The 563122-nt window shown below is 40.0% G+C and overlaps 1 protein-coding gene across 6 annotated transcripts; it reads right to left on the bottom strand.

Moving 5' to 3' along the window:
- Nucleotides 1–117992: 117992 nt before the first annotated feature.
- On the bottom strand, nucleotides 117993–515746 carry PCDH7 (protocadherin 7). 6 transcript variants are annotated; one of them, XM_075930606.2, is made up of 5 exons: nucleotides 510547–515746; nucleotides 430460–430510; nucleotides 338250–338358; nucleotides 277357–277413; nucleotides 117993–122303 (listed from the first exon to the last, which is right to left on the bottom strand). In XM_075930606.2, exons 1-5 carry the CDS (start codon nucleotides 513715–513717, stop codon nucleotides 121924–121926), a joined length of 3768 nt encoding a protein of 1255 aa, XP_075786721.2. In that variant the 5' UTR covers nucleotides 513718–515746; the 3' UTR covers nucleotides 117993–121923. The 6 variants fall into 6 exon arrangements, with proteins under 6 accessions (XP_075786721.2, XP_075786718.2, XP_075786724.2 ...); XM_075930603.2 differs by lacking the exon at nucleotides 277357–277413 and having other exon boundaries at nucleotides 338142–338358; XM_075930609.2 differs by lacking the exon at nucleotides 277357–277413.
- Nucleotides 515747–563122: the final 47376 nt, after the last annotated feature.

Below are 563122 nucleotides of genomic sequence, written 5' to 3'. Positions count from 1 at the left end.
CGAAATAAGTGTCTACACAGCTCTTATTTCGAATTAGCTATTTCGAATTAGGTGTTATTCCTCATAGAATGAGCTTTACCAAATTCGAAATAAGGGCTCCACTATTTCGAATTTATTTTGAAATAGTGGTTTGTATATGTAGATGCTTTTAAAGTTAATTTGAAATAACAGCTGTTATTTCGAATTAACTTTGTAGTCTAGATGTACCCTAAGAGTATTAGAGTGAACACAAAGGGTACGTCTAGACTACAGGCTTTTGTCGACAGAGACTTTGTCGACAGATACTGTCAACAAAGCCTCTGCCGACAAAGAGCATCTAGACTACAGCCAGTTCTGTTGACAAAGCAAGCCACTTTTTCGACAGAGAGTCTAGACGCTGTCCTTTTAAAAAGCACAGTGTGGATACAATAGCGCCTTTTGTAGACAGAACTCTGTCAACAAAAGGCATTATTCCTCATAGAATGAGGTTTACCTCTGTCGACAAAACTTCCACATTCTGTTGACTTACTTTTGTCGACAAAACCCTGTAATCTAGACACACCCAGGCTGTGTCTAGACTGGCAAGTTTTTCCGCAAAATCATCTGCTTTTGCGGAAAAACTTGCCAGCTGTTTACACTGGCCGCTTGAATTTCCGGAAAAGAACTGACGATCTCATGTAAGATCGTCAGTGCTTTTCCGGAAATACTATGCTGCTCCCGTTTGGGCAAATGTCTTTTTCCGAAAGACTTTTGTGCAAAAGGGCCAGTGTAGACAGCAGAGAGTGGTTTTCTGCAAAAAAGCCCCGATCGCGAAAATGGCGATCGGGGCTTTTTTGCAGAAAACCGCGTCTAGATTGGCCACGGACGCTTTTCCGCAAAAAGTGCTTTTGCAGAAAAGCATCTTGCCAATCAAGATGTGCTTTTCTGAAAATGCTTTTAACGGAAAACTTCTCTGTTAAAAGCATTTTCAGAAAATCATGCCAGTGTAGACGTAGCCCCAAAGTTATAATTGTATCAGATTATATTTGAAAGAATTTTAAAAATTTGATACACTTTTCATCATTTATCCTGTTTGTTTAGTTTCTAAATGTCTCTCATTCTACTCAGTAAAAACAGAATTATCAATTTCATGTAGTCTTATCATTAAATAGCTTTTTTTCGGCAGTACCTCTTTCCGGTTGTTCCAGAATGGAACACTGTCTTCATACTTTGGTTCGCAGAGCAGAGGAATGTTTAACTTGAAAAAAAAGTTGGGAAGAATAAAACCTTCCCTTTTTCCCACTGAGATGGGGAAAAAAGTATTGCAGAAAGGGAAATTGATGGTGACTTTTATATTAAATTTTCTACCACTTCCATTATAAAATAAGTTTTATATACTCATAATCTGGCAAAATAATATTTTCCATTTATATACTAACTGCCAACCAAGGAATATAGAGTGATCTAGAAATATTTCCTAGTCCAATGCTCTTTATATAAGAATTATTATCTACAATTTACAGAAGAGGAAACTGAAACAGAGGATCCCAAGTCTCTTTCCATTTCTATAAGTGCAACCCTGAACTCCACATTTCTGAGCCACGAGTGACAAGAAAGTATAGGGTGCAAGTTTCAAATCATAATTCTCACATTCCCGCAATCTTTCAGGACCTGTATCTATAGGTGAGTAATGAGTTAGCTCCCAAGAGTGCCAGACTATATGGGTTCAACCTGTAGCAACCAAACATAATTATATTTGTTTGTTAGACAGCCTAAGAAAGCAGGAGTGGTGGTAATCACTGATCAACTTTTGATCATAAGGTTTCTTCTGGTTCGCTGCAGTAACACACTCTTAAGGCAGTCTTCAAGGAACATGAAAAGCATTCCACACTTCGTATATTACTCACTAAAATTGTATTATGTTAACTTCAACAACCCTGGCACAGGCAGGAACTATTTCTTGTGAAGTATGATTGTTTGAAAATTCCTAGCCTTCAAACTCCCGCCACAGAAATAAATATTAACTAATCAGATGATCGTAAATTTAAAATAAAAACAAATCAAACAAACCAACAAAAACACTGTTATTAAAGATTAATACAAAATACAATAATGTGGAACTAGTCAGAAAGGCGTTCAAATTAATGTTTTAATCAGGGAAGCCGTTGCCTGTTCTCTATTCGTATATTTTCTATTTGGATTATAAAATTCCTTGTGTAAGAACGTTTCACGCATGTTTATAAAGCTTTTAGCACACTTTTAGAATTAGTGCTACATTTTTTCTCAAAAAGTAATAATAGTTATCAACCCCCTTCAGCCAAACTCTCTCCCAGAGCCTGTATCTCACATCCTCTCCCACACCCCAACCCCGACCTCCCACCCCAGCTTGATGAAAGTGAGCAAGTTTGAGAGACAGTTTGTGGTGGAGGTTTGCAGGAAGGAGTTACTGGGGTGAGGCCTTTGAGAAGGGATGGGACAAGTGTGGGGCCTCAGGGAAGGGGCTGGGAGAGTTTGGGACAAGAGTCTTTGTTTTGTGTAATTAGACAGTTGGCATCCCTCCTGGGTGGGCATGTAGAGTCCCTGGCCATGCCAAAAAAGCATGACCAGCAGCACAGCTGGCAGCATACTAGGCAGAAGTCAGTGCAGGTACAACACCTCTCAAATGTCAGGTGGACTGAGTTAGTTCAGGCACAGTTTGTGTATGCTTGGGAGTCCATTCACTACTCTGCCCTCAGGCTCAGAATGACTGTTGGTGGATTTGACAGCAAAATTTTTGGACACTAAGGGTATGTCTAGACTATATGGCTCTGTCGTCAGAGCCATGTAAATTAGTTTACTAGACATACCCAAATGAAGTGGCAATTTAAATAATCGCCACTTCATTTAAATTAAAATAGCTGCTGCGCTGAGCTGATCAGCTGTTTGTCGGCTCAGCGTGCTAGTCTGGACGCTCCGCGGTTGACATCAAAGGCATTTGTCGACTGCCCCGTTATGCCTCGTGGGATGAGGTTTACCAGGACGGTCGACAAATGCCTTTGATGTCGGCCACAGTGCGTCCAGACTAGCACTCTGAGCCGACAAACAGCTGATCGGCTCAGAGCAGCAACCATTTTAATTTAAATGAAGCAGCGATTATTTAAATCGCCGCCTTATTTGGGTATGTCTAGTAAACTAATCTACATGGCTCTGAAGACAGAGCCATGTAGTCTAGACATACCCTAAGCCATCAGCTTCCAGGAAACTCCAACTAACACAGAATATTACTACACATGTATTCAGCAATATGATCTGTTGTAAACACATACAACCTTTCAATCGAATATTGAATGACGTTCAAGAAGTCTATCATTATATTCAAAGTGCTCAATGGCCAGCACCCACCTAAACAGATATATCACCTAAAAGTAAGGATGAAAACTATGATCAACTACTCTACTTCTCAGACAAAATGGAACTTTCTATCATATAGCTAATGTTAATCTGCACAGGAGACAGCACTTTCCTGAAAGCCAGTCCAAGATTAAGGAACAAATCCTCCCAGGAAGTAATGATCTTCATAAACTTCACTCCGTGCTGTTTCAAGTACAAGAAACACTTCTTAGACTTTAAAGATGTATTCATTTTAAAAAGGAAAAAATAGAGGACTTCTGACAAAACAGTAACCAGAAGAATCAATAGTCAGACTTTTATTATACCTATAGCCTGGCTGGTTGATATTGAATGTTGAGATGCTAGTTGTAAGACTTAAAAGATTGGACATGTCATGCTATGGTCATTATCTCTGACAAATTTGAAGGTCAGAAGGAAATATAGTGCTCATCAAGTTTGACTTCCCACATCATATAACATAAACCTCAGAATTTCACTCACTGATTCCTACAGCAAGGCCAAAATCTTGTATTTGAACTAAAATATTGTAATGTCACCTGTTACCCACATTTTTGAGCCACTAGTAAGTCTGTGTATAAATCAAATCCAAAGAAGGTATTTTTTCTGTCCCACTGTGGTGTAGTGAGAAATCCCTTCTGTGATTATTTAGACCAGGCTGTGTGTTGAGATTAGATAACAGAGGCTGTGATTAATTCATGGAAGGTAGAGAGGTAGAAAGAACGACAGGTGCTTCTCTGTGTGGAGCTGCTAAAACAAAGAATTCCCCCTGTGTTGTTCTTTTTAATATGGAGCACTAAAAGTGTCAGTTGTGATCTATGACCTTTTGTGTTATGTATTTTATACACATAATATTATATAGTGTCTGTGCCAAAGTCTCAGGCCTTGATCCTGCAATAAGTACTATATAGGCAAACTTCAGTAAATGGGTCTTCAGAGGAGACCAAATGAATTCAACAGGGCACTACCCAGATACTAAATAAGGTTTATTGCAGGTTCAGGCCCTCTTTAGACAAAATACAGTAAGGACATGTCTACACTAGGAAATAATTGTGAAATTACTAAATTCGATTTAAGAAATCCTGATTTAACAGATTTGAACTTGCATTTCCTCACTATGAGGAAGCATCAAAATTAGTCCAAGGCAGGATCTGTTAATGTGGATATGCTACCTCAGACTCAGAGCCCCAGGAGCTGTAGGAGGCCTTCCAGAGGCGAATTAGTTCAAATTTGTGGCTCTGGAATGTCTATACTAATGTTATTTTGAACTTACAAGTTCTAAATAAGTGTTATTCCTGATGAAAAGCAGGCATACAGAGTTCAAATTCTGTGGCCAGTTAATCTGAAATAATGGGTTTGGTACTGTGGATGCACATCTTACTAATTTGAATTGAGGAGGGAGTTATTTCAGACTAAGGCCTAGTGTAGACCAGGGCTGAGAAAACAATCGAGTCTTGCCTTCTTCCTACCTCAGGAAAAGCTAAACATTCTGATTTCTAATGCCTGGACAACTGAGTTCTGGAAATTTAGGTTGTTACCTATCTCAAAATTAAATTTTGAGCACTTGGTAAAAATTTCAAAATCATATCAAGAACTTAAAATCTGATTGACTTTAAGTGCAATTTAGGCTTCTAAATCATTTATGGTATTATTTTGACAAATGTATCTATTATCCTTACAACTCCCCACTAAAATTTTGGCAATAGACAAACTATATAACATCTTGTTTCTGTGTAGGCACATGAATGTCCTTTTCTTCTATCCAAAGACACAAATGAAGTGAGGGAGGAGGGGTAGGCAGCTTATTTTATAAACTCATTTTGTATTCTCCCTTTCTGAAGGTCAAATTTGTATATGTGCAAAACAAAAGAATGAAGCAGTGGTATGATAAGAAAAGATTTAATAATTATACTTTACAACCCAAAATAAGATATAATACATAGTATGACATAAATAGAATTTTAAATACTTTAAATTATGGAATGCATCCCATTGTATAAAAATATATAAATGCAATGTTAAAACACAAAGGAAGATTCAAAAATAATGTTGAGTGAATAATCAAAAAATTACATTTCAATTTCATTAAAGGGCAAGTGAGAATTTGGTTAATATAGGTTTATTTCATCCCTCTTCATTGGAATCCTATATAAATGTTTTCAATCATTTTGTCCCCACTTTCTTTGCACTGTTATTAAAGGTAATTGGGACCGGATGCTACTTCTATTGAAGAAAATTACAAATCTCCCATTGGCCTTGATGAAATTTTGATCGGTCTCCTAGTCTTCTGTATGATTTTTGAACTGCCTTCTATACTAGTTACTGCCCTGGTCTGTGAGGTCTGTAACTGATTCAAATAAATTAGCAGTAGCACAACCTAGGGATGAACAAACCAGTCTGGATAAATGAGACCTATGGCTACAGAGGCTCAGTGGCTATACATTTGTGCAGCTTCACAGGCCTTCTCTCTTATAAGGAGTGGTACCACGAGTCTCTCTTGTACTCCTATGATCATAGTACTAACTACCGTTAATGTAGCCTTGCTGTTACTGAACCAGTTCTCCGCATTCCACATGTCCCCGAAACTGGAGTTGCATTAATATAGATTGAATATATGGGACAAAAGTATTAACCTAACTCACTTACTGTCTAATATTAAATGGTATTAACCAAGATTAAAAGTCAGCATGCAGAGACCTCAACCCGCTGAGTATCATGGCAAACACACCATTAAACATTTATTAAAACTTTCTGTCAAAGGTATTGTAAAGAAGGGAGAAGAGTTAAAGTATTTGAAATGTAAGGTTTTCATTTTAACAACATCCAGTATTCTTTCCCCCTTTATCTGGAGAGTTCTTTAGAAGGTAAAACCCCATTGACAGTTTTTGGATGGTTTAAAGATGTAATAACTGTCCTTTTGGAGAAAAGAGAAGTTATTTGAGATAGACTGGAGTTGCTGTTGATACTGCTAATAAAGTCTGGCCTTACTCATCTCAGGTGGTGGTTGGGATTCAGATGGAGCTGGTACGGATGGTGATATCATTTGGGTCCTTCTCTCTAACCAATCTGCTTAGGATAGTTTCAGGATCACAGATTCCTAGGATGCCAAGAAGTGGCGAGAGTGCAGTTATCAGGGTGAAGGTTGCTCCAGAAGCAATTTTTTCCCCTCAAGGTCATTTTTCATTTTCCACACAAAAGAAATGGTAGAATAGCCCAAATCTTCATTTCTTTTAAACCAGTGAGACCTAGTTTTTGACACACCAATTTTGGTTTCCTGATTTTTGGTTCCATACTTTTTTGGTTTACCAAGCATGATTATAACAGTTATTAAGTTTTATCAGGAGGCCTTTTTGTTTTGATTGATTTAGTTTGTCCATCTTCCTTTTGTACATTTTCCTATCAACATTTTTTACTGCAGGTTACTATGATATTTTAGGAACTTCCATGATTTTTAGGAACTTCGTTGGTCCCTTTATTAACACGACACCAACCTCTTGATTACCTTTTTTCCCAGGAAGGGCTACTCATCCTCTTGTCCCTGGGAAGACTTAATCTAACTTGCCAGAATCCTGCTCTTCTCTTCCTCCAGAGCAGGACATCCTTTACCAGTTCTAGCCCAGGAATGTCCAGTTCTATCCCAGAAAGGGGAAAGAAAAAAATTAATTCAAAATTTCAATAATAAAGTACAGGCAGTGAAATGCTTTTCAACTAAAGTGCATACCAGCTTCATATAGTTATTGTAATCTCTGGCTTCCACACGCTATGCTTCTGTGAGGCTGGTGAAAGTAATGTAGGGATCCTAGGGGAATGTCTACACTAGGAAATTATTTAAAAATAACTTATTTTGAAATAATAACTCCTGAAATAATATTTTCAAAACAAGCATTATTCCTCATGAAAAGGTAGATTTATTATTTTGAAATAACCAGCCTGTTAGTGTGGATGCACCACTTCCTAATTTGAACTGGGGGGAGATATTTTGGACTACGGTCCAAGTGTAGAACAGAGCTTGTGGTACAGTGATGAGATCTCTGAGAGCAGATCAAAGTATTATTGTGGAGATATTTACTCTCGTAAGCAAAATAGCCCACTCCCAAACTTTTGCCTGCACATGAAACAAACCTCTCTCCTCTGATCCCACCTGAATACCAAAAGAAACTACACTGTCTCCTTAAAAGCCTTCCTACAGCTACTCTGGAACAAATCCACACAGAAACACCTTCTGACCCCCGACCAGGATTGTTCTATCTGTTTCCCAACATCCATAAACCTGGACACCCCAGACGTCCCATCATCTCTGGTATTGGCACGCTCACTACTGGTTTATCCAGCTATGTAGACTCTCTTCTCAAACCCTACGCAACCAACACCCCCAGCTATCTCCGAGATACTACTGACTTCCTAAGGAAACTACAAAACATCGATTACCTCCCCGATAACACCATACTTGCCACCATGGATGTAGAAGCCCTATACACCGACATCCCACATGAAGACGGATTACAAGCAATTAGAAACATTATCCCAGAGGACAATCTGAAAATCTGATAGCAAACCTATGTAACTTTGTTCTCACCCACAATTATTTCCAGTTTGAGAACAACTTATACTTCCAGATCAGCGGCACAGCCATGGGTACACGCATGGCCCCACAGTATGCTAATACCTTTATGGCTGACCTAGAACAATGTTTCCTCAACTCCCACCCCCTTTTACCCCTTCTCTACTTACGCTACATCGATGACATCTTTATGATCTGGACGCATGACCAAGAAACACTGGGGACATTCCACAGAGATTTTAACAACCTATACCCCACCATCAATCTCAGCCTGAATCATTCTACATGAGAGATCCATTTCCTGGACACCACAGTACAAATCAGCAATGGAAAATTAGACACCACTCTCTACAGAAAACCCACTGACTCATACAGTTACCTACATGCTTCCAGCTCCCATCCAGAACAAACCATACGATCCATCATCTATAGCCAAGCGCTTCGATACAACCGCATCTGCTCTAATCCCACTGACAGAGACCAGAAACTTCAGGATCTCTACCAAGCATTTATAAACCTCAACTACCCACCCGGAGAAATAAAAAAGCAAATTGAAAGAGCCAGACGAATACCTAGAAACCATCTACTTCAAGACAGACCAAAGAAAATCAACAATAGAACACCACTTGTCATCACCTACAACTCCCAACTTAAACCTGTCCAACACATTATCAATAAACTACAGCCTATACTGGAACAGGATACTAAAGACCAAGAGGAGACTGGGAGACAGACCCATAGTCTCCTATTGACAACCACCTAATCTCAAGATGATTCTTACCGACAACCACAGGACATGCCACACTAATACCAACTCTGGTACTTTCCCTTGCAACAAACCCCATTGCCAGCTTTGTCCACATATTCACTCTGCTGATACCATGATTGGACATAACTGAGGGTATGTCTACACTACAAAGTTAGTTCGAACTAACAGACGTTAGTTCGAACTAACTTTCATAGGCACTACACTAGCACTCCATTAGTTCGAATTTAATTCAAACTAACAGAGCGCTTAGTTCGAACTAGGAAAACCTCATTTTACGAGGATTAAGCCTAGCTCGAACTAGCTAGTTCGAATTAAGGGGTGTGTAGCCCCTTAATTCGAACTAGTGGGAGGCTAGCCCTCCCCAGGTTTCCCTGGTGGCCACTCTGGTCAACACCAGGGAAACTCTTCTGCCCCCCTCCCGGCCCTGGACCCCTTAAAGGGGCACGGGCTGGCTACGGTGCCCGTGCCAGGTGCAAGCCTGCCAGCACCCAGCCAGCAGACCCTGCACCTGGCACAGCTCGGCCACCTACCCGATGCCCCCCAGCCCTCACCCCTTCCCGGGACCAGGCTGGCGGCTCCTGGGAGCTTGCCCGGGACCGCAAGAGGCGGGCACCCGCCTGGGCTACTGCGGACATCGTGGACCTCGTCCACGATCTCCGCACTAGGCACAGGAAAGTGGCCGTCTAGGGCAGGATAGCTGCCAGCCTGGCCACCCAGGAGCAGGCGTGCAAGAGAATCAAGGGGGTCCAGTGAGACCCCCGACCCTGAGCCCTGAGCTTACAATGGCCATCCTGGGTCAGACCAAAGGTCCATCTAGCCCAGTAGCCTGTCTGCCGACAGCGGCCAACCCTAGGGACCCTGGAGGTGATGGACTGAAGACAGTGACCAAGCCATTTGTCTCGTGCCATCCCTCTCCAGCCTTCCACAAACCTTGGGCAGGGACACCACTCCTACCCCCTGGCTAATACCACTCCATGAACCCAGCCTCCATGACATGATCTCACTTCCCTTTAAACTCTGCTCTAATTGTAGCCTTCACAGCCTCCTGCAGCAAGGAGTTCCACAGGTTGACTCTTTGCTTTGTGAAGAACAACTTTCTGTTACTAGTTTGAAGCCTGCTACCCATTCCTTTCCTTTGGTGTCCTCTAGTCCTTCTTTATGGGAACTAATGAAGAACTTTTCTGTATGCACCCTCTCCACCCCACTCATGCTTTTAGAGACCTCTATCCTGTCCCCTCTCCGTCTCCTCTTTTCTAAGCTGAAAAGTCCCAGTCTCTTTAGCCTTTCTTCATATGGGACCTGTTCCCAACCCCTGATCATTGTAGTTGCCCTCCCCTCTCCCAGCCTCTCTCTTCCCCTCTCCCACCTCCTTTTCCCAGTCTCCCCCAGTTTTGTTCAATAAAAACAGATTCCGTTTTGGAAGACACGTTATCTTTATTTTGTACATCAAGAAAAGGGGCTAGGGAAGGGTAAGTGGAAGGAGGTGAGGGAGGAATGGGGCACTAGCCCCCGATGGGGAGGACTGGGCTGGCTCTGTGGGCTTCTGGGGGTGGAAGCTTTCCTGCAGCACCCTAATTGCCCCCTCTTCCCAGATGGCAGCCTGCGGCAAGTGCAGCCGGGCTGATGGCCGAGTGGTGTGATGTGCCCAGTGTGGGTAGTCCGTGCACTCCAAGCCAGGGCTGCTTTGCAAGCGGGGCACCCCTGAGAACTGTCTGTCCGGGGTGGGGGTCGGGACCCTTTAAGCACAGCCCTCGGCTAGCCTGAGACAGCATCTCCACTCTCTAAGTCCTCCTCTGATGCCCTGCCGGCACTGCTTCCGGCCATCCTTAAGCCCGGTTCAGGGTCCACTTAATGTGGACATGCTAGTTCGAATTAGCAGAATGCTAATTCGAACTAGATTTTTAGTCTGGATCCGTTAGTTCGAATTAGCTTAGTTCGAATTAACTAATTCAAACTAAGTTAGTTCGAATTAACGTTGTAGTGTAGACATACCCCAAGTGAGTTATAAGATCAAGAACACATATTCCTTCGCAACCAGAAATATAATTTATGCCATCATGTGCCGAAAGTGTCCGTCTGCTATGTACATTGGACAAACGTCTCAGATACTTCACCAAAGGATCAATGCCCACAAAATAGATATTAGACAGGATCACAAAGAAAAAACATGCATCTGACGAAGTGGGTCTTTGCCCACGAAAGCTTATGCTCCTACACTTCAGTTAGTCTATAAGGTGCCACAGGACTCCTCGTCTCTTAAAGAAAAAACAGTTTCTTGCCATTTCAACCAGAAAGGACATAGTCTCAACTACTTGATTACCTGCATCCTGCTTCAAAGGCCTTTTAAGACTACACTTGAAAGAGTATCCTCTGAACTGTCATTCATGCTTAAATTCGACACTTTACGTCTAAGTTTGAATAAAGACTCTAAATATCTTACCCATTACAAAGATAGCTTCCCCAATTATCACCTCTAATATCATTAGCTCACAGACATTTACCTCCTCCCTCTATCCCCCTTCTGTTCTGAAATTTGATTTGTCCTTTTCATATGTGTTCATTTTTTTGATTGTATCCTTTGGTATATATGGTTGTGACAATTTTCTTCTGCTATTTGATCTGAGGAAGTGGGTCTGGCCCACTAAAGCTCATCACCTAATAAACCATCTTGTAAGTCTTTAAAGTGCCACATAGTCCTGTTTTTTGTTTCTTTTGTCTGTGTGTGTAGAAAGGTTTTCCCCAGACATTATGATGCTTTATTTTGGAACCCCAGAAATCCTACAGGTGGAACAAGATTCCCAATCGCTGGGAAAAGTATTTTATACCATCTGTCTCTGGTGGGTTGAATAATAAAATTCCCTTGGCTTCACTAACTCAGGACCAGCTTATTTCCCACTTCGCAAAAACGTGGAAGTGCTAGATATCATATGAGAAACTGTTTATTTACAGTATTTCTGGACATGTTTTACAGGTGTATGAGATTACAACGGCAGGCCCTAAAACCTTTGAAAGGCCTTTGTAGATAAATAACATTTCCATGCTATTCTTTAAGTATTTCTGATAGCAAGCATAAGAAGTTTAGGAAATCAGAATTCACCTATGTCTCCCCCTTACCCACAGCTCTTCAGCATCAATCATGCTGAAAAAATGAAATGCAAAAACAACTGATGTCAGCTTGCATTTGAGCCATTGTCTTTACCCCTTTTGCAACTCCTGCTTTCACAGCTGCCAGTGCTCTGGCACTTCATCTTCACTCCTAATTGAATGAGAGATCTTGATGTTGATAAGTACCTAGCACAGATCCTCTTTACACTTTTGGAGAATGACCCACAGTGACTACATTGTGGCCCCTTCTATCTCTACCTGCCTCATCATATGTGTGTGGACAGAAAATATGTCTGTGATTCATCAAAGCATTTAAGCATAATAGAATTCTCCAAGGCTGTGTCTATACTGGCACGAGCTTGCGCCAGAACTATGCAAATGAAGCTCAGCGTATAATATCGCCTAGCCTCATTTGTATAACTAATGAGCCGCCGTTTTTGTGGAAGAGGTTCTTGCGCAAGACAGAGCTGTCTACACTACCCCTTCTTGCACAAGAAAAACCCTCTTGCTGTAGCCAGACAGCCCTCCCCCATCTCAAACAATCTTGCTTGCCCTCTGAGATGTCTGTATACAGGGCAGAGAAGGAACAATAAGAGAATCAGCATAGCCATTAAGCTTTGATCTGCTTTGATGCAAGATCAGGATATGAGAGTGTTCCCTGACTCTGAGTAACGATTAAGGCAATAAACTGAGCTCGATGCTGGAAGAAGTGCCCGGCTGGCACCCATAGTGATTCGAACACACACAGTCCCTGGGAAAGGAATTTCCCACTGAGAAAAAGAATGCCCAGTACTTCCAATTTAATCCTCTCCACTCTCTCTTACAAGTGAAAATTAAGTTCACAACTCCCTTGTAAGAACTGGTCTCACAAAAGACAGACCAGCACCATTTGGCATTACAGATAAGAAAGAGAAATACATGACCCAATGAGTATAAAAGTGGGTACAGCAGCGCACTCACTTTTGAGTGTCAAACTACCCTCTACCTCCTGGTCGGGTTAGGTGTCTTGACCTCCCGAGGTTCCACGGGGATGCCCACCTCGTATTTTCGTCTTTCCGAGGAATTGAGGGACCGATCCTGGCCTGACATGCTGGGACCAAGCGACGTAGAAGGGGGGTAAAAATTGTACCTGTATGTGTCCTTTTGTTTTAGTGCATGCATAGAATAGAGCTCTTTAAAGATTAAGCTGTCATTTGGTACCATTATTTTCTATTTCCTATCTTTATTTTCCCTTGTAACCATGTTTTTAAAAGATCTCTCTCTCTCTCTCTCTCTCTCTCTCTCTCTCTCTCTCTCTATATATATATATATATATATATATATATATATATACTTATATACTTGCCAGCAGTTAAGAAATAGAACAATAGCCATTGCAACTATATGATTTATAAGCTTCCTCAATAAACCTGTAACTGTTTAAGCTTTAACCTGACTCCTTCAGTGGCTGTAACAGAACCAGGCACAATTTAAAAGAACTTCAGCCAGTCTTAAGGGACAGATATAGGGAGAGCTTGGGCATTTGGATTTGTGTCACACTCAGGTGGCAGAATCCACTCGGGCACGTCTCAGCCTCCCCCAGGCTGCCCGCTGTGAAGGAATCACAGATTCTAGCAGCTAAAATCTGAAGTGTAATAAGCTCTCCCTGTACACTTATTGGGCACCCATCAACCTCCTCCAGGTTGCCTGCTGCAAGGGACCCCAGTCTCAGCAGTTAAAGTCTCGGGTGTATAGTACACACACAGTATAGGAAGAGCTTGGGCATTTGGATTTGTGTCACACCCAGGTGGCAGAATCTACTGGGGCATCTTTCAGTCTTTCCCCAAGGCTGCCCGCTGCGAAGGAATTACGAATTCTAGCAGCTGAAATCTAAGGTGTTATAAGCTCTCCCTGTACACTTATTGGGCACCTGTTAACCTCCTCTAGGTTGCCTGCTGCAAGGGGCCCCGGTCTCAGCAGTTAAAGTCTCGGGTGTATAGCACATACACACTGCCCTGACTGTTGGCTGACACTTGCGCAAAGCCGTTATGCTGATTATTTTCATAAGAAGTGGAAACTTGGACAGATGACTAAGGAGGTCTATAAATATATTGCTCAAGAATACAGGGGAGTAATTACGAAGGCAAAAGCACAATTCAAATTTCAGCTAGCAAGGAATGTGAAGGGCATAAAGAAAGGTTTCTACAGGCATGTTAGCAATAAGAGGGTGATCACAGAAGATGTGAGGCCCTTAGAGGATGGGGGAGGTAACCTAGAGACAGATGATGTGGGAAAAGCTGAAGTACTCTATGATTTTTTTGCCTCTGTCTTCACAGACAAGGTCAGACCCCAGACTACCACACTTGTCAACGCATTATGGGAAGGAGGTGGGCAGCTCTCAGCAGAGAAAGGACAGGTTAAGAAGCATTTAAAAAAGATAGACATACACAAATCCATGGGACTGTATTTAATGCAGTCAAGAGTACTGAGGGAATTGGAAAATGTCATTGCAAAGCTTTTGGCTATTCTCTTTGAAAACACGTGGAGATAAGGAAAGGTCCCAGATGATTGGAAAAAGGTAAATGTAGTACCCATCTTTTAAAAAGGGAAGAAGGATAATACAGGGAAATACAGACCAGTAAGCCTTACCTCAGTCCCCAGAAAAATCATGGAGGAGATCCTCAAGGAATCCATTTTGAAGCACTTGGAAGAGGGAGAAGTGATCAGGAATAGTGAACATGGATTCACGAAAGGCAAGTCCTGCCTGACCAATCTGATTAGCTTCTATGATGAGATAACTGGCTCTGTGGTCATGGAAAAGTCAGTGAATGTGATTTACCTTGACTTTAGCAAAGCTTTTGATATGGTCTCCCACAATATTCTTGCCAGCAAGTTAAGGAAGTATTGATTGGATAAATGGACTGTAAGGTGGATACAAAGCTGGCTAGATTGTCATGTCCAACGGTTAGTGATCAGTGTCTCAATGTCTCGTTGGCAGTCAGTTTCAAGTGGAGGGCCCTGAGGATCGGACCTAGGGCTGGTTTTGTTAAAAATCTTTATTAATGACATGGATGAGGGGATGGATTGCACCCTCAGCAAGTTGGCAGATGACACTAAGCTAGAGGGAGAGGTAGATACGCTGCAGGGCAGGGATAGGGTCCAGAGTGACCTAGACAAATTGGAGGATTGGGCCAAAAGAAATCTGATGAGGTTCAACAAGGAAGAATCCCAAGTATTGTTACAGGCTGAGGACTGACTGGATAAGTAGCAGTTCTGCAGAAAAGAACCTGGGGATTACAGTGGATGAGAAGCTGGATATGAGTCAACAGTGTGCCCTGGTAGCCAAAAAGGCTAATGGCATATTAGAGTGTGTTAGGAGGAGCATTTCTAGCAGATCTAAAGAAGTTATTATTCCCATTTATTCGGCACTGGTGAGGCCACATATGGAGTATTGCATCCAGTTCTAGGATATGGATGCACTGAAGAGGGTCCAGCAGAGGGCAATCAAAATGATTAGGGGGCTGGAGCATAAGACCTATGAGGAGAGGATGAGGGATTTGGGCTTATTTAGTCTGCAGAAGAGAAGAGTGAGGGGGGATTTGATAGCAGCTTTCAACTTCCAGAAGGGATATTCCAAAGAGGATGGAGAGAGATTGTTTTTAGTAGTGATGGATGGCAGAACAAGAAACAATGGTCTCAAGTTACAGGGGGGAAGTCTAGGTTGGATATTAGGAAAAACTATTTCACTAGGAGGGTGGTGAAGTATTGGAATGGGTTACCTAGGGAAGTGGTGGAATCTCCATCTTTAGAGGTTTTTAAGTCTCAGCTTGACAAAGTACTGGCTGGGATGATTCAGTTAGGGTTCGTCCTGCTTTGGGCACAGGGCTAGACTCGATGACCTCCTGAGGGTATGTCTACACTACCCCCCTAGTTCGAACTAGCGGGGTAATGTAGGCATACCGCACTTGCAAATGAAACCCCAGGATTTGAATTTCCCAGGCTTCATTTGCATAAGCGGGGAGCCGCCATTTTTAAAACCACACTGGTTCGAACCCCGTGCAGCGCGGCTACACGGGGCTCGAACTAGGTAGTTCGAACTAGGCTTCCTATTCCGAACTACCAGTACACCTCGTGGAACAAAGCCTAGTTTGAACTACCTAGTTCGAGCCCCATGTAGCCGCGCTGCATGGGGTTCGAACCAGCGGGGTTTTAAAAATGGCGGCTTCCCGCTTATGCAAATGAAGCCCGGGAAATTCAAATCCCGGGCTTCATTTGCAAGTGCGGTATGCCTACATTACCCTCCTAGTTCGAACTAGGAGGGTAGTGTAGACATACCCTCGGATCTCTTCCAGCCTTAGGATTCTATGATTCTAATGTTACCTTCACAATCTTAAGTTTTCCCCACTTGGATATATGTATTATTTGAATGTAGTCTTTCATTACATAGTCTGATACTACTATTCTTTCCAAAAACCTCTGCTTCATTCCATACCCACTTTGGAACTGTGTACAGACATGGTTGTGAATTGGTCTGAGGTGCACTTTTGCTGAGTCTTACCCTGCCTTTCTTATACAATATGTTTTGATAGCATTTTGATAGAATTTAGCCCTATATATTTATATAAACACAGAATTCCATTGTTAAGTTATTAAAACTATTTAGAAGATTCCATTTAGGTCAAATATTTGACTTCGTGGGGTTAGGAGAGGGGAAAAAGAAAGAAAAGAATCATACAGAATTTGGATCTTAAACAAGAATTGTTTTAAATATAGTTATTTGGAGGTACTGCTTTTATCAACTTACACACCTGGCTATATAGGCTCACATTCATCTTTGTGAAGGGGAACAAAAGAATAAAATTCCCAAAGACCCCTTTGATTTTTTGCAGTGGAAAAACAGGCAGAAATACAAATTTAAAGATATTTACAGGATTACCATATGCTGCCTCTGAAAGTTATTTATTTAATTCTGAGTGATGGCAACTGTCCTGATTCTATATTTTTAAGTACAAAAGGAAACATTTCTCCCTTTTTAATACAGAATTTTTTATAATTAATTTGACAAGAATTTTGGAAGCCAAGAGGATCTCCACCGGATATCTGCTGGACATCCCGGGTGCCCCTAATCCTACTTTCGCTGCCCGCCCACCCGCCTGGATCTCCGCTGGACAGCCCCACTGCCCCTAACTCTGCTTTCGCTGCCCGCCCGCCCGTCCGGATCTCCGTGGGACATCCATGCTGCCCCCAACCCTGCTTCCAGGTGGCCAGTTTTCCCCCTCCCCCCACACACACCTCCTCCCAGTCCACCTCGCTCTGCTCCCCTCCCAGAAGCCATGCTGAGGCCTGGTATTTTTTCCCTGCGGCCCAGTTCCAGGCCTCGGCCCATAGTTTGGGAAACGCTGACCTACAGCAAAAAGTTATTCTTTGGTTGTTCATATGTTTTTGATTTAATAGAGCCAAGCAGAATACAATTAAGCCTTGTGCAAACTACTACACACCTTCAATGCACCTTCTTCCTGATCTGCAACAATCATGCTGTCTTGGTTTTAGTCACTTCTGGTCAGAACTGCCAATCATGCTAATTCATTTGTGGGATTCAGTGATGTGGACAGATATTCACTGAGTTTTAGAAGAGACCACCAAAACTCACTCATTTGTAACCTTAACAGGATTTGGATCTAGGCCTCCAGAGGTGAAAGCCTTGTTCATTAAGCCAGTGGTGCTTCTTAAAGATATTTTTGTAACACTAGCAGCAAAGCAAAACAAATACATTCAGCCACATTCCAGCTGTCAAACTCTGTATCCACTTTGATGATTCTATGTAAATTCAGGAAACAGCCTTTCACAGTAGACTTTGAGCTGTTTCTCTCAAAATATCTTGTTACAGTGTGGGAGAAACATGACACTGAGGTTAACAAAGGATTAAAAATAATAGCTTTTACATAGAGAAAGAATCACAAAGAGTACCAACTCTTGGAGTGCAAACTGAAACAAAAGAGCTCAAGGAGTGATTGACAATCATGCAATTAACAGATTAAAATATTTAGGTGACAAATATCTACATAAATGAGACTTACCCTCAGCTCTTGAAGGACCTGAAAGCACATAAAAACAAAAAAAAATTTTTACCACTAAGGCTTGCAACATAGAAGTTTGTAGTAGGATGCAAAAGAATTAAAAAATATGATAACCGAGAGTTAAAATATTTAAAGTTGTACAATATTTTTCAGTGAATCTAGACTCCAACTATGTAATTGTTTATTCCTTGCTTGTCGCAATGCCCAAGTCTAGGATGAGTGTTAGTCTATCTTTCTTTTTCAGAGGTATGCTGCAACCCCCTTCTTTTGCCTTTTTTAAAATTAAGGCTGCGACTAGACTAACAGATACTGCAGCACAAACACTTCAGAATTTTATGTATAACAATTTATTTAGCTAGATATTTTACAGAATAAATAACACAAATATATTTCTCTGAGTCACTTACACTTTCATTTTAGATGTGAGACCGCAGATGAGGAATGCAGCAAGCAAAGAGATTTAATCATGTATTTAACATGATTCTCTAAGTAGTCAGATTGGTTGAATCTAGACACCACTGAAGTCTATGGGAGTGAACCCATTGACTTTAATAAGGCCAACATTTCTCCCATTGACTTCATTATGGAACCACCTATAGAAAGTTAAGCATTCACATAAGTTCTTGAATGATCAGATATGGGGGGAAAGAGGTGAAGTTGGATAAGAGTTACATTAAAATTAAGAATTCTATTTTGAAGGGTAGAGGTCCAGAAGGTTGAAACTCTGGGGATCACAAAGCACTAGCAACCTCAGATATGCAGGCAAGTAAAACAGCTGTACAGGCCCATTTCAGGGTCATTAGAGTCTGAAAGGGTATGTCTACACTTGCAGCCTATTTTGGAATAGGGCTGCAAATGTAGGCATTCGGAATTGCAAATCAAGCCTGGGATTTAAATATCCACCGTTTGATTTGCATCTTCCCGGCTGGGCGCCATTGTTTGAAATTTACACGCGGCAGTGATACGGGCATTCAAAATAAAGCCCAATTTTGAACTACCTGTTATTCCTCCTGCAATGAGGTTTAACAGGTAGTTCGAAATAGGGCTTTATTTTGAACACCCGTTTCACTGCTGCGTGTAGACGTGGGCAGTTATTCCGGGCTTGTAAATTTCAAAAATGGTGCCCGGCCAGGAAGATGCAAATCAAGCACAGGATATTTAAATCCCGGGCTTGACTTGCAATTCCAAATGCCTACATTTGCAGCCCTATTCTGAAATAGGCTGCAAGTGTAGACATACCTAAAAGTGGATATTGTGAGCTGGAAAAGCAGCATTACCAGGAAAGAATGATTCAGTATCTGTCTTCAGATGCTCCTGTCAGTGAGTATCACGCTTACCCTACTGGGAAAGAAAACTACTTCTCCAAAATCTAAATGTTCAATGTCCCAGTTTGATAATTTCAAAGCAAAAAATCACCTCCTTTTCCTTTCAAAATGACTGTTTTAAAATTTAAGTTAATGCATAGTAACCATAGAGTAAAATAATTGAGGGCACTTAAAATTAACAAAACAAAATGGTTGGATTGAACTAATCATAATGTTTTCCATATTTCCAGTTCATGAACACTTTTGAGATTTCACTTTTTAGTCTCAATTTAATGTGAGAAAAATGTAGAAAACCTCAAATTCTCATGCTACAGAAAAAAAAAACATTTCCTACCTAGCTCTAATTAAAAAGGTGTTATTTCCCATTATAGACCCCTCTTCACATGTTTTCTAATAAACAGTTCTTCCTTGTGTAATGAGGCAATCTACTCGAATGCTAGAGCTATAGAAAAAGGGTAGGCAACAATTTATTTTCATACCCAACTAAAACCATTAGGGAAGCAAAAGCTATATACTGTATCTGGAAGGAATGCATTTACATACTTTCATTCCTGGAATGGGTTTCTCACTTTGAAATGGAAACAGTTTCCTAACTTAAAGTAGGTAATTACACACTCCATTAAACAAGTAATTAACAGATTACAATTTGGAAAAAAAAACTTGAAAATGAGCAATTCAGATGCTGAACGTGAACTACACTGTTATAATTAGCATAATACCTTTTGAATGGATTAACAAGTACACAATAAAAATGAAAAAAAAACAATGTTTCTTCCATGCAGATCATATGCAACAAATTCCATTTTATGAGCATTACAAGAACATAGCTTAAGAAGAAACCTATTATTTGTGACTTGTGCTAAATTACTCTAAAAACAAACAGATAAAAAGTTTTTGAAGGTTATTGTTATATATGTGGCATAGAAAAAAGAGTGTTGATATCATATGAAAAACATTAAAGCCAAATTCTTCATCTGGATGAGGAAGTTCCTCTCTTTATTTGTACCAGAGCAGAATTTTGTACCAGAAGAATCTCAGCCAGAAAGTTTTATATACTGCAGTTCTAAGTATCCTGAAAGGTTACTATAACAGACACACCATCAAATATTTATATCCCTTTTTATTTCAAGTTTGTTTGCTTTGTGTTTGACAGTACTTTAGACTGGATCCCCAGCTTGCCAGAACAGATTTCAGTTTGCCTGGGAACTAAGAAGAGAGGCATTAGTGGTTTAAACCAGTCTCAAGCCTCCTACCCCTTCAGTAGAATCATGTCCCTGGCCTGTGCCCACCCAGACCACACAGTTAACAGAATCTTCACTGATGCCTTCTTTGTGCAATTGGAATGGTGCAAAAAGAATTTGAACCTCTCTAGTCCGGCACTCAGCAACTCTGGCACTCAGCAACTCAGCAACATCTATGGTTTAGAATGATTTTAGTTAGCCAGATGTCCACTTATCATATGTGTGGCCAAGTTTCCTATGGTCCCATAAAGTTTATTTGCAAGCCATCAGTCATGGCTTTCAGTATTCTGTGGTGTTATTTAGATCTGATTTACACCTCTGAGCCCCCAGATGTAGTAAGTCCCTTGGTAGCTGCTCCTTTTACCTATCTATGTTGGCAGCCCTGTTACTAGGAGACCAAAGGAGAGGCAGAGAAGTGCCTGACAGAAGGACAAGACTCCATGGCTGCATCTAGACTGGCAAGTTTTTCCCAAAAGCACCTGCTTTTGCGGAAAAACTTGCCAGCTGTCTACATTGGCCGCTTGAATTTCTGCAAGAACACTGATGATCTCATGTAAGATTGTCAGTTTTCTTGCGGAAATACTATGCTGCTCCCATTCGGGCAAAAGCCCTCTTGCGCAAATGTTTTTGCGCAAGAGGGCCAGTATAGAAAACACGGTATTGTTTTGCGCAAAGAAGCCCTGATGGCTAAAATGGCGATTGGGGCTTTCTTGCGCAAAACCGTGTCTAGATTGGCACAGACGCTTTTCTGCGAAAAGTGATTTTGCGGAAAAGCGTCCGTGCCAATCTAGACGCTCTTTTCCGCAAATGCTTTTAATGGAAAAACTTTTCTGTTAAAAGCATTTGCGGAAAATCATGCCACTCTAGACGTAGCCCATAAGTTTCTCTCCTGCTGATCCCAGCATCACTTTTTTTTTTTGCCACTTCCTTTCTTATATCCACTCCTTTGTTGGCCATATGTTCATGAGCATGCATCTAAGCTGATGGTAATTCACAATCTGTGCTACCCTTTGACATATCTTAAGGAGTAAACAAGTGGGTTTGATCCTGTGTGTTTGATTGGTTGCTGCAACTATTATTAGCCTGTGTCAAGAAGGCATTACTCAGCTCAAAGTCTGGATGTTCCTCTTGACAGTTTTACACCAGTGGGGCTCCATTGTCTTCAGTGAAATTTGCCATTTTATACTAATATAAGAGAGAGGAGAATCAGGCTCCTGAAATGACAAGAAGCTCTCTCAACTGACAGTTAGCTAAAAGTAGTTTCATGCTGCCTTTTTTGATCTTCTGGGGGGAAATGTCTTCCAAACCAGAAATGGCAACATAAAACATTCTTCTCAGTGGTCCAACTTTGTGTCATGCAGTGCTGGAAATGAAAAATTTGACTGCTGCTTTTATCAACATATATGCAGTTGGCCCTCTTAAATCTACTTAGCTTCCTTATTTGCTGATATTTTACTTGCAAATGAGTCTTTGAAATTTCTATGACAGAAACCTGCTGGGACTGCAACATAGTAATGAAGATTTGAAAACTGAATATGCTTATTAAGTTCACATTGTCAGATAATTTATAATAAAGTTAAAGACACAGTAAGTTTTATGCTGCTGTGGCAACTCCTTATCCATTGCCTGATATTCATTGTAATATTCTGGGCAGTGTCAAGCCTTCTTAGGAGATGTTTGGTAAAAGATTATAGTCCATATTGACCTGTAAGCAGGGTGGACTATGACGAGAGCATGTCAGGTTCTTTGTTTGCAGACTACTTACTTTATTTTTTCAATGCTTGTAGGAATGTCTGCTTGTTTTTACAGTTTGTTCCCAGTGGTACCTCACAATTAAACATCAAATAAAATCTTGTTAAGAAATATGTAAATTCATTAAGAGCAGTCACTGCTGTAGCACAGAAGCAAAGGTCTAGAATATCAGGAGATCAGCTATCCCAAGAGTATTTCATGTTAGGGGACAAGTGGCTAAGCTACAATTCTAATATACTGTGCGCAAAGCATCACTACACCCTATTACTGCATCTCCGGTGGATCACTGCATCCATTTACTAATCAAGTCATCCCCTTGCTAATATATAATTGGTTATTTATAAAGCATTTTGAAAAATCTTTTGAATGAAAGATGCTATCTAAACTGAATACAACATGTTCTGCAATGGGAAAAGTGGGATTTCACTTCTTTGGAATAAAGTATTAGTATTCAAAATGAATATGTTCTAGTTTGTCTTCACTGTACCATCTTGTAACACAGTCTGACTCACCACCACCTCCTATTTGTCACTCATAGAATATGTTCTTTTGTACTAGAGCACCCCCTTCTGGCTGGTGTCACACCTGCTGTTACCTATTCTTCACCTTTGTATTAAGACCCACGACCCTCCCAGACTGTGGTGTCCTCCTTCTGGGTACTGTCCTGTCACAGTGCCCCTACACTTTGGGGTTCTCCCCCTCTTGGAACCCATAACCCCCTATGCCCATCTTGCCTCAGTGATGCACTGCCAGTCTTCATCTAGCCCCTTACCTCAGGGGCAAACTGCAGTCTGAAATGGCCACTCATCATTGGCAAGGGGATGTGGACCTGCTGCCTTTGCATACTCTGGATGCCTCTTTGCAGCCTGGGATTTTGTCTGGCCAGAGCTACCTCAGCCCTGCCCACCTTTCCCCAGCCCTGCCCTAACTACCTCCCTAGTATTCTCAGGCCTTGTCTAGGGAAGCCTTTGGCTTCCCTGTCAGCAATTCCCTCCTACTCCCCAACCAGCAAAAGAATGTGTCTGTCTCCACCCCTCAAGGAGTCTTTATTTATACAGTTCTCAGCTGGGCCTTAATGGGCTCATTCTGGCCACACCTGTTGACTCCACAACTCCACTGCTCCAGTCCTCTCCCAGGGCTGGGTTTTAACCCTTAAAGGGCCAGTGTGGAAGCAGACACCGCATCTCACACCCCTGTGACCCAGTCTAGACATATCATCAGATGAATTGCACAAGGCATTGTGCATCCCTTACATCCTACCTAAATGCTAATATAAGGGCTGAAGTGTGGGATGAAGCAATACATAGGATTTTGCGGAATTTGAACTGGGGAAAATTTTACCTTAGAAGCACAAAATGCTAATCTGACTCCTGGAAGTGAACATAACTCCACGGAAGTAAAGAAGAGGAATCTGACACAAGAGATATAAATTAGAAGTACAGAGATTCAGCTTTTAAAGTTTTTCATGGGCAGGATAAGGTTACATTAAGATTTCTTAGATGAATCAGGCCAAGAGCTCTTTTGAGTTCTGTAAAATAAAACCAGCATTAAATGAATCCAGGCCATAGGTTAATTTTTTAACCAATCAGAAACATATGAAAATAAGCCTGTCTAAAGATAGTAACAACCTTATCACTAGAAAGGAAAATAGCGGACAAATTTTGTATTCTCATGTACTACATGCAACATTATTGGCCAGATGTGATTGTTCTCCCCAAAATGATAAAGTCTTGCAGAAATTGTTCACCTTTCTTCATCTCTTCTACAATTTGCCATACATGGTTTGCTCTCCCACCCTCAATAACAAATTATTATCCAAAAAATCCTACTACTTTTCAGTCCCTTCAAAAAAATTGCCAGCTTTGAATTATTCAGTATATTGCTACAGGGTTGTTTTTTTTTTTTTTTTTTTTTTTTTTTTTTAAATCCAGTGCTGATGACAGAAGCAGATCATAACCTCTTACCAAGGATGAACCAAATGCTCACACTGGTGTTTCTGATGAGCAGCCTCATATTAGAAAATCTAATGCTAGGCATCATTTTAATCTAGAAAAGTGCTATGAAACAACTATCTCCAAATTGTCCCATTTTGTGACAGTCACAGACAAAAATCCCTCTCACTTTCCATTTATGGATTATTTTTGGAATGAGTCCCTTTTCAGTGTCATACTGTAGTCTATTAACACAAAACCTAGCAGATTTGTGATGCAAAACCACTTTCAGGAGATGCTTAATTATAGCGTATATATAGCATTTGCTTTAGCTACAGCCAAATTTGGCAGCTAGGACTACTCAGCCAAATCTGATCAGTACTTCAACCTCTGGTGCTATGTCACAATATCCCTCACCTAAATTAGGTCTGGTCTCTTCACCATCACAACAAGGGGCAGCTGGGAAAAAACCTAAGTTGTGCTGCAATCTGGACCTTAGTTTTCCCACTTCTGTTATCTGAACCATCAAAAGGCTCACCCGTATCATCTAGGGAGTCTGATGTGGTGGGTCATCCCCTGGTTGAGAATATCAGTTGGTGGGGGGATGGGGACTTTAAAGTTTTGCCTACCATAGCAGTTTGTCTTGAGAGGCCTGTGAAGATTTTTTTAAACCAAGTATTCTAGAGGATACACCAATATAAATTCATGTTAATGTGAACCAAGTCATATTTTCTTATTCATTCTTTCTATGTACACAAAGAATTATCTAAAATGGTGATTAGATGAAATGTGCTTATATTACAGAATTCAGTGTGATTCAAATGATTGCCTTGGGATATAATTCAGAAAACACAATTCTGGAGCAACTTTCAAATTCTTCTTTCCATGTCAGTGGAGATGGTAACCAAGGACCAGATCTCCTTGCCTTAAAAAGAGTTTTAACAGGGAAGTAAGGTGGAAACTTCACTGAGCTGTTTGAAACTTTTCATGCAAAAAGGTGTTTTGTTTTTATTTTCCTTTTTCTCAAATAGTCCCTTTAAAAAAATACATTAAACACTGTTGACATTATTGATATTTTGGGGGACTTTTGCACAGTGTTCTGCAATATTTGTCATGAAAATTGTAAAAAAGATTTATATCACAATCATTTCAGAAATATTATGTTTGCCAAAAGGCCAGTCCTCAGTAAGCATATGTCTACACTGCACTTGTATTTTGGGATACCTGCAGCCATTATTTCAAAATATTTTTTGAAATAACAGGTGCTCTATTTTGACATCCCTGAAACCCTTGTTATATGAGGGTTAAGGAATGTCTCAAAATAGGGTATTATTTCAAAATTTGGTGCTGTGTAGACCTGCCAAATTTCAAAATAAACTATTTTGAAATAGAATCAAAATAAGATGCACAATTTGCGTTGTGCAAATTTCATCTTATTTCAAGTTTAGGGTGCTGTGTAGATGCATAGAGAATTTTGGTAAAAGAGTAATTTCTTTATTTATTTTGAACATTGTTTTGAGTGAAGTTTTAAGAAAAAACAATGGCTAAAAATGTCATGGAAAATATCATAAAAATGAAATATTTTGCCATTTAAAAACTTGTGAAATGGAAACAATTCAAAATTTCTCCTTTTGCCATTTTTCAATCACCTCTACAACTTTTCCATTATGTAATTTCTCCTTTACCACTCCTTTAGCAAGTAGAATATATATCTTTGTAGAACAAGCCAGGATTCTTCCTCAAAGCCTAATGTATTCCCTGTTATCTTCAAGAGTCAGTGTTCATATTAAAACCCTTATTGAAATGTGCCCTCTCACTCAATGTCAAAGGTAGTTTTACCATTCACTCCAGCAGAACAGATTTCATGACTGAATCTTAGGCCAATAAGCTTAGCATTGTTATGAGTTGTCCTCTCAGGAGTAGTAGTCTGAAAGTGGACATGTATTGCTACTATTGGCAGCTAATTTGCATTTTCATTTAACTCAAGTGCTGGAACTGTTATTTTGCTTTTGAGAGCCCGTGATTCAAGTAAGAGAAATATTTCTTGTGTGGGTCTGCAGCGTGTGTGTGATTTGAACCTCCCTCTATGGAGCCTGATGTATCCTTTTATGCAACAGCTGGAATGAACACTGGCTTCATATTATGCTGGGAAAGCTCTGTGTTTATTTATTCTCAGTAGGACCAATGGTTTGCTGAAGATGTGAGAAGTGTATAGTAGTTTTGCTCTTTAGAGCCTTAAGGATTGAAAAAGGATATACAGTAAATTCTACTATTGCTAACAGCTGATAGAATTTTTTTGTTAGGTCTAATAATAATACTGTTTTTGAGACCCTAGTATGGATGTGTTAGGAGAGAAAAGAATTACAATTCTAGCCAATTATGCCAAAAGAGATTCTCAAAGGAAAACTGGAAAAGCTATAGCTAAATGTAATTTAGTGCATGGATCAGTCATGCATATTTAAGTCCTTGTTGACCTTTGAGAGGGCCTATGTACTCATTCTGTGCTATTATTATCAGCTACTTAACCCTACTCATATTCTATCCACCCATCCATCTAGTTCTTACGTTGGGATCCAGCACTGCAGTATCAGAGCAACCTGAACAGTAAATTATGTTTCACAACAGTTTTCTACATTGACTTTCTAATTATATTAGAGCTGGATGGAAATACTAAATATTAGAGCTGGTTGGAAAATTGCAATCCGATATCCAAGATTTCAAAATTTGGTTTGAATTAGAATTTGATCTAGCCAGCATCAAATCATGTCAGAGTGAAGGTTGTATGGATGTTTTAATACTGCATTAGCATATTCTACCATAGAAGCATAAAACTATAGATCTGGAAAGGCCATAGATGTAAACTGCTCCATCATCTTACATTGAGGAAGGACCAGAGATAATTACATCATCTCTTATTTATTTCTTGTTTAAAGAGAAACTAGATAAATTCATGGAGGTTAGGTCCATAAAGGCTATTAGCCAGGGGGTAGGAATGGTGTCCCTGGCCTCTGTTTATCAGAGGCTGGAGATGGATGGCACAAGACAAATCTCTTGATCATTGTCTTCGGTCCACCCCCTTCAGGGCATCTGATGTTGGCCACTGTTGGCAGACAGGCTACTGGGCTAGATGGACCTTTGGTCTGACCCAGTACGGCCATTCTTATGTTCTTATGTTCTTAAAAGGTGTTGGTCTGACCCATTCTTGAAAACCATCAACAACAGGGATCCCACAACCTCCTTAGGCAACCTGTTCCAGAGCTCACCCTACCTTGTGGTTAGAGTACATATTTGGATTTCTTTTGAATTTATTTTTCAAATTCTGGGTCTGTGAATCTAATTATGGGATAATTGTAATACACTCTTCAAAGAAAAACTGGGGAAGCCCAGACATTTAAACTAGAATGGGTCAATTATATATATTTATATAATTATAAATAATTTGGAACACATGACTTGCGTGCTGTTTCCTATAATTGCTCTGTGAAAGGAAGAAAAGACAAAAGTCACTGTTGTTGGCTCTTGCACGCAGGCAATAAGAAATGCTGGTATTTTCAAGCATGCCTTGAGCAACAGATATCCTGAGAGGGAAACATGGAAATAATTGTCATGATTATGAGGGTTAGCCAGCAGCCTGGGGATTAAGAGGTTAACTACACCTAGCCAGGTGGAGTGACCAGCAAGAATGTAGGTGGGACTTTCAAACTGGGACAAAGGAATTTGGGTTTTTTCCTTTCTCCCTTTTGTGTCTCTCGGGGTGAATCCTCTGCAGCTACAGAGAGGGACAAGCATGTCTCTCTCTCTCTCCAAGACACCATTCTTCATTTTCTGTAAGTAGGGTAAAGTTTAGGTAGTTTCGTTAGGCTTTATTGTTTTAAGGGTTGGGTATGGTATCTGATGTCTGGCACTGCTTAAATGATGTTTTGGCTTTTCTTTGTAACTAAGTTCTAGGCCCATGGAGTTTCTCCATGAGTATATTTTGTTACCTTCCTATCTAGTCATTATACTTGCAACAGGAATATTGTTGTAATAATAAAAGTTCTTTCTTTTCTTTTTATTAATCTGGAAGTGGTTAATTGTGTGCCCTGATTCTTATTTTAGGGGTGAGATTTCCCAAATGATCTTTCCCCTGATTTCTTTATCAACATTTGGGTGGTGGCAGCGGAAGTTTTATTCCCAAGATCTAGGTTTTTAAGATTTTGGGGGAAGTTTTATACCAAAGCCTGGTAGATAAGGCTTTGGGGTACACTTGCTGGCCCCCACTTCTGCATTTATCATGCCAGATTGGGGAAGGAGCCATGACAATAATGAGTCTGATTCTCTACTGCCTTGCAGCTAGGACAGTCACTTTCAGCTGTGCAAACTTGTTATAAAATGTTTGCCAATCACAAAGGCACACCTACATCACACAAGTATAAATGGCTAGAGAAGGGGCAAGGCAGTGAAGAATCAAGCTAATTCCACATGGGGTTAAATTTTGGAAAGTAATTTGAGAGCCTGAGAGTTTTATTTCAGAACAATTTTGAAGAACCATAGTAAAAAGCATTATATTTTTGAAAAACAAATAGGCATATTTATTTGCAATCCTATCTTACCTTTCATTGTTCCACTATGAAATGCTGCCTGGCTACATCTAAACTGGCATAATTTTCCGGAAATGCTTTTAACTGAAAAGTTTTCAGTTAAAAGCATTTTCGGAAAAGAGCGTCTAGATTGGCACGGACGCTTTTCCGCAAAAGCACTTTTTGCGGAAAAGCGTCCGTGCCAATCTAGATGTGCTTTTGTGCAAAAAAGCCCCGATTGCCATTTTAGCCATCAGGGGTTTTTTGCGCAAAACAGTACTGTGCTGTCTACACTGGCCCTCTTGCACAAATGATTTGTGCATCAAGGCTTTTGCCCGAACGGGAGCAGCATAGTATTTCCGTAAGAACACTGACAATCTTACATGAGATTGTCAGTGTTCTTGCGGAAATTCAAGCCACCAGTGTAGACAGCTGGCAAGTTTTTCCGCAAAAGCAGCTGATTTTGCGGAAAAACTGGCCAGTCTAGACACAGCCCCTGAGTATTGCAGAAGGAAGGTCAAATAGTAACTTAAATGCAAAGAAAAATAGGTTAATAAAGGTTGTGTACAGCTTTCATTCAATAATTATTACAGGTACAGAGAGTCTTTCAGTCGACCATAGTGGATTTTCATTTTATATCCTTGAAGCTGTGGGCAGAGTTTTTATTTATGAAAACCACGCAGACAATAGTTTACATTTCTTCTGGTGCTTTATCTATTTATCTTTTATACATTCGATTATAAGGAGGCAATCCCTCTCCATTCGGTGCTCATCAACATGTTTAAAGACACCTCAGTGATGTATGGTATGCACGTGTAATGTATGTTTCCTAAATCCCAACTTCATCAGCCAAAATCTGTCAAAGTACCCTGAAAAAATGGAATGTAGCAGTGTCATTCATTACTGCTAAGTGGGTGTAATTGCTTTGTACACACCTCACCCATCCATCTGTTAATGTTTCAGTGTAAGAAATATATGTACTATGTCAATGTCAGCATTCTGATACATAGAACTGAAATCATCACTTTGGCTAAAATACTCAATGCTGCATAAGAGATTTAACTGTCCAGCTCTCATTCAGATTAATGAGAATTTGGCATGCACATTCCTGAAGCACCTAAAAATCACAGCCTTCAACTCCTGTAAACCTTTTGGGAAATTGTATGGGCTTTGTCATTAGAAAGCTCAGAAGGAGCAGCAGTATGAGTAAATGTTCATCTACTGGCTGCTAATGTCTTGTGCAATCTGCAAAGAAAAAAATGTTAAGAACACACTGTAATAGGAAAAAATAAAGAATAATTTCTGAGATATTAGATATGCTTGTTAGCAATATTTAGAATTATTCTGGCAGCTTTCATTACAATTCTTTCTCCCATTATTTTTTTAAAATATTTTCACACTGAAGAAATGCACTCAGCTATGTTATAATTAACTTGGCTGCCAAAAGTTATTATATATCATCAGCTGCTCACCGGCCTAAGGTAGTCAAAGAGTGGCAGTAGTATTGTTCAGTGTTTAATCAGGTCAAAGCAGTGGCAACATTAATTATAGTTATTGTCAGGACACTGCTTAATGCCTTTAACAATAAACCTTGTTATATGTCAAGTCTTGAATCTTTTCTTTAGCTTGGTATAGAGTAGGGGAGATGATTTACTTTGAATGTTCAAATTGACAAGCATGTTCCTATACTCATTATAAGTATGGTATTTGCATTTTAGTTAGTGTAGACATTAGTGTATGGATAGTGAATGGGCAAACAGATCTAGATACACTTTGGGAACATCTATTCTACACAGAAGATCGACGCTGCCCTAGTCGATCCTCCGGGGTTCAAGTTAGTGGGTATAATATAGACCCACTAGAATGAACTCAAACGCAGCCCCATTGGTGCTGGTTCTCCTCCTTCTCACGAGGAGCATTTGCTCCCATTTGCCTCCCACTGTGTGGATAGCACAGAAAAATGATGTAAGATGTGTCAACTCCAGCTATGTAATTTACGCAGGTGGAGATGTGTATCTTACTTCGATCTTCCCATGTAGTATAGACCAGGCCTTTGTAACTTGAACAAACAGTAAAAAAAGTAGAGCTGAGGAATAAGGCCTAAAAGTAAGGTGACCAGGTGTCCAGTTTATGACCAAACCCATAGTTGAAAAGGCACCTTCCCTAGTACTCCCCAGACCAGAGAAAATAAGCATGTGAGCTATAGAGGGATGATGAATGGAGTGAGTGTGGCAGGGCTTGGAGAAGAGGCGAGGCAAGGGTGTTTGGTATTGTTTGGTCTGAAAGTTAGCAACACTAAAAGATTACTTAAGAAAATGTCCTGCTCCTACCATCAAATTGAATTATACATCAGTCACTACACAAAAAGAATATCAAAGTTGCAACTCAGAAGTTATTAAATGGCAGAATGTAAGCTGCCCATGCAGCTCACTTGTACATATACCTTCAGTCTTTAATTACATGGTCACATTTTTACTCCCAAAGGACCCTTGTGTCATTTCAAGGTATTTTGAAACACTGAAGGAGAGAAAATAAAATAAAATAATAGAGCATAGTATTGACCACCTTCCCACATGAGTCATCAGCAGAGCTGGAACATTTAAATCCACAGCAGAGGTTTCTGCCACTTAAGATAACAGAACAATTGACAGGCTGACAACCTACCACTGCTATGAGGATTAGCCACTAGAGGGGAATGAGACAAAAACCTGAGTTGGTTTCAGATATTTACTGACAGCAGCAGAAAGCTGAGATATAGAAACCTTAGATTTAGTTATTGGTTCTGGGAAGGAATGTGCTGCAATGGTCACTGATAATTCTGTCCCCGTTCCCTTAAGTCTGTTCCTGGCCCGATTAAAATCTTGTTTTCCTCAGTTCTTCATCTGAGCTTTTCCCTGACCCTAGAAGCTTATGCCTGTGCCAGTCTTCTCACCCCGCCACTCCCACACTTCATCAACCCCCCCCCCCTTGGTCCAAGTGCCCACCCAACCTGGGTTCTTTATTCCTGTCCCAATTTCTCTGCCCAGTTAATAACAGTGTATCTCCCTAGCCTCCCAGCTCCTTATGCCCTGGCAGGCTCCTCTTAAGGGCCTGTGCAGTTCTAGTTTCTGCTTCACACTTCATACATACATAACAGCTCTCAATTGTTGTCTCCTCATCCAAGCCCACCTGCTCACAGTTTGTCCATCCTGCAATGCAGTTTCCTTTCCCTCTTCTGTTGCATGGGCACCACCATGGGCAGCACTGAAAGCACAAGAGAGGAGGGTTGCCAGCTCTCCCAGACTGGATGCCAACGCTGTGAATGGTGTCTGGTCTGTCCAGTTGGGAAAGTTGGCAACCCTACAAGAGAGGAACAGAGAGTCATCTTGATCTCAGTTCCTGCACCTGGAGCCACAGTAGCTCGCAGCAGCCAAGAACAAAAACTGCAGGCAAAGTTCAGATCCTGCAGCCCTGGGATGAAGCATGTTTAGTCACTCTGTGGTTTTGGCACATGCATAACTTAGTTGGCCCTAAGAGCTGTGAACGGGGCAGATAATATTTAGTAGAAGTACTATCTTCGGAGGATTTGTATGCCAAATTCTAGTAAGAGTCAGATGTGCATGTTCAAACTGACATTTTCAGGAGTAGCTTGCTCAACTGTAGGAAATTTTTCACAGAGAACAGACTGTGCCTCAGTGCATGCTGGATGGAGTGCTAATGATGCATAGGAAGATAGTTGTGCAATTGGTTTAGTAGATATACAATGCAGAGGTTCAACAGTTCTCTTCCTTGATTTTGAAAATTTATATTAGGGAAAATACTAGCCTATGACTCAAGGGGCCAAAAATCTTAAAGATGGAGGGAGATTCCAGTAGGTGTTACACTAAGGGTAAGTCTACACTGTAGAATTTTTTCGGCAAAATGGCCATTTTTCTCTTTCTATGAGGAAGAAGCCTTTTTCCAAAAGAATTCTTCCGGAAAAAGGCATGTATGGACGGGGAAAAGGGAGTTCTTTTGAAAGACGAGAAAGAGAAAAAAGCGCAGGTGCCCTGGTGGCCACTCTATCCGTAGTAATCACAGCTTAAATGCAAGATAGCGTCCATTCAGTGTGAATGCTATTTTTCAAAAAAGCAGATTGCTTTTTCAATGTGCTTTTGCTGTGTAGACGCTCTCTTTCGGAAGAAGTTTTTTTCAGAAGATCTCTTCCAGAAAAGCTTCTTCCAAAAGAAGCCTGCAGTCTAGACATAGCCTAAGGAGCTAACACCCAAGAAGAAGAAAGATTATTCCTCTCAAATGATTGTGAGGTTGTGAATGCTCCTAAGACTTTCTCTGTTGACTTCAAATACTTTGTAAATGCACATTTCCCATTGTTATAAAACCTGAGGGGACAACTGCATCCTTGTGTGAGGGACCTTTATGTGATTCCTAGTAATTACTTTACAAAGCTACAAAGTTGTTACTGATTCATGGTCTACCATAGTCACTATGTTGTATGGTCAGTAATTAAATGTAATGTGTTGCAACAAAATCAGTACTCTGAAAAGTTAACCTTATATAACCGTATGAAAGATTAAAACATTTGAAGTCCTGCAGCATGCCCCATTTCAGGTACCAAATGTTTTCGCTCTGTGATGTGGATAACAAGCCCTGATTCACAAATTCATGAAAGCATCTGCTTCTCAGAGCCATAACATTAGAAGAGAGAAGGAAGAAAGGATAATATTATGCAGTTCCTACTAATATCCTGCCTGCCCCTTTCCATAGCACTGTCAGGACTTTGGGGGCACTCAGCCTCAGCAACCTCCCCATTTCCCTTTCTAGGAGTTTCTATTGGGTTTAAACCTCCAAAGAATTTTACCCAGGGGAAGTGACCTTTTAGAAGTGGACCTATCATCTTTTGGAAAGGAGAGTCTCTAGAAGCAATGAGAGAGAAAGCTTAAGACATCAAAATGCAAGGAGGAATAAGCTAGCCACACCTCTCCTCCTGCTCATTACCCCAAGAATCCAGGGCCTCCATGAGCAAAGACTCTATCAGATCCTTCTGCATCTCAGAAGCAGCATGTGAGGTCACGTATGTATAGTCTCAGAGGCCTGATAGTGTTAGTTTTCTGGATTGAGTGTCCTGATTTTGGAGGTTCAATTATTGACCCCCTTAGGTGAGGGGATGTGAGGCAATTGTGTCGAGACTAGACTCAGTCATGACATTTAGGTTATGATGTGAACGATGTCACTGAGGCTATGTATTTTATAACCAAACTATTTTAATGAGAAAATCACTTTGAATATTTCCTTCTACAACTATGGATGGAACACAGAATTACAAGTTATTGTCTTTTGTCTGAAAGAATAAAATAGAATAAAATATTGAATCTCATTAGCCACTTGAATATTACTATAGAAGATTCTCTTTGTCAATGTGACTGTGACTGCAAGCAAACATTAGAGTGACAAAGGGTATGTCTACACTACAAAGTTAGTTCGAACTAATGGACGTTAGTTTGAACTAACTTTCATAGGCGCTACACTAGTGCTCCGTTAGTTTGAATTTAATTCGAACTAACGGAGCGCTTAGTTCGAACTAGGTAATCCTCATTCCACGAGGATTAGGCCTAGTTCGAATTTAGCTAGGGGTGTGTAGCTCCTTAATTCGAACTAGTGGGAGGCTACCCCTCCCCAGGTTTCCCTGGTGGCCACTCTGGCCAACACCAGGGAAACTCGTCTGCCCCCCTCCCGGCCCCGGACCCTTTAAAGGGGCACGGGCTGGCTATGGTGCCCGTGCCAGGTGCAAACCTGCCAGCACCCAGCTAACAGACCCTGCACCTGGCATGGCTCGAGCCACCCACCTGATGCCCCCAGCCATCCCCCTCATCCCTAGACCAGGCTGGCGGCTCCCGGGAGCTTGCCCGGGACCGCAAGAGGCGGGCACCCGCCTAGGCTAGTGCGGACATCATAGACCTCGTCCACGACCTCCGCACTAGGCACAGGAAGGTGGCTGGCTAGGGCAGGAGAGCTGCCAGCCTGGCCACCCAGGAGCAGATGTGCATGAAAATCAAGGGGGTCCAGTGAGACCCCCGACCCTGAGCCCTGAGCTTACAATGGCTGTCCTGGGTCAGACCAAAGGTCCATCTAACCCAGTATCCTGTCTGCCGACAGCAGCCAACCCTAGGGACCCTGGAGGGGATGGACTGAAGACAGTGACCAAGCCATTTGTCTCGTGCCATCCCTCTCCAGCCTTCCACCAACCTTGGGCAGGGACACCACTCCTACCCCCTGGCTAATACCACTCCATGGACCCAACCTTCATGACTTGATCTCACTTCTCCTTAAACTCTGTTCTAGTTGTAGCCTTCACAGCCTCCTGCAGCAAGGAGTTCCACAGGTTGACTCTTTGCTTTGTGAAGAACAACTTTCTGTTATTACTTTGAAGCCTCCGACCCATTCCTTTCCTTTGGTGTCCTCTAGTCCTTCTTTATGGGAACTAATGAAGAACTTTTCTGTATGCACCCTCTCCACCCAACTCCTGCTTTTAGAGACCTCTATCCTGTCCCCCCTCCTCCTTCTCTTTTCTAAGCTGAGAAGTCCCAGTCTCTTTAGCCTCTCTTCATATGGGACCTGTTCCCAACCCCTGATCACTGTAGTTGCCCTCCCCTCTCCCAGCCTCTCTCTTCCCCTTTCCCACCTCCTTTTCCCAGTCTCCCAGTTTTCTTCAATAAAGAGAGATTCTATTTTTGAACACAATTGTCCTTTATTTTGTACATCAGGAAGGGGGGCTAGGGAAGGATAAGTGGAAGGAGGTGAGGGAGGAATGGGGTACGAGCCCCCAATGGGGAGGACTGGGCTGGCTCTGTGGGCTTCTGGGGGTGGAAGCTCTCCTTCAGCCCCCCAATTGCCCTCTCTCCCCAGATGGTAGCCTGCCGCAAGAGCAGCCGGTCTGATGGCCAAGTGCTATGATGTGCCCAGTGTGGGTAGTCCGGGCACTCCAAGCCAGGACTGCTTTGCAAGCGGGGCACCCCTGAGAACTGTCTGTCCGGGTGTGGTTCGGGACCCTTTAAGCGCAGCCCTCGGCTAGCCTGAGACAGCATCTCCACGCTCTAAGTCCTCCTCTGATGCCCTGCCGGCACTGCTTCCGGCCATCCTTAAGCCTGGTTCAGGGTCCGCTCTGTGTGGACATGCTAGTTCGAATTAGCAAAACGCTAATTTGAACTAGTTTTTTAGTCTAGATCCGTTAGTTCGAATTAGCTTAGTTCGAATTAACGTTGTTATGAACATCAGAGTTATGCACAGCTTGGGAAAATGGAGGTTGTTCATAACTCTGAAAGAAAACATTAAGGCTGTTCTTTCAAAAGTTTACAACTTAACATTGACTTTAAAAAGCTTTGAAATTTTACTCAGCAGAAGAAAAATGCTGTTTTGCTGGGTTTTTTTCTTTAGTAGTTTGTTGAACAGATAACTGTATTCCACTTAGGAGAGAACAGTCAATTGCACACATACTAAGTGAAAAATAATTGTCTAGGAAGAAGTACTGCGGAAAGGGATCTGAGGGTCATAATGGACCACAAACTAAAAATGGTTTCCACTTTTGCAAAAAAAGAGGAAATAATTCTGGAATATATTACCAGGAGTGTTGAAAGTAAGATATGAGAAGTAATTCTTCTGCTCAAATCTGTGCTGATTAGGCCTCAACTACATTTCAGGAAAGAGGTAGCCAAATTGGAGAAAGTCTAGAGAAGAACAAGGTTTAGATTGGATGTTAGGAAAAACTTCCTAATTGGCAAGATAGTTAAGCACTGGAAACAGTTGCCTAAGGAGGTTGTGAAAACTCCATCATTGGAGATTTTTAAGAGCCGGTTAAACAAACCGAGATTGTCTAGGTAATACTTATCCCTGCTATGACAGCAGGGGACTGCACTAGATGACCTCTCAAGTCCTATGATTCTATGATTCAATATTTGCTTTTCTTTTTTTATTCTTTTTAATCTTTGCTGATGCCTGAGTGTGCATTTCCAGTTCCAAATGAATGTGTGGTTGACTTCTCACTTTGTAATTCTGGTGTTCAGAATTCAGAGGTTCTACTATACTGTTTACAATATAAAATGTTATTTTTTGTGTTTATTTTCATTGTCTATGCACTTTTTTATACTCTTTCTGATCAATTCTGGGGCCATCGTTTTACATTTTTAGATAAATAGTAGAGGATTATGGTACAGGTATCATAGATAAAAATAATTCAAATAACACACACTTAATTATGGCATTTTTCATCTTGACTGAATGCCTAGGATCTGCATAAAGACTTATTGTGTGTGACTTCAACCCTGATACATCCCTTGCACATACCTTCCATAAGCTCTAATTAGCATTTGACATAGTAATGAACAGGGAAGCAGGATCTTCTCATACTGAAATATAAGAAAATTAATTATTTTAATATTGTGCTGATGGAGCTTCTCCCAGCAAAGAATGATGCTGTTTCAATGGGTAGTTGGACATAACAGAGCCATTTATAGAAAACACTGGTTGGGTTTGGTATTTCCAATGGCTCAATAATATGGTACATGCATGTGTGATACATTTGCTAGGGGACGGTCTTTGAAAATCTGTGCTTTTTTGCGAGTTTCATAGGAAGGCAAAATTCAGAGCATTTAATCAGTCATTGGAGGCATGTCTACACTACAAGATAAGATTGAATCTACTATAGTAGATTTCTTACCACTTGATGTAGGGATATCAAAGGTCCGTGTCCTCACTGCCGGGAAGAATTGAATATAGTTGAAAGTAGTGTGTCCCCATTAGGAAACCTACCATTGACTCAGAGAGCAACACACATTGGGTATCTTAGCAGTCTAGGTAATGCTTCCCTTGCCACTGGGAAGTGGTGATCATGTTGCCAGCGTCCCATAATGCAATCATCTAGTCCCTCCTGGTTTGCTACAGGAAGCAGTGTGCTTGCACCTTTTTGTGCACTGGTCACCCGTGCAGATGACAGATCAGCGCAAGCATGGAGTCTGGCTTGCAGCAAACCATTGTGATGCTGATGTGTGTCATCATGCTCCTAATGGTGTATTACTTTGAGAGAGTACGCATGTCACCCCTCCAGTAAGAAGACAAGGATGAAACTTGGTTTGGCATGTAGTTGCTGCTCATGCAAAGCCTGGCACTGATACTATTGCAGCTGCCAGTCAATTCTGTGGACACAGTGTGCTGCTGGTTCTGGCACCATGCAACGAGCTCAGACTGCTGGGACTGCACCATGATGTTGTGATGGGATGATCAGCAGTGGGTGCAGGACTTTTGAATGTTCAGGGCTACGTTCTTGGGACTTTGTGAATGGCTTTCCCCTATCCTAAGGCACCAGAATACCCAAATGAGACATACTCTTAGTATAGAAAAGTGCAAGGCAATTGCCCTGTGGAAGCTTGCAACACCAGACAGCTACTAGTCAGTGGGGAATCAGTTTGTAGTGGGGAAACCTACAGTGGGTGCTGCTGTTATACAAGTAGCCAAGGAGATCAAAAACATTCTGTTAAGGAGGACTGTAATTCTGGGAATTGTGGATACCTTAGAGAACCCCATTGCATGAACTGGAGTCCCAGTGATCCCTAGAGACTCTTCCAGTTGAAGTAATGGTGCTGGGAGAGGAGGGACCGGGGTGTTCTTGAGTCAGATGGGATTCTGGGAAGAGTCCAGGAACTCCATAACAGCAGTCAGGGAAGCAAACACGGTCTCCTGCTGTCTGATCTGCTGCGTCTTGGAGGCTCTTCTCTGCTGGCATTCAGCTATCTGGTCCAGTGCTCTGCCCACATCTCTTCCTTGCGGGAGTCCTGCAGTCCATCTGCTCCTGGAATGTATCCTCCCTTGTTCGCTTTTGCCTGTGGATCTGAGCCAGGTGGGAAGATGCAGGAAGAGGGGGAGTACATTGTGAGCTGGCTGTTGTCCCACCTGCAATGAAAAGTTACAAGGGCAGACAATAGAGACGAAGCATTGTCTTAAGCCTAACTCTAATCTGTTAGCCTGCACCAAAGGACTCTGCGAAAACAATGGAGATGTGTTCCATGCAAGGCCAAATGTTTGCTTTCAAGCAGGCACTTTACAGCAGGTGCACAAAGTTCCCATGGGAACATCAGGATACAATCAGTTTGGAGGAAGGCTGGCATGGTAAGGGGCCAGCCAGGGCAGGAGCCTGCATGTGGAAGGTGGGGGACAGGAGAAGGCAGCTTCCTACTGTGTCCAGCACATGCCAGGTCTGGCACACAGTGGACTCCCATGGAGAGTGCTTCTTCTCCAGCCTACAGGGAGAAGGGTTTGTGTTCAGTCTTCCCAGGGAAAGTGCTAATAGGTTCCTTACCTCCTTCATTCAGGTTGCCATGAGAGATATCAGTCATCTCCAAATCACACCAAGCGATCGGGAGTGGATGCTGACTGAATGTGGCCATAAACTTGGGCCTTATGCTGCAGTGCTTTGTGGTTCCTATCTGAGTGCTTCATGGAGCTATGTAGACAAGACTCCCACTCCATCTACAGGCACATTAACAAGCTTCTCTGCACCCCACCATCACAGAGCACACCCAGGGCCAGGGCAGGGGCGGGATCGGGGGCGGGGGCGGGGCCATGCATGCATCCTCCCCCACGCGCCATTGCGGAGGCGGGGCCATGCATAAACCCTCCCCCAACACAGGGCACAATTAAACTGTTTGCCCGGGGTGCCGGAATGGCTCGGTCCGGCCCTGAGCACACCATACATCATGCCCCATTGCCTTAACCAACTTGTAATTAGAAAAAGTTTTTGAACTCACCAGAAGTGCCTTCCCAAGGTTGGTGCTGGACTGGAAACATCCTGGAAGGAGGGGACTGCTCCAGCAACATGAACAGCTCCTGGCTCATGGAAATAGATGGCTGTCCATGCTCCTCTTCCTCTCTCCCAGCCACCATGCTATCTTCCATGCTCACACCAGACATGCCTTGGCTGAACTTCATGGTCACACTGAGGAAGTCAACCTTCTCCCAAATTCATGTCCAGTTGCTCATAGTAGCAGCTTGTGTGGGGTGCTGCACCAGAATGTTCACTTGCCTCCTTTGTCTTGTGGTAGGACTGCCTCAGCTCCTTGATCTTGACTCAACACTTCCGGGCATCCCTTAAATAGACTTTAGCTACCAGACAACTTGCAATCTTGCCATAAATGTCCATGTTCTTCTTTCTGGCTCAGAGCTCAGAAAAAAGTTGATTGATTTCACCATGCTTTGATTTCCAAGATCTCCTGGACACTCCAGACTGGCCCCTGGGAACTCATCACAGAGTTATTGTGCATTTTAGTGTGGTGCAGTGCGTTGCTTGCTCTGGGATGTGCTCACCATGCTGGCCACATGGGAGTGCAATTCAGCTTTTGCCGGGGCTTATTCTGCTGACCTGGGAGAGCAGTAGAAATGCAAGGTCTGGCCAGGGTGGTCAAAGCAAGGAAGTGCAGGAGGCCTTCTGGAGGCCAATAGCCTTGACTTTTGCCCAACACTGTCTACACTACTGTAAATTTTACCAGGCAAGGTCAGGAATAGCGTTACTCCTCATGAAGAGGAGGAATACTGAAATTGACTTCAGCTGTCCTTTAAGTTGATGTGATAGGCTTGGTAGTGTGGACACATCACATAGAAAATTGACCAAATGCAGCTAAATTTGATATAAAGTCCTAGTGTAGACCAGGCCTGAGGGAGTAGCTAGCAAAGGTTGCCACTGATGGTGGGCAACAATTAAAGAAGACTCAAACAGGAGGAGAAGCTCTTACTGGACCAGCTACAGAAGAAAGGAATCTGAGTGGCAATGCTGCTTAGTCAAATGAATGAGAGAAAACAATGTTTTCCCTCTGCTTTTGGCAGAGAAAGGAAAGCAAGACGCTTCCCCCAAGTTCCCCTTACTTTTATCTTTGCACATACATTTCCCCTTGCTGTCACTGGCAAAGCATGGATGTTCAAGAACCCAGACGTTTGCTTGTAGCCTGCTGACTTTTACAAGGAATATAAGCTCTCTGCTCATGATTCATGCTTGAATGCATGCTACTAGCAACTGAATCCTTTCCTACACATATCTTATTCTATGCCACTGTGCCACAAAGAACCACAATGGCTTCATAGACAGCATCATTTGCTATCACTTTCTCATGTCACCTTCAGCTGTAACATTTTTATTGTTGCTGTTTTTAATTAAATTGCCTCCTGATGGAGTACAAAATAATAACATTACTTTCTTGATGGGCAGAGGATCAGTGCACAGTTGTGTACTAGGCATCCCACTGAAATCTTGAAAAGTACCATAGATGCCCTGGTACTTCAGCACTGCACAATAAATAAGCTGCCATTTCAAAAACAGACTTTCATTTGCTAGCTAATCATAAAATAGAAATTCTGGCAATAGTGCCAGAGTTAAGTATCACATATTTAATAGTTCTATCCTCTAGACAGTTTTATCTTTCAAATAACTTGGTTTTTGGATTGATCAATCACTTAAGCCTACATGCTCTACATACTGAACTATTATGAATAAAAATGAGTCTCTGTTTGGATGTTCTATAGTGAGGAATCCCGAGGGAAATTCTACACTACTGAGCAAGCAGAATTTGGGCAGAATTAATGTTTTGTACAGAATATCATTCTGTCCTGCATACTTGGTGCTGCAGTGCTGCTGGCTTATCCAGAGCCTGTCTCCCCAGCTCACAAATAGAGGACACAGCCATTGGGAGAGGGAGCTTCAGGGTTAGCAGCAACTGCCATTTCCAACATGCCTTGAAGAAAAGAGGTGGCATATGGGAAATTCCATACAAGCCTGGATCCCAGCATCAGGCTATTTCTTCCTCTGAATGTCCAGACTCAGAAGGAGAGGGAGGGGCAGGTGCTTGGCCCTACAACTGGGCTCTGGGGTGCAGAGGGGAAGGTGTATGAGTAAAGGCCCCACTAAGCCCCATCCAGCAGTCCCACAATACCCTCTTCCTGTACATACAGACAAAGCTCCAAATAAACACCCACATGAATCTGGTACCCTCCAATACCCCTTTCGAGTACACACACCCTACTGGCACCCCAAATATCCCCTCCATCACTCCCAACTGTACTTTCTTTTCCCTCTTCCCTTCCTCCCTTTATGTGGGAGCCACTATATGGCAATCCTATTGGGGCAAGGAGAAAAAAACAAAAATTGACTAAAAGACCAGAGGGGCCGAGTTTTCCCCCACAGTGTGCCCAGCTGAAACCTGTAACAGATACTCAGAATGAGGCTCCAAATAAAAGCAGAGCAGAGAATTAGCAACTGGGTTGTCACAGGGGATTCTTTAACTTTCTACTTCTGGGGAAATCTTCTTTGTTGTCTATAACATTACAGACACACTAACTGACAAGTATTTTGAAATAAATTATCAAAACAACTGAAGCAGTCATGATTATATTGTATTATTTTGACAAAACTTTGCCCAATTTTGAAATAATGTGCAGAATTGTTAATTTTTTTTTTTACACGGATTCCCCACAGGTGCAAATAGAATAGTTAAATGCAAAGATGGAAAATAAGTGTTTCAGATGTCTCTCCTTAACTATAATAATGCCTACGCAGAAGCTGATTATCTAAAAGTGTGGACTCATCTTAATGATGTTGACAAACAAGGAAAGTTTCTAATGAAGCACTTGACTAAAGCTTATTCTAGAGGTGAATTTTCAAAAGAGGTCAATATTGGCCAAACTCTGTTCCCACTGAAGCCAATGTTTGTTAGCATCTTTATTATTCATACAGTAACATTAATTGCTGTTATATGAATGGCCTTTGATTACATCTATTTATTAGCTCCCAAATTATAAGCATTCACTTGTTATGCATGGCTTGTGGCAAGTAATATTAAGCGGTGCCCTAGATCACTGAATATAGCTAATGTCATGCATTCTGAAAGTATGAAATCACATAGAGCAATTAGCCTCTGTTGTCATTACCAAATGGCAGTGATACCATTATTAATTCAGAAGTTGTAATCACATTCAGCAGGACTGACAGCTACCGTGGGCTCTGGGACAAGGGGTGTATGTGGAGGAGGGGGGGGGGGTGACTCTACATGCCCAAAAGGAGAGGGACCTCAGGCAGAAGGGATGTGCTGGGGGCATTCAGGACTTGGCACCGCCCAGACCACAGAACCTCTCTCCGCCCTGCCCAGCCCAGCCCACCCACGCAGCTGTTCATAGCAGCAGAGCATCATTCCGGTTTTCCAGTGGCAATTCAAAGGGGGATGAGGTTCCACCTGCCACTTCTAGAGCAGTAGCAGCAGCAGTGGATAGAAGCCCCAGGCCCCTTTGAATTGCCAGGCCCCTCAGGAAAAGTGACCCTTTAGCCTCCCACTTCCTGTGGGCGGCCCTGATCACATGAGTAGCCTCACTATTTGTGCAAGCATGATTATGGACTTTTGGAGGCTTGCAAGCTGTACGTGCCATCAAGGGCTGGCCTGAATTGGAAACATTTGCTTCTTTGTACACCTTATGGAAGGCATAAGCAATCATTATGATTATACAACAAAAAAGAAACAACATAATTTTCATAAAATATGAAACCAATCATTTTCTAGTTTTTTTCAAGCTGTTTTCCTACTATCTACTTAACTTTAAATATTTCTTCATTTTTGCAATTTTACTTTAAATATTTGAGAGTAGGAGTGTGTCTAGACTACACCTTTTGGTCGACAGAGAGATGTAGATTAGGCACATCAAAATTGCTAATGAAGCAGAGATTTAAATATCCTGTGCCTCAGTAGCATAATCATGGCCACCACTTTTTTTCGAAATGGAGGGGTTTTACTTCTCAAAAAAACAGCAGTCTAGTCGCGGATCTGTCAAAAATAAACCCTTTTTCAACATATCCCGTAAATCTTAATTTTTGAGTAATATAGGATCTGTCGAAAAAGGGTATATTTTCGACAGATCCATGTCTAGACTGCCGTTTTTTTCAAAAAAACCTCCGTTTTGAACAAAGTAGTGGCCTTGTTTATGCTAATGAGGAGCAGGATATTTAAATCCCTGCTTCATTAGCAATTTCGATGTGCTTGATTTGCATCTCTCTGTTGGCAGAGGGATTCAGTCTAGATGTAGCCTAGGATTCCATGTTAGATTTTTCTCCAGCCTCTGCCTCCTCCCTCTTTGAATGTGCTATGTATTTGTGAAAACTTGTCAGGAACATGAAAGGAGATCATATGCAGGGCAGTCTTCGCCCATATGTAGAATATGCAACAGCATAGGACACCTGAAAATACTAGGTCTTAATGTTCATCCAACCTCCTTTCTTATCTTTGGTCTGTGGCTTTGCTTCCTCAAAAGTGGGATCTCTGGGTTTTGTGTCTGCTACCCTAAAAGTGTGGGATATGGTTAATTTAAAACTGAAAATGCCTTCCTGACTGTTAGAGAAAAGAAACTGCCCCCCCCCAGTAAAAAAGTTTGGCCAGGCCGCTCTTGTTCTGCAGTACTCCTTGAGAGAAACCGGCCGCACCCTTCCTGTATACCATTGCCTTTAGAAAAAGGAAAGGTGTGAAAAGGGGAAAATAGCCTCAGACTCTCCCACCCATCACCTTGGCGTGAGAACTGCGGGGCTTACCTGGTCGCATGAAACCTGCACAGTTTCGGCCCAACCCCTGGGACACAGACTCCCCACTTGGTGACCATTGGGCCATATATGGTAATATGCAAGCAAAGGGAAAGCGATGTGCAGATTTGGGGATAAATACCCATGGCACAGTTTGCTCTAGGAGGTCTTCGCAACACACGTACCACCGTGCGTGTGCCTTCTCGTATACTTCAAAGCGCTGCCGGACTGATCAACCGACCAGCCACCTCCCCCGACTCTCAGGTGTAACCAAGGCCTTCGCAACCGAACCGATATCTGTGAAATGTTCCGTGTGTTGTGTAAGTTGGTATGTATGATTTGATTTTTTCTTGTTGTATAAGCTTAGTGTTGTAGTTGTTTGTGGGTAGTACATAAGAGTTTGTAGTTATCACTGTTATTTTATTACTGTAGCTGGATATTTTAAGATTAGAGACTATTCCCCTTGCCATTCCCATCCCTATATCTCTGACACGTTTTACTAGAAACCATAGAATAAATATAATAAATACTGTAAATTCATTATTAACACGGTCTATTAAAATCTTAGAATAAATACTATAAATTCACCACTGTCATAAATAAATATTTTTTATTTGATAAAACTGTCCACCTGGTTCTGTCCTTCCCCCCTTGGGTATTCATTATCGGACCTGTGATTCTCGCAACACTGACCTATTAGCAGAACATCAAACATGTGAAAGAGCCACTGAAGGCATTTGCCAACCCCAGGTATATACTGTCACTTTTTGAATTTACTGTATTAGTCTACAGGAATTTCATTTAAAAGTTGTGTTGAAAATATTTCATTAGTGTGTTGCTGAAGTTTATAAAATCACATCTCTAAAAAATCATCATCCTCCCCAGGCTGCCATTAGAATATGGGCACCAGTTTAATAATACTTCATGGGGCCCCATTAATCCTAAGGATGTCCCTGATCATGTATTCCAGTATGATGGAGGAAATGGAAAAAGAAAAGGGAGAGGTTCACATGAATACAATTTCCCAACATTCCTGAAATCACGGACTATTTAGATATACAGGCAGTCCCCGGGTTACATACAAGATAGGGACTGTAGGTTTGTTCTTAAGTTGAATCTGTATGTAAGTCGGAACTGGCATCCAGATTCAGCCGCTGCTGAAACTGACTAGCGGCTGACTACAGGAAGCCTGAGGCAGAGTTGCTCTGCCTCGGGCTTCCTGGAATCAGCCGCTGATCAGTTTCAACAGGCTGAATCTGGACGCCAGTTCCGACTTACATACGGATTCAACTTAAGAACCCCAGGCGTCCCCAAGTCAGCTGCTGCTGAAACTGATCAGTGCCTGATTCCAGGAAGCCCGGGCCAGAGCAACTCTGCCTCGGGCTTCCTGTAGTCAGCGCTGGTCAGTTTGAGTAGCGGCTGAATCAGGACGCCTGGGGCTGCTCTATCACAGGCATCTGGAGAAAAGCCTGGTTTGCTGGGGGGGGGGGGGGCCGCACAAGCTGCGCCCTCCCCCCCCCAGCAGACCAGGGAGACGCGGGCGGCGGACCGAGATGCACCGCGGTCCTGCCACCCGGGTCCTCCGAGGCTTTGCTCCCCGTCTCCCTGGTCTGCTGGTCTCCAGCAGACCAGGGAGATGGGGAGCAAAGCCTCAGAGGACGCCGGCAGCAGGACAGCCGCGGCACGTCTGGGCTGTCCCGCTGCCCGTGTGCTCCGCGGCTTTGCTCAGCGTCTCCCTGGTCTGCTGGGGGTGGCTCCCCCCCCAGAAGACCAGGGAGACGCAGAGCAGCTTTTCTCGCCCTGGAGGATGCAGGCGGCGGGACCGCGGCACATCTGGGCGTCCCGCCGCTTCCGTCCTCCGGGGCGAGAAAAACCCCGTTGGTAACTGCGGATCCGACATAAGTCAGATCCGCGTAACTCGGGGACTGCCTGTACTTCATAAGCAGCTTCTGTACATCTTTAACCTTCATTACTGTCACAGTCACTGGCAACATCATAAGGTCCATATTTCAAACAGCTGTGCATTCTTGGACAAAGTTCTTGGTATAATAGAATTAAATGGCACAAAAGTTGAGCAAGCACACCTTCTCTTTTTAGGCTTACTTTAATAAGTGACTATACTGGTCTTCTGGCCATTGCATGAAACCAACTACTCTTCATTTATATTTAACTCTCTTTTCTTGTTCAGTACCACTGATGTGCAGGGGTTGATGCTGTTCTGTTCCTTTGGGTTCTTCAAGAGGCTTTGAGTGACAGCTGGAATGGAGTTGTGAGTCTCTTCCTCCTGTGCTGTAGCTCACTGTTTCTTTGTATGCTGCAAGCAAACAAAACAAGTCAAGCTATATCCCCTGCACATCAAGCCATATTAAAATGAATGCTGGAAATACTGGCAAGTAGTGCAAAGGTTAGTAGCCCTATTGGAAGACTCATTCATCAGAAAGTATCTTATTTTCTTATATTCATATTAAAAAAACAAAGTTCAGGTAATATGTATATATATGCTTCCTTAAATATTTTAGCTCTCATTTTTTCTCATAAAGCCTGGTTTCCAGAAACCCAACACTCACAAGAACCCCTACGTAACAAATCAGCAGTGTACAAGATGGATTTAGAAAACTTAATCAGTTTTATACTGGAATGTCTAATTGAGCTCTATTTTAGCTCTACAAGTCTTCCAGTTTAAAATGTGAAAATATCAGGCACTGTTTTATGTATGCAGTAGGGATGTAATAGGATAGTCAATTAACTGATTAATTGTGGCTTCTAGGTTAGTGCTATAGACTACATTCATTCCCCTCACACCACCTGCCAGTAATTTTTTTAGTGGCTGCCTGCACTCTGCTAAGGCTATGCATTAGAAGTGTATTAAGAGCCAGGTGGGAAGGTAGCCCAGCTCAGTTCCAGCTCATGCCAAGTCCAGGAGCTCAGCCCCTCCCTTGGACAGGAACTGCTGCCACCCTGCACAGCTGCCTCTGTATCAAAGGCAGCAGCACAGGGCAATGGTCTGTGAGGGGAGCTGCTTTTTAAATTGTCTCCCCTTGTGGATCTGCTTCCGCCTGGCACCCCACACTGCTGCCTCTGATACAGCAGAGGGGCTCCTCGGGGGTGGGGCCAGAGCTCACTGGCTTCCATCCCACCCCTGGGCAGTATAGAATAGTCGACTAACTGATAAGAATTCATGAGGTTAATTGACTATTCAATTAACCAATATTAAACATCCCTAGTCTTCAGCACTTTCTTAGAAATGCAATGTTTCTTTATAAAAATATTTGCATCTGTGAAAGCTTTCCTAAAGGTTACATTCCATTTTTAGTACTACGTGAATGCCACTGAAGAAATCAAAGCAGCTTCCTATACCACATTTTTAATTTTAAACTATCAAGTCTGAGTTGGATTGTGGATGAAGTCATAATATTTCTTCTGTTTATTTGATCAACCTAGCTCATTTGCCCATCAGGACAATCAAAACACTTAGGTTGAACAAACTATCTATTTTGGATCTTTCTATTTTGTTATTCTAATTCTATAATTTTGTTATTATCATTCTGTAATTGAAATACCTAGAAACTCATGTTCTCCAGTATCTGTGATAAAGCCTTCCTCTTGTTATATAGTTAGGTTTGGCAGAATTGAATTATTTCTTTGTATTTTGACAGATAATATCAATGTTTAAGTGTTTTTTATATTTTTATCAATTTACATTCTCACAATTGTGCAAAATTATGGGTTTCAAGCATTTTTTGTCCGTATCTGTTTAAATATTAACAGTTGCATGAAAGTATGGGGGAGTCAAACAATTAGTTAATGACAGTAGACATTAAGATTCCAAAAGTTAAAATGTATAACCATCAAATCAAAGTTGTCAACATCACATATCAAAATATACAAAATAAATGTACTTAAATTCTAATTTTTGGAGCATCATTTTTCTTACTTTGCTGTCTATAAATTTCTGTTATCAATGGGAATATTTTTGGTTGAGTTAATGAAATTGACATTTGCTAACATTTAGCAATTAAAATATCATTTAAAGTTTATTGATAACGTATCAAAAGTGGTAAAATTAGGCAATCAGTGGAAAAAATGCATTTGATAGGGGAACTCACAGAAGAAGCTAATGGTTTTGTCAGCTCCATATTTAGGACAGGATTTTCTGGTGCACGGGAAGTGTGATGTGAAGTGATGAGAAAGTCAACAAAACTGGATCCAACATCATTATGCCAGTGGAGATCATACTAAGGTGCATCTACAAAGCAGGGTTTAACTCAGAATAAGCTACGCAAATTGAGCTACATCAATTGCGTAGTTTATTTTGAAATAGCTTATTTCGAAATTGGGAGTGTCTACACAGCACTGATTTTGAAATAGAGCACTCTTTTTCCGACTTCTCTTACTCCTCATATGATGAGGGTTACAGAAGTCGGAGTAAGAAGCCCTCCAGCTTGACAGTATTTTGACATCATTTTGAAATAACTCTACTTATTTCGAAATAATGTTGCTGTGTAAGCATACCCACAGTGGGGTAGTGTTTTCAAATGACAAGCCATGCACAACAATATTTTAATCTGTTGAGGGAGGAATGAAGAAACACAGAGAACATTAAAATGGAATGAAGATAGCTCGTTGAAATTCTTGTGTTAATTCTGTATTACTGTTGATGTTGCATTTTTCACTGTCCATATTGATGCTAATAAGAACTATATGGATGTTTTAAATAAAATGAGTAATAGACTAGCAGAGAGTTCATATTCACTTTGTTTCTCTTTCAACTAAGTAGTAACTTGGTTTTAGAGTCCGAGTTTACCCAGGTTGTTCAATAGCTCAGACCTTTGTACTATTTTAAACCAGCTCCCTAAGAATTTATTCCCTTGAATTGTGGCCTCAGTGGCTTTGTGTCTATTTATTGAGGCATTCCTGACACTACTTGCCCCATTTATTCACAATGCTTTTAAGTCCTGAGAACTGATATATTTTTCCACCTCATTATTTGAGATTTGAACTAAGCCTCATCTATCGCATAACAATAACAGGATACAGTACTTTTGTACAGAGAGACATCAGCTACAGTGAGATAAAGTTGTTATCTCTTGTGCCATTGGAGGCATATTTTTACATTGAGATAAATTCTGTTCCTACATTGAAGAGTCTTTCCTGGAAGCATAGTGGTGCATTTCCACTACATGAAAAGAGAACCTATAGTTACCAGGGACTGTAAAGAGATGATCAGTATGTTTCAACTGCACATCACAGCCCTTTCTTGCATGGAATTGAGACAGAGTATTAGTAGGGTTTGGGCATGACTCTGGATCTGTGAAGTGTCCATCACAACTACCCAGGCCATTAACTGAGCAGGGGATTTGCTCCACAATGGAGAGGCTTGAGCAGATACATCTGGCCTTTCATGGCCTGATGTTTTGAGCAAGGATGGGCTTTTGTATTTCCTTAAGGTTTTTGATGTGATGAAACAGCAACATTTTGCAAAGCAACCCCTGCTTTCACATACCTCTAGTCCCTACAAACAGCAAGAGAATATGAAGAGAATGAAAGATGCCTTTTTATAGTCCTTTTAATATATTCCTTAAAATTCAAACTGACTGCTGATCTGGCTGCAGTTAAAATGCTCCCAAGTGGCACAAGGAAATGAATCGCAGTACAGCAGAGCATGTGATAAGGTGTCAGCTTCAGTATTATTCTTAATCAAGTGAAGTAATGATTTCCAACCTTGCTGGCAGTATGATTCTCCCTCTCCAGGGTCTTATCCTGTGAGATAATAAGCATACATAGCTCAAAGACTGGGCTTTTTGAATTGTTACCATTTTCTATTATTTGGTTATCTGGTTTGGATTACTTTTGCCACAAACCATTGACATTCATAACTACATCCACAAGTAGAAGCTCCTAACATGGAATGGTAACACACCTCATTCATGTATTGAGCCAGGAAAATATCATGTGTTCTGTTTTATTTCATGGTAACAATTAGTGATTGCTAAAACTCAAGTGCTATAGTTTGTGAAAGGATCCAAAAGTTTAAATTCCTTCTTGATGTTTACCCAAATCTCTTGGGCCTTTAAATCAGGTTGTTTCATGAGATTTCTTGTTATCCATTGGTTTTAGCTAGATAGATGAGAAATGGTGGAAAAGAAATCCTATGAGGTCCAGCAAATCTTTTTCATACAAGTAGTCTGAGAGAAATCATTTGCACTATTCTTATGTTTAAAGTGCATGTTCAATTATATTTGTTGCTGTTAATTATAATCTCAGCTATCCAGGAAGTCTGGGGGCTCAAAACATGAAAAAAAAAATCAAGTGAATTTTCCAGTCCTGGAAAAATAGTTTTTGTTATATTTGATAATATTTAATTAGAGGGTTTTTTGGGGAAAAGGTTAAGATGGTTGTTTGGGAGCTGAAGTGCTAGTTCCAGGTCAATATATTAATTTTCTTGGCAATTCCTGAACTGATTTGATTTCTATCCACATACGCTTTATTCTTCTCATCCTGTACTGCATGTATAAATTTAATTTGTGGCAATAAGCTGAAGTTCTGCCCAGTGGGTGGACTTATGTGCAAAGAGAGATGTCCTGTTTGAGGGAACGCTATGATTCTCTCTGAAGACAACAAGCTTTATTGGTGAGTGTGAGGAAGGAGGGTCCATGCTATCTCCATCACCTCCTCACTCTTCCATCATTCTACTTGGGTAAGAGCCATTAGAAAAATATGGACTAAAATTGTTGGTGAGTCCTGAACTGGAAGCACAAGTGGGGGTTGGACAGGGTGAACTTGTTGAGTCCTCCAGCCTCCATACACTCACAGCAAGGCTGGCCACACTCTGACTCAAAAGAATACGTCTGCACAGCAGAGTTATTTCAGAATAACTGACTTTATTCCAAAATAATATAATGTGCATCTATACTATAAGCCTTTATTTTGAAATAATATTGAGCTGGAGGACTTCTTACTGTGACTCACGGTAACCCTCATTTCATGAGGAGTAAGGGAAGACAAAGGAAGAGTGACAAAAGCCAACACAACCTATTTCTACTTCAGCTACACAATTGATGTTGCATAGCTTAATTTGACTTTAGCCCTGCTGTGTAGACATACCCAAAATGTACAAACTGTGGTATTTGGCATAGCTGTACCACTACAATAATACTTTAGGAAGCATTTGTCTGTTTATTCAAGCACTTTTGTGGTCTCCAGCTCAGTAAAATCTAAGCACCTTCCGAACATTTATGGTTTTATCCTCCTGTGTGATGTAGGGAAGCAGCATCCATAAAGTATTTATACTACCATTTGACACACAAATGGATGTAGTGCCTTACTATATCAGAAAGACTACAACTGCGGGAAGAACAGAGGGCCAAAGTCTGTTGTTAGTTACACCAGTGTAAATCCAAAATACCTCCAATGAATCCACTGACAGAGGAGAGAAAACATTTTAAAATAAATGATGAATACATTTTGAAGTAGAGTAATACTATCGTATGATATGCTAAATAATTACAAAAAATTAAAAGTGTGGTAGCTGTATTGTGCTTTAAACTGGAGCACTGGTTTTGCTGCATCAGTTTTGTATTGGTCATTTTGGTTGATTTACTTTTGATTTTACACCAATGTAAATGAATCACTTTATATGTGTTTGTTCTTTGGTGAGTCTTCCGGAAAACTAAAACTAAGCATTGTCAGGAGGAAACATGAAAGAAATTTCCAGCTGGTGAATAGGATAATACTAACCCTATGAAAATCTGTATGATAATGTTGGATAGTCTATGCTGCTCCTGGGGCTTGGAAACATATAACATATAATAATGGTTCCAAAGTTACAAATGAAAGTATTACATGCAATGCTGCAGAAATAAACTGCAAGCAACTTTCCAGTTCATGATTTTTGCAATGTAATGCATCCTAGGAGAATAGTTTTAGACATGAACACTGAAAATTTAACACTGAACTCTAGAGGAATAAACAGCAAACATTTCACATTTTGGATGCTGGATTTCAATTGTGCTTTGTGAGATTTTAAAATGTTTTGTTCTTTCTTATTTAATTGATCTATAATATTTGGCAATGATACATAAAATGTAATTTGACATTTGCTTCTCTTTCCATAGAGAAAAATTGTATTAATTGATGGTATATTAGCATGCTTTTTTCAGGCTCTGATGTCCAAAAGTGGTGAATGAACAGCGACTCCTCTGGGGATGAATCAATGAAAAGGTTGGTTAGGAATACCTGGTTGATTCTCAGTGGAACATTGTGCTGGAAGCAGCCGAACTTTTATGGATTACACTCTACCCTATTTTACTTCATGCAGTTCTACAACTATTTATAAGTCAGTGTTTCCAGAGCCGTACATTATTTATTGCCTTACTTAAATATTTTGCATTAAAATACAAATAATTGTTGGACCAAAGAGACCCGGGGGAGGGCCAGAGGCAGAGCCCCATGGGAGCTGCAAATCCAGCCAAGCTGGCTGCAGCGAGGCCAGTGGCTAGGAACCCTGCTGTGGGAGTCCAGCTGAACTGGTGGCAGGGTGGCCAGGAGCCCCAGCGGCAGGACCATGATGCTGCTGCAGCAGGTCTGGTGGGCCAGAAGCCCCAGCAGCAGGGCTGGTGCTGCCCCAATAGTGGTGATGGGGATGGGAACCTCAGCTGCTCAGGGGAGCGGGAGTTCCAGCAGTGGGACTGCAGGCTAGCAGAGCTGGTGCTGCCATGGCAGGGTTGGCAGGGCCGGGAGTACTGGTGGCAGGGCAGTGGTTTTCCGTGGTAAAACTGAGTGTCCCAGCAGCAAAACTGTGGGCTGCCATGGCAGGGTAGCAGGTCTGGTTGCATATGGGGAGCCTGCTGGAGGTTAGCCCAGGAATGAAGCTGGGCTGGGGATCCAGGAGAAGGGAGGCAGAAATAACCTCCTCTGGTTCAGCAAAATCTCTCCTTCAGGACAACTCATATCCCAGGGGTGCTGGGCAAGGGGAATCCAACCTGTATTTGGAGTAACTAAGTTATGCTCTAATGCGATTCTGAGCAGAATCTGTCCCTGGGTAAAATGATGGTACTAATCTAATTCCTTTTCCATCTGTCTGATTTGTGACTGCAGTGAAAATAGTGCTGCAAAAATGCAGGTGCAAGACTTGGAGACATAATTAAATTTGCAAAAGAGAAGGTGCCTTTCTGATAAGTTATCCCATAGCATAAAGATATCTTCAATTTATATAACTTTATTTTCCATTCCTTCCATTATCTTAGTGGTGGATTTTAGTTTTGGAATGCAGCTGAAATTAACATAGTTATATTGTTGTCAGTTTCATGACTCTAAGTTATCCATACCTTCATTGTGCCAAGATATCATTATTCATTGATTTATATAAGCTCTGGGAATAGCTTTCGTACAGTTGCTCCAATGCCAGGAGAGGGAACACAAAACACTGGATTTTTACAGGGTCTACAAAAGATATTCTGGTGTTGCTGCTCTTTAACTTATTTACTGGCAACTGAGGTAGAATTAAGTAAATTATTTATCACTTGGCAAATTTACCCATCATATTACAAAAGTATTAATGAAGGCTAAGTTTGTCATGATATTAATCTCCAATGACCATTTAAAATAACTATATTATATTACCATCTCAGCCCAAGAACTAAGTACTGCCATCAAAGTCAAATTCCTTTACTGTTCCAGTATCTTTAATCCAACATCTAAATTTGGCAAACATGGCTCAAGATTTGTCCTACAAAGTTGTTCAACACAGAAAATACGGAGTCTCAGGGTGCTGATTTACAAAAAGAGTTTAATGAGCAAGGTACATTATTTGTATTAAAAAACTCTAATTGTGTTTTTTAGGATATTTTTCTTTCCTTATATCACTTGCCCTACCTCTGAATAACAGAATTTTAAGTATACTAATGATTGGGAGTTTTGTTGGTTGAGTTCTCTTAGGCTTGGAGAAGGCTGTAGTGTTTTATAGCTGTTAGTATCCATTCTGAGGCATGTGAAAGAAATATGAAATCAACTATAACCCTAAAGGGACTCATCCTAATTTGGAATTTTCCTTGATGGACGTCTGCTTTAGATCTAAGGTTCTTACTCAGTTTGGAATTCAGTCTTGGTTAAGGCCTGCTTCAATCCTCAAGATTTTATTCCAAATTGGGAACTTAATATTGCATAGGAGCTCCTTTCATCCAGGAAATATAGCATAACTCAGGGTATGTCTACACTACCCTCCTAGTTCGAACTAGGAGGGTAATGTAGGCATATCGCACTTGCAAATGAAGCCCGGGATTTGAATTTCCCGGGCTTCATTTGCATAAGCGGGGAGCCGCCATTTTTAAAACCCCGCTGGTTCGAACCCCGTGCAGCGCGGCTACACGGGGCACGAACTAGGTAGTTCGAACTAGGCTTCCTAGTTCGAACTACCGTTACTCCTCATTTCACGAGGAGTAATGGTAGTTCGAACTAGGAAGCCTAGTTCAAACTACCTAGTTCGTGCCCCGTGTAGCCGCGCTGCACGGGGTTCAAACCAGCGGGGTTTTAAAAATGGCGGCTCCCGGCTTATGCAAATGAAGTCCGGGAAATGCAAATCCCGGGCTTCATTTGCAAGTGCGGTATGCCTACATTACCCCGCTAGTTCGAACTAGCGGGGTAGTGTAGACATACCCTCAGAGGCTTATTTGGGCTTGACAGTCTGATTTAGCTCAGGTATTTTCTGTAATGTAAGGAGTTTACTCTAGCAGATTCCAGTTCATAGTTGCATTTAGATTTCCTACCTGAAATGAGGAGACCGGCTATAATGGAAATAAATGCATTTGAAAATGTAGAAATACTTCCAAAATATGTATAACTAGAAGACTTAGCCAGTGTTCAGGGAAAATCCCCTGAAGCATCTTCCTGCTAGCTCTCTAAATAGGAGGGAGTGGCCCATGTAGCTCAGGAAGAAGTCTAGACAACCCAAAATTCTCCCCATGAATATTTCAGATACACTTGGAGGAGATTTCCTGAAATATGGTGTGAGGGGCAGGGATGGCAATGTAGGTGTGAGCAGAGGTTTTTCACCTTCCTCTGTAGCATGGGGCACGGGTCACTTGCGGGAGGATTCTCTATATCTTGGGGTCTTTAAACCATCATTTGAGGACTTAAATATCTGAGATATAGGTGAGAGGATTATTCTAGCAGGGGATGGGTGAGATTCTGTGGCCTGCATTGTGCAGGGGATCAGACTAGATGATCATAATGGTCCCTTCTGACCTTAAAGTCTATGATCAAGAGGTTCATCTATTTCAATTCCTTTGGTGCCAAGCCTTGGGTGCTTAACCTTCCAAGACAGTTATGTCACTTGCACAGTTTGAACTGTGCAGGATTCAGTCATGTTTACTTAACACTAATCTGACAAAAAAAACCATGGAACTATAATTACCAAACATCTGGAACCTCAGTTTAGGTCTCTGTAGTACCATGACCACAATCTACATCTATTTTCCCTATTCACCGGGAAAGGAGAAAATCCCCAAAAGTTGCAGTTTCCTTCTGAGCCCAAAACCTTCTAATTCATTCTTCACTGAACTGGCAACGGAGCAGTCCAAAAGAGAATTCAAAAGGTCCTGAGACAAACAAAATCTTTCATCAATTTTAAGCTCAACAGTCTCATTTGCTGACAAATCACCTGCCTCTGACTATTTCAACTAATTTTCTCAATCCCATTCTCCTGCAACTTCCTGCCACCTTTTATATCTGAAATACCAGATACTCTTCAGGTAGGACTCATCTTGAAATCAGGGCTGGATTATTCTGTGGATTGCTAGTAGGCTGAAAACCTTAGCGGATGGGAATGGGGGGAGAGGGAGCCACATATGAAAAATAAGTGACACTATTTTAAAGGACATTTCCTTTACCATATCATGTATTTTTCTCTTTCTACTGCCCTCACATAAAAATGCAATAATCATAAAGTTTAATATTTCAAATGGTGTTTATAGTTTTCATACATCTCAGTAGTGTTCTCTCTATTTTTCCCCCATCAGTATGTGGAATAAATTTTGTTATGAGCACTGAGGCATGTGTGGTTGTACACCATCCATAGAAACACATGCTGCCAGCTGTGGGAACTCTGCTAATCTGTGGGGTAGCATTTGAATTTCTCCTGAGCAGCCACCCAAGAGGTTAGTTTAGGGGGACTATTGATCTCAGTGCATCTTGAGATCAGCCCTGTGAAAAGGCATCCTATTACATTATATGCCTTCCTCCCTTAAACCTTGCCCACCCCAAAGCAAGTTGTAACAGAAACAGGTGTTTTTGTAATCTCAGCCTGCCTTCCCTATCTCTTTTATTTATGACACCAGCCCCATATCTATAGAATTTCCAGCTCCCTTCAAGTTCACCTGCCAAACACAGGCAAGCAATCATACTCTTCAAGAGCTGCCTGGCATTAATCCAGTAGCTGCTCCCATGCACCGTGAGAAGGAACTTGGGTGATCCATGCATCCCAGGGGTCATAACTTGGATGTCAATCATCACACACCTAGGCATTGTTTGAGATCCATATGGATGGAGGTTTCTACATCCACCATTTTGGGCCCTTCTTAAGTTCCCTTCTCACTCAAACCAGAACCTGCTCTTCAAGACTCCTTTCACGGGGGTAAATCCAGCTCTGACATTCATCTATCCAGGATTCTATTCTGAATAGGTATCCCTCCTCTGTGTAATAGGTCAGAACCTCTTCCCCAACCAATCCCTTTCCTGAAATGTAGGAGCTTACCAATATTTGCTCGAAAATTGTGTACTATTGCAGCATTCTCCAGACTGCTATTACATCCCTCTGTTGATGCAACACTTTCTTTCTTATTAGCCTCAGCTCATTGTTTCTACTCCACAAAAATACCAGTCTTTAAGGGGGTCAGCATTCTGCAAAGTCCTCTTCTCCCCTCCTCCCTCCAATAAAAACATAGCTCCAGGGCCATGTCCCTTCAAGACAAAGATAGCCTCATTAGATGGGAGCCCAAACACTCCTCTTGGCTAAAATAGCAACCCACACAGTACCACTTCATGAGGAAACATTTTCTTTGCATGTGCTCTGCTTTTTTGCAGCAAAAGCTCACGCATGGAACCTTGCTAGCAATTCTCTGCATCAGAAAACTTTGCCCCATGGTGACCATAATTGACCTTTCCTCCAAGGCATGGTAGTTCAGGCTAGCTCCTAATTTTTCCTTCAGTTGACTTTCCTTGCCATAGTTGCCAACTACTGCACAGGTTATAGTTCTTACAGAAACCACTCTGCCCAAAGCTTCTGTTAGTACCCACCAGAGTAAGCTCCAGCAGATTTAAGATGATGGTCACTTGTAGATCAGGGTATGAACTTGACTGAGTATCACTCAGGGCTTTGTATGCACCTTGAGCCTCTTCTGTTAGAAGTGGTACAGTCTAGTGACCTAGGTGGATTCTTCCCAGCAAGAAAACCTGAAAAGACACTCAGTAGTACAGAAAAACATTTCCCACAGGCTAATACTTTATTAGATCTACCTTATCCAATCCCTGAATCCCTTTTTTGTAACAACTGCTATGTCTACACTGCAGGCTTCTTGTGCAAGAATTGTTTTGCGCAAAAGGTCTTCCACAAGAGAGCATCCACTCTGCCATGTGCTTTTGCACATGAGCATCCATGGCAGTGTGGACACTCGCTTGCGCAAGAAAGCTCTGATGGTCATTTTAGCCATAGGGGTTTCTTGTGCAAGAAAATCATGTTGCCTGTCTACACTCCCCTCTTGTGGAAGAGCTCTTGAGCAAGAGGGCTTATTCCTCATGGGGAGAGGAATAACTCTTCTGGAAGAAGGCCTGTTTTCCAATGCTGTACTGTAAATTTACTTGCACAAGAACACTCATGCAGTGTAGACACCCGGAAAGTTTTTGTGCAAGAACAACTGTTCTTGTGCAAAGAGCCTGCCGTGCAGATATAGCCCTCCTGTTGCATCTTCTGCCACTATTGTTGGGAGAAGGTGATCTGAGTTTTCTAGCTATCTGGTCCATTGATAGTCAGATCAACTCTTCTATCATCAACTTTTTAGGATTGGCCTCTGCAGGATTATTTGTTTTCTTAGCTAGATTCTACCACTTGCACACATTGCTATACCATAGTCACTACCCATCTCTATTTCCTCTTCATCTGGTGACTGTTTATATAGATGTGTTCTTTTTATCATCATTGAGTGTAATTTGATTTCCTCATATCCAGTTAGAAAGTACTCAGTTAGACATGATTAGGTAGGAGGGATTATGAGGAGATGTAGCAACAGAACAGACTATGGATTTGGAGCAGGGGCATCAAAACATTCTCAAGGTTTCAATCTGTCTTTGCAGGATGACTGAAGCAGAACATTGGATAAATCATAGCAAGAATAGTAGCATGACCTAGGGAGAGAAACTAGATGAATGGAACACAGTCTGCCAACAGTGGATGGATTAATTAAATAAATGAAATTGAAAAATAACAATTAGTCAGCTAATTATTCCAAACTACAGAGGGCATGACTACTTTGCAACAAGTCAGCTGGCATCTGATGACCTTCTAAAACAGAACTGGGTAAATATTTACTTTTCTCTATGGTTACGTCTACATTGGCAAGATTTTGCGCAAATACTTTTAATGCAAGAGTTTTTGCATTAAAGTATTTGTGCAAGAGAGCGTCTACACTGGCATGTGCCTTTGCACAAGAGATGTGCCATTTTAGCCATCGGAGCTTTCTTGTGCAAGAAATTAACATTGCCTGTCTACACTGGCCTCTTGCACAAGAACAGTTATCCCTGAGCGGGAGCATCAGAGTATTTGCGCAAGAAGCACTGATTTTGTACATTAGAACATCAGTGTTCTTGCGCAAGTATTCGTGGCCAGTGTAGACAGGTGGCAAAATTTTGCGCAAAAGCAGCTACTTTTGCGCAAAATCTTGCCAATGTAGACACAGCCGCAGTGTTTGTATTTAAATGGTCTGAGCTGAATTTCTTTCCATTAACATAAACTGGGATGAATTTGGTTCTGGTTGTTTTATCAGTGTCCCTATGAAAATTGTGACAGGCAAGAGCTAGTCCTGATAAGTTAAGAAAGTGATCCCTGGTGGCAAAAGTGCAGGTTAGGGGATTGGCTTTAGGCTTTGTGTATTGGAAAACAAAAGCCAGCAAAAGTTGGTGTGAGTGTGACCCTGAATAGAAGCAGAGAGACAGACTTTGCTGAAGTGTCATACTTATGGATTTCTCAGCAAGGAAGGTGCCTCCTGTTGTTTATTTCTATTGTGTCCAAGGAAACTGGACTTCGTACACTTTTTGGTAAATAATCTAAGATTACACCAAGAATGTTCACAACTCTTATCCTCATTTCTTTATCATAACAGGAAAAAAAAACCTGCCAGGTTCCAAAAGACAACAATAGCTGTTAGAGATTTGTCCTGCTTTGTTAAAAGAGATGCAGATTTGTTAAAGTTGCATGTGTGCCATTGGAGTGACAGCTCAGTCAGCTGAAATGCATTTTCGGTGGCATGGTTTTCCAAGATTGTGCTATTACGTGCACTATATATATACGAGAAATTATGTATATTTCTCAAGGTTTTGGAAAGCTAAGGTACATGTGAATAAAACACAGAATTGTGAAAAATTGCAAACAGCTGTCTGGTATGTAAGCTATTTTTAACATTCTCTTAGTTCACAAGCCCCCAGAGAATTTCATTAAGGATAATGGAATATTGAAAAGTGGAGAACATGTAAAGCCAGGAATAAATAATGAAAATTTCTACAACATGAAAACAGTATATGGGAAATCTCTAAGAATGAAAATGTAAATAACGTATGCATTTTATTTTGCTTTTTTACATTGCAGATTCATAAAGGATTTTTCTGCCTAAGACTGTTGTACAGTATAATGAAACCAATTAAATATCTAGCATTATTCAGGTATTTATAAGGTTTTCCCCATTGTGGTCTCCAGACACAGCTACATTGCTGTGATTCAGTGAATACAATAACCTTCTCAAAATAAGGAGCATGTATTGTATGACCCTGTGCAGCAATCAACCAAACCAGTTTCCCTGAGAGGAATGGAGGGGGTGAGCAACAGTCGCTAGGCTAATTGTCAGGGAATTCAGATAACTATTGTTAGCAAAATGACTGATCAAAGAGATGTTTTACTTCTGATTCTAAAAGTAACAAGCCAAGCTGACAAACAAGAGGACACATTTAAAAACAAAACAAAACAAAAACAAACAAAAAAACCCTTGCAAGGATATTTTCTGCTTTTCAGCCAGGTTTAGTGAAAACATTTGGACCTGGATGGAGTTCTAATGGAAAACAAGTGAGAATTCCCTATCCCATGAGGCAGATAGTGGAAGCATTCATTCTAATCTTATGTGTCGTAAAGCAGCATAGGCAGGTTCTGAGATAACTTGTCACTTCGAATTTTATAGATAGTAACCAGTCATCCAGAAGTGAATAGTAGCTAGTGTAGAGTACAGAACACAGTAGGTATTATATGCTGTCATCTGTCTTCCTACCTAAAAACCAGAATGAAGGCTGTATTCAGTTATATGTGATCTTGGATTGCAACCTTGCATTTAGCACCCCTTAAACTGTAACTTAATAAAAATGTTTGCTGTGGCCAGATTTGCTTAAGAGAGCACAAGATCCAGCTCATTAAAGTCACAGAACACTTTTTATTGAGAGCAAAAATTTCTGTCGAAGCAAACGATGATGCTTTTGAGATGCTTGAAAACTGAAATATTTCAAAATATATTTCAGTTATATCACTTATGATTTGTATTTTTGTGAGCATAATTTTTGCATAGAATATCACTTTCAACAATTATATGCAACTTTTCCGCCTCTTCTTCTTCTTCTTTTTTTTTTTTTTTTTTTGCATAGGATATCACTTTCAACAATTACATGTTACTTCCTTTCCCCTTCCTCTGATTTATAGTTGTCCCATTGTTACTTCCAAACATGGTTGTTACATGTTTAATGTCTGGGCCTAACACACTTAAAAGATCATTTATAGAAACTGCATCTTGGAGGCTAGGTACTTTAATGCAGTAGACTATGGCCTAGCCTAGTATGAGCTTACTTAGTTCTTGCAAAAGGAAAAATTGCTCTAGTGAGTAGCAAATACAGAACTATGATTGAAACTCATTTTCCATCATGGTTGCATTACATAAACTGCTGCTAACAAAGTTCAATGGACAGTATAGACAGAGTAACTCATTCAGAACAATCATGATGTAGTTGCAACAGTTGTTCCCAGGCAGGTGCCCGCCTCTTGCGGTCCCGGGCAAGCTCCCAGGAGCCGCCAGCCTGGTCCCGGGAAGAGGGGGAGGGCTGGGGGGCAGCGGGTGGCTGGCTTGATCCGTGCCAGGAGCAGGGTCTGCTGGCTGGGTGCTGGCAGGCTTGCACCTGGCACGGGCACCGTAGCCAGGCCGTGCCCCTTTAAGGAGTCTGGGGCCGGGAGGGGGGCAGTAGAGTTTCCCTGGTGTTGGCCAGAGTGGCCACCAGGGAAACCTGAGGAGGGCTAGCCTCCCACTAGTTCGAATTAAGGGGCTACACAGCCCTTAATTCGAACTAGTAAGTTCAAACTAGGCTTAATCCTCGTGGAATGAGGTTTAGCTAGTTCGAACTAAGCGCTCTGTTAGTTCGAATTAAGTTCGAACTAACGGAGCGCTAGTGTAGCACCTATGAAAGTTAGTTCGAATTAACGTCCGTTAGTTCGAACTAACTTTGTAGTGTAGACATACCCTAAGTATGTTAGCTGACTTGCAAGCCTTTCTAAGACACAAGATGTACAAGTTCTTATTGCCGTTGCTAATAACTGGAAGAGAAGAACAAAACCTGTAATTGTATACTTTGTTCTGCATAATTAGTTTCACACATTCTTCACTTTTAAGGCTTTTCTGATGAGGATGTCTGCCTCTCCACACTGTAGCATCTCAATACATAAAAACACTTATTTATCCCATTATACCCCTTTGAGACAGGAAAGTATTCATTTCCCTATGTGGTAGAGTGTAGAATCCCAATTCTGCCGCAGCCCTTAAGGGACAGAGTAGCTCTCTCTCTCCAGCTGTGGTAAATTGGTTACCAGTACCAGCTAGGATAAGAGGGTGTGGTATAATATTACCCTACAGCAGGTTGAAAGAAAACCACTCAAGGAATGGGATCAAAACACCCTGAAGGTAGAGATAAGACTACAGGAGGGTAGATCAGACCCTTAAGAAGGTATTATTTTTCTCTGTTCTCTGTGAGCTGGAGGAGAAATGAGCCCTTAGGGTCCTAAAGCTGAAGGGATATTACTGTCACCCTCTCTGGAGTAGCTCATGAGGGTCAGCTAGGCTTTGTAAAGAAACAGGACCCAAACCCCAAACTGGCTGCAAATTCTTTACTTAGATTTCATAACCAAAAAACAAGTGTGAACTCCTTAGACACTACAGTAGTCTTGCCAAGGAGTTCAGACAGTCTCCTTGCATACTCCAGAGGCTTGCTACCCATGAAAGCTTTATTTTGTGCTAGATGAGCCCCTTACACATACACACACCCCACCACCACAATATTCAGGTTATTTGGAACCAGTTGCTTACCTCAAAGCCACACCAAAGACACTTACAGCCAAGCCTATAATAAACTAACTAAAATTTATTAACTAGGAAAAGGAGATGTTATTTACAAGGTTAAACATGAACACATAAATGAGAGACAGGCTTGGGTTCCAAAAGGCAATAGAAACTTGGTTAGCTTCAGGGAACATAGAAGCTTGCATATCACAGCAAACTAAGCAACTTGGCAATCCCTTGCTTATACTTAGATATGTTGTCCTCTTTAAATTTGAAGCAAGATAGTGATACTTTTTCTACTGGTAGTCAATTTGATTCCCTTTCCCCAAAGTTCAAACTGACGGGATGAGTGTTTGCGCCTGCCTCCTTTTCATGGCTCATTTAGTTTCAAGGGGCCTTCATGTGTGCAGCACTTTACAGCTTCTTTCCTATTTTCTAAATTACATAGTATCAGAGGCTCCCAATGTGAACATTCAGTATAACAGTATACCATGAGATACAAATGTTAAAAGTGAGATTGCTACATGCAGCATCCTACAAGCATTTCATCAAGTCTAAATAGGTTTTTATGAAATTGACATCTATTTTAACAACACTAACATGCAGATGAGCCAAACTAGTTTCCATCTATGTATTTCTCAATGTTGAGCGAGGGATAGGGCCCTTGGCATGGGCTGGCGCCTTGTATGGTAGTGTCACAATGACACAGAGATTTATGGACATCTGAGGTTTAACAGGAAGTCAGAGGTAACAAGGTCATAAGACAGGCTCATGTATTTTTCAAGGGATATAAAGCCAGGTAAGAGATGAAACACTCACATTCCTTTTCATCGAGAAGAACCAGAGAGACAGAAAAATTCAATGATTTTTCCTAGGTCAAACAAGAACACAGTGGCTGAGCCCAGAATGTAATCCAGATCTCTGCAGTCTCAGACTAGTGTCTTAACCACAAGACCATATTTCTTAAAGAAATTAAACAAATAATCATTTTAAAGAAGTTCATTGGCCTAAGTAACTATTCCTCTGCATGAGGAAATACAGCTTTACGCCTCAGAGATACTAAAGGTAAGCTAGGATTTCATCAATACTGAATTAAGGCAGCATCTCTAAACTCATTAAAAGTGATGGTGACTAAACTTGTTTAGAAAGCCCTGTGTATGCTTCAAACAAGCACTAAAAGAATGGACAAGGACCATGTGTGCTTCTTGTTATATTCCATCCCAGCTAGCTAATAACAAATTCAGATATTGAAATATATTTTCCAACTGATGGAAAGAAAAGGGGAATGAAAATTCCACTTATATTTGTGGATAACAAAGTCTGAAAACAATCCATATCTGCCAATATTGCTCTCCTGAAGTCTGTTCTCAGGCAATATCCTTCTCTTTCATTGTAGAATTATGAAGATTGTTACTTTCCCATTGTAGTGAATAAACTATTTTGAGGCTCCTTACTGACCTATTAATGATATCTCAAAAGTTGTCATCCATCACTAAATATAAAGGTCACATACTCTGTAATAGCACGGCAAGCAGACATCCTGCAGATCAGAGCACTGTCATTGGCTTGACCAAGAGCCATTTATTAATTGTGATAGATTGAAATGTTTTTTCAAGCCATATATATATGGCTTTTGGAGAAACTTTTAGTTTCCCCATCAAGTAGCAACTTGTCACATCAGCTTGAGTCATCTATATGTGTTATGTTGTATGACCTTAGATACATGGTTGACACTGTGAGCTGATGGCTGAAATCAGTGAGGTATCTGCCCAAAATAATTATTATTTATTAATTAAAGCCATCAGCTCTGTACAAGGCACACATTAGAGTACCCAAGGGTACAAGGTGAGATAGCAGTTCACTTTACAGAACATACAATGCATGGTCATTATTTTGACCTCCCTGTAGAATAGAGGAGCTATGATAACTGGCCAATTTCTTTTCTCTTTCTCTCTCTCTCTTTGTGCAAATCCCTTGAGGTAGATAGCATGTACAATCATGTCTATAGTTAATATTGCCCACGTTTTCATTTGCTTGTAATTTTGCCAGACTTTAAGCATTCAGACTGAAATTGTCCATTCTTGCTCTGTGCATCAGGTTGATTTTTTTTGAAAGCTTGAGCACAAACAGTTCAGCCATATCTGTGAATAATATTATGGGAAAATAAATAGTTTTGCCAGTTCGCGTGCTTTTGAATAGCTGTAGAGCTTTGGTGCTTTGTATCAGATGTTAACATTTTTCAAAGAGATAGTCCTGAGGTCATACAGGTGCGTTTTTCTCTCTCTATGTATGCCTGTTGAGATTTGTTAATGTTATAAATCACAGAAAAGTGCCACTTTTACATACCAGTGGAACTTTCCTACACTTGGTTCCTTAATTTTCTGATCATTCTAATTGCAGTGGGAATGTTGCCAAGCCACAATGAGATGTCTGTGCCAATCAGCTTAGCTGCCTTCATCCATCAAAATACAATTTAGCCTGGAGGATAGCATACTGCAACACCTCTTCCTCTGACTGATGTAAAAAATTGTGTGCACTCCACAAACTTTATTATTGAAGGAGGCTTCAAAACATAACTCCTTAGAGACAGGAAAATATGCACTCCTCTTCATAAAATCATAGAGTGGGGAGGCAGTTGGGGCTAGGAGCCAGGGGCTGCAACTGGGAATGGTCCCACAGTTGAGGCCAATAGCCAGAAACTGTGGCTCAGGATGAGGCTGCAAGGTAGAGGCTGAGGTTTGGGGCTGGACCTGCTGCTGATGCCAAGGACAGGACAGGGCTTGGTGTTGCCCACTCCCCATAAGGACTGGCAAGGGCCCTGCCATCCCTACAAATGTTCCTCCATATCACATCCCCCTAGGATGGTGCACCCACAGTTTGGGGATCACTGTAATATAGTGATTGGTCTGAATAGGGGACTACAGCCTACTACTGCTCTCAGTTACAGCTTTAGTTCAAGTCTTCATCAGAGATAAGAGTCTGTACTGAAGATAGCTGCATACTGGCTTACAAGGTTTAAGAGGCAAGACTGAAAATCTGTGTCCACTGAGCAGCTTTCTGCCTGTGTACTGAAAGAGAGAGGAGTCTTATGGAAAAATATTCTGTGTGGTCATGTCATGTAATTAGACTGTATCGTAATGCATATGTACAATGACACAATTAAAGTTGTGCAGTGAATTCTTTTCTGCTAATTCCTAGCCCTTGAATGCCTATCATTATCTATGAATTTTTATGTATAGCACTTCAGTGATCTCACTTGATGCATTTGGCTGCTTTGTATAAAAAAATATTTTCAAGTGGGTGGGAGGGATTGGTTTCATTTTATTCTGTTGCATGGGTTTGCTGCATTAATTAGCCTTCTATTTAATTTATTCAGTCATTGTTACTTATTTTAATAACTGTGCATTTGGAAACCTGATGAGCAACAGGTCTGTCATGTCTTGTGCTGTTATATGTGCATGATAACTTGTTACAACATAGTTTCTCTTTTTTTTCCTCCTCCTGCCTTGTATTCTGGGCCCTTTAGCTTAGGGCAGTTTGCTGGGTCTCTGAAGTTATTTTACTTATTTCTACATTCAGAAAATGAATTTCCTGAGTCATAGCAATGATTCTAGCTTTTATTGATTATAGAGGGGGCATATCTTTGTGTGTGTGCGGGTGCAAGTATAAGCTTATCCAATAAACACCTGGTGATGGAAATGGAATTGCTGGGAATGCAGACCTTTCTTTTAAATCCTTGTCCATCAGTGTCCACAGAGCTAGCTTTTCTTCTATAGGATTTTTTCCCTTCTCCTCTCTGGCTTTAATTATTTCAGTTTTTGATTGACGCATGTTCTTGAATCACCTCCCTATTGCTGCTACTCCTAAAAAGTCCAATACGCTTCCTTATTACATGTCCCTACAAAAACATATGTTATGCCTCATCATAAGGATTGCACGTCCTGGATTTTGTTACAGGACATGATCCCATGGTAGTAACTTTATCCTAAGTAGAGCTAACAGACAAAGAGTTTACATATATCTCTGATATCTTAGGTGATCCCTCCTGTATTTTTCTTTTCCAGTTGACCCAATGAGACCATATCGGTAGTGAACATGGTGAAATGCATGGTGAAATGCATTAATTTAAAAACACAGGTAACCCCACAAAATACTATTATTATTTATATTAGTGTCCAAAGGTCCAAATCAAGATTAGATCATCACTATTCTGGCTGCCGTACAACCACAAACAACAGTGCCTTCCCTGGACAGATTATAATCAAAAGACACAAGGGAAAGGACATGTTGATAACATTTGGGTGGTCAAGCACTTAAAAAACTTAATCATGATTAATCATGCTGTTGGAATGCCATTTATTTAATATTTTTGGATATTTTTCTACATTTTCAAATATATTGATTTCAATTAGAACACAGAATATAAAGTATGCAGCTCTCTCTTTTTTATTGCACAACAGGTATTGGGTGAATTAGTATTTCATTTGGTTTTTTTACAGTGCAAATATATATTTGAAATCTTTTTGTCTTGAAAGATGAACTTACATAAGTGGGATTACATACTACATATTTGAATTCAAAATAAAGCAATGTGAAACTTTGCCTACATGTATTTCTTGTAAGTCCTATTTCTTGTTCAGCCAATTGCTCAAACAAACACATTGGCTTACATTTGCAGGAGATAATTCTGTCTGCTTCTTGTATACCATCACCTAAAAGGGAGAACAAGCATTTTGCATGGCATCTTGTATTGCCAGCAGGAGTAATTCTCAGGCCCTATACTGGGTTCTCTAAGTACAAAACATGTTGCACAAGTATCTGTCAAATTAATCCCTACATCTTGTATCCAGCATTGCATGATATTACATGCCAGACGCACTAAAAAGTCATATATTCCTTCATACTTAACCATTTTCCGGAGGACATACATCTGTAGTAATGACAGGATCCAAAACAGTGGAGGTGACACATATTAGTTTTCATCATCTAAGTCAGATGTCACCAGCGGAAGGTGGATTTTTGGTGATTTAGGTACGGGAGTGTTACATTGGAGTGTTGCTCTTTTAAGACTTCTGAAACCATGTTTCACACCTTATCCCTCTCAGATCTGGAACATACTTAAGATTCCTTAACTTAGGATCAAGTGCTGTGATAGAAATGTAGCCATGTTAGTCTGGTGTAGCTGAAACAAAATACAGGACTATGTAGCACTTTAAAGACAAACAAGATGTTATCTTTAGAAATCTCACATTGATACATTCTTTTTTATTTTTTCAAATCTTCAGTGAAAGTGTTCTTAAAATCCACATGTTCTGGGTCATTATATGAGGCTGCTAAAACATGAAATATATGGCAGAATGTGGATAAAAGAAAGCAGGAGACACACAATTCTCCTCAAAGAGAGAAATTTACCCACCATACTACAGTGTTTTGGTTTTGTTCTTTCTGTAATTGGAGGTGAACATAAGAAATAGCGAAAGGAAAGAAAGTTTTGCTTCAGTGTCATGCTATGGACAGAGTTCTGGCTTCATGCATGTAAGTAACAGCGGAAGCAGGCACACAGCAAGTGGAGTTAATAAAAGATAGATCAGGAGCCCAAGAGGTGGATTTGAATTGTCTTTACTGCCACTTTAAAAGATATTCAGTAACTGTTCTCTCGTGCATGTTGCTAACAGAGAAGCTAGGGACTTGACTCTTTTCAAACAGGATAAACAATACCAGCCTTTGTGGTTATGTTCATTAACTCGACACTGTAATCACATTGAAAGTGGCATGATGTACCTTACGGCACTTTATTCCTTGTGTGTGAAGTCAAGAAGTCAAGGGGCTCTGTAGTGAGACAGTTGCCCTACTCTAGGAATGGGAGGGTTAAAAATCAGCTGGAGATCCTGCACAAACCCAGATATTTGGAGAATAGCTAATGACAGCCAATCAGGGGCACAGTCTCCCCTTAGTTATTAGCAAGCCATTTATATTTTGTGAGAAAAAAATGAATAATTTTACAAATACCACCAAGTCGTTTCCTTGTAGGCAGCTGTGTGTTCTTCTTTATTGTGCTTTTCCCTTATAGCAATGATACAAGTTAATTTTTCATTCCCTTGCAACATGTATAACATGAAATGATTAGACTGATTTCTTTCCCTGTTAAGCCTAACTGCATGTAATTAAGTTTATGAGGTCTGTTGCCTTAAAAAAATGGAGTTGTATTGGGAAGGGAGGGTAGGACAAGCAAATGACCAACACTATAATTTGCATCTCTAATGAGTAAACTTATTGGCACAGAAGTTATTGCTGATAACAACTTTGGTTGAGCCAGATCTGTTTAGGCTATTGCTTGAGGAGCTGGATATATATGTGACGGGGAATGAGAAGATGTTATTTAATTGGCAGCTATTGGTTGAGTTAAAAGACAATAGGTAGGCACATAAACAAAGACAAAGCATTGCTGTAGAACTTTTAACTGAATAGAAGGGAAAAGACAGAAGTGAAGAACTAACTATTCTCAAGGATTAAGTCATACATTCCAAATGTTTTAATAAATCCTTTTTTGCAGCTGGGCTTTCTTTTTCCCAAGCATAATTGCTTTAAATTAATTCTAGGAACCACCTTCCTTAGTGATGTTAAGCTAAGAACTAGTTTTTTATGTTGCTCTCCCTCTCATTTTTCATGATATAGTCAGGCCAAATAAATGTCTGCTTCCTTGAGCAAAAAGCAGGAAATGGAATTGCAAAATCTACTCCTCTTTCTAAGTTAATCATTGGTACCAGCTATAACACCACATTTTGAAGCACATGCAGTTGGAGAATGCCTATCTAATATTTTTAAAAGGATAAAGAATGATACTGTTTAAAAATATCTTTTCCCCCCATTGGTTCAGGATACAACAATAAACAGACTCCTTGAGCCCTAAGCCAGGGATTAACTCAAGATCTGATGATTCATCTAAAAATGTAACTGAACAACAATTGCATCACTGGCTTTATTCCAACAATTCAATATCTTAAATAGTATTTATTCCCTCCCTCCAGGGATATTTTATATATTACGTGGCTTCCTCTGAGAATTAACTGAGCAGTTTTGCTCAGTCTAGTTGAAAGAATGAAGCGATATCTATATAAGGCTGCATAGATTCTGTCGCCCTCAGTAAATTTATGTTTGGCAAAGTAAAAAATAAAACTCTCTCTGCTAGCCAGTCCACAAAGCTTGAGGAAACAATGACAATATAACAAAGAGAACCAAGTTTTGCTCACACTTACACAGAGGCAACTGTCATCATAGGGACTGCACTAAAAGAACTGAAAAGATAATTTACCTCATTAGCAACAGGGATCAGGAAAAAAAAGAGATGTGGTGTCAGGATTTGTGACAGTCATTGCCTTCAAGCCACACCAGAGTGTACACCTGGTTTTTTTCCAACTAGGAGGGCTATACCAAAATAGAAAGCCTTTTAATAAGAAATTTGAGGCAATTTTCCTCTCTGCTGCTATTTGAGAAGAGTGTCTTCATTTTGCTGACTTCATGAATGTACAGTAAAATAAATCAAGTATGAATGCATGAAGCAGTAATATCATTTTAGCTCATTACATTTACAACAGGATTAATCAGCTCAGCATTCTGGTTGGAGAGTCTTCAGTGTCTTTAATTCCATCATTCTTCCCACACAGTTATGAGAAACAGAACACAGAAAGCAGAACCAGTGAGGTTAGTGTTGTCTCTTGTGTTACAACTGGGTTTAAAAAAGAATACAAACTAGATTAAGAAACAAAAAGTAGTTCTGTGCAGTTTTACCTCACATAGCTCAACATGTCCTGCTGCAAATGAAAAGCAATTTCCTCTAGTAAGTCTAATATCAGCAGTTACTAATATCCCAATAATCATTCCTTACTCACAATGACTAGCACAATAGCTCATGCATAGTCCCATTGATTTAAATGGAGATATTTGTGGAGTCAGGTGTTACTCAGGGTAAGCGAGGAATTAGAATACGTACTGAAATTATGAGAAGAATGTTAGGGCTGATCCATTTACTTCACTGCCAAACCTCCTAATGAGCATCTGAGAAAAAAAAATAAAAGAAAATATTTTCTGACCTCCACTCCCCCATGTACAAAAACCCAATACCTCTTTGAAAACGTAATTACAATTTTGAAGAACATTTAAACTATAACATGAAGACATTGGATGGGAAAGTCAAAAAGGAAAGCTTTAAATAACTCTGGATGTGTCAGTACAGGAAGCTTCTGGTTGTCTGGTTGTCTTTAATCCTAATTCGAAATATTTATCTGAAATTCAGAGAATAAATTCCTCTGGCACTCTCATTTTCTGAATATCAGCTAGACTTCCTGGAGCCATTCAGACAATTAAAATTAATGTATATAAACAAACTAAAAACTGGTGGTCTCAAGGTAATCCCATCTCATGCCTTCAATTTCTATTACCTGAGGTTTTTACATCAAAACTGGTTGTCTGTCTGGCAAAGCTCAACCATGCAACCCATGGCTTGGTGAAATCCCAAGGTGTAGGGCAGGGCAGGAGGTTTGACAAGATGATCATGATGATTCCTCTGACATTCTATTCTGTGAAAGTAGATTGAAATCATTTGAGTGCCAAAAAGAATGTTCATTATGGCTCTGAAAGAGGCTCCAGGCGAAGTAGGGCTCTTAGGGTATGTCTACACTACCCCCAAGTTCGAACTAGGGAGGGTAATGTAGTCATACAGAGTTGCAAATGAAGCCCGGGATTTGAATTACCCGGGCTTCATTTGCATAAAGCCGGCCGGCACCATTTTTAAATGCTGGCTAGTTCGGACTGTGTGCCGCACGGCTACACGTGGCATAAACTAGCTAGTTCGGATTAGGCTTCCTAACAGTCCGAACTAGCCGGCATTTAAAAATGGCGCCGGCCGGCTTTATGCAAATGAAGCCCGGGAAATTCAAATCCCGGGCTTCATTTGCAACTCCGTATGGCTACATTACCTCCCCTAGTTCGAACTAGGGGGGTAGTGTAGACATACCTTCACAGAGTAAGCCCAGAGGAGCCTAATGAAAGGGTATGTATACAACTGCAACTCTATTTTGGAATACAGTACTATCCTGAAATAGTTATCATGTGTCTTCACAGCAAGCCCGTTATTTCAGGCTCACTATTCCGACGTCCTTCATACTCCTCATTCTAAGAGGAGTAAGGGACATTTCTGAATAGCACTTCATTTCGAAATTTGGTGCCATGTAGACAGAGCCTCATGATGAAATAAGCAATTTCAAAATAGCATTTAAATAAGATGCATAATTTGTGTAGCTCAAATTCTTATTTTGAGTTATCATGCAGTGTACATGCATCCAACGGGAGCATGGTATGGAGAGGGAGCGGAATGTGAATAACTAAAGGCATTGGATTAGGATTCAAGAGACCTAGTCTCAGATCCCAGCTCTGCCATAGAATTGATGTGATGATGGGTAAATATCTTAGAACCTGGATCAGCAAAGCTCTTGAGCAAGTGTTCAGCTTTAAGCACATAAGTAGTTCTGTTGCCATCACCTTAGCTGTTACCTGAATAGTAAAAAAAGATACTGAGTGCACAGTATTGGGGGAGATAAACCAAAGGAGTAGATTTAATAAAAGAGTATCTTATCCTTATATAAACTGTTCATATGTCAAAATGGCATGATGTTTAAAGAAACAATTTTTTTCAACCCTTTAAGCAATTGTTTCCTGGTGCATCTATCTCCTGAACAGTTAATGCAAGAGGTTATCTATAAGACAAAGGTAGGAAATGAAACAGGGGTTAGGTGAAATGTGTTAATGAATCCCAAGGGTCTGAAAAGAGACTAAGATTCAGAAATCCTCTAAATGTATTGAATGTGATCAAAGAGCTATATACACTGTAAGAGGTGGAAAATGCTGATTGTGAGAAGCCCTTCTCTGTGGCTTTGAATGAATCCTAGCTGTGAGAATCCCTTCTAATCTTTATTTGAAATTTGGCTGCAGGAAGCCCTTTTGTTTAATTCTGAGGAACCCTGCCTGTAAAGAACTTTAATTTAATAAACTCTGGCTGTGAACATCCCTGGTATGTTTGCTTACATGAACTCTAAATGCTGAATTGTTTTTCTTTTCCTGACATTGGCTCCCCTGACCTGTCATGCTGCGAATTAAACTATTCAGTAACCCTTACCAAAGGCATGAACTTTTTTTCTGTTTGCCATTTTACATATTATAGATACTTTCTTGAGTGTTCTAAATAGAAGCCTTCTAGTAAGATTTCTTCAAAAGATACCTTTTCAACCAAAGTCTAATGTGATTCCTCATAAAAGGGATTAAAAAAACCTCAGGGGTTCTTCATGTGAAACTCTTAAGCTTCAGACATTTGTTTCAATTTGCTTAGGATAAGTACTAAAATCTTTGATGCTAAACTTAATATGACCTTAATCAAACATTTGATTCCAGATTTCTCATCTTTCACTGTGTTTTCCCTGACACCTTCCCTCCCCAATCTTATTTTTCTCTTCTACTGCTCAACATTATCTTATTTTGTCCTTTCTTTTAGTGCCCCTAATCTCTCACATTCTCACCTTTCCTCACCTATCCCTACTTCAGATCCTCAATCAGTCTCCTTAAATCTTTCATTCAGGTCTCCTAAACAAGTTCCAAGCAATCCCTCAAGAAGTAGTAAGGTCCCATTTCTCTTTTGCCCCTGTCCCACTCCAAACTTTGTACCTCAAGTTGCAAACTAGCAGCAACATGGTCTTTTCGCTAGGTCCCAGTGTCTCCAAATTCAAATTTTGCATATGTAAGGGCTTTCTAGCTAATGCTGCCCCATTCATACTTCTATACTAGGGTACGTCTAGACTGCGCAGCTCTTTTGAAAGACGCTTTTTCGAAAGAAAGAAAGAAAGAAAGAAAGAAAGAAAGAAAGAAAGAAAGAAAGAAAGAAAGAAAGAAAGAAAGAAAGAAATAAAGAAAGAAAGAAAGAAAGAAAGAAACTTTTGAAAAAGAGCATCTAGACTACAATATGCGGATCGGAAAATCAATCTACTTTTTTGAAAAAGAGTGTCCTGGCTGCTGGATGCTCTTTCAAAAGAAAAAGCCACCCACAACCGCTTCTGCCAGGGTATGGGGGCAGCATTTCCTTCCGGGTACTGCTGCCTGCCCTTTGCAGAGATGCGTGGTGAAAGGGACGCCCCTGAACACCCGTTGCTCTGCTCCTGCAGCTGCCTTTGCTGTCCCTCTCAGAGGTAAGCAAGGTATTGCAGTTCTTGCTTGGAGTGCCCAGCTTCCTGGGTCACCCCAGCAGGTTTTTTGTTTGGAGGTTTTTCTGATTTAGACCTCTTTTTTTGGCATGGAGCCAGACCTGCCCCTGGGCAGGCGATGGCCCCACACCATCATACTGCAAGTTTTGCTGCATCTGCATGACACAGTGATGAGGCTACTTCCCCATCTGGTCCCAGACCAGAGGTACGAAGGGTTTGCCCGTCATGCAGCCCCACTGCCCTTGCCTCCAAACTTCTTTGTGGACAGGCATTTTTGGAGGCTTGACACCAGCTCTGACTGGTGGGACCAGCTCATTATGGAGCTTTCGGATGACCAGGAGTGGCTCCACAACTTCCAGATGCGGAAGGCCACTTTCCAGGAGCTGTGTACCTGGCTCGCCCCAGCTCTGCAATGGAAGGACACCCACCTGCTGCCTGCCATCCCCCTGAAAAAGAGGGTCGCTATTGCCCTCTAGAAGTTGGCCACCCCCGACAGCTACCGCTCCATGGGACACCAATTTGGAGTGGGCAGGTCTACTGTTGGGTCCATCCTGATGGAGGTAAATCATTGTTGGGGGACAGTCACAGTTTGAGGGGGGAAAGGGAGACTGTCAGGAAAGGGCAAGGTGGAGTGGGAGTGGGAGTGGGAGTGGGAGGAAGCTCCTCCACTCACCCTGAGCTGCGGGGGGAGGGGAGCAGTTCTGAGGAGAGGATTCCCGGGGTATTTGAGGGAGAAGGTGGGTGGTGCGTTCTCCTCCTAAGAGATAAGGCGCCCCTTCTAAAATTTTGTTGCCTGTCTCTTTCTGCCGGTGGTGAGGGCCATCAATTCTGAGCTGGACAGCGTCGTGGCCAGCTTTGCTGCCCTTGGCTTTCTGAATTGTGGAGGAGCACTCAATGGGACACACATTCCAATCCGTGCACTGCCTCATTGAGCAGGCCAGTTCATTAACAGAAAGGGCTACTTTTCAATGGTCATCCAGCCCTGGTCTACCATCATGGCCAGTTTACTGACATTTGTGTTGGGCGGTCAGGGCAGGCACATGAGGCCCACATCTTCAGGAACTCATACCTCTGTCGGAGGCTTCAGGCAGGAACATTTTTCCCTCATCGTGACTTTGCGGTTGGGGACGTGCACATGCCGGTGTGCATAATGGCTGATGCCGCCTACCCCCTGATGTTGTGGCTGATGAAGCCCTCCACCGGCCACCTGGATGTGAGCAAGGAGCAGTTTAATACTCATCTTAACCAGGCTCGCAACCAGGTGGAATGTGCGTTCGGATGTTTAAAAGGGAGATTCCGGTGCTTGCTCACACGGCTAGACATGGGGGAACACAACATCCCTGAGGTGGTGGCCGCGTGTTGGATGTTACAAGGGGGGGTTCCTGTCTGGCTACAGAGGGCCAGGAGGAGAGAGGAACCACAGACATGTAAGGCTCACCCCCATGTGTCACACTCTACCACTGAACACGCTGGCACATGCACAGCCAGCTGCATGATGGCCATAGTGAACATTACAGGTTTCCCTTGTGCATCACCCACTGTGCACCCACTTCCCCCACCCTGTGTGTTATACGACCTCACTGCACTCACCTGCTGCTTCGTCTCTGGCATCAGATGACACCTGGGAGGTCTCTGGGGTCTGGGTGACTGGCTCCAGAGTGAGGGTCACCATCTCCTCGCTGTCCTCCTCCTCCGGCACCATCTCCCCATCTCCAGACTCCCTGGACTCCTCTAGGTCCTGCTCTGGCGCTTCCACCACAGGGTCCCCCAAGCCAGATGGGACAAGACGCAGTAGTGTGCATGCTTCCCCACCACCAAGGATCTGGGACAGATCCGAATAATAGGGGCAGGAGCGGGGAGCTGCCCCAGAACAGGAGCTTTCCTCCCTGGCCTTTACATAGCCTTGGCACAGCTCCTTTTCTTTAGAGCGCACCTGGTTCTGGGTGCGGGGGTGGTGCCCTTTCTGGGCCAGGGCCTCTGCTATGTGGCCAAAAATGTCCACATTTAGCCGCCTGGTGTTTAGGGTGTGTAAGGCCTCCTCCTCTGACCAGAGCTCGAGAAGGGTCTTGAGCTCTGGCCCAGACCATGCCGGTGCCTGGCATTTGGAGCCCCTGGTTGGGTCCCCAGAAGGCTCTCTGGAAGGGCCAGGAGGGTCTTGGGGCTGAGACATGGCTGCACTGGAACAGCCATTTGCTCTGGCTGCTTTCTGCTACAACTGACTGTGAGGGTGACTGTCCCTTTAAAAGATGACTGCAGACAGGAACCAGAGACATGTAAGGCATGCTCCAGATTGTCCACCAGGGCTTCTTCCTGGAGGCCCTTATTTTCAAAAAAAGGGGCTCCCTGCGTCCATGCTCACTTATTTTCGATGGATCTCCGTCGAAAAAGGCGTTATTCCTTGTGAAATGAGAAGTACTGCCGTCGAAAGAAAAGCCGTGTTTTTTCGATTTAATTTTGAAAGAACGTGGCTGTAGTCTAGACACAGGTAAAGTTTTTTTGAAAATAGGCTACTTTTTTTTTTCGAAAAAACCCTGCAGTCTAGACACAGCCGTAGAGGTTTTTTGTCTTAATCCAGCTTTCAACTGAATATGCCCATAAAACAATACTTTATCATTAATAATTTGTCTAACAATGCAACCTGGGCTATCCTAAATCCTTACACGCAATAAGTTACAGTACAGAGAGTCGTCATACTTGGCAAGAGATCTAAAAGGCTTGCCCTGAATTTCTACTGTATAGACTCTAAGGAGTTCATAATACAATGCTATCACACTGAAAACACAGTGTGGAGGATGACGAGGACACACAGCTAGGAAGTTAGCCAAAGGTTCTTAAAGTCACATTAAAAGTTGCACTCCTAGTTTTCAATCTGTGAAAGCCTTAATCTTCCATGTTATCTCATTTTCCTCAACCTCTCCCTTTTCAGCTGGCTTTCCACTTTTTTATCCCTTACATTTTCATGAACTTATACCTCTGAAACTGTCCTAACTTCCTTAATTTCAGTCCTCTTATGATTTCATATAAACACTTGTTTTCTCTATAGCAAGTAAACAGCCTTTGTATGTCTATGTTTTGATTAAGAATAGTTTTGGGGGCTACATGTGGAATTACTCCAGTATTTAAATATACAAATATTCTGGGATAGAAAGGTAATAGGAGGTTTGTACTAACCTGCTAGCTTTTGTGTAATCTTATCTTTAAACATAAAACTTGCATTTTTATCAGTAAATTATATGACCCTGAAGTTAGGCTATAGTCCTGAATGGGAGAGGAAGGGGGGGGGGGGCAGAATAGACCTCTTTTGTTCCATGTATAACTGTTTCTTTGTTTGTGTTGGTTTATTTGTTTACCCACCATTCTTTTCCTGCCAAAGTGAAGTGATATAAAAAATTTGACTTTTCAACATTATAGAAAGTATCCAGAGTAAAGCATGTAAGCCTGAGGTAAAGTACTTGAGAGATACCGATTTTTTGAATAGCTACCATACAAATCTTCTGTCATGTGGTAAAAGCTCTCTTTAGCTTGTCCATGTTACCCAAGTCTGCTGTAAAACTGTCCTGGGACTATTCATTGGAGATATTTAAGAGCAGGCTGGTTAGACCCTCTGAGGGATGACCTAGTCAGTGCTTGGTCATGCCGTGAGGGCAGGGGACTGGACTAGATGATTTTTTGAGGTCCTTTCCAGTTCTAATAGTGTATGATTCTAATAATTCTTAAAGGCCCATAAAACTTTCAATATGCTCTCTACCAAAAACGTTATGTAATACTTGAATAGCTGAGAGATTTGCTTAGAAAATATATATAGATAAAGATATAAAAACATGCAATTTATTCTAACTTTATAAGGTCCACATGAAAGTAATTTTTGAAGAGGTTTGGCCAGTTTTCTAGTTTAATAGCTATCAAATTTTGCATTCACTTTTCCTTGATGTTTACAAGAACTGTATTCTTTGTAGGCCTTTTTTCTCCACTCTCATAGAACTAAAACATCCCATAAAAGATTCAAATTCTGTTTAGATCTATAACCTTAATGGACATGTGGATCTGAACAATGAAATACCTAAAAGTAAAAGACACATGTTTTGATATAGATCTCTCTTCTTGCATGTGAAGTTTTCTTTTTTTAAAGGTAAAAGCTGCTGGCTATACTATACCTCCGTGAGTAATAAACTGAGAACAAATAGAAAAACTAGGTGACACTGATGATAAAAATATTTCTTTCACTTGAAAGAATGAGTTTAAAAAACCTGCCTTCATAACATCTTTACCCCCAAAGCATTTTACTTTGGATTCATCCAAAAATCAAGGGCAAATAGAGTACTCAGTAAGTAATAAGTTACTTGCTAACTACAGAGAGATGGTGAGCACAAAGTTTCTTTTTTCAACCCAGAATTAATGAACTCTTGAGCTAAAGAAGACAAAAAAGTAATAAGACAGAACAATGTTAAGCTATAATGGTGGCCATCTGCTATCTTTAGTTCTCTCATGGGCTTCATGGTCTCCATTCTAATAACGTTGTCTATTTTTATCATATAACTTCCTAGAAGTGAGCAGAGAAGGACAGAAAAAATTGATCAATCCTTTGTATGAAGTATGCAAACTTGTGTATATTAAAGTACTTCTCTGTATTCCAGGCAATTTTGGGATCTGATGTTCCCAAAAAACCCTAAGAACATTTTCATATTTTTTAAGCCAGAAAGGGATGGTTATCACCATCTAGTTTAACCTCTTGCAATATCACAGAGCCGAAAACTTCATCCAGTAATTTCTGTATCAAGCCCATGATTTAGCTGAGGAAGATATTCACAGTTAATTTAAAGACTACAAGTAACGGAGAACCCAATTTCCAAGACACCACAGAGTTTTTTGAAACAATGTAACTTTTTAAAAACTCATTTTCAAAAATCAATGTGGGAATGAGGGGGGAGATGTGAAAATTCAGGAGATAATTTGCCTATTTTTGAAGGCAAGGTGAAAGTTTGTGATTACTGCCAAGCTCAGCGTGAAGTAGAGTATCTACTGACATTCTAGGACACAACTGGATTCTGTTCAATTGAGTGGCATCTTGAAATCCCCAACAATTACTCTGACAATTTGTTAGTCTAATTCTAGCTATCTGCACTAGCAGGAGTTGCCCACCAAATGTCTAAACACATTTTAGCTAAAAAAAGTGAAAGGAGCTCTTAACAATTGCACCCAATATCCTGTATTACATGATGCCATTTCATAAAGTGTTTCCCTATAGGTCTTTTCTAGAATCTTCAGTGCTGACATGAGCATTGTTTCATATAAAATTGTGGCAAGTGGTGTGACATTTCAGTGACAAGGATATATAGGTGTTGTAAGCTAGCAGAATCTTTCTACATTGGACATAAATCAGGTTTGAAAATGGCATCCCTAAAACTACAGGGTTAATATTAGTGATGTGTGAAAGGTTTCCAATAACATTTGAGGTTAGGCACAGCTCTGCCTATTTGTGTTCTGGCTACGAAACCAAATCCTTTGAAGTTCTTCACCTAACCTATTCTTCTGGCTCCTGAAATGCTGAAAGACTGAAACTAGCTCTAGCTCGTACATTCATTGTTAAAGCTGCTTGGCCCCCATCCAGGTAATTTTTTGATTGAATGCATGGCATATACACCTGGCTGTAATTCTCTTGAATTCATCCCTTGGCCAATCTCACAATTGCTAATGAAAGGAAAACGGTGTCTCTTCTTGGGTTTCTTTCTCATTTTAATTCTACTCATAAAAAACTAATTCTTCTGATTTGAACAACAGATCAATCTCAGTGAGTCATTCAGTTAGTAGTAAGTGCCAAGTGAAAAGTTCTGACAGGAAATAATTCTTTAATAATCTATAACAAAAGGAGAGCTCTCTTGATTCTCATAGTATAATCAGAAGGGTTGGAATTTTTACCATTCACTATCCTATATGTAGTCATTTTAGGATAATGTGATGTAAAGTAGTCTCTCTAGGATGTACAGTTTTCACTCCTAGAACTCTGCAATCTCATTTACTTGCCTCGGTTCACTAATCTGATTGTAATCATGCTACTTATCTTTTAATTTTCCATGTGCTGGATCTATATCAGAAATGGTATTCAGGTGGGAGTCATAGATAAACTCCGTTTGATGATATTTAAATGTATCAGGGTTTGGATTTGTATACAAATTTTGTTTAAGGGAAACACAATGAAAGACATACTCAGTGCTAAAATGCTGCTACTTGCTCATCACTATGATATAATATAATTATTACATACTCTTATGAGCACAATTCATTCCCCACAATTAACAAGAACTGCTGACTGAAGCTCTTCTACTTAAAGTTGTACGACAGAATGTCTTATTGCTTTTGCTGTTAACATAGTGCATATATATAATTCGTAACTCCCATTTGAAAAATCCTGTAATTTTTGTATTTGTAAAATTCTGTTAAAATCTCTCTCACAGGGCAGATATGTACTTACCCTTTATTTTTATATCCATACTTGCTTCTTTCTTAAAAATCACATACTGCATTGGTACACTGAGGCTAGGTCTACACTACAGAGTTTTTGCGCAAAAACTTGCAGTGCGTCGACACCTCAAGCGCATTTTTTGCACAAGCAAAATGAAAGAACAGAGGGGTTTTCTGATGTAGGTATTCCTCCTTCTACAAGGAATAACTCCTTTTTGCGCAAAAGGTGTGTGTGGATGGAGAACAGGAGTTTTTTGGCACAAAAAGAGGTAATCAAAAAAAAGCTCAGGTGCCCTGGTGGCCATTCTGTAAATAGCAATCAGAGTTTCCTTTGGAGAAAGCGTCCATGCAGTCTGGATGCTCTTTCACAAAAGTGTATCACTTTTTCAGTGTGCTCTTTCAGTGTGGCCACACTCTTGCACAAGAAGCTTCTTGTACAAGAAGCCTGTAGTGACGACGTAGCCTGAGGTGGCAAAGGACTGAGTGCAGGGCACAGATGTGCCAGCTGAAAATTCCTCTTTGCCAATGTCTCTGGTACATTAGCAGATTGATGATAACCCTTTTGCATAATCTCAGAGGTGCACAAGGGCTGTATCCCAACTAGAAACCACTTTGTGACTGTTTTTTACTCCAATCAGCACACTAGCTCTTTGGCTAAAGGTAAAGTTTATCAAGGGAATGTCTTCACTTGAGGGCCTTGTCTCAGTTGTAGCTTACTTCAAGACCACTTCCTTTCCACATTCAAACTCCTCTAACTTGTGTTTCTGTTGCTTTCAGCCTGGACTACCTGGTTTATAAGGAGCTATGGGGTAAAATCCGGGTGTTCCTTACACTCATGTAAGTAACCCCCTCTCTCTTTACATTGAGAATACAAACTGAATCACTAGAAAGCTTTTAGTCTTTCAGTGCCATTCCACAGGACTCTTCCCTCCTGCCCATGACATTACCCAGAGTACAATCTGTACTTCTGAATAACTGTGTTCTCCAACCTGGGATGCCTTTTCAACTGTTTTACTGGTGAACAGCCACTTCAGCCAGTTTACACACAACCTCTAGCATGCAACTTGCTCCCAGCTTCACAGTATTGAATGCTAGTAGTTAGTCACTCAGGGTACGTCTACACTACAGCGCTAATTCGAACTAACTTAGTTCGAATTAGTTAATTCCAACTAAGCTAATTCGAACTAACGCGTCTAGAACTGAAAACTAGTTCGAATTAGCGTTTTGCTAATTCAAACTAGCATGTCCACATTGAGTGGACCCTGAAAAGGGCTTAAGGATGGCCGGAAGCAGTGCCGGCAGGGCATCAGAGGAGGACTTAGGGCGTGGAGATGCTGTCTCAGGCTAGCCGAGGGCTGCGCTTAAAGCGACCCGACTCCCACCCCGGACAGACAGTTCTCAAGGGTGCCCCGCTTGCAAACCAGTCCTGGCTTGGAGTGCCCGGAGTGCCCACACTGGGCACATCACACCACTCGGCCATCAGACCGGCTGCACTTGCCACAGGCTGCCATCTGGGGAGAGGGGGCAATTGGGGGGCTGCAGGAGAGCTTCCACCCCCAGAAGCCCGCAGAGCCAGCCCAGTCCTCCCCATTGGGGGCTCGTACCCCATTCCTCCCTCACCTCCTTCCACTTACTCTTCCCTAGCCCCCCTTCCTGATGTACAAAATAAAGATAACGTTTCTTCCAACATTGACTCTGTCTTTATTGAACAAAACTGGAGGAGACTGGGAAAAGGAGGTGGGAGAGGGGAAGAGAAAGGCTGGGAGAGGGGAGGGCAACTAACATGATCAGGGGTTAGGAACAGGTCCCAGATGAAGAGAGGCTACAGAGACTGGGACTGTTCAGCTTAGAAAAGAGGAGATGGAACAGGGACAGGATAGAGGTCTCTAAAAGCAGGGGTTGGGTAGAGAGGGTGCATTCAGAAAAGTTCTTCATGAGTTCCCATAAAGAAGGACTAGAGGACACCAAAGGAAAGGAATGGGTAGCAGGCTTGAAGCTAGTAAGAGAAAGTTGTTCTTGACAAAGCAAATAGTTAACCTGTGGAACTCCTTGCTGCAGGAGGCTGTGAAGGCTACAACTAGAACAGAGTTTAAAGGGAAGTGAGATCAAGTCATGGAGGTTGGGTCCATGGAGCGGTATTAGCCAGGAGGTAGGAGTGGTGTCCCTGCCCAAAGTTTGTGGAAGACTGGAGAGGGATGGCACGAGACAAATGGCTTGGTCACTGTCTTCGGTCCATCCCCTCCAGGGTCCCTAGGGTTGGCCGCTGTCGGCAGACAGGCTACTGGGCTAGATGGACCTTTGGTCTGACCCAGGACGGCCATTGTAAGCTCAGGGCTCAGGGTCGGGGGTCTCACTGGACCCCCTTGATTCTCTTGCACACCTGCTCCTGGGTGGCCAGGCTGGCAGCTATCCTGCCCAAGCCAGCCACTTTCCTGTGCCTAGTGCGGAGATCATGGATGAGGTCAGGCGGGTGCCCAGGCGGGTGCCCACCTCTTGCGATCCCGGACAAGTTCCCGGGAGCCGCCAGACTGGTCCCGGGAAGAGGGGGAGGGTTGGGGGGCATCGGGTGGGTGGCTCGATCCTTGCCAGTTGCAGGGTCTGCTGGCTGGGTGCTGGCAGGCTTGCACCTGGCACGAGCACCGTAGCCAGCCCGTGCCCCTTTAAGGGGTCCGGGGCCGGGAGGGGGGCATAGAGTTTCCCTGGTGTTGGCCAGAGTGGCCACCAGGGAAACCTGGGGAAGGCTAGCCTCCCACTAGTTCGAATTAAGGGGCTACACAGCCCTTAATTCGAACTAGCTAGTTCGAACTAGGCTTAATACTCGTAAAATGAGGTTTTCCTAGTTCGAACTAAGCGCTCCGCTAGTTCGAATTAAATTCGAACTAGCGGAGCGCTAGTGTAGCACCTATGAAAGTTAGTTCGAACTAACGTCCATTAGTTCGAACTAACGTCCATTAGTTCGAACTAACTTTGTAGTGTAGACATACCCTCATAAATTAAACTGCAGAAGAGCACCAGCAGATTCTTAGTCCCAGCCTTCTGCCCCAGAAATATGTGTCATATGTCCAGTAAGGTAGGTATATTGTCCCACAATTCACAGGGAAAGAATTATAGAATGCCTCAGCATGCTGTGCAAAAGGAACAATTGAAATTGTTCTAGCAGTCTTAGCAACACGCATAATGCTGGCGAGGAAAATAGTCATTAGGAAGTCAAAGAATGTTGGTCCCCAAACAAGCCAAAATCCTACTCTCCTTGTGAGGATCCTATTAAGCTTAGATGCTTTCCCCCTTTTAAAAATATCTAATTATATGATCTAAACTTTTCAAATATAGGTACCCTAAGTTAGGTTCCTAAATCCTTATCTGGGCAAAACAATTAGGGTGTGTCTACACAACACAATTATTTCAAAATAACTGCTGTTATTTCAAAATAACAATGAAAGTGTCCACAAAAACATTCCATTATTTTGAAATAATTTCAAAATAACGGACAGCTTATTTCAAACCTCATCCACAAGGAATATGTATGTAGCTATGTAAACCTCATTCCACAAGTAATAATGCTTATTCCAAAATAGCTATACCGGTAGGCTATGTCTACACTGGCAGCTTCTTGTGCAAGAAAAATCGTTCTTGTGCAAAAACTTGCCTGCTGTCTACACTGCACAAGAGTTCTTGCGCAAGTACATTTACAGTACAGTGTCGGAAAACAGGGCTTCTTCTGGAAGAGTTATTCCTCTCCCCACAAGGAATAAGCCCTTTTGCGCAAGAGCTCTTCCACAAGAGGGCAGTGTAGACAGGCAACATGAATTTCTTTTGCAAGAAGCCCCTATGTTTAAAATGACCATCAGAGCTTTCTTGAGGAAGAGAGTGTCTACATTGCCATGGATGCTCTTGCGCAAAAGCACATCTCTTGCGCAAAAGCCCATAGCAGTGTGGACTCACTCTTGTGGAAGATTGTTTGCACAAGAACTCTTCTGCAAAATATTTTTCGCACAAGAAGCCGCCAGTGTAGATGTAGACAGAGTGTGGCTGTGCCACTGGTACTATTTTGATATAGCTCCTCTCCAGAGCCATTCAAAATAATTACTCCCCTGTGTCTCCTGTGGTTTTAATTCAACTTAGCATGTGCACTTTAGAGAAGCCTGCCTCTGACAAATTTCGAGGCTTCCCTGTAGACATGCTGTTTCAAAATTAGGTATTTTGGAAAAAAAATCTGAAATAGCTTATTTTGAAATAAGCATGCTATGTAAATGTACCCTTAATGACCTGACTTTCAAAACTACTGGGCACTTGGCATCTCCCAGAGAAACTATTGAATTTGGTGGAGAATTTTTTCTTTTGCTGTAAAATCTGAAACCTTATAACTCCTTTTTTGCAGCTTTTTTCTTGTATAGTACACACACATGCTATCGCACTAATTGTCGTGCTTAAATGCTGACCTTCTTTGTAACCTTCAGTACAATATGTCTGCAGGATATTTAACCATTGATTAGGTCTAACAATTTGTCATAACTACCTCATCATTAGTGTGACAATGACAATGACAACAAGTCTCAGAGAGAACTTCTAAATGATGTCCCCTGGGATGACATTCAATGTTCAATTTTCTGGCAAGGTCAGTAACACAGATTTGCCATCAATAGTGTCATACTGGCCAAGAATAACAACAAAACAATTCAGCATGTGTCAGAGAAGGAAGGTTTGGAAAAGACATTTATTTTGAAGAAGACAAGATCAAGCAATATAGGGAATCCCAAATTTTGCCCTTTTAGAAAATTTCAGGAGTCAGAAATATGCAACCTACTTAAACAAAACAGAGCCTTTTTCTAGACTCGTACAAGATGTGCAAAATGAGGTACCATTCTCAGTAAAATGAGCAGAAAGATTCAGGGTCCATTGTCAATAGACATTTTTAATGCCTTCTCAATTATACTACTAACCCTCAAATGAGTATTTTGGTCTTTGATCAAGAAAACATTACTTGCTATTTGACCATCTTGCTAACTATCACCTATTCCCTTGCCTGTTCTATTTTGTTTTGTTTTGTTTTTATGACTGATGTGTTGCTTCATCTGCACTTGATATTAGTGTTTCGATCCCATCTCTCCAGTGTAGACTATCTAGGACCGTTAAGGACCTATATCATTAGGTGTGAAGTGCTTGTCTAACAGGGTGAATAGATTTTAGTTATCTTATGCTAACTAATTCTAGTATTCTTTTAATCTGTCCATATTTGCTCAGCTATACTGATGAGCTTTTAGAAACTGAAAATAAATCAGTATGCTATTGAACTGATTGTAATGCAGCCAGAGAGACTGTGGGATCAGATTTGCAATTTGTGTTGTATGTTTTGGTATATGATGTTCACAATTTGTGTTGTGCTGATTATAAAGCTTTACCTAACTCCATGTGATGCCAATGGGAGTTAGGTGCCTAGGAGCTCGTCTAGACTACACCGAAGTTCCAAAAGAGGATATGCAAATTCAGCGGGAATGTGCATATCTTCTTCTGATTTCACTTTCAAAAGCAGAGCTTTCAAAAGTGAAAGTAGCCAGGATCCAGTTTTTTTCGGCACCCCCCTTTTTCGAAACGCCACTTAAACCTCATTTTTTGAGGAAGAGCGGCTTTTTGAAAAAGGAAGGGGGAAGAAGGAGGTTCAGAAAAAAATGTGTCCTGACTACTTCCACTTTCAAAAGCTCCACTTTCAAAAGTGAGATTGGAAGAAGATCTGCAAATTCCCACAGAATTTGCATATCCTCTTTCGGAACTTTGGCGTAGTTTAGACATAGCCTTTGTGAAATGATTATAAGCCCTGCAACTCATTTTCATTATGAGCATGAATTGTTTAACCCTGGCCTCAACCCAAACCGTCCCATTAAAATCAGTGGGAGTTAGGTACATCAATACTTTTTGAAGATGATGGAAACAGTGATGAGAGTGGTAATGGGTGGTACTTGCAAACTCAGGGCTGAACAGAACCACCTGTTTCGCCTCCCTTCCTCCCCCCCGCAATGGGAGCTGCACCAGGTAAGTGCCCCTATCCTCTTCCTCCTCCCACATACTTTCTCCATTCCTCCCAGACCCCACCCCCAGCCCATTCCTGTACCCTTCCTCCCACCCAGAGTCTGTGCATGTATCAGCACACACACACACACACACACACACAGCATGGTCTCACACCTTACCTCCCACCCAGCTCCCTCACCCTACCTCCTGCCTACACCCCACACCTCCACCCCCGCAGCCCTACTCCCTCGCACATTGAACCCTTCATTTTGGCAACAACCCAGATCCTAGGGGGTCCCCAAAATATCTTCTAACATGGCCCCCAGAAGAGTTTATCCAACCCTGCTCTTGAGGCGGTCTTTTCCACTGTCCTATTGTTCTTACAGGTAGGTAAATTACATTAATCTAAATTAATCTTAAATTAACCTAAATCTTCTATGCTAAATCTTCTATACTGTAGTTTAAACCATTTGCCTCATGCCTTGCCTTCTGTGGGAAAAGAGAACAGCATTTCTGCATCTTTTTATGGCAGCCTTTCAAGTATTTCCCAGCCAGCAAATTTAGTCTCCTCCCCCACTGGCTGTGCTTGCCAGTATTGAAGGCTCAGTCTTCCCCATCTGCCACTTTTGACCCATCCCCTGCAAAGTTCAACAGGAAGGTCAGAGCCAAAACATTTACATGGGTTCTTAAACCAAGCAAATGCAGGGAATATGAATGACAACTACCAAGGACATATTTAAAGTTGGCACAAAAGAGAAAAATGTAACTGCATTTAAGTAAGAGAGCTGATCATATTTATTTGTTAATACAGAAATATTTAAAAAATTCCATTTACAGTGTGGATAGCTGCCAAACAAATGTAAAACAACCTTTCTATAGTGGGTTTATTAAGTGTAATACATTAGGTAAGATGCCAAGTTTCAAAGCTTAGATGTTAGGTGGTATTTTATATTCATATACGAGGATCCCAAGATAATGAAGATTTTGTCACCTCTGGGTTACCATTTCAAACAGAACTTGAGCCAAAAGAGACAAAGAGTTGTAACTATCTCTTACCATCTGTAGGCTGTTTGATTAATTCAGTCCAGTTCCCAGTAGACCAGGTGTTCCCATCGCAAAGAACACCGGGACAGGTAGTATTAATTGTCACCCTTGCTGGCAATCTTCACACAGAAGCCAAAGACAGGATGAGTCTGGAAGCTGAAAAGCCATTCTAGATCTAACCTGTGGGAAAGAAATGTCTTTTTTCTTTAACAGAAGCTCATTAACTTAATGTAATTCACCCTGCAGGTCAAGAAAGACTCCATAAAACAAGTGGAATTAAAAACTCTACAGAACTGTACTTTTTCACTCTGAGCCAGACCCTCCAGAACATTATCTCATTGGTATGGTATTGCATCACCACTATGGCTACATCTAGACTGCAAGCCTCTTTCGAAAAAGCTTCTTTCGAAAAAGAGCATCTAGACTGCAACCTCTTCTTTCAAAAAAGTGAGCCACTTTTTTGAAAGAGAGCCCCCAGGCAGTCTGGATGCTCTCTTTCGAAAAAGCCCTGTTTGCATTCAAGAACGCCTTTTTTCGAAAGAGCACTTTCGAAAAAAGGTGTTCTTCCTCGTGAAATGAGGAGTACCGTCGTCGAAAATAAAGCCACGTTCTTTCAATTTAATTTTGAAAGAACGCAGCTGTAGTCTAGATGCAGGTGAAGTTTTTTCGAAAAAAGGCTACTTTTTTCGAAAAACCCTGCAGTCTAGACACAGCCTATGTATGCTCTTCAATGCATACAAAATCTCCAGAGATAGGTACTTTAAAAAAAAATTAAGTGAAACAGGTTCCTCAATCCAATTTTAAAAAGTGACCTATGCACATGCCTCAGTTGTAAAGGTGCTTTTGGGATCAAATACCCAGCAAACAAATGAACACCCCACAGCCTCAAATTTTTGAGCTCAGGTCAACTGATATAGGCCTGTGCAATTAAAAGTAGCAATGTAAAAGTTTGGGCTCAGGTTGAAGCCTAGGCTCTGAAACCAATTGTTGGTTTCAGAGTCTGGACTACAGTGCAAGATCAAACATCTAGGTTTGCAACTTTCTAAATGCACAAAATCGAATACTTTTGCTGCTCTCCTTTTCATCGAATCATAGAATGCTAGAACTGGACCAGAGGAGGTCATCAAATCCAGTTCCCTGCCCTCTTGGCAGGACCAAGCTCCATCTAGTTCACCCCTCATAGATGTTTATTTAACCTTCTCTTAAATATCTCCAATTATGGAGATTTCACAACCTCCTTAGGCAATTTACTTCAGTGCTTAACTATACTAACAAAGTTTTACCTAATGCCCGCCCTAAGCCTCCCTTTGTTGCAATTTAAGACCATAATTTTTCTCTTTCCCTCTTGTAACACTCTTTCAGGTACTTGAAAGCTATCATGGCCCCTCTCAGCCCTCTCTTTTTCAAACTAAACCAACCCAGTTCTTTCAATCTTCTCTCATAGGTCATGTTTTCTAGACCTTTAATCATTTACCATTTTTGTTGCTCTTCTATGGATTTTCTCCAAACTTTTCCTGAAATCCAGTGCCCAGAACTAGACACAATACTCCAATTGAGGCCTAATCAGCACAGAGTAGAATGAAAGAATCACTTCTTGTGTCTTGCTTACAACAGTCCTGTTAATATATCCCAGAATGATGTTTGCTTCTTTTGCAACAGAGTCACACTTTTGGTCCACTTTCTGACCCTAGATCTCTTTCTGCAGTACTCCTTCCCATTTTGTTTGTGTGAAACTGATTATTCCTCCCTAAGTGGAGTACTTTGCATTTGTCCTTACTGAACTTCATCCTATTTACGTCAGTCCACTTCTCCAGTTTGTCCAGATCATTTTGAAATATGACCCAATCCTACAAAGAACTTACAATCCCTCCCAGCTTGGTATCATCTGCAAACTTTATAAGTTTACTCTGTCTATCATTATCTATAGAGTTGATGAAGATATTCAATAGAGCCAGTCCCAAAGATGATCCCTGCAGAACCTCACTTGTTATGCCCTTCCAGCATGACTGTGAACCATTAATAACTACTCTCTGAGGGTATGTCTACACTACCACCCTAGTTCGAACTAGGGTGGCTAACGTAGTCATTCGAACTTGCAAATGAAGCCCGGGATTTAAATATCCCGGGCTTCATTTGCATGTTCCCAGGCGCCACCATTTTTAAGTGCCCAGTAGCTCGAACTACCTGCCCACGGCTACACGCGGCACGGGCTAGGTAGTTCGAATTAACACTCTTAACTCAAACTACCGTTACTCCTCCTGCAATGGTACACATTGCCTCCACCTGCAGGTGCCACCCCCACAGCTTCCATTGGCAGCAGTTTCTGGTCAATGGGAGCTGTAGAGCCAACACATGGAATGGAGAAGTGCGCTGCGGCCCCCTAGCTGTTCCTTTTCCTACGAGCCAGAAGGACATGTTACCACGTCTAGGAGCCATGTGGAGCTGGGTAAGGAGACTGCCAGCCTCTCAATTACACTTTTAGTAGCTTATCAGATGTGCTGATCAGAGCCTCCAGGGTCCCTTTTTGACTGGACATTGTTAAAAAACCAGATACCTGGCAACCATATAAACATCTGCATTGCTATTTTTAGTTCTTCAGCAAAAGCCTAGTCAGTTGACCTGGGTTTGGAGATTTATTATGCCATATTTGTTTGTTTGGGGTTTTTCAGTGTAGTCGTACCTATGTGTATCTAAAGATGCAACTAGACCCTTTGAGGGGCCTAACTCTTAAAACTTTTAGAAATCTGTCCCAAGGTAAAAATGGACTGTAAGCTCTTAGATCACAGATATTTTTGAAAATTTCACCTACAGTCTGTAGGATTGTCAAACTCATTCCTACATGAGCATAATTCACAAATTTCACTTAATGTTACATTAGATTTGGAAATGGTTTCATGCAGGAATGTTTTAATCTGGAAAGGAAACAGTATATCAATGTAAATGTAAGACGTGCAAAGATCTTTGGGAATAATCCCCTGATGATCTATAGGCTGTCTCTGAGAAAACAGATGGATAACAGGTCTTAGTAATAACACAACACAACACAACACAACATTCTTAGTTCGGGGAGCTTTTTAATAAAGGAGTAATGATTATTGCATGATTAAGAGGATTGCAAGGAAATTGTTGTCTCAACAGTGTAACAAATGACTTATCTTTTTCATCCTGAATTTGGTGATTAAGAAGCTTTAGCAATGAAAAACAAAAAGGGGAGGGGAGAAAACCAATGCATTTAGTCTGGGGTGTTAAGGTGAAGAAATTGAATGCCTTTTTCTGTGTTTAAGAAATGGCATTGTGATGAGCTTTTAAAAATCACTGCACAATGTTTGTCCTCATCAAATGTTAATGACTTTGGAAGCAATGTAGTAATAATAAAATCTATAATAATTAGACCAAGTCACTTTTTACCATGGGCTAAATGTTACAATTCTTGTCACTAATAACAAGCTCAAACCCTGGAGCAAGCAGGATTTTCTGAAGGGCTTGCTGATGTTTGGTAAACATTTTAGAGTTGAAAGCCTACTTCTCTAAGTACTTGTCTGCAAAATGTTGAATTGCAAGATAACTTTGACTGCCTTTTTCTAACTTTTTTGCACTATTCATTGTGCTTCCAGGATTTTCACACACTATAAATCTACTGCCAGCAAAACATGCCATGATAATTTGATGTGTTGTTTGCAACCTGTCCTGTTTCACCACCCTGGCACGATTAATTAAGCAGTTGAGTAAAAGTGTATTAGAATGCCATAGTCATGCACCTATTTAAACATTATACTTTGGGACCACAATTGCCAAGAAATGTAAAGTAGATCTTCAACATTTCAATTAATTATGCTTTTTTCATAACAGTACATATTTGTGTGCCTTTAAGAAAAAACCTGGAAAGTTTATACATTTAAATTACTCTTTAGTTTGCATTTATCCTCATCACTCTTTGGCTATACTAACGGTAGTAGCCATTCTGGGGGGAAAATCAATATGAAAAATTTCACCCAGCTCTTACCAGTCAACATGTAAAATATGTAAATTTCTTATTTATATGGGAGAGCTGGGCACAAAGATATTAAGTGGCTTGCTAAAGCTCACATAAATGTCGGTGACAAAAGTGGGCAATGAACCCATATCTCCAGAAACCTAGTCCCATGCGTTAGGCTACCCAGGAAAGCTTCAATTATTGCCATCAACTGTAAAGCTTTAAATCTGAGTTTTCCTTTCTGAGGGTGAGTGTTTTAATGTGTGAGTTTAATGTCATTGCTATTTTCAGAAATACATAATATGTACACATCTTTGTGTCCTGGCTTTGGATAACTATTTTGTATTGAGTTAAAGATGTATTATTAGATGATACAAGGTGGGAGTTTTTTCCTGGAGAATTTCTATTTCACTAAACAAACACCCAGGCCTTTAATAAACAGTGGTATGCGACTCATTTCAATTGGCTCTGTCTCTGTTACATAGAGAAAACAAATGAATATTGATTTTATTAGAACCATATGCTCAGCTGTATCAGCACTTTCCTTTGTAAACCTGTATGCTTAAAGGTTTAGAAGTTGACCCTAGTAACTGCTTGAAGCAAAAACTTAACATGTAATATAGCACAAAAGCATCCAAATTTATTTCATTCATATATATCTCAAAATATTGGGCCATTTAAAACAATTATGTAAGTGTTTAAAGGGAAATATATTTGTGCATGTGGATATTTGTTAGCTTCTACTGCATCATTTCAGTCTATAAAATACAATTTGGTAAGTTAATTATATGGATTAATAGCATTAGATACTTTGAAAATAAAGTATTAGAATTCAACCTCTCTAAAGCAGCTAACATATATATTCCTTAAGAACACAAGATTGCATGAGGATTATTAACTAAAATATGTCTTAAAAAACTATGAGTGCTCCTGAAGCACCTTAGAAACTAACAAAAACATGGGCACAACCCACTTCTTCAGATGAGTGGAGAAAGAGGCACAGAAAGGTACAGGAAATACCAAAATTCAAAACAGAAAAAGAAGGGAGAGAGGGAATAGAAAGGAAAAACAAATCCCGTCAATTATAATGTCTGTGCTAAATGAGGCTAATAGAGTGGGCTATAAGTGTCCGATATTTATCTTTTGATGTCATTTGGTTGTTGAATATAACGATCCATCCAGTTCATGTCTTACTTCAGTAACTGTGTGAAGCTGTCAAATGTGCATATGAAGGCCAGTTTCACAGGTTCTCTCTCTAGCTGGTTCCTAAAATTACTTTGCAAAAAAAAAAATGGCTCCTTTAAAACCCATTAATGAGTGCTCAGGAAGATTAAAATGCTGCCCAACAGGTTTCTGTGTGTTACCATTTTGAATATCTAATTTGTGTCCATTAATCCTTTGTCTTCTAGTTTGGCATATATCATGTTAGTGGATGTGCAGTTGTATGAGCTTGTGATGTGATGGCTTATGTGGTTAAGCCACCATATCAGAGGTTTATAGAAGTGCATATCGTCTTCTGAGCTACTGCGGCTATGGCTTGAGCAAGGGCTCCACATAGCTTATTTGTATTTCAATGCCTTTATGGATGCCTGCTGTGCCTAGGGGTGAGGTGGCAGATGGTTTTGTGGATGACAGTCATACCTCAAAGTGGGACTTAAGTGCCTAAATTCCTTTGTGGCTCTTGGCTTTTTGTGTATACGTCAAAGCACATACGGCAAGAAACAGTGGAAAATACTGACTCTAATCCCATTCCTACTGAAATCAATGTTAAACTTCCCACTGATGCCAACAGCAGCTTCTCAGAATCCCATGGCACTATGATATTGAATCCCAAGACTACTTGCCAAGATGCCTGAAGCTGTTTAGCCTATCATGGTATAGTATGACTAAAGCTCTTTACCTTAGACACACTTTACCTGGAAGACACAGTTGGAATTGGGGTAAGCAGCCCAGCACAACTCCTCAGGAGGACTTATAGCTGCTGCAGTCTACTTTGTATAGTGAGTGTGTGATTAAGTGCCTTTCCCCAGAAGCAGCTCACACAGATTTTCTCTGTCTCTCACTCCCTCCCTGTATCCCTGGCCACATACTACATCTCCTCAGAGCAGGGGAGGGAAGGGGAGACAGGGATAAGGAGCAGAGAAGGAAAGATTTCAGCAAGTGTCTAAAAGAGACTGATTAGACATCTCTCAAACTTCCCCAGGAACCAGCAGACAAAGCGTGTCCCACATTCACACAAACATTGTCTTGTCACTGTGTGTGTGTCTCTCTCTCTCACACACACACACACACACACACACACACACACACACACACACACACACACACACACACACACATAAATGCAGACTGTCCTATCTCTCTATCACACTCACCTCCCAATACATCCTTGTGTGGTAGTGGTGTTACTACTTGTTATTTCCTGAAACGTGAACATAATCGCTGTAATTTTATTCTTTCAAAGTGTGCTATTTAGTGTTTTGACCTGTCTGGGCATTTCATAATTTTTTTTTATTTCTCTTACACTCAAATGTAATACTTTGAACAGTGAACTCTAAAATGCCTAATTTGTCTCGGCTGAAGTAATTATACATATGGTAACTTTTTAAAAATATATATTATGTCAAGGTTTTCTGTTTCTACTGGTGACATACATCCTCCATGCATCGGCGCACATAACAAAATGTACTGCTTAAATGAATGAAAAAAGTAAGAGGCAACATGCCAGCAGTGCAGGAGCAGCACTGCCCAAATGTCAGGCAGACTGGTCATAGAGGGCCATTGTCTATTCTGCCTCAAGGCTTGGAATTGCTGTCAGCATGCTTGATTTTAACTTTCACAGTTGTAGGAAATTATGCACATAATGATGGGGCCAACAATGGATTTAAAGATTCCAAAGCCAAAAAAGGACTTTTGTGATTAACTAATCTGACCTCCTATATAACACAGGCCACAGAAGTTCCCCCAAAATAATTCCTAGGGTATATCTTTCAGAAAAATATCCAAATTTGAGTTAAAAATTGTTGGTGATACACAAAACTCCATGATTAATTACCCTCACTATTGTGTTTAGCTGCATCTTCCAGCTATTGGATCATACTTTCTTTGCTTGACTGAAAAGCCCATTTATATATATTTTCTTTCCTATGTAGATTCTTATAGACTGTAATCAGGTCTCTCCTTAACCTCTTTGTTAGGTTGAGCACCTTGGGTCTATTTTACTTATCTCTGGAATGCAGGTTTTCTAATCTTTCAGTCATTTTCATGGCTTTTCTCTGAATCATCTCCAATTATCAACATCCTTCTTGAATCTTGAGAACCAAAACAGAGCACTGCAGAACCAGTGGTCACACCAGTGCCAAATACAGAATTAAACTAGCATGTTTACTTCTATGTGAGAGCCCCCTATTTGTTAATCTGTTTATTAATGAAGGAAATGTTTTGTACGTGTATGCTGAAATCAACATTTACTATTAAACATTTAACTCCTCCATGCTTACTTATAGCATGTAATTGTCTTTGTACAGTGTTTAACACACTGTAAACCTGTACAGTGTTCAACACACTGTATCTCTGGGTGCTACCATGATAAATAATTATAATACTAACACAAACCAGGCACAGCAGCTCTGTCTTTAAAAAATGTATCCATCTATTAGAATCACTGAAGCAATTTTCTTCATCCTAAATCACTTGAAAATATTTTGCCTGCCCTTACATTATTCTTGAAATTTCTAATTGTATTCTTTACAAGCAAAAAATATTTACCTGGTTCTGTTCTTTCAGTGGTTCGGTAACCAGACATGGTTATTTTAAACCTTCCCTGAAGCCCTTCCAATGAGATATGATTTGAGATATGCATGCAACGTTGTTCTTCAGCTGTCAAAAGCTGGGAGAGACATTGTATTTTTTCTTTAATCTGTCCTCCTAACATAAGATGCACTAAGGATCCTTCTTGGACCACCTGGAACCAGTCTTGAAAATATTCTAGGGTTGGTCATATGTGGTGAAGGAAAGCTTAAGAAGCATTAAACGGCTTTTGGCTGACACTTTGAGATCATGAGTGATGTGTATGGCAGACCTGAAATATCAACAGAGTACAAGAGTGAAATTCAGAAAGAATAAATTGTGTCAGATTTTCAGCTCATGTAAATCCATAGAGCAGCACTCCATCGTATAGAGGTAAGCCTGTCTACACTAGCTCAGAATGTGACTTTCTGTCTGGTGTTCTCAAATTTGCTGTCTTCAAATTTTTACAGATTGGACCTCTTTCTCAGTCACCTTGAGGGGAGTTATTGACTACAACTTCAAAAATATTATGTATAAATATTATAATTAATATATGTTGTAGGTAGGCACTCAGTTGTGTTTTTAAGCTTCTCTCCTAGCGTGGGGGTATAGCTTTCCCAGTGGGATAAAACTCAGCACTGCACCTTTTTAATAGAGTAACCAACCATTCTCTAACACTGACAATTTTGAAGTCAAGTTGTTCTAAAAGGTGTTCTAGGAACTATTTTGGGTAAATTCTATTGCCTGGTGGTGGTCAGGCAGTCAGAGAAAAATAACCACAATATAGCCTTTCTCTGTATGAATTCTGTCATGTCGCTGTTGTTACACCTCTTGAGGTGTCTCACAACCCCTCAGGTGCACAAAAGAAGCAGTAGACACATAGCTGCTGTGAGTGCAGCCATATTCCTGATTAAAGGAGTATATGGGAGAGGGTAAACCTCTTGTATCTACAGGGTTTTTTTCGAAAAAAGTAGCCTTTTTTTGAAAAAACTTCCCCTGCATCTAGACTTTTCGAAAGTAAATCGAAAGAACACAGCAGTTTTTTCAACCACAGAAAACTTCATTTTATGAGGAATAATGCCTTTTTTCGAAAGTGCTCTTTGAAAAAAAGGTGCTATGTAATGCAAACTGTGCTTTTTCGAAAGAGAGCATCCAGACTGTCTGGGTGCTCTCTTTCGAAAAAGCGGCTTGCTTTTTTGAAAGTACTGATTGTAGTCTAGACACTCTTTTTCAAAAGACAGGACTATGTAGCACTTTAAAGACTAACAAGATGGTTTATTAGATGATGAGCTTTTGTGGGCCAGACCCACTTCTTCAGATCAAATAGTGGAAGAAAATAGTCACAACCATATATACCAAAGGATACAATTTAAAAAAATGAACACATATGAAAAGGACAAATCAAATTTCAGAACAGAAGAGGGATGCGGCGGGGGGGAAGGGAAGGTCTTTGAGCTAATGATATTAGAGGTGATAATCGGGGAAGCTATCTAGGTGTAATGGGTAAGATAACTAGAGTGTTTGTTGATACCCACGCGTAAAGTGTCGAATTTTAACATGAATGACAGTTCAGAGGATTCCCTTTCAAGTGCAGATTTAAAAGGTCTTTGGAGCAGGATGCAGGTAATTAAATCATTGCGACAATGTCCTTTCTGGTTGAAATGGCAAGAAACTGTTTTTTCTTTGTGATCCTGTCTAATATCTGTTTTGTGGGCATTGATCCTTTGGAGAAGTGTCTGAGACGTTTGTCCAATGTACATAGCAGACGGACACTTTCGGCACATGAGAGCATAAATTATATTTCTGGATGCGCACTTGAAAGGGAATCCTCTGAACTGTCATTCATGCTAAAATTCGACACTTTACTCGTGGGTCTCAACAAACACTCTAGTTATCTTACCCATTACAAAGATAGCTTCCCCGATTATCACCTCTAATATCATTAGCTCACAGACATTTATCTTCCCTCCCCCACTCCCCCCGCATCCCTCTTCTGTTCTGAAATTTGATTTGTCCTTTTCATATGTGTTCACTTTTTTTAAATTGTATCCTTTGGTACATATGGTTGTGACTATTTTCTTCCACTATTTGATCTGAGGAAGTGGGTCTGGCCCACAAAAGCTCATCATCTAATAAACCATCTTGTTAGTCTTTAAAGTGCTACATAGTTCTGTATTTTGCTTCAGCTACACCAGACTAACACGGCTACATTTCTATCATTTTTCGAAAGAGGTTTTTTTTAGAAAGTATCTTTCCAAAAAGCCTCTTTTGAAAGCAGCTTGCAGTCTAGACATACCCCTGGTTTTCCTTGTATGTTGTAAGGGAAAGGACTACTATAATTTTATGCAAATGAACATTTATCAAATAGTGTCTGAAAATAGCTCCAAATTTTCATTTTACTATGAACAGAGATACATAACCGTATAATTTTATCTTACTGTGTTTCTTAGTACTATGTAATGTAAGCAGGGTGTGAATGGATTCTTCCCTGGCAGCTAGCTGGGAGAGGGAGAAACCTTGGGGTATTTTATATAAATACACTTTTCTTGTGCTCTGCTTAGCTATACAGCAGGTAGAATGGTGTTTTGCTCAAACTAACCAACTTTGGCTGCTGTTGGATAACAAATCACTTTAGTACTGAATGCAGAGGTATGAAATACCCTTACCAATGTAGAAATACAGGAAAGTAGGACTGTGCCTAACTCGTTCCAAATGAGGAGTATCTCTCTCAGAGGAAAGTACCTCATTAAGTCAGGGACTTTAATGCCAGAGCCCTTTGAAAGTAAAAGGGATGGGGACAGATGTTTTACCCAATAAGTGTGGGCCTTTCCCCCTGTGTCCTACCTGGATTAGTTTAACCTGTTCTCCCCCTTATCCCTCCTCCTCACCCCCACACACATACAGTTCAAAGAAAGGGCTAAATAGGCTTCCTTAGGAGCCTCTTTGTTATATTAAATGATCAATCAAAGGTGAAGGCAGTTGCCATAGGACTGTGTTTTTGCCCTGCCCCCTCAGAGCTAAAAATCACTCCCACCCTAGGAAGAGGGAGATGAAACTCTGCAGATGCACCTCTGAACTCTGGATCTGCACTGATTATGGACAGTAACTGTTAGTGGGGTGCAGAGAAGGGTCAAGCACATGAAAGGGACTTTTTAGGATCCTGAAGGGGAAAAGGCACTCCCCAACCGAGTTGCAGATTTTTTCCCCTCACGGTTTATGTTGATCAGCACCATTTGCTGTGCTTCCCCAAATTGTATTCCCCAAATTAATGACAATTTACTTCCCTCCTTTTAAAACAAAGTTTTGTTCTCTACACTCAGACTCTGCTTGTGTGTGATGGGGAAGTATTGTCTCTCAGCATTGCCCCAATGGGTTGTGTAATTTTCCCAGGTTACTTTTTGTGTTTTATCAATGGAAAGGAATGCCTAGATATAGAAAACAGACATGGTTGCTGCTGGCTCTGCCCAGTAAAAGGGAAAAAAACTTATGTGATTCTTGTTGTCCATGTATTGAAATATATGTCTTATGATGCCTGATTAGTTGCGGTAGAAAATGTCACAGATTCAGGAGTATGGACATAAAATATTGGATGTGGTATGGCTTCTGGAGCTTTTCTCCAGCAACTTTGATCAATGAGTATTTTTGTGTTCATGATTTCACTTTATCCTGAGCTCTGTTCTTCAGAGGCATAAAATGTCTGCAATGTTGGATCACGGTGTTCATTCTGAATCCTCTTCTATGCCAATATTTTATAGTGAAGTAATTGTGTTTTCACTCCTACATACTTTCTCACTCTGTAAAAGGCCTTTAAACATACATATTGTACATCACTGTTTCATAATACTCTGCAATCTCCAACAGGAAATATTATACTTACAATTATCATGAATAATAGAGAAGAGAACAACAACCCAGACTATTCTCTGCCAACATTATGAAATATCAGATCATGGTGAGCTGACTGATACCATGTACAGGTTGCATCTCCCAGGTTGCACCTGTCCTTGGGACCTCACCAGTCCAGGATGAGGAATTTTGCCAGACTCCTCTGCTACCGGCCATCCCAGCACTAGACCAGCTGCAGACCCTGCTGCCCTGCAGTTCCCTACCCTACCCCTTCCTTGCCTGCCAGGCCAGGCAACCCAGCTTGCAGCACACTGGGCTCCTGCCCTGACAAGCAGCCCAGCTGGGAAATACCAGGCAGCCTAGTTGAGCATCACTGCTGCAGCATCCCACTCCCAGTTCATCCAGGCAGCTCTGCTGCAGCACACCGAGCCTCCAACCCCTACGGGCAGCCCACACGGGGCACCCTGAGCAATCTAGCTAAGCAACCCCGCTGCAGCATGTCAGTCTCCCAACCCTACCAGCAGCCCTTCTGGGACATGCCCAACTTCTCAGCTGTAGGCATGTAGGCTCCTGGCCCCACTGACAGCATGCTGCCAGCAGCTTGCAACCCTGCTGGTCCATAGGGCTCCTAGGCACCAGCACTTCACCAGGATTCTCTAGTCCTGGAACATCTATGGTCATGCTAGACCATGGATGTTGCTGGATCAGAGAGTCCCAGTTTACAGAGATTCAGCTTGTACAGTCATTTACCTCTGAAGTAGTCCAGTGCCTAAAACACAAAAGATAGCATATTGGTTATTTCCTAATGGGTTAATGTGGTAGATATGGATATGGCCCTACCAAACCCATACCATGAAAAATGTGTCATGGACTGTGAAATCTGTCCCCTGTGTTTCCCTTTCCTCCTCTCCCATGAAATCTGTTCTTTTGGTTGCTTGTTCCTTATATTAAACAGATTTTGTAGGGAATAATTCCGGACACACTGGGTACAGGTGAAAACAAGCTGAGGATTTATTGAACACCAGCGCTGGTGGAGTACCAACCAGGGGTTAACCTGGAGAGCACTAACGTAACCAAAACATACATGAGATTATATAGGTAGCAGTTGGGCAGAGGGGAAGTGATTTGATAGGTCTAGCGGCGGAAGTGAGATATGCACATAAGCCAATGAACTATGAAGGTTACCCAGGATCCCTGCCCATCACCAATTAAACATATTATCACTAATACAAATAATTATTCCTAACAAGCTTAATAAGTCAACATAAACAAAGGCATGTTGATGGTCATTTTGTCGTCCGGAAATATAATGTGTCTACTGCAGGGCTGATATTGCCTTGGCACGATCTTTGGGATCAAAGCTTATTTTCTAAGAATAAAGCAGACAATGAAAAACAATCCCACACAGCTGTTTGGTTGTTTGGTACTGGCCCTATCAAAGTGAGGCCCTTTTGGAATGTGGTTGCCAGGAGAACCAGGGTCATGGTAACTGCCTGTCTGTATGCTTCCCAGGCCTGGCCTAATGATTTAGGAATTGAGTTCTCAGTTCTCAGCAAGATACCATGGACTGCCTCAGTTTACCCCTACAGATTTCACAGGGGAGACCAGCATTTCTCAAAACGGGGGTCCTGACCCAAAAGAAAGTTGTGTGGGAGTTGTGAGGTCAGTTTTATGGGAGTTGCAGTATTACCTCCCTTTCTTCTGTGCTACCTTGAGAACTGGGTGGCTGATTGGCATGAAAGGGACTTTTTGAGAACCTGAGGGGAAAAGACATTCCCCAACTGAGCTGGAGATTTTTTTTCCCTCTTGGTTTATGTTTATCAGTCCTGTTTGCTGTGCTTCCCCAAATTAATGACAAATTACCTCCCTCCTTGGCAGGATGGTGGCAGGATACCAGGCTTTGAAGGCAATAACTTGTAAGAAGCAGTGCAGAAATAAGGGTAACAGAACTGGTTTTTGGGTCATGATCCCTACAATTACAACACCGTGGAAAATCAGATTTAAAATAGCTGAAATCATGAAATTCATGATTTTTTAAAAAATCCTATGACCATGAAATTGACCAAGCTAGGCTGTGAATTTGGTCAGATCTTAAAATAAAGTTCCTCTAAACCTAACATAAAATGCCTCTGTTTCCTTTGTACTGCGAGCAGAACAATAGCTGGAATCTGGGTCATCATATATTGTTTATCATGTCCTCTGAGGATATGGTCGGGAATAAGGAGGCAATATATTTCATATGAGAGAGCTGCAGATGTGTCCAGTTATGCAGGCATTGCCATGTGTTGTATATAAATTACCAATCTTACAATTAAAAAATTGAACCTCTAAGCAATCTTACTATATCATGCATAGTTTCTTCTCGATAAACTGAGTTTTTAAAAATAAATATGCAGATTTCATCAGCAAAAATACAGCATATTTAATTTCCTGTGCCCCAATTTTTTATTATAAACTCCTTGGGCACATCCTCTTACAGAAACATGACCAGTTATATAACACATAGAATGCCTTATATTTCAATGTACTGCATATATTTAGGATATATGCTGTAGTATGGGTATTCTATATTTGCCTCGCCCTACAGAAAAACAGATTGTAACATGACATCTCTCCTTGACAAAAATACCATTCCTGTTTTGTCAGAGAAAGTTTAAGTGGAGCAATGTACTTTTGCTAGCGGTCCAATAAAATTACCTTTAAACAGTCTGTCGGTGCTGTAGCACACAAAAAAATCAACTGATCTTCATAAAGGCCAAAGACTAATGACCACTTTCTTGCTAACAGTAGCTGTAGTGCTAGATCAGAAAGGTCAGACCACAGAGATTCAGTTTAATGTAGAATTCAACTAAAAGCTAGGGAATGCTTTTCTCTTCTTTATTGGAGCGGCTGGTGCTCACTGGCTTCACAGCGATTCCCCAGCTCTATTCATCTTGCCTTATTTCATGTGTCATTGCATTCCTACTGGCAGACTGCAGGAAAGCATAGAACAATGGCTGTCTCCAAAATGTGAATGAACAATACAGTAATGCAGATGGAGGTACACTTTTGACTGTTCATGCTGCCAAATCATGTATGAAAGTTCAACCACAATCACAGCTTTCATGACAAGTGAGAAAACAAATTGGTCAAGGTGAGATGTAAATCAGCACCCAGCTGACTCCTAGAATATATAATCACGTACTGATATGTTACTGAGTAAGAACATTTACAGCGTAATATTAAGTTAAGTTGCTAGTATTTGGTTTGATGGATGGTAATACTATTTCCTAATTCATGAGAAACAGCTAATTGACCTTAGAAAACTAATCCAGGGCAGGCTGGAAAGGAACCTTTTCTGAATGAAATAATAAATGACAATATTGCAATGATGTGACAGCAATTACAAGACAATTTGGATTGTTAAAATTTTCCCTGAGTTGGAGTGTCCAAAAATAATTTACACATCATTTAATGGACAACACTGAGACTCCACGAAGGCCAAAGATATCTGCTATGGCAGACTATAAAACCTGCCACAGAATATGCTGTTGTGAAGCTACATGAAAATGAGTGACAACAAAACCACAGTGGGACTCAAAGATCAGCAATCCCACCACAGCACGACTGAAGGCTATATGTAGTGCCTAAGTAAAGGATGTAAGGACCAGTGCCCAGAATCAGTTTCCTTATAGGTAACCACAGTTGTTATAGTTCTTATTTGGTTTGCATGCCTTATTTCCAATTTGCATGCCCAATTACTCATTTTGCACATGAAGTTACTCACATGTGGATATAAATACAGGTTGCATTTTTGCATGAATGTAAGTTTTCCATACCTTTGCAAATTGCATTTAAAAATTCAGATTTTCATAGGTGCTGAACCCCTTCAGCACCCATTGACTATAATCTGAGCTGTGGATCATCTTCACTGCTAAAGACTATGTCACTTTTAATTGTGTACTGAAATATAATTTTAAGTACTGAATGTTAGCTACCTGCATGTGGAAGGATTGACCAGCATCCTTAACGTCTGATATGGTACCTTTCACTTATATTTCAGTTGCTGATTTCTCTTCTAACTACAGCTATGTTTGGACCTTAATTACTTTATTCAATCTGTTTAATTTAGGAATAGATTGTTAATGAGGTGTGGATCAGGTACAGAGCAGAGTAAGCAGAAAAGGACCAGCTACAGGTGTGGATTTTACACCTGGCAGACAGCAGGGATTGCTCCCTCATTGTTGCAGAAGGCATGGGAATGAAAGAGGCAAAGTCAGGGTTTAGTTCTCTCAGACACCAGCCAGTCCAAGGGAATTGGCTTTGTTGCATGTTGGAAAAATTGGGGACCAAGCTGCATTGTTTGCTTGGGGAACCATGTGACAACCATGTTTGTGCTGAGTATAGTGGCCTGCTAGGCAAGGGTGAGAGCTGAGAGCTTCTTAATGAGGCTTTGATCCCTAAGCCTTTTAGCAGCAATCAGCCATTAACTAGGAGATTTGGATACTCAGGAACACCAGTGCTTAAAAAGCCCACCCCTAAGCAACAGGTGGAGCTAGCAAACAGGAGCCCTTAACAGGAGGGTTTGGGGAGGAAGTTCTGAAGAGGCGTGTGTGTGATATACTTAACCTTCTTTAAATGTAAAGCAAAAAAAAAATCCTTGATAAAAACAAAATATCAACAAAGGAATGAGCTTTAGGAGTAAAAAGAGAATGCAGGGAGAAGTCCAGCAACAGAGTGAGGGCTATCTAGTTTATTGCACCCAATGCAGCATGTATAATTTCCTCTCCTCTATACAGATGGCATATGTGCGCATTTGGGGTGCATCTAGACTGGCAAGATTCTGCTTTTGCGCAAAAACTTGCCAGCTGTCTATATTGGCCGCTTGAATTTGCGCAAGAATACTGACTTTGTAATGTACAAAGTCAGTGCTTCTCATGCAAATATTTTCACGCTCCCGCTCAGGAAAAAGCCCTCTTGTGCAAGAATACTTGCTCAAGAGGGCCAGTATAGACAGGGAAGAATTGTTTTGCGCAAAAAAGCCCCAATGGCTAAAATGGCGGTCGGGGCTTTCTTGCACAAAATCGCATCTAGACTGGCCACGGATGCTTTTGTGCAAAAGCACTTTTTGCGAAAAAGCATCCGTGCCAATCTAGATGCACTTTTGCAGAAATACTTTTAACGGAAAAACTTTTCCGTTGAAAGTATTTCCGCAAAATCATGCCAGTCTAGACTCAGCCAAGATGTGAGGAGCAACTGGCCCTCAAAAACCATGTTTGTGGTTTGGAGAGCAGAGTGGCTGAACTAGAGGTTCTAAGGCAGGCGTGGGCAATAATTTTTATTGGGGATGCTCCTTCAAGATTTTGGCAAGTGGTCAAGGGTCGCATTTCTATCGAGTGAGTGTGGGGTCTGGGACAGAGGCTGGGTGCAGAAGGGAGTTTGGAAGAGGGGACTAAAGTGTAGGAGGGGGGTGTTAAGTCTGAGAGGGAGTTTGGGTGAAGAAGGGGGTTGTAATCTGGAGCAGAGGCATGGAGTGCAGAGTCCAGCAGGGGATATGGGTGCAGGAAAGGATTCTGGCCTGGGGAGGGGCTCTAGGAGCGAGTGCAGGGTCTGGGAGGGAGTTATGACCTGGGTGAAGAGGTACAGAGGTGGTGACCTGGGGCAGGGGAATAGGGTGCAGGTTCAGGAAGGGATGGGGGGGCAAAGAGAAGTCTGGCCTTGAGGGGGGGTATAGGAGGAAAATGATCCCATAGTTGGAACTCTCCTTCCAGATATATATATATATATTTTGGTATTCCTTTCCACCAAAGATACCTTTCTGGGGAGGGAACTCCAGTGATTAGGAAGAGATAGGTAATAGTTGTGGTGAATTAGATCATTAGAAAAATAACTGGGTTTGCAACAACCAGGAGAAACTGTTGATGACTTGCCTTCCCAGGACAAAGGTTGCAGATCTCTCAAGACATCTAGATAGTCTTCTGTGTAGTGCTGGGGAAGAGCCAGGAGTTGTGGTGTTTGGGTACCAACGACATACAGAATGATAGGAGAGAAGACCTGAAGGCCAAATTTAGGCTGCTAGAAAAGAGATTGAAGTCCATGACTTCGATGATACCATTCCCTGAGATGATTCCAGTTCCACATTCATGGACAGATAGACAGGCAAAACAGCAGGGTCTCAATGCATGAACAAGACAATGATGCAGGGAGGACAGGTTTAGAGTTATTAGGAACAGAGTAAAATTTTGAGAAAGGGGGAGCTGAAAAAGGAAGGATTAGCTCCACCAAAACCAAAACAGATCCAGGTTGTTGGCATTAAAATAAAAAAGATCATAGAGCAGAAACAGTTGAATGAAAGAGTACAATTCAATAACATCATATAATGGCAGACAGATAAAAAGTGACAAGTTTTTAAAGTACTTATATACCAATGCTAGAAGTCTAAAAATTAAAATGCTTGAATACAATAGATGACTCATATTAAATAAGGGTAATTACCGTAATATCACAGAAACTTGGTGGAATCAGGATAATCAATGAGACAAAGTAATACCAAGTTACAACATTTTTCAGAAGGACAGAACAGATCATGTTGGTGGGAGAGTGGCATTATATGTGAAAGGGAACATAGAATCAAATAAGGTAAAAATCTTGAATGACTAAACTGTACCATAGAATCTCTATGGATAGTAATTCCATGCTCAAGTAACAAGAATGTAGCAGCAGGGATATACTGTTGACCCTCTGAGCAGTGATTGTGACTATGACATGTTCAGGGAGATTAGAGAGACTATTAAAATTAAAATCTCACTAATTATGTGGGATTTTAACTATCCCACGTCATTTCAGGATGGGATGCAGATATAAAAAATGTTGATACCTTAAATGACTGTTCTTGGAGAAGGCCGTGATGGAACACACAAGAGGAGGAGCATTTCTTGATTTAGTCCTCAGTAGAACACAGGACCTGATCCAAGAGATGAATATAACTGGACTTCTTGGTTACAGTGACCATAGTAGAACTAAATTTAGCATCCCTGTGGCACAAAAACACCCACCACGGCAGTTCAACACCATAGGATTTAATTTCAGAGGGGGAGACAAAAATGGGGAAGTTAGTCAAACAGAAATGTAAGTGTACAGTGCCAAAAGTGAAATCCCTGCAAACTGCATGGAAAGTTTGAAAAGACACCATAATGGTGCTCAAATTAAATGTATACCCTGAATACCTTTTAAAAAGGAAACAAAAAAGTGCCATTCTAGTTTAACAATAAAGAAGCTGTAAGCAGCAAAAAAGCATTGTTTAGAAAGTGGAATTAAAATCCTAGTGAGGAAAATGGGAAGGAGCATAAATTCTGGCAAGTGAACTGCAAAAATATAATTAGGAAAGCCAAAATAAAAATGAACACCAACTAGCCAAACTAGACAATTGAGATGCTAAAGGAGCACTCAAAGACAATAAGGCCATTGTGGAGAAACTAAATGAATTCTTTGCATTGGTCTTCATGCCTGCCGATGGGAGGGAGATTTCCAAACCTGAGCCATTTTTTTTTCTGTGACAAATCTGAGGAACTGCCCCATACTGAGGAATTATTAGAAGAGGTTTTGGAACAAATGTAATCATTAAACAATAATAAATCACCAGGACCAAATGGCACTCACTCAAAAGTTCTAAAGGAATTCAAATGCTTAATCTCAGAACTACAAACTGTAGTCTGTCACCTATCTTTTAAATCATCTTCTTTATCCAATGATTGGAAGATGGCAACAGTGACACAATTTTTAGAAAGGGCTCTAGAGGTGATCCTAGTAATTGCAGGCCAGTAAGCCTGATTGTGATAAGGGGCAAATCTGTTGAAATTGAATTGTCAGACATGTAGATGAATATAAAGTGTTGGGGAAGAGTTAACATGGTTTTTAAAGACAGAAATCATGGCTCATCATTCTACTATAATTCTTTGAATGGATCAACAAACATGTGGACAACAAACATAGTGTACTTAGATTTTCAGAAAGCCTTTGACAATGTCCCTCACCAAAAGCTCTTAAGCAAAGTAAGCACCAGTGGAATAAGAAGGAGGGTCCATCAAGGATTTAGTAACTTATTAAAAGGAATCATAAGAAGAAATGGCCAGTTTTCAGAATGAAGACAGATAAATAGTGGTGTTCCCAGGGATCTGTTCTGGGACCAGTGCTTTTCCACATATCTATAAATGACCTGGAAAATGAGGTGGCACAAATTACAGATGATATAAAACAACTCAAGATAGTTAAGTCCCAAGTAGACTGTGAAAAGCTACAAAAGAATCTCTCAAAACTGGGAGTCTGGGCAACATCATGTTGATAAATGCAAAGTACTGCACATTGGAAAGCATAAACCTATGCTTATAAAATGATGAGGTCTAACTACCAATGGACATGTGCCAATGTATATCAGATTTATTGCGTTCTGTGAGGTTAAAAATCAATACTTTCAAAAGTCCCTAAATAGCATGTTATTTAATTAAATACCTCTTGTGAGTACTTATGGTTTCTTAGGGCCAGTATTAAATCTGGCTATATTTTCTTTCTTTGAAGTAAATTCATGCCACTTCTGCAGCTGGGTCACTGTGTGAAGGGAAGGAGTAAAATAATCTATCAAATTATGGCTGCTGTGTGTGTCTCCAATCCTCTCAGTGTTACTCTAACACTGACTGCTGCTGTTTCTTCTCACCAGGAAGCACTTTTTAAAATCTTTTTAACTGCTGTTGAGAGCAAGAGGATAACTAGCTCTTCAGTGACTTGAAAGCCAGCAAGCAAAAACAGGGAAGGTCCTGAAAAAGTTCAAGAGAGGAAGCTGTCAACATTTGTCAAAGGAAAGTTGTTTCTCTTAATCCACTGGGATGAGGCATCTCTTGGTAACATAAAGTAGTGCCCAAACACTGCATATTGATAAATAATATATAAAGAGAATGAAAATAAGACTGGATTTCAGTGGCTCCTCTGAGGATCTCAAAGAAATCTAGCTTTAAAAATAAACTGTTTTGAAACACTAATTCAGTAGCTGCAGAGTTTCAAGTATCCCAGTCAAGACAATATTAGGAGCAAGTTTGAGTCCAGAGATAAAGGTTGGGGGGGGGAAAAAACATGTCATGAAATTGTGCCATAAGAGCAAAGTGGCTTCTTCTCCTCATGGGCAATAGGAACATAATGGGTCAAATTCTGTTAAAAATTAGCCTTGTGCAAGCCAGTTGTGTACTTGGTAATGCCAAAGAGCAGAATTTGATCTCTGATTTCTAAAGCATGGATAAAATGGTGCTGAATCAAGCTAGAAACAGAGCTGCTACCTTCCTCAGTGTGTGTTTTTATAATTTATAAGATTTCTCACTTAGTAGAGAATCAGCATTTCTGTTCAATAGGCTAATATTTCTATCACAAATTGATAGCAGAATCACTAATTAAAATATAGATAGCCTGGACCTCTTTTAGGGCCTGATGGTTTCTATGTACATGGACTCATAGTATGGAGCCAAGGGGAGGGGAGCTTTGCCACATTGTACTGGAGGAGACAGGGCTACTGTTTGGCCCTCATGGGAGGAGCCAGAGAAGAAAAGTCAATTACATCTCACAAAGGGATAAAGTGGAGGCACTGCAGCCTCCAAACCATGTGGGTTGCTCCTGAGTTGTAATTAAGTAACTTCTTAAGATGTGAGTAACCGAGCCTGTGATTGTCTTGCAGCAAATGCAGCTCTCTCTACTATTTGAAGAAGGGGAGAGGAACTGCTCCTCTGAAGTCAGAATTCCCATTGGCTTAGTGATGGGGATAGGATGGGGGCACTTAGGCTGTGTCTAGACTACATGCCTCTGTCGGCAGAGGCATGTAGATTAGACACATAGGCAAAGTCAAATGAAGCCGCGATTTAAATGATCTTGGCTTCATTTAAATTTACATGGCTGCCGCGCTGAGCCGACAAACAGCTGATCAGCTGTTTGTCCGCTCAGCGCGCTAGTCTGGACGCTCCCCTGCTGACATCAAAGCCCTTTGTCGGCAGTCCCGTTATTCCTCGTGGGATGAGGTTTACCGGGGCTGCCAACAAAGGGCTTTGATGTAGGCAGGGGAGCGTCCAGACTAGCGCGCTGAGTGGACAAACAGCTGATCAGCTGTTTGTTGGCTCAGTGCAGCAGCCATGTAAATTTAAATGAAGCCGCGATCATTTAAATCGCGGCTTCATTTGACTTTGCCAAAACAACAAATCTGCGTGGCTCCGTCGACGGAGCCATGTAGTTTAGACGTACCCTAAGTGATGTTATCAATGATAGCATGATGAATTTAGTACAGAAAATTGGTCTTGAGAGGGAAAAGCTTTTCCCCTTCAATTTTAAACTAACATACAGCAGGAAATCATTGGCACCAGTGAAATCAACTGTATCTCAAAGAAACTGCCCGTGGCTCCAAGACCATAAGGTGGCCAGAGTTAGTCCTCTGTTTTCTATTGAAATCTATTTGATTTTCATGTATTTTAATCACTGAAGTCCTTGGGCCAGAGTCTTCACTGCCTTAAACCTTACACAGTCACCTGAACCTTTTCAAAGTGAGCCAGATCTTCCACTCCCACAAAATGCATGTGGATCATGATTGGAACGTAGGTAGTAGTATTGGGGGGTAAAGATGGATTTTGATTGAGAACAGTAGGTGGCCTTGTGTCCTTTAACATCTCTGGTGTTGCTAGCAAGAGTGAGTCTCAGGTCCAACACTAGGTTCTCAAAGTACAAAAAAAGCTACACAGGTATGTATCAAACACAAGCAGTTTATTTCCTGACAGCTATTAGCTGTGCCCCTTAATTAAAAGAATAACATGATAGGAAAAGCAGCATTTCTTACATCCCTTCTGCTAACCGGGGAACCCATTTCAGCTGTGGATGAAGTGGGAGACTGTCTAAGCTTCCGAGGCGCCAGTACCCAAAGCCCATCAATGAGGTCTAAATTGCTGTGCTCTGGTGCAGCTTTAAATACTGTGTCTCTACCTTGTTTGTGGCAGTTTGGAAATATCTGGGGGTTGCTCATTTCTTGTCACAGTATGGCTCAGCTGTACTGCTTGTCCTTTGACTTTGTTTACATGATCAGTACATTTAGGTAAACTAATTGTTATGTTCCTGCCCTTATCTACAATTCGTTCTTGCTACAATGGCGTATGTTCCTAGAGGCTTGCTTCTGGCTCATCAGTAGGGAAAGGGGAGGAATGCAGGCCTTACCACCGCTATAATTCATATATACAGAGTTCTTCCACAATTGGCCCCTACATCTTGTTGGTCTGAGTAGTAAATTGGTCTGAGTAGTAAAGGGCTAGAGTATGTTGAGGTACAGGAGTTGAGCAACTGGCCCAGTATTTCTAATGTACGGTAATACAGTATGTTGGCATACCAGGGCAAGTTTAAAATGAGATTCTAGCTTTAGCTTTGCATGTGTCCTGACAAATGTCATGGTACTTGTTCTCTGCTCAGTGGTAAACTGGCACAACACTAACGACTTCAGTGGTTTGCACGTGATTTATACTAATACAAACAGAACTTGCACTTAAAATGTTTTTTTTTTCTCATTTAACATTAGCCATTTGGCAGTAGTTCTTAAAATAAATGATTTTAAAAGAAAAATAGTTGGAGCATATGGCATCTGACCAGTGTACAATGCAGATTAATCTGAAAGAACCAAATCTCTTGCAAATTTAAACGCTATTAATAAGAAATTGCTTCTATAAAGCAAAGTGACACACACCAACATTTTTCTTCTAGAAAAAAAATCTTGATTATTCCCAGAGAATGCAGAGTGAAGTTCTAATTAAAATACATAGATAGTCTGCTTGATTGTTAAATGGAGGATTACCCAGAGCAAGACATCCAGCATAGCTGCAGAGACTCTAGCCACAAAGCTGAGAAAACTCACTGCATGAAAAGTGCCATCTGACTGCATTTTTTTAAAATTTTTCTAATCAGTTAGTAAGATCAGTTATCCCCACTTCCTTTTCTGTTCATGTTCAAACAAAGAGCAACTTCAAACAATACAGAATTAAGACAAAGTATATGGAGGTATGCTCACTACCCAGTTTTCTGGGCTGCCTTTTTTCTCAGCTCATTTGTTTTTATCTGGCCTGAAGCTAGTCTCATCCCACATCTTTACAGTTACAAAGAGGTGCTGGGAATGTTGGTTTCTCCTGCTGCTGCTGCTGTAGCCTGAAGGAACACACAACCCTATCACTCCAGGATGTAGGAATCCCATTGGCTCATCATAAATTATAGCACCTCACAACACAATGCAGCTGTTTGGAAAACGGTTTCAAAACAGAAAATGTTACTTCCCCAAAACTGGAGTTTTCTAAATGGAAATGTCAATCACACTGGGTTTTAAAAAATCCAGTTCCAAAAACCTGAACATTTACTTTTGGAGTCTCAGAGGAGTAGCTGTGTTAGTCTGTAACTTTAAAACCAATGAGTAGTTCAGTGGCACCTTGGAGACTGAGGGTGCATCTACTCAGCACCCTAAACTCAAAATACGATATGCAATTTACCCTACACAAATTGTGTATCTTACTTTGAATATATTTCAAAATAGCTTATTTTGAAATTTGGCATGTCTACACAGCACCAAGTTTCAAAATAACATGCTATTTTGAGCCATTCTTAATCCTCTTTCAACAAGGCTTACTGGAATGACGACATAGCACTCCCGTTATTTCAAAAAAATATTTTGAAATAACAGGCGGCTTGTGTAGCTGTGCAGTGTAGACAGACCCTAAGAAAATATATATATATATAGTAGCATGAGCAAAACCCACTTCTTCAGATGAGTGGGAAGCTCACAAAAGCTCGTGATACTATATATATTTTTCTTAGTCTCTAAGGTGCCACAGGGCTACTCATTTTATTTAGTTTTGGGTTAGTCATCCTGCATCAACACATTGTAGTTTGTTGAACCAAATCAAAACATTTCATTTTGGGTCAATTTGCCATTAATTTTTATCTTCCTGAACTACTATGGTGCTTCATAGGAATTTCATTATTCTCTCCTGTGAGTCAGATTGCATCTCCCAGGAAGCTCTGCAGCCTCCTCTCTGGCTGAACTGCTACAATGCATCATGGATAGGAATAATCAAGTTACTTCGCATTAAAGGGACACTTCCAGTAATGGAAGGAACATACATCATATAAAAGTGTTGGATAAAAAGTGTGTACTGGCAACTTAAGCTGGACTTGATTATAGCCTTTTAAAAAATCTTTACAGGCTGTGCAGAATTTATAGGAATCCAGGATGTTTATATGCTTTCCTTTACTCCATTAGGATTTAAAGAGACAATATACACAATTTTGCTATTAGAGCATTGCTACGAGCATGTGGTTTGTTCTATATCATTCAGTGACTTTGCAGCTATTTGTATAAAAAAGATCTTGAATTAATAAGCACAGCATCAAATTACTGTAACTCTAAGGACACATTTTTGTTTTCCTACCTGAAAATGTCCCTTTAGTATTCAGATTCACCTTTACAACAATGACTGAAGGTTTCTCACATGATTTAATGCCCCTTAAAAATAAGGACATGGATATGTTGCCTGCCAGATACTCAAAGGTCAGATTGGAAAAGAATATGACATCACCTAATGTTTTGATGCTCAGTACCCTTCAGAAAGAGGTAGAAGAAAGCAAAGCAGATGTCAAGTGTGTGTGTGGGGGGGGGGGGGGCAACTGGTGTTTAAAAATGTCTCACATTCATTCTAGTTATTTGTGAGAGTGCATTAGTATGAGAAAGTAAGAAGAAAGCTGGATTGAGACAATCTGTTTTTGTACAGTCTATGTAGCTCTCCTCCTATTCATCGTTATTGGGCTTTTAGCACTCCATACACAGTCTATGAGCAATCATCTGTTTATAGTGCCACTGCGCAGTGACTTGCTTGGCTTTTTAAACCCCCCCAGCCTCCAAGCAGTATCCTTCACAAATGTAATCTCTCCAGTCATCCTGCACTGCTGTTTCCAATCATGTATCTGTACATACCTCCTCTTTCCACTTAACCTAATCTCACCACTGCAGGGGTGCTCTGCTGTGTCTTCAACCATCTGAAAGAACCATTGTGTAGCTCTCTGTATCATCAACTCACCATCCTTTTAAAATCTCACCTTAAGATGCCTTTCCTCTCATGCCTCTGACAGTTAATTTCTTGCTCCCTCTCAGCACCAATTTATTATTTAGCTCTGACCAAATCACTTCAAATCTGTAGAACCTTTTTGATCATTTGTATGAAAGCACTGCCTTAGCTTGAACATTGGCTCCCCCTACCCTTCCTGATGTTGGAAAAGGGCTGGGTTATTGTAAGAGCAGACTGAAGCATCAGACCAGTTGCCTCTGCAAAATGTGCTGCTGTTCCACTTTCAACACAGAATAACATTTTGCCAGACCCAAACAACAGAAAGGTTGCACAGCTAACCAGACTTGAGTGGGCTGCAAAAATTAAACAACTGATTTTAAAAAAAAAGAATAGCAGCTTAAGTGAAGGACTTCAGATCACCATCGCTTTTTCTGCATAAGGGGAAGAAACATGGCTGGGGCTGGAACAGAGAGACAATTTGTGAGTGCTCTTAGGGTAAGAATACATATAATTTTCGTGAGGTCACTATGTATGCAGGTAGCATTTATATATGCAGGTAGTGTATATAAGTGTGTGCATTCCTGAAGAGGAAGTGTGTGATAAAGGTGGGCACTGCGTACCTGTTTGAGTTCAAAGATGAGCATTAGAGTCAGGCCCTCTGACAGGGATGGTAAATGGGGCAGTTGCAGTGGCTAGAGCCAGGGGCCCTTTAAAACGCTGCCAGGACCCAGATTGGCATGCTCTGGGCAGTGCTGAGGTGCTGGGGTAGGCACAGCTGCCTGAGGGAGTACAGTCCTATCCCATCCCCGCCCCTTCCACCTGAGACCCTGCCATTTCTAGGGGTCATGGGACAGGCCCCCAACCTGTCTTCTCTAGGGACCCAGCGAGATGGCCAGCTCTACTGCCTAGCCAATGGTATGATAAGGTAAGTGATGGGGATATCTGAGAGGTGGAAAAAGAAGGGGTGAGATTTGTGGGAAGGGTCATGAACACAGAAGGACTGGGGGAAAAGAGACTGAAATAACAGACATAGAAAAGCAAAAAGGGTAGAGAAAGAATGCAAATATACACTGTATACAAGTTTGGAGAAAAACACAGAAAACAGAGGAAGAAAAATTACAAAATAAAAATCTATGAAGCAAAAAAAAAATGAAGGAACATACAAATGTGCGGACCCCTCCTTTTGGGCTAGATCTTTGGCCCTGCTCTGCTGCTTTTGGGAAGATGGGTTAAATGGCCTATTGAGGACTTACCTCACATAGGGGCTTTTTAGCAATTGCTTTTAGTTATTCCCTATTGTATGTCAGAAGATTAGTACTTGAGTTGCTTATGTTCTAGAAACCACTCGCTGCTAGGAAATGTTGAAGGCAGTGTATGTTATCAAAACACTAAGGTGGCTACCACTTGCACTTGAAATTCACATTAGTCTCTGTTTGTCTCTATGCCTGCATCTTCTTCACTGCACCAATAGCTTGAAATTGAAAGATAGACAATTTGAGCTATGCAAATTTTGCGTTAATTTCAAAATAGCGTATTTTGAAATTTGGCATGGTCTACACAGCACTTCTTTCAGAATAAATCACTATTCTGAAATATCCTTTGCTCCTTGTGGAATGAGATTTACATGGACATCGCAATAGGGAGCTCATTATATTTTGAAATAACGGGCGCGCTCAAAAGACGAACTAGCGCCTGAGTGTAGACATTGCCCACAATGGTGGAGAACTCAGATAGGATAAAGCCACTTCTTTTTCCAGTCCTTCACTCCTATGTCAAGAAGAGCTCTGATAGACTTGAGGGTATGGGCTACTAGCTCAAAAACAAAATCTATTTAACAAAATATAAGCACTTAATATAAAATTAAATGAAAAATGCCAAAGTAATAGATGTAGACTGAACTCACATTTGATGCTAAGATATTTGCAACTGAGCATTGGTGATAAAGTGGTGGGGAAACAAAGGAAGTGGCAACTTAAAATAGCTGGGGGTGGGCAGAATGAGGAAGGATGATAATATAAAAATATACATAAGGGAGCACAACATCTTGGGCTAGCAGTGCCTTTAGTGTTTAGTTGGTTGAAAATTCTAATACCTCCTTTTAGGAAAGTGATGCCTTTGTTATTCACTAGAATAATGTATTTGTGTGGCAGTAGGTTAATTTAAATGTATGCCTTCTGAGAAATTATAATAAAAATTGCTATCAGTGTCATCTGCAAAGCACTCTAGGATTCCAATTCTATATGAATGCCACCACAAAGCAATTCCAACCTCCACCAAAAAAAAGTTTGCAATATTTTATCCAAACTGCTTTGAAAACAATGTAGAATGACCCTCAACATTTCCTTTCCTCTTCAGCTATATTCTTATGAAACATATATTAAATAACAATTACGTTTAGAAAGGGTTTCTACTACTATTTAGAGGGATGTAAAGTCACTAAGTATTTTACAGCACAGGCCTATCAATTTTGTTGAAAGATTTTAAAATTAATTTGCGGAAGTAAGGTATCCATGATGCACAACACATTTTCTTCCAGCTGTAACCTATGATTCCATGTTCCTTCCACATTACGTCTACACTGCATGCTTATTTCGGAATAAGCTATACCAGAAGATATATTTCAGAATAGCTTATTTCGAAATAGAGCGTTCACACTACAGGGAAGCCTCAAAATTAGTCCAAGGCAGGCTCCCCTAGTATGGATATGCTATCTTGATTTAGAGCCCCAGGAAGCACTGGGGAAAAATTATTTAGATTGGCTCTGGTGAGGAGCTATTTCAAAATAGCTATTTCAGAAGACGAATTAGTCTTCATGGAATAAGGTTTACAGAAGTCAGAATAAGCTGCCAGTTATTTCAATATTATTTCAAAATAATTGAATTGCTGTGTAGTCGCACCCCTCTCAACGTTTTCCCCCTTTCTGTGTGTGCACAAGTACCAGGCATCTTGTTGATCAGTTTTACTGGTTATTTGATACCTATTACCATACCAATGCAAGCAATGTTCCCCTCAGAATCAAGGGTACCTTCCCTCTTTCCCTTTTATGAGCAGTCAATATCAGATCATAGTGTATTTCATAAGAAAAACTAAACCTTCCTGCCTTTGGTATAATTTTGGTGTTGATTCATCCATCAGTACAAGCTTGCACATTTATGAACTATTAAGCATCTTCTACACATTCCCAGAGAAAGCTCAGTAAATACATGAAATTACTTCTGCCTAGGTCACTCATATTAAATTCAGTCACTGCACAAGATTTACATTTCACTGAAAAGCAAGAGGGGAAATGAAGCCAAGGTTAAAGGGGAGCATAAATTGTTAGCTTTCTCCATTTCACATTCTCATCTCTTGCCATTCCTTGCAGATCAGGACATTTATTTTATCTTGATTTAATCACCTTGCTAGATGCAGTTTGTAAACATGTATTAGAGAAGAGTAAAGATAAAACACAAAATAAACAAACATGAGGTCATGTAGAGAATTAGTATAAGGTAAACATGAAAGGCTGATTGAAGCTACTCATTAAAATGATGCCTTTGGTGGGAGTTATGACTAGCCATGTTAAAAACGTAGGGTCAGTTTAAGGTTTGAAACCTCTCCGCAGGCACACAAATTTTATATCTCTGTTAATGGGAAGGTAGATGCCTCTTAATATATGCACTTGAAGAGATAAGGCAAAGTTAGGGAAAGTACTAGCTCAGAGATCAGTAATTACAATATGAACTATAAAAATTATGGGTACCAGTCAATTCAAATTTAAAAAACTCAAAGCCAGAAAGGGGGGAATTTATTACTTTTTTTGTATTGTTGCATAAAATTCCACAGCAAGAGGTAGCAAGCTGTCCCTTGCAATGTTTTATTTATAATTTCAACTTTTGTTAAAAATATCACAGTGTTTCTTCATGGTAGGATCAAAGACAGAGAAAGAAAAGAGGAAACATAGTAAGGGACTAATTCACCACTCAGTCAGGTATGAATGCACTTTTCAATTAAATATTTGGGAATTGCATTTGTCAGAAATAAAATGGGAGATGAATTAGGGCCTGTTTTTATTTAAACCATGGGATTTTGATCCTGGTAGCTACAGGACTAGCTTCTTTCCACTTTTCTGCTCTTCCTTCTTGAGGATGTGTTGTTTGTGATCCTAAGTGGGTATTTGGAGATGGGAGGACATGATTTAGCCATGGAGAGGAGCTACATCTGCTATTACATACTACTGTACAAAACCCTGTGTTAGCCCTGTCATTGTGTCTTTTCTGATCAAACATTTCATGCTAATTGTTAATGCTACCGAGCGTTTTAAAAAAGAGAAAGTGGCATACGTGTCTTTTTACACCCCATCCCAGATTAAATTACTGTTTCATTGTGTGAATAAATACAGCTGCACTTTTACTTAGTCTTTTTTTCACATTAATGTAAACATTTTCTAAATGCTTTAAAGAGCTAGGTCACTTTCATTGTTAATGGGAAAGAAGAGTTGTTATTACAAATATTTTATTTTTCCAGTTTAAACAGGCCTGAACAGTAGAACTTGGAAGTGTGGAATGCAACCAATCTATGGTGTAACTCGGTTGAGAGAAAAATAACGACACAGTTATAGTGCCAACTGAAGGGGCCAGTTATAAAAGCAGAATCACTTATTTTTACTTTAAAATTTTGCAAAAATAGGTCTGAATGTTCAAACTGGCCTGTGTATTTGTTCAGCATCTTTTCCTACCCAGCTGAAAGGCCTGTCAGAGAAAGTACACTGCTGGAAAATAGGCAGCCATTTGAACATGTTATATTTTAATTTGCAGAGACAAAAATGACAAGCAATTTATTTACATAAAACTGTACAAAAGCAAATTAAATTATGTAAAATATTTCATAAATAGAGGTGGACTAGCATTTAATACATTTCGCCATGTTTAGCATAGGTGCGTGCATAGTGATTCATAATAAACAATGATAAATTGTTCTCTGCTTCACTATCAACATCCAAGTTGCAGAACAATAGTCAATGATTAATATTACAAACAGAGCGTACCACACTGAATGCAAGTGCTTTAAAATTTAGGGAAAAGTTGTCCGAAAGTGTACCCCAGTTAGTTGGAAAATGATGTTGTCTTCCGCTTGTTATGCTGGTTGGGCAACAACTAGTTTAATTGCTGGACTGCATTCATTTCTTTGTTATCCACCACTCTCATGTTTTAAGGAAACACTCTGTCACTATAACTGATATAATGAAAGAAACTGCTTTGTTGTTCAAGTTTCCTTAAAAGCCTTTTAGCGGCAGATGTCTTTATGGCAGATTCAATGGCCTTGCGCTATATTTCCTACTTGACAACTTACTAGGGTAGCCTTTCAGCCAAGCATCTTCGATCCCATTTTAGTTTTTCCTCACATAAAAATAATGGCTACCTTTTTTTTTTTTTCCCCTGAAACTCAGGCAGCAGGCCAGTCAGAAACCATATTGAATAATATAGTAGATCTGCAGGTTCAGAATGAGCATTAGCTTTTAGACTGAAGCTACAGTCTTCTCTAATATGTATAAAGTTATATAGTTATGCGTCAATCTATAAATGTATCCTAATGTAAAATACATGCAAAGTTCATTTGAGTTTCCTCCCATGGACGGAAAAAAAGGACAATTTTTATACTGTACAACCAAAATGTAATGGCAGCTAAAAAGCAGTTAAGACACTAAAATCTTCAATTTTCCTGGCAAAATGAATTTGACATCTGCTAAATAACTGTATGGTATTTACCTATTGTAATTTATACTGTAGCTTTTTAGGCAATAGATTAGAAGGAAAACAAACAAACAAAAGTAGCACATAACTAAACTATAGTCTGGTTTTCATAATCAAAGATACTTAAGACTGGTCCAATATCTGAGTTTGGCAGAAGGCATTTTTAAATATATTATTTATAATTTATCAGAAAATAAACAGGGATCAATATACAGGTTCAAAAAAGTTGGGAATAGCCCATTACCCCTCAGTGCCCAAACCCAATCAACCATTCTACTATAACAACAGGTAGAAAAGGCACAGTTGCATATTTTGCATTCACTCAATTTGTTTTACTTCATTTAGTTGTGTGTGTTCATTTTTACAAAAGCACTCATATATATGGAGTGGCACCAGATTAACTTATTTCAAATGAATAAAAACCCCTACAAACACAAAATGTATTTCTGTGTCATGCTAGGTCATAATAGTAATTGACATGTTATGACTGGTAGTTCTACTACAATTACTGTGAATACTTGAAGTGTTTTATTATTCTTTTCACACCCATTTTAATTCTAAGGAGATGCTCACAAGTAAATGCCAGTGACATGACTGCCTTATGTGGTGCAAAAATAGGTGAATGACTGCTGATCCATTTGCTCTGATGGGTCTTCTAGGACCTGTATTATTAACTTTTTATGTAAAGGGTTTAAAGATATATTGAAACAAGTTATGTAGTGGTTTTCAACTGTGGTATTAAATAAAAAGTTCCTATTAAAGAAAAAAGTTTTGTTGAACATCTGTTATGCAATTCTGTATTTTGTTGAAGCGTGCAATAAAACTATGTATACATTAGATAAGTATAGTTAAAATCTCTCTTTTTTTTCTTTAACAGGTACTTACAGGATATACAACACAGTAACTGTTCTTTACAGTCTCATAGTAAAGTATTAATTTGCATCTCTCCACAATTTAACTAATTAAAAATGGTCAATTATTAATCTTTGTTTTAATAGTTTTTCTTCATAACATGTGCCCATTCATCATAACTTCTAGACACAAACTAGTATCAAAATCAAAACTAAACTTAACAGGAGAATGTAATGGCCAAAAAGGGCACAATATGTAGAGAAAAGAATCTGAAAAGTAAATGTTGTGATGAGTTGTACTGATTTATCAACCTATATTTCAGGCTGTTTAATGTTATATTCTCTATGTAATGCTTCAAAAGCAAGAAACTACCCAAAGCTACATTGTGACTACAGTCTATAAGAAAGCCATCTAGCCATGCCTTAATGCCAGGTTATTTGAATACCCAGGGATTTGAATGTTTGCACCCTCAAACTCTCCCCACTGTGTTGACTGATTGTCATTTTCATCTGAATGTCTGAGTTCAGTTTTCAGTTATTACTACATCATCAGCTACGAAGCAAGTAGCTCAAGTTCTGCACTTTTTGTTGCTTTTATTGCACAAAAACCTGTTTTGTTTCCTACAACCTTCAAGAAGTGTACACTGTGAGAATTGTCACTGGCTACTACTCTTTGCTCTCACGATTAGTCCTTGTGACTTCTCCCGATCTATCACCTAAAGTATCATTGCAGTGATCAAGTGAATCAGATCATTTGTCACCTTGCTGGAGTGTGCTGAGTCTTGACATTGTCTCATATTGCACAGGACTCAGTTTTAATGCACTTGTGTTTCAAGAAAACCTGCATCATACTTTTGACAAACACAATTGGAAATCTGCAACACTGATGACAAAAGATTTAGCAAACATATCTTGCACTCTGAAAAGAAGAAATTATACTTTACTTGCAATATACCCTTGTCACTGCAACAGATCACTTTTCCCCATGTAGCTTCCCCAAAAAGTGTTCTGGGTAACATCAACTCAGTCTCTGATTTTTTTTAAATTAACTTTTTAGAATATATTCCCTGGAACTGGCAGTATCATATCATACAGCCAATGCTGTATGATGTTATAACATTATCAGCAAACATCTTAGCAGTTCCTTTGGGCATTCTACTAAAATTCATATAAGTATGTCATCTGAGCTTGTGGACTGTGCTGCTGTGCAAAATGTAATTGAGTGTGTATTTATGTGTGCATGCATATGTTTGTGGATACATTGGATTTCTAAGCCAAGACCAAATACTTAGCAATTCCCCTGATCCATAGTGCGATCTTTGGCCTTTTTGTTACTATGATCATCCCAACTAGATATATGTCTTGTCCAAAATAACATGAATTTAACAGTTTATCATTAGTATGCTACGGTACACATGACATTAATTTTGTTACGCTAAAGTAAGCCTTTAGAAAGTTCCTTCTATGGATAAAACAGAACCCAGAGTTCATGATTCATAGAGAAATATGTCATGTTTTGGACTGCAGTCTCAGGCTCAATATAATTCTGTTGCTTCAAGCCTCAGGTGAGAATATTAAAGCTGTGATCTTCACAAAGTGCCTGTTAATGGTTATCCCTTTATAGTTACCTCTATATTTGTACGGTTTCTGAAGGATCATCCCTGATGGGGATCAGCAATATTCAGATGATATGCTTGGAATATATTTTGCCTGACCTGTTATCCTTAACAAGCCAGATGACAATCAAACAAAACCAGAGTGACTTAAATCATGCTTCAGCAGAGGGGTAACAACAGTGTGTGGGGTTCTTTCAATCAGGCTTGTTACCATGAAAGGAATTTGCAACCATAAATTGAAGAAAGTAAAAATCAGTGAGGGGGATTAGACATGCAAGTGACAACAATTGTTTCTACATTGTACAATATAGTCAGGCAGACGGTATAATTAAGTGCCTGATATGGAGGCAGAAGTGGCAGGCAAAGCTTTTGTCTCTTTGGTGGCCCCCTCTCTTTTTTTTCTTCCTTTTTTCTCATGCTAAATTGTTTTGATTTTATGAATTTTTTGCCCCTTTTCCTTCTTCTACATGAATGAAATTTGTTGCTTCTTTGTAACCTACAGGTAAACTTCTCTTCGAGTTAGAGTATTGACAGGAGATGGTTTGTATTCCCCTGTCTGTGTAAGGGGGATATCCTCTGGGTTGGCTTCCTCATTTTTGCTGAAACTAGCTGCGCTGAAGGTCTCATAGGATGAGGTCAACTTTTTGTTCAGGAGGTTTCTGTTGCGATCACCCATGAGGGAGGCTTCTCCATTGGCCAGCTTTTCCTGACTGCCTCGTTCATCAACGGGCATGAAGGTGGAGAGTTTTGGATGGCTCTTCTGTTTCCTTTCAGGTGACGTACGAACTGGCATCCAGCAGGAGTCTGAGTGGCCGTATTCATCACACTCTCGAGTACATTTCCCTGTCAGGGCTACATCTGGAAGAGGCCTCGAATCTGAAAACAGAGGAGAAGTTCCTTTTTAAAAAATATACTGACAATGTACTGACTTCCCTTCCTCAATGAGGTTGACAAACTTTTAAAACAAAATATTTTAGAAGTTTTTGCACTGGTAAAGTATTTACAGGTAAAAATCACTGAACTGCATGTTAACTTTAATAACAACACACAGCATATGGAACAATAAGTTACGGAGTCTACCAGACATTGGTAGCACAAATTACTGAGCAGTGTGGGCACAAAAGCACTTTTTGACACATGACATTATTTTAGGCATAATTTTAAACAACATTTGGTACCAATTAGCTTGTGAATATTGACTTGACTGGTACCTACACTGCTATAATCAGCCAGATGCCTCATTTTGTGCCATTTTCTTTAACAGATTTAAACACAAAGCTTTTCTTTTAGATTTTTTGTAAACTGTATTTCAATATCTTATTAATCTCAGTCCCTGATTTATTGAACTCTTATGCACATGTTGTATGTGTCATCACCAGGGTTTGTGCATATAAAGTTAATCATGTGCATAAATCTTCTCAGATTTGGTGCCTAAATTTAAGCACCTGCATTAATTCGATGGGCAGGGCCTAAGCTGTACATACAAGGACACATAAAACTCAAATATTACACACAGTTATGGGTAAGTGCACACAACCCCCCCTTTTTAATCTAATATGTACAGTCAAAGGTGTTGTGTGTGTTAATGTAGGAGTAACCTGATTGCTGAAGTGTTGGCTGAAGGAAAATGTTTTGTAGCTATGTGATACTGTGTGGAATGCTGGAATCAGTTATAGGCAGAATTATTTCGATATTTGCACAATTTCAACAAGTCAGGAAAGTATGCTATTTTAATATATATATGTACTTCTAAACATTAAGCCACATTCTGACATCTTGGTTTAACTGAATAGTATCTACACTGTAAGCAATCCTAGTTACTATTTTAATAATCTAATTCATGTCAGGCCCTACTCAGCATGAGGAAGAATGGCAACATCTTATGTTAATAGGTTTAACAGATTTTTATCTTATTATTATATCATTTAAGAATGTAAAATGTCTTGCATTTTATTACCCTAAGTAATAATTTTATTCTATTTTACCTTATTCTTAACATTAGTTTGACCTGCACAACCTTTCTGATTGCTATCAATTCTAACTGGGAAATATTTATTCCTTCACTGTTTAAAAAAAGAAAAAGAACCTTACATAAAATAACTTTAATTTCTAGCATAACTACCCATTTTTCTCTCCAGTTTTATGGAAAGATTTGCAGGAGGTAAAATCTTGGGTGGGATTTTCAAAGATGCTTAGTGTTGACTTAAATCCGCACTCATGAGTCAATAGAGAAAAATCCTACTCTGCCTACAACTTTAATGGAAGCCGAGTGATGGCAACACTGCATGCTTTTGACTATCTCACCTTCCATGTTCATCCCACCTTGATGTTTACCTAAGGAGAATTGCTTGTGGCATTCTCTATGAAGAATACAGAAAATAGTGTATCATCTTACAATTATCCATTGTATTGCACCTAGGTCTAGATTCGCAACGGGATTTAGCAATGCAGATATTCACAAAACCTCCACTCATCTGCCCTGAAGCCTGTAGATGTTTAAAATCACACGATACATATGTTTTCATGGTAAAAGTTCCTTAGGTGCCTATGTTCCTGTCTCTGAATATGCACTTTGATGACTTACATTAGGCATCTGGACACCAATCTCCCCCTTACCCTGGTTTGTGAATCACACTGGGGAGTAAGAGAGGTATAAGCCTTGCCTGCAGGGCTTGATCTGGTAGGAGCATTCAAAGGCCACCTAGCTCCATCTAAAATAGCTCAGAAGAAGAAATCGCCTATTTAACTTTTAGCCTACTGGTTTAGATACTCACCTGGGATGTGGTTCACATCTGCCTAATAACTAATAAGAGTTGAACAGAAGTCTTTTACTCTTAGGTGAGTGTCCTTACTACTATGCATTAGTATGGCAGAATTTTTGTTTTTATTTTAGACTGCTAATACAGGTGTTCATTTTAAAATATTTTTTTTATCAATTTATATGTTCAGGTTCATGAAATTATATGGGTTTCATTCAGTAGGGAGGGTCAGACAATTTAATGACAATTGATATTGGTTCAAAAAGTTAAAGATTTAAAGTTAATGTTGACAATTGTCAACACAAAATATAACAAAGGAAATATAATTGAATCAAACTCTAAAAAGTTCTTCAGCAGCATTTTTTCTATCTGCAAATTTCAATTATTGACAGAAATTATGTTGGTTTATATATGTATAATTAAAGTTTTACTGGATTTTCTGATAAAAATCTAATTCTTCCCAACCTAGTTATTGGTCTATTCTTATGTAGTTCTTAGTTTTTTCCTATTAAATCTGCCACAGATATACTGCAGGATTATTTTGGAATAAGCTTTTCTGGAAGAGATTTTCCGAAAAAACTTCTTTCGAAAGAGAGTGTCCATATAGCAAAAGTGCGTCAAAAAAGCGATATGCTTTTTCAAAAGATAGCATCCACCCTGAAGGGATGCTATCTCACATTTAATCTGTGATTACTATGGACCTGTGATTTTTATTCTTTCCTCATCTTTCGAAAGAATTCCCTCTTCCCCTTTTTGAGAAAGAGCTCTTTTGGAAAAAGGTTTCTTCCTCATAGAAAGAGGTTTACCACTATCAGAAAAAACCCTCTGTTCTTTCCATTTTTTCCCCGAAAGAACGCGATTGCAGTGTGAACATAAGTGAAGTTTTTTTCAGAAAAACAGCCATTTTTCTGAAAAAACTCTACAGTGTAGACAACAGTATATAAATAATGACATGGAGCAGGGGGACTAGATCTTGAATTTCCTACATTTTGAATTAGTGCTGTAATCACTGTGTGGCAGTCACTCACATGCATGTGCTCTCTTTCTATCTTAATAACTCAGGCCAGACCTAGACTAAAGGGGAAGGTCAAATCAAGATATGCAACTCCAGCTATGTTAATTACTTAGCTGGAGTGAACATACCTGATTTGAGTTTTCCTGCAATCTCCACAGCATTTGTTACTGTCAGCCTCCCTTATTCTTCACGGGAGCAGGAGTGCTGGCCACAGATGGGGGTGCCCTCTGAGTTCAATTTAGTGGATCTTAACTAAACCACTAAATTGAACTCCAGAAGATCGATTGCAGTTGTGTCGATCTTCCACTTAGTGAAGAAATGGCCTATGTGTGTATACGCAGCTTCAACAAGAGAGATGAGAGTTCTGTGTCAGAATATCCCATGGCTCAGGGTGTTAGATTGCTTATGTGGGAGATGGGAAGATCCCGTGCTCCAATATTCTGTCCCATCCAAGCAAAGGGGGAATTAGAACCTGTGGTCTTCCACTTTCCAAGTGAATATGCTAACCTAATTCAGGCTCAGCTGCGGCTTCTGAAGTTTTCTTCTTTGGTGATGGATAACAGAAATATTGACATTTGTCAGCCTATCTGTTCTTAAACCTCTGTGGTCTGGGAGTTCTACACAGAATGCAGAGACTATAACAGAAAAACTGCACTGTTCATCATGGATAGTGTAGAATTACTCTCCTCTCCTAACGGTAAGGAGCAAGAATAATAATTTACTATAGAAGCTCATATGAAACTGATTTTTAAGCAAGCAAATTTTTATTTTATTTTATTTAGAACAAGGCAAAAATCATTTCTACCTATACTTTCTCCTCCTAATAAAGTCTCTGATTTTATAATTCATTTCAAATAATGACCATTGCAAATATTTATGTTTATAGTAATAATTCAGATATTTACAGAATGGAAGGATTTGATCTGTTTATACTTATCATAGAAGTATAAATAAGTAAAAGCATAGTTTTAATGACTTTAAAAAAATCTGTGCCAAAAAATGTGAAGTTACTGTCTAGGAAGGAGTACGGAAGAAAGAGGTCCAGGAGCTATATATGTGACAAGCTATATATGTGACAATAGTATGATGCTGTTGCAAAAAAAGCAAACATGATTCTGGGATACATTAACAGGAGTGTTGTCAGCAAGATACAAGAAGTCATTCACTCTGCTCTGCATTGATTAGGCCTCAGTTTGAATACTGTATCCAGTTCTGGGCAAGAAAGGTGAGGAGGAAATGGAGAGGGTCTAGAGAAGAGCAACAAAAATGTTTAAAGATCTAGAAAGAATGGCCTATGAGAGAAAACTGAAAGAACTGTGTTCATTTTGTTTGAAAAAGAGAATGCTGAGAGGGGACATGATAGCAAGTACCTAAAAGGGTATTGCTAAAAGGAGGATGAGGAAAATGTTCTTCTTGGCCTCTGATGATAGAACAAGAAGCAATAGCCTTAAATTGTAGCAAGGGAGATTTAGGTAGGACATTAGGAAAAACTTCTTAACTGTCAAGGTAGTTAAACAGTAGAATAAATTGCCTAAGGGGGATGTGGAATCTCCATCATTGGAGATATGTAAGAGCAGGTTAGATGGATATCTACAAGGGATAATCTAGATGGCGCTTGGTCCTGTCATGAGGACAGAGGACTGGACTTTATGGCCTCTTGAGGTCCCTTCCAGTTCTAGTATTCTGTGATTCTATGTCTCTACACTGTCTCCCCTGTCACCATGAGGCCTTGCACCCCCATTCCCATTCAGATCCTGCCCCAGTCCGTTTTCGCCCTCTTATGAGCCTCTTACTGACCCCTCCCCCAGCAATTTTATGCTATCTCCTGAGTTGGCTCAACAGGCATTGTGAAGAAAATTCTTTCTTCCCTAGCTGGCTGGGAGCTGCTGCTCTGGTCTACTGTAATAGTGTCCTCTGGTAGGCAAAAGGTAGAACTGCAGCAACTGTCCAGCGGAAGTTTTCTGCTCAAAACATCAAAATATATGCATGCACGTCTCTTTAATTATTCACATGTGCAATGATGCAGAATCCCTTCCCCTGAGGAGTAAACTACTTTTGTCATGCCATATTTTAGGTTTTTGTTTTTTTCTTTAATATATCAGACAAAGCTTCATCCAATGTCCCCTAAAATCACAATGAGTCTACCAACATCAGCAGGTATTGGATCAAGCACTGAAGGGATTTGCCATTTTGTTTGGCACTCGATTGCAACCCTTCCACCCTTTCAGACAAATGCAAAAGTTTTTTTCAATTTCTTCATTCTGAAAACATGATATTTCCTGCAAAATCAAGAAAGTTACTGAGAGTATAATGACATAGTAAGTTCAATATTGTCCTTCTGGGGACTACTTCTCCTCTTGAGTAGAATTGATTACAAAAGGGTGCTCAGGTTGTCCTACAGTTGTCTCCTCATATTTATTTAGACAATGAACCACTAATTCATTTAAGCATGTCCTTAAACTTTAGGCAGACAAGTAAACCCACTGGATGGAAGTTAAGCATGTGGATGGATTTCCAAAGCACTGCAGGTTTCAATGGGAGTAGAGCTAGGACAATGCTGAGTGCTTTTCAAAATCCCAATCTTGATAAATAGGGATAGGATTAGTTACTTAAATGTGCTTAAAGTTACTTAAATGCTTTGTTGAAATTGAATCTTGTTCATTTAACTGCTGTAATGTCCCAAATCAAAAGGGGTTCATTATTAGACTTCATTTCAAGGAATATTTTCTTCTTTATCAAGTTCATTAACCTTATATTCCATATAACTGACCCCATAAAATTATTTCACCTACCAAATAATTAATACAATTCCAACTGACTTCGGTTTCAGATTGAAATGCAGTGATCTCACATTTTTTATCTCTCCATAATCAATTGCAGCCAGCTCCCAGATTAGACTAATTTCTACCTTTTACATTTAAATAGAAGTTGCTTTTTATGTGCAACATAATTCACATTTCAAGACGTGCAGCCACAAGATACAATTTTTAAATAAAGAATTCATTTTAAACTTTAAACCTTTCAGTGGACCACACGACCAACTAGTCAGATTGGACAAGCCTAATTGGATTAGACATGCTGCAGTGTTTGTCATCAGTGTTGGATAAATCAACAAGAAAGACTACATCACATTTCTATCATATCTTAAAATTCTATAGGTATATCTAACACTGAATTACACATATCCCCCTATCCCAAAAGTCTGAGAGATGGGGTCATCTAACTCAGGCTATGTCTAGACTACAATGATCTATCAGAAAAAGATACGCAAAATGCGCTCCACAATTTGCCTTCATTTTTCTGACAGTGTTTTCAAAAGAGGCTTTTCCGAAATTTGGCCCTTCTACACTGGGCCAAATTTTGAAAAAAAACTCCTCTTTCACAAGAGCCCTTCTTCCTTGTGGAAGGAGAAGACAGGGCTTCCAAAAGAGCACATCTGCTCTTCCGCAAAAAAAAAGTGGAAGAGCAGAGGCATTCCCTGGACCCAGCAGAATTTTTCCAGGATTCCTCTGGCATCCCGGGAAAATCCCGTAGTGTACACATAGCCTCTGACTTGCTTTATGGAACAAAGCTAGCAGGTTACTTCAACACAAGCCTGAACATCTACACTGCTATTTTTAGCCCCTTAGTGTGATCATGAATCAGCTGAACCAAGTCCTGAGACTTGCAGCACAGATCTATTTATTTATTTATTTATTTATTCATTACACTACAGATATATCCTTTGACTTGAACAGGTGCTTTAAAATGCGAATGATACAAAAATTAGTGTGCTAATGAGTGAGAGAATGATCCTTCCTTCCCCTGGCATAGATTTTTTATTTTCTAGATATTTTTTATATTGTGTGCACACACTTTAAATCCTGTTTTTTAAAAAACAGATACTAAAGTTTCTAATCTCATTTCGTCTTATGTTTAGAAACAGAGTATCTTTATTCCACCCCATGCACTGCAGATATTCTGTAACTTTTGCATATCACTTACGTTAGCACAGAATTTTTAAAAGCAAATTAAAATTTAGGCTTCTGTGTCCAGATTTAGGTATCTAAAAAATTAGGCAAGTTCTTTTAAAAAAATTATTGAGCACTCATCATTTCTCATTAACTTCAATGGAAGCTTCTGGAAATTGGGCAATTTTGTCAGCCAGACCACTTATTTCAGTGCCTAAATTTAGCAGCTATATTAGAAAATCTTGGGACTGAAAATATGTTCTTTAGGCCCAAGACTTTGTGCACATTTGCAACATGCCTATTGTGGACGTTGGCAGGTTACAAATAAAATAGTACAGGTTGAACATGCCTGGTCCAGGAGGAGGGATTTTGCTGGACCAGTAGAGGTCATTTCTGTCTCCCCTGTTGCTGACTCTGCCCCCTTACCTGCTGCCCCACTGGGTTTCCTGGCTCCCATGGCAACCCAGTTGGGTTGCACGCCAGATTTCCTGCCCCCGCTCTGACCTCCCGTTGCCTAAGTGGGCCATGTGTCGGCCTTCTAGGCTCTTGCCCTGCCCCACTCCCAGCCCAGCTGGGCTACAAATTGGGCTCTCAGTCCCCTCCTCTGCAACCCAATTGGGCCATGGGCTGGGCTCCTGCTCTCCCCTTCCCCATTCCCATCCCGCATCAGGCTAGGCTCCCAGGTCCCTTCTGCCCCCCCACAGCATACTGGGACTCTCTGATACTGGAATATACCACAGATTTTTTTCAAACTTAGGGCTATATCTACACTTGCGCGATCTTGCGCCAGAAGTATGCAAATGAGGCTAAACATGAATATCGCCGAACCTCATTTGCATATCTAATTAGCTGCCATTTTTGCGTAAGAGGCTCTTGCACCAGAAGGACCCATCTACACTGCCCCTTCTTGCACAAGAAAACTCTCTTACGCAATGCCGCTACGCTGATTATTTTCAGGAATAAGGGCATTGCGCCAGAGAGGTTTTTTTTGCTCAAGAAGGGGCAGTGTAGACGCTCCTTCTGGTGCAAGCACCTCTTCAGCAAAAATGGTGGCTCATTAGATATGCAAATGAGGCTCAGCGACATTCCACGCTTAGCCTCATTTGCATATTTCTGGTGCAAGATCATGCCAGTGTAGACATAGCAAGAGTCCCAGTTTATAGTGGTGCAACCTGTACTAGCACTTATACATTCTATTATATGGAGGTTGGAGTAGATGGATAAGTACCTGGGTATGCAAGAGACCAGAAATGTCAAATATTCCACTTCTAACAACATGAGGCATTGGTGCCCAAATCTAAAATGCAGCATATTTTCCAACCTAGAGACAGTTGCATGGAAAAAAGATATTATCCAGCTCATGCATCTACCATGTCAATACATCACAAAAAGTGAGACATATGAAAGATTGTGCTGGGCTCATATAGCCCAGTTTATAGCCCATTCTTGGCTGTCTTTTCTCTCTTATCTTGTTGCCTATAACACAAAGTATAGAAATTCATGTTATCTTCTCCAGTCTTTTGGGATCAGCCTGGTCCTTAGAACTACTCACAGGTAATTCAGGGGAACTTACATTTCCTAGAGTTTGGGCATTTTCTCCACTGACTACACATTGCATTTAAAAAATTTTAACTTTGTGTATGACGTGCAGTTGATACTTCTACAGACGTGTTTCCCAAAATATAAGATGTTCCATGTGAGGTCTCGTGTATGTATAAGAGTAGCCAGGCATACACAAACAGGCCTCTCAGCTGTTCTTCCATGAGGTGTGAGGTTGGCTGCAAAAAAACAAAGGTCTGTAGCTGTTATGACAGAAAACCTTAAAACAGAAAGCCAGTGCAGATGATATCACAATATCTGCTTGAGTTTGCAGAAAGCCTGAAACAATAGCTTTGAACTGTGAACTGTCCCCTTCATTTCACTAGAGACGATTCAAGGAATATTTCCAATATGCCACTGAAGAATGCACTGACCCATGGGAACCCTCCTAATAATATTACAGGAAGAAGAATTCTATTTGGACTCCTCCTGATGGTTGAAACAACAGACAGGACTTCTACTCAGAGTGTTTCTGTAGATGTGCACAGGCTTAAATTGTGAACAAACAGCACCACTGGTCCCATAACCTCAGCTGTGCAGAATACAATGCCATCCACAGCCTCAGAAATAACTCGGACATTATAATCAAAGAGGCTCAAAAAAGTGATTCTGTATTCATTGTGAATAGGCTGCCAGGCAACTCTCCAACACCACATTCTACAGATCACTATCTTCTGATCCAACTGAGGACTACTAAAACAAACTATACCATCTACTCAAGAAACTCCCTGCAAAAGCACGGGAACAAATATACACAGACACATCCCTACAGCCATGAATTCTATCTCCTACCCAACATCCATAAACCTGGAAATCCTGGACACCCCATCATCTCAGGCATCGGCACTCTTACAGCAGGACTGTCTGGTTATGTGGTCCCTATTCTCAGACTTCATGCTACCAACACAGCTAGCTATCTTTGAGACATTACTGAATTGCTTGACTACAATTCATTGGTGATCTTCCTAAAAACACTATCCTGGCCTCGATGGATGCAGAAGCTCTTTACATTGATATTCCACATGAGAACGGACTACAAGCTGTTAGGAACTGTATCCCTGATGATAGTATGGTACACCTGGTGGCTGAGCTCTGTGACTTTGTCCTTACTCACAATTATTTCCAATTTGGGGACAATTTATGCCTTTAAGTCAGTGGTACTGCTATGGAATCCCGCATGGACACATAATATGACAATATTTTTATAGATGACTTTAGAACAGCACTTTCTCAGCTCTTTTCCCCAGTGCCCCTTCTCTACTTGTGCTACATTGATGACATCTTCATCATATTATCCCATGTGAAGAAGCCCCTCGAAGAACTCCAATAGTTCAACAATTTCCATCCCACTATCCACCTCAGTCTGGACCATTCACACAAGAGATCCACTTCCTGGACATTATAATGCAAGTAAGTGAAGGTAACAAACACCGCCCTATACCTGAAGCCTATTGACCACTATACTTACCTACCAGCTTCCATCCAGGAAACATCATGCGATCCATTGTCTATAGTCAAGCCTTAAGATACATTGCATTTGCTCCGATTCCTCAGACAAAGACAAACACCTACAGGTTCTTTATCAAGCATTCTTAAAATTGCAATACCCACCCGGGGAACTGCAGAAACAGATTGACAGAACCAGACAGGTACCCAGAACCTACCTACTACAGGACAGACCCAACCAGAAAAATAACACCACTGAACATCACTTACAGCTCCCAGCTAAAACCTCTCCAGCACATCATCAATGAACTACAGCTTATCCTGGAAAACAGTCCTTCAGAGATGTCGGGAAGTGGGCCAGCCCTCCTTTACAGATAGTCCCCCAACCTAAAGCAAATATTCACCAGCAACTACACACCACACTATAGAAACATTAACCCAACTACAGTATCAATCCTGCAACAAATCCCATTGACAACTCTGCTCACATAGCTACTCAAGTGACACCATCATAGGCCCTTACCCCACATCACCCACCAGCACCATTCACCTTCACATCTGCTAATGTGATATATGCCGTCATATGCCAGCAATGCCCCTGTGCCATGTTCATTGACCAAACAGAACAGTCTCTACACAAAAGAATAAATGAACAGAAATCAGACATAAAAAATAGTAACATATAAAAACCAGTAGAAGAACACTTCAATCTCCCTGGGCGTTCAGTAAGAGATTTAAATATGGCCATCCTTCCACAGAAACACTTCAAAAGCACACTTCAATGAAAAAATGCAGAGTAGCAATTCATTAGCAGGCTCGACACTGGGTTTGAATAGGGTCTGGGAATGGCTGGCTCTCTATAAAAGCAGCTTTCCCTCACTTGGTATTCACACGTCCTATCAACTGTAGGGAGTGGGCCACATTCACCCTAACTGAATTGGCCTGGCTAATACTGGTCTCATCCACTTGAGAAGGTAACACCCTTCTTTTCATGAGCTAGTACAGTAGTACAGTTATGACTGCCTCTGTAATTTCCACTCCAATGCATCTAACAAAGTGGATCTTTGCCCACAGAAGCTTATGCCCAAATATGTCTGTTAGTCTTTAAGGTGTCACAAGGCTCGTCATTATTTTTCAGTTGTTAATGATAATACATTAAGGCTGTGTCTAGACTGGCATGTTTTTCCGGAAAATCATCTGCTTTTGCGGAAAAACTTGCCAGCTGTCTACACTGGCCGCTTGAATTTTCGCAAGAACACTGACGATCTCATGTAAGATCGTCAGTGTTCTTGCGGAAATACTGTGCTGCTCCCATTCGGGCAAAAGCCCTCTTGTGCAAATCATTTGCGCAAGAGGGCCAGTGTAGACAGCACAGTACTTTTGTGTGCAAAAAGCACCGATAGCTAAAATGGCGATTGGGGTTTTTTTGCGCAAAAGCGCGTCTAGATTGGCACAGACGCTTTTCCGCAAAAAGTGCTTTTGTGGAAAAGCGTCATGCCAATTTAGATGCTCTTTTCCGAAAATGCTTTTAACGGAAAACTTTTCTGTTAAAAGCATTTCCAGAAAATCATGCCAGTGTAGACGTAGCCTAAATGTTACATAGTCTATTTTACTACTCATTGACAAATATGCAAAAAGATTAAATATATTTTGCAGAGCTAAACCACAGTTTCTCTGTTTGCAGGTAGGTGGACGAGTGTATAGGACCATTTGAGGGGAGGGAGATACCAAATATGATGCATAAATTACAATGAAAAAAGGTGTTATGGGACATAATTAATTTTGTCATTAAGGCAGCAGGGAAGAGAGGGAGTTTAAACTTTCAAAAGTTTGAAGCACGCTGATTTATAGAATCTAATTTAGGCAGTGGACTCTGATGTGCTCCCTAAAGCAATACCACAAATATATATGTAACAATGTATTACATTTTTTTAAAAATTCTGTTGAACTTAGATTAGAAGAAAATTTTTTAAATGATTGTCTTTTGTTTTCCATGATTCTTTTGTATGGGAATATGGAAATAAGGGAGGTTATTTATATGCATGTTTCTGAGATTATGTATAGCTATTGCTTTAGGGCTAGCAGGATTGCTTATCAGGAAACTAAGACACCTAAAACTCCAGAGAGCACATGAAATTCACATTAAAATTGAAATGCATAATTTGTTTGGGGTTTTTTGGTTGTTTGTGTGATTTTTTTCTAGGAGATTAGTAGGCATTGAAGAGTCAACTCTGGCAAGCATGGGAAAGTGGCATAAACCCCACACACTACAACTAACTAGCTCACACTATAATCCAACAAAGAAATATGACCACTGCAAAAGTACTATTAAGAATGTGCACCTACTCAGATTGTGGACATCCGTAGAAACATAGCCTTATCTTTGTGTTCACAGACATCACCATATTAGCAATCTCTAGCTCTTAAAGCTCTTTTCATCAGGAGATTCCAAAGTGCTTTACAAAATAAGTAAATCTCATTATCCCCATTTTACAGATGGGGAAACAGAGACATAGAGAAAAATCTAAGTGGCTTGCCTAAGGTCTCCAGGTAGGACAGCAACAGAAGTAGGAACAAAACCTAGTCTTCTGAGTCATATACCAGTTTTCTCACCAGATAACACCAGATGGTTATCTTTCCTCATACACATTTGGTGCCCTCTCTTCTCTTATACAATACACGTTGACAGCATGAGGAGTTACCTTTCCTGACCTTACACTTTCATACAACATGATGTGTTCCTTCACCCTCCTTGCATAAATACATTGCAAGCTGAAATGCATATTACAGTATAATCAGAAAAGAGAGAATACCAAGCTTGTGCAATTAAATAAAAGCCCATGTACATAGTTGTTTAGATTAAATGCAAGTCTGGTTTATAAACTGTGAAACAAGAATCAATGACTGGATATTATCAGAAGAACAACAATGCAGGAAGTAACAGAGCTGGTGCACGCTATGCTAACACACTTAGGAAATTTGAGCATAATTTATATATACACACATACACTAATCACAGCATTACTGCCTTAGAAATCCCTACCTCCTAATTGCAGCAATTCCGTGAGCTGCACCCTAGTCAGTACCGTGGCATTTTCTGACATGCCAAGACACTATTAAAATACTTAAACACTTTTGAAAGCATCAGCGACTTCTTTCTCTGCACCTTAGGCAAAACACAGTGAAACAGCAATTGCACATATCTCAAGAAGCATTTACTGCCCCAAGGCTTGGACCGCTGTCATTCTGAATGTGGCATTATCATGTAGCATAGAGACAGCGCATGCCATCTCTACAGCAGTCTAGCCGAATAAAGTTAAACACAAATCTGCTGTTTGAGACATGCAAACTGCTCTACAGTAATAATAGACATTAATTGCTTTTGGACTAAAATCATTTCATACATATTGTGCCAAATCCCAAAGTCCTCTTAAGTGTTTAATAAATAAATTAATAAAATGATTTGGAGCACAGAGTGGCTTAATATGTGATTGAAATGACTAAGGCTGTGTAGTTTAGGCAGGAGGCATGAGAGAAGGATACAAAAATATTGGGTAGCAAGTTGTTTGTTGTAACTCAAGATGAAAGAAACATATCAAAATCAACACATTTTAAAGTGATGAAAAAATATTTATTACCCAATGCATAATTAAGCAAGGAAACTCATTGCCACAAGGTATCACTGTGTTCCAGAGGTTTGCATGATTAAAAAATGGATGAGGTATGGGATTTTCAAAATCTCCTGAGAGAATTAGATCTCCATCTCTCACTGAAAGTCAATGGGAATTATGAACCCAGTCCTCTTGTATGCTTTTGTAAAATCACACCTTATGGCTATGTCTACACTGGCGCTATCTTGCACCAGAAATATGCAAATGAGGCTAAGCATGGAATATCGCTGAGCCTCATTTGCATATCTAATGAGCCGCCATTTTTGCGGAAGAGGCTCTTGCACCAAAAGGAGAGTCTACACTGCCCCTTCTTGCGCAAGAAAAACCCTCTTGCGCAATGCTGTTACGCTGATTATTTTCAGGAATAACGGCATTGTGCAAGAGGGTTCTTCTTGCACAAGAAGGGGCAGCGTAGATGCTTCTTCTGGTGCAAGAGCCTCTTCCGCAAAAATGACGGCTCATTAGATATGCAAATGACTCGGTGACATTCCACGCTTAGCCTCATTTGCATACTTCAGCACAGTTTATTTTAGCACAATACAGCTTAACTAATGAGTACAAAGGGCCCTTTCTGAACTATTGAGGCCAGACTAAACATTTGTGGTCAGCTGACAAACTAATGAAACTTGTATACAGTATTGTGCATACATAAACCTTTTTCTACATAAATACTGATTCATAATGCTATTAAAAAATACAAAAGAGCAATAGCATACATTTTAACATGTTTTCCCTTAATAGGAATATTTTCACTCTTATTTAGCCTTTGCTATTTCATTCTTGTTACCACTAATTTAAACTGAGTTAAAGACTAAAAAAGTACTAACATCAGTGATAATGGATTAAATACACTCCGTTTAATAGAGCATCTAGAATTTAAATTCATTCCCCAGATTTTAATTTTCTAGAATTAAATGTAATTGTTAAATCTATTTGCCATTAGCTTACATCCTTTGATGGTCAGATTTATTGCTATCACTAAAGTGGCAACAGATCTTTCTGAAAAGTAGTACTTAAGATGACTTCCTGAAGTCATATAGACATTAAGATGTAGGACATGTTTAAGCTATCTAATTATTCTGCTGGTCTAAGGCTTAAATATTAATCTGTCATTGTGTCAAATTACATACATTTAGATTATTCAGTAAAATGTGTCTGTGCTTAAAGTCTGGGTTGAAACAATTCATTGGTGCAATTAGAATGTCATCCTTCCTGAAGAAGGCTTAAGAATAGTCTCAATCAAGGCTCAAAAGTCAATATCATCATTTCATTGATCATATAAAAATAATGGGACTTCAGCAAATTGAAGGGAAAAGAGTGTGGCCAGCAGACATTGTTACCTTGTCCCAACTACTGGACGTGCTTCCTGTTAATTTAATTTCTTCATAATGACGATTTAAAATTTTATTTTTTAGCTCTGTACCTTGGGAGATAGAACACATTCTTGGTGTGGGCATATGTGCAAATGCAAAACAATCCCACGCCTTGTTTATTCAACAAGCTATTTTGGAACTCTTTGCATATGAAAGAAAGTTTTCCCTTGTAATTTCTCTCAGTGATGTTTTATATACAGACCTAGTAGATATAATGTATAATAACAAAGTCGGCACTTCTATTTTAGAGATTAAAGGCCAAATCCTGGAAGGTGCTGAGTATCTTATTCAATTGCTGCGTGGACAGTCTTAGAACGTGATGGGATGAAGCCCTCTGTTTGTCTTGTTTGGTTCATGCAACCTCTACCAACATGTAGATTTAAAGTTGGAAATAAAAGTTTTAAAATATTTTATTTTAAACTGATATAGTTGTGCAGATAATTAAAGCAAGAAAGATGTAAGTTAACTACGTTGTAAGATTAACCTACGCTAAAATGTTGTAACAAATATATTAGGTAGACTATAAATTTTAATTTCAAGGAACATAAAATTCAATGTATAGGTAGATTTTACAATGAAAAGAAAATAATGGGTAAGCCTCTCTTTCCTCCCTGGGTTACTCGGGAGCAGGCCACGCTCACTTATGTGCCTGGACCCCTGATGATTTTAACATCAAAGGAGATTCTGAGTATCCCAGGGTGATGTTGGATAGTTGAGGATCCCCTGTCCACCCCCATGCAGCAGTCTCTTGTACCTAAAGCAGTATTTCTCAAAGTGGTTGATGAAATCACTTTGAGAAACCTGTTAACTGGCTACACCAGTTTGTTTACTTACCGGCTCTGTGCCTATAGAGCCTCATGGCTCCTATTGGCTCTGTTTTGCCATTTGCAGTAAAGAGGAGCCGTGGGAAGTAGTGGCACGGTCCACACCACATCCCACAGATCTCTATGTCTGCAAGGAGCAAAACAGAGCCAACAGGAGCTGTGAGACTCCATGGCTGCGGCGTCAGTAAGTAAAGAAACCAGTTAACAGGTTTCTCAAAGTGGTTTCACTGACCACTTTGAGAAATACTGATCTAAAGGAATATACAATGGCAGTGCCTCCACCTGGCTGGCCCCTGTACTCACTTAATGAAGTGCCTTGGGAACCTCCGGGAATAAATGTATTCTAGTAATAATCAGGATCCTACTCCAAAACAACAATTATAAATAATATGCATCAAATCAATTATATTAGATACCTTTATCTAACATATCTTTAACATACCTTTACTTTACAACTTAAAGAAATGGGATTTAATAAGCTAAAACTGAATGTCTCTTATGCTATGCACATACTATCAGGATAAGTTATCCAACAAACAATTTCTTAGGCTTAATAGTGTTGTGATGGAATTATTTGACAAAAGACTGCCTGAAAGGAATCTGATTACATTATATAAAAAGATGTTTCTGATCACTATTAAGCATGAAACCTATGACAAATAAACAAGTAATGACACTGATGCATAAATGGAAATATTCCCATTCTCAGTGCTACACCATATAGAAAACAGTGTCTATATAATTTACATATGTAGTGTTGTTGTCTTATTGGCATCAGCCTATTAGAGACAAGGTGGGTGAAGCAATCTTATAGGATCAACTTTTCTTGGTGAGAGAGACAGGTTCTTGAGCTACACATCACTGTTCTTCAAGTCGGCAAAGGTACTTAAAGAGCTCTGTATAGCTTGAAACCTTGTCTTTCTCTATCATCAACAGAAGTTTGTACAAAAAAAGAGATATTATATCATCTACAATTTAGTCAGAAGTCCATAACTAATAACTAATACTTACAATAAAGGATTTCAACAGAAATGGAGTGAAAGACACATACTTAGTGGTAAATAGCAACTTGATGGGCAGAAAGAGAAGAGTGCTGTCTATGACATTTTAAATGCAGAGGGCTTTAGCTAGGCAAAGGGTGGGTCAACATTGGTTAAATTATGTGTGGATATGAAACTAAGGCCCCACACTGATTCCCTAATCTGAACCCTAACTCTAACTCTTAAAGATTGACACTTGAGTGGTTTCATAAAGGAGGGGGGGTTACAAGAAGTGACCCTTTTTTCTTTTCCCCACATGAAGGGATAAATCACAATGTAGGTATGTCTAAACTACATGCTTCTTTCAAAAGAGATTGTCTAGACAGGCACAGCTTTTTTGAAAAAGCGATCCGCTTTTTTGAAAGAGAGCATCCAAGCAATCTGGATGCTCTCTTTCAAAAAAGCCCTGTTTGCGGTAAAGAACACCTTTTTTACAAAGAGCTCTTTCAAAAAAAGGTGTTCTTCCTCTTAAAATGAGGTTTACCACTGCCGAAAAACACGCTGCGTTCTTTTGATTTAATTTTGAAAGAACGCAGCAGCAGTCTAGACAAAGATGAAGTTTTCTCCAAAAAAGGCGACTTTTTTCGAAAAAATCCTGTAGCTTAGACATAGCCTACAACTGTGGAGTGCAGACCCTGCTCTCTACTACCCAGAATTCCTCCTGAGGACTTAAGCAGCAGCTCAGTCCTGCTACATTTCCTCTAGCATGCATTTTCTTGCCAAAGGTGGAATTTAGCCCAAATTTACTGTCCTAAATAACAGAAACATGTGAAAGGCATTTGAGCCTGTTTTTATTAATTATTATTATTAAATATTTTCTTACCAAGGCAGCAAATTGTTTTCTAGTAAGTTTGTGGAAAAATCTCAAAAAATGGGAAAGTCAAGTTGAGAAAAATAATGCATCTCTCCTTTTGATGTATACTCCATTGAAAGGGCTTTTTGTCATTAGCTTTTTATTGATTTTCAGCTGTATGTACAGATTACACCATGTGGATTAATTACAAACACCAGCTCAGCATGGATACAGACTTATGGCAGATTCATCAGTGTTACAGTCCATTAGAAATTAAGTATTAAGAACAATACTAATTCCCTTTACTCATGTACAGTAGGCAGGCAGTAGCATAACCATAAAAGTGACTCAAAGGGATATTGCTACCAGTAAAATTTATCTGCAAAAGAGGAAGAGTATCAATTGTTAAATGATAACAAAAAAGGAAAAGATACAATGTTAGAGATGCTGGGGTTCAAAATATAGGGCAGATAGGCTAGTAGGAAAAGGAATCACATTAATCTGTTGAGGCAAAAACAGAAGACATGAAAGAATAAAATGCAAACAAACAAGCCCTAAAGCATGCTGCAGCTTTATAGTGATTATAAGCCCCATTCTAGGGAACAGTGGGAGAGTCTAATGGGGTCTAGTTGTATCTATGAAACTTATATGGTCCTTATTAATGTAGAATCTGAATGCATCACAATCTTTATTGTATTTATTCTCATAACATTTAGGATATGTCTACACGGCAGCGTTATTTTGCAATAACTGGTGTTATTCTGAAATAGCATACACAACAAGCAGTATACACAACAAGCAGTTATTGCGAAATAATGTCAAGCTGGAGGACTTCTTATTCTAATTCCTATAACCCTCTTTCACAAAGAGTAAAGGAAGTTGGAGGAAGAATGCTTTAACTCTGACTTCCTGCTGTGTAGATAGCGCCAAAAGCCAAAATAAGCTACTTCGACTTAAGCTACACACCTGACGTAGTTCAAGTTGCGTAGCTTATTTTGGCTTTAGCTCTGCTGTGTAGATATGCCCCCAGTGAAGTAGGGAAAGTGCTATTATTCTCTTTGTACAGATGGGGACCTTACCAAAGGCATACTGGAAGTCTGTGGCAGAAACAGAAATAGTACTCAAGTCTCTGGCTAACATCACAATCATTAGGTCTCTCCATCTCTCTAAGTAGAGTGGACACATTTAAGCATTTGAGATATTTCTTACCTTCTTTCAATAGAAAAAAAAGCTATTGTCAATCTTGTGTATATTAACAGGCATGTACAGGCATGTCATATAGAAGACAATGGAAGGAATTGTCCCGTTCTACTGACACTAATGAGGCCTCAGATAAAATATTGTGTCCATTTTTTGGCACCACACTTAGGAAAGTTGTGGACAAAGAGAGTTCAGAGGACAGCAACAAATATAATAAAAAGATTTATAATACCTCATCTGTGAGAGAGGGTTTAAAAAACTGAATATTTAATCTTAAAAAAAGAAGACTGGGGCTGAGAGGAAAAGCTGTTTATATGTTAGGAGTTATAATAAACAGAATAGTAATAAACTGTACTCTATGCCCACAGAAGGTAGAACAAGAAGTAAACATCTTAATCTGCAACAATGGGGATTTAGATTTCAGAAAAAAAACTTTCTAATTATAAGAGATAGCTAATCACTGGAATAGACTTCCAACAGAGTTTGGAAAGTCCCTTTCATTATTCAACTTTTTCTTAAAAACTTACAAACACCTATAAGAAATCATCTAAGTCAGCATTTCTCAAACGGTGGGTCCCGACCCCCCAGGGGGTTGCGAGCAACTGAGAAGGTGGTTGCAGCAATGGAGAGGGGGGTTGCGAGCAACTTAGGGTACGTCTAGACTACATGCCTCTGTCGCCAGAGGCATGTAGATTAGGCTACCAGACATAGGAAAATGAAGTGGCGATTTAAATAATCGCCGCTTCATTTAAATTTACATGTCTGCCATGCTGAGCCGACAAACAGCTGATCAGCTGTTTGTCGGCTCAGTGCGATAGTCTGGACGCGTGGGTGTTGACATCAAAGGTATTTGTCGACCACCCAGGTATACCTCATCCCAGGAGGCATGTAGTCTAGACGTACCCTAAGAGAGGGGGTCGTGGTATCACAAGTTTGAGAACCCATAATCTAAGTATATCTGTCTCTTCCTCAGCGCAGTCCAGACCTCTCCCTACATAAAAAAAGGAGAAAAAAGAGCTGGAACTTGTAGAAATGATCAAAATGGGGGTAAGAGACTTTTTCATACCTCCCCTCTGTTTTATACTTAGACTAATAAGTATGTAAATGTTAATAATATATGTTTTATTTTGAACTTTGCAAAAGAGTGGCAGCATAAACCCTCTACTGTATAGGTCACTGGAACTTACACACACACACACACACATTTTGTTTCAATTGGTGTCTTTCCCTGATTTCCCTGATGAAGTGTATAGAATTCACACTTTGGATTGCCTTATTGTCTATTTTAGTGACCATTGCTCTCCACTCCTAAGAAGTTGTTACAGGCTCAAGTCTTCCATATTCCCCTTCATTTCAAGACTGAGTAATCTCTTGCTAGTACTATTCAGGGCAGTTCATGAAAGATTTTAAACCAATAACGTTCAAGCTGGCTCCCTTTGCAAGGCATGAACAAATACTTGACTGTAGGTGGCAGAGAAGTAATCATATTTACTGATATTGCATAAAATAATGCAATATTTAGAAGATTTACCTAGCATTGCTTGGGTCCCTAACTCAAATAAGTTTTCTTATGCCTCATTTAAATCTTTGTTCTAGATGGGACTGGTGATAAGGGGCTCAGTATGTAGCTGCCACAGGGAAAGAGGACAAGCCCAGCCGGCTCTCATCCCAGCAGTTTGGGGCCAGGTGAGAAGCACCTGTCCATAGCTGCTGCAGCTGCAGTGAGCACATCTGGGGGAGAGGAGCATGTCCCTTAGCTAGGGGACAGACAAAGAGACACAAAGAAAAACAGACACACAAACAAACAAACTCTCTGAAATATATAATAGCTAGCTGTCCCTTTCTCCAACTCTGCCCCTCACTGGCCCAATGGGATTAGAGCTGTCCTGGTCCCCATCTCTGGCCCCTTGCTGCCCTCTTGTGGTCATTATGCACTAACTCCTTCCTACCAGACCCCTACCTTTCCATTTTATGAGAAACAGCGGCATTCCAGGTACATCGCATTGTCATGTGATAACCAAATTTTTACCCTCTTTAAGTTATGAGAAGAGGAAGCTGCATACCAAATTTGGAGGGCCTCACTCTTACCATTTAGGAGGAGTTCTTGAACAGACTCACAGATGGACAGAGAAAGGCAAATATCTAAAATAGTATGATTAACACACGTAAATATTTATTAAAATTGAATATTTAAAGGGGATATTAGTACCTTGTTTTAAGGTGTTTTAAGTATAACATCAGAAAACAAATTGTTCTCTTGATTATGCCAAAGCTTCATACCCACAGAATCTCAACACTCTTGCACCACGATAGCTCATCGACAGTATTTAGTAGTGCTACAGGAGCAGCTGGGTTTCATTTAAGAGCCTATAACTGAAGTAAGGTCAACTAGGAGATCGAAAGACTTAAGGCTAAGAGGTCATGTATAGGTCACAAAATTAAGGGCATAATGAAGCAACAGAAGGAAGAAAAAGATTGTGATTGGGACAGACAGAAGTGTGTGAGTATCATAGGCTGTGGTTCTCTTTGCACTGGACACCTTTAATGATTGGAAAAATAAAATCTTACTAATGGAGATTAAAACAGTTTTTAAAAAAGAAAGAGAAAAGATATTAAATATCTCCCCATGTAATGAAAAATGCTAAAATACTTAGTAAAAAGGACATAGAGAATATTTTTAAATTTAACATAAACTTGGTCCCAGTTGTACATACTGAGGCATTATTTATGCATAAAAATCTAATTGCCATTCAGGATAAAGTTTCAGTGGTCAATATTGCCAGCCATCTTCTAATAATCTTTTATGCAAGGCTCTTTCTTTTCCTTTTTTTTTTTAATTCCCCCACCCCTGATTTTATGACAATTTTTAAAACTACAGTATGGAATAGAAACAGATAAACATACTGACTGATTGATAGTACTGCCTCCAATTGAAATCATGTCCTGTTCAAATCTTTAGATTTTAGCTAATATAATTAGGTTTATTGGTATTTTGTTTACAAGTTATTCCAAGCTATCTTTAACTTGTTATCAAGTTCTCTGTTGACTAGCGTTTTCAATTGAAACACTCAAGTTGCATGATACACATTTTAAATTTCAGTATTTTGCATATAATTTCAAAAGAGGGATGCTTTAAACTATTTAATTGAACCCAACAAAGTAAAAAGTAATCTGTTAGTCATTTCTGTTCATCCACTTGTCACATAACTCCCACCTCACAGCAAACACATTTTTAACAGGAATCACTCTTCCATCATCTCACTTCAGCCAGCCTCCCAGAGCTCAAAATGATCTCTTCTAAAAAGGATCATATTGAGGAAGGAAAGGTTAATTCAGTTCCTGTAGTAATTGATTCACTCTCTGGTTCTCCTTTAAGAGAGAGTCATCAAAGGTTGCAGCTGGAGTAGTGACTCTTGTGACAATAAACACCTGTACATTAAGCATCTATCAGTGATCATTATATTTTGTATAAACCACTGAATAGCCATCAGATGGTGCAATTACTGGATTGTACCAATCTACATAAAATTTGAAGCAGTGACCTAGAGATGAAAGACTATGTCCAATTATCAGCCACCTGAACCATTTGATATTCTAGGAGTATGTTATTTTGAAGTTCTTTTACAGTTCCCTTAACTATCTCTAACAAATAGGTTATGGTCCTCAGAGGCATGCGAACCAATGTATAGCAACAAGTAGCAATGAGAATTGTCACCCCTACTAAGTGCTCTGAGGTGTAAACAAATCACCTCAGAGAGCAATCTACTAAGTTAGACCAAGACAAACCATCTCATCACTCATCTGGTTAGTGTGACATTGAAAAAAATCACAATCCATAGTAGTGGATGGCAGATGACTGGATTTTTGGATAGGAGGAATTTGTATTTCAAGCTGCTTTCCCAGTCCAATTAAATCAAGTGACTCCCAATGAGATGCTTTAAAAATACTTTTGATCTTAAGTATGAATATTTAAAAAGCAAACCATTTCAAAAATTAAATGCATTTTTACAGAACAATTTGGTACCTTATTATAATGAATATAATTAGATACTTCATTTTTCTATCTTGAGATCACAGCTCACAATTAGCATTAGACCAATGCCACACAGAGGAGATGCAGAGAAAGTATTTATGGATAATGTATAAACTTTTGTAATCAGACAAGCTTCTTAGTAATGTAAAATAGCAGAAAAATGGAAAATATCTATGTGTTTTTGTGGGACTTAGGGAAAGCTTCATATATTACAATCAAAACATTTTACATTTCAGAAACACTAAATTTATTATGTCTCTATTGATGTAAAAATCAATTGGTTCATATCTTCAGAGTGATGTTGCAGATGGTGTCCTGAGAATGTTTATTTTTCATTGAATTATTTCTGTTTACTCTTAAGACCTTTATTTTTGCTTCTGGTAAGTGAAAACTCAGTGACTGCATGGTAATGTCGTAAGCAACAAAATGATCTCATGCAGCACCCCACCAAACTTAAATCATGCACCACAACTTCATGAGTCTTGAATGTTGGTTAAACCTAATTCTGAGCTGCTGCATAGCATGCCATGAGGTTTCTTTTTTTCTGTTTACCACTGTTTTTAGTCTCTGGAAATGGGGGAAGGAGAGAAAGAGGTCAGAACTGACAGTAAAGCTGAATCAGCACATCTCATGCCAATGAAGTAATGAAAAACAGCACTGTTCTTACAGCAACAATAATGAATATAAATAGAAAAAAGACTTTGAATAGCTACTGAGAGAAAAAGAATGAAGCATCCATTTCAAGGAAGAATCTTTTCCTGCCATCACAGATAGCTTTGTGAACTGGCTAAATTAGGATGCCCTTTCCCAATTTTCATGCTTCAAGCAAAGTCTATGAAACACAGATCTTCTTTATTTCCTTTTAAAGGATCAGTCTTAACAGGATGAATTTTACACCGGTTTGCTATGCATTTCTTTTTTATGTCAATCACCCCCAGATAAAGTCTGCTATTACGTCTTTAACATATTTCAGTAATGAATAATATCTTATAATATTTAATAAGAATGTTTTAGCTCCTGAATTTATTGGATTATGTGCACATCAACAATCTACCTCCAGATAACATTAGCAGATTGCAACTAGTAGCCAAATAATTGTAAAATGGAAATAAAAATTTGTTTGATTCTTACCTTATCTTTAAAATTAAATCTATAAGTAAATTCATAACTCTGCACTGAGCTCATTTGCTGGAATAGGTATGTCTGATTTCTCCTCTAATAAAACATTGGATACTGCATCTAAAGACAGATTAATGAAACAAAAATCTTCACTTTTATGACTAATGCCATGTTCTAAAAAACACAAGTATAAAAGTCATCGGAGAGTCACTGTACCAATTAAATTCCAACAGATTAAAAGGATTTTTGGTCTGTCACTAACAGTGATTCCATGGATTAATGTATTTTACATTGCCATCTGTTCAAAACTCAGTAGAGAAAATACCCTTTCTATATTTGAAACTGTTTTTAGGATAACGATTACATCTTCTGTTAGAACAACAAAGTTGCAGGCCCAAACTATTTAGGAACCTTATGCTGTAGGTAGAACTATTCTAATCATTCACTTCTAACTTTCTAAATATATTTCAAGGTGTTAGCTCACATTAAGATGTATATTAAATTTAGGTTTTTGAAAAAAAATCACATCGCTTGCTGCCTTTACAAAAATAATTATTTTTTTCTTTGTTGATAGACATTCTAAATTAAAAATTTCAGAGGGGTATCTGAGTTAGTGTATGTCTACACTACAGCACTAATTCGAACTAACTTAATTCGAATTAGTTAATTCGAACTAAGCTAATTCGAACTAGTGCATCTAGATCTAAAAACTAGTTTGAAATAGCGTTTTGCTATTTCTAACTAGCATATCCACACTGAGTGGACCCTGAACCGAGGTTAAAGATGGCCGGAAGCAGTGCCGGCAGGTCATCAGATTAGGACTTAGAGCGTGGAGCTGCTGTCTCAGGCTAGCCAAGGGCTATGGTTAAAGGGACCCGACCCCCAACCCGGACAGACAGTTCTCAGGGATTCCCCGCTTGCAAAGCAGTCCTGGCTTGGAGTGCCCTGAGTGCCCACACTCGGCACATCACAGCACTCAGCCATCAGCCGCAGGCTGCCATCTGGGATGGCAATCGGGGGGCTGGAGGATAGCTTCCACCCTGAGGAGCCCACAGAGCCACCCCAGTCCTCCCCATCAGGGGCTCGTACCCCATTCCTCCCTCACCTCCTTCCACTTACTCCTCCCTAGCCCCCCTTCCTGATGTACAAAATAAAAGACACGTGTGTTCAAAAATAGAAACTCTCTTTATTGAACAAAACTCGGGGAGACTGAGAAAAGGAGGTGGGAGAGGAGAAGAGAGAGGATGGGAGAGGGGAGGGTAACTAAAATGATCAGGAGTTTGGAACAGGTCCCATATGAAGAGAGGCTAAAGAGACTGGGACTTCTCAGCTTAGAAAAGAGGAGACTGAGGGGGGATATGATAGAGGTCTATAAAAGCACGAGTGGAGTGGAGAGGGTGCATAAAGAAAATTTCTTCATTAGTTCCCATAACAGAAGGACTAGAGGACACCAAATGAAATGAATGGGTACCAGGCTTCAAACTAATAACGGAAAGTTCTTCTTCACAAAGCAAATTGTCTACTTGTGGAACTCCTTGCTGCAGGAGGCTGTGAAGGCTAGAACTAGAACAGAGTCTAAAGAGAAATGAGATAAAGTCATGAAGGCTGGGTCCATGGAGTGGTATTAGCCAGGGGATAGAAATGGTGTCCCTGGACTCTGTTTGTGGAAGGCTAGAGATGGATGGCACGAGACAAATGGCTTGGTCATTGTCTTCGGTCCATCCCCTCCGGGGTAGCTGGTGTTGGCCGCTGTCGGCAGACAGGCTACTGGGCTAGATGGACCCTTCGTCTGACCCAGTACGGCCATTCTAAGCTCAGGGCTCAAGGTCGGGGGTCTCACTGTACCACCTTGATTTTCATGCAAACCTGCTCCTGGGTGGCCAGGCTGGCAGCTATCCTGCTCTAGACGGCCACTTTCCTGTGCCTAGTGCAGAGGTCGTTTATGAGTTCCACGATCTGCGCACTAGACCAGGCGGGCGCCCGTCTCTTGCGGCCCCGGGTAGGCTCCTGGGAGCCGCCAGCCTAGTACCGGGAAGAGGCAGAGGGCTGGGTGGCTGGTTCGTGCCGTGCAGGTACAGGGTCTGCTGGCTGGATGCTGGCAGGCTTGAATCTGGCACGGGCACCGTAGCCAGACCGTGCCCCTTTAAGTGCTCAGTGGCCAGGAGAGGGGCAGAAGAATTTCCCTGGTGGTGCCCAGAGTGGCCATCAGGGAAAGCTGGGGAGGGCTAGCCTCCCACTAGTTCGAATTAAGTGGCTACAGCCCTTAATTCAAACTACTTAATTCAAACTAGGCGTTAGTCCTCATAGAATGAGGTTTACCTAGTTCGAATTAAATGCTCCGCTAGTTCGAATTAAGTTCGAACTAGCGGTTTGTATGTGTAGCGCCTATCAAAGTTAATTCGAACTAACATCTGTTAGTTCGAATTAACTTTGTAGTGTAGACATACCCTTAGTCTGTAACTTGAAAAACTTAAAAAACAATGAATTGTTGTTAGTCTTTAAGGTGCTGAAAGATTATTTGTTGTTTTTTACGTTATTCTATATTAATTTATTATTTCTCATAAGAATTTAACTGTAGGCACCTCTGCTTTGATTCTGTAGGGGAAAAGATTTAAAATTAATTCTGAAATTTTTAAGGCTTTAGCTCCATGGACCAACCATAATCAGAGAATTTAGCAATTAATCTATTTATAAAGGTCGGTGAGACTTTGTCACTGGTACAGGTCTGGGAAAGTAAATACATACCTACAGCACAGTTTTGATAAGATACACTAATTAATTAGTATTCAGTGTTTATAAGACTAGTTAATTCAAACTTAATTTACATTTCTAAAATGCCCAAATATTTTGGTTACTTGGGGTCTGATCTTGCATTATTTACACATTCACTGAGTTCTGATTTGTATCTTACCAGAGTAAAAATGATGAAATCAGAAGTAACTTAAAGTAAAGCCAAAAGGGAATTTACACATCTAAATCAGGTGTATATGAGATCTGAATGACCACCCTGCACCCTACATGGGTGGGAAGGGGAGTATTTGTAGGTTGAGGGAAGGAAGAGAGATGAAAAACTGGCAAAGGTGTCAGCATGGTTGTTGACTCATCTTTTGGGAATGAGGGATTCACTATCAGAGGCTTTGTCACCTGCACATCTACTAACATGATAAATGTCGTCATGTGCCAGCAATGCCCGTATATTGGCCAAAAGTAACATAGAAAAATCAGTAGGAGAACACTTTAACCTCCCTGGACACTCCTGGTGCATCTATACTTACCAGAAGACCAACGCTCCAGAGGTTGATCTTCTAGCATTTGATTTAGTGAGTCTAGTGTAGACCCATAAATCAAACCCTGAGGGTAGCTCCTGACAGTGTCTGGTACTCCTCCTTGGACAAAATAATGGGCCAATATATATATATACATAGAGACAGAGAGAGAGAGTGAGAGAAGAGATTTGTGCATCTATCTGCAATTCCACTTGTTCAAGAATTCCTCTACATGGTAAGAGCAAGCTAGGGCCACCAAATTTTGTATACAGCTTCCTTTACAATAACTTAAAGCAAAGTCAAGGGTTTGGTTGTGTCAGGACAAAAGTAGGTGCCAGGAAAGGGATTGTTTTCCATAACATGGAAAGGGCTGGCCTGGGCTGTTTGAGGGATATGATACTTAGACCGGCCATTGGGGGCAGCAAACCTGCAGGGGAGAATTTACTGGGGGCAGCCATACAACCAAGGGAGTGGCTAGCAAGGCTGGGGGCCCATCATGTTGCCTGCCAGCACACTGGTAAGTAGTTCCTCTGCCCAAAACTCTTTCTTCCCCTTCCAGCCCAAGGGAGAGAAAAAAGGCCCTGGTGGGAGGAGTCTGAGGGAAAGAAAAGGCCTGTGCCCACCACCCTGACTCCTGCTCATTGCCAAACCTTTACTCTTACACACAACCCACCCCCAGCACGTCACTGCCAACTCCCTTCCCTAAAGGACCCAGGCAATGCCAGGTAAGTCTTCTAGGGTATGTCTACACTACCCCGCTAGTTCGAACTAGCGGGGGTAATGTAGTCATCCGCAGTTGCAAATGAAGCCCGGGATTTGAATTTCCCGGGCTTCATTTGCATGAAGCCGGCCGGCTCCATTTTTAAATGCCGGCTAGTTCGGACCCCATGCCGCGCGGCTACACGCGGCACAGACTAGCTAGTGGAACGAGGCGTACAGCTACTTTGGATTAGAAGCCTAATCTGAACTAGCTAGTCCATGCCACGTGTAGCCGCGCGGCACGGGGTCCGAACTAGCCGGCATTTAAAAATGGCGCCAGCCGGCTTCATGCAAATGAAGCCCGGGAAATTCAAATCCCGGGCTTCATTTGCAACTGCTGATGACTACATTAGCCCCACTAGTTCGACCTAGCGGGGTAGTGTAGACATACCCCCAGTAACATTCATATACAGAGGGTCACAATTTTAATCTTATGACAAATATTCACCAAAGTTTGTGTAAAAGTTGAAACTATGACTGTTGCCATTATTTCAGGAGTTTTCAAACTTCATTGCACTATGATCCTCTTCTGGCAACAAAAATTGGTATATGAAGTAGGGGTGTGTGTGTGTGAGAGAGAGAGAGAGAGAAAGGATCCTGAAGCTGAAACCCTTTGGCAAGGTGGAGGCGGGGGGGGAGCTAAAGGCTGAGCTCTACCCTTCCCTGCTACAATGGTCAGTGCTGGGGATAGAGAGACAAAGCTGAAACTTGCGCCCCACCTTCCTGGGTACAAAAGGTCAGGGCTTGGTCTTCATCTGCAGCCACAGCAAGGCTACTACTAGACCTGGTGACCTGTTAAAATGGGGTTACAATCCTCTCTGGGATCCTGACACACAGTTTGAGAACCTCACTGCCAACCTTGCTCTACAAAGATACAGTTAAAAGACAAAACAAGCAAGTATTAGAAGGCCAGCGAATGCAGACAGAAAGTAGCTGTACACAAGATAAGTGAACATGTGAACATGTACAAAGCAGGAAGATGATCCTCCAGGAGCCTAAACTGTCTGATGAGTGGCTATACTAATTCTGCTCCTGTGACTTTCCCTATCAAGTGAACCTCCTCTGTAGCTCACTATCATTGACTCCCATTATGATGAATTAAGGGCAGTTCATCCAACCTCAGTTTGAAAACTGGTATGATGTATTTGTAGATTTTGGAAGATATAGGTACAAAATGAAGCTTAAAATTAGCTGCTACCTTAACCATTGAGCAGTGTTACAGATATAAAATCCCCATTAATTCAATGCCAACAAGGCATTTGGTTCCCTTCTCTTTTCCACAAATATCAGATTGCAAAACATGCATTCTATTCAAAATGTAAGTTGCAGTGTATATGCTTACATAGACAAGGATTAACTAAATACAGGAACATCTATAAATTGTATATGGGCCTACTGTTTGCCTTCTCCCAAACAGTAAGAGTACATTAAAAATATATAGTCATTTTCAGTCCTACATTACACATAATCTATTCTTCTCTGAACTTAACTCCTTCTGAAGCAAAATGCAGGACTATGTAGCACTTTATGTAGCACTCTGTCCAACTTGGATATTATCACTTACATTTTTTACTTAAAACAAGACAATGGAAAGTTAAAATGAACATACAAGAGGCATTCATGCTTACAAAATGGCATCTGCTAATTAAAAAATAATAACAAAACATGTTAACAAATTTAACAGGAAATCTACTTTAATCTATACAGGATTTATGCATATTATGAAATATATGTAGTTGTTCTCAATAACTATCCCAGAGAGTAAACCTCACTATTATCCAAAATAATATAATTAACTACTTCATGTTAATATTCTGTTGTTTACAAAAAAGGAATAGAGGTGAACTAATTCTATGTAGTTATGCAAATCCTGATTAGGAAGGGAAATATCAATAATAACTATAGGTCAATTTATTGCAAGACAATCCACCAGGTAGCCCTTGCATTTCAGTTCTACTCTAGTCGCTCATAATTATGAGTCTCTTCTCAACAGGAAGCAATTCTAGAGGAATTGGACAACTTATTTTAAACCGTATAAACATCAGAAGGTTTTGCTTCATTTGTTTTAGAAGACATCTTGCATTGAGACTTCACAATGTATCAGCCATGTCTAAAGCATTGCTGAAGATAAAACTACTTGCTTCAAAATTCAGCTCTTTATGGAATTGGGGAAAACCACATTGCTCTCTATTAGCAATTGCAGAGGATTGAACTGACACAATCTGAAATTTGCTAGGAAAACATTACTTTTTTATTGGTAAAACAGAGCTTATTTCTATTAATTTTTATACTACAATTTAAACTTTGAGGAAGGTATGTTTCTTAGGGTACAGGGCACATGTTCTAATGCCTGACTCATAATTAAAATGTACTTTCAGTTGTCAAGTCTGCTGGCACAGAGAAAAATACATAGGGCCTGAAAAATACAGGGCAAGTATAGGTGAAAGGACTTCATACTCCACACCCTAAGTAGAGAGACCCTTAAGTAGGAATCTTTAGATACAGAGATAAAAGATCCAGAGAATAGCAGACATTTTCAGACATGCTTATTTATGTATGAACAGTCATGGTGATTTAGTACTAGAAATACCTTCTCAAAATCAAAGTATATTTTTCTTAAGCTCTACTAGGCATAATAATGGCTGAAAGAACTTTGTGTTTCCATATTCTTACACTACACAAGCACATCTCAGGCAACAGAATATTTATGACAGTTCACATTATTACGTCTCTATTATAATAACAACCTGACATTCAGTGCCGGACCGAGCCATAGTTGAACTACAGGCAACAGGCGCGCGGTTCATGCAGAGCCCGGCCCAGGCACGCGATGCCCCTTACCACTTCAATCAGGCGCCCCCCATAGGTTGGCACCCAGGGCAGCTACCCGGCTAGCCCCTCCCCCCCCTTAATCCAGCCCTGCTGACATTAAATAATAACATTTTAATTGTAATCTGAAACCAAAAGGTACAATTAAAATATTCTAGCTTGTGCACAGTCAATAACTCCCCTTTTTTCAAAATAACAAGCAGAGTGTCCACCCCACCAACCCCATTATTTCCACTCCTGCTTTCCATGAGGAATAACACTAATTTTGAAATAGTTATTTTGAAATAGCATTAATGTGGACACCAGCTGCTATTTCGAAATAACTACTCCCCAGAAAAAAACAACAACACATGGTCTGGTAGCACTTTAAAAACTAACAAAACATGTAGATGGTATCATGAGCTTTCGTGGGCACAGCCCACTTCTTCAGATGACCACATCTGAAGTGGGCTATGCCCACGAAAGTTCATGATACCATCTACATGTTTTGTTAGTCGATAAAGTGCTACCAGACCATGTGTTGGTTCTTTCTTTCTTTCTTTCTTTCTTTCTTTCTTTCTTTCTTTCTTTCTTTCTTTCTTTCTTTCTTTCTTTCTTTCTTTCTTTCTTTCTTTCTTTCGTAACAGACTAACTTGGCTACCCCCTGATACTCCCCACAGCAATTCAAACTAATTACTCCACAGTGCTTCCGGTGGCTCTAAGTCAAGGAAGTGTACCCACATTAAAGGAGCCTGCCTTGGAATAGTTTTGAGCCTTCCCCATAGTGTGGACATGATATTTCAAAATTATTTTTCCAGAAGGCATTAGTTCAAAATAAGTGATTTCAAAATTATTTCCTAGTGTAGAAAATTATTTTCTAGTGAAATCAAAATAAGTGATTTCAAAATTATTTCCTAAGAGAGTAAGGTTTATTCTTTTGTTGCGAGAGAAAGTAGGTGCATCGATATGATGTGCTAAGCTAATTTACTTACAACAGTTACGCTCCTGAGCAGGGAGTTTAGATGAAAAATTACTCACACGCCACATACTAGGATTAGGGCAAAGAGCTCTTTGTTCATATCTGACTTTCTCACACATATACATTTTTCAATGCTGATTTGCAGTAGGTCCTTCCCAAATATTTTAGATCCCTTCCTATTATCATGTGTCACTCAGAATTACTGTGTGTCTGAGAGCTGTCACTCAGAATTGCTCCCTACAACTACTTATCTTGGTGTTAGTCAAAATGAAACCAACCATGAGGCCAAAATGCCTGTTTTACAGAGGCATGGTCTACTTTATGCTTTATGACACAAGGAGCAACCTCCTTAAGAAATGATCCTCCCCTTTTTACAAAAGGTCTCATGTATTTTCTGTTGATGATCTTTTATGATAAAAGCATTTATTAAACACTCAATTGCAAATTTAAATAAATATCTGAGATGGGAACCTGAAGTTATTGGTATAACATCTTTGCCACCATTTCAATAAAGAAAGGTTTGAAAAATACAGTTGAAAAATACAGTATTAATATCCTTGCTCCTTAAATGATTAAAGCTTTGCTCATTATCACCTTGTGTTTAACAGATTAATACTATGAAGTGCAGAGCCTTCCAATTCTCTGTCAAAATATTCAATACAGTTTGTTAAAATCTTTGAAAATAAATGTGAAATGACAGCTGATTATAGATCTGTCAGCTTGAACAACAAGGCTCACCATTTTGTTTCAAGCAGCATATCAAGTCCACTATTTTGCATAATTGCACAAATGAAACCCTTGCATATGTATCCAAGAAGTGCTAGCAATAAGCAAATAAGAGTTGTCAGTCACTTATAAATAAAAATAATACAAAATGCTAGCCTTTTGATTGGCCAACTCACTTCTTTGATGTACCAATCCTGTGCATTTGTTGCTAATCTCCAAAAGATAATGTGTGTATGGCCCCAACTTGATTGATACAGTACACGCAAAGTACCTACTTTGCTATTCCTTTCTCTCTCTTGCCCCTCTTATTCTGCTCCCTTGTATCAACACAAATCAATGCCTTACTGACCAGCATGATGAAACATGAGTTGCAAGACAGTGTCAATAGGTTGATCATAGTTTTATATTTAAGATCAGCCTACTCAATCACTAGACAGACATTACACTGAAAAACATGACGACTTACTTTAAATCTTCACATTTTTGAGGCATTAGTTTAGTAATATTGGCGAGAATGGATATTTAAGCCACCAGAATTTTCACTAATTAATTAATCTGCACTAATTAATTACACAAGTTAGACCTCCCTGGTGCAGCACCCTAGGGATCCCAGTGGTCCTGAACCAGGGAGTTTCCCAGACCAGAGGAGGTTAATGTTGTCTTCCCACCCACCAGGCCCTGGGTGCAAGCCCTAGCCACTGGGCTCTGCTCCTGGCTCTGACCAAGGCTCCCTGCCACTAGCCTGGCTGCACTCCCAGCCCTGGCCAGGGCTCCTCATCACCAGCCTGGGCTAGTGGTCTTGGATGCTGGCCCAGTTGCTGCTGGCCCCAGTCTGTGGCTCCTGGCTGCCGACCATGCTGCTGCTAGTGTAGGCTTCAGTTCCTGGCTGATGGGGTGCACTCCTGACCCTGGTTGGCCCTCCCTTCTAGGCATCAGAGCTCTATCTGCTGGACCATGGATGTTGCCAGACCAGAAAGTCCTGGATTTCAGAGGTTCAACCTCTCATGTCAGTATTTAATTAAATCATTGGAGTGTTTTAGCAGAATTACAACGGATATGTCATGTCATCTGGGGACAATATTAAACAGTTTTGAAAATGGGTTCAATAATAAATAAAGTGCAATCAGAGCACAAGCATGCTCCAGCAATCTCTCTAGGAAATGGACCACGTCTGAATTCAGAACTACAACCAATGCCTTTATGAGTGGATTAATGCTACTTTCTTCAGATAAGCTCTTCTACCTTTTTTTTCACATTCCAGCTATACATTGTGACAAGAAATTCTGTCACGTTGCTTAGATCCATTAGTCCACTACTTTAATCCATAGCTGTTTCTTGTTAATTACTAACAGCTCACTGTTAATTCTGTCCTCTTCTAGGGAACTGGGACAAGGCCAATTCAGTGAAACTAAAGTACCCAGGGGCATTTAGAGGCTTATGAGTAGGGTCAAGTATTTTGCCTAGTCCATCTGTCTCAAAAACAGCAGCCACTAACGGTGCTATTATAAATCCTGTGCTCCAATAGCCAAATCCGCAACACATCAAAGTACCAGAAAACCCTGATTATCTGACCGTTACCCCAAATCTTGCATGATAACAACAGTGTTAGAAGAAGATGGCTCCCCAATATCCCCAGTATAAATATGGTAAGACAATTACGTAAATTACTCCTTGTCTTCACATTCAAGGCTTCACATAAACTTTACTTTTTCCTTGGGAGAAGTTGGGAAAATAAGGTATTTCATGACAATATTTATTTGGCTCTTAATAGAGCATCTTAATGAGCTTTTCCTTTTAATGTGATTGAGTAAAATTTTTGAAAGCTCCTTAAGTAACTTTCAGAAACTATGCCCATTGAATCTTACATTTCATGGTCACCAACCTGTCGATCACAATCGACTGGTTGATCGTGGCAGCCCTAGGGGTTGATCACCACAACCAGCTGGCCAGGCAACTGCCCCCCCAGGCAGCGGCCATCTAACCTTTGTGGCCGCTGGATGGATAGCTGCCCTTCTTTGATCCAGCCCAACTGGAGCACAGATCATCCTCAGGAAGCTGAAAGCTGCAGCCCATGAGGCTGCACTGTGCTCCAGCTAGGGTGGATCTAAGGGTACGTCTAGACTACCGCGTTTTGTCGACGGAAGTTTTGTTGACAGATGCTGTCGACAAAACTTCTGTCGACAAAGAGCGTCCAGACACATTGAGTTCTGTTGACAAAGCAAGCTGCTTTGTCGACAGAACTCCGTAGTCTGGACGCAGTGTTACAGGCAATAACACCTTCTGTTGACAGAGTTCTATCGACAGAAGGTGTTATGCCTCGTAAAATGAGGTTTACCAGCGTCGACAAAACTGCTGAGTTCTGTCGACGTTATGTCGACAGAACTCAGCGGTAGTGCAGACGCTGGTATAGTTTTGTCGACAAAAGTCCACTTTTGTCGACAAAACTAGGTAGTCTAGACACACCCTAAGAGAGGCAGCTTCCCGGGCTGCTGCCCTTCTTTGTTAACTTGCTGGCTGGGAAGGGGGAAGAGGCGGGCTGTGTGTTCCTTCTCTTGCCTCCTGCTTCAGGAGGGGGCTGGGTGGCTGGCACACATGGCACCCTGGGGCTACCTCACGCTGTTCCCTGCGGGTTCTGTGCAGGGTCAGAGAGCCAGCTTCCCCAGCATCCCGCTATGCCTGGCTGGGTTGTGTGCAGGGTCGGGGAGCCTCTTCCCCGGGGCCCTGGTGCGCCTGACCCTGATGAAGCCAGCCCTGGGTGCCCCAGGCTCTTCCTGCCTCAGCCCCAGTGCTGCTGCCTGCAGGCAAAGGACTGGGCTGGGCAGGGCAGGGAAGAGACTCTGCCTCCTCCCCCTCCTTGCCCAACACTGCTTCTCAGCACTACTGTCCTTCAGGTGAGAGCGCTGGGGGCACAGGGATGTGGGGGCAGGAGGGAGGTGAAGGAGGATGCAGAGGCAGGATAGGAGGGCAGGAGTTGCACTGAGGGTCATGTGGTAATGAAGGGGATCAGGCTGCAGGGAGCAGGATGGGAAGGGGGAGGAGTTGCACTGAGGGGCAATTTAGGGGATCAGGATGCAGGGGCAGGATGGGAGGGGGCAGGGGTTGTACTGAGGGGCATAGGGTGATGCAGGGGATTAGGCTGGGGGGACTCATGGGGCTAAAGGGAGAGAGGCTGGAGCAGAGGGAAGATGTGAGGGGGAATACAATTTTATTTTGCAGAAGCTGCACTTTCCTTTACTCCCCCTTTTTTTGGAAGCTTCCCCTACTAACTATTTGGCTGCACTCTCACCCTTTCATCTTTTTCTGCATTACTGCCCCAACCCACTCCTGGCCCCAAACTTCCGCTCATACCCCCACCCCGTACCCTTTCCTGCTGCTAAACTCCCTTCCAGGCCCTGCACCCCACCTCCCACCCAGATCCTGCATCCCTATCCCTCTCACTGGCAGCCCTGTCCCACACATTGAACCCCTCATTTTTGTTCCCACTTTAGAGCCTAAGGGAGTCCACAAAATCCAATAACTCTGGAACCCCCGAAAAGTAAATCTGGCCTATGGAGAACCCTGAACCTCAGTCCTCCCTGCCCCTTCACCTCACCTCACCGTGGAGGCTGGAGTACCAGAAGAGTGTGATGTCTCAGTCGGGGCCACAACAGTGAGGGTTAGGTGCCTGCGGAGGGTTTTTGCATGTCACTTGTGTGGTCTCCAACTGATTTTTTTGTGAGTCAGTAGCCCCCCAGCCCAAAAAAGGTTCCCCACCCCTGCCACAAATAAAGAAAATATTGAAACCTTTTGTGTTGGACATAATGTTTTAATTTATTTAAAATGAAGTTTGATCAACTAGCATGAGAAAATTAAAACATTTAATCTATTTAATAATTTAAATTCAGCCATAATCCCCAGCTGTAGCTCTAGCAAAATAGCTCAGGTGTAATTATGTAATTAACAGTTAGTTTCCATTAGCAACGAGCAGTTCACAAAAAGGTTTGGAGAGGGTGGGATCTCAAGAGAGGGGTGTGGTCTCAGGGAAGGGATCAGGTAGATCCTGGCTTGCCCTAACCTTTAAAAAGTGATCTTGGGTGTAAAAAGGTTGAAGACCATTGGCTTAGAACATGAGAATGCTTCCAAAAACTTGAAGAAAATAGGTGAAGTTAGGAGATAGAATCAGAGTTGAACAATTCAATAATGCTTGACCCTGAGGAATCACTTGTTGATATCTCTTATCAATAGGCTAGGGCTGGTTCCGGAAGGGGAGGGAGGAATTCTTATTTTCCTTCCATACCATGAAAGGCAGCAGGAGATTGCTGCTTGTTGTTTTTGTTTTTAAAAATTCTTCTTATTGTAAAAACTAAACTTTCCCAGTATCATCATATACGTCCTTCCCTGCAAGATGAATAATACTTCTATAACAATTTATATGCCAATAATGGATCTTTCATCATGTATTTCTGCAATACTTTTTCCTGCTACTTTATATGGGGAAAAAAACAAAACATGATAGCTATTTCAATAACCACTTAGTCTGCAAACCACAATATACCATTCCTACATTCATGTCATTACTTGTTTACTACTGATGCTTAGTTATGAAAGGCATGTTATCCAAGTAATGTTAGTAGCTGCACAAATTCAAAGATATTGTACTACAGGATCCTAACCTTTTTTTTTTTTTTTTGCCAATTTCCTTATTTTATTCTTTTTCCTGCTCTAAATAATATGCCATTTTGCTGCCTCTACTGAATAATGTAGTATGTTTGATTAAATTCAAGTACTCTGATTAAAAGTAACTGGTTGTTTTTCTTTAGCAGCAAAGAAAGAAAGAATTAAAATAAAGAAAGAGACATGTAGTTACCCAACACAAAAATGCACTGTGGAGACAAATGCCATTAAAAGTTCTCCACAGTTGGCATCTAAACATTCTTCCTAATTAGAGTGATTTTCTCCGAATACATAAAGGATGGAGGAGGCACATTTAGTACTGCTTTAGTCACTTAAAGCAACAGAGTTTACAGCACGGATGTATTTGGCCCTGCGTTTACAGTATACCTCTACATGGGGAAAAAAACTTATGCAAAATAAATGTTCATATTTTAATTTTATCAACATGTTGTAAACATGCCATATTTTACAATTTCAAGTATTTAAAAGAATTCATTTTGTACAGCAACAACTTTGTATTAAGATCCATAAAATAATGTAAAGAGGAGTATCATAATCTGGCTGTTAAACCCTGAAACTAATAACTTGTTCTGTATTTTTGAACTAAATTAATCACAAGCAAAGACTTGTTTCATGATGGCATATTAAATGGCTTCATCCTGCCCTCCATCACCACAAATGCACACTTCTTAGAGCCCATTTCAGCATTCATGCTTAACTCCCCTTCAGGTTGGCATACTTCTTGTTTGAGCTGGCACTAATCGATCAATACGCTTCTACTTCAAGCTGTTCCAGCCTCAACTAACGGGGCAGCCACAACAAACACAATTCTGGCAGCCCTTAATGTATGTCCCTGCCTGTTATTCAGATGCTATTTGCAAAGAGTTAACATGTAGACCACGTAGCTCTTAGAAAGTTCAGAGCTTGGATTTTAAACAGAAAGCTTATTAGGCAAGAAGTCTTGCAAATTAAATCATAATAAATAGCTGCTTAAAATGCTTTCCAAAGACAAAATGCACAGTAATATATATTTTATGTACAGATAGTAATGTTTTCGTGTAAAAGAACAGTGGGACAATAAGTAAGATCAGCAAGGAGAAGATTGGGCACCACAACAGATTAACACAGTACCATTTGCCTTTAGTAGAGAAAGCAAGTCTGTTTTGTCTGAACTTAATCCTCATAGGCTGGGGAAATCCAAACTTTCAAGTGGACATAATTTTCTTAGCTTCTGTGTGTGTGTGTGTGTGTGTGTGTGTGTTCCTCCTCTTGAAGTGTTTTAGCAGATTTTATGTTTCCCTTCACTTTGGGGTCTTGGATTTTACTTGATATACATTTATTTATTGTGTTTTAAACACTTTTGTAAAATGCTTCGAATATTTTAACTAGAGAGGTGGGATAAAATATTTTAAATAATAAAAATAAATAATAATCCCTAGTGAACACCATATACAGAAATGTACAATAATGGACACTTACATTTATTTGAGTATTTCCAGCCTAAGAAATACAGCAAACAAAACAGCTTGTTCAGAAAGTGAGTCTATCTCTTGTGGATGAGTTTGCACTGTACCTAGCTATGATTTGGGAGGTCCAAAATCAACATTAATGTACTATTTTACTGTCCCCGCTTTCATCATTTAATCTCAAAATGTCTGAAGGACCACAATCAACATTGGGAGGCCTAAAGTTAGTTTGTAAGCTTTATTTTGTATCTAGGGTTACCGCGTGGTTTCAACAAAAATACCGGACACACTTGACATTACATCACAATCTACATTACATCTTATTTAAAAAATACCAGACATTTATATTTTCTCATTTATATTTTGATCAGTTTGTTTCCCAAACAGAAAGCTAAAATACTGGAATGTCCAGTTCAAAACAAGCTACCTGGCAACCCTATCTGTATCTGTCTCACTGTTCTGTTGTTTTGTTCCTCTTCTTAGAGGAAGCAGAGTATTAATTTGAAACATACAGTGATGCCTAGTCTGCCACGGCATGATCTAGCTCCTCTTTGAAATGAATGGAAGTTTTGCCAGAATGTCAGTTAGAGCAAAATAAGACTTTAACAGCAGACTCCACAGACACTGCATCTCCTTGGCCTGCTCATAAGAATTCACATGATGGAGAGCAGTAGGCCTATGCATAGAGAGACATATCAGACACATGCACATGAAGGACTATAACATGCTAGTTGAGTTTTATTTAAGTGCAGATTGCTTTTTAGTAACCAAAAAGATTTGGAATATGCAAGCACATGGGCATATGGAATTAGTGCCACCTGATAGCTAACACTAAAACATCTGGGGAAGACTGAAGCATTCATTTTTTCCCCATCTCTCATCAGTAGTATTTGTTACTTAAAATATGAGTTATCCTTAAAGACAAATGAAAAAATATATATATTTAAGAACAAATGTTGCTGATTAAATTGTCAGGTTCAATTCTATTTTTAACAATTCAGTACTATCACACTTATGAAGCATTATTATTACTCTCCATGTTTCACACTAATTTTTTTTTCAATATTTAGGTTTTTTTAAAACAGAATATATTAGTTTTTCATTGCAAAAAAGAGGATGAAAATAATTTCATTTCTTATTTACCTATTTCAGAATTAAAATGATACTTTTCTGCATCTACTGAACATTTTTAAGTATCAGTACATTTCTTTAATGACTGGCAACACCCAGCTAGTTGAACATAACAGGGGAAAGTTCATGTCTATCTTACTACATTATGTGTTACCAGTAGAGGAATAAATGTGCACAGTAGGTCTTTTGGAGAGACCTCAACTTTAAAACAGTATTTTACATGTATAATTCACAGCATTGCCTATGAACAGTAGTTTAAAAAAACTATTTTTTTACGCTGCTTTGGAGATGGTGGTTCAAAACCCAGTACATAATTAAATACATATGATGGATTTTACTGAGTGGTTAATGCATGTAAAATTTCCTTTGACAATTCAAATTTAAACTCGCTTTAGTTCTTATAAATCTTGCAGTAGTATAATTGACTTAACATTTTCTCCAATACAGCTAATACAGTACTTTCATTTCTTTCTGGATTTTCATACAAATGAGAATTAGGCATGAAGAAAGGAATTAGTGCTACCTGATAGTGAACACTAAAACATCTGGGGATGACTGAAGCATTCATTTTTTTCCCCATCTCTCATCTGTAGTATTTGTGACTTCAAAGTACGAGTCATTACTGCCTGTACAAGTAATAGTGAGTAAAATTAATTTTACTGATGCATATATTCTGTGAGGAAGTTGTGCAGAGCAATTACTGTGTTGAAATGAACTTTCCATTTGGGGAAAGTCTTTTATTCAGTAGCTATATGCACAGAAAAGGAAAAGGACACGTTATTTGACAGAAAAGAATTTATATTCTCTTACTTTACTGACTGAAGGCCGTATCTGGACTTGCTGAAAGCAAGCACAACTTCACTGATTCAGTGAAGGACTGTTTGATATCCCAGCTCTGAATTCAGATTTACACTCACAGGAGCTGACAGCATCTGCAAGCCCCCATGCAAGTTGTATGGGGGTACCCAGCTCTGTCCTCTGGAAGGGTTGGACCTTGGGCAGAATAGGCAGGGCTGAGGGGAAGCCAGCTCTCATCACCTCCCAGATTTTGGCACAATCCCCACAGCCCTAAGACTCACCCGAAGTATTCCATGCAACGCTCCAGAGGCAAGTGAAAGCAGTGATGATGGCCAAGAGCCTCGGGCCCCTTTCATTCACCAGATCCCAGGACAATTGCCCCCTGTTGCCCCTCCTGCCAGTGGGCCTTTTTATATTCTTATTTTTCATCAAACATACTAACACTGAAGTTCAATTTATGACATGTGTGCACATTGTAATGATTGACTTGTTCTTTAAATATAGAGAACAAAGAGGGGGAAATGACAAAACCAAATTGCTTTTGCCGAGACAGACTTCTAAATACTTTCGGTGGGTTTTTTTTGAAAATTATAACCACAATGCATGATCCCAAAAGGCAGATTTAAGATTGCGTGTGCATTTTTAGCATCTTAATTGTATAACTGTGGCAATCCTCACTTGTATGGAAACTGAGATAGAAATTAAAACAATGTATCGGCTGTAATGGAGAAAATGTTAACTCAGCATAAGAATAGAAAACAGATGGGGAACAAAATGACCGGATTCTGTCATCTGCAGAGAGACTACTTGTGGAGTAATATAAATAAGGTTAGTGTGAGTAAAGATGGTAAAATCTGGCCACTGTCCATGATTTCAAAACTTTTCTGGGTTACAAAAGGTTGGTAATATGCCATATCTAAATTCCATAATATGGAGACATACAGGAAATATTGTCTCTCTCCTGTGAATCTTAGGAACTGAACAGTTCAATAAAAAGGCAATAAGCTAGTGTTTCCTTCTGCTTGCTCTACAAAATAAGCACCTAACTTCTCTCAACTCCTCAGTACCTTAAGATAGAGTACAGAAGCATCTTTCCTCAGTCCTTTTGTATCTTTCACAATCATTATCATTTATTTTCCTACCTAACACAGCTGAAACTACTAGGAAGGGTGCTAATCCAACAGAAGTTAATAGGAATTAATCCTCTGTATTCAGCAAGAATAGAATTTGCGCAACAGTTAATGGTCCTGTGTTAGAATTTCTTGAAAGTACTCAGCCAGTGTGCAAATCCAACATAAATAGCAATGAATTCCACAACTAGATTATACATTATTACATTTATCAGTTAAATATATATCTTCAATATTTACTACTTCTTTTTCAAGTATTGCCTTTGTTTTCATCTATTAGCATAAAGTGAAATGAGAGAAATGTAATGCTTTGTTCTTCCCTCCATAATTTTAAACCCCTTAATCAGGTTAATTCTAACAGTTCTAATTTCTGACAAATATATATATATACATATATAGTAGCCCAGTGTCTGAGACTCTGTAACACTGAAATGCTGGCTGTTCCCTCTGGGCGGCGCTGTTGCCTCCCTGGCTGTTCCTTCTGGGCGGGCGCTGTTACCTGAGTCATTTCCTTTGCCTCCCACCGTGGCGCTTGTCTGACTTCTGCTCAGCTGACTTCTGCCCAAGGAGTGCTGCATGGAGAGCACGGGGACCAAACTGCCGCTTATGTCGCTTGCTTCCTCGCGGCAGCCTGGCTGAGTGGCACAGAAGTCAGTTGAGCGCCACAGCGTGAGGTGAAGGTGGGTGGGGCAGTGATGTACATGGCCAGGGGGCGGGGCTCAGCCATGTACATAATCGCCCCACTCCCCTTCACGCCCCTCTTCGCCTCCCGCCATGGTGCTCGGCTGACTTCTGTGCCGCTCAGTCGGGCTGCCACAGGGAAGCCCAAATGGCCACTTGTGCCACTTGCTCCCCTGCAGTGGCCCAGCTGAGTGGCGCAGAAGTCAGCTGAGCACCATGACGGGAGGCGAAGGAGGGTGGGGCGGTGTCATACAGTGTGACAGCAGCTCCAGGCCCTGCCCCCTGGCTGTGAACGTCACTGCTCCGCCCCCCATTGCTTCCCGCCATGGCGCTTGACTGACTTCTGCGCCGCTCAGCTGGTGCCGCTGTATGGGAGCAAGTGGCACAAGTGGCTGTTTGGGCTCTGAGGTCCCCCGAGTGAGAGGCAGGAGGCGGAGGAGAAGAGAAAGAGAGAGACAGAGGGAGAGGCAGGAGGTGGAGGAGAGCTGGGGGGGGAGGAGTAGTAAGAAGAAGAAGAGAGAGAGAGAGAGCGAGAGAGAGAGATGGAGCAAGAGACTGGAGGCTCAGGAGAGAAGACTGACATGGAGAAGAGACCTGAAAAAAGCTACTAAAATCTTATGAGATGACCAACTGAAATTTAGATATGCTCCAATGCACCCCCACTGAGAGAAGTGAAAATATATAGCATGGTCGGGAGAACTATAGATTTCTAAGTAGATGAGGGAGGGAAAACCCTGCCTTTCCATACCACTAAATCTATAATACCACAGAAACAGTTGTGTCTTGTACAATGTAAATCCTACATAGCATAGGTAGAGCCCTGCTAATCCATGGATATCTGCTTTATATCCATGGGTATCCACAACCAAGGATGTGAAGCCGGATATTCACAACTCATTTTTTATGGATGCAGATATCCGCAGCTCATTTTTTGCAGATGAGGATACAAATTTTTGTATCTGTGCAGAGCTCTATGCATGAAGTGGGAAAAACTGAGCTCCAATCATTCAGAAAAAGGGAAGAATAGTGAGACTGTTCAACAGAGCTGCTTTACTGCAGAAGCTTTGGCTGAAATCTGTGTAACGTATTGCCTCTGCCAAAGCCTCAATGTTATTACACAGGCACTTTATTATTTTTGATTACTTTACCAGATTTATTAGCTCCTACAGACACTGACTTATAAAGATCAGAATGAATGTCTTTATTATACTGTAAATTTAGTGTGCTATAGAATGGTTTAAGAAAATCATGTTAATAGCACTGATATAAAAAATAATCCAAGAGAACACACCACCTAGCTGCCCTATGACTGTGGAATATTCTAAATTGATGAGCTATTGTAGTGTCCTGAAACAAGCAAACAAAAAAGCAGAAAATAGCAAACACTTGTTACACATGCATACCTCCAGCTGAAAGTGAGGGTTTGTTGACATGGTAGAGTAATGGAGACTACAGGGGCATGATCCAAATGTGCTGCACATTAATTAGTCCATGTACACTGTACAGGTGTTCACTTCAGTGTCTTTAATATTAGCACTATGTGAAAGCACACAAGGAAGACTTTAGTGTACATCAGCAGGATCTATGTGGACTAATTAAAGCACAGAATGCATTTTAGAAATTAAACCAGCTCTCTGTAAATGAAATACCTCACAGTGTAGATAAACCCTACAAATAGCAATTTCTCTGAAGCTATTGTATAAACTTCCATCTTTGTCTTTTCAAAATAGCAACAGAATTACAATGCATATTGACACTCGATTTTATTTCTGATCCCAACCTGGCACTGCATTGCTGTACTACTAGTGGTATTGATCTTTTTCTATTTTATCCTTAATGCATTTCATCATCTCTGTCTGACCATTTATAGGCTATATTTTGTAGGGGCAGGTCTAGCTGCCAAGTCCTGGAATGCATTTTTTCTAGCTGTAATATTGAGGTCTATGGTAGGATTCTTAGCCAATTTCCTGTTCAGCTCTAGCGATGCCTTTAAAAGAAACTGAAGAAGATTTAATGTACAGATTGGACCTCCCTTGTCCAATACACTTGGGACCTGACCCGTCCTGAATGAGGAATTTACTGGATATAAGGAGGTCCTCTACCATGGGCCTCCCAGGACGCTCCTCCTCTCTGCTCCATCCCGGCCCCACTGCCACTGGACTCCAGCCTGAAGGGCTTGGACTTGGGCTTCGGCCTGCTGGAACTCCCCAGGACAGCCTCCATGGCCCCAGGGATCCCTGTTTGGGACTGAGCTCGCCTGTCCCGCTGCTGCCCCATTGGCTGGGGCTCCCTGGGGACGGGGCTTGCTTTTGCCTCTCAGCAGTCCTGCTGCTGCTCTGCCCGGCTAGGGCTCCCTAGCCTCTGCAGCCTGTTTCTCTTCCTCCCACTGCTGACCTGCCTAGCTGTGGTTCCCTGGGGATGGAGTTCCCCAGCCTCCGTGGCCCTGCTTCTCCCCCAGATCTCCAGGGGTTCTCCAGGGATGGGGTTTCCACTCCTGGGGGCTGAGGTTCTCTGATCCAGCAACATCTGTGGTCCTGCCAGACCACGGATATTGCCAGATAAGACAATCTTGGATTTTGGAGTTTCAACCTGTATGATTTTGCTTGCTAGTGGGCTGCAGTGTATTCTTTATTTCACCTTAAACTACATATCACAATACAAAAAATTAGTCCTAAAAACTTCTTCTAGCAAAAGTAACTCATTCCCCACTCATCAGATGGACATAGCTACTTTTCAGTCCTGCAGGCTTTTTGTTTTCTTGTCTCCCAAATTACTTGCAGACTAATTCATTTTGTGGCCTCTCTTTGCTCCTTTGATAATGTATCCTTCTGTATTGAGCTACTCCAACTATCTTCTTCAGGTTGAAATCTTTTTTTCTTGTGAAACATTAAATTGCATATGTGGAGTTTGCAGGTTAGAAATTTTGACCTTGATTATCAGGTTGACTTTGACTGTGAGTCACCCCTTCTGACCACTCTTCACCTGCTGCTTAGCTGCACAATTGTACAACCCAGAAATAAAGAACACAGTTGATTTTCAGCGCTTCTCCTACTAGCTGTACGCCTTCAGAGCCTTTAATCATTTACCTGACCTGCTGTTCTTCCTTGCTGGATAAAGCAGCTTCTTTGTGTGTCTCTGTTTAAGGACTTTTGTGGCAGCTATGTAATGATCTCAACCTTGATAGTCTGAATAGCAGATTCTAATAACGTATGTTTCAAAATGCACAGTACCATTGGTCCCATACTCTACCTTTTCTATCCAGTCCCTTGATAGCAATGGTTAGGAATGGGACAAAGTAAAGGTGAGGGCAGCCTAAAGTTGACATGATTTTATTTATTTTTGTAAGTCTGGTTGTGTCTTTGCCATAAGCATCACTGTATTTATATGTCACGTCTCTAGAAATCTCTAAAGAGACCGTGTCACATTTTTTCTCATTACAGCTAGAACCCAGCTTTAGTGAAGCATTGCTCCTTCTCTTGGGACATGCTCTTAAGATTCCCCTCTCCACCTTTTTATGGCTGATCAGATAATGAAGGAAATGAAGTATGGCTGCAGTTTCTCCTCTTCCTCAAAACTTCCTGAAGTTGAGAGGGATGCAAGACTTAAGATATCACTACTTTTGTCTACTAATAAAGCAAGTTCAAATCCTGAAACATCCTTAACCCTTACTTGAAAAATAACCTTCCCCTTCTACCACTGTTCATTTGGGCCCCTTTCATTCACCGATCCTTTCTTCAGCTCACTTAGGGAGGTACAAGTTTTAATTGTTACAAAAACTTTTTTTTTAAACATTTAAATATGATCTTTCTTGTTTAAACAGAGGACAGACACATGTAGGTTCTAACTCTGATTAAGACAAGGCAGTCTAATTCAGCCAAAAATATGTATTAGTGACTGAAGAAAATACACAGATTGCTTTATTTAAGCTTTTAGTAATAACAATTGATATTAAAATGTAGAAACTTCAGTATGCCCTGTTCTGAATTTGTTACTTGTAATGATAATTATAGGACTGTACACACATTTCTATCACCATCTTAGAGAATAACGAAGCAGAAAGTAAATGATATCTTGGGGAAAAGAAGAGGTCTTGATTTTTTTTTCACTTATCCCTTAGGCACATTCTTTATAACAATGGTGCTTTGTCTAAGCACCAGGATATACTGGGCTAAAATTCATTCAGGTGCACAGGCCCCATAGAAGTCCCTTTATCATTGAGCCACTTGCAAAGTGATGGTTTTAGTGGAACAGAATATGTTGCTTGAAACATTCAACACTGTATGTCAGTGATTCAGATCACAGAGAATAATGGTTGCAAAGCAGGAAAGACCCTATTTCAGTCTCGTGCTTTGGTTGTGGAACTGGACTGCAGCTGCCCTTATGTGTTACACTGACAGAAAACCTGATTATTCAAGCTTTGCATTGATAAAAGATTGTGGTCCTAAATTTGGCTTTAAAAAATTTTTTTCTTTATTGACTGTAGATTGTAATATCTTTGGGGCTGGGACCTTCTTCTACTGTGGCTAAGTCTAGACTGCATCCCTCTGTCAACAGAGAGATGTAGATTAGGCACATCAAAATTACTAATGAAACAGGGATTTAAATATCCCATGCGTCATTAGAATAAACATGGCTGCCGCTTTTTTCGAAACTGAGGTTTTTTTGAAAAAAATGGCAGTCTAGACACAGATCTGTCGAAAATAAACCCTTTTTTGACAGATCCTGTAAACTTAATTTTGTGAGGAATACAGGATCTGTCGAAAAAGGTTTTATTTTCAACAGATCTGTGTCTAGACTGCCTTTTTTTCGAAAAAACTCCATTTCGAAAAAAGCGGTGGCCATGTTTATGCTAATGAGGTGTGGGATATTTAAATCCCTGCTTCATTATCAGTTTAATGTGCTTGATTTGCATCCCTCTGTTGACAGAGGAATGCAGTCTAGACGTAGCCTCTAACTGAAATCCTGGTTTCATGGATGCATGGAGAGTTTCATTACTGATTTCTGTGGTGACAGTTTTTCAAAGTGCTACCATAGTACTAGTAATAAATGATAATAACAACAATTGCTAAAGCACCTTACATCAAAACAATAATGTATCACATGCAACTCTGATATGGTAATACATTTTCATTACTTCCTGTTTTGTAGTCCACTTCTCTTTTATGGGACAAAAATCTATTTTCTCTCTGTCTTAGTAATTTAATTTAATTCTCCATAACTAGGAATGGAGGAATAGTAATTTTCCTATTCCAGGGACTGATTTTAAAATTTAAGACAATTTAGATGGCTCCTGGATTCTGTAGGCAAAATAAGTACAAATATACTTTTCTCTTTGGACTCAGTCCTAAACTCCTTTCACAGAGAGAATCCCCACTAAAGTGAATGGGAAGCCTGTGCTTGGAAATTCAGCAGGCGTTGGGCAGGACTGAGGCCACTGCAGAATGCATCTAACCATAAAGATTTATTTACTTCAAGATGGTTATCTTCATACTGAAGGTGATATGTGTGAATGTGGAACTTTCTGGATAGCAGTTCTATTAGGGCTGCACATATACCCCACCTGTCACCTCCTATCTCTTGCCTTTCTGGTAATACATAAGGGGGTTCAGCCCTGCAACTGCCACTGAGTTTCTAGATTTACCGTGGCTTTGTTTTAAGATGAAAAATCTTGTGGCTAATGTATTAAACAATTAACGTTACCAAGAGCAATCTCCTTACACTAGAGCAATGATTTGTTTGCAAAAAATATTATCCATCATTGCTCCTATGGAACTAACTACTGAATAAAAATATTCTCAGTTGTGAACAGGGCATTGTATGTAGAAAACCTATACTTTGCTCCAATGTCTATTTCTTTTTGTCTAGGAGAGACCATTTGACTAACTGGGATTATTATTACCATTGGTAGAATGGCAGAGTGGAAACAAACACAAAAAATCGAAGTATGTCTTATTAAAAAAAAAGAAAACCTTGCACATCTCTCATAAACATTAATACATCCTTGTAAAATACTGCTTAGAAGAATGAATGAGGCCCAAAATAATTAAAATAAAGAACATCTATGATATATATAGAAAAGCTTAATCTTGATTTCTATTCTGCAGTTATTTCATAAATGGGGGAAGACAATGATCAAAATTAAATAAGAGCCTGAAAAATGTTTATAAAGAGCCCCAAACAGGATATCAGAATATAATTAATTTTTGCATGTGCACGGTTTTACTTTTTAAATCCTGTTTTAGTCCTGTATTCACATGATTTTCTAGTCTCTTCTCTCCAATATGAGCCAGGGAAGCTCTAGTAACATCTGCTAGTTAAGCTGAGGGTGCCAGCCAGCATTCAAACAGTGAATTAAGAATTCCCCCCCCCCCCCCCATAGACAGACACTGCTTCCAAAATCAGCCTATTGGGAATGCAGAGTTTTATTATAAGAAAAACATATTTGAAAATAAGCTGTATTAAGTATTCTCAAGTGTTTCCCTTCATGCATGTCTTTACATGTAACCATTTAAGAGGGTGGTACAGAATATTTCTGCTAGTGGGTCACAACCTATCTATCTGCAGGCTTAAGATGAATGCCTGCAAGCTTCAGTGTCGTGATGTAATGAGGCCATGTCCAGACAGACTTATGCAGAAAAAGCACCCTGAAACAATACACAAAAATGAATTAAATGATTAACATTAGTCCAGATGAACCCAAGGGAAGGGATAACCTATGTAAGAAATGGCACATGCTCAAAATAATAGTTTTCAATTTGATGTAATTGGTGTCACTCCATGGACCTCAATGGATATATACTGTTTTACACAAAAATCTGACCCATTAGAGCCCAACTCTACTTTCATTTTTTTTAAAACAAAATACAGGACTATCTAGCACTTTAAAGACTAAGAAGATGGTTTATTAGATGATGAGCTTTTGTGGGCCCACGAAAGCTCATCATCTAATAAACCATCTTGTTAGTCTTTAAAGCGCTACATAGTCCTGTATTTTGTTTCAGCTACACCAGACTAACACGGCTACATTTCTATCACTATTCATTTTTTTTGTTAGTGCCAATCAAGATAAGCTACAGTACAATCAATGGAATAGCACCATTGTAAAACAAATGCAAGGAAGAAGTAAATTAAACCAATTGCATTTGTCAGATTGGGGAAGAGGAGGTAAGAAAACATGGCCCTCCACTGTGTTCAGATGTCCCAGAAATCTTGGGGCCTCAGTATCAAAAAGCAGCCCATATGCTACTCTCTCAGGGTATGTCTACACTACCCCGCTAGTTCGAACTAGCGGGGTAATGTATGCATACTGCACTTGCTAATGAAGCCCGGGATTTGAATTTCCCGGGCTTCATTAGCATAAGCGGGGAGCCGCCATTTTTAAATCCCCGCTGCTTCGAACCCCGTGTAGCGCGGCTACACGGGGCTCGAACTAGGTAGTTCGGACTAGGGTCCTATTCCGAACTACCGTTACTCCTCCTGCCCTGAGTCCTCCACCCTCTCACCCCCTGTTCTGAGCCCCCCACATCTCCAAGCTTCTGTCTTGACTTCTGCACTCCCTAAACACCCCTAAACCCTCCCCCTGTCCTGAAGGACTATGCAATGTGGAGTAAATTATCTAGTGTATAATAAAGTTCAATGATGAGTCAAAATACATTAATGGTTTATATGTATATATCTTTGAATAAAATACTAAGACATCATTTAGGGCCTGATCTAATTTAAACAAGTATAAATTCAAGTTCCATTGAATTCAGTAAAGTTACAGTATCTTCACACTGGTATAGATAAGATCAGAATAGTCTCTTACAGGAAAATTATTTTTAAGTACAGCAGTGCCAAAGAAGCAGTCAGGAACTAGTTTTGGAACAAAGGGCCCAATCCTCAGCTAGTGCAAATAGAGCATAAATATTGTAAAGTCAGCTATTTAAACATAGGAGGGTGAGGATTATTAAAATTAATTTAACAAAAGTAAATAAGTAAACATCATGGATTTTTCTGACTAATTTTCTATGATAAAAGACATGAAATGAACCACAAACCTACTTCAGTTCATTTTACAAAGAAGAAAAGTGTATAACTTAAATGAGTACATTATCCTCCTTTCACGAGGAGTAACGGTAGTTCGAACTAGGAAGCCTAGTTTGAACTCCCTAGTTCGTGCCCCGTGTAGCCACGCTTCACGGGGTTCGAACCAGCGGGGTTTTAAAAATGGCCGCGCCCCGCTTATGCAAATGAAGCCCGGGAAATTCAAATCCCGGGCTTCATTTGCAAGTGCGGTATGCCTACATTACCCCACTAGTTCAAACTAGCGGGGTAGTGTAGACATACCCTTAGAAAGTGTATGATTCACTAAAAAATATAGAAATAAATGTTGCTTTTTGTAAGTCTTAAGAGAGTTGCACACTTCTCCACAAAGCACACTCTTAGGCTACGTCTAGACTGGCATGATTTTCTGCAAATGCTTTTAACGGAAAAGTTTTTCCGTTAAAAGCATTTGCGGAAAAGAGCATCTAGATTAGCACGGACACTTTTCCACAAAAGCACTTTTTGTGGAAAAGCATCTGTGCCAATTTAAACGCGGTTTTGTGCAAGAAATCCCTCCCGATCGCCATTTTCACGATCGGGGCTTTTTTGTGCAAAACAATACCATGTTGTCTACACTGGCCCTCTTGCGCAAAAGCATTTCCGCAAGAGGGCTTTTGCCCAAACGGGAGTAGCATAGTATTTCCGCAAGATCACTGACAATCTTACATGAGATCGTCAGTGTTCTTGCGGAAATTCAAGCGGCCAGTGTAGACAGCTGGCAAGTTTTTCCACAAAAGCAGCTGCTTTTGCGGAAAAACTTGCCAGTCTAGACGCAGCCTTACAGTCAACGCTACACATTCAGAAGCTGTGTCTTTGTGCATGCAGTTCACCTGACATTTGGGCATGATAAATCTATGCTGGCTGGTGTACAGCAAACTGCCAACTTTGTTGCTGGGTACATTATTCTAGCACATCCAGAGATTCCAGAAGCCCATCCAGTAGGATTGCCAACTGACTAATAATACAAACCCCAAGCCCTTGACCAACCCCTTATCTTGCCACTTCCCTGAAATCCTAGCCATGACTTTCCTTCTGAGTCCCTGATCATAATCACTCAATCCCATTCCCTCCCTTACTAACTCTCTCCTGCCCTCACTCATTCACTTTCATCAGACTGGCAGGAGGTTGAGGTGCAGAAGGAGCTGCTTGGGTGCAGGCCAATGGGTCAGTCCACAATGTTGCATGCAGACACCATTCCCACAATTCCCTTTGGCCACATTTTCCAACCAACGGGAACTGTGGAATGAGTTTTTAGGGTTGGGGTAGTGTACAGAGACCTTCCAAGGTGCCACAGGTATGGTGCCAGCCACTTTCAGGAACAGTACAGAGGTAGGCTGGGCTACAAGGCATAGGCATAACTTTAATACTCTCCTAGCATCACCTGTAAGGGTTTTCCAATACTGGGAGAATCTTCCAGTGCCTTTTAAGGAAGGCATCATGCCATTGCCTGTAATCCCTTTGGAGAGGACAATATGACACAGTAAATCCTCAAATCAGGGACTTGTTATTTATTTTGGCATAGTCACCCATTCTAACATGTAATATTTGTACAGTAATATAGTACTAATAATCATGTCAACCACCTCCCTAACTATATTAATATGGTAGAATATATTGCACCTTAACTATGTACTTTGTAATCACATGATCCTGAAAGACACTGCCATAGTCAATTCCCACTATCAGATTAATAAATTCCAAGGCAAGAAAAGGCCGTTTTGATCATCTACTCTGACCTCCTGTATGACACAAGCCAAAGAACTTCCTTAAAACAAGTCATAGAGTTCATGCTTCAGAACATCTAATTTTGATTTAAAATTTGAAAGTGATGGAGAAACCGGCATTAATCTTTGTAAATTATTCCATGATATCCAAAGAGCTCATGAGTTAAGGTACTCTTCAGGGTCAGGCCCTTAAATGATGCAATGTTGTGAATTCACATATAAAAGCATGCAGTAAATAGTATTATAAAGGACACAATTTTAAAAGGCGGACAAGTCAAAGATAATTTCTTTACACTTAGATTTTTTCAGAAAATATAAACATGTAATAGATTTTAATGAAATTCATTGTGTATCAAGAATGGGTCAAAATTATCAAGAAATAATATTTTTTCAGTTCACGTCATACAAGTAATGCAGTACAATCTCTATCATACAAGTGCAACTTACAAGTGTATATGTTTTGTTAAATAACTTCAATCAAAACTATAATTATAAATGTAAAACTTTAGAGCCTTCAAGTCCATTCAGTCCTACTTTTTATTCAGCCAATCATTAATAGGAAGAAGTTTGTTCATATTTATGAGAGATAATGTTTGCTCATGTTTTATTTAAAATTTCACTTGAAATTGAGAACAGGTATTTATTTGTGTGGCAATTTTGTAGCCAACACTGCAAGGTATTTAGGTGCCAAATATGCTAAATAGTCATATGCTCCTTCATTCTTTGGCCACCATTCTAGATGACATGCTTTCATAGGGCATATCTACACTACAGTGTTATTTCAAAATATCTAATTTCAAAATAGTTATTTCGAAATAACTTCTTTTAAAATAATGAATCTATACACAAAATGCATTTCAAAATGGCTTTTTGCTATTTCAAAATAGTGCGTCCACACTGAATGAATGCTGAATCATATTTAAGGCCAGCTGGAACTGGTTCCGGCAGGGCATCAGGTCAGAAGTTACCTTGTGGCCAGGACAGCCAGCAGGGCACCCTGGGAAGGGCTGGAGGCCCTCTATTTTGAAATGAATGTCTACACAGCGCTTATTTCGAAGTAGCAATTTCAAAATTGGTGCTATTCCTCATGGAATGAGGTTTACCAATTTCAAAATAAGCTCTCCGCTATTTCAAATTAATTTCAAAATAGCAGTTGGTTTGTGTAGATGCTAGGAAAGTTATTTTGAAATAACGACTGTTATTTCAAAATAACTTTGCTGTGTAGACATACCCAGACTGATGATACTTGTTAAAAATAATGTTATAAATAAATTTGTGAGTGAAATCTTTGAGGGAAAATTCCATGTCTCCTCCTCAATGTTTTACTCATATTCTGTCATGTATTTCATGTTATAGCAGACTTAAATGAAAACCCAGAACATTGTTCATTTTAGGAACACTTACACTGCAGATTTGAAAAAAAAACACCCCACATGTAAGGGCCAATGTGAGATTTCTTTAAATAGCTACAGCACTGGATCAAAGATTTAAGTAACTGAAGTGGCTTCCAAAATCCAAAAAATTAAAAAAAACATCAAATATTCTCAAAGCTCCTTAGAGACTAACCAAAAAATGTAGATGGTATCATGAGCTTTTGTGGGCTTTCGGAGTTATTCTGAAAAAGCTAACCCACATCTTAACAAGCCACCCATTATTTCAAAATATTTTTGAAATAGCGGGGGCGCTATTTTGGCATCCCTGTAACTTTTGTTCCATGAGGGCTAAGGGATGTTTTAAAATAATGCTTTATTCCAAAATTTGGTGCTATGTAGACATTCTAAATTTCAAAATAATCTATTTCAAGATAGAATCAAAATAAGATGCACAATTTGTGTAGAGCAAATTGTGTATCTTATTTCAAGTTTAGGGTGCTAAAGTCTAAACCTAACGTTTAGGTGTCAAACGAACACGGATACCCTTCTGAAACTTTTGAAAATCCAAAAAGCATAGAATGTGAAACTTGTCAGAATCTTAAAAGGCAGAAAATAGAGAACGTACACCACCAAAAAAGAAAATAAACCTTCTGCTGATGGCATTTGATTTAGAGGATGAAAATTAACGTGTGTCGGTCCATACTGCTTTCAGTTATGATCCAGCACAGTCCACCATCAGCATGAAATCATGTCCTCTGGAACGGTGGCCAAAGCCTGAAGGGGTATACAATTCTTCAGCATATCTGTCACATAAATACTTTGTAATGGCAGCTACGAAAGTGCCATCCAATGCCTATTCTCAATTTCAGGGGACATTATAAATAAGAAGGAGGAAGCATTATCTCCCATACATATAAACAAACTTGTTTACCTGAGAACTTGGTGAATAAGGAGAACTGAGTGGACTTGTAGGCTCTAAAGTTTTACTTTGTTTTGTTTTTGACTGAAGTTATGTAACAAAAAAATCTACATTTGTAAGTTGCATTTGCATGATTAAGAAATGCTCTACAGTACTTGGATGAGATGAACTGAAAAATACTATTTATTTTGTTTAAATATTTGCACTGGAAAAATTATAATATAAATAATATGAAATGGACATTGTGCACTTTGTATTCTGTGTTGTAAATTAAATCAATATATTTGCAAATGTAGAAAAACATACACAAATATTTATAATATATTTCAATTGGTATTCTATTATTGTTCATCTGTGTGATTAAAACTGTGATTAATTGCAATTATTTTTAATCATTTGACAGCCCTAATTTTTTACATTAGCATTTCATGCCAAATTCCTAAAACTTTCTTAGTCCATGGCATTATGCTGTTGTGTTATTTAAAATAATAAATAGGCTTACATTTGCTAGAGAATTCCATTACTTATTTCTTGGAAGAAACATATTGGCTTATTACAGTTAACTATGGCTATGACATAAGCTTCTCTAGGTTTTGATCCACTGCACTGTGCAATACTAATATTATGAATGGAATATTTTCCTAAGCTGTCATAAGCAGCGGAATAACCATTCAAATAGAAAAACAATATAGACATTTTGCTTGGACATTTTCAGCAGAACTTGGAAGAATACTGCTCATCACATAATAGGGAACATTACTGCACAGATAAAGGAAGAGACTAGCTCTATCTACTTTTCTAAAACATTTATACTGTAGTATCAAAAAGCCTACCACATAACCAGTTAACTCTTATCCATCAACAGATTTTACTTCATAGTTCTATTCAGTATATAATTTGCAAAGTAATTTTCTCATTAAAATAATAAATTATGTCCCCATGCCATCCTCACTCTACAGAAACATCCCCAATGTCTGCTGTGCTGTTTGGGATTGATTGTATGGGGAAAAATGGAGATCATTCTGTAAAATATGGGCAGTTGATTTATGCATCCTAAAGCACTGTGGGCACACATACACTACATGGAAGGTCATGCTGCCACAGTCTTTGCAGTTCAATTTAGCAGATCTAGTATAAATTTGCTATATCAAACTCAAAGAGTACCCCCCTCGATGCTGGTATGCCTGCTCCTCATGAAGAGTAATGGAAGCTGATCGGAGCATTTGCTCCTGTTAGCCTTCCACTATATGGGTGGTACAGAAATGTGATGTAAGATGAGTCTACTCTAATTCATGACTTATGTAGCTTTAGTTGCGAATCTTACTTCGACCTGAGAAAAGAAGAAAGAGTTATGGCTGGCTGTTATAAAAATGCCAGTAAATATTATTCAAAATTCTCTATTATTCAAACTTCACTTAAGTTCTGAAGATCCTCTTCAATTTTAGTAGCATGCTTTCATTTTCCAAAACATGTGTTGCCATATATTTATTTCAATATTGTATCCTGGTCTGAAGAAGGTCTGTCGGTTATCAGCATGTTATTTTAATGTATTTTTCCTGGCCATTGTACCAGCACAGACAGTACCATCATTTACATTCATTATTAGGAGAGATTTAAAATTGTTCCAGGGTTATCGCTTTGTGGAGCCTGTTCCTACTTGTGTTCATGATACCCTGTCCTCTTCAACACTCTTCACCCTTCTAAATTGTTTAGTATTCAACTGCAGCTTTTAACACAGTAAGTCACTGAATATCTCTGAAGTAAGCTGAAGTTCACTACTTTCATTGAATCTTCTTCTAACTAATTCCTGTTGTACCTTTCCTGATGCAAATTATTTCAACAACAAATGATAGTGTGGAGGGATAAATTTCTTTTCTTTGTGACTTTGTTCATTATGCAACACTTTCCCCATGATAGGTGACATCTATCAAAACCATATATTAATTTTATAGATATATCATATCTCATTTTTTAAGAACAACTCAGCTTTTTCCAACTAAGTGTTAATAAAATGGAAGAATTCATGTTTGAGATAAAAGGGGATTCAATTCAAAGCAGAAACTCTCAAAACCACGTAGCGGATTTGGATGCTGAATCCCTATTTCTTTTAAAGGGAATTGGGTATCCCATTCCCTTTGGTGGCTTTGGAAACCACAGCCTAAATGGTTTGTCACACTAAATCCTCTCAGGATCCCATGCTTTAGGGAAAGAAGAGTACAGGCAGTCCCCCGGCTTTGCTTGGGTCTCCCTGGTCTGCTGGGGGGGGGGAGGGGGCGCAGCTGGTGCGCCCCCTCCCAGCAGACCAGGCTTTTGTTGTGGGACACCTGAGATAGAGCAGCTGGGGTGCTGCCGGGTTGGTCCTGTGGGGACCTACCCGGCAGCGCACCAGCTGTTCTGTCCCAGGAGTCCAGATTCAGCCGCTGTTGAAACTAATCAGCAGCTGATTCCAGGAAGCCGGGGGCAGAGCAACTCTGCCTAGGGCTTCCTGTAGTCAGCTGCTGATCAGTTTCAGCAGCGGCTGAATCTGGAGCCAGTTCTGACTTACATACAAATTCAACTTAAGAACAAACCTATAGTCCCTATCTTGTACGTAACCCGGGGACTGCCTGTAATAGCTGAATATAGAAGCCTACTTTATCTCCATCATATTGAGAAGTAGCCTGTGTCATTCTTATATGACTGTCACTGACTTTCTGCTTGAACTCCAGTTGGGCACATAATTGATTATTGCCTCAGTTTCACCATCTGCAAAACAGATGAAATTATTTTACTCCAACTTCAGTAGTCCTTTCAAATGAGGATTTAAAAAGTCTTTGTGAAGGAAAAGTCACTTACAGGCAGTCCCCGACTTACGTGGATCCGACTTACGTCGGATTCCTAGATACGAACGGGGTGAGGCAACTCCCGCACATGCGCAACAGCATTCCCGGGGCTCGCTCAACTGGGTCCTAGGATCCTCCTTCTCCTCGGGCCAGCTCCGACTGGGGTCCCGCAGAGCTGCCGGGCAGAGGAAAAGTGCCTCCCCATGCCCGCTGCCCCCCCCCCTGCCAGCAACAGGCTGAGGAACAGCAGACAAAAGCAGCCTCTCTGCCCCTCCTCCCCTCTATACATGCCGGGCTCCGGGAGCGCAGCAGAGTCCCCGGGGCTCGCTCACCTGGGTCCTAGAATCCACCTCCTCCTCCTCTTCGGCCGGCTCCAACTGGCCTCTGCCTGCAGCAGCTGGCCACAGGGACAGGGATCCCGCAGAGCTGCCGGGCAGAGGAAAAGTGCCTCCCCACGCCCGCTGCCCCCCCCTGTGGCCTCGCATCCTGCACGCCTCCCTCCTCCCCCCCTGCCAGCAACAGGCTACCCCCTCCCCTGAGCAACAGGCTGCCGAACAGCAGACAAAAGCAACCTCTCCGCCCCTCCTCCCCCTATACATGCTGGGCTCCCTGGGCAAACAAAGACTCCACCAAAACAAACAAAGTGCTGGCCTCATTGTGTTAGCAAAAAAAGGACCCTCCTCCTAGAATCCTGGGTGGTGTGTGGAAATAAAGCTATTAGCTCAAAGCATGGTGCAGAGCTGTTTGGTATTTGATGAGTTACTCCTTTAGTCCTGAGTTTGTCACAGGGACAGAAATAGATGTGAAATCTTCTGAACAGGGGAACAGACAGCAAAACAAACATTAGAGGGGAGTTAACCTTTCCCTATGCTATCCAAAACTAAAAAAAATGTTTGGCTAGAGTTTCCCCTACAATATGTACCAGTTCCGACTTACATACAAATTCAACTTAAGAACAAACCTACAGTCCCTATCTTGTACGTAACCCGGGGACTGCCTGTAGTATTTTAGCCACATCCTTAAGCCCTTCCTCAGATAAATTTGTTGACTCATTACTAATAATATCCATAGTTTAGGAAATGCTTACTATGACCACAATGTCATTTAAAACACAGATTTCCCCCCCCCCCCCCCATTAGAGCAAGGTTACTGTTACCTTTAAAAAAAGAAAAAGAAAAGGTATTTTCATGGTTAAAAATAAAACCTTTCCTGTTTTTGAAAGCATGACATACTTCCCATTCATCTGTTCCCCTTCCTTATGCAGACAAGCCACAAAAGCCAATTAAATAAAGTATAAAAATAATCCCTTTTGGGGAACAATTTTCCCTGCAAGAAGGTAAAATCTGATATCTTGGCCACAAGGTTAATTATTGTAATTTAGCACATATCAAGGGAATCTACAACAGTGATGTTAACAACAGCACAACAAGGAGATCTCAAGCTAACAGAACAGTGATATGCTTTCTAGTTATTCCCCTTCTAGATACTAATAACAGTATAGTAGACATTGTAATCTCTATGCAGACAAAGTCTTCAACACACTGTACTAAACAACCAAAAAACAAGCCAAATAGCCTCAGAATAGGACTCCATATAGAATAATATTTGTCACTGAGAATTTTTTTCACCTTGTTTCTTCCTTCAATTACATTGAGGTTATTGCATACTTAACACACACATCTAGTAATTGCCTATATATTTATTGTCAGAACATTTTACAGCCCCTCTAATTTAAATCTCTGCATGAATAAACTGCAAGTTATCATGAGGACAGTGAATCACTTTTATAAACAGGATGCAAATACCAGACAGAAAACTGAAATGGTGAGGGTGAGATAGAGAGGTGAGAATATGCAGTGATATACACAGAGGCAAACAGATAAGCAGTAGGATGCTATACATTTAAACAAAAACCAAATGTGTTCAAATACTTAGCTCTTAACTGCAAACATAGTCACATTTAGATATACATATATTTGATGTATATTCTCTCTCTTTTATTGGGATCACGGGAAAACAGAGTTAGACTGATATGAATAGCTCATGGTAAACTAGTTTATAGAAGAGAGTTATGGCCATATTTCATTCACTAATTTTAATAGCATGAATGTGAGAAATAGCAGAAGGCTGACACAGATTTATAGGTCATTAATAAAGTGTGAATGAAAATGAGTAGTGCATTCAGTAATTGGAAGAGAGCACCATTTTAGACAAATCTATTTTCTGGGAAACTGGAGAGTAAGACAAGCAATTCCATTTTAGATATATGGAAAACATTCATTGCAATTTGGTGAACTGGCTGCAGTAGAAATTTTGTCTGTGTCGAGATTACAGGATCAGACTTTTTTTCAAAGGGGAGGAATGAGAAGTCATGCATAAATCACCCATCAAAGTTCATCTAGTCATGCAATTATAGTCATTCTATTGCAGGTGATTTCCAGTATTATCGGGTTTGGGTTGGAAAAGAAATACAAGGAGCATTTTTCTAACGTTGTTTCTATTATTTTCACTTCTGGTTGCAAGAGAAGGAAAAGTTACAAGGTGTGTGAAAATAATAGAAAGAGAAAAAGAAAATGCACTTTTGGTAAGTTTGTGTTGAGTTTTAGACCAATATGTAATTCTGATGTAATCCAAACCAGTTTGTACTTCTCTATATGAAATAAACTGCAGATATCTGGATAGTACAAGAGCTCTTCTAGAGCTCACTGTAGTCATGTTGACTACCCAATGTGGTAAAAAAAAAAGACGGATGTTAAAGAGGGAATTCTACATCTTATCAATAAGGGAAAGATAGTGAAAAAGGAATAGTAATCTAGTAGAAAATGTTGCAAATTAGAAGAGTATGTTTATTTCATCTAATCAGCCTGTGTGAGTTTTTAACTAGAGAGAGAATGCACAGACTTTCATTTACTGAATCTTAAGGCAAGAAGCAGTGGGCTTGAATTTCACCAAGGGAGGTTTAGATTGGACATTAGGAAAAGAACAAACTTCCTAACTGTCAGGGTGATTAAGCACTGGAATAAATTGCCTAGGGAGACTGTGAAATCTCCATCATTGGAGATATTTAAGAGCAAGTTATGTAAACACCTATCAGGGATGATCTAGAGTAGGGATTTTCAAAGTTTGGTCATGGGCCCACCTAGGTAAGCCACTGATGGGCTGCAAGAAGTTTTGTTTATCTAAGGGTATGTCTATACTATAGTGTTATTTAAAAATATCGTATTTTGAAATAGTTATTTCTAAATAGCTTATTTAAAAATAATGCATCTACACACAAAATGCATTTCGAAATAGCATTTTGCTTTTCAAAATAGCGCGTCCACACTGAGTGGACTCTGAATCGTATTTAAGGCCAGCTGGAACCAGTTCCAGCAGGACTCCAGGTCAGGACTTACTGTGTGGGACTGCTGCCTGAAGCTATCTGAGGTCTGTGCTTAAAGGGAGCCCCCCCCTCCCCCCGCCGGACAGCCAGTTCTCAGGTTTCCCTGCTTGCTTGTCTACCTCAATGAGGGACAGCAAAGCATTTTGTCTCTGCGTGCTCTGATTGCCCTCACTTGGGACACCACAGCACTCTGCAACATGGAGCAGAGCTGCCCCTGGGCACTCTGGTGCTTCTCTTGGACACGTTGCTGCGAGCCTGGCTGCACTGGCTGCAGGCACCATCCGGAAGGTCCACTGGGGGGCTGTCAGTATGTAGGAGGCCCTGCGGGAGAGCTTCCACCCTGAGGAGCTCTAAGAGCCTCCCTGGTCTGCCCCACTGGGGGCTTGTGCCTCATTCCTCTCTCACGTCCTTCCACTTACCCCTCCCCAACCCCCCTTCCTGATGTCATATAAAATACATGTATTTTTTGTGAACACAAACTCTCTTTATTTAACAAAACTGGGGGGGGGGATGAACCTGGTGAGATTGGGGAAAGGAGGCAGGAGAGGGGAGAAGAGAGGGTGGCAGAGGAGAGGGAGAAACCTGGAAGGAGGGAGCTGGAAGGGGGAAGCAAGGGGAAGAAGGGGGGGAAGCTCAGGGTTCTGGGTTGGGGGTCTCGCTGGACCAACTTGATTGTCATTCAAACCTACTCCTGGGTTCGCATGTGGCCTTTGATGGCCAGGCTGGCAGCTATCCTGCCATAGACAGCCACGTCCCTCTGTCTAGTGTGGAATTCATAGGCGTTGGGGACATGCCCCCCAAATCTGAATAAGGTCCATGATCTCCACCCTGGACCAGGAAGGCACCTGACTTCTCTGGGCCCTGGCAGGCTCCTGGGAGCTGGCAGATGTCTCCTGGGGAGCGGTGGAGGGCTGGCTGCCAGTGGCTAGCTGGCTCATGTTTTAGGGCCACTGGGTCAGGGGCAGTGACTGCTGGCTCTGGGCTGGTAGGCTTGGACCTGGCACAGGCACTGTGGCCAGAGTCTACCCCTTCAAGGGCTCCTGGGAGGGGGGAAGGGAGAGAAGTGTTCTTGGTTGAGGCTGGTGTGGCTACCAGGGCACCCTGGGAAGGCTAAAGGCCCCCTATTTCGAAAAAAGTATCTACACAGCACTTATTTCGAAATAGCTATTTTAAATTTTCCATTATTCCTCGTAGAATGAGGTTTACCAAATTTGAAATAAGCGCTCGCAATTTTGAATTTATTTCAAAATAGTGGTTTGGCTGTGTAGATGCTAGGAAAGTTATTTCAAAATAAGGGCTGTTATTTTGAAATAACTTTGCTGTGTAGACATACCCTAAGCATACATAGGGATGGAGCCTTGCAGCTCCTGTTGTCTGCAATTTGCCATTTCCAGCCAAGGGGAACTGCAGGAAGTAGTGGCCTTGCCCATGCACTTCCCTCAGTTACCCTTGGCTGGAAATGGTGAACCACAGCCAATGAGAGCTGCAAGGCTCCATGCCAATGGACACTTAGATAAAAAAAAGTATTTCATAGACTGCCTGTGGCTTATCTGGGAAGGCCTATGACCCAACTTTGAAAACCCCTGATCTAGATATTGCTTGGTCCTATCACGAGGACAACAGAGTGGACTTGATAACCACTTGAGGTTCCTTCCTATCCTAATATGCTATAATTTATACATGAGCTTTTCTGTAAATTTCAGGATGAAAGGCTGTTACTTACTTACACTGCATTTTACACTGACCCTATGAAGGGGAAAAGGTTCCCCCATGATAATTACAAATTAAAAAAAATATTCATAGTCTTCAGAAATAAATAGATCTTAAGGCTAAAAAAACCCATTTCGATCATCTAGTCTGACCTCCTGCATAAAACAATGAATTGCACCTATTGTTTCTCAAAAACTTATGGCTGAATTAGAGCATATCTTTCAGAAATAAATTTTGAATCTTGATTTAAAGTCTGGAGTCCTTAAGGAATAGAAAATGTACCATATCTATTTTGCAATATGTTTAATTATTTTCTCTATCAAATGTGAATCTTATTTCTTCTACTTGAACTTCACTGACTTCAGCTTCCAGCTTTATCACTGATGCTTTACTAATTGGAAAGATAGCACATCCAATGCACTCAGCAGAACATGCAATGGATCATAATTACAAAGAATAGTGGTGTCCACATAAAAATAAAAAGGCTAGTGTTTACATCTTAAAATATGGAAGTTTGGAGGCATCTCAGGTTATACATTATAACTAAGATACAAAGTTTCTGAGGTAAATCCAAATGATCTTTGTTTCCTTGTTGCACTTAGTTTCTGCAAATGACATGGATAGTTATTTTGACATGTATGCAAAGTAGAGGTAAATAAACAATGAATAACAACTACTTAATGTTGTAATTGAGGAAATTAAGGAATCATTACTAATTTAATAATTATCTCCCAACACACATGAAAGTAGGTGCTTATTAGATGCTTACCATTAACTACAGAACCTACAAGCTCCATTATGGTTGGTCAGTGCTGGTGCATTAAGGATGGAGGAAAGGAAGAAGTGACATCTGCATGAGGCAACATGAAACTGCTGTCTTTCCTCTATGAATATATAAGTGAGGACAGTGGAGGCAGACAGCACTTCAACTGGCACTGTATTAAACTCAAGAGGGTTGGGGAGAGTGTCTCTTCTCCATGCATCAGCAGTCATTTGTTGCACCTCTCACATAGATTCAGCAAGTGATACTGCCCAAGGCACTTTTTCTAGCACTGAGGTATTTACAAAGTTACACAGCTTCTGTCTCCTCCACAGTACTCATGTAGTCTCCTCCTCTTGCACGTTCTTGACTCTCAATGTGACCCTACATTTATTAGCTGATGTAAAATATACTTTTTGTTGCTCTTACTGCTTTGTTTCCTATCCTCCTCTAATGCTGCTATGTATGAATCTTGATTCTATGGATATTAAGAGTCCAGTCAATGAGTCTCTTCTTGAAAGGTTCATTTTGAACTCTTTCTAGGAAAACACAGAATCACTAGTAAATTACGGATTGTCATTAACAAAATAGAAAGTGATATTAAGCCTAAATATCACAGACCTGCATCATAGCAAGACTCAAAAGATGGTTACAATTCCATTCTAGCAAGGAAAAATATTAGTCTATTGTAATAATCTTAAATCCCCTTATCTCTCATTTTCCACTGATTTTATGTCATATTGTCACCACAAAAGTATCAAAAATCTAAATAATTTCCTCCAAAAATAAAACATTTTATGGCAGTAAATGCTTCCTCCTTAAACTTTGCATTGAAATAAAAATAATTAGCAAAATCAGAAAGACCAGGATTTACTTTATTTATACAATAAAGTATACAAAACTCAGAGCGAGAGAAGTAAATACTCCTATATTTGAAAGTCTCTTGACAAGAAAAAGATAAAAAAAACCTAGCCCCTATACTCACATAAATTGTTTATTTTCACAACTGAATCACAACAAAAAACTGTTTGAAGAGCATGACTGTTCAGTTTGTATTTCCCTTGGAGACTGTATATTTCTGGGAGACAGTTGTTAGTTTCTTGCCTCTCTTTGCAATAACTCCATGCTTTTTATAGTTAATTCTTGATCATTTGAAAAATGAATCCACCAAAGATAGTAAAAAAAGTGTGTAGGATTTTGCATATATACAAACTAGAAGATTTACCCAGCATTCCTTGGTTCCTTAACTCAATTCATTTTTGGTTTTTGGAAAATAAAATGATGGGGTTGGGGTTGGGTATGAGGAGTTCAATATGTAGGCTGTCCCGGGAAAAGAGGACTACCCAAGCTCTCTCTTACCAAATCAGTTTTGGTTCAAGAGAGAAGCCTCTCTCCATGTCCAATGCAGCTCCAGTGAGCACAACTGAAGGAAGGGTGCATGTCTCCCAGTTGGGGCAGGTTCAGGTTTGTCCGTCACCTGTGCTCCCCAGCCAGAGAGAGGAATACAGCAACCTATGCACTTTATCCTGAGGGAATGACCAGCAATGCTCCGGTACAAATGGCGGCTGGCAGGGAAGGGGAAAGGAGGCGAGTTTCAGCCCCATCCAACCTCCATAAATGGTGCCTGGGAGATGGGATGCTCAGGGCTGGGAAAGGCCTGGATTGGAGTATGCTGCAAGCTAACCTCTTTCACCTGCCCAGTACTTCTGTCTATTTTCTGTATGAATTTATGAGAAGCAATTTTATTCCAGGCACATCCCATTTTCCTAGAGTGACCAAACATATACCCTGCTTCAAATTATGAGAAGAAGAAACTGTATGCCAAATATGGTGGTCCTAGTTTGTACAGTTTAGGAGGAGTTCTTGAACAAACAGATAGATGGACAGTCACATTACAGACAAACTCTCTCAAATATACAGTAGATTACATTTCCTTTCTTTTTTCCCCTAGTGCAACATCCTTCTTTAATTGTGGGCTCCAAAATTGGTCACAGTGTTTCAAAAGCGGCTGCACAAATACAAAATATAGATGTAAAACAATTTCTCTATTTCCACTTGAGTCAACCAGCTTATGCAGCCAAGGATTGCATATGCTCTTTTGGTTATAGAACCTCCCACTGGTCCAACAAAACCAAACTCTTACTGTGCTTTAACTTATGATAAGAGGAAGCTGAATACCAAATTTGTAGGTCCTAACTCTTACCATTTAGGAGGAGTTCTGAACACACACACACAGTTAAATGTTTTGGGAAAAAATATATATGAACAGTTAACGGAATATAAAATGTTTACGTACTACCACGCTTCTAAACAACATGATAAATATTAGGAAAAGGAAATATTTAAGACTGAGAACTCTTAAGAAATCCAGAGATAAGACAAATCATCAATTATTACTTAAAGGACCCTATTGACTAACTTATTGACTTCCAAGTCATAGATTACATAATATAGGGCATATTTCATAGACAATGTAGGTGCAATAAGGCTGAAGGAAATGTTTGATACCATGTGTGTGGTTTTTTCCATTGTTTTCTGAGTTTTAGTAAGACAGAAAATAATTTTAAAGCCATGATACTGTCTAAAGAAGATAAGGCTGTCTACTCTAGTTAAAAGCTTTATTCCAAACATCTGCAATTTACAACAATGGGGCTATTTTTCAAGCCTTCTTCATGTAAAATATTTTGAGCAGGCTGGGGTTATATCCAATGTATAGGACTGGAGATCTCATATGGCAGTTCCTGGAAGATTAGGAGATTTGCTGCTTCTCCTATATTTGGCATATAAGAATGTTTGCTATCTACTCCTACACACCACATCTAATTCCTCATACTAAGTACTCTTGTATGCAGTGCAGCACCAGCAAAGACAATGTATATGGGGAAGGTGGACAAGAATGTGTAGAAGTCAGACACATTATGAGACATACAGTACAAATGCCTTGCCAGAAAAGGAATAATGAGAAGACAGAGATTAGAAGCTCCTCTCAGGTAGAGTTCTTAATATTCTGGATGCTGGTAGAGATGGGAAAGTGGAAATATAAACTTGACCACTGTTATCGTGCAGAGCCAGGATCTCTGGCTTTTCAAGTGCTTGCCTTGCTGACAAAGTATGTAACTATCCAATTCAATTCATCCCCAAATTCACAGATTTTAGGTCCAAAAGGAGCCATGATGGTATTGGAGTGTGGTTCCTTTGCAATACAAACCAAAGAATTTTCATCACTAATCTCTGCATCAGGTCCATAACTTCAATCTGAGCTATAGTATAGCATATGACTAATTTAAAGACTTCAAGTGATGGGTATTTCACCATGTTCCTAGGTACAGTAGAATTTCGGAGTTGTGAACACTTCAGGAATGGAGATAGTTCATAACGTGGAAATGTTTGCTACTCTGAATAAAACATTATGGTTGTTCTTTCAAAAGTTTGCAACTTTATAACTAAACTAACTTAATATAGCACTGAAACTTAACTATGCAGAGAAAAAACCCTGCTTTTCACCATCTTGTCAGTTCTTTTTTAAACTTTCCCCTTTTAGTAGTTTATAGTACAGTAGCCATCCTGCAGCAAAAAAACTTCAGGACCAGACTTCAAAGAGAAACTGCTGAGCTACAGTTCATCTTCCAGTTTGACACAATCAACTCAGGATTAAATGAAGACTGGGAATGGATAGCTAACTACAAAAGCAGCTTCTCCTTTCTTGGTATTCACACCTCCTGATCAGCTACTAGAAGTGGGCCTCATCCTCCCTGATTGGATCCATCTCGTCATCTCTAGCCTGATTCTGGCCTGCATATTTATACCTGCCTCTGGAAATTTCCACTACATGCATCTGATGAAGTGTGTCTTTGCCCAAAAAAACTTATGCTCCAACACTTCAGTTAGTCTATAAGGTGCAACAGGACTCCTCGCCACTTTTGCAGATTCAGACTAACACGGCTACCCCTCTGATATAGTACTGTATTGTGTTTAATGCACAGTATTTGGGGTGGTTGGGTCTCTGCTGCCTGTTTGCATACTTCCACTTCCAAATCACAGATATGGTTGATCAATTAGTGCGTAACTCTGGTGTTCATAATACTAATGTTCTACAGTAGTTATTCTAATGATTTGTCTTGAGATTAATGTCATTCTAACTGGGCTATTTTTATTGTACAGGTTGGACCTCCCTCATCCAGCACTCTTGGGACTTGAGCTGTCCTGGACTAGTGAGTTTGCCAAATCAGGGGAGGTCAGTGCTCCTCTGCTGGCTGACCCACTCCTGGCCTTCTCTCCTTGGGGCTCCCTGTCCCGCCACTGGCTCCCCTAATACTGGCCCAGCATGGCTCCCCACTCTGCTGCCCACCTGCTGCACAGGAGTCTCCCGGGGTTCCTTGTGGAGACTGTTTGGCTGCTGCCGGTCCTGTTGCCACCCGTGGTTTACTGGAATTCCTGGCTAAGGCTGCCTGGCTGCTGACAGCTCCCCTGCAACCGAGGGTTCTCTGCCTGGGGCTAGGACTGCCTGGTCACCTTGCCCCACTAATGCTGGGGGCTCCCCAGTTGGGGCTGGGGCTCCCCAATTGTCACCTGGCCCTACTGGTGCCAGGGGTTCCTGGTCAGGGCGGGAGCTTCCCAGATGCTGCTTGCTCCCTGGTCCCTGCATTGTTCCTGCCTCCGGGACTCTTTGGTCCAGCAACAACCGTGACCCTGCCAGACCACTCATGTTGCCAGACCAGAGAGTCCCAGATTTGGGAGGTTCAACCTGTACCAATTGGCATCTATTTAATCTAATAAAGTTTATCTATGTACTTATATGGTTCTTTTCACCACATTGCCTAAGTGCTATATACAAGGAAGACAACACAATTTTTAATTGCACAGATTTATAAAAGCATTTTTTCCCTTTTAACACATATGATGTGTTATTTCTGTCAGACCATGATCAGTCATTGTCAGCATCAAATACCAGTGTCAAAATATTAAAGTTCAACATTTATTCACAGGAAAGATTTTAGAAATTGCAATCTTTAAATATATACTTGAGATATAATACTCTTGGAATGAGAATGCAAAGAGATTTATGTTCAAAATCTATATTCTATATTTATTTAATATATTTTGTACTTAATCCAGTTCCCATTTAAGTAAATGAGGGAATGTTTACACGACAAAGTTAATTTGAACTAACAGATGTTAGTTCAAATTAACTTTCATAGGCGCTACACATACAAACTGCTAGTTCGAACTTAATTTGAACTAGCGGAGCGCTTAATTCGAACTAGGTAAACCTCATTCTACAAGGACTAACGCCTAGTTTGAATTAAGCAGTTTGAATTAAGGGCTGTGTAGCCACTTAATTTGAACTAGTGGGAGGCTAGCCCTCCCCAGCTTTCCCTGGTGGCCACTATGAGCACTGCCAGGGAAACTCTTCTGCCCGCCCCCCCCCCCCCCCCCCGGCCCGGGAGCCCTTAAAGGGGCATGGTCTGGCTACGGTGCCCTTGCCAGGTACAAGCCTGCCAGAACCCAGCCAGCAGACCCTGCACCTGGCACGGCACGAGCCAGCCACCCGCTGCTACCCAGCCCTCTGCCTCTTCCCAGGACCAGGCTGGCAGCTCCCAGGAGCCTGCGTGGGGCCGCAAGAGGTGGGCGCCCGCCTGGTCTAGTGCGGACATCGTGGACCTCATCCAGGTTTGGGGGGAAGCCTCCAACGTCCATGACCTCCGCACTAGGCACATGAAAGTTGCCATCTAGGGCAGGATAGCTGCCAGCCTGGCCACCCAGGAGCAGGTTTGCATGAAAATCAAGGTGGTCCAGTGAGACCCCCCGACACTGAGCCCTGAGCTTAGAACATAAAAACATAAGAACGGCCGTACTGGGTCAGACCAAAGGTCCATCTAGCCCAGTAGCCTGTCTGCCGACAGCGGCCCACATTAGGTACCCTGCAGGGGATGGACCGAAGACAATGACCAAGCCATTTGTCTCGTGCCATCCATCTCCAGCCTTCCACAAACAGAGGCCAGGGACACCATTTCTACCCCCTGGCTAATACCACTCCATGGACCCAACCTCCATGACTTTATCTCACTTCTCTTTAAACTCTGTTATAGTTCTAGCCTTCACAGCCTCCTGCAGCAAGGAGTTCCACAGGTTGACTATTTGCTTTGTGAAGAAGAACTTTCAGTTATTAGTTTGAAGCCTGCTACCCATTCATTTCATTTGGTGTCCTCTAGTCCTTCTATTATGGGAACTAATGAAGAACCTTTCTTTATGCACCCTCTCCACACCACTCATGCTTTTATAGACCTCTATTATATCCCCCCTCAGTTTCCTCTTTTCTAAGCTGAAAAGTCCCAGTCTCTTTAGCCTCTCTTCATATGGGGCCTGTTCCAAACCCCTGATCATTTTAGTTGCCCTTTTCTGAACCTTTTCCAAGGCCAAAATATCTTTTCTGGGGTGAGGAGATCACATCTGTACACAGTACTGAAGATGTGGGCGTACCATAGTTTGATACTTCCCCTCCTCCTTCTTCCCCTGGCTTCCCCCTTCCAGCTCCCTCCTCCCAGGTTTCCTCCTCCCCTCTCCCACCTCCTTTTCCCAGTCTCCCCAAGTTTTGTTCAATAAAGAGAGTTTCGATTTTTGAACACACGTGTCCTTTATTTTGTATATCAGGAAGGGAGGCTAGGGAGGGGTAAGTGGAAAGAGGTGAGGGAGGAATGGGGTACGAGCCCCTGATGGGGAGGACTGGGGTGGTTCTGCGGGCTCCTCAGGGTGGAAGCTCTCCTGCAGCCCCCCGATTGACACCTCCCCCGGATGGCAGCCTGAGGCAAGTGCAGCCGGGCTGATGGCCGAGTGCTGTGATGTGCCGAGTGTGGGCACTCAGAGCACTCCAAGACAGGACTGGTTTGCTGTCCCTCATCGAGGTAGACAAGCAAGTGGGGAACCCCTGAGAACTGTCTGTCCGGGGTGGGGGTCGGGTCCCTTTAAGCACAGCCCTCGGCTAGCCTGAGACAGCAGCTCCACGCTCTAAGTCCTAATCTGATGCCCTGCCGGCACTGCTTCCGGTCAGCCTCAACCTCGGTTCAGGGTCCACTCAATGTGGACATGCTAGTTCGAATTAGCAAAATGCTAATTCGAACTAGTTTTTAGGTCTAGATGCACTAGTTTGAATTAGCTTAGGTCGAATTAACTAATTCGAATTAAGTTAGTTCGAATTAGTGCTGTAGTGTGGACATACCCTGAGAGCTTTGCCACTGACTTCAGTATGACTAGGCCCTAAAAGTTAAAAATATCTATTTTTAATAATAAAACATCTATTTACAGCAAAGATTCTCATAAATACCAGACAAGTTTAGAAAAAAGTTTTTTTTATTTACATGAGCTAAAATAAATGAAATCATATTGCTGAGCAAAACTAACCTTACACTAACATTTTCAAAATTATTTCCTCATTAAATATTATTTGGTTTTAACTGTAAAGAATATCTAACAAGTAGAAATGTTTATAAGCATGAAATACAATTTTTAAAAATTACCTGCTGTTGCAAATATAACCGAGAACTGGAAAGAGTAACAGGAAATGATGCACACATACATATGGACTATCTCTGACCTCAACATGAACTAGCAAGCGTGACAACCGCAATAAATTGAATAACCTTGGAGGTCTATCATATTCTTTCATTCCTTATAAACTGATCGGTTGCCCATCACTGCAGAACAAAAAGGAGCATGATTTACTCGCAGACCTTTGAAATCTCTGGGCTGTTTTCTATGGTTTTAAAAAGTAATTATTGAATGGTGTTGTCAAGGTTGCACATAATCTGAGTCTTATAATTGATCTGTGGTTATTTACAAATACTGTATAGTACTCTGTGCTATAAAATTCATCTCTTGACATACTGAATAATTGATTTTCTTCACATCTATGTAAAATTTCAATTCAGATAATCTATGCTGTCAGCAACTAAACAACTTCCCCCACTTATACCCAGCTGATAATCATTAAAGTTCAATTCCATAGATAGCTCACTGCATCTCCAATGTTAGCTGAATAACTGATTCAGAGTGGATTTAATGCTAAACATGTTTTGTTTTGTTTTTTCCAGCAGGAAATGTGGGGTGTGGTGGAGGAGGTCTGTGGAAATTTGTTAAAATCTATTCTACCTGGGAACAGGCTTTGAATTAAATTTGCTTCTGTCAAATTCCATTTATCACCTGACAGAGCAAGACTCTAAAAGCAAATAAGGGCAAGAAAGCCTTCTACTCTTTGCTTCAATAAAACTAGGTTTCTCGTTCAGAGAGGAAAAGCAGGCTAGGAGACAGCTGTAGCATTTAATGGAGACTCAGCTAAATGTTACATAATTTCCTTTCTCTACATTTCTTTTAAGTCAAGTTTGCAATCATATGGAATACTGTTCAGTTGGTCTTTCTTTGCTTATAGAATAATATTCATTTGACTTTTGAATTCATGACAGATGAAAAACATATTTGCATATTTTCCCCAAAATTGTCATTCTCTGATATCCACCAGCTTAAATATTGTGATTTTAAAAATTAATATACTGAGGATACATTATTATAATATTTTTCTGCTCAAAATAGAAATGTTTTAACATATCTTAGCTATTGCTGAAGCTTCCGAGGATATATAAATACAAATTAAAAGAAAAGAAGAGTGAACCACAAATCAGCTATATATATTAGCATGTCAATGTAATAAAATATCCTGCATATTATACTATGGCAAATACATGTACACATGCAATAACCAATTTCACAGCAACTAGGTGCACAATACTCTTGAAAACATCAGTGTGAAATTCAAACAATTCCTTTCTATTAATGGAGCAGAACATTCTGCATTGACTCCTAATTTACACAGAAAGACACCCTGGGCATTGGATCTTGCCAGATCAATAGCTATGAACATTCCACAACTTGTCTGAAAAGCCTTAATCACCAGATGTCCTTCAAATACTTAAGGCCATTTTGCTTTAATGAAACACCTGAAATATTGCATTGGTGACTGATTTGATGAGTACAGCAGGACAATTACTCACCCTACCAGCTACATTAATACTGAACAATACCTAGAATCATAAAGTCATACTGGACCTTTGATGCAGTTGCAGCTTATTCAGGCAGTACATGGCTAGGCTGTTTTAAACAAATGCATGTTTGTTTTAGAAGCTATAGTAAAAGATCTCCTTTTTTTCATGTTTCTTTTTTGGGGGAGGGTATAAAAAGCAGTTTCAATATTTCCAGCTTTTTGTGTGTTTTAGAACCATATTACAAAAATAGTTTAATGTTTGGGTTCTGATTTTACACATTTTCTGTATAGGTCTGTACAGTAAAAATATGCTGTGACTCTAGATATGTATTTTTGTAATACTGTTTTATAATTACATACCATTTTACAATCTAAAGGAACCTATATCACTTAATAAATCATAGGTTAATTCCCACCTTTGTCTGCACCGACATGTTGGACACACACAAAAAAAATGTTCTGAATGAAAGCAGCATTGCTCATATAATGGGTGGGCATCCAACATCCTGACCTCAAGCACAAGATGAGCTGGCAGCTACATGTTCCTTACAAAAGGTGGCTTGCGAAATTGCCACGATATGCTTATTTGGATAAAAAGTCATGGCTGACGTACAATCTGGAGACTTTAGAGAGTGCCATCAACAGGAAACTACAGGAATGAGTAAAAGTATACCAAGTATATTTTCAACACCAAGGCTTGCAAAGGTAAAATGTTGTCTTCACTGGACATGCATTTTTTTTGTACATAAATGCTGATTCCCATTATGCACTGTAGATTTATATATAGCTTACTTACCAGTGAACCACAGCCATCTGCACAAGAGTGATCAGTACTGAAGACTATCCAATTAAATACATCATCTGAGTGAAGAATTTATCTGAAATACCCAAAAGAAATTGTATATGGAAACTAACTGAGTAAAATATGATTGCCCCTATAAGAATTAGACCAAGATGATGAAACAAAAACTGCTATTTTGCGTGTGTAACCAGGGCCTTGATTTATCACACTATTTTTTATGCTTGCGCCATTAACATCAATTTACTAGATTGAAGTTAGTGGAAGAGTAAAGTAACACATTGATGAATCAGGCGTCAGAGTACTTTATGACCCAAAGTCCTCAGGATTCTGATATGAAAGACTGCAACTCCAATACACAGTATTCTCGACAATCCCGTTAGATCAGTTTTGTCAGAGATAAGATAGCCATTAACTAGTAACGCCATCAGGTACAGACTACTCTCTTGATTACTGTGAATTTTTAACTGTGGATGGATGTTCTTGATGTCTCCAGATAAAGCTGCCACCATAGTAAATAAATCAGTTATCCAACATCTAATTTGTGGTCTGTGTTGTCAGAAAGTATACACCACATGAACACCACCATTTCCGTATTTTTGAGTCCTTTCCATGTCATATGATTTTTATGGTTTGACAAAGACCCTGGAATCTCAGGAGCTAAAGCCAAGCCATCAGCCAGTACAAATTTGACTTTTTCTATCAAACGGGTAACAGAAATACACACACATGCAAACTGAAGATGGAGGAGGATGCTGCTTTCAAAGCATTTTTTTCAGAATTTTCCTCCTTAAAACTGCAAAGCCTCTGGGGTTTAAAAATTATTTTATTAAACAAAATCATTTTTCAAAAAATTTCATAGAAAATGCCATTTTCTAGCCAGCTCTAATCATAGCTTTCCTTTTTCACCTTCCCACCTGCAGAAGCTTTAAGCCCTTCTTCCTCCCCTTCCCAACATTATTTATAAACCTTTCTCATTCAAGAATGCAGATTACACTTATGAGGCCACTTCAGAAGTTCTTGGCACTCTGCATTTTCCATTGGGATATTATGGACAGATTTTCTAAAAAGCTCAGTAATCACCATACTTATTTTGGTGTCTGTATTGAAGCTAAGATGCTCTGAAAATCTAGCTCTGAGCATATGTTCTAGGGTCTTCTAAAAATTCTGCCCCTAATATTTCACTTTCCTCACATTCATCTAGCAGAGATGGTAGATTCATTAATTACTTTCAATAAAGCATTTATGATTAAGCACCATGTTTTTCATCTTGCATCAGAACTATGTAAATATTTGTATCTTTATGTTTTAAAAATAGTGTTAATTTCACTAATAAGTTTAACAGGCAAACCATAAACAAAAAGTTTAAGCAGGAAACAATGAAGTGCATAAATACAGTAAGAGCTGCATGTAGCAACAATCAACTGCACAACTGAAGACATTAAGAGCCTCTTGGAGTCCCAATCTTACACTGCCTTGCATTTTTATGTAGTACACTCTGCTGGATAAAGTCAGTCAGATCCTGGCTCCTACACTGGCTGCTTTGCACTAGGATGACCAGATGTACTGATTTTATCAGGATATTCCCAATATTTGGAGATTTTTCTTATATAGGTACCTATTATCCACCACACCATCCTCATGTTTAACTCTTGCTATGTGGTCACCCTGCTTTGAGCTATTCTGCTAAATGCAGCAGATACAGGAGGACCATGAGGATTACCTGGATGGAGTAAAAAAGATCTACTTGCTTCCCCATTTTGTGCAAGGAAGAGAGGAACAAAAAAAAAATACAAGCTTTGATGAGTCCCCATGAAAGGAAATATAGCTAAGCAGAATGATGCCTCCACGTTCCTAGTAAAACTTTCGATCTTACTTTGCACCTGTGTCTGCACAGTTCAGTGACAGTGCAGGCAAAATAATAGTATTAAGGGACAAGCAGTTTAAGCATTTTCAACTCTTCCATTCCCTCAAATACATATGTGGGTAAAATCAACAGAGCAGACTTAGTGCTACCTCAGTGTGTAACTCCTCAACATGAAGTTACAGAGCACAGTTGAAGGCACTGAGAAAACATCAGCACAATTAGTAGCCATGCTCTGCTAGCATGGAGGAAATATGCGAGGAAAGGAATGAGAAGGTGTCTTTCTGCACAGAGCTCTGTTCTTTCGCTTTCTTTTTACTCCCTCTTGTCCACTAGAAGTGAGCAGCTTATTACTGCAGTAATAAATTCACATGTATAACAATGTGCATAGCACATGGTATGGATGCAGTGTAATCAATTGCCTGTTCCTACTTGCTCCTGCACTAAGACTATGGAGCAGAAGGTGAGTCAATCACATAACACTGTTTTGGTGCAACGTTGGCAGGACACTGGGGATCTCCAAAGGGGAGAAATGGAAACATATTCTCTACCACTTGCTGCACAGGAGAGGCAAAGCAGTTCTGTTCAAGATTTGTACAGAGTAATAATGTAGGTTCACTCTCTCCAAGCAGTATCTCCCCAGGAGTGTCTACATAGCAAGGCTTACCTCGAAATAAGCTACACAAATAGAGCTATGTCAATTGTGTAGCTTATTTCGAAATAGCTTATTTCGAAATTTGAAGCATCCACATAGCACCTATTTCTAAATAGAGCTCCGATTTCCCTTACTCCTCATATAATGAGGGTTATAGAAGTGAGAGTAAGAATTCCTTCAGCTTGACAGTATTTCAACATTATTTCGAAATAACTATCTGCTGTAGAGGCAGACTAAGTAATTTCAAAATAATGCTAGTTATTTCAAATAATGTTGCTGTTAGACATACCCCTCCCCATGTTAGGGGAAAGGTAAGGGAAAGAATGGAATAGCTGTGTAGAATCTTATGCTCTTATCCTGCTCCCAGCACAACCCTGCTGTGGCCCACCCTCTGTCATAGGATTTATAAATCCCACTCTAGCATAGAAGGATTAAGTAACGTCTCTGGATTGGAATGGCTCCACCCCACTGTGCCTGCAAATCATGCCAAGGCTAAAGAAGGAGCTAAAAGGAGGAACTCCACTCAGATGAGGAAAAATCCTGGGAAGGGAATAGACTGATGAGCTTCTCAAGCCCTCCAGAGGAGACTGGCAGCCTGTAGAAGTCCTGCCCTGTATCACAGGTGGATGGTGCAGAGCCTGAGTGTGAAACAGGGCAGAAGAATTTAGACCTGCACAGGAGCCCTGGGGACTGTGAAAGGGACACTGATTCTCTCAGGGCTTGTCTGAAGTATGAGAGGCCTAGATCCTGGAGGGAGCTGCTTTCAAGTTTTTCTTTGCTTTTCGTTTGTTTAAACCCATTTGCATTTTTATCGTTTCCTCTGGTACGCTAAGAGGGTTAAGACAGTTTAGAGGCCTCTGATGGAGGAATGAACATGGCCTGCTAAAATACACCTAGTCACGTAAGGAGGCATATGTGCTTCCCACATAGCCTAAAAGGGGTGCTCTACCACAGGCAGGTTCACAACGGCCCCATTCCCAAACCTCTAGCACATGGCTGCACTAAGGAATTACCCTTCCTCCCTTCATTTAGCTTTCACAGATTTGATCAGGAAAAGAATCATGTATACAATTGCAGGAAGAGATAACAAACAGTAGTCATCCTGGAGCAGTTGTGGCCAGGAATATTTATTTATGATAAGCATGTAGCCCTTTTCCTTTCCACTTTGGAGCTATGTTCCAGCACCCTTTTCCTATATCAAAGTAGCACTATTCTCAACAGCAGCTCCATTTCTCCTCTTGTAGGCTTACACTTCCATTACACGTTTGATGTAACTGTCAAGAAAAAGATGACATTTACTGTAAAGTATGCCCACAGAAATCTTGAAAATTTTCATAGCCTGTACAATGTTTCTCTCTGAGGTGTCAATGAAATCTGCTTGTGACTTACTGTTCTCACTGCACAGCACCAGAGGATGGAACCTCTGTAATTCAGTACTTCTACCAACACTAGAAAGTGTGAGTCCTGTAATCTGCAAGCATTATTTTCTCGTACCAATGCAATATAACTCATTGCTTATTAATTTTAAAGATATGCTGAATTAAAACACTACATGCATGTATGCACACCTGCACACGCATGAGCACAAGTTTGAAACAAAAAAACCTTAGCTATTGCCTTACATAGGGAGTAACTGGAGACTGCTCCTTAATATTTATGTTTCTCTTCAAATATTCAAAAGAGAACTCAGCAAATTAAAGTAAAGTTTTGAAACCTTTAGTAATTAATATTGCAATGAAAAAAGAAGGAAAAAGGAATGAATTAACAGTAAAATTATCTGTACTATATAAAATGTTTTTAAAGTATACAACTTTTATTCAGATTTTGAATGAGCTTTAGGCAATTACTTGTATTTTCTTATAAGGCCAAAGCTCAGGTAAGGGTTCTACAACAATTTTAAAAAGATCAAATATTGCTCTGTTTTAAATTTCCTGTTCACTACAGGAAACATCACAAAATTTGTCCCAATACATTCTCTGAATCTTTTCATACAATGTCAGTTTTTTTCTTTTACAGTTCACTCTTACTGGGCAACCCTGCATCTTAGTGCAAACATAGTTGCTCAGCAAGAAGTGTTTCATGTGACTGAGTAAGCTCAATGAGTGTATTCTTCTCTCAAGCTAAAGGTACATTCCTTTATATTCTCATCAACCTCTGTCTATTTCAAACACTTACCTCACCCTCACCCCAAGCATATCACTAAAGTACTGTTTATTCTGCTTCATAAGACAGTGCTTCTGGATAGTATGATGAGTAACCACAAAACACAATAGCCTGAATCGGGTATGCAGAACTAACATTTATGAACAATTTACAGCATGCTTACTGTACAAGATTACAGGAAGTGGCAAACATCAAATTTCTAGCTTCTTTGCATGCGGACTGCTTTAAAAGAGAGACTCCAGTTGGTATACTCAATATGTGTGCTCTCTCTATTGCCAAAAATGAAACAAAATAAAAACAAAATAAAACAAAACAAAAAATAGCTACCCCAAAAATATTCCACTGGTGATTTTTCTATTTAAAGGACAAGGACAATGAACATGTGAGAAACTATCATGATAACCAAAGTGTGCATATGACAGAAGAGAAAATAATCAGAAATACAGATTTCAGTGTCAGACTTCCAAAGATTTAAATAAATAAATGGACGAATAAATAAATAACAATGATAATAATATAAAACGTGTTTTACAATTATTGAAAACATTTTGATGGTATTTTACAGGTTCACCTCCAATAATTGCCTTTCAACATACATTAAAGCTTTTCTGTTGTGCAGGCTAGCAAATGACTGCAGCTAATACAGGCTGCTGCCTCTATTTCTCTCTTATAATGGCACATCTGTCTCCCTTCAGAAAGTCACACAAATGAACTCTAAAAGCCTAGGAAGCATGTAGACCCTGATTTAACCTCACTTTTGGCTCCTCTGACCCAGAGCTCAATAGTCTTATATATATGCTACAAAGAGCAGCACCAGCTGTTGGTGTCCTGAAATCTTTACCATAAAAGACTGAATATGAGTGTTTTCTATATACTATGCACTCAGACACTGACACCAGACATTTAAAATGTAAAAGAAACTAGGTGTCTTATGTTTAGCCAGAGGGCAAATAAAATCCCATAATGTCCTTTGGCATTTTGATAAAACAGCTCCAGAAAATAATGGGATACCAGTGTGAAGAGCAGGTCATGAATGTCAATAGAAATAGCTGTTATTGATTTTTCATTGGCAGTGAAGCTCATAATATGAGGACTACATTTATAAAAAGTAGTTGTTGATTCAGCACTAAGGTGACAGGCTCTCTTGAGAGCTCCAGAAAAGTTTTTGTTCTCATCTGTTACTTATTGTTATTTTGCTATTTCTAGATTTATGGCAAAAATAAAAGTGACAAGGGATTGAAAATATTTTGGATGATCCTACTGACACTGAAATCAATGAGAGGGAGTTTAGAGGGGGAGGTTAGAGGGCACTAGTGACTTCTGACCTTGGTTAAAACATAACTCTTAGAATAATCTATACTCCAGGGCTACGTCTACACTGGCCCCTTCTTTGGAAGGGGCATGCTAATTTTGAAAGTGGGAATAGGGAAATCCGCGGGGGATTTAAATATCCCCCGCAGGATTTAAATAAACATGGCCGCTGCTTTTTTTCCGGCTTGGGGAAAAGCCGGAAAAAAGCATCTAGACTGGCCCGATCCTCTGGAATAAAGCCGTATTCCGGAGGATCTCTTATTCCTACTTCAAAGATCCTCCGGAATAGGGCTTTATTCCAGAGGATCGCGCCAATCTAGATGCTTTTTTCCGGCTTTTCCCCAAGCCGGAAAAAAAGCAGCGGACATGTTTATTTAAATCCCGCGAGGGATATTTAAATCCCCCACGGATTTCCCTATTCCCACTTTCAAAATTAGCATGCCCCTTCTGAGGAAGGGGCCAGTGTAGACGTAGCCCAGAGGTTTAAAAAGAATCCCAGTTTATACTTAAACTTATTCATTAGAAAAATGGAGACAGAAGCCCAGCAGCAGAGTGGGGGCTATCCAGTTTATCGTGTCGAGTGTAACTGTATGATTACCTGCCCTGTGGGCGGGTGGCGTATGTGTGCACCCATTGCAAGGAGCTCCTGACCCTCAGAGACAGAGTTCGGGCTTTGGAGGCCAGGGTGGCTGAACTGGAGGAGCTAAGGGAGGTAGAGAGCTATGTTGATGAGACTTTCCGGGACACTGTAGTACAGTCCCACCTCCAGGCTGAGAGCCACAGTGCTCTTAAGGAGGATGAAAGTCTCAAGGGAACAGAGCATTCAATGGGAGCAGAGGGAAACCATCCCGTAGTTGGGACCCTCCTCCCAGAGGATGTTGCGATATCCTCTCGCACTGAGGATACCTCTGAGGGGGAGGGAATGCCAGTTAGGAAGAGGCAGGTGTTAGTAGTGGGTGATTCGATCATTAGAAACATAGATAGTTGGGTTTGTGATGACCGGGAGAACCGTATGGTCACTTGCCTGCCTGGTGCAAAGGTTGCGGATCTTTCGAGGCATCTAGATAGACTTATGTGTAGTGCTGGGGAGGAGCTGGTGGTCGTGGTATATGTAGGTACCAATGACATAGGGAAGGGTAGGAGAGATGTCCTGGAGGCCAAATTTAGGCTGCTAGGAAAGAGACTGAAATCCAGGACCTCTATAGTGGCATTCTCGGAAATGATTCCAGTTCCACGTGCAGGGCCAGGTAGGCAGGCAGAGCTTCACAGTCTCAATGCATGGATGAGACAATGGTGTAGGGAAGAGGGGTTTAGATTTATTAGGAACTGGGGACACTTTTGGGAGAGGGGGAGCCTATACAGGAAAGATGGGCTCCACCTAAACCAGGGTGGAACCAGACTGCTGGCACTAAACATTAAAAAGGCCGTAGAGCAGTTTTTAAACTAAGAGATGGGGGAAAGACGATTGGTGCGGAGATGCACGTAAATCGGAGGGAGACTTCTCTTAGAGGAGAATCCGTTGATAGAGATTCTCTAAGCTGTAGTCAGAAAGAGAGGAGGGGAGAGGGCGAACCATGGGCCAGGGCAGACAAACAACCGCATACAAAGGAATCCAATGCATCAGGGAAGGGCAGACAAATAAGCAGTGGCAAATTTTTAAAGTGCTTGTACACAAATGCTAGCAGTCTGAATAATAAGATGGGTGAACTAGAGTACCTCATATTAAATGAAGAGATTGCCATAATAGGCATCACTGAAACCTGGTGGAATGAGGAAAATCTGTGGGACACAATCATACCGGGATATAAAATATATAGAAAGGATAGAGCAGGCAGGTGGGTGGTGGAGTGGCACTGTATGTGAAAGATAATGTAGAAACAAATGAAATAAAAATATTAAGTGAATCAACATGTTCAATAGAATCGCTATGGATAGTAATTCCATGCTCCAATAATAAGAAATTAGCAGTAGGGATATATTACCGACCACCTGACCAGGACAGCGATACTGACATTGAAATGCTAAGGGAGATTAGAGAGGCTACCAAAATAATAAACTCTATAATAATGGGGGATTTTAATTACCCCCATATTAACTGGATACATGTCACCTCAGGAAGAGAAGCAGAGATAAAATTTCTCAATGGCTTAAATGACTGCTTCTTGGAGCAGCTGGTGCAGGAACCCACAAGGGGAGAGGCAATTCTCGATTTAGTCCTGAGTGGAGCGCAGGATCAGGTCCAGGATATAGCCGTTACAGGACTGCTTGAGAATAGTGACCATAATATAACAACATTCAACATTCCTGTGGTGGGAAGAACACCTCAGCAGTCCAGCACCCTGGCACTGAATTTCAAAAAGGGGAATTACACAAAAGTGAGGAGGTTAGTTAAACAGAAATTAAAAGGCACAGAGACTATAGCCAAATCCCTGAAAGCTGCATGGAAACTTTTTAAAGACACCATAATAGAGGCCCAACTTAAATGTACACCCCAAATTAAAAAACATAGCAAGAGACCTAAAAAAGAGTCACCGTGGCTTAACCACCATTTAAAAGAAGCAGTGAGGGACAAAAAGGTATCTTTTAAGAAGTGGAAGTCCAATCCTAGTGAGATAAATAGAAAGGAACATAAACACTGTCAAATCAAGTGTAAACATGTAATAAGAAAAGCGAAAAAAGATTTTGAGGAACAGCTAGCCAAAAACTCAAAAAGAAATAACAAAATATTTTTAAGTACATTAGAAGCAGGAAGCCTGCTAAAAAACCTGTGGGTCCCCTAGATGATCGAGCTAAAAAAGGAGCAATCAAGGACGATAAAGCCATTGCGGAGAAACTAAATGATTTCTTTGCTTCCGTCTTCACGGCTGAGGATGTTGGGGAGATTCCTGAATCTGCACCGTCCTTTGTGGGTGATGAATCTGAGGAACTGTCCTGGATTGAAGTATCATTAGAGGAGGTTTTGGAACAAATAGAAAAACTTAATGTTAACAAATCTCCGGGACCGGATGGCATTCATCCAAGGGTTCTAAAAGAACTCAAATAGGAAATTGCTGAGCTATTATCTGTGGTTTGTAACCTATCCTTTAAATCGGCTTTCGTACCTAATGACTGGAAGGTAGCCAATTTGACACCAATATTTAAAAAGGGCTCTAGAGACGATCCTGGCAATTACCGACGGGTAAATCTAACTTCAGTAACGGGCAAATTAGTAGAAACAATAGTAAAGAATAAAATTGTGAAGCACGTAGAAGAACATAATTTGTTGGACAAAAGTCAACATGGCTTCTGTAAAGGGAAATCCTGTCTTACTAATCTGTTAGGGTATGTCTACACTACCCTCCTAATTCGAAATAGGAGGGTAATGTAGGCATACCGCAATTGCAAATGAAGCCCAGGATTTGAATTTCCCGGGCTTCATTTGAATAAGCGGGGCTCCGCCATTTTTAAATCCCCGCTCGTTCGAACCCTGTGCTGCGCGGCTACACGTGGCATGAACTAGGTAGTTCGAACTAGGCTTCCTAGTTCGAACTACCATTACTCCTCGTGGAATGAGGAGTATCGGTAGTTCAAACTAGGAAGCCTAGTTCGAACTACCTAGTTTGTGCCGTGTGTAGCCGCGCGGCACAGGGTTCGAATGAGCGGGGATTTAAAAATGGCAGACTCCGCTTATGCAAATGAAGCCCGGGAAATTCAAATCCCGGGCTTCATTTGCAATTGTGGTATGCCTACATTACCCTCCTATTTCGAATTAGGAGGGTAGTGTAGACATACCCTTAGAGTTCTTTGAAGAGGTTAACAAACATGCGGACAAGAGAGATCCAGTAGATATAGTATACTTGGATTTTCAGAAAGCCTTTGACAAGGTCCCTCACCAAAGGCTCTTGTGTAAATTACATGGCCATGGGATAAGAGGGATGGTCCTTTCTTGAGAACTGGTTAAAAGACAGGAAACAAAGGGTAGGAATAAATGGTAAATTTTCAGAATGGAGAGGGGTAACTAGTGGTGTACCCCAAGGGTCGGTCCTGGGACCAATCCTTTTCAACTTATTCATAAATGATCTGGAGGAAGGGGTAAGGAGTGAGGTAGTAAAGTTTACAGATGATACAAAACTGTTTAGGATAGTCAAGACAGAAGCAGACTGTGAGGGACTCCAAGAAGATCTCACCAAACTGAGTGATTGGGCAACAAAATGGCAAATGAAATTTAATGTGGATAAGTGTAAAGTAATGCACATCGGGAGAAATAACCCCAACTATACGTACAGTATGATGGGGGTTAATTTGGCTACGACAAATCAGGAAAGAGATATTGGAGTTATTGTGGACAGTTCTCTGAAAACTTCCACATAGTGTGCAGTGGCGGTCAAAAAGGCAAATAGGATGCTAGGAATTATTAGGAAAGGGATAGAAAATAAGACCCAGAATATCTTACTGCCCCTGTATAAAACTATTGTACGCCCACATCTCGAATACTGTGTACAGATGTGGTCTCCTCACCTCAAAAAAGATATTTTGGCCTTGGAAAGGGTTCAGAAAAGGGCAACTAAAATGATTAGGGGTTTGGAACGGGTCCCATATGAGGAGAGGTTAAAGCGACTGGGACTTTTCAGTTTAGAAAAGAGGAGACTGAGGGGGGATATGATAGAGGTTTATAAAATCATGAGTGGTGTGGAGAGGGCCGATAAAGAAAAGTTATTTATTAGTTCCCTAAATAGAAGAACTAGAGGACACCAAATGAAATTAATGGGGAGCAGATTTAAAACTAATAAAATAAAGTTCTTCTTCACACAGCATGTAGTCAACCTGTGGAACTCTTTGCCAGTGGAGGCTGTGAAGGCTAGGACTATAATAGAGTTTAAAGAGATGCTAGATAATTTCATGGAGGTTAGGTCCATAAAAGGCTATTAGCCAGGGGATAAAATGGTGTCCTTGGCCTCTGTTTGGTCAGAGGCTGGAAAGGGATGGCAGGAGACAAATCGCTTGATCATTGTCTTCGGTCCACCCTCTCTGGGGCACCTGGTGCTGGCCACTGTCGGTAGACAGGATACTGGGCTAGATGGATCTTTGGTCTGACCCAGTACGGCCTTTCTTATGTTCTTATGTTCTAATGGCAAACCCTTATTTAATTATTAGTATCTGTATTAAAGGAGCACCTATCTCCAGTCTGGAGAGCACTCCATTGCGCTAGGCATTGCACAAAACATAGAGGAAGTGAGCAGAGAAGCCCTTTTAATGAATAAACAAAAGTGTACATTAATAATCTGACTTGTTACAATCATTAGAAAAAAGAACTTCACAGGAAAAGACTACAGTAGAGTGTCTAATGTGTATTGTATAAAATAGTCCTTATTTAATGAATATGGGGTGGGGTGGAGGTATATACCTTTATACCTTTCTAGAAGAATGGCTTGATTTGGGATTTTGCTTCCCAACATGCAGTAACATCTCTGCCGTTAGGCTTAACAGACTGCAGCAAGATAATTTTGTTTTAACCATTTCAATTTAAAACTGAGATATTACAAATTATGCAGTCATAAAAATGTTATTCTCTCCATTGTCTTGAGTTTGCTGATAATTGTACTTTAGAAAACTGAAGTCACAGACCCAAGCTTTGATCCTCCTCTCATTTACAATGGTGAAAATTAGGAATGACTCCCTGAAAAGCTGATAGATGCACATTGGCATAAAACTGGGATAAATAAGTGGAGAACCAGACTCACAATTTTATTGTAATGAATGGTCTCAATCACACATTCATGAGAAATTTTGACATTTTAGATTACATAAAAATAAATAACAATAAATATGTATAATGTATTTTATATTTAAACAGCACTGTGTTTCAGCGTTACCTCCTCTTTGCTGTCTTCAAAGTTATGTACTCAAGACTCGACAGGTTGCACCTCTATAAACCAGGACTCTCTGGTCTGGCAACATCCGTGGTCCAGTATGGATATTCCAGGATCAAACTGTTGTGGAGCACTGTGAGGGCAAGGGGGAGGGGACAGGAGCCGGGCCCGATTCAAGGGGGCTAGGGAGCCCAGTGTGCAGCCCAGGTGGGCTGCCTGGGGGGAAGGAAGCTGTGAAGCTGACGTGCTGCCAGAGGAGAGGAGGAGCAAAAGGTGGGAAGCTCAGCACGCAGCTCAGCTGGGCTGAGTGGGGAGTGGTAGGAGAGTGGGGCGAGGGGTGACGGGCGAGGGTCATCAGGAAACCCAGACTATGGCTCCTTAGCTGAGCTGCCTGGGGAAGCCTGGTGGGGCAGCAAGTCAGGGGGCATAGCTGTCAGCAGCGAGGCCAGAAATGACCTCCCCTGATCTGGCAAAATCCATCATCCAGGACCAGTCAGGTCCTGAGGATGCTGGACCAGAGAGGTCCAACCTGTACAGGAGTTCTCGAAGCTTCACAAGATCAAGTCACTAATTTACTTCAGAACAGTAATTGCATCTCTGATTTCAAAAGCCGAATGAAAAAAGTTATTTAGATGACTGTTTTAATTCATGACCATGTGCATATAATATGAAAGGAAAGCTGTGGAGAACATGACAAGGCACTGAAGTTGTCCTAGCCCCAATATAGCTAAGGAAATCCCCACACATATCAATCATTCATGCTGCATGAATAAACTTCAACAGCAGGGAGAGTGGGACTGCCCCTGTGCAATGGTTTGCTCATTCAAAAGTTTCCCACAAAGGTTTTCTCACAGATCTCATCTCATCAACATCACCACAAACTAACGTGAACTTCAGAAAGTATAAATGTACAGTCAGAGCCACACCACAACTAAAAGACTGTAAATCTGATACTAGCAGAATATGTAATGAACGTTAATTAAAATCCAATAGATACATGCTACCTATTCTAAGTCAGACTATCAACTGAGAAAAGTTTTCTGTCTTTATCTCAACAAATTTCAAGATAGTTAAATCCATTTGTTGTGTGTGTGCTGAAGGAAGCTAAAGTAAGCTCTTCCAGGGTGCATCTAGACAGCAGGGCTTAACTCGAAATAAGCTACACGAACTGAGCTACATCAATTGTGTAGTGTATTTCGAAATAGCTTATTTTGAAATTAGCAGTGTCTATACAGTACTTATTTTGAAATAGAGCACTCTTCCTCTGACTTCCCTTACTCCTCATACAGTGAGGATTACAGGAGTCGGAGTAAGTAATTTTGAAATAATGCTAGTTATTTCAAAATAATTTTGTTTTGTTGACACCTTACTTCAGAAAACTAATATGATAGGAGGACTGTAGAATTCTTTATTTCTACCATGGAAGCATTTAGAGAAACTACTTTTTTTCTGCAGTAATGCAGGTAAGTAGTCAATTGAACTTATCTTTGATCTAAAATATGGATCAGATAGATGGGAGAATTTTAACTTAGAAGAATCCCAAAGGTTTGCATGAGAGTGGAAACTGAAATATTCTGCATCAACCTGCAAGCAAATAATTTAGTAAAACAAATCAAGAGTACAAACTGCCTACATGAGCGCCTGAAGGAGAAAATGGGAAAGATTTTCTGTATTTCAGAATCAAAGAACACAGATATCTTCCTATAATAAAAGAATGTTGCTCACCATTTTAAGTACTAATAAAAGAAGCAACTGAAAATCAAGGCATTATGGTCCAAAACATCCACTACTGCTACACAGATATAAAACCCCAGAAGCAACCAAGGATGAAGTAAAAGCAAGCAGATAAAATTGCAAGCTACATTAATGACAAATCAGCACACGTACTTTTGAAGTTAAAAATAGGTAACTGTGCACAAAGCTGTGATGGCAAATGGAAACCAGCTACAGGAAAGCACACAGCAAATGCACCTTGTTCCTTCATAATTGAAACATTTGAAGGTAAAGACTCACAACAATATATATGGCATCTAATAAACAGGAAAAAGGCAAAAGCAATTTACAAGATGTTAGAGACCAGAACATAGAATATGAGATACAGAAGAACCCCGAACAGATGCGTTTGCATTCAAATCACTATCTCTTAGTCTATTTTGTTATCTTCAATTTCAGATTAATCAACAAGACAATACAAGTAGTAACCAAATCAAATACATGGTCTTATCATATAGTAAATTAGAGAGATTATAATAGACTATAACCTCCTAAATATAAGTGAACAAAATTGGAGTAAATCCAAAATGTCATGATAATACAATTTGCTAAGGAAGATATGTATTATATACAAGCTCCTGAGATTAAAACCAAAATTGGGTTCTCTTTATTCAGAAATGTTCTGGTTTAAATGCTAATGTAAGGCAACAATGAATAGATAACGACTTCCATTGAGATAAACATAAAGGCTACGTCTACACTGGCCCCTTTTCCGAAAGGGGCATGCTAATTTTCAACTTCAGAATAGGGAAATCCGCGGGGGATTTAAATATCCCCCGCGGGATTTAAATAAAGATGTCCGCCGCTTTTTTCCGGCTTGGGGAAAAGCGTCTAGACTGGCCCGATCCTCCGGAATAGGGCTTTATTCCGGAGGATCGGGCCAGTCTAGACGCTTTTTTCCGGCTTTTCCCCAAGCCAGAAAAAGCGGCGGACATCTTTATTTAAATCCTGCGGGGGATATTTAAATCCCCCGCGGATTTCCCTATTCTGAAGTTGAAAATTAGCATGCCCCTTTCGGAAAAGGGGCCAGTGTAGACGTAGCCAAAGAATCTCTGGAAATAAGATACAAACATTATGTTAACTTATAAAACACCCTAACCATAAACCAAGAGTGTACTCTTGCTGCTTATTGCTAAATTATAGTACTCTCTGATAATTTAATCAGAAACTGAGATTTGCATATGCTAATTGTTTTACTGATAAACAAGTAAATTTATAAGTTCCTGTTCGCATAGATGCAGACGGTCCTCATTTTGTCCTCAATTTGCTAGGTAATCTGATCATTGATATCACTGTGACTAAACATGATTCTGAGATGTATTATCAGGAGTGTGGTGAGCAAGACAGAAGAATTGATTCTTCTACTCTACTCTGCACTGATTAGGCCTCTGCTGGAGTACTGTGTCCAGTTCTGAGCACCACATTTCAGGAAAGATATGGGCAAACTGGAGAAGGTCCAAAGAAGAACACTGCAAATGATTAAAGATCTAGTAACCATGACCTGTGATAGAAGATTGAAAGAACTGGGTTTGTTTATTCTGGAAAGAGAAGACTGAGAGGGAATATAACAGCTTTCAAGTACCTAACAGCGTAGTACAAGGAGGAGGGAGAAAAATTGTTCTCTTTAACCTCTGATGATAGGACAAGAAGCAATGGGTTTAAATTGAAGCAAGGTAGGTTAGCTTGGACATTAGGAAAAACTTCCTAACTGTATTCTAGTGCTGAACCATCCTGACATTGCCTAGGAGGTTGTGGAATCTCCATCACTGGACATTTTTAAGAGCAGATTAGACAAACACCTGTCAGAGATTGTCTATATGGTGGTGTATCTTGCCATGAATGCAGACGACTGGACTTGATGACCTCTTGATGTTCCTTCCAGTTCTAGTATTCTATGATTCTATAAAGTTTTAATCAAAAGCAGGGGTGGGTAAAGGACCTGCTGCGGACTGTATCCAGCCCACCAAGCTGGTGATTGCAGCCCACGGCCACCCTGTTACTCCCTCAACCCCAGGCTAAACAGGTTGTGGGGACAGGAGAGTGTGCAAAGTTTCCTCACCCCTGTAAGAGTATGCGGAGGCTAGAGAGACATTCTGGTTGTTTTAAAACAGCTGACATTTATCACTTGCTGCCTCACGCCTTTGGCATGTGGGGAGGGAGATTTGCACACTCCCTGCCCCCAGGCCAGTCAGTACCCTGGGAGTGGGGAGTGCATGAAGGCTCTTGCATCCTGTCCCTGCCCTTCCAGGGGCACACAGCAGCTACAGAAACATGCTGGCTGTTTTAAAACAGCTGGCATATCTTTCGAGATGCCGCACGCTCTTGTGGGGGTGAGGAGATTTCATGTGCTACACCTGGGGTCAGGAGGAACCCGCAAGATCTCCTCCCACTGAGCAGCTACAGAGAACTCCCAGATGTTTTAAAACAGCTGTTGTTTCTGTCTAGGAAGCGGAGGAGAGGGTGGAAAGGGGAAGACTTCTCATGCTCTCTCACCCCCAGGCCAATCAGGGTGTGGGGGAAAAGCACCCTGAAGTCTCCTCACCCTGCCCCTTCCACAAGAGGTCCTGCTCATTCCAGGGAGGCCTGGGGCCACTTCAGAAATTTCTAAAGTGGCCCCCTTTTAAAAATTATTGCCCACCCCTGATCTAAAGTATATGTCACCATTCTGTCACCTAATGGTAAAAGGTAATTAATGTAACTGGCTAGTGAATAAAGGTGAATGACTACGAAAAAAAATTGCTTGATATGTAGATGTTAAAACCAGGGAAGAGTTGTGAAGTGCAGGATTAACAGAAGCCTGATAATAAAGGGAAAGAGGCAGAAAAAAGTCTTTTCACATATTTTTGAAAACACATTGTGCATATGTATTTCAAACATTTTATACAAGTGGCCACTACAAGTAAACAAGCTATGCAGTCATTGTCCTTGACACCATTACAAAAGGAACACTGTGTAATATTTTGGGAACAAATACCTCAAAAAATGAGGAGTAACATTAGTTCGGACTAAGGGCTTTAGTCCGAACTAACGCGTCCTGGCGCGCACTTCCTGGTTCGAATCAGCTGTGATTCGAACTAGCGCGCCGGCGAGATCATGTTAATGGACCACGGGATATTTAAATCCCCGCTTCATTAACTACTTCTGTTGTCTCCATTTGCATCCCTAGTTCGAACTAGGGATGCAGTGTAGACGTACCCTAAGAGACTTTGTTAAGCCAGCCTTCTGATTTAATATGTTTGCTATGTCCTTTGGCTGAGGCGCTTACTGTGCACTTGGCACCATGCATTTCCTTTGCCAAAGCACAGTAATGGCTTTGCTTGATGTATTAAGCACTCTGACATTTTGTAAAGCTTAGTTGTGGTGCTTTACTCTGACTGAGCGTACAGTATGTACAACCAACATCAAGTGTTACTATGAAAAGCTTGAGGCTTCTGACCACTTTTGTTGAATTCACCTTTCATTCCACATAAACTAAATGAGTTGGAATTAACAGGTCTGTCCTTGCATAAGTGAACATGAAGCCTGACAAAGTAATTCCTTGATAATCATAGCAAATTAGTCTTGTAGAGTACTGGAATGGAAAGATTCTAACTGGCGTCAAGCCTGAGGACTAGTCATAAATCCCTTATTGTGAAATAGTGAGTACTATTAGTTACATTCATTAGGAATTCTTTATCTTAACTAAGGCGAATTACAGTGTGGTAAACTTTCCTGATATAGGGTCCCAGTTTACAAGCAATCACTCACATTTGTGTATTCTGAAAAGATTAAATATATTTATTGGAAAAGGCTTTGGTATGTTTATTATTTTAACACAATTGGAACATAAACATCTATATTACTGTAAGAAATCTCAGAGACCAGTGCACGGAGACAAGTGTGCATGCACATATGCATATGAACACACATGCACACACATGCACACCAGATCTGAAGAAAACACAGAGGCTACGTCTAGACTACATCCCTTTTTCGGAAAAGGGATGTAAATTAGATGTATCGCAATTGCTAATGAAGCGGGGATTTAAATCTCCTGTGCTTCATTAGCATTAAAATGGCTGCCGCTTTTTTCAGCACGGAGCTTTGCCGGAGAAAAGCGCCAGTCTAGACGCTGATCTTTCAAAAAATAAAATAAGGGATAAGGGATCTTTCGGAAAAGGCTTTATTTTTCGAAAGATCAGCATCTAGACTGGTGCTTTTATCCAGCAAAGCTTTGTGCCGAAAAAAAGCGGCAGACATTTTTATGCTAATGAAGCACGGGAGATTTAAATCCCCGCTTCATTAGCAATTGCGATACATCTAATTTCCATCTCTTTTCCGAAAAAGGGATGTAGTCTAGGTGTAGCCAGAGGTTTCGCATTTTACTCTGAAGCGCATAACCAGAAGCACATTTTCCTCACTATCTTACATGAGTCAAAGGAAACATTATCCAAGCCTGACAAGTTACCCTTGCAACTGGCTGAACCTACAACAACCCCAAACATAGGGGAGAGCAATAGAATTGGGCGAAAAGCCATCTACTCCTCTCCCCCCCACTCCGCTCCAAAAAAAGACTAGGCAGAAAAAAATAGAGCTAAGAAAATGAATAGTGCCACATATAGAAGTCAATAGTCCAGAGTTTTGCATATATATCTTGAGGCTATCAATCTCACACTAGTTTGTAATGACATTGAATCAGCTAACTGCTGTAGGAACAAGAATTAGATAAGGAGATAGGTATGCAAAGCAAATATTACCACTGTGGGCAAGTTCCAGTGAGTTTTGGAATTGTGCAGTTGTTCTTAAATGAAGTCACTCTGTGACTCTGTAGGTACAAGTAAGAAGACAGTCACTATTTGTGTAGACCTGTTTAGACTAGATATAAAGCAGCAATGAAAACTGTTGATGGATACATGTAAAGAAATTTATAACAAAAGGTCTGAACAAAGATTAATTTTTTATGGATACCCCACCACATCATTTCCAATAACTGCTAAAGAACATTAAAGCTGTGTCGCCATCTTTCAACTAGAAATACAGCAAATGAGAAAAGAGCTATGTGGTATTATGGTGGCATGAAATTCTCCTCTACTAGATATAAATCCAGAATTTTTCAAATATTTGCTATTTGCTATCTGTGATGTAAAACTATATTTTGATGGCAGGTATTTTGTTTACAACAAACAATGCTTGTGGTGATAGTCTGTTTTACAGAGAAAAGAGAAACTAATTTTAAACTCTTATAGAAATATTTGTAATAGAGGAATAAATAGTTTTGTTTTTCACAAGTTCTTTATCATGCATTTTTTGTCAAATGCAACTAATATACTCAAAAAGCAAAATTAAGTACAGATTCAGTTTTGCTGAACTGAAGTACAGAATATTTGCTACCTTTGTACTGCAGCAGTCAGAAAATATTCAAAGAGATTTTAATCTCTCTTACAAAAAAACAAAAAGCCTTTCTTTGGTCTTTGTAACCAAAGTTATTTTATGCAGTATGTACTAAAAGGTGGGTACTGATGATTATGCATTTTTTTATAAAGGCTTTGGGTTAGGAAATATTCAAGTCAGTTGCATATTGACCTTGGCACCTGGGCTAATAAAAGGGTAGAGAAATCAACATATATTTTTTTATTTCTGATTTACACTATGGTTAATACTAAACAAGACTGAGATCAGTTTGTTCAATGCCTAGCACAGATAATGAGAGTCTGTGCCTTGAAAAGCTCACAAACAATAGAGAAGACAGGAGAAACACAGCCACGAAATGTGAAGGGATTTACCTAAGGACACACAGCAGAACCAGGAAGTAAAATGAAGACTCCTGACTCCTAGGACGCTGCGTGAACCACAAGACCACCCTGCATCCTACAGAGTAGTACAATAAGAGGTTTGTCTTTTTTACCCTGATAAAGAATACTTTGTTAGTGACCATAAATTGCAAAAATACAACATGTAACTTTATAATTGAAGATTACCCATTTTATTGTCTCCAGAAAAGGAGAAATATGTCTGAAGAGGAAATTCAGTTCCCCATGATGTAGATATTTTATGGAATAAGAAGAGGCCTAGCTTCCTTCAGCTCTATTTGGCTGCCTACAGTGAACTGGAGCCAATGGGAGCCACAACGTTCTGTGGCTGCAGAACTGGTAAGTAAACAAAAAGGAGCCTTTGATCCACTTTGAGAAACACTGCTCTATCCTGATGCATAAAAGGTTGTTTTTTTGTTTTTTTTACAGAAATTAGTGATGAAAACAATTTTCATAAAATGTTCTAGGGAATGTGTTTAGTTGCCATTTTATATACAATGTAGTAATGGTAACTGTCCAATTACAGCACTGATTTTTCTTATTTTACAGGAAAGGGTTTTTAATCTCAGTATGTCATTCTTAGTTCACTTCTGAGAATAGTTCATTAATCTGCAACTACTAAGGTGATCAAAATATACAATTCTATTCTCAATTACACTTGTTACTTCAGAGTCACACCGGTGAAATCAAACAAGTTAGTTTTAAGGTACTCTATAGCAGCGGTACTCAAACTTTTGGGGCTCTGGAGCCCTTTATATGTGTAAAAATTTATGCGGAGCCCCAGCGGTGTGTGTTAATTGCGTCAGTTTGAGATGATTCTCAATTATGCTTTTGAAGGCTTTCCAGTTTGTCAACCTCACGGAGCCCCTAGAGATGTCTCACAGAGCCCTGGGGTTCCACGGAGCACAGTCTGAGAAACACTGTTCTAGAGTATGAGACCCTAACCTGAATTTTAGTATGCACACAAATATCCAAGTATTTTTCTCTGGGTGCATCTACACTGCACCTACAGTTCAAAATAACATACACAAATGTGTATCTTATTTCAGTCTAATTTCAAAAGCATTTATTTTGAAATTTGGCGATGTCTACACAGTGTCAAATTTCAACATAAACCACTATTCCGAAACATCCCGTAACCCTCAAGGAATGAAGGTTACAGGGACATTGGAATAGCGAGCCTGCTATTTCGAAATCTATTTTGAAATAATGGGCTGGTTCAAAAGATATGGAATAGCTATTTCAGGATACCGTAGATAATCTAAAATAGCACTGCAGTCTAGACGTATCCTCTTTCTCACACTCAGGCACAACCATCGTGCAAAGTAAGAAGTCTCCAACACTTGAAAAAAGACATCGGGACTATCTCTCCCCAGACTCCTAAAACAGAGGCAAAGCAGCGCTAATTTTCAACTGATTGAAATGTGAGTATGTTGTCTGCTGTTGCTGTTGATCAGGCATACTTTAAGAGAGGGGCTCTATTCACTCCTGACTCATTCAGAATTCTGTTAACATTAATAGTATTGTTCTCATGCCAGGAGAAGAATATATCATTTTGTCTTAACAAGGGTGTAGTCAGCTATGTAACAACAAAAGTAGACAGATGTTATTTTAATTAATCAGCTTCTGATTAACAAGAGCAGATATTACTAGGAGTCTCAGTCTCCTGTCTCACATCATCATCTGCAGACAAAAGAAAGAAAAGAAAAGAAAAATGAAAATAACCTACATTTTCTTTTAAAAAGCAAAAGCTGGGATACTCCACAAGAATCCAGATTCCAGAGGCCTACACAACTTATTAGATCATCAGTGCCCCATATTTATGTGTTGCTTTGTTGATCAGAAAAAAACTAGAGTCTGACTGCAGAGAGAACACGGTGTGGATGCACATGATTACCTTTTTGATTAATTTTCCCATTCCCATTGTTGATTTTTGTCCCCAGTTGAATCACAACTCATTTTTTCTCTCTCTCTCTCTTTCTCTCTCTCTCACACACACTGTTCCTCTACTTTTTTGTCCTAGGCATTGTTTATTCATGGTCAATCATAGTTCAGTTAAAAGTAACAAGTCTGTGATAGTGATAAGGCTGCCTCATAATTTTAAAAATAGCATAACATTTAAATTTGACATGTCTGTTTCTTAAACATGACCAAATATACTGATTACATGCAAGAGATACTTAAAAACATTAACAAAATATTTGGTCTTTTGGGGGAGGAGGAATCATGGGAAATACACCAAACAAATATGAGCTAAAGTGGTAACATATCTGGGCGCTGTTACCCATGTATAAAAACGTACTGCCAAGGTAATAGTTGCTTTAACTGACATAATATTCTCTGTCTGTCTTTGGATTCCCCACAATAAGGTCTTGTTGTACAGCTTTCAGCACTCAAGAGACTGTGGTTTGATTTTCACTTGTCAAGTTGGAAATTGCAACCACCGTAATTAATAGTGACTGGATTTCGACATGCTAAACAAGGAGCATGCTCCTTAAATTGCTCCAAGTCAGAGAAGTCTGAGTGAAGAAAAACAACATTGCAACACTAACTCTAGAACAATCCTCTTTTTAAAAGCTTGCTTGCAAGGAAGTTATAAGCATCACTAATCTTGCCATTGTAGATTTAAGTATTATTTGTATTAAAGTAGCAGTTAGAGATCCAAGCCACAACCGGCGTTCCATTGTGCTAAAGGCTATACATACAAACCAAGAGAGCTCTGTTTAAACTCTCCAATATTACTACCACTGGGAGAACTGCACTGGTAGAGAATTTCAGGTCAAAATTGTGCCAAAATAGGGTTTTCACAGAAGAGATTTTTTCCTGCAAATAAGTAAAGAGTTTATCTCCTGGACATGGAGTAACTTGGAAGATCTACTACTCCCTACTAATAATGATGCAGGCTCTGTAGCACAGCTTAGGCTCCATGGCTCAGTGAACCTTCCAAGCTCTCTAAAATAAAACTAATCTGACAGCTTTATTGGATAGGATAATGAGTCTTATGGATAAGGGAGAAGTGGTGGACATGGTTTACCTAGACTTTAGTAAGGCATTTGACACTGTCTTGTGTGATCTTCTTGTCAATAAATGAGGCAAATATAACTTAGGTGGGTGCATAACTGGCTGGATAACTTCTCAGAGAGTAGTTATTAATGGTTCACAATCCTACTGGAAGAGCATAACAAATGGCATTCCGCAGGGATCTGTTTTGGGACCAGTTTTGCTTGATATCTTCATCAACGATTTAGATATTGGCATAGAGAGTACGCTTATTAAGTTTGCAGATGATACTAAGCTGTGAGGGGTTGCAAGTGCTTTGGAGGATAGGATAATCAAAATTATCTGGACAAACTGGAGAAATGGTATGAAGTAAATAGGATGATGTTTAATAAGGACAAATACAAAGTACTCAGCTTAGGAAGGAATAACCTGCGTTACATATACAGAATGGCTGTCTACACATTGGCACCCTTTTCCGTAAAAGGGATGCTAATGAGACACTTCGGAATTGCAAATTCCTCGGGGGATTTAACTATCCCCCACGGCATTTGAATGAACATGGCTGCCGCTTTTTTCCGGCTCGGGGTTTTGCCGGAGAAAAGCGCCAGTCTAGACAGGATCTTGCAGAAAATAAACCCTTTTCCACAAGATCCCTTATTCCTAATTGAAAGGGAATAAGGGATCTTCCAGAAAAGGGTTTATTTTCTGCAAGATCCCGTCTAGACTGGCACTTTTCTCCGGCAAAACCCCGAGCCAGAAAAAAGCGGCAGCCATGTTCATGCAAATGCCACGGGGGATATTTAAATCCCCCGCAGAATTTGCAATTCTGAAGTGTCTCATTAGCATCCCTTTTACAGAAAAGGGTGCCAATGTAGACACAGCCAGTGGGAAATGACTGTCTAGGAAGGAGTACTGCAGAAAGGGATCTAGGGGTCATAGTGGACCACAAGCTAAATATGAGTTGACAGTGTGACGCTGTTGCAAAAAAAGTAAACATGATTCTGAGATGCATTAACAGGAGTGTTGTGAGCAAGATACGAGATGTCATTCTTCTGCTCTACTCTGCGCTGGTTAGGTCTCAGTATTGTGTCCAGTTCTGTGCACCACATTTCAAGAAAGATGTGGTGAAATTGGAGAGGGTCCAGAGAAGAGCAACAAGAATGATTGCACGAAGAGTAACAGTTAATTCGAGGTAAGGGTTTTGGATTGGACTACTGTGTCTATACATGGCGAGTTAATTCGGTATTTTAAAATACCGGTATTTTAAAATGGTGACTGGCCGTTAATATGCTAATCAAGCACGGGATATTTAAATCTCGTGCTTCATTAGCAACTTCGGTATGCTTCATTTGCCTCCCTAGTTCGAACTGGAGAGCAAGTGTAGACATACCCACAGAGAACATTTAGGGCATTGCAATGGTCATTGTTACAACACCTAACTCAGCCGCCCCATGAAATTCACAAAGCCTGAGTCACTTAGGTCCCGTATATAATTAATGGAAAGAATTAGGTACCTAAGAATGGGATTCACAAAATCCAGGAGGAGAAGAAGCAGCTACCCTTACAATCATAGCAAATTAGAGTTGGAAGAGACCTCAGGAGGTCATCTAGTCCAACCCAATGCTCAAAGCAGGACCAACCCCAACTAAATCATGCTAGCCAGGACTTTGTCATATCTGGCCTTAAAAACCTCTAAAGATGGAGATTCCACCACCTTCCTAGATAACCCATTCCAGAGCTTCATCACGTTCCTACTGAAATAGTTTTTCCTAATATCCAACCTAGACCTCCCTCACTGCAACTTGAGACCCCTGCTTTTTGTTCTGTCACCTGCCACCACTGAGAATAACCTAGCTCCAGCTTCTTTGGAATTCTTTTTCAGGTAGTCAAAGGCTTCTATTAGAGTACCCGTCAACCTCTCCTCAGAAGTCTTGAGCCCCAATCCCCTAATCACTTTCACTGGACTCTCTCTCCCAAAACTCAGATGTGGCCTCACCAGTGCCAAATAGACAGGAATAATCACTTCCCTCAATCTTCTAGCACTATTTAGACAAATCATTCCAATATACTTTTAATCATTTTGGCAACAATGGCACACTGTTGACTCGTATCCTGCTTCTCATCCACTATAATCTCCAGGTCCTTTTCTGCAGAACTGCTGCTTAGCCGGTTGGTCCCCAGCCTGTTGCAGTGTGTGTGATTTTTCCATCCTAAGGGCAGGAGTCCATACTTGTCCTTGTTTAACCTCATTATATTTCTTTTCGGCTGAATCTTTCAGTTTAGCCTTAGTATGACTGGACTGTAAAGTCTGGCTCTCTCACTCATCCACTGTGTATTTAATTATTTATACATAGTGGAATAGCTTTAACAAGAGCGAGACTGAGGAAAACCCACATTGCCTTACCTCAGACAGGAAAAAATCTCTTATCAGTAATCATGGAAAATTGAACTAGGGTCTCCCATATTCCAGATGAGCGATACCAGGCTAAAGATTATAAATGAGATCTTCATTCTTCCTTACTTACACACCCCAGGTGTTTTGGCTCCCTCAGGTGAGGTAGGTGGGAGAACACCTACTTTTATACTCTTGGGGTGTATCTAGACTGGCAAGATTTTGCGCAAAAGCAGGCGCTTTTGCACAAAATCTTGCCACCTGTCTAGACTGGCCGTGAGTATTTGCACAAGAACACTGACTTTGTACTGTACAAAATCAGTGGTTCTTGTGCAAATACTCCAATGCTCCCACTCAGGTATAAGCCCTCTTGTGCAAGTATTCTTGTGCAAGAGGGCCAGTGTAGACAGACAAGTTAATTTCTTGTGCAAGAAAGCCCGATGGCTAAAACGGCCATCGGAGCTTTCTTGCTCAAGAGAGTGTCTACACTGGCATGGATGCTTTTGCGCAAAAGCAAATCTTTTGCGCAAAGACACATGCCAGTATAGACGCTCTCTTTCGCAAATACTTTTAATGGAAAAAGTATTTTCTTTTCTGCCTTGCTGTTTCTGAGGCAATAAGACCAGTGGAACATCTGAGTCACATGACCAGCGGCAGAAACTTAGGTGTCTTTTGGACCTTCACATCAAAAAGTGAAGTACCTCCAGAGTTGGGCAACAGCTGAGTAGGGATCTTGTGAATTCTAGTGATGCTTATGTGAGCTTTAAAAACCTAAAATTGAAGTGTGAATCTGACTCACACTTATAAACAAACAATATTCTTAAAACTGATATTCCCAAACATTAAAAATATGTATATATTGCACATACTAGTAGAATACAGCTTGACCCTTAGTGCTTGGAGCCATAGAACTAGAAATGCCTATAATTGCATATACACAGCAGTAGTGGTTATTAAAAAGTACAGTGGCAAGGAAGTCATTAAAGTGTGAAATTACAGCAGCAGCAGCTTAAAATTTAATACACACTTAGTCACAAAGGTGAGATCAACACCAGCAGGAAACTTACTGCAAGAAGCTTTAGTTTCTAGGGGGGAAATATCTGCATGTAATTCTGCAATAAAGGGAATTCATAGTTCATCTATTTAAATAATCTGTCAGATTTGCCAATAAGAAACGGCGCAGTTCTGATCACATTCAGCTCTTTATGCCAATTAGGATTTGCAGGTTGCCTCAAATCCACCTACAATAGCAATTTGATTTAACAGGCATATTATTTGCTCCTGGCTACACATTACTGTTGTATGGAGAAAAGAGTGGCACTGTTTGTTAGTCCTTAGATGCACAGCACTGCATTTTAACCTATCAGATCTTGTGTTCCGTTGCTCTAAGATCAATGGATATTTAATATTCATTGGTCTGAATAATGTCAGAGATAAACAATATTTAGCCCCTTTGTTTGAGGCTCTGCAAGTAGTAGTTGCTGTTGAATATTATAATACTGTTTGTTGTCTCTTTTAGCAACAGATAAAGTTCATTGCTAAACAAATTAGCTTCTAAATTACTGATGCTGAGCCAGAAGTAATTGGAATTAAGTGCAATGTTCACAGATATTTTTCAATTGTTCTTTTCAATGTGCTAGCCTCTTGAAATGGGAAGAAGATATATAAACTCAAGAAACATTTTTGTATTTTTCCTGTGTTTTCCTACTGGATGCCTGCAGTTATACAACTGCAATTCCATCTGACCTTATACATTAAGAGCCAAGTAAAGCTTTGGTTAGCCCCAGTGTGAAAAACTTCCAAAGAAAGAATAAGTAGTCCTGTGATACCTTAGGGTATGTCTACACTTGCACCCTAGTTCGAACTAGGGATGCGAATGCAGACATTCAAAATTGCTAATGAAGCAGGGATTTAAATATTCCGCACTTCATTAGCATGATCTCGCCGGCACGTTACTCCGAATGCCAGCTGTTTCGAAAGTGAAAGTATGTTCCAGGATGTGTTAGTTCGAATCAAACCCCTTGGTTTGAACTAACGTAACTCCTCATTTTTTGGAAATGGCATTCGGAGTAATGAGCCAGCGAGATCATGCTAATGAAGCACGGGATATTTAAATCTCCACTTCATTAGCAATTTTGAATGCCTGCATTTGCCTCCCTAGTTAGAATAGGGTGCAAGTGTAGATATACCCTTAGAGACTAACCAAAATATATAAAATCATGAGCTTTCATAGGTAAAATCCACTTTATCAAATGAATTAGAGTGGCAATAAAAGAAACCAGTATTTCATATTTGAATGAATGTATGAGGAATACATTGTGATTCTTTTGGCTGAAAGGTTGTGCTATATAGAATCCCTTATGGTCTTTGATAGCGCATATTTAAAAGATAAGAGGTTAGGATCTGTGTGTGTGTTTGTGACACACATATCAGAAGTACCTGTCAATTGTAAGACTCATGATAAAGAGGCTAATTAACTGAATGATGACGAAACAAGTACCCCAACAAGTTTCTAGCAGTCATAATTCTACTGTAGATTTCATGTTTCTCACATGCTCTAAAATAAAACTTGATGCTGACCAACTGTGGATATTAAAAATGTGAGGGCACTTTCCAGAAGACTGAACTTGTTAAAACCTACTGTTCTGAAAAACTTCCTGTGTGTAATTTACATTTAGCTCACCAAAAATCCCTGAGTATTCTCCTGTTCATATCCTACTAATTGTGACACACAAGCTAGCTTGCCATCTCCTGCTCCCATAGCACGTAAGTGCCTCAGAGGGCAGGATCTAGTTTGCAGCTGGAAGTGAGCTTGTTGATTAGGAGAAATACTTTATCATCCTTCAGGCTGAAAGGTTGTGCAATAAAAAATCCCTTAAGATCTTTTATAGTGCATATTTAAAAAAGCAAGGTGTTCTAATGTTGTTACATCAGATCTTAGTCACATGCAGAGATAAAAGAATGGATGCATCCCATTAAACTACTTATGAAAAGCAGCAGCACCTGTGACAAAGAACCAAACTTCTGCTATCCTCTCTAATTAGGTGTTCTGGGAAGAAGCAGTTTTCAAAGTAAATTAAATCTACGAGAGGCAGCTCAAGCTTTGGATCCAACCACAGGGACAATAATGCAGGTGACATAGGGATTTGCTCAATTTTCCGTACATCTGTTCAGCTTCCCACTGGTTCGTGCTATGCTAGAATAAACAGTATCCCATTTCTCTGCAGTAAAACTAGCATACAAAACTCAAATGGTAAAATGTCGTTTACTGCAAAGTAATGCAGAATAAATTACACAGAGTATATTTTTCAAAATAATAAAACTTGTTAGATACCTTGTGGTATTGATCCTACATTTGTGACTCCATTTGTATGAAATATTTACCTTCTGCTTCTGGAATTCTACATTTTAATGAGCACTTTGCTATTTTTCACTAACCCCCACTGTTTTGTGCTGTACAGGTAGTTTAAAAGAAAATGGCAGAAATTAGTGTTTCCCTTACCACTTATCAAATACATTGGTACCTTATCAATATGGATGTTTGGGTAGGCTGAATTAAATAATAGTACTTATGTATAATTATGTTTCAAGGTAGATGTTTAAATAATACAAAAAGGAGAATGATAGAAATTTCAACATCTTTCAAAACAACTCTTTTTAAAACGTATTTTAGAATTACTGCTTTCAGATAGGATAGGATTAAATCATCTTTTCTCTTGTCTATTTCACATTCATCACAGGGCTAGATTGTGACATGCTCACGTAGGGGAATAAATGAAGTTCTCTTATTCTCGTATACAAGCATTGCATACTGTATGCTTTGCAGCACAGAAGTATGTACAGCTTCAGGATCCCCAGTGCAGATGGGAGGAAAGTCACTAGGGCGATGTCTACACTACAGAGATTTTTTTTGAAAAACAGCAGTTTTTCCGAAAAAACTTCACTTACGTCCACACTGCCATCGCGTTCTTTCAAAAAAAAAATCAAAAGAATAGAGTTTTTTTCTGACATTGGTAAACCTCTCTCTATGAGGAAGAAGCTTTTTTTCCAAAAAAGCTCTTTCGGAAAAAGGCATGTGTGGATAGGGAAGAGAGATTTATTTCGAAAAAAGAGGAAAGAGGAAAGAGGAAAGAGGAAAAAGCACAGTTGCCCTGGTGGCCACTCCATCCATAGTAACCACAGCTTAAATGTGAGATAGTGTCCATTCAGTGATGGACTTAAGTCCAATGGATTTAAGTCCATTCAGCTTAAATGCAAGATAGTGAGCAGCTGTTTCACCCCTACCATGCAATCTCCATTAGCAAGTCTAACTGAAGCTTCAGTTTGCTTGCATTCTTACTTGTCTAGAGTGTCATTCTTTTGTTTAAAGGTCTCAGTTAACTTTCAAACAACGAGTGGATGGTGAGAGGTAATGACACAATGAACTTTTCAAACATGAATAAAAGAACACCCCTTTTTTGATGATGTACATTATGGCTACGTCTACACTGGCCCCTATTCCGACATAGCCATGCTAATTTTAAACTTTGGAATAGGGAAATCCCTATATACTATAATCAGGGATGGATTAAGGGGAGGGGGGGGCTATCCAGGCAGCTGCCCAGGGCACCAGCATATGGGGGGGCACCTGATTGAAGTGGTAAGGGGCGCTGCATCAGGTGCCCCCCAGAGATTTCCGCCCAGGGGCGAGGCCGCACATGCACAGCATGTCCGCTGACCAGGGTGCAAGAATGATTTGGCCCAGCCCTGACTATAATATAGCTAATTTGGCTCCACCAGTTAAAAATATGATTCAATTTTTGCCCAATGTCCCATATAAAGGATAGCACACAGGTAAATTGCTATGAATGGAAACCAGGGAAGGAAATATGAGTCAGTCACAATTGTCCTGCTCCCTGCTTTTTCCAGGGGAAACTGTTAAACAGTCACTTTACTGGGTACAGATTACTATTCCTGAACTGCAGTAGTTATGCTGGCCAGCACTCTAGATTAGGAGGAGGAAGGAGAAACCAATATTTTGCCTATTCCTGACCTCTCACAATCCATTCCTTGCCTATTACCTGTTCTCCCTTCACTGCCCAGTTGAAGATAGGGTGAGACCATTGAGTAGAATGGAGGGGGAGAGTCTGTTTTAAATGGGAGTACTGTAACTTAAACAGGGACTGAAATTGGCTGCTCACTATTTTTTTTAATTAAATATTTTATTTGGTGCTTAAATGTGGACTTTAAGAACCCATTTAAAAAAATATCCAAAAGCAAAAAAAAAAAAAAAAAATTGCTCTGGTGCTGAAATCTTCCAACAAAGATCCAAATGGTATGTTAAATCAACCAGCATCCTAAAATATTATGTAGATCCCCTGCACAATAGGGGCCTCTGATGTTTATTGGGAGCATTCCAGTTGGGAAGATCCTGTGTGTTGCAATATACCTTAGAGGATGTTTACACTAGCTCATTAGTCCACAAGAAGTAACAGTTAATTTGAACTAAGGAGTTAGTTCGAATTAACATTTAACTGCCACATCTAGCTGTGGGCAGTTAGTTCGGACTAAGGGAGATTTAAAAATGGTGGTGCATGCAAATGAACATGCAAATGAAGCCCGGGATATTTAAATATCATTTGCCCTCATTTGTCTACCTAGCTTGAACTAACGAGCTAGTGTAGACATACCCTTAGAGATTACAATTCCCATCATGCTTTGGGAAAAAGTGGAAGACTTCTCTCTTCCATGCAGATGGTGAGCTCCATTTTGGAGAGCGAAACCAGATTGTGGATATGGCGCTCTGTCCATACCAGGAACTGCTGCTGGGAAGCCAGTGCCTGGCTGAGCTTTGACTGAGCAGGGAGCTTCAGGGGCTATTGGTGGCTTTCCCTGAAGGGGAGAAACTAAAGCTGTGCCTAGTGCTGACTGAGATGGGCCTGCAGTGAAGGAACTGTGAGTGATCCTCACTGTTGTTTACAAAAATACTTGCAAGGGAAGGAGCACAGCAGAGAGACCGAGCCCAGGTCTGAGAAGAGGCAGTGTGAACTTCTCTATGAACCAGAGCCCAGAGATACTGGCAGTTGGTAGGGTCAGCTGCAATTTTCAGAAGAGTTATGTTATGTAGCTTATTGCTTGGGCTGGACTGATACACAGAATCTGCAGAGGGCATCTGCAGATCTTCAAGCATGCCCATGCAAGCTTCTAATTCTCTGGAATCCAGAGGTGTGTACACTTATGGATGGGATAAATGGTGGCAGGGTAAATGTCAATTAGATAAACGTCCATTACTATATACTTTATTTGTTAATTGTTTTTAGTCAACTTCACACTGTAGATTTACAGTAGCAATATTTAATTTTAGTCTGTTAAACCTTGTCTCTTTAAGCTGTTAATTAGAGACATGTTTAGTCTAATTTAAGAACATTAGAGGTAGAAAATATTATTAGACTGGGTTTGTTCCTGGAGATTTCCAAGGAACACCATTGAGTGTGAACAGGGGCCAGCCAGTTAGAAGCATCACCAATTTTAAACTCCTTTAGGAATAAAGGGGCAGCAGCGAGTTGGATAGAGTCTTGTCTATCAAACATTACCGGTGGAATACTCAGGATCTCCTTTAATGTTAGCATCAGGCACTCAAGTAAGTGTTTCCTCCCTGGGCTTCTCAAAAGCAGGCAAATGGGAGGGGAGGCTCAATTATATATGGGAATAGATTTTTAAAAAAACCCAAACCTATCCATTTAGATTAGATTATTCAGTAGTAGTAGTAGTAGTTTCTTGCAATGAACCAAAGAAATTCATACAAGACAGATGTGCATTCCAGATAGTAAAGACAAGTATCTTCAAACCTAATGAATTGAAGACACTCTTTAATCACCGTTCATTCTTGCAAAAAGAAGGATTACTCCTGTAATGCTTCCAAGCTCAGTGGAAATGTGAGTTGCTTCTTGTGTTAGAGATAGTAACACCAGCCAGATCTGCCCTGCAGATGCACATTAGATGAGTTTCCCATTTTTACCCCACCTTTGCTGATAAATTATCTTTGTATGAAACACTGTCAATTACACTAGAAAGGCTTGCACTAGCGCACAATTTCATGGCTGCTGAGCAATAGTAAAAAAATAACTATTTCATGAACAGATAACATATACACGATGGCTACGTCTACACTGGCCCCTTCTCCGGAAGAGGCATGCTAATTTAGAACTTTGGAATAGGGAAATCCGCGGGGGATTTAAATATCCCCCGCGGGATTTAAATAAACTTGGCCGCCGCTTTTTTTCTGGCTTGGGGAAAAGCCGGAAAAAAGCGTCTAGACTGGCGCGATCCTCCGGAATAAAGACCTTTTCCGGAGGATCGCGCCAGTCTAGATGCTTTTTTCCAGCTTTTTCCCAAGCCAGAAAAAAGCGGCGGCCATGTTTATTTATATCCCGCGGGGGATATTTAAATCCCCCGCGGATTTCCCTATTCCAAAGTTCTAAATTAGCATGCCTATTCCGGAGAAGGGGACATTGTAGACGTAGCCCATGGCTACGTCTACACTGGCATGATTTTCTGAAAAATCAGATGATTTTGCGGAAAAAATTGCCAGTCTAGACACAGCACATAGGTTCTTCTGTCAGATCTTGCCATCTGCTGCACACATCATATATGTTAAGGATAAAATCAGAGAAGAAAGGAATACTTCTTCCTTGATGCAAACTGATTATCTCCTTTTGGATATGGATACACAGAAGATCATTGATTTAAGGCCATTTTTACAATATTTTTTATAATAATGAAAAATAGAAATTCCCAGCTGAGAGGAAGTCAAACATTTCAGAATAATAATTATAATTCCTCAAACACTTATGTTCTTCTAATACAGCATAGCAGATTTGGATTTTTTCCCTATGCTTGCTCCAAACCTAATCAGCTACAACATTAAGATATGTCCTAACATTGTTTTTATATTAGTATTGTTCAGATTTGTATTTGATAGCAGAGAAGAAAAGGAGTGAACACATGTAAAAGAGAAGTTAGCTCTTTAGAGTCCAAAAGGCTTGTGATTTAGAAACACCTTCTATTAGACAAAAGCAACATGTTGCTGCACATTATAAAGCTTCTGGACATCATCTGTAGGCAAAATATGGTAGCCACAAATCACATGCAACATTAAACTAGTTTAAAAAAATGAAAAAAACTCAGTACTGTAATTTAAAAGTTTGTAATTCTTGAGAAAACTGTTTTTAAATCTTTTATTCTAGAGGTTGTTTCAAAATAAGACTTGCAAGATATGACATTTTTAACATGATACTCAGCTTGTATCACACTTGGTTTCAAAGCTCTTTGCATAGATTAATTAAAAACCTCAGAGGAATATAGATAAACTCCTTTCCCTACAGCACATGGCAAGTCAATGGCAAAACAGGAAAAAGTTTCCTGGCTCCCAAGTGAATGCACGTTCAGTATGACCTGCCTCTCATTCGCTTTGACTAATTTACAGTGCCTATGGAGGTAGAAGTTAATAAAAAAAATCCAATGGAATTTGGGTGTTTAGTGCCATTGGATTTCTTTGAAAATTCCAGCATTAACAGTCATCTTATGAAGTAGCAATCATGCTTTATTAAATAAAATTTTTAAAAAGGATAAATCAAAAGCCTTGAAAAGAAATCATTAGTTCTATAAAATTACCAAGATTTATGGGACCATCCCTGCAAGGTACTAAATGCAGTTAGTATTTTTCAGGAACTTAACTAAACTGATGAGAGGGAAAAGGTTATCTCTCCTCCTTCCACTCCCCTCATCCCCAACCTCCAAATCTACAGGGTCTTCATGTTGAATGAGAGTTAGCATAATGCAGTTACAAAAAAGGTTGATATTCTGGAGTATATTAACAGGAATGTTGTATATAGATGCAGGAGCTAATTGTCTCATTCTACTCAGCAGCAATACTGTGTCAAATCTCAGGAACTGCACTTCAACAGCAAAAAACGATGCAGATAAATTGGAGAGAGTAAATATGATAGTGACAAAAGGTGTAAAAAACAAAAGTGATGAGGAAAGATTTAAAAAAACCAACAAACAAAAAGACCCTCATTCTTAGTTCTGACAAAGATGACTTAAGAGGGAACCAGTAATATCCTTCAGACAAAGGATATTATTCTCTATGCCCACAGAAGGCAGGTAAAGTAGAAATCTGCTTAATCTGCAGCAAGAAGGATTTAGGTTAAATATTAGAAAAAATAAAACAACCCTTTCAAGCGACAAGTAGAATTAAGCACTGGAATGACCTTTTTCAGGAAAGTTGTGGAATCCTCATCAGTGAAGCTTTGTTAGACAAACAATTGTCATGGATTGTTTAGAAATACTTGGCCCAGACTAATGCGGGGTACTGGATAGGTGACCTCTCAAGGTCTCTTCCAGCCCCCTCCCCTTTTTTTTACAATTCTGTACATACATTTAATATCCTCTCTTCAGAAAATGACTTTTTTATAACACTATCACATTGTGATGACAAATAGTGAATTTGACCAAACTTTTCCTAGCCAGATTAATTTGCAACACAAAAGTAGACTTCAAGAGGTTATGTTAGCATCTGTTTCTTATGTAAGTGTGAAACTGACACATCATACTTTTATATCTTCTTACAGAAAAAGATTCACTGTCAGTTTGTTAGCACATTCACACATGATAAAAATTGAATAACTGAATAATATATTTTAGCACTGAAATTGCTTTTTAATTCAGTACTTTGTGGTTTCTCAAAACAGATAACATGAATTTTCAAATAAGATACTAAGATATTGAAAGCATAATTTGATTATATACAGTAAAAATAATCGGAGAGTTGTTTTCTTCAAGTCACAAAGACCAACTGAACGATTTCAACTAATCCCTCAAGGACATCTGAATAGAAAGCTGCTGCAAACAGAGAGTGTATCTAGGTGAAGTTGAATGGCTAATCAGTACTGGCTAGAGCACACAAAGTTAAGTGCATCTTTGTTGTTCAAAACAATGATTCTATCACAGAATATTCATTGATACTTATACACACTAGTTAACTTCTGATGTAATCTGTTTACTAACTTTCTTAAGATTAATAATTTGAATATATGGAAATATGAAAAACTGCTAGTCTAGACAAAATTAGCTAATCTTTTCTAACTGCAAGGCACATATGTGATGGATTCAGAAGGATTCATATGTAAGCATTTTCCTTCCTTTTTTACTGTGCAAACAAGTCTACCCCCAAAATATATTTTATTAACACCTTCAACTTCATTTCTGGTTTAACTCCACTGACATCTAAAGGGCTACACCAAAGATGAATCTGGCCCAATGTGTCTGCCACTGGCATTGTTTTCTAGTGGGAATTTAATTCCCTGAACTCTGAATTGAAATGTAACAGTAGTGCAACATATGTGAAATCAGGTCATTTGACATCTACCTGTATTTTGGATTACAGTTGTTTAAGAAATCTGAAAAACAACAATTCTCAGAACAGTAATGAAACAGTGTTTGCCACATAACATAAATATACATGATGACTATCTTCAAATCCTAAAATTTAATATTTTCCATATGTATTTGTATTTGTATTAGCTATTTTTATCGCTGTCAGCTTAAGGTTCTGCTTTCCTGTTTGTTGTTTTGTGAAGCATATGGGTGCATACAAATGTGCAAAAAACCAAAATGTCAATATGACTACCTTTATCTGTGAAAATGTTTTCACACACATGCACATATTCACTTTAGGAAGAATGTGTGTGTTTTAGGGATAATATTACTTCCCAAAAGCAGTTTTCTTTTACATATTTTGGGATCACCAGAATACTAGTGCATAAATATTCTGATCAAATGATAATGAAATGATAATTTTACATATACATGAATATTCTGTGTCAGCATTACCTTGAATAAGAAAGGCACATTCAACATTTCATAAGTCCATGAAAAGGAGAATCTCTGTCCATTGCCCTAAATACCAGACCATACCAGAAAAATTCCACTTACCCCCAGGACTAAGACAATATGACTGATTATTATGATCTCCCACCACACTCCTTTCAATCTTTCTCCCAGTTCAGGATAACAAAGGTTTCTCTTAGCAGCCCCTGAAGGTTATTAATGCAGGACTATTTTGTAATAAGGTAGAGATCAATTTTCAAAGCTCAGGGATTATCATGGAGAACATCACATCAACTACCTTTCTGTCTGATATAAATGGGGTTCAAGCTTAGGTGTCCTGCTGGTGTGATGACATGGCAGGAGACAGACATATCATCTAAGTATGTCCTCTATAACTGAAGGATTTATAGCCCAAGAGTAACACCTTAAATTCTACCTGAGACTTGATAGGTAGCTAGTCCAGATCCAAAGGAAGGGTACAATACACTTCCAGCATGATACACCTTGAGGCAAAGTGTCAGTTTCTGCACCCGTTTCAGTCTCTGATAGATGCAAGATGTATCTCCATATAGAGAGTAATACAATAGTCTAAGCTGGATGTGACAAAGGTTCAGATGACATTTTCAAGGTCTGTATGGGTATGTCTACACTAGCTCATTAGTTCAAGCTAGGTAGGCAAATGAGGGCAACAGGAGTTGCAAATGAAGCCCGGGATTTAAATATCCCGGGCTTCATTTGCATGTTCCCAGGCACCGTCATTTTTAAATCCCCCTGAGTCCAAATTCCGTGCCCGCAGCTACACGTGGCACGGAGCAGGTAGTTCAAATTAGGATCTCTAATTCGAACTACCGGTACACCGAGGAGTAACGGTAGTTCAAATTAGAGATCCTAATTTGAACTACCTACTCCGTGCCGCGTGTAGCTGCGGACACGGAGTTTGGACTAAGCGGGATTTAAAAATGGTGGCACCTGGGAACATGCAAATGAAGCCCGGGATATTTAAATCCCAGGCTTCATTTGCAACTCCAGTTGCCCTCATTTGCCTACCTAGCTCGAACTAATGAGCTAGTGTAGACATACCCTATGAGTTCAAACACATGTGCGCGCGTGCGCGCACACACACACACACACACACACACACACACATACACACACAATGGCAGGACAAATCCATGCACATGAACCTTAATGGTAAAAACTTCCCCTTTCCCCTACTAATCCACTATTTTATTTTATTTTATTTTATTTTATTTTAATTCCACAATTTTTTCACTTAAATTTTAAACCTTTCTTTGCACACAGATACAAGTTGTATTCTTATTTGCTCCCTGAAGCAAATGGCCACCACACCTTCAATTTGAAAATCAAAGTTACACACAGTAAGGACGTATTAGCACCCTCAATTCAGATTATAATGTTTGAACCTCAGTTTATGATTTGACAGTTCAGATCAATCCTCATGGTTCCCTGGATGTGACATAGATCATGCTGTCAGAAAAAAAAATCTTGGCTTGCTTTGGTCAAGGATACAGTGAGTGTTTCTAGTAACAATGAGATATGTTGTCCAGTTAAAAGAGTAGACAGAGTTCTACTTCCCATTCCTAAAACAGAGATTGATAGGGGACATTAGAATTCTAACTCTATATACCACTACATTGCAGTGCAACATTTCAGACTGATTGTAATCTATGCGTCAACCCTACTGTTTCAAGGAGTTTCCCTGCAACACTGCTCTTCAACTCTGCTCTGAAGAGCAAGGAGAATGACTGAGGGGTGAATGCCTTAAGAACATCAGCAGCAATTCCAAAGTGACTGTGCTTTGTAATTATTGTGATAAGTTCAAAATCAAAAGGGGTGTTGTGATGCTACTGATTAGATGCTGCTTCAAAATGCTTTATACCACTTCAGCAGTGCCTTTAAGCACAGTAACATTGCACAAACAACTTGAAGTCTCATAAAAACAGCAGCAACAGAGCCACAGTCACATAGAAGCAATAGTAAAGAATGACATTTTATAACAGTAATTTCAGAATTATTATTTTAAAATGAGATCAAAACTATCACAGCTATTCTCAAGCATTTCTGACTCTCCTTAGTCAGCTCTTGCAGTCATTGGAATAGTATTTGAGTAGTAACAGGAAATACGGAATGAAGACAATGATGTTTCCTTTGGGATTCTGTTGGAAAGCAAGGACTGTGTATGCTCAGGAGATAGTATGTTTATCTATGTGCCTATGTCTATGCAAGATGCTGCATAAAAATATAATGTATTTCTTTAAAATAAATCATAAGCAGCCTGCAGCAGCTGGAAAAGAGTGACTTACAATAAATATGCATTAAATGTGCAATGTTACTAAGGCTTATCAACTGCCAGGATGCCATTTGGCTAAAATAGAGCTGCCAAATACTTTGAACATCAACTACAAAAACCCTGTGAAAAAATCATATTTTCACACATATCAGCAATTTACAGTGATATTAAGTCATGCCTAATTTATTAGTAACAAGTATCTGAGCTATATGGAGAACTCCAAATATTTACTCTGTATTAGACAACTTCCTTTGGGTGACAAAGTGCTGACTGAACCACAACTGCTAATTTACTAGGTAAAATATTTATGCCTCAGCAGATTACAAACTGGCTAAAACTAGTCCTCCAATAGAATTCTGTAGAAATAGAGACATTGCTGCTACTGAGGTGATACAGCTAGATGTCATTTATGTGCAAACCCACTGTCTGCTTTTATGACAAGGAATTGTTACTAAGGGTGTGTCTAGACTACAGGGTTTTGTCGACAAAAGTGACTTTTGTCGACAAAACTACCTGCGTCCACACTATCGCTGAGTTCTGTCGACATAACATCGACAGAACTCAGCAGTTTTGTTGACGCTGGTAAACCTCATTTTACGAGGCATAACGCCTTCTGTCGACAGAGTTTCTGTCGACAGAAGGTGTTATTGCATGTAAACTGTCCTTTGCATCTACACTACCATGTCGACAAAGCAGCTTGCTTTGTCGACAGAACTCAATGTAGTCTAGACGCTTTGTCGACAGAAGTTTTGTCGACAGTATCTGTCGACAAAACTTCTGTCGACAGAAGCCAGTAGTCTAGACGTACCCTAAGTTTTAAATAAATTCTATGTGCCCCTAGAATTGTATCCTGAACAACATAAGTATATTTTTCTAGTTGATATGGTTTAGATTTTTTATATGAAACAGAAATGAACCCTAAGCAAGCTAAAATAATAAGATAAATTTTATGCTATTGATATGGAATAAGTTTTTGTTTATTTTTTCTTCAAAAATAATAATTTTTTCTTCATCTACGTAGTGCCAAATTTCAAAATAAAGCACGTTCTGAAACCTCCCTTACTCCTCATAGAATGAGGTTTACAGGGACGTTGGAATAGCAAGTCTGAAATTATGGGCTTGCTATGAAGATGTAGGATAGCTATTTCGGGATACTCAGATATCCTGAAATAGCACTGCAGTGTAGATGTACCCTGGCAGTCCAGCAGATAAACAAGACTTTCTGCAGAGCTGGAGTGCTGTGAAGTGAGCTTTATCTTGGACTCCCTCCTGCTGTTCCTTAGATCACCATACCCCATTCTGTCAGAAGCACATGGGCAGGATATAGAACTTCCTCAGCTAGGGGAAGTATGTTGATCATGTGCATTAGAGTTTCCAAGAGTATGTAATCTGTCAGCATTACGCTTACACAAAGATTCTTTTAGGAAATATATTTTAAAAACCCAAATAACTGTAGCCCCAGCAATGTACTTATCAGTAATACATAGGCCTACTACAGCCAACAAAGGTATTCATACTTTTTAACTTAGGCATGTGCTCAATTATCTTGAATCAGAGCCCATGTGATTTACTCCTCATTCTTCCAGCATCTTCCTATTCACTTTGACTGTGTCATCATGTCATTTACACATATACACAGAGAGCTCTCTGTGGCAGGAACTTCTTTATTATTTTGTATGGAATATCACTTTTTTATATAGCCTTTAAGGTATATTTTTCAGGACAATAAAATATCAATATGAAGACATTTGGAAAAGAAATGAAAAAAAATAGTCATTCTGTTTTGAAACTGAGTATTTTGGCAACTTCTGTTATATCTATTCCACACTGTAAGGAAATTTGAAAAGGACAGTCATTATATAATGGGATTTTTATTTGCTTACAGTATATTTTTTCTTTTAATTTTCTGGCTTATCTACCACCATTCATGACAAAAATCAGAAGACTTTATGTTACTGCGGTCCATCTGGCTTACTCCCACTGCCTTTCCAAGTGTTTAATGTGGTCAGAAATGTTAACATCCAGAAACTAAGCTTAAGCTTGTTTTCTTCTCTTTAACTATTCCTCCTGCCAACAGATTTCTGCATCATCAAACACTTCTCTGCAAGAGAGATGCTGACAACAAAAGGACTTTGCTTTATGTTTAATTAAATCCCAAAGCAATAACCCCCACAAGATTGGTTTCCCCCCTCAAAAATGTTGCTGGGCTATGATCTTTTATGCTAGAAGGTGTGTTTGTATCCAGCAGATATAACCTGAAATATTATGGCATTCACAATGCGCTCCTTCTCACTTTAACTGAAGCAGTATAATGTTCCCAATTTGTTTCCATTCATTCGAAGATAAAGAAATTATATTTCATTTTCCTTTTTCAGTAACTGGTTACATATTATTAACATAATGATTTTACAAAAAGGCCCCTACAGTTTAAGTGTAATCCTTATATTAATGACACTTATACTAGTTTGATAACAGAAGGTAAAGGATCTTATTTTTGCAAGAGATTATTTTTATTTGTCATTTCTGATATCAGTGTTAGCTGATACTTTTTAGAGGTGCTGGACCCAAGTGAGGTCTGTTGGAGACATGAGGTGTCGGAGGACTGAAAGCCTGAAACTGGAGGGAGGCTTGGTTCACTGTTAGGGTTGCCAGGTGTCCAGTATTGGCCCAGACAGTCCAGTATTTGTGACTTTTGGACATCCGGTATTTTCAGATTTTCTCAGATGGAAAGCCACTTGGGACATTCTTCCCCTACCACATCTGGGGGGGGGGGGGGGGGGGGGAGAGTGATAGTGTGCAGAGATTTAAAGGGGCCGTGACTTTTTTTTTTTTTTGCTCAACAAGATTTTATTGTTGTTGTTGTTGTTTTGTTGCTCAACCAATTTTTTCCCTGTAGTGTTTGGTATTTTTTGTGAAACTATCTGGCAGCCCTAGTCTCTGCCCAAGAAAGAGGACAGCTGTGAGCTTGAATCCTTAAATGGATCTAATCCTTGAATCCTTTAAGGATGCCAAGATGGGAATGAAGATGGGATTAAAGCAAAGCTAACCATGCAACAGATATAGTCAATACTACTGATAACACAGATCACTTACTTTAGACAATGGAGTCTGAAAAGTATGAACTCAGTTTTCCCTTCCATAAAATGAGGGCAATAGTTCTTTACTTCACAGAGAGCTGTCAGATTTAATTCATTGTATATGTGCTTATGATCAATTGATGGAAAACCGTAAAGGGTCTGATTCAAAGCTTTCTGAAGTCAGTTGAAGTGATTCAATTTCACTGAATTCAATAGGGTTTTGATCTTTCCTTAAATATAATAGGAATGATAGTTGTAGCCCTGATTCAGCAAGATCCTTAAACATGTACCTAATTTTATGCACAAATAGTCCTCTTGACGCAGCTACATTTGTAAAACTGTGTCAAGTATCAATAACATTAATAAAAATTATTACTATAGTTATAAATTTGTGACGATGAAATACTCTCAGTTTAATAGAGCTGGTTGGAAAAATGTTGATTGATTCATATTCTATCAGATTACATGGTTTCAATTAAATAGAAATGCTTTGACAAAATGTGATGATTTTACTGCAATTTATTTTAAAACTCCTGTTCTGTTGTGACATTACTTGAATGAAACACTTCAAAGTTTTTCATTTACAATGAGCAGTTTTTTTATAATTTTGTGTTAAAATGTATACAAAAATCAAAAATCAAAACAGAAGCACAACATTTTATTTAATGAAGTATTTGAAACAACCCTAAATAAATAAATGTCAGGATTTTCCTTTGCAATGAGTTGAAAAAAATTGTTTTCATTCTGATTTGGAATAAAGCCAAAATAAGAATCTAAAAAATCCCTCACACAATGGAGTTTCCATCCTCCGCTCCACTTTAAAATTAAGTATCATGGGTTATTAGCTATTAATGCTTGAATAATGCTTTGAAGATGGAAAGTGTCCTATAATTGGTCAAATATGCTTTTAATGACCATTAATCCTGCTTATGTCCATGTTGGATTTGGTTCATCTTGGACACTACTACATAAACAAAGATGTTCTTTGAACTGGAAAAGAATACTCAGATTATTGGAATTCTTATATTGTAAATTATAAATGGCACACGTGGTATTTTGTTTTTTGCCTCATCAGACTATGTTCCTACCATAAATTCTTCATATATTTATAACAACTGAAAAATGTGAAAGTAGAATAACATTCTAGGTATATAGGCTAATAAATCTGTCTGAAAAAAATGTGAGAGTAACACTTCTAATTCATAAAAAAAAACCTTACCACCTATACTTGTGTACTTGAAATAGACTTAAAGCAGTTAACATGGTGACATCATTAACTACCCCACAGTTAAGGATCATTGAATTCAAAACTCAGTATAAAGAAAAAAAGGCATGATACAGTTCTCATTAAAGACTATGGAAAGACTCAGTGGGTGCTGGATCAGGCCTTAAAATCCACTTCTTTTGTAATTTAATGGTTGAATGTATTCACCACATTTCATATGAGTCCTCCTGGATTCTTTTTTAACATTTGGGAACCAGATTTCTTCAGTGGCCAGAAGTGCTTTTGGGCAGCTTCGTCTGATCCGCTAGCTGCGACCCTTCCTGAACAAGCATGACTTGTCCACAGTGATCCAGACTCTTGTTACATCCCGACTGGATTACTGTAATGCACTTTATGTAGGGCTGCCTCTAAAGAGCCTTCGGAGACTTCAACTGATCCAGAATGTGGCTGCTCGAGTTTTAACTAATACTCATTATACAGATCACATTATACCAGTGCTCCAGCAGCTGCACTGGCTTCCGCTATGTTTCCGGGCACAATTTAAGGTTTTGATTATGACCTAGAAAGCCCTAAATGAGTTGAGTTCGGGGTATCTTAAAGACTGTCTTCTCCATTATGAACCTGCCTGGGGATTGAGGTCAGCTGGGGAGGCTCTGCTCAGTGTTTCCCCACTTATGGAGATAAGATTAACATATACACGGAACAGGGCCTTCTCAGCTTTTGCTCCCAGGCTGTGGAATTCTCTTCCTCATGATATCTCGATGGCGTCAACATTAGCATTGTTTTGCTGTCAGGATAAAGCCACCCTTTTTACTCATGCTCTTATTGGTGTTTGAGTTTCTATGTGTGTGTTTCTCCTCTCAAGACATTTTTAGCAGGTTTTATGTCCCTTTGGGATCTTGTATTTTTTAAAATTTTATATACATTTGTATTGCATTTTTTAAAATTTTGTAAGCCACCTCGAATATTTTAAATAGAGAGAAGGGTTAAAATATTTCAAATAAATAAATAAATAAATAAATGTAGCGACTGTATTTTCTGTATTATTTTAAAGTAAATTTTTATTTATTTTTGTAATGCTGCTCCCTTTTGAAATTATACTCTGTTTTCTTCACACCTTCACCAGTGACTGTTTTCTTAGAGAACCCAATCTCCAAATTTGACACCAATGCTGCTAACTACTCAGATGTTAGCCACATTTCAAAACACACACACACACACACACACACACACACACACACACACACGACCTGTTTCAATTATTCCTGATTCTGTTTTAAATTATGACAATATTAGCTTTAAAAAGTCAGCACTATTCCAACAACTACTTGCATTTTCAAGCACTGCAGCCAGCTTCAGACTCATGAGCTTTGCTCTTAACATAAAACATACAGAAAGAGCAACAAGGCCACTGGAGATACGTAGGGGGAAGATATGGGGTTCTGGAAGTTTATTGGGCATGAACAGATATTGAGAGACAGGCAAAGTGAATGGGACTTGCAGAACATAAGAAGTTAAGCAATGATGTGTGTGGGGAATGGCTGAGAAAACAAGAGACTTGTATACAGTGGGCTAGGTTAGCGGATGTCCATGGATGTGTAAAGCACTTGCGCCACTGGTGCTTTGTCTGCTTGGTGTTTTAAGAAGCAGCCCCAGGTGAATCAAGTGTCGCATTACCAAGGGAGCAGAACATCAAATTTTCTCACTGAGCTGATGTGCCAGGGAACAAAGGCTCCAGTAAGGGCGCAGGGGGCTCCCAAGTGCAAATGTTTTGCAGAACCACTGATTCTCCCACCCATTCCAGACCAACACAACATCTCCAGGCTCCATTAGGCAACACCTTCTTCCTGGTCATAACCCCAGGAGTGACCACAAGTTCCCTGATTATGCCTCTTCTAGTCTTCACAGCAGCCCCTGACCCCCAAATTATCCACCATGCTCTTTTCACAATACTCTATCCATCCCCCACCCCTTGACGTCTCCCAGTCCCTCTCCTCATCATACTTCTCACAATCACATCTTCAGTCCCTACCAGGTCCCCTTACTTACCACATTCCAGCTTTAAGCTATGATGTATGTTGAATTTCTATTATTATACATATCAATGTTCATGCATATAAAGTGTTGCTTTATATCACTGTCTAAAGCGGGACAAAATGGTGGAGAAAGGAAACACATATCTTGTGCACACAGTGTATGTGTCAGATGGAGAAGGGAAATAATGACTAAAAAAGGCTGGCTACGTCTACACTGGCCCCTTTTCCGGAAGGGGCATGTAAATTTCACGAGTCGTCGTAGGGAAATCCGCGGGGGATTTAAATATCCCCCGCGGCATTTAAATAAAAATGTCCGCCGCTTTTTTCCGGCTTTTAAAAAAGCCGGAAAAGAGCGTCTAGACTGGCCCCGATCCTCCGGAAAAAGTGCCCTTTTCCGGAGGGTCTTATTCCTACTTTGAAGTAGGAATAAGAGCCTCCGGAAAAGGGCACTTTTTCCGGAGGATCGGGGCCAGTCTAGACGCTCTTTTCCGGCTTTTTTAAAAGCCGGAAAAAAGCGGCGGACATTTTTATTTAAATGCCGCGGGGGATATTTAAATCCCCCGCGGATTTCCCTACGACGACTCGTGAAATTTACATGCCCCTTCCGGAAAAGGGGCCAGTGTAGACGTAGCCGTTGGGTGTAGGCTTCAGTGAAGAGCTGACATTTTGTATGGTTGTGGTATGTGCAATTGACCCACCCTATCTGTTTTTTGAATAAAGTGTTTCATGCTGAAAATATTGCACAACTGCCCTGTGTGTTGTCAGAACATGATGTGCAGACCAGAATCTAGAACAGTAAGACTTTGTTCATTTGCATGACAAAGCAAACAGTAGTTTTATAGAGTTTATGCATTCCATTTTGCAGACAACAAAAGACGGGCATGAGGTCAGAGCTACTACTTAGAGAAGATGTTGTTGAGTACTATCAACATTTATCAATCAAACATAGGAGTAATCACACATATATATATAGAAACACATGAATACCCATATATAGAATGAATATAAAATTATTATGCTGAGGGAAGCTTTTTCCTGCAACAGAATAAAATAATGTAACTTTTTTTTCTGATTTGTGATTCTTTCTTTGCTAATATAGCATGTACAGACATAACCAAAGATTTCTTTTTTTTTTTGGCCTAGAGGGAATGGTAGAGATAAAATAAATGTTCAATTGAGATCAGGTTTTGATCCTCTCACTCCCACTGAATTTATTTTACCACCATTAGCATAATTGAGTAATACAATACTCATGAATAAGCATGACTTAGACTGAAATCTCTTTCACCCTGAAAACTCCTTTTATGGTATATTTTTCCAAAAATCCTTTGCACAGTTGGACCTGAATTCCTGCAGCCTGTAGGTGATACTATAATTCAAACAAGAAATATGACTTCATTTAATTAATATTATTTTTCAGTTTTATCAATTTTATAGATACTAAAGGAGGCAAGGTTTCTGCTCCAAAGAGTTTAGTAGCAGAAAAAATACTATTAAATAATGCTTCCAAAGCCATTTTAAAGCAATGCTTCCTTTTAGAGTTCTTTTCTACTCAAAGCATGTTGGTTTAAAACATGTTTTTCTGCTACATTCTAGCTTCAGAAATTACAGCATACTTTTAAACATGAAGTAACTGATTTGCTTTCTAATAGAAAATATACACAGGCTTTCAGGGAAGAAGCTTTTGCTAGGTTTCTCATTTTTGTGCTTCAATACTTTGAGTTTTCTTTTCATCTGCACAAATCTAGGCTAAATTCTGATCTCACTAACAATTCTGAAAACTCTATTGACTTCAACAGAGTTACTGAGGCATGAAAGCAGTCCATCCTTAAACTAAGGCCCAAAAATGACAAGGGGAAAGACTGAAATAGTGACCTTTTAATGTTCAGAAGAAGGAAATACATTTTAAAAATCCTATTTTTATGTTTCATATCTACTATATATTTGAGAGAGTTTGTGAGTGAGTGATTGAGTGAGCCTGTCTGTCAGTACGTTTGATCAAGAACTCCTCCTAAATGGTAAGAGCGAGACCCACCAAATTTGGTATGCAGCTTCCTCTTATCATAAGTTAAAGCAAAGTCAGGGTTTGGTCATGCACAGGATTCATACGGAGACACATAAAGGCATACAGAAAAGAGACAGAATCACCAGGCAAGTGAAAGGAGCTGGCTTGGGGTGCCCCCCATATGGGATTTCCTCAGACCCGAGCCTTCCACTCTCCAGGCGCCTGTTAGGGAGGGTGTTGGGGCTGCACTCCCGCATTCCTATGGAACATTGCTGGCTGTTCTCTTTCATCAAGGAGCAAGGGGAACGTGCAGTTTGCACCATTCCTCACTCTGGCTGGGGAGCGCAGGGGGCAGATGAACCAGGACATGCCCCAGTCAGGGAACATACACCCCTCCTTTGGCTGTGCTCACTGGAGCAACAGTGACCATGAAGAAGCTCTTTTCACCTGGTCCCATGCTGCTGCAGTGAGAAAAGGCTGGGGTACTCTTCTCAACCTGGAGAAAGCTGCATATAAAACCCCTTAACAAAATTAATGGAGTTAATTGAACAATGCTGGTTAAACCTTTTAGTAATTGTATAAAATAGATTTTAAAGTTAGAGTACCACTGATTTTCAACAGATGGGGATCAGAACCAAAACATTCTGCTTTATGCAGACCAGCTTTAAGGCCCTGCCACCATGAGATACTCATTTCCTTGTAAGGTGCATAAAATGGTTATTTCACATTACACTGGAACTAGAGACAACAGTGCTAAACACCTTACAAATGCTCAACACCTTTGCTGAACATCATTTTTTGCTGAGGAATATTGTTTGATCTCTAGAAAGCAAGATCCCTTTGTTGACCATACAAGCCCTGAAATTCACTTGTATGTGGTTTATTGAAATCTCTTTCATTCAGATAATGTCTTTTTTACAGTATATTTTCCCGGTCCCTTGCACACTTGGGCTCTGAACTCCCTGCTCTACCCCTTCAGTGAAGCTCTGCACCTACTCTGTCCCTTCTCTGAGGTCCTGCCCTCCCTCCCTCAATCCCCCTCTCTCTCTTGCTCACTCTTCCCCATCCTCACTCACTGTCATCAGACTGGGAAGGTGGGCTGGGGGGAGGGGAGATACAGGCCCTGGGATGGGGCCAAGGACTAGAGGTTTTGGGTAAAGGAAGGTGTTCCAGGGGGCAGAGGGTTGTGGTGGTATGTTTGGGGGTACTGAAAGCTCTAGCTGAGGTTTGAGGTGCAGGGGAGTATAGACTGCAGGAGGGAGTTTGGGTGCAGGGGAAGATTCTGGGCTGGTGCAGGGGATCGGAATGTAGGAAGACATTCAGGGTACTGGTGGAACTTCCCATGGCTCCCAGGAAGTGGTTGCCATGACCCGACAGCCTCTAAGTGCATGGATGGCTACTCAAATTCCACTCACTGTTTTCATGTCCACAGACATTATCCCCAGAGCTTCTATTGGTTGTGATTCCCAGCCAATGGAAGCTGTGGAGGCAGCACTTGAATGGGGGTAATATGCTGAGCCTCCCTGGCCACCCATGTGTCTAGGGTCCACGATGACCTGGTGTCCGTTTCTGGGAGCCACATGAAATCTGGGCAGGTAAGCCTGTCTTAGTGTCAGGACACACTGGTAGGCAGGGGGAGGAGAAGGGAAGAGTTGATCAGCAGGACCCACAGGTGCTCTGGGGTCCCTTTATTTACACTAAGGGGTCCTCAGACCCTTGTTTGAGAGATGCTGTTCTAGATAGCTTGCAACCTAAAATTTCACTCTTGGAATCTCTAATGCATATAATCAACATCTGCAATTTGTTCAAGGCATTATTCAAGTCAGCATTGGTGTACATTTAATATTTTCTCCCAGAGCAGTAACAAAATACCCAGAAAAGGAAATCAATACACACTCATCCTCAAAACAGGCCCTTCTTGTTACAACAATCCTGCTTTAGTCTTGTTGCTTTACTATAATTGTTAGCTTTAAAGGAGGATAGTACAAAATACATTGCAAATAATGCCGATAAATACTATATTGAAGGAGTCCTCCCTGCCTTCACACAGTCCAATAGACACCTTTGATGCACTATAAGAGGCACAGAAGATTCTATCTGGAAAAGAGCCACAGAAATGTTTAGTGCTACTCTGGATATATATGAATGCAAATGACCCTTTTTGGAGTGAAATAGAGACCATGGGTTCAGTTCTCTACTCATACCAGTTTCACATTGGGGAAAACTGTGACAAACTTCACCAACTGACCTTCTGCATTCTTCAGCAGCCAGCAAAGTGGACCAAACCTATATCGAATAGTGATCAGCAAGTTAACCTTAGTTCCTATATTCTTGATCTAATGACTAACTCTAATTTATGACTAACTCTAATTCTTCTGGGATGTTAAAGAGATAAGGCAGGTCTGAAAGTATCTTTTATGGGACCAAATTCTGTTTGCGAGGGGGACAAGCCTTTGAGTTGACACATAGCTCTTCTTCAGCATTGGGAAATGTACTTAGAGCTGGAGATAGAGATGTGAGAAAATGGATTGTTCCTGAGAAACAAATAAATCAGAGGGGATACTTAAAAAACAACAAATGGTCTTGTAGAACTTTATAGACTAACAAAACTTGTAGATGACCAGTCATCTGAAGAAATGGGCTGTGCCCACAAAAGCTCATGATACCAAACTGGGTGGGGTTGCAACTTCTTTGGAGGATAGGGACATAATTCAAAATGACCTTAGCAAGTTAGAGAAATGGTCAGAGGTAAACAGGATGAGGTTTAATAAAGAGAAATGCAAAGTGCTCCACTTAGGAAGGAACAATCAGTTCCATACATACAAGATGCGAAGCGACTGTCTAGGAAGGAGCATGGCGGAAAGGGATCTAGGGGTCATAGTGGACCACAAGTTGAATATGAGTCAACAGTGTGATGCTGTTGCAAAAAAAGCAAATATGATTCTAGGTTGTATCAACAGGTGTGTTGTAAGCAAAACTCGTGAAGTCATTTTGCCGCTCTACTCTGCACTAGTTAGGCCTCAGCTGGAGTACTGTGTCCAGTTCTGGGCGCCACATTTCAAGAAAGATGTGGAGAAATTGGAAAGGGTGCAGAGAAGAGCGACAAGAATGATTAAAGGTTTAGAGAACATGACCTATGAAGCCAGGCTTCATGAACTGGGCTTGTTTAGTTTGGAAAAAAGAAGATTAAGGGGGGACATGATAGCGGTTTTCAAATATCTAAAAGGGTGTCACAAGGAGGAAGGAGAAAATTTGTTCCTCTTGGTTTCTGAGGACAGGACAAGGAGTAATGGGTTTAAAGTGCAGCAGGGGAGGTTTAGATTGGACATTAGGAAAAAATTCCTAACTGTCAGGGTGGTCAAATATTGGAATAAATTGCCAAGGGAGGTGGTGGAATCTCCCTCTCTGGAGATATTTAAGAACAGGTTGGATAGACATCTGTCAGGGATGGTGTAGACGGAGCTTGGTCCTGCCTTGAGGGCAGGGGGCTGGACTCGATGACCTCTCGAGGTCCCTTCCAGTCCTATTATTCTATGATTCTATCTACATCAGTGGTCCCCAACGTGGTGCCTGCAGATGCCATGGCACCCGCTGGGCCATTTCTGTGCACCTGTTGAGTGATGGGGCCGGCCCCGGCCCCGCCCCCGGGTGCATGACGCATGGGCGGTGCCAGCCCCTGGGTGCATGAGCGGCACCAGCCCCAGGTGCGCAGCACATGGTCAGTGCCGACCCCAGGCGTGCGGTGGTTAGGCGGCCCCACCCCCGGGTGTGCGGTGCGAGGTCTGTGCTGGTCCCGAGCGCGCAGCACATGGGCAGCCCCGCCCCCGGGTGAGAGGCGCGAGGGCTATGCCGGCCCCGGGCTTGCAGCATATGGACGGCACTGACCCAGGCATGTGGCATAGGAGTGGTGCTGGCCCCGGGTGCGCAGCACATGGGCAGCCCCGCCACCAGGCACACGGCGCATGGGTGCTGCCAGCTCCTAGCACGCAGTGCATGGGCAGTGGCGGCCCCACCCCCGGGAGCATGGGACATGAGCTGTTCTGGCCCTGGGCGCGTAGCGTATGGGCGGCCCCACCCCAGCACATGTGCCATGTCAAAGGAGGGACCCCACAAAATTTCGCTGCCCTGGGCCCACAGCACTCTCATCTGCCCCTGCCTGGGCATGCAGCACAGTTGTGGCACCAACCCCGGGAGTGCAGCACATGAGTGGCACCAGCTCTGGGCACGTAGCGTATGGGTGGCCCCGCCCCCAGGTGCGTGCACAGCCCCGCCCCAGGGCACATGTGTGGCTCCACCCCTGGGTGCCCGACGTGTGAGCGGCCCCATCTCCGGGTGCCCAGCAGCCCCAAAAAGTTGGGGACCACTGATCTACATGTTTTGTTAGTCTATAAAGTGCTATAAGACCATTTGGCTACATCTACACTGGTGTGATCTTGCGCAAAAACTCTTTAGCACAAGAGTTCTTGCGTTAAAGTAGTGCTGCACGAGAACGTCTACACTGGCATGTGCTTTTGCGCAAGAGCATCCTTGCCAGTGTAGATGCTCTCATGCACAAGAAAGCTCTGATGTTCATTTTAACCATAGGGCTTTCTTGTGCAAGAAATTCATGTTGTCTGTCTACACTGGTCTCTTGTGCAAGAACAGTTGCACAAAAGGGCTTATTCCTGAGCAGGAGCATCAGAGTTCTGGCGCAAGAAGCCCTGATTTCATACATTAGAATATCAGTTTACTTGCGCAAGAACACGTGGCCAGTGTAGACAGGCAGCAAGTTTTTGTGCAAGAGCGGCCACTTTTGTGCAAGATTGCGCCAGTGTAGACACAGCCTTTGTTGTTTTTTAAGTTTATCCTGTACAGACAAACTTGGCTAGCCCCTGAAGCTTCAGAGGAGATAGTAAGTCATTCTTTTCTGAAGGGGCGAAATTCTTTATTCAGACCTTCCTATTTAAAATGGCGGGTGGGTGGATCTGACACCAGGAAGCACATAGATATGCCACACACCATTTATACCCAGTCTTTTTCTCTGGGATACGTGATTTGGATCGGCCATTATGGACCTGAAATTCAAGCCAGTCCTAGAACTTATATAACATAAAATAAAATATGCCTGAAAATGAAGTAGAATGGATCACAGCAAATGAGAGAAGGATTCAAAAACAAACAAACATGGACTTGGATACAGAGAGATGGTACCAATGCTATCATTAATCACAGAAAGACAGGCACTAACCGTGTGTCTACACTACATGGCTCCGTCGATGGAGCAATGTAGATTAGGTTTCTAGACATAGGGAAATGAAGCGGCGATTTAAATAATCACCGCTTCATTTACATCAAACTGGCTGCTGTTCTGTGCCGATCAGCTGTTTGGCAGCACAGCGCGGGAGTCTGGACGCTCCACGGTCGACCAGGGAAACCTCGTGGTTTTGATTAAAACCTTTGGGTTCAATTCTCATTTGCCATTAAATGCGCCTTATTCAAAGGCAATCCTCAGAGTTTGCATGGGGTTGGTGGTTTATTTAACTCCTAGTTGCCCTTTGGAGCGTTAGTCAGTGCCAATACAGAATCATTGGTCAAAATGCACATGAAGCAGGTCAAGGAGTAAGATAAATGCATTTTCCCAATGAATTTCACCACTGTATGTGCTACATATAAATGTATTTCCACCAAATATACAAGTATAAAATGTACTTCTGAGAAAGATGACAGAGGAAAAAAGTACAATGAAATAGGAACTTGTATTTTTTTAATTGTTCTAGGATTCCTCTGTAGATGATAACTGAGCTTGATCAGACAGTATGTTATTTGGATTACATAACCTTTCCATGTATTAACACATTTGGTTGTTTTTGGTCTCATTTTCATAACATCAAGACCCACACAAACAATTACCACAATTGCCCATACAAACTGGACATTTAAGAAAGCAAACAAATGGCCAGTTTGCATGCTCATTCTGTGTACACATATAATGAATTGATCTTAAGCAGCAACTTCATGAAAAATCACTCTTTTGCTTCATCTCCGGGAATCTCTGGAATAATCAAAGAAAGTTACACGAGATATGATAATGCTTTTGCTCTGATTTGTAATTACATATTTTATAGTAACATGCATTTTATTTTGTTCTCATGTATGCTTAAAATAGACATTACTATGTAATTTATTTTTGTTGTTTTAACATTTCTAGCAATCATTTGATTATTAATTGATTAATACAGTTAATAGGCTATATGACTGGATGAAAGAGGACCAGAGAGTGTGACACATGCTAATATTAATGGTAATATGTGTTAATCAGTACAGAATATTATCAACATGACAAAAGCACATTACAGCAAAAAAAATCAGAATCAAAACTAAATAAAGCTGAAATGCTCAGAGACAAGAGGGGAAAAACAGGAAAAGAATTTCAAATTGTAAGAAGACACATCAACTGGGAGGAATTTAAAAAAAAACCTAGTTTTTGTCTAGTAACAACAGCTGCAGTGGACTGTGCAAAACTGCATTGATCAAGATGCAACAGCTCTAGAGAGTGTGGGGGTATGATTAGTAAAATTGTGCCAGTTTATTTACAGAGAATTATTGCAGAGAGTAACACATGATGAGGAACAAGGTCAGACACAATGTAATAGTGCCACAGCCCGAGAGAAAAAAGCCTGGTGTGACGGAGGTGTAGAGAACACGGTAGAATGAACAATATTCTAAAAGTCATAATATGATATTTACTGAATTTTCTAGAAACATACATGTCCACTGTCCCATTGCTCCCCACTCCTACCCCACCATAAACTAAAAGGCACTAAAACTGATGTAAATGTTCAGCATTTTCTTGGGCTCTCATCCACTACAAGCTATTTCAAAAGCTCACCAGTTTGAAAAGTGCTTATACAATCTCTGCTTGCCAAGGCTTCCTGTATTTGCTGTATAATAAATTAAGGTCATATCTAAAATACTTTTAAACACACTACATGGCACTGGGGAAAAGCAGCAAAATAAGAATTCTAAGAAAGCTACAAAATCAGAAATGAAAGTTTAAATTCAGGATAGTATAAACGTCTTAGGGTTTGGTTTTCATTGAAAGAATTCAGTAATTTATCATACCTTTTTATGCTCACTGTTATGCAGAGGTTCTGTTTTAATAACTTCCCCTTCCATTATCTCCCACAGCCCCTTGTCTGACTGTATTTATGTCCAGCACTTCATTATGCCATGAACCACCCAAGAACCAGCCACTGTAGTATACAGTTCTGTTGCCCTATTAGATTTTACGCAATTACTAGTTTGCTTCCAATCCCCTGACCAGAGTTGTGAGATTAACTAATGTTGTTCAGATCTGCCTAGGATTCCAAGGGCAAGTATAGACTACAATGCTTTTCTGGGATATCAGAGGGATCCCAGAAAAGCTCTGCCACCTTAGGGAACACGTCTACTTTTCTGAAAAAATGTCGGAAAAGAGAATGCATTTTGTCAGCATCCCTGTAAACCTCATTTCATGAGGAAGAAGGGATGTTCCAAAAGAGGGTTTTTTCCCAAAATTTGGCCCCATGTAGACAGGCCAAGTGTCGGAAAAGCCTCTTTCAGAAGAAAAGCGGAAAAAAGATATGCAAATTATGGTTCACAATTTGCATATCTTTTTCCAACTTTTCTTTGTAGTATAGACATAGCCCAAGTGAATTCTGGAAGGATTGAGGAGTTAAATTAAAATGTCTGAGCATTGCACAGCTTAGATACCAAAGTGATTGGTGCTGTAGAAAACTGAGGGGGGAGAATGGGTTGGAAATCAAAGTTACGTAATCACAACTGATGGCAGTTTCCTACATTACAGCATGATAAGCTATAATTAGATGTAAATAGAGTGTCATTTTGAATCCTTATTTTATTATCTAACTAGCAGACTTACCGGGTCCTTCAGACAGGGGTCCAATCTCGCATAGGACTTTTACCTCCACCCAGTCCCTCTCTCTGACCACTGAGTGCCTTTTTTCTCCCCCCACTCCCTTCCCCATCAACCAGGGGCTTTCCCCTCCCCTTCCTGCCCTCCACAGCACTGTGGCCAAAAGCTGGGAAGGAGGAAAGAGTTTGGAACAGGGGGCTACTTACTCAGTGTGTTGGCAGGAAAGATGGTGGGAGCCCCAGCCCTGCTGGCCATTCCCTTAGTGGTACGGCTGGCCACTGTGAACACTCTGCAGGATAACTCTCCCTTGCGGGCTCTCTGCCCCCCGTGGCCTCTCTCGTATTGCATCCCTCTAAACAGCAGACTCTCCCTTTGTATGTTATGAAAAACAGTCCTTTTGCCAGGGCTTCCAGTTGTCCTTGTACAACAAAACCCTGACCTTACTTTAAGTTAGGAGAAGAGAAATCTACCTACCAAATTTGGTGGCCTTAGCTCTTACCATTTAGGACGAAGTTCTTGAACAAAAGGACTCATGGATAAACACACAGACAGACAGATGGACCCTTTAGGTACACAAAGGAATATAGGCCCACTAGCAGCTTTCCCAAAATGGGCCCTCAGAACATTTTTCAGAAATACTATAGGAGAAAAAAAGAAATACTTTTGTTTTACTTAGATTATACCAGACCTTAAGAAAAGCTCAGCAAGAAGAGGGGAAAAACAGGAGAATAGAAAAAGAAGAAGAAAACTGGAAAAAGTTAGAATTAAAAAAAAATGTGCAAAATGCAGTGTTAGAAACAGAAGACTGTTTCATTGATTGTAGGAATGCATATATCAAAATATTTTTAGATTGCTTTCTAGACAAAATTGGCATACTAGAGACAAACAGACCTTTAGATCTCTATGGGAACTGCAAAATACATCAGGAATAATAAGTTTATGTATCAATTCCTGTAAGAGCAGCACTGATTACTAAAGGGATAGTTTGACATAAATTTAAAATCTTTGCATTCTTGAATCCTCTTTATTGGTCTAGTAGACTGTGTAAATGTTTCTACTGTAGCTTGCCTCCTAGAAAATAAAAGTCTGGATGGCTTATAAAATGTTTTTTCAGCCTTTCTAGAAATGGAGGAGTAAAGTGAGGAGTAACAATTAGCACTCTTGTTATGTGCATCTTTTCTTGTTGAAGAATAACCATAACTGCTGAATGGCCCACTAACATCTCTGGAGGAGGGCAGAGTATGTGTTTTGGTGTTAAGCATATTAGTCTTTGTGTTGTATGTTTTCTGTAGATACTATGGTGACTGAAACATTATGGGCAGATGGCATGCAGATGAACTCAGGGATCAAATTCTAGCTGTGCTAGGTCCTGGAAGCATCTGGTCATCAAACTGTTTCAAATGCTCGTGCTCCAGGAAATTTCATTCTGTCTGAACACATCCCTGTATTCACGTCTTTCACACTGTTGTAATAATCTTTCTATAAAATATTTATTTGAAAACTAATGGCTTGCTGGTCAATAATATCTTGGTGAAATGTATGTAGTAATATTACATGTAAATGTATGAAATCTTCCTGTGTGATGTTCTTAGCACAGGTTCAAACCCAAATATCCATAGAGAAGTATTCTGAATAAAGATATATATTTACCTCATTGTACAAATAAGTGGTAGAGAGACTCCTCACTATAGCAGGGAAAGGAGATGGCAGAAGAGAAAGCATGTTTGCATTTCCTCAAACACAGAGGAGAAGAAAGAGCATGGAGACTGATTTACTGCTAGACTCCATGTTGCCTCCTTTACTGTTTGAAGAAAACTTTGTTCTTTGAGAGGTAATCCTCAAAAGAATTCACTTAAAGTTAATTCAGCTACCAAAAAGTGGGGAAGGGAAATCCTAGGGTTGCAAGGTCTGTGTTTCTCTCTTTTCCCCACAATTTTGATTTGGGGGAAGATGCTGACTTAAGAATTTGGACAGTCATGTTGCTAGAAACCTGCAGTCATGTTTTTATTCTGAATGAAATAAGTTAATTATTAGCTGGTAGAAAGCATTTTATTTCTCGTAATTATTTCTGAATTTAGTACCTTATACTCCTACTCATTTAAAACCTCTCTTTCTTTGGATGGAAACTTGTTTTATTTTTAATCTAAACTAACCCTATGTCATATTCATCAACGATTTAGATATAGGCATAGAAAGTGTGCTTATTAAGTTTGCAGATGATACCACACTGGGAGGGGTTACGACTGCTCTGGAGGATAGGGTCATAATTCAAAATGATCTGGACAAATTGGAGAAATGGTCTGAGGTAAACAGGATGAAGTTTAATAAAGACAAATGCAAAGTGCTCCACTTAGGAAGGAACAATCAGTTTCACACATACAGAATGGGAAGCAGCTGTCTACGAAGAAGTACGGCAGAAAGGAATCTAGGGGTTATAGTGGACCACAAGCTGAATATGAGTCAGCAGTGTGATGCTGTTACAAAAAAAGCAAACATGATTCTGGGACGCATTAACAGGCGTGTTGTGAGCAAGACTTGAGAAGTCATTCTTCCGCTTTACTCTGCACTGGTTAGGCCTCAGTTGAAATATTGTGTCCAGTTCTGGGCACCGCATTTCAAGAAATGTGTGGAGAAACTAGAGAGGGTCCAGAGAAGAGCAACACGAAAATTAAAGGTCTAGAGAACATGACCTATGAAGGAAGGCTGAAAGAACTGGGTTTATTTATTTTAGAAAAGAGAAGATTGAGGGGGGACATGATAGCCGCTTTCAGGTATCTAAAAGGGTGTCATAAGGAGGAGGGAGAAAACTTATTAATTTTGGCCTCTGAGGCTGGAACAAGAAGCAATGGGCTTAAACTGCAGCAAGAGAGATTTAGGTTGGACATCAGGAAAAAGTTTCTAACTGTCAGGGTAGTCAATAAATTATCCAGGGAGATTGTGGAATTCCCATCTCTGGAGATATTTAAGAGTAGGTTAGATAAATGACTATCAGGGATGGTCTAGACAGTATTTGGTCATGCCATAGGACAGGGGACTGGACTCGATGACCTCTCGAAGTCCTAGTATTCAAATCGTAGTATTCTATGATTCTGTGATTCTATGTTTAAACAGAACTGCTTGGTAACTCCAGTTAAAGTAACAAACTGTTGAATATTGACCTTTATCAGGGGCAACAGACCTTTAATATCTGAACTATGCAGGAGAGATCAGGACAATGCAGAACACATTTTGGAAAATGTCTGGACTGGGAGTGTGTCAAGGTCACTCTGGGTATGTCTACACTACAAAGTTAATTCGAACTAACGGACGTTAGTTCGAATTATCTTTGATAGGCGCTACACTAGCGCTCCGCTAGTTCGAACTTAATTCGAACTAGCGGAGCGCTTAGTTTGAACTAGGTAAACCTCATTCTACGAGGACTAAGCCTAGTTCGACCTTACTAGTTCGAATTAAGGGGTGTGTAGACCCTTAATTCAATCTAGTGGGAGGCTAGCCCTCCCAAGCTTTCCCTGGTGGCCGCTCTGGCCAACACCAGGGAAACTCTATTGCCCCCCTCTATTGCCCCTCCTTACAGGGGCACGGGCTGGCTACAATGCCCGTGCCAGGTGCAAGCCTGCCAGCACCCAGCCAGCAGACCTTGCACCTGGCACGGCTCAAGCCAGCCACCCGATGCACCCCAGCGCTCCCCCTCTTCCCGGGACCAGGCTGGCGGCTCCCGGGAGCTTGCCCAGGACCGCAAGAGGCGGACACCCGCCTGGTCTAGTGCGGACATCGTGGACCTCGTCCACGACCTCTGCACTAGGCACAGGAAAGTGGCCGTCTAGGGCAGGAGAGCTGCCAACCTGGCCACCCAGGAGCAGGTGTGCATGAAAATCAAGGTGGTCCACTGAGACCCCCGACCCTGAGCCTTGAGCTTACAATGGCCGTACTGGATCAGACCAAAGGTCCATCTAGCCCAGTAGCCTGTCTGCCGACAGCGGCCAACCCTAGGGACCCTGGAGGGGATGGATCGAAGACTGTGACCAAGCCATTTGTCTCGTGCCATCCCTCTCCAGCCTTCCACAAGCTTTGGGCAGGGACACCACTCCTACCCCCTGTCTAATACCACTCCATGGACCCAACCTCCATCACTTTATCTCATTTCTCTTTAAACTGTTCTAGTTGTAGCCTTCACAGCCTCCTGCAGCAAGGAGTTCCACAGGTTGACTCTTTGCTTTGTGAAGAACAACTTTCTGTTACTAGTTTGAAGCCTGCTACCCATTCCTTTCCTTTGGTGTCCTCTAGTCCTTCTATTATGGGAACTAATAAAGAACTTTTCTGTATGCACCCTCTCCACCCCACTCATGCTTTTATAGACCTCTATCATATCCCCCCTCCATCTCCTCTTTTCTAAGCTGAAAAGTCCCAGTCTGTTTAGCATCTCTTCATATGGGACCTGTTCCAAACCCCTCATCATTGTAGTTGCCCTCCCCTCTCCCACCCTCTCTCTTCCCCTCTCCCACCTCCTTTTCCCAGTCTCCCCCAGTTTTGTTCAATAAAGAGAGATTCTATTTTTGAACACAATTGTCCTTTATCTTGTACATCAGGAGGGGGGCTAGGGAAGGGTAAGTGGAAGGAGGTGAGGGAGGAATGGGGTATGAGCCCCCGATGGGGAGGACTGGGCTGGCTCTGCTGGCTTCTGGGGGTGGAAGCTCTTTTGCAGCCCCCCAATTGCCCCTCTCCCCAGATGGCAGCCTGCGGCAAGTGCAGCCGGTCTGATGGCCGAGTGCTGTGATGTGCCCAGTGTGGGTACTCCGGGCAATCCAATCCAGGACTTCTTTGCAAGCGGGGCACCCCTGAGAACTGTCTGTCCGGGGTGAGGGTCGGGTCCCTTAAAGCACAGCCCTCGGCTAGCCTGAGACAGCAGCTCCACGCTCTAAGTCCTCATCTGATGCCCTGCCGGCACTGCTTCCGGCCATCCTTAGCCCCGGTTCAGGGTCCACTCTGTGTGGACATGCTAGTTCGAATTAGCAAAATGCTAATTCGATCTAGTTTTTTTGTCTGGATGCGTTAGTTCAAATTAGCTTAGTTCGAATTAACTAATTCGAACTAAGTTAGTTCGAATTAGCGCTGTAGTGTAGACATACCCTCCGTGAGTAGTAACCAAGGCTGCTGGAAGCTACATTGTTATTGGAATGTTGCTGCAAGGTTGCTGTGTTTAGTGTTGCTGAACCAGGGTTGTTGCTATACATGGATGCCACCTGGATGTGACCTGCATACCACAAGGCTGTTTGTGAGCAGCCGTGGTTGGGAGCTACAATAGCAAAGCACTGCAAGACACCTAGGACTGCAGGGCAGATAGTGACAAACCCTCCCTGGTCTGGACTGCACTCCGTAATGTGACATCCATTGCTTAGCTTCGTTCAGTATGGGATGTGGACTCCCCTGTATGTCAGAACATATAACATTTTAGCTGAGTTCTCAGTAACTGACAGCTTTGTGAATAACTATATGGCATCAGAAGTCAAAGTGAAAAGAGAGACATTAGCTTCCCATTTCTATGATCTCACTCTCAGTCTCATGGGCTCCCGTAAGATCAGCAACCACTTTTATAAAGCTGATTTCTGTCACCTGTTCTCTCACAGCCTGGCTTTCCTCCTTGTTAGTTAGGCTTTTCTGAATTTCTGTCTGACTGCAGCAAGAATAGTGACAGCATCTTCTAAGATTAGAGGCTCTGGTCTTAGTCCAACACTGAAAACTCAGGATGAAGTCCAATTACATTTCCCCCAACACCTCACAGCTATTGAACTGGAATTAACTTGGAATTATTGGCTTAAATAAAAACAAATGTGTTCAAAAGATAATCAGTGAAAATGAATATAAATCACGAAACTTTAGACACAGTCTGAGCTCCCACATACCTCCGCAAAGATCTGAAGTTCTGTACTGCTCTTGATAAAGTTTATATAGAAATAATAAATCATAAAATGTTTGTTTCAACCAAGACTGTTCCAACCTCACAGCTAACCTGTCTGGTCTCACTCACTCTGTCTCCAGATAATGTGTCTGAGTTCACTTATCTAGCAACCAGGCCTGCAACAGAGTCTGGTTCTGTCTTTATTTGACTCATCTGCCAACTTGCTTAAGTACTGAGGGGGAGATTTAGCATTCTTCCCACATTCCTGTAGGTGCCATTAAGTGCTCTCACCTCTGAAAGCTGGCATCCTTAGCCATCATTTTAATGACATTACTATCAAGCTTTGAAGCTTGTCTTGTTGCTCCTTGGGAGCAGCTTAATACACATGGTTCTAAAGAGGTCTTTATCCAGGCACATTCACTATTTGTAGTTGTTTACACCATTCCCCAATAAGTACAGATAGTGTACACTAAATTTAGAAATGTGGCTGTTCTCTGTTAAGCAAGTCAGCATGATCAAATGGTATTCCCAAATCTATGCCAAGTTCTCCTCTCAGTAATCCACACTTCTGATCTATATTAGGAGGGGGCTCTTGATCACAAATATTGCACTTATTCACTGAAAAGAACATGACTGAGTCAATGGGAGTTTCACATGATAAACAAGTACAGTATTACAAAAGCCTGCGCTGTGAATAAGATATGAAGAGCATGGACCAAAGGGGAGAATTCTTGCCTGTGGTTTTGATCATTCTCCATTGAAGCCAATAGGAGTTTTGCTCTCGACTTCAATAGGAGCAATATCAGACTCAGTATCAGAAATTATATAGACACACAAATTATTTCAAATGGAATTATAAAATGGCAACAATGTGTGTGTCTCCAGGGTTTTGTGAATTGTGTTAGCTTCAGGAGAATCTTTTCCCCGCAACACTGAATATTATCACAATTGTACTTGGAATTGCAATTTAAATTAGATGCTTTAAAGTGCATCAATATATCATTAACTTCTTACCTTACTATATCAAATCTTCAAAGGAATCAATGCTCTCTACCAACAAGAGAGCAAAATCACTGTCTAAATCTAGTTTTAATTAGTATCATCAGCATTAATTGTCACGGTTGATAATAAGTAGCAAAATATTTATAATGATATTGTATTTGAAGGTGCAATAATCATTTTAAGCTTCATCTTAAACTCATCATTTTATATCACCTTAAACTCTGAGTCAAAGCAAGGGGGTTTGTGTGTGTGTTTGTTTTAGAACCAAGTCAGTATTATTGCTTGAATGGCTATATTGTGAATCATGCAAGTTTGTTTATGGACTAAATGCTTATTCTGTTTGGAGTTTATCCACAAAATGGCAAAGATAAATATGTTCTTTAATTTATACAGTGTAATTTTGCCTCTAAGCCAATGGTTGACATCTGCACAATGCCCTTCCAGATTACTGCTGTTCTGTATGTAAAGAAAGAGTAGTTTGGGAACAGTACCCTGTGGGTCAATCATGTGATCCCATTTAAAACACGAATCCTGCCTCTGATATGATTCATGATTTAAAGCCCCAACTCAGCAAGCTAGCTAAGAACATATTTAACATTAAGCTTTAACACTTTACTGAATTCTCCAGGACGTCTGTTAGCAGCTCAGGGATGAGAGAGCAAGAAGGAAGCCTATGCAGTGTCAATTCTAGCAGAGGTTGAACCTCTTAAATCTGGGACTTTCTGGTCCAGCAACATCTGTGGTCCGGCAACATCCATGGTTCAAGAGACCCAGCGCCCAGGAATGTGAGCCAGTCAGAGAGTCCACAGAGGGGAGCCCCACCATCAGACTGGTGAGTCCTATCCTCAGAGAGCCCTGGCCAGCAGGGCAGTAGTAGGACCAGTGATGCCAATCCCTGCAGAGCCCCATTCTGGTGCAGCAGCAGCGGGGCAGTTGTGGAATCCCATCCCTGGGGAGATCCAGCCAGATGGGGCAACAGTAGGACTGGCAAGTCCTGTCTCCATGGAGCCCCGTCCCGGCGCAGCAGCAGCATGACAGCCACAGAGTCCCATCTCAAGGGAGCAGTGGTAGGGCACAGCAGCAGTGGGAATGCCAGCAGCCGGTGAGTCCTGTCTCTGGGAAGTGTTAGCGGGGCACGGCATCAGTGGGGCAGCTGTGGAGCCTAGTTCCTGGGAAGCCCTGGGTAGGACAGAAGCAGGGCAGAAACGAAACCCCATCCCCAGAGAAACCATGGCTGGGCGAGGCCACAGTGGCTGGGAAGCTCCGTCCCCAGAGAGCTCCAGCCACTGGCAATAGTCTGCCGCACCCAAGCCCAGTAGCAGCGGGGCTGAAGCAGAGCCAGCCAGAAGGAGGTTGGACCTCCCCTGATCTGGCAAATGCCCTCATTCGGGCTGGGTCAGGTTCTGAGGGTGCCGGACCAGGAAGGTCCAACTTGTAGAAGCTAATCTTAGATCATAAACTATTACACCTGTTGGTTCCCTTATAGGAGTCAGAATTGCTCATGTGTGCCTACTGCATAGTGATCATAGAAAGCATCCCTGCAGATAGTATACCATTACCTTATTGGGCAATGCTCTCATCTTGGCACATCATTCTCTGTCATAATAGCACTTAGAAATCTGACAAAGAAATAACAATTCACTGATGGTATTTCTAAGCTAGTTCTCTCCCCAAAAACAAATTGTAGAATGCCACAACTACAACCTACCTCCAAACATTGCTATAGTGGCAATCATGTAAAACATTTACAAAAATGAAGACAAGAATATATGACCTATAAATATTGGAAGACATTCCTTTTTCCTAGTTTTATATTTGTAGATATTTTTCATTTCACGATATCTGGCAATATACTCTCAAGCATTCCCGTGAACTATTAGGGTACGTCTACACTGCATCCCTAGTTCGGACTAGGGATGCAAATGGAGACGACTGAAGTAGTAAATGAAGCGGGGATTTAAATATCCCGCGCTTCATTAACATGATCTCGCCGGCGCGCTAGTTCGAATCACAACTGATTCGAACCAGGAAGTGTGCGCCGGGACGTGTTAGTTCGGACTAAAGCCCTTAGTCTGAACTAACGTTACTCCTCAAAAAATGAACTACAGTAACTTAGTCTGAACTAACGTTACTCCTCAAAAAAATCACAGCTGATTCGAACCAGGAAGTGCGCGCCAGGACGCGTTAGTTCGGACTAAAGCTCTTAGTCTGAACTAACATTACTCCTCATTTTTTGAGGAGTAACGTTAGTTCAGACTAAGGGCTTTAGTCCGAACTAACACATCCTGGCGCGCACTTCCTGGTTCGAATCAGCTGTGATTCGAACTAGCGCACCGGTGAGATCATGTTAATGAAGCGCGGGATATTTAAATCCCCGCTTCATTAACTACTTCGGTCGTCTCCATTTGCATCCCTAGTCCAAACTAGGGATGCAGTGTAGATGTACCCTTACAGAGAGACAAGATAAATCAAACACATTAAAAATTAAGCTGCATATAATTGTATAATGGTGCACAAATCAGGTAAATTATGCCAGTGTTTGAATCAGTGCATTTAGGGATCACAAATATAATTACTTTGGACCTGTCTGGTAATTAAAAGACCGTATAATTATGTCCAAAAGTATACAATAATCAAGTAGTTTTCCCATCTCTAAGTCATTTTCATTATAAAAATGTTGATAATCATGTAAACAATATGCTATTGAATAAACTCCATCTATACATATCTTGTGTAAATATCTTCATTATATTGTCAAATCTTTATATTTCTAAAACATCTTTCCATATTAAAATTATTCCACATCTAAATATGAAAGCAAGCAGGTGAACTGTATTATGCAAGTTAGAGTTAGATTTATAGACAGATTTCCAAGTTCTGAAAATAATCAGTTGACAAAAGGCATCTCACTAAAAGGTTGAAGGGAGCCAGAGAACCACTATCTCCTAAAAAGCATGTACATACCTTCCCTATTGACTGCCTGCTTTCATGTGCAAGAACAGGCCTGTTGAACACCTGAACATATGAAGAGGTGCCACTTTTAAAAGTGTCTCTAACCCTTGCAGTCTGCCTCAACAAAGCAGACGGTACAGTTCAACTAAGAAATTAAGAAATTAAACAGGGGATCTGCTGCACCTGTACAGCATCTGTGTTTCATTACAACTTGTTATTTTATTATACTGTCTGTAAAAGTTCTACTTTCCCATAATATTTAGCAATATACTAATGTGTTTTTTGCTCACTTGGGCCATGTCTATACTGTAGCCTTTTTGTGCAAAAACATATGCAAATGAGGCTAAGCGTGGAATATCACCATGCCTCATTTGCATAATTAATGAGCGCCCGTTTTTGTGCAAGAGGTTTTTGCGCAAAACCCCCCTCTTCCGCAAGAGCCGTTCTTCCCGAAAAAAATGCATAACAGCTCTTGCGCAAGAGGGTTTTTTTGTGCAAAAAGGAGCCACGTAAATGGCTCCTTTTTGCACAAAAGCCTCTTGCGCAAAAACAGGAGCTCATTAATTATGCAAATGAGGCACGGTGATATTCCACACTTAGCCTCATTTGCATATGTTTTTGCGCAAAAAGGCTAGAGTATAGACATAGCGTCACACAGAAAACTAACAATACTATGACCCCTTTGAGTAACTGGTCCACTTGGGATAGATGTTGATGGAGTCTGATGGACAAACAAGTAACTATCAAAGATTTGTTTCTGTGAACTTGGGAGGAAAGTAAAAATAATTTGTTTCTTATCTTACAGGCTCAATTTTCTTTCAGCCAGCACCCACAGCTCGGCTTCTCCCAAGCTCACAGTGGACTTATAGGCTACTGCTTCAATTTCTTTCCCTGCTCTTAGTTTCTCTGTTTCTTGTCTGTATTCTAGTTTGTTTTTCTCACCCTGCCCCCACCCTAATCTGGTGAGAAGAATACCCTGTTGAATTCTTCAACTTTTCTGCACAGACACTACTACAACTCATTTTAACTGTGCCCCCTTAAACTGTCTCTTACAAGCACTTTCACTGATCAGTACAATGGGGTTTTAAGTAATTGTCAAATACCATACAGACATAAAGCACTATGAAGACCCTTGAGTGCTTTCCTTATCTTTCTTCATAAATAAGGATATGGATAGGTTTAAAAAATTTAAACCACCCCCTATTTTCCACTGGTAACTAAGCCATTCTTATAAGTGACTATCTTGTTAAAACTTCAGAGGGGTAGCCGAGTTAGTCTGTAAGGGTATGTCTACACTACCCCCCAAGTTCGAACTAGGGGGGTTAATGTAGTCATACGGAGTTGCAAATGAAGCCCGGGATTTGAATTTCCCGGGCTTCATTTGCATGAAGCCGGCCGGCGCCATTTTTAAATGCCGGCTAGTTCGGACTGTGTGCTGCGCGGCTAAACGCGGCACGAACTAGCTAGTTCGGATTAGGCTTCCTATCCGAACTAGCTGTACGCCTCGTGGAACGAGGGACGAGGTGGACCGAGGTGTACAGCTAGTTCGGATTAGGAAGCCTAATCCGAACAAGCTAGTTCGTGTCGCGTGTAGCTGCGCGGCACGAAGTCTGAACTAGCCGGCATTTAAAAATGGCGCCAGCCAGCAAGATGCAAATGAAGCACGGGAAATTCAAATCCCGGGCTTCATTTGCAACTCCGTATGACTACATTAACCCCCCTAGTTTGAACTAGGGTGGTAGTGTAGACATACCCTTAACATCTTATGATTAGGGCTCCATGTCTGTCAGAGGTCCCTGATTCCATGACTTCTGTAATGGCCAGTTTGGCTGACTCTAGGGTTGCCAAAACAAGTTGCTCCAGGGTCAGCTGTTCAGGGGTTTCTGGGGACAGCCATACCAGCCCCTGTTGGAGTGGTCCCAGGAGCCAGCCAGAGCAGCTGCAGTCTGCTAAGCCCAGGAAATGGTCCCTAGGTAACCAGCCAGAGCAGCCATGATCTGCTGATTCCAGAAACCCCCTTCCCCCACAAGATTTAAGTCATAGGAATGTTTAGTATAGATCATGTACAGTTCACAGACCCTGAATTTTTGTTTAATACCTGTGACTTTTACTAAAAATATTTGTGCTCAAATTGTAGCCTTCCTTATAATTGTGGCTATTTGTCAGGGAATCAATCTGAACCAGAATCCAGAAATCAATTCAGAGGTTTTTTTGATAGAACTGCCATTGAAGGACATGAGAAGGCAGGTAAGAGCAGGGGAAGAAGTTACTGTTATGCACAGGTAGAGAGGACTGCCTGTGGAAAGGAACTACCACTTTCAGAATGCCTCCCTTCCCTCTCTATCTCCTTCCTCTGTCTGTCAAGTACTTGCTCCAAGCTCAGCATTCATTTATGACAAAGTTCTGGAGCATGTTCTGCTAGTGTGGGTCAATAACTTATATCAAATTAAATATTTTTCTACCATGAAATAAATATTTATCATCATATTATTTTGCTTATAGCCATAATACAAGCTTAAAACTGTGGGACTTTAATCTGAAAGAAGTGTACCTGAACTGGTTTAAACAGTGTGAACCAGTCACCAAACCATCCTTCTAAGTTAACTCTCCAATTTGGTTCTGACATTAGGAAATACTGATGAATCTGAACTGGGACTGAACAAAATTTTTTAAATGGTATGACTCCCTAGTTTTGTCCCTGGCTTCCCAATTTGCTCTGTGCGTGAAGATTTTTGGTACCCAGGAATGTCTTATTAACAAAGAACAGATGTTGTAATTCTATGGAATCTTTTTTTTACACAGACATTCTCAAGTGTTCAAGCCTGGAAGCAAGCATAAACAACAATGTGACTCACCACTGCATGCAAATTGGGAACAGACAAATGAGCTAGGTTGAACTAAAAATAATTAGTGTATGGCAAGCTGGGAATTGAACTTTGAACCCTCTTTCCTTCTTCCCTTTATTTTCCTCCCAATCTAATTTATTTTTCCATTTCTGATTTCATTCAGTTTCTTTTCCCTATACACTTTCCTCAGCTTTACTGGAGGAGTTACCTCTAGGATCTAGGCTCTGCCTTATTTTATTGTCTAATGCTAAAACTATTGTCTTTGCCTATATACTTTAAGTACTGTATTTTCCTTGATCAGAATTGTATCAGAATCCACTTGCACATATAAAAGCTCTCCAGTAGAACTGAAATATGTGAATAGAGACAGATGGGGAAAAACAAATAAAAGCATTGGGATAGATATTGCAAACCAACACAGTATGTGTGGTAGACACTGTGTCATATGCATGTATGATTGTGGACTACACCCCAGGAGAAGCATTACCATAGTAACATCATGAAGTAAAAAATGATGTAGGATGATAAGGAGAGTCTCTTATAAACACCTCCAAAGAGGTAACATCTCCTAGGACACTTGCATATACTGGTTCAAAACTCTTTGTTTTTTTCAGAAACCAACAAAGAAAGGGCTTTTGATATAAAAGGGCAGGGTTTAACTTGACTCAGGGCATTCTTTCCAATCTAGACGTCCATCAGGATCTTATATATGAGAGGGGAAAGGCCAAATCCTCATGGAATGGATAGATGGACTTTGATATACTAGGATCCAGAAGACAGGCAGTTGGCCTTTGGGAAGCTATTAACATGTATATAGATAGGCACTTTTACTGTTGTTTTTTGTTTTCTCTCTAATACTTTTAGCTTAACAATAAATATGCTTGCTTAGAAAGAAAAGTGTGGTAACTTGTAACTTCTGACACTATATTGTTACCTGGACGGAAGGAGAGTGGGAAAAAAGTACATGTGTTACCCATTAGTCAGAAAGATCTCACCAAACTAAATGATTGGGCAACAAAATGGCAAATGAAATTTAATGTTGAGAAATGTAAAGCAATGTACATTGGAAAAAATAATCCCACCTACGCATGCAATATGATGGGGACTAATTTAGCTACAGCTACTCAAGAGAGAGATCTTGGAATCATTGTGGATAGTTCTCTGAAAACTCAGTCACCAAAATTCCTAGTCACTCTTGAAAAGCCTAATCTGTATTAGTTTGTATTCTGGATTACAGATATGTTTTAGTAAAAGAGTTTCTAAAAATGTTGAAGGCCATTTATTTCACTTCTTTTAAAGGGAAAAATAATAGACTCATAGACTCATAGACTTTAAGGTCAGAAGGGACCATTATGATCATCTAGTCTGACCCCCTGCACAGTACAGGCCACAGAATCTCACCCACCCCTCCTAGAATAATCCTCTCACCTATATCTCAGATATTGAAGCCTTCAAATACTTTGAAGACCCCAAGATGCAGAGATTCTCCAGCTGTGGTCTATACCCCATGCTACAGAGGAAGGCGAAAAACCTCCAGGGTCTCTGCCAATCTACCCTGGAAGAAAATTCCTTCCCGACCCCAAATATGGTGATCAGCTAAACCCTGAGCATGTGGGCAAGACTCACCAGCCAGACACCCAGAAAGTTCTCTATAGTAACTCCTATCATCCCTCCATTGACCTATTTCCTACTGATAATGAATGGTCAATTAGTTACCAAGATCATGTTATCTCATCAAACCATCCCCTTCATAAATCCATCTAGTTTAATCTTGAAACCAGATAGATCTTTTGCCCCCACTACTTCCCTTGGAAGACCGTTCCAGAACTTTACTCCTCTAATGGTTAGAAACCTTCGTCTAATCTCAAGTCTAAACTTCCTACTAGCCAGCTTATATCCATTTGTTCTTGTGTCCACATTGGTATTAAGCTTAAATAATTCCTCTCCCTCCCTGATATTTATCCCTCTAATATATTTAAAGAGTGCAATCATGTCACCCCTCAGCCTTCTTTTGGTTAAGGTAAACAAGCCAAGCTCCTTGGCTGTGTCTACACTGGCATGAATTTCCGGAAATGCTTAAAACGGAATACTATTCCGTTTTCAGTTATTCCAGAAAAGGAGCATCTACATTGGCAGGCTGCTTTTCCGGAAAAGCCCTTTTTCTGGAAAAGTGTCTGTGGCCAATGTAGATGCACTTTTCCGGAAAAGACTACTGGGCTGTCTACACTGGCCCTTTTCCGGAACAGTGTTCCGAAATAAGGACTTATGCCCAAGCGGGAGCAGAATAGTTTAGACAGCTCGCAGCTTATTCCGGAAAAGCGGCTGATTTTCCGGAATAAGTGGCCCAGTGTAGACACAGCCCTTAAGTCTTCTTTCATAAGACAGGTTTTCCACTCCTCGGATCATCCTAGTGGCCCTTCTTTGTACCTGTTCCAGTTTAAATTCATTCTTCTTAAACATGGGAGACCAGAACTGCACACAGTATTCCAAATGGGGTCTCACCAATGCCTTGTATAATGGCACTAACACCTCCTTATCTCTACTGGAAATACGTCGCCTAATACATCCCAAGACCGTATTAGCCTTTTTCATGACCATGTCACAATGGCGGCTCATAGTCATCCTATAATCAACCAGGACGCCGAGGTCCTTCTCCTCCTCCGTTACTTCCAACTTATGTGTCCCCAGCTTATAACTAAAATTCTTGTTATTAATCCCTAAATGCATAACCTTACACTTCTCACTATTAAATTTCATCCTATTGCTATCACTCCAATTTACAAGATCATCCAGATCTTCCTGTATGATATCCCAATCCTTTTCTGAATTGGCAATAGCTCCCAACTTTGTGTCATCCTCAAATTTTATCAGGACACTTCCACTTTTGGTGCCAAGGTCAGCAATAAAAAGATTAAATAAAATTGGCCCCAAAACTGATCCCTGAGGAACTCCGCTAGTAACCTTCCTCCAACCTGACAGTTCACCTTTCAATATAACCCGCTGTGGTCTCCCCTTTAACCAGTTGCTTATCCACCTCTCAACTTTCATATTAATCCCTATCTTTTCCAATTTAACCAATAATTCCTCATGTGGTACTATATCAAATGCCTTACTAAAGTCGAGGTAGATTAGATCCACTGCATTTCCTTTATCTAAAAAATCTGTTACTTTCTCAAAAAAGCAGATCAGGTTGGTTTGGCACGATCTACCTTTTTGTAAAACCATGTTGTAATTTGTCCCAGTTGCCATTAGCCTCAATGTCTCTAACTACTTTTTCCTTCAAAATTTTTTCCAAGATCTTGCATACTACAGATGTCAAACTAACAGGCCTATAGTTACCCGAGTCGCTTTTTTTCCCTTTCTTAAAAATAGGAACTATATTAGCAAGTCCCCAGTCAAATGGTACAACCTCTGAGTTTAGAGATTTATTAAAAAATTTTGCTAATGGAATTGTAAGTTCATATGCCAATTCCCTTAATATTCTTGGATGAAGATTATCTGGGCCCCCCGATTTACTCCCATTAAGCTGTTCAAGTTTGGCTTTTACCTCGGATATGGTAATATCTACCTCCACATCCTTAGTCCCATTTGTTATGTTACCATTATCCCTAAGTTCTTCATTAGCCTCATTAAAGACTGAAGCAAAGTATTTGTTTAGATATTGGGCCATTCCTAGATTATCCTTAACCTCCACTCCATCCTTAGTAATTAGCGATCCTACTACTTCTTTTTTTGTTTTTTTCCTATTTATATGACTATAAAACCTTTTACTATTGGTTTTAATTGCCTTTGCAAGGTCCAACTCTACCTGACTTTTAGCCTGTCTCACTTTGTCCCTACATGCTCTAACCTCAATAAGGTAGCTTTCTTTACTGATCCCTCCCATTTTCCACTCCTTATGTGCTTTCTGCTTTTTCTTAATCACCTATCTGAGATGCTTGCTCATCCAGCTTGGTCTAACACACCTGCCTATAATTTTTTTCCCTTTTCTTGGGATACAGGCTTCTGACAGCTTCTGCAACTTTAACTTAAAATAATTCCAGGCCTCCTCCACCTCAAGATCCATAATTTCTTTAGTCCAATCAACTTCCCTAACTAATTTCCCTAATTTATTAAGTTAGCCCTTTTGAAATAAAAAACCCTAGTCTCAGATTTATTTTTGTTTATCCTTCCATTTAATTTGAACGGAATTAGCTCATGATCACTCGAGCCAAGGTTGTCCCCTACAACCATTTCATCTATGAGGTCCTCGCTACTCACCAAAACCAAACCTAAAATAGCATCCCCCCTTGTTGGTTCAGCAACTACTTGATGAAGGAATTCATCAGCTATCACATCTAGGAAAATCTGAGCCTTATTATTATTACTAGCACTTGTTCTCCACTCTATATCTGGAAAGTTAAAATCTCCCATGATTATGCAGTTTCCATGAGTATTTACTTCATTAAAACATTAAAGAAGTCTCTATCCATATCCAAATTGGATCCTGGTGGTCTATAACATACCCCAAGCACTATCCCAGGGGAGGATCTGATAGTTTTCTTTCCCAATGTGATTTTTGCCCAAACAGACTCTGTCTTCTCCATTCCATCACTTTTTATTTCTTTACAATCTACCTCATCTTTGATATACAATGCAACTCCACCACCTTTACCCTTATTTCTGTCTTTCCTAAACAGCACATACCCTTCAATACCTGTACTTCAGTCATGCCTAGTATTCCACCATGTTTCTGTTATTCCTATGATATCTGGACCAATAGCTGGACCAATAGCTCTAGTTCCTCCTTTTGTTACCTAGGCTCCTCGCATTGGTGTACAAACATCTTAATTTTTGCTGTTTGGCCTCATTCACATTCTTTACCCAATTTGGCACAGACATTGTACTTCCAATATGAACTATTAGACTAGTATCCACCCTACCCTTCCTCATGTACATTCTCCTACCCCCAGCTATATCCTTTCTTACTTCATTTTCCTCCCTCTCAGTGTTAAAATCCGGCGTAGAGATTACCTGGACATCTCCCAACCGTCTCCCCCAAATTCCTAGTTTAAAGCTCTCTTAAGCAGTTGAGCCAGCCTCCATCCTAGAAATCTATTTCCCTCCCTACTTAGGTGAAGTCCATCCCGAGAGAACAGTCCTCTGTCCATAAATGCCTCCCAGTGACCATACATCCCACAGCCCTCCTTATAGCACCACTGCCTGAGCCATCTATTGATCATTATAATCCTGTCACATCTTAGTTGCCCTTCTCTAGGAACAGGCAGAATCCCACTAAAGATAACCTGAGCCTCAATTTCCTTGAGCATTCTCCCCAGACTAGCATAGTCTCCCTTAATTCGTTCCAGCGAGAATCTAACCGTATCATTTGTTCCTACATGAATGATGATCAATGGATTCCTTTCTGCTCCCTTAATAATCCTCTTCAACCTCAGTTCTACATCCTGTATCTTAGCACCTGGCAGACAGCACACCCTTCTATTCTCTGGATCAGCTCTGGTTACTGGCCTATCTATTCTTCTCAATAAGGAGTCCCCAATCACATAGACCTGCCTTTTCCTAGTGACAGTGCGATTCACTGGTCTATCTCTTGGTTCCTCTGGCTGCAAGTCCTTGCTATTCCTATTTTCCCTTGTAATCCTCTTTAACCCATCCTGTATCCTCCTGATGCTCATTATTGGTGTTGTCTCCATTAACTCTTCCCCTTTATCTATGGGACTAGCCACTCTTCTCTTCTTCCTTACCCTTCTATCTTCATTATCTACCTGCTGTACCCCTTCTTCATTCTCCAGCTCCACATACCTGTTCTTGAGCTCTATTTTTCCTTCACTGACCCATCTTTTCCTCTGCCTGGTTCTCTTCCACTGTCCATTTTCTTCGCCCAGCAGTCCCCCCTCTGAGGCCCTTGGTCCTGCTTCCATCTGCATATTTAAGCTTTCCCCTTCAGCCACGTCATGCCTTTGCTCGATCATCTGCTCAAACCCCCTTCTAAACTCGACCAGAGTTTCCACCTGTATCTCCAGTCCTCGGATCTTTTCTTCCATCATCTCTATCAGGTGGCACTTCATGCAAACAAAACTCCTTTCAGGTACCCCCTCCAGAATCATGTACATACCGCAGCTACCACATCCAATCATCCTCCTTGTCTTCTCTACTACTTGGGGCCATGGCCACTACTGCCTCTGTGTTTTATCTACTTTCTCACCAAAATCCTATTAGTCTGGTGAACACAAAAACAGACCAAAACACCCCCTCCACAGCAAAAACAAACCCCAATCAAGTTCCAATATCCAAAATGCCTTCACAAGCTCCCACTCAAACTCCCCTGATTACAGCTCTGTTTGCTGCTCCTGTGCCGCTGCAGCTATCTATTTTATAATCACAAGAAAGAAATGAGTGAAAGATTCCAGGGATCCCTAAACAGACAGGGGAAGGACAGAAGTAATGTGAAATAATTTATATGTGTATATAAAATCGTAGATCTGTAGTATGATTAACATTTCCTTTACTATTTTATTTTTACTGTTTAGCATAATGAATGGCTACATTGTATAGAGTTAATCTTCTTAAAAAACATTAAAAAACACTTGGGTTATGTCTACATTGCGCATTCTTGCACAAGCAGATATGCAAATGAGGCATAGTGATAAATATCACCATGCCTCATTTGCATTCCTAATGAGCCACCATTTTTGCACAAAGGGGCTTTTGCGCAAGAAGAATCAGTCTACACTGCTCCTTCTTGCACAAAAATGCCCTCTTGCACAAGAGCCATTCTGCCACTTATTTTCAGGTAGAATGGCTCTTGCACAAGAGGGGTTTTTTTTGCGCAAGAAGTACCAGTGTAGACTGCTTCTTCTTGTGCAAAAGTGTGGCCAGACAGCCCGCCTCCATATCATCCATCTTATTTGCCTTCCTGAAGCATACAGGACAGAGAAGGAGCAATAAAATCAGCATAGTCTATGCTGGCTAATCTGATCCTGAGAAGCTGAAACATAGATATGAGGAGAGATCAGGATCACAACTTCCTTGTAAGAACTGGTCTCACAGCAGACAGACCAGCATCAATTGGCATTACAGATAAGAAAGAGAAAATACGTGACCCAATGGGTATATAACATGGGCCCAGCACACACTCACTTTGAGTGTCATTCTACCCTCTACCTGCTGGTCAGGTTAGGTGTTTGACCTCCCGAGGTTCTATGGGGACGCCCACCTCGTATTTTCGTATTTTCGTCTTTCCTAGGAATTGAGGGACCGGCCCTGGCCTGACATGCTGGAGTCGAGAGGCACAGAAGGGGGTAAAAATGGTACCTGGATGTGGTCCTTTGTCTTAAGTGTACACATAGAAAGAGTAAGCTGTTACTTGGTACCATTATTTCTATTTTTCTATCTTTATCTTCTTTGTAACCATTTTTAAGACCTATATTTTGCTAATAGTTAAGAAATAGAATAGCCATTGCAACCATATGATTTATAAGCTTCCTCAATAAACCTGTAACTGTTTAAGCTTTAACCTGACTCCTTCAGTTGCTGTAACAGAACCAAGCACAATTTAAAAGAACTTCAGCCGGTCATAAAGGGACAGATATAGGGAGAGCTTGGGCGTTTGGATTTGTGTCACACCCAGGTGGCACAATCCACTGGGGCACCTTTCAGCCTTTCCCCAAGGCTGCCCTCTGCGAAGGAACCCCCTGTGTTCTAGCAGCTAAAATCTAAGGTGTAATAAGCTCTTCCTATATAACGGGGCGTCTGTTGGCCTGCTGGCCACCCTCTGAGATGGGACCCCGGTCCTAGCAGTAAAGGCACGGACGTTAAACCTTTTCTCGGAAACATACACACACACACTGCCCTGACCGTCGGCTGACAAAAAGCCCTTTGTGCAAAAATGGCAGCTCATTTGCATATCTTCTTGCGCAAGAATGCACAATGTAGACGTAGCCTCAGTGTTTACAGTGAAGGTCTGTAATACCCTATTATTCACCTCTGCTTGTGCACTCAGCCATTGGTGAACTCCACCTATGGTGGAAAACATTCAATATGTTTGAACTGTATACTAGACACTCTAGAATGTTCTGCATATGTGATGCAGTGTGTAGGTAATGAATTACATGAGTCATAATGAGACTGATTAATGATTTGCAGGTAAAAGTATTTTGTCCACTGGTCAAAACTGCTGGTAACAGACACCAGTGTAATTAAACCGGCAAATCCTCCTAATATAGACCTAGCTTAGATGGGCAAAAGAATGTTTTTGGCAGTGTCAATTATACCAGTTTCCCCAAATGAAATAAACTATGCAGTAAATGAATTTTTGTGCCTATATAACTTCAATAAAACTAGTGCTATGAAGTAAATGGGGTATATTTTAATGATTGTGAAAATTGGAACAATAATAGAGTTAACATGCCAGAAGTGGTATCCTCTCTTTCAGCAAACGTTATTTTTAACCTATGATAGCCACACTATGTACAAATCACTGAAACTGAAAATCAGTGATTATGTATGATAACACTATGTTAGGAATCATTTATATCGGGTCAGAGTTTGAAACTACAAAACTCAATGTCATGTGCTTCCAAAGCCAAATTTGAACCCTTCAGAAGAAAGACTTCCTTTAATTCAGGAAGCTGCTCTGCACCTTTATTTCTAAACTTCCCCCCCCCAAAAATAAATCTTTAATGACTGAGTGTTATTTTAAATTTATTTTTGTCAAAGAATCAAGTGTTAACTAATTCTAAGCTCTAGCACCTCTGTGACCTATTGTCACACCATGATTGTGTAAGAAATAACTCAAGATAGGCTGTGGAGTTGTGAGATAATTGCTTTTTAATGCCTGAATGTGCATAGTTAGAGTCTTTAGTAGCTTATTTTAAATTGCATTTTTTCAGTGGTTGTCTTTATTTTTTCAACTCCTTCAGATTAAAAAAAAATTCCTTGAACTTCAGGATTAAAATTTTAGAACTTTTAGTGAAACCGGCATCTTCCAACCGAGCTTGATGTAGTTCTGTATGCAGTAAATGCTTATTTAAGAATGAAGGAAATATTTTTTTCCATTCAATTGAAAGCAGAGTTCTATATGTGCATGTGGGTGAGAGAAAATTTAGTGAGAGAAAGAGTGATGTCAATGGGACAAGACAGGGGCGGAAATCTTCCCTCCATTATTTAATTTTTGACCCAAAACTAGAACCTGATTCAATGGATTTTGAAAGTTATCCTCATTCTTCCTCTATAGATCTTTGTCTCAGTTTCAGCTATATATCCCCCCTCCATGCTCCACTCTAGGAATTCCACATCAGTCTTAAGTCTTCTGTCATCATCAGTCTCTGGGGAGGACAACTTTTCTTACTCCCTTCTGACTAGGGGTCTTAGGGGTATACAGCTCACTATCTTACTTTGTGACATAAGAACACCGATATTGGGTAGACCAACAGTCCATCCAGCCCCGTATCCTGTTTGCTGACAGTGGCCAATACCAGCTACCCCAGAGGGAGGGACCACAACAGATAATCTTCATGTGATCCCACTCTGTCACCCACCTCCAGAGAAACAGAGGCTAAGAACAACATTCCTACCCATCCTGGCTAATAGCCATTGATAGTCCTAACGTCCATGAATCTATCTAGCTCTTTTTTGAACCCTGTTAAAGTCCTAGTCTTCACCACATCCTCTGGCAAGGAGTTCCATGGGTTGACTGTGCACTAAGTGAAGAAAAACTTCCTTTTGTTTCTTTTAAAACTGCTGCCTATTAATTTCATTTAGGGTATGTCTAGACTACATGCCTCTGGCGCCAGAGGCACGTAGATTAGGCTACCCGGCATAGGCAAACGAAGCGGCGATTTAAATAATCGCCACTTCATTTAAATTAAAATGGCTGCCGCGCTGAGACGATCAGCTGTTTGCCGGGTCAGCACACTAGTCTGGACACTCCGCGGTCAACATCAAAGGCATTTGTCGACTGCCCGGTTATGCCTCATGGGATGAGGTTTACCGGGGCGATCGACAAATGCCTTTGATGTCGACCCCGGAGGGTCCAGACTAGCAGGCTGAGCTGACAAACAGCTGATCAGCTCAGCGCGGCAGCCATTTCATTTAAATGAAGCGGCGATTATTTAAATTGCCACTTCATTTTCCTATGCCGGGTAGCCTAATCTATATGTCTCTGTCACCAGATCACCTCAAGAGCTCTTTTTAAATATTGGCATCATGTTAGCTACCTTCCAGTTATTAAGTAGCCTAAGCCCAAAATATCCATATGGGAATTAAACAGCCCCTTAAGCAAGTCAGTTGACATAAGCCAACCACAGGTTTTAAATGCAGTACAGACATAACTGTAGTGTCTAAATTGTTTAGGATTGTTTAACCTAAGCTCTTTTCCAGGCTTTAGGTCCAATCCTCCCACCCAATACTCCAAAGAAAAACATGTAGCCCATTTCTGAAGATGTTTTTAACCCGGGTGGTTTATTGATACAGTGGTATGGATGAGAGTTTGGGTGCTGCTTTTGTATGGGCTGAATGTACCCTCTTTGCAGGGAGAATTCAGGGAAATACTGCTGACAGTCCTCTAATGCAATCAACAACTCCCTGGGAAAGAATCCTCAAGTGTCTCAATTCAGGGAACCATGGGATAGGTCTTCCTCCTTCATTAGATACACAAACAAATGCATAAAGAATAAGAACCGGGTAATGTGGCTATGGCTTTGTTGTGGAAATGCACATGCCCAGACTGAGCTAACCCTGGTATCAACCATCCAAATTAACTGAGCAGTGAAGACATAACTTATTTTTCTCATGCAGGGTTTCATCACTTTCTACTCATACAGAGCAAGAGAAACTAAGAGCGAATCAGATGGATTATATGTGTTTTGTTTAAGCATTATGAACAGAACTACACATTACAATCAGGTACACCTGGGCAACCCCACTGAGTCAGTGAGGTTCAACAGGTGTTAGCAAGGACACAGTTTCAAACTAATATCTTTGCACAGGTGTGTATAATTCATCCTGAAGAACCTTTATTACTAGAGATAATGCATAGGAACAAAAAAGCCCTGGCTAAGTTTTCTGGCCAGGCAGTTAGGAATAAAAAAATCTCTAATTATAAACCAAGGCTATTCAATATGGGAATCGTTGACAGTACATTTGCAAGCTCACAATGGCATTTTTTAACTGTCATTTTCAGGAACAGCTGTACATCCAACTTAATCACTAGTCAATGTAAGTTAACAGTAACCCAAGCACCTGTATAGCTCTCAATTCAGCTTTTGAAATAAAATAAAATTTCACAGCTTCTCAAAATTTTTCTGAACAGCAACTGAGTGCCATGGCAGATCTCAATGAGAAAGACTGCATCTATTAGATATTCCATCACTAGAAGAGTTTTAGCAGCCAAAATCAAATGTGATAACCCTGTATCACTATCTGGCAACCAAGACAGAGTTACCAATTCCTTGTCTTAAGCAACAAAGGTTTAAAGCAGCCTGCTGTCTGCAAAGCATACAAGCATAGCAGATTGTTCTACAACTATGATGCTGAATGTTTAAAGATTTTAGTTTCAAGCTGTTTTTAAATTACTTTAAGTTGTTTTCCTTTCTTAATGCCAGCTGCAGATAGTGATGGCATTCATCTCATTTGTGCCTTCTGGTGGTTCCCAAAAAATGTACATAAAAGGGAGCTGGCATGTACTCTGGCAAGTTTATCTAGGAAGGTTGTTACCCAAGGGAGGAGAGAGAGGCTGAAAAAGAGGACTCAGCATCTTTCTCTTTCTTTTCATGCTTGGTTACTAAAGCTTGGGAAACAGTCTGCAGAAATGGATATAAGGGCTCTAGAGGAGAATTCCTTTGCTAGTACAGCTGTCTATCATATTTAAGAAGTTGATGCTATAAAATATACTATCTACTCTCCCTCTCTGAAGAGATATTTCATATTTTTTCCTGTTTTACGTCAACTTAATACTTTATTGGAAACCCAATTTTTCTCCATTATTTTTCTTCATTTGAATTCTAGAACATCTGCTTATAATGATCAGAAAATTATAAGAGCCCAATCCATTTACTCATATCTGAAGCCAAATTATAATTGCTCTTTACTTGGATCATATGATCTAATTCACTATCCATGGTGCAGAATCCTTAAAAAGCAGACTTCTTCCTAATTTTTAGGTTATGTTTCAGTTTAGGTCGGGCTGAAATCTTATTGAAATTTAGATAAATAAAACTCACCTTGTCCACCAATCACTCTCTGGCAAAGAATGCAGTTACGATTTTACAGCATAATATGTTTATGAATCCATGTTAACTATCACTGATCACACTCCTTTTGCTTAAGATTATGAGCCACAAAGAAACTTATGGACCTTGACTCCAGACACGGGTACCCATGTTCTCATGAATAACACTGTGATTCATAAAACTCCTGCTTGGTTGCCATTAATCCTTTAGGTTCCTAAACTCAGAGGCTAACTTTCCACTGTAAAAGTGATGACATGCTTAATTTTTAGTCCCTGGGGCTTGCACGCTGCTGACTCTACTAGGTGTCTGAATGCCTATTTCTGTTTAAGCCCCAGAGCAATCCATGAATTGGGAGAACTTAAGCACTTGTGTTTGGGGCATGATTTGAAAGGTGTACTCAGAGGTCATGAAATGAATTGGGTCTCATTCAGAATCCAGATGGAGGGAAGAGGACATAGTGTGGTCCTCCTTGTCACTTTTAGCCTGGAGATTAGAGCACTGTCCTCAGACATGGGAGATCTAGGTTCACTTCCCCCCAAATTTCCAAAAGAATGCAAAACCCTCAAGTGGATGCCTTAAACCAGTGGTGGGCAATCTTTGGCCAAAGGGCCTCGTGCAGCTGTGGTGGGACCAAGGGCAGTCAGCCCTTAGTGCTATTCAGGCTGAAATGCAGCCCCACCCCAAGCCTGCAGACCCATGTGAAGCAGTGGAGCAGCGCTCCGATGGCAAAGGGAATCAGGGCTCCAGCTGCCACCACTGCTGCAGTAATGGTGTCAGAGGCCAGGAGCTCTGGGTCCCTTTGAGGCTACATCTACACTACAGGTTTTTTGTGCAAAAATGGTAGTTTTTGTGCAAAAGCCTGCAGAGCGTCCACACTTCAAGCACATTTTGGCACAAGTATATTTACAGTAAAGCAAAAGAACAGAGGGTTTTTTTAGGTGTAGGTATTCCTCTTTCTACGAGGAATAACTCCTTTTTGTGCAAGAGTTCTTGCGCAAAAAGGTGTGTGTGGACGAGCAACAGGGCAGTTTTGCGCAAAACAAGCTAATCAAAAAAAAGCACAGGTGCTCTGGTGGCTATTCTGATAGCAATAGCAATGGCAATGGCTTTCAGAGATTTCTTTCAAGAGAACATCCATGCAGTCTGGACACTCTTTTGAGCAAAAGCGCATGGCTTTTCCAATGTGCTTTTTTAGTGTGGACGTGGTCTTGTGCAAGAATATCTCTTCTGCAAAAAGCTTCTTGCGCAAGAAGCCTGCAGTGTAGCTGTAGCCTGAGTCTCTGGGACCCAGGACAACTGCCTCCTTTTCTTGCTCCATCAGTGGGCCTCAGGAGGCCCACTCATGTGGCCCACTCACTAGCCTATGATGACCATTGCTACCTAAACCACTGGCCTGTATAATCATTTACCCCCATGCCAATCCAAAGACAATTTAAGCATTTATCTACTGTAGCACCATCCCTGGGTGAGAAAGAAAACACATAACTCTGTATCCCGGAAAATCTAGGCTATGGCTTCCCCTTGCTCTAATTTTACTTGAATTATAACTCCATAGCGGAAAAACTTCAACAGGAGAATGAGGAAGCCTCTCATCAGAATATCCCATAGCTCAGAGATTGGTGCATGGTCATATGAGAGTTGGGATTTCAACAGGGGAACTTCTTTTTCTCCCTTGGGGGGGGGATTAAGAATTAAATGTAGGTTGCCAACATCCCAGGTGAGTGATCTAACCAATGGACTAACGGGAAAAAGATAGGCAATCGCACCATCTCCTCTTCCTCCCAGTTTCTACCCTGTCCCTTTTGGGTGGGGAGTAGGGTAGGCCCCTAACTCATTTTCACAAAAAAGAGTCTGGGCACCTACTCCAAGCAATAGGTTTCTGTTTGTGGATCACAACTCTCTGGAGCCTGGAAATAGTCACTTATTTATGACAGAGGTTTGGAACTAGCCCACCCCTTTTTGGTTGGCATGTCCTAATGGCTGGCTTATTGTACAAAGAGCTTAGGACCTTAATTCAGGCTATGTGCATCTTAGTGTTGTTCCTGTGATTTTCTTAACTCCGAAATATTTGCTTTTAAGGGACAGCAGGGTTAAACTCTGAGGGTGAAGTGCCTGTTCTGTATCTGTGGTTACTACAAATTTCAACCTTAAGTTATGCATGTGAAAACTTTGACAAGCTATGATAGGGGCTGCATAAGGCAACTTTTGTTGGCCCTGCATGCCCTTGCAGTTACAGTATTCCCAGTGGCTACTTTTACCTCTTTATAAGCCTTGTATGCTGTAGAAGCAATGCCCAGGGGCATGGAGAGCAGAATCTGGCCTTGTGCCTGTCTTTGTACCCAGTACAGTCTACTGTTTATCCCAGTCCCATCCTTCTACATTTTTAATATGGGGATATCTGTTCTCAGTTCAATCCTTATGTCACTTGATCCAACCTGATTCCAACATTTCTCTTTGCAGTCTCCTATCCGTATGCTATTGTCTTCTCCTGCTCCATCATTCTTCTCTGTCTTCTTTTGCATCCCTTCAATTTCTCTTGCATTCTGCTTTTTCCTGCCTCTTCATTTTCTTTGGAAGCCCACATTCTCTTCCTAGCATCCATTCTTTCTCTGTCTTAATCTTAGTTTGAATTCTAGCATTTTGATTTCCTTAACCCCTTCCTTAACCTCTAGTCCCTATACATCCCTGTCCTACACCCTGATTGTACAGTACAGCCATTTTCCTGAAGGCATTCTCACTGGAAACAAAGAGAGATGGTGGGCACACTGACTCACGGCAGCCACACTTACTCATGTAAGGGCTGTAATGAAATGGAAGCCATCTTGACAAAGGTACCTTGGTTACTGCCCTTTTTAAAACAACAGGAGATTAGAAATAAGGAAAAATGTGCACATTTAATGCCAACAACTTTGACAATTAACTGAAAAGCCAAAGAAAAAGAAAAAAAATACAAAAATTGCACACACCAAATACTGAGAGACTCGTGATAAAATCAGGAGAGTTGGCAAGTCTGGTAGCAGCACCTGTAAGATTTAGTTAACATTTACATTTACAGGCATATTATAAATGTACAATATTTTTGTGTAATATAGACCAAGGACATGCACTGCTGAAGTCAGTGGTTCTCAACCAGGGGTACGCATACCCCTGGGGTTACAAAAAGATCTTCCAGGAGATACATCATATAGATATTTGCCTAGTTTTACAACAGGCTGCATCAAAAGCACTAACAAAGTCAAAACAAACTAAAATTTCATACAGACTATGATTTGTTTATACTGCTGTATATACTGTAAACTGAACTGTAAGTACAATATTTATATTCCAATTGATTTATTTTACAATTATGTGATAAAAATGAGAGAGTAAGCAATTTTTTCAGTAATAGTGTGCAGTGACACTTTTGTATTATTTCTGATTTTGTAAACAATAACTTTTAAGTGAAGCGAAAATTGGGATACCCAAGACAAATCAGACTCCTGAAGGGGTTACAGTTGTCTGGAACGGTTGAGAGCCACTGCACTAAGTGGTCAATATTCTTTAGTCATAGCTGCAGTAATATCATGCAAGTAATAATAGACTAACTGGTTCTGGACCACATGCTAATAAAGTGAAAATTCAACCATGATAATAAAAATTGCAGTGATAAAGAAATTGTGAGTAAAATATTTCATTAGTTACTATCAAACTCTCCCTGCCAAGTATTAGTAAAACATTCTAGTTTAGTGAGATGAAAAAAGCTTGTAGTACTGTACTTCCAATTTATTGAAACAGCAACCAAATTTTGTTATGCATCTATGCTTGAGTGTGATAGGTGTCATTGTCTCTTTAAGTATTTAATAAAGGGTCTCCATAAAACAATATATATTGCCATTTGCAACAACATTGTCTACTATGTATATAAAATATATTTACTAGTCATACACTATGTTCGTAAATCTGAAGCATTACGGGTTAAGTTTAAAAAAAGTAGTAAAAATCTAAAACTGTTCCATAAAACATGATTAAAAACAATAGCAGCAATTGTTTTGCAAGAAAGTATCAATATAACTCCCTGAGAAACATTTTCCTGGGAAAGGCAGTGACTTGACTGAATTAGTTTATGGGCATCACAGAGTTGCATGCATTAATACTACAGCTGCAGTAGATAAACTGAGTTCTTCCATTCCCAGTTTCATCTTTTTATCTTGAAATCCTGACAACAAGGATAGGATTTCCCAACACTAAATTGTAGTACTGTATTGAGGTAATCAAAGCTTCACTAGTTATTAGTGTTGCAAATTCCCAACTCCCTGTCTCAGCAAGTAAGTAACACAAATCATCAAGATTTTTATTTATTTTTGTCTCTTTGAATTTGCTTTAAAAAACCCCAGATGGCCTAGGCGTATCAAGTATTGAATAGAAAATATTGAGACAAATTAGAAATATTTTTTTTTCATATTTTAAACCCAGGCCTAGGTTCATCAAGTACTGAATGTTAATGAAACATGAATATTAGAAAAGGGATGGAATATGGCAGTGCATATGGAAAATGTTAGGTTTCCCTTTCACTGGGAACACTTGTTTCAATCTAGTTTAGTTTTGAGTGTTTAATATTACCTAAAGCTGAAATGTCATAGAAGGCAAACAGAGACTTTTATTCTCTCTGGTGTCATTGAAAGTGATCTGAATGCTGGATGGTTTTGAACACTACACAGTGGTTGATATAATCTAGCAATTTTTATATTTATATTTTGTTCACAAAATATCTTATTACTTGATTCTGCCTGACTTCCCATTTTCATCCACGGGAAGGATTATTTTAAATGTTATTTTCCCACTTGGTATGAATTTAAAGTAAATTGGCAATGCTTAAGGGGTTTAGACTCATACCTTCATACTACTATTGATTTAGAAGCCAACATATTTAGATACTCAACATTTGGCCAGTTTGAGATATCTTGGCCTGATTTTCAAAATTTCTCCATTGCCTTTAACTTCAGGTGGCATTGGGGGGTGCTTAGCACTTCCAAAAGTCAGACTTAACAAACCTTAAATTGGTCAAAAATTGGGGCATCAAGTAATGGAAGTCATCAAAATTAGAGGCTGCTTTGGAAATTTTGGGATATGTTGTATTATTTATGTCCTGAGAGGCAAATGATAACTTGGATTCCCCCTTTATAATGCATAGTAATAGAATGACAGGTCTAACACCTTCTCATGTGAACAATATCTTACAATACAAACAGCTCCCCTGAAATCACTGAGGGCATTTGTGGAGCCAGGGAGGCAAAATCATGCCTTAAGGAATTAAAAGGGGCCTGTACTTTACATTTCAGGATGCAGCAATTAAAATATTGCAACAAATAAATAACGATGTGCAATTCAAAAATGTACTGGAGGGTCTTGGCCAAAACTTGCAAATCAGTGGACTTATCCCAGATTTAGGACCTGCCCAAAGAAGTCAATGGTACCCTTTCCACTGACCTTGATGAGTATTCCGGCATTTATACTGCTATAAATGATAGCAAAATGTGGTCCACTGTGAGGTGTGGCGTTTTTTTTGTTGTTGGTGGTTTTTTTTGCATCATTGGATGGTGAGGCTTTGCATTTCTTTTTCTATATGGTCTGAGGACTTTTATTATAATGCATGTATTATATAATACTTATATATGTGTCTATTTCTTTAGAAAATATGACATTTTCTTTTCTATGTCAAGTAACAAAAATAAAGCACTATCAAAGGTTGTAGTAAGGTCATCAATAAAGGTCATTTTATATATTTTAGAATTTTAGCATGAATGCATGACTCTACCCCCTATTTTGACATTATGAAAAGTCAGTTTCAAGAGGAATAAAAAGATGTGCTAGTAATATCAGAGTATGTTTTCTTTGGTAGACCATGCAAAGATAACAAAAGTATCTGAGTATTTTGCAGCTTCTCTATAGTATGGTAAATGGCTGCATTTTTGTTGAGTCAAGCTTAAAAAAACATTTTTTGACTTGAAAACTATAATGTAGTACTGCAGCATTTAGTATCTACAAACAAATGGAAATATATTGTTGTGATGTTATTAGTAGTATTTATAACAGTTCTACCATGTATGATAAATGAACCCATATTAATTGGTTTCAGGATTCTATTCAAGCTATGGCATATCCACTAGCACTTTTGAATAAGCAATTAAATATTTCAAAATGTCACTTTTGGTATAGTTCCACATGGAATGCATACTGATTACAACTACTTGATTTTATTGGACCATTTATATTTATAAACACAAATGCCTACATTTATGGGAGGTTATTAACTGTCAAAAATAACGTGCAATAAAATGATACATAAAAGTATAAGAATATACAGGCAGTCCCCAGGTTACGTACAAGATAGGGACTATAGGTTTGTTCTTAAGTTGAATTTGTACATAACTCGGAACTGGCTCCAGATTCAGCCGCTGCTGCTGAAACTGACGAGGGGCTGACTACAGGAAGCCCTAGGCAGAGTTGCTCTGCCCCCAGCTTCCTGGAATCCGCCACTGATCAGTTTCAACAGCGGCTGAATCTGGAGCCTGGGACAGAACAGCTGGGGCGCTGCCAAGTAGGTCCCCCCAGGACCAACCCGGCAGCAACCCAGCTGCTCTACCCCAGGTGTCCACAACAAAAGCCTAGTCTGCTGGGGGGGGGGAGGGGCGCACTAGCTGCGCCCCCCCCCCCCCCAGCAGACCAGGGAGACCCGGATCAAAGCCGCGGAGGCGGCGGGGTTTCCCGCCTCTGAGGCTTTGCTCCGGGTGTCCCTGGTCCGCTGGGGGGGTCCCCAGCAGACCAGGGACACCCCGAGCAAAGCCGCAGAGGGACACGGAGGGACCCCCCCAGCAGACCAGGGACACCCGGAGCAGCTTTTCTCGCCCCGGAGGATGTGGTGGCGGGACCACTGCGCATCTGGGTGGTCCCGCCGCCCGCGATTTCTGGGGCGAGAAAAGCCCCGTTCGTAAGTGCGGATCCGACATAAGTCGGATCCGCGTAACTCGGGGACTGCCTGTAGTCTGCAAACTATTGACCTATTTAGTTGTGTATGTAGACTACAAAAATCTTCTCTAAATGTGCAAGACTTCCATGCATACGAGCATTAGGGTATTTTAATCTTTTGTTAAGAACTGGGAATAAAGCTAGAGATAGTAGTAGCAATAGCTATAAAGGCAGCTTGTGCGAGAATATATGCATTTGAGGATTCAATCAGGCCGTTCACTATGTGCACTGCTATGTATCTTAGGAGGGAAGAAGACCAACAAGCATATAGTAATTGGTAATAGTATGAATTAGAGCTGGTTAAAAAATACATATTTCTAATAAAAAGATAATGAAATAGAAATGAAAAAGATAAAAACAAATCCAAAATTCTTTCAATTAAAAGTGAAAAAAAAATATTTTCAGGAACTGCCATTTTATTTCTTTTCAAAATCTGAAATTTTTTTAAGAAAATATTGTTTAAGGAATAGAATATTTTAAAAAATATTTTAACCATTTCTAAATTGAGCAGCAGTAATTTAATCTGCTTTGATTTTTGGGTTGCAATATGCTGGTACTTCGCTCTTGAGTTGATGTGAAGGGTTACCATTAGTATTTTCCCAGACATATTTTAGGCTCTTTTTTACATATTTAGAGCTGACTTGGGGAATTTAAATAATCATGAAAATGAGACAACACTGGCTAGATCAAGGGAAAGTATATGAAAAATCCCATGGAACTCTGTTAATCTTACTCTGTCCTGATCTACTCAAAAGACATTTTTACATTGATATTTCTCCTAAGCACACTACAAAATTATGCCAAATTGCCTGATTGTTAGTAGCAGTTGGTGTCAAACTGCTTGGTAGATGGAAGAGGTAGATGTGTCCACTAGAAAATATTTATGTCTAAACTCACTTCATATGTGAGAATGTATGCAAATACAGATAGCATTTTTAAAATGCAAATGCTCATATCAATGCTATTATATTCTATTGTTTATCACTATGTTTGAACTTCGATTTCTAGAAACAAGACTATCCCTGTTCTAGGTAACAGAGATGTAGCTGTGTTAGTCTGGTCTTGCTGAAACAAAAGACAGGACTATGCAGCATTTTAAAGACTAACAAGATGGTTTATTAGGTGATGAGCTTTCATGGGCCAGACCCACTTCCTCAGATCAAATTGTGGAAGAAAATTGGCATGACTATAAATACCAAAGGGATACAATCAAAAAAAGTGAATGCATATAAAACTGACAAATCAGATTTTAGAACATAAAGGATGGTGAGGGGGCAGGTTAATGTCTATGGGGAAGCTATCTTTGTAATAGGTAAGGTATTTAGCATCTCTGTTAAGGCCCATTCATAAAGTATCAAATTTAAGCATGAATGACAGTTCTGAGGTTTCCCTTTGTAGTCTGGTGTTAAAGTCTCTTTGAAGCAGGATACATGTAGTTAGGTCATTGACACAATGCCCAATCTGGTTGAAATGAAAAGAAACTGTTTTCTTTGTGAAACTGTTTGATGTCTGATTTGTGTGCATTGATTCTTTGGCGAAGTGTCTGAGAAGTTTGTCCAATATACATAGCAGACGTACACTGTTGGCACATGATGGCATAAATTATATTTCTGAAATTGACTGGGCATTGTCTCAATGACCTAACTACATGTATCCTGCTTCAAAGTGACTTTAACACCAGACTACAAAGGGAAACCTCAGAACTGTCATTCATGCTTAAATTTGATACTTTATGAATGGGCCTTAACAGAGATGCTAACTACCTTACCCATTACAAAGATAGCTTCCCCAATTATCATCCTAATCTCATTATCTCATAGACACTAACCTCCCCCCTTACTTTTCTAAAATCTGATTTGTCAGTTTTATATGTGTTCACTTTTTCTGATTGTAAATATGGTCATGCCAATTTTCTTCCACAATTTGATCTGAGGAAATGGGTCTGGCCCACGAAAGCTCATCACCTAATAAACCATCTTGTTAGACTTTAAAGTGCTGCATAGTCCTGCCTGTTCTAGGTGTGAGAGTGTGTATACATGTATGCATGTAACAGTGTGAGAGTGTATATATGGAACCCACACACCTGCTGAAAATGATGTACTGTCACATTTAGTGGAACTTAGACCACTTACAGGGAGAGAGAATGAGTTTGCTCCACAGCCTAAGCTGAATCACTTAAGATTTAGCGCAACAAGTAGAGGCTCATGCACTAAGCTCCCGAAGTCCCACGTTCAGTTCTGCCTGTCGGCATCACATATACACAATGTTAAATGTAATGTTGACTTTTTCAGAAATAAAGTTGTTAAGAATATCAAATTAAATACTGGGACACTATCAAATTCAATGTGCATGATATAAGAGGATGTTATTTACATTCAAAATGCAAAACAAATATAAGTGGCTGATCAAAGGCAATGAATACTATCAGTTACGTTTCAATAATTCCTTGCCATAATTATTTCATGTCAGTATCTATTGTATGTTCAATATAATGAAAAACCACACATACTACTGTCAAGTGAAAAACAAATGTTTAACGCCTAATTTTATTAATATTGCTCAGGACTACCTGAATTCCTTACATGACATTACTCTTACACTGAAGAGACATTCATATCAGAATCCTACATCATGCAGAAAGCGCGCGCGCGCACACACACACACACACACACAAAGCTTTTTGTACTAAACTGCAGAATTAAAAATCAAATACTAGTTTCTGAGGTGCATGAAACAGGTCTATTAATGACATATTGTCTAACATAGCAACTGAGCACATTTTTATAGGTACAATTGATTTCATTTCACTAGACTATCACAAGCTGGCCTTATACAAGTGTTACATCACCGTGGCTGCACAATTAATCTAGGAAATATTTCTGTGCAAGGGGGATATTATTTTTGACAAATTGGCCAGTTTTCAAGGAGGCTGGGAAATGTCTCCCTCTTGATGGATTAAGGTCCAGTTTTTAAAGGGGTTTTAAGTGCTTAAAATGGAGATTGGCACCTAAGGGAATTTGCAAAACTTCCAAGGCACTCAGGGGCTTAGGACACTTTTCAAAAGCAGCTACTTACCTTTCCATATCTATATGCATCTCAATACCTTTATAAATCTAGTCTTTGGTATACATTAGCCACAGGTATTACATCCATGTGAATACGGTGTCTTTTTTCTGGTTTCATTAGGACTGAGAAATATTGTGTATATGAATCATTTAAAGATAACTGTAATAAATAGTCTGAGGGAACTTTAGATCAAAACTGTAACTTCAGATCCTACAAACTCTCGCTTGGTTGTTCCTTATTGTTCTAAATGCTACATATACATATTTGGCCCTCATCATGGAATTATAGAATTGGAAAGAACATTGAGAGGTCGTCAAGCCCAGTCCTCTGTACTCACAGCAGAACCAAGCACCATTTAGGACACCTCTGTTTGTCTAACTTGCCCTTAAATATCTCCAGTGATGGAGATTCCACAACCCTAGGCAATTTATTCCCAGTGTTTAAACTTCCTGACATCACAAGTGGGCTTCCACGAGGATCAGTTTTGGGACTGGTTCTGTTCAAGATCTTCATCAAAATTTAGATAACGATATAGAAATTATGCATAGAAATTTTGCAGATGATACCTAGCTGGGAGGGGTAGCTAGTGCTTTGGAGGATAGGGTCATAATTCAAAATAATCTGGACAAACTGGAATAATGGTGTGAAATAAAGAGGATGACGTTCATAAGGACAAATGCAAAGTACTTCACTTAGGGAGGAACAATCCGTTTCACACATACAGAATGGGGAGTGACTGTCTAGGACAGAGTACTGCAAAGATGCATGGCTACAGTTTGGTTGGATAGTGCTGAAAATTGAAAAAATGGAAAAATGCCTTACAATGATTTGTTCACAGTTGTGCATTCCTTATGTGATAGGAATAGCATACCCTAGTTTGCTGCCATGTAATTCATATGAAAAAATACTTTGTTTCAGAGATGTATGGTGTGATTTCATCGATCAGCCGCTGAAATGTTATATCACATACATCCGTATATATTGCTTTTCATATGTAAATTGTATAAGGTTTCAAAGTGTGACAGAATGATGGGACTATATATGACTGTTCAGTTTGGCCACTATCAGATCTTCAGCTTGAATTAAGATCAGCAAAACATAGTGTACTATGAACCTCATTGGAACATTTTCCAGTATTGAAACTTGTAATACAGATGGACTTGAGATAACCATTCTTGTATTTTCTCATTTGACAAAAGATAAAAAATGACCATTCAGCTACTTAGATTTAATTTCAGGCCCTACTAGAATATTCATAGAATGATAATATCCACAGTCCTCTACTTAACAATGACTCATTACACTGTCTGCCCACTAATTTTCACCTTCTTTCTGAAGTTTAGCAGATCACAATGGCTGTGTCTAGACTGGCATGATTTTGCAGAAAGTTTTTCCGTTAAAAGTATTTCCGCAAAAGAGCATCTAGATTTTGCGCAAAAGCATCCATACCCAATATAGACACGCTTCTGCGCAAGAAAGCTCTGATGGCCATTTAGCCATCGGGCTTTCTTGCGCAAAAAATTAAGGTGCCTGTCTACACTGGCCCTTTTGCGCAAGTATTCTTGTGTAAGAGGGCTTATCCCTGAGTGGGAGTGTCAAAGTATTTGCGCAAGAAGCACTGAATTCTTACATTAGAATGTCAGTGCTCTTGCGCAAATTCAAGCGGCCAGTGTAGACAGCTGGCAATTTTTTGCGCAATAGCGCCTGATTATGCTCAAAATCTTGCCAGTCTAGGGGGGCAGGATGCAATTTTCCCTCAGGAAGGATTTGCAGTGACCTGGGCAGGTATGATCATCTCCCTGTAGAACAAATGGGCACAGTTCACTTGCCACTATCATCTTGGTATCTCTTTCACTTCTATTACAAATGCCTTGAGCATTTGGTGCACCTTGGTCCCTCCTAGTCGCTACCTATGGCACACAGTAGCCTAGTCTCCTGTGGATTGTAACATTTTGGTCTCATTTCAGTTATGAAGTATGTATACTGGGAATAAGAGCAATACAGCACCTGTCCCAGTCAGGTCAATGTACAGGACTGTATAAGAGTTAACAGGGTTTGTACAAATAATACTACTGTAAAAAGTGTTGTATGAATTATTCTATTTAAGCAACAGTCATAGAGTTTAAGGTAAAAAGGACCACACGATCATCTAGTCTGACATTCTGTATACTACAGGCCACCAGCATCACTCAGCACCAACTAACCAGCACTAACCCAATAAGTGAAATGAGTCATCATCTCAACCATCTCTGACTAATGGGGCTGATTGAATTTGGACTGTGCCCACAATCACATATTCCACAGTGTTAAAAAAGAACAGAGTGAAATAGATTGGAGCTGGACACTGCTGCACCTCACCACAAGTAATCAATTACTGGGCAGTAAATGGAGTGATGAGGTTAATTTACTGATTTCTCAGTATCTGGCATTTGTCACAGTTGTATGGAATTATCCACCAATTGCCAGAGAAATAACTTGGAAAACTTGTTTATAAATAAGGATTTTTAGCATGTATTATAACAAATCTCTGCTTGGATTTAGAATATTCTTCGTCCCTGTTTAGTAATAACTACAAAGTACAATTTGAAATTTACAAGTAAAATTAGTACAACTGACTTTTGATGAGGTTTCCTGATCTGACATTTGATCTAGATTCAGTAATTCCAATTCTAGTTTTTCTTTAATAAACCACTAAGTGACCATTTAAAATTTTTTCCAAAATGACAAGAACATGATGTACCTTTCAGTATCTTCCTCCAAATGTGGAGTCATTGTACAGATAGGATATTGTTAACTATCCTTTTTTGAGTTTAAGAAAAATGTCTAGTGAGGAGCAGCAAGAACTAGTGTTAGTTCTTAATATCTTAATTTTAATATCTTTGTATAATATCTGAACAAAGCAGAAGACAGTACTTTAATAGAAATCACAATACTACTAAATTGAGAGATGCTGAAAGGGCCACTGAGGGACAAGTAAAATAATTTATAGGGATTTAGAAAGATTAGACATGACAGGAAATAGCAAAATAAGATTCAGCTTGGAAAAATTCAAACTAATACATATAAGTGAAAAAAAAAACAAAAATATTCGATAGGAAAGAGAAATCTGGAAAAAAATAATGCTAAAACACAGAGGGTAACAATGAGGAGGAAATTCAATAAGAAATTGCAATGTGTTATGGAAGGAAAAAAGATCAGTATGATTTGGGGGTGAATACATAGCTGGTGAGATTAGTCTTTCTTTAACTGACTAATGAATTTGCACTATATTCACTTATGACTCTCACTAGCACAAAGACATAGATATCTGTAGAACAAGTACAGGCAAGAACACCAAAAATCATTTCAGAGCTAGAAGGAATGATGAACAGCAAGGCTTTAAAAGAACTAAATATACATAATTAAGTTTCGTGATGGCTAAAGGGACACAATATAACTGTGTACCAATATTTAAAGGGTGTGAATACCAAGGAAGGACAAGCATTTATTATGGAACAATGAGAAAAAAATAAAAATAACGGGATCAAAACTATGAGAATGAAATGAAAACTTAAATGGGTGAAATAATCAGCTGGAGTAACTGGCATAATTCTACCAGCTGAAGATCTGCCTCCATATCAGAAAAGACATCCTAAAATTGAAATGAATAAGACTGTGAAATTCTGTCAAGAGAGAAGATATTAAGTTCAACTGAGATATTTAAAAGTAGACTGGATGGAAAAATACAAATACATATATTGTACGAGAACAATATTTCCCAACAAGGAGCTGGATTTTAAAGGTGACTTTAAGAGCTCTTTTTCCATCAATAAGAGATTGATCCAAAGCCTATTGAAGGCCTTAGGTGTCTTTTTCATTGACATCATAAGGATTTGAAAGAGGTCAAATTTCTGAGTTTCCATTCTATCATTTTTGTTCATACAATTATATCTACTGCTTTCAGTAGTACAGAATAAGTAATTGTCAGGGCATGAAGAGTTCAACCAGTCTATTGCTTACCTCCAAAATAAGTATGTACTCATGAATTAAAGGTACTAATCAACATGAACATGTGAAAAATAGTATGTACTTTAGTGCGTCACATAAACGTTCTCTGCCTCAGTTTCCATCAACTGTGAAAAAGAAAAATGATACCTAACTCATACAGCGATTAAGTGCGACTCAATTTCTTAAAATCTGTAAAGTGCTATGTGGTATCCCAATGCAAAGTTGATTATAATTATTATGGCTTGGGCTTTAAGAAAAATATCAAAAGACCAGAGGGGTTTTTCTGACATACCTCTTTCTATGAGGAAGAAGCCTTTTTCCAAAAGAGCTCTTTTGAAAAAAGGTGTATGTGGACAGGGAACAGGAAGTTCTTTTGAAAGAAGAGAAAAGAGGAAAAAGCACAGGTGCTCTGGTGGCCAATCCGTCAATAGTAATCACAGCTTAAATACTATATAGCATCCATTCAGTGTGGATATTATCTTTCGAAAAAGCAGTTTGCTTTTTCTATGCACTTTTTCTGTGTAGACGCTCACTTTCAGAAGAAGATTTTTCAGAAAGAGAGCCTGCAGTCTAGACATAGCCTAGGAGCAGATGTAATGTGCCTCCCTTTCTTTATATTAAGAACAAACAGTTGCAAAATGACAGTTCTCAAGGCATCAAAGAGAATCCTTTTAATGCAGTACTTGCTGAGAAGTTAGTTGTAATGAACTAAGTGTTTCTACACAGCAGAGCTTAACTCGAAATAAGCTATGCAAATTGAGCTAGGTGAATTTCATAGCTTATTTTGAAATAGCTTATTTCAGAATTGTGAGCATCTACACAGCACTTATTTTGAAATAAAGCACTCTTCCTCCTACTTCCCTTACTCCTCGTACAATGAGGGTTACAGAAGTTGGAGTTAGGAGTCCTCCAGCTTGACAGTATTTCGACATTATTTCGAAATAACTGCCTGCTGTGTAGACATGGACTAAGTTATTTCAAAATAATGTTGCTGTGTAGGTGCACCCTAACACAAAAAAAACCAAGCAGTTCTCTACCTGAGTTTCTTATACTTGGTTCTGTTCAAAGACATTATGAGATACTGAAGATCTGGCTAATGCACCAGTGTTAAAAAAAATCGACATTATAAAAAATAATGACTATGCTAAATTTTCCTCATTTGTCTCTAAGACTTCAAAAGAAAAAAGCAAACAGTTGTATTATAAAACAGTAATAATAAAATAAAAAAAGATTAGTACATTGATGGGTTCTCTATCTGTGCAACCACTGTGGGTGGTCTGCCCCAAAGTCCGTTTGCTGACTGTCCAGCTGGCAAATACAGACTGGTGTGTGTAAGACAAAAACAGTACAGCTGTATTTGTGCCACTGATGATTCATTTTCAGCACATACCATAACAGTTGCCTAATTTAGGGTGGGCTGGGAGTGAAAATCTATTAGACAGACAAAACATTCAGCACAATTATGTAACTTCTCTCTTCCCCTGATGTTGTTTGTGTACTTTACTTTTTTTCTGTTTTTTATGTCACAATATGACAGTGCAGATGAAGCTATTAATAGTCCCAATACTATTTTGGGGTAACATAAATATGCAGATAAGGACCCTAATGTTGTAGTGCTGCCTGGGTAGAGGCATTTGCAATGTGTATACATTTATTTTTCACCCAGCCTTGCAATAGCATTTGAAAAACAACAATAACAATAACAACAACAACCCAACTTTACGCTACAGATTAATGTGGGCTAATGTTAATATATTAGGGCAGACCTACTTGGAAAATTCCAACAAATCCCACAGCAGAGAATTCTGAGTGATAAAAAGTTCATCCACTAAGAAATTATGAATGTACAAAGTTGCTAATAATCCCCATTTGAGTTTTCAAACATCCAGGCAGCCATTAAAAAAGTAGTTCTTGCCAAGAACAATGGGAAACTGTCAAGCCACCTGGGGGATATATTGACTGAACACTTTATATGGAAGCTAAACCAACAGAAATGTAGCCTATATGCACAGTTTTCACTTTTCTGTCCCAGTGGGCATAAATCAAGCCCATTCTCTTTACAAACTTAGAAATTTGGAAATATTAATCAAAACAGAAGGAAAGTTAGGGGTTCCCCATCGTAGTGAACACCTACCTGGCATAATTCTAGTCAAGAAGACCAGCCATCTCAGAATAACTGCTAGGTTACTAATACCTATTTTCCAATTTTTTTAAGGATGAGGGATGGGTGGAACATGGCAGCAAGTAAAATATAAAGTGCAAAATCTGTTAATAATGGCCACCAAAGGGACTGCTGCTTTTCTGGCAGCTGTAACAGATGGCCAGATAATGCACTGTGATTAATAGGAAGGAATTCTCCTAGGCACTGAGCTTTTACTGGGTGTTAGAACAGGTGGCTATAATTAGCAGGTGAATGCTAGCTCGGGATTTTATTTATTTATTTATCTATCTATCACTTTGGCCTTTCCTTATTATCAGAATTAGTTTATCAGGGACAACTGTCTAAAGTTTGTTTTTTTAAATTAAACATTGTAATCCATACTCAGTCACCAGTGAAAGTAGTCTGATCTTCAGAGGAACTGAACACCGAAGTCAACTACATTACAGGGAAACCGTATTAACATTTTTTGAGCTTTTTTCTTGTTATGGTAAATTTAAGACTGAATTGTAGAGTTATTTTAAACTAGTTGTACATTATGCTCATCACTTTTAGGACTGTTACTCTTCCATCTAAAGGTTAATGGGAAGGTCAACTCAAATTCCTTACTTAATTGTTTTTATATAGCAGAAAATAGAAATGTAATTTTCATATATGGCTTTCTTTCTTTAATGCAGAACTGGTTCTATTAAGAATAAATACAAAAGAATCTTTTACTTACATTAGAAGTCATCAGATTACCAAAATATAATTAGCTATCTGGAAGAAGCATTAGCAAATAGAGTTTTATGATCAAGAATTAGAGTCCTAAAATTCATGTAACAGGGGGAAGGATTGGTGCTTAGATTAAAGGAAAACAGAATATTTTCCATTTACATAAAATAAGAAATCCAATGTATAACTTGAAAATTATGCTTTATATGTTAATAAGTAAAGCAAGAAGAAATTCTGATGTATAAATACTTAAATAGTCAGTGGAGAGGAATTTGGAGTTTTCTACCTACCAGGTGAATGCAATAAGACCACTGCGAAGAATCATTCATTCTTTCTCTCTCTAAATACTTAACGATTGGGCCACAAACAAAGTAGAACAGCTCAACAGGAGAGACTCCCTAAACACAACCAGAAGAATCCACACCTAGTGCTTAGGGTTTGAATAAATATGTCCCACCCCTCAGAAGAACCTCTCTCCCTACCAGGCAGAACAGGGGACTAAATCTGGATTTCACACATCCCAATTGAATACCTTAATCACTAGGCTAAACTTTTTAAGGGAATTGCTATAACCATCTCTCTCTTTGGACAGATTTCATATTTGTCCTTATCCAGAAGCCATATCAGCCCCCATATGTCAGATAGCCAAGAAAATACCTATTCCTACCTGGTTTGAGGATCCTGTTGGGACTCAGGTGTCTCCTGCACATGCCCAGCAGGGGGAACCTCAGGTGACTAGGGAACAACCTTGCAGCTTTTACTTGTGTTTGCAACCCACATTTTTTAAGCTATATCTTCATATATGGGGGGTGGGAATTAGGTTTTCCCTCACATGTAATGTTCTAGTAAAACAAGTAACTATATCTAGAAACGTCAAAGTTGGATTGTTCTGTAGGTTTTAAATATTCACATGAAAAATATTGGTCTGTAGCTTTCAAAATGTAATAACATAGGCTATTTTTTGCACAAAAACTCACAGAGCATCTACTCTACAAGCATGTTTTTGCACAAGAAAAAGTACAGTAGATCGTCAGAAGACAGTTTAATTATATGTCAAAAAAGAAACCTCAGTGATGAGCCCAGAGTTGAAGTGGGTTTCTTGGATTCCAGAGAACTGAATGATGTGTTTCCCCAGAACTGGATGAGGTGCTCTGGACACACTGAGTAGTGAAGAAATCTAACCATTAGACCCTCATGCAAAATAACACTCTGGACAACTTTCTCTGATGCTCTTTAAGTACTGCTCTCCAAGCAGCACATAGAAGAGCAATGGTACTGATGGTGTTATGCTGCCAAGAGTACAGAAAGGAAACATGTGAGCACCTTTCTCCTATCTCACAGTGCCCTTCTGCACCCTGATCACTATGATGCCCAACCACGGCATAGTAGATTATGCCCACATTTCCCACCTATAAGACTGGTCCATAGTCACCCTGAACTATCCTTTTCTAAATGTCCTCCCATTATTCCTGATTATTATCAGGCTTCCTCATAGATTTCCCAGTCATGTTTTCAGTCATCAACTTACCACTGTTCCTCTGTGAAGTTAACTGTAAAAACTCACACTGCCTTCAACAGTAGCAGACTGAGCAAAATGATGAGTTCTCTTGAAAACCCTACTCTACTATCCAACCAAAATTATGATGTGAAGCTCAAAAAACATTTGAAGGAACCATCATCTATTGAAAGAAAGGATTTCCTGAATTTGTTTGGATATTAGCCTGAGAATGTGTGGAATATGCTGCTAGAGGACTCTACGCCATCATTTAGCCAAGACTTGCTTTGGGGAGACAAAAACAAAACCAAGAATAGAAACTTGACCAAAGAATGTATAACTAGGCTACTATGTGATCGCAAGATTGGGCAATAGGGAAAGCTGATCAATTGAAAGTTCATGAAATGTTGAGTTTTCTGAAGTAATTCAAAAGATATTGGTTATGAGAAAATATAATAAAATGTTAGAATGGCATGTGAAAAAGTGTGTGTGTGGGAGGGACTTTAATTTGGCTAAGTCATTAATTATTCTACACAAAGTATGTGAACCTGCTTATGACAGCTCATACTGCTCCACTCTTCTTCAAAGATGAAATGGGAGAGGCTACCAGTAAGCTGTTTCTCCTATTTTTAACCCAACTGATGCTGAGATAATAAAGATATATAAAATATTTTTTCTCTCGACGTCTATTAACCTTACTGGTAGCCATATGGAGACTGTTAATAGAGCAACTGTTCTAGTAAAACATAATCAGATGCTGGACAGGATCAAGGGCAACAAAAAATTGCAATGTTCCAGAGGCCATGACAATTGAAACATGGTTCATTAACTGTGTATGTGTTTTCAGTAAGAAATGCTGACATCTTCTGATGATGAAGAATCTGCACTATAGCAACTAGATGACTTTCTTCGGGGCATAGTTGATACACCACCTGCTGCTTAATATGCTACAACTGAGGATGGTTTATCAGTTTGTGAGGAGCTAGGAACAGACAGGGAAGAGGAGCCACTCATCTGAGCTTCAATCTACATTACTGAAAAATCAGCAGGTGATGTGACTGAAGAAGATAAGGATGATGGAGTTGCTAATGAAAGTCCTCCTTTTTCCTCTCCTGAATTTCAGATTACAAACAGCAATCAATGTGCCAAATGAGTAAAAGGGTTTCTGTACAGAACAAAACTTGGAGCAGCTGGAAACAAACAATTGAATGGCAGCCACATAACTAACAAAGTGGAGATTATTGACTTTTTTTAAAGCACCATTTGTGGTTGTAATTTGACTTGTTTATAAATAGAAATACCTGAGTGTACAATTTTGGTTGTGCAAAATTGTAGACATTATTGAAGCCTTTGAAAATCTGAAGAGGATTTAAGTTTAAACCTGAGATTTTTAAGTGTCATGTTAAAGAAGAATTAAACACTGCTCCTGTTTCTTGCTTTATCTCTTTCTGGCATTACCAAAATTGCTCCTGAGCTTATTTAGCAAGAGTAGGTATTATAAAAGACAACTGAACAGTTCTTGACATTGTTTAAACAGATAATGGGAATACTTAACAGAAAAAAATACAGGCTGGTGAACTCTTATAATATGCTAAATATAGAGACAAAATGTCAAAGCACATTTATTTTTGTGGACATTCGAAGAATAGAGGATCCAGGAACTTCCAGAAAGACTTATATGATTAGGAATATATCAAAACACCATTTTGTTTTCTCCCGAATTTCATTGTCTTTCAGATACTGCTTAATCACTAACGCAGAGAAAATAGTTTAAGCTAAAACAATTAAAGAATCTACTTAAGTATTTTTAAAATATTTTAAATCTCTGGTGGAACAATATTCAATGCATAGATCTAGAATACTACTGAAACAATAGGGTATTTCGAAAACTAGATTTTAGAAAGTTACACGTTGGACATCTATGGTTGGACCTGACCGGTCCCAAATGAGGGAATTTACCAGACCAGAGGAGGACTCCTGCTACAGTCTCCTTCCCTTCCTATTGCTGGGCGCAGCAATACCCCCAGCTGGGTTGCTATGGCCCAAGAAGCCCAGACTGAACCTTCTCCAGCCCTGCTAGTGGAGCTGCCATGTCTACTGTGTCTCTGGCTCCAGCCCTGCTACTACAACTGCCATGACTGCCACATCCCTAGCCCTGCTACTGAGGCTGCCATGGCCTCTGCTGCACTACTGGGGCTCCAGTGCTGGTCCTGGCCCCAGCCCCAGCCCTGCTGGGCTCTGAGCCTCCAGCCTTCTTGTCACTGGGGCTCTCAGCCAGGACTCGCTGGTCCAGGAACACCCATGCTCCTCTCGGACCACGGATGTTGCCAAATGAGGAAGTCCCAGTTTTGCGAGTTTCAACCTGTACTAAAAACGTGTTTCTTATTATTTAGAGCTGGCTTGGTACTTTGTGTTTAATTGTACATTCCACTATTAAGAATTAATGAAGAGGCCATCTATAGAGTAAGGCCTGGATATACAAAGGGACTAAAGTACTGCCATGCTGAGCATCACCATGCTAAACTTTTAGGTGATTAGAATATCTCTGAATCAACAATGGGATCCACAAAGTTGGACTTAGGTGTCTAGGCTCTGGTCGACACTAGGGCTTTCTTTTGAAATAACTCACCTTAGGTCAAATGTATAAATGAGGTGTCCACTCTACCAAGCCAATTATTTCAAAACAAGGGGCCGATTGTTTCAAAAGCTGTACTCCTGCTTTTCTCAGGGAATAATGCTAATTTTGAAATAGCATTACTAGCTATTACTAGCTATATTACTAGCTCTGGTGCTACTATTTCGAAATAACTACTCCCCAGAAAAATTTGAAGTAGTTACACCTCAGTGCTTCCTGGGGCAGCACATCCACATTAACGGAACCTGCCTCAGACTAATTTCAAGACTTCCCTATAGAGAGGACACGGTATTTCAATTTTGTAAAATCAAAAGTTATTAAGTCAAATATAGTTATTTTGAAATATTGTCCTCTTGTAGACATGGCCTTTGCTCCGTATGCAATAAATGGGAGAGCTAGGCAACCAGAGAATGGTGTCCATAAAAACCAGCATGGTAAGCACTGCCTAAAATACCTAATAGGAGATGCCACCTGGCAGGCTGCCTCCTAAGCCTTTCCTCATTAGAGTTTAGCCTAAGCCTGGGATGTAGAAAAATTCTTGTATCTGCTTTGGATCCATACCTGGGCACCCTGATGCTGGATTCAGGCAGGTTAGGGACCAAACCCTTTTTTGCAAGAACATGTTATTTATCTGCTTACATCCATTCTAGGTGGGGGAAAAGCAATCTCCCTAATAACATTTATCTCAGAGATTATACTACTCAACTGAGATGCTGAAGAGAAGGGATTTGAACTTTTTGTGCCCTGCCTCTTGAGGTGCATACCAATTATTTAGTATGGTAAAATTAGTGATTCTCAGTATGATTTTGGCCTAGCATTCAACAAGAGAGCCACATCAGACTAATCCATACTCTAGTGGTTAGGAGCTTCAATGGAGAGGGCTGAAATCCATGATAAAATCTCTTATCAGAAAGAGGGATCAACTAAACTTTGGTCTCCCACATCTCTGGTGGATATCCTAATCACTAAAGGCTAAAAGAGTCCCTTTTCATTTCCCACAGGTAATTTTTATGGGGAGTTGGTTATCCTCAAAGCATGGCCAAGGTTTATTCTCCTGGTTTGTAAGTTGCAGTGAAGCTCAGGTGTGAGACTGACACTTATTTACTGAGCTTAGGATGTCAGTGCATCTTCTCAGAGGTAGGCAACTAGGGGATTTGCACAACAGAAACATAGAAACCAATTGAATGTAAATGCCGAAAGAACGAGAGAGCAGCTGAGCATGGTTTTATGGGACACGATAATGCCTAAAACCAAGCATTAGGGGTACGTCTAAACTACATGGCTTCGTTGATGGAGCCATGTAGATTTGTTTGTTCAGCAAAGGGAAATGAAGCCGCGATTTAAATAATCGTGGCTTCATTTAAATTTAAATGGCTGCCGTGTTGAGCCGATAAACAGCTGATCAGTCTGGATGCTCCCCTGCCGACATGAAAGCCCTTTATCGACCTCCCCAGTAAACCTCATCCTATGAGGCATAACGGGGAGGTCGATAAAGATCTTTCAGGTCGGCGCGGGAGCGTCCAGACTAGTGCGCTGAGCCGACAAACAGCTGTTCAGCTGTTTGTCAGCTCAGCGCGGCAGCCATTTAAATTTAAATGAAGCCGCGATTATTTAAATCGCGGCTTCATTTCCCTTTGCTGATCAGCCTAATCTACATGACTCCATCGATGGAGCCATATAGTTTAGACACACCCTAGGGCTATGTCTAGACTACGTCCCTTTTTGGAAAAGGGATGTAAATTAGACATATCAAAATTGCTAATTAAGCCGGTATTTAAATCTCCCGCGCTTCATTAACATAAAAATGGCTGCCGCTTTTTTTCAGCGCGGAGCTTTGCTGAAGAAAAGGGCAGTCTAGATGCGGATCTTTTGAAAAATAAAGCCTTTTTCAAAAGATCCCTTATCCCTCATAAAATGAGGGTTACAGGATCTTTGGAAAAAAGGCTTTATTTTTCGAAATAGCTGCGTCTAGACTGCCGCTTTTCTTTGGCAAAGCTCTGTGCCGAAAAAAAGTGGCAGCCATTTTTATGTTAATGAAGCACGGGAGATTTAAATCCCGGCTTCATTAACAATTGTGATATGTCTAATTTACATCCCTTTTTTGAAAAAGGGGTGTAGACTAGACATAGCCTAGGTGTCTAACTCCTCTGTAGACTTGGATCTAAACTATTATCAGTGAGAGGAAGGGAGCTGTAATATGGCACTTGGAGAAGAAATACTCAGGGCAGAAAAGCCCAGATTTTTAAATGTAGAAGGTGCCTGATTCCCACTGAAATAAACAGAAGTAAGGCTAATATACTTTTAAAACATCAGTGAAAGATGGGTGACTACTACTTCTTTTGTGACTTTGAAAAAATACGTCTCTTGATTACTTAAAAAGCTGTGATTTCCACAATGATACAATATATGGGTTGTCAAAATGAAGACATTAAAAATGAAGGCATTAAAAATGCCTGATTATTTTTAACATCTTTCTTTTTACCCTACACCACATAATTGGTGCTCTGTGAAGATGTTTATTTAACAGCTATTGGCTGCCACTGAAAATCTTCGTAATTTTTAAAATTGCTTGTACAAGTGATTTCTGTACAAAATGAAGTAATCTCTCATTAGGGAAAATACAAATTGCTTATAATGTTAGCGTATGTTGTCCTGTGATTGGAATGATTAATTTAATTGTTAATAGTATGGTACATACTGTACAATTTCAGAAGGATTCTGAAAAATATTCTAAGTATTCCCTAGAAAAATCTCAGTGCTCCTGAGATGTTTTTTTCAATGTGATTGTAAAATCAATTTCTCTGTTCTGAAGGTTTAGCCATTGCTCTAAAATAATTAGGCCCTTCATTACTTGGATTACAAAACTCAGTGTTATGCTGCACCTATCAGTTTGAAGGATTTATTCTCATTTTATACTGTGTCACAATTTTTTATACAACATTTCTTCAAATTCAGACTTAGGTTATGTTATTTAATTTTTACTTGTATAAAGTTTTCAGTTATGGCTAGGACCCTATGACATCTTCAATATCAGATTGTAGGCTTCTAAACAGTAGTTTCTAGGGCAAAAGCATCATTTCGGGATGGCAGGCAGGGGAGGCTACAGCCACATATACCAAGATGTAGCTTGTTCTTCTTCCCATTCCCCTCACAATCAGGGAACAAGAGCAAAGTTCAGAGCTTGTGTGCATTCTTCTCACTCTCAGCTTGTGAAGGGAGGGAGCAGGGGAGTAAGTGATAGAAGCTGTGTACGTTTCCCTTGCCCCTAATGATGAGGGGAAAAGGAAGAAGAGCCAGCAACATCGTGGTACAAGCCGCTATAGCCCCTGCCCTCCTGAAATACACTGTTGTTCCAGTGTGCAGAAGTTTCAGACAATAAAGTTTTGATTGCACTCAAATATTTTTTTTAAATTAGCAATTCCAGATGAGTAATTGAAAAAGAAATGACAGAATGCTTTTCTCCCATTTAGTGACTGTAAATCTAAATGAAAATCCAGGATGCTTATTTACTTTCTTTGTATTCTGTAGCTAGTAGTATATGCATTATTAAAGCTTTTAAAAAAAAGTTATCAATTCTCTCAGTGTAGGAAAGTCTTAAGAGGACAATGCATATTGATGATCCAGTGTTCATCTCCTACTCTACAAGAATCTCTCTGTGAAATATGCACATTGCACACTATTCTGGGGTGAAAATAAACAAAAGGATGTTTTTCAAATTGCAGTGGCACTGCTTTGCTATAATTTATGGTAAAGACTCAGCAGAGGAATTTTCTCTTAGTGAGTTTCACCGAGATCACTGGAGATCCCAGAGAGTGTATTTAGAAACAGGGCCTCAGTTCATTAACATCAAGTAAAGCCCCAGCTTCACTCACCATGTTCCCATGTTTCAGCACAGCTCTGGTAGATCTTCCTACCCTCCAGCTCTCCATTGGGACTTTGGCATCTCTTGCCACAGCATCTTCAGCTGGAATGTTCTTCTGCTCTTATTCCTCCTTAGGTCTGTTTCAAGCTCCCACTCACAGGTAACAGCAGGTTCTCCATCTTTCTCCAGATCTCACTAGTCTACCAGCTTTAGCTTTCTAGCAGAGAACCAGATGGAATCTCCCTCTGCTGTTCACATCCTTCAACTGCTTCCACCTTCACTAGCCCGATCTGACTCTATTACTGCTAGTTGCAGCTCTTACTGCTTCCTCCTTCAGGGACTTTCCCTTCTCTGAAGCCCTCATCCCAAATCTGCCCTTCAGAGTCTGCTCACTCAAGGTATGGCTACACAGCAGGCCAAAAGTCAAATTAAGCTATGCAACTTCAGCTACATCAATTGCATAACTGAAGTAAAAAAAGCTTAATTTGGCTTTTGGCGCTGTCTACACAGCAAGAAGTTGAGGGAAGAACTCTCTTCCTTTGACTTCCCATACTCCTTCTGAAATAAGGGTTACAGGAGTCGGAGTAAGAAGTCCTCCACATCGACATTATTTCAAAATAATGGCTTGCTGTGTAGACATCCCCTCAGATCCTGTGTCTGAACTTTGTTTCGTAACTTTTGCTCTTGCCTTGAGCTCTTTCATTTATAATGCTGAGGAGAAGTTCTGCTTTCATTATTACACCAAATAAGGGCACAACTGGACTGGAATAGAAGGGTTGGCCCAATACCATTAAAGACCCATCCTGTCTTTAAAGGCAGTAATCCAAGATAATGTTATGCATTAACATAAAATAAATCTGGGTTGTAGAACTCCAGTGAGATAGTCTGAAAGAACATGTTTTAAGAAGATAAATGAATGGTTACTCTGCCTATTTTACAAGAGCATTTAAATGTGATATTTGAGTCCTTGTTCCTAACCCATAGCAAAGCATCTGGAAACTATCAATGCAAGCAGGATGAAAAAATAGACAGTTTTATTAATGTTTTGTGGTTTTTTTGTTTGGTGGTTTCTTTGGTTTTTATTATTATTAACATCAGTATTTGTAAATGATCATTCTGAGCTTTAAACAGATTTTTAAAACATACAAAAAGATTTTGTTGTTTTTCAAATCACCAAGAGTTAACGTTTTGCTTATATGGCTAAGGATATAGGCTCTCGAACTTCTTAAGGAAGGATTTGCAAAAATTGGTAGTGGTACAACAATTTTCCTTTCCAACTTTTTAACAACTTGGGAGGATAAACAATATGTTTTACTGACTCTAACACTAAAAGCTTTTGTTATTTTAATCTTCAAAAGTTTTATTGGCATATATGGAACAAACCAATGGATTAGATGAAGATTTAGAATTTAGTGACTCCTTGTGTTCCAATAGTTAGGCTCCTGCATGGAATTTTACAAAGTCTGTGAACATTATGTTTACTTGGAAGGTTGTTGTCACAACATACTATTGATTATCTGACTATATAATAACACAATAACACTGCTTAGTTGACAAAATCCTACTAACATTGTCTCACACTTTTTTGTTTTATTTTCCTCTCTTTCATGCACATTGGAGAGTCCATCCAGAATATGGAGCAGAGCAGATAACCAGGAGGAGCACCAGTATGCTGAAAGCCTCCTGATCTAATGGAAAAAGTTGTGAGATAACTTCCACACACTATTTTGAGGTGTAGCTTTATAATCCAAACATTTATAGAGATCTGTGCATGGTGGTGCGGAGATATGGCATGCCTCTATTCCAATTCCAGGATGAAGCAGTTCTTACATTTTTTTCTGACACTTCTACAGGCCATGCTTAGATGTGTGTGCATTTATAAAATCATGGCAGAATGAGTCCTTTAATGTGCAACATACATATTCTGTGATTATCAAAAGATTGGAGAAAATTATGGTACAGAATTCAGTGACTTGATTTTCTGAAGGCTGCCACTTGGGATGCCTACATAATGCTTTCCCTGAATTGTCCCTTCTAATTCTCATTAGAAAAAGAGTCCCAGGGGAAACACTATAGAGCTGATGGGGGAAGGCTGTTTGTTTTGTTTTTACGTACAGAGTTATGAATAATGAAATGTAGTCATTCACAATCAACAAGCTTGCTACAGGAGTTAAGCACACTACCAGTAACTCTGTTATTTAAGACTTTCGTCTATTATATTATTAACAACAGCAAAAACAGCTAGAAAATTGAAAAGCATGATCTTGTGTTTCATCATTACTCTGAGATAATATACGAGCAATTCAAACATTAACAGAATTTTGACAATTCATTGCAAAAGTCAAAATATATATTTTTGCTGAAGAAGCCACTAGACAGAAAGACAAGACATAGATGTCTGATGTTAAAGAAAAGTATGTTGTGCCTAATACACTGGAGAAATTGTTCAAAAACAGTTCATCCATGTAAAAATATATGACGTCTGCCAAGGTCAGTAAGACCTAGGGTGACCTGCTGAGGAAATGCAGGTTATACAAGTTAAAACTGGCTCAAGGCAACTTTAACTCATGAGTCAAATTTTTCTGGAGTTTTAAAAAAATAGAAATGATTCTTATTTTTCTATTTTTACCTCTGCATATCTCATACATTTTAGAAGTTTTAACATAAGATTACACACCAGTGTAAATATATTTGCTTGATTTTATGAAAGAAATGTCTAGCATTATTTGTCAAATAAATTAAGGAAATTTGTATGATATGAGGGGCAAAAACAACAGTATGTATCTTATAAAGACTATATAATTGACTTTATTATATATTATTAATTAGAAAACAGTATGAAACATACACTCCATCACCTCTAAGCAGAGGGCATCCCCGCTATAAGTTGCTGCGTTATACATCTGTTCCACACTAAAGTCGTTGTTACTTGTAGGAACTGATGAATTATAAGTCCTCCCATTTCCTGCTCACAAATTGTGCAATCCCCACCCCTCCAATTTGCACAACTGGAAGTCAGCTGCGGGGGAAAAATTCATGCTTTAAGTTGTTTCACTATAAGTCCAAGTTTTTTGGAACATGGCTTGGACTTATAGCAAGGATGGCCTGTATTAAAAATTGTAGAAGAAAAAAAATAGAACTTGTCTACTTTAACTAGGGATATGAAATCTCTAATGACTTCTAGCTTAGTCAACGTCTGGCATGATGTTCTGTACTTAAATGTCTTAGTCTTCAGTGACTAGATTTAGGCATGATGCCAAAGGAAATGGTGAGTCACTCTGAAGAGCATCAATCAGATTATTTTTACATCAGCAGAAGGGTTTTATTATTACTGTTCGTTTATTATTGTTACTCCTTCAGAGACACAGTATAATGCTGAATTCTGAGACTTCCACTAGATTAGTTTCTTATTAAAATAACCAGGTTTTAGTTATATTTAGACTTTTGGTAATAATTATATGTACTAAATAGGAATAAGAATAAATGATACTTTTTAAAAAGAGGTTTCTCAGCAGGAATAATTACTGGGAACAGCAGCCATGGCATTGTCTTACTGGTTTTTATCAGTGGAAACCCAACAAAACTGACGCAAGCTCTCTGGAAATTACTCCAACAATAAACTTCATTCACAGTGAACTTGTAAACTAACTGGACAATTTTTGACATAACCAATTAGCAACTGACTCACTAAAATCCTGATTCATTGCAGCCACCATTGCATTATGTTAAAATGCAATGATATTGCTGGCTATTAAGAGTATAGTCAGAATTAAAAATGTCATTTTGTATTTACTATGGGAAAATTGTGCCTACATTTTTGTTTACATTTTTGCCATTTATCAAAATTTTGTATTTTTCATAAATGTTACATAAGAACATAAGAACATAAGAACGGCCATACTGGGTCAGACCAAAGGTCCATCTAGCCCAGTATCCTGTCTACCGACAGTGGCCAGCACCAGGTGCCCCAGAGAGGGTGGACCGAAGACAATGATCAAGCGATTTGTCTCCTGCCATCCCTCTCCAGCCTCTGACAAACAGAGGCCAAGGACACCATTTTATCCTCTGGCTAATAGCCTTTTATGGACCTAACCTCCATGAAATTATCTAGCTTCTCTTTAAACTCTATTATAGTCCTAGCCTTCACAGCCTTCTCTGGCAAGGAGTTCCACAGGTTGACAACACGCTGTGTGAAGAAGAACTTTCTTCTATTAGTTTTAAACCTGCTGCCCATTAATTTCATTTGGTGTCCTCTAGTTCTTCTATTTAGGGAACTAATGAATAACTTTTCTTTATAGGCCCTCTCCACACCACTCATGATTTTATAAACCTCTATCATATCCCCCCTCAGTCTCCTCTTTTCTAAACTGAAAAGTCCCAGTCGCTTTAACCTCTCCTCATATGGAACCAGTTCCAAACCCCTAATCATTTTAGTTGCCCTTTTCTGAACCCTTTCCAAGGCCAAAATATCTTTTTTGCGGTGAGGAGACCACATCTGTACACAGTATTCAAGATGTGGGCGTACCATAGTTTTATACGGGGGCAGTAAGATATTCTGGGTCTTATTTTTTATCCCTTTCCTAATAATTCCTAGCATCCTATTTGCCTTTTTGACCGCCGCTGCACACTGCGTGGAAGGTTTCAGAGAACTGTCCATGATAACTCCAAGATCTCTTTCCTGATTTGTCGTAGCCAAATTAGCCCCCATCATACTGTACGTATACTTGGGGTTATTTCTCCCGATATGCATTACTTTACACTTATCCACATTAAATTTCATTTGCCATTTTGTTGCCCAATCACTCAGTTTGGTGAGATCTTCTTGGAGTCCCTCACAGTCTGCTTCTCTCTTGACTATCCTAAACAGTTTTGTATCATCTGCAAACTTTACTACCTCAGGGTATGTCTACACTACCCCGCTAGTTCGAAGTAGCGGGGTAATGTAGGCATACCGCACTTGCAAATGAAGCCCGGGATTTGAATTTCCCGGGCTTCATTTGCATAAGCGGGGAGCCGCCATTTTTAAAACCCCGCTGGTTCGAACCCCGTGCAGCGCGGCTACACGGGGCTCGAACTAGGTAGTTCGAACTAGGATTCCTATTCCGAACTACCAGTACACCTCGTTCCACAAGGTGTACCGGTAGTTCGGAATAGGAATCCTAGTTCGAACTACCTAGTTCGAGCCCCGTGTAGCCGCGCTGCACGGGGTTCGAACCAGCGGGGTTTTAAAAATGGCGGCTCCCCGCTTATGCAAATGAAGCCCGGGAAATTCAAATCCCGGACTTCATTTGCAAGTGCGGTATGCCTACATTACCCTCCTAGTTCATACTAGGAGGGTAGTGCAGACATACCCTCACTCCTTACCCCTTCCTCCAGATCATTTATGAATAAGTTGAAAAGGATTGGTCCTAGGACTGACCCTTGGGGTACACCACTCGTTACCCCTCTCCAATCTGAAAATTTACCATTTATTCCTACCCATTTGTTTCCTGTCTTTTAACTAGTTCTCAATCCAAGAAATGACCTTCCCTCTTATCCCATGGCCATGTAATTTACACAAGAGCTTTTGGTGAGGGACCTTGTCAAAGGCTTTCTGAAAATCCAAGTATAGTATATCTACTGGATCTCTCTTGTCTGCATGTTTGTTAACCCCTTCAAAGAACTCTAACAGATTAGTAAAACAGGATTTCCCTTTACAGAAGCCATGTTGACTTTTGTCCAACAAATTATGTTCTTCTACATGCTTCACAATTTTATTCTCTACTATTGTTTCTACTAATTTGCCCGGTACTGAAGTTAGACTTACCCGTCTGTTATTGCCAGGATCAACCAACTTAATCTATTGCAGGCTAATACCTGAAGATTTACAGGAAAGACAGGAAAAGATGTTGAAATCAGACATACAATTACTACCTTTTTTCATAGCAATTAATTTTCCTAGCAATGACCATGGATATTATAAAAGTAGTACCAGCAGAGACAATGCTTTGCTCAGACTACAGTTAAACTCACAAAGGTCCAAGGTACAAGTAGACTAATGTCTGATCATACAACACCAACAAAGAACACAAAGCAAATACATGTTCCTAACTATCTTACCAATCACTTCCATCACAATCCACCAGTAAATGGATCTGATCATTGAAACTGAAAGTCTCACATCAGATCACAATCTTCAGAAATTCACCAGAAGCCAATTATGTATCAGGTGGGTATGTGAACTTATATGAAATTATGTACATTAGATTCAGGCATAGTCTGAGATTGGTCTGAGTGAGGTGCCTAAATTGTGGGCACATCAGTGACCATTGGGGTGGGGGGAGGGTTGGAGGAGTTTTTTTGCTTCTCACTTGTGTGGTCCCCAACTGATTTTTTTGTGGGTCAGTGACCACCAACCCAAAAAGGATTCCCATCACTGCCATAAATAAAGAAAACATTGAAACCTTTTGTGTTAGACATGATATTTTACTTTATTTTAAATGAAGTTTGGTAAACTAATATTAGAAAGTTAAAATGCTAAATCTATTTCATAATTTAAATTAAACCATTCTTCCCAGCTGCAGCTGGTTCAGAAAATAAGGCCACCATACCCAGAAGTGTAATTCTTAACCCTGCCCCTTCTGCCCAAGGCCCCACCCCTTCCATCCAAGGCCCAGCCCCTTCCAGGTCAGCCCTCAGACACTTTAGAAATTTGTGAAGTGGCCTCCCTTTCCAAAATTATTGCCCACCCCTGGTCCACACCAATGTTATTTCAGACTTACAAGTTTGGAAATAGCATTATTCTTCATGAAATGCAGGATTACAGAGTTAAAATTCAACAGCCCCTTATTCCAAAATAATGGGTTTAGTAGTGTGGATGCATTGCTTACAAATTCGACCTTGAGCGGGGAGGGGAGGGGGTTAATTTTGGACTAATGGAGACCAAGCCTCAAAGAACCACTGTACATCATGTTTGATCTGAAAATAAACATTTTAAACACACAGTCTACGTCTAGATTGCATCCCTTTTTCGTAAAAGGGATGCAAATTAGACATATTGCAATTGCTAATGAAGCGGGGATTTAAATCTCCCCCGCTTCATTAGCATAAAGATGGCTACCGCTTTTTTTAGGCATGGAGCTTTGCCAGAAAAAAGCGCCAGTCTAGACATGGATCTTTCGGAAAATAAAGCTTTTTCCGAAAGATCCCTTATCCCTCTGAAAATAAGGGATAAGAGATCTTTCAGAAAAGGCTTTATTTTCCGAAAGATCCACGTCTAGACTGGCGCTTTTTTCCGGCAAAGCTCTGTGCCGAAAAAAAATGGCAGCCATTTTTATGCTAATGAAGCGGGGGAGATTTAAATCCCTTCTTCATTAGCAATTGCGATATGTCTAATTTGCATCCCTTTTATGAAAAGGGATACAATCTAGACATAGCCTAAGAGTGATAGTAGGGTTTGTAGACGCCATTTGGATTTACTCCTGAGGTGGAGTAACTCTCTACAGCTAAATTTTAATGATTAACAACTTTACTTTATATTCAAACATCATATTTGATTATAACAATGCTCAAAAATGCTGTTTGAACTGAAAATTAATCCTATAAACATATAAGAATACCTAAAGTTCACTCCCTCTGCACATAATGCTCATTCCTACAGATCAACTGGGGCAGTGGTCCCCAACATTTTGGGGCTGCTGGGCACCCAGGGGCGGGGCCACTCACGCGCCATGTGCTCAGGGGTGGGGCTGCGTGCCCGCGGGCGGAGCCGCCCATGTGCCACATGCCCGCGGCCGGCACCCCCCATGCGCCGTGCGCCTGGGGCCGGCGCCACCCATGCACCGAGCGTCCAGGGCCGGCACCACCTATGCGCGTCCAGAGGCGGGGCCACTCAGGAGCAGGAGCAGTCCCGATCACTTGGCGGACGCACATAAATGCCCCAGCGGGCACCATGGTGCCCATGGGCACCACGTTGGAGAACACTGAACTAGGGAGTTGCATCCACCGAGTTAGAGGACAATGCCACAGAACCACACCACACTTCCTCGAGTCTTTGTAGTGGTGATCCACTAGATTTGCTCATAGGAGCAATGGGGATGATATCAACTTTAATTATTATATAGAAAGTATTTCATATCTCAATCAAAAGTGTAATAGAAATATAGGAAAAGCAGTCCTATAATTTACTGACATAACTGACCCTATAGTATAACTCAAATATGATACTGTAAAAAGTGAACATGTGCGACTTAATGGATAGTTATTGTACCTCAGGAAACAATCTGTCAATTGCTGAGGAATGGACCAGAGGATCTAATGTTTTACTTTTTATATGTTCTATACAGACTAAGGCAGTCTAGGAATATTTTAAACCTAATTTTGTATAGTAAATGTTTTTATGTCATTTTATTACAATCCAGAGAGTTATCTAGTTCTGATATGTAACTATTTATCCTTCGGAATGATGTTATAGCTCTGTTTTGTTTTATCCATACCAGGCTTACCAGGCTGATGAGATGTACAATATGTTATCACCACGAATAAAAGATAAAATATTTTAATATTTTGCTATATATTATGCTTCAAATCAAGTAATTTCCTTTCACATAATATGAGCAAATGTTGACTATATAACCTTCCTACATAAAGCTTAAAATCAAACAAATCCCAAGTGCAACAGGAAGGAATATTTTCTCTGTTCCAAATGCAGAATAAACTATTGGAGCGATGTTGTTTTATTTTTGCCTGTCTTGTTTTGCAGCTAAGGTTGCCAACTCTGACTAAAGCTGTTCTTTGAGGGGGTAGGTCTACACTGCACGTTTATTTCTAAATAGCATGTCTACACTGCAGGGAAGCCTCAAAATTAGTCGGAGGCAAGCTTCCCTAATGCAGATGTGTTATCTCAAATTAGGACTGCAGGAGGCACTGGGGAGGAATAACTTAGAATGGCCCTGGTCAAGGGCTATTTTGAAATAGCAGAAGTGGAGCATCTAAACATGCCTTATTTCGAAATTGCTATTTTGGAATAGGTGTTATTCCTCATAGAATAGGTTTACAGATTTCAGAATATGCTGTTCATTATTTCAAAATTATTTCAAAGTAATGGAACGGCTGTGTAGATGCTCACATTGTTATTTGGAAATAATACTAGTTATCTCAAAATAATGGTGCAGTGTAGATACACCCTCTGAGATATTTATTCCAACAGTCATAATGTCATTAATTTTACTTCACTTATTAAAATCTCCCAGATTGCTTTCAGCTGTCACTGAGAGATCAATGCCAGAACTGGTATCTACTGGAATCAGCATGGTTTCAGCATTGCAAATTTTGCCTGTAATGATTCATAAAAAGTTGTGAAAATTGAATCTTGGTAAAAAATATTCTCATTTTTTTAACCTGAATGTAAGAGTCAGGAGCTGGCCCATGCTATAAAACTGTGAACAGATAGGGTATGTCCACACTACCACCCTAGTTCTAACTAGGGTGGTTAATGTAGTCAATCGAAGTTGCAAATGAAGCCCGGGATTTAAATATCCTGGGCTTCATTTGCATCTTGCCGGGCGCCGCCATTTTTAAATCCCCGGTAGTTCAGACTCCGTGCCCATGGCTACACGCAGCACGGAGTAGGTAGTTCGAATTAGAAAGCCTAATTCAAACTACCTACTCTGTGCCGTATGTAGCCACGGGCACGGAGTCCGAACTACCGGGGACTTAAAAATGGCGGCGCCGGGCAAGATGCAAATGAAGCCCGGGATATTTAAATCCCAGGCTTCATTTGAAACTTCGATTGACTACATTAACCACCCTAGTTCGAACTAGGGTGGTAGTGTAGACATACCCTTACATACTTAATCTGATATTGATTTAAGTGTATGCAAGTGTTTGTAGAATGAGGGGCTAGGATCTATTCATCTAAAGGAGAAAAAGAATATGGACCACTTAATTCAATGCGATACAAAAATCATCAGAGGGTGAATACTTAATTTTTTATATATTACCACTATGAAAATATACACTTATTTAAAACTGCTGAAAGTTATTCTTTTAGAAAAAGTTTGCATAATAAAACAATTAATTAAACATTTTTTTCTGTTTTAAAAAGTGAATACTTTTTACTGGTCTAATGTAACCTTTAATTGGATGTAGCATGTACATAATTTAAAATGCTACATTTATAACATTTTAAAATGTTATTGTAGGGAAAATGTTAGCTACAATCCTAGTATAAATATAAAATATCCTTTTCTCCAGCTAAGGATTTTCATTTATTATAATTAATGCCACAAAGTTTTGTTGTTTAAGTCAGTTTCGCATTGGTAATTATACTGTTGCCATATAATTATCTTTAGTAGTTTCTTTTATTCTATGTAATAATTAAAAAAAAATCCCTGCAGCTGTGTTGGTGAATGTATATTTCTGAAATGCCTGCAGCAGACCTGGGATATTTAGTCTTATTAAAACTGAAACTGAAATGGAAGCCCAGTTTACAGAGGAACTTGGACGCATCTTAACTAATGTATCTTATGAGGCATTGTTTTCTGATTTAAAATCACATCCAATACTCTAACAGGACAGACTGCCTGTTTCTATCTGAAATCTCAAAAGAAAAAAAATGTAAAAACACCCACAAGGATGATTCACCAATGTCTTAATAACAGCTTTTGCTATTTCTTCTTGCACAACAAAAAGTCTAATTACATCCCTTAAGTGATCAAATCATCCAGCAAAATGACCTGTATTTTAATGGGGTAATAGTACTACTATAGTTAAGGATGAGACTAGCTTACTGCAAGTTTTATTAAGTGCTCTGAAATCCACATGCTTACTCAGAGCGATTTGAAAACCACTATGCTTCTTGGGGGTCCCGGGCAAGGTTAAATTCAGCAGAGGGCAGGAGATTGGTTTATCAGTTAGGTTGCTGATCTCACGGAGTTCCCTGAAGCTTTTGTAAATCTGTTGCCCAAGTGCTAGCCTAAAACTTGTTACAAGAAAAGGGATCTCCTGGCAAAACTGTGGCTTAGCATGGACACAATCCTGCTTTATCTTCTGAACAAACAGTCTCACTGAAGTTCTAAAAATCAATAGAACTCTGCAGGTGGTGTTTGGTCCAATATATGTATTTTCCTCTATTCAAAAAGAACTTTCCTCAATCACTTTTTTCATGACAATGCCAAGTAATTTACTTCCCAAAGAATTGGCGAGCCTGGTAATTTCTAATTGATTTCTCATATTTCTTAATCAAACTAAATATTGAAATATTGAAATGGACACAAGCTGGACTCTACGGTGAAAGTGTCATATTTATAGCTGTGTCAGTATGGTGCCTCTGATAGTGTTATAAAGATTCATATTTGGCTATCAAAGTTGCTGATAAATTATTAATTAATGATTTACTGACCATTTAAATTAAGACATTATTATATTCTATTTCTGCAAATTTCCATCTTGTTTCTACTGAGCAACTTCTTTTCATACAGAATACTCATATCTTTTTTTTAAACTTTAAATTAGTATTTCCATTCTCATGCTCTAACTTCTGAGGCAGAAAAGTTCTGGACATGGCAGAACACTTAGCCAAGGTAGTGGTGCCCTGCATTATGTAACACTGAGTTTTCTGCATGATTAAACAGCAGCTATGAGGATATCAAAGGACATCTGACTTCACATCCAGGATAAAAAAATAGTGACTGTTGCAGGACTAAGAACTTATATACACGGAGAAACATCCTGGAATATCTAATGCTGAATGGTTATTCTGCACTAGCTCTACATGGTGAGTTAGTGTAGAATAATTGTTATATTTTAACATCACACCCTAGCTATTTCATGTTAATGTTCATGATAATTGTGCATGTTGAAAAGCCCGTAGAGAGTGCAGGTAAAAATTCAAAATGAGTACCATGAAGGATGCAAAGAACTCCAAAGCGAAGGGAATAAAAATGAAAGCTACTATTCATAACATTGGAGAGAAAGAGAGTGACAAGAGTAGAGAGTCTGAGGCTTGGCTGACAGTAGGAAACTAGGTCAGTAAAACTATATCGCTCAGGCTTGTGAAGAATCCACACCACTAAGCAAGGAAGTTAAACCTTCCGAACCTCCAGTGTAGACAGCTGTTGTTTGAAAGAAAATAAAGTGTGCAGTGGAACGCAGGGGAATCAGGGCATAGTATAGGGTATGTGTGGAGGCTCAGGACAGGTGGCTAGGAGTGTGGGGTGGGGTCAGGATTCAGGGTGGGGACTGGGGCTGTAGGGAGTGCAGGAGTCAGGACAGGGGGCTGAAGTGGGTTTGGGTAGGGTGGAGTATGGGTGGGAGTAGCTTAGGAATGATTGGTAATCCTGCCTTGAACATTTCCTGTTGAAATGGGAGCTATGGGGACAGTGCCCATAGGCATGGGAAGAAAACTGTGCGCAGGGGGTACTGCAGTACTCCTGGGCTCATGGCCCTGTGCTTGGGGTCCCAGCTGCCAGCCCTGTTCACTTGAGGCTCTGCTGCCAGCCCTGTACTAGAGGGGTTTTGCTGCCAAACCCAAACTTCTGGAGCTTTGCTGTCATCCTTAGCTTTGGGGGAGCAGGGGACAGAAGTAAGGAGGCTGTATCAGAGCCCTGCCCCCAGGGTGCACTGACTTAGCTTGACCTTTGCTCTCGTTAGCATAGATAATGCCTTCAATGAAGCAGTACAATGCTCTGCACCATTTTAAATGTAGACAAGCTCCTCTCTCACGGGTACAAATCAAAAGAAAATCAACAGATCGCTCTATAAATTCCTCTTTCTGTTCCCTCCTGCTGAAGCCTAAGGCACGGGCCACAGTTGGAAGACAGGATCCTGGGCTAAATGGACCACTGTTTGATTTAGTATGATCATGCTTATTCTTATATGCATGTCTGGATACAGCTATAGTCCCCCTCTGCCATCAAGAGAGTTGATTCTCACTACTTAATATGCTAGGTATGGGCTGAAACTTCTGAAAAAAATGAGAGCGAGAGAGAGAGAGAGAGAGAGAGAGAGAGAGAGAGATGTGGAAGGGTATGAACAATTCAGTGCAGCATCTAAGTAAGCATACGTAGCTACATATAAACCATATAATTACTGTAATTGTAATATTTAATTGTTAGGGAACTTTCTTTTCTGGCATCCCTAGTAAATATTTTTATTTATTTTCATATATAAAAAAAATCCTTTATATACCGCTTAGGAATACTTTTTTACAAGATGAATTAATTTCTTTTTAATAATAACCTATCAAGACCCTATCAAGTCTACAGGACTTATTACATGAAGAGTCTTCAGTGATTTTTCTCTGAATTAATGGTTGCTTGGCAAGCTGGCATGCTACCCATTGTCCAAGAGGATTTGTTGTACTGTAACATTTGCATCAACCTCCTAAGTTGTGTGGGCTCAGGTTACTTCTCTTTGGATTCTTTAAACACAAGCAGAGGTGGATCTACTCTCATGAAAGGAATTCCCAATCAGCCTCAAAGGAAACCCCTCACACTTGAAGCTGACAGGGAGAGACATGTCTGTGTGACAATTGCCACAAATAACATGTACTCCTTGGGGTTTCCACAACAACAACATTTAAACCTATAATAAACTGATAGTTGGGAGGTAATTGAGACAGTTGAGAAATGTTCATGTAATTGCCATGCCTGATTCTAATACAGAGCAGGAGGAAAGTAATAGAGGATATAGCAATGTAGAAAGGAACAATAAAAGGTAAGAGAATGGACTGCAAGAAGAAAGTTAGTGCCAATACCAATGACAATAATGGTGCAAAGTAGACAGCAGAATGATTGCACCTTATCAAGCAAGAAAACTGGGTAAAGCCAAGCAAAAATTGCTTGGGCATCCGTACGTTCATTCTGGGAGCATGGGTAACAAAATGGAATAACTGGAACAACAGGTGCAGGAAGTGAAACTAGATATTAATGGCATAACAGACACATAATACTCATGCCTGGAGATTAGGTATTGAAAGCTAATAGGAAAGACAGAAATAAAGGTAAAGGAAGAAGCACTGTACATTAATTATGAGATAGACTTCAAAGAAATTATTAGAGGGGTAGCCGTGTTAGCCTGATTCTGCAAAAACAACGAGAAGTCCTGTGGCACCTTAGGGTATGTCTAGACTCCATGACTCCATCGACGGAGCCATGTAGATGAGTTTACTAGACATAGGAAAATAAATCTGCGATTTAAATAATCACTACTTCATTTACATCAAAATGGCCGTCGCGTTGTGCCGATCAGCTGTTTGGTGGCACAGCGGTGCAGTCTGGACATGCCGCAGTCGACAAGGGAAGCCTTTGTCGACCACTCCGTTATGCCTTGTGAAAGAGGTTTACTGGAGCAGTCAACAAAGTCTTCCCTTGTTGACTGCGGCACATCCAGACTGCCCCGCTGTGCCGCCAAACAGCTGATTGGCACAGCGCAGTGGCCATTTTTATGTAAATGAAGTGGTGATTATTTAAATTGCCGATTCATTTTCCTATGTCTAGTAAACTCATCTACATGGCTCCGTTGACAGAGCCGTGTAGTCTAGACATACCCTTACAAACTAACAGATTTATTGGAGCATAAGCTTTCATGGGCAAAGACCCACTTCATCACATGCATCTGATGAAGTGGGTCTTTGCCCAAAAAGCTTATTCTCCAGTAAATTTGTCAGTCTATAAGGTACTGCAGGACTTCTAGTTTTTGCAAAGAAATTAGAAGTGATGAAATAGATAAAATAGAATCTGTTTGAGTCAAAATCACTGTGGGGAAGAAAGCCAATAGAGGCTCCAATGGAGTAGTGGTTGGGGTATGCTTCATAATTGCAGCATACAGTTTGGATCGGAAGAGAGTTCCTTTTAATATTTTTAATAAAATTAATGCTATCAAGAATTGTGTGATGATGGGATACTTTAACTTTCATACAGAGATTGAAGAACAAGTGCTAATAAAGATGTTAGGGCCAAGAAATCCCTGCATGCGATAGTTGACAGATTTCTTCACCAGATCTTCTTCGGTTAGACACTGAACCAACAAGAAGTGATGCCAGTTCAAATTTAATACTGCTGAGTAGTGAGAACCTCATATAAAAACTGGTTATAACAATTTTTGTTTGTGTAATCATGAACTAATTCAGTTCAAACTAAATGGAGAGGAAAACCAAAATTTGTCTGGAATTAAGGTACTTGACTTCAAAAGGAAGGATTAAAACAAACAAACAAACAAACAAACAAAAAACCTTAAGGGATTCAGTTAGAAAAGTGGATTGGACTAAAAAACTGAAGGATCTAAATGTGGAGGAGGCTCGGATTTCTTTTTTAAGTCAAAATTGCAGAAACTCTATGAAGCCTGCATCTAAAGCAAGGGGAAATGCAGGGGAAGGTTGCAGACCAAACTGGATGAACAAGTTTCTCAGACAGGGTGATTAAGAAAAAAACACACAAAGTAAACAAGCCTGGAAGAAAGGCTAGCTCAGCAAAGAAAGCTATCTCTTGGGTATTAGAGAATTAGAAAGTTCAGGGGGAAAGTGAGAACTGCTAAAGCTAAGCAAAGGTGGACTTCACAAAGGAAATTAAAAGGAGGAGTGAAAGGTTAAGGAAACAAAGAAGAGACAACTTAGCACTGAGGATGAGGTAGTTTTTGTAGAGATTAAAGAAAGTCTAGGCATGGCTCTACAACACCTAAGCAAATACTGGTCCAGTGTGTATATTACAAATACCGGATAAACTCTATCAAAGAGCATTAAAAGACTGGTAATTGAAATTGCAAGCTCAATAACAAGGATTTTAATGAATCCATAAATTCAAGGATCATGTCCCATGACTAGGAACTTGATGATACAGTTTCTATTTTTAAGAAAGGTTAAAAAATGATCTGGGAAGCTATAATCCAGTTAGTTTGATGTCAATTTTATGCAAGGCCTTGGAATAAATTTAGAAAAAGAATATAGTTAAGGGCATAGAGATAAATGTTAATTAGGAAAATACATCATGATTTTACAAAAGACAGACCATGCCAAGCTAAACTGAGCTGTTCCTCTGAGCAAATAACTATTTTTTTAGACATGGGTATGTGGTAGATGTAATCTATCTGGATTTCAGCAAGTGAGATAATTCTCTAGGTCCAAATTCTTTTGGTGGAAGGAAAAAGTTTTTGAGCCATAAAGAACTCTTCTTCAGGTCAGAGCCGCAGGTCTTGTCTCTTTAAGGATATGTCTACACTACCACCCTAGTTCGAACTAGGGTGGTTAATGTAGGCAACCGGAGTTGCAAATGAAGCCCAGGATTTGAATTTCCCGGGCTTCATTTGCATAAAGCCGGGCGCCGCCATTTTTTCCGTGCCTAGTCCGAACTACCTAGTCTGTGCCGTGTGTAGCCGCGCGGCACGGAGTCCGCACTAGCGGACATTTAAAAATGGCGGTGCCTGGCTTTATGCAAATGAAGCCTGGGAAATTCAAACATTTGCAACTCCGGTTGCCTACATTACCACCCTAGTTCGAACTAGGGTGGCTAGTGTAGACATACCCTCATATCCTGGCACTGACACAGCTACGACAACACTGTACGCAACAATAGATTTCAGTAAGGCATTTGATACAATTCCACATGGGATATTATTAGTTAACTTGGAGAAGATGGAGATTAGCATGAGAACCAAAAGAGTGGATCAGGAACAGGTTAAAGAGGAGACTACAGTATGGCATAATTAAACGTGAATGATCAGCCTTCAGGGAGGCTACTAGTAGAGCTCCTCAGGGACTGGTCTTGAGACCAACCTTATATAACATTTTCATTAATGACTTGGTACAAGTAGGAGTTTGCTGAAAAATGGCAAATGACAAAAAGTTGGGAGGTATTCCCAGTGTGGATTTACAAGAAGATCTGGATGATCTTGAAAACTCAAGTCATGGAAATGGGATGAAATTTAATAGTTCAAGTGCAAGGACATGTACTTAGGGTTTAACAACAATAATGTTCACTATAAACTAGAGATTCATCAGTTGGCAGCAACAGAGGAGGGGAAAAACCTGGTATTAGTCAATCACAGGATGACTATGAGCTGTGAATGTGATGCAGCCAAGACTAATGCAACCATAGGATGCATCAAGTGAGATATCTCTTATAGACATATGGAATGGTATTACTATTATATAAGCACTAGTAAGACCTCATCTATGCTACCATGTGCAATTCCAGTCTCCCAAATTTAACAAAGATGAATTCAAAATAGAACAGGTGCAGAGAAGATCTACTAGGATGATCAGAGAAATGGAACACCTGCCTTACATTTGGAGACTCAAGGAGCTCGGCTTGTTTGGCCTAATTGAGGGCTGAGAAGCGATAAAGACTGCTCTCTAAAAATAAATCAAAGGGATAAATACCAGGGAGAGAACATATAAATTAAGTGCCTGTGTTGACAAAACAGATGAATATAAACTTTAATGAGCAAGTTTAGGCTTGAAAGTAGTTTAAGATTTCTAGCACCGGTGTAGTGGAGTTCTGGAACAGCCTTCTAAGAGGAGTAGAAGGGGCAAAAAACATAACTGGCATTAGATTGAGCTTGATGCATTTATGGGGGGAATTATATGAAGAGACCCTCTGACCGCCAAGTGACCCATCTGAGACTGCTAATACAAAATATCCCTAATGGCCAGAGATTGGACATTAGATGGACAGTATTCTTTTCCAGTGTCTAGCTGATTGGACTTGCCCAAACAATAAGGGTCCGACCAATCACTACATTGGGGTCTAGAAAAATTATTTTATTAAGTCAGATTGACAGAGACCAGGGAGATTTTTATCTTCCTCCACCACATGGGATATGAGTCACTTGAAGATTTAAACTAGAATAAATGATGTTTTTTGTAACTTGAAGTTTTTAAAACATGTTTGGAGGACAATAGTGACTAATACAGAGATTATGGTTTTATTACAGAAGTGAGTAGCAAGGTTCTTTGGCCTACCTTCCAGATGTAAATTATATGAATACAAAAGTATGCCTACACTACAATTAAAAACCCATGGCTGCCTGGCTGACTCAGGATCATGGGCCTTGAGCTAAGGGATTGCTTAATTATGGTGTAGATCAGGAGTCCAAAACTCCCAGCCTACAGGCTATCCCTAGCTGGGCTGATTGCACAATTTGGCCCAACACTCCTGGCAGGCCAGAGTCCCTGTCTGTTGTTGGCCTGCACAACCCGGCCCCTTTCCACTATCATCTCACCCTATCCCCACTATGGCACCTCATCCCTAAGCATGCAGCTTTGGGAATCAGTGGGGGAGCAGAGAGGCCTGGTACGGCATGGCAGCAGCTTTCAGGTTCCCCATGCTCTCCACCATGACAGGAGCCATGGAGAGCCAGAGCAAGTGCCCTCGCCCAGTGCTACCTGCTTTCCCTGTGGATCTTGCTGTCTTTGGGAACACAGTGGGGTGCAACTGTTGCCATTGCACCAGGCTCTTCCCCTCTCCCACTGATTCCTAAAGCTGCATCCTTGGGGATGGGTGCCATATTGGGAAAGGACAGGGCAATGGCAGAAAGGGATGGGGATTTGGTGCCAACAATGGATAGCACCCATCTCCCCCAAACTGCCAAGAGTCCTGGGACAGATTGCGCAATTGCTCTGGCTTATGGACTAGGAGTTTGAGATCCCTGGTGTAGATACTCTAACTTAGGCTGGTACCTGGACTCTAAGGGTATGTCTACACTACCCTCCTAGTTCGAACTAGGAGGGTAATGTAGGCATACCGCACTTGCAAATGAAGCCCGGGATTTGAATTTCCCGGGCTTCATTTGCATAAGCGGGGAGCCACCATTTTTAAAACCCCGCTGGTTCGAACCCCGCGGCTACATGGGGCTCGAACTAGGTAGTTCGAACTAGGCTTCCTATTCCGAACTACCGGTACACCTCGTTCCACTACCTAGTTCAAGCCCCGTGTAGCCGCGCTGCACGGGGTTCGAACCAGCGGGGTTTTAAAAATGGCGGCTCCCCGCTTATGCAAATGAAGCCCGGGAAATTCAAATCCCGGGCTTCATTTGCAAGTGCGGTATGCCTACATTACCCCGCTAGTTCGAACTAGTTGGGTAGTGTAGACATACCCTAAGACCCTGTACTGTGGGAGGGTTCCATAGGTTGGGCTGCAGCCTGAGCTGAAATCGATATAATGCAATTAAACAACCCCTTAGCCTTAGCATAGTATGCCCAAGTTGCATCGCATGGGACAACCTGAGGTGTCTAATTGCAGTGTAGACATAGCTAGTGAATCTTTGAGACAATCTGAAGTAATAGAACTTGAAATGCTTAAAACTACACTGGTGAAAACAGTAGAGAATATATTTATAGGCAATCATCTTTCTTCAAAAAAGGCAGAATATGATCTAAGTCTTTTCCACTTGTTATTACTGTGATTCACTTATGCCAGGTCAACACTAGGGGCAATATCAAACTAAAGTACGCAACTCCAGCTACGTGAATATCATAGCTGGAGTCGATGTATCTTTGTTCGAGTTACCAAGTTGTTTCACTATGCGGGGGAGGGGGAATTAGATGGGAGAAACTCTCCTGTTGACTCCCCTTACTCTTCTCGATCCAGTGGAGTACCAGAGTCAATGGGAATGTGATCAGCAGTCAATGTAGCAGGTCTTTACTAGACCTGCTAAATCAACCCCTGGGAGCACTGATATCCCAGTAAGTGTAGACAGGGCTTTAATAAAGCTTGTTTCTTTTAGTGTTCATTTTCTATTCAACATGACCAATCTAATGTTTTAGCAAAGAAGAGTGCTAGACTGAGAGCAGACAGAGTTCCTCTATCCACGGATTAAATAGCATGGGTTGCAGAAGTGTATGTTTCTGCCCTGTTAAAGGGCCTGAAAGCTGCCTTGCATGACACTCTCTCAGTCATAATGCCCATTCAGGGCTTAATGGACTTTTAAACAGGTCTTCAGTCCTGGGCCTCTTTGATGACAATTTCAACCAGGATGCTTGTTAGCACCATTTGTAATATACACACTGGACCAGTAGATATTGCTCTCAGTACACTAAGGTTACGTCTACACAGTAGCATTATTTTGGAATAACTCACATTATTCTGAAATAACATAGTCCATGTGTACACTACAAGCCTTTATTTCAAAATAATGTTGAGCTGGATGACTTCTTACTCTGGCCCATGGTAACCCTCATTTCATGAGAAGTAAGGGAAGTCGTGCTGCTGTGTAGACAGCGCCAAAAGCTGAATTAAGCTATTTCAACTTATGCTACACAATTGACGTCACTGAATTTGCATAGCTTAATTCAACTTTTGCCCTGCTGTATAGACATACCTTAACTTATTTTATACAGATTGCTCAACAGCCAATTCAAAGTAATACCTTTCGATCACTTCTGATCTGGACTAGATTCAATTTTCTTCAAATTCATTTTCACTAAAATAAATAAATCTTTCCAGTGCCTGTCTCACGTATACAGTCCTTCTATAACAAACACATTAAAAAAAACCCTGTTAGAAAATGGCAGGAAAAACAACAATACTGGCAATAGTTAAACTTTCATTGCTAGAGGGGGAAACAGTTTTAGCACATTTGTTGAGACAGTCCAATAACATAACATTTATCTAGAAACTTTAGGATAAGGTCTTTTATACTTACAACTAAATTTTGCTACTTATAATTCATAGCACGAGAAATAATGCATGGGATTTTACCTGTAATAGCTAAAGGCAAAATTCTGCTCTTTGAAGGGAAAAAGTAAGTAAGAACAAAATATTCACTTAGATACACCTATGGGGCAACATGAATTTTATTGTATTTCTGTATTCTTCCAGAATACAAACTGGCTGCACAAAAGATATTGTGCTTCTGGCAAATAAATGCTGTCTTTCAGGAATAGCCTTCAGTGGACATGGTTCACAGTTGCAGACTGGAGTCTAAAGTCCTGAACATGGCTCTTTATAAAAGTCTCGTTATTTGTTTCACTTTACTTCCAACCTGCTCTGCTTTCTATCGAGCTTGGCCACAGCTCTGCCCCATTCTCAGTCATTTATGCTGTCCTTCTCTAAGTGCAAGGTCTGCAATTGTGAATGCCAAAACGGATGGTGAAAATCCATTTTGCTTTCTCCCTTTCCCCTATGCTGGGGAAAAGCATAATATGTCCTTACCCCCTGCCTCCAAGGTTTCCTGTATCAGAGGGGTAGCTGTGTTAGTCTGAATCTACAAAAGCGATGAGAAGTCCTGTGGTACCTTATAGACTAATAGATTTATTGGAGCATAAGCCTTCGTGGGCAAAGACCCACTTCGTCAGATGCATAAATCTGTTAGTCTATAAGGTATCACAGGACTCCTCATCGCTTTTACAGGGTATTCTGGCCCAGGGGGAATCTGGACCTTTTATTTTTTGGTCTCATTGGTGATATCTAAATAAAGAACTGAGAATAGACTTTGTCTTAACTGCACCATTGATTGTAATTTTTCATCTTGTCCTGCATGAGGGATGGTATGTAACATCACACTTGTAGTCTCAATTGCCTTCTTAGTTTCCCTTTTGTTTCAGTAGAAAAAAAATATTCTGGCCTATACTAACACCTTCTTCATGCCAGCTAAGATGTACTGGTCAGTGTTTTGTGTAGGTAGAACCAAGGCATAGTTCATTCCCCTCCCCTACATGCTTACTCCCCATTTACCCGCACAGAGGACTGATGGGGAAAAATCAGGGACCCACTGAGGCTCCTTTCCCACTGCGACCCACTCATACAGATGAGTAAGAGGGTGACCTAGCCAGCTGCCAAGTGGATTGGTCACAATTTTGCACTGGCGAGAGGCAATAATTTCCTTCTTATGCTGCTTAAACTGCTATTATAAGCTGCCAGTGAAGCATACTTTTAAAACAGCACCAAGTAGCATCTTAAGCATGCATTTAGTCATTATCATAAAAACATTTTGAATCTTTTATTGATCACTTTCTTATAGCAACACTTATTCATTAAAAATAAAAAACATCTTTGTGTCCATTTGCTGTACTCCCACCTCAAAATAAACCACTGCTCCCAGCACCGACACCAGGTAAAACAAATTCCCAGAGTAGTCACACATACCAAGAATCTGAAAATATACATGGAAATCCATCACAAATCATGGAATGCAGCTGATATGCTAGGGGCCCACCAGCAAGGAGATTAAAAAGCAATATATATATATAAAATAAAGTAATATTTCACACGATATACCATAAATGTTATTTTTCATGTAGCTTAATAAAATAATCTTCCTGATTAGAGAACAGATGAGTCAGGGGTGCTGTTAGCTAACAGCAGGGGGGAGGAGGAAATTACATCAGCTCTTATTGCCATCCTATCTTAAAGCAAGCTTGTGCTGTTAAACTCCACACACAAACATTACATTAACATTTTATGAGCATATAAATACCATTTCACTCTGACAAAAAGGGGCATATTCTCACTTTCAAAGGAGCAATAGGCACTCACAGAAGAGGAACATGCCCCTAATTGTGAAACCAATTAACCCTCTGTCATATAACAAACCACAGTGCAGCTGGATCATTTTAAAGACATTCCTGAATAATATAGCACCATACATGTACTGTGTACTTTTTTTCCCCCTTTCTGCAGGTTCAATTTAAAAAGCAGTGCTACAAGGTTTTCTCTATAGACACCATTTGTCTTTTATATATATATATATATATATATATTTGTAACAGTGCTGAAAAGATTCATTTGATCAAGAAAACAAGCCCCTCAGGAAAAAATTACTTCAATACAAGCTGGTCTTATGACTTGTTTACATGAAAGTTTAGATATGATTCACTTTGAGTTCACTTCACTTGTTGATGAAATAAAACAGAATGCTCAGTAAAAGAACAGGTACCCCTGCAGGGCTCTTTAGGGTTGATTTGTTCCTTAGATGCAGCAAAAAACAGGTTAAAACAAGTATGAATATGTTTGTTTGGTTTTGAGGGAACAGGTAACTATTTAAAAACTTAACTCCTTAAATACTGCTTATCCTCCACTGGCTTCACATTTTTCTTACTTTTGGTCTTCATCTTCTGTTGGTTTGTTTGCCACATATTGAGAGATATGACTAGTTTCAATTATTTTCCATGGGGGAAGGGACATATACCTTCATCATGTATCTAAGGGCATGTCTACACTAGGAAGTTATTTCGAATAACCTTTTTTGATATAATAACTCCTGAAATAACTATTTCAAAATAAGCGTTGTTCCTTACAGAAAGCAGGAGTTAATATTTTGAAATAATGAGCCATTTATTTTGAAATAAAGGGCTTGGTAATGTGGACACTCCACTTGTTATTTTGAAGACCAGGGCTAAGTGATTATTTTCTTCTGTTCACTGAGAACTGTCAGTGAGTTTTTCATAACTGTAAGAAGCTATTTAAGACTGTCTTGCTCTTCTAGACTAACATGAATTAATTCACTTATTGATAGAAATTTAGTTCTAACATGCTGGTCTAAGTTGAATGAGTTGTAACATTACTTTATAATAGAATTTGACTTCTGAATGTAGAAAGCAGCATCAACCATGTCCCTTTGACCTCTTCACCTGTAGGTGCTTCCCTCACAGTTACCCTCACAGTTGCCTTTCCTCATAGAAAAATGACCTTTACCACTATAGAAAATGATCCTGCGTGGAATAGGAATAAGAAATCCTCCGGAAAAGGGCTTATTTTCCGGAGAATCACATCTAGACTGGCACTTTTTTCCGGCTTATCCCCAAGCCGGAAAAAAGCGGCAGCCATGTAAATGCAAATGCCGCGGGGGATATTTAAATCCCCCGTGGATTTGCAATTCTGACTGGTCTAATCTGCATCCCTTTTCCGGAAAAGGGGTGCAGTGTAGACACAGCCAGATGGTGTAGCCCAGAAATCCAATCTGAACAGTAGGGCCATCTAGTTCCACTCAGAAAAGGATGAATATAACAAAATCAGACACTCGAGGTGGACTCAAGCAGGTCTAAAAAAGGTCTAAACTAAAAGTGCAGTCCACTTTGTAACCATATTTATGAAAAGTAAAAATTGAAACAATAAAAAACCTATGTTCAATACTGACATCAACATGTTAATCACCTGTAACAAAAAAACAAAACAAAACCTTAGCAAGATTTCCCACCATAAGGGTACGTCTAAACTACATGGCTCCGCCGATGGAGCCATGTAGATTTGTTGTTTCGGCAAAATCAAATGAAGCCGCGATTTAAATGATCACGGCTTCATTTAAATTTACATGGCTGCCGCGCTGAGCCGACAAACAGCTGATCAGCTGTTTGTCCGCTCAGCACGCTAGTCTGGACGCTCCCCTGTCGACATCAAAGCCCTTTGTCAGCAGCCCCGGTAAACGTCATCCCACGAGGAATAACGGGGCTGCCGACAAAGGGCTTTGATGTCGACAGGGGAGCGTCCAGACTAGCGTGCTGAGCGGACAAACAGCTGATCAGCTGTTTGTCGGCTCAGCGCGGCAGCCATGTAAATTTAAATGAAGCCGCGATCATTTAAATCGCGGCTTCATTTGACTTTGCCTATGTGTCTAATCTACATGCCTCTGACGACAGAGGCATGTAGTCTAGACACAGCCTAATAGAGATTTCCATTAATTGTATATTGTTTGTGAAATATTTTGTCCTTCAGAAGGAGAAAAAAATTAAACTCATGTGACTGTGTAGCCTCTTAGCACAACAACGTCTTTTCTTTTCTCATTTCTTTCTGTACATATGATGAAACATTCAAGTGTGCTGGGATTTATATCGGCATTTTTTACAATCTTTCCAAATTTTTTGGATTGTACACTATAATTCAAAATTGGGTGCCTCTCTTTCTACGGGCATGTCTACACTAGGAAATTATTTCAAAATAACTTGTTTTGAAATAACTTCTGAAATATCTATTTTGAAATAGCATATCCACACCACAGGGAAGCCTCAAAATTAGTTTGAGATAGTCTCCCTTAATGTGTTTAAATGTTTAAGAGGGGTAGCCATGTTAACTTGGGACTGAAAATTTTTTTAAAACCAGCGAATAGTCCTGGAGTACCTTAGAGACTAACAAAATATGTAGATGGTAACATGAGCTTTCATGAGCACAACTCACTTTTTCTGATGAATGGAGTAAAGCGGTCCAGGTTTCATATAAGTGGCAGAGAAAGAGAGGGGATAGGGAGGGAAAGAAAATGGGACAAAAAGGAGAAAAAATGTTGTGAATTAGAGTGTCCATGATAAATGAGGCTAATAGAGTGGGCTACAAGTATTCTAAATACCCGATACTTAGCATTTTATGTCATTAGGATGTGGAATGTAGCGGCCTGTCATGTCTGGTCTTTGTTTAAACCTCTATTCATGGTGTCAAAATTGTAAATGAAATGCAGTTCTGCAGTTTCTTTCTCCAGGGGACTTTTGAAATTTGCTTTGAAATAATACAAACACTTTTAGATCCATTAGTGAGAGCACAGGCAAGCTGAACTGTTCACCAACAGGTTTCTGTGTGTTATCGTTATGAATATGTGATTTGTGTCCATTAATCATTTGCCGTGAGAGTGTCCAGTTTGGCCAATATACATAGCAGAGGAGCACTGCTGCACTTGATGGTATAAATCATATTGGTAGATGTGCAATTATATGCATCTTTGATGTGATGGCTTATGTGGTTAGGTCCTGTGATGATGTCGCTTGTATAGATGTGTGGACAGAGTTGGCACCCGGGTCAATTGCAGGAGTGCTTAATGATGCTCCCACCCACCCCCCTCTTCTTTCTCTCCACCCTCCCCTTCCCCTATCCTCTTTATTTCACGTTTTCATATCCTCAACTCATAACTCTGGTCATCTGAAGAAGTGGGCTGTGCCCATGAAAGCTCATGATACCATCTACATGTTTCCTTAGTATATAAAGTGCTACCAGCACTTTTTTTTTGTTGTTTTTTTCTATAACAGACTAAGGGTACGTCTAGACTACATGCCTCTGTCGCCAGAGGCATGTAGATTAAGCTACCAGACAAAGTAAAATGAAGCGGCAATTTATATAATCACCGCTTCATTTAAATTTACATGGCTGCCGCACTGAGCCGACAAACAGCTGATCAGCTGTTTGTCGGCTCAGCGCGATAGTCTGGACACGCAGGTGTCGACATCAAAGGTATTTGTCGACCATGCAGGTAAACCTCATTCCAGGAGGCATACCTGGGTGGTCGACAAATACCTTTGATGTCAACACCCGCGCGTCCAGACTATTGCACTGAGCCGACAAACAGCTGATCAGCTGTTTGTTGGCTCAGCGCGGCAGCCATGTAAATTTAAATGAAGTGGCGATTATTTAAATTGCCGCTTCATTTTACTATGTCTGATAGCCTAATCTACATGCCTCTGTTGTCAGAGGCATGTAGTCTAGACGTACCCTCACTCGGCTACCCCCTGAAGCTCCATTTAGCATGGACACTCTAAGGCTGTGTCCAGACTCTGGGGTTTTTTCAGGAAAAGTAGGCTTTTCCCGAAAAAACTTCCCCTGCGTCCAGACTCAAGCCGCGTTCTTTCTTTGAAAAGATAACGAGCCTTGTGGATAAGGGAGAAGCGGTGGATGTCATATACCTAGACTTTAGTAAGGCATTTGATACGGTCTCGCATGATATTCTTATTGATAAACTAGGCAAATATAACTTAGATAGGGCCACGATAAGGTGGGTGCATAATTGGCTGGATAATCGTAGTCAGAGAGTTGTTGTTAACGGTTCTAAATCCTGCTGGAAAGGGATAACAAGTGGAGTTCCTCAAGGGTCTGTTTTGGGACCCGTACTATTCAATATCTTCATCAATGATGTAGATATTGGGATAGAGAGTACTCTTATTAAGTTTGCAGATGATACCAAACTGGGTGGGGTTGCAACTTCTTTGGAGGATAGGGACATAATTCAAAATGACCTTAGCAAGTTAGAGAAATGGTCAGAGGTAAACAGGATGAGGTTTAATAAGGAGAAATGCAGAGTGCTCCACTTAGGAAGGAACAATCAGTTCCATACATACAAGATGGGAAGCGACTGTCTAGGAAGGAGCATGGCGGAAAGGGATCTAGGGGTCATAGTGGACCACAAGTTGAATATGAGTCAACAGTGTGATGCTGTTGCAAAAAAAGCAAATATGATTCTAGGTTGTATCAACAGGTGTGTTGTAAGCAAAACTCGTGAAGTCATTCTGCCGCTCTACTCTGCACTAGTTAGGCCTCAGCTGGAGTACTGTGTCCAGTTCTGGGCACCACATTTCAAGAAAGATGTGGAGAAATTGGAAAGGGTACAGAGAAGAGCGACAAGAATGATTAAAGGTTTAGAGAACATGACCTATGAAGCCAGGCTTCATGAACTGGGCTTGTTTAGTTTGGAAAAAAGAAGATTAAGGGGGGACATGATAGCGGTTTTCAAATATCTAAAAGGGTGTCACAAGGAGGAAGGCGAAAATTTGTTCCTCTTGGTTTCTGAGGACAGGACAAGGAGTAATGGGCTTAAAGTGCAGCAGGGGAGGTTTAGATTGGACATTAGGAAAAAATTCCTAACTGTCAGGGTGGTCAAATATTGGAATAAATTGCCAAGGGAGGTGGTGGAATCTCCCTCTCTGGAGATATTTAAGAACAGGTTAGATAGACATCTGTCAGGGATGGTGTAGATGGAGCTTGATCCTGCCTTGAGGGCGGGGGGCTGGACTCGATGACCTCTCGAGGTCCCTTCCAGTCCTATTATTCTATGATTCTATGATTCTATGAAATAATTTCGAAGGAACGCGGCTTTTCTTTCGATGGCGGTAAACCTCGTTTCACGAGGAAGAACGCCTTCTTTCGAAAGTTCCTCTTTCGAAAGAAGGCGTTCTTCAATGTAAATAGGGCTTCCTCGAAAGATAGCATCCAGACTCACTGGGTGCTCTCTTTCGAAAAAGCGGATTGCTCTTTCGAAAGATCCGTCTGCAGTCTAGACGCGATCTTTCGAAAGAGGCTCTTTCGAAAGATGCTTTCGAAGGAGCCTCTTTTGAAAGAAGCCTGCAGTCTAGACATAGCCTAACTGACAACATTTTTTTTCCTTTTTTTTCCATTCTCTTTCCTTCCCCATCCCCTCTCTCTGCTGTTTATTTGCAACCTGGACCCTTTATTCCATTCATTTGAAGAAGTGGGTTGTGCCAACAAAAGCTCGTGATCCCTTAATATGGACGCACTACCTCGACTTAAAGCCCCAAGAAGTAATTACTTTGAATGACTCTGGGGAGTAGTTATTTCAAAATAGCAGCAGTGGACCATCTACACTACTGCTTTATTCCTTGTGGAGTTTTATTTTGATATAAGCAAGATCTTATTTCAGAATAACAGGCTTGGTACTGTGCACATTTCGCTTGATATTTTGAAAGAAGGGGAGTTATTTTGAAATAACTTCTGGAGTAGACCAGGGCTAAGAGAACAATCTATTTGGAATAAGTATTTGTTAATGAAAGAAAAGAAAAGAAAAGAAAAGAAAAGAAAAGAAAAGAAAAGAAAAGAAAAGAAAAGAAAAGAAAAGAAAAGAAAAGAAAAGAAAGTTTATTATGACTATTTTTGGTAACCTTAAGTTATATTATTCTGCAATGGGATTCCTACTTCTTTTTTGCATACTTGAGATCTGATGCTGTTTTTGTTTCACATTTAAAATTTTCAATAACTGCAGTAGAAGTTTGGGGTGAGATCAAAATGCAAGATTGGTCCCTGTTATTTTCTTGTATGTGTAATGTACTTTGTCACAGTGGCTGTTTTTGGCGACTGCCCCGTAATTTTGCTAAATTTTAATAGAATTAGTTCCTTTAAAAAACAGTAAATTTATTTGAAGCAAACTAAGAACAGAAAGTTAGAAACAAAATATTTTGCAAAATCAAACAAAATAACTTGTGAGCAAACACGTATTTGCACGTAAATAATTCTTACATCTCCTTGTATATTTATACACACCAACTAAACTGGAACCTTCATCTTTATACAAGATAATTACAAATAGTAATTAATTATTATTATTATAACAATAGATGAGCATATTGCCAGAACTGTCCACTTCTGTGATAATGCTTAATAGTTTTGGGGGTCTGATTTATGTGTGCAATACTTGGATGCACTTAAACGATCTGTTGGGAATGTTAGGGTACATCTACACAACAGCATTATTTTGGAATAAATGACATTATTCTGAAATAACATACTGCACATCCATACTACAAGCCTTTATTTCGAAATAATGTCGAGCTGGAGGACTGCTTACTCTGACTCATAATAAACCTCATTTTACAAGGTGTAAGGGAAGTCAAAGAAAGAGTGTTTTTCCTTTGACTTTCTGGTGTATAGACAGCGCCAAAAGCCCAGTTAAGGTATTTTGACTTTAGCTATGCAATTGATGTAGCAGAAGTTGTGTAGGTTAATTTTACTTTTGCCCTGCTGGGTAGACATACCCTTAAAGTGCATGCAGGTTCACTTACTTGACCAGGTAGAGATACAGTAGTCAATTTTGGACATTCAACTGGTATATCTGTTTGAATATGTACTTTGATATTTTTTCCGCTCTGCATAATCACCCAATGAATCCACCTGAAAAACAGTCTGTTACTTTTATCCATCTTTGTTCTATGAGGAAAAAAGAAGAATCCTGCAGATAAAGTACCCTAAATCAAAGATATTGTACCTATATGCAAGAAAAAAACCTAAATATTTCAGATGGGGGAGTAGATAAAATCTAAAACAGACTGCCATGGAAAAAGTAAAAGTGGGTATTAGTAGGCTACAAGAGAGACCAAAACTTTTTTTCATTGAAATGGAGATTTGCCCATTGGAAAGAACTTCCAGTGAATCTTCATTATATTTGTAGATTAGAAGGTGCTGAAAGATGAAATGTTGCCCAGAAAACTACAAAAACAGTCATCAAATACATATTCTCCAACAACTAAGGAAGACTGAATAAAATAGAGAATGCTGAATGGAGAGCAGTGAATTGAGGGAAAATGAATTGCAGTTTATGTCTGTATTAGACTCTTCTCCGGAGAAAACCTGGAAGATATACAAGGCTTTTTAATTTTTCTTCATGATTCTGGAAATGTAGGAGCATGTTCTGCCTTTTAATCCATGTTCATAGCTCAGAATAACATCAAAAGGAATTTTGCAATCTGCTTTTATGGAAGGCAGCATGGACTGTTAGTGCAGGGTGAAGGGAGATGATTGATGAAATCTTAGCCCTGATGAATTCTCATTGATGTTAATAGGGTCAGAATTTTACCTCCATATCAATTCTTAGCTCATCCACCAACTTGCTGGACATGACACTTAATCTTTTGATGTCTGAGTTTCCACATCTCTCAATCTGGAATATTAATAGTTATCTCTGTAAACTGATTTCATAGTCATGGATTATGCAGATTATATAAATTTAGTGTTCATACTATTGTTATTTTATTGTTTCTTTTATTCAGGATTTAAGAATCGAAATTATTCCAAATAAGTGGTATGTTAGAAGATTTCTCTCTAGATCTCATATTCGATTATTTCATACACACAGTCCACACATACCTTTTTCTAACACAGATTATGGGAATACACAATTATGGATATATAGTTCTTTCCTGACTTTTTTCTTACAGTGGATTCAATAATAATATAAATATGAAGCTCCGGTTGAAAAGAGTTGTCTTTTGTCTTTGAAGGATGAAAAGAAAGATAAAGAGTAGTGAACCAGGAGTTAAAAATTAGTACAAGTAATATCAAGTAATTTTTAATGAGTGCAATGTGATGATTGTTGTAATTTTTTTTCTTTTTGAGACGGTAGGGACTTATAAGGAAATAAGAGACTTTTTCATAATTTAAATTTAAAAGGAAAGGCCAGGTGCTCTGTCCCTTTGCGAGGCACAAAAGGGAGCTAATGTAAATAAATGGGACAGAAATCGATACTAATAAAAGAAAGGAGTGTTACGCCAAAGGAAAATAGTGCTATAGGTATGAATGTGGATTTCAAATTCAGCAATACTGATTTTTTTTGTATTTTTTGAGCACTCAAAACCATAATTGATCTAAAAATACTTTAAATGTTATTTTGCCATTTAGAAGTACATTCCACCAATGTTTCTATTTCTAGCTCGGATCCAAAGAAATATAACTAAAAAATTATAACTATTCTCCAGGTTGATAGCCATATAGGCTACGTCTACACTGGCATGATTTTCCGGAAATGCTTTTAACGGAAAAGTTTTCTGTTAAAAGCATTTTCGGAAAAGAGCGTCTAGATTGGCAGGATGCTTTTCCGCAAAAGCACTTTTTGTGGAAAAGCGTCCGTGGCCAATCTAGATGCGCTTTTCCGCAAAAAAGCCCCGATTGCCATTTTCGTGATCAGGGCTTTTTTGTGGAAAAGAAATCTCTGCTGTCCACACTGGCCCTTTTGCACAAAAGTCTTTTGGAAAAAGACTTTTGCCCGAACGGGAGCAGCATAGTTTTTCTGAAAAAGCACTGATAATCTTACATGAGATCATCAGTGCTTTTGCGGAAATTCAAGCGGCCAGTGTAGACAGCTGGCAAGTTTTTCCGCAAAAGCAGATGATTTTGTGGAAAAACTTGCCAGTCTAGACACAGCCATACAGTCTACTCCTAGTGGATTCATAGGTTCTGAGTCAGTGTAATGAGAGTGATCACCACATACAGTAAGGCTGTATTTGATCTTGTATCTTATTTAAAAGCACAATGGAAACACATAGTACCAGATATAAAATAAAAAACAATAATCCTGTATTAGTTACACTTGTCCTAAAACCATCTCATCATGTTAACATATTTCTCTAGTGGTATGTACATGGAATAAACTATTGTCCTTTAATATCCTTGAACAAGACCTATAAGCAAGCAAGATACACTTGCCTAATTTCTGATGCAAAATACTAACAATAAATTGTGTAGAGTTTAATACATTGTTTATATAGTTATGAATGTAACATGTGCTACCATGCATATATGTGTAGTATTATTTGTTGGTTGGATAGCAAGTGATATATCACTATCTGATCTATTGTTGAGAAACTCACAAAAGGTTCAGCTATAAAGGGAAGAAATTCCAAATATGTTTTTAAAAACAGAAAACTAGAAAAGAGGGCAAAAATAACCCCCTCCTACCCCTACATAGACCCATTGGCTTCTGTAGGATGCCATTAGCATAATGGAGAGACAAGGTGAGTTTCCTAACATAATATATTTTATTGGATAGCAGAAGGATTAATGTTGTAGGTGAAAGAAATAATCTTTGCTATGCAAAGCTCTTCTTTAGACTTGGGGAAGGTACTCAAAATGTCACAAGGTAGAACTTATAGTTTGGCATATGTAGTTAACACATATTCTAAGGAGCTATTCAAGGTAAAGTGTCCCATTAACACTTCCGTGGTCATAGGACAAAACAGTACAGTTAGAGAGTTATAGATAGTTTCAATAAACCATAAATCCAGTTTCTTTTTAAGATCATCTTTTTAGTGTCTAGTAAAGTTACAAATGTAAACTCCCAGGCACAGCTCTTGAAGATGCTGTGCAGGTTTTCTTTGAGGATGGGGACTGAGAGGCTAGATATGAAGTGATCATTTTGTAAAAAGTTTTTGTCTTTTATTATTATTCTGTGGGAATTCATTGTCTGGTCTCACTCACATAGTTCTTATTGGAGAATTTAGTGCACTGGATGAGGTACACCACATGTTGTGATAGGCATGCATATAGCGCACGGATATTGAAAGATGAATTGTGGGGGGTATTGATCATCATAGATGTGGAGATAGATCTGCAGATTTTCCGTCTATTATTCTGGCAGGAGCTAGTCCCTCTTTGACGCCTTTTCACCAAAGGCTCTTATGTTCTATAATGTGAACTGAACTATTTTCTCTTTCTCTCAGATAGCCAGCTGTCTTTTTACAGGTCTCAGAATAGCTCATTCTCAAAATTAACTGAATCTAGGCTTATTCCATCACAGAAAGTGTAACTGTGATCCAAAATATCACTTGAAGCAGGATGCTAGGCTCATTTGGGTCAGGAGTTCACCAATGTGAATAGCTGCATGAAGCATTTTTCAGAAGCAGAAATGAAAATTCCTTCTCAAGCAATGAAATGAAAAGTCAACATGATCATTCATGCAGGCTTTTTTGTTTGGTTGGTTAGTTGATTGGTTTTTTTTAAATACTTCATTAGTCTGGGGAGAAGAGTACACAAAATGTTCAAATGTACAGCAAGTCTTAGGAACAAGCCCTTGAGTTTCTGCTTGGTAATACTTATATAAAAATAATTAGCTTTGGGCCTGCAATGGGTTAATGTTCCTCAAGAACAATCTCAAACTAATATCCTTCGTTAGAAATACATGCAGAAAAAAAGTCTTCTGAATAATGTAAAACTGTGTGTGGCTATTCTTTCATTTTTATTCATATTTAATAACCTAATATTCCATGAAGCTGATTAATGCTTTACAAATATAACTGTGGCAGAGTGGACACTAAATGAACAAAACTGAACCGCACTTCGTATTTATTTTCTGATAACCTGAAATCCCCTCACAGTTCAAACTGGAAAGAAAAGGCTACTTATGTTTTCCAGTTATCTCCTTTTGCTCTGTTAGTACAGAACGTTAATTTTTGCACAACCAGTTTGATACCTAAGGACTAAAGTTGAAATTGCCATAGGTAAAATAATGCAGTAATCAAATCATATTGCTAGAACTCAACCATACCATTTTCTTTCTTGCCCTTTAGCTATTATCCTTTTGATTGGAGTATCATTAATCTACTTCTGTCTTTTAGAAGGGAGAAAATTATCTAGTGAGTACAAGACAGACATGAGAGTAAGGAGTTCTGATTTCTATTCCACTTTATGCCATTCATGTCCTGTGAACCCTCAGCTAGCCACTTAGACTTCCTTTCGTTGCCCCTTCTATAACATGAAGGATATATAAATATTTTATTTATTTTCACCTGTAACTCTCCCAGCTCTTTATAAAGGCAGGTAATTCCAATTTTGCATGCTTTACAGATTTGGTTGCAAGACACAAGGAGTTTTGAGTCACTTGACTAAGTTTGAGTCACTTGACTAAGCTAGTGGAAGAGAAACTGAATTTAAGTCATTTGACTCTCAGTCCTATGCTCAATTTTGTAGGCCACAGCTGTCCTCTGAAAAGCTTGTTGTGAGACTAAATGAATTATTGTACTTTGCTTTCTAGTCGTTGGATGAAAGTTCTACAAAATAAAAAATATAAGTATATTATAAATGTATATAAACATAAAATATTTTGTTTAATTATGACCTAAAAGGACTATGAGAAACTTCAGATGGGCCTAGCAAAGCTGTTTCAATAGATAAGATGAAAGATAAGTTGTTTACAAAAGCAAGGTTGTGCATGTCAGAAGGATTTATTTGAACTAATCATACAGGCTGTGTAGTCTAAATTAGCCCCAAGAAAAAGAACACGGGCATCATTGCATACATGTCAATGAAACCATTGACCTAATGACAGCACATGTAAAAAATGGGATAGAAAATAATACTGAAAACATTATGATGCCCTCATCTGGAGTACTGTGTTCAGTTCTTGTCACCCCCATCTCTGAAAACATCTATCAGAATTTAAAGTTCTGGCAACAGACATTATTAGAGGCACAACAAGACTGATTTATAAGGAAAAATTGGAAAGTCTATGAAGTAATTTACAAGTCCTGCCAGGAAGTTTAACGGATAGTTCGAAATACCGGGCTTTAATTCGAAATACTGGGTCCTTGCCGCGTGTCAACACGGGCAGTTAGTCTGGACTTGTAAATTTCAAAAATGGCTACCAGCTGGGAAGATGCAAATCAAGCGTGGGATATTTAAATCCCAGGCTTGATTTGCAACTTCAAATGCCTACATTAGTCTCCCTAGTTCGAACTGGGGGGCTAGTGTAGACATACCCTGAATGTTTATACCAGAGGAGAAACAAATATGAGGGCATATGATAAAGATATAAAAATAAGGAATAGTATAGAAAAGGTAAATTGAGCACTTTTATTTATCCTTTCTCATAACATAAGAACAATTGAATAGTCATTATCACTGAAAGAAAATGAACATAAAAATTGTACAAATGAATAGGTTTTTTACACTACTGATAATAAACTTTTGGAAAACACTGCCTCAACAGATCAGTGAGACCAATAATTTACTATGCAGTTTTATACTACTATGACAACAATCATAATTAAATGAGATAGGATTAATAATCTTTTTTAGAAAATATAAACCTTCCAGATTCAGAATATAAGGAGACCACTACCTAAAGGCTTGTTTTCATTTTTAAAAATGCAGCATACACACTACCTACACTGATGAGACAGGTTCTCCCATCATCATAGATAATCCACCTCCTTGAAAGGCAGTGTTTAGGCTGACAGAAAAAAAATCATCCATTTACCTAGAGCTGTCCACATGGGGACTTAGGTCAGTTTAGCTAAGTTGCTCAGGGAGATGCATTTTTCATACCACTCACTGATGTATCTAAACCAACATAATTTTCTAATGTACATCAGGCCTAACAGAGATCAAGAAAGAAGGTCATTCCACAAATTTCTATTTTGTGGTTTCTTGCACATGCCTATGAAGTATCTGGTACTTACTGGTCACTGTCAGAAACAGATACTGTGCTTGATAGATCAGGAATCTGATCCAGTATAACAATGCTTATATTCACAATATAAAAATCAAACTATAAGAAAAATAATACATCCTCTTCTGCCATAATAATTCCTTTTTAATGGCCCTATTAGATAAACAATTGATGCTTGTTGGACAAGATTGCACAAATGAGTAGTGTCTCCTTGTACGGAAAGCTACCAGAGCAGTGGGAAAAGACTCAGCAGGTATTTCTGGTTCTGCAGATCTTACAAATTAGCAAATCTTTTCATACTGCATTTTCACAGCCAGTCTGTTAAAATTTCTTCTCCATCACCCTCTCACTACAGCTGACATCACAGCTAATAATACAAACAAAACCTCAATCTACATCTGACATTCATGTAGGCTGGTAATGTACTGTACAAATTCGTCATAAAGAAAGCTAAGCCATTTGTGCTATTGTTTCAATTTTTTGTTTTTTGCCAAACTGAAAAAGTAGAACGAGACATCTAATGAATAAATGTGGGAAGTTGCATTTCATTATCAGTATTTACTCTGGTTGCAGTAGATTCAGCCTTCTTCCGTTTGCTGAAACATGAAAGATGCCTTGTTTTCATTAGTGTTCCTATATTGCACAGAGAATGAAACAAAGGTATCCAAAGGTTTTACATTACTGAACTGAAAAATATCTTTTCAAACTTTAAAATGAAAGTAAATCCAAAGTAATTAGTTATAACTGCATTGCTTTGCACTGATTGCAATTAAATGGTAAATATTTGAAGTAATAACAATTAAAAAACTAATATAACTTTCAAAGGGCTGTTTCCATGGAAAATCCAAATGAAAAACCAATACAAATCCTGATTAAAACCTAACCAACCAAAACACTGCAGATTACCAAGATTCCAATTAAATATGACAAATGAATACTTGACAAGTTTCAATTCCAATTCTATTTATGTCAGAATGATCCATTAATACTGAAGATTAAATTACCAGAATTTGAGCAATGCAATTGTACTATATAGCTAGACAAGTCATCTTCAAATCTGGCTCACAGAAAGCACTCACTCAAATGTCAAATGCTACATTTATAGAGGACCTAAAGTGCATTGCATCTTGTTCTGTCATCACCTATTGACTAATGTTAACAAAAATTTCTGGAGGCAGATGACATGCCACTGTCTAAATCCTGTTTTAAAAAGTGACAGCAGAATTCAAAAGTCAGTGGAGTATAATTTTCATCGCAATGTCACCCACATTTCATGGGGTTCAGTTCAAGATTTTGTGACTGTGACAAAAAATCTTCCTTGCTGTCTGCAATCATTTGAGACTTCTAACCTGCTACTCTTGTTTTGGAAATGTTCTTGGCATAATACTTTCATGTGCTAATTTGGTCTGGTTGTGCTTCTACTTATTCTCAAATCTACCTTATATAAGTATGTGATCTTAAAAAAGAAAAGTTACTTTCATCCTCAAAAAATAGCCTAATTTCATTTTTTTTTAGTTTAACAACGAATATACAATAGAAATAGCTGACTCACAATTTCCAAAATTTAGGCAAACTAGAGTACATTGTATGTTGGAACTTCTGAGAAGTGAATAAATGTGGATAAAGCCACTTCTATTATTTAATGAAAGTAAGGATCAATCATAATCCTAAAGTTTATCCAAGGCTCCTTGTTTATATATTGTTTTATACAATATTGGATCCTTTAAGAACTGTGAACTTACTTAATTAAATCTCCAAAATACTTTTCTCTATTGCTCGGTATCTACCTAGATATAGCCAGTGCTTTAGCCTCATTTTCCTAAGCACTAAATATCAGTCTTAAACTAACAATCATAAAAGTATATCACAATGAAGGAAGCAGGTTCCCAAGAGCTTTCATTTTTTCTACCTCCTAAAATAATTTTGTATGTATATATATGCATGCAATGATTACTGAATTTAGGATAATTATTGTTTCCACTCAGTAGGGGGTCCATAATCTGTATGACTTGAAATAGTCATGCATTGTTGAAACGCAGACCCTCAGCAAATGTAGACTGCTGCAGTCCTTCTTCCTTATATACATTACATTTCTCAATTTCCTGACCACAGAGAATTATCTATTTTTATTGGGTCAATATGTCTATCTTAGGGGAAAAAACCAAGAAGAACAATTTTGAATTGCTGACTTGAACCTTTGAAGGAAGCTAAAGTCATGCACAATGCCAAACCAAATCCGCACTGTGTCTGAGGAGCTTATGAAACTCCATCCTCCTAACATATACAACTATACAAACTTGATTGGCAAACCCATCATTTAGCACATCAGAGCTCTTTGACATGCAGCAATCAACTATAGAGTTTATGGATACCATCCAAAGCCCACTGAAGTCCATGCACATTGACTTCAATGAGCTTTAGATAACTGTGGAATAGAAAATTATTTAAGCTCTATTATAAAAAGTATTTTGAAGTCCTCTATTTTCTATATAATTGTAGACACAAAAGAAAATTGAAGACTATTAAGTATTTAATTCCATAATTTTGTAATTACGGAACAATTACTTGTAATGCAAATCAGGATGCATTCCCTAGTCCATCCCCATGTATTAAAAAATCCTTAATTTAAATGATATTTTATAAAAGTATTTTTCACAATATACCATAGAAGAAGAAAGAAAACAGTGCTTTCCTTTCTAAATAATTCAGCACGGAGTAGAAACCTTAATATTATTTTGAAAACACGCTGCACACTATCGGGGGAAAGGTGAGATATTACATGGAGATTTTTAATTCCTATTTTCTTTATGCTGATGCTGCATAAATTCAATTTCAGGAAAATGTCATAAGCAATGGCTGTATGACAAATACAAAAATGGATGTAGAAAAGAGAACACACATCCCTTATCGGTTCCTTTTGTTAAAAAACGTGTATGCAATTTAATTTCCTTCAACCCAACCCCGATCTGATTTTTTAAAAATTATTTAACTTTTTCAGCAATGTAGTTTTATAATGTAAAAAAAAAAAATGCTGCTGATTTTATTTGTATGATTATGTTCCATTATTTTGTATTGCTGCGTTTTAACAAATCTTACCATTTAAAATAAAATAGTTATAATTTATGCTATTTTATTTTATTATTTTGGACTGACCTTTCCACAAGTCTACTTATTATGGCTCACTAGTGTGATTATGTGTGTGAATGTTGTGTTTGCCCCTACCATTTTCCATATGCTCTGCCTCACCAACACTGCCATCCGGCGTAGTCCTTTCGTAGTTGTCCTCTGGGAGTGGAAGGGCACCCAGTCTTGGCCCTGATGAACTCTTACTGCTTGGTGTTTCTGACTCCTCCAGACCGCTGTCATAGCAACTCTGCAATGACCCTTGATGTGGGTCCTGAGGCTGACTCACAACAGAAAACGTCACTCTACGAAATGGCTGCAAGAGAAAAGATTCTGAATGTCACTGAAAAGTTAGATCTTTGAACAAGTGATTCTCAAAACATGACTTAAAACATACTAATACTAATATCTTAATGTTGACTAATTGAACATAAAACTTTGAAATTTTGTCTAATTTAAAATAAACAATGTGTAGTCTTTGAGGTGGCATGAGGATTGCTATGGATTTTTCATCTACATTAATGTAGGCTGACCCTAGACAAGTTTTTAAAAACCCCTATATCAGGTAAGAGAGAAACTATACAAGATTTACAAGATAAATGCTCAATTTTGAATTATGCTGTGACTGCTGGTAACACAAACACACACATAGACCATTTTAAAATCAATGTCCGTAGTTTTAGAAGCCAATCAATGTAAGACAGATACTAGAAACATAATGTACAGTCTTTCCTAGTTCTTTTGCCATAAAATTTAATGCCTGCAGATTGGGTGTGCTGCTAACTGACTTTATAAAGTCTTTAAAGTACCACTGGCACAGCTGAAACCAGATGCTTCCACTGGGACCATTCAAATGTTGATTATTATGGATTTGTGTTCATTCAAAATGTCAAATATTATAGAAGAAATAACTGTTGCTATAAAAGTTTACATACTGGACTCAGACACTCAAGATTATTTCAAGAAGTGGGTGCATTTTACCCTCAACGTTTAGAAGACACTAAATGTAGACTGGAAATTAGGAGGGGAAAAAAAGCTAGGTATCTACCTCCCATTGAAACATGCTGCACATTTCAATTGATTTTAATGCCAGTTAATAGGTATTAGGTTTTTTAAGTATTGCATCAGAAGTAACAAACAATAATAGTACATTTAATTTACTATTAATAGAATGCATTTCTATGTTGCAATAAAAGCTATTATACTAGAAAATTAGACCATATTTTAATCTCTAATCTGCACAAGGCAATTTTGTTTGTGTGTGTGTCACCTTCCACTCATATTGCCATTACCACTTGGCTCTACAAAGTACTGTGCAAACATTAATGTAAACAAAAACTGCGATCCTGAAAAGTGATGAATGAGTTTAAAGGTGGATCTTTTTGCTTTACTGGGGCATGTTTTGAAGGTGTAAAGCAATCTGTTAAGTGTTAATGTTAAATCTAGGTAGGATTATGCATATAAAGTACTAAGCAGGTACTCTTGTAAACCAGTAAATCATGGCAGACTATAAACGTGATTTTTGTGTTAATATTAGAAAAATTGAGATTGACAGTATGTTCGTGGTAAATCTTAAAACTTTTAAAGTTTGCTGATATTAATTGATATTGAGTGTCAGTCTGTAAGTTTTACTCGTGACTCTAAAGTATGTCCATGATGAGGAGCAGAAATAAAGGTGAAAAAAGGGGCAAATAAACTACAAAGTGGAGATCCAAAGCTCTGAAAGTGGGAGGAGAGGACAGACAGCAAGAGAGAGGGTTAGTGCTCTTGTATAGGAACCTTCGCACTATTTAATGTCAGATTCTTTTTCTTGGGGAGCCTTGGCAAGGTGGATTTTGATGGTTGTATCCCTTTCTACATGACCCAAAGCTCTTTCTCCTTAAAGGGAGCATTCTTCAGCAAATCAGCAGGCTGAACCTCATAGGAATTTTAAATCCCTTTCCAGGGGTGTTAAAGCAGTAGGGAAGAATAAGGTCACTAATATTCTGCACTGTAAAATATTTAGATCATATGTATTCCATTTCATATGTTAGATTACATAGTGCGTCATTTGCTATTAACAGTTTGCTCACGTATATCTTGTATTTAAATAATGGTTTAGTGCTTAATTCATATAATTTTATGTCTATACAGCTAGCTATCATGTTATCTTTAATACTGTAGACAGCCACTTCAACTCACTGTATTTTCTCAGTCCATTGGACTTTAAAGAATTTTAAATGGATGCCAAACATGGATATATCTATTTTTTCTCTACCATGACTTTTTCAGATAATTTAAGAATACTCTCAAGTACAACTGTGATCCTATACAGATTTACTTTACAAGGATAAGTAAATCAACGAAATATCACTATTCTCATTACATTGACAGAACTCAGAGGATATTCCCATCATTTGCTATATTCATTTCTTCATATTGTGACCATGTAAGGTGACTGGTCACCTTACTTGAGTACACTGGAGATGAGATATTTTTGTTTTGTTAAATATGGGCATATTATTTCCTAGGAATATTAAAGCTCCTATTACATTTCAAATGGATCATTTAGGCTTTGTCTACACTGCAGTGTTTTTATGCAAGAAGATTTTGCAGAAGAGATCTTCCGCAAAAACTTCTTGTGCAAAAATGCATCCACACCTCAAAAGCACATCGCAAAAGCAATGCGCTTTTTCACAAGAGAGCATCCACACACCATGGACGCTCTTGCGCAAGAAAACTCTGATTGCTATTAACAGAATGGCCATCAGAGCACCTGAGCATTTTCTGATAGGCTCTTTTTGTGCAAGAATCCCCTGCAGAGCATCTACACATGCCTTTTCGCGCAAGAGCTGTAGCGCAAAAAGGAGTTATTCCTCGTGGGGAGAGGAATAACTTTATCAACAAAAGCCCTCTGTTCTGTCAATTTACTGTATTTTTTTGCGCAAAAACGCGCATGAGGTATAGACGCTCTGCCAGTTTTGGGCAAAACCAACAATTTTTGTGCAAAAACCTTTTAGTATAGACATAGCCATAGTGTGGTTCACTGAACAACTTGATTGTAATAAAATGGTGTGGGAGGGAAAAGTATGTGCCAATTATAGATGCTGTCAGAACAAGAAACTTAAAATATGGAACATATTTATAATAAATCTGTTTACCTACATAAGCTTAATATACATCTGGCAAATTCCTTATAGTTCTAAAGGAAAATGAAAAGCAAAAAGAGTGTCAACAAAAAAAAAACCCCAATGCTCTCAGCTAAGCAATTAAAACACCAAGTATTTTTTAAAAATCAGATTAAAATATTATGTGTAAGTAAAAGCTGCCAATGCACCATGAGCTATAAAACATGACTTCCTTTGAATATACAGTATTATGCTAACAGGAATAAATCATGCCCCTTCCCTGCTGCAACAAATGGACCCTGTGCCACAGAAGTTGTGCCTGATGTGTATGTGCTACACACACTCTTTGAAGCACCAAGTTCTGTTCCAGGTTTGCTCTGTGCATGTGAACGAGTGGACAACTGTAAGGCTCCGGCAGAGAAACTACTGTCTCTGTATAGAGTAAGGGATGAAGCATGTAAAGCCCTGTACAAATCATTAAAGAGTAGCCTCTATAGTTGCTCTAAGGCCTAGGAGAAGGATTTGTTCCCACCTACTATCAGTTCATCGTCTCAATGCCCAGCATCACTTCTCAGGGCATGTCTACACTGCAGGCTTCTTTTGGAATAAGCTTTTCCAGAAGATATCTTACGGAAAAGCTTGTCTCAAAATAGAGTGCCCACACTACAGTCCACAAGCCTCAAAATTAGTCCAAAGCAGGTTCCCCGAATGTGGACATGCCACCTCGACTTCAATTGCATCCACACTGCAACCGCATTCTTCCGAAAGAAAATCGAAAGAACAGAGGGGTTTTTCTGACATTAGTAATCCTCATTATATGAGGAAGAAGCCGTTTTCTGAAAGTGCTCTTTTGGAAAAAGGCATGTGTGTGAAGCAAACGGGGAGGGGGAGAAAGAGGGAGTTCTTTCGAAAGAAGATGAAAGAGGAAAAAGCACAGGTGCCCTCCATCCATAGTAATCACATTCCATCCATAGTAATCACAGCTTAAATGCCAGATAGAGTCCATTCAGTGTGAATGTAATACTTTGAAAAAGCAGATTGCTTTTTCAATGTCTTTTGCAGTGAGGAGGCTCTCTTTTGGAAGAAGTTTTTCCGGAAAATCTTTTCCTGAAAAGCTTCTTTCAAAAGAAGCCTGCAGTCTAGACATAGCCCCAGAGTCCCAGGAGGCACTGGGGAGGAATAACTTTAGACTGGCCTTAGTGAAGGGCTATTTTGACATAGTAGCAGTGGAGTGTCTACACACACCCTCTTCCAAAAAAGCTTTTTTGGGAAAAGGGCTTATTCCTCGTGGAATGAGGTTTACCGCTGAAGGAAAAAGATGTCTGTTATTTGGATTTTCTGTCAAAATAACTCAATTGTAGTGTGAATGCTAGTATTGTTTTTCCAGAATAATGGCCGTTTAGATGCATCCTCAGGTAGGGTCCTAGGGTCAAGTTTGGGACTCAATGAACTGGCCTCCTAATAATACTCCGAAACCTGCATACAGTGGCATTCCATTTATAATCAATGAAAATGAAAGACTTAAATTTGTCAATGCTTTTTAGTGCACAAATCACAAATCTAATAATAGTAAGCCTGTGCCTATGCTGAGATTGCTTTATGGCAGGAAGAGCATCTTAGTTATGATTGCACTGCTGTTATTTTTAAATAACTCCTCTCATTTCTAGCCTTCAAGCAGGGTTGAAACACTGAACTGAAAAGTCACTCGGCGCTCACATATTTTGTAAATTATACTTCTTAACTTTTCTCCTTCCCCCTTGAGCTTGTTTTTATATTCAGGTTTATAATGCCAACATTACACTTATGCATGTGAAGTATTATATTTAAAGAGGATGGCAGGAGCAGCTGAGCAATGCAGTGGAGAGCAGCTGAACCAGTGTTGCACATTACATTTCTTTTGTGTTGCCACTTTCATTCTGCCTTCAGAGGACTGCTGCAAAACAGCAGCTTTTTAGAGTAGAATATGTATAACCTCTACAAGGTAACTTGGGATGAGTGCAATCTCCACAGAGACACATTGAATAAGCTTCCACGGTTGTAGGTGGAGAGAAGAAGCGTTCCAAATTCCAGTTCTGGTCAAGAGTGGCGATATGTGACACAATACAATACTAAAGGTACAGAATAGCTGTGAGCAATTTGGTCTGATCAGTGACTCCAAAGCCCTGCAATCTGAGTCACAGATCACTACGTTGACCTTATATTGACTAAATCTACCAGTTCATAGAGAAAACTTACCAGAGCAAGATTAATGAGAAATGTATTTTCCCTACCCAACTCCCCTAATGAAGAAAAAGGCTATAGTTTAGTATCTGCTGAAATAAGTGACAAAACTCTCATGTTCACTACAGGAAACAGGATAGTATCCATAGAAAAAAAGAAGATAGTTCCTTATCTTTCCTGCAGCAGTGTGGCCAAGGTTCAATGTGTCTGTCCCCATCAGTCCCTCAGCCCCACCCTTAACCTCATGATATTTTGGTCAAATATGCTAAAAAGGTGAATGCCTGAAACAATAATACATAGTCATCTAACCCTTCTCCCCCCTCCTCCCACCCTCCACAAAGTGACATTTAAGACAGGAGAGGAAGAAGCTTTGTTTTTAGTCAAAACAGTAAACACCTTAAAATATATACATGTATCAGTTTTTGGAAAGAAGAATGCATTCTGCTTCCTAGCTGAGATAATATATAAATATGCTTGTCTTATGGTTACATCCTGCCTTGAAAAATGTGTATTGTAACATGCCAGAGTGAAAGCATCCTATAATGTGAGATATCAGATAAATAATGATAATTCATACTAACTCATATTCACTCCCATAATAAACAGTGAAACATATAAAGACAACACCCTAACAAGGACAGAAAAGACATACAAATACATATACAGGTAGAGAAAACTGAAAATGTGGAGAAAACTCCAGATGATGTAAATTTAATTGATTGCCATGGAGCTTTGCTGATTTGTACCAGCTGAGAAACCAGGCCTCTATTTTACGATGATTAGTATATGGAGATGTAAGGATAGTTTGTGATGTACTGTAAAAAACCTTGTATCTGGACTAGGGTTCAAGGAGTGATGGGAGCAGGCATTAGCTAAATTCCAAATGACTGCACAGCTGTTTTATTAATCTCCTTAGATGTCTTCTCAGCACATTACTTAGACTGTTAATTCTTTAGGACAGGACTCATCTTTTGGTTCCATTTTTGGGGTCCTGGTCTATGTTTGGGGATCCCAGGTGCTACCACAATACAAATACAAAGTAATACATTTGGGCACTATGCAGTCTTGCTTATTTTGCATTGAAAAAAATATTTCTGTATTCACACTTAGATGTTGTTGTGCAAAATAGATATAATCTGTCAAAGTAGTAGTTATCTGCAAGAGATACCAGCTGATCAGATCAGAGTACATCTGCACTGCAGGTGGGAGTGTGCTTCCCAGCATGGATAAACAGACATATCCTAGCTTAGCTGTAGCTAGCACTCTAAAAAGGGTAGTGTAGTCAGGCATAGCACAGGCAGCAGCTAAGTCTAATGCATGAGTACAACCTTGCCCAGATGCCTATGGTACTACCCCTCATCCAGTTAGCCTTGCAGAATCTGGCCTTAAAATGCAAAGGCCATGCCCCTTATCCAGGTTCCACCATGGAACCACTCATCAGCAGGTCTGACCATCAATATTTGGAAAGTGTAAATAAGATTATGGTAAATCAAGAATGTGGTGCAAAATATGAGCTTTGGGTTTTTGTCTGACACCTCCAACCTCCATGCTCCACACACTTTTTCTGTTTGCCACTAGGCAGAAATGACTTAAACACCAGTTTGAGCAACTTCTTCCACATTGGGCATTCAATCCCAGTGTTTGCATAGTCACCCACTCCTAGAGGTTTTGTTTTAAAACATGGAGGCCTACTCATGGATATGACAAATCAGTACCTCATGGATATGAAATACTACCTAGGATGATTTTGCACCATCACTTTCAAGAATGATATGAAAGTTAATTGCACTTTCAAGAATGATGTGAAAATTAATTGGCATTTTGCAGCATTTATTATACTTCTAAAGACAATGTAGACATTAGAATTTTGATCTCTTTATTGCATGACTTCTAAGAGTCAGATTATCTAAGTAAAATAAATTTTCTGGATTTCAAATAACCCAATTGTTCCTAAAAAAGAAAACCCCAAAGAAACCCCTTCTAACATGTTAGCCTTTTGGTTTTGAGACTTGTGCAGTGATGCATTTAATGAGGTGCGAGGCACTCTCCATCTAGAAGATGTGAACAGATGTCAGGAATTTGAGACCTCTTTTCCTTTCCTATATTGTTAAAGAAATAAAGTTCCCTGTTAGGACCCTTCCAACAGAGAGAAGATCCTTGGGGAGATAAAAAAGGAATGTGGAATTGGAAAGGTTGAAAGCCCTGAGCTTGGTTACTACTTTTTATTCTCTACATTTAAAGATGTGATAGAACATTTTTGAATTATTAAAAATTAACATTTTAAAACACATTCAGATTTTAATGTTGCCATTTTTCTCTAGTGCTAGTCTAAGCAGGAATTATCTGAGACAAAATTAACATGCATAATATTCAGTTCAGTACAGCCCATTTAGTCCATTCCACTGACTTTAAATGAGTATGATATAATTCCAGCAAAATCTTTTCCCTAAGAATGATGTGAAAGTTAATTGGCATTTTGCAGCATTTATTATACTTCTAAAGACAATGCAGACATTACAATTTTGATCTCTTTATTGCATGACTTCTAAGAGTCGGATCATCTAAGTAAAATAAATGTTCTATATGTCTTGCTTCTTGGAGTAAGATAAGGACTTGTACTTTTTTGTTAAAAAGAAAAAGACGCTGATGACAAAATGTTTTTTAGTGGAACAATTAAGAGGCACTGCTTTGATTAACTCAATACATATGAAAATAGAAAATTTGGGACATACACATGCTATTGACTGTTGACTGTGGTGCTTTCAATGATCAACAAAATGACAAGCACCGTATAACCGGATACCTACGTTACTGGAACAGGATACTATTAAGCCTAAGAAAACCCAAGTATTATATATTTATATACTTTGAAAAAACTTGTCATGAATTTGGGGGCACTTGGCATGAAGGTTGCTGATATAGTTCATCTCTGCGCAAAACAGAAAACTGCAGTGTTTCTATTAAAAAAAGAAACATTAAGAAGGACTGGAAATTACTAGGAATGCATTTTGACTTACATACATTATGACCCTTTCATATGACATATTTTATTAATGAAAATTCACTTTACACATTCCTTAAATGCTGATCAACAATATCAACTTATAAGCTCTCAGACGTCAACATATGATGAAAGAATGGTTATTTTTCCTAAGCCAGTAGTGGTGGTCCCTTGAGATGTTGCAGTCTGTGTGGAACCCACTACAGGTACACATGTGCCTCATGTATGCAAGATCAGGTATTTTGTCCTCATGCTTTCGTGCACAGAGTGGCTCCAACGCACTCTCAGTTTCCTCATAAATTGAAATCTGAGGGCTCTTTAAAGTATATCATGGGGTCCACATTGACTACAACACCTCAAATAATCACAGCTACTATTGGATAAATAAATGTTCTTACACTAAAAGAAGAATGTCAATGTGGATTCCACTGTACATTACTAGTAAGCAGTATCCCCTCAGGATGGTGGGAGTGAGAAATTGTAGCTGCATCAATGAAGAGTGATTGTACTACTACTCTCCTGATCAGGCAGGTAAGTCTAAAACACAGTGTTTGACCAAGGTCAATGAGTTACTCTACATGGCCACTGTGCAGATTTCTGGTATATAGTTTTCTTTGATTTGACTATAAGCATTTGACTCCATCAACCATGAGGCCCTCTAGAAGATCCTGTGATACACTAGCTGTCCACAAAAAATCATTATTATACATCTCTTACTCGACAATCTATAGGCCATGATACTCGACAATGGAAATGCATATGAACCAATTGACGCAAGGACTGGAGTCAAACAAGGATGTGTGATAGCACCTCACCATATAATATTTTTCTGGCAGCCATGTTCCAGGTTATTGGAGATGACTTCCCAGGTAGAGTCGAAATAACCCACAAGATGGTTGCTAGCTTCTTCAATCTGGGTCACTTCAGAGCCAAGACCAAGACCACAACAATGTCAGGGATAGAATTTCAGTATTCTGACTATGCCGAGGTTAGTGCCATCTTGGAAGATGGTCTCTAAGCAATCATCAACGTTTTTGTTGCGGCCTACTGCAGGTTAGGACTAACTCTTAATAGACAAAAGATCAAGGTTCTCTTTCAGACAACACCCACTATATCATTTTCCAAACCAACCATCACGGTGGACGACCAAGTGCTGGAGAATATCAACAGCTTCCCCTGTCTTGGAAACTATCCGTCAAGCCATGCTGATATTCATGATGACATCCACCATCAAATGTCCAGTTCAGTTTGTGGACATTGATGGTGGCAGTGTCAAGATGTCATAGAGTTTGAGTGATTTCTCTTGTATGATCATTGTTTGGATATTTAGAATCTTTGTTTTGCTATGGATGTTTACAGAGATGAGTTTTCGATGACCGTGACATCAAGATGCAGGTGAAGATCAACGTCTACTATGCTGAAGACATCCCAATGTTACTATCTGGAGCTGAAGCCTGGACTCCCTATAGACGTCGTATTAAGCTCTGGAAAAATTCCACTAAAGGTACCCGAGGAGAATATTGAGTGGCAGGATTGATGGACAAATGTGAGTGTCCTCGCAGAGGCTGAATCCTGCATCATCAAGGCAATAATCATGCACAGGCAGTTATGATGGTCTGGTCACATGATCAGGATGCCTGACTAACCTTTGCCTAAACAGATTTTCTATGCTCAGCTGAGGACTGAGACAAGGTCTCATAGTAGGCAAAGTGTTACAGAAACATCCTTAAAAACACATTGGTAAAGTGCAACATTGACAATGAAACCTGGGAGAGGCTATGTTGGTTAGCAGATCCTGGACTGCTTTGAAGTCATCAAATGCTGTGCCAGGGCTAGTGTCACCATTTCATTAGGTAACAATGATGACTCCTTCAGTGGAGAATGATCATGCTGTCATTCCATACAGTTTTGGGGCACTGACCAACAGCTCAGGAATTGGTGGTCTGGGTAGTGACACTCCTGTAGAGCTCCAATTTCCTCTTGTTCTTCAATGTAAAGGAGGGGGATCTTCTGACCGACACTAGAAATGATGGTTTCCAAGAGTCACTGTAGGCAGGTGGTTGTGGCTGGTCAGACCAATGCTATTCCTGCATCCTTTGTAATGATACCATACAAGTGGGATCTCTAATACTGCCTCTAGAATCATGCTCAGATGGTAACAGTGAGATGTCTTTGTTTGATAATGGGAAGAAGCAGTGCAAAAGACAATGGAGAAGGACAAGTAAAGAGGTATAGTATTTCCAAATGGCATTGCCAAGGAATGATGTCTTGATGTGATTTCCAAGTCTAGGGTTGCACCGGTAGAGATTGTGTTCCTGGAGAGGATCTTAATGCTTCAGTGAGATCATAATGTGGTCCTGTAATCAGCACCATAGTCAGTGAAGATGCCTTCATTGCTGTGAATGCTGGTGGTGTCTATTTACCTAGCAGCACTCTTCTAGCAAAGGACTTAGGCTCCTTATCCCTGGAGTACAGTTTTTCTCTCTATGGCATAGTCCTTCTCTATGTTCAGAGCCATGTTTAACTTCCTCTCTGTCCTTCCTTTTAAACATAACTTTCTTTTAGGGCACAGTGCCAGCTCCAACTGTGGCAGCCACACAAACACATTGTTCAAGAAGAGCATTTATGCATCAACTGCAGCGGAGCAGATAGGGCTATTTATGACAAATACAGCTCATCACTTTATTTCACCTACTTTAAGAATGAGTCCTTGTTTCCATTTAGATCTACCTTAAGTTTGAAGTTTTAAAACAAAGCCATTTATGAATTATAGTGACTGGGGGAAAACATTGGACACTAGTTGAAAGAAGTCACTTTCAACACTATAAAAACTAAAACTTGTCCTAGATGGCAGCAGTGACATTTCTATTGCCAATTTTTATTACAATGCCTGTCAAGAGGACTTACATGTGCTTTAATGGGGAAAAAACATATAGGATTATATATATATATATATATATATATATATATATATATATATTTAACTCTGGAGTTGCTCCTGATACATTCATAATAAGTTTGCACAGGCAAATTAGTACAAGAGATTTCTAAATCTCTGGTGAACATGGCAATACATCATTAAGGGTTTTTTTTTATGTTAACTGTATCCATTTTCAATGCCCAGTTGACTGCTATCATTGTGAACCAACATAGACTTCATAGAATACTAGGACTGGAAGGGACCTCGAGAGGTCATTGAGTCCAGAGTCCTTCCCCCATGGCAGGACCAAATACTGTCCGGACCATTCCTGATAGACATTTATCTAACCTACTCTTAAATATCTCTAGAGATGGAGATTCCACAACCTCCCTGGGAAATTTATTCCAGTGTTTGACTACCCTGACAGGGTATGTCTACACTACCCCCCTAGTTCGAACTAGGGGGGGGTAATGTAGTCATACGGAGTTGCAAATGAAGCCCGGGACTTGAATTTCCCAGGCTTCATTTGCATAAAGCCGGCCGACGCCATTTTTAAATGCCGGCTAGTTCGGACCCCGTGCCACGCGGCTACACGCGGCACGGACTAGCTAGTTCGGATTAGGCTTCCTAATCCGAACTAGCTGTACACCTCGTTCCACTTCCTAATCTGAACTAGCTAGTCCGTGCCGCGTGTAGCCGCGCGGCACGGGGTCCGAACTTGCCAGCATTTAAAAATGGCGCCGGCCGGCTTTATGCAAATGAAGCCCGGGAAATTCAAATCCCGGGCTTCATTTGCCACTCCGTATGACTACATTACCCCCCCTAGTTCGAACTAGGGGGGTAGTGTAGACATACCCACAGATAGGAACTTTTTCCTAATGTCCAACCTAAACCTTCCTTGTTGCAGTTTAAGCCCATTGCTTCTTGTTCTATCCTCAGAGGCCAAGATAAACAAGTTTTCTCTCTTCTCCTCATGACACCCTTTTAAATACCTGAAAAGGCTTACTGGCCAGTAATTGCAAGGATCACCTTTAGAACTCTTTTTAAAGGTTAAACATGATAAAGCTGCTCCAGATGCAACTAAATCCACTGGTTGCTACTCAGAATCTCTTCCCTATTCAAAACAATTCTTGACACTATTGCGTCATAAAGGAGGTGCTAATGCTCCTCCTCACTCTCAGCCCACATACTGTGCTCACAGGACACTGATTGTATCTGCCTCACAGAACCCCTCACAACCCTCCTTCAGTTTGTTCACAAGGTAAATAATCAATTCTTTCCTGTTACTCCTTAGTCTCATGAACCATGCTTCTCCTTCCTCCCCCACTCCATCAGAGTAAAATTAATCTCAAGACAGAAGGCTTGCACAACACCCTGCTGCTTCCGCAATTTAAGCAATGGTCAGGACTTTTGTTGTGAACATCACCTGTCACCCTGATTTGACTGAAGTAAATTATTTCCTATCTGGCCAAGAAAATTAAATCACACAAACACTTTGGGTCTGGCCCACGAAAGCTCATCATCTAATAAACCATCTTGTTAGTCTTTAAAGTGCTACATTGTCCTGCATTTTGCTTCAACTTTTTTCCTTCTGAGGGATGTCAACCTTAATTTCAATTACCAGCACCTGGGATGTATATGCAGGTGGCTCAGACGGAAAGATAAAGCAACAGTAGCAGCTGCATCACATTTAAGTTTCACACATGCTTTCCATTATAAGAAAGAACAGTCCTCTAAAACTCCCATCATTTTTTTTCTCCCCAGTTTTCTTTCTATTTCAAAACTTGCTTGCACAAGGAGGTCTGCTAACTATTTTTTCCATCTGAATTGAAAACTGTTTTCTGGAAATTCACTTCTTCATTGTTCTTCTGTTCTATGAGTAGGATCAAGAATCTTTTATGTTTCTCGGCTTCCTCACTCGGTAGGTCTGCAACAAACTGCTTGAATATATAGATGGGTTTCAATCAGCAGTGCACACAGGGCACTTTTTTAAAGTTTTAATACAGTAAACCCAGTATGCTCGTTTTCTGATCACTACTGTATTTTTTTGGAAAGTACCAACTAATTGGTACCTCCTTATTATTTGTAGCAAAGAAAAACATTGTGTCTTCTGGTATCTCTACATTATTTATGGACTGTGTCCTTTCAGCCAGTTTCTTAGTCTCTACACAGCAATTATTATTAACTTTTTTTACTCCATTGTGATTCAAGTTCCTGGTCAGCTGTGCTTTTACTGTAATGGAACAGTGGATGAATGAGTCCATTCTATATTTAATCAGAGCTAGGTAATTCAGAGACTAATCACCCATTTCAGAATTTACTATTACAGACCCTATCTCTCACCTGCCACTGTTCACCAGGATTTGGGGGTGGAGAAATAGCTAGCTAGCAAAGAAAGAAAGAAATGGAAGAGACCGCAAGAGGTCATCAAATCCAGTTCCTTGCACTCACAGCAGGACCAAGCACCACAGATGTTTGTCTAACCTGCACTTAAATATCTCCAATGACAGAGACTCTACAACCACCCTAAGCAATTTATTCTGGTAATTAACCCATCCTGACAATTAGGAAGTTCTTCCTAATGTCCAACCTAAACCTCCCATGTAGATGGACACACACACACACACACCTTGAGACTGAATGTATTTGTATAAATAAGGAGTAATACTCATGTAAAGCTAGTGTAAGTCAGGGAATCAGGCTCGCCAATGAGGAGTCAAAGAGAGCAACTGACCCGGAGCCTGATGATACAATAGGGCCCAGGGCTTTCAGACAACACTATTGCTATTACAGCAGCAACTGAAGCCCTGGGCCCTTTAAATTATTGCCAGAGTGTCACACAACATGCTCCAGAGTCCTGGGCAGCACACTCTGGATGTCTCTAAGTGCTAGGGAGAGGCCATAACATGATCCAGGTGATGCTGAGGGCTAGCTGCCCCATTTCCAATCCCACCCAACTCTTCCATTCAACGAGCATGGAGCTGCTCCCCCCACCTTGCCCAGGGGGCTGGCTAGTGCCTGGAGGGAATTGTATCCATGTATAGCTATATCTAGACATATATAGATAATGTGGCTGGAGGAAATTAGTTGGGACTGATCTTGCTTTGGGTGTTATTTTGAATTATTCTTGCTTTGAGAATTAGTTGGACTAGATGACCTTCTGAGGTGTCTTCTGATAGCCTTGTAATTTTGCAGGTCATAAGTTATGAATGTATGTTATAGCATAAAGTTTGAATTAAACTTAAATACAAGATGTAGGTCTCAGACAGGCCAGGCAGCTTTGTTAACTTAGCTCCAGCTCTGTTTGATGTTAGCATATTCTGATGTTAAAGTGAAAGGATGGAATATTGGAATACATAGTGATGTATTAGGCAAAGCCTTGTAATAGATAGAAAGAAGTTTAATGTTGAAAGACTCTGTAACTTTGTTAAAGTGACTAGAAGTACCCTTTGTTCTATGCTGCAATTGTGTAAATGTGTTGTTTGTGTGAATGTTTTAGGGGAAATAAGTGTGAAGGCCACTGCATGCCCAGATGATCAGAGGAGGAACCGGAGACACAGGCTATGTCTACACTATGTGCCTGTGTCTAGACTGGCAAGTTTTTCCGCAAAATCATCTGCTTCTGCGAAAAAACTTGCCAGCTGTCTACACTGGCCGCTTGAATTTCCGGAAAAGCACTGACGATCTCATGTAAGATCGTCAGTGCTTTTCCGGAAATACTATGCTGCTCCCGTTCAGGCAAAAGTCTTTTTCGGAAAGACTTTTGCACAAAAGGGCCAGTGTAAACAGCACAGTACTGTTTTCCGCAAAAACGCCCCGATCGCGAAAATGGCGATTGGGGCTCTTTTGCGGAAAACCGCCTCTAGATTGGCCACGGATGCTTTTCCGCAAAAAGTGCTTTTGCAGAAAAGCATCCTGCCAATCTAGACGTGCTTTTCCGAAAATGCTTTTAACGGAAAACTTTTCTGTTAAAAGCATTTTTGGAAAATCATGCCAGTGTAGATGTAGCCTGTGGGATTTTCCGGGATACCAATCCACCACATCCAGGGAACACATCTGTTGTTCTGCTTTTTTTTTTTTGGAAGAGCATATGTGCTCTTTTCAAAGCCCTGCCTTTCTCCTCCCACGAGGAAGAAGGGCTTTTCTGAAAGAAGAGGCTTTTCCGAAATTTAGCCCAGTATGACAGGCAAAATTTCGGAAAAGCCTCTTCTAAAAAACTATCAGAAAAAGATACACAAATTGCGGAGCACAATTTGCATGCCTTTTTCTGATAGATTATTGTAGTCTAGACATCGCCCCTGAAGCACCAAATAAATATCAACTAAAGCACACTGAAGAGGAAGATTACTATGGCAGATTGATGAACCCTGAAGTTAGTGGCAAGTAACCCTTGATAGAGAACTGATAACTTTCACTGGAAGATGACACCCATGAGGGGTCGTCAGCACACCAATATCAGATGACCACTAGAACAAATTCCAGATAAACATATGTTGCAGAAAGACTGATTGTGATGTTGAGTGACTGATTAAAGCCTGACAAGGCAAAATGCATAGACTTGCATGGAAGGAAAATCCTATAAAGGATGGAGTGTCTTGTATTGTTCTTGGGGTTCCATCCTGCTATGACTACGGAGCATCAGTCCAGACTGACAAGAACCTGGCTCCTTTCTTGTACCCGACCTATCTGGCCAATAGGTTGGGCTCAGCAACAAACTGGTAACTATTCCATCAACAGGACGTGTGTGTGTGAATGCATCTGCTACTTCGTAATGTTATCAATAAATGTGGTGTGTTGCCATATTCCTCTGAAAAAGATCCCATGTGCTTCTTTTAAACATAACATTCTAAGCCTAGTTTTCTATGATTCTTTGAACTTCATTAAATAAAATCACTTCTCAATTTAACCCTGTAGACCAAACTAGTAGCTGGTCAACCCCAGGATTTGGGTTGTGAGAAGGAAGCGCTAAAGAGATTTTAGGCATCTTTGTTCACACTCCTCCAGATTCCTCAAGCACAATTGGGATGCATTGTGGGATCTCAGGAGTTAGCCCATTTCTCTTAAGTGTATCAGACTACACAAGAGCTCTAATTATTCCCTAACTTACACCAGTTTTACACCCATACTACTCCTTACTTACATATATACAGGAAGACCCAAGGCATGAAGCAGTCAAGAATCGGGCTATTAAAGTTTGCAGTGTCAGCACTACACTGATGCAGTGGCACTGCTTGACAGCACAGCAGCTCTTACTTTCCCTGATTTTCTGTAAGACCTAACAAGGAGGGGTAGGAAGTCAGGCTACCACAGTGATGCTGACACTGAAATTTGGTATCATTTAAATTCAGTGACAACAATAACCATCACCGTCACCATACTAAAATGATTATTGTTCACTTTCCTTTGTGTTTTACTTATCTTCATTATTTCCACTGCTGTTGGTATTTATCCAACCAAATACATTTGAAAATGCTGCTCTAAAGTTAGATGAAGCTATTAGGAGACCATCACTACTAGTCTCAAGGAATCAATCAATGTCAGATGCTAGTAAGATAAATATAATGACATTGATATGTGTATGGGACAGATCTGTCGAGGGGAAGAACAGTAACATCAACTAATCACGCAAATTCAAGGTGTTTCTTTAAGTATTGGTTTTTTGACAAAACATGCCATTATACTTTTCTTTGTACTCATTCTTAATTGCTAGCAGTTTGTTAAAAGACTAACAAACAAAATATTAATGAACAATTACTATTCTGTGTGAATGCAGTCAGCCCACACAACTTTTTATTTCCCCTTACAGTCACACATTTCTATCATTCTAAATTTCTATTGTAGTGTTTAATGTACAACTGGCAAATTAAACAGGAATTATTTTTCCATAAGAATGCTGTAACACCTTAAAGAAGTACTACAACAAAAAAAGAAAAAAAGACAAATACTTTGACAAGAAGACAGCACTTGTATATTAGTTAAAAGCATTAACAAATGAAAGTTGCATAACGGCTGAATAAAATGTCAATAAAGACTCTGTAAAACTCTATATCAGAAGGAATCTCAAGGTTTGTCTACACTGCCTGCAGTTCACACTCTGGTGGCTGAACTACTCCTAAGTGAATAAAAACAAAACTGATGCCATTTTCAGCAAAAATGAACAAATGTAATTGCATTTTAACTGTTTATGCTCATACTTCTTATAATGTATAATAAATGTCCTGTAGTCTATTTGGTAAAAAAAAAAAAAAAATCTCAGTAATACAGCAACTCACTGCAGCTACTGCTATATATATCTGTGCTCATCTAACCATGGCCAGTATTTTATAAGAATTACGATGTCTGAAGATTAGTGGAGAATACATTAGTGAGCTTTCACTTTGCTGAAATATTTCCAGTAGGGAATCCATACCTCCCACTCTGCAGCCATCCTAGACAGAAGGGTCTGTACCCATGTTATCTTCCCACAAAATCCTCCTTCTCCCCTGCCTCCCCTTCCTCTTTGTCCCATACAAGTTCCTAAGAATCACTTCTTTTTCCCATTACCTGATAAGCTTTTCCCTCAGCCTGGAGATTGTGTAGGCCCTTCTCTCACCTTCCTTCCTTCCTTCCTTCTCTGATTTCTTAGGCCTTACAGTGTTCTTTCCCCTCACTCCTGCAATCAATTACAGAGAGAGTAGGGGGCTTATTGCTGCCATTTGGCACCACAAGCACTTAACCACTAAGTATGTTCTTGGCTCATGACACCCCCTCAATTTTCTCAGTTTTGTAGTGAGATGTAGAGATTGGGGTGGAGCCAGCAGTAGAACTGGGCAACAGGGAGCATGCTGAGTGAACAAGAAGAGAATGTCAGCTGCCAGACTTGCCTAGAAATAGCCAGGAGGGTAGTCTCCAGTAGCAGACAGAAGGTAAGCATTTCTAAAAAGTTCTGACTGCTGGCCAGAAAAGCAAGACACCCATGAGGGAAGTTGGGGAGCAGGAAAAGAGACATAAAATAGATTTTAAGAAGGTCTGCCTCCAGCTCACGCAACTTTTTGTTTTGTGACAGCAGCAGAAAAAAGTAGAAGCAGAGGGCATATGAGACATTCTGTTACAGCAACTACAGTTATATGAGGAGCTATAGAAATGGTGGCTGAAATGATTGTGGGTTTTTTTGTCTATTCACAGAAATATATTGACTGTCTAATTGTTATTTCAGTTTCTCACCATTTGGACCACTACAAGATCCAGGCACCTGTAAAGTCCTCTTTTTCATGTCTAATGGGAAAGGAACATAAGTAGTAATCCATTGGCCTTTGTTCCCAACAGTTTTAATATCAATTTTATAATATTTTAATATTATGCACCTTTATGATAATATCTCTCCTTTTACTTTCCAGGTGAAATTGTACTAATGTTTTTGTGTCTGGAAGTGCAATTTTACTTATTCTAGTATTGTCTTCCATGCCTTGAATAGAATCCATTCCTCTTCTTTCTAATCGTCCTAATCATTTCCATTGCATTCATCTGACCTTTTTTATTTCTTTTTTAGATGAAGGGACTAAAATGTTGCATTCAGAGTAAAGGGAATGCACTAATTTATATAAATGGAACTACAATATTTTTCATGTTTGTCACTATATCCTTTTACACAGAGTCTAAAACTTTATTTTTTAATTTTCCTCAGTGATGTCTACAACATTATTCTTGAGAGGTTAAACTAGTTGAGAAAACATCAGTGCCTACAGGTTGCTTAAATTGTTCTTTTCAGTACTGATGACATTGAACTTGTATGAAACCACTGACTTGTCTAACCGGCAAAATGTGTCTAGGTCTTTTGGAGTTTCTATCACAAATAATGTAGCCTACATGTTCTTGTGGGATCTACTTCACTTTCATCCTTATCCACTGTATAATTTAATAACTATATTAAGCACTGAGTCTAGTAGTAATCCATTTACTGGTCTTGACTTCTTTCCATGATGACATTTGGCCATTTAGTTCTACTCTACTTACTTACCAGATTTTAATCCACAAAAGGACATTCTCCCTCACTGTGAGTTAAACAGTTCTTAGTAGCCTTTTCCAATTCTTCATAACAAAAATCCTTTAAAGTCTATGGCTTTGTGATTCCCCCTACACTGTGTGAAAAGGAAGTCTGCTTCCTTCTTCCACCAGGGAATAGCTAATAATTTTGTTCTCTTCCATTTGGCCAGCAGAATATTTTTTCCTGTGTTTTTAATTATTAACTTTTATATAATGGAAAAGTAGGTAAGTTGAATTGAATCAAACAAGTAGCAGAGTTTCCCTGACCCAAAGACTCTGTAGCTTAAAAGCAGAATGGATACAAGTACGGCTAGTATAATAACAAGCAGTCAATATCCTCAATCATTATAGCTGAAAACCATCTAGATCAATAATGGTTATAAAATTTTTTTGGAAACACTGGGAGGAAGCTGGCATACACTAATAAGAAGGAATGTTACCGTGTAAAAATTGGTCAGAATGATGTTAAAACCACTAAGTATGTAGCGGACAAAAAATATAAGTAGAAAATGGATTTGAAATTAAAATTCCTGACCATGGCTCAAGGTGAGAACTGGAAAAAGAATCAGGTCTTAGAACAGTAACTCAAAATTAAGCCACATGATCTCCTAAGTGAAGGATTGTATCTCTCGTATCTTAAATGTAGTATAAACAAACACATGCATAAAAATATTCCAAACTATATTTCACCATTATACAGATAATATGAACTCATTAAAAATTCTGCTGAATCATCATGCTAAGTCACTCATTCCTCCTCCTCATCAAAACCAATTCTAGTAGTTAGTACTAAAAGCAGCCACAGATAGCTGTTAAAGAATGTTTTATGGGATATAGTGACTGTTTTGGGTGGTACAGTTTTTCACATCTGAGAAACAGAGAAGCAGATCCAGGTGCAGATAAGTAAGCTGTGAGCCATCCAGGAGGTACACAGCAGTTAGGTGTGGTCTAAGTGCTTAGTTCTGGATTCACTTTGTGAAGAGGAGCCCCAGATGTATTGGAACTGGCACATCTGGTTCAATGTTGCTGTGATCAAACACAGCTAAATCGTGGAGAGAAGGTGGTGCAGATGGAATGTTTTTGTTCTTTTGTGATCCCTGGCTGCCGGAGTAGACCTCAGGAGTCTTGTTGTAACTCTGAAGCTCTAAATAACTGAAAGACACACAGAGCTTCCCTTTAGAAGAGGGTGTGGGAATATAACAATTAACTTAATGCACTGAACAGAGCTACATCAGTTTACATGATCTGAGGATCTGGCATATGGTTCCTGGAGTTTTCATCTCATGACATAACCTTTAATTAAAGCTTAATTCCTGAAGACTCCAGGACAATCTTGGAGCAGGCACACCAATGGGAGGAGAGTGGGGGGGGGAGGGCAGGCAAAGCGGACAGTTGCTCGGGACCCGGTGATTCAAAGGCGCCTGGGGATCCCAGTCACCTCCACTGCTACTGCATCAGTAGTAGTAGTGGCCAGAGTCCCAGGTCCTTTAAATCTCTATTACAGCACCACGCCACATGCTCCTTCCAGCTCTGTGGCTGAGGAAGTGGGTATGCTGTGAAGGGCTGGCTGCCTGGTCCCCCCCTTTCCAACTGAGGGTACGTCTACACTACAGCGCTAGTTCGAACTAACTTAGTTCGAATTAGTTAATTCGAACTAAGCTAATTTGAACTAACGCGTCTAGAACTAAAAACTAGTTCGAATGAGCGTTTTGCTAATTCGAACTAGCAAGTCCACATTGAGTGGACTCTGAACAGGGCTTAAGGATGGCCGGAAGCAGTGCCGGCAGGGCATAAGAGGAGGACTTAGAGCATGGAGATGCTGTCTCAGGCTAGCCGAGGGCTGCGCTTAAAGGGTCCCGACCCCCACCCCGGACACACAGTTCTCAGGGGTGCCCCGCTTGCAAAGAAGCTCTGGCTTGGAGTGCCCGGAGTACCCACACTGGGCACATCACACCACTCGGACATCAGCACGGCTGCACTTGCCGCAGGCTGCCATCTGGGGAGAGGGGGCAATTGGGGGGCTGCAGGAGAGCTTCCACCCCCAGAAGCCCGCAGAGCCAGCCCAGTCCTCCCCATCGGGGGCTCGTACCCCATTCCTCCCTCACCTCCTTCCACTTACTCCTTCCCTAGCCCCCCTTCTTATTGATGTACAAAATAAAGATAACGTTTCTTCCAACATTGACTCTGTCTTTATTGAAAAAAACTGGGGGAGACTGGGAAAAGGAGGTGGGAGAGGGGAAGAGAAAGGCTGGGAGAAGGGAGGGCAACTAACATGATCAGGGGTTGGGAACAGGTCCCAGATGAAGAAAGGCTACAGAGACTGGGACTGTTCAGCATAGAAAAGAGGAGACGGAGGGGGGACAGGATAGAGGTCTCTAAAAGCAGGGGTTGGGTGGAGAGGGTGCATTCAGAAAAGTTCTTCCTGAGTTCCCATAAAGAAGGACTAGAGGACACCAAAGGAAAGGAATGGGTAGCAGGCTTGAAACTAGTAAGAGAAAGTTGTTGTTCTTGACAAAGCAAATAGTTAACCTGCGGAACTCCTTGCTGCAGGAGGCTGTGAAGGCTACAACTAGAACAGAGTTGAAAGGGAAGTGAGATCAAGTCATGGAGGTTGGGTCCATGGAGTGGTCTTAGCCAGGGGGTAGGAGTGGTGTCCCTGCCCAAAGTTTGTGGAAGGCTGGAGAGGGATGGCACGAGACAAATGGCTTGGTCACTGTCTTCGGTCCATCCCCTCCAGGGTCCCTAGGGTTGGCCGCTGTCGGCAGACAGGCTACTGGGCTAGATGGACCTTTGGTCTGACCCAGGACGGCCATTGTAAGCTCAGGGCTCAGGGTCGGGGGTCTCAGTGGACCCCCTTGATTTTCATGCACACCTGCTCCTGGGTGGCCAGGCTTGCAGCTCTCCTGCCCTAGCCGGCCACTTTCCTGTGCCTAGTGCGGAGATCATGGACGAGGTCCACGATGTCCGCACTAGCCCAGGAAGGTGCCCGCCTCTTGCGGTCCAGGGCAAGCTCCCGGGAGCCGCCAGCCTGGTCCCGGCAAGAGGGGGTGGGCTGGGGGGCATCGGGTGGGTGGCTCTGTGCCGTGCCAGGTGCAGGGTCTGCTAGCTGGGTGCTGGCAGGCTTGCACCTGGCACGGGCACCATAGCCAGCCCGTGCCCCTTTAAGGGGTCCGGGGCCGGGAGGGGGGCATAGAGTTTCCCTGATGTTGGCCAGAGTGGCCACCAGGGAAACCTGGGGAGGGCTAGCCTCCCACTAGTTCGAACTAAAGGGCTACACAGCCCTTAGTTCGAACTAGCTAGTTCGAACTAGGCGTTAGTCCTCGTAAAATGAGGTTTACCTGGTTCGAACTAAGCGCTCCGATAGTTCGAATTAAGTTCGAACTAACGGAGCGCTAGTGTAGCGCCTAGGAAAGTTAGTTCGAACTAACTTTGTAGTGTAGACATACCCTGAGAGACCCTGCCCCTTCTAGGAGATGGAGCTGTCCCCCACACCTTGTCCATGGGTGGACTGGAAGTCTAATTCTGGCACACCATTATTCTGTCATATATCTATAGAAAATACACGGTTGCTTTGCGTAGTATTGTAGAACACCACCCAGTAGATAGAATGTGGCATACACTCAACAATACTTTTTTTCTATTTTGTGTAGCATTAGTTCACAGGACACATTTAGGCCTTGGTTTCGCAAAGGGATCCATCAATGCAAACCCCTATATCTGCACAAAGCCCCAAATCAATAGGTCTCTGGAGAGTGTAAGACTGCATGAGCTCTTTGCAGAATAGAACCTTAGCATTGGCTAAAGTGTAAATCAAATACTCAGACACATATTTCTGCCAAAAAGTTACCTGAAATATAGCTCATTTTTACTGGACCAAAAGAAAAGAAAAGAAAAGAAAAGAGATCTCCTCCCCCCAGCACCAAAATCCCCACAACAACAAAAACTTGCAATTAAATTGTTAAATGTGTTATCAAGGGCAAGAAGTAATGACCTATGAAGTACCTCATCGTCTCTGTAATGAAAAACATTCTTGCTGCTGAGATTAGATGAGATATTTTGAATACCCTTGCCGTTAGATCACAGTGTTCAATGTAAGGTGCATTAGATGAACGGGAAAAAAAATAAAACATCAATAAAGATTTGAATTATTGATATGTATATTGCAACAAAGCTGATCTGTTTGATCCTTGAGTCTTACTTTATGCTTGACTCCATTTTCTACACTGATGCTTTGTGTTTTGTTTTCAGTAATTATTCTTAATAAAAAGCAGGTAGTGTACATTGAGGCTCAGATTTGTTATGGTTTTAAACACTGCTGTTCTCCGTGTTGCAACACCTAACTGATTTAGGATCCTATATCCAATTTTTCAAAAGAGCTATAAGCACTTAAGAATCTAAATTTCAGCAATGGTTGTTAAGAATTAGAGTCCTAAATGCATAAATCCTATTTGAAAAATAGATCTAAATCAGTTATGCATTGTGCAATGTCTAAATATGTTTTAAAATCTGGGCATAAGTGTTTACAGAGTCTGTAGAGTAGGACATGTTGAATCAGGTATATAGATAGATAGATAGATAATTAAATTCCACTCTCTGGTGATTTCGCAATACCAAACAATTTCATGTAGGCTACTAAATAATCCTCAGATAGTAGTATTTTTTGCTATCAGTTTAGGATGGGAAACAAGAGACGAAAGGCTCAGTATGCTATTCTAATCTTCTGAATAATTTAGGCTTCCATGTTTGTTTACTTTTAATTATGAAAATGTTTCTCAAAGATTGAAAACCTGATTTGTTTTCATTTTCTTTTGAAACATTAGGTATGATGATAATCATGATAATTATGATCCTGAAAAACATGAATGAATATAAAAGTATGGCTTATATTTCTTTAGAATAGAATTTGTGAACATTTCCTTGAGAACTTGGAAGTATAGTTTTATTGGAAGAAATATATTTTAAGGAGACAATTAAAGGAGAAGATAACTGAAGCTGTAACTACAGGAAAAAATCATGAATTAGGTTCTGAGTCTAGACACTGGCTTCTCAAGCTCCTTAGACAGACAATTCTTTGAAGCAAAAGACATGCACACTTACACACACAAACGTGTCATTTTTGTTTTTCTAACTTGATTTCTCGTATTGATTAACAATGATGCAAAACCCTTAAAATGTAATTGTAAAGTTATTATATACTACAGTGTCTTTATGGTACAATGTTCCTGATGAAGGAGTGTACAAATTGAGGACGTAAATGCGTGGTTGCGCAGATGGTGTCGCAGAGAGGGCTTTGGTTTCTTCGACCATGGGACTCTGATCCGGGCACAAGGATTGTTAGGAAGAGATGGGATCCACCTAACCAAGGGTATATCTACAGTACCCCGCTAGTTCGAACTAGCGGGGTAATGTAGGCATACCGCACTTGCAAATGAAGCCCGGGATTTGAATTTCCCGGGCTTCATTTGCATAAGCGGGGAGCTGCCATTTTTAAAACCCCGCTGGTTCGAACCCCGTGCAGCGCGGCTACACGGGGCTCGAACTAGGTAGTTTGGACTAGGCTTCCTATTCCGAACTACCTGTACATCTCGTTCCTGATCTTGATGAGGGGATGGATTGCACCCTAGGCAAGTTTGCGGATGACACTAAGCTGGGGGGGAGAGGTAGATACCCTTAAGGGCAGAGATAGGGTACAGAATGACTTAGACAAATTGGAGGATTGGGCCACAAGAAATCTGATGAGGTTCAACAAGGACAAGTGTAGAGTCCTGCACTTGGGACGGAAGAATCCCAAGCATAGTTACAAGCTGGGGACCAACCGGTTAAGTAGTAGTTCTGCAGAAAAGAACCTGGGGGTTACAGAGGATGAGAAGCTAGATATGAGTCAACAGTGTGCCCTTGTAGCCAAGAAGGCTAATGGCATATTAGGTTGCATTAAGTTGAGCATTGCCAGCAGATCCAGAGATGTCATCATTCCCCTTTATTCGGCTTTGGTGAGGCCGCATCTGGAGTATTGTGTCCAGTTCTGGGCCCCCCACTACAAAAAGGATGTGGACGCATTGGAGAGGGTCCAGCGGAGGGCAACCAAAATGATTAGGGGGCTGGAGCATATGACCTATGAGGAGAGGCTGAGGGACTTGGGTCTGTTTAGTCTGTAGAAGCGAAGAGTGAGGGGGGATTTGATAGCAGCCTTCAACTTCCTAAAGGGAGGTTCCAAAGAGGATGGAGAGAGGCTGTTCTCAGTAGTGACAGATGGCAGAACAAGGAGCAATGGTCTCAAGTTGTGGTGGGAGAGGTCCAGGTTGGATATTAGGAAAAACTATTTCACTAGGAGGGTGGTGAAGCATTGGAATGGGTTACCTAGGGAAGTAGTGGAGTCTCCATCCCTAGAGGTGTTTAAGTCTCGGCTTGACAAAGCCCTGGCCGGGTTGATTTAGTTGGAATTGGACTGGACTCTGAGGTCTCTTCCAGTTCTATGATTCTATGATTCTACAAGACAACATATATTTTTGAGGGACTGTTTCAAAAAAATGAAGATAAGTTAGGGCGGGAGTTCTCAAACTTTGTGATACCATGACCCCCCTCTAAGTTGTTCATGACTCCCTCCCTCTCCCCAGAGGTCAGGACCCACAGTTTGAGAAACGCGGAGTTAGGGCATTTGATATTTCAAAATAGTCTAAATCCATATACTTTCTAAAACTATAAATAATAAAGACCACATTTTTCAAACAGAAGCAATTAAATTAGACACCTAACTGCTTATTTATGCATATGTCTCCTAATTTTCCAAGTTGCTGGACACTCTCAAGTCCTGGTGACTTTGTGTTGTTTTATTCCCTTTTCTCATGAAGATTTCAAAAGTCTGTTTTCTTGTATTTTACACTCTTGTCACTTTGAGAGGAAGTGCTTAGCTGGGTTTGAGGGCTGCCAAGAAAGCAGACCCTAATTGGATTGAAACACAAATAATTGCTTAAGGAAGTAACCTATACCACTAAAGGTAGAATGTGACAGGAGACATACAGCATCAATAATGATTTCAGGATTGTTTATCAAAATCTGTGAGTCTGACTGGCTGAAAGTTTCAACTTGTAAATTTGTAAGTGAGTTGGAGGATTCCACAAAGTAACGGAATAGTATGACACTTTGGTTTACAAGAGACTAATGATAATAGTGTATAAAGATGAAGTTCCATTTGCTTATATTTTATACTAAAAGAATTCCTGTACATTTGCCCATTAATGTTTCAATTTTATCATGCTTCAATCTTACCATAATATTAACTAAACTTCTTAGTCAGGCTGTTAACCTGATAACCATAAACAGAGGAAGTTTTGTAAACCTTTAATATATTTTAAAGCATTTTTAAAGTCACAAGGCCCAACTTGAGTAGGGTTCAGCTTTACTTTCATTTTTACAATGCAAATCAGGCAGCATTTATACTTCTCACTACATGCCTTGTTCCCACAAAAAGGAGACTACTTTTCTGAAAATCTTGGCCAAAAATTTGGCATAAACTTTTCATCAATGAAAATATTAGATATCTATATCAAATGATAAAAAATGTTGTTGTATATGTATTTTGGTTTAAACAGTCAAGAATGATTTATGGGATGATCTGAATTATTCTAGAAGATGAAAGTTTTCATAATGAAAATCTGGTAGGATTTTTTCCACATGTAGGAGGTTAATACAGATGACCACACTAATGGAATTAATTGAAATACTCTAAAATAGATAAGAATTAAAAAATGCCCTGTCTCAAACAAGACATATGACAGCACATGCAGAATAAACATCATCACATAATTAATACATTTTAAAAAGGAAAATTTTTGTATTAAATACCCACCAATATATAGCACTGCTGCTGTTGACAATGTTGACTATAGGTAGGGATTTGTTCTCCTACTGATGAATGAAAGATTTATGGATCACATCTCACTGATGTTAATTACAGTCTGATGCAAAAGTTCCTGTACGAGGATGGGAAAATAGACCCTTTAAACATATAAATTATGACCAGTATTTATGGTGACTTCTCAGAGACTGTCTTGTAAGAAACGGACCTGTAATTTGGTTGTGAAGACAAAGTGGCTTCTCGTTGGCCACAATTCATATTCCTTTAAGTTCTTTGAAACATTCTGAATATAAGGTAGTAGCAAAAATACTCTAAGCTTAATATAGCTTGGTTTTGATTGCATGCCTCAAATGAATACCTGTAGGTACGTCTACACTAGCCCCCTAGACCGATCTAGGGAGGCTAATGAGGGCGACTGGAATTGCAAATCAAGCCCAGGATTTAAATATCCCGTGCTTGATTTTCACGTTCCCGGCCGGTTGCCATTTTAGAAATTGACTAGCCCGAAGTAACTGCCCGCATCTACACACGGCAGTGAAACGGGCTTCCGATGTAAAGCCCTAAATCGAATTAGGTGGTATTCCTCATGCAATTAGGTTTACCACCTAATTCAAATTGGGGCATTAAAATGGACGTCTGTTTCACTGCCACTTGTAGATGCGGGCAGTTATTTCAAGCTAATCAACTTCTAAAATGGCGACCAGCCGGGAACATGAAAATCAAGCGTGGGCTATTTAAATCCCGGGCTTGATTTGCAATTCTGGACACCCTCATTAGCCTCCCTAGATCGATCTAGGGGGCTAGTGTAGACGTACCCATAGGTGGTGAATGATTTATGATTCAGTTGGCATTATATGTCTGTTGAAGAATGAATTAACATTATTGTTATCAAAGACTATATTTTCATGATCATAAAGCATTCAGCAACCATCACTGTCAATCAAATGTTTGTATACATTTTGATCATAAACACATTATCAACTTTGCTCGTGAAAATATTTGAGCAATTTTTCAGTTAAGTCTACAAACCTTAATAAGCATTCTTCAGATCTATAGGAACAGATCAGATGGCAGTAAGTGTCAAGGTCAAGGGAAAAAGAAACCTAAAGTCTGATGCATTCCCTAGAAAAAAAAATGCAGAAGCAGGTGTGGGATCCTCACCAGAAGCTACAGAAGCATGCAATGATTGATATGTGATGCATAGTAGTCAGCACTGAAAAAATGATTCTATCGCTGTTATGCACTCTTGCAAATATTAATTTAAAATATGTTTAGAGGATTAATGTTCTGAGTGTGATTCAGTAGGCTCGCTCCTATGAATGTTGGGTGGGCTGGATGCAGTCCATGAGCCATATTTTGTTCACCCTGATGAAAACCCAACTTTTCCTGGGGTTCAAGGTTTTTTTTTAACAATTTAACAAAACAACAACATAAGCTTCAGCCCAAATATTATCCCAAGTCTTTGGCTCTTCTGAGGGCCCTAGATACAAGGTAATTATGCCCACAGGATCATGATTATTTCCCTTCTATCTGTGGTGAAGATGAAAGAGATACATATGCCAGGGTGAATCACCAGGAATCAGTAAGTTCCAGTAGGACTCCAACACCTCATAAAAAGGTGGTTCATTAGAATATCCCAATTCCCTGTTACACTGGGCAATGGTATCTGTTTTTAATAGATTTCTAGTTGTTGTTTGTTTATATTTTGTAAGATTGGTTCATCCTGTAATAGATTTTGATAACCTAAATTGTAACCCCAAGAAAACAAAGATTCAGAATTAAAACGATGTCATATCATATACCTGTGTAAATGGCACCACTCAGCTAATATTATTAGTTTTTGTGTTGTCATAATTCCTAGGAGCCCCAGAGATTAACTATGATTCTGCTTTGCACTAAACACAGATCTAATAGTCCCAAAAAGCTTATAAATTGTCTTTTGATACTTTTTTTACATAAAAATTAAAGTCTGCCCAGTAGCATCTCTTCTATTTGAAATAATAAACAAAAGACCTGTTTGATTTTCAATCAGCATCAGTGGGTGAGGCAAAAGTATGTTGTATGACCTTGTGATATTTCTAAATAGTGTTGCAGATGCCGATGTATTGTCACATAAGCAAAGTTTTAAAGTCTAACAACTTACTACATTAAAATTCCATGGTTCTTGATTCTAAGCAACAGTACTTCAATCTGCACAAATTAAAATTTCTGTGCCAAAAGTAAATTCTACTCACAATATTTTCCAATTCTGAAAATATTATTGGTGAATGAATAAGTAAATTAGGAGGGTCCAGCATGGCAGAGGGAAACACAGGTCACTGGTTGCACAGAGATCACCCTGAAGCTCCCAAACTCACACACTCTCTCTCTAGCCCTCAATCGCAGCTCTTCTGGAGGCCCAGAGCCACCCTGTGATAACTTACCAAATTCAGAGAGTGCCTTCTCCCCTGCAAAAATTATTGCTGACTCCTGGTTTTGATCCTAGTCTAAGTAAGGATTAGAATGTCACATGCTTACTCCTAAAACACACCTATTCCGACCTATTCCCTTCAGACAAATAAAATTTGAATCCTTTATTTTATCAAATTTGTAATTTTCACAGACACGGTGTTACCATTTGACAAGATGTTTTTAAGTAAATAGGATTATAGATTAAGGACCAAACTTTCAGCTGCTATCAATTAGTGTAGCCCAGCTATCTGACTCTGAGCTTCTGTTCTTATTTTCCTTAGACAGAGACTTTTTCTCCTCTTATACCAGGCTATATAATGGGGAACAACACTGTGATATTTGCAGAGAACATTGGATTTTCCTTAGATAAGACAGTGTGTGTTAGCAGCCTTAGCGAGAAAAATGTCTGGACAATGTCCTTTGAAAATAAAGTATCAATATCATCATCAGCCATTCCATATTGCAAATTCAAAATTAAATGTAGTTCTCACATTTTTCTGCTTTTTGCTGCTATTATACCATCAGGCCAGAAACATTATTTAGCGCTGAATCAGTTTTATGTCCGTTACTTTCAGAGGACAAATATTTACATTTGAGCCATGTCCAAATTCTTGAAGATAAGCAAGAGAAGTGTTGGGAAATTATGTCTCTCTCCTGTCTTTTCAGTTCAGAACAAATGAAGCAGAAAGTCTGTGCAGATATGGGAGCAGAGATTGCAGCAAAGCTTCTGCAAACAGAATTTTCTTTCAAGATATGAAAAGTTCAAGAACTTTATATTGAACACAAAGGATTCAACAATTGGAGTACTTTTAAATAGATATGGGTGAATTGTCCAACTAAAGTTCAATGACTTTATCCTGCCATCTTTATATTAGTTAAGTAATGCTGTTTTATCCAATATTTTGTTAAATCCTTCGTTATTTGACTGAAGAGATGTTAAACTCTGTTGCATACTGTGCATTAAGAACTTTTATGTACTCTATGTATCCCTCAATGTTATTTCATAACTGTGAGTGACACTAAGTTTAGAGTTTCAGAGACTTTTTATTGGATTCTTTATTTCATCCTTTCAGAGGAAACATTAAGTTTTTAAAATTATTCTGTAAAAAAGTACTATATGAAGAAAGTAGAATTTTAACTTCAGCTGACGAATAACTGAAAGTAAAGTATCATCATGTGCATGTAAAGTATTACATCCTTCCATGTTGTGTTTTTCTTATAGGAAGGCATGAAGTTAAAAAAAACCCTGTGGGTTGGAAGATCTGGCTTGTATATCTGGCTCACCATAAATGTATTGTTACCTTGAGAAATAGATTATTCTAACTTCTTTTTATTCAAACTTCTGGATATTCAAAATGAGGTAATAACTTCACATCTTCTATGGTATGATGCAGCTGAATTTATAAATGTTTGTACGCAACTTTTTGAGACGTTCAAAGGGAAGATGATACTGAAGGTCAATGTTCTAGTTATTTTTTAGATAACTCATATAATTGGTATTGCCTGCAGTGAACCTCAAAGGCCAAGACAAATGGTATATTTCAGATTTCCATGATTTTCATTTGCTATTACTCTTTTTGAAATTTGGAGCAGAACATGTGTAATCAGTTGTCCAGCAACCGTATAATAAATATGTAAAATCAACACTGACAATCTCTGCAATACTGCATATCATTGAAATAATCTTTTCACTGCTTGCCATATAGAAGTTTACTCCAACAACACATTACAAATAAGAACTGAAGATGAGGTGAGATAAGTACGATATCACAAATAGATTTGATCTAAGTTTGCATAATGAAGGTCAGACTCGAACAATTTTTGATTCAGATGGAATATCTGGTGAACGTGTACACATCACAAAGATAATTATACCTTGACTGATCTCTTAGATTTTAGGACAAGTTACTTATGATCCTGTGAATGGGGTTTATATTTCAGCATATTATCCTATTCAGATCAAAAGGTCACCATGTTGATCTTACATGGCTTATGCCCACAATGTCCAATTCTGGTTTTCAAAAGCAATGAACACTGTTATTTGAAGTTGTCTCCAATATATATCTAACAACAACACAACAGGTAGAGATGCTGGTTGAGATTTTCAAAAGCATCTGAGGGGGTTAAGAGATCAAGAGGGATGGGAAGTCAATTTGAAAATCCTGATATATTTGTTTACATTTGTCAGTGTATGAACAACTACTCCTGATATACAATACACTTAATAAGATCCAATTCAGATCATATACACCTCAGTTTTCCTTCCCTGCTCTTTCACACATTCAAGCAATAATTAATTTAGTAGGAATGAAAATCTCCCTCATCTGAAACCATTGGCTTCACTAGATCTGAATGCTTAATATATTTCTAGTCAAAACAAGTATTTCTCTCATGTTAAATTTGGAGTGTGTCTGCATTTAGACAGACACATCTATACATTGTGATGACATCATTATAATTTCTAAATATATTAAAAATATTTACAATCATTTGGAATTTTTACACTTTTATATATCACCCAGTCTCTAGGATTTATATAAAGAACATTGACAGACTAGGATTTTATTATTTAACTTTGAGTTCAGAGGAGTAGCAGAATTTTAAAGGTGACCGTGCAAATGATGTCCATAGACAGAGTATTGTAAGCTATTTAAATCAAAGATAAAACTGAGAGAGGTTTGGTTTTCTTTAGCTTTGTATATGCTTGCTACCTCACATCTGTGCAGTTAAGAATACATTCTGCAAATGGTCAAAAGTTTTATTTTAAAATAAGTCAGAAATCCCTTTTGCTACAATTAAGATCTGGTACAACACAATTGGCCTCAATTTATTTTGGTTCTTTGGACTGAGAATGACTTTTGTGGGTTTTATCAGGAAATAATAGGCTACATTAGAAGCTTATGCATATTGAAATAAAGGCCAGTTAGCCTTTGCAAGGTCAGTTATTTCCTAATAATAGGATTTGGCATTGATATATAGATCTTTTATTAGAGGATCTCAAAATGCTTTACAAAAACAAATGAACTAAGGCAAAACATTATCTCCTCATGTAAGCCAGTATTATTACATCCATTTTACAGAGGAGGAAAATAAGACATGATGGTTTGCTCAAGTTGAAACATGGGAAGGTGCTTTGTTCAACATCAAACAGTAAGTCAATGATGCAGCTGGGAATTCTGCACACCTAAGGAGTTCTAAAGGTCAGTCCCTTGCTCTGGTTGCTATTATTATTACATATACCTACAAACAGCCTGTCATCATCACATCTGGGGCACCAACTGACAAGGGGATCACAAAACCATATTTGACTTCCAGCACACTGTATAAGTGGCAATATTTAGGTTCTCTTTGAATTAAGGGCACATTCTAGAGCTAAGGTCATATGTATGATTCCTATGAGTTCATCTCTGGGAAACAACAACCAAAGAGTCTCCAAGGTAGTGGCTGGAGCAAGTAGTTTCTAATATAATCCTTTAGAGTGTTACAGATAATAAGCAAGACTTTAAATCGCATCTGGAAGTCAACTGGCATCTAGTGCAAACTATAGGCCATAAGTATCATCGCAAAATATATAGCTTTAACAATGACGGGAAACCACATTTGTATTAGTTGATGCCCTCAGGTGTTTTTAATGGTAGCCCAGTACAGCCCCTTACTATAGTTTAGACCAGTTGTAACAAACAAATGTCAATAGAATGGGGTGTGATCTGATTTTGAGAAGAATGCAAATGTTTTGCCTAATGAAAATGAAGAAAGAAAATTCTAACCCTGTGAACGCAAGGATAGAGGTAAATCTCATGAGGTCCAGAGATGGGAATGATCTATCTTATCAACAGTTGGAAACACAGCATATTGAAATGCATCTTCTGCTAACAAACACCTCCCCTATTTTATTAAAAAAATGAGACCTAACCCCACCAGTTTCAATATAGATCACTCTACAGTCCCCATCATCCATGGGGGAACCTTACCATCCTGATTTGATGAAAGGTAGGTATAGAGCTGACACTTGGGTAGGGCAAATAGGAGCCCTACCTAGTTCTTGCTCTTTGGGAGGAGCGGGGAGAGCAGATGAGATGGGCTCGTGCACTTGAGCCTGGAAGATGGATCCATTACTTTTTTAGGGCCCACCATTTTGTTGGCAGTTAGGGGATACAGCACCCAGTTCAGCAGCCAGCATTTTGGTGCAGCAAGTCCCTTTTCCCTAGCCAAAGGTATGAGCTGCTACAATGCTCTAGCCAACAACAGTCCTGCAGTAAGCTCTGGAAAATGTCAACAACAACAGGCAGCCTAGCACCAGGCCAGATCCATTCCATCAGCTCCTCCGCCCTAGGGACAGCTCTGACTAGGTATCACCCTTTAGTTTTAGTCCTTATTATCTCACATAGAATAAGTGAGGCAACAAAGACAGAATCCTGTCGAATTCCACAAATGAACCTGCTGGCCAGATGAGAACCTGGATCATGTTTTAGTAGAGAATTTTTATAACAGTGGTGAGATCAACTGAAATACAACGTTTTGGAGTTTTCATTTTCTGCCTCCTGTCAGCAAGTGTTCCTGCAAGCTCTGAGGGGCAATGAAACTCTTAATTTAAAAATTCTGAAACCACGTAATGAGAGTTGATGGAGAAAGATTTTTAAAAGCACAGAGGGAAATTAGACATCAAACTCCTAGTGCAAGGCAGTGGAAGTTTGGCGCCTTTGCCTCATCTCTCACAAGAATTGCTGATGTACAATCAATGTGAATTTTAATACCATTTTTTTAAAGAAAATGACATAAAAATCCCCAGACCAACAGATGGACAAATGAGTGGCATGGCTGAGGAAACCTGGGCTGTAAAGTTAAATAAGCACAGCTGGGATATACAGAGTGTTTGCACTCTCTCTAAAGCAGATATTGCTCCCTTATCTCTCTGTGATTGATAGGGAGAGGAAGCATGACTGTTTGCTACAATAATAAGACTATGTTAATGTGAAACTAGTGTCCTTCTCTAGGGAAGTTGTGGGAGGAGAACACAGCAACTGAAAACCAGGGCTCAAGCTAGTAGCAAGCACTCATCTGTTTATGAATTTTTTTAGGTTTTTATATTGTTTGTCTTGCCAGAGGTTACTTAATAAATATGCCAAATCCAAAATATTTACAAAACATTTCTAGGGATATGATAAATGAGGTTACTTTAGTAACAAATAGTTGATTTTGCAGACAGCAGATACACAATGTATTTTAAAATACCCAAGAATGTCTTTGTATACATACATCTAACCATGCTCATGAGAAAAGCATAAACAGGCAAAGCTCAATGTTCATTTTGAATCCTCTTAGCCAAAGCAAATGGATTCAGTAGTTACTATCCCATGAGGATATTCTATTTTTTCATTCATGCAAATCTCTGCACTGCTGTTGGCTGAAGGCATGTAATTTGAATAATAACTGTACTCCAATAATCATACAACGAGCATGTGGATCCCTTTGCTGTGACTGCCTATTGCTGTCAGAAAACCCCATCCATCTGTCCACGTGGACATCTCAACTTTTGGACCACTGCTTGGTCTGTAACATGTATTACATATCATTCAATTTTTAAAATGAATTACATTTGATAGGGGAGGGAAAGCTTACTTGTCCCTCAAGAGAAAAAGAGCAGTATTGTCAAAATAGAAAATTGGGGTTAGGTGGGTAGGTTGGTGAGCAGTTCAGACACTGATCGTTGTCATCAGAATGATGGAGAATTCTAAGGACAATAAGCAATCGCAGCAGACACATTCCCAGGAGCCAAGCATAGCATAAGAATGAGAAGCCTGTTATCATATCATGAAATGTGCTAACATTTTCTAAGTGCTTACCTGACTCCAGAGCCTGTGTCCTATTTATGTGGGGCCTGCTCTCTGAAGTGACACAGACAGCTTTGAATATTTTACCCCATAACTGGAGGGTACTTCCTATTAATGCAGTAATAACCAGGTCCTATTTTGCCAGCATATAGTTGTTACGTTGTAAACAGAAAGCACTCTGTTGTTATTTAAATCACTAGTATGGATGCATCTTGGTTTGTGCCCTGCAGCATGTTTACTGTCCAGTGTTCAGACACTTTCTGAGTTTGGCTTTATTGTAGTAAATAAATCAGATGTGTTCCTTGCATATCAACATATTGTTTTTGAAGGGCATGTTATAATTTGGAATTTCCTTTTCCATAATTTACAAATAAATTAATATAATACCTTGTAATACTATGCTTTTCTCTTTATTGCTTTTATGATGAACTAGTTAATAGCAGGTCTAGACATTATAAAATCTTTTATAACAGGCGGAGATGCTACAATTCATTTTAATTGATACATCATAAGAGGACATCATCTTGCATTGCCATCCCTAGGTTAACTTCAGTGCAGATTGTGGCCTTCCTTAGAAAGCTAAAGAACATTGCTTTTGCTGCTTTGTTGTGAATACCATTATTTATAAATCAAAGTTATCTCTTTATGGCTATAGTTTCAGGATACTGCCAGAAATTGAACATACTACCTGATTTTACCTGGGGATAGATTCTGATGTCACACTTGTGTGAATCAAAGTAATTTCATTGATTTCAAAGTTATAGTGTGAAAATTATGACAATAGGTCAATATCAAGATCTTAACCTACAAAGGCGGCTGTTGCATAAACACAGTTTCCCTTGCAAGGGGTTAGAAGGCATCTTGTTAAATATGTTCTACTTAGCCCTAATATGAATATGCAATATACGATGGGAAGACAAACAATGTCTTTCCACACCTCATTCTGTAGCCCTTATATGAACTCAAAGATGCTTAGGGATTGCTTTCCTACTTCCAAAGGTGGGCTGAAGAATGGGGAGCAGTTAGGATTCTGGTTCTATCTGCATTAATTCACCCATCCTCTTCCATAGAGCCAGATTGATGGGTAAATGGGGCCATGTCTTATTCTGAGTTGCGCTCAGTAGGTACATTTTATTGCACAAAGTTAGATATGCTCCAATCTTTCAAACTCCAGTATTCCATATGCTCAATTCCCATGGATGAAATGCAAACATTGTCAAAATACAGCTCTCTGTGGCTGTGAGAGTGTGTGTGTGTGCTTCTCTATTCAAGTTGTCTATTCACTTTTGAAATTGACCAAAATTAGGCAGGGATTACAGTTTGATTAGCCTATACTTCAATCTGATTCTAAGCTCTGGATTTAAAAGAAAAAGCTGAGTTATAAATGCCTACATTTCAATTCCGTAGCCAGCTCTCCACAGTATATGTTCTTTCCAGTCAGAGATGACTGTCTCTTAAAGCCATTGTAAAATGGACGTAAATCTCTGATAGCTCTAGCATCTGTAAAAGACAAAAATAGGAGTAGTGTACTTCACTGAGTGAAGTAGTGAGTACTGAGTAAGTACAGCAATTTGAGTTTTCAAGGGGTGAGACACTTCAGTTAAGTGAACAAGCGAGTGCCTCCTAGGGGCTTAGGGGGCATGGTTAATTATTAACCTCAGCCAATGCAACTCCCTATAATCTTGAATGTACATTTTAAAATTTGGATACCAGAAAACATTTGTATTCATGTAAGAAAGCCTCTGTGTGGGGTCCCTGAGGGAGCTTGGGGGGGAGGACAGAGGGCACTGAGAAACTGGTGCATTTACTGATGTACTCTGCACCAGCTACTTGACCATTGAAGTAAATATAGCTGGAGAATATGGAGCAAGAAATAAAAACTCTACTTGAACTGTTTTTATGCACACATTTGGAACCGTTTCTCTTAGCTGTATTTGTCACTTGAGATTGGTAAATAAAAACAGCACTGAATTTTAAATTCTTTTTAGAGCACTTTATATACACACAGCTTCACTGTTTGGTTGATAGTTGCGTTTTCTACTTCATGTACTACAGCGACAACATAATTTTCTTGCATTACTCTGTGGGGGTGCTCACAAGCAAGCTCTTCCCCACAGTTGCACCAGGATTTTTATCAGTGGCAGCTGCAGCAATGCTGAAAGTGAACAGCATGAAGGTTTGTGCACAGAAAGGAAGAGTAGGAGTAATAGCTGATAAGAGGGCAGGAAAGGGGGAATATTGTACCTGGCTCCTGAGCATTGGACCCTCCCCCCAAAAAATCTATAATGTCTGTGTAAATAAAGTGATATGGAAGGGGGAGGGTCCCAGAAAACGTAACGTACTGAGGCCCCAAATTCTCTTGACAGTCAGAAGCCTCAGCATGTTAGTAATGTTATTCCTGCTCCAATCCATGAGATCTGTCTTAACATCCGCAGAGGAGCCGAGACCCACTTTATAAAACTGGTATTTTGAAATAAGTTGATTTGTAATATTCAGAGTTACAGTATCTATTTACAGGGCTGAGGAAAACAATGGTAAAAGAGCATGACAATGAATGATTAGAATGAACAGTGACTGGAAAAGTTGATTTTGTCAATTAGGGCACACCTTCACTTAACACAATGGAGATCAATGTTCTGGTGTTCAATTTAGTGGGTCTAGTACAGACCCATCAATTGAATGCTGAAGGCAGCTCCAAGCTGGCACCTGTACTTGAAGTTGCGAGTATTAAGTAAAGCCGACACGAGAATATGTATGGGAGTGTACTCTACATAGTTGGAATTGCATCCTTAAGCCAACCTTCCAGGTCTAGGGTAGACCGGGTCTAAGAGAGAAAAAACTTCTGCTGATATATCTCCTTCATGCTTGTTTTCTTATTTCAGAGTATAGTAGCATTCTTTCTATTTACTCTCCAGTCTACATATTGATTCAACACTCAACATTTTATTTAACTCTGACTCAAAGGAAAAAGAAATATATTTATATTTTCTATGAATAGTTTTATTTTTAATTTCATTTTGGGTCAATAAAACAGTCCATTTAAACAACATTCAAACTTTTAATTTCATTTCAACTTTCGAAAGAATAGAAATCTATTTAAAAATTAAATGAAAAAGGTATTTCAAAATGAAAACTCCTTCCAATAATAATTAAAATAGATTGGTTTGGGGTTTTTTTAAAGAAAGTTTAAACAACATTGACACATTTCCACAAAGCATTTTGATTTCATCAAAATGGTATTTACCAAAGGAAAAATATTATGTTGGAAAACTTTCAGCCACTTTTATCCAATACCACATCTGTTCTCCACTGATTGAAATGTGAAAAATTGGAATTGCTTAATTTTATTTTAAGACGGATTCTATAATGGCTTTAATAACAGAATCAATCAAAACCACTTATGATGACATGACATCTGCTCAGATATTAGACTACAGTCTGGAATGTCACCTTGAGTATAATACAATTTTAAAGATTAACAAACAGAAGAGTTTTTGAAGGGGTATTTTTTATTTAATAATTTCAGTAAGAATCTCCCTGGTATTGTAACACTTGCGTTATACACAAGTGCATGATTAGCATGTCTGAAAATATTTGGCTTTGCCTTGTGACTCATCCTGAACCTTAGGCACCTGGTTATTAAGAAACAATCAAACACCCTACTGAGCTCTACCAATTTTAAAAGCAGCTACAACACTGTTACTGTTCAATGGTTTGGTGGGTTTGGTGGGGAGGGGATCTCACATTGGGGGAGGATTAAAGAAGAAGACCAAGATGCATTTATGCTAAGACACAGCCTATTTAGTTAATCTATAGAGTTGCATCTTTCCCTTGAAGCTCTATGACCTGAAGGATAGTTATCCCTGGACTCCTAGTATTAATTTAGTAATATTGCCTGTAACCTTTACTATATCCTCATTGCCATTTTTTCCCTGAAATTAAAGCAGAGATCAGTAATATTTCTCTTTCCTCACTAATGCTGGATTAGCTCTTAGAAAAAAAATCTCCCAAAAATATTTGTGCCAATTAACCATTTTCTATTTGTTTAAGCTGTGGCAGGACACAAGACTTAAAACGTGTGTGTTCAGTAATATACTGTTTTTGTCACTGAGTTTCATCAATGCAAAACTTCAGTCAGTTCACAAACATTTAAGTGGATATTTCTACCTTAATTGAGATTCCCTCACTCAGGAAAGGTTGTTGAGTTCCATGCACTTTCTCACATCATAAACAGTTTCTCTTTTCATGTTAAAAAAGGGTTGAAATGGCACAATTAAACTGGATAAAATACTAGACTCTTCCTCTTCCCTTATCCAAGTTCAAGTCCAATATTTTGTCTATTTTACCTAATGGAAACAAGAGTTGTCAAATCAGCAGCAAGAGATACTTAACAGATTGCCAGAACTGTGGGCACAAGAAGTTGCTATGGTACAAATACTTTTTTATGTTCTCTGGAATGATTAACAAGTGTTTCATGTTGATGCCAAAAACTGATACATTTGGGCTACGTCTAGACTGGCCCCTATTCCAAAATAGCCATGCTAATTTCCAACTTTGGAATAGGGAAACCCGCGGGGGATTTAAATATCCCCCGCGGGATTTAAATAAACGTGTCCGCCGCTTTTTTTCTGGCTTGGGGAAAAGCCGGAAAAAAGCGTCTAGACTGGCGCGATACTCCAGAATAAAGCCCTTTTCTGGAGGATCTCTTATTCCTACCTGAAAGTAGGATCGTGCCAGTCTAGACGCTTTTTTCCGGCTTTTCCCCAAGCCGGAAAAAAAGCGGCGGACATGTTTATTTAAATCCCGTGGGTTTCCCTATTCCAAAGTTGGAAATTAGCATGGCTATTTCGGAATAGGGGCCAGTCTAGACGTAGCTGCAGTGACAAAACTGTTATCAAGTTATTCTGATTTTGGTCTTATTCTTTTCCATTCCACCTCAACATTATTATAGGAACCCTCTTTTTCATACCACTTGAAATCTCCAGTTCTAAATTTTCAGGTGATTCTCAAAATACCAACCACTAAAATCCACTTAAAACAGAAATAGGGGGAAAGAATCTGAATGTAATCAGAATAATGAGGTGTAATGGCATTTCATGAAACATTAGGCTTAAAATCAATTTTATTTATAATGGTAATCTGCTTCTATCCCTGATGACTCTTAAACTCTCAGAAATTAAAATAGTTACTAATCCCTTGAACTAGCAATTGTATTGTATTTTAGCGCTGATCAAAGACTAAAAGTTGCTAGTCTTAAACCTTACACTAATATTATTTCAGGTTCTTGAAAAGAAAGTTTGCCAAGTTGCTAAGAATGAAAACTGATCTATATGTTTTTATACACACCCACTTGCAAAGGCCATTTAATTGTGTACACTGCCATTGTTTCCTACAATGAACTTTTTTAATATTAAAAAGTAATTGTTAGTCAAGCTAACATGCTAACCCTGAAACACAACCAGCTAGCCCAATAACAAAACCAAGGAACACACATTACAGAAGAAAAACAGATACTGATTGAACTTCTGTGGTCTGGGGCTCTGGTCTGGCAACATCTGTGGTCCAACAGGACCACAGATGTTGCAGAACTAGAGAGCAACAGTGCAGAGATTGCCAACAGCTCTGAGCAGAGCTGGCTGAGGGGAGGGGGCAGCAGGGCATCCACGAGGCGTACAGCTAGTTCGGATTAGAAGCTTAATCTGAACTAGCTACTCCGTGCCGCGTGTAGCCGCGCAGCACGGGGTCCGAACTAGCCGGCATTTAAAAATGGCGCCGGCCGGCTTCATGCAAACGAAGCCCGGGAAATCAAATCCCGGGCTTCATTTGCAAGTGCGGATGACTACATTACCGCCGCTAGTTCGAACTAGCGGGGTAGTGTAGACATACCCTAACATTAATAATGCTGACAGATCTGATATTTTACTGATGGCCGGGGCTGTCCAGATGATTACAGCTCAGTGTAGATTTAATTGCCTCACTGTCTTCATAGTCTCAAATGAAAGATTCTGAAGTTTCTTGCTTCTGACTTATTCAGCATGAATGGGTGAATAATAAATTACCCTTTCTCTAGTTTTAACTAGAAATACAGCAGGATTAGCGCTAAAGGTCTCCCATCATTGCAGCTCACTTTTACGCATACCCAAGTTTACCAACATAATCCAGATACTATAGTGCTAAATCTCATCCTATTTAGAAGATGAAAAGCAATTAAAAGTGTATTAATATATAGTCTCATTTGGTGCCTATGCTGTGGTTTGGTAGCTGTAGATTACAAATGAACCAACATCAAGTATGGGCATATTCTAATGATGACTTTACTCTGATGGGTAAAAGTGCTCACTCTTCCGGGAGAATGGTATTGATGGCTGGAAATAGAAGCACTGTGCATGGGCCAGAGGAAAATGTTATTCACATCAGTCGCTGCACTTGGGGCTAGAGGAAATGGACAAAAGGCAACTGTAAAAATAATTAGAGGAAACAAAGAGTTACATGGGGAAATGAACCAGTCTGGGAGTTTTGCTATGACCATGACAAATCAAAAATCTTTAGAAAGTATTATCAGAACACTATTCTTTGATTTATGCTATACTTATACTAAGACAAGTTGATTAAATTAACGTTTCCATTAACCTGAAATACTGCACTGGCAGCTAAGCAAAATACTTCATCAGCACATATGGAAAGGGTAAAGTGGCTGAGTGATTTGTGGACATATAACATTATTAAGTCTTCCATTAGAAGTTGAAGACAAGTGTAAATTGCAGTTCACTATATCAGGGTCTTTACTAATGTCAGCACATTTTAAATAAGTTCTACTACTTAACACAGTTCTGTAAGAATGCAACATGAAAATAGACCCTGCAAAAATCTACATGAGGTTGTTACTTACAATTATCACATTTCCTTTTACCTTGAAATGTTAATTAGAGCAATGTTAAACAGTTGATTTAAATTTATAGTTGCTTTTAAATGTGATTAATCTAGTCTCTGAGGAATCTATTTCTTGAAAGATGCATGGAGAAGAACAGTCTGATCAGTAAACTGCATGCGTTTTGATTATTGTTCTGAAAGATTGTATGATTCCGGTGTTTTTCCCCATAGAGCTGTTGGTAGGATCTCATTAGATGCTGAGCCTGAATGCCTCCTTAAAATTGTATTGAACTAGAGTTGGGAGGGAAACAGTTTTCCTTGACTCTTTTTTGAGATATAAAATACTTTCCTATCCGAAAACTTTTGCAAGCTATTAGTCTGGAAAAAAATCCAATTGCATCAATCAAGATGCTTTGTTTAATAATTTTCAAATACTTTGTTTTGATTTTGAATTTTGAGTTTAAAAATAGACTATATTAGCTAAATTTTATGAAGTAAATTTGTTTACATCCAATAAGGAAGCTTCTTGTTTCTAAAATGTCAAAACAGGACATTCTGACCATTTTGAATATTTTGCTTTCACAAACTTTTTAACTGGATTGCCATTGAACTTGACCCATTTCAGGTTTTATTTTTGACCAATCAGCAATTTCTGAAAAAATTCTGAAAAATTTCTGAAAAAAATAGAGGAACCAGTTCCAATTCCCAGCATTGGACATAGAATGCCTGTATTAGTCTCTTGCTCAATGATGGGCTCATAACACCATTGCTCATAGCCCCATTTCCCTTTCTGGTTGTTTTCTTTTATTCTTCTCTTACCTTTGACTCTGATCTTGCATTATGATCTGTACACTGCACTGCTTGATATTCTCCTGTAAAACTAGACTGAAGGCAATGGGGCTCCAGGAGGGCACTGAAATTCATCAACTTGCATTGATCACAGGGCAGGATTGGGCCTTTGATTCTAAGATCTTTGGGGAAGGAACTTTTGGAGAAATTCTAGCTCTGCTGAAGAAAATAGGAGCTTTGCCATTGATTTCAATGGCTTCAGGATTTTATCCATTGTCTCTATTTGTATAATAACATGCTATGCATTTATATAGTTCTATGTGAGTTAAAATGAAAAATAATCTCTGAGAGATGAGGACCTATAAAACATCACAGGGGCTTCTCAGTGTCTCCTAAGAGGATTGGTCCACAAAGAACATCAAAGAAATAAGGATTTTTTCCTCCATTGAATTAAAATAAAATTCAATATTATTACCTTTAATAACCTGTCATTCTAAAAACACCTTTATCCAATTAAAAACTTAATTACTGTAAATTTAAAAATATGACAACAATCTGATTTTATAGGTGTTTAAAACCCATTGGTTTTCAATATTAGAAAAATGTAGGAGTACTCTGTCAATCTAGCTGAAATTCCAAGGATTGCTAGTTCATATGGTTTTGTGGTTGGTTGTTTTTTGTTTTTGTTTTTTTTAACTAGTATCTTTGAAAAAATACCTGTTATTGAGACAAGTATGTTGGCTACAAGAAGAATCTTCACCCTTTGGTGTTGTTCCCACTTTCAGCTATAACACTGATGTAACGGATCACTTCAGTTCTTGCAGCATGACACTGTTTCTATATACTCTGCATCTGCTGTACTCTCAGCAAGTTTGGTACAGTACTTCAAATACCTTAGAGGTGTCTCAAAATAGGAGCTGATTAGGTGAAACAGTGCTGATGGAAGATATATTCTCCTCAATATTCTGAGGCTGCTAATTCTTTGGAATTCCTCCCCACATTTGGAATAATTATTTTCTCACCCATTTAATGCAAATGGCTCCTGTGTAAACATTTATCTTCATCTCTGATTTCTCAAGTACTGCTGAAAAATCCCACATGCAGCTTCAGTGAAAGATTCTGATATGTATTACAAACAAAAAACAAACCAAAAAACCCTGGTTTAAAATCAGCAGTGTTTTAAAAATACAAATGATGTGAAACTCAAAATAAAAATGCAAACTACCACAGTCTTACTTCAGATAGAATATCATTTTTATCATTTTTGTTGCAATAAGCAAAGTGATATTTTATTACCTCTTTTGTTAACCAGGTTATTACTCCACATTCCAACTCAGGTTTATAGCAATAGTTATAATGTCAGTAGTTATTGTTATCTTTTTATGAATAATGAGTGCTTCAATGTTATCTCCAAGGAAAACTAAGTTTGTGACTATGAGAAATGATAGACTTCTCAGTGGTAAACCAATTATATGTGTCCAGTTTATTGCCATCTAATTTTCATCAGCTATAACTTCTACAAATCTGAATATGATCCTAATCAGCTTCAAATATCTAATGTAGTAACAAACTACATCAACAGGACTAAAGGATAGTCTTTAGTGAGTTTTCTAAACCCCAAATAAGCACAGTCATTATTTTTCACATAAGATGCTAAAAGTAATCCAATTGTAGATTGTTAGTTTGCCTTACTCATATTTTTAAAATATGTCCTATTTGATTATATGGGGCTATGATCTTGAGCAAATTTACACTGTAACTTCATTCACTTTAATAATTACCCCTGATTTACACCAGTGAAAGCAAAAGCAGAATCCTGCTCAACAGGAATAGAGAATTTTTGACACCTCACAGTTTTGGTCTCCATCAGGATATTCATCTTTATGACTTTTTCTTAACTCTTAAACTCAGATAGAAACTATTTCCCCCCTCTGTCTTTTTCATTAACACTTTTTGGATTTACTCCTTATCCCAGATCTGGCCCTTTTCACTGACGACACTACAGAACCTCTACTTTCCTTCTCCCGGGCATAGGGGCACAGTGGAAATATATTCTAGGGGGAGTGGCCAAAACTTTAGTGCACATCAGAAATCCTGATCAGCAGATGGCCCAATGAAGGCTATAAACAGCTCAGCATTTTATAACATCACTGGGGCTGCTCTAAAACACACCACCAACTGAAATTACGCCCCGACAGTTTCACCAAGGAGGATTAAACCCTGTATGGTTGAAAAAAATAAAGGAAAAAGAAAGAAACCACAAAGCATATATAACTATGTTATTAAATGCACACTTTCAGCTGAAATGAAAATTTTAAGGATGCTTTAACCTCCAATAAAATGTTTTACTCACTTGCCAGGCTTCTAGTACATTGTAAATGTAAAGCTGTTTAAGGAGACTTATTAAAACCATATGAGAAAAGACACTATTCTGTAAAGTTCAAAGGACTGTTCACTTATCACCTACCATATTAAGTTTTAATTTTATTTTTATGTTCTGTGTAACCAGGGATATTCTGTTCCTGTTAAAGTATCTAAAAATCAATTCAAAAATGCTTTTAAAAGGGTGTGGAGGGACAGAGGTGGGTTATAAATGGAACTGCTGACAGACCTTATCTCTACTGTCTTGAATGCTGCTGCTGGATTATGCACTCAGCTTTTAGACATGTCTTAACATAGCTCTGGAAAGAAAGACCTGAACTAAAGCATTTATTTCCAGCTATACTGAAAGCCACTGCTTGTACTTTGAGCAAGTTGTAATAGACTCTTTTTTTTCTTTTTCTTTTTTTTTCTTTTTTTTTACATTGAATTGTTTTCTATACTGTTGTTGTAACAAATGAGAAAAAAAAACAAGGTAACAAAACGAAACAAAAAGATGAGGCAGCATAGTTCTTTAAATACTGGCAGGATTTATGGCTATGCACATGTGAAAATAAAGAGAAAATCAATAGAACCATAAGAATGACAAGTATGAACACATTTCTCAAAAATGTCCATAAAACCTTTTCCAAGTAGAACCAACCGTTCTTTCCATTGTTTCTCCACTTTATACGCCTCTTACAACTCTTAGAGTAAGGCACTGAAAAATTCACTCCTCATTGCCCCACTCCCACTTCGGTCTTCTGGTTACTAGTGCAACTCTACAAAAACAGAGGATCCTTGTGTTATTTTAATGACAGTTTCCAAACTACATAATTCATACCCAACTCACACTTGGTTGAAAAAAAGCAAATTTTGAAATTTCAGAAAAAATATATAACATTTTTCAACCAGATTTCTTCCAGAAGCCATTTTACTTCTCTAGTAAAAAAGTTATGCTCTGGTCTTTAGATTTCATTTAAAAAATTCACTAGTTCTTCACAAAGCTTAGTATACATCTATAGTTATAGCACACAAGGTTTCCACTGTGTTTGTTCTGAGAAGACATATTTCCTGAGGTCTAGATATTAATCTACATTACTCAGACTATGAAATGTACCATTCACATGATCCCTCTTCTGAGAGTTCCTCAAAGGAGAAACAAACTCAGAAGCAAAACAGAGGTTGGAGTTCAAGGTTCACCAGAAAACTACACAGGAGGCACCTGTGTATGACATGTCCAATTGGCCTATTTCTGCCCCATCTTTTAGCCCATGTAGAAGCCAACACCACCATGAAATGCCCAGGGGACTTCAAGCAACCCTTTATGTCTTGTGTGTGGGGAAGCAGAAGTTAAGCAATGGCTCTGATAACTCTCAGTACTGATTCATAGATTGGGTGAGACAACCTTATCAGCCAGATAAGAAGAGAAACAGATGGTGCAGCTGGGGAGGATCATGAATCAATGAAACACAATCCTTCCCCAAATTCCTCTTGAAATAATGAGGCTCCATATTGCTGTTACTGCAAGGCAACACCTGAATGGCACAACTGAAACCTAAGAAGTCATATTTTTATGAAGTTATTTGAAGACAGAATTGTGGTTCTCTTCAACCTCATCTTTGGTACAGAGATGTGAGAGGCAAATGAGACATGATATGAAGTTGATGTAGTTTTAAATACTATAAGAATATGTTACAGTATTGGAAATAAGGGTGAAACTATTTGATGATATAGTCCCACTTCAAAGTAAGAATTTATTTATAAATAATTTACTAGAGATCATAAATTATTAATAGCTGGTTTAATAAATGGTTAATTGATTGTGACAGTGTCCAGCATGTGAATAGGTAATAATAATATTTTATGTGGCATATAACCATTTATACACTCCTGATGTGCTCATAATCATATGCCACATACTATTAATATGTGTAATATGCATGTCCCATATATATATGTAATGATTTTAAATGTGAAAGTTTTACAACAAAAACCCACACATTGTTACATTTAACTAATAGGTCCATAGCTGTTTACACCATACATTATAAACACAAGAAGTTTGGAATTTAGATACTTTCTGAAGGAATTTTGTGTGAGCACAAACATCCCTGTAATACCGATCACAGTAATAACTGCCTGGAAAGATGACTACATACCAAATTAATATATAATTGAGTAACTAAATTCTATTGGTTATTAATCTTAGCATTTGATTGAACAGGTACACTAACAATCATAGACATTCTCTATTCAAGTGACAAATAAAATTGGTAACAAGATTATTTTCCAACTAGAATTAACAATTAGCAAACCTTTTCATTTGAACTGTAAGATCTTATTATTTATAGCTGCTGATTAAGCTTGAATATTCTGCCTCAGATTAATGCATATGTTTATTATTTCATATAATCATCTTGTCTTTGTTTCTAATGGTGTTGTACTGCACAAAACTAGTATAACAGAATAACCAGGCCCAGTACATGTTGCTGAAGATTTCTTTGGGCTGATGCCTAGACAGACTTAGCAAAAGAGCAGGCATTTTTTCTGAGCAGTCGAAATGGGAAATATTCTTGGTCTCAAGAAATGCTAACAATTTTCCAACTCAGTGGGGAGATCTTATACTGTCTCTGGGGGATTTGCAAGAAGAAAAAATATATATTTTAGAAAGCTGAGCCTGTGTTTGGTCCAACAAGCTGAATCAGAATCACAAAGGATCCTGGGACCTAAAACAAAGAAGTTTATTTAATAAAGAAAAGAAATGAAAAGTTCAGACATTTCAAAATTCCATATATTGTCCAATAAACAAATAAAACTACTTTTAACAACTATAGAAAGAGATATAGAAATATAGAATGAACTGGAAATGGCAATCTTGTCCTCTACATATATGGCCGTGTCTAGACTGCATCCCTTTTGCGGAAAAGGGATGCAGATTAGACACATCGCAATTGCAAATGAAGCAGGGATTTAAATCTCCCCCGCTTCATTTGCATGAACATGGCTGCCGCTTTTTTCCGGCTCGGGACTTTGCCAGCAAAAAGCACCAGTCTAGATGGCGATCTTTCGGAAAATAAAGCCTTTTCCTAAAGATCCCTTATTCCTCTTAAAAAAAAGGAATTTAAAAGATTTAAATCCCCGCTTCATTTGCAATTGCGATGTGTCTAATCTGCATCCCTTTTCCGCAAAAGGGATGCAGTCTTGACACAGCCCTATGAGTTTAAAATATGGAATAAGGTTTTCCTAACCAATCCTTCACGTAGGTTAGTTGAATAAAGTTTATCCCAACAACATAATTAGGGATTCTGTTTTGGAGGAGGGAGAAATTTTTGCAAATTCTGAGTCTTACCTAGATATCCATAACCGGGAATTTTACAGCTTTCCCTGTCTATATGCTAAAATGAGTAATGTATATTATGTACATTATTCAGTACAGCAGTATATATTCTAATGAATAATCTCTTTTTAATGTTCCCTAGTGAGCTTTAATGTAACACTATATTAAAGCATACTAGAATCAACATGGACCAATAAAGTGCAACACATTAGCATGCTCAAGAAATCATATCCCTCCAGTCTGCATTACTGCTCCATGTAGACAAGCCCTTAGATGCAAGTAACCAGTTCCAGTATTTATTGCATAAACACTAAGTTTATTTTATTTTTATTGGATTGTTTTATCAGTGTTAGCAGTTAAAACTGAAAATCAGAAGTCCTTTATATGATTCAGTAAGGTAGGGATTCTCAAACTTCATTCTGACAACAAAAGCCCAGGCATCATCACTTAGTGCAGAGGAGCCAAAGCTGAATCTTGAGGGCTTCAGCCCCAAGCAGGGGCCTACAACCTGAGCCTTGATACCCAGGGCTTCAGCTCTGGGCAGTGAGACTCCGGCTTCAGCCCCAGATCTCGGCAAATCTAAGCCAATCCTGGTGACCCCATTCAAATGTCGCAATCCACTTTAGGGTCCTGACCACAGTGTGAGAACTGCTATAATAAGAGATATAGTAGGTCTAGTGTATTAGTTGCTTCTTCACTAGGGAAAGAAAGAGTGACTGAGTTATCCTTCTGCCTCCTACTAAGAAAGATGGTGAGAATGGGGGTGTTTTCTTTTTGTCAAAACACATCTACATGAAAGATTTTTCCTAGAATTGGTTAACAGAAACTGTCACCTGAGCAGACAGAGCCAAAGCATACATGACCAAAATGTGAATATCTTTCACCTGACTGAAAAAATTCAGAGTGTATCAAGTGCTTCACTGTCTGCTCAAAATCATTTGATTCCCACACAACAACCTTTGCAGAACTCTGATTGATACGGGGATTCACAATTCTCTGCCACCACTAACAGACCACGGTTCTGACAGCAGTAGGCAACCATGAGTGGTTTTCCGCGGTTTCAAAAAAAGGGACATTTTGTTCCTAAGCCTCTTTTCACATATACACAGCATTTATCAGACAAGCCCTGCAAGGTTTTGATTAAGTGGAAGTGGCTGGGATTTCTATTCTTGGATGGATACCTCTTAAATGACCTCAGATATGCCAATGATGTAATGCTCTTTGTTACAACCGCTGATACATTGCAACAAATACTGGAATCTAATATAAGAATGCCCATATTGGGTCAGATCAATGGTCCATCTAGGTCAATATCTTGTTTTCTGACAGTGGTCAATGTCAGGTGCTTCAGAGAGAATGAACAGAACAGGCAATTATTGTGTGATACACTCCCTATTGTCCACTCCAAGCTTCTGGAAATCAGAGGCTGAGGACACCTGCAGAATAGTTCTAGGAATTATAAATTTGCCTGGCAATGAGGTCCCTAGGTTGACTGTGAGGGTATGTCTACACTACAGAGTTTTTTTCCAAAAAAAACTTCTATTACGGCCACACTGCAATTGCATTCATTTGAAAAAAATTGAAAGAACGGAGAGGTTTTTTCAACATAGGTAAACTTCTTTCTATGAGGAAAAAGCCTTTGTCCAAAAAAGCTCTTTCGAAAAAAGGCGTGTGTGCACAGGGAAGAGGGAGTTATTTCGCAAGAAGAGGGAAGAGGAAAGAGGAAAGAGGGAAAAGCACAGGTGCTCTGCTGGCCACTCTATCCATAGTAATCACAGCTTAAATGCGAGAGAGCGTCCATTCAGTGTGGTGCTATCCTTCGAAAATGCAGATTGCTTTTTCGATGCACTTTCTCAGTATGGATGCTCTCTTTCGGAAGAAGTTTTTTCAGAAGATCTCTTCTGGAAAACCTTCTTCTGAAAGAAGCCTGCAGTCTAGACATAACCTGAGTAGCCTGAGTGTGAAGAAGCACTTTTGTTTGTTTTAAACCCACTGCCTATTAATGTCATTGGGTGACACTTGGGTTCTTGTATTATCTGAAGAAGTAAATAATACTTCCTTATTTACTTGCTCCATATGAATCATGATATTATAGACCTATAGCATATTCACTCTTCATCTTTTTTCCACCCAATGGCATACTTGTATTTGTAAAGTTGCCTGAATATGATATACGTATTAAACTCACAAATGCCTGACACAGTTACACAAAAATAAGCTTACAAAATATATGTGGATTCCTGGATTCCTTTAATAAAATATGGCCCAAAATTAGTTAACCGTTGATGGTTTGGGGAAAAACCTCTAGTTACACTCATGTTGTGGGTAGATTTTAGGCAAAAAGGCATAACAGATCACCACACTTTAATTCCCAATCTGATCTTCAGCCCAGGTCAACATGACATATAGAGGAATCTAATTCCATGATATTGGAATTTATGTGGCAAATAAAACCATTTTCTAGTGACATAAAAGGACTTTCTTTTACAACTTTTGCTTGAAATGTTTATGGATTCCATAACAGAAGTGCAAAAAAAGTACATGGAGAAGGAGGAAAACGATTCCTCTAACAAAGCACATAAGAGAGAATATGATCAACCAGCCAAGTGGATATGATATGATAATAAAAATAAACTACAAACATACTGCCAAGACCAAGCAAGAGTAAAATGGAGGGAGAGAGGGTAAGAGTATAAAATGAATGAATTTCATTGTCTGACCCTGTGACACTGAACTGCAAATTCCTTCCACTAAAGCTAGTGGAAATTGGTTTGGGAATTTCAAAGGAGAGTAAGTGATAGCCTCAGACTCTCATATCCTCTTTGAAAATTCCATACTTCCTTGAGGTAATGCACCAACAAGCTAATGGATATTGTATGATATAAATCCTGCCTTCTAATATGCCAAGGGTGAGGATGGAGATAAGGACATAGAAAACCTCTTCCCCACACAAAAAGCAGGACAGGGTATATGCACAGGGCTACTCCAAGAAAAAACAATGGGTAATACACTGTCCCAAAAAGGCTGTGTTTGGGTATGTCTATACTACCCTCCTAGTTCGAACTAGGAGGGTAATGTAGGCATACCGCACTTGCAAATGAAGCCCGGGATTTGAATTTCCCGGGCTTCATTTGCATAAACTGGGTGCCGCCATTTTTAAATCCCTGCTCGTTCGAACCCCGTGCCGCACGGCTACACGCGGCACGAACTAGGTAGTTCGGACTAGGCTTCCTAGTCCGAACTACCGTTACTCCTCATGGAATAACTCCTCATAGAATGAGGAGTAACGGTAGTTCGGACTAGGAAACCTAGTCCGAACTACCTAGTTCGTGCCGCGTGTAGCCGCGCGGCACGGGGTTCGAACGAGCAGGGATTTAATAATGGCGGCGCCCAGTTTATGCAAATGAAGCCCGGGAAATTCAAATCCCGGGCTTCATTTGCAAGTGCGGTATGCCTACATTACCCCGCTAGTTCGAACTAGCGGGGTAGTGTAGACATACCCTTAAGGAATATGGGGCCAATTTTTCAACTGGAGAGCACTTCCATTGGCATTAATGGAACTATGTCAATTTACTCTAGCTAAGAGTTTTACCTGTGGGGCATATGCAGCTGTCCAGATGGCTAGCACATATAGTGCAGTGATTAAGAAGCTCTGAGGGTACTTTGCTCCGCACAAAGGGAGAGTGAAGTGGACTGCACAATGGAGTACCTAAGCATGCCAAGAATAATCACTACCCATACTGCAGGTTTCCTCTAACATAGCTAGTGTTTCTGCTATCTCTCACTCCATCAGCTCTGACATGATTTGTCCCTAGCTTGCTTCCTTTATTTCTGCTGCCAGGAGAACACCAGGCAGTTCAGACATAAACAAACAGAACAATAAATAATTTGACTATCTGATTTCCAGTTCTACACTTAATAAAAATGGTCACAGTGGGATCTGTGTTTTAAGTTTTGGACAGTGTAACACTGAAAAATCCCAGTCCTGGAACCTCTGGAATTAAACCAGGAAATTCTACTGCATGAATAAAAAAACACATCTCTTTTAGTCAATGCTGTAGCAGACTCATTACAAGGCATTACAGGACTCATAAGAAAGCATTACAAATAGCAGTGGGTTATGTGTGGACCAAAATAGGGGATGGTTTTTAATATGATAGCACTTTCAGGCATTCTAACTTGTTATTTTGGCAGTCTGATGCTGCTGATTTATTATTTGTTTTGATGATTATGGGAAGGCAGAGATACCCAACAGTACATGTGTGTCTCTGTGATCAATACATCTATATCTATTGGACTCCATGAAGATTTCACAATATTTTTTTTCACAAATTACCAGTGTCAGACACATAAGCCTATGCACATATCAGGTCAAAGAAAAATATGTATGACTAAAGGCTTAGACTTACAGACATGCTAAACTTTCTACACTATGAGCAGTTGACTGAGTTCAGGATGGTTACGTACTAATGCACAGTATTAATCACCTATGTAAGTCTGTGCAAGATCTGTGTGTCAAATTGTCAAACAATGTTAGATTTAATTAACAAACATGTACAAATATTTGTCAATTTTTGGATCTGAATTAGGACAAATTTTCATTGAACAGAGTTGCAGAAATGGGTTGAAAAAACAATTGGAAAGCACATAGCTAACCAACACAATAAAATCATAGAATACTAGAACTGGAAGGGATCTCAAGAGGTTATTGAGTCCAGTCACCTGACTTCATGGCAGGACCCAGTACCATCTAGAGCATCCCTGATAGACATTTATCTAACCTACTCTTAAATATCTGCAGAGATGGAGATTCCAAAACCTCCCTAGGCAACTTATTCCAGTGTTTAACCACCCTGAAAGTTAGGAAGTTTTTCCTAATGTCCAACCTAAATCTTCCTACAAAGTAGTCTAGTGTATAATACAAATAAGTGAAAAACAGTTTGTTACAACATTAATCATTAATGTGTGCTCAACATTATCGCACACGAAAATAATATGAAATAATACTGAACAAAAAACATTTCATTAGTTGTAATAAAAAAGCAGATGGATTTAATCAAAGCATAGAGGCTGATTGGTCATTATCAAAGGATGAGCCCATTTTTTCCAGCTACCTAACAAAATAATATCTTGATTTGGTGATAAAGAAGATGCTTTTTTGAAAAATGATAATGTGTGGTGGCCAGCATTTGTCTAGACAAATCAGACTGCTATAGTTGTGACCAGGAGACACCCTCAAGTTTGATCCCACTAATTAGAAGGAGTTGGGGGGAAGGGGAACTGGCAAAGGATTTTCTGTAGATTTCCTCCTGAATGTGTTTTTCTGCCAAGCCTGAAATAGCCCTACTTTGCTGCACAGCCCATCTGTTTGACTCTGTACTAATGACAAGCTGAGACTGTAAAGGGCAGAATTTCTGTCTCATCAGAAAGTGAAGTTTTAAGCTGTGTGGGTCACACAAGTGAGGTGTATTTCTTGAAAGAACTGCTTCATGCTTCTTATGGTTTGAGACTCTGACACTATGGTTTTGAAGTGTATGGCTAGGCTGCTCGGAAACATGATGATGTCCTTTCACATGATGGATCTTTAAGACCAAAATCTATATGAATAAGTCAAATATTTGTTCTTAGCTTTTCCATTTATTTTTAATCTCTTGTTGATCATTGACATGTCAAAAATCTCTTATCGCCTGAGATGCAGGCTGTTACTTTTCACATAATCATTTCCCAAAGAAACCAAAAGAATTTCTTAAGGAATAAGTTACTGCACATAACTCATGAGTAAGCATGAAGAAGAGTGTCAGAATCAAACACAATTTTTAACTGTATTTTAATATTGGGTTAGCCCTTTCCCTACTTCTTCAACTAGGTAGGACTGAATTGGAAAAAAAAGCCTCCAGTTTCTAGAGCTTCTTTATATTACCCAGGAGGAATTCAGCCAGTAAGGCAGCTTTGAATGACCATGTACAAATACTTTATTTGGAAACCCTGTTTTGTTTTAAGAGATTTAAATAATTCTATTTTAACTCTCTCTTTTGCTTTCAAAAAGAAAGATATTGATGATACACGGAACTATTTTTAAGCAGTTGAGAAGAATTTAAACTCACACTTGATATAAATTGGTAAAGCTCTGCCAAAGACAACACAGTTACACTAATGTATAGCAGCTGAGGATCTGCTCCAAGAAAACTAAGCTTTTTATAAGCTATATGTTAAGCTGTTGGAACCTACATTTTTAGGAACCAGAAAAAATAAGAAATTGTCAGTTAAGGAGGTAGCATGTGACTTATTTTAACTGAAATTCTTCACTTTGTTCCATTTCTTTCTGCACTCCTCTGTTCCAGGTACATTCTGTTCTTTTTAGTGAGGAATTAAATCAAGTTTTGTCTGATTAAGTCAATTTACACTCCCTTGGATTCCATTATTGTGTTGGTCAAATTCAGAAATGCATAAAAGAGGCTGTAAATTTCATGCTGGATGCAAGTTTTTGGGAGTTTGTGTATCATCCATGTTAGAGATATGAGCATATGAAAGTGAAAGTTAAATAACTTTACATTTTATCTATAATTACATTCAAGTCTGAATTAGACTGAGTTGCTTCCAGTTCCAGGAGCTTATGGGATCAAGGAGGACAATTTTGAGTGAATCAGGTCATAGGTAGAAATAACAAACACTAAAACTATTTGAAAAGAAGGGTCTGTGTGTAGAAATACTGTATAACTTGCAGAATTTTTTAAAAAAAACAAAAATCATTGTATGTAATTAAACAAAACAAAAGAAAACAATTTTCTAAGAAATTATTTACAAAAATAAATAATTTATGTAAAGTTTCATCCTTGGACAGAGTGTTTACCGATGATTTTTCTGCTTTACATTCTTCTTTTTAGCTTATTAATGTATTCCAGTTTTAAAATATAAAATATATGTGTTTATATTATAAAGAATGAAGTACTGAAAAGTGAATATTTAAAGCACATATTTTAAAAGTTACCCAGTAACTCCTCCCTGTTGAATGCTAATCTTAAAAACCTTCCATTGGTGATAAACTCTTATATTAATTGCATTCCTTAGTTTTGCATGCCGGTCTCTTCTTGATATTATCTGATGTCAAACTAGACAGGCCAGCAGTGTTTCCAATGACCTTGGTAGGAAGCCATAAGGGCATTACTTTACATTGCAGGTAACCACCAGTAACAACGGCATTTGAATTAGCTTTAAATCTACCCAATCAAGATGGATGTAAAGCTCCTGCTGGCATTTTTGTTTTCTTCTTATGATCTTTGCTTTCTGCTCATCTTTACCAACTGCACAACTGTGCATTCTATTGTCAGAACATAACAGATTCATGATCAACATTTGCAGTGCATTTGATCTGTCTGTCTCTCTGTGATATAGATTAAACTGAAAACTGGTTTTCTGTTGTTTAAAGGTTTTATATTTATGTGAAGGAACCAAGTATGTCCTACTGTGCTTACGCAGATGAACTCAGTGTGCCTAGAGCATGTCAGCTACAATCACCTCCAAGAAACACTAAGCTCAGCTATTGAAGTAAAACATTGAGCCCTTCTGATGGTTATTCAAAGACAGAACAATAAAAAGGGGTCATATTTGCAAGCAGAGCCTGAAAGAATGCTTCTCTGACAACTAGCGAAGAGAGTTGGGTGTGATTATGTAAATACAGTTTGCTCCTTCTTTGCTTACATATTCCACAAATGCACCAGTGTCAAAGTGATCATCCTTGGCTGGTACTGGGTACAAATCACCTTAGTACTAAATGCAGTGGTAATGAAATATGGTTACCAATGTTGTACTTATTGTGGGAATACAGAGAAACAGGACAGTGCCTAACCTCAAATGAGGGAGACTATCCTCAGTAGAAAGAATCTCATTAAGCCTCAGCTCGAATGCCAGACCTCTGTGAAGTAAAGGGAGGGGAATGGGTATCCCAGCCTGGAGGCTGCACAAATGCAACAAGGATCCCCCTTAGAATATTTCACCCTGTTCCTCACGACTGTTTAAAGGATAGCTAAATAGGCTGTATTAGGAGTCTCTTTTGTTATTTGACATTACTCAATCAGAGCTGAAACCATTTGTGGTAGGACTGCATTTCTGCTCTGTCTGCCCAGAGCTGGAAACCACTGAAAGCTGAAACCATTTGTGATGAAATTGTGTTTCTGCCCAGAGCTGGAAATCACTGAGAGCTGAAATCATTTATGGCAGGGCTGTGTTTCTGCTCTGACTGCACAGAGATGAAAGCACTAAGACACTGACCAGCAGGGGCAGCAACTGAGAGCAATGGGCAGGCGGCTGGTGGGAGCTCAGACAGTTGAGTGAGCATGTTGGGGGTTTATCCACCATACACACACACACTTACAACGTGAGGAAAATTCATGTAGATGTACCTATGAACTGTAAGTCTGTGCTAACTGGGCACCACAACTGTAAGTGGGTGTTAAAGGGGGGAATATTACAAGACATTGGGTGCTGGATTCAAGAACCTGAAGCAAAGGACACTGCCAAGCATACTCTGGGGAGAGTGCCCTGCTCATGCTTTTAGGTTTATGAATACGACTTCTGCTGTTTCCCCAGATTAATGCTTTCTTACTTTTATTATAGTAATTCTTTGTACCTCAGAATATGTGCTTGTGAGAGGGGACGAATGGCCTCTTGAATAGAGTGCCCAGTGGGTAGAGTGAAAGTGTCCCAGGTAACTGGATGGGGACTTGAGCCAGTTTTGGTCACATTGTTGAAAAGGAACCCCCATTAACACTGGTGGCTTAAGCAGGCAGGTAATGCAATTTTGAGATGATGTGAGCAGTTACAACAAAGAGCTTTACTGAATCTTTGCAATGTTCAGAAAGAAGGTTCAAGTCCCTTTGGGCATTTATATTTGAAACTTTCCGATCAATTCAAATTCCATCTCATAAAATAGAAAAAATATGAAAATTTTCAATGTCCATCATTTATGCTAGGTGTTATCACAAAAAGGTTCACATGTACATGGTGGCAGGATTTCTCCTCGGTGTTCATAAGCTTCACTAACATTCACACAGAATATAAATAGATTATGTTTGCATGCACTGAGGCAACTAACTAGCATTGAATGAATAGTCATCACATATAAAGTCACTTTATTTGGAATTTTACATTTTGTAAATTGTTAACTTAGGACCAAATTCTTCTCTAGAACCAAGAGAATGATACTGCAAAATTTGGCCCTTCTGGTAATTTCAAACAATTGAAATAATAGTCAGTTGAAATAAGTCCTTTTATTTCTGGATCAGCAGATTTACAAAGCAATAAATCTTCCTTTTTAGTGAAAACAATATTCTAGAAAAGGATGAAATTTGAAGTTGATAGCAGCAATGACAATTCACCATTTCTGTGATAATTTATTCTTTGCATTTAATCCTTTTTCTTCTGCGTCTTATTATGAGACCTATTAACATGATATGTTCTTTGCAGATGTACATCAACTTTAAAACTGAAAGCTACAAAAATATGTGAATAAATAATCTTTTTGCTTTGCTTTCTCCTGTATTGGAGTCTTTGTACTAGTGCCAATACTGTCACCCACAGAAACAGTATAGCCATCGAGCTGCTACATTGCTGCTGAACAAGCTGTATAGTAGAAAAGGCCTCCTAATTATGTCCTCTTATACACTTCTGTTTCTTGTATGACTAGCTCAGCACTCTTAGTATTTCCTCCCGCTGCATTTTCCTTCCTATAACATGATGGTTAAGAGTAGAACAGGATGTAGAATGTGCTTTCTGTACAGAAACTATTACAAGAATATGGATTTTTGAATACCACTGAAAGTTGTTTGTTATTTTTATCAACTGCAAAATAAATTATTCTTCCAATCTGAAATCAAGTAAGAGGACAAATTGTGACCCACACATTAGTGTGTTAATTAATGTAATTATGCTGATAGTATACTTTATACTTGCATCTTTTACATAACATGAATTTATCATATAGAGGGGGAAATCACATCATCTGTAATTAAGAACATTAAGCATCATTGTAGAGTTTAGGTAACTATAAAATTCAAATATTAAAATGTTTGTTTATCATACCTTGAGGTAGAAAAGGACATTTAAAATAATGGCACCAAATTTTCAAAGGTCTAAATACTGTAATGTAAATAACACATTTTTCAAGGTCCACAAGGAGGTGCAAACCACAAATTTTAGGTCAGAATTAAGTCTTCAGAGCTTGACTCTATTCTTACCCCAATTTTACACTCGTGCAATTCTGCTGAGTTATTCCTTACTTAGGTCTTAGTTCTGCACACATGCTAACCATATGAAATATCCAACTGAGTTTATTGAATTCCCCATCTGCACAAAGTAAAGCACACACATAAGCATTTGCAGGATTGGAGTTTTATATGAAAGCGAATAAAAGCAGAATTAGATTTCTGCTCTATGGACCTCAAAGGCCACGTATTTACAATCCGGCCTTCCCTTTCTGCACTGTCAATTAAGTGGACATTTTTACATATTTTCCACATTTTTCCACAATTATAATGCAATTAAGTGAAATGGTTTCCCTCAACACAATATACACAACATCCACTGAACAAAATGCTTTATTGATACATTTACAATTTCTAAACTGGCAGCCTGATTGTCCCCCTTCCCCCACAGCTGCGAGTCAGATCCTTGCTCATTCTCCTGATAATCTGAATATTTAGTTGCCCTAATTGGCTTTGGTCTCAATTAGATTGGATAATTGGGTTTCTACGGCATATGCTTTTTCCCCACTACATGTAAAAACTAAAGTCCTTGTAAAAATGAAAACTACATGATTTTACATGTTTTTTCCAATGGGAAATGAATTTCTAAGATTGATGACTATTAATATTTAATATTATAGCAATGCTTATTAGCCCAAATCTTGATTGGCACCCTGTTGTGCTAGGTCCCCTACAAATATATATGTAGTTACAGTTGCTGCCCATACCAGTTTATAATCTGAGACCCAAATTCTGCATTCTAGCTTGCCTGGATGGACTCTTGCATCCATGTGCAGACCTACCAAAGTCAAATGTGATCCATGAAGGTACAAATATCTACTCTTCTGAATCAGACTGCAGAATGGAGGCCTAAAAAAAAGTGAAATGCAAAGTCTGGGACATAATCATACGCAATTGTACTGTACAATTGTATATATAAATATCAAGGGACAGTATGTATTTGCAACTTGTTAGTAATTAAATACTAATAATTTTAGCATTTAAAATTAAAAATGGAAATATAAGTGCCAACTCTCCTTCAAGCCTTTAGTTGCAGACTGACATATCATACTGAATTCAGCAGATTGCTTATGGAGGGATCTGAAAAAGTAGTTATGTAGGGCATTCCTTGCACTGAGAACAGGAGATATCTCAGGAGGAGCTAACAAATAGGTGGATAAAACTGGAGAAGCAGAGGAGGCTAGAAGCCATGTGGGAAAAGAGAAGAGAGGCCCAATGGGGAAAGAGAATTATGAAGGACCTTGCATTCCTTCGTTATCCTGCACATACATACAAAATGGACCAAATGATGCTACCTCTTTGACTTGCACTATTTAAGAACAGGATTTGGCCCAAATTATTTGTGTTTTCCCAGAGAAAAAGAGAAACAAAATAATAATTTATATTTTAATGTAAATAAAGTATTTTTTTTCTTTTTTGTTTGTAACCTACGCAATCCCACTCTGATGTTCATGGAATATTTTTAACATTTCACCCAAATAGTAGAGAATTTTTAAAAATATTTTTTTAGTTGTAGGAGCTTATTTATCATAGTATTAAAGTCAATGCACCTAAATACATTATCTGATTTTCCAGTCTGCCAAACACCCACAGCTTCTGTTCAATTCAGTGTGAGATGTGAGTGGTCAGAATCTTTGAAAATCAGACAGTTTTATTTAGGTCTCTAAATATATTGGTAAGTGCCCAGTCTTAGACACTGAAATTGAACATGTTCCTTCTAAATGCCAGTATTTGCATGCACATTTTGTTAGGGATGAAATTCTCTGTGGAAGCAAATCTGATAGCTTGGTATGTGGCAACTGTTCAACAGAGTACAGTAGCATTAAAGAATCAAATAAATTAACAAGGCTAAAACTTCTCCAGGGCAGCAATAATTTGATATTGTTCACTCACATGTAGCAGAAATGTGGGATGAACTTTTTTAACAGCCAACAGGCACAGAAGGTATTAGAGCATTATAAATAATTTGCAATTTTGTTTTCATTCATTTACTTTTAAAAAAATAAAATAAAGACATCCCCTGATTTTGGGGTTTTTTTTTAGTGAGGTACTCTGGGCATAGGTTTTTTGCATTGGTTATCTGATATACATAAAGTGATATCTTCACACCCATAACCAGGATGAATTCTGATTGGGTGGATGTACTAAAATGATTTATTAGCTTGTTTACTTTGCTATTCAATAAATAACATAAAATCAATGGAGCAACTGTCACATCATAAAGCATGCAAGCTATACAGAAGTTCACACTCCAATACATCACATGCACTTTTTCAGTTTTTGGCTGTATTTTCAAGGAAAAATAGGAGGTATAATAAGCAGAGATGTAATTTTAAATGGTCATGATACTGGGTTTTTAAAAATTATTTTACATTAGCAACATATATTTTCTTTTTTTTTTACTAGTAGCACAGGAGAGAGCTAGAGAATTGATGCAAAATGACAGAACAGAGGAGCTATAATAATTAATAAAAATATGATTTAGACCACTCTTTCTTTGTTTCTCCAAGAAAGCTTTTCTTTGGGCATTTGAACAGATATCAGTACTAGTATACCTTTGGTTGGGGGTTAGAAACTGAGAAGTGAAACATTTAATCTCTAATGATGACCCTTCCTTACTGTTCCAGCTGTGGTCAGTTCACAGAGTGGGCTGACACCATCATTCACAAATTAGAGAAAGGGCAAGTACTGTGTACTGACAGTTACACAGAACAACAGGAAGAATTGGGAACAAAGAAAAACTATACAAATATATATAAATATGTCTACACACATTGTTTGTGCATTAAATAATCATCTAAGTCTAATGTTTTGGAAGGGTGGATTTTTACCTAGCTCTTAAAGTCAATTCATTAAGCAGTCCTATGACACCTTAAAGACTAACAGATTTATTTGGGCATAAGCTTTCATGAGTAAAAACCTCCTGACAAAGTGGGTCTTACTCACAAAAGCTTATGCCCAAATAAATCCATTAGTCTTCCTACCCCTCTGACACTAAATTCACTGTATATCTAAGTAATCACCTAAATAAACAGCAAAAATCAACAATGTGAACTTTAGTAGAAGATTGCAAAACATATTGGAAACCTTAAAAATACATTAAAGTTGTCTAGGTATGTCTACACTAGCTCATTAGTTCAAGCTAGGTGGGCAAATGAGAGCAACCGGAGTTGCAAATGAAGCCCGGGATTTAAATATCCCGGGCTTCATTTGCATGTTCCTGGGCGCCGCCATTTTTAAATCCCCCTTAGTCCAAACTCCGTGCCCGCGGCTACACGTGGCACGGAGTAGGTAGTTCGAATTAGAGATCCTAAACCATTACTCCTCGTTATCCCTAATTCGAACTACCTACTCCGTGCCGCGTGTAGCCGCGGGCACGGAGTTTGGACTAAGGGGGATTTAAAAATGGCGGCGCCCAGGAACATGCAAATGAAGCCCGGGATATTTAAATCCCGGGCTTCATTTGCAACTCCGGTTGCCCTCATTTGCCCACCTAGCTTGAACTAACGAGCTAATGTAGACAATTATTTACTATTTAAATAGTCTTTCATGCAGGTTTACTGTATTATGTATTATAGAGGAGGAATTAAAAATTGTCCACAAATGTCTTCACTGGATTACTCCAGGCCCCATTCTGAGGGTTTTGTGAGATACTAAGGACTTCAGAATGCAGGGGTTTACTTGATAAAATGCAATTCATAAAGATCGTCCTGGATACGTGCTACTCTGTTCAAAAACAACTGTGCCATACTACAGTCTTGATGCAAGTCAGTCTTCCCATTGACTTCCATAAGCATTAGATCAGGTCCTAAAAACCTAACAATGTAATATTGCAACCCAATTTTTCATGTTAGGTCACAGTCCCATTGTCTTCTACATGATTGCAACAGTCCGGCGCCATGTTGTCTTGGATTGTCCTCGTTTCTGCTTCTCTTAGCCCAATTCTGGTCTTAATCTTGGTGCTCAGGACTTCCATCTTCATGTCTTTCACCACTGGTAGTCATACAAGTCACTGTAAGTGACTCTAGAAGGCTGTCACACACAGTTGAGAAGGAATTCTTTGTTGCTATTTCCGTAACAAAAGCTTTTTCTAGGTCCGGGTTGTTAGCCCTGAGCCAAACCTCCAATCCTGGAGGAGCAGTGTGCATGCTTAGTCTGGCTCCTCCCCCCTTGACCTTTCTGGCTTGATTGAATCTATCAGGAGCACTAAGCTCCCACCAGCATAGCTCCTGGGATCATAAGTACTTGCAAGCTGCTCTGCCCCAACAAGGTGCATGCACAAGGGGTAGGCTTAGACTAATACTTCTTGCATTTTAAGGAAGAAATGGTTGAGAAGAAAAAAAAGCTACGCAAAGGTATGAAAATGTGTCAAGTATCCCACAGATTTTCAGCAGAATGATTTGAAATACTTTCAGCCTCTGTCTGTCAATAATTTATGGGAATTCATCCAACTAACCCCCGTTTTGTTTCATGTACCTGGCATATCTTGCAGAGGGATAGAAGGATAAATGTCCCACAAAAGAGGTTTTTTTTAACCTGACAATTCTTTGTAAATGAGGCATAAAAGTTTTATGAAGCAGGCATGCAAATTTTAATATGACAGTGATCTATCTTTTCTTGTGGTACCACATACTTCATGCATGTGCAAATCTTGAAAAAATAAATGCTGAATGCTAAAGATAGACATCCCTGAAGGCTTAGCAATGTAAGGAGTTTTACAAACTATAGATTAGCAATTGTACTGATATGCTTATACCAGAAATTCTTCATGGCAGGGTATTTTTCTTCTTACATCTGTAAAGTGCCACTCAGTAGAAATTAGAGCTCTAAGTCTGATCTCAGTTACATTGGTTTGACTTAAATAAGATTATTCCTAATTTACACCAGCATGAGCATTGTGGGGGATATGAATTTAGGTCCATGCTTAGTTTTTAATTCTCCAGGCCAGCACAATTCTGCTCCTGGAACAAGATAGTTCATTGTACCATGAGAAACACATGTAATTCTCAGGGAACTGAATAGGGACAGATGATACCTGAAAAACGCAAAGTTTCCATGTAAACTTGTGCTTAGGATTAATTTCTAGCAGTAGGAAAAAAAGTTTTGTATGTGATGGAAAGTACAGTAGGCAAAGGCCGAAGACCATGCACCAAGGATGGGCAATCACAAATAGTGGGTTGGCAGCATTAGTGGCCCTCCTTCACATCAATGGGCTGTAACAGTCCTCAACCCACTGGGGTTCCAACTGAAACTCTCCTCTCCAGACTCCTGGCTTCCCCCCTATCCCCAAGTGCCTCTTGTACACTGGGGCACTAGCACACCGCGCCACTCACAATTCGCGGCTCCTCGGAAAGTGCTGGGAGAGAGGGGAGGAGCAGATAAGTGCCGAAGACCAGAGCCCCTGTCTGTGAGGCATGTTGGGAAGTGGACCAGCCATGGGGTTGATGGGCTGCAGATGAAGCTCCAATGGGCTGCATGAGGTCCATGGGTTGCACTATGCTACTGAAAGCTCTATGTGGCTTTGATTGACAGGAAGAATGGTAACTATAGTTTGAGCCTTTGAATGTGGGATTGGATGAAGGGAAGGGAAGTTATTTTCACAAAGAAAGAAAATGTTTATTCTAGTCACAAATTTATCAACAATGAAAACTATCTATGGAGGTTTTGCTAAAAAAGTGGGCACCTACTGCCACATTTAGTGTCTTTGTTTTGCATCTCATAATATTTAAGGACAAAGAAGTCATTACATTAGAAAAAGATTAAAACAATTAATTGTGATACAAAATATATTCACTGAGTAGTGAGTGGGTGTCGTTTTTTCAGAAAAGGCTTTTCTGACATAAAATGAGGAATATAGGGATGCCAAAAGAACGTGCCCGCTTTTTCGGAAACTGTTCCAAAAAAGCAGACGTGTTCCCTGGATGTGGCAGAATTTTAGTTCTGGTATCCAGGAAAAACTCTGCAGTCTAGACATAGCCATCTTCTATCTATTATATTATTTTTTGTAATTTCTAAAGAACAGTGATGTTATATATGATATCAGCAATCTTAATGGTGCAATCAGGTACTTTAAATGCTTTATATTTTTCCACTATCATGGTTATTATAACTATTACAGCACAGTTGATACGATCAGTATAGTAAGTAGTGTTGGTACCCACTTTTTTTTCAAAATATTTTTATCAGTTTCTGAGTATTGAAAAATATTTATTCAAACAACTCACGTTATCAAATACTGCACCAAGCTAGTATCATATTTAGACTTGGAGCAATTTTATTGTAATCTCGGTGGCATTTGGCTGTCAGCAAGAGGGTGGTAAAATGGATTGTAATCATTTTGCACAGAGTAAGGACAGGTCTAGCAGAAAATGTTTAATTCTAGGTGAAGGCTCCTGCAGAATCAGTAAAGGGCACATGCTAATAAGGAAACTGCAGAAAGGCACTGGTGATGACATGTTCACTGAAAACAGCAAGCTCAGCAGATACAGCACAGCTAATAGAACCATTACTGCCGCATGTCAAGCTATGAAAGATACCAAAGGACAGAGTCCTCACGCTGAAAGAAAAAACGGAGTACATGCATATTATAGCTGGAAAAGCTTTAGAAGCAGAACACAGCAAGAGTAACAGAGTTATAAAATGCATGAATGAAAATATGCCAAGAAACTTGCTCAGGAAAAAAAGCATTTTCCCCTTTTTAATTCACTGTACATACCACAGACTGTAGCCCTACCAGTCATTGTATTAATTTCAGGTTGAAACTAATTTCCAGTGAGACATTGAGTGTCTTCTGCTGATAGCAGCAGGTTTGTGGGGGTTTTTTCTTTAACTTCAGTATATGATAGAGTCCACAAGTAAAATACAAAGCACTGCACATCAAGATGATTACAAGGCATGAAAAGCATCCAGATGCTTTTACAGAGAATTAATTTTCCACACTATGATTAAAGGCTTCTGCTAACACTGGCAAAGTTGGGTCAACTTGTCTCTTTCTAAAACTTGGAGTCTATCCAGGAACATGGGGAATCTGAAGTCTTCTTAGCATGCCTGTGCTAACAAATAATTCTAGTCTACATAGGTTTTTATAACATGCTCATCACTGTAGCATCTGAGTGCCCTTCAGTATTGTATTAAGGCACATGACTACACACATCTATTGTGTGCTGTTTGTTCTCTCATCCTCTCCCCAGATTGGAAGCTTGTGTAGTGAACTGTCTTATTTTGGATCTATCTATCTATCTATCTATCTATCTATCTATCTATCTATCTATCTATCTATCTATCTATCTATCTATCTATCTATCTATCTATCTATCATACAAAAATACAAATACCTCTTGCTCTGTGATTATATACAAAATGCAGGTCAAAGACATGTGCCTTACACTTGGAATCTTTATCTCCTGGGGCAGTTCATTCCACAACCTTGGACCACCTGCAGAAATAGTTCTGTCTCCTGAACAAATGATCGATGCTTTTAATGCAGAACATTCCATCATTCCAGAGTATTATAGTTGTCAACTAAGCTTCTGGGCTGTGGCCATAGAGAGCTTTGAAGATAAGAACTACAACCTTGAACTTGATTGGGTAAGAAACCTTGGGTTTTTTTTGGGGGGGGGGGGGCTATTGGTGCACAGAAGTAATCAATTATAAGCCACACAGCCCCATGGGGGAGGAAGGAGGGGAGAGTACAGGGCTTCCCCCACACAGTGGCATGAGCTGGCACTTCCAGTGCCTGCCATGCAAAGGGCGGGCGGGAGGAGGGGCTGACACATAATCTGGCATGGAGCCAAAAAATAAGGGTTCAGAGTCTGGGAGGGATCTCTGGGTTTCAGCAGGAGGCTGGAATGTAGGACGGGGTGTGGGCTCAGAATGGGAACTTTCTTGCTTGAGTTCAGCTTCTGCTACTTGTTCTTCATCCAAGAGCTGATCATATCTAAGCATGGGGCTAACTTGGTGATAGTGGTGTGGTTCCCTGTGGTGAAGGATAGTTAGATCTGTATATCACCTGCATATCTCTGGCACTTGAGTCCATTCTGTCTGACCAGTTCTTCTAGTGGTTTCATGGACATATTTAAAAGCTCTAGAGAGAGAATTGATTCTTGTGGAATTGCACAATTGAAGCAGTGGTGCTGCATAGTTTTTGGAGTGAGCTGTGCCCCTATCCCCTTAGCTTTTTCTTTTACCCCTCATTGCCCCCCTAGAGCTGGGACTGGCAGATGGTACCTTGCAAGGGGCCCACTTGCAGAGCCCGTAGGTGCATGTCCAGCAGTCGAGCAGGATAAATTAAAAGTTTTTAGGCAAGGGAAATATTTGAATGTAAATAAAGAGTTTTTTCACAATGATACAGGGAGAGAGAAGAACTATTTAAGGGCAGTACTGTCTGAAGAATAAAAGAGTATAACCTGCCCATGAATATATTTAGGCTGTAAATTAGAAGAACATTTCTAACCATCAGATGAGTGAGATTCTGAAACAATCTTCCATTATAAACAATGAGGGAAAACAACCTATTTTAAGGATGGAGTTTGAGACGTTCAGGAATAGGATTATATGATGTGGTTGCCTGAGATAGCAGGGCATTCAACACATTGACCCAGGAGTTCCCTTTTAGTCCTATATTCCCAAGTCATGCAGGATGAACTGCATTATCTGGTAAAAGGGGAAATATGATTCAAACTGTCTTTATTCTCTCAACACATTTTTTCCATACAAACTTGTTGCTGTACAAACCTCTTAAAAATCTTCCCATATATATTGACACTTATATGTTCTGTGGCATCACAGAAAAAATAACAACAACAAAAATCAGAATTTGTAACTTCATCCTTTAATTAGTAGGATTCTGATTAGCATCTTTAATTTAAATAAAATGAAGCTAAGAAATAATAGATGCTAGGCTAGCTTCCTGCTCTTGGGAAATGTAATAATGATAAAGATACTATGGCCTAACTACAAAAGCTTTAATCAGAACTAGATGCAAAAGCAGGGGCCTGATCCATTGCTCATTGATGTCTACGTGAGTCTTTCGATTGACCTCTTTAGGTGAGCAACTAAATATATGAACCAGAACAAATATATCTTATTCCGTAACTCTAGGTATACATTCTGAACAATTTGATATTTCAGTCATTTCTATCAACAACTGATGAAATGCTACAAAGTGATTTTTGTTTAAATCATTGGTATATTTATTTCTTAATTTTTAATAAAACCTGATCATCTCAGAATGACTCATACATCTCTGAATGAGGCCTCTGGGATACACATTTCATTCTGCCCATGGTTTCTATTTTGGTAACATTAGTATTCAGCAACTATTTCAACAGGATGTCCCTAGACACTTCAATTTTGTGCACACATTTTTCCTCTTCTTTATCCACCTGCCAGAAGTTCAGCATCATTACAACATGTGAGTCAACCGCAGATTGCACTATGTCCATTAGTGAGGATTATTTGTCATGAAAGTTTCATGATATAAAGAAAAAACTGTTCTGTATGTGAGCCACATTCATAAAAAGCAGCAAGAGTTAGCATATTTCAAAGAGCAGGGTCATGCATATCCATGAGCCTTTCTCTTTACCCTCCTTACCTTTTATAGCTTTTTTATTTTAGCCTTAATGACAAGTAATTAGCTACAACATGGCTTGGATAATTGAGTCATCCTGAAAAAAGGCAACACATATTTTCTTTAAGTAGCATTTGGTAGAACTATAAAGTAATCGTTTAGAATTTGGGGTCCAATCCTGCAAATCTTACTCACATGAAAATTTTTTTTCATGTAAATAGACTTATTGAAGTCAAGGGAGATAGTGGAGTGAATAACGACCACTCTCCACAAAGCTTGCAGGATCAGGCTCTCATATTATATGTTAGATCATGTAGGAAGATAAACAAGGGATTATGTATGTCTGTGCTGGGTTATGTGAAATATATACAGATGTATTTCAGTATAATTCAATAGGTGGTGATTACATTCTGTGTGCCCAAATCCCCCTTGTTGCTTCAACCATGGTCCAATTGATGAGATATTCACTTTTTTGTTATGTAATCTTACTGTGCAAGGTTTTAGAGATGTCACCTTTCACACCAGAAGTGGCTGCATTTCTCCTATGATCAACAGATATGCTTTGCATATAATTTTGTACAATGACATATGTTACTGAAGGATTGCAAGCCACCTGAATTTACTTAACTCCTGTTAATCAGTACTACCAATTATTCATTAATTACCCCATGTTTAGAGTAACTTATCTACCCCAGGAATTTACAAGTGTTGTTTCTGATCCCGCAGGGACAGTGAAAAAGGGGGTGAAATGATCTTACAGGACCCCCAAAGCTGGTCTGCTAAGCAGAAAATGGAGATGCCAGAGAACAGTAGCCTAACAGAGGTCAGGAATTCTGCAGGACGAAATGCTGATGCTCCCTGCTGAGCCTACCTGCAAACCAACTCTCTACAGTTACTTCCACTGCTGGTGCAATACTGTGTCCAGTTCTGGTTCACACAAGTCAAGAAAGATGTTGATTAACTAGAGAGAGTTCAAAGAAGAGCCACAAAAGTAATGAAAGGATTAGAATGCATTTCTTATTTGGTATACAGTGAAAGAGCTCTATCTATTTAGCTTACCAAAGAGAAGATGAAGGGGGTGACTTAATAACAGACTACAAGCATCTATATACATAATAAATATTTAATAATCGGCTTTTTAACCTAGCAGAGAAAGGTGCAATTTAATGGTTAGAAGTTCAAACTAGATAAATTCAAACAGAAAAAATAGAGCATAAATTGATGGGTGTGAGGGTAATTAACCATTGGAACAATATGCTAGTGGTTGTGACAGACTATCCTTTTTAAGTCAAGTTCTTCTAAAAGACATGTTCCATTAATTATTACAGGGAATTTGCAGGATCTGTATTACTAGATTATCCCAATAGTCCCTTCTGGATTTGGAATCAGTGAATATATGAATCACGCTTATTAGCACCTCACACTTTACAAAGACTTAATGTGTCCGCCACATTTTCTGCTAATTGAAAGCATTACAATATACAAATACTATTGAATACATCTGTATAAAATGTACAGCATAAAGATATGCTTCTGAATTGGTGATGTGGCATGTGGCTTGTGCATGTCCCAGATGAAGAATAGGGAAGTTAATGGGTAACCAGATAACCGGTTACCTGGTAAGCATTACCCTTAACGGGTAATGGTTAACAGGTACCCAGGGAGCAAACTCCTGCCCATGTCCTGCTGTGGCTGGAGGGCTGCTCCAGTACTGCCAGACCCCTGCACAGGGCTGCCAACTTCTGGCTGGGCTGGAGTGCTGTTGTCCATGGTGTGCCCTGCAAAGCAGAAACAGCTCCCTGCCCAAGGCAGGCCAGGAGCTGCTCCAGCACCCATGAGTTAAACAGAACTGGTAAGCATCACCTGTTAAGTGTGATGCTCATTGGTTAATCATTAACTGGTGAACCTTTCACATCCTTAGTGAAAACTCAGCACAGGTTTGCACCCATAATTTTGTACTTGGATCATTGTGCTAGCCCTAGGATCATTTAACCATAATCCATGAAGCTCTCTGTGTTCCTTCAGAAGGAAAGCTGTTCTATAAACACACAAGTGTGCATGTCCCATGATGCAGCCGACCTGAATGGCTCACAATGGAGACTCCACTTTTCACTCATTCTTGTTAATTTTTACCAAAATAAATGTTCCTCACTTTTTAATTTTACATTTTCAACACGCTCCATAAAAGAAATACAAATTGGCAGATTGTAATTAAGAGAACAGCTACAATGGTACTAAACCTGTAGTGAAGTGAACCTGGCTAAAATCATTTAGAACACTTTTAAATTCATCTCTGAGAAACTGAATGTCCTGGGTTCAGTTGTGTCTCTTCACCACTCTTGGGAGTGGTGAAAATGTCCATTGTTTCAGTGGGATTGGTCCTGGTTTTCTTGGGGAAATGCGTCTGCAAAGCCAACCTTTTAAGGGTGCAGCACCCATTTTGGCCCTTGCTCATGGCTGCCCTGGCTGGCTGTTGTGGAGTGGAAGCAGGGTTCTAAAGCTATAGATTAAGACTTTCCCACTCCTTGAGCATGAACTCTCGGGTTTATCTATCCTGAAAAGTTATATCTCTTTCACTATGCCAGGACAATTAAAGCCATACTACTCTCATAGTGGCGATCCATTTAGACTGTTATTCAAAGGCTATAACAGTACAACACATTCCCATATGGCATGGGATTAAATTATTGATATAAGGCTCCCTTTATACCAGTATAATTGCAGATGCACTAGGGTCTGATATAGTATAACTATATCGGTAAAAAAAAAATTAAAAACCCCAATCAAAACAGTTATATCAGTACAAAATCTATATATTAAGCAGGCACCAGACTCCAGTTACAATAAGGGGAAAGTGTCCTCACATTCTTAGCTCCATTGCACTGTAGCACATCCAAATATGGCTGGGCACATTAAAGCCTGTGGTACAAATATATATCATTGTCAAACTATATATTATCAGCACAACTATATTAAATGGTTGGTACAATCAGAAGGATGAGAGAGAACTAGAAACAGCCATTTAAGACAGCTAAAATGTAAAAACTTCACTTTTGATTTCATAAGAAGAGACTCTCGCCTGCTTTCCTGTAAAACCATGTTTCAGTCACAGTTGCAGAAGAGCTGCAGACAAGAGCTGCTTACCTCAATATATATATGAAAGAACAAAAATGCTTTTGAGCAAGGACTGTAAGATCTAATACACATGGGATTTTTTTCAGAATAGCATATGATTAAATAAGTACATAGGTCATAGTTAAAAGTTAAGAATAGTTTTGCAACTGCTTTTTTATGCCATATAATACATTTATATGAGGTTTAAGAAGCTATTTAATAGTACATAATTTTATAAACTGTACCTTTGTATAGCTGACTTTTCTAGTTATGTAACTAGTCAGAAGGAATTATTGTGTATTGAAAATTAAATGATCAGTGTTAACCAAAATAAGAGAGTTTATAACCAACATTAACCTAATTATACATAGAACAATCACAACATGACACCCTCATCCACTTTATGGCAGGGGCATACAATTTAAAGATTAATCATTTCACTAGTACTTAGTTTTAAAATGTCAAAATCCTTTTTTCAATTTGTCTCTTTCAATTTCCTCTAACATTGTGAAGCTATCATACCACCACAAAATCAACTGCACTTAATTAATCATATATTCCACCCCAACATCATCAGAATCCCAACAGAATTACAAAAATATGATGCTGAGTTAATCCTTCAATTAATACACTTACTTTAACATTTTTTATAACAGCACTAATAACAAATGATATTTGGTAACAGTCTCAACTCAAATCTGAAATATAGATCTTGACTTGGATGCAGTATTGTGATCAATTAACTGAAAGTACACAAATGAATGAAGAGATCAAGATTGTAGGGAGTTTGGCTATTGTCATAGATCAAATGGTGCAGGCAAACAGGCCTGATGCAGTTATTGTAGAAAAGAAGACAAACAAGACCACATAAATTAATATTGCCATACAAGAAGACCAAAATGTAAAAAAGAAATGATAGAAGAATGGTGATGTATGATGAACTCTAACATGAAAAGGAATAATTACGAAAAACCAGAACATTTTGTCAAAATTTCGACTTACCCTTCACGTTAATTGCATTCAGATTCAGCATATACTTATCGGAGAGTTGATTAGTGGACTCAACTAGTCACTATCACTCCCCCTTGCTGACTCGATCAGCGAGAGGCAGCAAGAGAGGGAGCAGCACCCGGTTCATAGCAGTGCTCTTGCTTCAATTCAAAAGCAAAGTGTGCGGGGAGCCCGGGGCCAGTGGAGGGGAGGAGGGGGGGTTCAAGCAGTTCCCCACTGGCCTTGTGCTCCCTATGGCACTCTGCCTTTCTGTGGCACCCTTATCAATTAATAGAATAGTCCATACAAATTCCATCGACTATTCGATTAGTTGATTAATCTAAATTTAACTTTCCTTTATTAAACAAAAAGCCTTATTTGAAAAGTGACGTTCCCACTCCTGCCTCCCCCGACACACAGTCACAAATAATTGGTAGATTTTTTTATTTATAAAGGTGTGTGAAAGTCTTATTACATAAGAAAGTGCAATGGCGTCAAAAGCTGAGAATATGTAGAAAGAGTCTTAAGGGAGTTAGAGGTGGTAAAATCGCAGCTTCAGCATAAATATAACATTCTAATATGGTTCTCCCCTATACATGGCACTGAGTCAATTTATTACTGGTTCTTATACACTAATAAAACATTTTTCTGTGTTTCCGGATATTACATAAAACACTTCATTATGGTGAAATTGACTGTAAATCGGAAATAATTCCTATTTTAAGGTCTTAAATTGAACTCAAACTAAATATAGCCCTTATGATGAGCCCTCTGCACAGGCATGAACTTTGCTCTTAATGACACATGAACTCCTTATAATCCAAAGAAGAACATGCAATTCGCTCCTATTCAGAATCTAAGATCTAAAATTAACCAGGCTTCACTAAGGGTCATGTATCTCAGGTTTGCTTCTGAGTGAACTTGATGATGAAAATAAAGCTTCCTATTTACATGCAAATCAAGTAAAATTGTTTCTAAAAATAAATATGAAAAATGGTGCTTTCCTTAAAAATCAAGTGAGTTATATAGTTTTTTCATTCAAAATTTCAGCTAAACCCCTATATACCACTTTTTTCCCCCTCACTGTCACAAAACATAAAACCAGTTGAAGGAATTTTTTCTCAAACTTGAAAAAATAATCTTTTGGACAGAAACTAAGAATGGAAAGGCAGGAGAATGTGTCATCATAATTTGAAATATTTTGCAATCTTAATTATAATGGTTACTAATGTATACACAATGCACAATGCTCAATGCACAATGCTCAACAATGTGTGTGAGTGGAAGTGTAAATGCTACATTTCTTATATATACTTGATTTATATATACTTAAAACAAAAACAAAAAAACAAAACAGAGTCCCCTCTGAACTATGGAAATAGCTAAGACCCATTTTACCCAGTGGTTTCTAAGTTAATAAAATTAAAAGAGAAACCAACCGTACTCTGATGACCATAAACAGTTGCAAACTGTCTGATTTCAAGTGAAAATCTAACATAGGAAAGGAGAGTTTCTCGATCAGGCAGAAGATATCAGAGGTGCGAAAAAGCAGAAGCACCATTATTTTCAGAGCAAAAGGGGCAAAGTAGATGAAGCTACTACTGTATTTCACACACACAGAAATGCAATGAAGGGTAAAATGAACTAAAGGAGACTGATTAAATGAGGAGGTGGTAGGAATCAGTGCGGTTGGAAGATATGTTCTCAGGATATGCAGAAAAAGCGAAGCTGTAGGAAAATTAATGTAGACTTGATGAAGCAAGGAGCTTTTCAGTACATGTAAAATTAAGTATTAATTCTTCTTGCTGAATTTTCTTGCGAATTTCAGTGGTTCACGTTTTCCTTGAAACTGAGATCTGGCTAACTACCCCATTAACATTGTAGTTTATGGCTCTTTAGTAACATCTACATATCTGTTGTTACAATTCCAAATCCTCAAAATCATATTCAAATTTATATCCTTACTTAAACAGGAAGCCTTTTACACTCTTCATTTATGATTTGTTCTACAACTTACTGCAAAAATCTGCTTCTTTTTACAGACTTAAAGAATTTACATTTTAATATATATTAAACCCAAAAGATAAACAAAAAATAATCATTCCACACCTATCCCCAGGTTTATTTAAGTTATTTACAGTAGAGGAAAGAATTATCAATGCAAAATAGCATTTTGTTTTTGCAATATTACATTTAGTCTTCACCATTCATGATGCATTTATTACCCTTGCTATTTCATTACATGTTTATTTTCTAATTAAAGTATTGATTAAATTTATGACAATTAGAGAATGTAATATGTAGGTGTTTACTCAGTTTAAAAAAATAAGATCACTTATTTTTCTGTAATTCAACAGTTTATAGAAATAAGTAAGAAGGCACCTGTACTTAAGGATGTGCTGAATTTATGGAAGTGAACAATTGCACTGAAATCAATGGAATTACACCATGCTTAAAATTTCAGGATTAAGTATGTTTCTGGATCAAAACCAAAGAGCACAAGCTTTAATGTTATTCTTGAGCATCCAGAGCCTGAATCCAAGCCCTTTGAAGACATTGGCTTCAAATCAGTCCTTAAGTTAAATGGGAAATATCTGCCTACTTGTATGTAATATCTATTATTATGAACAAAATAAAAGTAAATTCTATTTGTTAATTGTATAATTTAATTATTCGGGCCTTTTTTCTGAAAACTTTTAGATCAACTCAGCTTCGAGTCAAGCCATATATTTAACCAAGTTCTTGCCCTGGAAACTGGTTCCCGTTTACCATCACACAGTAACAAGGGAGGGAACTGGTCCTTTCATAGGGTATGTATAGAGTTAATTAGAGATCTCAATAAACTTCCCTCTCTGTAATATCCACAATGATCACTCCTCCACATGTCTCTTGGAGCACAAGTGGATTATGGGCTTCCCTCTCCTTAGCAATGGCCTTTGTATCTGGTCAAACTCACCAAAGAAGGCTGCACTGCCCACATAGATGGTGCAGTGTGTGCATGCTCTCTGTGTGCTAGCCTAGATGTCTAGACTACCAAAAAAACTCCACCATGGCTAAGGAACGTGTCTGCTCTTCTGACATTTTTTGCAGAAGAGCAGACATGCTCTTTCGGAAGCCCTGTCTTCCTCGTTCCACAAGGAAGAAAGGTTCTTCCATACGAGGAGATTTTTCCAAAATTTGGACCAGTGTAGACGGGCCAAATTTTGAAAAAGCCTCTTCCTACAAAACTATCAGAAAAAGGTTCACAAATTGCACAGTGCAATTTGCGTACCTTTTTCCGATAAAAAGTGGCAGTCTAAATGTAGCTTCAGAGAGGAACTGTGGGTTACTTTTGATTCGAGTAGAAATATTATCCATCTCTAGTGGATGTAATTGGACCTTTAGTCTACCTTCCCCCACCCCAATCCAAATTAACTAGTAACAATTGAAAAGTAGAATATAGCACAGACTGGATATCTCTGATCTGGCACTACTGGGACCTGACCCATGGCAAATGAGGGAGTTTGCCGGATCAGGGTAGGTCAAAGCTGGCTCGACTGTCCTCAGTCCAGCTGAGTTCCCAGTCCCAGCCCACTATCGCTGCCCAAGCAGGACTCCTGGCCTCATTGCCAATGGCCCGGCAGGCCTCCTGGCTCTGGCAGTGCTGCCATCCCCACTGGACTCCCAGGCCTAGCAGGGCTCCTGTTCCTGCTGCCACTGGCCCAGCAGAGCTGCTGACCCTGGAAGGGCTCCTGGCTGCTGGCCCCCTACTGTCAGCAAGGCTGGACTCCCAGCCACTGCAGGTCTCCCATCCACTGGCTCTCATATTGCTGGACTCCCAGTTGCTGGGGCTCTCTGGTTCAGGAACAGAGAGGGTATGTCTACACTGCAGAGTTTTTCTGGAGAAATGGCCATTTTTCTGGAAAAACTGCACTTATATCCAAACTGCAATTGTGTTCTTTTGACAAAAAGTCAAAAGAATGCAGAGGGGCTTCAGACAGAGGTAAACCTCTTTCTATGAGGAAGAAGCCTTTTTCCGAAAGATCTCTTTCAGAAAAAGGCATGTGTGGACAGGGAAGAGGGGTTATTTTCGAAGAAGAGGCCTCCAGGAAAAAGCACAGGTGCCCTGGTGGCCACTCTGTCTGTAGTAATCACAAATTAAATGTGAGATAGCATCCAATCAATGTGGACGCTATCTATTAAAAAAAGCAGATCGCTTTTTCTATGTGCTTTGTCTGTGTGGACGTGCTCTTTCAAAAGAAATCTTTCTGGAAGATCTCTTCTGGAAAAGCTTCTTCCGAAAGACGCTTGTAGTCTAGACATAGCCAGAAAGTCCCGGTTTACAGCGATTCAACTTGTATAATACAAAATTGTTTAAAATAGCTCCTCAAAAAATCCTAAGCTATAGTGCAAAGCAATGACTTAACTACCTGTAACACAGTGGGTGGCAAAATTATATATGACACTCAATTAAGGGTCTCAACAATGGCTAGCTTTGGGCACCAGTATGTCTTTTAGGAAAGGGATTAAGTCATCAGGATTAATCATAAAAATTTCTGAAAGGTGATACAGGTCCCTTGACTTTCACTTAAACCAGGATAAACTAAAAGGGTTCTCTGTGTACCAGGTCACCATGACTTTGTGTAACAAGTCACTGCTGTACTTCTCGAGGAACAACGCAACTAAAGCTTTTTGCTACTGTGTTGTAAGTAGGCAACTGAGTACTGGTATGAAAAAAATGAATTGATTTTCCAAACCACAGAGAAGAAAAAATGAAAAAATTATTTGATCTTCCAAACCACTACTACTCTGGTGGGGTATGTCTACACTACAAAGTTAATTCGAACTAACAGACGTTAGTTCGAATTAACTTTGATAGGCGCTACACAGGCAAACCGCTAGTTCGAACTTAATTCGAACTAGCGGAGCACTTAATTTGAACTAGATAAACCTCATTCTACGAGGACTAATGCCTAGTTCGAATTAAGTAGCTCGAATTAAGGGCTGTGTAGCCACTTAATTCGAACTAGTGGGAGGCTAGCCCTCCCCAGCTTGCCCTGGTGGCCACTCTGGGCACCACCAGGGAAACTCTTCTGCCCCCCTCCCGGCTCTGGAGCCCTTAAAGGGGCACGGTATGGCTACGGTGCCCGTGCCAGGTGCAAGCCTGCCACCACCCAGCCAGCAGACCCTGCACCTGGCACGGCACAAGCCAGCCACCCACTGCCACCCAGCCCTCCGCCTCTTCCCGGGACCAGGCTGGCGGCTCCTAGGAACCTGCCTGGGGCCGCAAGAGGTGGGTGACCGCCTGGTCTAGTGCGGAGATCGTGGACCTCATCCACGACCTCCACACTAGGCACAGGAAAGTGGCTGTCTAAGGCAGGATAGCTGCCAGCCTGGCCACCCAGGAGAGGGTGTGCATGAAACTCAAGGTGGTCCAGTGAGACCCCTGACCCTGAGCTTAGAACGGCCGTACTGGGTCAGACCAAAGGTCCATCTAGCCCAGTAGCCTGTCTGCTGACAGTGGCCAACACCAGATACCCCGGAGGGGATGGCCTGAAGACAATGACCAAGCCATTTGTCTCGTGCCACCCATCTCCAGCCTTCCAAAACAGAGGCCAGGGACACCATTTCTATCCCCTGGCTAATAGCACTCCATGGACCCAGCCTCCATGAATTTATCTAACTTCTCTTTAAACTCTATTATAGTTCTAGCCTTCACAGTCTCCTGCAGCAAGGAGTTCCACAGGTTGACTATTTGCTTTGTGAAGAAGAACTTTCTGTTATTAGTTTGAAGCCTGCTACCTATTCATTTCATTTGGTGCCCTCTAGTCCTTCTATTATGGGAAGTAATGAAGAACTTTTCTTTATGCACCCTCTCCACACCACTCGTGCTTTTATAGACCTCTATCATATGCCCCCTCAGTCTCCTCTTTTCTAAGCTGAGAAGTTCCAGTCTCCTTAGCCTCTCTTCATATGGGACCTGTTCCAAACCCCTGATCATTTTAGTTGCCCTCCCCTCTCCCACCTTCTCTCTTCCCCTCTCCCACCTACTTTTCCCAGTCTCCCCGAGTTTTGTTCAATAAAGAGAGTTTCTATTTTTGAACACAATTGTTCTTTATTTTGTACATCAGGAAGGGGGGCTAGGGAAGGGTAAGTGGAAGGAGGTGAGGGAGGAATGGGGTACGAGCCCCCGATGGGGAGGACTGGGGTAGCTCTGCGGGCTCCTCGGGGTGGAAGCTCTCCTGCAGCTCCCCGATTGACCTCCCCTCCCCGATGGCAGCCTGCGGCAAGTTCAGCCGGGCTGATGGCTGAGTGCTGTGATGTGCCGAGTGTGGGCATTCAGGGCACTCCAAGTCAGGACTGCTTTGCAAGCGGGGAACCCCTGAGAACTGTCTGTCCGGGATGGGTGTCGGGTCCCTTTAAGCACAGCCCTCGGCTAGCCTGAGACAGCAGCTCCACGCTCTAAGTCCTAATCTGATGCCCTGCCGGCACTGCTTCCAGCCATCCTTAAACTCGTTTCAGGGTCCACTCAATGTGGACATGCTAGTTAGAATTAGCAAAATGCTAATTTGAACTAGTTTTTAGGTCTAGATGCACTAGTTCGAATTAACTAATTCGAATTAAGTTAGTTCGAATTAGTGCTGTAGTGTAGACATACCCGTGTAATCTTTATAGCTTACAATATATTACAATGCCGCCTGCAAAATCCAAAATGCCTTGCTACAAGGCTTTTGCTTCTCTACTTTTCAGTATGTATAAGCTGGGCCACATGGATAGTATGAGTTGGACTGAAATAAGTATGAAAGAAGAGAACAGAGATGTCAAATGTCAAAGACAGTCTCAGATATTGAGTCATAAACACCAGTATAGTCTTACAGGAAAAGTGACAGGTTTGCTGTAAATGCCTGTCAAGAATCTGCCAAAAACACATTTCTCAGTGTCTTGTGATGGTCAGATATGCATTGTCAAACTTGTGTTAGTTCTTGTCTGTTGTGACTGTAATTGCAAACTGGGTCTCTTATGGGCTCTTACTTTTGTCCTGTGTTTCAAACAATCCTGCTACAGATAAAATAAGGGTATTCTAAATCTATATTTGCTATCCTATTTTTTTTCTTTTGCACCCTGCAAAAAGCCTGCACCCAGTAAAAGAGTCAAGGGTTACCAGCTACCAGCCTATTTACTAATTCCTCAGGACACATATATAATTTGTGTTTTGGTTCACTCACCTTGAATCCATTTCAAGTTTTTTTTGCCATTGGCTTGCCTTTGTAAAAGTGCTGTGAGCATACCACACCATAATGTGATAATCATATATTCCTGATAAGTTGTTCTAGTACTCTTTGATACAGAAAGTGGTCAACTCTGTCTCTTATCTCTTTCCCTGTTTCACTTTTCTGCTCTGAAACATAGGTGTGAGCAGACATGAACAAATATAAAACTGCATGTAGCAACCCTGTCACAGTGTATGGTCTTCCTGCCAAATGATAACATTTGTGGAAACACACACAAATGTCCCATTTAAATCTGCTTTGCACTGGGAACTATGGTAAAAATGTGTACTTTTCATAAAACTTCACCTTCAACCACATAAAAAGAATAATATAAAATTGCAGCCTGTCCTGTATATAGTTTAAAATTACAGCAAACAAATTCCATGGGGGGAAGAGGGGGAGCTATTAAAAGGCATGCACAAAAGAATATGCTTTTATGATTAAGTTTAACAAAAGAGATGTGGTGTTTCCCCTAAAACACAAAGGCAGCTTCACCCAATGTCATGACATTGAAGATGGGGCCGGAGCATGTGGTAGAGAAGACGGAAAGGAACCGTTTCCAATCGCAGACTGCTAAAACATTTTTAATGGAAGTGCAGACACAGGATGAAAACCACTGTTCTAGTATGTAACTGCACATGCAAGGTCTGAATTGAAAAGGGAAATGGAATTTGTTTGCAGATGATCATGCAAATCATGCAGATGATGACAAAGAGAAGCACTTATTTCTCTGAGATATTGAGCTGAAGGAAGCAGAAAAAAACAACCATTCACTCAGTCTACAAAAAGTGATTAGAGAAGAGTGTAAAAAATTATACTCCCTTGAGTATCAAAACATAAAAGTGGCAATGCATGGTTCAAGAAATAAATCTAATTTCAGACAACAAAGAAAAAATATGTTCCTGTGGTTAAGGGCAAGAGCCCATCGTGAATGATAAAATGGCTATCCATTCAAAAGCCAGACAGAATACACCCTTCATATTGAATAGATGTATTAATTTTGAAGGCAGGAAAATGAACGTCTATTGACACAAAAGGCAAGTTGATGAGTCTAGTCATATGGTATGGCTAAAGGGAGGAAAGAAGGGAAAAGAGATAAATGATATCTTCCATGTTAAGGAGTGACATGAATAATACCTTCGTTTTATCTTTTTTTGTGAGGACCAATAACCATTTTAAGCAACATTAGTGATGTTTTAACTATTTTACTGTGTAGATTCTTTTAAGTGAGGTGAACAATAATTGCAATTAATTGCTAATGCATGCCGTAGACTCAAAAGTCATTTCATGATACCAGATTAGTATAAATTTCTTTTGGACATCATCCAAAAAATGTTAAATTTGAGTGAGGAAAAGTTGTAGATAATTTTACATATCCAAACAGTGAAAATAAACAGTTAGTTGTGATGACAGTTCAGAGCTGGCCTTACATGAGATGAACTGAGGCGGCTGCCTCAGGTCCCAGAATATGGAGGGGCACCACTAGGACCCAGAGTGTAGAAAATTGTGTCTGCTTCTGGTGCATATGTATTCTTTCTGCTCTAGAGCAGAATAGGAAGAAGGCAGAATTGAGACCTTTCAAAGTTTTGGCCCAAGTGAGGGATCATGGGGGCATCATTTGAGCCTCAGGTGCCAAAATGATGTGGGCCGGCCCTGAGACAGTTTATTACATGGATTGCTATAAATTTACGTAATTATGCTATATTCATAATGAAGCCCATTGTGTGGTCTTGTTGAATAACCTAGGGATGAGATGCCAAGAATTACTGATTTCCAACAGTGGGAAATCTAACTCTGCCTATGACTGTTGTGATATTGGACAAGTGACTAAACTTATCTATGAGTAAAACACGAACAATAATATTTATCTATAACGCAAGGATGATTTGAGCGTTCATTAGTTAATGTATTTATAGTTATTTGAAAATATATTGTTTATATATGAATATTAATTATCTTCCAGAGCAGATCAGTCAAATCTTTAGGAAATGTTGCAAAGACTGCTTCAAGAAAGCCATTCAACCATAAGTGATATTTAAAATATGAACATCTTCTCTTCCCAAACCTATGACAACCAGAATAAGCAGCCCCTACATCCACAGTAAAGGGAGCACAAGAAATGTTATTTGGGAGAAGAAAGGGGGTTGTGTAGGTGCATAAGATAGGAAGGAGTCCTGTGCCTCTGATCTCCCATGGTCTGGATTAGGAATGTAAAATCCCAGTTAATCTGTAAACCCTTTAACTGGTTAACTGACTAATGGGATATCACCACTCCATCCCCCTAGCCCATGGTGCTTCCACTCCCGGTTCTGGGGCTGAGTCCAGTTCTGACATCTTCTGGCTCCCCCTGCCATAGCCTAACTGGAGCCATCCCCTGCCTAGTCCCCACCATGGCCCCGCCATATCAGCCCCTGCTTGTGATATGCCTGGGCCGCTGCAGATTGGGACTGCTCTGGACACCCATAGGAGTCCCTGCCTGCAATGCACGAGGATCACCATGGACAGAGTGCATAGGCAGTGGGGGAAGAGTGTGGAAGTCTGGGTGCAGGAGAAGAGAACTTTGCAGTGGGTAGGGGAGAGAGAGCTCTGGGTCTTCAATAACAATTGAAGGAAATTCACCCACCTGGCTTCTTAACCATCATTGCACTGAGGTGGGGACCAATTGAGGGTCTCTCTCTCCTCTCCATGATTCTTCTAGACTTTGTGGTTCCTTGCCTACTCTGTGATATCCCCAGCAAGACATACAGCCTAAACAGCCAGAGTTCCACACTTTACTTTGTCTCCAGAAGCTACAAACACTGTTAACATACAGCCCTTTCTAAGCAATCAAGTTTATTTTTAAGGTGAAAGCATTATTGTAATCAATAAAAGAACCTTGGCAGCATACTGAAATTCCAACCTTTAACTATGAGAAATGTCAGTCCTTTCAACTCTCCCCTAGAGAGTATTCTTCCTCCCAACTTGGACAAAAAGTCCAGTCCATTTGTTAGATCAGAAAGAAGAGCCCGAGCCAGCTTTATTATTATTATTTTATTTATTATTATTTTAAAGCCAGCAATATTCCTTTATTTGTCTGTTGGTCTCTAAAGAATCCAGTATGAACCAAAATAGCCATTTCTCAAGGTAGCTCTTTAGAGGTGTTATAAGCTCAGTGAATTTTTCTAATCACCCCCCTCATTGTTAATTTCTCCCCCATGGAATTACATGGCCCGCAACGATACATAGATTTAATACAGTAAGATCTTCCAAAGACACTAAAGGAAATTGCTTAACTGTCACATTGTTCCTCTGGAAAATTCTGATTGCATCCCCAGTGTTAGCCCCTTATTAAGCTGATGTGATCCCTTTTCACTGTTGAACTTCCATTTGCTATGTAGTGGTAGATAATTACTCTATACACAATGAAGAAAAAAGGAAGAAGGGTGTTGAACTGTAAACAAGCTTAATTTATGCAGAAATAGTCTAGAAAACTGATTCTACACTTTTCAATGAAAATAACAGAGGGCAGGAGCCAAATATAAAGTAGCTAAATATTTTCCTTTAAGAATTAGCTCTTGGTAAAGCTAAGGAAAGAATTCAGAAGTGTTCTGATTGAAATCCATTGATAAATTTTTCAGCCTTTACATGCCAATAGATGGAAAAATATCATCTTTTACTGAGATGTCCTCAACTTTTCTCCCACCAAGTCCATGTTAAATAGGTACAAAAGCCAGAATCTTAACTGAATGCAATTTCTTCCTGACATTTAGGATTTGTGAAAGGTATTTCTCTAAAAATTATGTGAGTTTAGAATTTCATTTAAATTTTGTTTATTCTATTAAAGCATTGATTATGAATATCAGGAATTTCCAGATTTATTTGTATTAGGATTGTGTACAAACATTGTATGTACCATATACCAGCTGCCTTTTCTCTATTCATTAATAAGGTTATCAGAGTATGGATTTTGATATAATGAAATAGTATCAGGACAATATATTATTTATTTCTAAGATATCTTTGTCTTTGTGTCCTTCCTGAAAATGTTCTAATTAACTAGTAATTTACAACAAACAAAGGGCCAAATTGTGGAGTGCACGGAGACATGCCACTCTTTAGGGATCTCAGGAAGACAGCGGCACAGAGATTGTGCAGCAAATCCCTCCCCGGGTGGCTCAGCGTGCTGAAACATTGCACAGGCTGTAGCTACCCTCCTTTAGAATGGGGCAGCCTACCCCCTTCTCTTCCCTAGCCACGTAGTGTAACAAGGCTATTGATGGAATAGGGCCATGGTTCTGCACCTCATCACCCCTACGCATTTCACTGGGACACATTGATTCAACCATGCCAGGCCTTTCTGCAGGCCACACTAGGAGACTCTCCTTGCACACTCTCCCCTGCATGATATATCCTGTGCACCAGGGAAAAAACACATACTCAGATTCTACAAACTACTGAGGTAACAGATGACTGACAGGCCAAAGAATCAATTAATATAAACTTGTGGAGCTGCTGCCACATTCTTCCTAAAGAGAAAGGGGTATAGCTGGAACAGGAGCATGGCCTTGAAAAATATTGGATATAAGAAAATATGGTGAAATCAGTTACCTTTCCTACATATTTCACTCAGGAGCCATGCTGCATTGGCTGCCCTGCAGTAGCTGCAGACAATCTCCTCTTTAAAAAGAGTTAATGCTGCAAAGATCAGCATTGACTCCCACACAGATTTCTGCTGGAACTCTGTCAGGTTGCTAGGGTAGCATGCTGTGTAGAAAGGCTGCTCCCTGGCAGTGTACCTTCCCCTCAGGCACATGGAGCCTCAATTATGAGGTGTTCACACAGAGGGGCTTCTGTAGACTTAGGGGGAGCATGCTGCAAATGCTCCACTTCCTCTGGCCCACAAGTTACTGGCCCTTTGAACTAGTTTTCTGCTTCTTTGCCCCACACCATGCCAACCAACAATGGAGGGGAGACTAGCCCAAGCTTTTATAAATGCCTGTTTAAATTCTTATTCTTTCCTTTGAAGATGGATGGATTTTAAAATTCAAAGTAAACAAGGCTTCAATAGTAAAGCAATAAACCAAAACCTGCAAGTGGACTAACTGTGAAAAAACAATGGGGCCGTGTTCACTCCATTTCACCATGACTTTAGCTGTTAATGAGATTTTTCTTTCTTTTACATAAGCACATTATGACTGTGTAAGAAATCAGAAACCACTGCCTCATTTTCACAGTAACATACTTCCATTGCTAAACTTTATATTTTTCCTCAATGGAGCAGTAGGGCTTTTTCCCCATCAAATGCTCAATTCCCTTCACTATCCCCATATTTCTTTAACAATAAAACAAACAAACAAATAAATAAAAACCCACACAATCTCCTTTTTTTTAAAAGCCTAACATCAGGGCAATGAGGGGAGAGGCTAATTAAGAGGTCTCTGCAGATGAATCAGAACCACTGCCTTTATGTACCCCCTATATGGGTCATTAAAGAACTACAGCAGGCACTGTCCACCCCCACTTCCAGAAACTTTACGTCCTCGCCACAGCATTCCCTGCCACTCCAGGAGTTTAATACTCCTCTGTATCCTAGACTCTGGCACTGATCCAATTGCCGAACATTTTGAGCACTTATAGATATCAACAGGGAAAATCTTCTGCATTTGCTAACTAATCCAGAATGGTACTGTTTATATTTCTAGGATCTAAGAGCTGGTAAGCAAATCTGAGCAATTCTGGCATCCTAAGGAAGTCAGAGGTGACTGTCTTGAACAGAAAACAGGCACAGAAATGGTGCCTTTTGACATACAGTATAAATCCTTTCCAAATCCATGTAGTTAAATATTGGCGCTTGTCATATTTGTTTTATTGCTTAGCATCGTTGTTTTCTATTATGCTTAAGATACCTTAACAAATATCCTCACAAGTATAGCTAAATTGGGATGAGAAGGTAGGAAAGATTTATAACATTGCCAGAGCTGTCATGTAGGTAGTGAACAAGGAATGTTTCATCGTAAGAACTGTGAGGATGTTCTATTTACCATTTCTTTTAAAGTGTACATCAATTTTTTAAACCAAACTACAAATATAAATTCTTTGAAACTCAAAACATAAATGATTCATAATACTTAGGGCAGTTAATTTGTCACAGCAAATTTTGGGGGTGAAAAAATATCACATTTTAATTAAGTCAGTATTGACAAAAGGAAGGTGAGGTCAACATTTGTGAGTCCTCCAAGAGTTTTGCTACATTTCTCTTCTTATATTTAACTTATATGGGGAACAAATTCATTTTAGTCTGTTCCCACTGCCCTCCCACATTCCATGAAATGGGACATGCTGAAGGGACACCATCTCCTCTCCTTTCATTCACTATGGAATGGGCAGAATCTCTTCAGAACTGCTGGGGGAGCTGGCTAGAAAGCAATACTTACATTTTGTAACAAAAAAATCAAGGTTCATTTTTGCTCTGCCTCTGAACCAAATGGAGACCTTATCAAAATGTTCATGAGAAACCATCCCAAAATAACCAATAGCCTTGGTCAAGGCAGAAGAACATAAGAACAGCCACACTGGGTCAGACCAAAGGTCCATCTAGCCCAGTATCCTGTATTTCAACAGTGGCCAATCCCAGATGCCCCAGAGGGAGTGAACAGAACAGGGAATCATCACGTGATCCCTCTCCTGTTATCTATTCCCAGCCTCTGACAAACAGAGGCTAGGGACACCATTACTACCCATCCTGGCTAATAGCCATTGAGGGACCTAGCCTCCATGTATTTATCTAGTTCTTTCTTGAACCCTGAAAAAGTCCTGGTCTTCACAACGTCCTCTAGCAAGGAGTTCCAAAGGCCGACCGTGTGCTTTGTGCAGAAAAACTTCCTTTTATTTGTTTTAAACCTGCTACCTATTAATTTCATCTGCTGACCCCTAGTTCTTATGTTATGGGAAGAAGTAAATAACTTTTCCTTATTCACTTTTTCCACACCAGTCATGATTCTCTAGACCTCTATCATATCCCCCCCTCTTAGTCTCCTCTTTTCTAGGCTGAAAAATCCTAGTCCTTTTAATCTCTCTTCATATGAGACCTGTTCCAAACCCCTAATCATTTTTACTGCCCTTCCCTGAACCTTTTTCAATGCCAATATATCTTTTTAGAGATGAGGCAACCTCAGAGGAAAATTCCTGCTCCTCTTGATTCAGACTAGACCCTGAATTTCCTGTGTCCCCAAGGAGTGCCCAAACCATAGGGCAGAAGAGTCACCTTCCTCCTGGCCCAATACATTTTTAATTTTATGTACAAGGCAAAACAGTTCTATCATGAGAGACCAAGAAAGAACATGAAACTAGCTCTACAGTAGAGTTGTAAGGATATTCAGTGGGATGTGCCTCAGAGTCAAATCCAAACTAGATAGAATAGGGGCTTGAACTCTATCCCCTATACCAAAGATTGCCAAAAGAAATGAAAAACAAAAGGGTCAGTGTGTGTCCCAAAGTAAAACTGTAAATAACTAAATCCATTACTTTAGTTACCACAGTGATAATTTAATAACTTTAGTAGTAAATATATATGCCTATCACATCTCTGATTTTAGACAAATACTGTCTCCATCATAATTATAAACATATTGGCAATTCCTGTAACACCTTAAAGACATTTGGACATAAGTCATTAATGTGCCACAGGATGCTTGAAACAGATTAATATGGCTACCCCTCTAAAACTTATCATCATAAGCAGGGCTCAACAAATCCGCTTATCTACTCGCCAGTGGCGAGTAGATTTCAGCCGCTCGCCCCGTTCACTGGCAGTTCGCACATGCGCTGTGTGGGTCTTGCACATGCACAGTGTTGAGCTGGTGAGTGGTTTTCACTGCGATCGTCGAGCCCTGATCATAAGGATAGTGTTGTAAGCCCTTGGTCTCAATTTGCAATGTTACTCATCCAGCACCATACCAGGCAATGTTCAAAAGAAAAAAACTCAGCCACACTGAGTGATTTGTATTTTTTAAAAGTGGAAGAAGGACAAGACAGTTACATTATAACTGAGTCATCTTGGAGGAGTTAGAACTTACTTCCTAGTAAGGACTGTAGGAGAACTGATCTTTCAGAAGGGACTTAAATAAGCAGAGGCAGGTGGCTTGGCAAACATACTTAGAAAGGTTATTTTATATGGTTTCACAGGACAATAATCCACATTATTACTAAAGAGAATTCCCTGTATTATATATAAGATGTAGAGGAAACACAGTTAAAGCTTCCCTCCTCCCCAAATCATAGGGGAACATTGCTGGCTGTTCCCCTTTATCAGGGAGTAAGTGGAAAGTGCAGTTTGCTGCATTCCTCACTGTGGCTGGGAAGCGCACATGGCATCCAAACCTAGACCTGTGCCAGCACTCCTGGCACATGCACTCCTCCCTCTGCTGTGCCCACTGGAGCTGCAGCAGCCATGGGTGTGTCTAGACTATATGGCTCCGTCGATGGAGCCATGTAGATGAGTGTACTCGGCAAAGGGAAATGAAGCGGCGATTTAAATAATCACCGCTTCATTTACGTCAAAATGAAGGCATAAAGGATCTGACGACAAAGGGATCCTTTCACGAGCCATAAAGGATCTGATGACAAAGGGATCTAGGGTTTGCTGATTCCCATCTAGACTACTGCGCTGTACCGACAATCAGCTGATCAGCACAGTGCGGCGGCCATTTTGATGTAAATGAAGCAGCAATTATTTAAATCGCCGCTTCATTTCCCTTTGCCGAGTACACTCATCTACATGGCTCCGTTGATGGAGCCATGTAGTCTAGACACACCCATGGAGAGGTGCTTCTCACCTGACCCCAAGCTGCTGTGGTAAGAGAGTGCTGGGATAGTCCTCTCTCCCTGGGACTACCTGCATAGTGAACCCTTTGTCCCTTACCCCACCCCAGAGCAATAATTTAAATGAAGAAAAACAAACAAACAAAATAATTGAGTTAAGGACACGAACAATGCCAAATTAATATTCTAGTAAATAAATGATACTTGAATGCCAGCACCTTTTAATTATTCCTCTCAAGAATCAGAAGCAGCTGTTAATGTTTTAAAACTACAATACAGCCACTCCCCGACTTACGAACACACTGACTGATGACCATCTGTACTTATGATCAACCTCCCATTAACCCCATTATAATATTTTCAAGTTGAGAACCATGTACGTCAAGTTTTTCGAACAGTGCAGGCAGCACGTTTAAGGGTATTTCCAACTTACGACCAAATTGATTTACAACCAGATGTTTGGAACATAACCCATTTGTAAGTTGGGGACTGCTTGTAAATGACTCCAGTGATTTAAAAAACACAATTTAATATGCTGTTTCAGCGTATAACATCAGGAGAGCTCAAGTGACTTATAGTCTTGTATTCCTTTCAGAGCCTCTATTATCCTTTATTTTTAATTTAACACATATTAAAAATAGTGTTACACAAAAGCAAAATAGTGACACGCTTTGTAGGTAAAGCACAAATTTCAAAAGATCTTTTGTGCTTTGAGAAGTTTAGCTGCTAAGCAGTTTGCATTTTGCTGGTTTTTTTTTTTCTTTTAGACCAGAAAAAAGGGACTTTCCAATTCTCTTTCTGGAACTGAAATGTAGATGGAGTCTTGACTTTACAAGCTTCATTTCCAGTTTAATCTCAACCAAACCTAGTTAGCATTTATGTGGTTTAACTGTAACAAATATTTTGGGCTATTACTAATGTCATTTAGACTTCTAGCTACCTGACTGCATCTATGTAATGCTGGATATGCTCCCATCCTATAAAACTCTCAGCCTCTTCTTTACTCTTAATTTGTAATAAAAATCAAACAAATATGATGAATTGCTCCTTAAATCTAGATATAGGACTGTTAAACATCACCATTTTTCATATACAAGACATTGTGACCCCCCCGGATCCATCTAAACTACATGTTGAACATAGCAAAATTGCAATTATACCGAATCTCCCTGTTACAGGAACTGGAGCATTGCCCCCATAGCTATTCATTACACTGGAAATACCCTTGACTATGCAAAAGCTTGATTATCTACACTCATTCAATGTCCCCATGACATTTGGATAATCAAGGCTGCTCTGAGATTTTCAGTATATTTAAAACACACAGAGAATATATTCCAAGGAGTTATCTTAATTGAATATATTACTGATGTAAAATTTTTCATAAATTGCCACCATGGAATGAAGATGATTTCTAAGCACAAAGGTGGCTTGACATATTTAGCCAATAATTCATGTGACGTTTGATTGATAGCATATGATGATTTTACTATTTTAGAAAAAGATTTGTAATGAAGAAGGGCTTGTATAGGGTGTTTAATTGCAGCCCCCCACATCTTGTTATACGGAGGAGAGGGCATAAGGGCATTTTCTTACCAGGATTTTTGTGGTTCCATATCCAAGAATACATATTTATGACTTGCCTACCCCTTCAATCTCTCTTGTCAGGCAAAATGCAGCCAACAGATTAAAGCAACTTTTCTCATTAAAGTAGTAAAGTCATACTTGTACAGTCATAGGATATTGTGCGTTTGTACCTAAATCCCACCCACCAAACGCATAACGTTCAAGCAAGGATATCACCAAAATATCATTGATTGTACATAGTAAGGCAGATGGGAAGGTAGCTGACATACATTGTTGATCTTGACTTGGAACCCTCCAAAACCTAAAAGGAATTCTAAACTATCAGTCTCCCTCACAGTTAATCTTGACTTCACAAATGAAAAAAGCCCTGAAACAAAATACAGGACTATATAGCACTTTAAAGACTAACAAGATGGTTTATTAGATGATGAGCTTTCATGGGCCAGACCCACTTCCTCAGATCAAATAGTGGAAGAAAATAGTCACAACCATATATACCAAAGGATACAATTAAAAAAAATGAAAAAGCCCTGTCATCCCAAAGCAAGTAAAAATCATGGGCTAAATCACAATACCCTCAATGTTCAGAAACTTCATGGGTAGCTGAGTTAGTCTGACCAGGATAAACTTAAAAACAACAAATGGTCTGGTAGCACCTTATAGACTAACAAAACATAATATACCTGGGGAAAGGGTGGAGAAAGTAGTTTTTATGAAGAAATATCCATGAGGATTACCATGAAGGGACTACTCTGCAGTATTCCATTGGGAGGGTAGGGTGTGAGTTGCACAGATAAGGCTAGAAAGTCCAACTTTACACTTTGCAGATTTCCTGGGACCCTAGACAAGCAAGGGCCAACTGTGAAGAAGTGTTGTGTCCCACACAGGCTTTGGCCCCAGGTAGCCCACCTGTTTGCTTTTTGGGAATCTTGCTCCACCCTGAGACACAACTCTGGCCTAGAGTATGAGCACACATGACAAATATATGTGTGGGATACACTTATCGGGGATGGCAAATGGGCAAGACTTTGTTGTAGAAAACCCCAGCACACCAGTGAACACAGATGACCGAGTGCAGACAGGGAATTAATCTGCACCAGATGAAGGTCAGGAGCAAAGTAGAAACCAAACTGTGATTCCCTAATCTTACTACGGATTGTAAGTCACTCAGTGCTTGGGATTTTATACCTATATAAATGCACAGATCATCATTAGAAAGCAGCCCCTGTTCTATGAGTGGAGTTAACCCTGCTCTGGCAAAGAGCTCTGTACCTTCAAAAGGGGTATCATTCCCTAGTGTTTGGGACCCTGCTGAAGTGCCATGAGTTTGGAAAGGAGGGGAGAGTTGCCCATAATACTCTTTCATCTCCAGCTAATCCTGCTGATTTTCAAGCAGAGTATAATGTTGCTTGTCATATGTGTTCAACTTTTTCTGGTTCCACCCTACAGCTGCAGTTGATGGAGCACTGTCAACTCACACTCTACCCTCCCAATGGAATACTGCAGGGTCGTCCCTTCATGGTAATCCTCATGGATATTTCTTCATAAAGACTAGTCTATTCCTGGGTCTATAATTATTCAGCTTTAGCTAGTATAATGAGAAGACCTAAGTGGAAGAAAAGCTCTTCCCTGAAACCAGAAGCTCCTTTTCCTGACAATCCACCAGAACTGGAAGTCTGCACCACTACCTGGTCCATAGACTGCTAACTCTTCCGCCTCTTCAATTTGATGGAAATCTGAGTTTCCAGAAATGTCACACAATCCACACTAGTGTCAGTCTTTCCTAGGCTTTCTGTCACTCCTCCACAGGTATTTCAAAGAAAGATTATGATTCAATTTAAAGTTATTTGCACAGTTGCTAAAACAACATATCAGTTAACAAATGGGAATAGGAAAATGATTATCTGAAAAACATATATCACAAACTTCGATCGAAAAACTATTATATTTAATACACTGTTGTGGGCATATTTTTTCATGTTTGAACCAGATTAATTAAGGGGCACAAAACAGTCCTGTGCATGGGCTACTTCCCCAATAGTGTCAGCCTGATGTGGGACAGCAGCCTCTGTGGAATCTGACTCACCTTCTCTTGCAGGACAGGGATCATGAGTGGACAAATCTTCAATCCAGGAGCCTGCAAGATGTGAACCAGTGTATCACGAACAGGTGGAACCAAATCTGGAAGCTTAGACCATGAATCTCTACCACTTGAACTAAAAGCCAAATGATACTCATCTAAGGCTGTTCAACCCAGTCATTCCCTCTCTCTGTAACTTGCCACAACGTGGGACAGTATACCACACCCAGAAAGTGTGTAGGTTACCCCAGTACAGATGGCCAAGTATATATAGAGAGAATGTGCACTAGGCTTAGGTCTGGCGCAAATTACTTCTCCTGAAGCAAAAGGGGGACCAAAGACTGAACTGTGATTCACTGAACTCACTATCCAGGGTCCGTAGCCAATACAAAAGCTCTAAAGTGTTGAACATTAAAGTTCCTATTTTTATTTTAAAACTGAGTGTTGATATCTTTTTATAGTACAATACTTGATGCCATAATGACAAAGTGATATAAAATAGTATATAAGAAAATGGCAGCACATAAGAAAATAATAAAAATTAAATATTGAAATGTGAATGATTTCAAAAGACAAAGACAAAGTGGCAGTGAGGTGACAATTTGAACCAGAAACAGGAGATGATCAATGAAATTGGGGGAAGAGAAGATTCAAAAAGGCAAGAAAGTAAAGTATAAAGAGAGAAAGAGTTTTAACACAGTTTCTTTCTTTCTTTCTTTCTTTCTTTCTTTCTTTCTTTCTTTCTTTCTTTCTTTCTTTCTTTCTTTCTTTCTTTCTTTCTTTCTTTCTTTCTTTCTTTCTTTCTTTCTTTCTTTCTTTCTTTCTTTCTTTCTTTCCAACTGTAGTTTCTGCTTGTTTGTGTATACCTATAGCTATATATAGCTATAAGTATATATGTCTGCAATTCCATCTCAGGGTTATAGAAAATTATAAATTTATTCACAACCTCAAATGTTATTTTCCTCTTTCTTCCAGAATGATTTTCCAGTACTGATCAGTAGCTGTAATTAATATGGCCATATTCAGTAAACCTGATGCAGAAAATCTCATGTGTCTAAATGAAAAATTAAAAAAGGATATATAAGGAACTTTCTCGCTATACCTCAGTTAAGTTCTTATTCTTGGAACTTGATTTTCCACTACCGTCATTTCAACCTGTGCAAAGTGAGTATAAAAAATTACCATTTTGATCTGATAATGTTATACACCCACTTCACACAAGAGCAAATTATTACACAAGGTGGAATGAAGTGGAAAGTCTGTCTCTTAATTGTTCATTCTACAAAAGGGTAATTTATAACTATGAAACATATATAATTAAAAATATAGGAATATTTATATTTATATTTATTTTCTTTCTACTCCATCTATCAAACAGTACGATATCCAATAAAGTGTACCATACCCCATTGTTTGCAGCTTGACTTGACTGAATAAGAATTTGACCAGGGTAAAAGACCAGCAAATGACTTACACAGACTCTCCCTCATTAGCTTTTGCAAAACAGTGACTACAGAAATCTATGAATGCACAGTAGTATGAATACTAAAACATCTGTGAATTACATAATGACACTAAGTAAGTTCCAAATGGCATGCATATATTAATCTCCACATACAGGCTGGTACTTATTTAATACAAAATGAGCAAAAAATAATCGTGTTTCTGAAAGTCCTTTGGAAGTCCATTCTATTATCCAAACCAAATATATAGCTCTAAGAAAAGTAATGCAATTGGTATACAATAATAAAAAAGTCAAATCATTTCAAGTGAGATACAGAGATATCTTTGGGAAATCCACTGATATTAAAAAAAATAGTTTAAACCATTACTCTTCTTCATGTGTTTTCAACTGCTACACAGAAGAAATGTAATATGAAGTGGCTTTATATATTTTATAGTCCAAAATTTTATGAATATTGTCATTACTTTTTAATACAGCTATTGAAAAGTACAGTCAACATGCTGGCAGATAGCAGTTTCTGACAAGCAATGTCATGCTCTCTTTGCACACAGTCTGATTGGAATTCTGATTTACAGAGGACACTATCAGTTGTCCCTCACAGTAAGATCTGCATTTCTGTTATTAGATCTACTGAGTGACTTCCTTTTTTGTTGCAACAAAAAGTACATTCCTTCCTCAGCAGCTACAGTAGTCCCTTGACATCATAATATAGCAACTTATCCACAAAATGGATTCAAAATTAGGAGGACCCTAATGCATATTACCCCTCATGGCTCGTTCAGGAACAGCAGCAGATTTGATTGTGGGTTGTTGTTTTTTTTTAATCACACTGACTGCTTCAGACATTGATTTAATCTCTCAAAAGATATGTGAACTTTCCTTTAAATATGTATAACACTTTTCATGTCTCTGAGAAATTAACTACACTTTTAATTAGTGAAAACCTGAAATTCCATAAAAAATGCAGATACTATAATTATCTCCTAATACATGAAAGAATGAATCTGTAGCACAGTGGTTACCCTCTTTTTAGTTATGTCCCTGTCAAATATTTACAGTAAGGCAGCTATGTTACTAAATAGTTTACCAGACTAAGGACATGATCCAAAGCACATAGAAATCAATAGGGAATCATTCTATTTACTTCATGAGCTTTGGATCAGGCTCTAATCCATATTACTTCCTATACTAACCTATAATGCTCCAAAGCATTGCCTCATGTTTACAAGTTTCAAATGTTCTAAACTCCATAATAGGTTGAGGAGTACACTGATGAATGGCTGGTTGGCCCAGCAGAAGGAACTGCAGTTCTGGGATTCATGAAGTCAGTGGATGGCCTCAGAAAATGTGTTTTTAAACAGATATTATTTTACATTAAAACAATTCATGAGGCTATAGTTTAGCCTCATGTATATAATCAATCTGATCCTAGAAATCATTCAAGACTGCTCTTCAAGGTGCCATATGCACAAATGTTTTTCTTCTATTAAGAGGAGATTATGAAAGAACTACTTGCAGGTATCTGATATCACTACAGGTAGTACTAATGTGAATAAAATCATAGATTAAGGAAAGTTGATGGCAGCCATCTGAGTTATACAAATTCCAACTTTCTTCAACAGAATATAATGGGTTTTAAAATTGAATGTGAAAAGATTTCTTATGAAAAATCCAGTGATAAATTGAGTTTTCTGTTGTTTTTCTTTTAAAAATCATTATCTAATACATTTTTCTGATAGCCTCAAATTTGGAATAAGGTTTACTCTCCCCTTAAGCCTAAAATAAAATACAATCTTACATACAAATGCAATGACATTTTGAAACTATGTGTGGCATTCTTAAGTACGCACATATTTAAAAGTCTGCTGATATGCAAAGAATACTGTAAAGTATATCCAGTGAGTGGGGAATTCATTATCAGTTGCCAATTGCCATTTCTTGCCTGGATATGCCATTCAGGGATGCAGCCATGGCAGCTTTACTGTCTCTGAGGGACAGAAACACAAGCAAGAGAGATGATACAATGTCCGGAACCTCACCGCCTGCTGCCTATCAGAAGACATGGATGGCCACCTGTCTGTCAGCTGCCTAGTACTGTCACTTAAGGCTGTTTTTTTCAAAAGTGTTTAGCATTGGCCTAACTCAGAGTTAGGCCAATGCTTAGCATTTTTTTTTTAAATCCCACACTAAACATATAGCCTACATACATTGCAGTTGCTATTTTAATCACTTTTTTACATGGTCCAGTTCAGTCTCATTTGTTGGAGATTTAATTGGATTGAAGTCAGTATGTGAATGGAGGTGGGATTTACTATGTTTCTGATGACCTAGACAAAACTGAAGTAGTTACCATTTTTTCAGCCATGCTGTGCCATTTTCCCTTCTTCCCGATAAATGAAAAATCAGCATTTATTAGTTGGAAAAATACAGAGCTTAATTTATTGTTCTGTAGCTTTACCAAACTCTGAAATGCAAAAGCTTTCCCTATTTTTTGAATAATGTCTAAGAGCTTTGCACATATTAAGGGCCTACTTGTGAATGGTTAAACTTCTACTTACCTCAGAAGTAGCATGAATTGTTCCCATTTATTAATCCCCACAACACCTTGGAAGGTAAAAAATATTTAGATCCATTTTATAGACGATTAATTGAGATACAAAAAGCTCAGGTGACTTGCCCAATATTACAGCAATTCATTATTATCATAGAAATGTAATATAGGATTCCAGATTCCCATTTTTCTGCTATATATACTAAACCACAATAGTTCACTTTACATATTTAAAAAGAACATAGGTTAACTGAAGATTCCAAGAGTATAAAATTTATTTTATTGTGGTAAGTAGTAACATTGACATCTAACTATCAATACTTGTATAGCACAGGTCAGAAATAACTAAAGGAGCTTCAGACGTTTATTAGACTCAATGCATTTTTAAAAAATCAGTCATTTTTAAATCTTGCTAATTTATCATATTTTTGATGACACAGATTTGCATCAAATAGTGGCCTTGACATTAATGCCTGACCTCCTGCAGTTCTAAGCTCTATGTTTGGATACAATCCTTTATCCTTATGTTATAATTATAGCCAACAATGCAAATTTGACAAAAATCATCATCCTATGATCACACATTTTCAATGGAGTCAAAATCTGCATGGTTATCAGTGAGAATGATTCAAACAAAGGAAGACTGCATTGCAGTACTTTACATATGACATAAAACATCATGATTTTAAAATTCAGTAGAGTTAAAAACTAATACTATATTCTGAAACCATGCTATGTTCCTTAAGTAAAAACTGGCTGCTTTAATAATGTAGCTGTTATTGATATTGAACCTTGATTTTTTATTATGTATGTATGTATTATTCATTATTTAATGACAGCTATCAATGTGCATGATATTATAAAAACAGAAGAAACCACATTCTGCATCCCAATAAGTTTACAATCCCAACAAGCCCCAATCCTGGAAAGACAGATACATCTGCTGAACTATGGCTACAATAGTATAATTCTAATGTGTACAGATAATCACAGGTACAATTTTTTGCAAAACCAGTACCTGAATCAGCTGTATTAACACGTAAATCTAAATAAACACAGAAAAGTGTGATCAATTAACTGAATCTAACTACCAAGTTCCTTACCTTAGATCTCATTATGCAATCCCCATCTTTTGAGAAACTAACAACTGTTATTTCTGATTTGATTCTCAGCAAAGCAATGAGGCTATGGCTACACGGCCGTTTTTTTTTTTCAGAAGAAGATGTGCAAATTGCTCTCGCATTTGTATATCATCTTCTGATTCTTTTTGCAGAAGAGGTTTTGCCAATATTTGGCCCCATATAGATGGGGCCAAATGTCAGAAAAAAACCCTTTTTCGTAAGACCCCTTATTCCTCGTAAATCGAGCTTTATAGGGTCTTGCGAAAGAGGGGATTTTTCCAACATTTGGCCCCATCTACATGAGGCCAAAAATTGGCAAAACCTCTTCTGCAAAAAGAATTGGAAGCAGATATGCAAATGTGAGCGCGATTTGTATATCTTCTTTCAAAAAAAAGGTAGTGTAGTTGTAGCCTGAGCTTCTATGGTGATGAGTATTATACTTCACTATGCTATTTGGGTATGTCTACACTACAGGACAAAGTTGAATTAAGATATGCAACTTCAGTTACGTTAATTGTGTAGCTGAAGTCAAAGTAGATTAACTTGGCTTTTTGGCTCTTTCTACACAGCAGGAAGTCGAAAGAGGAACATTCTTCCTTCGATTTCCCTTACTCCTCATAAAATGAGGTTTACAGGAGTCGGAGTAAGAAGTCCTACCGCTCACCATTATTTTGAGATAATGGCTTGCTCTTTGTTATTTCAGAGTAATGTCAGTTATTCCAAAATAACTGCTGGGTAGACATACCCTCAGTTATAAATAAATTTACCTACCATCTTTGAGACTAGCCAAAATGTATAACTTTTACATTCTTTTCTAATAATAAATTGTTGGGGAAAAGTAGGTAATCTATAACTTTGTCTTTATAGAATGTTTTGCCTTGGATGAACGATACATACATCCTTGTGCAATCTACATTCTGGCAAAAATAATTGCAGATATTACTCTTGCACTTAATTAGACAGGAGGAAATTTACAGATAGTAATCAAACTAGGAGCTGCTCTAAAAGCTAGTGAGACTCAACTGAATATCTCTCTCAGTTTAAATAAAGTCATTGAAATGGATATAAAATATCAGTATTATTATTTATTTACTTATAGGCATTTCTGTGGCTATGGTTACCATAGCATCTCACAAACAGTAATGGATTGACACTCACAATACCTTAGGAGGGCAGGAAGGGCTGTTATTTCCCATTTCACAGATGGGAAGACTGTAGCACAAGGAGAAGGCTTGTACAAGATTACAGGGGGTATTGGTGACAGCGCCAGGAATAGAATCCAGATCTCCTGATTCCCAGTCTTGTGTCTTGAAACACAATACTATACTTTACCCCTTTCATTAAAATTGCATTGTGAGGCTAGTAAAATGAGAACATATTTTATCGTTTAATATTCATCAGTGGCTCCAAGTGAATGAAGTGAGATATTTCAGGTTGAACATTACCAGTGTTAAGTGATATTAAACTCTGAACAGGAACTTTTTTTCTGTATTTTAGGTTCAATCACTAATAAAATGAATGACTAGACTATGTCTCAGATGACATGACTGCACAATGACATAACTCTTTATGCGAGCTACCTAGGTCTTGTGTCTGAATGCATGCATGACTAAGCGTGGTTACTGGCCCATTTTATTCATTCTCCAGAGCAGATGGCTAAGGAGTAGATAGATAGGGTTGGAGCCACTTCTTCTTTTCTTTGGCCTGTACCACTTCTCACCACTCAGTATATGCAACACTAAATTACTAGCCCTGTGGGACAAGAAGAAAAAGCATGTGAGAAATCATGATGCAAAGCTGTGTCTCTGACTCATAAAGTCAGCTGGGCTACTCCAATGGCAGTGTAACTTATACAACACCCCTTGCTCACAGCTGGGCCTAAACTAAAAGAACTAGCTTTACTTTGTCCATTAAACATCCATGACATAGGATTATTTGCTGCCAATTTTTGTCCGTGTACACTTTCACATTAAATAAAGGCTTATTTTGTTCCATAAGTCAATTTTAGATCTTGCCACCTTCCTGAACATAAACATGATAATGCAAATGAATGATTAAACAAAAAAAATGGATTATATGACACAATAAATTTTATTGAATTGTAATGATATATGACATATAAAACATCTTCTCACATATATCTTTCAAATGTTAGGCTTTCTCAAAGACAATATATTAACCCATTAGAATGCTCCCAGTAAAATGCTGGACTTTCTTGTTAAGTGAGAAATATTACTTGTGTTATGAATAGATTCTTCTATAGCACTAAAGCTCAAGAGGTAAAGCTCTCTAATAGTTTAGCTACTGTTTTTCTTTTCTTTCATTTCTGCATGCTTTTATAATAATCCTTTGTGTAAAATAGATCATGCAATGTTATTTGTTATACAAATCATTTGAAAAAGTCAATTATTTTGTGAGTTGATCAAGTGGTCCTTTAAAACCAGCTTGGTTGGGTGAAACATATATTCAAACATGAATTACTTTATTTCAGCGGCATTTTTATAGTTCCTCTTCATCTGCTGCTTAAAGTACATAGTTCATGCAGTAAAATGAAAATCTTCCCTCTACAGTGATTGATGTTGCTGTAACCTACAGAACACTGCCAGGAAGTTTAAAAAGATTGTTTGTACCTGGCCCATCCTTGTCTCTTTGCCTGCTTCTGCAATATCTCCTTGAATGGAAAGCTGACCATGGAGACCAAACAGCCTTTCCATCTGCCCTGAATGGACTAGCAACAACAGGATGGCAGCAATGCCATGTACACATATGGTCATGTTGGTAGGCCTTAAAAAGGGCCACCAATGCAACCTGTGGCTACTACTGTTTCCTTGTTGACACCATGATTTGTTCCCAATTCACGCACTCAGAGTGACTTGAAAATGAACTTTATTTCTATGTTACCAGAATTCATGATCAAGATATTATTCTTATTGATCTCTTCTCACTTTTTTACTTTGTTTATCTGAAGGGTAAGTGACAGGGAACATTATTCTTGTAAAAGTTTTTAAAGGGCTACTGCCCAAGGGCACCATTTTGGGAGGTGAAGGAGGCAGCAGCCATGAGCTCCGGGACACGGGACATCCCTTTCCCCAGATGATAAAGGAGTGAGGGGAAAGTGCTTGCATTTCATGCATGCCTCTCACAGCTGGCTGGTGAGCTTCCTTCACCAGAAAGGTGTGAGGGGCATGTACAGAATGCAAGCACTTTCCCCTCACTCCCTTTGTATTCAGAGAATGGGATGAAAAGCTAGCTGCATCCCAGAGCGCACAGCTGCTGCCTCCCTACCCTCTTGAAATGACACCCTTCCTTACTGCCCAGAATATAAAACAAGTTCCTTCCTTACTGCCCAGTTCAGAATATGTTCCTTCTATGTACATGGAGTACAAAGTCTAAGGTATTTGTTCTTTAGATTTCAATGAGATAGAACATAGCTCCTTGCAGTGGAAACTGTTTCTTTTGACCTTCTTCCCCTGAACATTTGCACACGTTTGGGAACACATGAGATAAGAATAGTGGTGGGAGACATCCTATGCTAGTGGAACTTACTATTGTACACAGGAACAGAACGTCTTTCAAGAAAACATGTTCCACAATAAATATGGTTTTGGGGGTGGAGGTGAGAGATGCAGTTTCAGTTCACAAAAGAGCTACAGGGTGGGTTCTATCCAGTTTTATCATAAACATAGTTTATATTGATGTGTGGCAATTTTTCAATTTGAAGTCTATGTTTCATTAACAGTTGTGTTCTTGGCCTTTAGTAACTACCAGTATGTTGTGCTTTATCAGCTTTATCAGAGGCATGGTTTGTGTACAAGAGTGCCCAGATACTACTAATTTCAGCTCTGACATTGATTTCCTGTCTGACTTTAGAGAAAATACTGAACACCACTGACTCATTTTCCCCATATGAAATACTTCTCTGCATCATATAATTGTTCTGAAGATTAAGCAGTCAACATTTTCAAGCACTTTGAAATGAAAAGTGATATGGTAACTGGTTATTATTTATATTATTAGAATATAAAACAAGTTATATTTCCTAGCATCATATATTTTTATTTTTTGAGGTTAAAGGTAAACAACTAATGGCATAAGTTTCATAAAACTTTTTTTTCATCCTTTCAGGTAGCTAAAATTTGGCATTCCTTATGGTGGGTGTTAAGTTAAATTGAGGGTGTTTTAAACAGAAAAGTAATCTGTTGCAGGAAAAAATGCTTAAAGAAAAGAAATTTTGAGCCAAACCTAAAAACTTGTTTCCTTGTGTTCTGAAGCTCAAGACTACAGAAGGTCCAAAATATGAGTTGAAATTTCCTGAACCGAATGTAGCAAAATGCATTTCCTGAGATTGATAGATCAGGTTCTGTCTCTGGGAATTGCAGATCAAAGGAAAGCCCAATGCTGGAATCATAAACCAATGTATGATGGAGAACAGAAATTTGATTGTGATTTCAGGTAGTTTCTGATCTGTTCTAACTGAAATAAATGGCTTAATTTTAAACACAAAAATGTGGTAGGCATGTTGGTAGATTGGCACAGAGTAATTTGAGGTATTCATCAAGTACAGTACTGTACTATTAATGTGGTAAATTTTTAGGGACTTTTCATATTTTCAAGTTACCCTCTATGATTTAGAATTGTGTAGAAACTGTAAATTGTTATTCATGTAATGAAAATGTTCCCTAGTACAATGACAAAAGACAAATATAATATCAGTGTCAAGTATATAATATCAAGTATATATATCCGTATATTCCGCATAAATGTAGCTCCTGCATGAGAGATTGAAAAGCTATTCTTTACTAAATCAGCAAAACATAGTACACCTTATGATTTCCACAGTATAATAAGTGCTGAATTGAAACATGGATTATCATTAAATGTAGAAAGTGATGAGTGGCTGAACCAAATCTTCATGCATATGTGCATTCCTCCGTACTACAATGTAGTTTTCAATAAATTTTGGAACAGAGACTTTTTAAAACACCAGATAACAATCAATGGGAGAATTTCAGATCCTAATTAACTTTCACACAAATAATATATTTGAATTAAATTACATTGTTCATTCCTACGTTAGAATGTCTCATTTAACCCCTTAGTTTAGATTTGATGGATGACTAGGCAAAGTGACTATTAGACTTAAGGCCATATTCTTTTCTTGATTCATGCACAGAGTTGCCAGTTACATGAATGGTATTCTCTCTGTGGAATGAGGGCATGTATACGGTCCATAGAATCATAGCTAGAAGGTTAAGAAAGAAATCTTGTGCTATCCAACCTGACTTCCCCACCAAACATAACTAATATCATTCCCACTCATGGCTTATCTAACCTGTTTTTAAATGTCTGTAGCAATGGTGTATCACACCTTCTCTGACAACCTGCTTAGTAACACTTATTTTTTCTTAATGGGATGGACTGAGGGAAAACAGATTTACAAATAAAATGGCATATATAGCCACATCCTGTTCCCATTGGCATCAACTGATTTACTCATGTATACAAAGCATGTTGGATTTAGTTTTAAAGCCCTAACCGAAACCTTCAAAAGCTAGAAAATGAGATAGGTATGAACCAGTCTCCTTTTTCTTCCATCTGCAACAATACAAGGTAGAAAGTGGAACTTCGCTTGTCACAAATAAGCTCTTGCTTGCTCATTCTGACAGAAAAAAGACATTATCCAACAATGAAACAGCAGTAGGAGGCAAGAAGGAAAGGAGCAGTTGTAAAAAAGCTATATCACTTGTAATTCTGAAATTCACAGTGTCTTGCAAGTTGATGTCTTACAGGGAAAAAAATCTTCCTTCATTTGGCCTCCCACTGTTTTGCTGACCTTTCCCCATTGGAGTGGTAGCAGGAGGCAACAATAAAAATGGTTTTATGCCTTGTGAGGCACTTGGCTGCTAAGCACTGTGAATCTGAAAATTACAGTAGTTGTACAATATTTCTTCAAAACTCCTCTGCTGGTAATTGCTCCTGAGCAGAAAATTAAGACTAGAAAAATAGAACCGCAATAAACACCCCAGATCAAATTCTGATCTCAGGTAAGGTGGTGTAAATCAAGCATAATTCCATTGGGATCGTCAGAGTTATTCCTGATTTACGGTGCTTTATCAGGAATCAGAACTAGTCGCAGGTCCTCAGCATGTATCTTTCCTGTCTCCAGCTAAAAGAACCATGTATTTCCCTTTGTAATTCACTTATTTGCATCAGCATGTTTTATTCAGCATTACTTGAAGCTCTTGATGTGTTTCCGAACCAATAAGTTCACCAAAAAAATAATCTCTGCAAGGTTAAATAAACAAAATATGTTTATAAAAATATGAATCAATTCAAAAATGAACAAATTGATTTTTTATTTTGCCTATTGATTTTGCTCACAGAAAAAAAATCAATACAGTAGAAGTGTACAGACTTTGAAGTTTGATAATATGTTTTTAATACAATAAAGAGGTCAAAACCTCTACCAAATCATAAGTTCTACCATTTGAAATTGACTACCATAAGAGGAGAAAGAGGCAGACCACCAGTTCCTAAAAGACAAACACAAAGGATGACATAATTTGGAGGCAAATGCATAACAATCAAAAGGAAAAGTGTTATATTGCAATTCAATATAAAAAGGCATATTCTGAAAGCAAGAAATAGACCATATGTAGCATTTATTGTTAGAATTAAGCAGAGAAACATTTTGAAACATTCATTAATACTTCATACGTCTCTGTTTTCTGTTATTTATGATGAAGATGAGGTATATGAATGACATATTATTTCATATTATTTAGGACCAGAGTATTCAGCCTCTTTATCCTCTAAAACCAATGTGCTAACTTGGTGGTATCCCAATATTTTTTAAAATCTCTTGGCTACGCAAAAATATAGTCTTTGTTTGTATATGATATATTTATCTTAATAGGGAATAGAAATCCAAAAGGGATTGCCCTATCATGCAGTTTCCATTTAATCAAAATGAAAAGCCTTTCTTTGTGCAGTTATTGAAATCAAGGAGAGGTCTTTCATATTCAATACTTTAGACTTTCTTATCCATTTGGATTAACCTATGTTTATCAATTAACGTACAAAACGTATATACATATATTAATGGCTGATTTCTGAGTTCTGTGATAGGACCATTTAACACATTTTGGTTTCTTCTGCATATTTACTTTGAACGCCTCATTAAGTCATTTTTTCAATAAAATCCAGAGTCTGGGTCTTCTCACCTCCTCAAGTAGCCCAAGATTTCTAAATGATGGGACTGTGTCTAGTTTTCCAGGAATTCAATTTTGAGGTATAGTTTCCATGTTCTTTGTTGATCTAGCACATGCTCAAGGTTTTTTTTCTCTACATATCATAATTGATTAATTAAACTTCAAGCACTGAAAATTCAATCCCATCCACACTCCTCTCCTAGTTATTAACCAAAGCAATAATCTGATCAAATTCAGTTTCAAAATTTCAGTCCTGTCAAACATAGATTGAAGGGGAATAGGTCTTGTCCTCCTATGAAAGAAGGTATTTGATCCTGTTCTTCCATGGATGATGATTTCTGCTTACAAAACCTTTCTCACATCCCTTCTTTTGTTCTGTTTTGGAAACTTGAATCAGCTCAGTGCCTTCCCAAATACATCCAAGAGGTAATTTGAAATTCTTGTTTGCACAATGTTAATTTGTTTAGAATGATTCTGAAGTTTTCTTGATTTTTATTTTTATTTTTTTAAAAGAGCTTTGTTTTGAACATCTTCTTAGTTCTGCAGTCACCCTGCCCCCTGGGAATCGATTTCTTAATATGACAGTAAGCAGGATTTACATCTTTTATGATCCAACATACATTAAAGTTGGAGCTTTATTTATAAATGTTTCACTTACGAGCACATACATTCATTTTACACGATTCCTCAGTGTGGCCAGGGGGCTGCGTAGTCTGCACTGAATCCACCTACAAAAAATACAAAAATATATGTCTGCTTACCGGGATGTGAGCAGGGTTTAGCTAACCTAATCCTATAGCATGGATTTTGCACCTGAGCAGAGAGAATCCTCTTCTCTCCAAGCATTATTTCATAAGTTAACTATATTATGAACACAGTTATAACAATTTGCATACTATTTACCAGCATAAGGACAATTTAAATCAAGTGCACAAAGTCCAGTATAAGGTTGATTTTATGGCAAATGAAAGGACAAATATGCTAAAATCTGTGTCCTACATATCCTTAGTTGTTTTCATTACAAATAATTCCTCATGGAACATGAAACAATATGACTCTTCCAAGTATCAGCGACAAACACAGCTTTCTGTCCCCAAAATGATGAATTAAATGATGCAGTGGGGTCACTAATAATATCAATTGTCTTAGATTAACAAGATCTAGATGGGATTCTCACCAAAAAACCAGATTTTATAGAACAAAAATTCTGAAAAGTAGCAATATCCTGGGATACTGTTTGTACAATACTGTGAACATGCAAAGCACTGTGAAAGTGCTGGCTCTTAAGTATCACTATTATACTACAGGTTAGACATAAAGAAAATGAAGCACTAATGGTTTCCTTGAAGTGCTGTGATCAATATGTTGATGAGATAAATGATGCAATATAAAGACATTCATGCTGAATGCTGAAAGAAAGCAGGTTCCCAAGACATTGTTCAAGAACAGTTTTAAAAAATGTATTCAAGAACAATGTATCTTCATGGAAATACTAACTTTGTAATCCTGCCATATTCAAGATGGGTACACAAAAAAGGCAGTTAGGCTTTATAAGGTATTTTTTCTGAATGTTTAATTAATTGCCATTATTTGCTCATTTATAGCCATCACAACTTCTTTATTCTCCATCATTTTGATGGATTGTGTAAATCTTCTGGATCCATCACATAATACACAGTTAGTCCAAATTTACACAAGCTTAAGACAATATCCAGTATGTCTAAAAAGCAACATTTGCTTCATGAAGATAAAACATAAAAAGTTTCCAAATGTCCTCAAATAAGTAACGTCTGTTCCCCAATCTAAAATGTGATCTTCTCACAGGAAGCCATATGGGACAAGTATGCAAAACATTCTGCTTTGGTTTCAGAAGCAATATATTAACAATGTCTCAGTAAGTCTCTTCACTGCCATCAGTCCAGTTACCAAATTTCTCTATTCTAGTTCCTCCAGGTCAGAGGAGTCATCCACTGACAAAAATATAGGACTTGCCAAAACAGTGGAATCGAGAGGACATGGTTTCCCCCCAAAACTGTAAGCTTCATCCTGTCCATCAGTTATTTATAAACACGCATGGAATAAATGTAGTTGTGTTACATTATTGAGCATTCAATATTTCATGGATCTTCTGCAATGGGCAAAGCATTATGGTCCTTTTTAACAAGTAGTCAGCAGGGATCTCTCTTCCTAATTGTGATTTTAAGCATCTTTCAGTTTACTCCAAGATACAAACACAAAATGGAATATCGTGCATTTGTAAGATTCTCTGGAGAACGGGAGATCCATAAAAATGAACTGATTATACTCTTTGCACATGCAGAGTGTTTTTCATCTGTGACAGATGTGTTTTATGTTAACTATGTACTTCAATTAAAAAAATCATCGAACTATAATTCAGTACAAGATAAAAATAAAAGTAGGATTTATTTTTTAACTGTATATACACTAGCCAAATCTATGAAACAAATAATGAAAGTAAAGATGGATCCTCCAAAAGTTTCCAGGCACAAATCCTTTGTGGGGAGCTCAATCCCTCCCCTCTAATAACTGCTAGGAAAGTTTAGGAAATGCCATACTCCCTCTCTCTCTCTTCTCCTTCATGGAAGTGGGGACAGCAGTATACTTCCTCTCTCCTCTGCTCACATTATCATAGGGAATTTCCTTCTGTCATGGTTAAGTGAACAGCAAAGAGTGCCCAATGTTCCAATCAGCTCTGTCTACAACCAGAGATAAGCATGCAAAGCAACCATTACAGTGATAGCTCAGTGTGAGAGAAAGATGCTTTCAGCTTTTTGCAAGGTTGGACTCACTCTGTCGGGAATATAGATTGCCACTGACATGTGAGCATTTCTAAAGCCTTGAATGTTAGAAGTATAGGTCTATGGTCATGTAATTGTTTTATAACAGAATATGTAACAGAATACAATTTAGCAAAAATAGATTGTAGATTGTTAGCAACCACACATGACTACTCAAACTATGGAACTATTAATTTATGCAAGCACAAATCCCTTTACTATTACCTTCTCTTCTTTGCCTACCTACGTTGCAGTGTTACTTTATTCACTAGGCACATATTATCTATATCTTTACCATTGTGTAATTCAGGACAGTTTGCATTTCTGTAATTTGCTTGCTCAGCACCTAGTAAAAAGTGGTTCTGACCCCTGATTGGGGTGCTTAAGTACTATCAAAATATTATTAATAATAAATATGAGCTAAAATATAAGGAAGAACTATAGAATTTTGTAATATGCAGCCTGGTAGCTCTAAGTGAAGCTGAAGGCATGGCACACTCACTGCCGATCACTAAAACAAGTATCACACTAAGGGTGTGTCTAGACTACACGGCTCTATCGACGGAGCCATGTAAAGTAGTTTACCCGACATAGTCAATGAAGCGGGGATTTAAATAATCCCTGCTACATTAAAATAAAAATGGCCGCCACGCTGAGTTGACAATCAGCTGATCCGGCACAGCGCGGCAGTCTAGACGCGGATCGGTCGACCAGGGAAGCCTTTGTCGACCGCTCCTGTAAACCTCGTTTCACGAGGCATAAAGAAGCCCTAGGCAGAAGGGCTCCAGCTGTTGGACACTCTCCCTCCCATTTTATATAATGAAATATATTAATAATCTTACTGACCATGTTAACAAGTTTTAAAAACTAATGACTGTTAATATTACTATTTAATAGACATAGTTGAACTACTTATTTATAAAAATCTTGTTAAGAAACTTGTTAAAACATCTTACATTAACAAATGAATATATATATTTGAGGCTTTTGTAAGAATAATAAAAAAAAGAGATACTGTACTTGAGCTTGAACACTGGTTGCATTTCATTGTTGTCTCATTGTTTACATCCAATGGACAGTATTCCCAGAAGGTTTCAATCAGCATTTTATAATTAATGCTGATTTATACCAATGAGTATCCAGACCACTGACTTCAATGTATTCATTCCTGCTTTACATTAGTTAAGTGAAAGGTAATCAAGTTAATTATCTCTAAAGATTCCAACTTAAAATGAAAGCAAAGAAATGTAAAGGTTAACATTACTTGAAATGAATATTTCAATATCATTTACATCCCATTCATACTCTCCTTTATTACTCACCTGTGGTCACACTACATCCAATTCCAAGTGTACAATAAAAGATTAGCACTGTAATCACCCTATGAACTCTACAGGAGTTGAGGATGCTTAGCAACTCTGAGGTAGCACATAACACCTCACAAGATCAGGTTCACTGACTCCTACCATTCATCTCTGAGACATATTTTGAAATAATGTGGAGTGAAACAATAAGGCTACGTCTACACTGGCCACAATTTCTGGAAAAGCCATACAAATCAGGTAAGTCAGGATAGGGAAATCCGCGGGGGATTTAAATATCCCCCGCGGATTTAAATAAACATGTCCGCCGCTTTTTTTCCAGCTTGGGGAAAAGCCGGAAAAAAAGCGTCTAGACTGGCGTGATCCTCCGGAATAAAGCCCTTTTCCGGAGGATCTCTTATTCCTACTTCGAAGGATAAGAGATCCTCCGGAAAAGGGCTTTATTCCGGAGGATCGCACCAGTCTAGACACTTTTTTTCCGGCTTTTCCCCAAGCCGGAAAAAAAGCGGTGGACATGTTTATTTAAATCCGCGGGGGATATTTAAATCCCCCGCGGATTTCCCTATCCTGACTTACCTGATTTGCATGGCTTTTCCGGAAATTGTGGCCAGTGTAGACGTAGCCCAGTAGTATGCATATACTAGAAGACTACCCAGCATTGCCTGGGTCCATCCTGGGCACGAGTGAGGCTGCACACCCTGGCTGCCAGCTTCTTTGCGGTGCCAGCTAGAGGAAGCTTCGCCCCAGCACTGTCCAGAGGGTTGAGAGGGCTGTTCAGGCTGCCCGTTAGCACTCCCCAGATCTGGCCCAGGAAGGCAGTGGCTGTACAGCAGCTGACAGCTACTTCCTGGGGCAGCCAGTGGCTTCTGGCTGGGGTCCTTGTGGTCATTCCACAGTAAATAACTTTTCCTCGTACCAGGCCCCTCCCTTTACATTTTGTGAGAAACAGTCCAATGCCAGGCATATAGTATCACCCTGGCACAAACACACTCTGACCTTGCTTTAAGTTAGGATAAGAGAAAGCTGCATACCAAATTTGGTTGTCCTAGATCTTATCATTTAGGAGGAGTTCTTGAACAAATGGACTCATTGATGGACAGACGGACAGACATGCATTGTAAAATATATAGATAGATTTCAAAGAGAGTGACTAGAATCTAAGTGGCATTGATATCAAGTGAACTTTATCTTCCTCATGGACTAAATTAAATAATCCCAATTTATTTAATGTAAGTTTCCCAATTTCATATTTAAAACTTGTAGAAGAGCTGGATGCTCCCCAATTCTTTCCCATGGCCCTGCCCTCAAGGTTCCACCCCTTTCTCAAAGGCCTCACCCCTATTCAATCCTCATCCCCTCACTCCTTGCTTCTCACATGTAAAGGTGGACTGCGAGGTGCAGTGGCCTGGTACAGGTGGCCCTGGCTGAGTAGGAGTGACATAGCTGATGACCTGGCATATCCCCATCTACCTCTCTCCTAGCAACTGGATTTTGGCTGTCCATTTGGTAGCTTTGACTAGATCCTGTCAGGTCCTCTTTTCAACCAAACTTTCCAATGGAAAACCTGGCACCTAGGCATCCTAACATTGCAGCTCAACATTATGTAATCACAAAATTAAGCATGCCTATAGGAAATAATGTTTAAAAAACAAAGATATAAACAAAACAAAATAAAAAATACCCAACAAAGGAATAAACCAACAAACCAATAGAATCTCTAATTTCTCTCCACAAAAGTCAGTAACCGATTACTTAAGCTTGGACATTAAAGTTGTTAGTTGACTAAAGTTTAGTCTACATTTGCAATTGAATGACAAAACATTGGTGCTTACCCTTTTCCACTCCCCGAATTTAAAAAGTTTTGCCACGGCAAATGTAAACATTGCTTTGTTCGCAGGAGATTCTCCTGCTGACAAAGGGAAAGCCACTTGTTGGGGCTAGAAATATTGTCTGCAAAAGTGTCAGCAAATAGAATTTACACTTACTGACTTTTAGCAACAGGGTTGTGTCAACAAAGCCCCATTGCTGAAAGGTGCGTTGTGTAGACATTCCCTACAAGAACATTACAAATTAAGGGGGAAATAACACAGTTGTGCTGGAACAATGTTTGTAGTGGGGCTGCTGAGAGCCACTGAACCAAACTGTAACCCCTATATATTATATATATGGGTGAACAACAAGTGATGCAAGGGGCTGCACACAGTTCATAGTGCTTTTCCACTTGTAGTCCATCAGATGCATTGTTTACTTGTGTATCCATAGGTATGGCCACTTGCCACTCACACCATCCATAGTTCACCGTTTCTGGCCAGTGGGAGCTATGGGAAGCAGTGACTTGGCCCAAGCCACTTTCCACAGCTCTCTTTCACCAATAATAACAAACTGTGGCTAATGAGCAGCTGTATCTGAGGGAGCACAGGCAAATAAAATATATGGTGTCCTGTCAGCAGTGAACTCTATTGAACCATGTCCAGCCTGAAGGTTGCTCATGGTCCAGTCCTGCTGTATGTAATTGAAACCACTTTAAGCCAGGGAGTGTGGCAGCACCCCCAATACTCCTAGTCCCAGCACATATGCATTTAGATGGGGCTACTATAAGGTAGGTGCATAACTGGCTGGATAACCGTACTCAGAGAGTAGTTATTAATGGTTCACAATCCTGCTGGGAAGGCATAACAAGTGGGGTTCCAAAGAGGTCTGTTTTGGGACTGACTCTGTTCAATATCTTCATCAACGATTTAGATATTGGTATAAAAAGTACGCTTATTAAGTTTGCAGATGATACCAAGCTGGGACGGTTGCGACTAATCTGGAGGATAGGGTCATAATTCAAAATGACCTTGAAAAATTGGAGAAATGGTCTGAGGTCAACAGGATGAAGTTTAATAAAGACAAATGCAAAGTATTCCACTTAGGAAGAAACAATCAGTTTCATACATACAGAATGGGAAGCAACTGTCTGGGAAGGAGTACAACAGAAAGGAATCTAGAGGTTATAGTGGACCACAAGTTGAATATGAGTCAGCAGTGTGATGCTGTTGCAAACAAAGCAAACATGATTCTGGGATGCATTAACAGGTGTGTTGTGAGCAAGACACGAGAGGTCATTCTTTCATTCTACTCTGCACTGGTTAGGCTTCAATTGGAGTATTGTGTTCAGTTCTGGGCACCGCATTTCAAGAAAGATGTGGAGAAGTTGGAGAGGGTCCAGAGAAGAGCAACGAGAATGATTAAAGGTCTAGAGAACATGACCTATGAGGGAAGGCTGAAGGAATTAGGTTTGTTTAGTTTAGAAAAGAGAAGATTGAGGGGAGACATGATAGCAGTTTTCAGGTATCTAAAAGGGTGTCATAAGAAGGAGGGAGAAAACTTGTTCATCTTGGCCTCTGAGGATAGAACAAGAAGCAATGGGCTTAAACTGCAGCAAGGGAGATTTAGGTTGGACATTAGGAAAAAGTTCCTAACTGTCAGGGTAGTCAAACACTGGAATAAATTGCCCAGGGAGGTTGTGGAATCTCCATCTGTGGAGATATTTAAGACTAGGGTAGATAAATGTCTATCAGGGATGGTCTAGACAGTATTTGGTCCTGCCATGAGGGCAGGGGACTGGACTCAATGACCTCTCGAGGTCCCTTCCAGTCCTAGTATTCTATGATTCTATGATTAGCTTGACATTGTAATTAACAACTTTAAAAAGCACTCCCACTTAGAAAGTTGTCTCCAGCATGGGATATGGGAATGGGTAGTAGAAACAGAATCTATAATTAAAAAAAAAACCAGAAGGTAAACTGTAACATTTATTAAGTATGTAAACAACACAAACTTTAAAATGTATTAAGAATCACCTATAAGAACTATCTGTATAGTAAAAGAGAATTATATTAGCACTGTTTTCATTTTACATACACTGATTTATTGTAAACAATTAATCTTGTCATAATTTTTCCAAGGCAAGTCTGAGCTGAATAATATTCTCTAACTAAACTAGAATCTTTTGGAAAAGTGACGCTAATACTCACTGTTATATATATATGCTTACATAATATGTACATTAAAATTCTGTCACCCCTCCCTCATAACAAATATAGTAAGAGAAAACAGCACAAACATTAATCCAGTCTCATAAAGAATATAAGAAGAATGGAAAATGCTACAAATTTAACAAATCTCTCTTATATTTCTTAGAATCTAATCGTATGGTCTATGGAAGCTGTAACAATACTGGTCAGCATTCATGCCCCAGAGAAGAGAAGTAAAATGCCCAAGAAGAAAAAAGGGAAGTGAACAAAAAGAACCAATGGCCTCATATGCCTCTGAAACTGTAATCTACACTGAGAGGTTTATGTTTCTCTGTAAACAACATGTAGAATCACAACCAAGATGCGTGTAGGTGCAGCTAGGGTGCCTGATTACCTGAAAGTGAGGAAAGCCAATGTCACAAGAAATAAGAGAGTGATCTAAGACAGTGAAACCATATTTTGGCTTCTCTTGTGTGAATGAACAAGAGAATGGCAAAAGGAGCCATTCCCCCTTGTCATACTTTTGTCAGATTCTAGGGAATTCAAAATCCTGCCTCAGGGAGCACAATGGGGGGAATTACAGTTCCACGCAAGGATATGACGTGACCATAGCCACCTGACCTTACCACATAAGCAAACCAGGGTCACTGCTGTGTGAGTATTCACTGTAAGCTGTTGAAAGGAGTATACTCCCCCACATCCTGCCTTTCGGTATTCTCTGGAGGCAATGGCAATTTTTCTATGCCACACCTACCATCCCACTAATATGGTTTATTGTCTATCCCTAAGTGAGACTGAAATAAAACAAAACAAACCCTGAAACAAAACAAAAAAAACCCTGAAACAAGACAAAATTTCCAAATCGAAGACGTGCAAAAACTATGATGAAACCTAAACGTGTATATTTAGGACTGCAACTATATTTTTAAAAGGCATTGGAACTGTCAAACTATGTTTTCTGTCATTTTTTCACATGAATTATTGCTATCTTAAAACTCCAAGGAATTTTTGTCTGTCAGTTAAATGTATTGCTCACTATAGTCTTCATCTACACACTCACAGTCACCAAAACTGCTAGAGAAGCGATTTTGCAAGAAAGGAGTTATTCATGTAATGCTAAATGCTCTTTAGACTCATTTCCAGATATGTGAGATGCCAGATGATGGGTGAAATAGCTGTTGTTTCCCATATATGTTAAAATGTTACCTCTTATTTAATGGGCATAGAGGGTACAGCAATGCACTGAAAAGCTATCTGCCTCACTAAGGCTGTGTCCAGACTCAGGGGTTTTTTCGAAAAAAGTAGCCTTTTTTCGAAAATACTTCCCCTGCGTCCAGACTCAAGCCGCGTTCTTTCGAAATTAATTCGAAAGAATGCGGCTTTTCTTTCGATGGCGGTAAACCTCAATTTACAAGGAAGAACGCCTTCTTTCGAAAGTTCCTCTTTTGAAAGAAGGTGTTCTTCAATGTAAATAGGGTGTCTTCGAAAGAGAGCATCCAGACTCACTGGATGCTTTCTTTCGAAAAAGCAAGCCGCTTTTTCGAAATTTCTCCGTGCAGTCTAGACGCTCTCTTTCGAAAGAGGCTCTTTCGAAAGATGCTTTTGAAAGAGCCTCTTTCGAAAGAAGCCTGCAGTCTAGACATAGCCTAATAGAAATGCCAGTTTTTAAAGGATGTGCAAGAATTAACAGCTATATGTATACACTGATAATGGCAGATTCTCAGGCTACGTCTAGACTGGCATAATTTTCCGCAAATGCTTTTAAGGGAAAAGTTTTTCTATTAAAAGCATTTGCGGAAAAGAGCGTCTAGATTGGCACGGATGCTTTTGTGTAAAAGCACTTTTTACAGAAAAGCGTCCGTGCCAATCTAGACGCAGTTTTGCGCAAGAAAGCCCCGATCGCCATTTTCCCGATCGGGGCTTTTTTGCGCAAAACAATACCGCGTTGTCTACACTGGCCATCTTGCGCAAATGCTTTTGCCCAAATGAGAGCAGCATAGTATTTGCACAAGAACACTGACAATCTTACATGAGATCGTCAGTGTTCTTGCGCAAATTCAAGCAGCCAGTGTAGACAGTGTAGACATATTCAGTATACTTATAACCAGCGATGCTCACTGGTATTACACTAGTGTAATAATATTTTGCTAGATATTTTGATGAATAAAATATAATAATTAAAATGTGTTTTTATTGCTTACTTTCAGGGTAACAGGAAAACCTCCACAGAAACATATGCACACTGAGAAAATTATGCTGTATACTGACTGGGCATGTTGAGTGAATAACCAAGTATGTTAGGTGACTTAATTATAAATATTTTGCTAGCTTTTTCTTTTCCAACTGCAAAATGCCAAAGAAAAAAAAATCATGGGTACACAATGTAGGCACTTCAGCCCTTTAACTGGTTTTCATAGATTTTCCTTCTTTATTCACTAAGGGTACATCTACACAGCACGCTTATTTCAAAATAAGCTATTTTGGAATATTTTTTTCCAAAATAGCTTATTTCGAAATAGCACATCTACACTACAGGGAAGCCTCAAAATTAGTATTAGACAGGTATCCCAAATGTGGATGTGCTACCCTGAATTAGAGCTTCAGGAGGCACTGGGGAGTAATTACTTTGAATGGCCCTTGGAAAGAGTTATTTCAAAACAGCAGGAGTGGAACGTCCCGTCCCCACTACTGCTATTCCAAAATAGCCATTTCAGAATCATTGTTATTCCTCATGGAATGAGGCTTACAGATTTCAAAATAAGCCATCAGTTATTTTGATATTATTTCAAAATAATGGAATTGCTGTGTAGACGCTCGCAGTTATGTTGAAATAATATCAGTTATTTCAATATAACTGTGCAATGTAGACACACACTATTGGATATGCAGCTGCTATAGTAGTAATAATAAGATTTTTAGAACCCTTTTCCTAACCTTTCTTCAGCTGCAACTTCTTCCTGGTTGATTTCCCAGAATTGATGCTTATCTTGTACTTATTCAAGAAACACCAACATGCCAGTTTTAGAAGTTTAACTTTGCAGATTAGTCTCAGAGGAATAGCTGTGTTAGTCTATGCCTTCAAAAACAATGAAGCACCTTAAAAACTAACAGAATTATTCAGTCATAAGCTTTTGTGGGTAAAAACCGAGATGGGCATGCATCTAACAAAGTGATTTTTATCCATGAAAGCTTATGCCTGAATAAATCTGTTAAGGCTCATCTAGAATATTCTGGAGCATTAAAAGAGGAATTCCCGTGGAATTTGCATATCTTCTTCCGATCTCACTTTCGAAAGTAGTTTAGATGCGGCTTTTTCGGCAAATCCCCCCCCTTTGTTGAAAAGCTGCATAAACCTCATTTTTTGAGGAACAGCGGCTTTTCGACAAAGGGAGGGGGTTCGTCAAAAAAGTTACATCTAAACTACTTTCACTTTCGAAAACGGAGCTTTCAAATGTGAGATCAGAAGTGAGATCCTCTTACAACCCTCCAGAATATTCTAGATGAGCCCCAATTCTTTAAGGTGTTACAGGACTCCTCGTTTTTGTAGACTAGTACATCAAGTGGCAAAAGGAACAAACAAATAAATATACTCTCTCTTCCAAATATACTCTCTAACCAACTGGAGGAAATTTACTGAAAATCTGAACTAATCATTCTTGATTTAGCTTTCCAAGAGTGGGTCATCACAAACTGGAACACTTAAAAAGAAATAGCATGTAAAAATTTCCATTCCTTCATGATCAGCGCATCATTTTCAGTTTGAACTATAGTAGATATTCCTCAGTTAAATAAAATGAATTGAGAACCTTCCGCATAAAAGGAGCTGCTGCTGCCCTAAACAACCCTTTATCTACAGGTAGCACAAACTGACATGGAAATTCAAATTCTATAAATTTGGCAAAGACATGCAACAAGGATCATCCAGTTTTCAGTGTAGCTCCCACTCTTCCCATGTGGGATGTGACCACTGGCTGTTTTTAGAATGGAGTTCCAGGTCCATTTTTTCAGTCAGACATAACAGAATCCTCTTTAGAGCAATTAAGCCATTCCTCATAATAATCCTCTGAAAACTTGTATAGCATCTGAGCACAGTTGGGGAAGCCAGTTTGGCATCATGCAAAGCACAGGCTGTTTCATTATTTTCTACAATGTAGGATGGACAGGATGGCTTCTGTCATCAGGCTGCTGGCTCATTTAAGATGAATCTGAGCCTAGGCTATCCATGGCCACCTAGCAGTTCAACTAGTCAGTTATTTGGATAACAAGCACCAGGGCTTCATAAAAGGTCATCATGTGTCAATTGAAGCAGGTGCTTATATACAGAAGTTCCTAAGGGAGAGGAACTTCCAGAATTGAGAACATAAGCCCTAAGGAGGAGGACTGTGAAATTGTACAGTCAAAATGGAGAAATTATAGGCCTGAGAGACTAGAATTGAGAACCACAGACCCCAAAGGATAGATCTGTGTAACCCTGAACTCAAGGACAGAGTTATGTTCCAATTATTTGTATTTAATAAATTAGAAACCAGCATGGGAATTCTATCAACAGCTGTACACATTGTGTGGAATTATTGAAGGGCACTAGAGAAAGGAACCTGGGACAGGAACGTCTGTTGGCTCAGCAGCGAGCACTACATGATAGACACACTCTACAGCAGCATCTCTCTTAGTTCCCTAATCCTACAAACTGAGGAGAACCTTTGTATTCACTCTTTTTCCAAGAGTCTGCAAGTAACATATCAGAAAAATATTTCTGAACAAATACATTCCAATTTTCCTGAGGCCCACTCCGAGCTGGATCCATGGGACAGATCACAAACTCAGACTCTCCATCTTCTGAAGACAAATTTGAAAGACTAGGGCTACGTCTAGCCTGGCATGATTTTCCGGAAATGCTTTTAACGGAAAAGTTTTCCGTTAAAAGCATTTTTGGAAAAGTGCGTCTAGTTTGGCGGGATGTGCAGCAGGAATAATAGACGTTATTTCAAGAGCATCTAAGGCCGTTGCTGCCCTTGTCAATGGTAAGAGTGGCAAGAATTTCAGTGTGAGCAAAAATTACCTGCAGTAAAAAAGAGGGAAGACAGATGTTAGAGGATGAATAATGTGTGTGGTTTGGTTTTTTTCCCTCTCTTTAAGATTAGGCTGTTCTAAGGCCATTGAGCCTGAATCCATGCTGCCATGGTACAATTCAGGGATGATGGATACAAGTGAGCCTTCCCACTTCCCCCATGAGAGCAGGGGACTGGACTCGATGACCTCTCAAGGTCCCTTCCAGTCCTAGTATTCTATGATTCTATACCACTGTGAGGCAGGAGTCAAACTATGGAGCTGAGAAAGAGTGAAGAGACACTGAAACATATGGAGTTGTTTCAATTTGGCTGGCTGCCTTCTCTGCCTAATACTATCAGTGAGTAGAAAACCACAGCCTGTGAAAAGCAGGCCAAATCACAGAATAAAAATGATCTAGACACAAAAGTGGCATACTCACTATACTCTCAAAAAATCTGCAGATCTAATTAAGAGGTTTTCAGACCACTGAAGTATCGTGAACAGGTGTTATGAAGTCATAACTATCCTGACCTTTTCACATCGCTAAATGGAAGTGTGGGCTGGCTTGATCCTGGCATAGAACTCCCAGCATAAAAAAGTGAAATATGTCCCTGTTTTAATTCATTAATATCACATAGTTATTTCTAGATTAGTGAAATATAACTGAAAATGTATTAGACAAAAAACCCTAACATCTGAGCAGTTAAATATGTGTGCGCAAAAATTACTATAATGAGCTATAGTCTACTTTCTCCAGACTTTACTTAGGCCCCCAAAATATAACTATGTTCTATGAAATCTTGTTATGATCTGAAACTATTTTGAACTAGTAATTAAGCTGGGAGAATTATATTCTTCACCCTCTGTTTTACATTTATTAAGTCAACTTTATCATTGGTGTTCTCTGCAGCAAAGTATCTAAAAGGTGGTGCTTTCCCCAATGAGTGCACACACATTTTAAATAGATATACATGATTTACTCCATTTGTTTTAAGCCGAAGAGTGGAAAGAAATCTTTGACAAAACTGTCATCTTTAAAATACAGTGATATTTCATTTTCCCCTTCTGCACTATTTAGATTGCCTAGAACTGAAATGCTTCCAGCAACCACTGTGTCCAATTTTTCAAAGCTGTCACTTCCGAGCAAATCTGCTTAAGCAAAATACTTATGTTGTTAAAAAACAGAGTAAACATATATTATAAAATGCTTTCTATACTCCTTTACAGGTCAGACTCTTATTCAAGAACACAAAATAGCAAGAACATCCAAAAATAAATTAAAAGCTGACTGTGATAGATTGGTTTTAAGTCCATAAATCTAGTACACCTATGATTAGTTTCCAAAGATACAGTTGGACTTAGCTCCATGAATTTTTCTACACAATAATAATATAATCAAAATGTTGTTTTCAGTGCATCCACCAGAAGGTCATTAAACTGAAAAAGAACATTTCAATGGAAGAAGAGTACAATGAAAGATGACTATTATTACTTCTCTCTAGTCCACATCTTTGAATGTTATAATACTTTACTTGTCAACATTTGATGCTCTGTAGGGTAACTGCATTAGACCTTTGGCCATGCTTTGTTGCATGTATCATAACTCAAAAAATACAGTAAAAATAAAAAGAAGCAAAAATTATGCAAAATATAAAAAAAATCCCTGTATGTTAAAAATGTAGTTGGGAGCTCGTACCATAACACTAGGTATATTTTATAGATAAAATAAATGCATCTTATCCCAGCTTTTAATAGATAATAAAAAAGATGTATAATATTTAAGAAGAAAATACATTGATAGTATGCAAAACCAACAATTTTTAAGTAATTTTTCAAAAGTAATTATTTTGGGTCAATATAATTTTTTTCTTAAATTTCTTAATACTTTTCTAACCATTTTACTTTTTTTTGTGCATGATTGGAGAGAAACATCTTTAAATTAATCTTTCAAGTTTACACACATGAAATTACATAAGAACACAATTACTTCCACTGCTTTAGAAAGCCTGTCATGTTACAGGAAACTCAATGTAGCTTATAGGGTACAATTTGAATCCCAATTCTCTGATGGCCCGTTAACTCTAAATCTGTCACCCTTTAACACTCCAAAATCAATACACTGGAATGTCATGGCACTCTGATGGCCCACAAAGCCTTTGTACACATTTATTAGACAAAGATTTTATATTACTTCAGAGAAGAAAAGTGTCAAGTTAAAATCAATTTCAAGTTCCTTACTAAGCAAGAAATAGCCTTAGACAAAAGATTTCATTCAAGTAACATTCAATGAAGCATAGGAACCAAAATAAATGTCAAACTTGTTCAGACATTTGAACACTAGGACAGCAAGAAGGGCACCCAAGAAGTATTCATACTGATTTCCAACACTGTATATCTTGGTTATTTATAAAGCATGTGTCATCAGAGGTTCTACATAGTAACCACTCAGTCCATTACTTACCACATGTAGCTGCACACTCATGACCTCTAGGCTACCCAGCACAGAATACTCTCAGAATTCACATACACCCCAGCCCAGATATCCATCACAAAAGAACCTAAAAAAATCCATTTCTTCCACCACAAAAATTCATAAATACAAAATTAAACTACACAAACAAGCAAACAAATTACCATGGTGGGCAACCTGAGACCCATGAGCCACAGGCAGATGTAAGAATAAGCCAATGGTGAGCTGTGATACATTTTGTTTATGTTGAGCATCCACAGGCATGGACCCCCACAACTCACAGTGGGAACAGCGAATCACAGCCACTGGGAGATGTGGGGAACCATGCCTGCAGATGATTAACTTACACACTGTCTACCGCAGAGCTACTCAAAACGCAGCCCACGGGCTGCATGCAGCCCGCAGCCTATTTGTTTACAGCCCGTGGTGTGATTTGCTTTTACGCAAGGCTCAACACGCAGCCCACAGGTAGGATCCTTTGAAAATGTCCTCCACTGGGAACACGCTCCACATTGGTGAGGCCTCTCCCACGTGGGGTGAGTACTGAAAGATGTAACTGGATGGGCTGGCTAGGACTGATGGGTACAGGGTGTCTACATTTCTAGCTCCCACAGAGAAGGTGCCTGCAGTGCTGGGGCATTGTGGGAAGTGCTGGCTGCTTAGCCTTGTGGACAGAGCCTGAGAGGTACTGACTGGCTTACACTGGCCATGTTTGGGTCCAGCACCACAGCTTAAGGCTTAATCTTTGTATTCATGCCCATCAGTGTGAAAAAATCTATTTGCATATATTTGCATATATATTTGCATGTATATGCAACCCCACTTAAGTTGAAGACCTCAGCATGTGCTTTGTGTATCAATGTGGCCCCTGGGGCTTCCAAAGTTGAGTAGCCCTGGTCTAGGGGCTCACCAGTAGATTACGCTGATGGGCTGCATGTAGCCCACAGGCCATAGGTTGCCCACCACTGCTCTGGCACAGCAACCTACTATCCCAAAACTTGAACATTAATAGCTCTTCCAACAGTAACCTCTCTTGGAATAGCCAGGCAACTTGTGATATCAGTTACCTATTTAGGAATGTCAAGAAAAAACTCTGAAATATTATTCAGCCCTGGGTTGGATTTACAACCTACATGCCCCTAAGCAGAGCATTTTCAGCACCTCCTCTGCCTACAGCTGACCTTCATGTTTTCCATAAAAAATGTAAGCCACTAGGCACATGCTTTCTGTGCCTAATTAGAAATCCATCCCTGCCTCACACTAAGGATATAAAATCCTGTTAATCAGTTAACTGGTAACCAATTAACCATTAAGCAGGGTCCCTACCTTGCCCCCCACCCCATACGTGTGTTGGTGGGCTCCTGCTCCCAGCCCCCTCACGTGCAGGGTGGTCAATTTCTGCTTTTGGCCCTCCCACGTATGAGGGGCCAGCTCACAACCCCCAGGTACCTGTTTACATCCCTATCTCAATGGAAAAATCTGACAACATATTCTAAAAGTTTTAGAGGGTAGATATTGAGTTCAATATCATAATCTTCTACAAAAATAAACAAAATCATTGGTCTTTGATCTATTTTAGTGTAGAGGTGCTTGGAAATATTTGCTGAACATAAGTCAGAATGACAGAATACTTGCCCCAGCCCTTGCTCTTTGGGATTCTCATAAAGACAATGAATCCTTGATAGCCAAGGCTCAGCGGAAGCCCAGGACCTCTGGAACCAGAAATGATGCAATCCAAACAGAGGCCAAGGTAACCACAGAACCCTGATTGGGTTTGATGGCACCAGGAATGGGACAGACAAGAGAACCTAGAGGTAACACAAAGCCCAGGCCACAGCAGCAGGAAATAGCCATGGGGAATGCAATGGCAAACTGCTGTGTGACTCAAAGTTTTGAGTCAGCATGTTTTGGAAGGAAATTTTTCCTGTTGACTTAGTGGCCCAAGTTGCGGCCACCAAGAGGACCCTGGTCTGGGGTCCAGTGGAGTGAGAGAGCCTAGATCCCCGGGGGTGCAACTCCCCCTACCCCCAGCACTTCCTGACTCTAGCCATTGGCTTAATTGCCCTGTGAACAGGAACAGATTTCTGGACTCTGGCCATTGGGCCTCACTGCTTTGCCCGGATATATAGATTGCCTGACACTGGGCCGTACACATTGTGGTTTGGCTGACAAGAGTGAACCAACAGACTCTGTCTACTAGACCAGACTATCCTGTAGCTAAGATCATGCGTATAGCCTTGGATTGGGAGGAATATAGATGTAAGATACGTACACCCACCCCTATTTCCAAAGACTGATGGGCACCTTAGCCCCGCACCAGATGGGGTTTCCACCCAACCGTGTCACAGGATAGTATTCAGAATTCTTCTTTTTTTGCCAAGAGAACATGTGATGAATCTTAAACACAGACCCTAAATTGTTTGACATAGACTAGGATAATTGTACCAAAAATGAGCATCTCTGAACAATCTACAGGATATGATTCCAATCTTACGTGGACATGATTGTTATATACATCAGCAAGAAAGTGTAATATTTTTACTCTTCACATTCACAAGTGAAAAGGCAAAAGTAGATATTTTCTCATTTTTGCAGGCCTGCCCTGAGATGACATACCTTTTTTGGGTTCCCATTGACAATCAAGGTGTCCAAACAATAAATCAAGACAAGTCAAACTGATCTTTCTTACTTGCCCTTTGAGGCTCTGGTTTCCCAGATTTATTCAGGTGTAAAGTTTCAATCTACAAATAGTTCCTCTGATCAAAAACATTCTTCACTACAAGTCTCAGAGGGGTAGCCGTTTTAGTCTGTAACTTTAAAAAACAAGTAGTTCTGTGGCACCTTAGAGCATGTCTACACTGAGGAGTTATTTCAAAATAACTCCCTTTATTTTGAAATAACAAAGCAAGCGTCAACACTATTATGCCTGTTGTTTCGAAATAATGGGCTTGTTATTTTGAAATAACTCCTGCTTGTGAAGAGGAATAAGCTTATTTCAAAATAGTTACTTAGGAGTTTTTATATTGAAATAAGCTGATGGTGTAGACATAAAAACTTGGAATCAGAGAGGACAAATCTACCTTGCCTTGAGTATTTTCATGATTTAGTAAAGTATCTCCTGAAACCAAAAAGAGTATTGACTACTTGTTCATATAAAATATATTTGGAAAACTTGATTTTCTCAGTGCTGTCACCAGACTGTATCCCCATATCCTGTAATTGTTATACGGGGTGGTGACAGCTTCCTTGACCCTCAGGCAAGGTGTGTAGGGGGAGGGGGAGAGAGAGGGCAGTACAGTGCTCCCAGAAGGAGTGGGACCTTGAGCAGAAGAGGTAGAGCCAGAAGCAGCCAGACCTCAGCACCTCCCAGAATATAACACTTGGCTCCCTCCCTAGCTCGCAGAGCTGCGCGGAGCACCCAGTCTGGCTCTCCACCAGCAATTTAAAGGGCCTGGGACTTCGGCTGCTGCCGCTGACACAGTAACAGTGGCAATGGCTGAGAGCCCCGACCCCGGCCCCTGCTGAACCACCAGGCCTGGGGGAAGTTACCCCTTGTGTCACCCCTGTCAGTGGACCTGCTCTTATTAGATGCTTGTCATTAAGATTTAAATCTTAATTTCCTGAAAGTTCAGCCCTCAGCCTTCATACCTCAAAGGTGCAACATCTAAGGCAGAAATAGGGAACCTGCAGCTTGCTGGCAGCATGTGGCCCACTTGGGTTCCACCTGTGGCCCATGGACCACTCTTGCTGCACCAGAGGCCCACTCTTCCTGCTCTTCCCATCTCCCTCCCAGCACTTTTGGACAGGCCACAAATCACCTGATTCACACTCTATCCCCACTCCTCCCCTGCCCTCCCAGAGCTGGAATGCTGGAAATCAGCTGTTTGCAGTGTTCCAGCTCTGGGAGGGGGACAAGTGGGGAAGGAGCACAAATCAGGTGGGAGGACGGGGGAGGATCAGGTAAGCACAAGACTCTTGTGTCCAGGTGAAAGGAGAGTGGCAGATAAAGCAGATGAAGGGAGAGTGGCAGATAAAAGGGCCATGGGGCTGCTGGTGGAAGCCCAGTGGGTCACGGGCTGCGGAGGTCCACTGAGGTAAAAGAGGGACACTCATGGAGCCCATCCACCATTCCTCATTGCCCATCCCTCATCTAAGGCTTCAAAGATGAATCAATTTTTGCATTCTCATATTTCTCTGTAATTTAAGGCAGTTACCCTGGTAAGACCTGCAGTCAGACAGTGGAACATTTCATCTTCAATCTCAGGCCTGAGGTTTCTTTTCTTCTTTATGTTCCCCAAGCTCACCTTTCCCTGATCTATTACCTCTTCAAAGAAAGTCAGAAAACCCAGTGTTTTTTCAGACATGAACATCTGCACATTTTTCTAGACCAGACATCTTTCAGCTGTGATTGCATGTTCAAGAAAAATATAGGTGTTCATTTAAATCAGACAATTTTTCTTCTATTGTTTTGTCAAAAGCCTTTTAAGCATCCTTTCATTGTACATAGTACTGCATCCAAATGATCCACTTCATCAAAATATCAGAAATCAAATCAAGAGCAGAGAAACCTACTATGAGAAACAAAACTGATTTCTTCCATTTTTTTCCCTCAAAGTGTCTAGTGTCTTTCACATTGTTCAGTTGATAGACTTTCACAATAGTTTGCGTTCTCTTGCCACAGAACTAGCCAATCACCAATGTCTGGATATTAATGAACCAACCTCATTCCTGAGATTGTCAATGATATTGAAACACACATAGGGAACTGCAATAATGTTGGATTAAGCACACTTCTTGAATGCTGGCATAGGGACTCTATCTCTTTTCTAAAGTGTAGCAAGTCCACAAGTCAAACACACTCCCCACTCTGACATTTCCAGGAAGTGTTATTTGTCCTTCTCTCTCCACAGCCCAGCTTGCTTTTGTAAGAGATTTAAATTATCCCTGTTTTGCTGCATTTTCTGGTAATACTGTACAAATGTGTATTTTTAGATCCTTTTATTTCCCTTTTACATCTTCTTAGTAATTTGTCAAAATACTGTTTACCTTATTCACACAATTAGTGACACTAAAGTCACTGCGACTCATTTTATCAAAAAGAGCAAGATTAGGTCCTTAGTATAACCCCTAAAGTTAAGCAATGTTGTTCAGATACTTGCTGCAGACTCTTATAAGCAGGTTTGGGAATCCAGTACTTTGGGAATTACTAATAGCTAAATTACATGCAAGTAAGCACACATTTAAAGACTCAGATTGTAATGAAACTGGGCAAGAAGTATATAAACTAAAGATATCCCAAATTATTATCAAAATGTACCACCTAACATCTTAATGGAAGGTCTGGGACACAAAACCTAAAATACCAAACCGAAGGAGTCTAATTATGTAAAAGATCACATTTAAATGCTATTATCCTAGATCAAGTATCAGAGGGGTAGCCATGTTAGCTGGGATCTGCAAAAGTGACAAGGAGTCCTGTAGCACCTTCGGTTACGTCTACACTAGCTCGTTAGTTCGAGCTAGGTGGCGTAATTATGGCAAGCGGAGTTGCAAATGAAGCCTGGGATTTAAATATCCTGGGCTTCATTTGTAAGTTCCCGGGCGCCGCCATTTTTTAATCCCCGTTAGTCCAAACTCCGTGCCTGTGGCTACATGTGGCACGGAGTAGGTAGTTCGAATTAAAGATCCTAATTCAAGGTCATATTTAAATCCCAGGCTTCATTTGCAACTCCGCTTGCCCTAATTACCCTACCTAGCTCGAACTAACAAGCTAGTGTAGATGTACCCTTAGGGTATGTCTACACTACCCCCCTAGTTCGAACTAGGGGGGTAATGTATGCATACCGAACTTGCTAATGAAGCCCGGGATTTGAATTTCCCAGGCTTCATTAGCATAAAGCCGGCGCCACCATTTTTAAAAGCCGGCTAGTGCAAACCCCGTGCCGCGCGGCTTCACGCGGCATGGACTATCTGTACACTGAACTATCTGTACACCTTATAGACTAACAGCTGTATAGGAGCATAAGCTTTCATGGGCAAAGACCCACTTCGTCAGATGCATGTTAGATGAGTTTAACTTGTTTTCAGCTAATAATAAAAATTATATCTTTAGCAATCTAGCAAAATATAGCAAAGTGTCTAGCTAGATGTGCTAAAAAAATGCCATTTATCATATGACATGGCAAGAGAAATAAATGCGGAGTGGCTATTTGCCAAAACGTACTGAGCATCTGTAAAAAAAAAGTATGTGAAATTATATTGTATGTTATATACCAGTGGAAATGTGAACTACCAATTATAAAGAAGATAACCAACCTGAACATCAAAACTAGGCTTCTAAGAATGTCAATCTGTATTAGCTTACTATGGTATCTGGTAATAAATTCCAAAATTATCTTCTTGGCCTGAGCTGTTGATCGATGGATCACATCTTCTGTGACGCTGTTGATGAGCGACTAAACCAACCCTTGATGGGCAGAGCCGATTACAGATGTCACATAGAAAACCGCCAACTGTAGGCATAGTACGTTCTTTTTGGATCCTACGCTTTTCCTGTAATGCCTGGATACATTGACTCTCAAAGCAGTTAAGAGCCTGTGCAGTGGTTTGCTGCCAGGACAATCTGTCCTGAACTAGAGTTTCCAGATCATTGGGAGATATGCCGCATGACTTCTCATTGGCCTTTGAGTTGTCTTTATAGTGCTTGTATTGACAACTGATAAAGCACTTTCCATGAGCAAGCTGGCCATAGAAGACCATCTTTGGTATTCCTGTATCATCTATCCTCATAACATGACCAGTTCAGCAAAACTATTTGTTCATAAGCATTGCTTCCCTGCTCATGACTCCACACAGCTTAAGAAACTCCATGTTAGGAATTTTGTCCCACCAATTCACATGGGCAATGTTCCTCAGATTATACAGAACAGAGGGAAGCTGACTCTATAGCATAATTTTAAGTATTTTTAAAAGGGTATTCCTAAATTGTCTCTTCAGTATCTCAATAAAGAAACAGTTTAATGTTGATATTTAATGATAATCACTGAAAAATAAAAAGCATGTTTTTATGTTAACATTATCTGTCTTTTTATATTATATTTTAATATAGCCTTAAGGGACACACACAGAATTTTGTAATTATTTTTCTTTCCTTTAGACTCCTTCTATACTAAGATGTATGAGAACTGGGTATCACAAAATTTCATTAACATAGCAGAATTTTGAATGCTAGTAATTCTTGCAAAACAGTATCATAATGAAACTTCAACTTTACTCTCATGTATCATTATCTAAATTGAGTGGATAATCAGCAGGCCTTTTATTAATACTTTAGAGAAGATGTCAATGAAGAAAACTGGTACAACAGATGTAATGTTATCACTTTACTGTGTGAATCAATGCATCACATCTCAGAAGGTTTTTCCCATAGTCCAGGTCTGTTTTTTTTTTTTTTTTCAATCAATTTTTCTCTACAGCAAACAAGAAGGAAGGAAAAGAGGAAGAGGGATAGGTATTATTTCCACATGCTGCAATGCAAACTTAAAATTTCATGACTCACATCCAATGTCTTACTGTTTGCGTCATACTTTCCAAATACTGGACTTTAATTGTAACTCTGATATCACTCTTGCTTTGTGTAAATACTGTAATATGATGCTCTTGGGAATGTGGATATCCACATCCTTTACCCGCTTTGCAACATTCAGTACACAAGATTTTCATTATTGCTGTTTCCCCAAGACACTCCAATATTTTCTATGACGTCTCTTTCCAATCCACTGGCGTCTCTTAGCAGACGTCGCTCTGCTCAGTTTAAAGTCTCAGGAGAGTTAGGATATTTTTTGCCAATTAGAAATATACAAGTTGTTTAATTAACACACGCTTTTCATTAATGGTTTAACCCTAAGCAGACAGACAGCGTTTCTCACAAAACATGAACAAAGAAGTTCTAATTAAACAGACTGAAGATTGTAAAAGGATAATTCCTTTAAATACCCATGAGATTCTTTGAACTCTTCAACAAGGCCTCTGCTATGTAAGCATTAAGAATTTTTATAAAACCCTCATTTATTTAGGGAAAGACTCGTGGATTTTAAAAGACTAAAGACTTTGGAGAGCATAAAATAATTTGAGGATATAAAAACACCCTTAAAAATTCCAGATGAAGATAAATTTAAAAATAACATTTTGGGTTGTAGAGCAACATGAATTTAAAACTACATCTGGCCAAACAGATATAACTAGAACTAGACACAGTCAGATTACTTTGGATTTTTATGATCTGAATGAAATAGAAATATTAAAGATTGAATTCAAGATGATGTATGTTACAAATTAGTAACTTGGTGATAGTACTTTTATGGTAATTAAACTAAAGGGGGATTTACATACGAAAAAGCCAACAAAAGGAATAAGTAAATTTAGTTAAGAGCTGGCCTATCTTCACTTACATTATCATATACCTAATTGTAGTTCCTAATTTGCTCTTTTCTTCCAATCTGCAATATGTCTCACACCAACTTCCACTCCCTTACACTGACTCACTCACTCAAATTCAGAAGTGATTGTGACATCTAAAAGTGACTATTCAGAGGAAGAAGCTCCATAATATGCTAGTTTAGTTTTCCTTCGGTTTAGAGTTCATAAGTCACATTTGAATTTGGTTCTACAAGTTCCAAAAGTACAAGAAAATGACTGCCTGAAAAAATAAAATGTATGGACTGGATCATGTACACCTCATAATCCTTGGAATTAAAAATATGCTTACATCAAGTCTTCTTACCTAAGGTAGACTAAACCCCTTTTCATTTACACCTTCACTCACATTTGCACTCTAGCCAGACGAATAACACTATTTTCTCCTATATGTTATCAGATCAGATCAGATCTTAAAGGTGCATTAACTAATTTAAAAAGTGTTGAAATGCAGATGACAAATTATAGAATGTTGCCAATGTTTTGAGTAGGAAGGTATTGGGAGAAAGGGGTGGTCCTGATTCACTTCCATCCAATGTTCCATAGTCCATCCATCATTGCTTCAGAGCTAGCACTGAATCAAATCCAGTGGCCCAAATTCCAGTTTAGTCTGAAGAAACTTAAGTATAGACCATTGGATTTGACTTATTGTGCTTATTCAAACATGGACAAATGCAGTCTCCTCCATCTGCAGCTAGTAAGTATGTAAGGAGACCATGCAAATGTGTGCATCTTCCATCAGGCATGGAACTCAGTTCTGTGGGACTACCCTGAGAAGCTGGTAGTGAGCAGAGAGCCTTGGCCAGAGAAAAGGCAAAGGGAGGATCAGAGGAGCTATTTCTTTGAAGACTATTCATCACCACCATCACTCATGTAGGGAATGGGGATGGCTAGACACCCATAGAAGTTATTCTGCTTATTTGGTTATTAAGGCCAGGCACTGTGTTTTGACTTTCAACCATAATGTGTATCTTGCTTTCTTTTCAAGCTTTTATTTTATATGAAAAATTTATCAACATAACAGTCATTTTGGAGCATTTTGCTACTTTTATATGGTAAACTGCAGTGTTGGAAGAAAAACAGCTTTTGCTGTGTAAATTAAAAAAAACCTTCAAGAAGTGTGCCATTACAAATGCTGAATCATTCATTTCCAACTAACGAATGCCAGACAAAACTCCCCAACTATATTTAAATCTCCAGATCCCAGGATCTTACCATTGCTTGTTTTGTGATTTTGTGAAAATGAACTGACAAGTGTGAAGAGAGCAAACAGCAATGAAAAGGAACATACTCTGAAACTTTGCCAGACAGCTGGGCTGTGGCCAGGAATCTGTGCTCACCTTCTTCTCTTCCCCAAGCAATAGCACTGGCAAAATAAGAAGCACTTCCAGCATACTGATCTCCTTCTTCAACCCATAGAAAGGAGGGATTTGGGCATCCCAGGATTAACATGAAATGGATCTTGAAATCTAATGAGTATGGAATAATTCTAGCATTTCATCCCTTCTTCTCCTTAGATTGTTATAACAAATTATCCCACATAGCCCTTTGAACTACCTTCCTCAAGCAAACTTTATGCCTGAGCAGATCTTCTGCTCAAACTTCCCAGTGTTCTCATACTGTGGGTCATGACGCCTAAGGGTACGTCTACACTACAAAGTTAATTCGCACTAACAGCCATTAGTTCGAATTAACAATCATAGGCGCTACACATACAAACCGCTAATTTGAACTTAATTCGAACTAGTGGAGCGCTTAATTTCAACTAGGTAAACCTCATTCTACGAGGACTAACGCCTAGTTCGAATTAAGTAGTTTGAATTAAGGGCTTTGTAGCCACTTAATTCGAACTAGTGGGAGGCTAGCCCTTCCCAGCTTGCCCTGGTGGCCACTCTGGGCACCACCAGGGAAACTCTTCTGCCCCCCTCCCGGCTCCGGAGCCATTAAAGGGGCACAGTCTGGCTATGGTGCCCGTGCAAGGTGCAAGCCTGCCACCACCCAGCCAGCAGACCCTGCCCCTGGCACGGCACGAACCAGCCACCCACTGCCACCCAGCCCTCCGCCTCTTCCCAAGACCAGGCTGGCGGCTCCCAGGAGCCTGCCCAGGGCCGCAAGAGGCAGGCGCCCGCCTGGTCTAGTGGGGAGATCGTGGACCTCATCCACGACCTCCACACTAGGCACAGGAAAGTGGCCGTCTAGGGCAGGACAGCTGCCAGCCTGGCCACCCAGGAGCAGGTTTGCATGAAAATCAAGGTGGTCCAGTGAGACCCCCGACCCTGAGCCCTGAGCTTAGAACGGCCGTACTGGGTCAGACCAAAGGTCCATCTAGCCCAATAGCCTGTCTGCCGACAGCGGCCAACACCAGCTACCCCAGAGGGGATGGCCCGGAGACAATGACCAAGCCATTTGTCTCATGCCACCCATCTCCAGCCTTCCAAAACAGAGGCCAGGGACACCATTTCTATCCCCTGGCTAATACCACTCCATGTACATAGCCTCCATGAATATATCTAACTTCTCTTTAAACTCTGTTATAATTCTAGCCTTCACAGCCTCCTGCAGCAAGGAGTTCCACAGGTTGACTATTTGCTTTGTGAAGAAGAACTGTCTGTTATTAGTTTGAAGCCTGCTACCCATTCATTTCATTTGGTGTCCTCTAGTCCTTCTATTATGGGAACTAATGAGGAACTTTTTTTTTTTGCACCCTCTCCACACCATTCGTGCTTTTATAGACCTCTATCATATCCCCCCCTCAGTCTCCTCTTGTCTAAGCTGAGAAGTCCCAGTCTCTTTAGCCTTTCTTCATATGGGACCTGTTCCAAACCCCTGATCATTTTAGTTGCCCTCCCGTTTCCCACTCTCTCTCTTCCCCTCTCCCACCTCCTGTTCCCAGTCTCCCCGAGTTTTGTTCAATAAAGAGAGTTTCTATTTTTGAACACACGTGTCCTTTATTTTGTACATCAGGAATGGGGGCTAGAGAGGGGTAAGTGGAAGGAGGTGAGTGAGGAATGGGGTATGAGTCCCCGATGGGGAAGACTGGGGTGGCTCTGCGGGCTCCTCGGGGTGGAAGCTCTCCTGCAGCCCCCCGACTGACCTCCTCCGCGGATGCAGCCTGCGGCAAGTGCAGCCAGGCTGATGGCCAAGTGCTGTGATGTGCCGAGTGTGAGCATTCAGGTCACTCCAAGTCAGGACTGCTTTGCTGTCCCTCATCAAGTTAGACAAGCGAGCAGGGAACCCCTGAGAACTGTCTGTCCGGGATGGGGGTCGGGTCCCTTTAAGCACAGCCCTCAGCTAGCCTGAGACAGCAGCTCCATGCTCTAAGTCCTAATCTGATGCCCTGCCGGCACTGCTTCCGGCCATCCTTAACCTCGGTTCAGGGTCCACTCAATGTAGACATGCTAGTTCGAATTAGCAAAATGCTAATTCGAACTAGTTTTTAGGTCTAGATGCACTAGTTCGAATTAGCTTAGTTCGAATTAACTAATTCGAATTAAGTTAGTTCAAATTAATGCTGTGGTGTAGACATACCCTCAGTGAGTTGCAACCCCTGGGCAGGCTTAGACTAGCTGCAGCCTGGTACCAAATTCCTAGGACTTCAGCCCTGGAAACTGGGACTCAGGTTACAGGCCCCCTGCTTAGGGCTGCAGCCCTTGGTTTTCAACTTTGCCACCCCTTTCCCTGGGGGCTTATGCTGGCTCAGTTTCATCTCCTCTTCTCCCCGTTCTGGGAGGTCAAGTAACTTTAATTGTCCAAAGAAGAAGGTCATAGTAAAATTAAGTTTTTGAGAACCCCTGTCCTATATACAGGAGACACACAGTAGCTGTGAGGGCTACTACAGCCATGGAAGGAAGTATTTATTCTCCAAAGCTCACTTGTTCCTTTTTCGTCATTCCACTTGCTCAGGCAAGAGGCCAAGATTGACAATTATGACACATCTTCAGAGACACTGCACAGCCATTTATTTCACAAGTTTCAATAGGAGTTGTCAATAGGTGGATTCCCTCAAAATCATGCTATTAACTATTACATAGAACAAATATTATTTTGTAGATTATTATTATTGTTATTATTATTTATTTTGTGACTTCTAATTTCAGTTTGACGTATTCCCAGAGCAAAGTAGCTTTTACTATAACCCTTGTACTGTCATAATACATGATATCAGCACTATGATGGCAATAAGGCAAAGAACAAGGATTTTTTTCCCTTTCAAAATAATATTTTCCTTAGTCGTTGAATGTCCTCTGAGGGTAAGCCATTTTAATTTAACAACTTCCATTGATTTGCAAATATTCCATTATAATAAAAGCAAGGGTTTTGTGCAATCAACTGGAATAAAAATAAAAATAATCAATATAAGCAGTCATATCATGTAGCAAGGGGGAAAGAGTAAATAACTTTTTAAAATGACCATTATTCAGAAAATTGTAAGCATTTCCCCTGAAGAAACGAAGCCAATATTTTCATGTTTTCCTGAACAAATCATAGCTATGTTATTTCAGCAGATAATGAACTACAAAAAAAGTAAAAGAGATACAATATTACTGGCTGTATTTATCTTAAGGAAATAACAAAGAAGGTACAAAAATACAACATTTATATGTTTGTGTTTTATTAGTAAAAATAAAGCTGTTTTGTAAATCCTTTACACAAGACTTGAAAAATCCACCCATTCAACAACATTTAGTGGAAAGTTTTTCCTGGTGAGTTTGGAAGACTAACCCATCAATTTCTGCACATGTTAAGCACTTACAGGCAGTCCCCGAGTTACGCGGATCCGACTTATATCGGATCCGCAGTTACGAACGGGGCTTTTCTCGCCCCGGAGGACTGGAGCGGCGGGACGCCCAGATGCGCTGCAGTCCCGCCGCCCCCGTCCTCCGGGGCGAGAAAAGCTGCTCCACGTCTCCCTGGTCTGCCTGGCGCGCCCGGGCAGTCCTGCTGCGGGCGTGCTCCGCGGCTTTGCTCTGCGTCTCCCTGGTCTGCAGGGAGACGGGGAGCAAAGCCTTGGAGCATGCCTGCAGTAGGACAGCCCAGGCGTGCCCAGGCTGTCCCGCTGTGGGCGTGCTCCGTGGCTTTGCTCCCCATCTCCCTGGTCAGCAGACCAGGGAGACGGAGCAAAGCCGTGGAGGACGCGGGCGGTCCTGCCACCCGCGTCTCCCTGGTCTGCTGGGGGAGGGGGGCGCAGCTAGTGCCCCCCCTTCCCTCCCCTACCCAGCAGACCAGGCTTTTCTTGCCTACGCCTGGGGTAGAGCAGCTGGGGCGCTGCCGGGTTGGTCCCGCAGCGCCACTCCTTGGCTCTACTGTACCAACCCGGCAGCACCCCAGCTGCTGTGTCCCAGGCGTCCTGATTCAGCCGCTGCTGGTCAGTTTCAGCAGTGGCTGAATCAGGATGCCTGGGGCAGAGCAGCTGGGGTGCTGCTGAGTTGCTCCAGTAGCGCCAAGGAGCGGCGCTACTGGAGCAACCCAGCAGCACCCCAGCTGCTCTGCCCCAGGCGTCCCCAAGTCAGCCGCTGCTGAAACTGACCAGGGGCTGACTACAGGAAGCCCGAGGCAGAGTTGCTCTGCCCCGGGCTTCCTGGAATCAGCCGCTGATCAGTTTCAGCAGCAGCTGACTTTGGGACGCCTGGGTTTCTTAAGTTGAATCCGTATGTAAGTCAGAACTGGCGTCCAGATTCAGCCGCTGTTGAAACTGATCAGTTTCAGCAGCGGCTGACGCCAGTTCCGACTTACATACAGATTCAACTTAAGAACAAACCTACAGTCCCTATCTTGTACGTAACCCGGGGACTGCCTGTATTTAAAAAAAATGTACATTTCTAGCCAAAGTCACGGCAAAGATTACTTTTCAAATGTAAATGTGAATTAGGGCTTCATTCATAAGGAAAAAAAAGGTATGCATGTTTGTGCTTCAACTCAAGCATCTGCATAGCTCCCCCGAAAGGTTGAGTTAATTACATGTGTTTGTAGGATTAGGGTCTGACTATATAATGCAGTATTGCAGACACAGATCCAGTAATTCTGTTGCTACAAATAGCTGCACTAAAATAGTATGAGAGGTTATAATATGGCAGCAAAGGCAGACAGGCACTGGATCCAATAAGTATGGTAGAAGGACAAGTAGTGAAACCCTTTTCTTTCTCCATTCCTCACAGCAGCAGAAGACTAGGGGAATTGCAGATTAATGGACATCTTCATCTACAAAAGAAAGGAGGCGATGAAGGGGAGAGAAATAAACAAAAAAAATTTCCTCTCCAGTAGTTAGAAAAGAGTGGTACTTCAAATTTATCAGCCATCTACTCACCAGAGGCTGGTATGAAACTGAAGATATGCAAGTAGGGAAGTTGAAAGAAGAACTGCAGATTGACAATTAAGGACAGAAACTGAATCAGAAGAAAGAATATGCAGACTTGGGAACTACTACTTTGGAACTGCCACCAGTGATATATTTGGATACTGAAAAGAAGAACCCGATGCTCCTGAACATCAGTGAAAAGTGTGAAAGAAGAACTGGGGACAAAAAAAGGGGCAAAGAGAAAGAAAAAGTGTAAGCCGCATGAATTTGTTCCTGTCTAATCTATGGTTTGGAAAGGATAGGTCTTATAGAGATAGAAGCTACAACTGGTAGAAAATAATATACTGATGAGAAAGGCAGACAAGCCGAAGGTAGACAGAGTGTGCACTCAAGAAATTTGAGATTAACAGTTTAGAAAGCGTACATTTGAGGTAGGCTGGGCTTGTAATGGAAAAGGAAGCATGGAAGGAAGAGGACAGCAAGAAAGGATGTGGATGATGAAGAGGTTCAATCAAAATATGTTTGAAGAGAAAAAGATGGAAACTCCAAGACCTAAAAATTCATACCACTGATCAAAAGAAGTGACAAAGAATCATGGTTACCTAACACCCATGTAAACAGGGAAGAGGATTCAAGAAGTGAAGTAAATCAAATTGAAATGAAAGATTATTCTTCTGGACAGGATACAGTCTTCTCAGTAGCTGAGGAAAGCAATTTGAGTAGCAGAACAGAATTACTGTATTAGTAAAGTGACTGGATTAGAAGTTGATGAGTTGTTCTAACTTGAGCTGTAGCCATACTCGCATCCCCAATGTACTCCTAGTACTTGTGTTTCAAACATATATCCCCAGTTAGGTCAGCTAATGACAATTTAAAACGTTGCCGAATTCAAACAAGACACTTTTACATGTGGAGGCAAGTCAGGTTGAATTATACGTCAAGCTAACACAGCCGTGAAAACAAACATGTATATGTATATGTATATGTATATGTATATGTATATGTATATGTATATGTATATGTATATGTATATGTATACACATACACTGCTGCTCAAAGTCACCACCCATACTATTTGTCCGGGTTTTTATTTATTTATTTAATGGCTTCACTAACCTAGTTTGCTTGGGGTAGTAGTCATTATCTGTAAACAGATCCGCTCATTTAAATAGATTTTAACACCTAATTGTATTACTATAAGATATATCCTCAAATAAAAGTAAAAACACTCAGATTGGGAAATGCTACTGGGAAAAGCTAAAGATGCTGCTGTACCATATAACCAGAAATAATAAATCATGTTGAAAAGGTTCACCACTCAACTCTTAACAAAGAGCAGTACCATTTCGTAAGTGGCTGTCTGTAGTGTATGTTGTGTGTGGGGGGGGGGGGGGGTTATTTGCTGTGTGCTGAGCTTTTGTTTGTCTGTTTGGTTTGGTTTGGTATGGTTTGGTTTGTTTGTTTGTTTGAAGGAGTTTCTAAAAGGTTTGAAATCTAGAAGCCTCTTTTAATTGGCTTAGCCTCAGTCAGGGGGAGGGGCTACCAAGGTTTGATAAGCCTGTGAGTCAGCGACCAGGGAGCTTGCGAACAGGGAGTTTGGAGAAGGAGGTTAGAGGGTGCTAGTGACTCCTGACTTCCTTTAAACCTTACTTTTATATTAATCTATATTCCAGAGATTTAATAAGTCCAGATTATATTTAAACTTATTCATAAAAAAATGGAGACAGCAGCAGATTGGGGGCTATCCTGTTTATTGCGTAGAGTGTAACATGTACCCTGTGGGCGGGTGGCGTATGTGTGCACCCGTTGCAAGGAGCTCCTTGCCCACAGAGACCGAGTTCGGGCTTTGAGAGCCAGGGTAGCTGAACTGGAGGAACTAAGGGAGGTAGAGAGATACGTCGATGAGACTTTCCGGGACACTGTAGTACTGTCCCACCTCCAGTCTGAGAGCCCCCGTGTTCTTAAGGAGGATGAAAGTCTCAAGGGAACAGAGCATTCAATGGGAGCAGAGGGAAACCATCCCGTAGTTGGGACCCACCTACCCGAGAATGTTGTGATATCGTCTCGCACTGAGGATACTTCTGAGGAGGAGGGAATGCCAGATGTTAGGAAGAGGCAGGTGTTAGTAGTGGTTGATTCAATCGTTAGAAACACAGATAGTTGGGTTTGTGATGACCGGGAGAACTGTATGGTCACTTGCCTGCCTGGTGCGAAGGTTGCGGATCTCTCGAGGCATCTAGATAGACTTATGTGTAGTGCTGGGGAGGAGCCGGTGGTTGTGGTACATGTAGGTACCAATGACGTAGGGAAGGGTAGGAGAGATGTCCTGGAGGCCAAATTTAGGTTGCTAGGAAAGAGACTGAAATCCAGGACCTCTATGGTGGCATACTCGGAAATGCTTCCAGTTCCACGTACAGGGCCAAGTAGGCAGGCAGAGCATCAGAGTCTTAATGCGTGGATGAGACGATGGTGTAGGCAAGAGGGGTTTGGCTTTATTAGGAACTAGGGACACTTTTGGGAGGGGGAGAGCCTATACAGGAAGGATGGGCTCCACCTAAACCAGGGTGGAACCAGACTGCTGACACTAAACATTAAAAAGGCCGTACAGCAGTTTTTAAACTAAGACATGGGGAAAAGCCGATTGATGCGGAGATCAGATGGAGACTTCTCTTAGAGGAGAATCCATTGATAGAGATTCTCTAAGCTGTAGTCAGAAAGAGAGGAGGGGAGAGGACAAACCATGGGCCAGAGCAGACAAACAACTGCATATAAAGGAATCCAATGCATCAGGGAAGGGCAGACAAATAAGCAGTGGCAAATTTTTAAAGTTCTTCTACACAAATGCTAGGAGTCTGACTAATAAGATGGGTGAACTAGAGTACCTCGTATTAAAGGAGGACATTGACATACTAGGCATCACTGAAACCTGGTGGAATGAGAAAAATCTGTGGGACACAATCATACCGGGATATAAAATATATTGAAAGGATAGAGCAGGCTGGGTGGGTGGTGGAGTGACACTGTATGTGAAAGATAATGTAGAATCAAATGAAATAAAAATATTAAATTAATCAACATGTTCCATAGAATCGCTATGGATAGTGATTCCATGCTCCAATAATAAGAAATTAGCAGTAGGGATATATTACCGACCACCTGACCAGGACAGCGATACTGACATTGAAATGCTGAGGGAGATTAGAGAGGCTACCAAAATAAACACCTCTATAATAATGGATTTTGAGGAACAGCTAGCCAAAAACTCAAAAAGAAATAACAAAACTTTTTTAAGTACATTAGAAGCAGGAAGCCTGCTAAAAAACCTGTGGGTTCCCTGGAGGATCGAGATATAAAAGGAGCAATCAAGTATGATAAAGCCATTGCGGATAAACTAAATGATTTATTTGCTTCGGTCTTCACGGCTGAGGATGTTAGGGACATTCCCAAATCTGCACTGTCCTTTGTGGGTGATGAATCTGAGGAACAGTCCCAGATTGAAGTGTCATTAGAGGAGGTTTTGGAATAAATAGAAAAATTTAATGTTAACAAATCTCCGGGACCGGATGGCATTCATCCAAGGGTTCTAAATGAACTCAAATGGGAAATTGCTGACCTATTAACTGTGGTTTGTAACTTATCCTTTAAATCGGCTTCTGTACCTAATGACTGGAAGGTAGCCAATGTGACACCAATATTTAAAAAGGGCTCTAGAGGCGATCCTGGCAATTACAGACCGGTAAGTCTAACTTCAGTACCAGGCAAATTAGTCCAAACAATAGTAAAGAATAAAATTATGAGGCATGTAGAAGAACATAATTTGTTGGACAAAAGTCAACATGGTTTCTGTAAAGGGAAATCATGTCTTTCTAATCTATTAGAGTTCTTTGAAGGAGTTAACAAACATGCAGACAAGGGGGATCCAGTAGATATAGTATACTTAGATTTTCAGAAAGCCTTTGACAAGGTCCGTCACCAAAGGCTCTTGTGTAAATTACATGGCCATGGGATAAGAGGGAATGTCCTTTCTTGGATTGAGAACTGGTTAAAAAAACAGAAAACAAAGAGTAGGAATAAATGGTAAATTTTCAGAATGGAGAGGGTTAACTAGTGGTGTTCCCCAAGGGTCAGTCCTGGGACCAATCCTTTTCAACTTATTCATAAATGATCTGGAGAAAGGGGTAAGCAGTGAGGTGGTAAAGTTTGCGGATGATACCAAACTGTTTAGGATAGCCAAGACAGAAGCAGACTGTGAGGGATTCCAAAAAGATCTGACCAAAGTGAGTGATTGGGCAACAAAATGGCAAATGAAATTTAATGTGGATACGTGTAACGTAATGCACATCGGGAAAAATAACCCCAACTATACATATAGTATGATGGGGGCTAATTTGACTATAACAAATCAGGAAAGAGATCTTGGAGTTATCATGGACAGTTCTCTGACAAATTCCACACAGTGTGCAGCAGTGGTCAAAAGGGCAAATAGGATGCTAGGAATTATTAAGAAAGGGATAGAAAATAAGACACAGAATATCTTACTGCCCTCATACAGAAGAGGCAATCGCATCTGTATGCAGTATTCAAGATGTGGGCATACCATGGTTTATACAGAGGCAATAAGATATTCTCTGCCTTATTTTCTATCCCCTTTTTAATTATTCCAAACATTCTATTTGCTTTTTTGATTGCCTCTGCACACTGAGTGGATGTTTTCAGAGAACTATCCACAATGACTCCTAGACCTTTCTGTTGAGTAGTTGTAGCCAAATTAATCCCCATCCTATTGTATGTATAGTTGGGTTTATTTTCTTCCAAAGTGCATTACTTTACATTTATCAACATTAAATCTCATTTGCCATTTTGTTGCCTGATCACTTAGTGGTGAGAACTTTTTGAAGCTCTTCACAGTGTGCTTTGGTCTGAGCAGTTTGGTATCAGCTGCAAATTTCACCACCTCACAGTTTACCTCTTTCTTTAGATCATTTATAAATAAGTTGAATAGGATCGGTACCAGAACAGATCCTTGGGGCATCCCGCTAGTTACCTCTTTCTACTCTGAAAACGTACCATTTATTCCTACCCTTTGTTTCCTGTATTTTAACCATTTATCAATCCATGAAAGGACCTTCCCCCTTATCCCTTGACAATTTACTTTACTTAAGAGCCTTTCATGAAGGACCTTTGGTGAGAGCCTTTGGGAGGGACCAGGCAGTGCTATCCACAAAGACAAAGAGAAAACATCAAACCTCTTTAATTGATTGGAACCATAAAAACAATGGCTCTTTAATATGGCATCTAATGGTTAGTGTTACAACACATTTTTTTTCTAAAGAAGAGCATAAATCCTAAGATTAAAGAAATCTAGAAATATCTACCATAAAATACAATATAGCATTAGTATTGTGAACTAAAAGCTGCTGTTTAAAATGGTGAACAACTACATCCATTAGTACCTCAGATTAGATGACTGTGTGAACAAGGGGCTAATTCTAGTGTTCATTCTAGGATGACTGAATAGTCCATTCTCTGAAAGGTCAAATATTCACATCTAGTACAAAATGATCTAGATGCCTGACTCTAGAGTAGACTCTTCCAAAGATTTGGAGAGGAACTTGACATTTTAAAGTACAATCATTCTTGCTGTTCCAAATTAGGTACAAAATGTTTCAGTTTATCTTATAGCTAAATTTTATATCATTGCTATATGTTTCTCTGACCACATGAATCTCATTCAGAATCTTCCTGTATATTACGAAAAGAGTCAGCCAAAGAGAGATTTGATATAATTTCAGAAACAATCATTTGCTTGTAGATTATAATAGCTCACGATTTAGCAGCTAACAGCACTAGTTGAGCAAATTGAAAATAGAAAGACACTGGAGGTTAATCTAGTGATCATTACAAGAACCAAACATCTGGTTTGTCTTTCAAGGTCCTGATTAGGTAGATGCAGCCATAGACAACTTTATCTGAGCTCATTAATTAAGGGTTGATCCCACTGACTACAAACTCAATGATAAAACTCCTAATGACTTCACTGTGTGTAAGATTAACCCCTCTGTTCATTTTTGAGACAGACTTGCCAGTACACTGTGGCTGCTTTGTGCTGATCCTGTGATGCAAAGCAACCATTAACACTTAATTTGGTCCAGGTTTTTTTTTAATAATACTTTGAAGCTGTGACATCCTATATAATTATGCAGTAAAGCCATTAATATTAGTTTCCAAAAATATAACAATATTTAGAAAAAAATGATAGCATTCCTAGGAAACAAACTTCCAAATAGATTAATTAATTAATCAAATGGCAAAAATAATCTATTGTAAATAAAGACAAAATGGAGTTAAAACTGAAAACCTCTAAAACATGTGGATTCCTGAAGAGATATTTAAGTGTAGTACTTACAACCATCAATCTTTTTAAATGTCTTATACACTTCCCAAGACAGTATTATCGTGTGACCTTCATTTTTTACAACCACAAGAGTACCTTGAGTTTGACAAGATTTATTGTTTCAGACTAATAGTTCCTACATTGCATGCGAATTTCATTTATATTAAAAGCTTATACTTTATGGCCTTTAATTCATAACTTTTACAAGCACAAAACACCTCAGATCCCAAACAATTTGAAATGAATCAATACATCAAGTTTTCCGCATAGAAAAAAGACTGAAATGATGCATTTCTACTCCCATCACTACTGCAGTTGCAATATGACAGCCATCTTCCAAGTCATTTGATTGATGACTTATGAATTTTCAGCATCGTTTCTTGTAGGAAGCTAAACTCAATTTAAGACGTATTCTAATGAACCATGTAAAAGGCTAATAGTAACTCATGCCTGATGCATTACCAGATGTTTTGATCAATCCTAATAATTTAAATAGATAATAAGGACTGATTGATATTGGAAGTTGAATTTGAATAACAGAGGCCAGAGAACAGCATGCTGCAGTAGTTTCATTAAGCCATTTAACGTAGATGGAATAATCCACATCATTGCGAGACACAGAGAGAGAGAGAGAGAGAGAGAGTTACGTTATATAATAAGCTATAGTTAAGATTGAAATGACATTTACTTTCTAAATATCTGCTTCTTATTAATTTCTCAAATAGTTTATTTCTGGTGCTAAAATCTCTCATAGTTGGCTTTATCTTACACTTTTTTTCCAGAAAAACTTGAATAATATTCCTTCAACCCTCTGAGAGTTATCCATACATGTGAGAATGGTGTTTGGGGGGGTGGGAGGGGTGGCACTTAAAAATATGCCATACTTTTTTCTCCTTTGTTTATTTAAGCATGTGCCAAACAGCGGTGTTCACAGTTGTGGTATTTTATACCTTGATATTGACCACTCCAGATCTTCTATATCTGCCTAACACATTTAATGAAGATCTCTAGCATCAAGAGGTTAACAAAAGCCTTTCCACCGTTCCCATTGTGTTATCCCTAATATATTTATATTAGCTTACTGCAAAACAAAAGTGTTTCAGAATTGTACAATGCCAGAATTTTCTGAAGTTTACCCAACATAGTCCATGCCTGCTAAGAGCTAGCAATCAATATTTTATTCATTGGTGGCTTTGGGTAATTGTGAAACCCATGATCATTCCAAGCCAAGATCACTCCAACAAATGTAGTAAGGTGTTAAATTTGAGATAAAAAATGTTTGTGTTAGAAGTCTTTAGCAATAGATGGTGAAGGCATAATGGTGCAATTACTGCTTTCAATTGACATAGGTGTAAATTTGGGTAGCACTGCTGTAATGAATTTTACACATATGTATCTTAGAGTAGAATTTAAGCCTATAGTTCCATTGATAATATCCCCACAAAAGTGATTTCAAAATGTTTAGTGGACATGCTTTAAAAATTATTCTTCCTTTGAGATTTTAATATTTATGTATCAGTAATAGGGGGAAAACCTTGATGGTATACAGGGCAGTCAGGAGAAAAATATAGCAAAGAGTAGGAAGAAACTTGTATTAGAAAGAAAGATTAAATACAACCAGATTTTTTTTAGTTCTTAATGTAGAGGTGAATTCTCTGCCGTCCACACGTGTTTCATCAGGGTTAGCCGCTGGCTGGTTGCCAGATGGTTTGTTCACCTAAGTGTCTACAGGCATGGAGCCCCATAGCTTCCAGTGACCACGGATTGACATTTGGGCCAATGGGAGCTGCAAGAATCAGTAAGCCAGCCTGTGCTGCTCCACGCAGCTCCCATTGGCTGGGAATGTTGAACAATGGCCCTGAAAGCTTCTGGGCATTGGACTTGTGGATGCTCAAGTAAACAAAGCATCTGACAGACCACCAGTGGCTAGTTCTGACTTAGTGCAGCCTGTCACAGGCTAGAGTTTCCTCACTCCTGTCTTATGTCAGAAAGTCAATCTCTCTTCAGATAATAATAATAACTATTCCTACAGTATACTAAGTTGGAATAGTAGGGCATTTTTTTAAATATTTGAGGGTTGAAATGTAAATAAAAAGAAGCGTAGAGCCTCATACAATAGTATCCACATACTTGCATGCCTAATTTGCAAACATAATTGCCACACATATATGCAGGCAAACAATTATGTGAACATGCAAAAATCTGATGTGCATGTGTTGCTGCATTAATTCTCTGTGCAAATAAGTTATGTGTATACATGCACCCTTAAATTGTCCTCCTTTTTAAAAGACAGTCTCCTTAAAGCAGTAACTCCAATAGACTTATAACTGTAGACCTGGACTTGGAACTTTTTAGAACCATATTTTTATACAGTTCAGTCACAATTATATTAAACTACATGCTGTGAAATTTAGGCCTCAATTCAGTAAGGGTATGTCTACACTACAATGTTAGTTCGAACTAACGGACGTTAGTTCGAACTAACATTCATAGGCGCTACACTAGTGCTACGCTAGCTCAAATTTGAATCGAACTAGCGGAGCGCTTAGTTCGAACTAGGAAAACCTCATTTTACGAGGATTAAGCCTAGTTCGAACTTACTAGTTCGAATTAAGGGGTGTGTAGACCCTTAATTCGAACTAGTGGGAGGCTAGCCCTCCCCAGGTTTCCCTGGTGGCCACTCTGGCCAACACCAGGGAAACTCTATTGCCCCCCTCCTGGCCCCAGACCCCTTAAAGGGGCACGGGCTGGCTACGGTGCCTGTGCCAGGTGCAAGCCTGCCAGCACCCAGCCAGCAGACCCTGCACCTGACACGGCATAGAGCCACCCACCCGATGTCCCCCAGCCCACCCCCTCTTCCCGGGACCAGGCTGGCGGCTCCCGGGAGCTTGCCCGGGACCGCAAGAGGCGGGCACCTTCCTGGGCTAGTGCAGACATTGTGGACCTCGTCCACGATCTCCGCACTAGGCACAGGAAAGTGGCCGTCTAGGGCAGGAGAGCTGCCAGCCTGGCCACCCAGGAGCAGGTGTGCATGAAAATCAAGGGGGTCCACTGAGACCCCCGACCCTGAGCCCTGAGCTTACAATGGCCGTCCTGGGTCAGACCAAAGGTCCATCTAGCCCAGTAGCCTGTCTCCCGACAGCGGCCAACCCTAGGGACCCTGGAGGGGATGGACCGAAGACAGTGACCAAGCCATTTGTCTCGTGCCATCCCTCTCCAGTCTTCCACAAACTTTGGGCAGGGACACCACTCCTACCCCCTGGCTAAGACTACTCCATGGACCCAACCTCCATGACTTGATCTCACTTCCCTTTAAACTCTGTTCTAGTTGTAGTCTTCACAGCCTCCTGCAGCAAGGAGTTCCACAGGTTAACTATTTGCTTTGTCAAGAAGAACAACTTTCTCTTACTAGTTTCAAGCCTGCTACCCATTCCTTTCCTTTGGTGTCCTCTAGTCCTTCTTTATGGGAACTCACAAAGAACTTTTCTGAATCACCCTCTCCACCCAACCCCTGCTTTTAGAGACCTCTATCCTGTCCCCGCTCCATCGCCTCTTTTCTAAGCTGAACAGTCCCAGTCTCTGTAGCCTTTCTTCATCTGGGACCTGTTCTCAACCCCTGATCATGTTAGTTGCCCTCCCCTCTCCCAGCCTTTCTCTTCCCCTCTCCCACCTCCTTTTCCCAGTCTCCCCCAGTTTTGTTCAATAAAGACAGAGTCAATGTTGGAAGAAACGTTATCTTTATTTTGTACATCAGGAAGGGGGGCTAGGGAAGGGTAAGTGGAAGGAGATGAGGGAGGAATGGGGTACGAGCCCCCGATGGGGAGGACTGGGCTGGCTCTGCGGGCTACTGGGGGTGGAAGCTCTTCTGCAGCCCCCCAATTGCCCCCTCTCTCCAGATGGCAGCCTGCGGCAAGTGCAGCCAGTCTGATGGCCGAGTGGTGTGATGTGCCCAGTGTGGGCACTCCGGGCACTCCAAGCCAGGACTTGTTTTCAAGCAGGGCACCCCTGAGAACTGTCTGTCCGGGGTGAGGGTCGGGTCCCTTTAAGCGCAGCCCTCGGCTAGCCTGAGACAGCATCTCCACGCTCTAAGTCCTCCTCTGATGCCCTGCCGGCACTGCTTCCGGCCATCCTTAAGCCCTGTTCAGGGTCCACTCAATGTGGACATGCTAGTTTGAATTAGCAAAACGCTAATTCGAACTAGTTTTTAGTTCTAGACGCGTTAGTTCGAATTAGCTTAGTTCGAATTAACTAATTCGAACTAAGTTAGTTCGAATTAGCGCTGTAGTGTAGACGTACCCTAAGATACTTAGCAAATCCCTAATTTTAAGCATGTGATTAGTCCTGTTCAAATCAATGGGTTTCAGGTTATAAATCCACCTGAATCAAGTCCTAAATGAGGAAAAAATCTCTGAAAGAAACCTTTCATGGTTTAACAAGCTTGTGTATGCATACCCAAAGTTATGAAATTAATAGGCAGCACTTATAAAAGCAAACAAAAGGAAATATTTCTTCACAAAATGAGCAAACAACCTATGGAACTTTCTTGCCATAGGAGGTTGGGAAGGCCAAATGAATAACTGAATTGAGAAATTCATGGACAAGAGATTAATCAATGGCTATTAGTCAAGATGGTTAGGGACACAACCACATGCTCTGGGTATCCCTAAACTTCCAACTGTCAGAAGCTGGGAGTGAACAACAGGTTATCATTTGATAATTACCCTGTTCTGAAATATCTGTTATTGGTGACTGTAGGAAGACAGGAAGCTGCTAAACAGAGCACCGATCTAACTTAATATGGTCCTTCTTATGTCAGTGAATAAATTAATTTAAATATCTACCAAATGTTTTTTTTTGCCTTAAAAATGCACTAGAAATCTCCCTTTTAAAAAGAACATTATAAACAAACACAAAATGAAAAACATTTCCTTTCCTCTAATAAAATGAATGTTTTGGAACATGGGCCCAAACTTTGCAGCAATAAAAGTTGAATTTATTATATACTTCCCAGTAGCTTAAGGACTGTAGCTAATTTGAAGACATGGTGAATAATCCTAATTTACATATACTTCATGTATATTTACATAGTTTTAAATATATGCATATTCTCTTATTTTTATTAAAACAAATATCGGGTTTTTTTTCATAATCCTAAAGACAGATTGAAGACATGGCTTTAAGACGCAGCATCAGAAATTTCAGATAAAATGGAAGCTGTTTCAGATCTCACTGTTTTAGGATACTTGAAAAAATATTAAGTAAATTTATAGTCCTCATCTAGATAGTATGAAAATAAAATTCTAAATAGACATTGTGTTAAAGAACATCAACAGAAAGTATAAAGATTATCCTCAAGCAGGTCTCATCAAATGATAAATGCTGCAGATGCAACCAGCAATATATTAACTTGTCTCACATTCTCTGGGGATGAGATAACTTACAAGGAGACTGTGCTGACATTTGTAACGCCTTATCACAGCTACTGTATTTGATATTCTCTGCTACTGGGCTCAATCTGCTGGGATTCCTAGAGAAGAATGGAATACTCCTGAGTACATCACAGTGAATTCTGATCACTTTTGATAGCAAAGAGAGTGATACTTACATAATGCAGCTATGAGATACTTCCGATCTTTTCACAATAGATAAATAACTGTATTAGCCATTTTGTTCACCTACTGTGAAAAGTTCAAAAGAATCTTATAATTTATATTGAAAACTCACTTTTTGTAGGCTGGCAAGAGTTCTGCTCTCCAAAAATTTAAATCAGTGAAGCAGCATCAAAGAATGTGCTCTCTCAATAACTGCTCGTAATGCAATCTATTCTTTTAATGTATTGTATTTAGATTACACTACTAACAATCAATGAGGGAAATCACTACACAGTTTTCACAATGAATGTTGTGCACCAAACTATAGAATTTGTTGTCCCCAATGAAGCAGATTACATATATGGAAAAATTTCCATTGGCCACAAATGCAACCAAAATGTGTATCTGGGGAACAAGAGTTATGGGCCTCTGGTTTTAAAAAGCATGCAGTGTGCACATACATGTATACACACACATATAAAACTTCCAAGTTTCTTTACAAAATCACAGGAAAAGATTAGATGTCTGTGATGAGGAGGTTGCCCCACATTGGTGGAAAAGTTTAAAACAACCATGGGAGAGGGCTGATCCTGGAAGCCAATCAAGAGAGGGCATGAGTTAGCCAATTAGGGCTGAAGTAGGCCCTATAAAAAGGGTTGCAGAGCAATGGTCAGTCAGTATCTCTTCAGCTACGGAGAGAAAATCACTGGTTGCCTACCAGAGGGAGCGATATCTTGGTAACAGTTCAATATCTTTATTAATGATCTGGATGAGGGGATGGATTGCACCCTCAGCAAGTTTGCGGATGACACTAAGCTGGGGGAGAGGTAGATACCCTTAAGGGCAGAGATAGGGTACAGAATGACTTAGACAAATTGGAGGATTGGGCCACAAGAAATCTGATGAGGTTCAACAAGGACAAGTGTAGAGTCCTGCACTTGGGACGGAAGAATCCCAAGCATAGTTACAAGCTGGGGACCAACCGGTTAAGTAGTAGTTCTGCAGAAAAGGACCTGGGGGTTACAGTGGATGAGAAGCTAGATATGAGTCAACAGTGTGTCCTTATAGCCAGGAAGGCTAATGGCATATTAGTTTGCATTAAGAGGAGCATTGCCAGCAGATCCAGAGATGTCATCATTCCCCTTTATTCGGCTTTGGTGAGGCCGCATCTGGAGTATTGTGTCCAGTTCTGGGCCCCCCACTACAAAAAGGATGTGGACGCATTGGAGAGGGTCCAGCGGAGGGCAACCAAAATGATTAGGAGGCTGGAGCATATGACTTATGAGGAGAGGCTGAGGGACTTGGGTCTGTTTAGTCTGTAGAAGCGAAGAGTGAGGGGGGATTTGATAGCAGCCTTCAACTTCCTGAAGGGAGGTTCCAAAGAGGATGGAGAGAGGCTGTTCTCAGTAGTGACAGATGGCAGAACAAGGAGCAATGGTATCAAGTTGTGGTGGGAGAGGTCCAGTTTGGATATTAGGAAAAACTATTTCATTAGGAGGGTGGTGAAGCACTGGAATGGGTTACCTAGGAAAGTAGTGGAGTCTCCATCCCTAGAGGTGTTTAAGTCTCGGCTTGACAAAGCCCTGGCCGGGTTGATTGGTCCTGCCTAGAGCAGGGGGCTGGACTTGATGACCTTCTGAGGTCTCTTCCAGTTCTATGATTCTATGAATCTATGAACAGCAATGCTGGGGAAGGTCTGAAAGAACCAGGTAAGATCTGGCGTAAACAACTCTTAAAGGCCTGATACAGGGGCCTAAGGAGGTATTTGGGCTGCATAGGAGTAGCCGAGGATAGGAATAGGCAGCAGGTCTACTCCCTCTTGCCAATGATGAGAGTGGCCAAGTCTTGCTGTTTTCCCCAAAGGAAAGGGCTACATGAAGGTCATAGGTCACTGAGGCAAGGTAGGTTTAGGAGTAATGAGGTTCCCCTGGGACAGAAGGAATTCAGACATGGGCACTGACCATAGGGAAGACTTGCATGGTCTAGGAGGGATGCAGATCCTGATACAGGTTGAAGATTGATGGGAAGTACGTAATGGCGAGTGACACACAGGAAACGGTGCTGCAAGACTAGACTGAGCTAATTCCCAGAGGGTGAATCTCCACTGCACCCATAGCTCAAAATAAGATACTCAATTTGAGCTATTCAAATTGCATATCTTTTTTGATCTTATTTGAAAATAACTTATTTTCTAATTTGGCATTGTCTACACAGTGCCAAATTTCAAAATAAAGTGCTATTCCAAAACATCCCTTAATTCTCGTGCAATGAGGTTTACAGGGTCATTGAAATAGCAAGTCTATTGTATTTCGATATAATGGGCTTGCTCTTAAAACACAGAATTGATATTTTGGGATACTGAAGATATTCTGAAAGAATTCTGCGGTGCAGACACAGCCAGAGTGACCAGCAGAAAGCACCATTATGGTGAGCTGACCAGCTACAATGTCATATCCTTTCTCTGGAATTATGAAACCAGGCAAGTTTTCCTTTCACAGCTGTATTTTTAACCGTTTCTGAATATGCTAATATAACATATGATTGCATCACTGATAGTGATACTAAGAGCTATAGCTGAGGAGGTATTTGTGTTATTAACCCCACTTTACAGCTAAGCACCTTTCCCTGTAAAACATTTTTGGGATTCAATTTCTCATGCTTTTCTAATTCTATAAAGTTTTGGATTTTGTTCTTATTTTAAAAACATGTAGAAGAAGCTTAAATACTGTCTTTTCCCCCAAAGTTGTCATATTTGACATCTTAGTCCTTCATGAAAAATATAGCCCCTCTCCAAACCTGTCCCCTCTTGCATCCCAATTCTTATCTTTGGGCCCGCCCCAGAGCTCTCACCCCATCCAGCACCCCAATTCAATCCACACTCCCTCCTGTATTCTGAATCCCTCAGCCCGTTTCCAGCCTGACATCTCCTAAACCCTGATCTCCAGCGCACACACCCGCAGCCAGATCCCTCACCCTGACTCACACCCCGACTACCTGTCCCCACCCAGAATCCCTTCCCACGTCTGAAGCCCCCATTTAGAGGTTTCACTCCAATCCCTCAGCCCAACTCCCATAACACAAATGTGTGTCATAATTTTTGTTATGTGATATGTTACCTTCATACTAATGCACATAATGAAAGTCATTCTTCACATGGATATAAATATTAGAGGGAACACTGCACATATATGTGCTTCATATTTCCTCTGGTTGGAACTCCAAATCTAACACTTGATTTCTGCAACCCAAAAGACTTGGTAGTTATTCATTAACCAGGAAAATGGACCTGATTCCAAACTTACCAAACATAAGCTTTGAAAAATAATGAAAATCTAATGTAAAAAAGTATTATTTTATTTTAAACTCAGTAAAACCTGTTACTTTGGTGAGCTGGCAGAGAATCATGTGTGGCATTAAAGACAATGTGTTAAGAAAGAGAGTGCTTTGTGAAGAAGATGTAACTTTAGGAAAAAGGTCTCCAAATATGCAGAGCAACAAAAACTGTGAACGCAGAAGACAACGAGCTTAATTCACCAGAAGGGTTATTCATGTACCAAGTACAAAAAGTCATCAGAATACATCAACTCTAGAGAGCGGTTCCACTTTTTAGAAAATCAGTGTTGGAAAAATAAATGGTCATGTGGAAGGTATGAATCACAGCATGGCCCTAAACAATGTGTTATCTTTCAGAAACTGTAATAAGTGTGGAGGAAATAATCATTAGGCAAAATGCTTCAGATACCAAATGCAGAAAAGCTAAGTGCATTCAGTAAAAAGACAAATTGATTGAGGAATTTTTCACAGGTGTACTAGAATCTTCAAAGCCTGATGAGAAGGACCAGATACTGCCTATGACAGTGAATGGAAGAATTGTTCCATTGAAACTGGACACAGGAGCTTAAGCAGAGTGTCCACACTACCAAGCCCATTAATTCAAAATAATGGTCTGGTTATTTCGAAATAACTCCTTCATATAGACCAGAGCGAAAGTACACCTGCAGTGAATATGAATTTATTGGATGTATAAGCCACAACCAAATTATATTTTTGCAGCTTTAGCATAACTCATTGAATCCTTAAGTTTCAAGCATTATCAGTTTGTTACATAATGATATAAGGACTCTTGGTCCATTTGAACTTCCCTGGTCTGTCTATAAATATACTGATTGGATCTCTCACAAGTAAATAAAGTTCCTAAAAGCTCAGGGAGATCAGGGAACCTGCCACAGATTAATTTCAAGGCTTCCCTGTAGTGTGGACATGCTATTTCAAAATTATTATTTTGTGAGTTTATTATTTCAAAATAATTTCCTAGTGTACACATACCCTTCCAGAACAGTGGCTCCCATGGAACCAGAGAAGACTTTAGAGACAGACATGCAGGTATGTGTAGAGCTAATTGTAAAATAAATTCCCATAGCTAACAGGAAACTGCAACAAATAAGAGAAGAAATAGAGAAAAGTGAATAACTGGGAATCCTTAAAGAAGTAATAATTAAAAGGTGGCCTGAAGAAATAAGCAGTTGTTGTCCACATATGAAAGATTATTAGAACTACAGACATGAATTTACATGTGATAGATAGATGGGGCAGGTTTCAAGGGCAGTAAGGTTGCAATTCCAATGAGCTTCCACAAATAAATGCTAAAGAAGATCCATGAGGGTCATTTAGGAACTGAGAAGCAATAAAAAAGCATGAGAAGTGCTGTATTGGCCGTGGATCAATCATGACATTGCTAATGTGGTAGGAAACAAGTTTCATGCTTGAAATACAAGCCATGCCAACAGGCAGAACCACTTAGACCTAATCCAGTTTCACAAAGTCTTTATGAAAAGGTAGGAACTGATTTATTTACCTGGCAATCAAAGGATTATTTAATAAACACAGACTATTCTCTGTATCCAGAAATGCACAGTACTAATAGTATGTCAGTGGTAGTCAGCATGAGGGAACCTTCTCCAGACATGAAATTCCAGATGAAGTTTTCAGTAACAATGGACTGCAATTTTCCAGTGCCGATTTTAAGCAATTTGTCATAGATTGGGATTTCCATCACAAAATATTAAATCCAAATTACCCCCAATCACTGGTGGAAAAGTCTACATAGACAATAAAGATTCTTATAAAAAGATTCCTGACACTGGGGGTTAGTTGTATAAAGCATTATTAGTTTATTGAAGTACACCCTTGGAGAATGGCTTTTGTCTAGCTCAACTGTTCTTGGGAAGAAGGATCAGATTTAGTTTAACAATTACTGATAAAGTTCCAAAACATTGACAGCTCAGGTGGACTCTGGCATTTCCCATCTAACTGATCCTTTTTCATTAACAGAAAGGAGAAACTGTCAAGGAACAAGAGAACAATTCAAACTCCAATGGTAATATAATACTGAGAAGATCAGAGTAGGTGATTAAATGTCCTGAAAGACTCATAGAGATTTTTTAACCTGCCTGAAGAAAGAAGAAAGTCAGTGGAAAAGGCTTAGTTGAGAGTGATGGGTTGATAACCTTTCCTCTCTAGGTAGTAATATATTGGGTTTATGGAAACATACTAGATGGGTTGTGAATTTAATGTAAAATTAAATATTAAATATATATTTGGTAACATATACATTAAATTTGCAACCATATACAAAAAGGGAAAATGTAGAGATATGTTTGTGAAAGACTGTGATTCAGAGACCCTCCTAAGGGACAGGATTAGATTGAATCCTGCTATCTGAGATGGTGGGAGGTCCTATAGGGATTGCAGAGCTTCTGTAGTTCCAGTCCTATGAGCTGGCTGGGTTTAGCTCCCTGCTCTGGGAGTTGAGACATGGTGTACAGGATTGCCGCACAGCCACAATTTAATCATGACAGGAGGCTGGCCAAATCTAATTTGAGTAAGTGATGCTGCAACCCCTGTGTACCAGGTCACAACACCACTCACATGAATTTGGACTGCCCAATTCCCCCATCAGCTCTGCAGTGCCAGATATCTTAATGTCTGGAGCGAAGAGTTGAACCCAGTTGCCAGAAGCCACAGGATTTTTTATAGACATTTCCACCCTTGCTTCTGTAAATCTAAATAACAGTTACACCCACATGTAAACTTGTTAGATGATATTTATCCTTTTGTATAATAAATATACTTATTTATCAACCTTTATCAACCTTATCTACATTTATCAACTTTATTCCAGGTTTACATCAGGGAAACAACTCATAATCTAATTGAAAGTCTCTCAAATCTCTGTGTGCTACACTGCAATTTTGCAACCTGTTCTGAGTAAGGGGAAGTGAACAGCTTCCCATCTCCTAGGAGCACAGAAGAGAATGCATGGAGAATCACAATTGCCCTGCTGCTCTGGGAAGGGAGTAAATTACTTCATCCCCTTTCATGAAGCATTTTACTTCTGGATATCCATCAGCTGGCTGGTAAAAAAGAAGGGATAAACTAGTGTTCCTCCCACAAATCACTTTCTTCTTCACACACTTGCCTTTAGCAGAGTGTATTAGGTAAGCACCACATGATTGTCTCACTTCAACCAGTGTCGCAATCTCAGCAATGTTGAGCAGGGTAGTAAATCTAGCCCTATATGGATTACCTTGTGTGGTGCTGGTTTTTCCCTTTTTGATCTTGTAAATAGCTTTTCTTCAGTTACAAGAGATAGGAAGACATACCACCTAACAGCTATTGAACTCAGAAGCTTGCATGTCATTTAGTCAAGAGTACTTAAATGGTTTTGATTATTGTTCACGTTGCAGATCTGACAGTTAATATTTTCAGGCTTCAAATAAATTCTGCAGAGTACAATGCTGGGAAACATAGCTAGTCATCATTTTGTCCTGACTACGGTATTGATAAAAATATATATTTGTTTTGGACCACATGAAAATATTTATTGTGTTGGCTGGACGATCTACAATATACATGGCATTATTAAGAAGCTGTAAGATTTTAATATCACTTAGCTCTTCAGTGTTCTTAGGAAACAGACTAGGGCAAGGTAGACTTCCATTAATGCCAGTTTACTTTCAGTTTTGTTTCTAAATGAGACTCTTTTAAAGTCTGTGTCTTTCCTTAAAATATAATGAAGACAAAGGAATATCTGCCTATTTTAGGGTATGTCAAGACTACATGCCTCTGTCATCAGAGGCATGTAAAATAGTCTACCCAACATAGTCAATGACACGGAGATTTAAATATCCCCGGCTTCATTAAAATAAAAATGGCTACCACGCTGTGCTGGCTCAGCTGACCATCCGCACAGCGCAGCAGTCAAGACGCGGATCAGTCGACAGGGGAAGTCTTTGTCGACCGCTCCTGTAAACCTCGTTTCACAAGGCATAAGGGAGCGATCAACAAAGGCTTCCTCTGTTGACCGATCCGCGTCTTGACTGCTGCGCTGTACCGACAATCAGCTGAGCCAGCACAGCACGATGGCCATTTTTATTTTAATGAAGCCAGGGATATTTAAATCCCCGCTTCATTGACTATGTCGGGTAGCCTATTTTACATGCCTCTGTCGACAGAGGCATGTAGTCTAGACATAGCCTTAGGTGCTCACAAAGTATTATATCGAGGTGGTAGTGCAGCTTATTTGTGGGGTACAGAAATACCATTATCCATTTTTTTACAGAGAGAATAAGTGACTTTCCCAAGGTCAAATTGGGGATTGCTGGAGAATAGACTTGAATGTAGATCTTCTAAATCCTAAGGCAGCATCCTAATCACTGGACCATGGTTCTCTTCCCATGTGATCTGCCCAACATAAATTAGAATATTTTAAAAATAATTGTATGTGGCTTCAATGGTAATATTAAGTAATTCCTTTCCAACACCATGTTAGAAAAGCCATATTTTGAAGTTCAAATGATCTTTCAAAAGGTATATAGGGATAGGCACAATAGTATTACATCACAGTAGCTGGGAATGAACTATGGGAAGGTCACAAGCTCTCAGAGTTGTTTGATAGCTGTGTCCAATATATTAGCTAGCACTTCTTATATTTTCCCTTACACTCTTAAGGCTGATGATCCTCTCTGCTTTCATTCTTTCCTCCACATATTCCTTATCCTAAAAATCCTCCTTATACCTTCAACTAGGCATTAAGTAATTCAATACTAAAAAAAACAACTCTGTCATATAAATCGTGTAATATGATGTGCATCTACAATGCCTATTGAAGCCAATGAGATATACCATATATTTATATAGGACTTAATACTTTCAAAACAATTAACTTTCTAAATATTTCCTACTTGAATTCCTACTACAGTACACTTCTGATTATCCGGAACCTTTGGGACCTAGGTGGTGCTAGATTATCAGATATTCCCGATTATCAGGAGTTACTATAAACTGGTTTTATATATATATATATATATATATATATATATATATGTACTGTATATACACTGTTTTTAACCCTTTTTATTGTACATATTGTAATGCATAATTTGTCATAGAATGAAATAATAAGTATACAGTACAATACGCACCATTATTGTTGCGAAGCCTTTGAATACACAAAGCAGAGGATATTATGTACAGTAGTGTGCAGCACTGGCTAATCACTAAACTATTAATCACTTAAACTATTAATACAGTAACTTAAAACACTTAATATAGCATTTTATTCACTTAAACACAAAAATTATACACTTCAACGCTAATACAGTCTGTAAATTATTCACTTCAACACTAAAAAAAACACTAGGCTCTTGCCATTTTGCTACCAGACTATCAGGAGTGCCATACAATAGGATGCCGGACTATTGGCGTTTTACTGTATATCCTAAATATTGTATCCTCTATCTTCCCTTCCCCTCTTTAACATAATGCCAGAAACCCTGAGCCTAAATATAGCTGGGGTTATGAATACATAAAGATATAATTTCCTTTCTTCAGAAAGAACTTGGAGAGATCTTCTTTGCCTCATTTTCCCACTTCACTGCCAATTATATAGAAACTCTCTGACTAATCCGTTCACAAAAAAAAGTCTCCTTGCTCTTGCATTACGGCTGGGTTGAATGCAACCCAGCTGTAATGCAAGAGGGGTTCTATTTAATTTAGGTCTGAAATGCCTAAGCCTTTTTTGGAAAAAGATGGTTTATGAAAAGCCAGAGGATTAGTCATAATACTGACATTTCCATTGTTTACTTTCTACAAGTTAGGTCAGACACAGGTGCCTGCTAGATGGATTCTCATTTTAACGCCTCATGCAGATCCAGTCACAGGATCAGCTTGAATTTAAGAATATTTCTATATCGTTATGTCAAAGGACAGATTCCTCTATAGGAAATGAAGGTCCAAAAGGGCATGAAGACATAAGGACATTGTAGTGCTACATATCAGGGAAACTGTGTAACTGAGGCATTTTTCTGCTCTCCCTGTCTTATCTTTTGCTCATGAAGCTTCAAATACCAATGTTTCAAAGAAGCTTCAGGTTAAAAAAATTAGTCCAGTACTGCTGAGTTTCCAACATTTTCCATAATCCAGCAGAGAGAATGGAGCTTGAAAAATGTTCAGTGTTCAAAATTTTCTTATCACTTGGTTTCTTGGTGCTCACTGATATCTGCCTCCCAGTGAGACAGTGCAAAAACTAAACCTGTTTGGTGGGAAGAATGAAGACTGGAGTTAAAGTGTAAAAACCTTCAGGATGTCACTGGAGGAAAATAAAGACCAACTATTCAGGCCATGAACCTGGGATTGACATACACAACTACTGAAGATTCCAAGGACACATTGGAAATGCCACAAGAGATCAAGATTTCCTTATATATGAGTGCTATGCTTTTGATTTCTGTTCTATTGCACCACTGAAAAATATTTCCTTCCAAACACAAACCTTATAGCAATGTTCAATGTACCTGGTTCTTGAAATCACTTTCCATGAAAGCAACATACAATGATTATTTTAAGTCTTACCAAATACATTTATTTCATTACAATCTTTGTGTTTAAATAAAGAAAATGGGAAATGAGAAAAATCTTCAGATACAACTGTTTCCATCTTAGGTTTTCTTAATGTTATATTGCCTTCATTGCTTCACACTAGTTAGCCTTTGACTTTTTTGAGAATTCTTTCCAAATATAAATTTACAAAAATTCAAGCAATCATGAAAGCACAAAAAGATGCAAATCTCCCAGAGTGTTGAATATGCATTGCTTTTGAAGAAAAGAAAAGTAAAGAAAAATCATTATTCTTGACAAAATACACCCACCTGCCAATAAATATGTTCCCAAATGCTTAATAAATGATATAGCCAAAAACTACAAAGCTAGAATGATTAAGAAGAAAGTAAAGACACCTTTGCTTCTGAGTTTGTAGCAAAATTATTAAGGGAAAATAACTCTCTATAACTGCTCTCCATTTTATCTCTAAGAAAATTCTTACTAAAGTATTAGTCTATTCCTCTAGGAAAGTAAATATCTGCAATTTCTACCATAGGAAAAAAGCTTTTTTTAAAAAAAAGTGATTAATATAACTCAGGCGTCTCTTTTTCAATGCCTTTGTTCCTTTTTAATCTCAAGATCACAGTATCACAATATGTTCTACTAGGGGCTGCCCGTAAAAGCATTCAGAAACTGAAACAGATGCTGAGCACAGCCACTCAAGGCACCTCACTGAGAATATGTGAAACCAGTGTTCCTGGATTTGCATTGGGTTTCTATTGGTCTTTGGGTTGGTTTTAAAGTCTTGGCTATGTAATGCCCTAAATGGCATGAAGATGACCTACTTGCAGGATTACTTCTCTCCCAGTGAGGTGAATTCCCTCCATTATAAAAGAGAGAAAAGTGCTGGGAGAGTGTTGTTTGTGAGGGCTCTAGGACTCTGGAATTTGTTCCCATTGGTGCAAAAGAGCCTGAATTTAGTGGCATTCTGAGCATGCTGAAAAAGACCCCTCACCTTGATAGGGGTTTTATGGAGGCAGAGGGTACACTTCCCAATACAATGAAAAGGACGAATGCAGCTTTGTGTATGTGGCTAGCTGGCTGAGTACCCATCTGAATCATGATTTAATGTTATTGGGAATCAGTTGTAATACTAACTGTAATTGTTGCAATTCAACTAAGATTCAAAGGCATTTTCTTGTATATTTACATTGAAAATAATAAAATTATTTCATGTAAAACAATTAACTCTTTTTTTGTATTGTCATGAGCTGAAAAGAAATGGCTGCTGTTGTCTTATCCATTTCAGTATTTCCTCAACCTACCCATTGACATTTTCTAGTAGCCCCAGCCAATTGTCTTTGTTCTGGATAATTTCTTACTGAGGTCACTGGGAGTTCTGTCTGCATAAGGACTTTGCTATCACACCATGTATGAAACTACCATATATGATCAGAATCCACATTCCTACATTTAACAGTGCAGAGAAACCTGCAGGAATTATTTGTATTTAATAGCATTGTCCACAATGGGTCCATAAAACTGCAAACTGAATTACTAAATTCATGCTCTGTATTACAAAGTAAATACTGCACATCACAGAGTAGAAAATAATATTAGCCACAACTCTTTAATACTTCTGTATTTGAAAATTAACATTTTTAGACATCACGTTGTACTGTTTAAATTTTTGTCGTCTTTTACTAAAGTTAAAATATAACTTTTTTTTCAGCTTGAATATATTCCTTTTGGGACCATTATTTTTCCCTCACAAAAATACATTATGAGGGGTTTTAACCAGGAGATATAGACTCTTTTATGAACATGAGTATGTCTACACAATCACATGTAACTTGAAATAAGCTATGCAAATCACGTAGCTTTTTTCAGGATAGCCTATTTCAAATAGAGTATTATTCCAGCATCTTCCTTATTCCTCATGCAATGAGATTTACAGGATGCCGAACTAAGACGCCCGTTATTTCAAATCTACTTTGAACTAATGGGTGTGCTGTTGAGACACGCATAACACTATTTAGGGAATAATGACCATTATCCTGAAATAGCGCCACTGTGTAGATTCATCCATAGGGTGCGTCTATACTGCACTCTTAACTCAAAATAAGCCACACAATTTGAGCTATGCAAATTGCATAGCATATTTCAAGTTAATTTCTAAATAGCTTATTTTGAAATTTGGAGCTGTTTTCACAGCACCAACTTTCGAAATAAACTGCTATTCCAAAATGTCCCTTAATCCTCATGGAATAAGGTGTACAGGGACATTGGAATAGTGAGCCTGTTATATTTCAAAATAATGGGCTTGCTTAAAAGACACATAATAGCTATCTCAGGATACCAGAAACACCCTGAAATAGCACCACTGTCTGGATGGACCCTTAGGCTATGTCTAGACTGCAAGCCTCTTTCGAAAGAGGCTTTTTCGAAAGAAAGCAGCAAATGAGTCTGGATGTTCTCTTTCTAAAAAGCCCTGTTTGCTTTTAAGAACGCCTTTTTTCGAAAGAGCACTTTCGAAAAAAGGCGTTCTTCCTCGTGCAATGAGGTTTACCGCCGTCAAAAGAAAAGCCGCATTCTTTCGATTTAATTTCGAAAGAATGCGGCTGCAGTCTAGACGCAAGTGAAGTTTTTTCGAAAAAAGGCTACTTTTTTCGAAAAAAACCCTAAGTCTGGACACAGCCTTAATGAATAAGATCACACATGTATATGCAGTAGAACACACCATTGTTACCTCTAAGCTGCGTGGCAGCACAGCTCCACAAGTGATTAATCAGCCCTACACAGCCAGTCAGCTCCTTGCAGGGAGCCCTGAGCATCTCAATGGGCGGGGCTGATTAATCACCTGTGAAGCTGTGCTGCCTCATAGCTTAGCGGGAACACTGATATACTCTATGCTTATACTTGGGGTCTCTCAGTGAGCACATCCCATTAACACTGATGAGTTACACATGTTCATCATGTACATAATAATCCTATAGATATAAAAGTACTTAATATTAGCTAATGATATACAGTATTTTAACAACTATTAGTATTAAAAAGAGTTAAATATGTAAGAAAGGTGACAGACATTTTATGAGTCTGGCTTTAGGGACACTATCTTATCACCTCTTAGACTGAATGTATCAGTTTCATAATGATAAATGCATGTTGTCATAATTTCTCACTGGCACAATGTACAGCAGCCCTAACAGCATCTACTCTTGTAAAACATAACTGCAATCAAAAAGTTCAAAATTAATAGCTGTGAAATCTCAAGCACTCATAAGCATGTGTTTTTATCACTTCCATGCTGTGCAGATTGGGTACTCTTGTTATTTATTATTTGTGACAGTGAACAATTCCCACTTGCTTTAGTGCAAAAGCGAAGAGCTGTTCACATGTAACCAGTGAGGTGAAGAATACATTTCAAACTGTTGGAATCATTTTGCAGGAACAAAATTACATGGATCATAATAGCACTTTCTTTCAATCCCCAAAATAGTGGTAGCCCCACAATTCTTTTTTCCCACTCTATTTTCTTCTTTAAAAGCTTCTCTTATAGCTAACACTCCTATTTCACATGCTATGTTTGTACAGCACCTGGCACCATGGGTCCTAGTCCATTATTAGGAATCCAAGGTGGTGCAAAAATACAAATATTATATATATTTGAGAGAGTTTGTGAGTGAGTGAGTGAGTCAGTCTGTCTGTCTGTTTGTTCAAGAACTCATAAACAGTAAGAGCTAAGACCACCACATTTGGTATGCAGCTTCCTCTTATCAGAACCGACAACAAGGTAAGGGTTTGGACAATGGGATGTTCTCAGAATGAAACAATAGCCCATTAAACGGAAAGGGAGGGCTCTGCTAGCAGAGACAGTTACACTGTATAATGATCACCAGTGGGACAGCAAAGGACTAGAGAGAGGGACCGGGACAGCTATAAACCCATTAAGGCAGCAGAGGGCAGGGATGGAGAAAGGGACAGCTATCTATTATATATTTGAGAGAGTTTGTCTGTTTGTCTATCTGTCTGTCTCTTATCTGGGGGACATGCACCCCTTCCCTGGCTATGCCCACTGTAGCTGCAGCAGCCATGGACAGTCATTTCTCATGTGGCCCCAAGATACTGCAGTGTGAGAGGATTGCAGTTGTCCTCTCTCCTCAGGGTAGCCTGCATACTGAAGCCCTTATCCCCAGTTCCACTTGAGAGCAATGATTTAAATGAAGAAAGACCAAAAAAAAAAATGTATTTGAATTAAGGACCTGAGCAATGCTGGGTAAATCTTCTAGTACCCAAACAATTTTTAAATCATGAAAATTTTCCTCATTTTGCAGATTATTATTATTATTCCCTTGTGCTAGGACTTACACAAACTCTCTTTTAGAAAGTGCTTTGAGATTCATGAGTAAAAATGTTATATACAGTCCCCGTCTCATACAGTTTATAATACAGTCTATGACAAAACACAAGAACTTACTACCAACTAGTAGGAGGGAAAGGAAAGAGAGAGAAAAAAAAGAGGATGACAGTAATGAATAGGCGTCACAATGAGCTAACAATGGAAAGCTTTATGGTTCAATTTCAGTTCATATGTTGGCTACCCCCTTTTGTTCCCAATGATTTTGCCAGGGGACCCTGCAAATGTATCCAATTTTACAACAATATAAGTTCTCTATAAAACTAATTCAATTTAATAGGAGTAGGATTCTTTTTTAAATTATTACTATTTTTCCTGGGATTATTCTTAAGGAAATTAAATATATTGGCATCTTCAAACAGCACATATTGGAATTAGCAAGAAAAGAAGTTAATTATAATTGCAATATATCTCCATCTGATTTTAACATTAAGCAACTGAAAAATCTATCTTTTATCAAGACAGCAAAAAAGAACTGCCTGTGGGCAATACCATTATCAGTGCACAATTAGTTGCAGATTGAAGACACTAGTCTTACATACATTCTCATGTTAGTAATCTGAACCTTGAAAACTAGGTCTCTTGATGAAATGCTATTTATTTACCTATGGACAATTTGATTAGCTGCAAGGGTAGAAATAACAAAACTAATAATTCCCAACTCTCTATAAAATGATGTTAGGTCATATTTTAATTGAGATTTTTTTAGTAGAACATACAAAACTATAAAATAAAACAGGATACATTACAAGAGAGGCTTTTATAGCAAAGTCATTTTCTCTTAGTTAAAAAAAACTTTGTGAATGCTAAAAAGAAGTCTTTTCTACTGTCAATTACTATAAACCCATCACAAAGTATGAATTCCTAGTTCTTAAGGCTAAGTCTTTCAAATCCTTGGACTTATTTCATTTATTTTTTTTCTTTGATAACATGGATTTTCTTTTATCCTTGGTAATTTGCATCAATAGTAGATCATGAAGTCTTATAAATACATAAAGCCTTTTAGAAACATTTGATAGAGGGAAGCTTTAACTAGCCCTTTTATATTTATGTAACATTAATTCTCCGGGAAGGTTACCATTTAACTTGAAGAGTTCAGTCATTTTCTATAGTTAATGAAGAACAAGCTATAAAACACACTCTAAATTCAAAACACTAGATTTCTATGTAAGTACACTGAATTTCAGTATTAAAATGTTCAAGATGAATTATCAGTGCATTCAGCAAAATCTGCACAGCTAAGAGATTATAGCAAAACCCACTCCCTCTTGAATATCACACAAGTCAAAATCTATTTTGCAATACTCTGAATAAGCAAACTAAGTAAATCTATTCAATCTGTTTTACATGCAGAGAATCTCATATTGCTATTTTATCTTTTCCATCACACAAAAGAAAAACTTAAAAAAGCACACTTTTAAATTATATTTAATAAATTATCTCAGGTTTGCAAATACAGTTAATTGTTTTTATTTCCTTATTATTAATCTAAATATGGCTCCTCCAAGTCATCTGTTTCTAAATTCAATATAGTAAATGCCAAATATATATCATAAACCTATTCAAACAACATACACTTTTTTTCTTTACAAAAATGCAAACAACTTATAGATGTGGGAGTTGATACACCACTATGTAACTCCAGATTTCATAGCAGTGAAATAAACCAGGGGTATCCTATCCTGTTCTCATCAATCATTGAGAGTTTTTATTAATGTAAACATAAATAGGATCCCTAACTCATAGAGCTAAGAAAAGGCCAAGAAATATAAAGAAAAATAAATAGGTCTGGTTCTGATCTCTCTTCTACTTGTTTCACACCTGTTCAAGAGAGTTACCGATGTATGTGTGATCAGAATCATCCCCTTTGTCTCTGTTGAAAGAACTCACATAGTAAATCAGCCCATATTCTGCTAAAATACATCATGTGTGTCTGTATTCACCTTAATTAGCACTTTTACCTGTACATTTCTTTAGATATTCCAGATGAAAATTCCATTTTCTAAATATGCATGAATTGTTAAGTTACAAGAAGCAAAGTTTGGCTACGTCTAGACTGCCCAGACTAGATGTCCAGAGGTATCCCAGAATAGTAATGCCTCATCCAAGGAACTTGTCTGGTTTTCTGAATTTTTTTTCAAAACAGTGGACGTGCTCTTTCACCATTCCGGTAAACCTCCTTCTACGAGGCATAAGGGATATGTCAAAAGAGCACTTTTTTCCAAAATTTCAGAAAAGTCTCTTACGAAAGTAAATTGGGAAAAGATACACAATTTGTGTACCGTAAATTGCGTATCTTTTTCTGATTTAACTCTGCAGTCTAGACGTAGCCTATGTTTTATAATTGCTGGAAAAATTGCTAATGGTACAAATCCACAGAGAAAATGGATTCTGCTTAATTTAGGACCCAGCTTGGTGACAAAAGTTTAAATTCAGAAGTAGGCAAGCATTTTAGGTCAAATATGTCTCATTTTTATACACACTTAGGGCATATCTACACTTCTGAAAAAATAACTCTTGAAATAACTATTTTGAAATAGCGTGTCCACACTACAGGGAAGCCTCAAAATTAGTCCAAGATAGGCTCCCTTAATGTGGACGTGCTAGCTCGATTTAGAGCCCCAAATCCTGCTCACCACACTCAAGTCAAGTAACAGTCAATACATTCAAGGTTCTAAACAATAAATAATGAAAAAGATGAGGTTTTGAGATACTTTTTGAGCTGTTGAATAAGAACTAGTAAAATAAAATCTTACTGCATAATATAATATGTTTACAACTTTCAGACAAAGCTAAGTTTTGAAAAAAGGTATAAAATGCTTGTTTTTAGTTCCAAATTGATATTTATAAAATAATAATTTTGTACTATTTGTGGCCATTTCTGAGAAATAATAAAACTATGCACTGGAAAATATACTACAACAACATATATACCCGTTAATGTTGAATGGCAGTAGAACAACTTTGTGAGCGGAGAAATGCTTTTTAAAGGATGTAAACAATAAAAATCATTTTCTAATCCTCTCTATTCTGAATTTGACTGGAAACTGTTTTTTTCTGTTCTAACAAGGTTGCACAAACAATAATAAGCAATATCTTACAATATCAGTAAGATTTTACTGGTTTCAAGTTTTCTGGGTTTTTTTGTTTTGCTTGCTTGTTGGTTTTCCCTCTTAAGAAAAAAAACAGTGAACTTTTTATAAAACTATGGTTATTCAGTGTGTTGTCATACTTGTTCACAATTCATTATTAAATTATGTCTCCTGTTTTCTGACAAACTCTATGCTTAGTACAACTGTGGCAGTCAACTTCACTTAACTTGTACTGCTTTAACACAATAAAGAACTTAGTCCCTCATTCAATCAAGTACTTGGGACTAGTCACATAAAGTTTGGTACATACTTCAGGAACCCATTGGACTAGCACTTTGGTGTTGACTATGGGTTTGGATTTTTGACTCTTGTAGATGGCCTACGAAAGTAAAGTACCAAATTCCTTTATCAGTATTTGCTGAATTTTTCCCAGACAGGTAGTGGAACCAAGAACATGAAATACCTTAAAACTTACTTTATTTTCTTTCATTGAAGCAATTCTCCCCTCCAGTGTTCTATACCATCACTGGTACAATAGCTACTTCAGAAACTCACTGGTTCATACATCTGCAGCTTCCCCCATTACAGTAAGGATGTGTTATTGTTTATATGAAGTGTTCTTTTTTCAAATGTCTTTTATATTTAGATTTTTAAAGTCAGAAGGGCTCATTGTGATAATTTTACCTGATGTCCTGCATAACATAACAGAGTATGTGTTCAGACATCAGGTCACAGTGGAAGTTAACGAGATAAGATAGGAACGGGGCACTGTGGGATCAATCTGAAAGAGGAAATATATAGTTTTTTTAAATAATTACATTCTGAACACCATTTTTCTATTGCTTATGGCGGGCATTCAACACATATTAGTAAAGTTATATGAAATCGGTAATTTACTTTTGTGAATCACCTTTATGTAAATTGCATGGTCTATAAAAATTAAGCTGTCACATTCTGTGTAAAAGTTGGAATTGTGCTCTTACTGACTTGGTTCAAGAGAGATATTACACAATTTTAATGTTAATGTTAATGTTTCCTTTTAGTTCTTAATTAATTAATGTGGGTGATAATTAAGGTTGAGTTTAATAATGTAATTTTAAACTATTAAAATATTTGCAGAATACATTTAGGGTAACATTACCAAGGTCCAAAATGTGATATAAATAGGGCAATAGAATCTTTTTTCAAAATAAAAGAAATGAAGCCACATCTCCCAGAAATATGACACACATACATTCTCTTTTGTTACATTATAGAACAGTAAAAAGATATAGAGAAGCTTATGTCATAATTTATATGCAATATATTTCACCCATCCTAAGAATGAATACAGGGAATTCATTTTGCAGTTTTAACGGTTCCTCAACACTTACGATAAACGCTGAAAATACATTTTAGAAACATGACTATAAGATATTGAACTGAATTTCTCAAATACATGTAACGAAGATGTACTTTACGTATTCCCAGAAGGAAAAAAAAATAACATGACATGTTTAAACTAATTATAGTAAAGAATTTGGAGTACTTCTAAAGGATTTGGGTAATTAGCTAACAAGAAAACTACCAACAGGATTTGAACTCTGAAATTTGATGATTTATTATTATGTTTTACTCCAAAACCTAATCATGTCCAGGTTTCCTATTTAAAGGCAATACACTGAAAGTTCAGTACACAAGCATTGTAAAACTTTCATAGATCAAATTTACAAGGAAATTTGCCTTCCATTTGAAGACAGTGATCAGTTTGCAAAACTATTAGTCAGACTAATCTGCAATAAATAGTGGGATACAAGGTATCTAGGTAGGCAGAAATGAAGAAGCACATTTATAAATACGTATGCTTCAATATCAGTGGTGTATAAAGACCAATAATCTACAAACCAATCATTCCACATTTAGATTTTTAATCTAATTAATATTTCATTAATTCAGATATTTAATTTTTGCAGTATTTTAATATACACAGGAAGGAAAAGGAAATAAAAGTTCAGGGAATATGCTTGTATCAGTAAATCATGTGATACAAAGACTGATGGAGAAATAATCAAATTGCTGAAGATCTTAATGGTCTAGACAAATCCATCCATACATTCAGGGACATGTCAAAGCTAGTAAATCACAGCCTATCCCTTTGAAGATGCCTGCTTCCACTCCCCCATTTTTCCCTTCTCGCCATCCTCACTAATAGGCATTCTTTAGTCCTTCAAAGCATGACATTCCTCTTTTACTCAGATTCCATCCCTTTCGATTGATGGACGATTACAGTACCAAGTTAGCTATTTGCACACAGGACATGATGGTTTCTTTGAACAGGAAAATAAAGCTTATATTTGTCAATTAAATACATTTGTTAAATAGAGCTAATAAATATTAAAAAATGTATCTCCATGTTTAATTAATCCCTCTTTCCAAAATGATTTATCAAGTGACAAATATGGGCCATTTCTAAAACCAACTGTAGAATATTTTCAACGTTGCAAACTGAAAATAGAACAGTTACCTATGCTTTTAGAAACTTCACTCCAAACTGTATCAATATTAAATGTTATACCTCATCACAAAGAATCACATTTATTTTCTACATAGAGCTAGTGCTAAAGTAAAATTTAAAAAAATTAATTAGACTAAGGAACATTAGTCAAGGCACAAGTCATGACCAACTTTACGCTTGTGGTTTAATCTGTAATTCTTAAAAAAAACCAATAGTCTAGTAGCACCTTAAAGACTAACAAAACATGTAGATGGTATACTCCGGTCATCCGAAAAAATGAGTTTTATCCATGAAAGCGCTACATGTTTTGTTCGTCTTTAAGGTGCTACTAGACTATTGGGTTTTTTTGAAGTTTTTCCTATTACAGACTAACTCAGCTACCCCTCTGAAGCTTAAAAAAACCCCACAGTCTGACATATATTATTGTGAAGAAAGAGGATGTTTGCTTGGTTGGTTAAACTGTACGTTTAGGATTGACTGCTCTTTAATGCACAGGGCGCATCCTTTCATTAAACTCAAATGGGGCTACATGTACAGTACATATTGACAGGAGACTGGATACTTTTAATTTATAGTTGCAACTCAAATCTATGATAACAAGCCATATACAATGTTTCTTCAATCCAAGAGACTGTTAATGAACAATATCAGTGGAAGCTGATCAACTGATTAGCATATTAAGATTTTTTTAAAGGTAATTTCTATGAATAGCAAAAACATAAAGATAATTCATAAAGGATTATAGAATTAGATAGGCAACAATGTACCTCAAGCAAACAGAAAATGCCAAATGTCCACCTAAATGTCTTCTCATGTGGTTCTCTATAATTTTGCATTATAAACTGAAGTGGTATATGACTTCCAAAAATTAATTTACAATCAATTCTGCATAATAAAAATACTACTTCTGGTTTAGAATTTTGATTTGGGATCCAGTCCTCCAAGTTGCTAAATGCTTCTGTGATGTGCCGAACTTATGTAACTTCCATTGTTTTTGCTGGAAGTTAAGGGTGTACAGTGCCTCACAACAGGCATGTCTACACTTACAAGATGATCGATGCTCTGGAGGTCTCTCGTCTAGCATTCGAATTAGCGAATCTAGTATAGATCCCTAAATTGAACACTAAGGGCAGCCCCCACTGATGTCTGGCACTCCTCCTTCTGTGAGAAGTAAGAGAAAATGATGGAAGCATGTCCTCCAGTTGGCCTCCCACTGCATGGATGCCGCCATGGCTCAGCTTAAAGTAAGCAAAATGCGTAGCTGGAGTTGCATACCCTAAGCTGACCTGCCTGCTCTAGTATAGACAAGGCCAAGCAGTGTTCAATACCTTGAAGAGTCAGGCCATCAGGCCCCAATTGAGAAAAGCACCTGCCTTAATCTGTCTGTTCAGCAAAGCACTGATGCCTGTGCTTAATTTTAGGCAAATATCTAATTCCCACTGAATATAATGGGACTTAAGTATATGCTTAAAGATAAGCATGGGGTTAAGAGCTTTGCTGAATGAGTATTGACTGCTAAATCAGGGTCTAAAAGCATATACTATTTCTGACACAAATTTCATATTAATAAGACAAGAACAACCCTGAAACAGGCTTATTCAAGTTAATTTGGGGGAAATGTAGAGATTTGTTGTGAAGTGAAAGATAAATGTGATACATGTCATAATGCTATGATATTTAACTAAGCTTTATTAAAAGTAAGTAATGTATCTAATACAAAATTCAGTAATAAAATCTACTATTTTAATATTTATGCAAAGGGGTATCTTATTGTTTGTTTTTGCTGTTTATAGCATTTCATAGGATACTGCATAAAACAAACTGAAATATATACAAGGTACTAAACTCTAAAGTTATAGTGATAGAAAGTTATATGTTGTTTTAAAGAAAAAAAAATGCAGCACAGAACAAAATCAGAATGGAAAGAGTGCCTGTGTACTCACTTGAGCACTCCATTTGGTCTTGTAAATAGAGACCTTTCCCCTGACAACAATATTGTGGGTATGAAGATGTATCAATTACCAAATCTAATTACATTAATGGATAATGGATATTACCCTCCTCCACCTCAGGATGGGAACTTCCTGGTTTGTCTGTTTACTTACTTGACTTTAAAACTTTATACACTTTATAATCTGTCCATGGAACAAAGGTAACTTGTCAATAAGTAAACTAGGAAAAATATGCAAGTTTCAGCTATTCTCTTGCAGCAATGTGCATGCTAATATTCCACTTGTTTAACCTTCTATGTACAGTTAAACTATGATACAATTAATACTATTTGAAAGTTTATTTCTAAATGTGACACCTTACCTTCTAAACAAGTCTGGTAAGTCACTCAATGCTCAAATGATAATGTTTGAGATATAAAAAATTCAAGTCATTCATATGAACCTCCACCTGATATGCTTAATATTCCATTATAAATAAAAATAAAATAAAAGCACAAGAACAGATAAATGTCATTCAGCTGCAAGTTAGCAAGTGTCCATAGGATGGCTGTAACAGAAGTAGTCTGCCAAAAAATGTATCCTGCAAGCTGTAATTTAACATTATTCTTACTGTCCTCTGAGTCAGTATCCACTGTACTGTCTTTAATTTATATGCAAATTGTTGCATGTGCCATATGCTGACCATTTTGAGAAGCTACTTATTTTGTCCAAAGAAAAGTTCATGTATGGTACCTTTGAAGATATTAAACTCAAAGTAATGTACACTTTTCTGTATATTTTAAAACAACATGTGTTAAGACATTACAGTGTCAGTGATAAATTATTCAGTTATATTGAGCTTTGTAGTCAAACAAACTACTAACACAAAAAGCTGTCAGACAGTAAATAAGAAAATGGTGGGGGGGGGGAGCAGTTTTAAATTAGACAAATTTAAGTCTTTCCTGATGTATTCCTTCTACTTTGATTGTTGCATGTAAAAGTATAGTAAGGTATTTTCTTCTCAAAGGATACCTTGTAAATTTACTGTGCATAAAAATATTTTCTGAGAAAACATTCTAAATAATTTAATAAACAAGATACAATCAATATACTTCTGCACAATAACCTCAAAGAAGGCACTTATCAGCACGAGTAGTCATTTGTATAGTCTAATCTCTTACCAAGTCCTACATTTAACATTAGCCATTTTCTTTCACCAAAACCAAATTATACTTTTGACAGTCTTTTGAGATGAGTTCTGGCAGCAAGAAAGTATCTTTCATATCTCATATCTGATTAGCATGGGTTACCTCATATGCTGGCATAATAATCACTAAAAAGGCATCATCTACTATGTATTTAATAAACCTTAATGGACTAAATCTTATAGACTTTTCCAGTACTTTACATTTTATATAGGCAATATTTTCAAAAGTAAAATTATAATGGTCTCCCTCCCTGAAAGAAAGTAAATGAAATGTTTTGCCAAGAAACTACTATGTCAAATGTTCTGCAAAACATTAGTCTGATCAGTAAAACAACATACACAAAAATATTAAGAAAATATTACATCAAGCATCAATTTTGTAGCTCAGCTGGAAGAAGGAATGGCTTATGAAATTCACTTCTACTTACAATATTTTATTCCACCATGCAGAATGCAAATACGGGTTGCATATTATAAAAGTCAATTTTACTATACTAACAGGCATCTCAAAGTATAAAAAAGTTCTTGTGTACCATATCTGCATGTTAATAAGTGGGAAAGAAACCATTTTTGTCAAATTAGTCAGATTTTCCATGTTCCAGACTTGGCACCATATTTGCATGAATCTGCATTCATTTACCTATCCTATCTTGCATAATGTGCATGGTAGTTGAGAAAACTTTCAGAATGTTCATCTTATGTAGATCTCCCAAGACAGATCAAACCCACAACACAGTTTTCTCAGCATATAACCTCCAAACAAAGTAAATCAAGGAAAATAATCACAGCTCAAAATTAAACATATGCTTTATAAAACATATACTTTATAAAATAAAAATATATGTCTGAATTATAATAATGGCCTGATTTTCTACTACATTACACCAATTTGGTGGGAGCAATTACACTCCTGTCTCCCTTTTATAATGGCAGAACTCCATTGACTTCAGTGACTGATTTACATCAATGTAACTAAGCTCAGAATCAGTCCCTTATAATATCCTGAAGTTCAAAAATACTTAATTAGGTAATATTACAGAAGTCAGTACAACCACTACTGACAGATACTTCTCAGTGAGGGTAGCACAGTTGGGATCTTACTGAGCTATTGAATGTAATGTAATATCCTTCAAACTAGTGAAAAACATATTACAGAAGAGGGGGGAGTTCTGAACTCACTTGCACATGTATTTATCAAGAGTCAGTCTTCTGAAATCAATGGTATTACAGTAGTATAAAGGAAAAAAAGATAGAAGTGGGATCACAATCAGGCACATATATTATATAAAGATCTGAATCTTAATGAATGACCCGCTAATTATATCCCCCAGCCTTTTAACATGGTGGTTTCAAATTCACATAAATAGAGCCTTAGAGAGTGTGACTAAAGTCAAGGGACAGCTCCCTCTTTCAATAGTACCCTGCTGCCTGGGTGGCAGGCAGGAGCTCTCTCTCTCTCACACAGAAACATGGTTTAGTGGATGCACCTCCCTCTGAAAGAAGGTGGCTGCCTGATTCAAATGGACTCTGGTGTCTGACAAACTATTTAGTGTGGGGAGAGGGGCAGTGGATAATGGGAGGTCTCAGCCTATTGCTCTTATTACTGGCTGATTATCTGTGGCTTGAAGGCTGTGCAGGGAAGGGAGTGTGTCTACTGCTCCTATGCTGTGCTTGTTAAATGTGTGTGTGCTTGTTAAATGTGTGTGTGCTTGGGGTTGATAAGAACGTCTCAGGTTGCCTTCTAGGGGCTTACTTGCTTGAAGGCTTGGGGGGTGGAGACTTTCTGCCATCACTCTAGTAACCTATATTTTATACAGGTTGTATTTGAGACAGGATGCCTCCACTGTGTATATCTGTGGGTGTGCGGGGAGGGGTAATTTTAGTTGAGAGTCCCCTACTCCTCTGCTTGTCATTACTTACTGTCAGTCAGCTGGCTGGCTGTGTAGAGTGAGAGAGGGGATGGGGGTTCCTTGGTTTCCTTACTTACCAGCTGTATTTGCAATTGGTTACATTGGCTGTCTGCAGGGAAGAGTGAGGGAGAATACCAAGAAAATCTCCTCTAGCAGTTGCTTACCACACTTGGTGCTGGCAAGGGGGGGCTGCTGTGTGTGTGTGTGTGTGTGTGTGTGTGTGTGTGTGTGTGTGTCAGAGAGAGAGAGAGAGAGAGAGAGAGAGAGAGAGAGAAGAGAGGCTTTCCCCAGTTCCCTCACATGCTTGCTCTAGATGTTGGGGGGAAGGGGGAGCGGAGGGAAGCTGGCTGTGTGGAGGTACGACAGGCAGTAGTTAGGGGGTGTTCCCAGAACCCTTACCTGCTTGCTGTACTTGCTGCTGGCCTGACAGCTGTACTCGGAGCAGTGGTCCGATCCAATGGAGATGTTGTCTCCTGCCCCCACAAAAGTATTAGCCGGGGGCAGTTCCTGCACGGCCTGGTGCTTTTTCCCGGCGGTGGGGGACTGCGGGTGGAGCTGGACCGTGGGCAACGGCGAGCTGGATTTGTAATGCCTGGCCAGGTCCGGGCTGCCCGGGCCGCCATTGACCGAGCGGTACCGGCCCATGCTGGGGCTGTCGGAGAGCTTCTCGTTGACGCTGTCGTAGCGCTGCCCGTTGGGTTTGGAGGCCTCCACGGTGACAATGCTGCTGTAGAGGGGCTGCTTGCCCTTCTTGCCCTTCTTGTCCTTCTTGGGCTTCTTGGCCTTGTCGTGCTGCTGCGGGGTGAAGAAGTCCTCGTGGTCCTTCTTGCCCGCCTCGTAGCCGTGCTTGCCCTTGGAGCGGCAGTAGCGGGCCATGACCACTACCAGGATGAGCAGCACCACCGTCATGATGCCGGCCACCACGCCGATGACGATGCTGAGCCGCTGCTTGCTCAGCTCGTAGCTGGGGTCGCCGGCGATGTCCTGGGCCAGCGGCGTGTGCAGGCTGCGGGCCACCTGGCTCTCCACCACGGTGGCGTTGGAAAGGCTCTCGTTGACGAAGACGTGAAGTAAGGCGGTGGTGGCCTGGGGCGGCTGGCCACTGTCGTTCACCTGCACCACCAGGCGGTGCAGGCCGTGGTGCTTGGGAGCCAGCTTGCCCACCAGCGACACCACGCCGCTGGCCGGGTCGATCTCGAAGAGCTTGAAGGGGTTGCCCCCGACGATGCTGTAGTTGAGGTCGGCGTTGAGGCCCGTGTCCGCGTCGGTGGCCAGCACGGTGGCCACGACGGTGCGCAGGTTGCTGGAGGGGGGAAGCACGGTGTAGGAGCTGTTGCTGGGGAAGGTGACGGCGGGCGGGTTGTCGTTCTCGTCCATCACGAAGAGGGAGACGGTGGCAGTGGCCGAGCGGGGCGGCTCCCCTCCGTCCACCGCCTTCACTTTGAAGGTGTAGCTGGTCTGCTGCTCCCGGTCGAAGGAGACGGTAGAGTAGATGGTGCCGGTGTCGTTCTCGATGGAGAAGATGCCGGCGGCCTGGTCTTGCTCCCCGGGTTGGATGGAAAGGCTGAGCTCGGCGTTGCGGCCCCTATCGGCGTCCATCACGGTCACCATGCCCACGGGGCTGTTGGGCTGCAGGTTCTCCTTCACGTAGAAGGTGAACACGTCCTGCATGAAGCGCGGCTCGTTGTCGTTGCGGTCGGCCACCCGCACCACCACGGTGGTGGAGCCCTGCAGGGCCGGCACCCCCTTGTCCCGGGCCGTCACCTGGAACTCGTAGGTGTCGCGCTGCTCGCGGTCCAGCACCGCCTGCACCAGCACGTCCCCGGAGTCCGGGTCGATGGTGAAGATGCCGCCGGGCGCCTCCGAGGAGAGAGGCGAGGGCTCTAGCGAGTAAGTGATCTCGGCGTTCTTGCCGCTGTCCGCGTCCGTGGCCGCCACCGTGGCCACCCTCTCGCCGGGCGAGTTGTTCTCCGGGAAGGAGACCTCCACCACGGGCTGGCTGAACACCGGCGGGTTGTCGTTGGTGTCCGCCACCCGCACCAGCAGCGAATTGTTGCTGGACAGGCTGGGGCTGCCCGAGTCCACGGCCACGATCACCACGTTGTAGTCACGGACGGCCTCGTAGTCGAGCGGGGCCGAGGTGTGCAGGAAGTACTTGCGCTTGTTCTGGGGCTCTCCCTCGCCCTCGCTAGCCGGCTTGAGCTGGAAGGGCACGTCCCCCACCACTGTACAAGTCACCACGCCATTCTCGCCCTGGTCGCGGTCCGACACCTGCACCAGGGCGATGGGGGTGTCCACCAGCACGTCCTCGGCCACGCTGGCCACCCCGTCCCGCAGCGGGATGCGGCCGATCTTGCGGATGTCGATGGTGGGCACGTTGTCGTTCTCGTCGCGGATGTTCAGCACCACCGTGGCCTTGTCGGTCTTGGGCGGCTGGCCCCGGTCCCGGGCCATGACGGAGAAGCGGAGCTGGTTCACCTCCTCCCGGTCGATGCGGTGCAAGACGCTGAGCCAGCCCGAAGTCTCGTCCAGCCGCAGCAGGCGCCGCACCGACTCGGTGGCCGCCCCGAAGACGTATTCGATCTGCCCGTTCACCCCCACGTCCAGGTCTGCAGCCCGCAGCTGCAGGATGGGGGTTCCGGGGCTGCTGTTCTCCGCCAGGTCCGCCTCGTACACGCTCTTCTCGAAGCGGGGGCTGTTGTCGTTCACGTCGGTGATCAGCACCCTCAGGATGGCCTGTGAGGAGCGGGCCGGGTCGCCGCCGTCCCGCACCCTCAGGCTCAGTTCATAGGAGTCCCGCTGTTCTCGGTCCAGCGCCCCCTTGACAATCAGCTGCGGTTGCTTCTCCCCGTCCGGGGTGTCAGCCACTTGCAGCTCGAACACGCTGCTGCGGGCCGCCCCGTCCACCTCCTGCCTCCTCTTACTGCCGCCGGGGTAGAGGGCGCTCTCACCGCCAGAAGCCGGTCCCCCTCCGCCGCCACGTCTCCCCCCGTCCCCGCCGGGCTCCTGCAGCAGCTCGTAGCGCTCTATGCCGTTGCGGCCGAAGTCTCTGTCGGTGGCGGTGGGGAGCAGATAGAGGGTCCCTACAGGCCGGTTCTCCTCCACGGTGAGGGTGAGGACCGGCGACGGGAAGGTGGGGGTGTTGTCGTTGATGTCCAGGATGATGACCCGGCCTTCGAAGAGATCCACCCAGCTCTGCGAGGGACCGATCACCGAGACCTCGAAGTCCAGGAAGCACTCGTTCTCATCGAAGATCATCTGGCACTGCGGCAGCTTCTCGCGGTCTATGCGCCGCTCAGTGGTGCTCAGCTCCCCGGTCATGTTATCGATCTTCAGGTAGTCGGAACCCGACTCCAGGCTGAATGTCACCTCGCCAGAGCCCGTCACGATGCCCAGGTCCGAAGCCACGTTGCCTATGCGGATGTCGGCAGGTCCTTCCTCTGCCAGCCGGTACCTCAGCTGCTGCTTGGCCGCGGCCAGGCTGACCCAGAGCGGAGGAGGCAGGAGGAGCAAGAAGCAGCAGCAGCAGCAGCAATGCACAAAGCCAAAGAGAGTCCGCATCTTCCTCATCTTTTTCGCACCAAAAACCCCCTCCTCTCTCCCACCAACTCCCCTGACAAGCCAACAGAAATGCTCAGCGTGCGGATGATCAATTATAAAATCCTTCTCTTCCGGGAAACTTAGTGTCTCATAGCTGGTGCAATCGGTGGTCAAAACCCTGGTGTTGGCTCTTCTCCGCCCTTCCTTCCAGTTGCAATATGCTTACAGTTCACGGGACAGTGTATTTTCCTTTTTAAAGATTCATCTCAGCAGATAGGACGGGATTTTCCTCCTCCTCTTCCTCCTCCTCCTCCTCTCTGGTTTTACTGTAATCACTTTGCAAGGTTTGGATAATAAAAGCAGGAGCAGCACGGTGCTATTTGAAGCCCTCCCTCCTCAGGTCGTCTTCTTTGCTCCTAGAGTTAAGTACAATTCACACTCTTCTCCCTCTGTCTCTCTCAGCCCTTTACGACTAAGGCATTAGCTCCTTTCTTTCCGCACTCTGCACGCACACGGGGGAAAAAATGTGAATCGCCTCATTCAAAAGGGCTGAGTCCGGAAAACTCCTAATCCTTTTAAACAGCGGGCAAAAACACAATTAAATCATTGATTAAAAATAAAATAAAAAATAAAGAAAAATACCCCCCAAAACCCAATAATATCGGTAGCTGTGCAGTGGCTAGGCGAGAACCTCTTGTATCACAGAGCAGTCCACAGAAAATCCCTTTCGGTTAGCAGAAAAGCACCCAAATCCATCTTCACAGATCGCCTAAAATGTTCAGTTCTTTCTCTGGAGAGGATTTTTTAACAACTCTGCGCAAGGTCATTAGTCACAAAGCGACGATACAAAAACTGCAGAAACCGTTTGCCCAGAATTTCCAAAGCAGGAGCAATGCACGCACACACACACACACACAACAGTCCCAAGTTTGTTTTTGCATCCGCAGTTTGTGTGTGTGCCTTACCTGCATTTGCACTGCATGTGTTATAGCAATCTGGATCTGCAGCACTGAGAGCGATTCACAAATGAGATTGCAGTCAGTCTCGCTCTCTCTCTCTCTCTCGCTCTCTCTCTCTCTTGCTCGCTCTTCCTTTCCGTCCCAATGCAGGTAACCAGATCTGAACTTGATCCTTTCAGTTCAAAGGTTAGCAACCAGGCTATGTGTCCAAAGGCGATTATTGCTCTCTCGTTAATATACCCGGAGCGGAACAAGATGTAACTGGATTCCCCACGTGAATTAACAGATTCTGAATTACATCCATGTAAGCGGAATGGCAGAGGGGAGGGGGAGAGAGGCGCGAAGCGATTATAAAAATGCAGTCTTCTTTTGCAAATGAAATACTGGCAGTCAATTGTTTCCTCTGCTCCCCACCGCCTCGGCGGGTGGAATCTGCCGTTGTGCCTCCCCTCTGGTGCCTTTCAGGGAAGTGTGGTTCGGGCGCTTTCACAGCAAAGCGGCTTGTGCTTTAAAATGTTGAATGGCAACTGAGGCGCCGCTTCCCACTCGGAGAGGGGGGGAGGAGGCAGTAAACCAGCAAGTTTGCCCAAAGTGGTAGGAGCTGCTGGAGCCTCTCTCGGCGGCTCTTCCCTGACGCTGCAGCAAGCGGAGCCGCCTGCGCTACACACGCCGAGAGAGGGAGGGAGGGAGGACGAGCCGAGCGCTGCACTCCGGAAAGCCCAGCCTTACCCTCTGCCTCTGCTGCTGTAAGTGGGATAGCTGCGGATCGCAATCCACCAGCCCGGTCTTCAACCCCATCCTCGGTGCACACCACAGTGCTGCTGCTGTTGCTCTCGCTAACCCATGTTCTCCCGTGATTTCCTCCCCCCTCGAGCCACCTTCTGACTCTTCACTGATCAATTGTTAAGCAAATCGTGGTTCTTCCTTTTATTTTAGAGCCCCTGCGTGCGCTGGTGGGGGCATTTTGTGGACTCATGTTCCCCAAACAACTCATTTTGCTGACATTCGCACCTTTTCTGTCTCCTGGTGCTTCTCTGAAACAGAAGATGAGCTGCAAGACTGTAACAGGATCAAACTCCAGGAGAGGAAAGGGGAGTGCATTAGAGATGTCAGGATTTTGCCGCTCTGTTCCTCGAGGCTGGGGGGGGGGGGTGTCTTTATTCTGCCTCTTTCATTGATTTGAATGCACATTATCAATGGCATCTCTGTGTTTCTTGGGAAAATGGACCCTCAGAGAAGGAGCCAATGTGTGTGGGAAGGGTGGGGGAGGGTTCAGCAAATAAACACATATAAGAAGAAGCACTCGATTTATTTTGGAGTAGGCACTTCACCGATTGCTAAAATGTAGCGTCACCTACCTGGATAAGCAAGAAATAAATGTGAATGTGATAGACCTGGACACAACTTTGCTTATTCTTGCATCCCTAGTTCACTTTCTCCTTCTTTTGACTTTGTGCCACTTAATCGCCCGTGGCATTTGCATGCCTCTGCTCTTTTGGCTGATGTCTGGCGCTTAGACCTGTCCCTTCCATTCACACTCATCAGAGCAGCGAGGGAGACTCAGGCTGGTGAGAGAGCAGGGACAGGGCGGGCATGGGGCAGGCGGTGGGGAATCCCGCTTTCTCAATCACTCACCTACACACGTGTTCAGAAGACAGCCCCCCCACACACACATACACCGAGGCTTTTATTTTTAAATAAAAACATGAAGACAAATATGCCCAAGTATCTTTCCTTGTACCGATGGCACGTTGGTGCTAAAGCAGCCGGATGTGCCCAGATGATTCAGACCAATGATCACAATGAGTCTAGCTCGCCGCGTATTTCAGGTCGGGAGGGGGGAAGCGAGGTGTCCATTTCTTTTCAGAGGGAGCTATAGGCACACATAGGGACGGTATGTGTGTCTGCGGAGTGCAAGCTAGTGGAATGAGTGCCCGCGTATTCTCCAGTCCCTGCCCTGCCAGCGCTAGCGAGGTCTCTCTCCTGTGTAGTGGGTAGGTGGACGCTACAGCTCCTGCCTCTCTCATTGGCTGGCCCAGCTCTGGGACGCCTCCTCCTGCTTTGCTGATGCCGGGAGCCGCTCAGCTTTATATCTGCAGCATCAGCGAGAAAGCCCAGCTTGGCGCAGACTCAGTGCTCACCGCCGCAGTCCGGGGCTGCAGGAGGGGGCTCCAGGAGCTCAGCATCTTCTCAGCGGGTTAAGTGGGATTAATACCAAATCCCCATTATATTTGCCAAGCAGCGTGACTGTCTCGACATTCTCCCTGGCTGTCCGGCAGGAGGAATCTTGCCCACCCTGCTCCTGCCGCCGTGCCCATAGGAACCCCGGCATGCGGCATTGCACGGCTCCCCGCACCAGCTACTTCACATTTCCCTCCCTAGCTCCCGCCGCTGCTCCCTTCGTGCTGTCAACGCATCCGTAATGCAGTCCCTTGCGGTGAGGCGGGAAAGCTTTTAACCTCCCCGCCATAAACTTTACTCGGCTTCCTGCGTGTGGGAAGATTTGCACAACACAGCCTCCCCCCCCCCCCCCGCCAGTTCCCTCATCCTCGTGTCTTCAGACCTCCCTTGGCTGCTCCCGGGAGGGGGGAAGCCCGTATTTCAAATTAATAAGCGGGGCCTTTCTTTTGCCCCGTGCAACCTGCCCGCTGCCCGCGCACACTGGCTATCTAGCATCCCGCGCGCTGAGCCTCTCTCCCCCCTTGCGGCATGTGCACGTGCAAGGGCTCTGCGAGCGTGCGGTGCCTTACTGCTCGGGAGTGCAGCGTCCTTCACAGCGGATTGGTTCCTCTTTCGGAGCAGAGGTAACGGCCCCCCCTCCTCTCCCTTAGGCGGGTGGCCGGCGTGGGAAATGGACCTGACGTGCTCAGCATGGTGGATGGGCAGCGCTGCCTTTGAGTCTCCTGCCCTGGCTACTGGGGAGGGGCGGAGGGAGAGAAGGAAGCCGGGTGCACGGCGTGTGTGAAGTGATGCCCGCGCGTCCCGTTTGTTTGCGGGGAGAGAGCAATCGGAGCCCGCTGCTTCTCCTCCGGTCCCCGCCTCGCACCCCAGCTCAGTAGCGTTCGGTCCCCTATCTCCCCCCCCCCAACTCTGGTCACTGCTTGATTCTCAGCAGGACCAAGTCCGACTTGTTCCAGCGGCGTCTGTTTGCCCCGTTGGTCCACAAAACGATGAGCAAGGGGTCCCCCTCTCCCTCCTCCCGCCCCGACCGACGGATGTGGAGGTTGAGCAAGGAACCGGGATCGCACGGGCGAGCGGCCGAAATTAATAAACTAGACCAGGATGCTGGCTACCAGAACTACACGAATCCAATGAGAGCTTGTGCCTTTAAAGGGAACATTTGATCTTACCGACGAAATATGGCAGCATGTGGGGGGATTAGGGTCCATCTGACACTTCTAGCCTTTATTATGCACGGGAAATCCTTTTAAAGCCCGTATGTGGCTTTTCTCCCCTCTCCCCTGTGGCTAGAGGGTTCCCTCTCCGGTAGTTTATACTTACAGGTTTTACAATTGTATCTGTTGATTGGGATACTCAAAGCCCTTTGTTCAGTATGCAAATATAATGAATGGTTAGCGTATTTTAATTTCTCGGCGGAGTCCAATTTCATCTTTCGTACCTATCAACACTCCGCTGGCGTTGGCCACTTCTGCCTCCCTTCTCCCTCCTCTCCCCCAGCACAATCTTTTTTTGGCAGTTCAGGAATGTCGGTGGCTCACACTTGTAATCGGCATTTAGAAGGATACGCAATGGAGTCCAATCTGGAAGAAAAGAGTGACCAAAAAAAGAGAAGCGGTAAAGGAGAGAGGGTCAGTGCCAGGAAAATAAAGTAGGTCCTAAAGGCAGAATCTCAGGTGGGTTTTCACTGAAAGGAGGTGGCATATTCACAATAATATAAGGAAAAGGTTAAATACAGTAAACATGATAGCCAATTCCAGGGAAAAATATAAAGCAGTTAGATGGGAAAGGAGAAACTGACTCAAGAACTCCACCAAGGGACAAACAGATGAAATGACACCACTACAGCACAGAAAATGTGTTGACCTTTCATCTTTTAAAAGTGTCTGACTGAATTTTTGCCTTTGTGTCCTGATCCCCCACTTCCTTTCCTGCAACACCACCTCCTCCTTCCAAAGCTTCTTTAGATTATAAGTGACTATTCTAGGAGCATAGTTGGATTGAGCTGGAACAAGTGCTGATACTTGCCAATGTCTTTACAGCCTTGAAACCATGTTTGCAGTGTAGTAAAGATGTAATGGACTGAAGTGGTTAAATTATTCATTGCAATAACAGCCTTTTGATGGACAGTAAAACTTAAGAATTTTAATAAGGAAGCCACAGATTTCCTTTTAAACAGATAATAATTGCTTGCTTTCCTGGTTATTTACTTGGATACTAGCCAAACATAAACCAGCCTGTTTAAATCACACAACTCTCTATCCTTGTTTCTTATATGCCGAAAAGACTAGGTCCAAAAAAATATTCCTAGGTAGAACAAGGATTGTTTGCCATTCAGAACAGGGAATAGGTAGCTGAAGTTAAGCCATGGCAGCGTTTAATCAAAACTTTACATTCCAAGGACAAAATCTGAACTTGCCTTATTAAAAGAAATAAAAGATTGTTTTCATCTAAGGATGATTCCATTGCTCTTTCTGAATTTTAGATTTATAGAGGTTGCTTTGAGATTAGAATCAAATTTAGCAAAAAGTGTTTTCTATTTGTGTTTAGCAAGATTTCAACTGTTCATGTTACTATTCTTTACAAGTCACAGTGGTTTAACCTGAGGATAATTTTCTATATAAAAATCTTTTCATGTAATATTGGTTTTAAAATGTTATCCATAGACAGAAATAGTGATATTTGCCTATTGTTTGAAAAAAAAAAGAAAACTAATTTGTTTAAGTAGGCTGCAAGAGTTATAAATAGATTTTCTTTAAAATCTCAAGGCCATTAGTAAAAGCTTTATTTTTTCCCTGTAAATGGGTTTTCATAGTAGGCTAGATATTGCCTTGATTTACACATCATAGGCAACCCACTAACTTCACTGGAGTTGCAAGGGTTGAATCTGTGCCTATAACTTTATATTCTTATTTTTAATTAAACTTTTAATTAAACTTTCCATTCCTGAAGAGGACAAATTAGACAGATTCAAAATATAGGTATCTCTATCTCAAAACTTGAAGAGATTTCAGAATTATTAGTACCCTACATATGAAATAGTTCATAAGGTCATTTCAAGGAGATAAAAAGTGTAGGATTTAAATAAAATACCTAAGACTGAAATATAATTTTATAAAAACAGAATGAAAAAGGATACATATTTTATACAAAAAATAAATGGGAACATTTTATATATACTGGATGTTAATACCACTAACATAGGAATACTTCATAGTGTTGCTGTCTTTTTTGGAAAGAACTTAGATAATGTAGGTACTTTGATGATATAATCTGTCATATGTTGATCTAATAGTGAGCTTATCAGGAAGATATAAATATTAAAGCTTTACAATTACTGGATCATATTATAATGATTTGCATGACATTTATAGCAGTCAAAGGAGTTTCCTTATTTGTAAGTAGATATATTATACTCTACTTTATATATTTTTTAAAATGAAGATTTTCACAAGAACCAATAACCATTTCAATTTATTAGCATTCCACATTAGAAATATTTTTGTAAATTGGAGCCAGAAATGTACATTGCTATCCTAAACATATTTGAGTTAAACAACAACTGAGCACTCAGTGATTTGTTAAAGTCAGACACACTCTGATGATTTTCCTTGCTGTCTCTGAATTCAGGATTATCTAACAGAAACAAATAATTGTAAGATCACAGATTGTAACAGACTATAGGTGCAAACATATCAGTTACAATTGCATTTTATTTTCTTTCATTTGTTCATTCAGGCTTGAGATTAGAATTCCAATGTTTCCCTAAAAAAATGATGCTACGTACAAAATATTGCTTGCTTTACCCACACACGCAATCCCATTAATAGGGCCCTACCAAATTCACAGTCCATTTTGGTCAGTTTCATGATCATAAGACTTTTTAAAATAGCAAATTTCATAATTTCAGCTGTTTAAATCTGATCTTTCACAGTATTGTAATTTTATGTATCCTGATCCAAAAAGAAGTTGATGTATGTGTGTGCACAAGATTATTTAGGAGTGGGTTGTGGTACTGCTACCCTTACTTCTATGCTGCTGTTGGTAATGACACTGCCTTCAGAGCTGGCAGGTAGAAAATGGTGACTGCTAGCCAAGAGCACAACTCTGAAGGCAGAGATGCCACCAGCACTGCTCTGAAGTAAGGATGACATGGTACAGTATTGTTATTGCCACCTTTTCTTTTGTGCTGCTCCCTGGAGACCGTGGTTGCTGGTTCAGCAGCCACCACTCTCCTGCTGCCCAGTTCTGAAACCAGCAGTGCAGAAGTAAGAGTGACATGGTGTGGTATTGCCATTTTTATATCTGGACTGCTACTAGTGGGGCATTGCTTTCAGAGCTGGGTGCCAGGCCAACAGTTGCAGCCGTGCAGATGTAACGGTGGCAATACTGTGACCCCCATAAAATAACCTAAAGAACCCCCTACAATTCCCTTTTGGGCAGCACTTGCTATTTGCACAACACTGGTCTCCCTGTTGAAATCTGTATTGTATAGGGGAAAGCATACAGAATACTAGATTTCATAAGGGGAGACCATATTTCATGTTCTGTGACTTGTTTTTGATGGCTGTGAACTTGGTAGAGCCATTTATTTCATTTGGACTTCTTGGGGAGAACAAGGTAAACAGAGATTATTTGAAGGGAGGATGAACTGTTTTGTTTTTGGAGAGGCTTTTAAAAAAATTCTATCTGTCCCCAGACTATAGATCCAGGTCTAATTTTTGGCATGGATCTTCTTGTAGTGTAATAATGATAATTAAACATCACTTTTCATCAGTAGATCTCAAAGCATTTTACAAGGCAGAGAAGTAACATTGTCCCCATGAGAAAGACAAAGGTGAAGTGACTTGCCTAAGGTCAGCCAGAAAGCCAGAGGCAAAATAGGGAATAAATGCAGGTCACTTGAGTGTCACTCCAATGTTCTGTCTATGACAGAATAAGAAGCAATGGTTTCAAGTTGCAATGCGGGAGGTCTAGGTTGGCTATTAGGAAAAAATTGTTTCACTAAGGAAGGGTGGTGAATTATGGGAATGGGTTGCACAGGGAAGTGGTCTAATCTTCATCCTTACAGGCTTTTAAGGCAAGGCTTGACAAAGCCCTGGGTTCAAAGATTTAGTTGGAGTAGATCCTGCTTTGACTAGATGAGCTCTCTTCCAAGCCTAATCTTCTATGATTCTACAGTTTTGCCTTTTAGTCTGCACTGTCTTCTACTGTTATGCTTGCTTAATGTTTAATAGTTTCTCTTTAATATTTTTTGGAAATACTTATTTTACCAAAAATGTTATATAATGATCACAATTGAAAAGGGATTTTAAAAATATATTGTGAAAGCTTCTAATGATCTGAGTAATATTCCCAATCCTAAAAATGGAGAATGCCACTAGAATCAGTCACATTTCTCAGCATGGAAGAAAATTTTGAATTGCATTTGTTCATTGTGGCTCCCGTCTGGAAGACTAGCAGTGCTAGTCTAAGAAGCAGAAAAGTACATGGGGGAAGAATAAGCTATCTCAGAAAGAAAGAAAAAATAGTAGGAAGTGGAGTGAAGAAGCATCTGGAAGCTTTTTCTCTTTAACTGAGGATCTGTTGGAGAGGCCAAAATATAAAGAGGTTCAAACCAAGGAGGGTTGAGAGTGAATTGCAGTTCATAAGAGTTCTTTAAATGAAGGGTGTCCTGCATTTAAATTTGAAGGACAACAGAAGTTACTATGATTGTTTCAGTCTTATAGCAATAGCAATTATTCTCAATTGACATTTCGAACAGTTGCCCCTTACATTAGGACTCCAACACAAACTCTGTAATATCATTTATTTTGATTCCCATGCAAGTCTTCTCAGTCTAATATTGTCCAAGGTTTACAGTACAATTATGGAATACAAAACTGTCTTCTTGAGAGGCTGCGAGTAAAGTCTTTGTTTTGTTTGTTTCAAATTAGACTAGCATATCATATAACTTCTTGTCTGATGTTCTGTTACATCCTGTGCAGTGGTTAATTTACTATCAATATAATGCAGGATGGCAGCAAAAAAATTGGCATGTCTGCCTGTATCTGTTGTCACTTCGATAAAAGAGAAAATATCCACACAAGATCTTTTCTGAGAAAGCTGGGGCCTTTGATTTTAAAATGTTAATGCTGTTACAGACAACCAGATTATATACTGAGTTTGCTGGAGCTCCACTCTTCTGTGCATGGTCCTTTAATATGTGTTATTGGCTGTGCCATGTGTTATGTTTAGGTTTACACTTATATTTCCATGCTTATTTGGGAGCTTTAGGGGTCTCCTTTTCCTTTCTGTTTACAAAAATATTGTAGTTCACCTGTCAAAAGTAATTATTGCTCTCATACTGAAATAAGGGAACTATAAACATACATTTCTCACTGCAAATTAAGAAAGCAACTATGACAACAAGGGAAACAAGTTACAGTAAGGCCAAATTGTTAATTGCTTCTCAGAGAGCTTGATAGCTGCACTCTGCAGTGATCAAAACTACTTTACTAAGTGTTTTATAATCCAGTTCTCCACTTCACTGTTCATACAGAAACCCCAATTCTTTAGAATTAAGAACCAGATTGTCACAATCCGTATTTAGCCACACTGTGGGATAAAGGTTAGTGAGGCCCTGACCTTATTTCTGTGTTTGTCCCTAATTAGAATGTGATTGCACACAATGGAGACAAAAAGCAAAGGAAACTCACCTGACAATATTGGCTGGTCGGTCTGCAAGGATAGGAGAGAAAAAGAGAGTGAGCGAGAGAGAGGCAGGGAGACTCTAGTTCTGCCCCTGTTCAAGGCCCGTGATTAAAACATGAGCATTATACACCCTGACATGGGTCCATCTCCATAGCAACATTATTTTGAAATAACTAATGTTATTTGAAATTACTTAGTCTATGTCTACACAGCAGGCAATTATTTTGAAATAATGTTGAAATACTGTCAGGCTAGAGGACTTCACACTCTGACTCCTGTAACCCTCATTATACAAGGAGTAAGGAAAGTCGGAGGAAGAGTGCTCTATTTTGAAATAAGTGCTGTGTAGATGCTCCAAATTTCAAAATAAGCTATTTCAAAATAAGCTATGCAATTGATTTAACTCAATTTGCATAGCTTATTTTGAGTTAAGCCCTGCTGTGTAGATGCACCCATGGCACCCAAAGGTGAGTGATTTAATAAGAAACTCTGCTTTAACTTGAAATTAAGTAAATTTGTAGCCATAGTGGTTAAGAAGAAAAGTTTGAAAGAACGATCTGATTGTAAATGCTGCAGTAATGTCTGCCTAAGGAAAAAACAACAACAAAAAAATCCTTGAATGAGTCCTTTACTGCCTCCATTCCTTCTCCCTTCTTTCTACTGCACAGGTGCACACACTTAAAATGTCTGGTTTAACTCTATTCACTTCTTTCCAAATCTTCTGGGACTCATCCTTCAATTACATTTCTAGTGCACTTTAAAAGTAATAAGTAGTTGTACATAGTGTTTATGACCTGCAGTATATCCAGAGGAAGAGAGATACTGATAAGTTTACACATTTTTCTTCTTCTGATAGAAGGCTGACATATCTTCCTGGGTGTTTATTATGTGAGCTGCTCTTCAACAAATTAAGCCTCGTCTAGGATGAGGCAAAAAATAACTGCAATTTATGTCCATTCAAGAACACACAGAGCAACCAAATCATACACCTCTCTTTGCATTGTAAGATCATGGGGAAAAGTACAAATGCAGTGTAATATTGTGATAAAATAGGAAGGTCACAGCAACTAGATGATACATAAGAATATGGGGTCTGATTCAAAGTCTATGGAAGTCAGTGGGAGTCTTTCCATTGACTTCAAAGTGCTTTTCATCAGGCTCACAGTGAGCGAAAAATAGACAAAGCTAACAGGTAGGTCAAAATCACAAGGATGAAAACAAGAAATTAAGTACATTTTAATAGAACAAAATACAATTAAATCATTTGGGAGTATAAACATTACTTTATGATTTTTACATATGCATGACATTTATTTGTTGATAGCATACGTTTATAAAGCCAACCTATTAGTAGCCAAAGATATTAAGATGCAAAATGGGCAATCACTGATAGTATCTACTTACCCTATGGGGTATTGTCGTGTGGTGATACACTTGTCCCTCTCTCAGGGGGAGCTGCTGTGTCCCTGGACTTCTTGGAACCATGACCAATCCCTCATATCCTGCAACAACAGCTGTAGTTATATACCCATGCCCCTCCTACCATGGCCATGTCCTAGCTACTGGAGTCTCTAGTAAACTCGCCTCTCACCAGGGAAGTGTGGCCTAGCAGCTGGAGTCAGTAATAAACAGGTGCTGGCTCCCTGGATCAGGGATTAAGGAGGTGGTAGAGGAACCTGGGCCCTCCCTACCTCTGGAGTCCCAGCCCAAGGCCCTATTAGTAGTGGTGGGTCCACTGAGAGAGCAGGGGGTCCACTGCTGTCTCATCAGGGAATCCCACTGCAAGGCACTGAGAGCCTCGGTCTACAATATCCCATCCTGGGCTACTTCCTCCATATCCCGTGCTATAGCATTGATATCTTGCTGGTTGGTTTCCAGGGCTAGTCTTTCTAGCAGTTTGCCTGTAGGAGCTTGGGCAATGCCTCCTTCCTCCTCAGCAGCTAGCCCAGACTGAGCCTTTCACCAGGCTTTTATACTTGGGTCACAGTCTGAGCATGCTCAACAAGGCCATAGGCATAGGTCTTCTTCAGCCAGGTGAGCTTGGTTAAGCCCAGGTTTCCCACTGTGGGGCTGGTACACCACATCACAGGTATCCATTACTTTCACATCTAAGTGCTGCACAAGTAATGAAGGAGTGAGACAGAGACGGCTGGTAGATAAAGGACAACTTCAACTGAAAAAATGAGGAGTATGGGTTCTTTCGAAAAAGGTGGTTTTTTTCTGAAAGAACTGCATCTAGACTGTGTTTTCACTTTCAAAATACCCTTTTTCGAAACAGTGATCGTATGCAAATATGCGAATGAAGCATGGAATATTTAAATCCGCGCTTCATTTGCACTTTCGATTGGGCTCATTTACATCCCTCTTTCAAAGAGGGATGTAGTCTAGATGAGCCTTCAGATACAACTATGGATAGAAGTACAGGAGGTGGGGGAAAAAGTGGAAGAAGGTAAACCCTTTGTCTGGAAATGGGTGACAGGGAAGGGAGCACGTGAGTATTACCTGTTGCATTCCCTCCCTCTGGGGCATCTGGTATTGACCACTGTTTTATTGTTCTTATGCTCAATCAACTTTAGCAGGTGGTTGAGGTTACTAATAATTTTTGTGTTTTAATAATGTGTGATACAGTTTCTTAAAGGGTTTATAGGCTTCATAGAAGCTGTTGATTTGGGAGGAGAGAGTGGAAAGATGGCAGGATGATGGCATGGCAGGCTATAACATGAAGTGAATTCTAGGCACAGAGTACTGCATGAAAGATGGCACAAAGACAAGAGTGCGAGAGGACACTGGAATTGAAGAACTGTTGAACTTCTTATTCCTGCCCAGGGATTTTCAACCTTCTCCCAAACTGAGCTACTCTTTTGGCCTTGACTCCACTCTCACTGTTCTTTGTGCTGCACGCAACAATCCTTTGCTGGATGTCATAACAAAGAAACAACACTGTGTTACTAATGGATAGAGGGTGATAGGTAACAGCTGCTGGACTTTGTATGCCAAGTCATTAGAACATAAGAACGGCCATACTGGGTCAGACCAAAGGTCCATCTAGCCCAGTATCCTGTCTGCCGACAGTGGCCAGCACCAGGTGCCCCAGAGAGGGTGGACCAAAGACAATGATCAAGCGATTTGTCTCCTGCCATCCCTCTCCAGCCTCTGACAAACAGAGGCCAAGGACACCATTTTATCCCCTGGCTAATAGCCTTTTATGGACCTAACATCCATGAAATTATCTAGCTTCTCTTTAAACTCTATTATAGTCCTAGCCTTCACAGCTTCCTTTGGCAAGGAGTTCCACAGGTTGACTACACGCGGTGTGAAGAAGAACTTTCTTTTATTAGTTTTAAACCTGCTACCCATTAATTTCATTTGCTGTCCTCTAGTTCTTCTATTTAGGGAACTAATAAATAACTTTTCTTTATCGGCTCTCTCCACACCACTCATGATTTTATATACCTCTTTCATATCCCCCCTCAGTCTCCTCTTTTCTAAACTGAAAAGTCCCAGTCTCTTTAACGTCTCCTCATATGGGACCCGTTCCAAACCCCTAATCATTTTAGTTGCCCTTTTCTGAACCCTTTCCAAGGCCAAAATATCTTTTTTGAGGTGAGGAGACCACATCTGTACACAGTATTCAAGATGTGGGTGTACCATAGTTTTATACACGGGCAGTAAGATATTCTGGGTCTTATTCTCTATCCTTTTCTTAATAATTCCTAGCATCCTATTTGCCTTTTTGACCGCCGCTGCACACTGTGTGGAAGTTTTCAGAGAACTGTCCACGATAACTCTAAGATCTCTTTCCTGATTTGTCGTAGCCAAATTAGCCCCCATCATACTGTACGTATAGTTGGGGTTATTTTTCCCAATGTGCATTACTTTACACTTATCCACATTAAATTTCATTTGCCATTTTGTTGCCCAGTCACTCAGTTTGGTGAGATCTTCTTGGAGTCTCTCACAGTCTGCTTCTGTCTTGACTATCCTAAACAGTTTGGTATCATCTGTAAACTTTACCACCTCACTTTACCAAGTCATAGGGACTTGGATGATGCTGGTAGGAATGTACTTCATGCTGAGAGATGAGCATTACTGTAGGTGGAGAGTTGCTGGGTAGAATATGAGAGAGTGCTGGGTGGGGAATATTAATTAGCAGGATATTAGAGTTTGCTGAAAGGGGTTCTGTGTCTGAGAGCAAGGATGCTGCATGAGTACTGCAAATGTGGGAACTGGGTAGCTGAGTCTAGACTATGCATTTACCTTCTTTCATTGTTTTCTTTTAGTGCTCTCTATTTTGTAGTCATTCAGCAACTAGAATCTGACAAGAATACATTTAATATTTGCTCAGTAACTCAGAAACAGCTTTTTTTTTTTTTAGCAAGAAAGAGTTAGTCCACTTCTACTCTCCATTTTGAGCCCATGTGAGAGTACAAGCATCTTTATTTTCTTCAGTCAAGAAGAAAATTAAAGTTCTGAACCTGTAAATCTTCTCATGTGAGTAGAACTTACGTATCATGCAAGCTGTCTTATCAAAATCATCATTTGGGTTCTCTGTCAAACCTGAGTTGCTGACTTGGCAATCTTTAAATTCTAGGTTAGATCTAAGACTAATCAACCGCAAAACACTGCGTAAAAACAATCCTTTCTTCAAACAGAGGAAAAAAGCTTTTCAATGCCACTCTTGACCCTCTTGTTAGATCAGCGATAGACAACCAAGAATAGTGAGTGGGCTGCACCTGTGTCCTTCCTTTATCTCAGTGGGCTGCGTGACCAGTGGTGGTAGCCCACAGCTTGCAGCCCGCTGGGTTTCGACCTGTGACCTGTCTGACTCCCTCCTCCATGCACCTTTTGTGCACTGGGTCACTGTATCTTCATACTTCTTACTCCTCCCCCTTCCTCCCAGCACTTTCAGAGCAGCACAGATTGCCTGATTCATGCTCCATCACTGCTCCTCTACCTCCCTCCCTCCCTCCCAGAGCTGGAATGCGGCTAACAGCTCATTCATGAGTATTAAGCTCTGGAAGAGAGGAGGAGGAGCAGGGACAGAGCACAAAACAGGCAATTCGTGGCTCCTCTGAAAGTGTTGTGCAGGAAGGGGAGGAATAGGAAGTGCAGGGCTCCAGTGCCCCAGTGAGCAAGAGGCATGGGAGAAGGGGAACAGATAGGGGTTCTGCAAGTTTCAGATGGAGGCCCAGTGGGCCATATGTAGCCTGCAGGCCGTAGGTCGCCCACCACTATTTTAGATGCTCAGATACCCAGTACTGACTGCAAACTATAGTCTCTAAAAACACCCTTCTCTCACAGCTGCTTTACTAAGAATTGAGACACCTGTACAATGAAAACACATAGATGCCTAAAACAGAGCACATTTCCATTTTAAATAAGGATATGAGAGATGCCAACCTATCAGATTTGCTGTGCATTCATAGTAAGGCATGAAGCTAACTAGATTATGATATTCTGCTCTCTGCTGAGAAGGCCTTGCCCCTTCTCTTCTGTCTCTAAGAACACTGAGACCCCTCCAGTTTCTAGAAAAACTCCCAGATACTACTGTAAAGGCAATCTAGAGCCAAAGGTTATAAATATTGAAAATGTGTTATAAAATCTAGAGACCTTCTTTCACTTTAATGTGGTTAATGAATATAATTGCAGGACTTTAAAACCCCATAGTGCCTGACAATAGATGTGAAGAATATTCTATTTAAAGACCATAAGGTTTAGAAGGGGGGTTAAATATCATATTTTCCTCATTGCCTACCCTCACAATTTCTTATTAATACTTCTCTGGGAGAATTATACCTCGGCTCCCACTCTTAAAGTTTCACCAGTGTCAGTTAAAGCAGAAAGCAACTGATGGTTCAGCAGTTCACTATGGGTACGGCTAGACTGCGGGGGAGGGGGGGTGGGGGGATCAGGATACCTTTGGTATCCTGAAAAACTCTTCATGTCCAGGGAACATGTTTGCTCTTCTGCTTTTTTTTGCAGACAAGGAAATGCACTCTTTTGGAAGCCCTTCTATTCCTTGTTCCATGAGGAAGAATGGAGCTTTTGATAGAGGGTTTGTTTTTTTTCAAAATTTGGCCCAGTCTAGATGGGCCACATTTTGGAAAAGCCTCTTCCAACAAAAGTATCAGAAAAAGATATGCAAAATGCGGAGCACATTTTACTTATCCTTTTCTGATAGATTCTTTCAGTCTAGACATACCCTATGCTGCTGCTCCTGGGGGAATACACAGTACAAGGCTACATTGCTGATTGAAGAGTATTATGGAGGTATTTAAATTCTCACCAGACACTGTAGCTGCCAAAGCATCACATATGTGTCTAGCCTACACCATCTAGCACTTTTCCGACAAGGGATTATACAGAGATTGAAAAGAATTGCATCACTTTCAATCTGTCGCTACTCCTACTAGGATCTGGGAAGGGCTAGGCTCACAAATAGCAGCACAGATGCAATCCTGGGGGAGCAGGAGGAAGCAAAAGAGCGGGGGGGGGGGGGAGTATGAAGAGCTAGAAAAGGAGGTGGAACTGTACCATCTGGTTCAGTCCCTCACTCTCTTTACCTCCAGGGGCTAAGAGCTCTGCGGGGTATACTTACCCCAAGAGGAGAAGCATTGTCGTCTAGACACCCCTTCTGGCCATCAGAACTACTAGCAATTGACAGTCTATGAAATGAACAATATCCAGTCATTCTCAATAAATGAGAAGGTTACAGCGTTGTGGGATGGAGAAGTGAGGGGAGGGACTAAAGCAAGGGTGGGCAAAAACCTCTCAGTGGGCTGGTTTCTACCACAGGGAAGGTGTGAGACCTTTAAATAGAAGCAGTTGAAAGGGCTCACATGTCCTGGCTTCCTGGTAATGTGCTAGTGGTGCCAGGAGCTGCAAGTCCTAGATCTGCTGCTAGTGTGTTACCTGGGAGCTGGGACGCAAAAGCCCTTTCAACTGCTTCTCTTTAAAGGGCTTGTGCCTGCTGGGCAACTGCCAGGCAACAGATTAACAGCAGGACCAGGAGCTGCAAACCCTGTTATATGAATTCTAAGCCTCCACCTCAACTCTGGGAGGAGGCTAGCCGCTGGCACCCTCCTCTCTGCTCCAGGTCCCGTCCACTGGGCAAGCAAAGCCCTGGGTAGGGTAGCCCACAACCCCACTCCTTCTGCCTGAGGCCACCCCCCTTCCAGGTCAGCCCACAACTGCTTCCAAAATTTGTGAAGTGAGCCCCCTTCAAATATTAATGCCCACCCCTGAACTAAATGATGATTCTCAAAGTCAGCTCCTGCACGCATAAAAAAGGGAAGAGACAGAAAGGGGAGGAGCCAAAAGGTACAACACAGTGAAAGATGCTGGCTGAGGATAGGTATTGGAGTAAAAGAAGGGGAATGGGTACTATAGTAGGAGAAGGTGAGTAATGGAGTAGGAGAAGAGAAATACACCAGTAGATTATTTACATTAGAAATAAAAATAATTGGAGGTTTCAGCAGCGTCAGTGAATCTTTGTACCAGGTCTTTGTCACCATTCCATCTGCTTTACGCTGCTTGGTAGCACAAGAAAGCTAGTAAACTAGTGGATCTAGTTCCCTTAGGTGGCACAGAACAGCCCGCACAATCCACTGTATAGGTGTGTTGCTGAGAGAAAGGGGGTATAGCCAGAACACCAATTTTCTCCTGCTATCTCTGGTTGTTGGAACATCTCTGTGTGATGAATATAATTTGAATAATCTTAGAGGGGGGCCTAAATTATGATAGTGGTCATGATGGTACTCTGCCAGCTCCAGGATCATTGATCTGCAAAGGAAACATGAATCCTCTCTTGAGCCCCTTCACCCAGTTATGCTAAGTGTATTTTGACTGCAGCTGAGGGCTGACACACATGCCCACACACAAAAATGCTGTTGACACTCCAAAGGCATTAACAATATCATTGTGAGATCATCTTCATGCAGCCCACACTGGTTCACTGAACACTAATGCACTAAAGGAACAACAGGCAGTATAGATTCAGCATTGCCCCTGGTCCTCTCCTCTCCACCTCACAATGCTGCATTCCCCACCCTGAAGGATCTTTCAGTTCCCTTACCCAAAGAAAGGAGATCTAACACCACCTAAGCTAACTCTCAGTTCAGTTTCAACAATGCTCTGAAAAATAGGTAGAAAGCACTGAATACGATTCAGTAAATTTAAAAATATATTTTAACAGAATAGATCTTTCAGTTGGATCCTGTGAGAATGTTGTTTCTGTCTTCTGGGAAATGGAAAACAACCCCTCAATTAGACTTCATTCAAAACTCAAAGGAGTGATGTGCACAGACTCACTGCACCACTCTAAAAAACCCAGGCTATTCTGTGTTGTCATCCTGAGCCAGTGCAAGAATAAGTAGCAGTGATAACATTGAGCTAGTCACAAGAGTGAAAATAACTTAAATTTCTTACAGGCACTGTTGTATTACTCCCCCTTACCCTTGTTGGAGGAGCTCAGGGAAGGTGGTTGGTCGGGGTGTGATATAACAGTATGTGTAAGAAATTTAAGTGTGGGTTGGAGTGCAGGGGGTTCAGGGCTGGGGGTTGGTGTGAGGGGGAGCAGGAGTCAGGGCAGAAGGCTGTGTGTGTATGTGTGTGAGTCAGGGTTGGGGGGTGTGAGGAGGAGCTCATGGTATAGCATTTGGGTGTGTGGGGGTGCAGGAGTCAGTGCTAGGAAAGTGAGGAAAAGCTCAGAGCAGAAGACTGGGTGTGGTACTGAATTCAGGAGTGGGAGTGTAAAGAGGAACCCAGGGCAGAAAGTTGGGAGTGTTGGGATGCAGGAATCAGGGCTATGGGCTATAGGCATGGGGAGGCTCAGAGCAGGGGATTGGTGTGTGTGTGGGAAGTGCAAGGGAGTAATAGCATGCTTTAGGGAGGGCAGGTGGGACGGAATCCCCCACTATTCCCATTGATGCTGCTTGTTGCTTGCTCTTCCCCTTCCATCACTATCAGGGAACAAGAGGAAAGTGCACATTATGGATCACTTATTCCTCTGCCTCGTGCCCTGACCAGCCAGGAGGGAGAGGAATGGAGGTGAATTGTGTGTTTTCCCTGACAGTGACAGAAGGGGATTAGCAAGCAATAAGCTGGGGAGAGGGTTTGAGCAGTCCCAGTTTGGTGTGGGATGCATCACCAGCCAGGCCCTTTCACTGCATGATGATTGGTGTGGCAGCCTATAGGAGAGCCCCCAGTGTCCATTTAGGAGTGTGCCCTGCCTCCTCCTGCAGTGGAGTGTCCCAGCTGGCTCTTACTGGACCTGTGCCAGGATGCACCACCTTACTGTCAGCGCTGGCTTGACAGACACAGGAAGAAAAAGATCCATAGGAAAAAGAGCTGAGGGCAAGTGAATATCTTAATTTTAATGCAGATTTTATAAGTAAATTTATTTTGGTACCAAGAGTTTGTATTTATAACTCTTTTACCAGGTACTAGTAGCAAGAGCTAAAGCTCAAGGGGTCTAGGACTTAAGAGTTCCTTTCAAAACCAACAAACAGCACCAGCTTGAGCTCTGGCCAAGTAACCAGGAAAAAAGTAAATATCTTCATTGGGTGCACTGTGTCTAATATGAGAGAAATCTTCATGGAGGCAAAGGAATATCAGCTTGAGATAAACATCACCACAAGAATTCAGGAATATGTTTATACAAACAATAAGTAACCCTGCACCTTGAAGGAGAACAAAATGATCAGGAAGAGTAAACACAGATTCACCAAAGTCAAGTCATTCCTGACCAGCCTGATTCCCGTCTATGATAAGATAACTGGCTGTCTGGATATGGGGAAAGCCGTGAATGTGATATACTTTGACTTTTGCAAAGCTTTTGATGCAGTCTCCTACAGTATTCTTGGCAGCAAGTTAAAGAAGTATAGCTTAGATAAATGGACTGTAAGGCTGCCTAGATCATCAGGCTCAATAATGGCTCGATGCTTAGTTGGCAACTGGCATCAAGCAGCGTTCCCCAGGTGTCAGTCCTAGGACTGTTTTTGTTCAACATCTTCATTAATGATCTGGGCTGGATTGCACCCTTAGCAAGTTTTCAGATAACACTAAGTTGAGGGAGAGGTCGATATGTTGTTGGAGAGCGATAGGGTCCTGAGTAACTTAGACAAATTGGAGTATTGGGCCAAAAGAAATATAATGAATTTCATCAAGGACATGGGCACAGTTCTGCACTTACGATGGAAAAATCCCATGTATTGCTAGAGGCTAGGGACTGACTGGCTAAGTGGTAGTTCTGCAGAAAAGGACCTGGGGATTACAATTTGAGGAGACGTTGGATATGAGTCTGCAGTGTACCTTTGTTGCCAAAAAGGTTTATGGCCTAATGAGCTGCATTATTAGGAGCATTGCCAGTAGACGGAGGGATGTGATTATTCCTCTCTACTCAGCACTGGTAAGGCCACATTGGAATTTTGGGTCCAATTTTGCCGCCCCACTCCCCATTCCAGAAAGGATGTGGGGAAATTGGGGAGAGTCCAACCAAGGGGAGCAAAAATGGTTTGAGGGCTAAAGTTCATAACTTATGAGGAGAAGCTGATTAGGCAGCTGGAACAAATGTCTTATGAGGCATGGCTGAGGGATTTTGGCTTATTTAGTAAGGAAAAGTGTAGAGTGAGGGGGGATTTGATAGCAGCCTTCAACTAGCTGAATCGGGGTTCCAAGAAGATGGAGCTAAACTATTACCAGTTGTGGCAGATGACAGAATGAGGAGCAATGGTCTCAAGTTGCAGTGTAGGAGGTCTAGGTTGGATATTAGAAAAAAAACCCCTTATTTCATTAGGGAGTGGTGAAGCACTGGAATGGTTTGCATAGAGAGGTAGTAGAATCTCCACTCTTAGAGGTTTTTAAGGCCAGGCTTGACAAATCCCTGGCTGGGATGATTTAGATGGAGTTAGTCCTACTTTGAGCAGGGATTGGACAATATGACCTCCGGAAGTCTCTTCCAACCCTGATCATCTATGATTCTATATAGAACTCTCAAGTAGAGCCTTTGACAGAAGGAAACAGTTATTTTTCTCTCTCTTCTCTCCAAGTTCTGTTCCATTGATTCACTAATTTGGAAATCACAAACATTTCTGTTGAGTCCCAAACGTGTCACTTCGAGGCTTTCTGAGTGGAAAGCTTATGCAAACAAACCATTTCTGCAGGCAATTTTCTCACTATTGTCCAATAGGTGGCGGTAAAATGTTCCTTCCCTATGGAGCTTTTGTTAATCGCGCGCAGTCTGATAATCAGTTTAGTTGGAGGCTCTTGGCCCCTCTTTTTTCTATTCTGCATAGTTTGTGTCAGAAAGATCCTTTCTTCTGGAATTCCTGACCACTTCTTCCCCCTTTCTCCAACAGATGGTGAGCTCCTTACTCTTTATAGCTTCAGGCCACATGGCTTACATATAAATACAAATATCTCAGATACTGAAAAAGAAGGAAGAACAAATAAAACACAGCACAGTCACTAAACTACTTCTATAGCTAATACTGTATAACATTTTCTAGGTTGTGCCAAAACTTCTTTAAGATGAATAGCTTTGTGTGCTAAGTATGAATGATCAGAAGCAGCTGCTGCTTTGGAGACAGTCTCCTCTGTCGCTTTATTTTGCTTTGTATTCCTGATGCACTAAAGTTGTAACAATTTTTGTTGGGAAAGATTGTACTGAACACAGAATAGAGCAATCCTGTAATACTTCCCACTGATAAATTGAGATAAAAAGTCAGTTTTCTGATCACAAGTGAGATTCTTTGAAATCTCATCATTAGAGCGACAACACAAGTAATTCAGAAAACAGTTGTGCTAGGTTTTGAGAGTTAGATTGTCTCACTGGATTTCTTAGTTTCATTAATACCCCTCTCCTCTCAAATCAAGCAGATGGTACAATAAACATGGTGAATTTTTTATATGGATCTAGATCTTAAGATGCATAAAATATAAATTAGTTTCTTATTTTTTTTCATTTAAAAAAAAAGATGCTTCTAACTTGGCATTGCCAAACAAAGAAATAGTATTATCATAAATATTCCTGAAAGGAGCCTTTTTGTGTAATTATATAGTGAGTGCTTGGTACAAGAAAACTTGTTTTCTATAATTCTCCCTTAACCTTAGGGAATGTGAATTAGGCTTGAAGTCTAGAGTCTCTAAATTCTATTCCTGCTTCTTCCACTAACTGGTTTTAATAATTATTTGTACTTCACTGTTCTTATTGAGTGAGAAGGAATATCTGGCTGCATATTTTCTATTGAGGGGGAAGCTGATTTCAAAATAAATGGAAAGAGAAGCTACCCACAGCAGGGATTAAGCTTTTAGGCTCTGCTGGAGGGAGTGGTTTACTGATCTAAATATAGTGGAAATCTTTATTCTCCCTGAGCCAATGATTCAAATCAAGGCAGAGCTGGCTCTTGCCTTCATGAAGATGGATAAATTGATATCAATACAGTTTTAAGTGTAAAATTTTCAGATCAGATTTTAAAAACTGCTACTTTGTTGGCTGTGCAAAGACATCACAAATTAAATAACAAAGTTAATAACTGATTTTTTTGGTTTGATGGCTGAACCAGAACTTTGAAAAAAAATTAGGTTGACCTAGATTGTAAATGATTCAGTAATTTTCAAAAATAAAATAAAAAAATAAATACATAGATAAGTTAATTTTGGTCACAGAAAATATTTTGTTCAACCCCCCAACATTTTTTTTTTTTGCTTTATTTGAATATTTTAACTTTTAAAAAAAATTGAAATGAAATTTAAAGGAAAAATAATTTAGAATAAGAAAATCAAAACATTTCATTTAAAAATGTTCAAATGAAATGTTTTTATTTTTTCAGAATTTTTAATTTGTTTTGATTTCTAACTAAATCAATACATCAAATTCAACACAAATTGACAAAATATTTTGGTCAACCCAAATGTGCAAAATTAGTTTAAAAATGTTTTGGCTGAAAAATTGCTCCCAACCTTAGGCTATGTCTACACTACAGAGGTTTTTTTTGAAAAATGACCATTTTTTCTGAAAAAAACCCTTCACTTATGTCCACAGTGCAATGGTGTTCTTTCAGGAAAAAAAAAATTGAAAGAATAGAAGGTTTTTTCTGACATTGGTAAACCTCTTTCTATAAGGAAGAAGCTTTTTTCTGAAAAATCTCTTTCAGAAAACGGCATGTGTGGATGGGGAAGAGGGAGTTCTTTTGAAAGAAGAGGAAAGAGGAAAAAGCACAGGTATCCTAGTGACCACTCCATCCATAATAATCACAGCTTATATGCGAGATAGCATCCATTCAGTGTGGATGCTATCTTTCTACAAAGCAGATTGCTTTTTTGATGCACTTTGGCAGTGTGGATGCTCTCTTTTGGAAGAAGTTTTTTCAGAAGATCTCTTCCAGAAAAGTTCCTTCTGAAAGAAGCCTGCAGTCTAGGGCCGTGTCCAGACTCAGGGGTTTTTTCGGGAAAGGTAGCCTTTTCCCGAAAAAACTTCCCCTGCGTCCAGACTCAAGCCGCGTTCTTTCGAAATTATTTTGAAAGAACGCGGCTTTTCTTTCGATGGCGGTAAACCTCAATTTACGAGGAAGAACGCCTTCTTTCGAAAGTTCCTCTTTCGAAAGAAGGCATTCTTCAATGTAAAGAGGCCATCTTCGAAAGAGAGCATCCAGACTCGCTGGGTGCTCTCTTTCGAAAAAGCATATTTCTCTTTCGAAAGATCCGCCTGCAGTCTAGACGCAATCTTTCGAAAGAGGCTCTTTCGAAAGATGCTTTCGAAAGAGCCTCTTTCGAAAGAAGCCTGCAGTCTAGACATAGCCTAGGTGTAGACATAGTTATAGAACTCTGAATTGCTTCTGAAGAGAGACTTGCACTATTGTAATTGAAAAATTCCCCTTCCACACTGTTATGCACAATCTCGGGCACAAAATAACAGAACTTCAAAGCTATGAGGACTTCTTTGGAGGTTTATTTCTCTTCCCACCCTCTTTTTCAATTAAGAACACTGTATGCCATTAATGCAAAATATTTACATTCCTACAATGTTGAAGCTCCAAGGCTAAACACTAAAATGCCAGAAATACCAAGATTTATGCATAACCTTAACTCTGACCCCCATGTGTCTGAATTTTGACACATTTCTTAATTATATAATTATCCATCACATACTACTTCTTAACAACAGAGTGGACGTCTATAATCCAGATTTCCCTCATCTGGCAACATCTGTTGTCTGGCATCTGTGGTGTTTCAGGGTTGGAGCACTCATCAGGAAAGGCTGGGGCCACAAACTCAGCAACTCCTCCTTGTCCTCTGAGAGCTTATGGAGCACTGCTAATAGCTGAGGTATGGCGCTCAAGGAGGGAGAAGAGTGGGTATGGGGGTGCTTAGGAGAAGAGGCAGGGTAGTTGCAGAACTCCATGGCCAGGGGCCAGAAGTGTAGCCCTGTGAGGGCTAGGAGAACAGCACAGCAGCCACAGGCCTGTAGTTGTTGGATATAAGCATAGTCCAGTAGATGCAGCTACCCTGCTTCTTCCCCAAGTACGCCCCATCCTTGTTCCATCAATACTGGCCTCTTTGTTGCCACTGGAACAGAGCCCCCCAGCTGGCATCATCAGAGGTGTCAGCATTGATCTCCCCTAGTTCTGCAGGTTCTCTGGATTGGGACTGGTCTGGTCTCAAGGGTGCCAGACCAGGGAGATTCAAGCTATAACATATCATATTTTTTTCTACCAACTTAGATACAGGCAGTCCTCGGGTTATGTACAAGATAGGGACTGTAGATTTGTTCTTAAGTTGAATTTGTATGTAAGTCGGAACTGATACATATTGTAGGGGAAACTCCAGCCAAACATTTCTCCAGAGCTCAGTTTTATTCTCCCTCACCTCACTTCCCTTAGTCCTTTATTCTCAAGCTGAGGTGTCTACTGAGAAAAGCCATTCCGCATCTCCCTGGTCTGCTGGGGGGAAGCAGATAGTACAGGGTTGCCTCACCCCGTTTGTAAGTAGGGATCCGATGTAAGTTGGATCCATGTAACCCGGGGACTGCCTGTATATATATAGCACTTATTAATATTCTTTCGTGTACTCCAGACAAAGTCAAGAAAAATCATTGGTTTGAGAATACATACATTATACAGAAACCGTACTTGGAAATCATAATAGCATTAAGAATGACAAGAATAACTGAAACAAGTGAAAATGTTTTGGCACACAGGGTTATTACATTAACCAATTCAAAATCTATATTACTTTTAGTGGTGCTTCATGAATACATCTCAATGTAAATCCACTGTCACTACTTAATCCTCTTAAATACTGAGTACCTGGACACAAACAAATCATTTTTTAAGTCAAGGACTGGAATGTTCAGTTGTTATTTTACCTACATGTATTTATTTTTGTAAAGAAATTGTCTGACCACCGGGGCCAGTTCACGGACATTAATGTGGGCTGGTCCCACAAGGCACATGACACATGGGTGTTCTGCAACTCCTCCGTGTGCCAGGGGCTTTACTCCGGGACCTTCTTCCCCAACCACCACATCAGGGTCAGGGACATGGACGTGCCTGTCTGCCTGATCTGGGATGCGGCCTACCCCTTACAGCCCTGGCTGATGAAGTTGTACACTGGGCACCTCAACCCCTCCCGGCAGGCCTTCAATGCCAGGCTCACCAGGGCCTGCATTGTGATGGAGGGGGCCTTTGGACACCTGAAAACCCACTTCAGATGCCTCCTCACCCTCCTTGACCTCGCCGAGCACAATATCCCTCCTGTGGTGGAAGCATGTTGTGTTCTGCACAATTTATGTGAGAGGAAGGGGCAGGCTTTCCTGCCAGCCTGGATGGCTGAGGCAGAACACTTGGCTGGCCAGTACGCACAGCCTGCACCAATGCCATCTGGGAGGCCCAGCGGGGGGCTGTCCAGATTCGGGAAGTCCTGCGGGAGAGCTTTCAGGCGGAGGAAGACTGAACTCTTCCTGGCATGCCCCACTGGGGCCTTCTTCCACCCTCACCTCCTTCCCCTTTCCCCTCCCTAACCCCCCTTCCTAATGTAAAATAAAAACACCTGTTTTGCCAACAAAAATCTCTTTTATTTCACAGATCTGAGTTGGGGGGAGGGAGGAATGAGGGTGGGAGAGGGGAGGGGGAAACCTGGGAGGAGGGAGCTGGAAGGGGGAGGAAGGGGAGGAAGAGAAGGGAAAGCTCAGGGTTCGGGGTCTTGCAGGCTCTCCCATCTCGCAGCACTGCGGCTGCCGGGGCGTCGGGGGGGAGTGGGTGTAGAGGGTGGGTCAGGAGGGACGGGGGGTGGAGGAAGTGGGAGAGGAAGCAGGGGTGGGAGGAGGAGCAAGAGATGGGGCAGCCACAGGGACTGGAGCAGGAGGAGGCAGGAACCTGCCCATCAGGGTCTGGAGGTAACCTCTGAGGGCACAGCCCTGCTCCTTCAGCTCCTGCAAGCTCTGCTGCTGCAGCCGCAGGTCCTCGCAGGCCCAGTGCTCCTGGTTGTGGAGCTGCTTCCTCAGTAGCCACAGGTGCCACTGCTGGTACTCCTCCTTGTTCTGGGTGCACCTGCTGGCCCAGGTGCTGGTGGCTGTTCCAGATGGGATGGTGCACCCTGTACTCGCAGGTGCTGTGGCTGTAGTGAAACAAGAGCAGTGGTCAGTTCTCTCTGGGGACACATTGGGTGAAACACAGCCCCCCTCTGCAAGGCGAGGTCACATGTGGGGAACGGGCCGGGGCCCCTGCATGACACTCAACTGCTGCTCCATGGTGGGCAAGGTCCAGGTGCACAGTCCCTGGAATCCCTCCCTTCCTCACCCCCCACATAAGGGGACCATGATGGCACTCACATGTGGAGCCCTCCCCGGCCTCAGACGACACAGCTGATGGTCTCTGTGGGATGACTCGGGGGTCCTGGGTCCTGGGCAGGCTCCCTGAAGGCTCCTGTGGCTCCTGGCTGTCGTTGTCCTCCTCTTCCTCCGTTTCAGGGGTGGGGCCCTCTGTCCCGGGGTCTATCACCACCCGGGGGGCATGGACTGCATGAGCCCCCAGGATGAGGTCCAGGGCCTCATAATGAGGGCATGTGTCTGGGTCGGCCCCTGGTTGGGAGGCCCAGGAGTAGGCCTGCTGCAGGTCTTTAATTTTGTAGCGGACTTGCCCCTGGGTCTGCAGGTGGCCTCTGGTGGCCAGGCTGGCAGCCATGCCTCTATAGACAGCCGCATTCCTGTGTCTAGAGCGGAGATCGTGGACATTGGAGGCCTCCTCCCAAACCTCAGTGACGTCCATGATCTCCGCACTAGACCAGGCAGGTGACCATCTTTTTCGGCCTCTGGCAGGATCCTGAGAGCTGCCAGTCTGGTCCTGGGAAGAGGCGGAGGGCTGGGTGGCAGCAGGTGGCTGGCTCATGCTGTGCCAGCTGCAGGGTCTGCTGGCTGGGTGCTGGCAGTCTGGCAAGTGGCAGAGGCACTGTGGCCAGAATGTGCCCTTTTAAGGGCTCCGGGGCCGGGAGGGGGGGCAGAAGAGTTTTCCTGATTTAGCCCAGAATGGCCACCAGGGGAACCTGGAAAGGGCTAGCCTCCAGCTAGTTTGAATTAAGTGGCTACACAGCACTTAATTTGAACTACTTAATTTGAATGTGGCATTACTCCTCGTAGAATGCGGTTTAGCAAATTAGAATTAAGCGCTCCGCTATTTCGAATTAAATTTGAAGTAGCGGTTTGTACGTATAGCCGCTATTAAAGTTAATTCGAACTAACGGCTGTTAGTTCGAATTAACTTTGTAGTGTAGACATACCCTAAATCTTTAGACCCACTAGGAAGTTGTTTCAAAATAACTCCTCTTATTTCAAAATAACAAGTGGAGTGTCCACACTACCAAGCCCATTATTTTGAAATAATGGGCTGGTTATTTCAAAATAATAACTACTGTTTTCCATGAGGAATAATACTTATTTTGAAATAGTTATTTCCACATAGGAGTAATATGGATGCTCCAATGCTGCTATTTCAAAATAAGTACTCTCCAAAGTCATTCAAAGTAATTACTCCCCAGTGCTTTCTGGGGCTCTGTGTCAAGATAGTGAATCCACATTAAGGGACTATTTTCCAGGCTTCCCTGTAGTGGGGTCATGCTATTTGGAAATAGTTATTTGGGGAGTTATTATTTCAAAATAAGTTATTTCAAAATAATTTTCTACTGTAGACATTTCCTAAGGTGCCAAAGGACTCCTCATTGTTGTAACTGAATCAGAAGGTTTAAAACACCCAGGCTGTGTCTAAACTGCAGGAATTTATTGGCAGAGGCAATGCAAATGAAGTGCTCATTAGCAGTTCTCATGCTGTCATTTGCATAGTCTCTTCTGATCCTTTTTGCAGAAGAGGTTTTTGCACACAGAAAAAAAACAGTGAAGATGGGGCCATTTTGTGCACGATCCTGTATGCTTCCTTTTTTGAGGCATAAGGGATCTTGCACAAAAGGTTTTTTTTGTGCAAAATGGCCCCATCTACACTGCTTTTTTTGTGCAAAAACCTCTTCCGCCTAAAGGATTGGTAGGAACTATGCAAATGACAGCGTGATAAATGCTAATGAGCACTTCATTTGCATTGCCTCTGCTGACAAATTCCTGCAGTGTAGACGTAGGCTCAGTGACCTAAAACTAAGTGTCTAGAGGGTTAAATTTGTGGACAATGATTTCAGAAATTGAAACTAATAAGCTCAGATAAATTTCTTCTTTCCAAATCATGACTGCAAATCATTACTATCTATTGCTAGCAGTGAAGATTACAGTAACTCCATGGAGGAAATAATATTATATCTTTAAATTCTATTAAAACAGAAGTTTTTTGGGAAGAAAGAGAATGAGCTGTGAGCCTTCTAAAATTGCTTGAAGAACTTTTCTACCCAGAGAAGTCACTATGTCCTGCATATAGTAGTTTTTCAACACTGATATTTTTCTTTATCCAATTCACATGCCCTTCATGTCAAGCATAACATAAAGATGCTGTTATCCTAGCAGAGTAGGTTTTATTCCCATGAGGTGGAGCAGCTTGTCTTGATTTATATGTGTCTTCTGATCTGCTTTTCTCTTTCTTTCTCTACAACATGGATGAAAAAAATGAATAATGTTGCTGATTTTTGGTTCTTATGAAGTACATTTTGGCAGCTCTCTAGACATCTATCAAGTTATCTCCTTTTTATGTGAGGGATTTTGGTAAAATGAAAGGAAACCTAATTCTTGGACTTTACACATAAATGATGCTGCTTTCTGTAATGCTACCTTATCCTTATGAGATATACAATGTTATAAAAATAAGAGTCCAAGTTCAGATAAGTATCAGGATTTTCATGTCCATTGAGAAGAAGTCTAACTGTATTCTTTTTAAAAAAAAACCCTAAAACAATTAAAAACTCCCACAAAATTACAGTAGCATCAAGGTTCCCAAGTTAAGCACTCATAGGTCAAGAAATGGCTCCACAATTTTAATTCAACTCCTTGAGCATTTGCCCTTTGATGCAGTCTTTAATTAAATGATTACATATTATTTCTTCCACAAGATGCTTGCTAATTCAGTGTTCATTCTTAACTCTGAGACACAGTGCTCATGCATGAGTCATTTGTTCAATATATTTGTTCTTAATGCTAAATTTTTGATCTTATGCTTTGTACATGGTGCAGGACATAAAGACCACATAGAATAAGAAGGTTTCTGTGAACACATGCTTCATTTATTATAGCCAGTTCTGCTTCTGTGGTGAATAAGGCAGGAGCGCTACACACCCAACCTTTGTTCCCTATACAATTCTATCTCGTTCCATAGGTATCTTTATGTATTATATGTAAGGAAGCAGAGTTCCTTTGCAGCTCCTTCATTCCACACACATCAGATCATATTTCACACACATCTACAGATTAAAAATTAAAATCCATTCCACTTGCTTATGCATGCAGTGCAACTGCAATAGAATAGTGACAACTTAAAAAGGAAATTTCTACTCCTCTTACATTACATAGATAACATGTGCATTGCCAATGAAAAATTGGCAAATCATTAATGCATTATGTGAAAAAAGCCATGTGTATGAGCAATCGCCAGTACTGAACTTTTTATAACTTGTTCAGAGCCATATTTCACAGGTCCATCAAAAAGCACATCTGCAAACCGAGAACTATGTCCATGCCAAACTGCAAGTTTCTACCACTTTCTGTGGATACACAAAATCTCCACTGCTTCCCCTGAACTCTCTTATGCACACCCTCTCTCTGTTTTTTTAATGACAATCTGAGTAGCAAAATCTCTCTCATCTCAAATATTTGTTTAACTCTTCAGAATAGCCCTGACTTTTCCCTTTTCAAATGTTTGTTTCTTACTGCAAAGTAAATAAAATATAACAACACTAACAGACCCTCCTGTTCTGAAACTTGTTCTTTATAGAGGTGGGTATTGTTTTCAAAGCCTCTATCTGTCTGTCCTCTGATACAGTAAGAGCTGCAGTTCTGGTTTTGTGATTACAGGTCTGATAATTTCCAATGTACCATTTTCACTGATGTCTTTTCCCATTTTTTCCCTAGCCTTTACTAGCTTGTTTCTTGATTTGTACAGTCACCACCACCTTCTCCAAAACTCTCCCCAAAGAGTTTATCTCTAAAAAAAATAACAGATACTAACAGCTGATTGGGATGTCTATTCATCTGCCATGGTCTGAACCATAACTAACTTGTAGGAAACAGCATTTGACTGATGAGCACTGTAGTAATTATCTAGAGCTAATAGAAGAGAAACAAGACTTCTAGTGGGAATTGGTGAACATACTTTTGTGAATTCTTTTTCTTTTTTTATTCATACAGAAGGAAGCATTTTCTGAGTACACCAGAAGGATTATTAGCTCTTGGCTTTGAAGAACTTGATTTGAAATATTAAATATTCTGGAAGGGATGTCTGTTTATCTTTTTATACTATATTCTTCACAGTATTATTGGAACAGCATTGGTTGTTAATAGCACATCAACCTTCAGGTTTCTTTAGTAAGGTATCAAGTTTTCACACATTCTGTTTTGGTGTCTGTCTGTCATGTAATAAAGAGTGAAATGAAGAATGGAATTATGACATGCTCTCATCAGTACCTGACAAACATAGCCATCTGGCATGTATATTTTCACCACTTTGCATACTTCTGTATCACAGACTACCATGTATCACATGGAGATCTTCTGCTACTTTGGTACTTTTGTCATAGTGAAAAATAAATATTGAGAGCCATACATTCTGTATTAATGAGACATCTTTTTAATGGTCTACTCAGCTGCTAAAAGAATGATCTGGCAAGGATTTTAAGTTGCTTTCTCTGAAGAATTATGCTATAAATATGAAATTTTAAATAACTGTTAAATCCATCTTGTTGCTTGCATGATTTGATCAGTATCCAACTACATGTTTTCCAATGAATTCTTACAATTTAAAAATGTCTTTGACATTGCCTCTTCTCATGACTTGTTAGACAGATATACATGTAACCATATCTTTTAAAGGAAACACACCGGAAAAAGTTGGAGGTGAAGAATGATTCACTGTCTAAACCAACTGAGTGTATATTGAGGGTAAAGCTCTAATCTGGAACTCTTTTTTTTCTCCTGAAACTTCTCCTTTTTATCATCTCTTTCCAGTGTTTCACTAAGGATCCTGTGTACAATTCTGTATGTATTCTTATACAGTTTTCCAGGACAGTACCATTCTCTGCTGATAGTTACCATCAACCACTTATTTCTCTACTAAGTAGACAAGGAATGGCCAGTTTCTCTTACTGCATTATCTTTAAAAAATATTTACATTCAATAAGCATGAAGAGCTCAGACCATCTGAAAATCAGGTCATTTTCATTTAGGTACCTACATATAAATTTATGAACATAAGTTGTAGAAACAAAAAACCTAGCTGTGGACACTCTGCTAGTCAGCTGGGCTGCATTTGAATCTTTCCTGAGTGGTGGCACAAGTGCACAACTTGTAGGGAACATTGCTTGCAACACTTGTTTTATGTATTACTGCAAAGTACATGCACATTGTTAAAGTGACAATAAAAAGATAAAATAAAAATAGAAGATAAAGATCACATTTACAGAGAATCCTTACCTGTGTTACTAAAGATTCAGTAAAACAAGTTTGGTAAAGTTACCCCTTTTGTTTATGTTCAATTTTGTTTGCATTTGACAATTCAGTGCTGTAGGAAAATGTTTTAAAAAATAAAATTTTATTTTTTATTTATTAAAAAAATACTCCGATGTATTTCTATTCATTCTATATGGCTGTGTCTACATTGGCCCCTATTCCCTAATAGGGATGCAAATGTAGCACTTTGGAATAGGCAAATCCGCGGGGGATTTAAATATCCCCGCGGCATTTGCATTAACATGGCTGCCGCTTTTTTCCAGCTTGTAGATAAGCCAGAGAAAAGCGCCAGTCTGGACGCGATCCTCCGGAAAATAAGCTCTTTTCCGGAGAATCTCTTATTCTTGAAAGTAGGAATAAGAGATCCTCCGGAAAAGAGCTTATTTTCCGGAGTATCACGTCCAGACTTGTGCTTTTCTCTGGCTTATCTATAAGCCGGAAAAAAGCGGCAGCCATGTTAATGCAAATGCCGCGGGGGATATTTAAATTCCCCGTGGATTTGCCTATTCCAAAGTGCTACATTTGCATCCCTATTATGGAATAGGGGCCAATGTAGACACAGCCTATGAGTTTTAGTAATTCCCTCTCCAGAGAAACAATGTCATCTCAATAACATAGATAAGTGCTCATTTAGGGTTACAGTGGAACCCCAGAATTCAAGCACTTTGGAAATGGAGGTTATTTGCCACTTTGAAATGCTTGTAACTCTGAACAAAATATTGTGGTTGTTTTTTCAATGGTTTAACACTGAACTTTGACTACTATAGCTTTGAAACTTTACTATGCAAAAGAAAAAATGCTTCTTTTAAGCATCTTAATTTGAATTAATCACGGAAACAGTTTTCGTACCTTCTCAAACTCTTTTTATAATCTTTCCGTTTATTATTTTAGTTGTCTATGTTTAACACATCACTGTACCATATTTATTTATTTATTGTCTCTGTTGCATGAATGCACACTTCTGGTTCCAAATGAGATATGACATTGACTGGGCAGTTTGTAATTCTGGTGTTTGTAACTTTGAAGTTCTACTGCATATTTTTTCTGTCAGATATGGCCCAACTAAAGGAAGGTTAGTAGCTCCTCCACATTAGGGCCACTTCATGGAAGGAATTATGATTCTGGGGAGCCTCAGTCAACACACTGTTTTCCCTTTGCTTTAAGGGGAATAGCAATTTTCTACTGGCCCATGCCAGCAGCAGATTGCAACTCCCTCTCCTACTCTAGCACTGGCTCAGCCTTCCTGAGTGACAGTGAACAGTGATGTAACCAAGGCTCTACCTATTCTCCATTCCTCCTGATTGATCTGGGGAGAGAGTCAGAGGGTGTGTAGCATCAACCTACTTTTGCTCACTTCTTTATCATTCTATGATGGTGGTGCTTTGGTTCTTACTCCTCTTTACTCCTCTACACAGGTATGTCATCCAAGTCACTATCTGATCCTTATAAAGTGCCTTTCCTCCAAAGGTCTCCAAATGCTTCACCAAGGCTGAAAGTATACATATAGCCAAGGCTTGCAGATGTTATATAGTGCTACAGAGCCCAAAAGGTGTTCTTCTCTGAGCTGTAGCTCAGAAGTTTGTGTGAACCAATTCTCTCCATATTTCACATTACAGCAGACGATGGGGCTGCTAGCACACTTTCATGCTGAATCCACATAGACAGACAGATCAGATGTGGTTTTCACCCATGGCATTTTAGCACAGTCAAGAAGGTTGGCCAAAAGGCAGAGGGAAAGATTATTTTAAAGCTGTCAGACTGGAGCAGGAAACAGGGAGCAACTTCCTCCTGAAGTGAAAAGTTTTGGCATTGGCCTGCGCAACAAAGTATTGAAGTTTCTGATGAAAACATTGATAGGGCTCTTAATAACAGTGTCAGGGAATCTAAGTATCAAAGAGAATGTATATGAAATCTGCACACTCTGGTCATGTCTCTTTCTCTGTCCCTCAATGGTGTGCAGAGGTTAGATTGCTATCTTGTTACTTCTCCCTCATTGGGTATGCCCGTAAATATGGAATTAAACTAAAGGATTACCACAAAATAGATTATAGTTCAGAGACTTTGCAAAAAACTATAGTTAGATAAGTAAGAAATTAGGCTATTCTCCAGGCACTCTATGTGACAGGATTGGAAGGGAACTGATAACACTGTCCCATTGAACAAGTCAATGATTTCTAAGCCTTTGGGGAAAAAAAACTTTCTGACAAGGAAGGAGTTTTAGAGATGTGGGCTGCTATAGCAGATAAAGAGTCTGTTGAAACACAGAAATTTTTTTTTTGCTTGTAGCTGAGAATTTATCAGTGTTGCATGTGATGCTGAAAAACATTGGCAATTGCAGGAGCATCCAACAGTCATACTACAGCTAAACTTGTCTGTATATATTTTCATTACAACCAATATTTATCAGACATTTGGAACTCAGATGTTTCCAGCTGAATGGGTAAAGCAGTGTGGATAAAATAAATAATCACACCACTACTTATCATCTCTAAAATCTCACAAAATCCATCTGAAATCCTATCTGTGCTCAGAAATTGTCCTGTTACTGACAACTGTCAATGCTCGAATCAGGGTTTAGCTGCTATGGAAGACTAGAGAAAACAGTTTTTGATGACATTATACCAAGCCTGGTTGGTTCAGGGGTAGAATTCACATTTTCCATAATATTGTTGAAAATGGTATTTGTCCTGTCTACACTTGTAGCTAAACTGGATTCAATACCAGTTCAGCAACACTGTACTGAGGTCAGCAACAAGTCTATTTCTTAATGTATAAAGGTCAAAATAATTCAGCAGGTCTGCTAGACTTTAAATTTCATGCAATCAAAGGTTTTCTCAAGTCAGAAGAACACAGTGCCTTCTGGGATTTCTCTGAGTGAACCAGATTGCTCAAGATTTATTGACAGCAGACAAACTTGTTGAGACTACATGAGGGTTTTGGCAGTAATGATGCACTGCAAAAATTTATCAAGGAGTTCCCAAACAAACTTCATACATGGCTCTCCTGTCAGTGGTCAATAATACAGTTAAAATCCATTGTGCAAACCAGAGAGCAAAAATTTGCCCTCCGTTAATAATATGAAGTAAACTGCTTTGGCCACTTATAAAATATTGATAATGATAATGGAATGGCTCAGCTGTCAATGTTTAAAATTAATGATACTTTTTAAAAGTGATATCAATATTCTTATTGTATCAGTTCATACTACTGACTCAGATAGTATTTTGGGTCAAAGATAAACATCTCCATCTTTAAGAGATAGTGTGATAAATCCAACATGTGACCCTATCAGCCTCTGATTGACCTTATGTGCTGGATGTTCACAGAGAAGAAGGATGATCATGGACTCTATCGCACTCTCCATTTGAGGGCAGAATTTTAACAAAGGCTAGTAATCTGTTTCACCTCTTTATATGCCTAATAACCCATTAAAAAGGGAACTACCATTTCAAGGTCCACCTCTCTCCTGGATAACTACCGACAACTAAAATCATGTAGTGCATTGTCTCTATTATAGCCCGTGTGTAAGTAGCCTATATGTAATAATAATGCCAGTGTTCTGGAACACACTCCATAAGATGAGGAAAAGTCTTACCCTCATTATACAATGAAATTCAGTAAAATCAAATGTAAAGTATTCTACGTAGGAAGCATCAATCAGATGCACACATACAAAATAGGAAATGACTGCCTAGAAAGGAATTCTGTGGAAAAGGTTCTGGGGATCATAGTGGATCATCAGCTAAATACAAGTCAACAGTGTAACACTGTTGCAAAAACCGCAAACATGATTCTGGGCTGTATTAGGAGTGTTGTAAGTAAGACAAATAATTATTCTGCTCTACTACACACTGATCAGATAAAATATTATGTCCAATTCTGGGTGCCACATGTCAGAAAAGATATGGAGAAATTGAAAAAAGACCAGAGAGAAGCACTTCACAAATTATTAAAGGTCTAGTAAAACATGACCTATGAGGGAAGACTGAAAAAACTGGGTTTGTTTAGTCTGGAGAAGAAAACGAAGAGAGGACATGATAACGTTTTCCACGTACATAAAGTTGTTATGAGAAGTAGGGAGAAAAATTGTTCTCTTTAACCTCTAAGGATATGACAAGAAGCAATGGATTTAAATTGCAGCAAAGAAGGTTTTAGTTGGATATTCTGAAAAAAAATCTAACTGTCAAGGTAGTTAATCATTGGAATAAATTGCTTAGAGATGTTGTGGAATCTCCAGATTTGTAACAGTAGCTTAGACAAACACCTGTTGGGGCTCATCTAGATAAAACTTAGTGCCATGAGTGGAAGGGACTGGACTAGATGACTTCACAAGGTCCCTCCCACTCATCTGATTCTATCATTATCTTGCTATAGATCATGCTTCATAATTAATTTAACTCTTTAATAAACCTAGAGATCCAAAACAAACAAAAACTCATCACCCAGGCCATCCAAAATAGTAGCCAATAGCTAAATCAAAAGTATAGCCAGTTTCTTTTGGCCAGATCCCTCTATTACCATGTATATTGTGTAGTTACCATGGCAATTTTTACTTTAGAAATATTGATAGTACTTAAGACAGACATGGGAAATCAGATAAGGATAAGCAACCAGATTATGTACTGGATTTATTCTAGTGTGCTAATACGTATCTGAGAAGTTTGAAAAACAAAGTTTGAAAAACATTCTCATAAAGAATCAGGGTATGTCTACACTACCCTCCTAGTTCGAACTAGGAGGGTAATGTAGACATACCGCACTTGCAAATGAAGCCTGGGATTTGAATTTCCCGGGCTTCATTTGCATAAGCGGGAAGCCGCCATTTTTAAAACCCCACTGGTTCGAACTCCGTGCAGCGCGGCTACACGGGGCACGAACTATGTAGTTCGAACTAGGCTTCCTAGTTCGAACTACCGTTACTCCTCGTGAAATGAGGAGTAACGGTAGTTCGAACTAGGAAGCCTAGTTTGAACTACCTAGTTCGTGCCCCGTGTAGCCGCACTGCACGGGGTTCGAACCAGCGGGGTTTTAAAAATGGCGGTTCCCGCTTATGCAAATGAAGCCCGGGAAATTCAAATCCCGGGCTTCATTTGCAAGTGCGGTATGCCTACAGTACCCCGCTAGTTCGAACTAGTGGGGTAGTGTAGACATACCCTCAGATATCTTCTTCAAACTTAATAAAGACAGATTGGTAATTGGGGGATAAATATTTTTACTGTAATGTGACATTTAATATTACAGAACTTTAAAATTAGATAATGTCCTACCCCAGAGATCATACAGAGTAAGTTGAGCAAACATAGATAATGCAAATATACAAAGAAAGGCAGAAGGGAAAATAAGATTAATGCAAACAGAAATGAATATAAGATATTGTATAATTATCAAATCATACGATGTTTTAAAGAAGAGACTGAGTTAGGGCAAATCTCTGTTTCTTTGCTTTTTGGGATATATCCCAACTGGATTGCAATAAATTTGTCAGTGACATTAATCTAGCATTTACTGGGTATGACAAAAATATGAGAAAGTATAATACTGTGTCAAAAGTGGCAAAGATATGAATGTAAAATAGATGATATCTAACAGGTTGTCATCTCATAGTAGAAAGGGTTAACAACATTGCACACTTGACCAGCTTCACAATAAATTCACTTATCTGTTGATGACGAACGGTGCCTCCAATCTTGATATGCTATAAAACTCAGGCACAGGAGTTCTTATATTAAGTTTACATATGAATTCCTGATAGCCATGCACAGACCTAACCTTAATCTTATTTTAATAACATCATATCACACCCTTCTTTATTGTTCTTTTTTATTTGTATTTGCCACTCCATCTCTAAAATCAGATGGAAAATTCTTTGGTACCGCCTATTTATTCTGTAATGTGCTTAGGGGCAGTTTTTGGGAGCTGTAAAGATAAAACTAAAATATAAGAATGATAACTAATAATCTGAATTCAGGTGCACTTCCTTTTGTATTGGAAAGAAGCACACCCCATGTAAATAGATGTGTCTTTGGCTCAAGGATCTTGCAGATATATAGTGCAGTGTCTTAACACATATAGTTGGGGAATTCTGAAAGGGTATGTCTACACTACAAAGTTAGTTCGAACTAACGGACGTTAGTTCGAACTAACTTTCATAGGCGCTACACTAGGATTCCACGAGAATTAAGCCTAGTTTGAACTTACTAGTTCGAATTAAGGGCTGTGTAGACCCTTAATTCGAACTAGTGGGAGGCTAGCCCTCCCCTGGTTTCCCTGGTGGCCACTCTGGCCAACACCAGGGAAATTCGTCTGCCCCCCCCCTCCCGGCCCCGGACGCCTTAAAGGGGCACGGGCTGGCTACGGTGCCCGTGCCAGGTGCAAGCCTGCCAGCACCCAGCCAGCAGACCCTGTACCTGGCACGGCTTGAGCCACCCACCCGATGCCCCCCCAGTCCTCCCCCTCTTCCCGGGTCCAGGCTGGTGGCTCCCGGGAGCTTGCCCGGGACCGCAAGAGGCGGGCACCCGCCTGGGCTAGTGCAGACATTGTGGACCTCGTCCACGATCTCCGCACTAGGCACAGGAACGTGGCCGGATAGGGCAGGAGAGCTGCCAGCCTGGCCACCCAGGAGCAGGTGTGCATGAAAATCAAGGTGGTCCACTGAGACCCCCGACTCTGAGCCATGAGCTTACAATGGCCGTCCTGGGTCAGACCAAAGGTCCATCTAGCCCAGTAGCCTGTCTGCTGACAGTGGCCAACACTAGGGACCCTGGAGGGGATGGACCGAAGACAGTGACCAAGCCATTTGTCTCGTGCCATCCCTCTCCAGCCTTCCACAAACTTCGGGCAGGGACACCACTCCTACCCCCTGGCTAATACCACTCCATGGACCCTACCTCCATGACTTGATCTCACTTCCCTTTAAACTCTGTTCTAGTTGTAGTCTTCACAGCCTCCTGCAGCAAGGAGTTCCACAGGTTGACTCTGTGCTTTGTGAAGAACAACTTTCTGTTACTAGTTTGAAGCCTGTTACCCATTCCTTTCCTTTGGTGTCCTCTAGTCCTTCTTTATGGGAACTAATGAAGAACTTTTCTGTATGCACCCTCTCCACCCCACTCATGCTTTTAGAGACCTCTATCCTGTCCCCCCTCCATCTCCTCTTTTCTAAGATGAAAGGTCCCAGTCTCTTTAGCCTCTCTTCATATGGGACCTGTTCCAAACCCCTGATCATTTTAGTTGCCCTCCCCTCTCCCAGCCTCTCTCTTCCCCTCTTCCACCTCCTTTTCCCAGTCTCCCCCAGTTTTGTTCAATAAAGACAGATTCCATTTTTGAACACAATTGTCCTTTATTTTGTACATCAATAAGAAGGGGGGCTAGGGAAGGGTAAGTGGAAGGAGGTGAGGGAGGAATGGGGAACATGCCTCCGATGGGGAGGACTGGGCTGGCTCTGCGGGCTTTTGGGGTGGAACCTCTCCTGCAGCCCCCCGATTGCCCCTTCTCCCCAGATGGCAGCCTGCGGCAAGTGCAGCCGGTCTGATGGCCGAGTGCTGTGATGTGCCCAGTGTGGGTACTCTGGGCACTCCAAGCCAGGACTGGTTTGCAAGCGGGGCACCCCTGAGAACTGTCTGTCCGGGGTGGGGGTTGGGACCCTTTAAGCGCAGCCCTCGGCTAGCCTGAGACAGCCTCTCCACGCTCTAAGTCCTCCTCTGATGCCCTGCCGGCACTGCTTCCGGCCATCCTTAAGCCCGGTTTAGGGTCCACTTAATGTGGACATGCTAGTTCGAATTAGCAAAACGCTAATTCGAACTAGTTTTTTGTCTAGATCTGTTAGTTCGAATTAGCTTAGTTCGAATTAACTAATTTGAACTAAGTTAGTTCAAATTAACGTTGTAGTGTAGACGTACCCAAAGTGACATGCCCATTTATGAATTAGGGTAGATGTCTTCTGGCTTTATTCCATGATATTCCTCCAACCCTGTGCATATGTTATAAATAAATTGCATTATATTACAATGTGTCACTCCATTAAAGTAGAGGTTGTGATGCTGACTATGCATCCATGTCAGGAAGTCAGTGGGTAGTAGGTGCACCTTTATTTCCTGTACTTACTGGCTGTATTGCAACTAGAATGAAAAAAAAACTTCTGTGGGATTGTTACTCCCACTCCCGCACAGGTGGGTGGGGAGTAGCCAGGCAGGAGAAGGGAATGGACCGAGTTTTAAGATCCCATGGAACAAACTTTGACTTGAATCACAATCTGCTTTCTGGGGCTTGTCTAAATATAGGGGAATTGAAGTAACAAAACTGGTTGCAATGCACATCTTCAGTTATTTTGGTGAGAGTCTGTGCATGCACTCTCCTTACTTGGAAAAAAGAGTATTCTATTTCAATTTAAATGCAGTTGATTTACAAATGTAGCTCTTTCAGTTCCACTGTATGTGGGGACAAAATGTTGCTGTATTCCTAGGACAGCTGAAGTATGTGCTGTCCCTTGCTCCGGATTCAGCAAGAATAGTTTAGTGCCAACTTGTTTCTTTCCCAGCAAGGAAAAAAAAATCTGCTTTTCAGGCCTAAACTTCCTACCAGCTCAGAAGCCATGACAATGGTGTCTCTCCAACCTTATCTGTTTACCCCTCTCAGGGTATGTCTACACTAGCCGCCCTAGTTCGGACTAGGGTGGCTAATGTAGTCATTCAAACTTGCAAATGAAGCTCGGGATTTAAATATCCCGGGCTTCATTTACATGTTCCCACGCGCTGCCATTTTTAAATACTCTGTAGTTAAATGCCTCCTCATTGCAGGAGGAGTAACGGTAGTTCGAATTAGGAGCTTTCGTTTGAACTACCTAGTCCATGCCGCGTGTAGCCACAGGCAGGTAGTTCGAATTACGGGGCATTTAAAAATGGCAGTGCCCAGGAACATGCAAATGAAGCCCGGGATATTTAAATCCTGGGCTTCATTTGCAAGTTCGAATGACTACATTAGCCACCCTAGTCTGAACTAGGGTGGCTAGTGTAGACATACCCTCACTTAAGAAACTAGCATTTAATGCAATATTAAGGCTAAGAAATCAAGTTCCTGAAGGCAGGCATCCACATTGCAAATCAGGCTTTTTAAAAGGAAGCACTTACATCACTCTTTTGGGTCTGTTTCACAGTTACTGTTTATCATTTTCTCCTTCAAGTGCACTAACAGGCAGGCAACTGTGACAACTCTTAGTGTTATTGTGCAGGCAGACCACTCTTCTATAAGCTGAACACCCCACTCCTCTTCCTACTGATTACATCCTACATGCTGTCAATCTTAGGTTCAAAATCTATCAATCAGAACACATAGTGGGAGATATGTGTAACATAAAAATTGAAAAAGCCACACTGAGAGAGGTGGGCATTTCTTTGATTTTCTTTTGTTCTCTTGATTGCAAAGTACAGTATGCTACTGACATGCATACAAGCAAACATAAAAGTACATCAAAAACAGTATTTTGGAAAGTGAAAACAGAACTTTAGTGCACTTTCACTAACCTCTAATCAAAATCCTATTGTTAGTCAAATATCATCTTGATTAACAATTGGCACAGTGGCTAGAAAAGGTATAAAGTTCTCATTAGACATGAGGATATAGATCAGTAAGAAAATAGTTAAATATTAATAAAAAAGAGAAAAATAAGAGCCAGTAAAAGAGCAAAATAATTTGCTGGCACGTTGTGGCATTTACAGCTAAGGCAGTTGTGGGAAACATAGAGCCCACAGGCTGCATTTGGACAATTGGGGTTCTATGCTTGGGCCATGGGACATTTTATTTACTGTTTCACATGCACAAGTTTGCCAGATTCTGCTGGTTTCTGTCCACATAGTTTTTACCTACCAGTATTCCTAAAGTGACATGCATGTAAAGCAAGGGCACACCAAGGCTGTGTCTACAATACAGATAAGATCAAAGCAGCCACAGTCAATCTTCTGGGTCTGAATTAGCAGTTCTAGTAAAGACATGCTAAGTCTAACTGGGAAGGCACTCCCGTAATGTTGGTAGTCCTGCTTCTTTGATGAGTAAGGGAAGTTGAAGGAGGAGTGTGCTCCCTTTGACTTCCTACTGTGTGGACAGCACCAAAATTCGAGTTAAGATATTTCAACTTAAGCTATTCAATTAACATAACTGAAGTTCCATATCTTAATTAAAACTTTATCCCCCAGTGTAGATGAGGACGAAGTGAGGTGCATCCTGATTGTACACAACATTGACTTTGAGAGCTATGTGTTCCCTCTGCATCCCATCAGAGTGCTGCTAGACTTCTACTGGCACACCCAGCAAATTCTAGGTCTGCAAGAGCAGTTAAGAAAACTACCCATCCCAGGAGACCATCTTGGTTATGACAATCTTGAAGCCTAATAAAATGAAAGAAGGCCACTGCATGTGGCCTATGTTGCCAATTGCTGAGTTAAGGAGTTAATTTTGCATGTGTGTTTCTGTTCTAAAAGAAAGAAAGAAAGAAAGAAAGAAAGAAAGAAAGAAAGAAAGAAAGAAAGAAAGAAATATTAGTATTCCCAACACTGAAGCCTATAGCTCTTTCAATTGTCCACTTTTCAGTTTGAAACTGAGCACTTTTGTTTTTAGTCCAGAAGATTTTTTTAAATAAAAGTTTGAACAAAATTAGTTCAACCATTTTAAAAAATGAAGAGAGAGAGAGAGAGAAAATACATATATTAAACAGAATAGTGTTAGCATTTGTTTTTGTCAATCCTAAAGCACTGCAGGATTGTTGTCTCTAGCTGGCAATGTGCTTTTCTGGGGCATTGGTAAGAACTAATTAAGAGCCGTCAAAATTAAAAATCAGTTTCCAACACAGATTATTTACATACACATTGTTTTTTTAACTATGATCATGTCGCTGATTGTCATGTTCCACAAGCAATGCACATACATGAACATGTTAGATAATTTTATGGGGAATGTTTAAGGGGAGTGTTTGAAAATTCCATTCAAAATGTGAAGATGTATAGGGAAGGTTGAACATGTGTAGGGAAGTAGATCATACCATAAGTAAATATGCATTGCTCAGTAGACAGAACTTAAAGTCCTACCTCTTTTTATTCAAAGAGCAAAAGTAACTAGGGAAAGAATCAGGGTTTATGCTCCATTGATTATAAACAGTGGTAGTGCATGGAATTTGTAGGTTTTTTAAAAAAACAATAACTTAGGAAATTTCATGCAAAATTTAGCATTAAAATAATGTTACAGTAGCAAAGTAAAGCACCCAGAAGTTAGGATTGTAATAATAACCTTAACTGTGCCCTCCTTTATCTATGTAGTTTGATTTAGGGGTAAACTGTGATATTACCATAAGACCTTGATAGGGAATACCTTAGGGTATGTCTACACTACCCTCCTAGTTCGAACTAGGAGGGTAATGTAGGCATACCGCACTTGCAAATGAAGCCCAGGATTTGAATTTCCCGGGCTTCATTTGCATAAGCCGGGCACCGCCATTTTTAAATCCCGGCTTATGCAAATGAAGCCCGGGAAATTCAAATCCCGGGTTTCATTTGCAAGTGCGGTATGCCTACATTACCCCGCTAGTTTGAACTAGCAGGGTAGTATAGACATACCCTTAGGGTATGTCTACACTAGCCCCCAGTTCGAACTAGGGAGGCTAATGTAGGCATTCGAAGTTGCAAATGAAGCCCGGGATTTGAATATTCCACTAGTCCAAAGTAACTGCCCACGGCTACACGCGGCAGTGAAATGGCAATTCAATTCGAACTATGTCATTAGTTCGAATTAACTGTTACACCTCTTTCCTTATTAGTGTACCACTCTACACATCAGAGAAGCATAATGATTTGCTGCTAGCCAACACCATCTTTCCAATCTCTTTTATTACTACTGATTTGGGAGAGGGAAGACAGTAGCAGGCATGCACCACTAACCTGTCACTACAAACCCAAATCTAAGGTCAGTGAAGGCTATGCAAGAACACTGAGGGGAAGAGTCTTATATCCCTTATCATCTTGTAAAGGTACCCAGTTTGGCCATTAGCAATCAATTACAGGTATTCCCAGGAAATCCATTATATAGATTGTACCTTCAAAAACTGGTATTCTTTGGTCCAGCAACATCTGTCATCCTGCAAGATGCTCATGGACCAGAGAGCCCAAGAGCTTAAGGGCAGGAGAGACAGCAAGGCAGGGCAACAGGGTTGGCAGCCCAGCTGGGGGCAATGCGAGACTTGCACCATAGCCCTGCAGCAGCCTCCAGCAGCCTGTGACTGTGCAGGACCAGGCCAGAGTTCCCTGGCAGTACAGATCAGCTCTGGGCTGGAGCCCTGCGGCAGCCCCCAGGAGCTCAGGGCTGAGATCGGAGCTCCGCACCAGTGTGGGACCAGAGTCCTCTGGCAGCTTCCTGTAGCGTAGGGCCGAAGCCCTGTAGTAGTTTCCTGGGCTTGGGGCTGGGGCATTACGGTAGCCCCAGGAGAGAGGGGTTGGAGTCAATCCCTGCAGCAGCATGGAGCTGGGTCCCCAGAGCAGCCCGTTGGAGCTCAGGGCCACAGCTGGAGCCCCACAGCAGCCCTCTGGAGTGCAGAGTCAGGAGTCCCACGGCTGCCCCCAGATGCATGGGGCTGGTGCCCCACAATAGGAGTTAGAGCCTCTGCTGCTCAGGGAGCCAGGCCAGGTTGGCGGGGGTGATGGGGATGTGGGGACGGGGAGAGCTTGGGAGCTGGTGGCAGGAGACCTCCCTTGATCTAGCAAATTTTCTTGTTTAGACCAGTCAGGCCCAACGGTGCTGGACCAAGGAGGTCCAACCTCTAATATCATTCTTCTACCCTAAAAACATTTAATACACATTTGATACACACAATCATCTCGTGGTGATGGATACTGCTGTGCAAACTGAAGACAGTGTCACATTCCCAAATGTCAAAATGACAAATTAGTTCCTGCTCAGTTGTGAGCCTGGCTTTGTGTCTACATGGTGAATAAGATAATATAGGGATCCCCTACTCCTCAGACCAGGCTGCCCACAATACCAGAGGTTTAAGGAGGAAGGGGGAATGCAGGGTCCTTGGCTCTGCTTCTCATCCAACATGTTCACCAGACCACAGGATAAAGTAAATCAAATTAGCAAAAGAGAAAATGGGGAAGCTGATTTTGATACTCAGGGTATGTCTGTACTTCAGTTAAACATCCACTGACTGGGGCTTGTGGGGCTTGGGCTGAGGGTAAGTAAAACTTCAGTGTAAACATTCAGGTTTAGGCTGGACTCGGACTCTGGTACTCTCCATTCTCATGGGGTCCTGATAGAGCCTAGATTCCAGCCCCAGCCCAAATGTCAACAATCACAAGTTTTACAGTCCCACCACTGCAGCCTTGATCTGGGCCAGCCACAGGTGTTTTACTAAAGTGTAGACATGCATGGTCAGTCTGGTTCCTGCTTTACTCCTGAGTCAACTATGTCCTCTCATCAAGTTAGCTTTTAAAGTTACAAGCTAGCCCTGGGAAATGATAAAAAGTCATTTCCTGTTCTCAAGTTCCATTCCCAGCAACTAATCTTCTAGTAAGTTGTATGGTGATTTTTGTTTACAAATTTTACACATTTTAAGGTCATAACTCAGTCATGTGATGGAGAATGGTGAAGGTTTATTGTGGCAGCAAAGAACTGGCTGTATCTTGTAGGTCTTTATTGTCAGACATGCTAACGTTTGACTTTTATTTAACAGGAGTAGATTTTTTTTCAAATAAATATTTATTATCAGAGTTTGCTGTATGCCAGTGAAATACACATTTAACTTCACATTTGTTGTTAACAGCAACAAAATATTAGGTGAGATTTCTAAAAGCCCAGTTATACAACTTTTATTTGTCTATTCAATCTGGAATTTACTGCACGATAAAATAGTTTCTGCAGGTTTCATTTTTATTAAAAGGTCGTATTTATATTACTACCAAGTAGCAATATTTAATAAAGTATGGTTTACAGCAGAAACTTTTATCATTCATTCATTTTCTTTGCTGACTCAGAAGTGTATGAATGACAGACAAATATGCTTCCCTTTTTAATTGGATCTCTAATGTATTTCCTTATCAAACAGAAGACAAGATACTGCATCAAAGTGAAAGCATGGGAATATGTATGCACAGAGGGGAGTCATATGCAGGTGAGCAAGTAGACGGCCAGAAGCTATTACAATATGCATTGAAATTTTCATGTTTTCCCAGGTCTATTCTAGAATCCTTCATTCTGTCTTTCATCCTCACTCTCTCTTTCACTACTACCCTCCTTCTTTCTCATAAAGGAATTATCTGACTGTCCTTTTTTCAGAGACAAATCCCTGTCCATCAATGAGCTTGTTTTTTGATCCCTAATATCTTTGCAACCAACAGTTAAAAATCTTATTTTTCTGTTTTCTTTCATTTTCTTCTGTTCTACTTTAATTTCCTTTTCAAAGTGATTTAGGGCTTGATCTCATTGACTTCTAGAGACTTTACATCAGGCTTTTAATGGTAATATCATGTTTCTTTTCTTAGCTTTTTAAAAAAAATTAAAATTATGCAATACTCATCCCAGGGTTCCCCAGGGGTCTTCTGATTTTGAAGAATTACATCTGGGTTCTGTCGAGTTATTCCAGAAATCTGTCTTCCTTCTTGAAAGTCAACATATGTTCTTATTCGGAAGAGGAAAAAGTAAAGGAATCTGAAGAATCTATGTCCATGTTCAAAATTCCTCTAAGGTGAAAAGAAAATTTGAATGTACATAAGAAATATATGCTTCTTCTATGCATTTCAGTGGACAAAAGACATCTTTGGCTAGCTCCAATGTTATTGGAAATGCCATGAAATAAAAAAGCAGGAAATTGTGAATATTTTCCTTTGTCAGTGAATATTTTAAACAGCAATAATAAATAGCTTGAAAACAGAAAATTGCTCCAACATTTCTGATAACCGGTTCTCTAAGAAGCAGAGAAAGGAGAGGAACACCTATTTAGTTATTTCTCTTATGTGTAATGAAAAATGAGGGTTTTGCTTGCAGGGAGGCAACAGAATTTTCCTTCTGTAATCTCTATCCTTCAGTAATTGTGCAAGTAACTAGTATATGTTATAATATATTTCTTCTGAATTGCACCTTGAAATGGAGAAAAACAGCCATTTTGTGTTCATATACAGCTTCAGGAGACACAGGCACACTGTGAGTTTCTCATATGGGGCTTATGTTCTTTTTTTATTTTTTCTTCATATAAAATAAAGGTGATGCTATTTTAAAGTATGTGGTTGCTCTACAAGTATGAAAAATACTATAATAACAATTTAAACAGAGTATTTCCCATTTTCCCCATTCCAAGATCAAAATGATCCCATGATCCTATGATGGATGGCTATTTTCTTCGAAGTAGCCAGTTTAATTTCTTTTCCCAGTGACCAAATTCCTTTTGACAAATCTCACATTTGTCCTATTTTTCACTCTTTCAGAGTTGGTATCGCCACCTTTCTTTCTTTCTTTCTTTCTTTCTTTCTTTCTTTCTTTCTTTCTTTCTTTCTTTCTTTCTTTCTTTCTTTCTTTCTTTCTTTCTTTCTTTCTTTCTTTCTTTCTTTCTTTAGCTCGGTAGTGAATCATACAAGTTGAATCACATTCTCACACTATAATGGAGCCAGAAAGCAATATTTTCCTTCATATTTGACTTTGAACTAGACAAAAAGGAATTTATTCTGCTGAGGAGATTTGCAGCAGCCACAAAAGAAAAATATCTTGCTTTTCTAATTATGTACCTGAGATGCTTGCCAATAGAAATAAATATTACCCAAACAGTATTTATCATAATCTAAAATCAGGAAATAATGGCATATTTCATTACAAGTGACAGAGGTCAAGACTACACTCTTTTATTGGAAAAAGCCACGTAAATTGCGCTCCTGGATATGGCGGGGATTTTACTTCAAGGTTATCATTTTGGGGAGATAGGGTTATTATCTTGGACAAGAACCTTTGCTGTTTTATCACTGTATTTTCAAGTATGAATGCTACTAACTATGCTCATTGACTGACGGAAGGGATAACATTAGGTGAAGTCAATTCTGGGGTCAGCACTGCTAATTCTTGTTACTGAAGACCACTCCCTTTTTAATGGCATGCAGTTCAAACCATGCAGTAGCAAAATTCTTCCAGTCTGAAAGAGAAGATGGTGCAGAGAGCTATGTGAGAACAGGACTAGGCATGACTTAGTGCTATCTCTTGTGTATGAAGCTGTATACTTGCCTAATATACTGGACACTGCTAAGGGGACATATACTTCCTGACAAGACCAATGACCTTTCTGCACATGTGCTGCCACAATTCAACAAATACAGGGAAGTGCACTCTGTGCATGGTATCAGGCAATGATAGATGACATTGTGGAGTGAGCTCCCCTAAATACCTGAGCCATATTACCCTGCACAAGCAGCATAGCTCAGGATCCCCTCACTTAACTTCTAATAATCTACTGCACCACAGTACACTTCTTGGGGGTGTAAGAGCAACTTTTTTGCCTAAATGAATTAGTTATACAGGTTTCATTTAAACATGTAAGGTAAGATACCATCCCTGGTTATTCCCCACTGAAACCCCAAGAGATGGAGATTAATTTGGGCCAACTAGCTTATGATGGTTTAAATTGGATATCTCGTATGTCATAATTTATAACAAAGCTGATGCTTTCACTACAAAATTTGCTTTCTACAGCATAGGCCAAAATGGAAAAATGCATTTTAAACACTGACCATGCAGTATCTTAATATGGCCTCTCTGTATATTTTATATTGCACACAAAAAATTATAAGAACATTATAAAGGCCATGAAGTCAAGTACTGAGTAATCAGAAAATGCCAGAATTCAGATTTCCAATGAAACCTTAATTAGACATAATATGTGTATGCAATATGGTACAATCCTTCATTACATAATCACATAAATGTAAACTACAGAATGAAACTGCTCTGGAGATTAATTATTTAATAAAGGAGATTGTTATCTCTGAGACTCCCACCTCATTTGGCCAAATTTCATAGGGACAGCAAAAGCACCTTCCTAATACAAAGTTCACTGCCTGCCAAATGTTAAGTCCCTGCTCAAAAGAAGCACGGGGGGGAGGGGGGGGGGGAGAGGAAAGATATTTTAAAAGAAAAGAACTAAATATTTTTTGACATGCAAAAAACATGTTTTTGCCCCTGACCTCATTCCTGATCCATTTTTTCTGAAAATTTCTGACAAAATTGAGTCTGAGGTTGACACCCAAAATTGAGTCTGAGGTTGACACCCAATTTATGAGAAATTTCAGCCCAAATGGTTAGAGTTTGGCAAAATTATAAACAATTGAAAACAGTGTCTTATAATGGAAAGTATTGGGCACTCACCTGTAATAATTTTCTGGGTGGGATTCTACTGAAACATTACTGAGCATTAATAGAAAACCCTCTTTAAAAGGAAAACTTTTTCTATGAAACA

This window comes from Pelodiscus sinensis, chromosome 4 (assembly GCF_052426305.1).
Source record: "Pelodiscus sinensis isolate ZL-2025 chromosome 4, ASM5242630v1, whole genome shotgun sequence".
Lineage (NCBI taxonomy): Eukaryota > Metazoa > Chordata > Testudines > Trionychidae > Pelodiscus > Pelodiscus sinensis.
Note: the sequence above shows the minus strand (reverse complement) of the source record. Positions and strands in the feature narration are given on the sequence as shown.

Excerpts from the sequence above, each read along its gene's own strand:
- PCDH7 (XM_075930603.2), bottom strand. The coding sequence starts at position 513,717 with ATGAGGAAGATGCGGACTCTCTTTGGCTTTGTGCATTGCTGCTGCTGC. Across the intron at positions 430,511-510,546 it reads GCAGCAAGTACAGCAAGCAG|GCTCCTGGATTGAAGATTTG; the intron begins GTAAGGGTTCTG and ends CACATCTTGCAG. Across the intron at positions 338,359-430,459 it reads TCCCTGTCCTGCAAGAGAAG|CCATTTCGTAGAGTGACGTT; the intron begins GTGAGTCAGATT and ends TTTCTCTTGCAG.